Raw genomic sequence first — 488,318 nt, 5'->3', positions numbered from 1 at the left:
TACGCGTTGCGTACGTTCTATGCTTTTTAGGTATACATATGCATAATATACAGGGTGTCCCTGACTAATTGACCCACGCTATATCTCTTGAACGAATAGAGATTTTCGAATGGGACAAAAAGTGATATATTCTACTTGTAATACCCTTAAATATGGCGTACAAAAAAAAATCATCCCCTAAATATTCATCCCTTAGTTACAACCCCTTACTTTAATTTTTTTAATAGCACTCTGTATATTTTTTTATAGTTTTGGATGTGGTCTTTTATCGTCTATTCAACACATTTTTTGAAAATAAAATCGGTTCGTAAATAACCAAGAAACTATCAGTTTATTTTTGTTAATTGTGTGTCCCAAACTAATTTATCCAGGCTATATTTCTTAAATGAATAGAGATTTTCGAATGGGACAAAAACTGATCTATTCCATTTGTAATACACTTTCATATGGCGTAGAAAAAATTGATCCTCTAAATATTCATCCCTAACTTACAGGGCGCTATTTAAAAAAAAATAAAGTTAAGGGTTGTAACTAAGGGATGAATATTTAGGGGATAATTTTTTTCTACGCCATATTAAAGTGTATTACAAATGTAATAGATCAGTTTTTGTCCCATTCGAAAATCTCTATTCATTTACGAAATATAGCCTGGATAAATTAGTCTGGGACACATAATTAACAAAACTAAACTGATATTTTCTAGGTTATTTATGAACCGATTTTATTTAAAAAAAATGTGTTGAATAGACGATAGAAGACCACATCCAAAACTATAAAAAAATATACAGGGTGCTATTAAAAAAATTAAAGTTAGGGGTTGTAACTAAGGGATAATATTTAGGGGATGATTTTGTTCTACGCCATATTAAAGTGTAATACAAGCAGAATAGACCACTTTTTGTCCCATTCGAAAATCTCTATTCGTTTAAGAGATATAGCGTGGTAAAATTAGTCTGGGACACCCTGTATATACGTACGAAATTTAGTTCGGCAAAGTGATGACGGTCGCAAACACAATACTTTTTCCGTATCTAAAAAGTGCAAAACGTCCCTAAAAAAGTTTTCACTTCATAAATTTATTTCGTCGAAGCAATGACGGTCGCTAATTCAATACTTTTTCTCCATCTAAAAAGAGCATGACGTCACTAAAGAAGTTTTCACTTCAAAAATTTATTTCGTTAAAGCAATGACGGTCGCTAATTTAATACTTTTTTCCCATCGAAAAAGTGCAAAACGTCCCTAAAGCAGTTTTCACTTCAAAAATTAGTTCGTCGAAGCAATGACGGTCGCTAATTCAATACGTTTTCCCCATCTAAAAAGGGCACAACGTCCCTAAAGAAGTTTTCACTTCAAAAATTTCGTCGAAGCAATGACGGTCGCTAATTCAATACTTTTTCCCCATTTAAAAAGGGCAAAACGTCCCTAAGAAAGTTTTCACTTCAAAACATTATTTTGTCGAACTAATAACGGTCGCTAATTCAATACTTTTTCCCCCTCTAAAAAGTGCACAACCTCCCTAAAGAAGTTTTCACTTCAAAAATGTATTTCGTCGAAGCAACGACGGTCGGGATGACGGTCGCTACTTCAATACTTTTTCCCCATCTAAAAAGTGCACAACGTTTCTACAGAAAAGTTATTTCGCCGAAGCGATGACGGTCGCTAATTCAACACTTTTTCCCCATTTAAAAAGGGCAAAACGTCCCTAAGAAAGTTTTCACTTCAAAACATTATTTCGTCGAAGTAATAACGGTCGCGATGACGGTCACTAATTCAATACTTCTTCCCCATCTAAAAAGTGTACAACGTCCCTAAAAAAGTGTTCACACGAAAATTTATTTCGTCGAAGCAATGACGGTCACGAAATCAATCCTTTTCCCCATCCCAAAATAGATTGTACATTTATTTTAAATTTAAATACTTCTACACAATTTATATATACATACACCATAAACATAATAATTATACGTACAAAATTTATTTCTCCGAAGAGATGACGGTCGCGAAATAAATCCTTTTTCCTCATCCTAAAATAGGTTTTACATTTATTTTAAATTTAAATACTTCTATACAATTTATATAAACCTACACATAATATACCTATATATTATGTACAAAATTTATTTCATCGAAGCGATGACGATCGCGATGATGGTCGCGAAGTCAATCCTTTTTCCCCATCCTAAAATAGGTTTTACATTTATTTTAAATTTAAATACTTCTACACAATTTATATATACATGCACATAATATATAACATAAGCGACGACGGTCGCGAATTCAATGCTTTTTCCCCTATCCAAAAATCGCACAACGTCCCTAAAGAAGTTTTCACTTCAAAAATTCTGTGGAAAAATTGAAGAACTGATTTTGTTTCATAGTCCTTTCGTATTATCCCGGAGGCATCACTAAAATTTTGTTTTTGGAATTATCCAAATATCTCTTTTCCTGTAAGAGCTGCGCAATGTTTTGTAAATAAATCAACTGATTGACTCATAAACATAAATATCTTAAATAGAGGTTGAATTGATGAAGATTAGAATGGCCTGCATGCAGCCCAGATCGCAATCCTATCGAGCATTTGTGGGATGAATTGAAAATATCTATTCGCCATCATCCTAGGCCTCCAGAAAATTTGGTACAGTTATGGCAATGGTAGAGGAATATCAGGCTAATTCCCAGGCAAGGATAACACATCTTATTTATTCGATGTGAGATTGCGAGAGGTGGACATAACCGATATTGAATTGTTTTGTTTTCTTCTTAATTTTGTTTTGTGTTGTTAATTTTAGTGCATTTGATAATTTTATTTAAATAAACTTTCAAATCAGTGTTTTTATTTACAGCTTTTACAATAAAAGAGATATTCGGATAATTCAAAAAACAAAATCTTAGGGATGCCTCCGACATAATACGAAATACAACTCTTCCATTCACCCCCGTAAAATGCCATCTAAGCAAAAACTTTTTGTTAACGGAATAATAACAAACGATATCATTACATCTATCTACAAACTGATGCAAGAATCTTGAAAATCGGAGTACAAATAAAGAAGTTATAAATTGTCAAAAATTTTTTAGTGTCGGAATTTTGTGCCGGTGAGTGTATGTTCCCAGTGATTATAAAACAATAGGTATTAGATGAACATTTAAATATCAAAAACATAATTAGCTTTAAGGCCATCGGTACATAATTACATAATTCGCAAATATTTTACGGCTATCCCTACTTTTTCTGTCTTTACACGGCAAATTACGTGTAGTAAAATTCACACTGGTATGGATATGTAAACATTAGGTTTGTTCTAGCAAACAGTCAAACTAGTCAAAAACCGTCAGCAAACAGTTGGTCAGTGAGAAAACATAATACACTCACCAGTGCTATCCCCTCTACTCGCGCTGGTCCACTATTCGCTGATGGTTTCAAACCGTTTGAAACTGATGCTAGAACAAACCCATTACTAGAATGTCATTCTACTTGAAAATGTCATCATTAACTTAAAGAGATGGCTATTGAATGTTTTTGGATAACTTATTTGTATAATTGCAAATTATTAATTCAGTTAATAAATGTGATAATTTTTTTACTATGTATTCAGTGGTTGTAATAATTTATATGTACAACAAAAACTAATACTCAATCGAGAAAAGAGGAAAAGTGTTAAGTGATTTTTTAATAATATATTGTTACTATGGAACGCTTACAATTTTGAACATCTTTAACAACAAAATACTTGGATCACAGAATATAATATTATCCTGATGTATTATCTGAATATTTAAAATTGTCACTGTCTGACTGACAATATGCTGACAATATTTTATTCGACTGAGTGCGTTGTAACACAAAGATAGATTTGGAAAATATTACCACGGACATTGTGTTAATTTTTTTCGAATCCTGAAAAAACCAATAAATATTTTTGAAAAATTTAAACGCAGAATGAAAAACTAAATTATTACCGAGGGCCGAAAGTCCCTTAGAATTAATAAAAAGTTTATTTTGAATGAGATATTTGAAATTAAAAATCACACTAAATTTTCTCTTAGCTTTTCACCCCTGTAAAACTTATTAAAATAAACATTATAGAAGTTCTCTGCAGGGACTTTCGGCCCTCGCTAATAACGTAATCTTTCATTCTGCGTTTAAATTTTTCAAAAATACGTATTAGTTTTCTCAGGATTCGAAAAAAAAATGAATCCTCATTTGAATAGCATTGCAGCCCAAAAAACATACCCACCCCCTTAAGTAATTATACAGTAATTACTTATAAAGTGTGATATGGAAAAACAGTGTCGGTTAAAATATCCATAATCTACCTATAGTCGCGGTATCATGTTATCTTAAAAAAAACAGCTTCGTACGACCTTTCATCGATATTTCAGCCTTTAACCTTAGCTTCCTTTCATCAATAAAAACTTGCAGTATATTCCAGTAGTACAGTCCAAAAATATTTCACCCATTCGCCTCCAACTGCGTTTAAGATGTTGACGAGCAAATGCCAATATTACCATCCGGTATCGTCTACTCAATTTTAGACCTTAGCTGGTCTACAAGCCTATAATCACTATAATATAATATGACGCTAGTGAGCTAGGTGGTTGTTGTAACAGTAGATATAGTAGATAATAAAGATCATCATCAGCGGTTCTGAGTCCACTGCTGGACACAGACCTCCCATAAATAATTCCATTGCATCCTATTCTGAGCAGCCTGAATCTAGTTGAGTGGATGCGCTTGATGTCGTCCGACCACCTTTCGATTACGATAAGCATCGTTAGTCCAGGGCGCATCTGTTATGAGATGGACGTTGAGGGGTGACTCATATTTTTTGCAGAAATTTCTTGGAATTAACTCATATAATAATAATATCCTCCCACTCAAAAATGTCCGAAACATTGTTTAAATAATCAAAATGTCAAAAAATGAAGGAAAAATTCGATTATTTTCTTCGTTTTTTGATTATAACTTTCAAAGTATTCACTTCCGAGAAATGTTGTACTGATATAAAAGTTGCGTAATTAAATTTCCTACACTATAGAATTGGTTACAAATTTAAAAAATTGTCACCCTTGTTGCAAAATAGCAATAATTGCGAAAAACCCATATAAAATAATGTGTGTGTGTGTACTTTGTACGCACGTAAGAAGTTATACTTCTATTATATGATTTCAACGAAATAAATATACTTTCAACAGGTTATTTGTATTTAAAGATTAAACTAATTTTTACTTACTACTTTCCAAAAATTTTTACTAAAGCAATACTAAAAATAAAAAAAAAGTTAGGTAACACACGGAGTTGAACCAGGGACCTCTCGATCTCCGGTCGAACGCGCTACCACCGAGCTAAACTTCCTTTGCTTTGACAACTTACAAGATTTCGCATACATACTGACAAATTTAATAAAGTGAGATATAAAAAATACTTTAAAATTTAAAGTAAATATACTTACTATTATTTTAAAATATTTTATTTCCGAGGAAGACAAGTCCAAAGACACAAAAATTATAATAAATAATACATTTACTAAAAACACTAATATATTTTTTTAATGACTTATTTGCGCTGATACATACATAATTTGAAAGATTAGCAACGAAGTACATACTGTCTGTCTGCGCATGCGCCAGGCAAGTATAAAATTTCACCCTCGATCGTAAAGAAGTATAACTTCAAAAAAACAAGTATTTGCATTTTACGTTTTTCAACCATCTATGCTACACTTAGGACCTTCATATTTTACCCAGAAAAACTATATGACATAATAAAACAATACTGTAAATTTCACTAAGATCGGTTCAATAGATTTTGCAAAATAAATTTTGCAATCCAGCTTTCGCAAAAAAAACATTTTTTCAAAAGGTTGCAGGACTGAAGATAAAGCAGGTAGCAAGTTAAATCTTTTTTTACGTATAGAAGAATACTGTACCTTTCATTTGCAATTTTTAAAATTAAAATCCATTAACTACCACGGCGTCGGGAATTTTTTTTAAATAAACTTTAATTTTTGGTGCTACGCGCAGGACAGCGGGTTGATTTCCACCAATCTTTATCTAATAAATATATTATTCTCTTACTCTATATTTTGTTGTATTTTAATATTTTCATTCCACAAAAATCAAACTAATTTGATTATTGTTTATGAAATATTGTTTAAACAATTGCATATGTTTAAAAATAATAAACTTTTATTCTCTAACTTAAAATATATGAACAAAGAAAGTTTTTGTCAAAATAAGTGTTATTTCAAAGGACAAAGTATGTGTTTTTATTTTGCAATAAACAAATTTATATATTTATATCGAAGTGTACTAAAAATTAAAATGTATCAATCATTATCAAAGGTCATTGGAATGCCCAATCAGAGCAAACTGTCCGCTGTCCTGCGCGTATCACCAAAAAATAATGTTTATTTAAAAAAAATCCTGACGCCATAGTGGTTAACCGATTTTAATTTTGCAAATTGCAAATAAAAGGTACAGTATTCTTCTATATGTAAACAAAATCCAACTTGCTGTCTCCTTTATTTTCAATCTTGCAACATTTTGAAAAAATTATTTTTTTTTGCGAAAGCTGGATTGCAAAATATATTGAACCGATCTTAATGAAATTCACAGTATTGTTTTCTTATATCATAAAGTTTTTCTGCGTAAATATGAAGGTCCTAAGTGTAGCATAAATGGTTGAAAAACGTAAAATGCGAATACTTACTTTTTTTATCGTTTTTTCGCAATTATTGTTATTTTTCAACAAGGGTGACAATTTTTAAAATTTTTAACGAATCCTATATTGTAGTAAATTTAATTACGCCACTTTTATGTCAGTACAACTTTTCTCGGAAATGAATACTTTTAAAGTTATAATCAAAAAACGAAGAAAAAAATCACATTTTTTGACATTTTGAATATTTAAACAATGTTCCGGACCTTTTTGAGTGGGAGGATAACTCAAATATTATTATATGAGTTATTTTCAAGCAATTTCTGCAGAAAAATATGAGTCACCTCTCAACGTCAAATGTACTAATATTTTTACAGATGCGCCTTGGTCTACGTGTCTAGGTCTCTATGCTAGAATTTTTTTGGCATCTTCCATCTTTGAATCCGGCAACATGACCCGCCCAGTTCCATTTCAGTGTTGTAATCCTTTGAACTGCGTAACTCCGTAACTAACACCAGTTTTTCTCCTAACTATTGTATTTGAAACTCTGTCTCTGAGGGATATATTCAGTATTGACCTCTCCATCGCTCTCTGTGCCACTTGTATTTTATTGATTACTTTTCTAGTAAGGATCAATGTTTCTGCCCCATACGTTAGAACTGGGAGTACACATTGATCAAAGACCTTGCTTCTTGCTTTTCAAGCACATGGAAATATCCGATCTAAAGACTTCTATCAGTTTTCCGTAAGCCGCCCATGCCAGCCCTTTTCTCCTGTTTAGTTTTGTTCGATAATAGGTAAAGATATTAGGTTAACAAAAGCTGAAAATGACATTATCAATATGAAAATGAAAATAACATTATCATAACGAAAACTTTGTTTATTTACGTATTTAAATTCATAATATGAAAAATTACTATTACGAAAAGTTGTTTAGAATTAAAAATTATGTTTCAATTTGCAATTATATCATTCTAATTTAAATGTTATGAACTATAAAGATACTTTACTCAAAATTCATATTTTTTATATACCTCGTATAAAATTAATAAAAATTTTTATGTGATGGTTGCATCATAAATCTTAGACCATGAAGAGCTTTTTATGAAGAATAACTTTTCTTCGTCAAATTAAAAATGCAAGAGTTATAAATGAAAATGATGATTTAAAATAAACCTTATTTTCGTTTTCAACACCATCAAAACCTTAGGTTAGACGAAAATTAGCCATTCACCACACCGTGGTCAGTATCTTGAGAAATAAACGTTATTTTAAGAGTGCCACTCGTCTATAAAGTCACATAACTTTTTTCTGATTGCATACTTTGACTTGAAATTTTCCAAAAAACTTCTTCATGAATTATATTTTATTCCTGTGTTGGTGAAAATTATAAACTAAAAAGTTTGTCTCTCAACTTTTTTAAGTGAACATGAAACTAACGAAATCTGACGACAAAATGTTTAAAAATTAACAACTCCTCTTTTAATTTGTTTAAACAGTTTGAATAAAGCACATTGTTATTTAAATACTTCAAAGATGACACAGTAAAATTTTCAAAAGGAAATATTTACAGCGACCAAAGATACAGCGAGGTAAAGTCGAAAAATCATTAAAATTGATTTTTCGCATTTTTGCATAAAATTTTATTTTTTAACATGTACCACCAAGTCTAGATAAAAATAAACTTCATATTCAGATTCAGCGGTATCGAAAATATAAAGAATCACCAAAATTGGTCATTCATCTTAAAGTTGATTTTCGTGGTCGATATAACGTAATTTTGGGAGTTGCTACCGCTCGCCTAAAAATGGAACAGTCTATTTATCATTAAAGGGGAGGCCGTATACTCGTACAAACCTTTGTTGTTAATACATTATTGCTTTCAAAATATACTCAAATTGTATTTTTAAACATCTTATTTTAAATAATAATAAAATTCACTATAAAATGTCATTTAAATTTTTTTTATTAATAGATAATTTAAAATTTAGTTTGGCATTCACGAAGTGTCAAACTTAAATGTAAATACCAAATATCCTATGCTTTGCTTAACAAATTCAGATTAAAACTAGCCTACTTATTTTCTACTAATTTTCTAATTTTCACAGATCCGATATCCGAAGACACGAAATACGAATTTTTTTCGTACGATTATATTTGATTGTCGTATTCGAAATTTTTTGACATTTGTGTAATATGTCAGATTATTCCATGGATTGATATTTGATACAAATGTTTGCTGTTGGATATTGAACAGGAACAGATAGATAGTTTTATTTCGATTTTATTCTTATTATTATTTGGATCATCATGGATTCGTCAAATTATCTGTTTGAAGAGGATAAAAATGTGAGTTATTGTTAGAAGTACCATCACATCCATTTATAATTAACTGTTTTTAATGGGAAATAAGCCACAATTTTACTAAAAAATAAAATCTTTTTTTTTTATTAAAATTGTGGCTTATTTCTCATTAAAAATAGTTAATTACAAAAATGCCACAAGAAAATAGTTTCAGACCAACATCCATTTATAATTACGATTTTGTTGTTCCATTTCAATATATCAAAAACATAAACACTTCACAAGTTCAAGACGTTCAAGATAGAATGTCAACAGTGTCAAAATTCATCCGATTTCGTGCAAAAGTTAAAATAATTTTAACTTCTTCCGATGACTTTTTAATTTCGTACGAAAACCCAACTGTCACCTTTCAGCCAATGAAATTCTCTGAAATTTCTATCGTATCATCGTACCGTCGGACATCGGATCTGTGAAAATCCACCTTTACTAATACCAACGATTTCAGATGACGTTTAGTGTGTCTTTAGGAAGAAAATAAAAGGATTGTGACGTCACTTGAGGTCGATTATCTCGAAGATGGTTAGGCCGTCCGCACATGGAGCGACGCTCGAAGTAATCGACTCGATTCCAATCGCGTAGATCTCTCCCCGTCACTTAAGTTCCTTCGTTGTGGCATTGAGTTCCGTACACGGAGCGTTTAGGATTGCAAATCTCCTCGTCTTGTACGACTCTCGTTCCGTGTGATCTGAAGCGAACGAGAAAGTTCGAGTGAGACGCACGTTTAAAGTCATTATTTTATTTGTTTGCTTCGTTTTTGTTGATTTTTGACCTAAATTAAATTTTAGCCTTTTTAAAGATCGGTGAATGTTATGCTTGTTGATTGTAGTACTATTAGCTTTGTGGAAATATATTGTTTGTAATGTAAAATTCTGAAAACACTGAACTTCTGTTCCTAGATGTTTATTATAAAATTCGTTGAGGAAGTAGAAAAATACCCTCAACTGTATAATGCAACTGTATAAAAATGTAATAATACCGTACTCTTCACAGATCGAAATAGTCGTTTTGGTTACTATATAAAAAAATGCGTTAATTTATAAAAACAGAATCGACTAGTGTGCGGAGGGCAATCGCTTGTGACGCAGGATTCGTACAAGACGAGCCAGACGCGCGAACTTCGAGACGTGTCTTCGATCGACCCATGTGCGGACGGCCTAACTATATAAAAAATGCGTTAATTTATAAAAACAGAATCGACTAGTGTACAGAGGGCAATCGCTTGTGCCGCAGGATTCGTACAAGACGAGCCAGACGCGCGAACTTCGAGACGTGTCTTCGATCGACCCATGTGCGGACGGCCTAACTATATAAAAAATGCGTTAATTTATAAAAACAGAATCGACTAGTGTACAGAGGGCAATCGCTTGTGCCGCAGGATTCGTACAAGACGAGCCAGACGCGCGAACTTCGAGACGTGTCTTCGATCGACCCATGTGCGGACGGCCTAACTATATAAAAAATGCGTTAATTTATAAAAACAGAATCGACTAGTGTACAGAGGGCAATCGCTTGTGCCGCAGGATTCGTACAAGACGAGCCAGACGCGCGAACTTCGAGACGTGTCTTCGATCGACCCATGTGCGGACGGTCTTAGAGATATCGAAATGTCGTTTACAGATTTGAATTCAGAAGACAAAACTACATAAGAGTCCAGAGTCCATCGGTAATTCGGCTCTAGGTATTACAGGAGCGGCGACGCAATAACATACAGACTTTGCGAATTTATAAACGAAAAGTTTTCGTTGATAATAATATTAGATATACTTATCAGTTTAAAAAGTGGAACAAAATATATAAACAAATTAGATATATTCGGTAAATATTTATTCAAATTAATAGTCTAATTTGAGTAAATTTTTCTTTTATCAGTAAAACGATTGCTTAACAGTACATGTATGCTACTTTCTGATTAAATTTAACTCAAGGTCACACGGGTTGTGTTGTGTCTGAGATAAAATGAAAAACAAATGTTGTAGGTCAGTAAATGAACATGAAATACGGCGATACCGTGTAATTTTCAGTGTCACTACCGAATTGCATTAAAATTTGGATTTAGGTTCCTCTTACACTCTTACCCCCCACTTCACTTTTGGACTTGTGCCATTGGTTGCTTTTTTTTGGGGATGAATGCTACTCCTTCTCTTATTCAATTCTTAGTTTTTTCACTTATTCAATACTTTTTGAGTTATTTTCGAGTGAAAATGTTCATTTTGCTGCAAAAAAACACGTTTTTAGACTCACTTTTTCAAATAACTTAAAAATCATGTATTTTATCAAATCAAATATTTTTGGCAAACATGTAGCTTATAAAAAAACGAAAAAAATGACCTATGTATGAAGCCTGTAGACCTAGTAGAAGCAGAGTTGTAGTTCATGAAATGTAGGTTCTTATTCGTCAAATTACAAATCAAATATTTCAATGTGAAAAAATAACCAAAAAATGAAACACTTTTTGGGGAAAGCTCATCACAGTTGTTTTAAAGTGTTTAAAAAAGATTTATTTTTATAATAATTATTTCTAGCATCAGAACTAAGCAAATTACGCTGAAAATAACGTTGGTTCCTTTTTTTGGTAATGTTTATCGTGAAAATTACCCCTAACTAGCATCCCAAATGAAATTACTTGTTACCGCTTAATTTAGGTACTTTACTTATGTATTGTTTAGATACTTTTTTCACCGGCTCAAAGTGCCTAATTTGAAAGGGTTGTAGCTGAAAGGTCTGAATGACTCACTGATCACGAATTAATGCAATTTGTGTCTTACAGAAAAAAATAAAAAAATCCAAAATATTCAGAAAAGCAAAACCTACAAATTTTTTACTCTTCGTGAGTTTTCGTATCACTAATACTTTTCAAGTTATTAAAAAAAAGGCATATCTTCAAAATTTCAAAACAAACTTTTTACTTCAAAACCAATTTTTTTTTGAATAAATACTTTGAACCGGTGAAACTTACAGAATGCTAATTAGGAAGTGACTTGCTTAGTTTTGATGTTAGAAACTTTTATATAAAAAAACAAAAATACAGCTTTTTAAACACTTTAAAAAAGTTTTGATGAGTTTTCCCCGAAAAGTGGTCCGTGTTTTGGTTATTTCCCGTTGAAATATTCGATTTGGAATTTGACGAATAAGAACCTACTTTTTATTTACACCTCTGCTTCTACTGAGTCTACAGACTTCATACATACACATATACCATTTTTTCACTTTTTTATAAGCTATATTTTTGCTGAGAATATTTTTTTCGATAAAATACTTACTTTTTGAGTTATTTGCAAAAAACCGTCCAAAACGCAAAACGTGGTTCTTTTGTTGAAAAATGAACATATTTACTCGCAAATAACAGCATTGCCTTCGATCGCCGATAATGAAACAACAACTTAAAGATGAAACTTTATTTCTCTAAAAGCAGCTTTACATCAAGGCTATGCAAGTCTGTCTTGTATTGCATATATCTTGCCTAGCCTGACCTTTTTACATCAGAGCTATTTCTGTGCAATTTTAATACCATTTTCATTGTTGCCAACAAAAGAAATATACCAAAACATTAACTTTAGATATTTCACTTGGAAATTTCAGTCAATATTACCTAAATATATTCAAGTATAAATCACAAATTATTATTACTTCCAATAAATAACATTTAAATTTACACAATAAGGTTAAGTTTTATTCTAAACTGTAAATTTTGTTATATTGGCAACATGAAATTTGACAACTTGCATCAAAATAGCATGAAAAATAAAAAATGTTTTAATTTTTCGTCTAACACACGAATTTCATGGAAATAGCACGTGGGCATGCGCAATTGCATGATCTCTCTTGCCTAGCATGAAAATAGCATAATGTAAAATTGTCTTAACACACTATACCCGGGAGCCCTCAAATGTCTACTGATCGACGAAGCCTTACTCTATACAATTCTACGTAGCCAAAAATATTGTTTATGATTTGCAATAATTAAACTAAATTAGCAGGTCGCACCTGTAATTATACAATAACAAATTGCGTTAGTGTGATGTACGGGGTGATAAAAATATTGTTTAATATCGGATATGAAAATTGAATGTTTGAGATTAAATAATTGACTTAGTGAAAAAACTCTATAGAACAAAAGTTGCTTAGAATTAGTCATTTTATCCAATTCCGGACTTATTTTGAATGTATATTTTTTCACCCCCCGAGAAGGGTGTATTTCCCAATTTTTGTAAAATGGAGAGGATGTAGAAGTACTTTGTATTATATAATAATAGATACTTTCAACTACATTATATCCGCAAATTTTCATTCTTCCTTTATTTTTTTTTTGAGGTTTTCGTAAAGTTTGGTGTTTCCTTGATCGGGCTATTACTGGCCTATTGTATGCAATTTTTCGAACTGGATCATATTTTTGTACGCGGCATAAACAAAATAGTCATATACAACCGATAGAGAAGTGAAAACATTCTTCATTTAGTACGTTGACCCGCTACATCATAAAGTAATGGCAACTGCAATCGACTTATCTGATAACCAAGAAGCTAAAAAATTCGCCGAAGGAGAACTAAACGAAACGGACGAAACTAGGGTCAATTCTTTGGAGGAGCTTAAACGATGGTTACAAGAAGAACCTCAGCTACACGCTCGATTAGAAGACCAGTATCTGCTGGCGTTTTTGAGAGGGTCCAAATTCAACATGGAAAAAACAAAGAAGAAAGTAAAGAATTACTACAAGATGAGGAGGGATGTTCCCGAGTGGTTTTCGAATCGGGATCCAGAGTTGAATCAGATGCAAGAATTAATCAAATTGGGTTGTTTTGTGCCATTAAAAAAGAAACAAGATAACAGGTAATCATTTATTTATATCTTCTTCCTCAGCCTGTTTGCATCCACTCCTGGACAAAGGCCTCCCCATGAGTTTTTCACTCTTCTCTGTTTTATTTCTACTATTCATTTTACTTTTTTACTATTCATTTATTTATACAGCGTGTCTACTTAAGTTGGAAACATGTGGGAAACTTTTTTATTATTAATTTTACGAAAAAAAGTTATTCTTCATAAAAAGTTCTGCATGCTCTAAAACCTAAGATTCCTAAGAACCAAATTTTGTCAATATTATACGAGGTCTGTCAAAAAATATGAATTTCGTTCAAGGGTAAAGTACCTTTATTTCTCTGAATATCGAAAATTCTTATTATGAAAAGTTGTTTGGAATTTAAAACCAAGATCAAATATCCAATTACATGTTTCCATTTGAAAAAAAAATTTCCAAATTTTTCTCAAGTTTATGGATCTTCGTTTTTATTTATTACCCATATCCAGATTTAGCCATACGGCTCACACTTCCTCTAAGGGGAAATTTGACTCATCCCAGATACCTACGGTATCAAAAGGATTGAGCTCTGGTGGGACTCTTTCCGTGTTATCGAGCCCTAGGTGACTTGGTATGCAGGTGTATGTCCCAAACATTTTCGTACACATCTGGCCGTTGCGAGTAGTACAGCTTTCTGCATGGTCTTGTAAAGATGTTCATTTAGACCCAGCCTTTTTATGCTTTCAAGGAGGTTCTTCGGAATGACTCCAGTAGTAGAAATAACAATAGGTATTGTCTGGGTACTTTGCATTCTCATTCTCCATTGTCTTCGTATTTGAATTTCCAGATCTCTGTACTTGGCGATCTTTTCAGTAAATTTACTACGTAAATTATTGTTGTTAGGTATCGCCACATCAATTAGTGTTGTTTGTCTGGTTAATTTATTAACTAGTACGAGATCTGGTCTATTATGTGCCACTGTTTGGTCTGTGAGCACAGTGCGGTCCCAGTTTAGCTTGTAGTTACCATCCTCAAGCATACTCTCAGGGACGTATTGAAAATATGGGAGATGGTCCGTTTGGAGAAGTCCCAGCTTGATAGCTATCTCCTGATGAAGGATTTCACCCACTGCGTCATGCCATTCCTTGTATTCAGTTGCAGCAAATGCCTGGCAGCCCCCTGTAATGTGTTGGATGGTTTTACCCATATTATAACACTGTTTTATTATTAATTTTACGAAAAAAAGTTATTCTTCATAAAAAATTATGCATGGTCTAAAACCGAAGATGCAACCATCAGATATCACATTTTGTTAATTTTATACGAGGTATGTCAAAAAATATGAATTTCACTCAGGAGTAAAGTACCTTTATTTTTCACAATATTGAAAATTGTTATTAAAAAAGTTGTTTAGAATTAAAAACTATGTTTCAATATGTAATTACATCCTTCTAATTGAAATATTGTGAAATATAAAGGTACTATATTCATGAGCGAAGTTCATATTTTTGACACACCTCGTATAAAATTAATAAAAGTTGATATATCATAGTTGCATCTTAGATTTTAGACCATGCAGAGCTTTTTATGAAGAATATCTTTTTTCCGTAAAATGTGTGTGTGTGTTTATGTTTTTTTGGCACTGGTTTAAGCAACCAACTGGCCAGTCAATGTGTTTTGAATTCTCTCTTTTACAAAATATATGCTTAGTATCTAAATTTAAAACTATTAGTACTACTGTTTTTTTTTACTCTGTTTTTTTTATTATTTTTTTTATTATATTTTTTAACATTTTTTTTATTACATTTTTTATTTTTTTTTTAGTTTTTTTTTTTTTTTTTTTTTTTTTGTATATTTTTTTATCGCGCTAAGACCTAAACCCGATTCAACCTCGCGGAGGTTTAGATCTTAGTAACTTTTTATTTTATTTAATTATTTTTTTTTTTTTTTATTTTTTTTTCTTTTTTTCTCAGAGCTTTAATTTTAAATAATTAACATGGTTGTACAAAATTTTATAAACATCTAGATTGTTTGATTGTAAAAGGTATATAAGATTAAAAGGAAATTGTACATTAACTTGAACTAGATTGGCAAAAAAGTTTGATATTTCAATAAAATGTAAAGGACATTCTAATAGCATATGTTGTAGATCAGCTAGCTCTCCACATAAACATTCATCATTATCTACAAGTCCTATTTCTCTTTTGTAGACTGGAGTCAGACAGTGATTACTTCTTATTCGACAAATAGTTTTGATAAAGCCTTTGTTGGAAACTTGATTAAACCATGTCTTGATGGGAAGTGTAGGCTGGATTTTTTTGTAATAATTTCCTTTGTCTGAATTATTGTATTGTTCCTGCCATTTCGTCCGTTTGATAGATCTCATAATAGAAATTATGTCTCCCATAGGAAGTTGATAAGTATGCAGAGTGGATTCCTTCGTTGTTGCTTTTTTAGCCAGATCATCTACTATTTCGTTGTTTTTTATACCAATGTGTGCTTTTATCCAACACAATATTATATTTTTGCCCGATTTCAAAGCTTCACTGTTCATTGCTATGATGTCACTGATGATATAATTTTCTGCAAAATTATGTACATTATATTTCAATTTCTTTACAATGCTTTGGCAGTCTGTAAATATAACATAATTGAGTTCTTTTTGATTAATACATATTTTGTATGCTTCTTTGATTGCAATGAGTTCAGCTGTGAAAATTGTCATTTTATCAGGTAATCTGTTGTTTATTTTTATACTTTTTTGTGGGTAATATATAGCATATCCAACTTTTCCTTCCATTTTTGAACCATCCGTATATAATTTCTGATAACTCCCCCAGTTTTTTTGTACACACTGAAGGTGGTCTATTTTAGTAAGGAAGTCTGTCGCACGAATATTACTTAAATGACAGTTAACTGGAGATAAATAATCTTCATAATTTAGCTTTCGAGACGAGCTTTGTTCAATTTGGTGTATGTCACCAATGGAATTAGAAACGTTGAGGAAGCTTTCCACAACTAAAAGCAGTTTCTTTTTTTCCCAGTAATAATGAGTTAGGTATGAGGTGGTTAAATGAACAATTTTATTTAATAGCAGTTTATCGTTAACCGCTGTTTTAACTATAAATTTCTCACTTAGGTATTCCCTGCGTAATGAAAGTGGAGGTTCATTAAGCTCACATTCCATGACCAATATAGGTGTGCTACGAAGATAACCAGTGCATAACCTAAGTGCCTTATTTTTGATCCTCTCGATTTTTTGGAGTACAGAGTTTGATGCTGAGCCATAAAAAATAGATCCGTAGTCTAAGATTGATCTTATCAAATTTCTGTATAGTAATATTGATATGTTTGGATCAGCTCCCCAGTTACTGACACTTACAGTCTTCATGATATTCATTGCATTTTCCATTCTTCGTAATATGTAATTTGTGTGTTCTTTCCAATTTAATTTGGAGTCTAAAAATACGCCAAGAAATTTTATTGAAGTTTTATAAGGAATACTAGTATTATCAAATTGTAGATGGCTTTGAGGAACATATCGTTTTTTAGTAAAGGTAACAATGGTTGATTTACTCTCTGATATTGTTAATTTATTATCGGTAGCCCATTTTTTTATAATATTCAATGTCGATTTAAGGTAGTTATTACATCTATCTATTGACTTATTTTCTGCATATATCGCAACATCATCAGCGTACTGTAGGATTTTTATGTGTTGAGGAAGTTTAGTTTCTAAGTCAGCAGTATACAGTATATATAATATAGGACTTAGGATGCTACCCTGAGGTAGTCCCAAAGATGTGTATCGGGAGTTAGATTGATCTCCATTTAATCTAACGTGAACTGCTCGATTAATGTATAAGTTAATGATGTTCCATGTTACTATCTCGGTTATTCCTATTTCCAACATTTTCGCGTATAGTATGTGAAGATTAACGTTGTCGTAAGCCCCTTTTATATCTAAGAACAAAGCACTAACTGCTTTCTTATAAGTAAAGGAACTATAAATGTCTATTAAAAAGTGGCAGAGGCTATCTTGTGTTGATTTACCTTTTCTAAAACCAAACTGACTTCTTGGTAATAGGTCGTTCTTTTCTAGTCAAAATTCCAGACGGTTTTTAATAAGTCTCTCATATGTTTTTAGTATACAGGAAGCCAGACCGATTGGACGGTAAGAATCCCAATTCTTTGATGATTTTCCTGGTTTTAAAACCGGGATAATAGTGTAAACGTGCCAATCGTCAGGAATCTTTATGCGGCGCATCCAAATTTCATTATATATATTTAGTAGTGCAGCCTTACCAATTCTTGAAAGATTTGATAGCATCGAGTAATGGATATTATCGGCACCTGGTGCTGAATTTGAGTTTTTCTTCAACGCAAAGTTTAGTTCAGTGGCAGAAAATGGTTTGACTAGGAAACGGATTGGTTCTGGATAGTCGTACAGAGCATTTAGTTGTAAATCAGGAATTACTAATTCTGCAGACGGCGGTGTGATATTTTGATGGAACTCTTCTATCCACGAAGCTTCCGACAGAATAACAGGGACTTTGTTCTTTGTTTTTCTATTTTTTATTCGGTTAACTTTTGACCATACATCTTTAATAGGGACTGACCTATTTAGGGATCCGACATAATCTCTCCAGCTATTTCTTTTAGTTTGTTTAGTGATCTTCTTGACATGTGCATCATCTTTTTTATACTTAAGTAGGTTTTCATGGTTTGGATTTTCTTTGAATATACAAAAACTTTCCTGTCTTCTTCTGACTGCTTCTTCACATTCTAAATCCCACCAGTATTTTCCTCTGGAAGTCGGTTTTTTTATTTTAAATTTGGGGATGCAGTAGGATGCAGTTGTATTTATATTGTGCAAAATTTGTTCATAAGAATTTATATCTTTAAATTGAGAGAATACATCTTCCGAATACTGTTCATATAATTTCCAGTCGGCATTCTTTAAATTCCACTTTTGTGAATATGGATTATATGTATGAGTTGGTTGATCCTCTAACTCTACTCTTATAGGTGTATGGTCTGAACCAAATAGGTCTTGAAGTGTTTTCCAAGTGATCAGGTGGTTTAAGTCAGGAGTACAAATGGTCAGGTCTATTGCCGATTTCGAGAAGTTCCTAAAGAAAGTAGGAGAGCCATCATTTTTGAATATTAAATTATTATCGTCTATACAGTCCATCAAGATTTTACCTTTCATATCTGTTTGGTTGTCTAGGCCCCAGGCAATGTGGTGAGCATTAAGGTCACCTCCTATTATAAATGGTCTTTCTATAGATGTTATGAAATTGTTCCATTGTTGTAACAATAACTTGGTTCCTGGGGGAACATACATAGATATAAATGTGACAGTATATGACTTAAACTTTATTTTTATTGCTACTTTATTGACGTTTATTAAATCTACTTTCATGGTGACTTCCTCGTAATATAGGTTTGAATTTATTAAAATTGCTGAGCCACCGCCAACAGTTACTGAAAAGCGGTCGTCTCTGACAATATTGTACCCGTGAAAGTTATAATACTTTTCTGGTTTAAATCTAGTTTCTGATAATAATGCGATATCAACTTTCTGGTCTTCTAATAGGTGGATAAGGTTTTCTCTATTAGAGTTAGCCGATCTACAATTCCATTGACAAATTACCAATCTATTCATTATTATATAAGAGAGAACTTAAAACTGATTGAATTGAATTTACTAGAACTGATTTTTCTGGAATTTCAAAATTTTTGTGATTTATATTCGAGATAATACTTGTAACTATATTTGATATTAATTCTGTTAATTCTTTTGATGGTTCATGTATTTTAGATCCTTGTTCTGGATTAAATGTAGATTGATACGAAGAAGAGGTGATAATACCACCAGGTCTGTTGGACATGGGGTTTAACTTTATTATTTTTTGATGTTCCATTGTTACTTGGTCTGGTGAGGAAGAGATAGGTCGTTTGTATTTTGGTGGTTTTATTATTGTATATCTATTTGAAACTGAAGGTAGAGCGAACTGATTGGAAGATGTTTGAGACGTGGACAATTGAGTAAAGGAATATGAAGAGGATGGTGCATTCATATTTGGAGTTTGATGAGAATTTATTGAGGAATTATTGGCTGCTATAGATGCATAAGTTATCTTAGGAAAGAGTTTAATTGTTTCCTTAAAAGATAAGCTGTTTTCAGACATATAATGTTTTATTTTCTTTTGGCGATCAAATTCTGGGCATATCTCCCATTCATTAGTGAAGTGTTCACCTTCACAGGATAGACATTTTTTGTTAAACGATGATAAAGGACAAGAATCGGAAAGGTGAGATTCATGACACTTAAAACAGCGAGGATTACTTTTACACTGCTTACTCATGTGCCCATACCTATAGCAGTGGTAACAGATAATTACCTTTTGCTGGTATTTTTCAACAGTGTGTAAGACATGATTAATTACTACATACTTTGGTATATTCTGGCATTTAAAAGACACAATAACTGATTTTGTTGGATTAAATATTACTTTGTCATCTGCTACTATTTTTCTTGTTATTCGTTTCACATACTCAACCGAGAATTTGCAATGGTGATCAAATTCCTTTATTCTATTTTTAAGATATTCTTCCGATATATCTGAATCTATATCCCTTACTACACCTAGTTTAAACAATTGAAATTTTGGAATGTATGCGGTCAGATTTTTTTGAATAAGGAACTTGGAAGTAACTAAAGCATTTGCGCTACTATAATTTTTAAATGAGACCCTAACTCGGTTGCGTCCGATTGAGTCAATTTTTTTTATATAATTGTCAATTTCTGGATGCAACGTAAATAGGATCTCGCCTATTTTAACAGCGTTTAATTTTCCTGTAAAATTTAAACTGGAGTTTTCAATGAAAATGTAAAAAGGTCCTAAATCAATTTTTTCGTATAAATAAACAGGCCTGGTTTTTTCTGGTTGATCTGAGTTTACTAAAGTATTTTGTTTTTCATTAATATTGTTAAGATTATTACTACTACTTATCTTATTTTGAGGCTGGTTGGGTAGAAATCCATTTAAATCTTGTAAATCACAGCTACTATCCATCGAATTCTCAATATCAGGCGGTTCGCCTCCACTAGATGACTCCATAGAGGAGTTTTCAAGTAACGTTTAACTTATGAACACTTTCAAAATGTAAACTAAATAAGGAAAAGTTTAACAAAACTAAACAAAACTAAATTAGAACGGTATAAATCAAATAATCCGCCAAAAATTAATATTTTTCGGAGAGATTTCCAAATTTAAATTAACTTTGACAATTATTTTGACGTATTTTTCCGTAAAATGAATAATAAAAGAGTTATCGTATTAATTTTTAATAAATAAAAATGACGTTGTGTATTCATAAAGAGGAAAATTTGTAAAAAATTTTTTTTTCAATTAGAAGCATGTAATTACATATTTGATCTTGGTTTTTAATTCCAAACAACTTTTTATAATAAGAATTTTTGATATTCATAGAAATAAAGGTATTTTACCCTTGAACGAAATTCATATTTTTTGACATACCTCGTACAATATTGATAAAATTTGATATATGATGATTGAATCTTAGGTTTTAGAGCATTCAGAACTTTTTATGAAGAATAACTTTTTTTCGTAAAATTAATAATAAAAAAGTTTCCCATATGTTTCCAACTTAAGTAGACAAGCTGTATATAGTACCTATTTGAAAAATACAGCACAGGTTTTCTACTCTATATCTACCAGTGGCGGATCTTGATATTTGCTTTGGGAAAGGAAATTTGCCTTAGGGGGGGGGGGGACTTCTAATGAAACACCAAACAAAACGCATAAAAAAGATAAACCCAAACTACATAAAAGGCATAAATAATAACTTTTTTCCTAACTAGCGTATTTTTTTGGTTCAATTCGTCTATTTGTGGTATAAGTTTCATGTCAACTAATATGTTTTTAAAAAATCAATGGGAAAATCCCAATAGTTGGCTGTATACCATAGTTTAAAAAACCAATACAGAAGTAAAAACTTCGAGATGTATTCTGGTATAAAATCGTTTATTTAAAAACTATAAAATGTCATCGATTGCAGAACGTTTTCGTTCTAAACAGAACATCTTCAGTGCATCCTGCCGAGTATTTTGAAACTAGCACACCGTAAATAGTGTTAACATCATCATATATGGTTTACATACTTGTTGGTCTGTGCCCATTGAATTGGCAAGTACCTAGTATCTTCGAGCAGGGAACCATGGCACCCTTTTAGCATGTGTTCCACTTTATCCATTAACATCGACTTGTAGTCATAACATTTTAACATATTACATTATGTAAACCATATATGATGATGTTAACACTATTTACGGTGTGCTAGTTTCAAAATACTCGGCAGGATGCACTGAAGATGTTCTGTTTAGAACGAAAACGTTCTGCAATCGATGACATTTTATAGTTTTTAAATAAACGATTTTATACCAGAATACATCTCGAAGTTTTTACTTCTGTATTGGTTTTTTAATATGTTTTTATGTTTCAACAATTTTTTTCTTTAATTTTTACCTTGTTAGTAGGGGGAGAAATTTCTCCATTTTCCCTCCCCGTAGATCCGCTACTACGTCCACTGCCTTCCTTCATTGTGGAGTGATTTGCGCTCTTGCGTTTCTTAGCCAAAAAATAAAAGATGGCTCATTGACTAGATCACTGGCCGCATCCTCTTCTGTTTATTCCTTCGAAATTTCTTCTACAAGTCTTTTCCATTCCTCTCTATTTCTCGCTCCCTGTTTGACATCTCTCCATCTCATTTGACATAATTTTGTCATGATCTCTTAATGTTACAGTTCTTCTCCAGCTAGTATCCGGTCTTCCACTTCTCTCACCCTCGTATTAGAGTGCCTGTCTTGTATTATTTTCGTCTTCCCTTGGTGTATTCCACTTCCATCCAAACCATTTCCATCATTTAATCGTGACTGTTATTTTCTCTTATTTTGTTCTTCTCCATAGTTTTTAAAATTGGAGTGGGACGCCAAAGGAATAAATGTCGACGGTGAAAGGCTCTCCCACCTACGATTCGCAGACGACATAGTTCTTATAACAGACAACTTAAAAGAGATTAGAACTATGCTTACTGAGTTAGATGCCGCCTGTAAAAAAGTTGGTTTAAACATAAATTTTGGAAAGACACAATACATGACAAACCTGGTACCAAGCGAAAATCCAAAAGTCGACGTCAACGAAATAGAATTGGTCCAAAATATAAATACTTAGGGCATGAAATCAAAATTGCCAGGGGCAATCAAACTGCTGAATTACAGAGAAGGATCACCTTAGCATGGGCCGCATATGGAGCTCTATCAGACATCTTCAAGAGCAACTTGCCAAATTATTTGAAAAGGAAGACGTTCAACCAATGTGTGCTTCCAGTCATGACTTCGGCGCCGAAACATTATCGTTAACCCAGGCCACAGCAACGAAACTTAGAGTGGCCCAAAGAAGAATGGAACGGTCACTACTTGGACTGACTCTCAGAGATAGGGTCAGAAACGAAGAAATCAGAAGAAGGACAGGCGTCACAGATGTCATAGGGCGAGTAGCATGGCTGAAGTGGAATTGAGCCGGCCATGTAGCCAGAATGAAGGACGGGAGGTGGACCCAAAAAGTTACAGTGTGGAGACCAAGAGAAGACAGAAGAAGTAGAGGTAGACATCCTACACGATGGACAGACGACGTCAAAAGGATTGCTGAGAATTAGTTGCAGAAAGCCCAAGATCGACAAAACTGGAAGAAATTAGGGGAGGCCTATGTTCAACTGTGGATGCAGAAGGCTGGATGATGATGATGATGATGATGATGATGATAGTTTTGCGTTTGTTATTTTATCAGGCCAGTATATTTTTAGGATTTTTCTCTTCAAATAATATGAATTTTACATTTGTACTATGCAACTTAAGCATTAAATCATTTTTCAATAATGTATTTTGCCCGTTCTTCGTCGTGCTCTTGTGCATCTCACTACGTCTTGAACGCCTAGCTCTCTCAATGTGTCTTCGTTTCGTATTCTATCTCTGAGTGTGATACCTTTTATAGATTTTAGGGATTTCATCTCTGTTGTTCTCATTATTTGTTTGGTCTTTGTTGTCTCGGTCCTTATCTCAGCTGCGTATTTCAGTACAGGTCTAACACATGTCTTATAAATGCGGATTTTGCTTTCGGTGCTCATATATTTATTCCGGCAGATTATATCCCTCAGGAAACCAGATATTATCGCTGCTTTCGTTGCCTGCTGTTTTGTTTCTTGCCACAGATGTCTGTCGCTAGATATTTCCACATCCAAGTATCTACAATCCATTACATGTTCGATTATATGGTCGTCCACTACTAATTTACATCTAATTAGGTTCTTGGATATTACCATCGATTGGGTTTTCTCTGTTGATAGTGTCAAGATTATACTTTTCGGCGGTTATTTTAAATTTTTGTAGTACGCGTTGTAAGTCATCTTCAAGCAAAGTATTCTCATGGTTCGGTTACCCATTTTGTATCCCTGATTAATTTTATTAACACTATCTATAACTTCATCCATTATTAAATTAAATAGGCATGGACGGAGGCTGTCCCCTTGTCTATTGCCGACATTGATTTTGATTTCATCCGTGAGCCCGTATGTGGTTTTTATTCGTGTTTTGTTGGATCTATTGAGCTTATTGATTATGTTTCTATATTTCTGACTTATGTTTTTCTTTGCAAGAATAGGGAGCACGTCCTTCAATCGTACTCTGTCGAATGCCTGTTTCAGATCTACAAAGCATGTGAACATGGGCTTGTCGAATTCTATTGATTTCTTAACTAATTGTCGCATGCTGAAAATAGCGTCTATTGTAGATCTGTTTGGGCGAAAACCCTGTTGTTCTTCCGATACACCGACTGTAGGGGAGTGCAATTAGAACGAAAACATGCATTGTTTCGGAAAAATTCAAACAAGCTTATATTTTTCTAAAACTTTTTTTGTTAGTTTATATACTTGTTAAAGTAAAACGTTCTACTCGCAGATTTGGCCGCTAATTGTTTAAACAATAACAATTGTTTTGTATAAATAATTTTAAAAATATCGTTAAATTCATCATTTTACTTTGATCAAATATGTTTCTATTTTGTTTTTGATTATGGTGAATCCGAATATAGCATTGCAATTTGAAAATTCTTATACATAAGCTCTTATACAGTATGTCTGCGTAGCTAGGAACCACATGGAAAACTTTTTTATTATCAATTTTACGAGAAAAAGTTATTTTTCATAAAATGCTCTGGATAGTCAAAAATCTAAAACTTAACCATCAGATATCAAATTTTATCAATTTTATACGAGTTATGTCAAAAATATGAATTACGTTAAAGAGTAAAGTACCTTTATATTCCAGAATATCAAAAAATGATATTATGAAAAGTTGTTTGAAATTAAAAACTATGTTTAAAAATACAATTACATCATTCTAATTGAAAAAAAAAAATTCCAATTTTTTCTCGGATACTCATCATTATTTTATTACAATTATGATAACTATTTTATTATCCCTTTTACGAAAAAAAGTTATTCTTCATAAAATGCTCTCCCTGGTCTAAAATCATAAGATAAAACCATCAGATATCAAACTTTTTTAATTTTATACGAGGTATGTAAAAAATATGAATTTTTCTGAAGAGTTAAGTGCCTTTATTATTCACAATATTTTAATTAGAAGGATGTAATTGAACACTAAAACAAATTTTTGAATTCCAAACAACTTTTTTTAATAACACTTTTCGATATTGTGAAATGTAAAGGTACTTTACTCTTGAGTGAAATTCATATTTTTTGACATACTTCGTATAAAATTAATTAAATTTTATATTTGATGATTGCATCTTAGATTATATACGATGCAGAGTTTTTTATAGAGAATAACTTTTTTTCGTAAAACTGATAATAAAAAAGTTATCAATAGGTTCCAAGTTACGCAGACATACTGTATAAGAGCTAAAAAAAAATTTTTTACTGAATATGTATTATTGTTGAAGCTTATTATTAAATGTATTTTAGGTTTAAGAGAAAAAAGTTTTGATCACTTATCACTTTGTATAAACATTTTTTTAGCTGGTACTGGTAATTTTCGGTTTTTGTATTACATTTTTGTTATCTTTCTTAATTTTCTCAAAAAGAAATAGTTTATTTCATTTCTAAAGTAAAATAATTCAGTGCATTTTAAAGATTACATCGTAAGCTTTAAAAAAGTACTTATAAAACTGTAATAGATCTGTTCAAACGTGAGTAATACCGTCTTAAAGTGGTGGTAATTCTATAAAACTACGAAGCTTTCAAAAATTACATTTTTTGAGACGTCATATCATTTGAATTAAATTTTTGAGATTTTTTTTGAATGAAACATCATTTAGTAAGATGCTTGAAAGGTAAGTTGTGCAAAATTGAGAGTTTTATAAGAACAATTGTATTAGTTACACATTTTTAAATCATTTTTAAACAAAATTCATGTAAGGCTCACTTTTCGCCTACACCGTACTTATGACCATACATTTTATTTCTTTCTATTATAACCATAAGATAGCTTCATTATTCTTCTTCCATGCTCAATTTGTAAAATTTCATTTAATCCATTAGTTAAAGAATTACATTAAAATAACTCAACCATGCACTTCGCCGTACGCTAGTTTATAGTGCGCCAATGTTTGTGAGAAGGGTGACTTTAGCGTTATAAATAAAACATTATAGAAGATACAGATTTAATTTTAGAAAATTCTTTATACAAGTTTTTTTTTGTAAAATTTTCTGAATTTTTCAATGGTCAAGTCAGTTTTTTTCTAAAATTTATATATTCGGAGTTGTTTAAAAAAACATCAAATTTCGTAGTTCATTTGTTTAATAAAAAATTAAGCACCCACTTCTCGGGTAGAACTTTTTGATATGTTGTTTATTAAAAATTTCTTAATGAAATTACAAAAAGTTCTATCTTGTTTGATTTTTTCCGAAGTGAAAATCTATATGCACTCCAATACTGTGCCAAGTGAATATCGTATTTAACTTAGTTTTATGTCTAGATTAGTTGTAATTATCCGAACAGCTGCCCATAATCCCAGCATACATACCCAGGATGACGTTTTTAAAGCCGGTACCATGATGATGGATGTAGCTGCTATGGAAAATGTTATTTCTTCACACCTTTATGGAGTAACTGCTATTCTTGACATGACTGGACAGAGTTTTGCCCATGTTAGACAATTGACGCCCAGTAACTATAATCGGAAAGGCTGTGAATTGTTGGCAGAATTACCATATCAGGCCCAAGCATCTTGAGTTCATCAATGCGCCGGTAAACCATGGAATTATATCGTTAAATAGTATACATATTATTCAACGAGCATGTAATATCCATTACATGCGAGTAGAATACTATACTTTTTCTACGACCTTTTTTTTAATTTTAATTAGTAAAAAATATAATTATCAACTACTCGAAATTTAAATTATAATAATTTACAAAAAGAGTACGCGGCTGAATAATTGGTTGCCTACTATAACCAAATTCTTATGTATTGTAAAAATACAAGAAATAGTCAACTCGTTTCCGAAAAATTATAAGCATAAATTTGTACCTACTGTCAATTAATCTAATAAATAGGAAATGGCTATTATCGGTGAACGTATTTCATAAAATTATAATGTACATTTACATTTAACTATATATAATATAATAATATAACTATATATGATATGTTATAACATATTTAACACAATATAACTTAAAAAATAAACACAATGTTAGTTATAAATTCCAATAATTATTAACACAAACAAAATACACTAATGTCACTGTCACTAAAATAAATAATAAACGTCAAAATTTTTAGTAAACAAAATATACCTAAACGTAAAAATATACTGACATTGTTAAAGTTGAAGTTATTTATTGATATAAATTACAATAATTATTGTATTAAATAAACAAGTCTAAGTAATTTTATTTGCAGTTTATATACGATTAATATTAAAAGTGGATTATGCGCCACTTGAATCTAACTTCAGCCCGTGAGTAATGACCCGTGAGTAACTTCTGCCCGTGAGTAATGAACTATTACTCACGGGTAAAGTAATGGGTGCTATTATCTATTAAAAATTAGCGAATAATGAGCATATTATTAAACGGTCGTAGAAAAAAGCTATTTTCTTACGAAAAATGGTCGTACCTATATATTGTAAAATTAACACCTTTTGATTTAAAAACCCGTTTTTTCCAGCCCGTTTTCTTTAAACTTATATTTTGAATAAAGTTTAATTTAAAACGTTCAATGGTACAATAATGAACATTCTAAAACAGATTTTAATAACAGAATGTATCATTTTGAAGCAATATCGTAATATTTCTATGTTTTAGACCGCCGTTCACGTAGTTATATCCATATTCAAAAGCTTCATGAACAGTAAACTAAGAGAAAGAGTAAGGACCCATTTACCAGGCCAACTGAAAGATTTGTATACTGTAGTAGACCCCAAAATTCTTCCACCGGAATACGGCGGCGAGGGGGAAACGATGCAAGAGCTTATTGACTATTGGAACGACAAATATATTAGCTACAAATCATGGTTTCTTGACGACGAACAGTACAAAGCTGACTGAGATTAATTTAAATTTTATTTATATTTTGAATGTGTAAAAATGATTTAAATATACAAATAGTTTTACTTTTGTTTTTTGGATCTTTTAATAAGATACATGAATAGATGAGGGGGATTTAGCCGTTTCACTATCGCGCGGACCAGTGCGTATTGGTATAGCGGGTTAGGATGTGACATGTATATGTACGAATTTGATGGAAAAGTATGGTTAAGACATGACTTCTCCTTGGTAGGGACTGTGGAGAAAATCAAGGCTTGCTTAAGGAAGGGTTGTCTCCCCTTAGCAGATCTGTCTTCTACCGGGGTCGTAGAAGAGTATCTACTTGTTACCTTGGGCTGACTGCAAAGGTTAAACACCTTTGGGCAGGGAGGTCGCCACATCTCTACGCCAATGCTTAGTCATTTGAAGTTCGCTGACGATATTGTTTTTTTTTTGCTGATAGCATCGACGATGCAGTATCGCAACTGGAAAAACTGTACCTAGTCTTCCTACATGTTGGACTAAAAATCAACCATATAAAAACACAAATCATGACGAATCTTGTGTTAAGCGAAAAAATTTTAGTAAATGGCATGCATATCGAAGAAACCACCTCTTATAAGTACTTGGGGCATGAGATACGCATAGGAAAAGATAATCAAACGTGCGAACTAAGCCGCCGTATAGGACTCACTTCGGTGGCATTCGGCAAGCTGAGCTATGTTTTTAAGTCGAACTGCCTATGTGTCTCAAAAGAAAAGTCTTTAATCAGTGCGTGTCGCCAGTACTTACATATGGTGCAGAAAATCTAACATTAACCAAGAAAATAAGAAATATTTGTCTAACAATAAAACACTGAAAACGTTTGTTTTCTATACTTCCACAAAATTTATTATAACTATGTGACTACAGCTGTTTCGGCAGAGTGCCTTTCTTAAGTTTTTACTTGAGAAAGGCACTCTGCCGAAACAGCTGTAGTCACAAAGTTGTAATAAATTTTTCCACCTACCTCTACCGAAAGTATACTTTTCCGGACCTGATTGTAGGGAGCAAAGTTGTACTTTTCCTCCCTAGGGAGCACAAACCATACATACTCATAGACGTTTCACGTAAATTGTCAAGGTCAAGACAGCAAATTAGTTTCCATTCCAATCCAGAGATGCCGCTGTCAGTCAATTCTCTTATCATATTTATCAACTGACAGTTGACAATTAAATTAATTTGTTATTTACTTTTTATTTTACAGTTTGTGGCTTAATTATTTTATTATAGTGGTGTTACGTTTTTAATTAGATTTAATCACAATTTTAATCAAGTGTATTAACCTCCTCTCCGTTTTTATGAGTAGAATTTTTAGTTTACATTGATCATCCCGTGTTGTGTTTCTCCACATTAAAAAAAAAACAATATAATAGATCCTGAAACAGTTTATTCCAATATAAGTGTGTCATCAACATTTCGATATTTTTGGAAGTTTGTAAAAGATTATGTAAAGAATATTTGCTACGCCGGCCCTGACGGATGACTAAAAGAAATGGATGTTCTGACAAACAGCATAGATGCCCGAATATGGATAATGAAGTATTTAATGAGTCGGTCGATTATAGTATTTCGTGATAGAAAGACATGTATGTACCTAGATATTAGAATAAATGTATTAAATTCTGAATTTGCCTTTAAATATTTAACAAAGCAGCGGTAGGATATTATCCATGTGCTATAACAAGTGTTAAGTTATAATTTATACTTATTTAATAGTGATATTTGTTTAAAAACACAATAATAGTATAATCGTATGTGAATGTTTCGAAAGTGACAAAAATAGCAATGGAATTTTCCTGCAAGAAGTGAACTTGTGAAGTGTTGTTACGTTAAAGTGTTTTACGTGGAATTTTATCCGGAATTTGCACTAAATGCGACGTGTAAATAATATTTAAAGTACGGTGAATCACCTGGGTGTTTTTATGAGTTGTTTTTGGATCAATTTGTGCTGTTTCTTTGCCAATGATGTACATTGTACCACATATTTTTTATGACAGGATGTCTGTTGGAACTTCGAACTTGTGTCTGATGGGGTTAAGAGGATTGAACTGTATGTATTTATCAGATAGTTTATTTAATAGATATTAAAATATTTATCGTGATGTATAAGCTATTCAAAGTGTAGTTAATAGACATATTTCGCGATTTGATTTTGAAAAAGATTAAAATATTTATCGGAATATTTTTATAAGCTATTCAAAGTGTAGCTAATAGACTTATATTTCGCGATTTGATTTTGAAAAAGGTTAAAATATTTATCGGAATATATTTATAAGCTATTCAAAGTGTAGATAATAGACTTATATTTCGCGATTTGATTTCAAAATAAGTTAAAATATTTATAAGGATAGTATATAAGCTAATCAACGTATAGTATTAAGCTTATATTACCTTATTTAAGTTTGAGAAACTGTTCAACGTGTAGCAACAGACTTCTCTTTTATTAGCTTCACAATTTTATTACATTAATAATGTATTATATTTTTATAAGCTATTCAAAGTGTAGATAATAGATTTATATTTTGATATTTGAATTTGAAATAGATTAAAATATCTATAGGGAGATATAAACTATTCAACGTTTAGTAATATTTATATTTTGCGATTTAAATTTAAAATAGATTAAAATATTTAAAAGAATATACACTGCGTTTGGGTTTCAATTAGATATGCGCGCTTGAGGTGTGAGCACTGCCGGTTTTTCCACATTTAATAGGGTATGCGTTATTGTTATAATTTATACACATGCATTTATAAATATTTAGAGTGTAGACGGTATAGTCGTAGAGTGTCAATGTCATTTTTAAAATAGCGGTGACTATGGCTTTAGTTTTTGAATATTCTTTTATCGAAAGGCGCCATCCGACACCTGAAAGGGTATAAGGAAGGGGAGAAAGATATTCTTTTAAATCCTTACTTGTTAATTGCGTGAATTATTTGTTAATTCACATTAATAGCATTATTTTAAATTAATTATTTATTCAGTAATTACAATAATTTATATACTATGCAATAAAAACTAATAATCGAGAAAAGAGAAAAATTGATAAAGCGATTTTAATAACATACTGTTACTATCGAGTAGATGAGTTTTGAACATCTTTAACAGTTAAAAATTAATTTTAAATGTTTGGTAATAAATGTTTGAGGAATTTGAGCAGCCGGTTTATTTACCCACTTGCCGGTAATTTACCAACCATATTACGTCACCTACTCATTGTAGATTAGTAATTTCAGAACCTAAAGTATTATTTGTTTAAATCCGTCGATGGACGATTACGCATCGATACTATAGTGGAATAATAGACAGTGTTGCCCATTTTGGCGCTTCCTTCGAAGTGGTATGTCTGGTTGATTGGTGAACGCTCTGTATAAGCTATTCAACGTGTAGTATTGAGCTTATATTGCATTATTTAAGTTCGAGAGGTTGTTCAACGTGTAGCAACAACCTTCTCTCAATTTAACTTCGCAATTTTATTTGAAAAGTATGAATATAAGTAGGTATATATTATTATATAAGTATAGTATATAAAAAGGAAACAAAAGCAATGGGTTGAAGGAAAGGATCCAGACTAAGTTCAAGTTCAACATCCGAATCTAGCAGTAGTAGTAACAACTATGATTACAAGATAAAACCGACAATATCATTTACATCATCAGACAAGTTCCAAGATTCCCAAATCTAGAGAAACGAACATCGTTCGGGTAGCTTCAGCAAGTAAAAGAGTCTCAACACTCCTCCACTACTCGAAATGTATGTTAGTGATAGACTCGATAGATTAGAGTTACTAGTAAAAAAAGGCTCATCCAGCACCAAGCACAACCCAACGATGCGGTTAATGGAACATTTGTGGAGCCGGAGTGCATTCCTGAATTTTTTTTTGGGATGTTGGGATCTATTAGTCACTGGAACGAACTGCTATGATATTCCACATGTAAATCAGGTTGAGAAGATTGGCTAGAACAGGGTACAATAATTTGAATACATGTCACCTTAGTTGACGTAAGTGAAACTCAAATTGTAGCTAGAGGTGTTGATTGTGTTGAAGATAAAAGTGTTTCTTCTGATGTTAGTATAATGACCCGTTCTTTACACAATTCTTGTTTGTTTTCCAAAAATTATGTGTTATGTAATTCAAATTTATCTGAGGAGTAAGCAGTAAAGCTCCTTGACTTACTGAATCAATTTAGGTGCTGTTTTTCACAAAACATTAGTGAATTGGGTAAAACAGATATTCTTAAAATGCAAATCCATCTTGCTGATGATCGTCCTGTCGTGTATCGTCCTTATGGTTTATCTTACAATGAACGAAAAGTTGTACAGACTATCATAGATGATTTACAGGCTAATGGAGTAATTCAAGAATCTAGTTCACCTTATTCAAGTCCGATTCTATTAGTCCAAAAGAAAAATGGAGAAAATCGAATGTGTGTAGATTATCGTGCATTGAATTCGAAGACTGTTAAGGATCGATTTCGACTTCCACGTGCAGACGAGTTCTTAGAAGAATTAAAATATTGTATGTATTTCACGACTTTAGAGCTGAAAACAGAAGCAATTGAACGATTTCCAGAACCTGTTGATGTCCACACTACACGCCAATTTTCGGGTTTGTCAAGTTACTTCAGAAAATATGTAAGGGACTTTGCCACGATTGCAAGACCTTTGACACTTCTCACGAAAAAAAAATATGTCAAATTTGTATGGGGTGACGAACAACGTGTTCTTTCGAAACCCTCAAGAATAAATTGACTTCGAGGCCTGTCCTTGCTGTTTACGATCTGGAGTTAGAAACCATGGCAGTAGTAAATTCATTACAACATTTTCGAATTTATCTCATCGAAATCCATTTTAAGGTGGTTACAGATTGTAATGCAGTGCGGATCATATTGACCAAAAGAGATATAATTCCCAGAATTGAAAGATGGTGGTTAACCATTCAAGAATTTACTTTGGACATTGAATACCGTCCAGGTACGAAAATGCCACATGCTCTAAGCAGAGATACTGTCGCAAAAATTCCAGAGGAGGCACCCACGGTTAAGATAAACCTTGTGAACATCGATCAAGAAGATTGGATCTTACATGCCCAATTAAAAGATGAAAGATGCAACACTATCATAGATCTGCTGTCGAAATCTCCATCAGACAAGGAAGAAAAAGATACCCATCAAAACTACTGCATTGTAAACAATCGACTATATCCAAAAACTTCAGAAGGCAAAAGGTGGGTTGCTCTAAGGCAAGCCCGCAGGCAGGTTGTTTTGCATTATCATGATGGAACTGGTCACATGTCAGTAGAAAAGACTATTTCGGCAATATCTCAATTATACTGGTTCTCAGGTATGATAAAATATGTTAAGAAATACATTGGAGGTTGTCTAGAAGGCTTATATAATAAGGAACCTGGTGAAAAGCAAAAACCTGGACTTGTGCATTCTATTGAGAAGGTTGCAGTACCTTTTAATACACTGCATATAGATCATCTAGGTCCATTTGTAAAGTCAAAACGAAGGAACTCTTATCTCATTGTCATCGTCGATGCTTTCACTAAGTTCTTTTTTTATGAAGGCTGTGCAGTCCACCAAAGTTACCCCGGTGACTACTTTTTTGAAAAGTGCAATTGAAAACTTTAGTGTAGCAAGAAGAATAATTAGCGATGGAGGTTTTTGCTATACTTCCCAACGATTCAAGGATTATTGTACATCACTTAATATAAAACATGTTCTGAATTCCACTGCTGCTCCTAAAGTAAACGGACAAGTGGAAAGGTATAATTGTACAATAGTAGCTTCTTTATCATCCTGCAGTGAAGACGAGATTACTTGAGATGAATTCGTTCCAAATTGGGGATTGAATTCAACGAAGAATTCAACCACAAAAAAAACGCCCTACGAAGTAATGTTGAGTTACCAACCAAGAGGTATAGCCGATGCTGTTCTGGCCAACGAAGTGTCATTACAGGAGGCAGACCGGGGCGATCTATCGAAAATATGTGCGGACGTCAAACGAATGACTGATGCAAACCTGGTCAAATAAAAGCAAACATTTGACAAAGTGATTGAATTCAACGAAGAATTCAAGCGGACGTCAAACGAATGACTGATCCAAACCAGGTCAAATAAAAGCAAACATTTGACAAAGTGATTGAATTCAACGAAGAATTCAAGCGGACGTCAAACGAATGACTGATGCAAACCAGGTCAAATAAAAGCAAACATTTGACAAAGTGATTGAATTCAACGAAGAATTCAAGCGGATGTCAAACGAATGACTGATCCAAACCAGGACAAATAAAAGCAAACCTTTGACAAAGTGATTGAATTCAACGAAGAATTCAAGCGGACGTCAAACGAATGACTGATCCAAACTAGGTCAAATAAAAGCAAACCTTTGACAAAGTGAATGAATTCAACGAAGAATTCAAACGGACGTCAAATGAATGACTGATGCAAACCAAGTCAAATAAAAGCAAACATTTGACAAAGTGATTGAATTCAACGAAGAATTCAAGAGGACGTCAAACGAATGACTCCCTAATTACCTGATCCTTGTATCATTAAAAAGGGTTTTAGATCATGATCGTTACGTAATCGAGGATCCTCAAGGTTCCGTGAGATCTCAAAAGAAAAATGAAGGTGTGTCATCTAACGATAAGATGAAACCTTTCAATACTGACGTCAGTTCTGAATCCAAAGGGGATTTGGATCCTAACGAAACGGATCTCCAAGATAACGAGCGATCCACAATTATTGTGATCAAAGCTAGCTGTACAAAGAAAATTACGTATGTCTTGTTTTAATCTGAATTTATATCATTGGTTTATCAATTAATTTTGATTAACATTATAAAACATAGAAAAATCAGTCAAAACCTTTAACACAGAACTTTAATCAGAAATAAAAAGAATTAATGAAATTATAAGTAACAATAATAAATACAATCAAACAAGATGCTGTATATGTCCATCGCCAACATCTCTACATAACCTAACTTTTCTTGTTAAGTTGACTTACACTGCAAAGTTGACGTAAACTGGAAAATATATCTGAATTAAGAATAGACATGCGCTGTATAGCTATCTCTGTAATTCAGAGCCACCTGTGATGGCAATAATTTTGGATCACACGTTAGCTAGCTACAAGAGTTCTAACGAAACGAACTTATAAGAGTCCTAACGAAACGGATCTCGAAGATAGCTAGCAACAGAACTCTTACGAAACGAGTTCTTAAAGAGTCCTAGGCGAGTTCTAAAGAAACGAACTTATAACGGTCCTAACGAAACGGATCTCTTAAGATGGTTGACCACAAAAGTATAAGAAACTAGCTCTTAGACCACGGCTCTTCCAACCCATGGTAAGGGGTTTGGAGAGGGCAAGTTCTAAAGAAACGAACTTATAAGAGCTCTTTTCTTACTATAGGTACCTATTGCATGTTTTGCTTAATGGAATTTACTGAAGAGGCGAACTTATAAGAGTTGTTTTCTTATTGCAGGTATTGCATATTTTAGAGGCGAACTTATAAGTCTTGTACTCTTATGGTCTTATACTCTTATCGTCTTATACTCTTATCTTACAACTCTAATGCTGGCCACTCACTTACGGATAACGAAGAGGATATGGCATGCAGGCCAAGACTGAAGGCCGTTATCGAAAACCGACACACACTAGAATCAGTTCGTTATCTGACGACCTTTTTCTTCAGGTAAAGATCTGTAGGGAATCGTAACTCTTGCCACACACAGTGCAATTATCGACGAGAAAGCATGTCCCTCTCACGAAAAAAAGCGTGTGCGTTAATAATTGTGCTAGAAAGCCGGAAGAAAATGAAAAGAGCGTACTGGGTTAAAGATTGGCTCATGAAAAGAAACAGGTTATCTTTATCTCACATGGCATTTATGGCAGAATTAAAACTTTCCTGTACGGAAGATTATAAAATATATTTAAAAATGGATGAAACATGTTTTAAAAAGCTATTAAAACTAGTGACACCTTTAATAAAGAAACAAAACACTAGAATGAGAAGTGCCATTAGTGCGGAAGAGAGACTAACTGCAACATTAAGGTTTTTACCTTTCTCTCTTAAATCCCGATTCGCGTAACATTTATCTTTAACCTTCCATAGGCAAGGATGTGATTGATAAATATCAATAAATTGACGTAAAAACTCAGAATTCTTTGCGTTCTTGTTTGCCATTTTCTCTTTAAAAATCCGATTTGCCGATCGATGCCAGTTAAGTTAACGATCTGCAGTCCAGATGTCACACACTTGCAGTTTTGTGAAGCGATCGCGCCAAGGTCTGAATGACAACTGCGTGTGGGTGGTAGTTTTGACCTTCGGTTAACGGCTTGTCAGGCGCCAGGCCTCTTCGTTATCCGTAAGTGAGTGGCCAGCATTAGAGTTGTTGTCTTGCTATTAGTATAGCATGTTTACCTCTTGCATGTTGTTTTTAATGTAATTTACTAAAGAAGCGAACTTATGAGATTTGCTTTCTTATTGCATAATTTAGAAGCGAACTTATAAGAGTTGTTTTCTTACTATGGGTGTAGCATGTTTTTTTAAAAGAAATTTACTAGCTGTAGATCTTAAGCTAATATTTCAGGTCCAACTTAAGATGAACTGGATGGATGACTCCTGTTAGATTTAATGAAAAATTATTAGATAGTAGTCCCATTATTAATATGGCATGTGTCTTATTTATTTCATAGTCTTGTCTTTTAAAGTTAACATGTTTTTTATGATCTAGGTAAATCAGTGGCATCGGATCCACGAGGACGTGGATAAGGGAAGCGTGGCCGACTGTAAAGAATATTTGCTACGCCGGCCCTGACGGATGACTAAAAGAAATGGATGTTCTGACAAACAGCATAGATGCCCGAATATGGATAATGAAGTATTTAATGAGTCGGTCGATTATAGTATTTCGTGATAGAAAGACATGTGTACCTAGATATTAGAATAAATGTATTAAATTCTGAATTTGCCTTTAAATATTTAACAATTATAAGGTAATATTTATCTAAACAATCATCCTACAAGATTCTTTCAAAAATTTTCCTTCAACTCGATACACATCAGTGCTTTCACGTGACACATAGCAGTAGTGTTTAGCATTTTGAAAACAAATTGGAATATTTAAAGTTTTCAGTAAAACATGGAATAAAACATTGAATTGTCTTTGTGTTGTTTTATTTTCCTGCGAAATTTCATCAAAAATCCCGCAAAATTTATAATTTGAAATTCTCACGTAACTAAAATTTGTCAATTTAGTTCCCATTCCAATCAATAGATGGCGTTAATTCGATCCGAAAGATTAACATGGTCGTGAAACGTCTATGAGTATGTATGGTTTGTGCTAGGGAGGAAAAGTAAAAGTGATGTCATGGTATTTCATTTATGAAATATAACTTATTGACGCCCTGTACAATATCTAATTTCTATTACGTAAGTATCTATACATTTTAACGTTTATTTATAAAACGTATTTTGCAGAATGGTAAAAAACAGTAAATTGTTATTTTGATTTAACAATGTTTACATTAATAATTTGACTTATATTTGACAGTTGACGGTTATATTGTACCTACTTGTTAGTTTTAATAGGGCTTTTCATCGATTGTCATTTGTTTCGAGCTTCTGTCATATGTTGTATATAATCTGTGTATAATATTAATATACACGGATTATACGACATATGACAGAAGCTCGAAACAAATGACTGTGAATGAAAAGCCCTATTCTAATAAACTTTGTTGGTTACTTACATAAATAAATTAAGTAAAAATTAAAAAATTATTTGAGGAAGGTGGAAAAACCATATGTATAACATGGGAGTAAAGTGCCTTTTCCTCCCTTGAATGATTACTGCCCTCCGCTAGTAAACTTCATTCTCGGGAGGAAAAGTAGCACTTTCTTCCCTTGTTATACAAATAGCTATTGTGGAAGTATAGAAAACAAACGTTTTCAATGTTTTATTGTTAGATAAAATGAACTTCCATCAAGTAACGGTTGAATACATCAATTAATAAAATTTGTGTTACACAGAGCCATGAAACGCTCGATGTTAGGCATTTCTCGTAGGGATCGGATTTTGAACAAGAAAATAAGACGAAGAACAGGAGTGACAGATGCCGCATAGAAAGAATTATGACCCTAAAGTGGAACTGGGCTGGACACATAGCTAGAATGTCGTATAACAGATGGACACAGCGAATAATACACTGGAGACCAAGACAAGAAGCATATCGAAGTAGAGGTCGTCCTCCAACACGATGGTCTGATGACAAAACGGATCGAGAAAACAACACAAAACAAGAATACATGGAGAAGACTGAGTGAAACCTATATCCAGCAGTGGATAGATCCGGGTTGAATGATAATAATGATAAGATACATGTGAGCTTTTTTCAACGCCGTCTCCATTATGGCATCTATACCTACTTCCTGTCATATGGAAATGTCAAATGTCAAATGAAATTAAAGTTAGGAGTTGGAACTAAGGGATGAATATTTGGGGGATTTTTTCCGCCATATTAAAGTGTATTACAAATGGAATAAATTAGTTTTTGTCCCATTCGAAAATCTCTATTTGTTCAAGAAATATTGCCTGTATAAATTAGTCTGGGACCCATAATTATCAAAAATAAACTGATATGTGTTGAAGAGACGGTAGAAGATCACATCTAAAACTATAAAAAAATGTACAGGGTGCTATTAAAAAAAAAAGAATGTGTGTACTTTGTAAGCACGTAAGAAGTTATACTTCTATTATATGATTTATTTATATTTAATTTAACTATTAAACTAATTTTAATACTCATTACTTTCCAAAAATTTTTATTAAAACAATACCAAAAATTAAAAAAATGAATGTTTGTGTACTTTGTACGCACATAAGAAGTTACACTTCTATTATATGATTTCAACGAAATTAATATACTTTAAAGAGTTTATTTAAATATGAAACTTATACTTACTATTTCTCAAATTTTTTTATTAAAACAGTGCCAAAAATTAAAATAATAAAACACACACAAACACATTGAAAAATGCCACAAATGATTTCTGAACAATAATTGTCGGAAATTTTTTTAACTAAATACGTATTTTCTGAAAAAAAATTATATAATAAATATACTTAAAATCATAAAATGTATATAAAAAAATAAAAGTTTCTATTGGGGTTGTTCGAATCCGCTTATCAGCGCAGGTAGTATTGAAATTCATTCACCTTAAACGTTTACCCACGGAGACCATGCGTCATCATGTGCGAAGATCAACTAACTAAACGGATTAAACTTTTGACAGTTCTGAATTAAATCAAATTATTTTGAATTGAAAAACATAGAGTAAGAAAACAATATATTAGGTGAATATTGATAGACATTTTAATGGTAATCAATAGAAGTTTTAAATCAAAGCATTACATACTATTTTGGTAGGTTCTACCAAATAGGTAGGTACCTATGAAATTTTTTATTAGGATACTGAAACATTTACAATTATTACGTACCTGTCGCTTTTAAAAACTATTTAAAAAGTCATTACAATTATAAACTTTTTTCTCTGCCATCACAACAATAAAAACTAATAGGAATATACACAACATTAATTTGTTTATCCAAAATCTCCATATTGAACAATTATTGACAGATGATTTTAACACCCAATCAGATCCCGTATAACGTTTATACCATACTGTCGGTGTGCGCATGCGCCCAGTAAAATCAAAATTTTCACCCTCGTGCCTAAAGAAGTATAACTTCAAAAATAAAAGAATAAAAGACACACAAACACATTGAAAAATGCCACAAAGAAATAATTTCTGAACAATAAAATTGTTGCCAAAAATTATATAATAATATACTTACAATCATAAAATGTATAAACAAAAATAAAAAAATAGTAACTTGCATTGGGGGTCGAACCCGCTTCCCGTCGATCCCGCCGATCGAAAACCGAAGTTCTTTCCCATTGCGTCACCTTCGCGTGTCTGTCATGTGGGAATATACACCAACTGAACGTTTACACCATAAACTTTTTGACAGTAGTTGTATATTACTTATATGAATTTAATCAAATTAGTTTGATTTTTGTGGAATATCAATATATTATGTGAATATCGGTAGAAATTTTGATGGTAATCAAATTATGTAAATCAAAGCATACATACTATTTTGGTAGATTCATTTTAAATTTTCTAATAGACCTTCCCTGTCTAAATCCCTGTTGGTAGTCTCCTATTTTAGTTTCAATGTATTTTCAGAGTTGGGCTTTATAAATTTCATTGGGCCATCTAGGTTTTTCATGCCTTCTATTAGGTCGGGTCTTGTTAGGCTGTCAAATGCTTGCTTGAAATCTATGAAAATGACGTGAAAGTCCATATCATGTTTGTAAAACTTCTTAAATATCTCAATTGGCTCTTTAATTATGTGTATGGCGTCTATTATTGACCTTCCCTCTCTATATCCCTGCTGCTAGTCTCCTATTTTAGTTTCAATGTATTTTCAGAGTCTTTGTCTGATTAATGATGATTATTATTAGGGCATATATTTTTCGTTGCAGTTTTTTTCCGCATAGCTCGTTTGGGATTTCGTCTGTGTCTGCTGCGTTCTTTTGCTTTACATTTCTTATCACACTTAAAAAAATCTTTATAACGCAGTCTCCATGGGTAGTTCAATTTTGGATTTAGTGCCAATTCGACATTTATTTGTCGTTATGAACTTTAGTAAATTATTTAGTTTATCTTTGGCTTCCAGACAAGATGCCGATGACATTTTAATATAACTTCGAGTCATCTTTTGCGATTTATGGTATCTGCTGCAGTGACCATCCTGCTTTCCCTTGATCCTTAGTTTGTGGTTATTTGTAATATTGCGAATCAACGGGGAATGATAAACGACTACTACTTTAGTTTAATATTTTGAGTATAAAAAATTTTTTTTCTCCGAGTAGAAGGGGAATGTGACGTTCTATCACTTATTTAATTAATTATTAATCAGAACACCTTATTTAATTGTTATTCTATTATTTTTAGAAATTTTTTATATCGCCACCTTCGCCAAACTTTCAAAAATATTCCCCTGATCTGAACTGCTGACCGAAAACTCACAACGATGATGTATAATATACAGAAGATCAACTATTGCAAGAATAGCCTTATGATGGATTTTGCATTTAAATCTAGAAAAGATCCTTGTTAGACCCCTTTATGGGACCCGTACCAGTTTTTTCGTCAGTTCCTTCTTATTTCAATTTTATACCAGTGGCGCATTCACCAAAATTCCAATTTCTTGTCCGAATTTTTACTTACACTCATTTTTTTAAGAAAAATTTATGATAATACGTTTTGCTCATATATCTTTCCCCTAGCTACCATAATATGTGTTGCATAAATGAAAAAATAATCAAAAATCACTTTTAATAAACCATTTTATTTTGTTTAAATAAAATAACAATTAAAATTACAATAAGTTTAAAATTATTACATTAATCGATAAATATATTCAATATTCTCTCACAAATAAAATAAAATAAAATCACTCAGCTGCCTCTTAGTTCAATAAGTCACAAAAAAGTACAGTGGATTCCCTCCTATTATACATATTTACAAAAATTCTAAAAAATTTCGAAGGCACGAAGGATACTAAACCTGAATCCCGCGTACCAAAAAAAGTTGATTAATAGCACGCTGAAAATTTGTTAATAGCTTAACGGTGTCTAGTCGGGCAAACTTTGATGTATGGGAACACTGGAACAGGGGACGTTTTAATTGTGGAACAGGTTAAAAATTTGGAACGTCCGACTACGAAAGCGTTCCATGTATTTTGTCGGACAGAACTTCCAATTGATTTGTTATCATTTCATTAAACTCTCATGCAAAAATCAGACTGATGTTTATCACCAACTGGGTATTTTAATGAGTGGAACACGAAGAACATGTCAAATGACAGGAATTATATCGGTGATAAATAGCAGTCTAATTTTTGCATGAGAGTTTAATGAAACGCTAACAAATCAATTGGAAGTTTTGTCCGACAAAATACGTGGGGCGTTTTCGTAATCTGACGTTCCAAAATTAAAACTTCCCCTGTTCCAGTACATCAAAGTTTGTCCGACTAGACACCGTTAAGCTATTAACAAATTTTCAGCTTGCTATTAATCAACTTTTTTTGGTACGCAGGATCTAGGTCTATACAGGAATGGATTTAAAAAAGCTACGCATAGTTTTCTTCTTTAATACTCTTGGGATCAAATAGATATAAATATTTTGCGGCGATCTCGTCGAATCGTTTGTATTTCGGGCTGAAATTAACTTTTTCCCAACACTGGATAAAACAAAATGCAGAAAAAAATTAATAAAAATGCGTTAAAATAAAAGAAAAATTAATTATTATACAATCATTCGTGAGAATACTCATAGTTATATGTAAATAAAATGTGTAAGCATTTCATTTCCTAATTTATTATCAATATAAAGTAGTATGTTGTGTAATATTTCGATCTATCAAATATAAAAGAGTTTAGTAATATTTTTACCCTTTTCCACTCCGTCTTTTTAGTCCTTCAATACTTGCTATACAATTCTCTAAATTTTCCCTTCCATTCATCTTCTCTTCGTCATTAGTTAGCTTCTTCTTATTCCGTTTTCGCCTCGATCTTAGTTTTCACGCTGATTTTTCTTCACATGAACAGATAATTTGGAGAAATTTCGCTAAAGAGTCTAAAATTATCAGTCACTCAGTTTACTTTTACATTTTCCTAATAATATATCAATATAAAATAGTATTTTGTATAATCTTTCGATCTGGCAAATATAAAACAGTTTAGTAATAATTTTACTATTTTCTACTCCATCTTTTTATTCTTCCAATACTTGCTATACAATTTCTTCACTTTTCCTTACATTCATGTTCCCTTCTTTATATATTAGCCTCTTCTTATTCTGTTTTGGTCTCTATCGTAGTTTTCACATGGACAGATAGCTTGAAGAAATTTGGAAAAAGGGTCTAAAATTATCAGTCCCTCATTTTCCTTTTATATTTTTTCTGATTGCATATATTCAAAAAATTCTGACACGATGTGTGGGACCAAGTAAATTTAAGCCCTGAAAATTTTTTTAACATATTTTTATAATGTGTTAAAAAAGTAGGTCATAAATATTTTATCTAAATTAAATGCAAATTTTAATTTTTTTTTTATTAATAAATTATAAACATTTGTAGCTGCTCCGTAAAAAATCACACTTATATTTTAATCGTATTTAAAAATATTGTAAAAGTTAGTAGCTGTATTATTTTTTAGACAGGCACTTTGTTACACAGCTGGAAGGAATAGAAAATTAATATTTATAAATAATATCGTGTGAGTTTTAGTCCTTAAGAAACGCCAACAGCGACATCTACGGGAATTTTCTATTACTACTATATTTGTTTTAATTCTATGGCGTTCAAAATTTCATGGTTTATGAATTAAGATATTTTTCTTTAACCTTAGAGTCAGATTCTTTTAAAAAACTATATTTTTAAAGTTTTGTTTGATTTTTTTGCAAACAAATATAAAAAAAAATATTAGTTTAAAGTATACTAAAATATAATTTTTTATACTCTTGTAACAATTTACCAAGATTTATTTAAAGAAAACATTATTTACAAAAGACGTAAAATTTACGACACGCACCCGTTCATGTGATATTAAAGGGCGCGCTCGCTGGAATATTAGTAGATGTCGCTGCTGGCGTTTTCCTGAAATTAATAATAAAAATTCAACGTTTTATGGAATGTACAGGTCAGTTCTTATTATAAAAAGTCTAAAAATTGCTTTATTAAATACTGAATGTGGAAGACCGATCCTGAACGATTTCTAAAATATCATTTTCAGGCCAATAAAAAGGCTAAAAATATCAATTAGACATTAACGATACTAGTAAATTCGTTTTTCACAGCAAATTTTAAAATATTTCATGTAAAAGTGTTAAAATTAAAAAAAAATATAATATGGCTGATGCATTTTACATGGTACAGACAACGTTAAACCAGGTGAACAATCGTTATACACACTATTTTTTCAAATTAAAAGCAAAATCCCACTAGCTGACTGTATACCATAGTTATAAAACTTACACAGAAGTTAAAAATTTCGATTTGTATACGTATTTACCACATGCTTTTTATTAACACTCACAATTTTAACCTTTTGCACTCATTCTAACGTGGAAATACTTCATTCTAGGCACTGAGGATGATCTGCTATTAGATCGAAAACGTTCTGTTTTACTACAGTTGGATGACTTTTTAAAAGTTTTAATAAATTTTTATACCAGTATACAAATCGAAGTTTTTACTTATATGTAAGTTTTAAACTATTTTTCCTTCTAAATTGTTTACGTCCCATTGCCCCCATTTATAAAAAAAAAAATACTACAAAATGGTATGATATCTACATCTTATAAATTTCTACATGTTCACCAGGTTTGGCGTATGATATAAACTGATTTTGCTGTTTTTCAGGAAGTTTTTTTTGTAAATAATATCAAAACAAATATTAAGTAATATCCTTGAGCTCTACTTCTCTGAAGAAGTTTCAATTTGGTTTTCGTTTACTACTGCTGCCTTCCTCTTCCTGATTTGAGTGGCGCTACCAATCACCTCCATCCATCTACAAACAACATATTATACTTTAATTGCATTTACTACAAAGTTTTTCTTTCTACTATAATATAACAAGACATCTTAAGAAAGGTACAGTTTGAAAATTTTTTAATTTTCGATTTTTTCCATTATTTTAAATGGAAGTACATAACTTCAAGAATACTCTCCGAAAATTTCAGATAGATCAGAGCAAAATTACCGTAAATACTGCATGTTGAATATCACTACCTTCGACTCGCTTTCCAGCAGATTCACGCCAGTGCGCTTGAGTGTAGTGAGAAACGTTCAACAGCTGTTCCTTTTTGTAACATTCCGTTAACTTCTAATCATCTTTATAGTTATTTTATTTAAATTTTAATAACAGTTTGTCATTAATTTATACTTAAAAACAATAAGATCTAATTAATATAATTCTTTGACTGACGTCATAGTTAACTATTAGTTAGCATAAATTCTTCAGTTGGTAGTAGACACCATCCGCTGTCATGTAAATCTCCCTCTGTGAGGCTCCTCGTTGAACGACGGGAAAGATTTGACACTTGGCTTGGTAAGCTCGAACGAACAAGTGGCAGATGGCTGATCAAGAATAACGAAAACTTTAATTCGGTAGTTTCAAGCTCCTATAAGTAATATTTAGTGGCAAATTATTAGATCCCGGAGGAATTGAAGTCATGTCATCCGGTAATTTTTTTTTACTTTTAAAAAGGTTTGAGAAAAAAGAACGAAGATGGCTGCCATCCTGTCATATAAATTCCTATTGAATTTATTCCTGCAAATTTATGAATCGAAGTTGTTCTTTGAATCTAGTATCTTTTAATTCTATCCATGGTTCGAACATATACACTCAAATGAAGATTATCTTGTCACATATCATGTATCTTATTTAATTTGTGGGGTTATGTCAACCTCGTAGTATTCAATTCAAATTTTACAGATTACATTCGTTATTCTCTAAAGTCTATTCGATGGCTTAGAGCCATAGTGACGTAACTACAAAATTGGCGAAATCGAGTTAAGATAGCCAAAAGTATGTCTAAGGTGTTCTAATTTAGTGCCAAAGAAACGGAACAGCTACTATCAATATTTAAGAAGATGGCATTATGCGTAAGTACAAAAAAACATTTTTGTTTTGGCCCATAGTAAAGTAAGAGCGCTTACGTTATTTGGGCTAATAAATAAATATTTTAAAGTAAACTCGTAACAGGCGATACGTTCTTTTGGCACTAACCGTCCGTTATAAATGTTGACCTTGCGACGCAGTTCTAACCTATAAATTGCTTGTAGTTATAAACTATTGTGTGCTGTTTAAGGTATTGTTTTTAAAAATGTGCGCTTAATTATTTACTTTCTAATAAATTACATAATACCTATCAATAAATATGTCTAGGGGAAAAAAGTTAGTGGATATGGTTCGCGAAAATCGTAAGTACAATTCATAATATACCTAATTACAATAATAACAACTATTGTATATTTTAAACTATTCTTGTATCTTTAAATTGTGATGCTTTAAAAGCTTTTCTCATTTTGTATTTTATACAGAATGTACAAAATCATAGTGTCACTTATTATATTTTTAGAAAAAACTCTTCTAATTGAAGGTAATATAGAAAACAGTAATGAAGACTTAGGCCAATTTCAAGTATTTTCCACGGTTTTATCTGAGAGTAGTACTTTGTTAGAGCTTAAACATTCCAGTCCGTCCATATTAGTAGACAGCTACGGTAAGTTTAGAAGCTATAGCTATAGGTACAATATACCTAAAATGCTTGATACTTTCTGTATCTCATCCAATGCAGTTTTAAATATAATTAGTCTACAGTAATAATTATTAAAATTAAAATATTTAAGGTATTTTATTTTATTTTACAAAATAGCAGTGAAGTAACTTTATTTAGCCTATTTAATTGTTAGTGATTCCGTAAATGGTTTAAATAATTCGTAATTATTAGTCCAATCCCTGTGGTAAAAAACTACACATTTATTTATGAAATAAAAAAGTAAAAATAGATACTAAACACTCATCATTTTTTTGTTTTAGTTTGTTTAAACGCATATTAAATTATTTAAACTTTGTTTACTAATAAAAAATTATTTTTTAAACAAGTAAAAATCTTTTTAGAAAATGCTCAATCTATTGATTTCAATAATAGACGTCATATTACTGCAGAATCTGAAATAAACACTGATGGTTATATCACCATTGAAGCTGAACCTACAACAACTGATGATGGTACCTTTAAAGATTACACTGAGGATACCATAAATTCTGATGATTCTATAGCTGATCCAGATTTTAATCCTATCAGCTCAGACTCAGGTTAGAGATTAACAGTAATGGTTTTAGTTTTTAGATTTTTAAAATGCCTTTTTTTAGATGATAATGAAAATAATGAAATTATGGAAACGGATAATATAGATAACGCAGAATCATTGCCAATACTCTCTGGGGAACAAAGAAAAAGAAGAAGAGTTGCTAATCCTACAGAATCTGAAATAAACACTGATGGTTATATCACCATTGAAGCTGAACCTACAACAACTGATGATGGTACCTTTAAAAATTACACTGAGGATACCATAAATTCTGATGCCATAGAATCTACCAGCTCAGACATAGGTTAGAGATTAATAGTAATGGTTTTAGTTTTTAGATTTTTAAAATGCCTTTTTTTAGATGATAATGAAAATAATGAAATTATGGAAACGGATAATATAGATAACGCAGAATCATTGCCAATACTCTCTGGGGAACAAAGAAAAAGAAGAAGAGTTGCTGATCCTACAATGTGGAAAAAAAATCAAAGAACAACAAAAAGACAAAAAGGTGAAGCCTATATTTCTGTTCGTGGTAAAAAAGTGCCTGAGAAAAGAGTGAAGGAGAAAGACTGCAGTAAATGCCCAAAAAAATGTAGTACAAATTTTAATCCAGAAACGAGAGACGAACTTCATAGAGCTTTTTGGCATATTGCGAATATTGAAAAACAGCGTCAATATATCAGCTCATTGATAGACATTATTAAGAAAAAATCGAAACGAACTGAAGCAGAAGTATCTAGACGACATAACACCGTCATATACAGTTTAGTTAAAGAAGGGAAAAAAATTTCAGTATGTCAAGGATTTTTTCTTAAAACTTTAGACATATCTGAAACTTTTGTAAGGAGAATTCTGTCGAAACGCACTCAGGAAAATATAGTACAATCTGACAAAAGAGGTCATCACATACCTGCAAATAAACGTCCTGAAATTGCTAAACAGAATATTATTGATCACATAAATTTATTTCCTCGAGTACCGTCTCATTACTGCCGAAAAGATACCGGTAAGCAATATCTGGCATCCGACTTAAATGTTCAAATAATGTACGACCTCTATAAAGAAGACTGCTTAAATAAAAAAATTAATCCAGAAAAGCTGTGGTATTACAGAAATATTTTTAATACGGAGTGTAACTTGTCATTTCATACTCCCAGAAAGGACTTGTGCGACAAATGTTTCGCATTTGATCACTTGCCAGCAAACGAACAAGCCAAAAAACAGAGTGAGCATGAAAGCCATTTAAAAAGAAAAACATTAGCCAGAAATATGAAGAATTCCATAAAAGAAAAGGCACTTGCTGGTGATTGTTCCTTAGCTGAATTCGACCTAGAAGCAGTACGCTATTGCCCAAAGACTAATGCAAAAAAACTTTTTTACAAACGTAGATTAGCTGTCTATAATTTAACAGTTTTTAATGTTGCTTCCAAAGAGGCCTATAATTATGTTTGGCATGAAGGAATGGCTAAACGCGGTTCAGTCGAGATTGCTTCATGCATCTGGAAACATTTGTCTGAAAATCAGCTGCACAGTGAACATAATTTTTTTTCAGACACGTGCAGTGGACAAAATCGAAATGTTAATATGGTTTCAATGTTTCTCTATGCCGTTAAAAATTTAGAGAGTGTTTTTATAATTAACCACTTCTTTTTTGAGCCTGGCCATTCCATGATGGAATGTGATTCTGTCCATGCGCACATAGAAAAAAAAAGTCGAAATGTAGATATTTTTGATCCATCTGGTTGGTATGCGGTTATAAGAACAGCATCCCGAAATTTAAAGTACAGGGTAATTGAAATGGATCAGACAAAGTTTTTCGATTTTAATAGTTTAACACAGAAAACTATACGTAATAAAAAAATAGATACAAATGGCAACAAAATAAATTGGCTTAAAGTCGTTTGGTTTCAGTTTAAAAAAGAAAGCCCAAACACAGTTTTTTTTAAATACGAAATGGATTCAGAAGCTTTCCTAGAATTTGATATTTCAATTAACATTTCCGTAAGACGAAGCGTACGTAGAGAACAAAAAGAACAATTTGATCTGGAAAGAATGTATACAAGTACCATGGCTATCTCCTCGGAAAAACATAAAAATCTTATGGAGCTTTGTCAAGATGTTATTCCCAAAACATATCATGCTTTTTATGCTTCTTTAAACGAGTGTCATGGAACAGATGGGAACGAAAACATATCCGATCAAGAAGATAGTGATTAATATTAATTTTTTTTATATTTTTTAGTATTTGGATTAATAAATACTGTTTATTTTTTTTATTTTTATTATTACAACGATCACTTAAGATTAAACTTATCTACATTTTTTAGTGTAACAAAAACGTAACTACCTATAGGTGTAACTAAAACCTATATCATTTTTACTAAAAACATAAAATAATACATTTTACTACAAATTCTAATTCTCATACCTTTATTTTATACTAAAATATACTTTTGGTTGGTATAAATCCATTAAATATTTAGTAATTTGCGTTTACCCCGTTCTAAAAACCTTTATTTCACTTTATTAGAAAATGTGTTTTTTGTAGTTACGTCACTATGGTTCTAAGCCATCGTATTAGATTGTGTGCATTCGAGCCACCTTAAATTTCAGTCCAAAAGCCAGTATTTTTCTTAAATCTTACAACATATTACATTATCCCATATCATTTTAATAATAAAAAAATACCCTTTATAGAAATATTGTTTGATCCCCCTTCCTTCACTCATTTCATATAATCATTTTCTCCATACAAATACTACTTGCCAAAGTAGTATTTTGTTACACCTTCTCTTTTGTAAATTACTCCGCGATTCAAAAATATATTCCGGTGTGCATCACTTTATGATTTGACAGGCAAAAAAACTGAAAACAAACGTTGCCAAAACTTTAAACTCGTTTTTTTTTTCAAAATTGCATTTTTCAAAGGCGGTGCACATCGTAACTCAAAAACTACTCGACCGATCCACCTGAAATTTTGCATATATGTACTATGTACATATTTTCATGATACTATAAACAACGAGATAGTATCTTCCCGTAGCGCAAAATACGTCCGAGTTCGCGCATGATGACGTAACTGGAGTCTGGAAGTTGAATTTGAATTCAAAGTTAAATACAGTAGGAAAAATGAAAGAATACCCATGAACGAACATATAAAACACGCTGTATCTTCCTGTCACCGTGTCACACAAAAAATTGGCCAGCGCAAGTACATATAATAATTATTATTACATGTACTTGCGCTGGGCAATTTTCTTTGTGACACCGTGACAGAAAAATACAGCGTGTTTTATATGTTCGTTCATGGGTATTCTTTCATTTTTCCGACTGTATAGAATTTGTATGCATTATGTGATGAAATTATTCAATTATCAAAATAACATTAAACTTCAATGTATTCGAAAAAAATTTAGTGTCGAGATTCCTGTCAAAATAACTGTCAAAGATAAAATATAAAATACACTTAGCTTACAACCGCGAACAATTCGGACTAATCGGACATTGCGAATGATTACGAACCATTAAGAACTTGCCGGTCTCCACTTACGTCACGACTTCCGGATGTGCAATATATTATCTTGCATATTTCTTTAGACATTCATGATGTAACGCTGTTGAGATATTCTTTTTTGTTTTATGCTTATTTTTTGTTTAACAATAATAAATATAACGTAAACAAGTCTTTATTTTATAGTCTTGGGCCATCACTATCTAGTCTTCTCCAAAACTCAATGTGTACAGTATTGTGTCGTTTAGAGGGATTCCCATGTTTTCTGCATTTTCTTTTCCACGTCTTCAGCGCTTGCTCGTATTAGATCTTAAACAAAGTAGAAGACACGCAGCATGCTTGTTTGAGTGCTTTGCTGATAGTGAAACCATTGGATATTTGACCTTTCTTTGTTTTACTTCTGTTGTTCTTGTAGAGGTCTTATTCACAGGATTACCGTTAAATTTTACTTATTAAACTCTATCAAAAGCGTTAATCAAATCAATAAATCCCCAACTCACCTATTATACGTGTACTCTGATTCCGCCCTGAAGAAATACACGTGATTCTTATATTGCAGCTTAAACACATAGTCCTTCGAAATCATATCTTCTCGCAAAGGGGGGCTGATGGTGTACCCCAGCAGGGGCAGCGATGCTAGGGGAAAATCGTCGATGCAACCTTTGTAGAAGAACAGACAGAAGGACGTGAATACCACCCAGAGTTTCTGCCAACCATTGCTGCTTTTAAATTTCCTTAAAAGATAACCGGAGAGTTGATTCTGAAAGAAAAAGTATGGTTTTAGTATGCAAGGGTAAGGTGAAAAGTTATAGTCGGTATAGTGTAATGATATGCCTTCAGCACGACATCGACAGCAGAGAACCGTTGGCGCTCCGACATCCGCGCAACCCGGTACCCCAGTCATTTCCACTTCTCGGAACCATTCGAGATAGGGTGGCTGAGAGCCGAGATTTAAGGAGACTACCGAACGGAGAATAATCAGTCTTGTGGCTCTGGACTCCCTGGCCAGCCAGTGTAGTGAACAGGCAGGCCAACCTAACTGGTAGAACTCCGTATTGAAGATATCTACCGCTCGTAATGGTACAAATACCCATTGGTACTAATTTCAAACTAAATGGAAGAAACTCACCTCCACAGCCAATAACTCGTCTTTCATGCTAATACTGGTGCTCCTATGCCAGCACACGTGTACCGTGGTGTTGCTTCTCTGCGCCTGTGGTTTAGTCTGAGTACCAACGTCATTGTTGCCAACCTGATCTATATGCTCGTCCGAAGAACCTAGGGAAAAAGAAAACACTGCTAATTTCTGACCTGTTTTTGCTGCTGATATTTCTTGTAAACATTAATAGATACTTACTACAACTTTTAAGACTCAAATACGTGATTTTCGTATCGGATTTATCTCTGGCCATCTGTATGGCACGTTGGAGGTCCGTCTTCCATTTCTCCTTCTCTTCCAACGAATTAGCGGCTACAGTTAGTGCTCTATTGCCGCCGTAAATGATCAAACCGTTGAACATCAAATCGCCGTCAGGTTCTTCTATCAGTACTCCCCTGAGGGGCATGTGACCGTGGACTTTGAACTGCAGAGTAGCTTGCGATCGTGATGTGTATAATAAAATATCGGAGAACTAAAAAAAAATGAGAAAATAATAATATCCCAATGAGCATTTTAACCCAATGTCCTGAAAAAAGAAGAAAATCAAAGAATAGGATAGAAGAAACAATCCATTAATGCGAAGAAATATGTTAACATCGTCAAGATCGTAGCCAGAAAGGAAAAAGGGGGCTAGATCGACTCTAGTGGTTATTCTTTTACTTAAAACCAGAAAAAAAAAGAAAATAAAATAGAAAGTTCAAATAACAAACAATATAGAGGAAAGAAAATAGCAAATAGCATAAAAGGGAACAAAGAGTGAAGTAGAAAGAAAATAACGTAGGAAAATAAAGAAATAAGATTAAGACACAGATAAAAACGGAGGAAATGAAATAAGAGTGTAAAATAAGAAAGAGGAAATGAAATATTAAAAATGAGAAGGAAAAGGTGTGATAGACACTCATGGTATTTTTTTTTACATAAAACCACAAAAAGTAGAGAAAAAAAAGCACCGTGTACAAATAACACGTAATATTAAGACAACTAAGAGAACAATATGAGACAACCCTAAAGAAAAATCTCGCAGTAGCCAATGACACAGAGGAAATATTTAAAAATATAACAGAAGCCATTTTGAATTCAGCTGAAGAGGTGCTAAGACAGAGGGAAATAAAAAGAAGGAAATAATGGTTCGACACAGAATGCCAAAGCAAAATAAAACAGAAAAACCAAGCAAGAAATAAATGGATATCAACCCCAAAGAAGAACATCATCGAAATTAATATAAAAAAAAGAAAGTAACAGACCAATGTTGCAAAAACAATCTGCGGATGAAAGAGTTATTCAAGGATCTAGAAGAGAATGTAACGATAGAGTTAAACTATTTGGATACCTAAAAGCCCAATAAATATAATGCAGACCTCACGTGCCACACAGATAAAGATGAAGAAAAATTACGAATATTCGAAAAGAAAATCCTCAGCAGAATTATGAACCCGATAAGAATGGAAAACGAAGAAATGAGAATAAGAATGAAACATGAAAGAAAGACATAATGAAGGGACAAGATATAGCTAGATTTATTAAAACGCAGAGACTGAGAAGGTCACATACTGAGAAGGGACACATAGAGAGAATGAAAAACGACCTACTGATTAAGTAAGTCACCAGATGAACACCAGAAACTAAGGGAAGACCCAGAGAGAGGTGGAAGGACCAGGTAGTGAGATATATCAAAATTCTGAAGGTCAGAAACTGGAAGGAACTACGCACAAATCGAAATGAGTGGAAGAAAATTGTAAAGAACACCAAGTATAAAACAAAACTTACACTATACACTAATAGACACCGCAATAAGGAAATCAGAGAACTCTAAATAAGAGTGTCAAACATTCTAACAGGAATGAAAGGCCTTGATGATGATTGAGACAAGAAAATTGTAAACACTCCAAAAAGGCCTATAAAGGGAAATGAACTAAATTAGAGCAAGTAGAAAAAAAGCAAAAAATAAAGAAAATACTTATTTGATCAAAAAACACTTACCAAAAAGAACATTCGTTGTTGATAGCCCTTTCGCGAATGCTTCAAGAGACACCCGTGCCTGATGAATGTTCTTCCAGGTTGTACCAGATTGTCAAATCCGACTATATCTCTTTGCAGCTCGCACAACGTCGCAAGGTTCTTGGATTGTTCAAGAGTTTCCGAAACTGGCAGCATCAAGTCTTTCAACGTATCTATGGCGGTTCTACAGTCGGTTCTATCGGGGTGGTTTTCGTCGTAGTAATTAAGAAGCCGTTTTAAGAGGGACTGATACTGGAGCAGCCTGTGGAGAGGTTTCAGGACGAACGTGGTGAGCGGAAGATAACATACTTTTTGAGTTTCGAAGTCGCGGTATAGCTGCTCGAAGCGGTTGTTTTGTTTGAAAGCTGCATCGAGACGTTCTAAGACTAGCATATGGCCATCGAGGTACTCTTCATAAATCTAAAAACGAAAAACTGTTTTTAAAACTTTAATATAATTACAGTTGTTCCAACGGATCTTTGCACAAACGTAATTATTGATTTAAAAACAAGTTGAATTAAAACATTAAGAGTAAACAGTAGCGATCAACAGGTAGCAACAAAATATAACTTCGGGAGATAGTATCATAAACTTTGGCAACAGTGGTAATCTTTTTACATTATCTAAGATTAATATCATAGTCGCGCTAAATGGAAGTAATAGAAAACGATTTTATTATTAATAAATAGATATTTATAAAAATAAACCAAAATGGGTGAAAATTTTATGTTAAGATAGGTATTTAGAAAGGTATTTGCATGAAATATCTAATAATAGAACAATAATTAATAATCATTTTTTGTTGTGAAGCGAAACAAATTTCGATTTTCGCATAATTTTGGCACGGTTTTTAATGGACTTTTTCTTAGAAGGTTTCACTTTATTTTTCGTTTGATTTACTTTTTCCATTTTGTTAAACTATTGATAATACTTTTAGAATAAAAAATCCTCCTAAAACTTTATATACTCGCATTAGAATTCGAAATATTTTTACGTAAAATATACTTACCTACCTACATATAACTAACTCACAATTAACAACAATCTATTCTTTCAAAGAGGCCAACAATTTATACAACAACAACAAATATATAATAAATTAACTATCAATAAACACTACTTTCCTATGAAACAACAAAAACGAATTATTAAATTAACATACTACTGCACTGAACAGATATCGATAAAGATGACAGAACAGATTAGAGAAAATCTGACGCAGGTTTGTCAAAATGACAGTGATAATTTCTCTATGTTGCCTAATTAGTTATTTAGTTATAATATGTTCGATTTCTTGTTAGAAATAAAAAATTTTAGTAGTTCCAAGATTACACAAAATCTAGGCATGGGATAAAAAAGTTTATTTGAAGAAAGTTTTTTTTTTTCTTCTTAATGGTGGTACAGGCTCCTTTTTTCAATATTTTATTTAGTTATAGAGTAATTTCCACGTACTAACATATTCCTGAAATTGGGCTCTGTACCGCCATTCTTTATTATATTACGAATATGTGTGCCAAATATCTCGACAAAATATTCAAAATTAGAGCCGCAATCTTGGAACGCGTTTGTTGCTACCTGTTGATCGCTACTGTAGCCTCTTAAGTGAAACGTACGTCGGCATGTACTGTCAATGTAATTATTAGGAAATGGCTACTATCCCGGTGGACGTGTTTTATAAAGTTATTTTATTGAAGTGTTTGATCTTTTGCAATTTTGAAAAAATTTCGTAAGTGCCTCGAGGAAGGGTGTAGTAATGCGTAGGTATTTTTTTTCTTCTTCTTCTTTTTGTGGAATTTAGGGCTTTGGTGAGAGCCCATTAGCTTTAATAATTGTTAGAAATAATATTTCTAACATAGCAAGTAAATAAAAATACTATAAAATAAAAATTTGTTGTAAATTCGTATTTAAATTCGTATTGTGAGATGAAATTTAACACGCGACTGTTCACGTTACAGGAGTGAGCACGACTACTCCCGGGTTAAACAATAATCTCGAGAATAAACAAATAAGTTTCCGTTCGACAGAACTATAGCCAGACTCATGTAGTATAATTATATAATTACAAAATATTACTTGTCTCATTAGCTTAAAAATAAATAATTTCCGGAAGTAATTAAAGAAGAGAGCAACAGTTAGTAGTTCTAAAAATGTCACTGAAAATGATAAACGTCAAAATTCTTAAAATTATTTTAGTACACTGAATTCGCTCTGCCGAGACACAACTGTCTAGTGACGTTGATAATTTCTTTTTTGGGAAATTAGGGTGCTAGACGTGACTGTAAATTACTACACAACCAAACATACTCGCTCACATCCCAATATTATTAATAGTAAACAGAGATAAATAACATAAATCTTACGCCAATCAATAATTATTTATTTACACCATTATAATGTATTGATAACAAATGAGAAAATTATTTATTGTACAAAATAAAAATATTTTGTAGAAATAAATTCCACGCAATTTTATGGGTTTAGTATCCACTCCCAATATTTCCAATAATTCTTCTTTTTTTAGTGAAAGATTAAGTTGATTTGAGCAGTTAATAGTGTGGGTAGGAATTTTTGTGCTGTATGTTTCCTATTCCGAATGTGTCAAGTGAATCTCAGCAAAGCGAATTCAGTATAAATAATATATCAAAAACATGCTGTATCGCTTGTCCTTGTAACTTATTGTGGTTTCTGTGGAAAAGCAGATTGATATACAAAATACTACTAAATTAAACAAAAATGTTGTTGCTTAGTAAAAAAATCTAATAATTTATTTAATCTGACTCATTTATATAGGCAATTCAGACATACATTATACATATATTATAGTTCTTACCGGCAAGAGTGGCGGAAGATGGGCCAGAAGGACATCAGCAATTTTTTCCGCCATAGGTACTGCCCTCGGACCGCCTTTGATGTCCCAACTCTTCAGCCTCTTCTCTAGATCTTTCACCAGGAGACCGTGCGCCTGGGCCAAAGGTGCTATTAGTGACAAGAGGATCTGGCATTCTTCGGGCTCTTCTTTTCCTACTTCATCTCTGAACCACTAAAACAGTAAACGATATAATAATTTATAATAGACAAATACATAACAAGGTGGCGATGACAAAACGATGAGAAAGCATTGTAGGTTGAAAAGAGTGAAATATAATTGAAAAACGTTCAGTAATGAGTTTTATTGCGATAATTCGCTAAATTTAGCAACAATAATACTTTTTTCGTAGTAATATGCTTCTTTTAATGACGATAAGACCCGGCGTTGATTATACAGCTTGTTTCCATAGCTTTAAAATACGGTGATTTTAATTACGATAATGCTTAATTCGATGATAATGCTGATGATTTGACAAATACGATATTGTTTTATGATAGTATGCTTATTGTGGTAGATAGAATGGCAACAGGCATGATTTTGATTGTTCGCTTGTTGTAATAACATAAATTCGTTGACTTTTACTACGATAATGCTTACTTTAGTGCTAATAATTCATAATAATTAATTTTTAGCAATAATTTTAATGACAATGTGGCCGACTTTTATTGTAAAGCTTCTTTTAATAGCAGAAATATGCTGCTTTTAATTACGATAATGGCTTTTATAATGATGCCAATTTTGATAATTATAAACTTTTTTTGAAATAATATACTTCTTTGAATGACAATAATACCGATTTTTCTTGTGAAGCTTGTTTCAATAGCAAAAATATGCAGAGTTAATTAAGATAATGTTTACCTTTTATGACGATGCTCATTTTGATAACTATAATCCCTTTTTTGATAATGATATGCTTCTTCTTTAATGCCAATAAGGTAGGACTTGATTGAAAAGGTTGTCTCAATAATCAAACTATGCTTGATTTTGATTACGATAATGCTACGATAATAATGCTGATTTTTACATCCACGACGATCCTTTTTTGGTGTAGATATGCTTATCTGAATGTAATAGGCCCGACTTTGATCGTACTTAAAGCTTTTAATTAATAAAAAAATACGCTGATTTTACTTGCGATAATGCTTAGTTTGATGATAATGCAGACTTTGACGATAATCCTTTTTCAGCAATAATACGCTTCTTTAAATGAAAACAAGGCCGACTTTTATTTTTAACAACAAAAATATGCTGATTATATTGCTTGTTTAATGCTAAAAATGCTTGTGTAAAGCTTGTTTCAATAACAAAAATGTGCTGATTTTGATTACGATTATGCTTACTTTGATAATAATGCCGATTTTGACAACTGTGTTGGGTTTTTGACACTAATATGCTTCTTTTAATGACAATAAAGCCAACTCTAATTATAAACATTGTTTTAATTAGTTAAAATATACTGATATTTAATACGACAATGCTTACTTTGAATATAATGCTGATTTGGACAATGATAATCATATTTTAAATGATACTAAGCTTTTTTATTGGCGATAAAACAAACATTAATTATAAAACTGGTTTTGATGATGAAACTGTACTGATTTTGATTTCGATAACGCACATAAATCTTTTGACACATAAATCTGAGAAAAATGAAGGTGTACTTACAACATTGATCACATCCAAATCTTTTTTATACGTCAGTTCTGTCATTAAAATTTCTTTAGCTATATAGTAGGTCTTGTCAACGACATGTTTCGACTTTTTCTTTGTTTCTCCTTCAATTTCAGCGATGATTGTCGTAGTGTTGGTTGAGTTGCCTGAAATTAACGCAATTTTAATACAACACTGTATATTTTTATGCACTTGTAATCATTACTCACCATTGACCATTGTATTTGCGTTGATACTGTTCATCAGCTGTTCTTTAGCTAAAACCTTGGAAGGACTGTCGTCGCTATTGAGAGTATTGGTGGTACTGTAGTTGCCGTTTGAAGCTGCCAGCGAGAGTTCAGAAACGTTGCCGTTAGCTGACCTGAGCGGAGTGGAAGTGTAGAAGTTGTTGTTGTCGCGTATTTTAGCATCTTCGACTTTGGTTCTTTCTAGGAGCTCCTTCTTGCTATCATCTAGAAATCGTAAGAAATATTAGGGAAACTGTTAGGGTAAGAATTCTACAAAAAAAGCCAAATATAAAAAGAGAGTACTAAAATAAGGTAAAAAGAAAGGGAACTAAATACAAATAGGTGTTCACACGATAATAAATACTACAAAACGGAATAGATTGCTTTAAAAATGCTCGAAACCTTATCAAATGTTGACGGTTCTAATCAGAAGAAAAAACTCTTTTAGCTAAAAAAAGATGCTCAAATCAGAATGATATCTGTAAGAGACTTGAGGTAGCAGTATTGTCAAAATCAGATAGTATTCTGTTAGAGATACTTATAAAATTTGACGGATATAAGTGATGTACTACCACTACTTGCATATGTCGGTTAATAACGTTTTCTGTCGCTTTCCAACTTCCAATCGCCAATTCTCGGGTTGTTACATATATCCTCCTGTATATTTTTTCTCAGCTCTTTGTCTATTCCTTCGCTCCAACTTTTTCTCAGTCTACCTCGTTTTCTTTTTTCGTCTGGTTGCCGTTTTAATATATCCTTTGGTATTCGTTGTTCATCCATTCTTTGTATTTGTCCGAACCGCATACGTTGTTTTGTCGATAAGTCATCTGCGATTGCTCGTTTGATTCCCATTATTTCTGTAATGCGTTCGTATAATGGTTTCTCTTCTAGATCTTCCTGCTGCTCTTCTCCAAAAATCCATTTTTGCTGCTTTCAGCGTTGCCAGTTTTCTTTCAGTGGCCATACCTAGCAGCTATATAGAGTGATACTTTTCAATATAAGTCTCATAAATCCTCTTTTTGTTTTCTTTGCTGATGGATTGGTTCCATAAAATGCTGTTTAATATTGTGATGGCTTTCCTACCTGACATATTTTTTTCTTTTATGGCTTTGTTTAATGTTTCATCGTGCGAAGTATTGATACCAAGATATTTGTTAATTTTTGGGCCATATCGTCATAATCGCGAGCCATTATTACTACTTAGTCTGCAAAGTTAAGCGTATATGCATAGTGTTGGTGAGTGGTATCCCCATTGTTCTACATTTTTGTTTCCACCTTTTTAAAGTACTTTCACGGTATATTTTAAATAAAGTGGGGGACAGGCAACATCCTTGCTTCAATCCCTTGGCTACAAATACTGTTGTTATTTGTGCTCCTGTTATTATTTTTGTTATGGGTTATTAATAATTCTATATTAATATTCGTGCTTTCCATTGATTGCCACAGCTTCAGTGGAACGCTATCGTAGGCTTTTCGTAGATCGACAAACAACATACGAATTTCTTGATTCCGTGCCATCATCTTTTTTTCTATTATCTGAGTTAAGAAGGAAATGTGGTCAATAGTAGATGGACCCGTAAAAAATCATGCTTCTTCTTCTGCTTCAGAATCTAAATATTCTTTCTCGATTCGATTCTTCAAAACCTTCCCACATATTCTACTCAGATTCGGTTTCAGCTATTCCTCCGTAATTTTCACAATTGATATTATTACCCTTTTTATCTATATAATACTGAGATGAGATGTTTTCCATTCTAGTCGCAACATAGGGGGTCCGGTGGACACTTTTAGTTAGCCGCAATTTAATGATGGTATTATAAGTTTTTTGGGTCGCTGAATCCAATGGAAGTGGTCTGGAAGCCCAAATGTGGTGCATTTAATTGTTATTAACGAATTATAGTAAAATTAGGTGTTTTTCAGGAATTATTAGAAGCCCTGTAAATAAATTGATAGTGTTAAGGTTTTCTCTGGTGTATTTTTGATCGCTGAATCGAATGTGACTAGTCGCGATTACTCAAAATAATAGGTTATTCGCCGAAAAGCTCGAAATGCGCTATCTACAGTAAGGTTTTAGTCTTTTCCATAGTATTTTTATACGCTAAATCGACTTTGTTAATTATTAATCGACGTTCCGACTTTGTTATTAATAAATTATTGCAAAAATAACGGTTTATAGAACGTTCACTCACGGTTTTTGCTCTAAGTTTTAAAAAACCACTTGGATTGACATGAAATTTGGCAATCATGTAGCTAATATGTCAAACAAAACAAGTGATATTGTGCCGATGTCTGCTTTTACCCTGGGGGTGAGTTTCACCCCTTTTCTGGAATGAAAAAAGAAACCTTTAAAATAAGTCCGGAAACTGATTAATTCTAAGCAACTTTTGTTCTATTCAGTTTTTTCACAAGTCAACACTTTTCGAGTTATTTGGTATTTTTGTTGAAAAATGAACATATTCACTCGCAAATAACTCTAAAAGTATTAGTGAAAAAACTGTATAGAACAAACACTGCTTAGAATTAATCAGTTTATCCAATTCCGGACTTATTTTAAAGGTTTCTTCTTTCACCCCCGAAACGGGGTGAAATTCACCCCCAGGGTAAAAGCACACATCGGCACAATATCACTTGTTTTGTTTGACATGTTAGCTATGTGCACGCCATATTTCATGTCATTCAAGTGGTTTTTTAAAATGTAGAGCAAGAACCGTGAGTAAACGTACTACATAAACCGTTATTTTTGCAATAATTTATTAATAACAAAATCGGAACGTAGTTTAAGCTATCACGACTAGTGAAAATCGATTTAGCGTATAAAAATACTATGAAAAAGACTACAAACTTGCTGTAGATAACGCATGTCGAGTTTTTCGGCGAATAAGCTATTATTTTGTTATCAACAAAATAAGCACACATTTTGAGTAATCGCGACTAGTCGCATTCGATTCAGCGATCAAAAATACACCAGAGAAGAACTTAACAGTATCAATCTATTTACAGGGCTTCTAATAATTCCTGAAAACACCTAATTTTACCATAATTTGTTAATAACAATTAAACGCACCACATTCGGGCTTCCAGACCACTTCCATTGGATTCAGCGACCCAAAAAACCTATAATACCACCATCAAATCGCGGCGAACTAAAAGTGTCCACGGGACCCCCTATGTTGCGACTAGACTATTCCATAAGGATTTCGCTTTCGTAGTGTTTGTAACAAGCTGCTAAAAATAAAAAAGCTTTTAAAGCGCTTATCAGAAATGAGCAGCCTCTCTAACTACTTGGAGACCGTTTGAGACTCCAGAATTCAATACGAGCATTTTTTTAAAGCAACCTACGTGGAAAAAATAAAAATTTGCCACACCAAATCAATGTTAGTAAGCTCACCTTATTCCTGTTAGGTAAGCGTCAAGAGAAAACATTGAAAAGCCACAAATTTTGACAAATCGTATGATTTATTTCGAGAAAACTGATCGTTTACAGAGTGGAATGATAACTATCATGTGTTTTTTATAATAATAATATTAAAAAATTGTTCTGATAAATTCAAATGATTGTACACAGCACAAATATGAAGATCTACCGATACGTATTCGAATCGAATAAAATGATCAATCAATAGAAAAACAACATGTTCAATCGGTTTTATATGCTCTTAGCATTAGTTAACAAAAGTTTGGATAAGATCCCTGGTGGTTCAAACAACTCTGAAACTTATTATTCGAAGTTACTATAGACAAAAATAATTTATTAATCTCTTCTAGCTGACTGTCTCGATTCTCACACTAAGTATCTTAACTAGACAATAATGTTTACTTTACTAAAACCAGCGTTCACTATGGACACGCCCTTACTGTTCTTCTGAGGTGTTTGAATGTCTTCTGAGGTGTTCTGCCCAATGGAATCTTCTGGACTTTATTCCGTTTATTATGTTGGCTTCTCAATATAGTTCGTAGAGCTTTGTTAGTTCTTATCCTATATTGTTCTACTACTTCATCAAGCACAGACCCAAAGTAATTCCTCAGGTTTATTCTTTCTCAAAGAAAGTCTCTCTTCGTTTGCCTTTATTATAGTCTACGTTTCGCTACCATACATCACTACGGGTCGTATGATTCTTTTATATAAAATATGTAGTTCATCTTTGTACGTCTTGTTAGTTATTCCGCCTTTATAGGGTTTTGAAGGGCATAAAGACATCTGTTTACCGGCTTGTGTCCTAATGTTTATTTTTTGTGATCCATTATTGTCTTCAGTTATTGTTGTTCCAAGATACTTCAATTCTCAGACGCACTCAAAGTTAAAATCATCTCGATAGTGATGGTTTGTCCGATTCTATCTCTGTTTCGGATATTGCAGCTTGTAATGATACGCGTCGAACACGCATCGACACTAGAGCCGTGCGAGTTTCACAAATCGCGCAGATGCCCCACTCAGTTCCACTTCTCCGAAACAACACAGGCAGAGGGATATTTAAGGAGGCCACAATCAGAGATCCGCCAGTCTTGAAGCGACAGCTCTGGGCTCCACTACCAGCCAAGCGAGGTGAACTAAGCAGGCCGACCTGAGTACCGAGTCACCGTGGTGACGTGATCTCGCAAGCTAAGGCAGGCCAACTTGAGCAGCAAGGTGTACCGTGGTGAGGTAATTTGCGGCTCATAATTAAACGGTGGCAAGCGTAGTGAGCGAGCTCCCGATAAATTTATTATATTTTAATCGCGTGACTGTTTTGCAACTTATACTGCACTGAGGTGTAAGAATATTTCATGTTATTGTTAATTCTGCTTTTCTTTTACAGACGTCTATCCGGGGGAGGACTTCGCTGCGACTCGGCGACAAATAGAATTATAATTTATTTTTATTTCTTTTTTTTTTATCTGTACATCTAATTACATCGAATATATTTATTTTGTTTTAACATGTGTTTTATTGAGTCTGTCGTCTTAGAAGAACTACCCATCACAAGCTCATATACATATATTTAGTTTTGTTTTCATTGATTAGGAACGCCATCTTCTCTGCTTCCATCTCGAACCTGACAAGTCTCCTTTATCCTTAAATGTTTCCTATTAGATCGATATCGTTTGCAAATGCCAACAGTAAGTTTTATCATTCTCGATGGAATACTGTAGTCTGTTTTTCGATGTTTGGACTTCGGATTATGTGTTCTAGAGTTGTTCTAGATTCTAGAGTTGTGGTAAAGGTGCATCTTGCTGTTTTAATCCATTGCTTATTTCAAATGTCTACGATTATCTTTGCGGCATTGCCTTCTTATTTCTTTCTGTTTCCTGTTAAACGGTTAAATTGCTGCCTACATTAAAATAATTGCCAAAAAAGCGAGACAATCGACTAAAAATGGCCAACAGAAACATTATCAGAGTTGTTTAAAGTATATACTTTTAGACTAAATCTACTACTATATGATTATTATATCAACATTTCTTTTCTCATTAAACATCGTAAATAAAAACAGAACGAAAAATATTATTGACTACACATATTTTTGAAATCATTTTTTCTATTATCATTCAATTCATTCATTGATAAGCGGGAGAATTCGAGCATTTTGAAAATATATCAAAATGATGCAAGTCCATTTTCAATAAGTAAAAAATAAAAAAAAGACAACTCACAATAATTATTGGTTTTATTGTAACTTGAACGACCGGTTTCGAGATCTAAAATTTCTAGCCCATCATCAGGTCCCCGATTAAGGTTACTTAACCATTATATGAGTAAACTTAAGTAAGTATAAAAGTATTATAAGTCATAACGATACAAAGAGAATATTTAATGTAGAACAGATATATTAATAGCTCGATTATCCCAGGGTAGTGTTTGTAGAGAAAATGCCTTGCACTTGATGAGAAGATATAGAGAAAGTATAACAGAACGGTTGTGTGAAGTGTATGATGAGACTATTGTGTTTATTATCAAACTTAAATAATTCCATAGCCACAACACAGCCACAGTGGAAAGCTAGGCTGAACGTATCAGACTTACACTCATCCATAGCCCGAAGCAACCATCATCCTTTAACAGTGGAACATGGAAAAGAGGATACATTCCAGATCTAATCTTTGCTAGTAATGATATTAGTAACTTGTGCGTCAAAAAGGTTCTTAACCCAATCCCAAATTTTCAACCCAGACCCATCATGATTCAAATTTAAGCAGCTATTCAACCAAAAACAATCTCATTCAGGAGACTTTTCAAGTTTAAGAACGCCAACTGGCAGAAATTTTCAAAGACACTAGATGGACACAGTAAACCATCAGAAAATGGTAGAAGCTTTAAAAGAATGTCGAATAGATCACCGCTACACTACTGTCATCAAAAATATCTACGATAATGCTACGGTAAACGTGCAAACCTAGACGAAAAGGGCATAAACATAAATGGAGAGCAACTTAGTCACCTCAGGTTCGTGGACGACATAGTCCTGATAACAGATCGTATTGATCATGCCATCGAAATGTGCGAAAAGCTCTACCATGCCTCTACACAACTGGGTTTAAAGATAAACCACTCAAAAACACAAGCGATGACAAACCTCGTTCTGAGTGAGAACATCAACATAGCTGGAACAAGTATAGAACAAACATCCGCATACCAATATTTGGACACGAAATTCGTTTAAGTAGAGACAACCAGACCAATGAATTAATACGTAGAATAGGGTTGATTTGGGCGGCTTATGGAAAGCTAAGAAACGTTATCAAATCAGCTCTTAGTTAGTTGGGATTAACCCTAAGAGACCAAATAACCAACACAGAATTGCGCCGTAGATCGAGAGTAACAGACGCAATCAATAGAATATCGACCTTGAAATGGAACTGGACAGTTACACAACTTTACTAGCAAAGATGAAAAACTGAAACATTGAATAGACTGCGTACAGGGGTCGTAAAACCAAAAAAAATGGTATCCTGGGGATAGATTGAGGGAGAGATAGCTGTGCATGTGGTGTAATTGAATCAATGAGACACCTACTTACAGTGCATTATTTTGTATTGTTAAGTAACTAAACTTATCATACACGTATACCATATAAATATGTCAATCATGAACTTACTCTTGACATAATTTATATCTGAAGACCTATAACAACAACAACTGTAACATTTCTTTTTTTAATGGTTAAATAATATTTTATGACGATTTTGTCATGAACATATATTTCGTTAGGCTTTTAGTAGATATGAATTTGCCACTTTACAAGATTTTCCAAAAAAAGGAAGCATATATGTCAAAGAGCAGTGGCTACCAAATGGAACCTTGTTTTACTCCACCTAATTTCTTCGTGGTTTGTGCCGTCTTCATAAAATCTTTTTAATTTGGCACATTTAAGATAATGAAGGAATTTGGCACTAATTAATAATCAAAAAAAAATTTTGATAAAATCCTTAAATTCTCCTGCCACCGTTTCTTTAGGCCTACGTTTATGTTTTTTTCTTATTAATCTTAAACAATCACAATAAATGGAAGAATCGAAACAAGTGTTAAAAGTATTTAAAAAAATATATACACAACTCATTTTGTACTACGAGGTGATACAAAACTATTTTGACACCCTATTTTAGCCCGTGACACTTTTAATTGACCATATTATACAAGAGTAACATCGAACGTTTCAAAATTTAGGTGGACATTAACATATTATATAGAGAGTACTCTTGAAAATTTATCGGATAATATTACAAGTAAACTGTAAGAATTTATATCAAACAATCCTGCAAAAAAAATCATTATTTATGTGTCCCCATATGGGGGTGGGGGTCTGGGGGAAACGAATCGTAAAGGGTCATACAATTTATACCCTCACAGCTGATTTTTGCCGAATTGTTTAGTAAAAATATTTAAATTAACTCGCAATATTGTCTGACAAATTTTTATGGGTACTCCAGTTGTCGGACGCATCAAAGTTTAGAAACCCCACCCCCCTCCCGAAAATATTCCGATATAGAAAAGTTCCCCGACTCGACTTAAATAATTGAATAAAAAGAGTTTCAAGTGAAAGGTAATAATATTTTTAAATGGTGAGCCAACACCTATCACCAAATTACACTTCTTCAAGAAATTAACGCACCACCTTAAAAATGGGTCATTTTTGATGTCTCGAATTTCCTAAACCTGTTGTCCGATTGAAGTGGTTTTTTAATATGTTATAGCCTTATTCTTCAACAATATCGCTGTAATAATATTGATGCTAGACAGGTAAATTGTCATTGTATACAGGGTGTACCAATCGAACTGTAATTTTTTCTTAAAGTTTGCATGACCCTGTTTTCTTAACATTCTGGTTTTTGATTAATTCTCTTATGTTGAATAATAAAAAAGTTAGGTACTTTTAACAACTAGCTTTGTTTTTCGTCAATGCAGGATGTTTTTAAATAAGTATGGCAAACTTTAAGGGGTAATTCTGCATGAAAAAATAATGACAGTTTATTTTATAAACGAATGTCCGCCAATGCTTCGTTCCCGAGATAGGGGGTGTTGAAATTCTTTTTACAATTTTTCTTTTTTTGATGATTTATTTAGTGCTCTAAAACTGGTTAAGATATGCAAATGAAATTTGGTGGGTTTTAAGAGGGAGTTATTGCCCATTTTTGATATACAATTAGGAATTTAATATTCACCATTGACGCGCATACGGGTAATATGACCCTTATGTGCGCCAATGATGAACATAAAATTCTTAATTGTATGCCAAAAAATGCACAATAACTACCCCTTAAAACCCACTAAATGTCATTTGCATATCTCAACCGGATTTAGAGCAATAAATAAATCGTCAGTTTGTAAGAAAAATTTCAACACCCCCTATGTCGGAAACTAAGCATTCGTGAACATAAGTTTATAAAGCAAACTCATTATTTTTTCATGCAGAATTACTCCTTTAAGTTTGCCATACTTATTTAAAAACACCCTGTATTGATGAAAAACAAAGCTTGTTTTTAAATTGCCCAACTTTTTTATTATCCAACATAATCGAATGAATAAAAAAACAGAATTTAAGAAAACATGAGGCTATAGTTGGGTTTTACTTTTAGTATTTTATAAATGCTAGAATATTCTATTTTATAGAATATTCCACAATTCAATGACAATTTACCTGTCTAGCAAGAATATTATTACAGCGATATTGTTAAAGAATAAGGCTGTAACATGTTAAAAAATCACTTCAATCGGACAACAGGTTTAGGAAATTCGAGACATCAAAAATGACCCATTTTTAAGGTGGTGCGTTAATTTTTGGAGAAGTGTATATCCAAAAAACATCGTATGGTCAATTAAAAAAACAACAACAACGAAAGAAACATTACACAGAAACAACAACAAACATAATATCACAATAACGCCATCAGAATCTTGTACACCGAAATTTCAATTTAAATTGAACAATAATATTTTCTTTATTTCATTTTTTTGATTTTTTAAAGTTTATAACTATTTACAATATTTCATCAGTCTTCGGGCTGCTTTATTTTATATCAAAGCGAAATTTTTGAACGATGCACACTTGTTTATTACCATAATTGGAAATCACAACCTCAAATTTGCAAATAAACAGAGATATTTAATTTTAACTTTCTAATGATTTTTTTATATATTTTGATTGCAATATTGGCAAACAAAATTAAATCGTAGAGTCAGTCTAAATTTGAAACTGGTATTGTCAAGTAATAAATAACAATATGATAAATTAATTAGTTGTGTTATTAGTGAAAACAACTTAATTGTTAGAAGACTATATAAACTAAAAAATAATAATAGGTCTGGATACTGCGTATGAAAAAAAAGTTGATTAATACCAAGCTGAAAACTTGTTAATAGCTTAAGGGTGCCTAGTCGGACAAACTTTGACATATGGGAACACTGGAACGGGGGAAGTTTTAATTGTGGAACAGGAAACTCTCATGCAAAAATCAGACTGTTATTTATCACCTGTCATAATGCCTGTCATTTGACATATTCTACGTGTTCGACTCATTATAATTCCCATTTGGTGATAAATAGCAGCCTGATTTTTGCATGAGAGTTTAATGAAAGGGTAACAAATCAATTGGTAGTTCTGTCGGACAAAATACATGTGACGTTTTCGTGGTCTGACCGTTCCAAATTTTTAACCGGTTCCACAATTAAAACTTCCCCTGTTCCAGTGTTCCTATATATCAAAGTTTGTCCGACTAGACGCCCTTAAGCTATTAACAAATTTTCAGCTTGCTATTAATCAACTTTTTTTTCCATACGCGGGATCCAGACCTATAAAGACTCATTGATGGACAAGTTGAAATAAATACTAAGGAAAGATGTATTAAAGACATAAAATAAAATACTCAGACTACAACTTTTGGGAAGATACACACACTTTAAAAGCTAGAATTACCCAATACGTCCATTGGTTGTTTTCCACAGAAAGTGTAGTCGTTACTAATGTGTGATAGGTCGTATAAGTACAGTGACGAATGACCCTTTCACAATTAGCATTGGTACATCGATGTCTGAGGCTACTGAGAGAACAATTTGTAACGAAATGAGACGAGCAACGGTTCACTTTGGTCGTTAGAAACGGCTGTATACATCAGATTCTTTGCATTCAAAGTTTGAAAACAAAAAACGAATATTTACAATAATTACAGACCAAAGAATATTTATAATTGACTATGTTTCAGCGCCTTCTACCGTCAGTGAAAGCAAAAATAAAAATTTTTAATAAAACAAATTTAATCTTTAATTTGTAATCTCACATTAAACTTAACTTCCCAATTTCACTGTGTATAATTATTGTAATAAATATCTATAATATACTTTAATAACGAGGCTATTCATCTTCCTGTAGAATTGAATTAATTGCTAAATTCTGTTGCAATAACTTCCTAGTTTGAATTTATACACTTCTCCAAGAAATTAACTCACCAAAAATGGGTCATTTTTGATATCTTGAATTTTCTAAACCTATTGTCCGATTTAAGTGATTTTTTAATGTTATAGCCTGATTCTTTAACAATATCGCTGTGATAATATTATTGCAAAACAGATAAATTGTCATTGTATACCGGGTGCACCAATCAAACTGTGATTTGTTCTCAAAGTTCGCGTGACCCTGTGGAATGGTCTACCATTTATAAAATACAGAAATTAAAACCCAACCATAGCCTCATGTTTCCTGAACATTTGCTTATGTTGGATAATAAAAAAGTTAGGTATTTTAACAACTAGCCTTTTTTTTCATCAATACAGGGAGTTTTAAAGTATGGTAAACGTTAAGGGGTAATTCTGCATGAAAAAATAATGACAGAAATGTATATCCGCAAATGTTTCGTTTCCGAGATAGGGGGTGTTGAAATTTTTCTTACGAACCTACGATTCATTTATTGCTCTAAAACCGGTTGAGATATGCAAATGAAATTTGGTGGGTTTTAAGAGGTAGTTATTGCTTACTTTTTGATATACAATTAGTAATTTAATATTCACCATTGGCGCGCATATCGGTAATATGACCCTTATGTGCGCCAATGGTGAACATAAAATTCTTAATTGTATGTCCAAAAATGCACAATAAGTACCTCTTAAAACCCACCAAATTTCATTTGCATATCTCAACCGATTTTAGAACAATAAATAAATCGTCAGTTTGTAAGAAAAATTTTAACACTCCCTATCTTGGAAACGAAGCATTTGCGGGCATACGTTTATAAAGGAAACTGCCATTATTTTTTCATGCAGAATTACCCTTTAAAGTTTGCCATACTTATTAAAGAACACCCTGTATTGACGAAAAACAAGGCTAGTTGTTAAAGTACGTAACTTTTTTATTGTCCAACATAAGTGAATGAATAAAAAAAAACAAAATGTTACGAAAACATGAGGCTATAGTTGTGTTTTAATTTCAGTATTCTATAAATGCTAGAATATTCCACAGGGTCACGCGAACTTTGAGAAAAAATCACAGTTTGATTGGTACACCCGGTGTATAATGACAATTTACCTATCTAGTAACAATATTATTACAGCGATATTGTTATAGAATAAGGCTGTAACATGTTTAAGGGAGTGCGTTAATTTCTTGGAGAAATGTGTATTCGAATTTTACACATTTGGTCCTGCAAGCCGGATATAAAACAACGGCCTCTAGATACTAATTTCCGATCAATTTCTAATGGTTAATGTTTAAACAAGTGTGCACAGTCCAACTGTTATTAAGGTTAGTGTACAGAAGACAGAAACATTTCGTGTTAGTGTAAAATCGTTAAAAATGTCTTTGTTAAAGGTTGTTAGTACAGACCAATCGCAAAACTTCCTGTGTTACAAATTTTGGCACAAATTATTTTAGCACAAATTATCTAATGTCTCGAACAAAAACGAAACCGGAAGAAACATTTTTGATTATACCCCGTATACGTTATATTTAATAAAGGGGGAGAATGTGCACTACTTTTTGTACATTCTCGTATTTTATACGAGGGCAACTCCAAAAGTACATCTACAGCTGATTAACTATTATTTTTGTTGGGACATTGGATGTATAAAAGTTGCCAGTGTGGATGTGAAAATAAGTGCACAAAACAGGTCAGATATCGATAAAATTGGGGGATGAATCAGTTTATAGTGTTCTGGTACATTACAAGTGCATATTTGGGGGAGGAAATTTTAGTTAACTAGGAAAATATATTTAAAATTATTTCGTACGTGTTCAACAACGGCATGATACTGTACTGCAACCAAAAAATAATAAAATACTACTAAATCATCGGTGGGGCTATGAACAAAATAATTAATTCTAAAGAAATATCACGTACATAATACAAAAATAAGAGTATACAAAACGATAATTAGACCCACAATGCTATACAGGGCCGAGACTTGGATTATGAATAAAATCATACAGAATAGATTAGAAGCCTGGGAAAGAAAGATACCTTGCAGAATATTTGGCGGAACAGTAGTTGAGGGAGAATGGAGAAGACATCGATCACAGAAGTGTCTCAACTGTATGCTAAACTGCTGATATCAATAATAGTGAGGAAACGCAGACTAGAATGGCTCGGTCATCTAGAAAGAATGCAGGAAAACAGACGAGTCAAGAATATTTGTTGGAAAGCACCGGAGAACAAAAAAAAAGAGAGGAAGACTAAGGAGGAAATTGAGAGATGCAGTAATGGAAGACGTCAGTGAGTTGGGAATCATATTGGAAGCAGACAGCTAAGAACAGAAAACGATGGAAATTATCCATCCAGCAATGAGCCTAAAAGACCTAGTAACACTTTACATACATACTAAATCATCGGGAGTCGATTATTCAATGGATTAAGATTAGTGAGCAATATATAACTTTTTTGCTTCCTCTATCGCGAAATAGGCAGATATGGCAACGCTTTAGAGATATACAATTGTCTCAGGATCACGTAACCACTTATACCGGATAGTGAATCATCAAGCGGACTATAGGAAACTCAATGAGAAATTCTAAACTGTTGAATTCCTGATTCCCTAATTATTTTACATCAAAAGTGATGGCAAACTATTTGTAGAGAACTGAAATCTGTTTTGAAAACAAATGTTAAAAATTGTTCTACGAATTAAACATGTTACAAAATTTTGCAAAGATATAAAGTTTGTTCCTACAGAAGTCTCCAACTGTCACCGACTGTCAGACGCATGCGCAATAATAATTTCGCCGTTCCAACAAGATTTTCTCTGATTACTAGTCAACAAAGTATACTGTTCCATGAAATATTTAATCAGGTTGAGATTAGTTTCTGACAGTTTGAAAAGTTTCCGAACTTTTTGCAAACTGGTAATCACGGACATGCGGAATTAGTCTAATTTTGATTCACTCACATGCTCACACTAAATAACTATTTATATTTATATCAAATAGGTACCTTTACCTTTGTTTTGGTTATTTTGTTGATTTAAGTATATATATATATATATATATATATATATATATATATATATATATATATATATATATATATCAATCGGTTTTAAAACGTCTTGCGACGTTGTCCGATGCCTAATTTCCATGACACTCTATCATCCCATTGGCCCTCTCTAAGATCTCTTGCGCTCATCGCCTTCGTTACTCCCTCTCTCCAAGATTTCTTGGGTCTTCCTCTCTTTCTGCGGTTTGGTGGTACCCATTGCATAATTATTTTAGGGAGTCTTGAGTTATCCATCCTCTGGACGTGTCCGTACCATATCAGCTGTTTTCTTTCTATGTCGGTTGTTAGAGAGCCGTCAACCCCCATTCGCTGTCTTATCTCATCATTATGTATTCTCTCTCTGCGTGACACTCCTACTGATCTTCTAAAAGCGTCCATTTCTATTGCCTCCAGTTTTATTCTGTTGTTTTCGGTTATCCGCCAAGTTTCTGCTCCGTACAATAGACTGCTTTTAATAAGAGATTCGTAGATATTGTGTTTTCTTCTTTTTCCTATTTCATGATTCCACAGTACGCTGTTTAGACAACCTATTGTTTTTCTGGATTGTGTTATTCTTCTCTTTATTTCTTCATCATCTTTCCCCGTTGTGTCAAAAACGATTCCTAGATATGTGTAATGGTCGCAGGGCATGATGATTTCATTATTTTCTAATGTGATGTTCGATAGTTCGGTACCTATTGGCAGGTATTTTGTTTTTTCTGTATTAATTTCTAGTCCCCACTTTCTATATTCTTCTTGTAATTTCCTTGCCATGTACTCTAAATCATCTTTATCGTTTGCTATAACAACCTATGATTTAAGTACATATTGTATTTTAGTGTTTTATACTTTTGTTATAATTTATGAAACAATGAGTGACAGCAAATGGACTGTCCGTAGTATTTGTTAAAGGTGTGCTCGTTGCTCGTGTTGTGGTGTAAAATAGTAAAGTAAGGTCAAAGTTTTCGTTTCCCTCGTTTTCCAGAATGCTTTCTTTTCTTTTCTCTGGGCACTGCTCTTAGGCAACTTGCCAGCTCGGTAGAATATTGTTCCAACAAAAATCACAAACTAGTTCGCGGCTGGTTGAATTCGTACATGCGTATTGTGCAGCAGTCAGAAACTGTCATGAACTAGTTTGTGATTATTTGTAGGAACAAACCTATTATAACAGAGTATTGTTGTAAAAATAAGACCACACGTAACCGAACGCAACCCCTTATACATATTTTGCACCACTTGTGGCCTAACTTTTACAACGATACTCTGGCAAGTGCATTGTATTTTTGCAAAATTTTGGAATCTGTTTAAGAGCACACAGTAGCGATCAACAGGTAATAACAAACGCGGTCCAAGATTGCGAAAGTTCTGCGAACTTTCAAAAGTGAGGCAACAGTACGTCGGTAATTCGACACTGACAGTGACGTTCGATTTCTTGTTATAAAAAAATCGATTTTTAGTAGTTCTAATGTGACAAAAAATGTAGACACGGGATAAAAAAGTTTATTTGAGGGAAGTGTATTTTTTGTCTTCCTTAATGGCGGTACAGGCTCCTTTTTTCAATATTTTATTTAGTTATAGAGTAATTTCCACATACTAACATATTTCTGAAATTGGGCTCTGTACCGCCATTCTTTATTATATTACGAATATGTGTGCCAAATATCTCGACAAAATATTCAAAATTAGAGCCGCAATCTTGGAACGCGTTTGTTGCTACCTGTTGATCGCTACTGTTTGCTCTTAATACAAATTTCAGTCCTCTACAAATAGTTTCAAATGACTTTTGATTTAGAATAATTAGGAAAGTAGAAATTCAACAGTTAAGAATTTCTCAATGAGCTTGCTAAGGAATGTTTGACGATTCACCACCCGGTATAGAATAATACCACCAAAAACCAAATCAATATTAGTTTGAGAGCTTTTGGAAGCATTTAGTACGTATTAGAGAGCTATATAATATGTGTCAGAAGTAGAAAGAAGGTGAACAAAAAAGAAAACTTCACACTCTAGACTTAATCACGATAAAAAGGTTATAAACTATAAACACTTAAGGCGCCGTAATCTACGATTTATAAGCAGATAGCAGAACTTGTGGTAAATATAGAACAAAGTGGGCTAAAGAATCAATCAAATAGCAGAATGTGTGGCGAATATAGAACAAAGTGGGCTAAAGTATCAAACTATAGAAGAGGTTTAAAAACAAATAGAAACTCCCAATTAACATCACCGATGTCCAAACGAATAGAAGAGCACAACTTGAGAAATAAGTATGAAACAACTATTTGGACAACATCGAACTATATTTTCTGGATGCAGTACAATTCCTAGACTTATCATTTCCTATTTTTCGATTTAAACTGATTCTACCTTCCTGCGGCATAACAAATCCAATAAATTTTCTTACAAATATATTGAGCTAACGAATCGATCACATAAGATACTTTTTTTATATCTGTATTTTTATTTCACTTTTAAAATACTGATTTTTCAGTCAGGAAATATAAATTCGGAAAACCGCCAGCCAAATAGAGCCAGTGACAGAAAACGGTAACTATCCTCCGTGCTATTTTTGGTAGCGCCAACTTCACATCTGTTGATAAGCACGGAATCTGCATTACCGACATCGACGTCACGTATTCACGTGAACATCGCGGGAATAAATAAAAAGATGGCAGCCCGACTAGCGGCTAAAGATGGAAACAATGATGATGAATGATTTTTAGCATATATTATAATATACTTAATTCGCTCTATCGAGATTCACTTTGACACTGACGTTAGTAATTTCTTATTTGAAAAGTTCAGTTGTCAGAAGTGACTGGAAATTACTACAAAACCAACGCACCTGCTCATATCCAATATTATTAATAGTAAATAGACATAAAAATAACATAAACCTTACGCCAATCAATAATTATTTATTTGCACCATTATAATGTATTGATAACAAATGAGAAAATTATTTATTGTACAAAATAAAAATATTTTGTAGAAATAAACTTCACAAAATTTTATGAGATTAGTAGACACTCCCACTATTTCTAATAATTCTTCTTTTTTTTAATGAAAGATTAAGTTGATTTGAGTTGATTTTGGCAGTTAATAGTATGAGGTAGGAATTTTTGTGTTGTATGTTTCCTATTCCGAATGTGTCAAAAAAAATCTCGCGAGAGCGAATGTAGTATACTAAGGATTTCCCTAAATTTCACTGTATTCCTTCATTCAGTCATTCTCTCTAGTTCTTTCTGTTTTGCCAGTCCCCTTCCTGCAGATTTCTTCTTACCGTTGCTTCGTCCACTTCATATCTGAAAGATCTTCGTGCCTGTCTCTTTTCCTTCTTCTATCGGGCTCCACTCTGTTAATATATCCAACGTTTTTGGTCTACTCTTTTTTTCTTAATCTCTATGTTATTTATTCTATCTCTTCTTGTTACTCTATAGCTTCTTCTTAGGAATTATATTTCTGTTGCTCATATTTTGTTTTTGGATTTCTTATTTATTATCCAATTTTCACACCCATAAGTCAGGATACTTCTTATCATGGTGTTATATTCGTCTTTTTGTTGTTATACTGTTGTTCTTATCCCACAGTACCAGGTTCAATTTTCGTATGCAGCCTCTTGTTTGTCCTAGCCTATTTTATATATCTTCTTCAGTCGTTCCTTTATTTGATATTATGAAACCTAAATATTTGTATTTGTCTGTTCCATTGATTTGTTTACCTTCTTCTATTTTCAGTTACTTTATTTCTGTATTCTCTGTTGTTAGGTATTCAGTTTTCTTTGGGATTATTTCCATCCCATTCTTTGTATATTCCTGTTCCAGTCTTCTCATCTTAGAGCTGAGGTCATCTTCGTCTTGTGCGATCCCTACTTAGGGTATATAGGTATTCGTTTCTTACGGGTATGCCCATTCCTTTGCACTTTCTTTTCCATGGTTACAGGTTTTTTCTCAGGAATATTTTGAACAGGGCAGGGATGTGGAGATGTTTAGCAAATTGTATATAAAAGTTGTTCAAAAAGTGGGTTTAAACAAATTTTGTATCGAGCCATTAGTAGAAAAAAGAAATTAGTAATTATTTCTTTGTGTAAGTTATTCAAGGAATTTTAAGTTAGTTTAAGGAAAAACTGAAACTCTGACAAATAGGCTTTTTATCGATTGTCATTTGTTTCGAGCTTCTGTCATGTGTCACATAATATTAATATAGCTAAGTCATACGTCTTTGGTTTGTATCATTGGTAGATACCAATAACATATGACGTAGATATATTAATATTATGTAATAAATAAAATAAATTTCGACCAAGAGTCAGGATTCTGTTAACCGAGATACCATAGTATCAAGCGGCGCCGCTAGGAGGAGCTTCTCCAACAATGCGTCTCAGAATACCTTAAGAACACTTGGTCATTTTGTACTCTAAACCGAGTAAAGCATGAAAAAGAAAAAGAAAATAATCGTTTTCGTTTTGATTCAATTCGAGTCGCTTGCCATCCTCTGACACAGTGTTTCTGGGTCTCTACCCTTTATCGAAGAGGCTATTGCAAGTAGACTGAATTGAATCAACTCGAGACGAAGAAGAACTGCATCTATTAAAATATCTGCAGTATATTGTGGTTAGACTGTCCTCTAACGGGGAATGACAAAATAAATAAAATAAATTTCGACCAAGAGTCAGGATTCTGTTAACCGAGATACCGAGATACCATAATATTATGTGACACATGACAGAAGCTCGGAACAAATGACTGTGAATGAAAAGCCCTATACTTCGAGAAATTGTCTAAATTTGGAGCAAATCAGTGATTAAAAAAATATAATTTTACGAAGTCTTCCTGATTTTTTGCTTTTTTTTCTGATAAATCACATAATTATGTCGAATGAGCTGCAGTCGTGCATGTAACCATTGTTTATATAGTAATAGTTGGTCAGCCCAATAATAGGTAAATTTGTTTGATTTTAATTGAAACAGTCACCAGATGTTGCCACCATTTCTGTCAGGGTTGCAATGTCAGGCGTAACTAAGTAGTAGTATGACATCATTAATTCAATTTCTAAATATATTCTTCCATGTATATTTATTTTTCTTAATATGTATGCTAGTTGGGGTGTTATGAATAGGATCGTATCCAACTTGGTGTCTATGCATTTTGACGTTGCGACCCTGACAGAAATTGTGGGGATATCTGGTGACTGTCTCAATTAGAATCAAAAAAATTTACCTTTTGGGCTGACCAACTATTACTATATAAACAATGATGTAACGAATAAAGTGATATCAGTAATATAGTTTTCTTGCTTGACGACAGCTATGAAGTTGGCCTGTATTATAAAACGACAACCTAATCCATCGTACTGACAATATTTGGATGATAATTTTTCGAATTCTTCGAGGATATAGGAAAAATATTTTAAATCTACACTATGATTGAAAATTGTAAAAAATCCAATATAATGAACATTTAGGTTATGACAAACACATCGATTTTTTTTTGTAACTAATTAGAGGTCAGTATCGATAATCGAATATCGATTTATACTCGCACGCTTCTTCTTTTTCTCAGTGTCGCGTATTATATTGGCACTCTTCTTTAAAAATAATTCTTTGGTATAGGTATCACAACATTGTAGAGATCTTTCGATCGAAGCAGCTGAATATTTTTTCAGAATTACACCTTGTTTTATCAAATATTAGAAAATACAGGGCGAGCTTTTAGTATGAAATTGGTCTATAATTGCATTAAAGAACAGAATATCCAAAAAAGTTATTTAAAAAAAATGTAATCACTACAAGATTGGAAAATATACCGAAATCTACACGTGGTAGAACAAACATACAACTTTTTAAATAGGACACCCTGTATATTTTCTCATATTTAGATTCCTCTTATAATGACTGTTCTTACAATGGGGTTTGACGTTACCGTAGAGGGTATTTAACCGAGTTATGAATACCCTGTATAGTAATATGAAACTATATAGGGTGAGGCAGATAACTGGCCTATTAGAAATATATCGAGAACTAAAGGCAACAGAATTATGAAAATTGGAGTAAAGGGGTTTTGAATAGTGATCTATTTAATGAAAATATTTTCATCTATTTTATACTTCCGGTTATACCGGAAGTTGCTTATAGCTTCGTTTTTTTAAATGTATATTTTTACATTTTTGGATTCTCCTCGATGTCTTCTTTCATAAAATATGAAGTTTTGTAATATTATACAGGGTAGTATAAAAGATAATTACGTTTTTTTATAAATTTCGTACCAAAATTCACACCCTGTAGAATTGTAGCAGTTTGACAACAAAAACTCTGTTTATGTTTAAATGGTTTTTAATATAGTCTAATATTGTTAAGAATGGTTAGTATAGCTAATTTTTTAATTTTAGTATACAGGGTTGGTCGAAACTCGGAAAGAGTATTCTCTGAGTTTTCTTAAATGGAACACCCTATAAATTAGTATTGTAATGAACTGATATTTTATGACACTTTTTTATTTCTTAAGCATTCCCTATACCTAACTTCTTTTATTTGTGCTTAATTGTTAATTGAACCAACAATCTTAATTACGTAGTTATTTTGATAGCTCAACCATTATTGCTAAGTTTAAGGATCAGTCTAGATTAATATGTATTCATTTCCGAAAAATTATTTGTGAGTGAATATTGTCACGGCCAACCTAATAAAATTTCACGTATTTTTTGTTACAATTAATATTTGGCTTGAATCACCCCTAACTCACAATTTAAAGCAGTTAGATATAGGGAATGCTTAAGAAATAAAAAAGTACCATAAAATATCATTCCCTTACAATACTAAAATACAGGGTGTTCCATTTAAGAAAACTCAGAAAATACTTTTCGACCAACCCTGTATACTAAAATTAAAAAATTAGCTATACTAACAATTAATAACAATAATATACTATATTAAAAACCATTTCAACATAAATAGAGTTTTCGATGTTAAACTAATACAATTCTACAGGGTGTGAATGTTGCTACGAAATTAAGAAAAAAAAAAAGTAATTATCTTTTAAACTACCCTGTATACTACAAAACCTAATAAATTAAGAAAGTGGACATCGAGGAGAATCCAAAAATGTAAAAATATACAGGGTGTCCCATTTAAAAAAACGAAGTTATAAGCAACTTCCGGTATAACCGGAAGTAGCAAATAGATGAAAATATTTTCATTGAATAGATCACTCTTCAAAACCCCTTTATTCCGATTTTCATATTCCTGTTGCCTTTAGTTCTAGAGATATTTATAATAGGACTTTTATCTGCCTCACCCTGTATATAAGAACAGGGATTATCAGAGGAATCTAAATATGAGAAAATTAATAGGGTGTCCTTTTAAAAGAACTAGGTTTGTTTTACCATGTAGTCTTGCAAAATCGCCTTGGAAAAGTCGGCATATTATCCGCCTAGCTAGGGAATATCACTACAAACTCACCCTGTATATAAAGTTAGTTCCTTAGATATTGTATGTTCAGGTCTATCTAAAACAGGTATTATTAGATCACATCGACAGAAGGACAGATAGGAATACTCGATACTAACCGGTACTACTCGACACGTTTTAAAACAAAAAACTACCTACAGAGACAAATTAAAGAGTTCTTTGAAACGAACAAAAATTCCTTGGCATTCCTTCCAAAATATTCAGCTACTTTGTTATTTTTAGGCAAAATTCGTCAAAAATAGAAAAAAATACCATTATATTCTTAAATTTCCTGTCCTTTGTTATTGCCTTGAGTTTATTACTTTTATTAGCGAACAAAACTCAACGTTTACCTAAAAATATAGTTTGTTTAAAGAACTCTACCAACAAACTTCCAAAACCCCGAGAAAAATCAACAAGTGGTAAAAGAGGATCAAAACGAAATACGCGAACAACAAAAGACAACCGAATACGATGACGTACCCATTCAAGAACCCCTACAAAATGTCATTAAAATCAAATCTGCGGTGAAGCCTCGTTTTCGTAATCGTCTTCTAGCAACGGCGGAGGAATGTTATTGACATCGAAGACCTCAACAATCTCGAAACGATCATCATCTTCGCGTTCCATTCTCATAATGTCCGAGCCCGATTGAGAATCGTCAGGGTAGTACCCTTCTTCTAAATTTTCGGCGTACTGCATTATTGGACTATCCTCTGCTAGAACGCTCTCGTACTGAAAATTCGATGCCATTTCCTCCATGTTTCGATTTCGAATGTACTCGTTGTACTCTGTTAAACCCGCTTCGTGCTCCACGAAGTAGTACTCGTCAACACTTTGCTGCTCCTTCTCCAATCGTGCCCTACGCTGGTTTTGCATCTGTCTTTTCCTCCTATAGCCCCTTCTATCTCTCTCGGATTTACTCTTAGGCGACTCTACACTGCTCGTGGAGTCGTTCTCGCTTGGAGGACTTTTAGCCTGACATAAGGTCTTGGTGATCGGTTTTCTGTGAGTTCTAGTTAGTGGTACCGTTGCTGTCTTGTAAACCGCTGGCACTGGACTGGTACCAGCCAAAGGCGTCGACTCAGAGCTCAGACTGCTAGAATAGTAAGGCGAACATTTCGATAATTTAAGTGGTACTTTCACAGGTCTTTCAGTACTCTTCGTAGGTAGATGCTTCTGCATGTACTTCTGTTTGTCTTTGTCGTACCGTTGTGTGTGGACTGTTCGTTGTTCCATTGAGCTACTCGACTTATCTGTATCGGATAAGTTTTGTGGTATAACTATGGGTCTCTCTGTTGACGACTTAGAAAAACATTTAACTTCTAGTCTAGTTGGTATAGTGGTAGACAATAAAGCTAGATCTTCGGATGGTATGTTCTTAGGACTGGGTACTCCTTTAGGATCCGCATTAAGCGAGAATTCCTCGATGTCGATGCTAGAACCTAATCTAGTGGGAGCATTTCGTTCTGGTATGCTTGTGGGGAAGAACGGTTTCGTTTCTGACGTCGACCAGTCACTAATATTAGACATTCGTTCTGTTAAAGTACTATCCCCTGTAGACGTCGACGATAACTTCTGAAACTGAAGTCCAGGACTCTGCTGTGCTTTTAAAGTACTACTAGTATTGCTATTCGACCATTCGGATATGGAGTGTGCAATATCGGTCAAAGAGTTTTCATCGCTTTTTAAACCCGAACTACTTTTAGTAGTACCGCTGGTACTCGATAAATTCTGGAACTTTACGGTGTTTGTGCTGTTTGACCACTCGGACAGACTTAAAGCTATCGACGTATCTTCAGAATGCGAACTGTGCGTGCATTTCGTAGGTTTCAGGGCATATCTAACAGTACCGTCTTCCAAATTCGTTCCCATTGAACTGGTACAATCCTCTTCGGAGTACGAACCGTGGGAGCCTCTGGAACCTTTCCGTTCGCTCTTGTGCGAATGAGAGGAATCGTCAGAAGCGGTACTTCTTCTCATTGCGGTAGGCGGTCTTAATTCATGCTTACTACTGTCTAGAGCGTCGACAAAAACGTCATCGTTAAGATTCGAAATGTTCAGGTCATCGTCAGAATTCGATCCTTGTGATTTCTTTTCCAATATTATCTTTACTCCACTTGGACCTACGCTCAAACTTTCTGAAATACTTTCGCTAATATTTTCACAAGCTACGTTTTCGTATGTATGAGTTTTTTCCGTGTCAGGATCTATAGTTCTATTTTCGTTATCTGAATTAGAGTCGTTGTCGTAAGTACTAACGGTACTCGAATCTACTACAACTTTATACGCTTCTTGCGGTGGTGTTATATAGAACGTTTCTACATTGCCTATTATAGGAGGCTCTACAACGCTCGAAGGTGGACTGGGCCACTGTTCCGAGTCTTGACTCTTTAAAGAACCCTTCAAACCGAATGTTTTCGGAATGGTCTTTGCAGGAGGTCTAAAGACTTGAGTCGTCTGTTGAGAAGTATCACTACTAGGAAATTCGTGCATCGCGAGAAGCTTTTGGCCCTGTTGAGGAATCTCTGGGAGAGGCCAATCTTCGCTCTCTTGACTACTAGACCGGATCTCTCTTGCTTCCGGTTCGAAACACTCCTCATCGATGATGGTATCATCAGAACCTTGTCGCCTCAATCTCAATCCTCTTTCTGAAGTTATTATTTCAATGTCATCCATTGATAGTTCAGCCATTTCTGCCGACGTTCTTCTGTCGTCTGATATTTGCCTTTGTAGTAAACTGGCCAGATGTGGAAGAGGTTCTTGTCTTTCACTGGGTTTGCTCAAATCGCTAAGTTTATCATCCTCCTCTTTCGGCTCGTTGTTTGTGGGAGTTTTCTTTTCATTTTCTGACAGTCTCGCATGACTAGGCGACTCAGAGCTGATGCTAACTTGAGGGTTGCTAGACGCAAGAGATTCGTCATTTAAGCTGTCACTTTGAGTACTAGCTTTGGTGGAATCGTCGTCGACGCTGGATTTTTCAGAGTTGGTACTTCTTTCGGATATTCTAGATAGAGTTCTCGAAATGTAGCCTCCACCGGCATATCCTTGTAATATATCAGGCCCGGACAATCCAAGACCCGTCATCGATGACAGAGGATAGCCGAAGTTGGCTGGGAAGTTAGCCAGATCTTCTGGTAGCTCAGTGTCATCTTTAGTAGGTGTGGCATCACTGTCTTGTTTGTAGTAAACATCGGACATTGCAGAATAGTCTCCATTATTATCCTTACAAAGAAAATATTCCCGTTCTAAATCCTGATCGGGTGGGAGCAAATTATCCTCGAAACTTTCAGAACCTGAGCTGTCTAGGGGAAAAGCTTTCCAAGTAGAACTAAGCCCTTTAGGAATATCGTTAGATTTGGTTCCTTTACATGCTGCTCCGATACTTCCAGAGCTAGACTCAGTATCTAGAGAATTTCTTGATTCTGTAGACAAGCGTTCCGATAAATAAAGAGTAGGCTTATCTAAAACATTACCGTTCTTTCTTCTGTCGGATAAAGAATCGTCTATAGACGATTTCTCTGCAGACGACAGCTTTTTAGTTAGTTTCAAATGCAAGCGTTGACTCAATTCTGAATCGTTGGACCATTTTTCTTCGAAAGGATACGGAGACTTTTTTTGCACAGTCGGCTCTTCTATTTCTTCTTTTTGGCTTTCCTGAATAGGCGTCAGATCTTTGGGAATATCATTAGCTTCGTCTGAACTTGAATCGTCGAGTTTTAAAGAAGATGAACCTTCGTCTATGGTGAAAGCTCTACCTAATACGCAAATTCTAGGGCTTCTAGGACTTTTCGGACCTTCCGATTCTGAAGGTGAGCCTTTATCTAATAGATCCTTTGTCGTGAACATTTCTATGTTTTGGCTTAGTCCTATAGCTCTGCCAATGGCACAACTGGTGCTAGATTCGTCCGTTTCTTTAATTTCCTTTCCGGGGGAAATATCTTTTTCTCCACTGGTCCAGGAGCCTGTATCACTCGATCTAGACTGGTCGGAGCTTCGTTTTAGCATATCTAGTTTGCTTTTTGTAGTTGCTGTTAGTAAGTTAATGTTTGTTGGTGTTTTCAGTTCGGTTTCTACGTCTAGATTTTTCTCAGGCGATTCCAATGTGACGTTATCATAGTCAAGGGATTCTTCCGTGCCCATATATTCCTCACATTCGACGGTTATCCAAGATCCGGTATCTTCAGATCTGCTTCTTTCTATGTTGAGTTTGTGCAACGCGTCTTTTTGTTCTTCCGATACTACCAGGAGATTCTTGTCGATTTCACCTTTCAATTCACTAACTTCTGTTAGAGACTCTTCCTCGCTAGTTATTCGTACAACTTGTTCAAGTCTTTTCTTTTCTATTTTCTTTCGTAAGAACTTACTTACGGTGTTTGATGCTTTTTGCATTTCTGCAATTAGCTTTGCATCTTTTTCGGATTTATACGAAGAATCACCTGTAGATTCGTCAATGTATCTGATATCCAACGAATCACCCAAACTCATTTTTTCTATACTCTGCGAGTCTGAAGAACTTTTGGTGTCAACTTTGCCCAAGTCTGGAGGTTTCGGGGACGTACGTTTTTCAAAAAAATCGTCAGGTTTTCGAACAACTTCTTTTACGGTTATCTCTTGGTCTGTAGCTTCTGGAGCTGTATGAACATCTGCGGTGATCGTTTCTTGTACTACTGCAGCATCAGGTGAGTTCTCTTCCAAATCTTTCGCTTGAATACTCTTGATCGTTTCAGGTTTAAAGTCAAATTCATTTCCCGACTGCTCGCTGTCTTGTTGGCGGTTTTCTAGATCCAAACTCTTGCCAAGACGTGATACAGCCTTCTCGTTATCGTCGGATACGTTTAGATCCAGACTCTTTGTAAGTTTTTCTCCCATTTTCTTGTCCAGTTTCTTGGGAGACTTCGTAATGATGATAGCTTCCTCTAAACTCACGTTTGGTTCAATCGTATTAATACTGATTTCTAACTTGCCTCCACGTTCCCTAACCATTTCCTCTACTTGAGGAAAAACGGGAAGAACGTCCTTGACAGGACTTTTTAAAGTTTTAGTTTGTTGTATAGCAATTTCGTACAGCATTTGTTGCTTCTCTATTCTCTTAGCTACGTCTGGTTCAGAGTCTTCTTGAGACTTTGTACGTTCTTTACTTCCTATTCTCTTCAGCTCTAGTTTTTCCAGCGACTTTGCCTTTTCTTTAGGTATAGTCTTCTTTGCAGGCTCAATTTCTTGACTCTTCGTTCTCTTTACTTCGGGAAGATTCAAAGAATTTTGAGCAGACAGTGATTTTTGTTCGTCTTTTTCAGTTTTGGTAACACCTTCTGTTGATGATGCCTTTTGAGGTACAGGTTTAGCTGTTTTTGGACTTTCCGGTTTAGCTGTAACTTTTATCTTGGCCGGTACTGATTTGGGTGGGAGTTTTTCTTTTTCTTTCGAAGGCTTTATAGGCGGTTTCGATTTGGTAACTTTCGGAGCATGCTTGGTTTGCAAAGTGGTCCTGCTTATTTTCTTTGCTTTACTGGTAACGTCTGGAACTATTTGATCTCGTTCTTTCTCATTGATCGAAGAAGGATCCTTTTTCAAGACATCTGTTTTAGCTATTTTCGTAGGAATCTTGGGCAAAGGCTTTGGTGGTCTTGGAGGATCAGGAAGAGGCTTATTGGGAGCTTCGTCTGGTAAGGGGGTTCTTATTTCCGGTGCTCTAAAGCCGCCGTCGTCCGTGTCAGATTTTTCTTCCGTCGATTTATCGCTCACCAAATAGTTTTCTAAACCGCTTTCCCTGTCCGTCATCTGTTGGTCTTCTTCGGCTACAGTATCGTCTTTACTAGAAAAGGCATTCAGCGGTGGTAACCTAGTTACAGCTATTACAGGCGCGTCCAGGCTCTTAGCTCTTCTACCGGCTATAGGAGACTCCAACGCTTGCTGCTTTTGTAAGAGGGAAAAGGCCGACCCCTCCGAGAGATTCAAACGCGCGTGAGCAAATAACAAAGGACTCTGGCCTTGTTTTCTTAAGCTAGGTGAGGGTATTTCGGTTATTCTTGTCTTCGAAGGCACTTGCAAGTTTTTCAAGTCGTTCTCTATTTCGGCTTGCAGTAACTGTTTTTCCCGTTCCTTTTCTCTTTCATCGTCGATCGTAGTCAATTCCTTGTCGGTCGAATAATCTTCCTTTAGAGTTTCATCCATGGAGTTTTCATCTACGGTTACTAGTGGTTCAGGAAGGGGATCTGTGAAAACTGGCTGGAGATCCGTTGTTTTTATATTGAAGTCATCTTCAGAACTAGGAATCGAGAAAGATCTTTCAGATATACGTCGAAGCTCTGTAGGAATAGCATCAAGTCCGTTCTCGTTTTGCTTATCCTTCTTCTTTCTAGACGTCGGTGGAGAACCTTCGACTTCCGTCGATGACATGGTGTACTGAAGATACTTCCTTTCCGACTCAAATTTCAAAATAGATTCCATTTCTTTCCTCATCTGAGGAGGCGAGAATTCTATTCTCGTAGGTGTAGCCTCTGCGCTACCAAATACGTCATCAGAATCTAGCGATTCATCATCGGAACTGAACGAAGTGATTCTAACTTTGGTTTTGTTCGACTTTCCTCCTTTTTTGCCGGGTTGCATCCTAGGTTTTATAATTCGCTTCGGCTTTATGTCAGTTTTGATTTTATTTTTCGGTTTTTCGATTTCCTTTTTCAATTCTATCTTTGGAAGAGGTTTGTCTTCTGGTTTGGGAAGTTCCTTTTTAATAATTTGTTTGTCCGGTTGAATTATCACGATTTTCTTAAGAGGATGAATGCTCTCAGTTTTGGAGCTGGTAGGAGAATCGCTTTCGATTTGACTCAATTTTGAATTCAAAGCTTCTAATAGTACCGGGTCGATGTGAGTGATGTCTCTCTTTGGACTCGAAAGGTGTAACACGGGTAACTGACTTTTGTCTACTTCTAACGTAACTGGATCTATTTTGGATAAGTCGATATTCTGTGTAAAGAGGAACGAAGTCTCTGGAGGATCAGTCTTTTGTTTGAAATTCGATTTTTTCGTTTCATCAGTCTTGGGGGTTTCTTCTACTTCTGCTTGCGACTTCTTCGGGACCTCTGGTATTTCGTACGGTTTCAATTCTTCATTTCTGGCTGCTCCGTTCATCACGTGTCTTTTATGCAGGATGTACGTCAGATCTTCGTCTTTAGGGGGTAAGTTGATCAAATCTGACTGTGTTTTGGCTCCTAATACTTCAAATTGACTCTTTGGGACTTCAAATTTCGTTTTCAAGCCCTCTCCTTCTCTCTTTATAATGTCGAAGTGTCCAAATTCAGCTGTAGGCATCTCAAAATGAGTTCCTCTGTACTTCATGATAGGTGGTGCGCTCGGTATCTGCTTATACAAGTAATCTTCATCGCTAGATTCTGCTGGGGTGAGGTCTATAGACTTTTGATGCATCAATAACATTCTTCTGTTGTTAGAATTGAGTCTTTGACGAGCTAGTGAGTTGGGATCAGACTTTGTCCGTTCGATAGGTTGGTGCATCGGTAGGTCGTGTACTATTCGAGGTTCTATCTCCATAAAAACGTCTCTGTAAGGTTTACGTTCTTCGACTTTCTTTAATTTGTTGTTGATATCAGGGACTACCCTAAATGCGTGGTCAGGGCACACGTCTGACTCTAGACTGTCTTGAAGCGACTGTATTTTTTCTTCGTCAAAGCTAAAAATGTTACTTTCCGATTCTGTGGATCGCTGTGTACACTCCCGTTGAGACGGCCAAATCGGAGGAATATCTTCCGGCCAAATGGGCTCTGATTTGTGTCTTTCATGGTCTACAGTGTGAGATCGGTAACTATGCGATGATTTTTGTGTTCTGGGGACAGTATTTTGTTCGAGATTTGCTAAAAGACGATTTATTTTGATGTTTTGTTCCGTTTCGACATTTTGGAGGCTGATTGAATGGACATGTGCGAAATTGCGATTGATTTCCATATTGTCGTGTGGTGGAAGTTTGTGAATACCGTAGTTTCTTTCGAAATTGATTTTTCGATCGTAAGGATGTTGGAAGACGACGTTGTCCATGAATCTAGAAGGCGCGTCGTAGTATTCGCTCTTAGATTCAACACTGGACGTTCTAGAATCCATAAAACCGTTTCTATCGATTTGTTCTAGGCTTTTATTTCTACGTTCGGGTATTTTGGTTTCGTGGTCTGATCGAGATTCTTGGCTGGATGTGCGAGAGCCAAAACTACGTTCTCTATGGGATTTCTTAAGACTTTCCCTACTAGACTTCGACGTTTTGGATTCGACACTGGAATTTCTCGAAAGTTGCTTGAATTGTTTGTAATAACTACCGTCCGACTTCCTCGGGATGATTTCCCTCGGAAAATCTCTCGGGTCTTCTGTAGTGAAGAGGTTCTCGTGTACGTCCGAACTACTTTTGCATTTGTGCCGTTTCTCGTGCTCGGATTCGCTATCCGATGGCAAATAATTGTTAGAATCTAAACTACAGCTTCTAGTGTTGAAGGGTTTGCGTTTTCGGTACTTATACTCGCCCGAAGTACTGTAATCGTCGTCGGATTTTTCTATAAGCTCGTAACTGTCGTGGGAGAGGTCGTCTTGCGAATCGCGAAGATCGTAATTACCCGGATCTTCGACCGATTCTTGGGAATACGAGGTGGTACCGGGATAACTACTGGAATATACCTTTTCGTCCGGTACCATAATGTCTTGGTGTATCTCTAAGCTACTGTCGCGGGAGCTAGCGCTATATATAGGGTGTTCGTCGTAACGGGTAATGGGAGACTCTAATTTACGTTCCTCGAAGCTTATAACTGCTTTCTCGAGCGGTTTCGGCGGGTGAGCTCTACGCTTAGCTTGACCGGTTTCTTCGAAGCTGAAGTCATAAAGATCTTTACAACTAGCGCTACGACGCCATACCTGGCGTTTGATTGGATGAGTGGTGATTGCTTGGTAGGTATAATCGGGTGTGGTATCGAGGATCTCGTGGCCTAGATCATTTTGCGACTGCGTCTGCGAGGGATAGTTGTTAGCGAAGGTGTGACTAGAGGGCATCTGGGTAGTAATGAGGGTGCGATTGGTGATGGTGGTACCTGTATCTGCCCTGTGAACAGCTGCGCGGACGGCGAGCGGAGAGCTGGTAATAGTGGCTTTCGTATGGATTGGGCTCATGATCGCAGACTCCTCGGGAGAGCTCATCGTCTGATTGGGGGGCAGAGTGGAAGGCCTGGTGTCGGGGACCGAGCTCCAGGATGTAGCTGTGCCGAGGTGGCGAGAGGCTGATTTCGTCGTCGGAGAACCCGGTCGTGGGCCCACATGCGCCCCCATCGAACCCAGCGACGCCGAGAGTTTGGACACTTCCACTGCGAAATTAAGCGATTATTACACAAGGATTTTTCTCTATTCACTACATATTATCTTCCAAACTACTACCACGATGGGTATACCAAAACCACTATATTAATTTAAACGAACCTTGAAGTAATATACACTCACCGGCACAAAATTCCGCCACCCAAAATTTTTGATTAAGCTTGACAATTTATAACTTTATTCAAAATAAATTATTAATCGAAGTAGCACAGAAAAGGACAATTGTTGTTTGTTTGGGTTTATATGACTGCGGACACTAAATCCATTCGCCAATTTTTCTATTTTTTATTTTATTAGTCATTTTTTCGTATCTTATCCTAAAACGAATACTAATATAATAAACAATTCTACTAATAAATAATTATTTTTGTATTTTTTTAATAATTTTTTATATATTTTTTTATTTATTTTTTTCTAAATTATGTTCTCAGAGTTCCACAGCAAAAACTGCAACACTCTTCTTTAGCCCCCTACTTAATTCGAACTAAGGACTGTCCAAGTTCGTCATTCATTTTTATCTACATATTTTTTTATATTTTTTTAATTATTATATATATTTTTTTCTATTTTTTTATATATCTTTTTTATATTTTTTCTTTCTTTTTTTTTTGTTTTTTTTTATTATTTTTTTTTATATTTCTTTTCTTATCTTTTTCTTTTTTTTCTTTTCTTTTTCTTTTAACATAAAACAATTTACAAGAAATACTTACTCTATATTTTACAATTACAATTTAAGCTTAATATCTAAAATATGTTTATACAATAGTCGGTATACCAACTCATTATTTTCTAATGTTAATAAATAATTTAAATTAATGGGATGGTGGACATCAGTCAAAGAATACAGTGAATTTAAAAACATATTAACTTTATTAGAGATAAGAGAACAGGTCAAAATTTTGTGTTGTAGATTGCCCAACTGTCCACAAATACATTGTGGACTATCAGCTATATTAATTTTAAATAAATATGATGGAGTAAGACAGTGGTCAAATCTCATTCTGCATATGGTTCTTGTCATATCTTTTGTCGACTCCATTTTAGAAAACCAAGGTTTATCCGTTATATAGTTTCTGATTGATCTGTAGTGGAATATCGTTCCCATGCCGCCAGATTGACAACAGGTGGAATACTTTCTTTGGTTACAACCTCCTGAGATTTTCAAAATTATAAATCATACAGGATGCCGAGGAAATTAAGATGAGAGAATTTTAAATAATTCACAACTCATCTGCTCAGCGTGGTAAAAGCTCCAACAAGAAAGTTTCCTTAGTACAAAAGAGTAAATGAACTAAAAATGTGTAAACATTTTCAATTTCTTTGCAACACGAAAATGCAGCAGCTGCATAATACTCTGGTTAAATCGGATAGTGCAGGAAAAGTATAGACTCTTCTATACTATACCGGTTTCGGAGTTCTTTTTTCCCTCATGAAAATGTTTATACATTTTTTTATAACTTTATTATTTGTTCTCCGATTTTCAAGATTATTGCATCAGTTTGGAGGTACATGTATTGATATTGATATAGTTTGTTATTATTCCGGTAACAAAAAAAAATTCTTACTTGTCATTATACGGAGTTGAATGGAAGCGTTGTATTTTCTTCTGACTGTAAAAAATTCTGAGATAAAATTAAAGAGCTGATTTTGTTTCATTAGATTAGATAAGAGGTTCTTGATATAACTCGTAACTGATTCGTTTATAGCAAATAATATATACAACTGGCATGTCTCGAATGAAGCCTCAATGTCGGACTCTTAAACATAAATATTTTAAATAAAGGTTGGATTGATAAGATTAGACTGGCCCGCATGCAGCCCAGATCTCAATTCTATTGAGCATTTATGGGATGAATTAAAAATAGCTATTCGCCGTCATCCTAGGCCTCTAGAAAATTTGGTACAGTTATGGCCCAGGTAGAAGAATATCTCCATGCAAGGATAACACATCTTTATTCGATGCCAAACAGATTGCAAGTAGTCGCTGCTTGCGAATTATATTGTTTTGTTGTTAATTTTGTTTTGTGTTGTTAATTTTAGTGCGTTTGATATTTCTAATTAAATAAACCTGCAAAGCAATGTTTTTATTTACAGCTTTAACAAGAAAAGAGATATTCGGATTAATCAACAAACAAGATATTACAAATATCTCCAGGATAATACAAAAGGAATATGAAACAAAATCAACCCTCCAATTTTTCCACAGAATTTTTTAAAATTTAGAGAAAATACAACGCTTCCATTCACCCCCTGTATAATGCCATCTAAGCAAAAATTTTTTGTTAGCGGAATAATAACAAACGATATTACATACATAAATACATGTACCTATAACATGATGCAAGAATCTTGTAAATCGCAGTACAAATAATAAAGTTATAAATTGTTAATCGTAATAAAAAATTTGGGGTGGCGCAATTTTGTGTCGGTGAGTGTATATTGACTTTTTGTAGGTACAATAAATACAAGTAATACGAGAAAATTTTAGAAGAGCTACCTAATGGTTGGCGATTTATACGTCACACAGAAGTTTATGAACTTCAAGCTCCTCCTCAAAACACTAAAAACATGGTTGCTTCTTTTTTATGTTATATATAATAATAAGTTTATCAATGACAGTATCCCATGTCATATCCCTAAACACGAAATAATCTATGATTTCAGTACTTAGTATATTTTTGGGATAAATCACTGATTTTTTCTGCGTAAAGGGTACCCCTGTTATGTTAGGTAAGATGCCATTACCCCCAGAATTTCATTTTTTTTCATTTTTCTACGTTCTATGCGATTAGAAATAAGACTCAGCCCATTTTTAGATCGCCACCCCCTCTTCTGGCCCCAAAGAGATCATTTTTAGTTTTTATTTTTTTTTTGTGGGTTCCAATCAATTTAACTATGTCCAAAAATTCTCACACGTAGTTGATTTTTTTACAAAACTTGTAATGTACTTAACTTAAAAATGAACTTTTCTCCGAAAAAAAGTATAACTTTTTTTGAAAATGCCCGCAGGTCTATTTTTTTAATTTTGTATATTTTATTAAAATATATATTTTTGGGTTTCACAGATTTTTCCGTAAGGTGTGCTACCTTCAAAATCCCAAAAACTTGTTTTTGGGGAGTTTCCCTATTTTATAGATTTCAAAATAAATGAAATGAAGGTTTTTTTGTGTTATATACAATTTGAAGTAACTGATTCCTTTAAGACATTCAAAAATTGGGCGAAAAACCATTAAACCATAAAAACATGTTTTTCAGTTTTGAAGGATCATATATTTCAATACACTTTGAAACCTACCATTTTAATGTCACATAATGGCAAAAATTTTAAAAATCCAGCAAAATCTTCTAAAAAAACTTGAAAACCGGATTTTTCGTATGTTTCAAAAAATATCTACCTTCCCTGAATATGGGAAATACATTGTCTCATGTTACTTTATAAATTTTTTGAAAATATGCTATGTATTTAAATAAGTAGAAAGGCAAAAAAGTTGGATATATCCAGTAAAACCCCCCGAAAAACCCTTTAAACCCTGTTTTTCGCATAAACCATGATTTTATTTGTTTTTTTGTGCCCTAAAATTATTCTTTGTCATATATTTTTTGAATGTGAATTGGAGACGCTGGTTCAGCTTATATCGATCGCAAAAAATTTGATTAAACCCACAAAAACTCGTAAAAACCTTAGAAACCATGAATAACATGTTTTTTTAAGTAATTTAAAGGTGGTTCGCCAAATATTTTAATTAAAAGCATAAAATATGGGTGCGAATTTTTGAAAATTTTAAATTGATTGCAACTCACCAAAAAGAATAATAATAATAATAAATAAATAAAAACGAAAATATGTATTTTTGGTGGGTGGAGCGATAACAGTGCACTCTGGGTCTTAATTTTTAATCACAGAGCGTAAAAAATCAAATAATTGAATTCTGGGAGTAAGGGCATTTTGCCTATCATAACGGGGGTTACCCTTTGTTTCTATTACATCTCCCCCCTTTGAAAACAACTTATTATTTTCGTGCTTGTTTAGTTTTGAGGTAGTGCATATTCATCGCTGTTTTAGAGTAGCATAAAAAGTGTTAAAAATGCGCTCATATCGAGGGGTCTAAGCCAAACCACAAAGCTCAAACACAGTACCTACTAAAAATATCGCAACTTCAATAATAAAGTGGCACAACTAAAAAAATATGACTTTGCAGAAAAGGCAAAAACATTTCGATAGTTAGATATTAATCTCTACTAAACCTACTCAGGTAAAAAAAATCTACCCACAGGAGTATCCGATTTCATCGTGTGTTGGCATTAAATCAATAGAGGGCACTATGTTCAGTCATTTTATGACCAACTTAAGAATTTTGAGTTGTGCCACTTAATAATTTTGAGTTGTGTCACTTAATAATTTTGAGTTGGGTCACTTCTGAATTTTGAGTTGTGTCACTTTATTATTGAATGTGCGATAAACGAAAAAAAAAATTATTGGAGTACGTACCGCTCAGGTTGGTGTCAGCGAGAGGTAACAGAGGATGCGCGGAAATGCTGTTCCCGACAGTTGTCGAATGTGAATGCATGTTGGAGGCGCTCGAGTGCGCGCTAGAATGGCGAAATGATTGTGACCTGCGGGGACAACAAGAGAACGAGGAATTGAGAAAGACAATAATATATCACTATTATCATTTCTACACACTTAACAGTTCATATCTCTAACGTAATTCAACTAAGTTAAGCCTTTTTGTGAATAGGTCGATTTTTTACTTTACTTTTTCGCTTTTGTATATGGAGCACAGTAAATAGTTTTATAATATGTCGTTTCTATATTCGCTACATTCATTAGATATATCAACAGATAACGCTCGTCCATATGTTCTGTACGTATTATTTATAAAAATCGATTCAAATTTTTCGATTTTTCTATCAAAGACGTCAGGCCAATGATTCGAATTAATATTCAGATAACCAAACAAGAAAAAAAAGATTACTAAATAATTGTTAAAGTAATGAATTTATTGGCGCATTGGGTTAGACAACATTGTGAAGTTTTGTCTGGTCCTTCGAACCAGATTCGTATTATTGTGATAATATTATGCTAATACTGTCGATATATGTTTTAAAACTTCCTTTCAATTATCGCTTGTTATTAACGTTGTCTAGGACACGCAATGAGGGGACTCCAATATAGACTGCTAAGACTGATAGATAATACAGGGAAAGATTAGAGGAGAAAGGAGTATAGGAAAAAGGAGAGTGCCCTGATTGAATAATTTAAGGGAATTGTTTAAATGCAGTTCTATAGAACTCTTCAGAGCAGAGGTAGATAGAGTAAAGATAGTGATGATGATATCCAACCTCCGAATGGGAGACGACGCTTAAAGAAAGAAGAAGATTAATGTTGTCGTTTAGATAAATTCGTTGGTCCTTCGAGAGCAGGATTGTTCCATTAGTTTGTGAATTTTGCGCTATTTTACCACCTAAAATTCTCGATATATGTTTTGAAGATTCGATTGAACAACCAACTAGACGTACCAACAATTTTCTTAATTTTAGAACAAATTTTAAAGTATTAACTAAATCCAAGAGCAAGGAAACTTCTAAAATAATTTTAATCCGGTAATGATTAAAGAAAAACTTTATTATGAACAATAAAATCCATAGAATATTTTTTATCCTTGTTTTTATGCTTGTTCTGCTAGATATTGAAGACGAGCGTTATCTGTTAACAAAAATATTAGATTTATCTATCATGCGCTGATTTCTCTGATATAATTATACTGTGTAATAACTGTACAAGAAATTAGACAATCAAATGTCACTACTTTTGACACATTCGTTCGTTGACAGGCTCATAAAAGTAGAGAGAGTGTTGTTATTTATATCCGAATGTCAGTACGAAATCCTTGAAATTTTTACTACACATTTCAGATATAGAGGGGTTTTTAAGAGACTGAATACAGTTACTGAGACAAATGTAGACGAATATTCCTGAAAATATCATCGTCACAAACAAATTTTCGTTATAATTGATGGATTCGACCGTTACTTGATGGAAGTTCATTTTATCTAACAATAAAACACTGAAAACGTTTGTTTTCTATACTTCCACAAAATTTATTATAACTATGTGACTACAGCTGTTTCGGCAGAGTGCCTTTCTCAAGTGATTTAGTGATGTGTTTGCCTTTTTAAAGTCTTTAACTGAAGAAGTTGAGGAGTGGGGAGCTGTTTGTCTCGAGTTGGTCATTCAGAATTATATCTGTATTTTTTAATTTATTAATTTCCATAGATTCTAATAAAGATAGCTTAATGCCTTTATTTTGAATATGCAGAATTTGAAACTCTTCATTAAAAGAATGATTATGTTCTAGAAGGTGAAGTGCGTATGTAGAAGTATCTGTTTTTCTATTGTTGAAAGTCCTTTTGTGTTCTGCTACCTGTTTGTCAAAGGATCTGCCAGTTTGACCGATGTAAGTTTTCGGACAGTCACCACAAGTTAGTCTGTAGACACCACTCTGTAATTGTTTTCTCTTTCGGCTCTTATTGTTCTTAATATATTTGCCTAAGTTGTTGTTAGTTCTGAAAGCTGGTGTTATTCCTTTCTTTTTTATGTATCTGGCTATTTTTGTTGTTATCTTGCCAGTATATGTGATAGAGCAGAAGGTACTGGGTTCTAGTACCTTCCTAAATTAGTCTATCCACCAACACAGAAAGAACCCAGTGCCTTCTGTTCTATCACATATACTGGCAAGATAACAACAAAAATAGCCAGATACATAAAAAAGAAAGGAATAACACCAGCTTTCAGAACTAACAACAACTTAAGCAAATATATTAAGAACAATGAGAGCCGAAAGAGAAAACAACTACAGAGTGGTGTCTACAAACTAACTTGTGACTGTCCGAAAACTTACATCGGTCAAACTGGCAGAACCTTTGACAAACAGATAGCAGAACACAAAAGGGCTTTCAACAATAGAAAAACAGACACTTCTACATACGCACTTCACCTTCTAGATCATAATCATTCTTTTAATGAAGAGTTTCAAATTCTGCATGTTCAAAATAAAGGCCTTAAGCTATCTTTATTAGAATCTATGGAAATAATAAATTAAAAAATACAGATATAATTCTGAATGACCAACTCGAGAAAAACAGCTCCCCACTCCTCAACCTCTTCAGTTAAAGACTTTAAAAAGTCAAACACATAGTAAACTAAATCATTTGAGAAAGGCACTCTGCCGAAACAGGTGTAGTCACATAGTTATAATAAATTTTGTGGAAGTATAGAAAACGAACGTTTTCAGTGTTTTATTGTTAAATTTTTGTTATTTTCTTGAGAACGCAATGCAATATATTTAGGCCATCGACAGCCATCAAATTATAATCGTGAGGTGATTCCATAATCACAAATTAGAGATCCAAGTTGGAAAAATGTCAGACAACCAGTGAAAGTACAAAAAAAACTTTTATTTTTAATAAATTTAGATGTGTGTGTTAAAGAAAAATATTGTGGACATTAAAAATAAAATAAATATTTGTACTCTTCTTTCTCTCTTACCAGTCCTTTTTTACGAAATATGTAAAGGATATGGTTTTCTTTATTCGTGTCTATCGTTACAGGCTATTTTGGCACACGTGCAGGTAAAGCCTTTCAAACCTATAATAGTTTTTGATCCTACAGACCGTAGTCTGGAATTATTTCTTCCTGGTGTTGCGCCTGTAACATCATAAAGAAATGTTGTGGGGTGACATCAAGAAGAAATATTGTGGGATGCCAACAGCAAAATAGTGTTACAAGTGGGAGAGGAAGTGCTAGGAGAATCATCTGGTACAAACTTGGTGGCGGAACGATGAAGTACAACAGAAGGTTAGGGAGAAGAAAGAAGCTAGAAAGAAGTATGACAGGTCTAAAAGAGAGGAAGATAAAGATACATATAAGGTAGCAAAGAGGGAGGCAAAGCGTGTTGTGGCTATTGCTCAGTAAAGATCGTTTGCACAGCTCTATGAAGAGTTGGAAACACCCGAGGGGATGAAAAGGTTATAGAGCATTGCTAAAGCAAGGGAAAAGTCATCAAAGGATTTGACTCACGTGTGTCAGATTAAAATTACGAGCGGAAGAATGTTAAGAACCAATGTTGAAATAATAGTCCAGGGTAATAAGGATTTTCTCAGGACACTCAAAGATCCAGGTAGCTGACTACTTTTTTATTTATTGTAGACCTATAGGAAGAAAACCTACCTGTTTCCTGCCTAGAGTTCGCGTCCGTTTTTTTATTGTTAACAATTTATTGCAAAAATCGCGATTTTTTTCGATTTTTTGCACCCTATGCAAAAGCTAAACAATTGACATAAAACTACAAAATTTTATTTTTTAGAACATTGAAAAACCTTCAAAATACCGATTTTTGAAAGGTAAAAAGTTAATTTGTTGCTTCGCAAATTGCAAAATAAATGAAAATGGATATTTGTTAATAACTTTTACTGAACTTAACTTAGAATTTTGTGGTTTCACCCAAAGTTGGTTATTTTGGTACTTAACAAACCCTCAAAATTTGAGACCGATCCATTAATTAGTTTAAAAGTTATTCTATTTGTTTATCCCAGACATTTATTTTGCTATAACATAAGACAGAAAATAATGAACATTGGGCAATTCTGAGTATGCCAAACGAAAGTAGAAGACTGATAGTATCAAAATGTATTAAAAAAAGATAAAAAAATTAATCAACATAATCAAAAATCCTAAAGCCAAATTTTTGAAATTTTGTAGTTAATAAACATTTAGAATAACTTGACAAATATTATCCGTAGGAACAACCTTTTTATATATTCGGAAAGCTAGTATTTTAACACGAATTTTCAAATAAAAAAATTTATCCTGGGTTCATTAGGGACAAAGTTAGCCATTTGTTTTTTTTTAATTCACAGCTAATTTGTTTATAATAATTAGGAATTTCATTGATACCATTTTAAATAATGGGATTTGTATTTTTTTGTTAAAAAATTTGCATAAACATTGTATCTTCACAGCACCCTCTACGATTTTTCAAAATTGTAGTTCAAACAGTTACTAGAGGGAACCTACGAATCCACCGAGTTAATATAACGAAAAAGCAATTTCAAACTAATACAATTTTCTGTATCTCCGGATCAACTCAATGGATTTTCATTTTTATTTATTTAATTCATATGTAATTTCTACGTACATTACAAATATGCAATTTGTTTATAAATTTATTAATTAATAATCAGTCTAATTTGTTTAAACAATTCTTGAAAAAATATTTTTTTACAAAAATCTATTTTTTTAATCATAGTATCATTAATGATCATACAAAAAGTTTAATATGATCATACACTTTAATAAATAAATTATTTTTATTAGATAATTATTTATTGAAGATAATTTATTTATTAAAGTATACCTTAACTTTTTCTATGATTAATAATGATAGTCTGATTAAAAACATTAATTTTTGGGAAAAAATTATTTTTTCAAAAATTGCTTAAACAAATTAGATTGTTTATTAATTAATAAATGTCAAATTGCAAATAGACAAATTACATATTTGTATTGTACAGAAAAATTACATACAAATTAAAAAAGAAAGATCAAAATATATTCAGTAGATCCCGAGATATAGAAAATGATAGTAGTTTTAAGTTGCCTTTTTTAGTTTTTGAAGTCGTGCATTTGTCGGCTCCCAGCTCCCCTTCACTTACCACAACTAGTCACCAATTGAACTATATTTTTAAAAATTCGTGTAACATACAACTTTTCGAATATGTAAAATGATTTTTTCTACGGACAATATTTTTAAAGTTGTTCTAAATGTTTATAAACTACAAAATTTCAAAAATTTGGCATTAGTATTTTTGACTATATTAGATAATTTTTTTATATTTTTTTAGTACATTTTGATAGTATCACTTTTCTACTTTCATTTGACATGCGCAGAATTGCCTTATGTTCATTATTTTCTGTCTTATGTTATTGCAAAATAAAGGTCTCTGGGATAAACAAATAGAATAACTTTTAAACTAATTAATGGATCGGTCTCAAATTTTGAGGGTTTGTTAAGTACCCCAATACACAACTTTGGGTGAAACACTAAAGGTCTAAAGTAGTTTTAGTAAAAGTTATTAACAAATAACGATTTTCACTTATTTTGCAGTTTGCGTAGCAACAAATTAACTTTTTAACTTACAAAAATCGGAATTTTGAAGGTTTTTCAATGTTATAAAAAATTAAATTTTGTAGTTTTATGTCAACTGTGTAGCTTTTGAATAGAGTGCAAAAAATCGAAAAAATTGCGATTTTTGCACTAAATTGTTATTAATTAAAAAACGGACGCGAACTCTAGGCAGGAAACAGGTAGGTTTTCTTCCTATAGGTCTACAATAACTAAAAAAGTAGTCAGCTACCTGGATCTTTGAGTGTCCCGAACATGGTCTATTTCCAGCTTATTACCCTGGAGTATAAAGAAAATATGGTATGAATACTTTAGAATGCTAAACGAAGAACACCAGAGAAGAGACAGAAGATGCGCGATTCCAAATGAAAATGTAATAGCGGGAATAGCGAGGATGATATTGTCGAGGCGTTAAATAGGATGAAGAGTGGTAAGGAAGGAGGACTTGATGGAATACCTGTGGAGATTTGGAAGAGGGGGTTGATCTTCTTCAAGTGCCATCTCCGCGATGGAGGTCGGCAATCATCATAGCTATTCGGACTTTAGAGACGGCTGCTCTGAAAAGTTCATTTGATGTACCATTCTCTCAGGTTGCGCAGCCACGATATTCTGTGTCTCCGTATGCTTCTTTTTCCTTAGATATTTCCCTGTGTGAGTTGGAGCAAGGGGTTGATGTTTTGTGGCAAATGATGAGTAGGATGATGAGAAAGAAAGGATGCCCAATGGACGGACAGTGAGTGTGATAGTATCCTTGCATAAAGATAAAGGATACCTTCAGGACTGTAACAACGATAGAGGAATAGAGTTAATGTCACACACAGTGAAAATTTAGACAGAAATAAGTGGCGAAGAAGAGTAAGGAACACTGACCCCTGAAAAGGGAAAGCCTGAGGAAGAGAAGAAGAAGGTGCACCTGCGACTGGTGTAGACAATATCAAAGACGATTCATATCAACATCAGAAGGAATATTGCACCAGTAATGCAGATCTTCAGCTACAGCGTTGATAATGTTAATATTTTTCTTCTTTTTTCTTGTTTAATGTTTTCTCAACACCAAGCAAAATTTTTTTTCAAACCTGTACGTATAATTTACAGCTAAATACACTAAATCGCTCATCCGGAAGAAAAGTGACACAACTCAAAAAATGCATAATTCCAGTTATCTTGTTAAATTGACTCCAAAAATCCTACACTTTTACCAGGGAAAAAAGTCGCATAGATGTTTACTTCCAACTTCGTAAGATGGCGGTAGTGTCATTATTCATTTGGCGGTATATAAATATTTTTATTACGGAACAATGCCACTTCTCAGTTATGCTCTCACATTTGACGTGAACGTATTGTTATTTATCACGAAAACCTAATATTTTAAAAGAAAAGTGACAGAACTCAAAATGTTGATCTTTTTTTCTTTGTTAAATTATCAGATATCATAGTTTTTTTGATTTTGCTTCTTACACAATTAGAAACATTCACTTATCCGAATTCTTCGTTTTTAATTTATAAATTTTAAAAGTTGTTACAGTTTAAAAAGTACAATTTAAAATCTAAAAAAATCATTTTTGTCTTCCCTGAAAAAAATTGTATGTACATATTTTGAGTTGTGACACTATTCTTCCGCATGAGCGAAATATACCGTTAAATACCATAGTTAGACGTATCAAGCAAACAGTATACACTTATTACAACAAAATGAAATATAGAAACGACATATTTTAGATGTAATCTCGTTACGACATATAATCAATACCCTTCCTCCTTCCCTGTTTTGACAGTTATCTACATGTATAACAATCTGTCGGAAAACAGCATTTACCATATTAAATGCTACAGAACAACCATGCTCCACACTTCACAAATCAGCTACCTATCTTACTTTTACAAGAAATAGTCTTACTGGGAATCAAGTTCAAAAAATAGTTACGTTACTCGGAATAAGCAAAAAAGCAAACTATTTACTGATAGATTGCTGTTACATATTATCACATCGATACTTGCCACATTCAATTTTTTCTACTTGTCTGCTTAACATATCAAATAAATATTTTGTATGTATCACATAGACACACAAAACTTTCATGTTTAAACTGCCAACAGTTGGCTCATCTGCGTTGTCATTAATTTGAAGTTTTCCTCTTGGATCACTAGAGGGCGCTGTACCAATTTGTTCAGTCTTTTCAGACCTCTTATTCATCTATCTCTCCGTAAATATCTCTCTCTTGAACCATCACTCCGAAAGGAGTATTGGATGCATCTGCGTTTCTTGGCCGGTGGTGCAAGACGACTGGTGGCCAACCAAGCGCATCTTCTTTGAGTTTATTCTATGGTTAATCTGCATATCAGTTCCTTCCATTCTCTTCTGTTTCTTGCTTTGTTTTTCACTTCCCGCCATCGTAAGCCGATTCTGTTGGGTTCTCTTAGTTCAAGAGGCAGCGCTGAAAAATTTCTCTGAATTTACTAAAGCTAGTTTTTTCACAGTTGATTACCGTGATTGTATAGAGAAACATACTGCGGTCGGTCAAGCGTAACGTAGAACAGGTGGTACTGACAGCTTGTCAAAGTTGCTTAAAGAGGTAACTAAATCCATTTACTAAGGCTGAAAATCAGTACAGACATTCTAAATTAAATATAAAGAAAAGTTATTATACACGGTCAGCTGTATGACGGGACAGAGCCGGTCGGTCGGCCCCAATGAATTTACAGGGTTATTCACTATATTTTGATCCCCTCTAAACTGCTTTATTTACAGAATTAGAAAAAAAAATGTAAAATACAAAAGTTATTCGATGCTTTAATTATGATTTTTGTGATTCGAATTATGATAATTATAATATCGAACTAGTGACGTCATCCATCTGGGCGTGATGACGTAATCGACTATTTTTTTATGAGAATAGGGGACGTGTGCTAGCTCATTTGAAAGGTTATTCAATTCCCTATTCAGTAAAATAAACATTAACATGATTGGTTATACAGGCTGTCCAAAATTTTTTTTTAAATTAAATTAATTGTTCAATTAATAATTCAAAAATTTTGTTTGGACACCCTGTATAAATAATGATTTTAATGTTTATATTACTGCATAGAGATTGAATATTCTTTCAAATGAGCTAGCACACGACCCCTATTCTCATTTAAAAAAATAGTCGATTACGTCATCACGCCCAGATCGATGACGTCACTAACGATATATATGTCAAAAAATCATAATTAAAAATCGAATAACTTTTGTATTTTACATTTTTTTCTAATTCTGTAAATAAAACAGTTTAGAGGGGGGTCAAAATATAGTGAATATCCCTGTACATTCATTGAGGCCGACCGACCGGCTCTGTCCCGTCATACAGCTGACCGACTATAATAACTTTTATTTATATTCAATTTAGAATGTGTGTACGGATTTTCAGCCTTAGTAAATGGATTTAATTACCTCCGCAGATAAGCAACTTTGACAAGCTGTCAGTACCACCTGTTCTACGTTACGCTTGACCGACCGCAGTATGTTTCTCTATACAATCACGGTAATCAACTGTGAAAAAACTAGCTTTAGTAAATTCAGAGATTTTTCGGCGCTGCCTCTCCATCCATCTGGTTACTGTTTTGTTTCAGGTATTATCTGGCATTCCCCTCTTTCTTGTCCCTTCAGGTTGATATTCGAGTGCTTGTCTTGTGATGTTATTAGGATCTTTACTTAACGAATGGCTAATCCATTTCCATTTTTTCGACTTAATATTTGTTATTATACTGGTTTGTTTTGTTCTTTTTCATAATTCTACATTCGTTATTTTATTAAGCCAGTAATTGTTATTATATTTCTTAAGGACTTATTTATCAAAGTCTGTAGCCTCTTGGTTGTACTTTCGTCGTGCTTCCAAGTTTCTGTTCCGTAGAGTAATATGCTTTTGATACAGGTATTGAATACTTTGATTTTTGTTGCTTCTGATATTTCACTTGTTTGCCAGATTTTGTTTCAACGCATTAAATGCGAATTTTGCCTTCGTTATTCTTGCTTTTACGTATTTTGTGCATCCTTCTTTTCTTTCCACGATTGACCCCAAATAAGTGACTTTATCTACTTCTTCGATTTCTTTACCTCCTATTTTTATTTTATTCATTTTTTTCATTTGTTTTCTTTGCATTTATCTGGAGACCAATCATGTCGGAGTACTGTGTTAGCTTATCGATTTTTGTTTGCATGTGAATTCTGTGTTCTGTTAATAGGCAGACAACTATTATAACCGACAGCTATTTCCTCATCTCTCTCTCTCTCTCTCTCTCTCTCTCTCTCTCTCTCTCTCTCTCTTTCTGTCGTTCAGCAGGTTCTTTCCCTATTAGTTTTTAATGATTTACTTTTTCTTGAGATTCTTTCTTTTAATCCTTATGACATTTGAATTGTCTCCTTTGCCTTTTAGTTCTGCCCATATTGTTCATCATACACTGAACTGTCTGTTAATTTTCCACCTCTTTAAAGAACTTTTGGAAGGATATTTGTCCTGGCTATGGACATTTGGATATTTTACTTACTGCATCACGGCACCAAAAACAAAACTACTGTGCAAATATTGATCTGAAGGGAGCAAACATCAGCACTCTTTTATAAGTTTCTTCTTAGCCTTCTTCTATCGTCCATAGCTTTTCCATGGATCTCTATCCTTAGCAACATACTTCCAATTTGTTCCAGCTATTCTCTTTCTACTTAAATCATCTCTGGTCTTCCGCTTGATCGATTACTTTCGTAAGGTATCCAAGGTATTGTGGCCTTCGTGGACTGCGAAGCTCCATTTGAGTTTGGTAATTTTTGTTGTGATATCCTCGACTTTTGTTTTTGATCTTACCCAGTCGCTCATCTTTTTATCTGACGGTGTACCTAACATTACTCGTTCCATTGCCCTTTGCGTTGTGGCTAGTTTATTCATATTTGCCTTGGTTGGAGTCCAGGTTTGACATACATACATGGCGTAACCATTTATAATACCCCCCATTTGGATGTACTTTGAGCTCTAATTACTATTCCGTACCCCCCAGAGACCATCAAGTAGTTGTAACCCCCCTTAGGATCATCCTGGTTACACCCCTGCATCCATATGTCATAATACGAAGGATGCACTGATTGAACCAACTCCTTAAGTATTGGGGTATTTTGCGGTTAAGTATCCAACTAAGTTTTCCAAATTCTGTCCATGAGAGTCTTGCTCTTCTAGTCATTTGTTTGGTTCTCTTTGTCAAGTTTCAGAATTTGGCCTAGGTAGACATATTCCTGGATTTGTTTTATCTCACTGCCATTGTATACGTCTGGGGTCGTCGTGACGTATCGTCGTCCGTATTGGGAGGTGCCCGCTGTGCCGAATGTGCTCGCTATAATGACGATGACGTCAGCGATGTTTTACGACAGTTCAACTTATTGCCATTAACGTTAATGCTAACACGTTGGTCTAGTTGTACTATCATAGCTTGTAAGTTAGAAAATAATAATGAAAAAGATTAAAAAATATCAATATTTGACTCTTTTCTTAAAAATAACTGTATCAATGTTTGATATGTAACCAACAATCTATAACTTCATAAAAAACTCGTAAATATTATGTACAAACTACGCCGAAACGGGGAATTACTTTTACTGAACTTTTAACAGTGTGTTTTTTCGAGTGTCACTTGTAAAAAAACTTCGAGATGTTCCGTGTAAAGTGTGAATGTGTGTGATATCGAACAAAAGAAAATTTAACATGCCACAAAAAGTCCTTCGACTCACCTTTGGAATGTTTGACGTTTGACGTAGTTGTCTCGCACGAATTCGATTATTTGTTTCTGGGTTTTACCGCTATACCTGAAAAATAGTAAGGGGTGTGAATTCTGCGCTCTATAATGCAGTCAATGAGGGTATTTGGCCCCGAATTCCGTCCTAATGCATAAATTTACTTGATATTTTCACAGCGAGTAGAGAATAGCTCAATAAACAAAGTCTACCCTATGCCAAAATATGCTTCTATCTTGGGGAGTGATTCCCACTCCTTCTCGGAGGTAGAAATTTTTTTGGTCAAAAAATTCCATGGAGTCGTTAGAGGACCTAATTGTAAGCAAAAAACGTTGTAATATTTTTTTTTGAAAATTCAATAGTTTTTGAGTTATTCGTGATTGAGAATTTGCAATATTAATTGAAAAATTACACCTTTTTGGACGGTTTTTTGTGAATAACTTAAAATCTATGCACCTAACGAAAAAAGTGTAAAAAACATTGTTGTAGCTTATGGAAAAACAAAAAGATTCGTTTTTTCGGAAATCTTCTAGTTGTAACACAAAGGGAGATATGGTAGGGGAAAGGAGACAGAAAAAATTATCGATTTTGTAGGTATACTGCTGATAACACTTTTTGTAGTGCTTGAAAAGACCTTTAAAATACGCACTGCTAAATGCATTGGTGATGATTGTGGCCAAATGATTGCATTTAAACATTTGACGGTGCAAAAAAGATTGATCACTGTTATATTAAGAAAAGATAAGCAGTATATTTTAACCCCGCATCCTCAGAATTTAAATATGCTCAAAAAGTTGAACTGTGGTGGTTTATAAATAAGGATTAAATTATTACATTTTTAAGAGTTTATAAGGGTTAAATTTTTCAAAAATACTTAGTAGTTTTCTCAGCATTCGAAAAAAAATGAGAATGCATTTAAAAAGCATTGAAACGAAATGTTGCACTCTCAAAGCCTAAAAAGTACTTTGATTTATGTTACAAAGAGTTTAATTCGAGTTTTCAAAATTACAAAGAGTTTTATTTTAAATTATAAGGGGTAGTTTTCACCCCTAAAAAATAATAAGCATATATCGACATAAGGAAGACTTTGAATTAGAAGGTTGTAGAGCCTATTCTCAAAATTTCATCAACATCGATGCATTAAGATAGAAATCGGAGATATCCTTTTGTTGCTCTCATTAACTGGAGTCTGGAGTGCTACTGAAAAATGTCTACCTACCTAAAAGAACTACCTCTCGATAGTACTCTTGTTTTGTGCCGTGAGACGTGTTTGACTGAGGAACATCGGAAAAACCCGTGATTTTCCACGCACTTTTTCCAAAAATTTTTACATTCGTTTCTACCTTCGAAGAAAAATTCGACGGTGTCTTTATAATAGCCCTAAAAACATAAAAGACAAGTTAGTATGCAGATGATGGGAAAATTAAGTGCTACTATAGTATGTGGTCTACCGTCGGGTTTCTGCTATAGCTTGCGGTCTACAGAGGAATGCGGTGTATAACCTTTATTATATTACAGTGTCGGCAGCAAAATCTTTATAAAGTGCATAAAACGCATAAATCAGAAAAGTTATTATTTTAATTTTACAAATTGATACCTGCCATATTAATTTACTATTTCAGTTGGGAATACGTCACAAAATTGACTTATTCTGCACACTATATTAGATATGCACAGGTATCCTCGGGGTAGACCGCATACTACAGTGGCACCGAAAATTGGATGTCACAGCACTTACGTATCCCTCAGGGTGAAGTTTGACGAGAAATCGTTTCCGTTTGAAGGATATTTTCCTAATTTTCGCCCATGAAAACGTGTTGATTTTGGTATAATTTTGAAAAACTATGATGCCCATATGAGCTACGGCCAGATTCAACGGCACGTTTTCGTGGTCTTTGGCAGGGTGCATTTTAACTCCGTATAGTTCGCATCGGCGCGCTGTTTCTAATAGGTTTAGGTCCGCTTCTGCAGGCGACTGGCCCCTAAGACAGTAAAAGAATTCGATAATAGAGCTATATTTGCAATTTATCTACATAATTATGAACTTATATACTTTTTTTAAGGAGGTGGGTTATGATTTGAAAATTTCGAATTTTTTAAAATTTTATTATTTTAAATGAAAGTACGTAACTTCAAGAGTGCTCTCCAAAAATTTCAGATTGATCGGAGCAAAATTACTGGAAATACGCAACAGCTTCACGCCAGCGTCCTTGAGCGTAGTGAGAAACGTTCAACAGATGTTCCCCTTCTCTTTTGTAAATTACTCCGCTATTCAAAAACATATTCCGGTGTGCATCACTTTATGATTTGACAGACAAAATAGAAATTGAAAATAAAAGTGGTCAACACTTAAAACGCGTTTTCTCAAAACTACATTTTTTCAAAGGCGGTGGACATCGTAACTCAAAAACTAGTTGACCTATCCACCGGAAATTTTGCACGGATTTTCTTTAGAAATTTCGTGAGGTAACGCTGTCGAGATATTTTTTGTTTTATGCTTATTTTTTGGTAACAATAAGCAATAATAAATATGTTGATTTTAACAGTTTTTTTTTGGAAAAAATTTTGGTATTCTTGACTTCTGAGTCACACCAAACACTCAAAAATCGTTAAAACTTAAAAACTCGACAGCGCTACCTCGAAAAACTCATAAGCTAATAAAATCTTTTTGAATATTTTTTGCAAATGATCCAATGACGAGTTCGGATGTCCACCGCAAAATTCATATTTTTTGGAGGTAACATTTCAAACCATATCCCCTTTAAGGAACACCTTAATTTATTGCACAAATATTAACCTGTGCCATCACTTGCACTATACTCTGCTTAACTAACTCGAAAGGCTTCTTTCTCTTGAGTCTTATAGCCAGATGTTCTGTCTTGTCCAGGAGCTAGGTGGCCTCAATATTACGTGTTGAAAAGTCGTTGATCGTGACCCTTGGCAATTTTGTCAATGGTCTTGTTAACAGTATCCATTTCTAGGTTCCTATGGAGGTCACTGTTCCTGTAGTACCGAGGAGCGTTGACAATGCTCCTTAACACTTTATTTTGGAATCGTTGGATGATGTCTACATTACTCTTACTAGCACAACCCCACTGTTCGATGCCATACTATATGTCCATATTATAGGTTTTAATATTTAAAAGCCTTGAAGACGATCTAAGTCAAGGACGTCCAAAAACGGCAACAACACTAGAAATCATAGAAAAATAGAGGATATAGTATTGGAAAATCTTCAAGGGACTAAAAGAGATTTAGTAGAAGCCCTAGGCATCTCATTAGGCAGTGTAAGCAATATGTTGACTGAAGTATTGGACACCAGAAAGCTGAGTTTACAATGGGTGCCGCATTCGCTAACAACGGAACAAAACCACATTCAAATGCGATTTTCTCAGTAACGTTTATAGCGTTTTCGAAAGGATAAAGTAGATTTTGTGTTCTGCGTCGATTCATCACTATGGATGAGACTTGCGTCTATCGCCATGATCTTGAATCAAAACAAAGAGGCCATAGAGTGGTGTGAACCTGGTTCCTCGATTCCGAAACTAGTTCGTATCCAGAAATCGGCCAAGAAGGTGTTAGCATCAGTTTGTTGGGATGTGAGAGGAATTTTGTTTGTGGATTTAGATAAGGAAAATATTCCTGAAAAATGACCCGGTTGGCAGAAGAAAAAATTCCTTTTTCATCAGGGCAACACGCACCGTGTCATACTTATGATCATTTTAAAAATGGGTAAATTCCACGAATTAAATTTCGAATTGTTGGAGCATCCACAATCAGATTTGGCCCCTAGCGACTTCCATCTGTTTCAATACCTAAAAAATTCATGCGTGGAAAGCGTTTTTGATCAAATGATAAGGTCAAACAGCCGTGGAAGCGTATTTTGCAACCCTTCCAAATTCTCACTTCAGGGATGGAATTTATAAATTGAAATTTCGTGAGAACAAGTGTATTGATGTTCAGGGAGACTTCTTCTTCTTAACGTGCCCTATTATGTCCCCTTGACGTTGGCGATTAACATGGCGAAACTGTCTCTGTCTCGAGCTATTCTAAATAGCTGCTTTGCTTTCTTTATTTCTGTTGACTCCCTGATATTATTCACCAAGAGGCCTGTTTCTACGAATTCCTCTGCGTCCTTTGATTTTACCCATCACAATAAGTTGAAGAATATTATATTTTTTTCTCCTTACTACGTGTCCAAAATATTCTATCTTTCCACTGAATAATAAAATGTATTTCAAACCATAAAATTATTAATAGCAAAACTTATTGAACAGTCTAGTAGTGATGTTGAAAAAGTAACTATTCGTTACTTTGATTACTTCGTTACTTCGTACCAATCGTATCAGAGCGAGTAACGACTATTGTATCTACTTTGATTACTTTGATTACTCTGATTACTTCGTTACTTTGTACCAATCGTATTAGAGCGAGTAACGACTATTGTACTATCTACTTTGATTACTTCGTACCAATCGTATCAGACCGAGTAACGACTATTGTATCTACAACCAGTACACTTGATTACTTTCTATAAAAAAATACTAATCGTATCCCAGCGAGTAGTGGACTGGACCGGTATTTTATGAGTGTTATCGAATATCGTTATCGGTATGAAGCGTTTTAAGGGTGTGACGGAATACCTACACAAAATACCTACCTACTGAGAAATACGATTCTCGATATGATTAACGGTACTCAAATACAAAAGTAACAAAAGGAATCATAGTAATCAATGTAACGAATACTGTAAATGATTACTTTCTACAAAAGTAACGGTTTGTAACGAATACTCGAAAGTAGGTAACTATAATCAACATCTCACTACAGTCTAGTATTACTACTTACGCATGTTTTTTGTGATTCTCCATGATCTTCCTCTCCATCTCGTGGTCCTGTTGGGGCACGAACTTGTAACTGGAAAGGTACGTGTGGTCGGGGTAATCTTCAGCGACGTAGTCTCCGCATTCGGCCTGAACGATGTAGCTGGCCATAAGAGCTGCCGTGTTCTCGTTACACTGCATGCTTCCCTGAGACAGGTCCCTTTTCACTTGAAGACAGAACAGGTACCGGGTGTACTCTTCTTCCAGTTGGGCGGGGTCGGGGGTGTAGAACTTGACGCAGAAGTAGAGGAGGGGGTCGACCAGCGACAGGCCCAGTTGCCGGGAGATGGGTTTCTGGAGGTCCAGCCAATACTGAAATCGAATGAAATTTACAATATATCAACAGGCAAACATTATTTGCAAAAGAGAGTAACGGATACCTTGTGTACTATGCTTCTATCAGATATGCTTTATTAATTATTATTCTCTATACACATTTAATTTTATCTTACTCATTCATATTGACAATTCAGACATATACCTAATACACTTTAACCTTCGGATGACCAAGCGGGGGAAATTGTGACCCCAGCGTATGTTTTTCTTTAATAAATTCAAAAGTATTTTCAATTTTTAACTCATTATTTTTTTATTTGACTTTAATATCATTCTAGATATCCTCATATTTTGAAATAAAAAAATTCCCTATATTATACGAATAAAAAATATATTCTGAAGTTGATGTCTAGTAAAATACCGTCTATTATGTGTAATTCCAAGTAGTTTTACGCGAATGACGTCGACTTTGCAAAGTAACAAGACACTTACTCAACATACATACTACACATGGCACTAATACTCATGTTGTGACTGGCTGAATGAAAAAAAAACTTCATTTTTTTGTTAATTGTCATTTTTGACATTATGACCTGGGGTCATTTTCCCCCCCTTGGTCATCCGTGTAACAAAAAAAGGTTGGTCATCGGAAGGTTAAAGTAGATCCTTTAAAACTTTAAATGTAGAAAGGCTTAGGATTAAGTAAGTCTTAAATGGATAGTCAGATATCTATATCTATTGATAGTAATGGACTATAGATATCTATATCTACAGTCAAAAAGACTTTTGGAATCATTAACTATGTGTGAGTTTGCAAAGTCTTCACGAACTGCAAAGTCATGGAAAAACCTATTACCAAACATTGAAAATTGTAAAAAGCTAGTAATTGGAGAAGATGAAAATGAACAAGTGCTTGTTGGCAATCCTTGGCCTCGTATTTTCCAGAATTTTCGTACTTTATACTATGTATTATGAAAGATACCAATATAATCATACATATCTTCAGTCACTTCAATGATTGCACTTTGTTTCAATTTCATGTAAATAATGCTAATTAATGATTATTATTTGTAGATGAATGACAAATCATTTTAGCCTTTGACGTTAAACTTTTTTGGTAAATGCCAGGGTAAAACAACGTTCTGTGTAAAAAGACTAGTTCAAATCATATAGTGTTACGACAGTTCCGTAAGGTTTATTCCACATAGAAAAAATTCCTAGAAGAAAAGAAGAAGTATTAAAAATCTAGAATATTCTACAAGTCACGAGATATCTCCTTTTGGAACGTCAAAAAATGTATATAAACAGGAAGATGACAGTTCAAGTAGTAGTACATACATAGTAATTGAGTTTTTGAATAGTTCTGTATTCTGCATCTATAATATCTAAAGAAGGCACTACCAAAAGAGACATCGAAAAGAGAACGCAGCAGGGCAAAAAAGCGGTAAACATTCTAAGCTCTCTACTGTGGTCTAAAGATATAAGACAAAAAACGAAATTGACAATCTATCGTACCTTGGTAGAGCCTATTATGACTTATGGAGCAGAAGTTTGGCAGATGACAAAAAAGATAGAAAAAGAATAGAAGTAGTAGAAATGGATTATCTAAGGAGAGCGCGTGGTATATCTAAAAAAAATCACATCAGGAATGAAGATATTAGAAGGACACATACTGTATATTCCAGTGTAGATAAAATTGAAACTAGACAACTAGTGTGGTATGGTCACGTGAAACGAATGAATGAAGATAGATGGCCAAAGAAAGCTTTAAATTACATATCACACCAAAGAAGAAGAAGGGGAAGACCTTCAGTTGCCTGGGAAGAAAATGTACGGCACATCATGAAAGATAAAGCCATCAAAGAAGACGAATGGATGGACAGAAAACGATGGCGGTCGAAATGCGAGAAGCGGCAGAGGCTGTAGGAACCTCGCTGATAGAGAGAGAATAGTTCTGTCATTCTGTTCGAGTTGTTAAAAAGTATTGTAATATTCTTTGCTGTTTTCAATAAAAGTGATAAAAAAGAAGTGTAACAATATATAGTTTATTTCACATTGGACATTGTCGATGCTTCTTGTTTCAAAGTGAGACATATACAGTGAGGACGACGTTTGGGATGGAATAAATTCATTTTCTCGAGAATAGGCGATTTTGGAGATAAATCCTGAAACAGGTCGATTTTTATTTTTGAATTATTTATGATTTTTTGGCATGTATGTATATCATACTAGTGTCGTCATCAATTTGGGCGTGATGATGTAATCGATTATTTTTTAAGGCCATGGGTACATAATTCGTAAATATTTTACGGCTATCCCTACCTTTTCTGTATTTACATGGCAAATTACGTGTAGTAAAATTCACACTGGTATGGATATGTAAATATTACTAGAATGTCATTCTACTTGACAATGTCATAACTAACTTAAAGAGATGGCCTTTGAATGTTCTTCGATAACTGTTATTTTTTGTATAATTGCAAATTATTAATTCAGTTAATAAATGTGATATTTCACTAACTATGTATTCAGTGATTGTAATAATTTATATGTACCTACAACAAAAACTAATACTCAATCGAGAAAAGAGGAAAAGTGTTAAACTGATTTTTTAATAATATATTGTTACTATGGAACGCTTAAAATTTTGAACATCTTTAACAACAAAATACTTGGATCACAGAATATATCTTGATGTACTCTCTGCTGCTATCTTCCATAAATAATACACAATAAATAACTTTTTATAAAGTTCACGTCTTAAATCAATTATTTATCAAATACACTATAATATCTCAATATTATTTAATCAACAACTCAAAATATTCCCGATTCATGTCAAATATTTAAAATTGTCACTGATTGTCAGTGTCTGATTGACATTATCCTGACAATGTTCTATTCGACTGAGTGCGTTGTATAGCAAAGATAGATTTGGAAAATATTACCAGGGACATTGTGTTCATTTTTTTCGAATCTTGAAAAAACCAATAAATATTTTTGAAAAATCTAAACGCAGAATGAAAGACTAAATTATTACCGAGGGCCGAAAGTCACTTAGAATAAATAAAAAGTTTATTTTGAATGAGATATTTGAAATTAAAAATAACATTAAATTTTCTCTTAGTTTTTCACCCCTGTAACTTATTAAAATAAACATTACAGAAGTTCTCAGGGACTTTCGGCCCTCGCTAATAACGCAATCTTTCATTCTGCGTTTAAATTTTTCAAAAATACTTATTAGTTTTCTCAGGATTCGAAAAAAATGAATCCCCATTTGAATAGCATTGCAGCCGAAAATACGTATCCATCCTCTTAAATGAGAATAGTAGTTATGTGCTAGCTCATTTGAAAGGGTATTTAATTCTCTATTTCAGTAATATAAACATTCACATAATTATTTATACAGGGTGTCCAAAAATTTTTTTGTTTAAATTAATTGACACAAAAAGAAGAATGTAAGCAATTTATTTAATTCAAAATGCACTTTACTCCTGTCAGAAAACATGTAAAAATGTTTATTTCATAAATAAACATTGCTTTTCGCTTGAATTGAATGTTCAAACTGCTAAGAGACAGGTGGGCAGCAGCCTTTTTTTTGTGACTTTAGCACTTAGCTATTTAGCCAGATACAACTTGATAATAATTAAACCTAATACAAAAAAACTATTAAACCTAATACAAATTATTAAAAAGAAAAACATATTATTCTAATTTACTTAATACTAAATAAAAAAGTGTCTATCTATTGCAAACAGATCAAAATAGTAAAAAAAAACCTCTTAAAAATTCCTAAAATATATTACTATAAATAGGGCAAAGGAGGGAAAATAAACAATTGGGTAAAAAAAAGGTTAACGAGATTGGCTAAAATTGATTACAGACATACATTTGTACTATGTATAAATTTGATTAGACAATCATATACTCTTTTGTTATTAGTAGCCAATAGGTTATTTATTTGGTACGGAGGAAATATTTGCAGCGTTTGCAAGCTGCTTAAAAGAGTTCCTGTATGCTGAATATATTTGGAACAGTTAAAAAAGATATGATTAAGATCTCCTTGTTCTTGACATGTTTCACATAAGTCTGAATTGTAAATTTTGATTTTAGCAAGATGAGTAGGATAACAAGCATGACCAAATCTTAATCTTATTAAGGTTGTTATATATTTACGGATGTTACTAAATTTCTTAAACCATCTCGAATTTGGAATTTGTGGTTGTATATAAATATATTGTGTTGTTGAGTGGTTACAAAAAGTTTGCCAATAAGTTTTCCAACGATCTATTTGATTTATTTTAGAGATACAAAAAGTGCCAGGAATACAAATTCTCTCCTCTGGTACAATTTCAGCTGAAGAGGTTAGTGCAGCTTTAGCTAAAGAATCAACATGCTCATTATATTTTATACCAACATGAGCTTTTACCCAAATAAAATTAGTAGTTTTATTTTTATTTTTAAGCTTGACAAGCATGTTCTTAATTTGGTAAATGAAAGGATTAGAATTATAATTGGGTAATTTTGAACTTTTGAGAGATAATAAAACTGACAATGAATCGGATATTATTAACACTGAATTATTGTTTAAACTATCGAAATATATCAAGGATTCAAGAATTGCAATTGCTTCTGCACTAAAAATTGAGCAATTAGAAGGTAATTTGAACATTTTTTCTGTTGACTTAGATGGAATGTAGAAAGCACATCCGGTCCCTTCCGATGTTTTGGATGCATCTGTATAGATTACAGTTGCCTTTGGCCATTTAAGAGACAGGTGGGCGGCAGCCTTACCATTGAATTTAAGCGAAAAACAAATATGTGTCAAGTAAACATTTCTTTCTGTTTGCTGACAGCACTAAAATATATTTTGAATGAAACGAATTACAAACACATTCTTCTATTTGTCTCAATTAGTTTAATTAAAAAAAATTTTTTGGACACCATGTATAAATGGTTATGTTAACGTTTATATTACTGAATAGAGAATTAAATAACCTTTCAAATGAGCTATCACACAACTCCCACTCTCATTTTAAAAAATCATCGATTACGTCATCACGTCCAGATGGATGACGTCACTAGTATGATAATATGCCAAAAAATCATAATTTAAAAATAAAAATCGACCTGTTTCGGGATTTCTCTCCAAAATCGCCCATTCTCGAGAAAATAAATTTATTCCAACCTAAATGTCATCACTGTATAGGTCAATATCGTGCTGTAAAGACTCACCTTCGTTCCATGATCATCTGAGTATTCTAGACCAAAGTAATCAGCTTCTAATAAGTGTAACTGCTTACAGACTTGTTCGAATAATACTCGTCCAACTGCTTTCGCCTGCAACAAAAATAATTTAGATATAATTTTGTATAATTACAATCTATTAATATTTATCAAAAACTTTAGTAAGGTGATATACCCCTCTTCCCTACTCCATTCTACGTTCATGCCTGACTTGAATTTCGTCGAAGTATCTCTATGTCTGATTCTTTGTCAGAAACGGTTCCCATACAAATGGAAATCTTTATTTTTTCGCTGTAAAGATACGATCGTTCCAAGAAAAGTTAAATAGCCATATCTCTTTCATTTTGCGGAAATTAAAGAAAAAGGTAAAAGCGAAAGAGAAAACATGAAAAGATATTGTATATTTTTGTGTTTATTTTATTTTTTGAATGAATTTACAGTATAGTAGAATATACAGTACAGAACAGTTATTATAGTGCAACAAAAGAAGAAAACTACATTCTAATGTTTCTAACTGGTTATACGTTCATTTATTAATATTGATTTTAAATTACATAGTAGGAAAAATTATCTGTTATTCTATTATTGCGAACTTAACCTCATTGAACTAATCTGTATTCGGGAGTAATTTTCCTGAGTACATATGTATATCTCTTTATAATTTTTCCATATTATTGTTATTAACATGATTTTCGTCGTCAGATTGGATTCTATGCAGTTTCCTCAAATTCTTCCGTTATCTGACATTAACATTAAAAAATCCAGATGATCTAGAAGGTAAATTGCGTACGTAGAATCTGTTTTTCTATTGTTGAAAGACCTTTTATGTTCTGCTATCTATACGTTTGTTAAAGGTCCTACCAGTTAGGCCGATGTAACTTTTAGATAGTCACCACATATAAATTTGTATACCCCCACTGTGTAAAGTGCTTTTACTTAAGTTAAGACTATATTATGGGTTATGGGGAATTGTATAGTAACTTCATACTACTTGTCTCGATGATTAAATTTTATATAAAAAAATCAAAATTACGCAAAAAAATTACTTTCAGGAAAACCAAATTAATCAAGTAAGCGTGCACAAAACGGCAAACATACAGTCATATTGACGTCAATTCTCTTATTATATCTTTTCTCTTATTTTGTCCTCCTCGAGTGAGCACTTAGCCCATTCAGAGTTCTCATGTAAAGGTAAACGGTATTAGATATCAACGATGTGGGGCTTGCTACTGTATATCGTATGGATGGTGTTCTATAGCGAAGCACAGAGTCGCACAGTATGAAGAAATTAAAAGGACACTACACACATCTTATGGAAAATATAATATCACTCAAATGCAATAAAATTTACATGATCATGAAACTAATGAATTCAATATCAACACGTACCAACTTTTCGTAGATTTTAAATCGGCCTATGATAGTGTTCTAAGAAATAAATTGTATGAAGCTATGGATGAATTCTATATCTCCGATAAACTGATAAGATTAGTTAAGGCTACAATGCGTAAAGTTGTTTGAAAAGTCGAAATACAAGGCGAACAATCACAGGCGTGTCTCCTTTTCAACATAGCTCTGAAAAAGGCGGTCAGAGATGCCCGAATAGAGGCCTGCAAGTAAACGAGGCATCATCATAAGATTATGGCATCAACACCCAACAATAGAGCCAGAAACATCGGTCACCAATTCACTGTTGATAACTCTACCTTTGAAGTGGTGGACAAATTCACATACTTAGGCTCCCTGATCCCCAAGGAGAACGTCATGACGGAAATCAAGCGAAGGATAATCCTAGTAAACAAATGGTATTTTGGACTGAGTAGACATATGAGAAGCAGAAACTTCAGCCAAAAAACAAAAATAAAGATATAAAAAATCCTTATACAGCCAGTGTTGAAACGTTCTGCTTATATTTGAACGAAGGATCCTGAGAGGAATATTCGGTGGCATCTGTGAAAATGGTGTTTGGAGGAGGAGCTGGTTCCTAAAAAAACTGATACGACTCTTAGTAAGATTTGATCATTTTGAGCAGTGTATTTGATTGATCTGACATTATATTATATTTTTATTATGACAGAAAAATAATAAAATAAACAAACAACTGATTACATAATATTATGTTAATTCATAAATTGTAATATGTAATTATTAAGGTTTAAATTTTTATATTATTTTGAATTCCTGCAATTTATAAAGAGTAGGTAATATAGGGTTGTTGTTATTATTATTTTTATTATCATTAAAGTATAAAAGAAACGACTTAACTCAAAAATATAGCAAGAATTGTAACCAAATTAAAAGATAAATCTTGATTTTGTAGCTGATGGTTAAAAGTAAAATATAAGTCTTGATTGGTTCTGTTGTGGTGTAAGAGCTTGTTTTTTACTGCAGTTCGGTACCTAAGACGCGATGCTTTAATTCTGCGCCAAGTTGTTGTCTTTCTTCCCGGAAACTGTGACATAATTCTTGCAGTTTTCGCATCTTCAAAAGGATTGTCTTTTAATCTCTCGAAAAGCGTACGATCTTCATAAGCGGTAGATATTTTTGGTCTTCCAGAACCTTGCTTTCTTTCGAGAGTTTCTTGTTCTCTCCATCTTTTATTAATATTAAAAACTGTTGTTATGCTTACGTTAAAATGGTTCGCTACGGCAGATAGTGACAAACTATCCTACATTTTCTTTACACAATTCTTGATTTTAGTTCTTTGCTAGCATATGGAGTCATTTTTGAGGTTGAACAGAATAAGTTATCTGACAAATGTTAAGATTTCACAGTGACAGTATGTAAATACTTCAAAATACACTGCTCAATTTTCTACAAAATACGCTTTAAGAGTCGTATCAGTTTTTTTTAGGAACCAGCTGTACAACTACGAGGTATACCACAGATATAAACAAATATTTGGTGGTATTTAAAGACGTAGTATCTCTTATAAGAATAGGAAGACTAAGATGTGCAGGACATCTAGCAAGATCACAGCATAACAACCCTCCTAGAAGAATCCTTATGTCACAACCTGTGGGAAGTAGAAATAGGGGTAGGTCAAAAATCAGATGGAAGGATGGTGTAGATGAGGATGGGAGACAAATAGGCGCAGCAAACTGGCAACGGTTGGCAATGGATAGGACTGACTGGCGTAATAGACTTGGAAAGGTCGAGACTCTTCCATAGAGCTGTAGCCGTGTAGCACCATTGATGATGATGATTGACAAAACAAAACGCAAAAAATTGCAAAAAAGATTGCGCAGCCGTGATTTTTTCTATTTCATCCTAAAAATACTTTTAAAGTCATACCACCACCCACTTAGCATTATCATTTGTAGTAGTAACTCCACCTTCAAATCAATGTTAAAGACAAAGCATTTTTGTCATAGTACGTTTCGCATTAGTTCACTTGTCTCTTCCATTATTTCCTATTAACACCACATAATCAGGTTACATTAACCACCAAGAAGGAATGTGACTTTAGAATGCCCCTGCTATATTTAAAATTTAATATTTCAATCTTGAACAGGCTTCGGGTGAGCTCTATGCTGTAAAACACCATCCATTTAATTTAATATATAAAATATAATACCTAGTACACTGTGTCGGGTTCTTTTTTTATATACGTTTATGTAGGTATTTTTCATCGATCCGGTAAAAAAATGACCATACTACGTAAACGAATACTTCATGCTTGGCCTGTTTTCATACGACAAGGGACGAGTTGGTACATTTTTTAGCAAAAAATAGAGTCACCTTGAAATATAGCGTACGCGTACGCCGCAAGAGCTATAGGGAATTTAGGTTTTTAAAGGAATTGTATTTGGGCGTATTTACAATCTTCAAATATGTATGAAAATAAACAACTATTGTACTGTTTTATGTTATGGTCTAATCATAATGGGAATAAGCGAAATGAGATGGACGATGGTAATGAGATGGACGAATGAGCCATCACATACAATCAACCACTTACGAGCCCTAACAAATTTATGTTGGAACAAGCAGTTATTTGGCGAATAAAATGCCAATTTACCGAAATTCTTTTATTTAAATTTTTTTTTAAATGTAAATATGAAATTAACATTTTTTATGATGTATGGAATTATTTTTACGGTTTAATTATATGTTTTATGTTGAATACAGTTCAATTAATTTTAATAACCGAAAACTGCAGGCAGACAACTAAATATTGGAACATTTTAAATTTTCTTCGCGTTTTAGCGTGCCTGGCGAGAAACGAGTGAAGTTTTATAAGCTTGACGGAAAGAAGGCTATGAAATCAAACATACGAGTAGCTAGTTTGTTGTCAACAATAATTATAACGCGTCATTTGAGTTTGAATAAATTAACTGTCAGTTTTATTATCAGTAAAATACAATAATGGCACGCGGAAAACCTACTGATCCAAAAGTGCGAGAAATTATTATTCATCAGTACCACAAGGGGAAAATAATGCGTGAAATTTCCAGTGAATTAACGGTAGCAACAACTACTGTGTTTAATTTAATTAAGAAATATGGTGAAACTGCCAGTATTGATGTTCGCGGCAAAAGCTCAGGCCGTCCAAAAGCTGTTTTTCAAAGGAGTGTCAGACATTTAATCAGAATATGTAAGTCGGGAAGAAGAAGTACACTACGAGAAGTATCTGCTAGATGGAATAGAGAAACTGGGATGAATGTTTCCAGAGAATGCTGTCGCAAATATATCCACAAAAGCGGTCTTAGTTTTTATAAGGTATGTTTGATAGGTTCTTATTTCCGATATAAATTTTCTATTTTTTATTTATTTGAATAGGCCAAAGAAAAACAAGCTCAGAAAAGGAATCGTTATATTTGGGCTAATTCTTAACTTTCGTGGACCAAACTTCACTGCGACAAAGTTATCTATAGCGACGAAAGCAAATTTGATGTCTGTGTGGGAGATTACCGAAAGCGTGTGTTTAGGGAAAAGACAGAAGCATTCCATAAAGATTGTCTCAAAAGGACTGTGAAGTTTCCACAGGATATCATGCTGTGGGGTTGTATGTCGGCCAAAGGGGTGGGAACTTTACATTTTATTGAAGGCATAGTAAACGCAGTCAAATATCAAGATATCCTTGAACATTTGTTTTTACCAAGTGCGGCAACGTTATATCCATCCGGAGATTTTATCTTTCAACAGGACGGAGCCTCATGCTATACGGCTAAATCTACCAAAAAATGGATGGGAGAACTTGACATTAAAGTTTTGTTACATCCTTCTAGTAGCCCGGATCTTAATCGAATAGAGACACTTTCGCACAAAATGAAACAAAGCCTAAGAAATAACCCTCAGCGTACTTTGCCACAACTACGTACTAAATTGCAAGAAATATGGGATAGTTTCACTCCTGAGTTCTGTGAAGGCCTAGTTGATACAATGCCTAATAGGGTTAAGGCTGTTATTCAAGCTAAGGGCGACGTTACGCCTTATTAATTTTTATTTTAATTTGTTAAAAACCGCTTGTTCCAATATTTCGTTATTATTAGTAAACGACATCAAAAAGAAAACTGGCAAACGTATTATCGAAACACGAGAACTGGAAGTAATTACAAACAAATGCAGCCTGAAATTCCCATAAAAAGATGGTTTCATTCTGTATCAAATCGCCATTTCATAAGAGTTATAAATAGATTGAGATGTAATCACGCTCTTACTCCCCTTCATATGTTCAGTTTGGGTCTCACAGAGTTACCTAACTGTGAGTGTGGAAAAGAAGGTAATCTACTACATATTCTCCTCGAATGTTCCCATCAATCACCTATGTGAAGTTAGCAATAGATTTCAGCAATAGATTTTATATCTTCAAAATTATATTTGTACGTTTGTAAGTCTCATTTATATAAAATTCAAACATGTTTTCCGACCTTTCCATTCAAATTAAACAAAAAACTATAATTATCGTTTATTAACAAAAAATTAAAAAACTACAACTTTACATATATGACGCTAACAATCAAAGTACATCAACTGGAATGTAACTTTTTTTTGTTTACAATCAAAGATCAATATCTTACTAAGCAAATATCAAAAAATCAGGATGGATGCCCCCCACCGTTATTTTTTTATTTACACTTACATTTTGCGATTTTCGAAGTATCAATGGATATGAAGACGTCTGCATATATGACGCTAAAAATCAAAGTACATCAACTGGAATGTAACTTTTTTTTGTTTAAAATCAAAGACCAATATATTACTAAGCAAATATCAAAAAATCAGGATGGATGCCCCCCACCGTTGTTTTTTTATTTACACTTACATTTTGCGATTTTCGAAGTATCAATGGATATGAAGACGTCTGCATATATGACGCTAAAAATCAAAGTACATCAACTGGAATGTAACTTTTTTTTGTTTAAAATCAAAGACCAATATATTACTAAGCAAATATCAAAAAATCAGGATGGATGCCCCCCACCGTTATTTTTTTATTTACACTTACATTTTGCGATTTTCGAAGTATCAATGGATATGAAGACGTCTGCATATATGACGCTAAAAATCAAAGTACATCAACTGGAATGTAACTTTTTTTTGTTTAAAATCAAAGACCAATATATTACTTAGCAAATATCAAAAAATCAGGATGGATGCTCCCCACCGTTATTTTTTTATTTACGCTTACATTTTGCGATTTTCGAAGTATCAATGGATATGAAGACGTCTGCATATATGACGCTAAAAATCAAAGTACATCAACTGGAATGTAACTTTTTTTTGTTTAAAATCAAAGACCAATATATTACTAAGCAAATATCAAAAAATCAGGATGGATGCCCCCCACCGTTGTTTTTTTATTTACACTTACATTTTGCGATTTTCGAAGTATCAATGGATATGAAGACGTCTGCATATATGACGCTAAAAATCAAAGTACATCAACTGGAATGTAACTTTTTTTTGTTTAAAATCAAAGACCAATATATTACTTAGCAAATATCAAAAAATCAGGATGGATGCTCCCCACCGTTATTTTTTTATTTACGCTTACATTTTGCGATTTTCGAAGTATCAATGGATATGAAGACGTCTGCATATATGACGCTAAAAATCAAAGTACATCAACTGGAATGTAACTTTTTTTGTTTAAAATCAAAGACCAATATATTACTAAGCAAATATCAAGCAATCAGGATGGATGCCCCCCACCGTTATTTTTTTATTTACACTTACATTTTGCGATTTTCGAAGTATCAATGGATATGAAGACGTCTGCATATATGACGCTAAAAATCAAAGTACATCAACTGGAATGTACCTTTTTTTTGTTTACAATCAAAGATCAATATCTTACTAAGCAAATATCAAAAAATCAGGATGGATGCCCCCCACCGTTATTTTTTTATTTACACTTACATTTTGCGATTTTCGAAGTATCAATGGATATGAAGACGTCTGCATATATGACGCTAAAAATCAAAGTACATCAACTGGAATGTAACTTTTTTTTGTTTAAAATCAAAGACCAATATATTACTTAGCAAATATCAAAAAATCAGGATGGATGCTCCCCACCGTTATTTTTTTATTTACGCTTACATTTTGCGATTTTCGAAGTATCAATGGATATGAAGACGTCTGCATATATGACGCTAAAAATCAAAGTACATCAACTGGAATGTAACTTTTTTTTGTTTAAAATCAAAGACCAATATATTACTTAGCAAATATCAAAAAATCAGGATGGATGCTCCCCACCGTTATTTTTTTATTTACGCTTACATTTTGCGATTTTCGAAGTATCAATGGATATGAAGACGTCTGCATATATGACGCTAAAAATCAAAGTACATCAACTGGAATGTAACTTTTTTTTGTTTAAAATCAAAGACCAATATATTACTAAGCAAATATCAAAAAATCAGGATGGATGCCCCCCACCGTTGTTTTTTTATTTACACTTACATTTTGCGATTTTCGAAGTATCAATGGATATGAAGACGTCTGCATATATGACGCTAAAAATCAAAGTACATCAACTGGAATGTAACTTTTTTTTGTTTAAAATCAAAGACCAATATATTACTAAGCAAATATCAAAAAATCAGGATGGATGCCCCCCACCGTTATTTTTTTATTTACACTTACATTTTGCGATTTTCGAAGTATCAATGGATATGAAGACGTCTGCATATATGACGCTAAAAATCAAAGTACATCAACTGGAATGTAACTTTTTTTTGTTTACAATCAAAGATCAATATCTTACTAAGCAAATATCAAAAAATCAGGATGGATGCCCCCCACCGTTATTTTTTTATTTACACTTACATTTTGCGATTTTCGAAGTATCAATGGATATGAAGACGTCTGCATATATGACGCTAAAAATCAAAGTACATCAACTGGAATGTAACTTTTTTTTGTTTAAAATCAAAGACCAATACATTACTAAGCAAATATCAAAAAATCAGGATGGATGCCCCCCACCGTTGTTTTTTTATTCACACTTACATTTTGCGATTTTCGAAGTATCAATGGATATGAAGACGTCTGCATATATGACGCTAAAAATCAAAGTACATCAACTGGAATGTAACTTTTTTTTGTTTAAAATCAAAGACCAATATATTACTAAGCAAATATCAAAAAATCAGGATGGATGCCCCCCACCGTTATTTTTTTATTTACACTTACATTTTGCGATTTTCGAAGTATCAATGGATATGAAGACGTCTGCATATATGACGCTAAAAATCAAAGTACATCAACTGGAATGTAACTTTTTTTTGTTTAAAATCAAAGACCAATATATTACTTAGCAAATATCAAAAAATCAGGATGGATGCTCCCCACCGTTATTTTTTTATTTACGCTTACATTTTGCGATTTTCGAAGTATCAATGGATATGAAGACGTCTGCATATATGACGCTAAAAATCAAAGTACATCAACTGGAATGTAACTTTTTTTTGTTTAAAATCAAAGACCAATATATTACTAAGCAAATATCAAAAAATCAGGATGGATGCCCCCCACCGTTGTTTTTTTATTTACACTTACATTTTGCGATTTTCGAAGTATCAATGGATATGAAGAGGTCTGCATATATGACGCTAAAAATCAAAGTACATCAACTGGAATGTAACTTTTTTTTGTTTAAAATCAAAGACCAATATATTACTTAGCAAATATCAATAATCAGGATGGATGCTCCCCACCGTTATTTTTTTATTTACGCTTACATTTTGCGATTTTCGAAGTATCAATGGATATGAAGACGTCTGCATATATGACGCTAAAAATCAAAGTACATCAACTGGAATGTAACTTTTTTTTGTTTAAAATCAAAGACCAATATACTACTTAGCAAATATCAAAAAATCAGGACGGATGCTCCCCACCGTTATTTTTTTATTTACGCTTACATTTTGCGATTTTCGAAGTATCAATGGATATGAAGACGTCTGCATATATGACGCTAAAAATCAAAGTACATCAACTGGAATGTAACTTTTTTTTGTTTAAAATCAAAGACCAATATATTACTTAGCAAATATCAAAAAATCAGGATGGATGCTCCCCACCGTTATTTTTTTATTTACGCTTACATTTTGCGATTTTCGAAGTATCAATGGATATGAAGATGTCTGCATATATGACGCTAAAAACAAAAGCCACATTTATAAATGTCTGAAATGTTAATAGCGCAAACCTTATGATCAAGTCTTTTGCAATTGATACATCGCATTTCTCCGTTGGGAAGTGCGCAATACAGACAGTTGTTTTTGAGATTTTCTGAAGAATTTAACATTATCGTTAATATATAATGTCTGTAAATAGCTGGCTCAAAATTAAAATCTAATTGAATTTTTTTAACTGTGGTTTCTGCAAAATATAAAACATATACCCCACAATTATATCCATCTTTTTGTGTTGGATAATTGTTGTAAATAATATTTAAATTTTTAAATATGAAATTAAATTTATTATAGTAAAATTTTGCTTTACGACTGCTACTAAACTGAGGATCAAATAACTGAAATGATTTCTGTTTTAAATTAATGTAAACAAGTGACCAATGACCAGGAGAATATATTGGAAATAAAAATTCTTCTATGTTTTCAATAGAAAATATAATTTTTTGATTGTTTAAAAATAAGTTAACTTGGTTACAGAAAATTGGTTTAATATCTGTGTTTTTACATATTAAGCACAAAAAATAATCGATGACTTCGTTATCTAGCCACATTTCTGTGGTATTGGAATGTGATAACAACGTAAGAAAACTGGAACGATATAATTTTTGGTTTTCATGTTTAAAAACGACATAATCTCTTCCTATTTCAGGGAAATGAATATCATGCACATTTTCTTTATAATATAAAACATTTGTTTTTACCGAAGGCTTTTCATAATTTGGAATGTCATATTTTTGAATAATTTTCTTAATTGTTTTTTGTTTGAAATAAGTAGTTTTACTTTTTTGCCTTTTGCACCAACGTTCTTCTGGAATTTTAATTTTATTTTTTCGTGTTGCACATTTTTTCCGTGGAATATTATACTTTAGTTCTGCATGGAGAAACAGCACATGTTTTCTTACCTTCCTAACAAACCGGGAACATTTTAAAAACGATTCCTTACTTAAAATGTTGTTTTTCAATATATTAAAATAACTTTCTACTAAAGCGTTACTGCTTCTAGTCGAATCTATTTGTGATGTCCACAGAGGTAAATAAGGTATATAGTGTTTTAAAAAGAAAGTTGCAAATCGTTCACTAAAATATGGGTTTAAAGAATTTGAGGAAGGTGGAACAGCTCGAGATGAATTTTTGATTTTATCAAAATAAATTAAAAAATGTTGGTAGTACTTACTATTTTCATAAATATTTTGAAATGTAAAGTTTATTTCTGGATTAAAATTGACATTATTTTCATCTGCAATTAGGTTTTTAACGTTAGGATCGATAAAAGATATAAATAAATTATTTTTACTATTAATAACGATTTCGTTTTCATATTTATATAATGTTAAAATAAATATATCTCTTATGCCTGAAAAAATTTGCTGTTCATTATATAAATTGAAAAATGATGCTAAAATTTCTTTTAAAACAGTTTTTGTTGTTTTGCAAGTGTAACATTTGTTAACTAAGTTTGAAAATAACTTTATCATATGTGCACAACAAAGTTTAATTATACAAAATTTTTTTGAAAAGTTTACTTTCAAATCTTCTTTCAAATTATAAAAACTGTTACAATAGTCCTGTAATGATAGACAATTCCAACTAATAGATACAGCATTTAATGTCGCCATACTAAAATCGCTTGTTATACTACGAAACAATGGCCATTTTAATCCTTGTTTTAATGAAAAAAATTTAAAATTTAAAAGCCAACAAGCAATTGTACATGTATCATGCTCAGAAGATATCATTTCTAGAACAGGAAGGATTCTGTTGTTTTTGCACTGAATAACCCCACAGTAATATAAAACCCTTTTACATGAAGTATAAGGTTTACGCACTACCGAACCAGTCGCATCAATGAAAAGAGAAGGTAAGTTATCGTTTTCGTCTAGATAAAATTTAATAAAATTAATTTGTTCCCTACTAAAAATAAATACTTTTAATGGATAGGCGACGGTTTTAATGTAATTAGAATTTACAGCACCCATCAAGACCATATCAATGACATCATCCTGACATCTATCTAATCTTGATTTATTTTCCGATTTTATTTTGCGATATACATCTTCCGATTTTACATCTTTTAAATTTTTTGTTTTTTGTACTAATCTAACACAAGAATGTAAATCTTCTGCACGAATTTCTGTTGTGGATGCCTTTTCCAATCTATTACCTAACAATAATCTTTCAGTACCACGTACATGACTGGTTAATTTTGAACCATGTGAAAAATTAATATCGGTACTGAACACTTTGACACTGATCCCCTTGCCTCTATTACAAATGAACTTAAAGTGTTTGCACGTATTGTGAGCACAGTAGCCATAAATTATTATTGTTTTATTTTTTTTCAAATAATTGCAAGAACGAATATTAAAAATACATGTGTTATTAACAATTTGAAATTTTTGTTTGATTACAAAATGGTAATCTTTATTAAATTTACCCATAGCGTTATTAAAAATATTTTGTTCTTTACTTATTTCAAATTTACCCTCTAATACACAATATTTGCTCATATCAACAATTGTTGGGTATATATTTTTGGAACTATTTGGTAAAATATTATTATCAATATCAGCAGATTTATACAAATTTACAATATTTCTGTCAATATTAATATTATCATTTGTTACATTAAAAGTTTGGTCAATTTCAGAATTATCAGAAACATCTGCGTTTTCCAACAATGAGATGTCTAAATTGTCAGTCGATATACTAACATCCTGAATATTATTGAAAATTAACTGATCTTCGAAATCGCAATCATCTGCTGGCAATTGTAATGTACTTTTATTTTCAGCTTTTGATTTAAAATTAAATTGCGAATTATTGCTATTAAAAAAAGAAAATAAATTACAAGTATTTCTGCTAATTGCCCTATATATACACAATCTTTTAAATTTAGAATCGACTCCAAATAAAGCTATTGAAGCTTGGCTGAAAATTGGGTTTGAAGTTTTTAATCTTCGTATTTGCTGCTCGGTCAATTTGACGTTTAAAAAAAAATTTGCCAATTTTTCGATTTTTTCTTTGTTCATATTAATATTCTATAAAAAAATCCTTTTATTAATTTAAAAATTTTTCAACACGGTGTCAAAACATAATTATTTATATATTTTCTTGACATTTTTGTTGGAAAAAATGTCAAAAAACGATAATACCACACAAAGAATGTCCTTTAAAAACTATATTTATATTTCTTACCTTTGGCAATGCTGAAATAATTTTTAGAATAGGTACTCTGGAACCTAATGGTTGGTAAAAGTTTCTGTTTCCACAAACTTTAAGTTTAAACTAATCACTAGACTCTAATTCTCTCTCTAATTAGTCCTTTTTGAATAATATACACATTTAATAATTATTGAAATTAAAAGTAAAATAAAACTTATTTTAGTACCGTCTTACTGTGGCGACGTAGCAAAATATAATGACCAACATTTTCAAAATTATTGAATGTCTTATTATTTTCAAATAATAAAATTTTCGGGTTCTTAGTAACATTTGCATATTTTTACACAATCATTGTGAAATACATGTATTTAGAATTTTTCGTGCTTTTATTGGGGGTAAGCAATAAAACGCGGCTAACTTCAAAATATAGTTATATAATTGTTCGGCAATATTTTAAAGGATGAAACACATCTGGACAGGAATGATATTGTCTGTTCCACGAACTTACGCGGGTTTCGGATTAAAATTTTAATAAAGATTTCTAGGTAAGTACCCGAAAGTATTACCTGTTTGGGGAAATATCAACTGGTTAAATGAAATGAAAAATAATACATAACTTTTTTTAATTAAATAACTTGTTCTGACAATTTCGTTAATCGCAAAATGTAAGTTTAAATAAAAAAATAACGGTGGGGGGCATCCGTCCTGATTTTTTGATATTTGCTGAGTAATATATTGGTCTTTGATTTTAAAGAAAAAAAAGTTACATTCCAGTTGATGTACTTTGATTTTTAGCGTCATATATGCAGACGTCTTCATATCCATTGATACTTCGAAAATCGCAAAATGTAAGTGTAAATAAAAAAATAACGGTGGGGGGCATCCATCCTGATTTTTTGATATTTGCTTAGTAATATATTGATCTTTGATTTTAAACAAAAAAAAGTTACATTCCAGTTGATGTACTTTGATTTTTAGCGTCATATATGTAGACGTCTTCATATCCATTGATACTTCGAAAATCGCAAAATGTAAGCGTAAATAAAAAAATAACGGTGGGGAGCATCCATCCTGATTTTTTGATATTTGCTAAGTAATATATTGGTCTTTGATTTTAAACACAAAAAAGTTACATTCCAGTTGATGTACTTTGATTTTTAGCGTCATATATGCAGACGTCTTCATATCCATTGATACTTCGAAAATCGCAAAATGTAAGTGTAAATAAAAAAATAACGGTGGGGGGCATCCATCCTGATTTTTTGATATTTGCTTAGTAAGATATTGGCCTTTGATTGTAAACAAAAAAAAGTTACATTCCAGTTGATGTACTTTGATTTTTAGCGTCATATATGCAGACGTCTTCATATCCATTGATACTTCGAAAATCGCAAAATGTAAGCGTAAATAAAAAAATAACGGTGGGGAGCATCCATCCTGATTTTTTGATATTTGCTAAGTAATATATTGGTCTTTGATTTTAAACAAAAAAAAGTTACATTCCAGTTGATGTACTTTGATTTTTAGCGTCATATATGCAGACGTCTTCATATCCATTGATACTTCGAAAATCGCAAAATGTAAGTGTAAATAAAAAAATAACGGTGGGGGGCATCCATCCTGATTTTTTGATATATGCTTAGTAAGACATTGATCTTTGATTGTAAACAAAAAAAAGTTACATTCCAGTTGATGTACTTTGATTTTTAGCGTCATATATGCAGACGTCTTCATATCCATTGATACTTCGAAAATCGCAAAATGTAAGTGTAAATAAAAAAATAACGGTGGGGGGCATCCATCCTGATTTTTTGATATTTGCTTAGTAATATATTGGTCTTTGATTATAAACAAAAAGAAGTTACATTCCAGTTGATGTACTTTGATTTTTAGCGTCATATATGCAGACGTCTTCATATCCATTGATACTTCGAAAATCGCAAAATGTAAGCGTAAATAAAAAAATAACGGTGGGGAGCATCCATCCTGATTTTTTGATATTTGCTAAGTAATATATTGGTCTTTGATTTTAAACAAAAAAAAGTTACATTCCAGTTGATGTACTTTGATTTTTAGCGTCATATATGCAGACGTCTTCATATCCATTGATACTTCGAAAATCGCAAAATGTAAGTGTAAATAAAAAAATAACGGTGGGGGGCATCCATCCTGATTTTTTGATATTTCCTTAGCAAGATATTGATCTTTGATTGTAAACAAAAAAAAGGTACATTCCAGTTGATGTACTTTGATTTTTAGCGTCATATATGCAGACGTCTTCATATCCATTGATACTTCGAAAATCGCAAAATGTAAGTGTAAATAAAAAAATAACGGTGGGGGGCATCCATCCTGATTTCTTGATATTTGCTTAGTAATATATTGGTCTTTGATTTTAAACAAAAAAAAGTTACATTCCAGTTGATGTACTTTGATTTTTAGCGTCATATATGCAGACGTCTTCATATCCATTGATACTTCGAAAATCGCAAAATGTAAGCGTAAATAAAAAAATAACGGTGGGGAGCATCCATCCTGATTTTTTGATATTTGCTAAGTAATATATTGGTCTTTGATTTTAAACAAAAAAAAGTTACATTCCAGTTGATGTACTTTGATTTTTAGCGTCATATATGCAGACGTCTTCATATCCATTGATACTTCGAAAATCGCAAAATGTAAGTGTAAATAAAAAAATAACGGTGGGGGGCATCCATCCTGATTTTTTGATATTTGCTTAGTAATATATTGGTCTTTGATTTTAAACAAAAAAAAGTTACATTCCAGTTGATGTACTTTGATTTTTAGCGTCATATAAGCAGACGTCTTCATATCCATTGATACTTCGAAAATCGCAAAATGTAAGTGTAAATAAAAAAATAACGGTGGGGGGCATCCATCCTGATTTTTTGATATTTGCTTAGTAAGATATTGATCTTTGATTGTAAACAAAAAAAGTTACATTCCAGTTGATGTACTTTGATTTTTAGCGTCATATATGCAGACGTCTTCATATCCATTGATACTTCGAAAATCGCAAAATGTAAGTGTAAATAAAAAAACAACGGTGGGGGGCATCCATCCTGATTTTTTGATATTTGCTTAGTAATATATTGGTCTTTGATTTTAAACAAAAAAAAGTTACATTCCAGTTGATGTACTTTGATTTTTAGCGTCATATATGCAGACGTCTTCATATCCATTGATACTTCGAAAATCGCAAAATGTAAGTGTAAATAAAAAAATAACGGTGGGGGGCATCCATCCTGATTTTTTGATATTTGCTTAGTAAGATATTGATCTTTGATTGTAAACAAAAAAAAGTTACATTCCAGTTGATGTACTTTGATTGTTAGCGTCATATATGTAAAGTTGTAAAGTTTTTTAATTTTTTGTTAATAAACGATAATTATAGTTTTTTGTTTAATTTGAATGGAAAGGTCGGAAAACATGTTTGAATTTTATATAAATGAGACTTACAAACGTACAAATATAATTTTGAGAAGATATAAAATCTATTGCTGAAATCTATTGCTAACTTCACATAGGTCCATCAATCAGTAAATATAAACAAATTTTATGATAATCTTAATATTTTAAAAATTCCACTTCCCGTCTACTTAAACAATTTGATTTTTTTCTGAAGATATTAATACATTAAAAACAATTTACGAACATATCAAAAACTGTAAATATAAATTGTAGCAATATAATTAATCCTGTATTTAAGTAATTTTGTTAAAACAAAACAGGCATGTTTGTTAAAACAAAACAAACATGTTTGTTTTGTTGTTATTTTTTTTAACCCTGTAGATTTAAGTAATTATTGTATATTAAAATTGAAAAAAAAAGAACAAGAAAAAAAAAAAGAAAAAAAGAGTAAAAAAATGAGAAAAAAAAAAGAGAAAAAAAAAGGAAAAAAAAAACTAAGATGTAAACCTCCGAGAAGTTGAATCGGGTTTATGTCTTAGCGTAGTAAAAAAAACAATTAAAAAAAAAAGAAAAAAAAAAACAAATTAAAAATATAATAAAAAAAATATATATAAAAAAATAAATATATACAAAAAAAAATATAAACAAAAAAATATTTACATCCAAAACAGTGTATTTATTTAGATAGTAGTATGTTAGTTTCTTATGTGTACATAATATAGAGTTAGAAATACAGAAAAAAAAATTCCTCTGATTGAAAAAAAAATTGTTTGTTTTTAAAATAAAATGTCTGGCTAATTGGCTCAGCCAAGGCCATCAAATTCACACAAAAAAATATTTAGTTGTGCATTTTTTGATTATCTAACAATTAATTAAATAGTAATTAATTAAATACTAACCAACATAAAATATATAATTAAATTGTAAAAATAATTCTACACACAAAAAAATTTGTTAATTGCATATCAACAATTATTAAAAAGAAATAAATAAAAGAATTTCGGTAAATTGGCATTTTATTTGTAAAATAACTGCTTGTTCCAAATATAGTTGTTAGGGCTCGTATAAGGAATCATCTAATATTTTTTATTATTTTAAGCGAATTAAAGCTAAATTAAATTATCTTTCATTACACCTCTCCGGAGCTTACAGGTTGTAGTTATAGAAGCAAACCATCATACCTGCGAGCTATTAAAGTTGGTTGGATGAAAATTAAAGGATTTTTTTACCGATCATGATGCCTCTACAAAACATAACACTTCCTCTTTTACATATGTGAACAAATCTGGCAGTTTTCGTTCTTGCTTGTCTTCCTCGACCTCTAAGTACACGAATTCGTTGATTCATCTGATTTTACGTATGTTATGTTCGTGTAAAACTCCCTTAACCATGAATGTAGGTTGGTACTACTGTCATCTGAACGACAGCGGTCACATACTTAATACTGCGATAGAAAATGGAAACCATGTGCATAATTCTTTAAAATAAAGTATTTTACATCGAGTATTATTTCATTACAAATACTTACGTCCTTTAAGTACAAAGGACTTGACATTTGGCGACGAGGATAATGGATACAAATATTACAGACACTACATCAACTACAACGTTCCAACTACAGCCGGTACAAACACGAGTTCCTCGACTACAACTGCGATAGTTGCACCTGCTACAGCTCCAGTAATGTCTACACAAGTTTCTACATTCCAGTTTTCCGTTGAACCTTTTAACCAGACAGCTACAAAATGGTCCAGGTGGGTAAAACGGCTGGAAGGAGCATACAAAGTTTTTAAAATTCCAGAGGAAATGAAATTGCCCTATTTACTACATTACATGGGGTCGGAAGCATACGATACACTGTGCGATAAACTAGCTCCAGAGGTCCCTGAAGACAAGTCATATGAGGATACAGTTAAGTTAATGGATAATTTTTACAACCCTGCACCACTTGAAATTGCTGAAATATTTAGGTTTCAATCAAAAAGACAAGCAGAAGGCGAAAGTATACAAGAATACCTACATTCTCTACAGAAACTTGCCATAAACTGCAACTTTTCCACATATTTAAAAAGTGCTATACGAAATCAGTTTGTTTTTGGTTTACAGTCAAAGAGGATTCAAGCCAGACTATTAGAAACAAAGGGATTGGACTTGGACCGAGCCGTAGAAATTGCAGCAAGCATGGAAACTTCAGAAAAGGATAGTAATCAATTTTCTCACAACAATAATTACAATCAGGCTAGTATAAATGTTTTAAATGCGAAAGCAAAAAGTTTTCATAAAAATACAAACACTAGTAAATTTAATGATAATAATACAGTAAATAATCATAGTAGCTCTCCTAATAATACTTTTACAATGTCAAATAACCGTAATAGGGCTTGTTATAGATGCGGAGACACCTCGCATTTAGCCGATAAATGTAATAAAAAGCATTTAATCTGTAACTTTTGTAAAAACGTCGGACACATTCAAAAAGTTTGTTTAAAGGCACAACAAAATTCACACAGGCAAGTAAATTCAGTAAACTCTGCTCAAGAGGTCTTAGAAGTAAATGCTGGAAATTGCAAAGATAAATTTTTTATAAATTTAAAAGTGAATGGTAATATTTTAAATTTTGAAATTGATTCTGGCGCTGCTGTTACAATCATAAATAAAAATATATTTGAAAAATATTTTCCTGCATTACAATTACAAAAATCGGATGTTAAATTAACTACATACTGCAAAAATAATTTGAATGTTTTAGGTTTAGTTTCAGTGGAGGTTGAGCACCAGGAATTAAAGCACACTCTAAAGTTGTATGTGGTGGATGGTGATGGCTACTCACTGGTTGGTCGAGAGTGGATACATGCTCTGGAAATCAATTTACATCAGGTAAATACAATTCTACATGAAAATTTTGAAATTGCAACTTTGTTAGATAAATATAAACATTTATTTGAAAAGTCAGTTGGTGAAATAAAAGGGTTAGAGGCTGAAATTTATCTAAAACCTGGTACTAAAGCAAAATTTTGTAAGGCCCGTCCTGTAGCTTTTGCATTACGCCCTAAAGTTGAGGCAGAATTAGAGTCCTTAGTAAATCAGGGAGTCTTAAAGAAAGTAGCATTTTCGGACTGGGCAACTCCTATTGTTCCTGTAGTTAAACAAAATGGGGACATACGCATTTGTGGTGATTTTAAAATCACATTAAACCCTTGCATTGAAGTGGATGAATACCCTTTACCTACACCAGATGACCTACTTTCCCAATTAGCAGGTGGGGACAAATATACAAAAATAGATATTACGAAAGCTTACTTACACTTGCCAATAAAAGATGAAATGAAACATTTACTTACATTAAACACCCATAAAGGTTTATTTCAACCAAATCGATTAATGTTTGGAATTGCTAGTGCTCCTGCCAAATGGCAACGTTTAATGGAGCAAATGCTACAAGGAATAGATGGTATTTCAATATTTCAGGATGATATAAGAATTACAGCTCCAAATAATACCTTACATTTACAAAGACTTGAACAAGTTTTAAAGAAATTATCTGAACATAATTTACATATAAATTTGGATAAAAGCGAATTTTTCAAAGACGAGATTGACTACTGTGGATATAAGATGAGTAAAACGGGTGTGTCTACTAGTGCAGATAAGGTAACTGCAATTGCAAATGCTCCAATACCTACAAACAGAACTCAAGTTCGGAGTTTCTGTGGCCTAATTAATTATTACAGACGTTTTTTAAAAGATACTTCTACAATTTTACAACCATTAAATAATTTACTTAAAAAGAATGTCAATTTTAAATGGTCGAATACTTGTCAAACTGCGTTTGACAAAGCAAAAAAACTCATTTGTTCTAGAAATGTTTTATGTCACTATGACCCAAATTTACCATTAGTCCTAGCAACTGATGCATCACCCTATGGGGTAGGTGCAGTACTTTCACATATCTTTTCAGATGGTACAGAGAGACCCTTACAGTTTGCTTCTCAAACTCTTACTACTACACAGCAAAGGTACTCACAAATAGACAAAGAAGCTTACAGCATAATTTTTGGAGTAAAAAAATTTTACAATTATTTATGTGCTAGGAAATTTACTTTGCTCACTGATCATAAACCGTTAGTTCAAATTTTTGCACCTGATAAAAGCCTACCAGTTTTAAGTGCAACAAGAATGCAACATTATGCAATTTTCTTACAAGGTTTGAATTATGACATTCGTTACAAAAATACAGATTCTCATCTCAATGCTGACGCACTTTCACGTCTACCTATAAAATCAGAACAAAATTTCACACATGATGAGCCAGATATTTTTGAAATAAATCAAATTGAAACTTTGCCTACAAATATTAGAGATCTAGCTTTTCATACAAAAAATGATCATACCTTAAAAAAATTACTTGTTGGGTTAAAAACAGGAAAACCTGTTGATAAACGATTTAGCTTCAATATAAATCAAGCTGAATTTTCATTACAATCTGATGTTATTATGAGAGGACAAAGAGTAGTTATACCTACTAAATTGAGAAATAAAATTTTGACAGAATTACATACTGCACATTTTGGAATAGTTAGAATGAAATCTTTAGCTCGTAGTTATTGCTGGTGGCCTCACATAGACCAGGATATTGAGTCACTTTGTAAAAATTGTTTAGAGTGCAATAAGCACAAGAACAACCCAATTAAAGATAATTCTCATATATGGGAGCCACCAAAATTTTGTTTTGAACGAGTGCATGCTGATTACGCTGGACCTTTCAATGGAGGTTATTATTTTATATTGGTAGATTCCTTCAGTAAATGGCCTGAAATTCATTTTACAAAAAATACTACTACAAAAACTACTATTGAAATTTGCCGAAAAATTTTTACAACTTTTGGTATTCCTAAAGTTTTTGTTACAGACAATGGTAGACAATTTGACTCTCATGAGTTTAGAACTTTTATGAAAGATAATGGAATTACACAAAAATTTACTGCACCCTACCATCCTGCAACTAATGGACAGGGAGAGAGATATGTCCAAATACTAAAAAAATGTTTAAGGGCTATGCGAAGTGAGGGAAATGACAGGGAGTTTGAATTATGTAAGCTACTTATGCAATACCGCAGAAGCCCACATACAGTTACAGGTAAAAGTCCCTCAGAACTTATGTTAGGAAGACAAATAAGGAATAGATTAGATTTACTTAAACCTTCATGTAGTGATAGAGTTACCTATACTGATATGAGTCTAAGAAACTTTGATATAGGAACTAGGGTTTCCGTGAGGGATTATTTTCATTCTAAATGGCAATTTGGCATTATTGTACTCAGATTAGGGTTATTGCATTATTTAATTCAGTTAGATGATGGTAGAACATGGAAACGTCATGTAGACCAAATACGGCAAATTGGGGAATATACTCCATCTCAAAATAATCCAACATGTTACATTCCGGATACCATTACTCACAATTTGATTCCGAGGGAGGCATCAATTCCAGAGCACAGTGTCTCACCACCACCTACCGAAGTGATTACTGATGAATCCGAAATTTCAAACAATATGGAAAGTTCGAATAGTGTACCTGGGGCTCAAACTGAAACTGAGGAACCCATTTTAAGGCGTTCCACTAGAGTAAGGAAACCTGTTACCAGACTGAATTTGTAAGTACTTTTACTTCTAGTTAACTTTTGTAATTCATGGTCAAGGGAGGAGGTGTTATGTTCGTGTAAAACTCCCTTAACCATGAATGTAGGTTGGTACTACTGTCATCTGAACGACAGCGGTCACATACTTAATACTGCGATAGAAAATGGAAACCATGTGCATAATTCTTTAAAATAAAGTATTTTACATCGAGTATTATTTCATTACAAATACTTACGTCCTTTAAGTACAAAGGACTTGACATTTGGCGACGAGGATAATGGATACAAATATTACAGACACTACATCAACTACAACGTTCCAACTACAGCCGGTACAAACACGAGTTCCTCGACTACAACTGCGATAGTTGCACCTGCTACAGCTCCAGTAATGTCTACACAAGTTTCTACATTCCAGTTTTCCGTTGAACCTTTTAACCAGACAGCTACAAAATGGTCCAGGTGGGTAAAACGGCTGGAAGGAGCATACAAAGTTTTTAAAATTCCAGAGGAAATGAAATTGCCCTATTTACTACATTACATGGGGTCGGAAGCATACGATACACTGTGCGATAAACTAGCTCCAGAGGTCCCTGAAGACAAGTCATATGAGGATACAGTTAAGTTAATGGATAATTTTTACAACCCTGCACCACTTGAAATTGCTGAAATATTTAGGTTTCAATCAAAAAGACAAGCAGAAGGCGAAAGTATACAAGAATACCTACATTCTCTACAGAAACTTGCCATAAACTGCAACTTTTCCACATATTTAAAAAGTGCTATACGAAATCAGTTTGTTTTTGGTTTACAGTCAAAGAGGATTCAAGCCAGACTATTAGAAACAAAGGGATTGGACTTGGACCGAGCCGTAGAAATTGCAGCAAGCATGGAAACTTCAGAAAAGGATAGTAATCAATTTTCTCACAACAATAATTACAATCAGGCTAGTATAAATGTTTTAAATGCGAAAGCAAAAAGTTTTCATAAAAATACAAACACTAGTAAATTTAATGATAATAATACAGTAAATAATCATAGTAGCTCTCCTAATAATACTTTTACAATGTCAAATAACCGTAATAGGGCTTGTTATAGATGCGGAGACACCTCGCATTTAGCCGATAAATGTAATAAAAAGCATTTAATCTGTAACTTTTGTAAAAACGTCGGACACATTCAAAAAGTTTGTTTAAAGGCACAACAAAATTCACACAGGCAAGTAAATTCAGTAAACTCTGCTCAAGAGGTCTTAGAAGTAAATGCTGGAAATTGCAAAGATAAATTTTTTATAAATTTAAAAGTGAATGGTAATATTTTAAATTTTGAAATTGATTCTGGCGCTGCTGTTACAATCATAAATAAAAATATATTTGAAAAATATTTTCCTGCATTACAATTACAAAAATCGGATGTTAAATTAACTACATACTGCAAAAATAATTTGAATGTTTTAGGTTTAGTTTCAGTGGAGGTTGAGCACCAGGAATTAAAGCACACTCTAAAGTTGTATGTGGTGGATGGTGATGGCTACTCACTGGTTGGTCGAGAGTGGATACATGCTCTGGAAATCAATTTACATCAGGTAAATACAATTCTACATGAAAATTTTGAAATTGCAACTTTGTTAGATAAATATAAACATTTATTTGAAAAGTCAGTTGGTGAAATAAAAGGGTTAGAGGCTGAAATTTATCTAAAACCTGGTACTAAAGCAAAATTTTGTAAGGCCCGTCCTGTAGCTTTTGCATTACGCCCTAAAGTTGAGGCAGAATTAGAGTCCTTAGTAAATCAGGGAGTCTTAAAGAAAGTAGCATTTTCGGACTGGGCAACTCCTATTGTTCCTGTAGTTAAACAAAATGGGGACATACGCATTTGTGGTGATTTTAAAATCACATTAAACCCTTGCATTGAAGTGGATGAATACCCTTTACCTACACCAGATGACCTACTTTCCCAATTAGCAGGTGGGGACAAATATACAAAAATAGATATTACGAAAGCTTACTTACACTTGCCAATAAAAGATGAAATGAAACATTTACTTACATTAAACACCCATAAAGGTTTATTTCAACCAAATCGATTAATGTTTGGAATTGCTAGTGCTCCTGCCAAATGGCAACGTTTAATGGAGCAAATGCTACAAGGAATAGATGGTATTTCAATATTTCAGGATGATATAAGAATTACAGCTCCAAATAATACCTTACATTTACAAAGACTTGAACAAGTTTTAAAGAAATTATCTGAACATAATTTACATATAAATTTGGATAAAAGCGAATTTTTCAAAGACGAGATTGACTACTGTGGATATAAGATGAGTAAAACGGGTGTGTCTACTAGTGCAGATAAGGTAACTGCAATTGCAAATGCTCCAATACCTACAAACAGAACTCAAGTTCGGAGTTTCTGTGGCCTAATTAATTATTACAGACGTTTTTTAAAAGATACTTCTACAATTTTACAACCATTAAATAATTTACTTAAAAAGAATGTCAATTTTAAATGGTCGAATACTTGTCAAACTGCGTTTGACAAAGCAAAAAAACTCATTTGTTCTAGAAATGTTTTATGTCACTATGACCCAAATTTACCATTAGTCCTAGCAACTGATGCATCACCCTATGGGGTAGGTGCAGTACTTTCACATATCTTTTCAGATGGTACAGAGAGACCCTTACAGTTTGCTTCTCAAACTCTTACTACTACACAGCAAAGGTACTCACAAATAGACAAAGAAGCTTACAGCATAATTTTTGGAGTAAAAAAATTTTACAATTATTTATGTGCTAGGAAATTTACTTTGCTCACTGATCATAAACCGTTAGTTCAAATTTTTGCACCTGATAAAAGCCTACCAGTTTTAAGTGCAACAAGAATGCAACATTATGCAATTTTCTTACAAGGTTTGAATTATGACATTCGTTACAAAAATACAGATTCTCATCTCAATGCTGACGCACTTTCACGTCTACCTATAAAATCAGAACAAAATTTCACACATGATGAGCCAGATATTTTTGAAATAAATCAAATTGAAACTTTGCCTACAAATATTAGAGATCTAGCTTTTCATACAAAAAATGATCATACCTTAAAAAAATTACTTGTTGGGTTAAAAACAGGAAAACCTGTTGATAAACGATTTAGCTTCAATATAAATCAAGCTGAATTTTCATTACAATCTGATGTTATTATGAGAGGACAAAGAGTAGTTATACCTACTAAATTGAGAAATAAAATTTTGACAGAATTACATACTGCACATTTTGGAATAGTTAGAATGAAATCTTTAGCTCGTAGTTATTGCTGGTGGCCTCACATAGACCAGGATATTGAGTCACTTTGTAAAAATTGTTTAGAGTGCAATAAGCACAAGAACAACCCAATTAAAGATAATTCTCATATATGGGAGCCACCAAAATTTTGTTTTGAACGAGTGCATGCTGATTACGCTGGACCTTTCAATGGAGGTTATTATTTTATATTGGTAGATTCCTTCAGTAAATGGCCTGAAATTCATTTTACAAAAAATACTACTACAAAAACTACTATTGAAATTTGCCGAAAAATTTTTACAACTTTTGGTATTCCTAAAGTTTTTGTTACAGACAATGGTAGACAATTTGACTCTCATGAGTTTAGAACTTTTATGAAAGATAATGGAATTACACAAAAATTTACTGCACCCTACCATCCTGCAACTAATGGACAGGGAGAGAGATATGTCCAAATACTAAAAAAATGTTTAAGGGCTATGCGAAGTGAGGGAAATGACAGGGAGTTTGAATTATGTAAGCTACTTATGCAATACCGCAGAAGCCCACATACAGTTACAGGTAAAAGTCCCTCAGAACTTATGTTAGGAAGACAAATAAGGAATAGATTAGATTTACTTAAACCTTCATGTAGTGATAGAGTTACCTATACTGATATGAGTCTAAGAAACTTTGATATAGGAACTAGGGTTTCCGTGAGGGATTATTTTCATTCTAAATGGCAATTTGGCATTATTGTACTCAGATTAGGGTTATTGCATTATTTAATTCAGTTAGATGATGGTAGAACATGGAAACGTCATGTAGACCAAATACGGCAAATTGGGGAATATACTCCATCTCAAAATAATCCAACATGTTACATTCCGGATACCATTACTCACAATTTGATTCCGAGGGAGGCATCAATTCCAGAGCACAGTGTCTCACCACCACCTACCGAAGTGATTACTGATGAATCCGAAATTTCAAACAATATGGAAAGTTCGAATAGTGTACCTGGGGCTCAAACTGAAACTGAGGAACCCATTTTAAGGCGTTCCACTAGAGTAAGGAAACCTGTTACCAGACTGAATTTGTAAGTACTTTTACTTCTAGTTAACTTTTGTAATTCATGGTCAAGGGAGGAGGTGTTATGTTCGTGTAAAACTCCCTTAACCATGAATGTAGGTTGGTACTACTGTCATCTGAACGACAGCGGTCACATACTTAATACTGCGATAGAAAATGGAAACCATGTGCATAATTCTTTAAAATAAAGTATTTTACATCGAGTATTATTTCATTACAAATACTTACGTCCTTTAAGTACAAAGGACTTGACAACGTAGATCATTCTTTCGTTTAAAAATAGCACACTTTTCCAATTTCCAATGATCCAGTTTTGGTGTTGAAGACACCAATTTACATGATCAATCTTGTGCTGCCTGGATAACTCGGGATCCCGTAACTGTGTCTTGCTATATATTCCTTGGCACACGAACTTATAGCTTCCAAAAGCTGCAGGTTTCAAATACATGGTGATTTCATATAAGTTTGGTTGTGTATATGTTACAGTTCAAGTTGATTATCCAGTTGGAGTTGACTCCAACTAGTTGGAGTCAACTCTAACGGCTGGTTTCAGTAAAAGTTGATTATAAATATAAAATGAAGATTTATATTCAACATTTACTAGTAAAAGTAGACTCTTCCCAATGCCATTTAGTAAAAGTTGATTCTGATTCACACAAACAGCCGATTCTAGAAATTAAATGTTACTGGATAATATGTTCAAATTAGTCTAGGCTGTATCGTCGCCCCCGTTAGGTAAACTACTCCGATTCGAATTTATTGCACAAACTTACTCAAAAAGAGGTCCTTATAACAAATCTACTGGGTGCCAGGCAGTACCTTAATCGATAAATTGTTTAAACAATTTTTTTTAGACAAATTCACACAAATAATCTTTTCACTTCACAAAATAATTTTCCTAACAAGTGCAGAAAGTCATACTTTTCCGCACGCGACTGCAGTTTGCCGAACGACGCGGAGTTCGGCAAGCAGTCGAGTGCGGAAAAGAGAGTTTCTGCAAGCGTTAGGAACAATATTTTTTCTACGAGTCTTTAAAAAATGACAAAATCTTAATCAATTAATTTAATTAATATGAAAATACATACACAAATTAATTCTTTGACAAGGTTGTCAAAACCAAACTTTCAGCATAATTGGTTAGCATGACGACGATCTTGGTTTCCATGACGACGATTCAAAACCACTGTTATTGTCTACTGATTTGACTTTCGAATATTATGTCAAAATTATTTTATTTCATCGAATTCTCGCGTTAATTTCGTTAAAACATGAACACAATAAGATACATTTGAAATAAATTAGTAAATAATATCTAAATATTAGTTTATTGTATGTATTATAATTACTTTAAGGCCATATTAACATATCTAAATTAACACGCGTGCGGAAAAGTAAAACTCGTACGGAAAAGTAAAACGCGTGCGGAAAAGTAACAAGCGTGCGGAAAAGTAAAACTTTCTAAACTAAAACGCGTTCGCGAAAGTAGACATTTTTGCACGCTCGTAGAAAAAAGGTATTTTGTGATTTTTCTCTAAAATTGATTGTTGTCGAGTTATACGCGATTTAAAATTTGAAAAATGCGAAAATAGCCATTTTCAAGGCTTAATAACTCGGTTAAAATCCATTATTATGAAAGTCAGAAAGTGACCAAGTTTATAGCCCCCTCTACAAGATCCAGCAGAAATTTTTGTCACTATTTTATTACTAAGCTTTATCTTTAATTATTAACAATGAGCGCTAAGTGCGTATTAGGCGGCCGTCAATGGTGAGTGCTAAAGAGATGCACCATTCCAGCCGTCCAATGGTGAATCTCACTCGCACTCACATTGACGGCCGCCTCAATACACGGTTAGCGCTCATTGTTGATAATTAAAAATAATATTTTATTAATGAAATAATGACAAAAATTTCTTCAGGATCTTATAGAGGTAGCTTTAATCTTTGATTTTTTTTAGTTTCTGACTTTCATAATATATAATATCGTATTTTCGGACAGTTCCGGCGCCAATTACAACTTTAACCCTGTTTCAAGTAACTAGTGTCGATGTACACTAGCCCAGGGGGACCTACGGCTTAACGTGCTCTCCGAGGCACGGTGAGACGGCTCGTGTCATTATTGGAAATGAAAATGGTTTGTCTTTGGTAGGGCTCGAACCCACGTGCACTGGCATATGAGGCCAGCTATTATGCCGTTACTCCACGGCCGCTCGCTCGACTTTCACAATAATTATCTTTAACCGAGTTATTAAACATTGAAAATGGTTATTTTGGCGATTTTCAAATTTTAAGTCGCTAATAACTCGACAACAGTCAATTTTAGAGAAAAAAGGCCCAAAGGATCTAAGAAAAATTTGTACGAAGTGAAAAAATTATTTTTGTGAATTTGTTTAAAATCATTGTTTATCGCCAAACGTCACTAAAATCATTCATTATTGTACTCATTTGCCCTCATTTTCGGCAGTAAAGTATCACTTTGTTGTATTGAAAGAAGAATGTTGCTTTACCTGCCGCGATTATTAATCAAATTAACCGAGATTGAATGTAAGTGGTCAATGGCAGCAATCGATTATTTATTTGAGTGAAATTAAAATTTATTTACTTTAATTATTAAAAATATTGTACAAAATTTATCTTATTATTAATAAAATTTATGTCAAAAAATAAAATTCTGTAGTGTTTCGCAATTATATTCATACAAAATAAATCAAAACTTTACAGATTTAGTAATTAGGTAGGTATACAATATTGATAACTATCGATTAAACATCAAAACCAGCCATCGTGCAAAAGTCATCTGTCATTACTGTCATACGAATATTTTATTTCGTCCAAAATTAAAAAAATTTCCTCAAAGTTGTAAGTAAGTGTTAATGTTTTTTATGATTGACGATACAATTTTGTACGCACCACCTCAATACTCTTTATCGAACGCGTCTGTTGCTCGCTTCGCTTCCTCTGCTCGTAATATCAGACTCGTTCGATAAAGAGCCACTTTACTGACTTGGTACATAAATAACTATTAAACAATTTTTCGACCACGGTACTGCCTAGTACCATCTGTCCGACAGCGAGTATAACTCCTCGTTACTTATAACAGGTAGAATGATAAATGAGGTGTCAAAGGAAAGATTAATATCCAAGGATGGTACTAAAGGTGACAAATTTAACCTAGGCTGTCTATCCGCCCGTCCGCGAATATAACTCCTCCGTCATTATAACAGGTAGAATGACAAATCTTCTTCTTCTTCTTTTTGTATAGACATTACTTTGTCTGTTTTTTCAATGTGCCTCTAGTAAGTTGTCGTTCCATCGTTTTCGTGGTCTTCCCACTGAACGTCCTCCTATTGGGGAACCGTCTCTCGCTGTCCTGACTACATTCTATTCTATTCTTCTGTTTCTTAGCCAGTTATTAATGTTATCCACCTTGCATCTCCGTCGTATATCTGTACTTCTAGCTCTGTCCCATAGAGTCTTACTATCGATTTTTCGAAGGGTTTTCATCTCGGCTGTTTCGAGCAATCTTTTTGTACTCTCTGTGTCGGGTTGTGTTTCTGCCGTGTATGTCATTATTGGTCTGATGACTGATTTGTAAATTCTGCCTTTCATTTCTTTTCCGATATGACAAATGATGTGTCAAATGAAAGCTCATAATCCAAGGATGGTAATATTCATTTTCTTCTTTCATCCATTAAATCCAATATTTCCTCTGTCATCCATCTTTGCTTCCGTGGTCGCTGTTTTGTGAGCATTTCAGTTGCCGTTGCAAGGGCGTGTCTGATTTCCTCCCGAAGGCGAAAGTTAAGGATGTTTAATTATATGACAGTGTGCTAAAAAACAGTGCGAAAAAGTAAAACCCATTTAAAATACATTGTTACTTCAGACACACTTTAAACCCTTTATGTACTGCTATCTATACTTACAATTTTCACACAATAAAACCTTTACAATTACATAATATGAGATAGAGTAGATAAAAATTATTTTTGTGAATTTGGTTAACAAAAATTGGTTAAACAATTTTTCGACCGCGGTACCGCGTGACATCCTGTGTATTGGTTATAAGGATTGTTATACGGATGTACATATTTCTTTGAGTAAGTTTGTGCAAAAAATCGAATCAGAATAATTTACCTAACGGGGGCGACGTTACAGACTATACTAATAAGTAGTTGAAACGGTCAAAACAAAGAAACGCACACTCATCAAAAATGCACTTGAGATTCTCGTATAATCAACATATCGATCCAGTAAGAGTCAACTCCAACTAGTAAAAGTTGATTTAAATTTTTAAAATCAACTTTTACTGCTCGTTTCAGTTGGAGTTGACTCCAACTAGTTGGAGTCAACTCTAACTGAGAATCAACTTGAACTGTAACATATATATTATTCAGTTAACCCCAACGGAAGACACGAAAATGGAGTATGTATAATTTTAAATCAATAAACAGCCAGACATGTTCAAAATGTACCAATATTGGAAAGAATGCTCCTCATAATAGTGTTCCTGCTTTTTACGCTGTCATCAAACACCAAAGTTTTGTTTGTTTGACCATTTCGTGTTAAGGGTTCCTATTGTATGCATATTTTCGGAAATATATACATAATTATTCACATATTTATACTTTTCTAATTGCATATTTACCAAGTTTAGTTATGTATTATAAAATATGTATTGGCAGAAAATGCTTCTTGAAAAAAAATATTTTTCTGACAATATAATGACTTAATAATGTTGTAATTAAGGTTAATATACAAGTATATATGCGTTAATTGATACAATTCAAGAAAATATGCGGTTCAATCATCTGAATAACTGAATGGCTAATTAAAAACAGTGCGTTCTAGTTCCTCGTATCAAGTCAGTTAATTAAAGTTGTGAGTTAAGATTTCTGGAAATCACTGAACACACTTTTAATAGAATAACTCGATAAAATTGTCATTATGTAGTTGGTAAGATCTTACGAAAAACAAATAATAACAAAAAGAAGAATATTAATCATCGTAAGGCGGTGCGGGGTGCAGCTTCACCCCAGACCTCGTTTCTCTCACCTATCTTTTTTAATAAATTTCTTTGACCCCCTCTGTGGCTCAGTGGTAAGAGCGCCTACCTTTGGATCGAAAGGTCCGAATGGTCGTGAGTTCGAATCACACCAGGGTCAGAAATTTTTCGTTTATTATAAAATAATGAATGAAAATAGTCTCTGTCCTTGTGGGATCGGTACTCACCGGAGGGACCGCAGACGTTCGGATACAATTAGCGTCTCTTTGCAAAAAAAATGACGTTGACTTTGCAAAGTAACAAGACACTCAACACACACACTACACATGACACTAGGTAATACCTAATTGGAAAAATCCACTGTACCTACCATACCAATGCCCATTAGTTGTCGAGGCAATAGCTAAATAAATTTTTTTTTGATATTTGTCCATTTTTTTATTCGGATTAAATTCAATTCTAAACGCATTCCACCCATTACAGCATTTAAAGCTCTAACAAAGCTATGGGACAATGTCGGTGTTATTTATGTCACGAGAAAATTGTATTGTATGTAAAAACTTTGTGTTGCTCACACTGTGAAAAATTTCATGTGTTTGTCTTGCAGCGATAATATTGTTTTTAAGAAGAAATGAGTACTTTGTTTGTAAAATTATATCCTAAAAAGTCCTAATTATCTTTCAAATAAGAAGAAATTATCTTTCAAACGGAAGAAATAAAAAGAAGAAGAAAGTTAGCATGGGCAGCATTCGGCAAATTGAACTTTAGGACAAAAAATAATACTAAATAGGGAAATTCAAACGGAAGAAATAAAAAGAAGAAGAAAGTTAGCATGGGCAGGAATCAACAAATTCAACTACATCTTAAATCTAAAGTTTTTGATGCATGCATTATTCCGATATTAACATTAGGGTCACAAACATGGACAATCACAAAAAAAGAATATGAATATACTCACGAGTCACTCAACACGCGATGGAAAGAGCAATGCTAGGCATATAACTTAAGGACAGGAAAACAAACACATGGATAAGACAGAAAACCAAAGTCACCGATGGGGTACAAAAATCATTAAAATGGAAATGGGAATATGCTGGACATGTAGCTAGGAGCGATCTAAACAAATGGCACAGAACAATTTTAACCTGGAGACCATACCAACACAAAAGACCCAGAGGCATACCTCTTATGAGATGGACGGATGATCTGAAACGGACTGCCAGGAAAAATTGGCTACAAGTAGCGTACAATAAAAAACAATGGAAAGACTTGAAGATGCTTATGTTCAGATGTGGACGTGAATGGCTAGACGAAGAAAAAAAAAGAAGATGTTTACTCCTAAGGCTTCTTTTATATTCTTTGGGATGTTGTGCTTCTTTGTTATCTTTTGCACTGGGTTTACTAACTGCTTCACGGAGTGTTGTTTGGAAATTTTCGTGTATTGGTGGCACAGTTCGCGTAAAGAAGTGTTTATGGGTCAAGTTACTGAGTCCCAGCCGCAAATGTGTTATTCTCACTTGATCGGGTCTATTCGCTGTTGGTTGGAGCCACGGTTTCACTAATAATTGTTTAATTACTTTGAGTTTGTTTTGTGATATACCCCACTTATTTTGCCACGCACATCTTTTTGGGGTCCCAAAATTAAAGTTTTCAGCAAAATTCATCTTGTTCGTCTCATTTAGAAATCAAGCAACTGGACTAGAGTACTGGGGATATTTTCACCTAGTTTTTTTCCAGTTGTGTCAAAACCTTTAACTTTACCATTGTACTAGTAGTAAACAAACAAGAGATAAGCGATACAATGTTTGAACTTAAAATTAGTATTATTTTTAGATGAAATTTTTAATTAGTCTCCTCCCGTGAATTTAAAAATGGGAAAAGCGTCGAAAAGTTAATAGAAGAGAGTACTTGGTCGTTAATTTTTATTAAACTCTGCCGAGGAAACGATAAATAACGTCGAAAATAGACGCTTTTGTTCCTCTCTCGGTGCATTTTGATAAAAATTTATGAGATCCTGGAAAGTTGTAAATAACGCCGTTGAAAGTGTTTAAAAACAAATGAAAACGTTTTGAGTTATTTTTGATCGGTCGTTTTGATGATATACGGGGATTAATCAATCCTTTGGTTCGAGGGATTTCTTTGAATTGGTTCCAATCTTATTGGATAATAGGAAACAACTGGTTAGAGCAAAGGATTGTCTCTAGTCCCAAAAACATTGTATGTGGGTACCACAAGGCTCAATATTGGGTCCTCTACTTTTTTATCTTCATTAATAATAATAATATAATAATAATAATGGAGTTTATTTGTAGCAAATAAATACATATAAAATAAACTCAGTTCCTCACTGAAGTTATATGTACAACTTGTGCGTGAGGGTTAAATTTTGATTATAAAACAACATATAATGACATCACTAATTTAAAAATCGATGGAAATTTTTCTTTTGTTGATGATACCAGTATCATTTGGTGCAACTCAAATATTGTATCTCTTCATGCAACTATAACTTCTTATCTACTTACAATAAAAACCTAGTCCGACTTTAACATACTCTTTTTTAACGTGGATAAGACAGTACTATTATTCTAGAGCTCTTCAACCCTTGCTTCTTAATAACAGGCAGATCAGTACCGTTGATTCTGTAATATTTTTTTAGACAGCAACCTTAAACGGTTCCTTCATATCGATTTGTTAAGTAAGAAACTAGCAACAGCTTGCTATGCAATAAGATCTGTTTCAAAGGAAATCAAGTTAGCATTTTCCAAAATAACATATTTTTCTTTGTTCGACTCTCGCATCTTCGATCTGATTTTCCTTTTTGGGGTTCTGGTACAGCAGCCTAATCCGATGTTATTTTTAAATTACAAAAAATTTTAAATACGGTATCTGTTTGGCCTCAGAAGAACAACACATTGAGAAGCTACTTCAATGATCACGGGATTTACACATCTTACTTCTTTATATATTTTCGAAACTATTTGCTTAATTTGTAGACACCTAGATATCCTTCCAGCAAGACCTAATCTTGAGTACTCCACCAGGAATTCAACCTTTGATATCTATTTACCGATCCCGTCCACTGAGTTAGTAAAGAAATCTATAATACATTCTGCAAAAAACTACATGTAACCAGTTGCCAAGGTATTTAAAATGGTTTACCCGTTCTACCCCCTCTCCCTTAAGAGAAAGCAGACCCTGATCTATATTAATCTTTTCAACTGCCAACCACTTTGTCTTTGAAATATTGATTAAGGCTTCCCCGATAACTTGCTTCACTGCCTAGATTTACTAATGTCCGGAGACGTTGTAAGTTTTCTGCAAGAATGGCTGTATCGTCAGCGTATCTAATATTGTTGATTACTGACTTCTCCGTCTAGTCTTACTCCCTCTTGTCTGTCATCCAAAGCCTCCCTAAAGATTTCTTCAGAGTACAGATTAAACAGACTGGGTAACGAAATACTACCCTGTCGTACTCTACGTTTCATGTATTCCGGTGGTGTGTGTTGACGGAATTAATCAAAAATAAGTGTAACAACGAACAGTAATATATTTATTTATTTTGGGTAAACAAGCGTGTTTTGCTTATATCTCGAAAGAGGGTTGTTTGATAGGGCGAGCGAGGGTGTGTCTGCATCGTTCGCATGCTGTGTAGAGACTGACTTGCCGGACCACCAACTATTATGTCAACTGGTTTGTCAACTGTTTGTTTTGCGATAATGGCCAAAAGGGCCATAAATTACTGCAGCTGCGTTTTAAAAGATGAGAACCTTTTTTTATTTTAAGAAGTTGACATGAAGAGTGTGGCAATCTGGCATCGTAATCCATTAGTGTTTCCTTGAAAAAAAGATTAATTTTATACAATCTGTTTAGGGATACATTTTGGTTTCTCGAAATCAACGGCTCTTGTTGGCATATAGTTTGTATATTACATGTGAGTTTTAAATGACTAATGTTGTTTCGTTTTGAGAAAAGTGATTAAAAATTAAGAAAATAAAATTAGCAAAAATAGTAATTAAAGCGTGTGTATCGCTATAGATGGATAGTTTTTCAGTAGGACTATCTCCAACTTGGATGGAGGCTACTTGATTGTAATATAAAGTATACCCTCATACAATACCCTCGTGTAACTTTTTGATATATCTACCAAAATAAGATATCTCATAAGAATGAAAGGCATTATAAGACTAAATAAATACAGCTATGAACACGTAAGACAAGAACTGAATGGGAAAATTAGAAAATACAAAAATAGTCTTCAGCATAATACAATAATTGACATTTTAAACTAAAACAACGTGTTTGAAATGACAGGGCATCATACAAGTCATCTCTGAATGCTTGAAAAACATTTTTACTCGTAGATACGTGTTCATTTTGTCCAGCAGTTAGTTTCTTTTATATCAAGTTTATTCATACACTTGACAAACCTTTTTTTCTCGGACAATTACGTAGATACCTCCCTCATTTGTCTAAGAACAGAAGAATACATTCTCCACTAATTCTCGACCCAATTTCTGGCGCGATGCTTTATTAAAATCATTTTTATTTCACTGTTCGCTCTATCTGTCCCAGTTTCTTATGGAGCAAGAACGGTGGGAGGAGAAGGGGATAACGTGACACTAAAATGTGCTATTTTCTCCAAAGAAAACATTACCGGCACACTTAATTACTTTCAAACCCTGCTGGAGAAACTTGCCTTAAAGTATTTTGCTCTCGCCGAACTGGGGTGTGTCTCTTCCAGGACCGTTTTAAGGAATTGCTGTTCGACACAAATTTTAAAGGATTTGAATCTACAGTATGGTGGAGTATGGAATAAACCCGTTATTTTGTAAGCCGGCGACATTCCTGTAAGGAAAAATCCAGAAACAGGTAGATTTGTTTAAATGAGAATATGGGGCATGCGCTAGCTCATTTGAAAGATAATTAAATGATCTATTCAGTAATATAAACATTAACACACTTAAAGACTAAGTTTTCACTCTAATGGCATATAAAACAACATAATGCTATTCTACATCCCACCAGAATGAAAACAATGGGAACCTTCTCTGGTTACACCTCCGAGGCGTCTACAATTTGCAAGCCATACGGATGCTGAGACTAAGGAAGATGAGGGAATTCTACAATTTACAATTTACGTCCCATCTGCTCAGCGCGGTAAAGTTCCAACGAGAATGGTTCCCTTCATACTCCACACAGAGTAAATGTAAATCAAAAATGAATAACCATTTTCAACTTCGTTGCAAAACGAAAACACAGCCGAACCATATTCTAGTCCAATCAGAAAGTGCTGCAAGCACCCCGACCGGTTTCGAAACTTATTAGTCTCTCATCAGGAGGCACATATGCTGCTCTCCCTGATCCAACCAAAACAAACCCCAGCGTGCAGTCCCGTATTGCAACGAACGAAATGGCATAGATAGGGCATCTACATATCGTTCGATTGTGATGTCACATTTTAGACTTTGAGGGCGATTATCTCGAAGACGGTTAGAGATATCGAAATGCCGTTTTCAGATTTGGATTTAGAAGACAAAACTACATAAGAAACCATCGATAAATCTTCTTTAAGTATTGCAGGAGCGGCAACGCAATAACACACAGACTTTGCGAATTTATAAACGAAAAGTTTTCAACGAAAACTAGCCTACTTACTAGCAACGATTTCAGCTGACGGTTAGTGTGTCGGCAGAAAATAAAATGATTGTGATGTCACATTTTAGACTTTGAGGTCGATTATCTCGAAGACGGTTAGAGATATCGAAATGCCGTTTTCAGATTTCGATTCAGAAGACAAAACTACATAAGAAACCATCGATAAATCTGCTCTAAGTATTGCAACAGCGGCAACGCAATAACACACAGACTTTGCGAATTTATAAACGAAAAGTTTTCGTTGAAAATATATAGAATACAGAGTATAATTATTATTGGACGACAATAAACAAAATTCTAATGTTTATTACACTACAAAACTATTATAGCTTATATTTTGGCCAACATTTGCAGCACGTCCCTGTGTTCTTCACCTTCTTTATATTTTTTGCTTAGACGACTTCCCGTGTTCACCGTAAGCTATTGAAATAATTTTCCACGAAAAGAAAATTAATTTTCATCTTTTTTAGAGGTTTTTCACGTTTAACGTCGGCGTCGCAAGCAAGAGAGACGTAGATTGATTTATAGAGACGCGGTGACCGTTTTACCGAAACTTTAATCTAAATAAACCGTGACATATGTCTTTCATTTAAGAAACATAACTTACTTCTTCTTTTTTTTGTGTAGACATGACTTTGTCTGTTTTTTCAATGTACATACTTCCAGTAAGTTGTTGTTCCGTCGTTATCGTGGTCTTTCCACTGATTGTCTTCCTATGCTGGAACCATCTCTGCCGTCCATTCTATTATATTTGTTGTCATTCGGCTTATATAATAATAATTCTATTCTACTCTTCTGTTTTTTACCCAGTTATTAATGTTGTCCACCTTGCATCTCTGTCGCATATCTGCACTTCTCGCTCTGTCCTATAGTGTCTTATTATCGATTTATCTAAAGGTTTTTATCACTGTTGTTCCTAGCATTCTTTTTGTCCTTTCTGTATCAGGTCATGGTTCTACCGCGAAGCTAGGACAAATATTCCCCGGAAAAAAAAATCCCCACAAATTATCCCTGGACAAATAATCCACAGACAAATAATCCCCGGACAAAAAATCCCCACAAAAAATTCCGGAAAAAATCCCCAAAAAATATTTGCTGCCGAATAGTTTTCTATATAAAATTTTTCTCGTGAATGCAATCGACAAATGTTTTTCAGCCTCAGTGCATGAGAGTTATGATAGCAATCGCCATGAAACCACTTTTAGGCACGAAAATAATGATTAGCAGTTAATATTAAGCATGAATTGTAATTTCGATTATCAAATTTTGAATTCCAATTCCATGTCGAAAATTTCAAATTTTACATGACAAAAGAGTGTTTTTTCAAAAATCTTGGAAAATATGGGGAATGAGCTAAGGCTGTGGGAATCATGTAATATTATTCGCTTAACACGTTCAGTGTTGATGACGCACCGGTGCGTCAAACTAGTTCTTGTAGAGGGACGGATGACGCACCGGTGCGTCATATACCATATCGAATATAATGTTTAGTTATACGCTAGCACTTGTAGTGTAGACCAGCGCGCATCTGTAAAAATATTAGTACATTTGGACGTTGAGAGGTGACTCAAATTTTTTTGCAGAAATTGCTTAAAAATAACTCAAATAATAATATTTGAGTTATCCTCCCTCTCAAAAAGGTCCGGAACATTGTTTAAATATTCAAAATGTCAAAAAATGAAGGAAAAATTCGATTTTTTTCTTCGTTTTTTGATTATAACTTTAAGTGTTCATTTTCGAGAAAAGTTGTACTGACATAAAAGTTGCGTAATTAAATTTACTACAATATAGAATTGCTTAAAAATTTAAAAAATAGTCACCCTTGTTGCAAAATAGCAATAATTGCGAAAAAATCATACAAAAACAAGTATTCGCATTTTACGTTTTTCAACCATTTATGCTACACTTAGGACCTTCATATTTCACCCAGAAAAAGTTTATAATACAGTTAAACAACACTGTAAATTTCATTAAAATCGGTTTAATAGATTTTGCAAAATAAATTTTGCAATTCAGCTTTCGCAAAAAAAATTCATTTTTTAAAATATTACAGGACTGAAAATAAAGCAGATAGCAAGTCTACTAATTTAATAACTAATTTTATTTACTACATACAATTGTTTACGTTTGCATAACATAACATGCATCTTATTTTTTCTTCTTATTATTTTTTTGGACTATGGCCTTGACAATTATCCAGCAACCAGGACTAATATAATTGGCCAATATAATTAAAAGTGCGAATAAAAGTACAGAGCGTAGAAATAGAGGTCGCTTTGCTGAACTTGCACGGTCCCAATAGAAGAGTACTGTATCTTTCATTCGCAATTTGCAAAATAAAAATCGATTAGCTACCACGGCGTCAGGAATTTTTTTAAATAAATATTAATTATTGGTGCTACGCGCAGGACAGCGGATATTTTGCTCTGATTGGGCATTTCAATGACCTTTGATAATGATTGCTACATTTTAATTTTTATTACATTTCGATATAAATAAATAAATTTGTTAATTGCAAAATAAAAACACATAATCTATCCTTTGAAATAACACTTTTTTTAGCAAAAACTTTCTTTGTTCATATATTTTAACTTAAAGTATAAAAGTTTATTATTTTTATATATATGCAATTGTTTAAACAATATTTCACAAACAATAATAAAATTAGTTTGATTTTTGTGGAATTAAAATATTAAAATACAACAAAATATAGAGTAAGAAAATAATATATTAGATAAAGATTGGAAAACATTTTGGTGGAAATCAACTTGTGTGAATCGAACACCGCTGTCCTACGCGTAGCACCAAAAATTAATGTTTATTTAAAAAATTTCCTGACGCCGTGATAATTAATCGATTTTAATTTTGCAAACTGCAAATGAAAGTTACAGTACACTTCTATAAGCAAAAAAAAATTCAACTGGCTATCTGCTTTATTTTCAGTCCTGCAACATTAAAAAAAATGAATTTTTTTTGCTAAAGATGGATTGCTAAATTTATTTTGCAAAATCTATTAAACCGATCGTAATGAAATTTACAGTGTTGTTTTACTATATCATAAAGTTTTTCTGGGTAAAATATGAAGGTCCTATCATCATTCTCTTTGCCTTATCCCTATGCGGGGTCGGCTTCCCTAATTGCATTTCTCCACACAATTCTATCTTGGGCCATATCAATGTTAATCCCCTTTACCAACATGTCCTGCCTTATCGTCTCCCCCCAGCTCTTCTTTGGTCTTCCTCTCCTACTCCTTCCAGGAATCTGCACTTCAGCTATTCTTCGTATTGGGTGGTTAACGTCTCGACGTTGAACATGACCAAACCATCTTAACCTATGCTCTCTCATTTTGGCATCAATTGGTGCCACACCTAGACTTCCCCTAATATACTCATTTCTAATTTTATCCTTCTTTGTCACTCCACTCATCCATCTAAGCATTCTCATTTCCGCCACATGCATTCGCTGTTCCTCTTTCTTTTTCACTGCCCAACATTCAGTTCCGTACATCATAGCTGGTCTTATGGCTGTTTTATAGAATTTTCCCTTCAGCTTCATTGGAATTTTTCTGTCACACAACACACCACTCGCTTCTTTCCACTTCATCCATCCAGCCCTAATTCTACTGCATGCATCTCCATCTATTTCTCCATTACTCTGTAATACCGATCCTAGGTACTTAAAACTATTGCTTTTTACAATCATTTCACCATCCAAAGATACCATTTTATTTGTAGTAGCTCCATCTTTAAATGAACATTCCAAATACTCTGTTTTTGTCCTACTAAGTTTTAAACCTTTTTCCTCCAGAGCTTGTCTCCACTGTTCCAGTTTTTGTTCTAAGTCTCTTTCACTATTTCCTACTAACACGACATCATCAGCATACATTAAGCACCATGGAATGTTACCCTGTATTTTCGCTGTTATCTGGTCCAAAACTAATGAGAATAAATACGGACTAAGCACAGAACCTTCATGCAATCCTACTTTCACATGAAATTTATCAGTCTCTCCCACACCTGTCCTAACACTAGTCGTTACTCCCTCATACATATCCCTCACAATCTTTACATATTCACCAGGGACTCCTTTCTTATTGAGTGCCCACCACAGAATCTCTCGAGGAACTCTATCATATGCTTTCTCAAGATCAATGAATACCATATGAGCGTTTGTTTCTTTACTCCTGTATTTTTCCATCAACTGCCTTATAATGAAAATTGCATCTGTTGTTGATCTACCCTGCATAAAGCCAAATTGATTCTCGGATATTTCGGTTTCTTCACGTATCCGTCTATCAATTACTCTTTCCCATATTTTCATGGTGTGGCTAAGCAGTTTTATAGCCCTGTAGTTTGTACATTGTTGTATATCTCCCTTGTTTTTGTAAACAGGTACCAGTATACTGCTTCTCCATTCGTCTGGCATTTGTCCAACTTCCATAATTCTATTAAATAGACCTGCTAGCCACCTTGTTCCTGTCTCTCCCAATGCTCTCCATACTTCCCCAGGAATATCATCTGGTCCTACCGCTTTTCCTTTCTTTATTTTTTGAAGCGCTTGAGCCACTTCCTCGTTGGTTATTTTGGTGACCATTGCTGCTACTGTCTCCGTTGACTCTACAGGCTGTCTGTCAAATTCTTCATTTAATAAGCTGTCAAAGTACTTTCTCCATCTCTTTTTGACATCCCTTTCGTGAACTAGTATTTTATTATTTTCATCTCGGATACATCTAATCTGCTTAAAATCTTTTGCTTTCTTTGCTCTCTGTTTGGCTATTTTATATATCTTCGTTTCGCCTTCCCTGGTATCAAGTTGATCGTATAGGTTTGAATACGCTTCTGCTTTAGCTTTTGCTACTGCTACTTTCGCTTTCTTTTTGGCGACCATATAGTTTTGAAGATCTATGTCCGATCTGGTTTCTTGCCACTTTTTATATAATTTTCTCTTCTCTTTTATGTTTCCTTGTACTTCATTTGACCACCACCAAGTCTCTTTATCTTCAAACTTCTTTCCTGACGTTTTCCCAAGTATTTCAATAGCCGTCTCTCTAATAATATTGGCCATTTTTCTCCAAATTGTGTTAGGGCTTCCTTTCATGTTCCAACATATTTTTTCTACTATTCTTTCCCTGAATAGACCTTCCTTCTCATCTTTTAGCATCCACCACTTGATTTTTTGTGGTCCTCTCCGATATTTTTGTTTAGTTTCGCTTTTTACTTCGATGTCCAGAACAAGCAGCTTATGTTGTTGGCTTACTGTCTCACTAACTATTACCTTGCAGTCCTTGCATTCACGTATGTCTTCTTTCCTTATCATGAAGTAGTCTATTTGGGATTGATGTTGTCCACTTTTGTAGGTAATAAGTTGAGTTTCTCTCTTTTTAAAGAATGTGTTAACAATCGCCATATCCAATGCTGTTGCTAATTCTAGCATGTCATCTCCAGCTTCATTTCTAGTTCCAAAGCCTAATCCCCCATGTATTGTTTCATATCCTGTCTTGGCTTGGCCCACATGTGCATTGAAATCACCTCCTATTATAACTTTCTCCTCCGCTGGAATATCACTCAGTATGTCTCCCAATTGATCATAGAAAGCTCTTCTTTCATTCTCACCCAGACCTGTTTGAGGAGCATACACACACACAACATTCAATACCTCTTTATCAATTACAAATTTCACTGACATCATTCTATCACTCGTTCTTACAACATCTACTACGTTATCTTTCATTTCACTATCAGCAATTATACCAACTCCATTTCTAGTGTTACTACTCCCTACATACCACAATTTATATCTATCACCTAGTTCTTTCGCCCTTTGTCCTTTCCACCTAGTTTCTTGAATACAAGCAATTTGAACTCTTCTTCGTTTGAGCGCATCCACTAACTCCAGACTCTTACCTGTAAGACTACCAAGATTCCAAGACCCTATCCTGATTTTTCTAACCTGCAATGGTGTTCCCCCTGAGATAGTCCTCACCCGGAGATCCGAATGGAGGCTCATTTTACTTCCGGAACATTTTACCTCAGGAGATGCCATCATTTCAGTATAAGTTTTTATTTCGTTTGGAGAAGGTCTTTTCATTATTATGGCCTGAAAAGATTTTTGGATATTTGATGCCTGAATGCCTTTTCTATCAGCACCATACCCTGCCCTGTCCTGCACGTTTAGCCAATACACCACCAATGCAACCAAAGTGCAGTATTACCCCACACCCGCCTGCATTTTTCTGTATAGGCCAGGATCCCTACTGTAAGGACTGCCCTATAAGCCAATGTATTGTTGCCCGTATCCCGCCACTAGGAGGCACGTACTTCATTCGGGATACAAAATATGAAGGTCCTATGTGTAACATAAATGGTTGAAAAACGTAAAATGCCAAGACTTGTTTTTGTATGGTTTTTTTCGCAATTATGGCTATTTTGCAACAAGGGTGACTATTTTTTAAATTTGTAACCAATTTTATATTGTAGAAAATTTAATTACGCAACTTTTATGTCAGTACAACTTTTCTTAGAAATGAATAGTTTTAAAGTTATAATCAAAAAACCAATAAAAAAATCGAATTTTTCCTTCATATTTTGACATTTTGATTATTTAAACAATGTTCCGGACCTTTTTGAGTGGGAGGATAACTCAAATATTATTATTTGAGTTATTTTCAAGCAATTTCTGCAAAAAAATTAGAGTCACCTCTCAACGTCCATCTCAAAACAGATGCGCCCTGGACTAGTGTGTGTATCGTAGGAGTGATATGCTTCTTTTCATGAGCATTTTTCAGTGCGTCACAAATGATAGAAAAAAAGGTAAGTCCGTGATAATATCATAGAGTTATATATTAGCATAGAGTATAGAGAGAGTGTCATTTACCATCTTTTTTATTTGGATTAGTGCTGTTTCGCTCTTACGCATAGTAAAGCTGCTACAGTTGTCCTCCTCTTCCGTGCCTATATTCACACTGAATGTCATCATAGATTTTCGATACAATGTGTTAGAAAGAGATGCAGCAAACCAGTCCATGAGATCTTGTCGTCAGTAAGCGCGGAAGGTAGGCTCCCTCTATGTTAATATATACCTCTATGGATAATATACATTTTAGTGACATGACATTTTAGTTAAATCTGACAGTTTCTGAATCATTTGACACATTTTATTTGCAATTTGGCATAAAATCAAATCAATTGTGTTTATTGCATTTATAAAATGGTATTTTTTGATTTGTATAGTTTTATAAATTATATTCGTTCGTAGATATATTATATAATTCGTAAATAATTTTTTTTTCGATTATAGCGCCATTTATTGACAACTAGAATAAATGTTATAAATGTCACCGACGAAATGTAATCACCGACGTGCGTTTTTTTCTGTCACATGCAATTTAATGCGCTAGAGAGAAATCGAAAAACTGTGACGCACTGAAAGATCCTCATGAGAAAAAGCATAGCACTTGTGGTAATGTTTGTACTTATTTTGTCTTGTTTTTAACTTTTATAATAACACACATATTAACAATAATGGAGAGCCAAAAATTTCAAAAATATGTATCAGGCCGGCAGCAATGTTACTAATATAAGAGTAGCACTGAACGTGTTAATTTTGCTCACTTTGCTTTGAATAATATTATTATGTTCAAAACATTGCCTCTCCGTGATGCTAACTGCTGGTCCTGAAAACGATAATCTTGATTGTAATGCAAAAAACCTGTTCCTTTTTGTAAAGGACACCGCACACATCTTATGGAAAATATGTCACTTAAGTGCAATAAAATGTACGTGAATAGATTCCTCTCTAAATTACGATCATTTCATTCCAATGAGCCAAGTCTGAATTTTTAATAATAACGGAGTAAATTGATATAAATAAATCTAAGATCAAATGATAGTGTAGGGAGTTAGAGAGAGACATACATAAGTTACATAAGTTAAGACCTGCATAAGATAGAGGGAGAAAAGAAATTTTGTGAATAAGTCTTTTGTGAATGAGTTTATAAATCTTAAGGTTTTATCATTTGTCCGGGGATTTTTTTTGGGGATTTTTTGTCCGGGAATTTTTTGTGGGGATTTCTTGTCCGGGGATTATTTGTCCGAACCCCTCTGCCGCGTATGTCATTATTGCTCTAATAATTGTTGTAAATTTTGTCTTTCATTACTTTTCCGATATTTTTATTTCTCTATATTGTTTCATTCAAGCAACCTACGACTCTGCTTTAGTCTTTTGATCATTCACTTCTGTTTCGAGCTTTCCGTGGCTAGATAGTCTAATGTCTAATGCCTAGATATTTAAATTCCATGACTTGTTCTGTTCTATCATCTGACTCTCCAGCTCCAATTTACATCTTATTGGATTTGCTGTTATAATCATGCATTTTGTCTTTTTGTGGGGAAATTAACATGTTAAATTTTCTAGTGGTTATATTAAATTGGTGCAGCATATTACGTTGTAAATAATATTCATTTGAGAGATTAGTATTGCATCATCTGCGTAGCAGATTATTTTAAGTTGTTTTTCTTCCATTTGGTATAAGATAAGGTTTAAAAATAGAGGACTCGGCGAATCCCCCTGTCTTATTCCATTGCCAGCTTCACTTGGGTCACTTAGTTCTTCTTCTTCTATTTTAAAACGTTTTTATATACTTGGCTTGGTCTTTGTCACTATCTCCACAAATTTTGTAATCCATTTTAAAAATAGTTCTATGCTACCTAGGCACCTGACATTTTCAGAATAGCTCAGAACTAACTAACAATGCAATATTTAATTGCTATTATATGGATAAATCGTTTTTTTTTTTAAATTTCAAACTACATCGACGGCGTCACGACAGAAAGGCATAAGCGCCATTGACAGTTTTTTTCAGGAGACACAAAAAACGTTTAATATCGCTTAATATTTCTTTTTTTTTACATTTTTTTGGCATTTTATTATTATAGAACTGAGGCATTTTGACTTATATGTTAGTTATAAAACAATTATTATAAACATGAGATATTTAACATTTTGGTGTTTACACCTTTAATGTAAGGTTCTGTGGTGTTTAAGCCTTTTTGAAAGGCGGTTACCATATTTGGAAAAAAATATTTTGATCAAAACATGTCGCTTAGGAATTTGTACGCCTTTTAATTTTACGGAAGTATAATAAAAATGGAGAATAAATCTTTTCATTTTAAAGCATAACAATTAAGTAAAAATAATACATAATAAACAATACGCAATATATTTATGAGTTTCTTAGAGTTATATTTGTGTAAAAAAATATCATATAAAAATAAAGTTAATTTAATTATCACGTTATATTAATTATAACAAGAAAATAAACTGGCTTTTTAAAAAATTGTAAGCAAACACGTTTTTGTACATCATTCTTCAAAAGAAAGTATTGATAAAAAACTGTTCTTTTTCGCTTTACAGTATGACATTAACGCAACCATTAATGAAATTTTTCTTATCTAAATTATTACCTAGGTTCCAAAAATTTAAAAAAATACTATTTCTGTCCTCAATGCTAAAGCTATTACATTGATTGACAGATTTTTTGCCTAAACATGGATTAGGAAGCAAAACTTTTTCAGCAACGAGTTCGTTTTTATAATTACAGTAACTTTTCCCCAAGTTACGTAACTTTCATTGACGTAATAAATTACTTTCCTTTTTTTTTTTTCTTTTTTGTCCTCTACCTTCAGGTTGAGTGCTTTGAGATGAACTACCTGATGTTTTACTAGAAATTGAACCAGTTGATGAGCTAGAACTAATGCTGTCAATTTCAGTCTCATTTTTAAGAAATACTGTCAATGATGATGAACCTGATTCGGAGTTTAATAAAGAATCATTTATTAGTATCATCACTATCTGAGTAAGGTACAAACAAGCTTTTTATCACAGGTTAATAAATCAGTCTCTTCTTCGGCAGTCTCATCAATGTTCGAAAATAAACGGCTGTCAATATTCAAATTTGGACCGGAGGAAAACTGAAATCCACAATGGCATCATCATCTAGAACAGAACTAGACATTTGGAGTTCTTGTTTATGGTCTTTTAGTATAGGCTCTAAAAGAACATCATGCTTTAGCGCTTCATTGAGGATCTCATTTTCAGTGGAAAATGAACCATGGTTTTTATTATTTCCGCTGAATTCCTGCACATTACTATCCTGATCCTCCAAAATGGATAGCAATGCAAGATTTATTATTTTGTGCCTCCGAGAAACCATTCTAAAAACCATTAAAAAAAAGAAGTAAGCGCCACTCAAATGTTAATGTTGTTCTGAAGCTATTTCCTTGTGGCATTTTATAATTACGTATTTTTTATGGGAAATAAGCCACAATTTTACTAAAAAATGAATTTATTAACGTTTCGAAGCCCAAATCGGGTTTCGTTGTCAAAATACAAAATACTATTGAAACGTTAATAAATTCATTTTTTAGTAAAATTGTGGCTTATTTCCCATAAAAAATACGTAAATAGTATTTTGTATTTTGACAACGAAACCCGATTTGGGCTTCGAAACGTTAATAAATTCATTTTTTAGTAAAATTGTGGCTTATTTCCCATAAAAAATACGTAACTCAAATGTTAGTTTTTTAAAATAATATTACTACCAAAATATAACTTTAAAATTAAAAAAAAAGACGACTATACAACAGAGTAAATATTATATATTTTATTTAGGTTCAAACCTTATTTAAGTCGGTTAAGTAGTAATTGTTTTATGGCAAATTTAAGTCATAGTGTATTTTAAATAGCCAAATGGCGGTTACATAAACGAAAAATTTTTTTCTGAAAAGGCGTAACCGACAGTCGGTAAAATTGTGGATTCTTATGGTATATTATAATTTCTCAACATAAATAATCTAACTAAACGCTTAACAAACCATTAAATATTAATAATATTTCAAGTTATTGTTTACCTTATTGATATAACCACGTTTTCAGACCCAAGACGTAAGCACCACCTTCCACTACGGATCTTATCGCTTACTGATTTCAGTGTCTCATCTTTAAAGAAACTCGTTTGGCGGTTAGAACATTCAAAGCCCCTTTTAGTTGATTTGGAATTTTTTTACAGCTGCGTCTTTTTAATAGTCGATAGGACGTAAAAACTATTTTATTTTGATACCAAAACATAAATTTAGAATTTTTGGCGCTTACGCCTTTTTGTCGTGACGCCATCGACATATTTTAAACATATGTAATGACATTTAAATATCATTTAATGCAATGACTAATGCAATGACATTTAAATACCATTTTAAAGTACGTTAACGAATCGATACGTGGTGGCTCAGTGGCAGAGTGGTAGACTGAAAATCGAGAGATCCTGAGTTCGAAATCCGTCTGTTAAGTATATTTTTTAGATTTTTTCAATAAATGATAACAAATTAATATAATTAAAATTCATATTTTATAAGTTAATTATTATACATAAATATTATACAGTGAGCACGTAAAGGTTGGAATAAATTCATTTTCTCGAGAATGGATGATTCTGGAAAAAAATCCCGAAACAGGTCAATTTTTATTTTTAAATTACGACTTTTTGGCATATATATCATACTAGTGACGTCACCCATCTGGGCGTGATGACGTCATCGATAATTTTTTTAAATGAGAATAGGGGTCGTGTAATAGCTCATTTGAAAGGTAATTTAATTCTCTATTCAGTAATATTAACATTAGCATAATTATTTATACAGGGTGCCCAAAAAAAATTTTTTGGATTAAATTTATTGACATAAAAAGAAGAATGTTTGTAATTTATTTAGTTCAAAATACATTTTACTGCTCTCAGAAAACTAAAAAAATGTTTATTTGAAAAATAATCATTGCTTTTCGCTTAAATTAAATGTTCAAACTGTCACGTGGTTGGTGGGTGGCGGCTTTAATATTGAATTTAAGCAAAAAACAATATTTATTTGCCAAATAAACATTTTTCCTGTTTTCTGATAGCAGTAAAATGTACTTTGAATTAAATAAATTATGCACATTCTTCTTTTTATGTAAATAAATTTAATTGAAAAAATTTTTTTGGACACCCTGTATAAATAATTATGTTAATGCTTATATTATTGAATAGAGAATTGAATTACCTTTCAAATGAGCTATCACACGACCTCTATTCTTATTTAAAAAAATCATCGATGACGCCATCACGCCCAGATGGGTGACGTCACTAGTATGATGTATATGCCAGTAAGTCGTAATTTTAAAATAAAAATTGACCTGTTTTGGGATTTTTTTCCAAAATCGTCCATTCTCGAGAAAATGAATTTATTCCAACCTTTACGTGCTCACTGTATATGTATACCATTTTAAATAGTTTCTTTGATTTATATAATCCACTAGAGAAATTAGGCCTCTAAAAAAGTCGATTACAAAATTCTTTTATGACATAGAAATTGAAACAACAAAATAGTTTATAATTTTATATTGGGTCCTATAAATAATGAAAACGTTTTATTATAAAAAGTTCTTTTTTATAAAAGTGTAATTATTTACTTTTATTGTGTTGTTCTGAAGTTTCTTTGTTGCCGGGATATAAGGTTAGAACTACCCTTAAGAATGCTTTGGTGTTACGTATTCTCTACTCTACTTTATAGCTTGGAAGCATGGACACTAAAACTGTGACTGAAACTAAAAATGTCACAAGAGGGCAAAAATACTCATTATAACAACTTATTACGCAAGGCAAAATTCGAGGAAAGCGAAATGTGCGAAGACGAAGAATATCCTGGTTAAGGATTTAAGAGAACGGTTTGACTGAAGAAGTGCAAAAAATGAATACATACAAAGAAATGGAAACAGAAGAATAAGCCGGAATTACTGCGAGACGATCGCGAGGAAAACACACTGAGATCGTCTTTACTTAGTTACGAATTATTTCAAAAAAATTCTTCTCTTTCAAGAAACAAAAGATTGTATGGGATTTCAACTTAAAGCGTCGTTTAAACACAACGACAAGTCACAGCAACTAGTTGTGATGACAAGTTGAAACGCTGTTTAGACGCTGCGATTCAATGCGATACCACCTTCAACCCAACTCCAACTTTGATAAGTTGTGCGATGCACCGTTTACACACAATGATAAGTTGCAACAACTCGATTGACCTTGATAAGTTGTTTGATTTATCGCTGTGTTTAAACGATCCTTAAAAAATATTTTTATATAAACAGCACGACAAGTCTTAAGAAAAACGTATCCAAACAAAACAAAATCAACAAAGAAAAACATTTTAAATCAATACAGATCTTACATTAACCCTTTGCCTCTTCTCGAAAATAAAACCTGCATCAATTTCCCCCTTTTTCTCCGGATAGGCAATTGTTTACAGCAGAAACAAAAGTAGCAGACCTTTTTCTCCGATGTTTACAATAAGCTTAAAAGCCGACAGAAGATGTCGTAAACCGACCAACCCCTTCTTCGTCTCCCAGATATTCCCGATTCGTCTGTTTATGCTCACTTTTTACGTCGCCGAAAGTACTACAGGAGAATAAATGATAAGCAGATATACATTATGGAGTGGATCGCAAACCGTCTGTGAGTTTTATACAGTATCTAGTTTGGGGGGAAATATTTCATTGCGATAATATCATATTATTATTTAAAATGCTTTTTGGTCTATAAAGGGAGTCGTAGTTCTTTACGGAATTTTTGCCGCGTACAGTTCATCCCAAACCATTCTTTCAGTGCGTCATAGTTTGTCGAATTCGCTCTAACGCATTAAGCTTGAAGTGACAGAAAAAACATACGTCCATGAACTTCCATACATAGAACTTCAAACATTGTCTTTTCGTTGAAGGGTATGTCCATATTAAAGCGACTTATACAATTGGTTAACAATTATTACAATATTCTAAATAGATATCCAATCAATTGATGCAAATAAAGATAATTTGAAACAAAAGTAATCTATCGTGACAGAACTTTCACAATGTTGTACATTGTTGTCAGCAGGTAAAATGACAACTGTAATTCTAGTAGGTTAGTATTTGTCAACGACGTAAATATAAATATTCTGACAACTGTCAGATTTAACTAAAATACCATGCAGTAATTCGCGTCTTTCTTAAAATCCTATTGGAACCGTGCAAGTTCGGAAAAGCGACACCTGCTTTCATAGCTCAGCAACTTTTTTCGCACTTTTAATTATATTGGCCAATCATATTGGTCCTGGTTGCTGGATAATTGTCAAGGCCGTAGCCCAAAAAAATTATAAGAAGAAAAAGTAAGATTCCGGTTATGTTATTAAAATGTAAACAATTCTATGTCGTAAATAAAATTAGTTATTAAAATGCAGTAGTGCAAACAAAATACAATTAAATGTAGTAATGAAACAAAGACTTACTCACAATCATTTAATTATACTTTGACGACCGGTTTCGATCTCTACATTATTCAGATCATCTTCAGGTCGGCGTTACAAGTAGTTAAATGATGCCGTTACAAGGGATGCGCTGCCACTTAGTTGTTAACATGTTAATACGTCCAACTTATGCTAATAGGTTAGCTGGGAGAGGTATAGGGCAAACAGACATGTTACGTAGGTCAAAACACAGTAAATTTTTTTGAAATTTGAATGGATCCTGAAGGAAGATGCGTGCTGTGAAACAAAGGATGTTGTGTTAGACAGGAGAAAGGCAATGCTCGAGTGGATGTGTTTTAATGTAGCTAAGTTTGAAATCACTTTGTTTGTAGAATCTTGTACTAATGTGATGGTCTTTGCTCGTTGATGTTTTTCGATATGGGCAGAGGTCAAAGTATGTGAAATGACAAATAGGAAAGTATTTAATTAAATTAAATTAAAATGTCTTGTTCCTAGTCAAAGGAGTAAGGGATGTCACAGATTTAATAAAATTGTAGGTGGCAAACACTTTGAAATCTATGAAATATATAGAAATAACGAGAAGGCTATTTAGATGAAAAAATAGTAAAAAAGGTTGTCAAAAGAGAGTAGTTAAGAAAATGTAAAAGTAAAACTGTAAAAAGATCAGAAAAAGGCAAGGGTTATTTTGTTTGAGTTATTGTACGATGGAATATGTTAAGAGAGAAAGTTAATGGTAGGGTGTAGGCACTTACTTGAGAATAGTTTTAAAAAATAAATAAATTAATTAACACATAACACATAGGATTTTAAAACACACAGACATAACAATAATTGGTAAAATTTTTTGAAGGGAGGTAGCACTACATTTCCCCAATTCAGAAATAACTAATTTTTATTTTTTAATTAAAGTCTGGTTTTTCTGTTATTGAGTTACCAGACTACCAGTGTTATTGAAAACCAGACTTTAATTAAAAAATAAAAATTAGTTATTTCTGAATTGGGGAAATGTAGTGCTACCTCCCTTCAAAAAATTTTACCAATTATTGTTATGTCTGTGTGTTTTAAAATCCTATGTGTTATGTGTTAATTTATTTATTTATTTTTTAAAACTATTCTCAAGTAAGTGCCTACACCCTACCATTAACTTTCTCTCTGAACATATTCCATCATACAATAACTCAAACAAAATAACCCTTGCCTTTTTCTGATTTTTTTACAGTTTTACTTTTACATTTTCTTAACTACTCTCTTTTGACAACTTTTTTTACTATTTTTTCATCTAAATAGCCTTCTCATTATTTCTATATATTTCATAGATTTCAAAGTGTTTGGCACCTACAATTTTATTAAATCGTTGACATCCCTTAGTCCTTTGACTGGGAACAAGACATTTTAATTTAATTTAATTAAATACTTTCCTATTTGTCATTTCACATACTTTGACCTCTGCCCATATCGAAAAACATCAACGAGCAAAGACCATCACATTAGTACAAGATTCTACAAACAAAGTGATTTCAAACTTAGCTACATTAAAACACATCCACTCGAGCATTGCCTTTCTCCTGTCTAACACAACATCCTTTGTTTCACAGCACGCATCTTCCTTCAGGATCCATTCAAATTTCAAAAAAATTTACTGTGTTTTGACCTACGTAACATGTCTGTTTGCCCTATACCTCTCCCAGCTAACCTATTAGCATAAGTTGGACGTATTAACATGTTAACAACTAAGTGGCAGCGCATCCATTGTAACGGCATCATTTAACTACTTGTAACGCCGACCTGAAGATGATCTGAATAATGTAGAGATCGAAACCGGTCGTCAAAGTATAATTAAATGATTGTGAGTAAGTATTTGTTTCATTACTACATTTAATATGGACTCACATATGCAACCCATTCAATATTTAAAATACAATTAATTAAATATACTTTTATATAATAATTGCATATCATATCAATATTATGAGCAACATATAATTTTTCTTCTTCAATGAGAGTAGGTATGAAATACACGTCAATTTGACAATTTCAATTGACAATATGAATTATTTAAGAAAGTTGCAATATTTCTCCGCTATTGGCGCACGATCGTTTCTCGTATCCCTTCCAAGTACACTTGCACAGGGCGAATATGTGAAAGAAGGGTTTGGGATAAACTATGTTCCTTTTTTTTGAAATTGAAAATTGTAAAAAGTGAAAAAAAATAGTAACAGGAGGGAACCCAATGTAAAAGAATGAAAAAATTAAAGGAAAAATAATTTACGAGGAATCTGTGGCCAGAAAGTGGAAGGGGATACGTTTTTAGGAGTACAAAACGATTTTTCAAGATTTTCGGCAAAAATACCAATGGCCAAAGGAAAAACTTAAACAGCAAAGTTGTAGATAATAAAGAAGATCTCCAACTTTTGTATTTACAATTTTTTCACATAATCTCAAAATTTCAAATACTTAACCGAATTTTTGGTATTTTATTTTTATCCCCCACAAAAAATTTCTTTTTCAGGTTTAGTGAAAATTTCGTTTTATGTCCCAAACACACTGAAATTTGTTTATTTAAAATATTTTTATTCTAAATAAATTTTCAAACGAAAATTCTCACGTCAAAATATTATCTGTTTTTGTAAAAAAAGAAGGTGCGCTTATTGTTAGTTGAAATTACTACTTTGTGATGGTTAAAAAATATACATAACCATGGCTAATTTTTAACTATGGAAAATTAAAAAAAAAAGAATCTCAAATTCGAATTTTTTTTATTATTAGATAAAAGTTTGCATTTCAGCTCGTTTGAGAAATATGCCTGATTTAGTAGTAGCAAAAAGCTCATTCTCCATTCTCTTACTTCTTGTGGGTATGCCGATGGTTTATAAGTAAAGGAAATCGTGATAAATGGTGCCCTTAAAAACTCACCTCCTTCCACTTCCCCACTTCAGATCGATCGTAAATTATTTTTCCTTTATTTTTTTGTTATATTTTCTTCCGTTTACAACGAGTTCCATCCTGTTACTATTTTTGTTGATGTCAAAAATTATCGGCCTGGCCTATAGCACTTACAACAGTTTTAGCTTATATTATGATATTCTGGGATTGTATGTTCATCCTATATTCCATTAAATACCTAATACTAGTACATATAGTATAGTTGATCCAAAAGATGGCATAACCCAGACATTCAAAGTGAAAGTTATCCTTCAACACCAAATTGTTCTATATGGTCCACACAATGTCCAGAAAAAAGTCACACCATTTTGAGCGTCGGGTTTGGGGGGAGAGGGGGGAGAAATCGGTAAATTCGTAGTTTTTTAAGTTTTTCGCCAATATTTCTAAAACTATGCGGTTTAGCATGAACAACCCTCTATAAAAAACTGTTCTACATTAAATTTGAAATAAAAAAGGCCCTATTAGTCCTGTCGCCAGGGGGGGTACAACGGCCTCGTTAATTCAGATGGACTTACCCAAATTTTTTTTATGTATTTTGACCCGTAGAACACGAATTTTTTGGGTAACAGTTGATCCGGATGTCGATAAGATTGTTATAGACCAAGAACTTGAGGAATCAAATAACAGCGATTTTTGGCAAAACAAAACAATATTTTGTATTTTTTGGGTCATTTTAAGCAAAAAATATTTCTACAAGTTTTTTAGTAGGATGCACAGTTTTCGAGATAAACGCGGTTGAACTTTCAAAAAATCGAAAAACTGCAATTTTTAAACCCGAATAACTTTTGATTAAAAAATAAAATAGCAATTCTGCTTAGCGCCTTTGAAAGTTCAAGTCAAATTATGTCGGTTTTGATTATTTGCATTGCTAAAAATTTATTGTGTTATTGCTAAACAAAGCTACAAACAACTAGTGCGTGAGTGATGTTTCTATGATTTCTCATTTAAAATCGAACGAGTAGGTAGAATAGGTACTAGTGCAATCAAGACTATTTCTACGTTACATGCGTTAAAACGCATGTAAAAGCACGGGAAACCCTACGTGTTTATAGCTTTGTTAAACAATAAAAAAATAAATTTTTACCAATGCAAATAATCAAAACCGATATAATTTGACTTAAACTTTCAAATGCGGTAAGCAGACTTGCTATTTTATTTTTTAATCAAAAGTTATTCGGGTTCAAAAATTGCAATTTTTCGATTTTTTTAAAGTTCAACCGCGTTTATCTCGAAAACTGCATCCTACGAAAAAACTTGTAGAAATATTTTTTACTTAAAATGGCCCAAAAATACAAAATATTGTTTTGTTTTGCCAAAAATCGCTGTTATTTGATTCCTCAAGTTCTTGGTCTATAACAATCTTATCGACATCCGGATCAACTGTTACCCAAAAAATTCGTGTTCTACGGGTCAAAATACATAAAAAAAAACTTGAGTAAGTCCATCTGAATTAACGAGGCCGTTGTACCCCCCCTGGCGACAGGACTATATGCATAATCTTTCTAAAATGAATGGTTCCAAAGTTACGGAGGTAGTATAGTATAACTGGTCCAAAAAAAGGCCTAACCCAAACATCCAAAGTAAAAGTTTTCCTCCAACACCAAAATGTTCTATATGATCCACATATTGTTCAGTAAAAAGTTACACCATTTTGAGCGTCAGGTTTGGGAGGGAGATGGGAGAGAAGCCGGTAAATTAGTAGTTTTTTTACGTTTTTCGTCAATATTTCTAAAACTATGCTTTAGCGTAAACAATGTTATATACAAAAATGTTCTACATGAAATTTAAAACAAAAAATGTTCGATACATTATTGTTATAAAATCAACGGTTCCAGAGTTACGGAGGGTGAAAAGTCGAGCTTTTCGATACTTTTTATATTATTTGGGCAATATTTATGATATAACTATACCAAAAACCCAGACATCCAAAGTGAAAGTTATCCTCCAACACCAAATTGTTCTATATGGTCCACATATTGTTCAGAAAAAAGTCACACCATTTTGAGCGTCGGGTTTGGGGTTGGGAGAGGGGGGAGAAATCGGTAATTATAAAAAGTATCGAAAACCTCCACTTTTCACCCTCCGTAACTCTGGAACCGTTGATTTTATAACAATTATGTATGGAACCTCTTTTGTTTTAAATTTTATGTAAAACATTTTTCTATAGAAGATTCCTTACGCTAAACCATAGTTTTAGAAGTATTGACGAGAAACGTAAAAAAACTACTAATTTACCGACTTCTCCCCCATCTCCCCCCCAAACCGGACGCTCAAAATGATGTAACTTTTTACTGAACAATATGTGGACCATATAGAACAATTTGGTGTTGAAGGAAAACTTTTACTTTGGATGTCTGGGTTAGGCCTTTTTTTGGACCAATTATACTATACTACCTCCGTAACTTTGGAATCGTTCATTTTAGAAGGGTTATCCATAGGGCCTTTTTTATTTCAAATTTAATGTAGAACAATTTTGTGTAGAAGGTTGTTCATGCTAAACCGCTTAGTTTTAGAAATATTGACGAAAAACTTAAAAAACTACGAATTTGCAGATTTCTCCCCCCTGTCCCCCCCAAACCCGACGCTCAAAATGGTGTGACTTTTTTCTGAACATTATGTGGACCATATAGAACAATTTGGTGTTGGAGTATAACTTTCACTTTGGATGTCTGGGTTTGGGTCTAACTATACCATACTATACATATATATCACCCAATTATATGAATTATACATTGTATTTTGTAAAATGACAAAAGAGTACCTACTGATTTCACTAATTCGGTAGATCCTATTAGAGGTGGACCAAATAGTTTTTTTTATGATTTGATTGTAACGTATTGACTTCTTGACAAAAGTAGCAATAGCAAAAAGTTCAAACAGAAGCGTACAAAATCAATAAATACGATCAACTTTATACCATAGGGCTTTTCATTTACAGTCATTTGTTTCGAGCTTCTGTCATTCATGTGTCACATAATATTAATATATCTACGTCATACGTTATTGGTATATACAATGATAGAAACCAAAGTTATATAGAATCGATTAAAAGTCCTATAGAGGACGAAAGACTAAATAGTTATGATGTACGAATCTTACAGTTGAGCAGAGAAAAGAAAGAAAAACAATAAACGATTGTTTAAAAAATGAAAAAACACGAAATAATCACCTAATACGAAGAAACGTTGAATTGCAAATTCCTGAAAGATATAACGCAAATTCCTGAAGGATATAAATGACAGAAAGACCAAATACATACTTTTCTATCTACAAGACATTTTTAAAGAAATTTAATATCGAATGACCCACGATAGAAAAATATGTAGAAATGTAATTAGGGATGCCGACCCTGTTAGGAATAAAAGCGAGGAGAATGGATAGTGTTTATTTGTTGCGGAATCCATATACCTAGTGAACGTATATTATAACGTAAAATCGAGTCATTAAAAGTAACGAATTGAATCAACTTTAAACACTTTCCTTTTAATATAATATGGGCTGAATTAATTTAAACACTTCTGCACTTCTAAAAGGCAGCCGAAAGAAACATCTGCTTTTTGATCATATCGTCTATCTCACGAGATCACATTGAAGTAAACAAATTAAACACGTTTGTAGCTATTCATTCAATTAACTAGAAAAATCACCTCATAAAAAGAAGTATCGTCTACAAAAATATTCATATACATATTGAATAATTTTGTATTTACAAATTACAATAAAAATCAATTATCTACACAAAAATTCAAATGAAAGTCGGTATTATATCTTTATTTATATCGGAATGATGTAAAAGGTGAACAATTAAATAAAAATAGAAATGCAGTCATAAACATTCAAAAACAGATTTATCTCTTCGTTTTTATGACTTTTACTAATCTGTAAAAATTAGCAACACTCCGTTTGAACAGTGTACAGATGGTAACGGATTCAAACCAGTAAAATATTAAATGATTTGCATTTATTTATACTCCGTTTGAAGAGGACTGAGAGCAAAGTTTTTAAAATACAGCTGATAATCCCGAAAGATAATGACATAAAGAAGTAATAAAGCAATTGGACCAGATGACATTCCTATTAGGCCAGAGTAATAAGACAAAAATATACCCTGTTCGTGACACTTCAGCAACCAGGGTACTGAAGCGTTTTTTTCGACAAGTAATACCTATAGGAACAAATTGTAACTATTTCCTGCGTAGGATCTGGCGGCCATTTTTATTTATAAACAATTAACTGTCAAAAAATGGAATTTTTCCCTTTTTTTAAATCAATGGAAAACAGAGAAACTTATGATTTTTTTAGTACAAATATATTTGAGATTATGGAAAAAGCTTTAAAATGACATAATATTACAAAGTTTGATATACTCACTTATTGTTAAGTAGTATAATTGCGAAAAAAGGTCGGAATTGCAAAAAAAAATTATTTTCGCAATAACTGCTGTAAAAAATAGTGTACAGGTTTGAAATTTTTGTCAAATGAGGGTTCTTTGATGCTTAATATGTGATAAAAATTTTAAAGCGATTCACTCAATTGTTTATCTCAGAGAGCATTTTTTTTGCAATAACATAAGTCAGAAAAAAATTACGTTAGAACCATTCCACAGGTGTCAAATGGAAGAGCATGAGCTATATTTTCAACTTGGTTTAAAGAAAGCGAATAAAAAATGCATTTATTAGTAATAAATAATTATGCTAAAGTATCGTAAATCTTTCCTCTTCGAATACCTTTTTACCAAAAAATTAACTTTTTTACCCTGTTTTAAGTGCACAACTACCAAGTAATGTTATTTATATCATAATTGATAAAAAATTGTAATAAATATATATAATTTCTTATATAACAAAATAAAAAGTTTACAAGGAAAGATTTATGATACTTTTGCATAATTATTTATTACTAATAAATGCATTTTTCATTCGCTTTTTTTAAACCAAGTTGAAAATATAGCTCATGCTCTTTCATTTGACTCCTGTGGAATGGTTCTAACGTCATTTTTTCTGACTTATGTTATTGCAAAAAAAATGTTCTCTGGGACAAACAATTTGAATAAAATTTAAACAAGTGAATGAATCGCTTTGAAATTGTTATCACATATTAAGCACCAAAGAACCCTTATATGACAAAAATTTTAAAGCTGTACACTAATTTTTACAATAGATATTGCGAAATTATTTTTTTTGCAATTCCGACCTTTTTTCGCAATTATATTAACAATAAATGAGTATATCAAACTTTCTAATACGTCATTTTAAAGCTTTTTCCATAATCTCAAAGATATTTGTACTAAAAAACCATAAGTTTCACTGTTTTCCATTGATTAAAAAAAAAGGAAAAAATGCCATTTTTTGACACTTAATTGTTTATAAATAAAAATGGCCGCCAGATCCTACGCAGGAAATAGTTACAATTTGCTCTTATAGGTATTACCTGTCGAAAAAACGCTTTAGTACCCTGGCTGCTCGAGTGTCATGGAAAAAACCTTATTACCCTGGACTATATCCTAAGGAAGTGTGGTTGGCTAACAGGTTTATTTAAACTGGTTTAAGTTACAGATTCCTGTAGAACTATAATAGGTATATTTATGCATTCAAATTAATGGGTACAATTGTACCCAACATGACTGAAAGGGTTAATATATTTATAGAAGTGGCACAAATGCCAAATTAATGGAGAAGTAGTTTATTAGGACCTGTTTAGAAAAACAAAGGAGATATAATATATACCACAATATACAAACTACACGGCCATAAAACTACGTAGTCAGACCATGAAGATATGGGAGAAAGTATTAATTGATAGACGGATACGTGAAGAGACCGAAATATCCGATAGTCAATTTCGTCATATGGTGTGCAAAATAGATCAAAAGTCAGATGCTGTTAAACAATTAAACTAGGCTTTGCCAAACTGATAATTGAAGATATTTTAAAATGAAAAAGAAACCTCAACAGTAAAAAGATCAAAAAACTGATTGAGAGAAGATTGACAGAGAGGTAGGAAGGAACTAGATGAAACATACCAGGCAAAAAAAGAGATGATTATAATTAACAAATTAACTCGAGAAACTGAAGTAGAGAAAAAGAACTTGGAAAAAGTGAAATTCGAAATACACACACCACATAAAAGTAAAAAAGCAAAAAAAAACTTACAATGTAGGAGTGCTCCTCGTAACATTCAACTGTTTATTTTAAGTACATCTTTATTGTAATTATTGTAGTATATATTCATGTATTTCAGAGCAATTAGTCGACAAATTTTTTACATCAAAATCAAGAGCACACAACTCAATATGTGAACTCATTCAAACATTCAATGCCGCATACTGTATATAGGGAAAATGATAAGAAATATAACTGATCAAATTATTTTTGAAGAGACTCCGACCCTGTCGTACGAATATATCCATGTTGTTGACATAGACGTAGTGAGCAATGAACTCTTTGATTATTTTCTTTCTAGCAATTGCATATAGTCTTATATGCAAATCGGTGAGGGGTACCAGTGATGTGTTAATAAATGTTTCCTGTATCTACGGCCAGCAATCTCTCCGCCAATAAAGAAAACATTAACATTTTCAGCATATGTTAAAACTTCAACAGACAGGAATTAAATAAGGCGTTAATAAACAACGCTTGTTTCACACACTAAGCAATCATATGGAATCTTTCACCCTTCACCGAACGTTTCAAGCGGTGAAGGGAGAAAGATTCCATATGATTTCCCGAGCCACTATGTACATTTCAAGCATCGCACGTTCAAAATTCTTAGTGTGTGAAACAAGCGGAAGATGGATTGATACAAAACTAGCCTTTGATAAAAAAACAAGTTTTTTGGGATTAAATCGAATGTTCCAATTTTTTTATCCCATCCGAATAATACTTTTGCTCGAGCTTGTTGCGAAACGGCGTACTCTCGATCCACTCTTTTAGGTTTGGAAACAGAAAAAGACGCTGGCAGCAAGATCTGGGGAATACGGTGGGTGTTCAACCAATCCATAGCCCACAGAGCCGATGCGTTGTCTTGGTGAAAGAGCCACTTTTTTGCGTTCCAAACCGGGGCGTTTTCGACGCAATTCGACATCGAATCGATCCAAGAATGCTGCGTAGTACTCGCCATTGATTGTTTTTCCTTTTTCAAGTAGTCGATGTGGATGATGCCCTTCGCATCCCAGAAAACAGTCCATCAGTTTGCCAGCCGAATGTGCACTTTTTTCCTTTTTCTGCGGGCCTTTGCCACGTTTTCGCCACAATTTCGACTATTATTTGATTTTCGGTGTGTAATAATGCACCCAGGTTTCATCAACGGTGATAAATCGGCGAAAAAAATCATTCGGATCGCACTGTATCACCGCACCGCCAAAAACCTCTCCGAAGTTGTCATATCGCGCGGATAGCTTTTTCATGTCCAAATGATGGTGAATGATTTGTGTACACGTTCATACACGAAATATTTAGGGCCTCTACTAACTCGCGGAGCTTGATTCGACGATTTGCCATAATATCAAAAACACTCGTACGATCACGAATAATTTAAGCTTTTAGTCCAGAGAAATAAGATTTTTCTCGTGACACATCCCCCTCCAGACCGAAACCAAATTTTTTTATTAGTATAGACATCTCTATATTAATCACCTTTATGTTTCCTGCAGCCGATTTTGATGATATACATAGTTAGAAACAAATGAAGATCAAAAAACGGTAAATTTTCGCTTTTTTCGCCTATAACCAAAAAGTTAAACATTTTAAACAAATTCGAGAGTAAGAAACTCATAAATCGTCTAAAAAATTTCAATATGGCGTTCGCTGAATATGTCTATCCTTATTGGTTGCTTAGAAAATTGCAAAATAAATAATAAATTTTGAGTTTTTATAAATATTCATAACTTATGTAAAAATTAACTTAGAACCTTCTTATTACACGAATTGCTGAGACTTCTGGTGCTTAAATTATATTTTAAAGTTCAAAGCAATTGGTCAAATAATTTAAAAGTTATTTAATTTGTTTATGACAAATTCATTTTTTTTGCAACACTATAAGTCAGAAAATTATGAGGTTACAATAAGACTTCCGACAGTTTATGGAAGAACATTTATACTATTGACTTAATTAAAAAAAAAAAATGAGAAAAAGTAATTTTAAACAGTGTAAAATTATTTTGCAAAAACACGTCGATTTTTTACTTACTTATAAACAATTAAAATAACTTTTTAACCGTTACGCGTAGAAAAATTATTTTTTCATATTTGGAAAGACTGAATTTTTATACACATTTAGAAAGAAAAACAATTGTCATAGGACAATTAGGGACGAAGTTGGCCCCCCCTTTTTTTAGTTCACATGTTTTTGCAAAATAATTTTGCAGTATTTAGAATTCTTTTTTGTCATTTTTTTAAATTAAATTAATAGTATAAATTTTCTTCTTTCATAAACTATCCAAAGTATTAGTGTAACTTTATCATTTTCTGACTTATAGCGTTGCAAAAAAAATTAATTTAAGATAAACAAATTAAATACCTTTTAAACTATTTGACCAATTGCTTTGAAATTTAAGATATGATTTAAGCACCAGAAGTCTCAGCATTCCGTGTAATAAGAACGTTCTAAGTTCATTTTTACATAAGTTATGAATATTTATAAAAACTCAAAATTTATGATTTATTTTGCAATTTTCTAAGCAACCAGTAAGAATGGACATATTCAGCGAACGCCATATTGAAGTTTTTTATACGATTTATGAGTTTCTCACTCTCAAATTTGTTTAAAATACTTAACTTTTTGGTAATAGACGAAAAAAGCGAAAATTTACCGTTTTTTGATCTTCATTTGTTTATAACTATGTATATCATCAAAATCGGCTGCAGGAAACAGGTTATTAATATAGATGTCCATACTACTCAAAAAATTTGGTTTCGGCCTGGAGGGGGTTGTGTCACCAACAGGATATTTTTTTCCCTTATTTCTCTGAACTATTTCTAAAATTTTACTGTTGCTAACGAAAGTGCCGCCTCACCATATACTTAGTCCAGGTCGGCTTTGATTTGCACATTCGTTTTCCCCTTTTTTGTGGAAGAACTTAATCACCGAACGATACTAGATTTTTTCGATTTTTCCCAAAACACAAAAGTTGTTTGCTTCTGATGGCTGTAGAAACCAAACTAATAGTTTTTTCGCTTAGAATAGACGTCATGTTATGAATAGCAAAAATGTCAAAACCGAGAGCAATTCGGTATCAAGTAACGCCATCTAAGGCTAGTTTTATATAAATTTATCCTCGAACAAATATGTAATCGAAATAATCGACCGAATTCAGAAACACTTGCTATTAAAGTTTAAATCATTAAATTAATATTTTTGAAGAACCTTGCCCTGAAGTCATCGCCACAGTCAAAATTAACAAAGAAATGACGCTTTCGACATTTAAAAATTTCATATTTGGTGAAATGGACATTGGTATTTAAGATCAAAGACTCACCTGCACTTGAAAAATGGTCACGGTATCGTCCAGCATCTGCACTCTGATAGCCAACATCTTGCCACCCTTTTTGGGCGTCGCAGGCGGCGTTCGGCTGCCGCCGCAATCTACGCCTGCCGGCGTCGACAGAGAGTGGTGCATGCCGACTGAAGCGCTGCCCCCGGTACTCGACAAGGCCCCCGTCGAACCTCGATTGCTGCTGTTCGTTTCCATTCCGAACGCGATCGGCCAGCCCTTGGTCCACACCTATTACCGCTTGACGAAATCCTGAAACAAACAAAAACAATAGAGTATATCTTTATCAATAGAGGATAATAATAACATAAAAGTAGTAAAGACTTCTTAATTCAATATATACCACCGGGATGATTCCCACAGATTGGCTCAAATCCATCTTTGTCGCAATACCTAAAAAACACAATGCGAGAAAATGCTCAGAATATCGATTAATTAGCCTAATGAGCCACACTCTTAAAATTTTCCTAAGAATACTTCACAACAGAATTAGACGCAAATGCGAAGAAGATCTCGAAGATACCCAATTTGGTTTTAGAAATGCTAGGGGAACCAGGGAGGCACTTTTTGCGCTTAACATCCTATTACAAAAATGCCGTGACCAAAAAAAGATGTATTTGCACGTTTTGTGGACTTCGAAAAGGCATTCGATAAAGTACAGCATGTAAAATTAATGCAAATACTGAAAAATATCGGAATAGATGACATGGATATTCGTGTCATTAAAAATTTGTACTGGAATCAAATTGCTATCGTAAAAATTGGAGATAACTACACCGATGAAATCTCCATACAACGAGGAGTCAGACAAGGGTGCATTTTGTCACCAACATTGTTTAATGTTTACTCGGACCAGTTATTTAAAAAGGCACTTGAGAGACAGCCATATGGAATAAAAATCAACGGCGAACCACTTAATGTGATTAGATATGCAGACGATACAGTAATTCTGTCAGATAATATTGAAGGTCTCCAAATTCTGCTTGATCGTATTCACGAGGTAGGAGAGGAAATGGGCATTAAAATAAACTCAAACAAAACCAAATTTTTAGTGTTTAGTCGTGACTCACATCCCGATACAAAGCTTCAATTAAACGGAGTCGAAGTTGAGAAAGTTCACAAAATGACATATTTGGGAACTGTGATAAACGGACCAACTAGATCCAGACATAGAAATAAAACGTAGAATAGCACTGACTAAAACTACTTTTATGAAAATGAAGTCATTTCTTTGCAATAATCATCTCAGTTTAGAACTAAGACAAAGAATGGTTAAGTGCTATGTTTGGTCCGTACTTTTGTATAGTGCAGAAGTGTGGACGCTAAAAGTATCGATCATTAACAAAATTGATGCATTGGAAATGTGGATTCATAGACGAATGCTGAAAATACCTTGGACATCAAGGAAAACTAATGAAGAAGTACTAAGGAGGGTCAACAAAGATAGAGAACTACTAAAGACTGTTAAACATCGAAAAATGTCTTATCTGGGACATATAGTGAGGGGAAGTCGATATAAAATATTACAACTGATCCTTAAAGGCAAAATAGAGGGCAGTAGAGGTGTAGGAAGAAAATAAGTTTCTTGGTTAAAAATCATTCGAGAATGGACTCAGATACCAAATGCTGGAGAATTATTCCATATTGCAGAAGATCGAGAAGCCTTCGCAATGGCGATCGCCAACGTCGGATAATTCTGATATGGCACGTGAAGAAGAAGAATATCTTTATCAATGGAAAATATCTTTCTGTTTATCTAGTCTATCAAGAACATTCATTTTTAGAGAAGTCAAAAATCCTAGAAACTAAAGATGACGTGCCTTAGCAGTGACATTGGGTATCAGGTGCTCCGGGGATCTCTTCTGATGGGGTATTCCTGTTCAGCGACCCCAAAAACCCTTTAAGTAATATGTTTGCATCAATTTAGTGCCGAAAACCCTCGAAACTCCAGAAGATGATGTGCCTTAACACTGGCATTTGGCACCAGGTGTTCCGGGTGTCGGTTCTGATAAAGCAGTGGTCGGCAAAGAGCGGCTCCGGAGCCCCATGTGGCTCTTTGGCTCCTTAAGTGCGGCTCTGGCACAAATATCCACGGAAAGCGTTATAATATTTTCATTAAAAAAACTTCGTAGGAAAAACATTACCTACACCTTATTCTGATAAATTAGCTTTTATCAAACTTACAAACTTTGACATTTGTCAAAAATCCTCTTAATGCTACGATAACTAAGTTGAAATTTCCTCCTTTTGAAATTGGAATTACAGTAGAGCGTCGATTATCCGAACGTCGATCAACCGAACGACCGCTTATCCGAACTTCCGACTTGTCATATAAGAACTCTATTGAAAATGCCTAAAAATAAGCGTATTGTCCTTTCTATGAAAAATAAACACGAGATTAACAAACGGTTAGAGGGAAGTGAATCTGCAACCAATTTATCCAATGAATACAAAGTTGGTAGGCTGGTAAGACGGATAAAAAACAAAAGACGGACATAAGTGACTTTATGTTCTGGCTTAATTCTTCTGACGAATCCACAAATCGTAATACGATAAAACTTGCCTTAAACATGGATTTAGATGATGCTATATAATAAGCGGTTTACTCAAAAAAAAAAGATAACGGAGAGAACCTATTTCTCCTCCCTAGATCCCAGGGAGTTTTAGCTTTTTTGCATATAGTTTGTGATGCCAAACTGACACCGAAAATCAAATTTCATATTTTTTAATCCCATTTTAAAATACTTTGCCAGACACATGGTTAAATAAAAAACATGTAACTCAGCCACTCGTAAACGGGTAGGATTGTTTCGGCAGAAGAAAATTTAAGATTTTTTAATGCAAGAATCTTCCTTTTGTGCAAATACAGCACTTTTTGTTTAATTTCTATCCTATTTGTCACTAAAGATATACATGCATGTATGTAAGTATGTAAAGATGTATGTAAATAAGGCTTTTATTCGCCTATGGATAAATAGTATTGCTATATCAATACAGTTCGATTATCCGAAAAAATCGATTTTCCGAACACCCCTGTCCCCCAATTAGTTCGGATAATCGACGCTCTACTGTAATAGCTTTGAAATATAATTTCTGGATTTAAGAACAATGAGGTATAACGCTCTAAATTCGAACGTCTCTGTGTTGAATTGGAAATATTGGAGAAGAAAAAAATGTTCACAACACAAGTGGTGTACTTTGAATGACCTGGAGAAGGAAGACATGATCATTTTCAACGCTTGGAATAGTATTCCTGATTCTTATGATCAGCTGGAAAAGCTCACGTTTGCTGTTCTTTTCCCTTTTCGGTTCTACATATCAACATTAATAAAAAAATAGATTTTGCGCCAAATATTTTGTAAAAAATATAGTATTGTAGGAAATAAAACCGTTGTTCTCTGATAAAACCTTAGAAAACGAAACGTTTCTACGATGAACGAAGATATCGCCAAAATCTGAAAAGCGCGTTTTAATTTTTTGGGGGTTATGGATGGGGCCTAAGCATTTCAAAATTTTTTTGGTCGAATACTTTTTGATGTAGAACAAGTGTTTTCTTATTTATGGAATATCGCTGAAAGCATTTTTTACTTTTTAACCGAATAGACACTTTAGTTTTATTTAGTGTAATAAAAGTTTGCTGAACACACAGATTTGGCTCCCAATTTTTTTAAACAGTTATAATGTTCATATTTGGCTCTTTGGCTAAAAAGTTTGCCAACCACTGTGATAGCGTATTCGTGTTCGGCAACCTCAAAAACCCATCATGCAATTTGCTTGGATTAATTTAATGCCGAATGCCCTCGAAACTCCAGAAGATGGCGTGTCCTAGCAGTGACACTGGGCACCAGATGCATCAGACGTCGGTTCTGATGGCGTAGTAGTGTTCAGCGACCCCAAAAAACTCCCGAGTAATATTACTGCATCAATTTAGTGGCGAAAACCCTCTAAACTCCAGAAGATGACGTGCCTTAGCACTGGCATTTGGCACCAGGTGTTCCGGGTGTCGGTTCTGATAGCGTATTCGTGTTCAACAACCTCAAAAATCTCCGAGTAATCTGTTTACATGAATTTAATGTAGAAAACCCTCGAACTCCAAAAGATCTGCTCTGTGCTCTGAGGGTCGGTTCTGATGGCATATTCGTATACAATTCAATTCAATAACAAAATCTTGCCCTTAACATACTGCTTTTGACCTTTTTTAAGCACTTTTGGATTCATTTTTTGTACTTTAGAAGGCAATGATGCATTTCTATCCATTTTTCTATTGTAGACGTTTTTCTTTACGTAATCCTGAACACAATGCAAAAAGTTGCAAGTCTCTAGGTGCTGTATTTAAAAATCCATTTATTCCGGTGTTTTTTGTTCTAAATGCCGTGGTCTAATGACAACAAATTCCAACACATGTTTATGATAAATAAAAATAAATATTCGAATAGAATAAAAAGACGATTGCGCAACCTAATACCATTACACCATTAGTACATGCATAGGTGTAAAAACAATATTATATTAGGCCTGGATCCGGCGTACCAAAAAAAAGTTGATTAATAGCAAGCTGAAAATTTGTTAATAGCTTAAGGGTGTCTAGTCGAACAAACTTTGATGTACGGGAACACTGGAACAGGGAAAGTTTTAATTGTGGAACAATTTAAAAATTTGAAACGTCAGATTACGAAAACGTCCCATGTATTTTGTCGGACAGAACATCCAATTGATTTGTTACCGTTTCATTAAACTCTCATGCAAAACTCGGACTGCTATTTACCACCATATAATTCCTGTCATTTGACATGTTCTACGTGTCGGACTTATATTAAAATGACCAACATATTTGTCGGGCAAACATTTTTTCATATTATATAAAGTTTGCTATTGAATAACCTTAAAAACAACCTGCTAAATTCACAATCATAAACTTGTCACGATGACACGTTTCATAATTAAAATCACGTTCCACAATTAAAACTTCCCTTGTTCCAGTGTTCCCATACATCAAAGTTTGTCCGACTAGACACCGCACCGTTAAGCTACTAATAAATTTTCAGCTTGCTATTAATCAACCTTTTTTTTGTTACGCGGGATCCAGGCCTATATTATTATCCTTGAAAACGCTCTCCGACAATTTCATTGTCGTCAAAAAAAGGTGTGTAGATAAGGTACTCAGGATGACCGTTGTACATTGTACCAGCGCGGCGACTCAAGTTGCGTTTCTTCGCTTTATCGTTCATAGAAAAATGTTTTACAAGTAATTTATTCAATATTAGAATTATACACCTACTCGATAATTCACACAGGTATAGTTGGTCACGGAGATACTTCAACTAATATTCCGATACACTAAACAGGTTAATATTTGCCAAACTTTGAGGGTGTTTTTTTTTTTGTTTTATTTTTAGTACAATTTAATAATTTTTGATAAACACGATACACTTTTATATTGCCTGCGGACAGCAGGACTCGACCATTACGATATAAGACTGCTACAATACTTGTATTACAATCAAGTAGCCTCTATCTCTATACAAATTGGAGATAGTCGTAATGAAAAACTACCCATCAAACGGGGAGTACGACAGGGTTGCGTTTTATCACCTAGTCTTTTTAATCTGTACTTAATCTGACTTAAATCTAGTCAGTGAAGCAAGCTACCGGAGATGCCTTAAAATCAATATTTCAAATAGTTGGCAGTTGTAAGCAGTTCGAAAGATTGATATAGATCAAGGTCAATTCTCTTAATGGAGAGGAGATAGAAGGGGTAAACCATTTCAAATACCTTGGTAGCTGATTAAGACCTGGAAACTAGTTATGTGTAACAAAACCTGTAGATGAATATTCGCAAGAAGGTCCTGAAATGTTACATGTGGTCTATCCTATTGAATTGTTGTGAGAAATGGACGTTAAAAATCACAGTGCTAAACAAATTAGAAGCAATTGTGGTGGTATTGACAGATCCTAAAGATATCGTGGGTTTCTCGCACACTTCCAATGAAGATGTTCTTCAAATGATGAATTCAGAATCTCTGCTCATAAACATCATAAAGATGAAAAAAACAGAATATTTCGGCCATATAATTAGAGGATCATCTACTTCGACTTCTAATACAAGGAAAAGTGGAGGGAAAGAGATGGATTGGTCGAATCAAACTTTCATAACTGTGTTATATTAGACAATGGTGTGGTTCCGCAGTGGAAGAATTATTTCGCTCAACCGCCGATAGAGAATGGATTCAGGAACTTGTAAACATGATGCCGGCCAGCGTCTGAATATGGACACGGCACCAAAAGAATAATAATTTTAGAAGCAATATGGAGCAGAAGATGGACTGACGACCTGAAGCCTATTGCAACTGGATGCAGCATAAGACAGAGACAAATGAACAAGACTGAGAGAGACCAGCGTGAACACATATAGTATTTTTACTACAAAAACGTTATTACGTAGGTCAAAATTTTTGACGTAAGAGAACTGTCAAAACATTAGAATGTGACTTTTCATTATTGCTATGTTTATTATAAACACGGCAATATTGAAAAGTCACATTCTAATGTTTTGACAGTTCTCTTACGTCAAAAATTTTGACCAAAAACGTTATTACGTAGGTCAAAATTTTTGACGTAAGAGAACTGTCAAAACATTAGAATGTGACTTTTCATTATTGCTATGTTTATTATAAACACGGCAATATTGAAAAGTCACATTCTAATGTTTTGACAGTTCTCTTACGTCAAAAATTTTGACCTACGTAATAACGTTTTTGTAGTAAAAATACTATACCAACGAACTGTCAATACTGATGGAATTGCGCCGTCCCATTCAAACAGTGAAACAAAATTGCGGCCAACATACAAGAGAGAGGTCCTAGAGAGACAGAAAAGAGTCAGGGAAAATTTGGGCCGTGTAATTTGAGTTGCCTATATAAACTTAAATCGGGGAAATGGACCTCATATTTTTAACTTGGTATCAGGGCTGATGGGCAGTATTTTAAAATTTAAATACTTTTTTGTATTTAAATACGTCAAAACTTTCATTAAAAGAAGTACTCGTTTTAGTCTTTCTTTTTGGCATATTCTATTTTGTAGGTTTTAGAACTGCGCCATGATATATTTAATAAATATAAGTCATTTTATTGTGTATCATTTAATGACAATGACAAATCAACAAAACAGTCTACCCTAAGTACATAGTATAAATCTAAGTATAGTACATATAAACTATAACCATTTATTTATCAATCAACGCTATAACTATATTCCTACAACCTACAACGACCACCAGAGTTGCCAGATATGATTTTATTAGAAATTCCTTCTTCTTCTTCATGTGCCATCTTCTCTAAGAAGGTTGGCAACGATCACGGCAATTCGCACTTTCGATACCGCTGCTCTAAAGAGATCAGCAGAAGTGCAATTAAACCAAGCTCTCAAATTATTTAACCAGGAGATGCGTCTTCTTCCGCGACTCCTTCTACCCTGTATTCTTCCTTGTATTATTAACTGTAACAAGTTATAACGCTCCTCATAACATGTCCCAGATATTGCAGTTTTCTGCCTTTAATTGTATTTAAAACCTCTTTATCTTTTCCCATTCTTCTCAACACCTCGATATTCGTGACTCCATCCACCCAACTTATTCTTAATATTCTTCTGTAGGCCCATAACTCGAAGGCTTCTAATCTGTCCGAAACATCCTTCTTTAATGTCCAAGCCTCCAACCCATAGAATAATACGGAGAACACGTAGCATCTCAGAAGTCTTATCTTTAAAGAAATTGTAATGTCCCTGCTACAGAGTACTTTTTTCAGTTTGTTGAAAGCATTTCTTGCCTGTCCTATTTTTGCTTTAATCTCTTCTGTGTACTCATTAGTTTCATTAATTATTGTACCCAAATATTTATATTTTTCAACCTTTTTAATTTTTTTCTCCATGTATTGTTATGCTTTCTTGGCGCTGTTGAGCTTTTGTGAGTACCATAAATTGTGTCTTTTTTGTGTTTAGGGACAGTCCGTTTTCTTGGCTGACTTCTACCACTCTGTCAACCATTTGTTGTAAATCCTCAAGACATTCGGCTAATAAAATAGTGTCGTCGGCAAACCGTATATTATTGATTGGTCGGCCATTTACTTTTATTCCCGTGGTTAGGTATTCTAGTGCTTCCTGGATTATTTCCTCTGAATACAAATTGAACAAAGTAGGAGACAGGACACAGCCCTGTCTGACGCCCCTCTCAATCTGTATTTCATTTGAAAAAGCGTTGTTCTCTTTTACCACAGCGATCTGATTATAATAGATATCACTAATGATCCTGATGTCCCTCATATCAAGTTTTTCTTTTTAAGTAATTCGATAAGGCGGTTATGTCTGACCTTATCGAAGGCTTTGTTGTAATCCAAGAAACACATATATACTGGCTGATTAACATCCATGCACCTTTGCACAAGTACATTTACAGCGAACAGGGCTTCCCTCGTTCCCATTGCATTTCTAAATCCAAATTGCGTGTCGCTTATGTCCTGCTCAAGTTTGTTATGTATTCTCCGGTGTATAATTTTTAAAAATATTTTGAGTGCATGACTCATTAAACTTATTATCCGGTGGTCTTGGCATTCTTTTGCATTTGGTTTTTTTGGCAGTGTTATGAACGTTGACAGCAGCCAATCTCTGGGAATGATTCCTGTACTGTATATTGTATTAAATAAGTCGACCAATATTCCAATTTGCTGTTCTTCTATTAACCGTATTATGTCTACAGGTATTTGGTCAGGACCTGTTGCCTTGTTGTTCTTTGTTCGCTTTATCGCCTATAATACCTCATCTTCTGTTATGTCTGGGCCGTTGTCGAACTTTTCCTGCTCTAGTACTATCTCAGTCCGTTCGTCTTTAAATAGCTCTTGAATATATTCCTGCCATCTTTTAAGCCTTTCACCGACGTCTATAATTATTTTGCCGTTTTTATCCAGCAGTATGTTTGATTTTTCTTAATATTAGTGCCTGTTATTTCTCTAATTTTCTTATGAAGGTTTCAGTTATCATGTTTCTCTACCAACTGTTCAATCTCTGCGCATCTGTCACTATACCATCTTTCCTTTGCCTCTCTGATCTTTCTCCTTATTTCTGTGTGTATACTATTATACATGTTTTTGTCTTTGGTTTTATAAGATCGCCTTGCTTCCATGAGATCTAGAATCTCCTCGGTCATCCATTCATTTTTATTCTTAATTAGTTTAGGTGTTAGTGTTGTCTCACATGTGCGGATAAGAGCATCTTTTAACATGTGCCATTTCCTGTTCGCATCTTCAGTAGGAATAATTTTTAGAAATTCTTTAGAAACTGAAATTCCCTCAAATTGAAGTTCAAATCACCCAAATTTAAAGTTTTGCCGCATTTTAATAAATTAGTAGTCATATTATGTAGAGAACAGTAAACCAAAATTATACTACTTATCAACAGAGGGCCCTGGAAATAATTCATAGATCCTATCGTCTTCGATTATATGAGAGTATAATATACAGTTCTATGTACATTCGCAAATTTAATTTACCATGACCCCTTAAAATCTTCCATAATTTCCCCCCCCCCCCCCCCCAAAAATCCCCCAACCATTTCTGCTTAGAAAAATTCCCCTAGATAGACGTTTTCAAATTACTCCAAAATTGTGGGAAAATACCCCAATCTCTCAACCCTGACTACCACTATCATTTTTTTGTTTACGAAAGATGGCGATTATCTTCCGTCCTTCCCTGACCATCTTCTATCTCATCCTGGCCGCATTAAATTCGCTTCATGCCATTCTATTCCATCAGTATTGACAGTTCGTTGACGCATAGGTACACGTAGGTTGATGATGACAGGATTGATTGCAAGGTTGTTGTATAACGGCAATTTTCAAGTACCCTGTGTGGATTAATTTACAGTCGAATTCTTTCAAAATGCTAATTTTTGTTTAGAATTATTCTTTTTCTATATTGGTCTCTTGTTTTATATTATGGCTCATTCAATTTCTTGAAATCCATAGCCCTTTCAGGCCTGAATTTTTTTGAGTGAAAATGAAGTTTCCCTTTGAATAAATACGATATACGGTATCTAAAAAAGGTGTAAAAAATGCAGAAAAAAAATTCATTGTTTGAATCTGTCACAAACGACATGTCACGTTCGTGCGCTCTGGGTTTATGTTCTATGAATGGAGGATCGTAAGTGTATGAAAAAATTCATTTTTATTAAACGTAAAACACCATTAGGGCCAAATAAAAATTATTTTTATAATTGTTTAATATGCTATTACATACTAACTAAAATAGAACAAACATTTTTGCTGAAATGTCATGTCTTTCCATTGCCTCTTTGCTGAAGAAGAGCTCGTTGAAGGAACAGGTTCTTCGTCCAATACAGGTTCTTCATCTAATACAGTTTCTTCAATATCCTTGTCATCGGTGTTATTTTTAAACATCTGAACGTCAAAAGCAACGTCATTTTCGCCATCTAAATCTTCTATTTCGGACTAGTTACCATCATTTAACACCTCTAGAGCCAAATCGTGGGTGAGAGGCACACCTGTAATAATTAGAAAAACTACTTTTATCATTAAAATATAGAAAAATTAATAAAAAGTCAAACCAATAAATATTTAGTATTTTAATTTCTTGCTATTGAAAATTGAATGTGTGACGGCAACTCACTATCGTGATATTCAAACATTACAGGACAAGATCTCTACAAACAAACCAATAATTTCTTAAATCTTGTTTATTATCTTGAAGTTGAAACTTTTTCTATACCACAAACCCCATTACAATAACATAAACACTTATAAAAAACAAGATATCTTTTACTTACCTTTACCGGTTTTGTCGTCAAAATACACAGCCTTCTTTATAGGGTATTCTATTGCACGAATTCGTTAAATAATTTCAGTTACTCTGATAATACACATATTGATATCATCTTTCCTTGTAAAAATATGTTTATTTTGATATTGATACCCACATAAACATGAGCTCACGATCGTGTCAGCCGGTCACGAAAGGGATAGGACATACTTATTTAAAAAATAGAGACAAAGCAAAATTCGTAAGTAGATCAACAACCCTAGTTGTAGGTACACGTGTTGAAATACGTTAAAAATGTACTTCTTTATCTAGATCGTCTAAAATACCGAATGTCCCAGAAGAACATCACATTATTATTGAAAAAGACTTGTCTTTTATTGTGGTATGCAATAAAATTATTATCTCCCATAAAAACGGTATTTGTGTGCGCAACTATAAACCTAAATTCACCGATTAAGTCTCGAATTTTATTGGTAAGATCCAGCTAATTGCGTTGGTGTACGAATTTTCTCGTTGTGCAATACCAATACCAGACCGTGTTGTAGCGTGATCTCTTCTTCGATGGCGCCGCGATTCTTGCTACATTACTGTTGGTCATCGAGAGTATTTTTATTGCTATCTGTGGTATCATTATAAATTTAAAAATTTATAAAATGGAATTTGGGGCTACAGGTTTGACGGCGTGAAAAGGGCCGATGCATTTGCATTGAAAATTTACATCAAATGCAAACTAGTTGCAGATAAGAAGTAATCCAATTCCTTATAAAATGCTTCAATAGCTTCAAAATTTCAATAATTATTTTCGTTAAAATTTATATTTAGCAGTCCGTGGCAGACCTTGTATGGTCAGGGCAGGGGTTGCTAAGAATCTCCGCAGAGAGAGCTAGGACCCACCCAAAAACGTAAAAATAAACCAATGTTTCAGATCGACACCTGGAATATTAGATAGAAGCACATTCGAAATAGACAAAATCCACAACACCATCCACGTAATGCCCACAGGTTAAATAGGGTTAAATATTGATATCCTCGAAATAAGCGAGAGGAGATGGCTTGATTCATGAAAAATTGACAATGACATGAAGATAATAATATTACTCAGGTAATAAGCCGAAACAGCACTGGAATATGGTCTAATATACTCAAAACGTATGCATTTCTACAATTGTAAAAAAACTATTTCCTTGTGGCATTTTTATAATGAACTATTTTAATGTCGAAACGTTAATAAATTCATTTTTTTGGTAAAATTGTGGCTTATTTCCCATTTAAAATAGTTCATTGTAAAAAAACCTAATCAACATGAACATAGAAGTCTATGCTCCAACAAGCGCTAAACTCATATGGGACCGTGCAAGTTCGGAAAAGCGACACCTGGTTTCATAGCTCTGCACTTTTATTCGCACTTTTAATTATATTGGCCAATCATATGTTCCTGGTTTTGGTTGCTGGATAATTGTCAAGGCCATAGTCCAAAAAAAGAATGTGTGTGTACTTTGTACGCACGTAAGAAGTTATACTTCTCTTATATGATTTAAACGAAATTAATATACTTTTTATTTATATTTTGTTTAAATATTAAATTAAAATAATAAAAGAATAAAACACACACAAACACATTAAACAAGCCACAAATGATGTCTGAACATTAATTGTCGAAATTTTTTTTAACTAAATACGTATTTTCTGAAAATACAATTATATAATAAATATACTTACAATCATAAAATGTATTAAAAAAACAAAAAAGAAAGTTTCTATTGGGACTCGAACCAGCGCTGATAAGAGCGGTTGGTATTGGAATTCATTCGCTTTCTCCGCTTAGCCACGGACATTATGTGTCATTATTTACGAAGATCGACTAACTAAACGGATTAAACTTGTGATATTTTGATATTTTGAAAATTAATCAAATTATTTTAATTTTGAATTGAAATGATTTAGAATTGAAAAAATACAACAAAACATAGAGTAAAAAAACAATGTATTAGGTGAATATTGATAGAAATTTTGATGGTAATCAAATTATATAAATAAAAGTATTACATACTATGTATTTTGGCAGATCAAATAGGTAGGTTTATACCCATGATACATTAACAATTATTACGTACCTGTTGCTTTTAAAAACTATTTAAAAGTCACTACAATATTATAAACTTTTTTGATTCTGTCCTCACAACAATAAAACTAATATATTATACATTTGTTTACCTTCACCTCCAAACCACAGCTGCCATATCGGATAATTTTTGACATGTCATTTGAACATCCAATCAGAACAAAGTTATAATGCGCATGCGCCGGGCTGATAGGTTTTAACATATAAAAAAATCACCCTCTATCGCCGGTAAAGAAGTATAACTTCAAAAAAATAATAAGAAGAAAAAATAAGATTTAGGTTAATTTATTAAAACGTAAACAATTGTATGTAGTAAATAAAATTAGTTATTAAAATGCAGTAATGCAAGCAAAACACAATTAATTAAATTTACCTTTATATAATAATTGCATATCATATCAATATTGTGGAGCAATATATAATTTTTCTTCTTCATTGACAGTAGATATGAAATATACGTCAATTTGACAATTTCAATTGACAATGAATTATTTTCTCCGCTATTCTCGCACGATCGTTTCTCGTATCGCCTCCAAGTACTTGCACACCGCCGTACGAAAAAACATGAAATTTAATAATGATAATAATAATAGGAGATCTCATCAGAGCAAAAGTGAGAAAGTCAAAGTTAAAAATATAATTGGTCAAAAATCCTCAAAAACTGCGTTACGTAATACTTGAACGTCTACGTCTACTGTTTCTTCCTTTTATCTTCCACTGGAGCATAAGCAGGAATATTTGCGATATGACATCATTTTTTTTAATGATCATAGGCATACTATGATATGGAGCTCCCATTGGCTTTAATGTGACAACAATGATGTCCTTGTATAAAAGAAAGTGTCTCGTCATCTGTGACGAAGACCCCACGCTAAATTTATCACTTATCTGCCGTTCGCAATGACAATACTGCTAATTGAATTCATTGTCCATTGAAAGTTATTAATAATCGAGCGACCTTGTAACCGGATAATGCTATTTGAATATTTTGTTTTATATTATTTATTATTGTTCAACTAGAGTTGAATTATATTCAGTGTATGTATACATTAATAAAAACATGACCTTTCAAGACGAGTGAAGGATTGGCAAGTTATGAATGATATACCTTATTCCTAGTGCTGGTTCAAGATAATTAAAAATACAGCCATACTAGATTTGGAAAGGCACAATAGCACAGGTTTTATGGCAAACCATTACAACAGTCTCTGTAGACGACTCTTCAAATCAGAAAAATGATAAATATTCAACCTTTTTGTTCCAGTTTTGTACATTAATTTATAAAATTAATTCTTCTTTCCTGTGCTTTCCTTGTTAAGGTTTAGAGGTCTAGTCCAATAATTGATATTAAGCAGCCAGATTATTTTTCGTATGCCAGGACACGCTTTCCTTCTGTTATTGAAGTAAGTTTTATCAGGCATCTCTCGTGTCTGAATCTAGCTATATTATGTAAGGATTTTTACAGCTGTCGCCGCCTTACTTCTTTCGGTCAACGTCTCCAGTCCTTTCTGTTCTGCCATTCTCCATCTCTAATGTCTCGTCTTTCCACGGCCTCGTGCACTTCATCCGTCCATGATCTTCGAGGTCTACCTTTTCTTCTCTTTCCTATTGGGCTCCAATCCGTAATCTTTGATATCCACCTTGTACAATCTGCTCTTCTCACATGTCCATACCAAATTCAACGTTTTTCTTCGATGTAGCTGACTATGTCTTGTTCTACTACCATTCTTCGTTTTATCTGCTCATTTCTAATGCGATCTATTCTTGTCACTCTGCAGCTTCTTCTCATAAACTCCATTTCAGTTGCTGTAATTTTGGACCTGTTTCGTTTGTTTATTATCCAATTCTCTGCTCCATAGATCATTACACTACGTAAAAAGTATGTCCAAAATGTTTTCCGTTTTTAAAGAATTTGTATAAGTTCACAACCTCTATCCATACCTTTGTTAAAACTAACAGGAACGTGCTCAGTCCATGGAATTTTTAAAATGGGGTAGAGGTAGAATATCCTCATATCAAAGTTATCCAGGTGTTGTAATGATCTAATTATCAGTGACCAGGCTTACCTGCCATGTAGTAGGAGCCTGTGTACCTTTTTAGCATTTTGTGATGCAATATCATAGAGTTCGATCAAGATCTCTGTGCATAAAAAGTGGTATAATTTTTAAAAAGGTTTGATCTTTTCATTGTTGTTTTCCCTTGTTTTGCAACGTGCTGTGAATTGTTCAACAATGTATACTACAAAACTAAAACCTCCCAATTTTGTTATGAATCTCTCTTTCTTGAAACTTTATAATAGAACACCATAAGTAATTGAAAGATTTACTTGTACTATCAATAAGTATAAAAGAATAATCCTGCCCTGAGTATATTTGTGCATTGTGTGCATTATCAATTAATTTGTCTGCATTGCAAAGTTCTATTTATGGAACTTGTTAATCTTTGACGAACGCTAATGGAAATCTCTTCTTTGCTGTCGAGAAATTAGGTGAGTGGGGAGCAGAGAGAAGGATGATGGCCCTCGAATTGTTCTAAATGTTGATTAATGGCATGAAAAATGATACTGTCAAGTATGGATTGTACACGATTCGCTAGAGGGTTCGTCCTCAGTGGATTTGTTGCCTTATAACCTACCGAAAAAAATGTGATAAAGGAAAAATTTTGTCGTACATCTTGTAGATAAATGTTTATATAAATGTACAAGAAAAACATATCCAATTTTTTTATAAATAAACAAGTGATTTATTTAGTCTAGGGGCCACGGTTGTTTCATGACCGATCAAAGTCCACGGAGTTTTAGAGTGCATTCGTTTTTCTCTTCGAAAATTTCTAAAAACTCTTCGGAACATAACTCTTCAATGTTACGTATATGTACAGTGTAGATGGAGTGGAATCATGGACGTTAAATCTAGAGACAATGAGACGACTTAACGCCTTTGAAATGTGGACCTATAGAAGAATTATGAGGGTTTCCTGGGTAAATAAGAGTTACGAACAATGAAGTACTGAGAAGAACAGGTAAAGAGAAGGAACTTGAACTTAAAATTAAAGAAAGAATGCTACAGTATCTCGGACATGTGATGCAGGGCTAGAAATATGGCATCCTGCGACTCATAATGCAAGGAAAGATAGATGGCAGAAGAAGCATCGGAAAAAGACGAATTTCATGGCTGAAGCACCTGCGAGAATGGTTTAGATGCAGCTGAAAACAACTATTTACAGCTACTGCCTCAAAAATTAAAATAGTTATGATGATTGCCAACCTCCGTAGCGGAGATGGCACCTGAAGAAGATAACTTTCAGTAAAGTTCGAAAATTATTGTATGTACTTTCAATATTTATAAAGATTGTTAAGGTTAAAAATGTTAATATTTACTCTCTTTGAAAATTGTTTAAAATAAAAAAAACTTCGTACTATTGGGACAGTGCAAGTTCGGAAAAGTGACACCTGGTTTCTACGCTCAGCAACAATTTTAGCACTTTTAATTATATTGGCCAATTATATTAGTCCTGGGTGCTGGATAATTGTCAAGGCCATAGCCCAAAAGACATTATAAGAAGAAAAGGTAAGATTGAGGTTATGTTATTAAAAGGTATGTAAAATTGTATGTAGTAAGTAAATAAAATTAATTATTAAAATGCAGTAATGCAAGCAAAATACAATTAATTAAATTTACTTTTATATAATAATTGCATATCATATCAATATTGTGGAGCAGGAGCAATATATTATTTTTCTTCTTCGATGACAGTAGGTATGAAATATACGTCAATTTGACAATTTCAATTGACAATATGATTTATTTAAGAAAGTTGCAAGATTTCTCCGCTATTTGCACACAATCGTTTTTCGTATCCCCTCCAAGTACTTGCACATAGCGAATAACATTTGCTTTTTTTTGACTTCTCCTCCTTAGACTCAAATTTCTGCCCGGCGAGTAACTTTTCAAGTTTGGAAACAAATTTAAGTCGTACAGGGCCAAATATGGAGAATACGGTGGATGGGACAGCAGTTCGTAGCTCACCAACGAATGAAATGATCATGGAAGTGAATGAAAGACAATGGTCATTGAAACGGAGGAGGTGTGAGCCGGTACGTTGTCATGATAGAAGAACACTTTTTTCTTCATCAAACGGGGCCGGTTTTTAGTAAAGGTAAAATATTGCAAACCTCTAAATTTTAAAGAACCACTTGGATTGACATGAAATTTGGCATGCACATAACTAACAAGTCAAAGAAAAAAAGTGATATTGTGCCCCGATGTGTGCTTTTGCCCTAGGGGTGAGTTTCCCCCCCTTTTGGGGGTGAAAAATATATGTTCGAAATAAGTCCGGAAATTAATAAAATGACTAATTCTAAGCAACTTTTGTTCTATAAAGTTTTTTCACCAAGCTGATACTTTTCGAGTTATTTGCGAGTGAATATGTCAATTTTCTACAAAATACCCACGTTTTCAGACGGATTTTCGCAAATAACTCCAAATTTTTTTCTTACAGAAAAACAAAAAAAAATAAAAAATATTCAGAAAAGTAAAGCCGACTTTTTTTATTGTTTAAGATTTTTAGTATCTCGGCGACAACAATTTTAAGTTATTTTGAAAAAAAGCATTTTTTTCAAAATTAAAATTTAAAAAAAATTTACTCCAAACCCAATTTTTTTCAAAAATAAGCACTTTGTATCGATGAAACTTACAGATCATATAAACACAACATAAGTAAAGTAACTTGTGAAGCGGTATCGATTAATTTCATTTAAATTGTTAATTGGGGGTGATCTTCCTGATTTTTTTTGTCAAAACAAAAGGGACCAACTCTATTTTGAGCGTAACTTGCTTACATTTGATGCTAGAATTTTTTTTATATAAAACGAGAAATAAAGCTTTTTTTAAACACTTTAAGAAAGTTGTAATGTGTTTTCCCCAAGAATGCTTCATTATTTGGATATTTCACGTTGAATTATTCTATTTGGAATTTTTCGAATATGAACCTATTTTTCATTAGCTATAACCGTTGATTGATGTTTTGGACCCATATTAATATTTCAATCAACGCTATAACTCTGCTTTTGCCAGGTATAGAGACCTAATATATACACCACTTTTTTCATTTTTTTATAGGCTTTAGTTTTGCTAAGAATATTTTTTTCGACAAAATGCTTACGTTTTGAGTTATTTGCGAAAAACCGTCTAAAAACTTGTTTATTTTGTTGAAAAATGAACATATTCGCTTGCAAATAACTCGAAAAGTATTGATTTGGTGAAAAAACTCTATAGAACAAAAGTTGCTTAAAAGTAGTCAGTTTATCCATTTCGGTGCTTATCTTGGACATATATTTTTTCACCCCCGAGATGGGGTGAAACTCACCCCCAAGTCAAAAGCACAATCGGCACCATATCACTTTTTTCTTTGACATGTTAGCTATGCCTATGCCAAATTCCATGTAAATCCAAGCGGTTCTTTAAAATTTACTGCAAAAACCGTGAAAGAATTTACTATCTCTGGAAATCGGCCTAATAATATGTGGCTCTACTATTTTTTAATAGCCTTTTTTTCTATTCGAAATGTCGAATAAAGGCCTCTTCCATTTCTCGCCATTCATCCCTGGTGTGTGTGAGGCGTTTCCACATTGGTCCTGCGATTATTTTGATGTCGTCGCTCCAGCGTATTTGAGATCTTCCTCTTGGTCTCTTCGCTTCGTACGATCGCCAGTTTCCAGCTTCATTGTTCCATTTACCAAAGCTCTACTATACCGTTTGGCGTTTATTAACGCCTTATGAATTCCAGAAAACCGTGGCCATGACCATTCAGGCCGATATGACAGTCTTCGTTTTCTTCCGAGTTAAATCGCCTAAATGCAGTAATTTAACAATGGTTTTGCAAAAATTTTACAATATCTCCTGTTCTTATTATTGGAACAAGGTTTACCAAACATCATTTCGTACGTTTTTTTAAAGGAACAAATTGCACTTTGTAAAAACGATTTATGTTTGTTAATTTCCGAATTATAATCATTTAATCAAATAAATTGGTTGTATAACAAATTCTCGTCACTTCCGACGCAAAAGCACGTTCAAAATTCGAATTCAGCGTGTCAAAATACATAGTGCTGTTTCACATTACAAAAATTTTGAACGTGCGAGGGTTTTCTCGTGCGATAGTTTTGACGCACTTGTCCTTTTCACACAATAAGAATTGAGTCGGACGAAGATATTTGCTGTGTTGTTTGGTATATTATTTTTATTTACACTATATTATTATAGTCCGTCCGCTATAACTTTTCCCATGCGGTACGATTCATTTTCAATCAAATTAAGTCCAAACATAAATTGAAACGAACGTCGATGTGTATATACATTTTGTATATTGTATACTATATACTTAGTGTGACCAACTCCAATTTAGTCGAATCCGGGACAAGGCTGAAAAAACTACCTAAAACCCGGGACTTTTCAATGAAAATCGGGCCTTTTTTTAAATATAAAACTTTAATATCATCATTTTATTGATTATTTCACATTTTTATGTTGACAAAATTTTTTTGGTGGAATGGGTTGTAATGATGATTACATTTTTGTTAGTTTTTGACGTTTTGACTTCCAATCCGGAAATCGTTCTCAAAAAATGAAAAATTAGTAAATAAACTAGGTAATGTTGGATTTCCATGTAAATTGAACCTTGGGTTAAAATATAATTACATATCATTATTATTTGATATTCATCTTTTTAAATCGTCTTTTCAGAAGACGATAATTATAATACAGAAACCGAAAAAAGTCCATTTGAGTCCATTTGACTTTTCGTAGAACTATAATACGACGATATAAAATGCACGCGTTTTGGATGTAGTATTAGTAAAACAGTCTAGAAATTGGCGACTTTTTTTCGTCCCACCAATTCAGTTTGATGTGAATTCTTAGAAGAATAATGTATTAAAAATTTCAAAATGGAATTTTACCAAAACGTTAAAAATTCAGATGGCCCGGAAGCCTTGTCCGGGACGCCGGGACACGACTTCGTAATTCAGGCCATGTCCCGGATTTTTCGAGCTAGTTGGTCACACTATATATACTACACACATCGGCGTACGTTTCACTTTCTGTTTTGACTTGATTTGATTGAAAATGAATCGTACCGCATGGGAAAAGTTATAGCGGACGGACTATATAGAAATATATAAAGATAGAAACTTGACGAGAAATGCTTGGAATGGTGTATGCCGTGCACTTAAGAATGAATTTGACGAATTAGGTGATAAAGAAAAAAACACATTTGGTAAGCACAGCAAAATTAATTACATGTTACTGGTAACAACAGCAATTAAAACTGATAAGTATATTATAATAAACTTTATTTTACATAGTTGCAATTAACGTTGAGTATAGAGGGTGTTCCATCAATGTGTGTGAATATAAAAATCTATAAATCGTATCTTTTTGCGTTCATAGGATGGACCCAATGAACTTGGTTCCTCTTATTTCTATTTCTTCGACAATAAAGTAACCACAACACTATAATGTGATTTCGCTCCATATAATATAACTATACCTTTTATTCTACGAAATTATATTTAGTTTTATAGGGTAAACGACTCGGAAGACTGGAGTAGGGCGGCCGTCGCGTCTTGCGTGAAATTATCTAAAAACAACATTTAAAACGAGGGGAACAAGATTTAAAAACGAGTGGATGACGGAGGGTCTTTTAAATTCTGTACATGAAAAACATATATTGTATTGTAATGTTCTGAAGCTATTTCCTTGTGGCATTTTTGTAATAAACTATTCTAAATGGAAAATAAGCCACAATTTGACTAAAAAATGATTTTATTAACATTTCGACGCCCAAATCGAATGTCTTTTTTTTTTGAAAAATGGCTTTGGCAGAGCCAATTAGCCAGACTTGTTTCTGATTGATTGCAGATTCATAGTCATAAATTTCTTATAACATAAGTACATTCTACAATTTTATTTTTATAGATACATTGGTACATTGTGTAGCTTTTTTTTATTTTGTTTTTTTTTTAATTATTTTACTGTTTTTTTTTATATATATTTTAATTTGTGCGAAACACTTTTTTTACTTCTTTTTTTTCTATTCTTTTTTATTTTTGTTCCTTTTTTTTCTTTTTTTTTTGTTTATTATTTTTTTTGTTATTATTTTATTTTGTGTTTTTTTTTAATATTATTTTTTTTTAATTTTTCAAACCACATTAACAAATTATGCCTATTTATTACATATTACGTTTACAACTTGTATTTACACAATTTAACATGTTTATAAATGAGATGAAGAATTTTCATATCATTTGTAAATATTAAAGTATTTAGGTTTATTGGGAAAAAACATTTTAAATCTTTTAATTCCTTATAAAGGTCGTTTATGTTATTTATGTTTAAATGACATTCTAATATGACATGTGTTAGATAGCTCCGTGAAGTTAGCCCGAAAAAGTCGGGAAAAAAAATGCGATTGATGCCATTCGTTTGTCCATTGATTGTCCACGTTTGTCCACCATTTTATTTCGTTAGTCCACCCATCAATTCTTTTTTATAAACAAAAATTTTTTTTCGGGCTAACTTCACAAATCCACAAATTTTCGAAAATTTAAAAAAACTCTTGCTATATTGTTTGTCCATCGTTTGTCCATGTTTGTCCACCACATAATTTTTTTTGTCCACCCTCTGAAACAACCCCCTGTTAATTGTAATTATTTTTTTATTTCTTAATTCGGGCTAACTTCACGTTCTCTTAAATGGGCATTTAAACGTTAATTCGGGTGCAGAATCACAACAAAGCGTTTGTCCACCACTTTGCAGCATTTGTCCAACCCCTTAAAGTGCGAAACAACCCCCCTGTTAATTGTAATTATTTTTTTATTTCTTAATTCAGGCTAACTTCACGTCCGTTTAAACGTGTATTTTAAAGTTAATTCGGGTGAAGAATCACAACTACCCGTTTGTCCACCCCTTCGCAGCGTTTGTCCAGCCCCTTAAAGTGCGAAACAACCCCCCTGTTAATTGTAATTATTTTTTTATTTCTTAATTCGGGCTAGCTTCACGTTCCCTTAAATAAGCATTTAAACGTTAATTCGGGTGTAGAATCACAACTACCCGTTTGTCCACACCTTCGCAGCGTTTGTCCAACCCCTTAAAGTGCGAAACAACCCCCTCGTTAATTGTAATTATTTTTTTATTTCTTTATTCGGGCTAACTTCACGTTGTCTTAAATAAGCATTTAAACGTTAATTCGGGTGCAGAATCACAACTACCCGTTTGTCCACCCCTTCGCAGCGTTAGTCCAACCCCTTAAGGTGCGAAAGAACCCCCTGTTCATTGTAATTATTTTTTTATTTCTTAATTCGGGCTAACTTCACGTCCGTTTAAACGCGTATTTTAAAGTTAATTCGGGTGAAGAATCACAACTACCCCTTTGGCCTCCCCTTCGCAGCGTTTGTCCAGCCCCTTAAAGTGCGAAACAACCCCCTAGTTAATTGTAATTATTTTTTTATTTCTTTATACGGGCTAACTTCACGTTCTCTAAAATGGGCATTTAAACGTTAATTCGGGTGCAGAATCACAACTGCCCATTTGTCCACCCTTTCGCAGCGTTTGTCCAACCCCTTAAAGTGCGAAACAACCCCCTCGTTAATTGTAATTATTTTTTTATTTCTTTATTCGGGCTAACTTTACGTTCTCTTAAATGGACATTTAAACGTTAATTCGGATGCAGAATCACAACTACCCGTTTGTCCACCCCTTCGCAGCGTTTGTCCAACCCCTTAAAGTGCGAAACAACCCCCTGTTAATTGTAATTATTTTTTTATTTCTTAATTCGGGCTAGCTTTAGGTTCCCTTAAATGGGCATTTAAACGTTAATTCGGGTGCAGAATCACAACTACCCGTTTGTCCACCCCTTAAAGTGCGAAAGAACCCCCCAGTTAATTATAATTACTTTTTTAAATCTTAATTCGGGCTAGCTTTACGTTCCCTTAAATGGGCATTTAAAGATTAATTCGGGTGCAGAACCACAACTACCCGTTTGTCCACCCCTTCGCAGCGTTGGTCCAACCCCTTAAAGTGCGAAACAACCCACCTGTTAATTGTAATTATTTTTTATTTCTTAATTCGTGCTAGCTTTTAAATGCCCATTTAAGGGAACGTGAAGCTAGCCCGAATTAAGAAATAAAAAAAAATAATTACAATTAACAGGGGGGTTGTTTCGCACTTTAAGGGGTTGGACAAACGCTGCGAAGGGGTGGACAAACGGGTAGTTGTGATTCTGCACCCGAATTAACGTTTAAATGCCCATTTAAGGGAACGTGAAGCTAGCCCGAATTAAGAAATAAAAAAATAATTGCAATTAACAGGGGGGTTGTTTCGCACTTTAAGGGGTTGGACAAACGCTGCGAAGGGGTGGACAAACGGGTAGTTGTGATTCTGCACCCGAATTAACGTTTAAATGCCCATTTAAGGGAACCTAAAGCTAGCCCGAATTAAGAAATAAAAAAATAATTACAATTAACAGGGGGGTTGTTTCTCACTTTAAGGGGTTGGACAAACGCTGCGAAGGGGTGGACAAACGGGTAGTTGTGATTCTGCACCCGAATTAACGTTTAAATGACCATTTAAGGGAACGTGAAGCTAGCCCGAATTAAGAAATAAAAAAATAATTGCAATTAACAGGGGGGTTGTTTCGCACTTTAAGGGGTTGGACAAACGCTGCAAAGGGGTGGACAAACGGGTAGTTGTGATTCTGCACCCGAATTAACGTTTAAATGCCCATTTAAGGGAACCTAAAGCTAGCCCGAATTAAGAAATAAAAAAATAATTACAATTAACGGGGGGTTGTTTCGCAATTTAAGGGGTTGGACAAACGCTGCGAAGGTGTGGACAAACGGGTAGTTGTGATTCTGCACCCGAATTAACGTTTAAATGCCCATTTAAGGGAAGGTGAAGCTAGCCCGAATTAAGAAATAAAAAAATAATTGCAATTAACAGTGGGGGTTGTTTCGCACTTTAAGGGGTTGGACAAACGCTGCGAAGGGGTGGACAAACGGGTAGTTGTGATTCTGCACCCGAATTAACGTTTAAATGCCCATTTAAGGGAACGTGAAGCTAGCCCGAATTAAGAAATAAAAAAATAATTACAATTAACAGTGGGGTTGTTTCGCACTTTAAGGGGTTGGACTAAAGCTGCGAAGGGGTGGACAAACGGGTAGTTGTGATTCTGCACCCGAATTAATGTTTAAATGCCCATTTAAGAGAACGTGAAGTTAGCCCGAATAAAGAAATAAAAAAATAATTACAATTAACGAGGGGGTTGTTTCGCACTTTAAGGGGTTGTACAAACGCTGCGAAGGGGTGGACAAACGGGTAGTTGTGATTCTGCACCCGAAATAACTTTAAAATACGCGTTTAGACGGACGTGAAGTTAACCCGAATTAAGAAATAAAAAATAATTACAATTAACAGGGGGGTTGTTTCGCACTTTAAGGGGTTGGACAAACGCTGCAAAGGGGTGGACAAATGAGTAGTTGTGATTCTGCACCCGAATTAACGCTTAAATGCCCATTTAAGGGAACCTGAAGCTAGCCCGAATTAAGAATTAAAAAAATAATTACAATTAACGAGGGGGTTGTTTCGCACTTTAAGGGGCAGGACAAACGCTGCGAAGGGGTGGACAAACGGGTAGTTGTGATTCTGCACCCAAATTAACGTTTAAATACCTATTTAAGAGAACTTGAAGTTAGCCCGAATTAAGAATTAAAAAAATAATTACAATTAACGAGGGGGTTGTTTCGCACTTTAAGGGGCAGGACAAACGCTGCGAAGGGGTGGACAAACGGGTAGTTGTGATTCTGCACCCAAATTAACGTTTAAATACCTATTTAAGAGAACTTGAAGTTAGCCCGAATTAAGAATTAAAAAAATAATTACAATTAACGAGGGGGTTGTTTCGCACTTTAAGGGGCAGGACAAACGCTGCGAAGGGGTGGACAAACGGGTAGTTGTGATTCTTCACCCGATTTAACTTTAAAATACACGTTTAAACGGACGTGAAGTTAGCCCGAATTAACAAATAAAAAAATAAATACAATTAACAGGGGGGTTGTTTCGCACTTTAAGGGGATGGACAAATGCTGCAAAGGGGTGGACAAACGCTTTGTTGTGATTATGCACCCGAATTAACGTTTAAATGCCCATATAAGAGAACGTGAAGTTAGCCCGAATTAAGTAATAAAAAAATAATTACAATTAACAGGGTGTTGTTTCAGAGGGTGGACAAAAAAAATTATGTGGTGGACAAACATGGACAAACGATGGACAAACAATATAGCAAGAGTTTTTTTAAATTTTCGAAAATTTGTGGATTTGTGAAGTTAGCCCGAAAAAAAATTTTTGTTTATAAAAAAGAATTGATGGGTGGACTAACGAAATAAAATGGTGGACAAACGTGGACAATCAATGGACAAACGAATGGCACCAATCGCATTTTTCTTCCCGACTTTTTCGGGCTAAGTTCACGGACCTGTGTTAGATCTCCGATTTTGCCACAAGTACAATTGGGAGTATCTGCCAGGCCGATTCTATGCATGTAAGATGGCGTAAGAGCATGATTGGCTCTCAACCGATTAATGGTCTTTATAAAATGTCTGTTATATTCTGTGTAAAACCATCTTTTTGAGAATATCCTAGGGTTACAATGAGCAAAATTTGAGCCAGTATTACATTCTCTGTAATGCAATTGCCAATTGTTTTTAAGTTTTTGTCTGCTAAAAGTATCAATATCTGAAGCTGGAATTAAATTTTTGTTTTTTTCTCCGATTATATAAGCTGATTTAGCAAAATTGTCAACTATTTCATTGCCTTTTATTCCCGAATGACCCCAATCGGATGTCAAAACGTTAATAAAATACTTTTTTCAGTTAAATTGTGGCTTATTTCCCATTTAGAATAGTTTATTAATACACTTAAGAGCAAAATAATCGACTCACTTGCCGAATAATTGTACACGTGGAATTTTCTAAACCTGTTGTCCGATTTGAGTGATTTTTTTAGTATGTTATAGCCTTATTATTTAAGAAAATCGATGCAATAAGAAATATTTAAGAAAATCGATATATTGTTAAATTTTATACCGGGTGTAACAATCATACTGTGTTTTTTTTTTCTTAAAGTTCGGAACACCCTGTGGAGTATTCTAGCATATAAAAAAATATTTAAATTAAAATTCAATTGTAGGCTTAGGCTTTATTAACATTTTCTTTTTTGACTCATTTGCTTATGTTGGATAATAAACAAGTTAGGTACGTTTAAGAAAAAAAAACACCCTATGATTGTTACACCCGGTATAAAATGACCTTTACCTGTCTAGCAATAATAATAGTACATCGATTTTCTTAAATAATAAGGCTGTAACATACTAAAAAAATCACTCGAATTGGACAACAGGTTTAGGAAATTCGAGACTTCTAACCTGTACAATTCAGCAAGTGAGTCGATTATTTTGCTCTCAAGTGTATATTGTATGAGCTAATTAGATGAGCTAATCCAAGATCCCACAAATAACTTAGTAGAACAACGATTATAAAAACAAATTAAGACTTTTAATTAAAAACATAAGAAATAATAACTGACAAAATAGAAATTGCAAATGAATTAAATACGCATTACAGTACATTAGAACAAAAGTATGAACAAAAATACCCATTTGTAATGATACATATCCGACATCGTATCATGTACCTACCTCAGCCACAAAGTGTAAATAAAAATAATATCCCAAACAACACAGCAAAATATCTTCGGGCGACTCAATTCTTATTGTGTGAAAAGGACAAATGCGACAAAACTACGGCACGAGAAATCCCTTGCACGTTCAAAATTCTTATAATGTGAAACAGCACATAAGAATACACTTTGAAACACCGTGGATTTTGATCGGGCACGAAACGGCCCTGACCCCCGGACTAATTAGGACTTTGCACACAACAAAAAATTCACCTGTCAAATAAAAAGCCGACGGGACAAAGCAGCAGAAAGCATCAAGGTCGTTACGCTATATTTAATCTTCTAAAATATTTTTCAAAAGTCTACCCGGCGATTTTTTAATAGAGCTGCAGTTATTGTCCTCCACAACGGAAATCCGTAGTGAAATTTATGTATTTCCCAAGTGGGACATTATTATGTTTTATCTACTCTCTCAACCATACTAATTCGTGGACCGTTATTATCGTGTTGAAATTGGTGACAGATTTGATAGCGCGATGCATTAGTGTTTATTATTGTCGTTATATTCAGTGAATTGGCACTGAAAATAACGGAATCGTTTGTATTATCTTCAAAAAAATAAATAATTTGAATAGTAATAGACTGTAAAATAAAATGATTCATAAAATTATTTTTTTATCTTGAATAATATGGCTATGTTCCGGTCCTATAGGAGCATTCACCTCAGAGAATAAAGGTCTATTCACACACATCCGTGACCGTACCGGGAACGGGACGTGATTCCACCGGCACCGACGACGTAAAAATAATATTCTTCTGGGAAAATAAACGACCCAATTCGCACACACCCGGCACATTTGTCAGACAGTGTTGTCGACGTGACCGCACCGTATAGACAGATTTCTTGCCGACGATATTTTTATTTTCACTGACAGACTACGACTGCGTTCTTCAAAATGTATGACGAGATAATATTGAATTGATACGTAAAATTCGATTTTTTTTTTGATTTGTCAAATCCAAGGTATCATCATCATCATCCGGCCTCAAAAGTCCACTGCTGAAGGTCTCCTCCTTTTATTTCCAACTTCGTCTCTCCTGCGACACTCTCATCCAGTTTTTATTTAGCCTTCTTACATCGTCAGTCCATCTTGTAGGCGGTCGACCGACGCTTCTCTTGGCCTCCATTCCAATAACCTCTTTGTCCATCGCCCATCTGTCATTCTGGCTATGTGTCCTGCCCATCCTGCAACCGAAGCTTTGCACCTCGCAATTTTTACAGAATGGATCGATTTGCTTAAAAATTTGAGAACTAGTAGTGCATAGTCCAAGGATCAAAATCTATATGATGTCGAAAGGCGCTTTTACCATGGGGGTGGTTGCCATCTCGGGGGTGGAAATTTTTTATTATATTTTGACCGCAAAAGTTGATAAAAACATCCATTCTAAGCAAAAAATGTTCTATACATTTTTTTGATAAAATTAATAGTTTTCGATTTATTGGCTATCGAAAATGTTAGTTTTATATCGAAAAAATCTATGTTTTTCGATAACACTCATTTACGGTTCACTCAATTTTTTTCCTAGAAAAATTTTTTCCAAACCAAATTCTTGGGAATTAAATTAGCTACAATTTCATATTTAAACATTTTTTCGTATCTCTGATGCTAATCTTTCTATTCTGAAGAAAATGGCATTTTTTACCAAACTACAAAAATTCGTTATTCGCTTTTAACTCCAGTTTTTTTAAAACTAATCATTCTAGGCCAGTCAAACTTCTAGAATCTATTAATAATACATAAATAAAGAAGAATGAATAAGGCCAATGACTAAAACACCGCTAATTTACATTATTATGCTTAAAATTGGATTTCTTCTTTTTTTTTTCAAAAAAATATATTGATTTTTTAACCGTAACTTTTTTTAATTTTTATCTTACAAAGTTTACTAAAAAAGAATTTTATAGGATTTTACAAGATCTATTATAAGCCTATTAATATTAAATCTTTTTAAAATCTTCAGTCGCAAAAAGAGGTGACTTTGAAAGGGTTGGTAAAGGTGGTTTTTGCATGTTATTACAAGTTTTAATTGTCAATACCTCACTCAATTTTTGCTGTAGAAAAAATTTTTGCAAACAAGGTTCTTGGGAATTAAATAGGCTACAATTTCATATTTAAACATTTTTTCGTATTTCTGATGCTAATCTTTCTATTCTGAAGAAAGGGCCATTTTTTCCAAACTACAAAAATTCGTTATTAGTTTTTACCTCCATTTTTTTTAAAACTAATCACTCTAAGCCGGTCAAACTTCTAGAACCTATTAATAACACATAAATAAAGAAGACCAAATAAGGTCAATGACTAATTTTAATTAGGGTGATGATTAGGAGGTTGTTTCCGATCAATTTTTTGCTGAAAAAAAAAATAGGCACTGACATTCTTTTCATTATAAGTCACTTAATTTTTTAGCTAGAGACCATTTTTTATTTCTAGAGATAGATATTTTTAAGTACTTTAAATTAGTTTAAATAGGTTATTGTCGATAAAGCATAGTTTTCCCATCTTTTGACTTTAAAACTACAATAGTTAGCATTTGACGAAGAAGAGCTAACATAATAAAGTATAGCTTGATTACTGTTGGAATTAAAAGAAAAAAAAAAACGGTTTTGTTTATTTTTTCAAAAGGTACATTTTTGTTAAGTAAAGCTGTTTTGATAAAATGAAAACTTTTGGAGTTATTAGCAGAAATCTTATTAAAAACATTGATTTTTTCGATATAAAACTAACACTTTCGATAGAAAATAAATCGAAAACTATTAATTTTATCAAAAAAATTTATAGAACGTTTTTTGCTTAAAATGAATGTTTTTACCAACTTTTGTGGTCAAAATATAAAAAAAAATTTTCACCCCCCCCCCCCCAGAAAGGGTGGCAACCACCCCCATGGTAAAAGCGCCTTTCGGCATCATATAGATTTTGATCCTTGGACTATCCACTACTTATTCTCAAATTCAAGCAAATCGATCATCGATCGACCGACAATTCTGTAAAAATTGCGAGGTTTTATCCTATTTTAAGCTTCATTACTTGGACTAATCCTTTCGATGGCATCAGTCACCAATGAATATTAACCCTCTGTTACTCGCACACGGTGTATGAGACCGGACTCTAAATAACTTCCTATAACTCTGATTGTAGTGGAGATTTTGAATTGCTGCTGCATATACCTCTTCAGTCATCAGTCAACTGTGGGTGAAGTCCACGAGCAGTGTAAAAATGAGTATTGTACTTTTATTATTAGGTAACACGATTGTGAGTATTTGGGCACAAATGTTTGTGTTTAAATCAGACATCGACAGTTTTAATTAGTAAGGTAATTTAAGATCTTTTTATTATTTTAAATGTGTATACGACTGATGAGGAAACGTATGAATATGATGATGAACAAAGTTACTTTTTATTAAAGTAATATAATGTTGACACAAATGCATATCTACAAAATTATATATTGTCCTTTTCATGATCATTTCTCATTGCGTAACAAATGATAGGAAAAAGGGTAAGTCCGTGATAATACACATTTATGACATTTATTCTAACATGACATTTTAGTTAAATCTGACAGTTGTCACATTTTATTTTCAATTTGGAATAAAAACAAATCAAATGTGTTTCTTGCATTTATAAAATGGTATTTTCTTTGATTTGTATAGTCTTATAAATTATACAGATTATATTTGTAATATTATTATCTAATTAAAAAAAATTATTTTTTTATTATGGCGCCATCTATCGACAACTAGAATAACTAGAATAAATGTTATAAAAATGTCACCGACGAAATGTAATCACTGACGTGCCTTTTTTTCTGTCACATACAATTTAATGCGTTAGAAAGAAATCGAACTGTGACGCACTGAAAGATGATCATGAGAAATACTGTAAGCATATATTAATTAAATAATATAATTGTACACAATTTTGCAAAAAAAAAATTTTTAAATATTGCTGACCCATATTTTTGGACCCGGTCTTCTGCACCGTGTGCGAGTATTCGATCACAAAAAATTGCCTTGAGTAACGGAAGGTTAAGTATAAATCCAAGGTATTCTCGGAAGGTTAAGTATAAATCCAAGGTATATCAAGTATATGGACACGGAGTATAAAAATGGGATATGGAACAAAATCGGCATACAAATGAAAACGAATTGTATTTTTTTAGGTGAATAAACTTTTAGTTTACTCAGCAACAACATGAACGAATTCTGAGACATACTGAAATATTCAAAAAACTTGTGTCCACCCCACCCATCAACTCTTTATATAGACAGAGAAGCAAAAAACAAATTATGTACTTCAATTGGTTAATATTGAAGATTTCATGGACCATTAATGACTGGTCCAGAGTCATATTTAGTGATGAATAGAAATTTGATGTTTGCAAGGGAGGGCTTTCAAAAACCGGTTATTAAAAGTAAAAATGAAACATTAAATAAAGATTGTCTCAAAAAAACTGTAAAGTTTTCCAAAGGAATTATGATTTTTAATGGTTCACGTCATCAGCAAGTCTAGGAAGATATGAGGTGGTGGAAGGCACATTTAACGCAGCAAAGTATCACGAAATTTTAAAAGATAGTCTTGTACCAAGAGCCCACGATTTCTATGCAATACAATGAAAACAACTCAAAAAATGGTTTAGAAACAATATCATTAAAGTCTTTTCATGCCCTCAAACAGTTGAGACTTTAATATTATTAACACATTGCGTGCAGGTGTCTGATCCTAAGACTTATACTCATGACCATGACTGACAAAAAAGATACATATTTAAAATGTGTATAATCAATGGCATACATGTGCGCCATCAGGGATACATGAAAGGCATCCTGTGGCTCACATGTATGCCATTGAATGTGTTAAGACATTACGGCATTAAGATGAAACAGAAAATAAGTGAAATTAGGTGAATTATGGGACATAATAGTGACAACAATGCCATACAGGATTGCTGAGGTTGTAAAAGCATGTGGCGATGTGACCCAATATTAAAATAGTAATTTCTTGAATTTTATGAACATTTAGTTGCCACTGTAACACTGTATTATGCAATAATTTTGTTTATTTTTCCCCCAACACTGCAATTCAAAGTTTATAGAAACCAAGCCATTTCAGTATTTTATTATTAATGACATACAATGGGTCTATTGAATAAAAAGAAGTATTTGCTTTTACTTACAATTATTTAAGTATTTACTTAATACTAATTGAATAAAGTCATTTCTTTAATGCTTTATTCAATTACTATTAAGTAAATACTTAAATACGAGGAAGTAAAAGCGAAGACTTCTTTTTATTCAATAGACCCATTGTATTGTTCATCTCGACAATGGTTGTTAAGATGAATGTTTTCAATAAATTTTCGTTTGTTCGAATATTTAGTTCAGTTGTTAGGGCTTTTGGATATGAGTTTAACAATTGAATCTGTCATTTGAGAAACCCGACATGTCCACAAAAGCAAAGTTATGGAAAAGTACAAAAAACATCTCAGGGTTGCCGGGTTTCTCTCGAAACAATTGACTCTATAATATCTAAGCTTAGTAAAAATTCAAAAAAACATAAATCAATTTTCTTGGACATGTCGGGTTTCTCAAACAACCAATTCAATATTGAAATAATTTTTATTTAGGAAATGGTTGAATGCTCGAATAAATGAATTTTAAAGTCAAAAGGCAGATATCGAGCACTGAATTTAATTAAATCTTGCCCAAGTATACTTTCGCTCACAAGAGCATCCTCAGGGGCATTTCGTCAATAAAAAGAAGGTATCCTCGAATATCATTTAATTATTATAGATCATTTTGGTGGCAAACTTAAATTAACAACTAACTACACACTGAACAAGGGACAAACATATAAATTAAATTGCCAGCAGGTTCTACATTTTAATTTAAAAGACCTGCTGGCAATTTAATTTATATGTTTGTCCCTTGTTCAGTGCACAGTTTGAACAAGGGACAAACATATAAATTAAATTGCCAGTAGGTTCTACATTTTTAAATTAAAATGTAGAACCTACTGGCAATTTAATTTATAGGTATGTTTGTCCCTTGTTCAGTGTGTAGTTAGTTGTTAATTTAAGTTTGCCACCAAAATGATCTATAATAATTAAATGACATTCGAGGATACCTTCTTTTTATTGACGAAATGCCCCTGAGGATGCTCTTGTGAGCGAAAGTATACTTAGGCAAGATTTAATTAAATTCAGTGCTCGATATCTGCCTTTTGACTTTAAAATTAATTTTTATTTGGCTATCATATGCTAGAATATGACATATAAGATAATTCACACAAAAACCATAATTTCTGTCTCTGGCTGACATGAAAAAGCACAAAAATCAGAGCGACTAGATAGTTCATAACAACTTTCAATGTATGAATACATCTATACTTGATTTAGGGTTCAGTAAACACCTGATGGGCATTTGTAACCTGTTTATTTTTACCACAAGAATTTATAAAAAAGCTGTATATATAATGTAAATAAATCATGGCATGAAGTGTATAAATATTTACGAGGGTTAACACAAAAATTGATCTTCCCAATCATTCTTCATCCTCAATGGAAAATTTACCTCTCTCAAGATAAAAATCCAATTTTTCATGGTCTCATGTGAAGGATATTGATCGCAAAGTGTATTAAACATATCTTTGCAAATTTTCTTGTAATCCCTTCAAAAACATAATATTGGCTTTATTTTTCAATTTTTTAAATATCACATTATTTTAGTCTTTTTAAAATTTGATTGCACTACTTTGGTGTGACTTTTTGAGTGGCTTTCCACTAATAGTTCCAATCAGTTATTCCTTATTTACTTTCTATCATTATAGATGGCCCCAATAATCTATGATTTGATAAGATTATAGCAGCACTTCAAAATTACCTGTACTACCATAGTGTTTCAATTTGTTTAATAATATATTGACATTATTTTATTGTTAGCCCACTATATAGACATATAAAGTATAAAAATAAAGAATATAAGGCTATATTATACATTCTGAAGTTGGTATTGATAGCTATTTTATGGCTTTTATTTCTCTTATTCAGAATTTTTATGGAACCTTTTTTCTTCTAGCGTATTTAATCACAAATACAAAATAAGTAACTCCTAAAAAGATGTTTCTTCATTTTATTGCACAGATAACTAGTTTTATTGCACAAAATTCTTTCATTCAAAATAAACATCTTCACTTGCCATATCAGAATTATCAGACTTTGACATACATCATTGTGAAGGCTTCTCAATCTTCTGCAATACAGAATAATTGTCTCATTTGATATCTGAGTCCGTTTATAAATGTTTCTTAACACATTCACGGACACAACTGCAGATGCAGACACTTATAAAATAAAAGACATTACTACGTGAAGCTGAAGATGTGTCCGTGAATGTGGTAACACATTCACGGACACGACTGCATAATATGAAGTCATTTACTCCATAAGAAGAAATGTCTACATGTGAAGCGTGTCCGTGAATGTATTAACCAAGAAACTTGTTTTCTTCCTACATTTCTATAGTCCTCTATTTTGCCTTTAATGATCAGTTGCAGTATTCCTTGCCTTTAAGGGTACATGCACTATACACTGATTTCTCCAAGGCATTCGATCGGGTCAACCATAATATTTTAATATTCAAACTTAAACAAATGGGTGTTAATGGTCCACTTCTTGAGTGGCTGAGAACATACTTGATTGACAGAGTTCAGATGGTGCGTATCAGGGATTTTGTTTCCAGTGAGATTAAGGTTCATTCAGGAGTACCTCAGGATTCGCATTTGGGGCCCCTGTTATTTAACATATTCATCAATGATATACACCACTGCTTCCGGCACAGTTCACCTCTTCTTTTTGCAGATGATCTAAAGTTCTACACAATTATCAACAATACAGAAGATTGTATTAATCTTCAACATGATCTTGATCAGTTGAGTGAGTGGTGTATGTTGAATGCCATGGCACTGAATGGATCCTAGTGTCATGCTATTTCTTTTGGACGATCGAGAGACCCAATAGAATATAATTATAATATACAGAATATTCCTGTTGACTGGACTACTGAAATTCGTGATTTGGGAATTAGCTTAGACTGTAAACTTTTATTTGAATCACATTATACATCAAAAATTTCCAAATCTTTACAGATGTTTGGTTTTGTAAAAAGATGCACTAGAGACTTTCAGAATATTGAAGCAATTAAACTACTATATTGTTCTTTAGTTAGACCTCATCTAGAGCAGCAGTTCTCAATCTGTGGTACAAGTACCACTGGTGGTACATATCATTATTTGCGGTGGTACACAAAACACACAAAAACTTAAAATAGTAGTACATAGTAAGTCTTGATTATACAATCTAAAAATATAGAAATATAATAAAAGAAACTTTAGATGGTACATGACTCAAAAAGATTGAAAACCACTAATCTAGAGTATTGTTCTTGTGTATGGTCTCCATCTTATAATATTTACATATCAAAAATCGAGACAGTCCAACACAAGTTCTTGAAATATGTAGCATGTAAACTGGGTATACCTTTTGAGTTAAATCAAGTAAATTATCATCAGATTGAAACCCAACTTGGCATTTTCTCATTGCGAAACTGACGAATAATTAAAGATGCAAAGATGCTTTATGGCATAGTTAATTCAACATTTTTGTGTCCTCAGCTACTTGAGCAGGTTGGTCTCCATGTACCTCTCCTCAGAACATGATTAAACCAAACTTTCTATGTTCCTATTCACAGAACCAACTATGCTTACAACAACTTTTTATCTCGAGTAAGTACTAAGATGAGCAAATATTCACCCTGATCTAGATTGTTTTGCACCGAAATCTGAATTCATTTCGGGCCTCAGGGCGTATGTTTATTTGAGTTGTTGTGGAATAGATAGTCATTGTTGTGATATGTAAATCTGTGATATTTGTATTTTATTGTATTAGGTATTATAACTATTTTATTGTATTTTAATAATTGTAGTAAAAATGCCTTTTACAAAATTAGGCTTTTATTCACATAAAACTTGACAGTAGAATTAATTTGAATGACAAAACAATTAATCAATAAAATAAACAATGACAAAAGAATACTAAATTATACTACATTCACCCGGCCCTATTTTTGAACAAAATCTTGCAAATATCGTGGTTTATTTTTAGTTCTAGCTGATTTACGGCTAGATTGAAAATCTGAATTTTCCAATCTTGGTTCATGATTATCATCAGGTACTTGATTGGGTTCTTGAATAGATAAATTTTCTATGTCCTCTGGTATTGATTCAGTAGTGGAATTCTCTAGTTTATTATTTGGACTTTCATTTTCATCTTCATCATTATCTTGATTCAATAATTTCAGGTCACCTCTAGGAGCTAAATGCTTCGTTGAAACTGTACTTTTCTTTCCGTTTGGATACTGTATTAAGGCGTAATCTGAATTGGCTTCTAAAAGATCAACCTCTTCAACTAAAGGATCAAACTTACTTTTTCGTACAAATTTTCTTAGTAATACTTTGTCTGAATCTTTAAGCCATGATGGAATAGAAGTTCCGCTAGTTGATCTTCGCTGATACATAAACAAACGTTCATGAGGTGTACAATTGGTTGCTGTACACAGTAAACTTCTTATAGAGTGCAGAGCATCTGGTAGAACAGTCTCCCATTTAGTGATGTCTAAATTTTTGGTTTTCAATGCTAGATTCACTGCTTTCCATATAATTCCATTGTATCTCTCGACTTGACCATATGACATAGATGCCATAGAAACTTGGACCCCTTGTATTGGAAAAATTTTAAGCTTATTTTCAATAGCGAATTCATGATCTAAAAAAGTATCTGAGCTTCCAGTGTCTATTAAAGCGTTGGCATCAATTTGGTTAACTGTTACTTTGGCTATACATTTTGAAAGCGATTGAGGCGTTTCCATTGAAGAAGCGATTACCATTGTAGATGCATAAGTTGATCTCGTTTGACTTTTCTTTGATTGCATGCACATTTTAAACCAATGTCCAATTTTATGACAGTTTTGGCAAATCGCAGCCCTTGCTGGACATACAGATAGAGGATGTCTTGGATGTCCACAAAAATAACAAGTCTGACCAGGTTTTGTTTGAACAGAAGCTAAAGTAGTTTGCTCTGAATTTGGATGACTACAAGATGCTATATTATTTAATGCTGCATGATATGTATCAGATTGTTTTTGAGAATCTTCTAAAGATCTAGATTTAGATAATGCTTCGTCCAAAGATAAAGAACTAAACTCTAGTAATCTTTGACGTATATTAGATTGAACGAGACCATTAATAAAAGCATCACGAATATAGTCATTTTTATTTTCTTCTGAAGAAACTGCTTTAAAATTACAATTTTTAGCCAAAAGCTTTAACTGTTGAGCATACTGATCTATAGATTCGTTTATTTGTTGTTTTCTTGTAGCTAGAATATGTCTTGCGTAAATCTCATTTGTAGGTTTAATATACAATTCTTCCAAAATTTTGATAGCAGAAATGTATGTTTTTGCTTCGCTTATGTAATCATATACTGAATGTGAGACAAAATTGATTAAAAGCATGTACTTGTCTTTATCTTCTAGCGATTTTTATGTAGATTTATTGCTTTCCAAAAAATTCTTAAATGTTTCGTACCAGTGTTTAAATTCTTTGGCGGCAGTTTGGGAGTTTGGATCAGCCTCTAGTTTATCAGGTCTAAAGTACTTATCCATTGTATATTTGGTATATTTATGTGAATAAAATTGTAGTAAAAATGCCTTTTACAAAATTAGGCTTTTATTCACATAAAACTTGACAGTAGAATTAATTTGAATGACAAAACAATTAATCAATAAAATAAACAATGACAAAAGAATACTAAATTATACTACAATAATTATTGACACACATGAGTATATGGAAATATTATATTATAAACTTGTAATCAGATTGGGCAGCAGCCCGTTGAAAATAAATAAATAAATAAATATTCTATATCCCACATGGGCATTTTCCGGTGTTTAACAGTCTTTAGCAGTTCTCAATCTTTGTTGACTATCCTTAGTGCTTTCTCATTAGGTTTTCTTGCTGTCCAAGGTATCTAGAGTATCTCAAGGTTTCACATTTCCAATGCTTCAATTCTGTTAATGTTAATGATCAATACTTTTAGTGTCCACACTTCTGCACCATACAAAAGTACAGACCAAACATAGCACTTAACTATTCTTTGTCTTAGTTCTAAACTGAGACGATTATTACAAAGAAATGACTTCATTTTCATAAAAGTAGTTTTAGTCATTGTTATTCTGTGGAAATTATTAAAGATCATAGGGAAGATATTGATATTTCATGATATTTATACTGATGATTTCATTAACAATAACAGCAAAAAATAGAAACATAAAATTAAGTATGTACATTAGCACCCAAAATTGTTTCAAATGATCAAACCTGGTTCCCCTTTATGTAATCCAATCCAATTATAACAAAATAGAAGGTCAAAAACCAGACATTTGCATAATTATCTCTATTTGCATTGAATTGGATCTTGTTGCAACCAAACTCAATACAAATACAGAACTCTTTGTTGCTTGTTGGCAACTTTTCATATAGACAGTAACTGGAGAAGTAGGTAGATATTCCCATTAATTTCACTCACATACTATTCACCTACTGCACTGTCACACTTCAAACATCCTATCTGATAATTAAATTGACTCTCTAAACCTCGAATTCTCATAAATATCAATAAAAGCAAATTATTTAATAAACCATAGACGATAAATTTCCAAGATAGTGCTATCCCAAAAACTCCTACGCTTCCCTTTAAACTAATGACATTAAAGAAGAAACACGGTTAATTCTTTAGCTTCTTTTTAATGAAATCTTGCGTAGGTTTTGATTAAAAAGCGTCCAGAATTGGCCTTAACAATAATTAAGACAACCTGTAATGAATCAAAACCAAAAAGCAAACCCACTACATTAATTACATCGATAAAAGACAAACCTCCTGACCTACTACCGTTCAAACACATTCAAAGAACAGAAACGAAAGATGTTACATATGTCCTAGCCTTCCGAGAAATATATGTGCCGACAGCCCACCCAATCCCAATGGTCATTGATCCCTGTTTTTCAGGATTCCGATGACAAATTTTTGATATTTTCAATGAAATACAGGGTTTTGTACTCACATTCATATTATGGATCCATAAAAATATCCCGAAAACTAGCACTGAAGTTTTTGTTTATTATTTAACGTACACACACCCAACTTTTACAGTCATTCTTTTACCGCATCAAGTTTTGGACTGCTGGCTCGCTCCGTTTCGGTTGGTAATCGTGTTTAGTGCAATAAGACTAAAAACAGCTGAATAGATTTTATGTCAGACAAAAATATACCGCGTTGGCTAAAGTTAAACAGAGATAGATTCAATTGATATGGAGCAAAATCCGGGCTAATACTGTCTCGTTTTAACTAAAGGAATTTTGTACTACTCTCTCGCACTAGATCTAGCTTCACGTGGAACAACTTCGAGACAGGACCGTATTCGCTCCGAGCGTTAACAAAGTGTCAAAGCAAAATCGACCGACCTGCTCATGGTGGCGGTTTTTTGAAATTTTATAAGGACGCTTTCTGTATGTTTAAATGGGATATTTAAAAAAAATGCCGTGTCTCGCTAGTGATAATATTATGTATTAATATTAGTATAGTATAGTTGATCCAAAAGATGGCATAACCCAGACATCCAAAGTGAAAGTTATCCTTCAACACCAAATTGTTCTATATGGTCCACACAATGTCCAGAAAAAAGTCACACCATTTTGAGCGTCGGGTTTGGGGGGGGGGGAGAGGGGGAGAAATCGGTAAATTCGTACTTTTTTAAGTGTTTCGCCAATATTTCTAAAACTATGCGGTTTAGCATGAACAACCTTCTGTACAAAATTGTTCTACATTAAATTTAAAATAAAAAAGGCCCTATGCATAATCTTTCTAAGATGAATGGTTCCAAAGTTACGGAGGTATTATAGTATAACTGGTCCAAAAAAGGCCTAACCCAAACATCCAAAGTAAAAGTTTTCCTCCAACACCAAAATGTTCTATATGGTCCACATATTGTTCAGTAAAAAATTACACCATTTTGACCGTCCGGTTTGGAAGGGAGATGGGAGAGAAGCCGGTAAATTAGTAGTTTTTTTAGGTTTTTCGTCAATATTTCTAAAAATATGCTTTAGCATAAGCAATGTTATATACAAAAATGTTCTATAGAAAATTTAAAACAAAAAATGTTCGATACATAATTGTTATAAAATCAACGGTTCCAGAGTTACGGAGGGTGAAAAGTCGAGGTTTTCGATACTTTTTATATTTTTTTGGGCAACATTTATGATATAACTATACCAAAAACCCAGACATCCAAAGTGAAAGTTATCCTCCAACACCAAATTGTTCTATATGGTCCACATAATGTTTAGAAAAAAGTCACACCATTTTGAACGTCGGGTTTGGGAGGGGAGAGGGGGGAGAAATCGGTAAATATAAAAAGTATCGAAAACCTCCACATTTCACCCTCCGTAACTCTGGAACCGTTGATTTTATAATAATTATGTATACAACCTTTTTGGTTTTAAATTTTATGTAGAACATTCCTCTATAGAACAGTCCTTACGCTAAAGCATAGTTTTAGAAATATTGACGAAAAACTTAAAAAACTACTAATTTTCCGACTTCTCCCTCATCTCCCCCCCAAACCGGACGCTCAAAATGGTGTAACTTTTTACTGAACAATATGTGGAACATATAGAACAATTTGGTGTTGAAGGAAAATTTTTATTTTGGATGTCTGGGTTAGGCCTTTTTTGGACCAATTATACTATATGGGCCATTCCACGAACATACGCCTGTTTTGGATTACTTCGACAACGAATATTTTACTGTGCAACATAAGAAGTACGAAAGTAAATGGCGCTAATAATTATTCCAATAAACAAAAATGTAATTTGCAATTTACTTTCGTTCTTTTTATTTTGCACAGTAAAATATTCGTTGTCGAAGTAATCCAAAACAGGCGTATGTTCGTGGAATAGGGTATACTACCTCCGTAACTTTTGAACCGTTCATTTTAGAAGGGTTATGCATAGGGCCTTTTTTATTTCGAATTTAATGTAGAACAATTTTGTGTAGAGGGTTGTTCATGATAAACCGCTTAGTTTTAGAAATATTGACGAGAAACGTAAAAAACTACGAAATTACCGATTTCTCCCCCCTCTCCCCCCCAAACCACCCGACGCTCAAAATGGTGTGACTTTTTTCTGAACATTATGTGGACCTTATAGAACAATTTGGTGTTGGAGGATTACTTTCACTTTGGATGTCTGGGTTTGGGTCTAACTATACCATACTATATAAACAGAAAATAAAAACGCACTTAATCTGATATAAATTCTTCACTTTCCATTATTGATTATCAGTTTGATTATGTATACATAACCTCACTATCGCAGTTTATGTCAATAAATATTTATTAACGAAATAGAAAATATTTTTGTTGCACTGTAAATTACACTATAAATTAATAACTAATGAATTCTAACAATTTTATTCGGTTATTATCACTACAAAATAAAATATTCAAGTTTAACAAAATAATCCCATAAGACTCAATGTTAAAACGTCCTTACAAAATTTGACAGCGTGTCACGTGACTGTAAATAGAGGGGGGCACGGTGCGAATAAACCCATTAAACCAGTGATGAGGGAGAGAGGAATAAACCAACACTATTAATTTAATATATTATACTTTTTAACACTACAAATCTTTATATTTCCCAAAAAAATTGTATCAATTAGTGCCTTACTGCTTGTTCACAATGGACGTAACCATAAGATGAACGTAAGCCGTTATTATTTCGTAAACCGTAATTTGTATATAATTTTATGCAACGCCTACGTAAAATTTAAGTCTATTGTGAACGCTGCATAAAATTATGTACAAATTACGGTTTACGGAATGATAACGGCTACGTTCATCTTATGGTTACGTCCATTGTGAACAAGTAATTATAAGGTAAATACTGCCCAGGTATTATTACTAAAGTATTTATTAAAGTCAATACTTATATATTTTTTTAAACTGTTTGAAATAAAATTTTATTATATACCTAGATGAAAACACAAAATTCGTCCCTGTATCAGCTATTTTCACGTTGCTGACATTGACCATTGACAGCAAACAGTTGGCGAACTTCAGACCCTTCAGACATTAAACATGATGGCGAATGGTTTCTTGTAAAACGTTCGAAAATGTGTTTGATTCTGTTGTAGGATCAGAATATTTTTAGTTGTGTACAGTGAAAACGTTGAAAATGACTTCTTTACAATATGTGGTGCACCCTTTGCCCGGCAGTGAGGAGCAATTTAATGACAGGTAATGTTCAGAAAATGCCAAGTGCTGAGTTCAATGAATTTTCCACCATTTTCGAGATGGAAGGTTTTATTATATCTTTACAATGGAGACTGTGACAGTCGACGGGAGAACCACTCCCTGATTTTCACTTTCTCGTTGGTTGGCATAAATTCTCGAGAGGTTTTTCCTATCCTCAAAAATTCTAGTAGATTCTGTTCAGACACGTCCTTTTGCAGGGGAAGTGCATTTTGCTACGGATGACCCGATAATAATAACCTTCTATTACCATGATAGGTCAATATGTTGCATTTATAAACGATATTAGACAATTTTCCAGTACAGTGGAACAATTTTAAGTAATTTGAGACGTAAAATGATTCATTTGCAAAATCGGGTTGAGTTTCATGGATAGATATTGGAATAATTGTTTTTTATTTGACTGATAAGTGGAATGTTGAATTCTGTTGTCAATTAACTGTAAAAGGGTACAAATATAGTTTTTTGGGGTTTTGTATCATTTTTTTAATATCACATGTGAATCTTGTGTACATACATAACCAATGATTTGTATTAGGTTTCTAATATTATTCAAATTCTTAAATTTTTCAAATTAATTTTTAAAATCGATAGATTTTTATGGAAGTTAGATTTAGCGAAAATTCAATGGAATATTTCTTTATCTATACATTTATGTATAATTTCTTGAAATTAAAAATTTATTTCATAATTTATAACTGAAATATTTGAATGATGTCATTTTCTCAAATATTGCAAACATGTAATATCAAAAATTTAATATATCTACAGAATTTTTATTTATGATCTGTTAGAGCATGTATTTCATAATTTCAATTATCTGTTGATTCTGTGGCACCCATTAAATTCTTATGGGTAGTTACCGAAATATTTACAAACGGAACATGGAAAAATTTAATATTGATCTGGAAATAATCATAGACAGAAAATGAATACTTGAAAATATAGTTGTAGTAAGATATCGTCGCCTCAAAGCAACAGTAGGATATGTCTTATCCTACTGTTGCACGAATGCACCGATCAACCAGTTCAGTGATATTGGACCGATGCGATGTGTTACCTACTGTTGCTTTGAGGCGACGATATGTAATTAAAAATCAATACAATCTCCATTTAAAAGCTTTTATGATACAAACTGGAAGTATAGAATTTAAACATTATAAAAATTATTGTACATAGTGAAACATGTTCAAAGAATGAATGAATTAATGAACATTATTTCTGTATGACAGTTTGAAGAACAAAAGAAGCAAAAGTATATACTGAACAAATGTACCGCTCAAAATGTGACTTCATACTGTCGATGAGTCATTGATGTAGTGTGTGGGATAGACAATGCATCAAAGTATATAAAAAAAAATAATATTATTTCAAGAAAAAATCAGTTTACATGCAAAAACTTAGATGCTAAGTACACGATGAACATATTGTTTGTGTGTGTATTTATTCTATTTATTATAATCAATAAAATTAATCTAATGGAGGTAACTGATTATTAAGAAAACAAGAGAAAATTCACTCAACCTAATAAAGATTTACAAAAGACTATGTCTATGTTCTATAAAGTTTTACATTATTACTAGAATATGTTATTTATTTTTATATTTTTTATCCAGCTAGAAAGTGATTTCTTTATCTTAATAAATTTTTTATTTTTAAATTCTTGAGGTAAAGAGTTAAATATTTTTGGAGCTGTGAAGAGTAAGCTTTTTTGAACAGCCGTGTAATATATTGGTGTAGTAGTCGTTAACATATTATTAGTAGTAAATCTAGTTAAAAATTGATGGTTTGAGCTGGGTTTTGGTAACTTATTATTACAATAGAGTCTGACAATGGTTTTAATATAAAGTTGAAAAATCTGCATTACATTTGCTTCTATAAACAAATCTTCTGAAGAAAAACATTTCTTTTTAAATAAAATGATTTTTAAAATTGTTTTTTGTGTTATTATTAAGGGGGATAGAACGTTAGAATAACCTGCACCCCAGGTACATATTCCATATGTTAGGATAGATTCGACTAGGGCTTTATATATATTTATGATAGTATCCTTTGTTAAACATTTTCTTAAAATGTAAAATTTGTACATAATTTTTCTTAATTTACCACAAATATATTCAATGTGAGGTTCCCACTTCATGTGTTTGTCAAAAAATACTCCTAAGTATTTAATTTTATCAACAACTTTAATAGTTTGACAATCACATTTTTTGTGATCCTTACATGTGTATTTATGTACTTTAAGAGCTAAAATTTCTGGTGACGTGGCTTCATTCATTGTGAAGCACATAAAGTGGGACTTCTCGATATTCATTGAAAGCAGACTGACATCAAACCAACTTTTAATTTTTGCCATGATTTCCTCTGCTATGGTAAGAGTTTTTTCCCAAGTGCTCTCACAAACAACAATGGCTGTGTCATCTGCATAGCATATAATATTAGCCTCTTTGAGAACTGAAAATAAAAAGTCCATGTATAACACAAAAAGCACTGGACCCAAAACCGTCCCCTGTGGCACACCGTACGTTACTGGGGCTGATTCACTTAAAGTTTCATTTATTTTGACCTTCTGGGAGCGATTTTCCAAATAAGATTTGAACAAATTATAAGGAAGACCTCTTATTCCCTTTTTCTTAAGTCGCTCCAGCAATATACGGTGTGACACAGTGTCGAAGGCCCTGGCCAGATCAATAAAAATGACCATACATTTTTATTGATCTGGCCAGGGCCTTCGACACTGTGTCACACCGTATATTGCTGGAGCGACTTAAGAAAAAGGGAATAAGAGGTCTTCCTTATAATTTGTTCAAATCTTATTTGGAAAATCGCTCCCAGAAGGTCAAAATAAATGAAACTTTAAGTGAATCAGCCTTTAAGTGAATATAAAACGATTACTATAAAAGATCTTCAAAATTATATGTCTTGTTAATTTTATTTTGCTGTAATTGAAAATGTGTTCAAATTTTAACCAAATTAATATTGAGAAGTACCTTGAGGATTATCCAATATATCAAACATATTTATTTACAGATAAGATTGTGCTGTGTCATTTAAAAATGTTTTGCTATCTATATTTATATTATTCAACAAGGAAAAATGTCTTTTACTAATTTGTATTTTATTTTTCCCCTATTTTACGTTTCTCTCTAAATGCTGTTTTGTGGATATAAGGTTATATCTACAATGGTTGTTTTTAAACAATTTTCTACCTAATGCTACCAGGTTTGTATTTTGTAGTATAGTTTTTCTATTTTATCTATTGCAGTCTTGAGAGCTTTATGTAGGTGAAAAAGCAAAATACAGTTGAACCTTCATATTAGAATACCAGTTATAGGAATATCCAGGTTTAAAGAATAAAAGTTTAAAGTCCCAAAAAATTTCTTCTTTTTTTGTCATCATAACCCTGGATGGGTCTTTGCCTGTCTGGCTATGTCCTGCCATCTTTCTTGTGCCCTTCTTCTCCATTGTCTTATGTTTTCAGGTCATCTTCCTATTGGCTTCTATTGTAATATATTATTTTCTTTGTTGTTTTTTCATTGTCTTGTCTCTGCACATGTCTTAGCCATGACAGTCTTTAACTTTTCACAAATCGTACTTGATTTGTGAAAAGTCATGACTTTTACAGGTACTTTGACAAATCGTATCCGAAAAATTTTTAGTAGCTACCAATGATTGGTTTTTAGAATATCCCAGTTATAGGAATATCCTTGTTTGACATGAAGGATATTCCAATAAGTTTGACTGTAAAATTATCAAGTTTTCCGGTAATTTCTAGGTATTATTGATATTAGAAGAAGAAGAAGAATTTATTCAAAAATTAGGTAACCCTAATATACAGTTACAATTGAGATATTTTATAATATGTATGTACAATTTAAATTATTAGACAATAGAAAAGTGTTATTAAGATACAATATCCAAGTTATAATAATAAAAATCAAACAAAAAACAAAAAACACTTAAAATATTCCATTACAATACAAGCATTAAAAATACTACATTACTCAAAATATTACATTAAACTACACGCAGTTAAAAACACATTTAGAAGCCACATGAGACATTAAGTACGATTTGTAACACAATTCTTTAAATTTTTCCTATACATGTTAATTGAGGTCTTCAACTTGAGTTCCGTTGGCAATTTATTGAAATTATCAAAACCTTTATAGACAAGTGAGTTCATAGCACCTGTAGTATTGGTTCTGCTGATGTAAATATTATTAGAATTTCTCGTAAAATAAGGGTGAATATCTGAATTGTAACTAACAAGATCGAGAAACTATTTAGGTGCCAATCCATGTACAATTCTAAAAATCAATATCATGGTCAAATAAGAGAGCCGTTGCGATACAGAAAACCACTGCAAAGTATTCAACATCAATGTGACAGGTGTTAATCTACTTGTACGTAAAATGATCCTCATTCCACGATTCTGTAATTTTTGTAATTTGGCTAGTTGGTTAAGATTTAAAAGATATAAGATGGATGCACAAAAATCAAAATGAGGTTGGATTATCGATTTATATACAGTGATCCTTGACTGAAGTGACAAATTCTTAGAAATTCTTGTAAAGAAATACAATTTTTTTGCGAGTTTTTTACATGTATACTCGAGATGCTTGTCGAATGATAGAGTATTATCTAATTGAAAACCAAGATATTTAATTTGTGTCACTACTTCAATTGGTTCCCCATCAATGTTTAACATTATATTGTTAGTATTAAGACTCCTGTACTTAAATTTAGATGTAACTATCATGGCTTTTGTCTTCTTACGTTTAATTTAAGTTTATTAAGTTTTAAGTATTTGGACACTGAACATAAAACGTGATTCATTTTGTCAACCGCCCCTTCAATAGAACTATCGCTACAAGCCAAAAGGGTATCATCAGCGAAAAGGTTAATAAATTCACAGTCCACAAACAAATTTATATCATTTAAATATAATATAAAAAGCAATGGTCCAAGTACACTACCCTGCAGTACACCAACGTTATTATGTAAATGTTTTGTCACCTAAGGATCTATTTTACTTCATTCCATGTACTTTTTATATGTTGTACTCTTAAAATTACTACAAAGTTCGTAAGTATCTTATGTTGATTACTTTTTATCTCATTTGCAGTATGTAGCCATTGATGTAAGTTAACAAAATATTATAATTTAAAGAAACTTTATAATCTATTACAAATGTTAAGGACTCATCTCACTTTACAATGCATTGTTTGAGCACATCTTGAGAATAAGAGTAAATGTATAAATTAATTATTCCTTTGTGTCTATCTCCCTATTTTCCAAATTTACCATTGGTCTGGTCTCTACTAAATCTAAATTACTCTTGAGAGGTAGACCCCTGCATGTATCCAAAAATATTTCAACAAATGAAAACAAAAATAAGGAAAACATATAAAACCAAAAGTCAAAAAAATATAGAGAATAAAGGTTTGTTCTAGCATCAGTTTCAAACGGTTTGAAACCATCAACGAATAGTCAACCAGCGCGAGTAGAGGGGATAGCACTGGTGACTGTATTACGTTCTCTCACTGACGAACTGTTTGCTGACTGTTTCTGACCAGTTTGACTGTTTGCTAGAACAAACCTAATTAGAATATAAGGGCATGGGCACAAAATGTCGCCTGTGAAAATGTTCAATGTGTTTTAAATGTATTTAGTTTTTTCGAATCCTGAGAAAACTAATAAATATTTTTGAAAAATTTAAATGCTGTTTAAAGTCCCTGAAAACTTCTATAATGTTTATTTTAATAGGTTACAGGGGTGAAAATAAAAAAAGAAAATTTAGTGTCATATTTAATTGCAAATATTTCATTCAAAAAAAACTTTTTATTTATTCTAAGGGACTTTTGGCCCTTGGTAATAAAGAAATCTTTCATTCTACGTTTAAATTTTTCAAAAATACTTATTAGTTTTCTCGGGATTAGAAAAAAATGAATACATTTAAAACACATTGAAAATTTTGACAGGCGTCAAAATTTTGCATTTTACACCTTTCCCCTTAATATGTATGTATAGATAATGTATAGTAAACAGATAATGTATAGTTAAGAATAACATTGTTTTTTGTTTTTTTCTTGTATCAAATTACATAGTACTCTTGGTCAAAGTTAGTATTAAAAATACTATGAGGTGATTTCGTAATGTGTTGTATATTTAATTGCGTTTTTTAGTTGATGTTGACAAATTAACATCGAATTGTTTCCGTTTTACGATAAGGATTTACTTTTATTGATATTATCAAAATTTCAGTTGTTTCGGTTAAACGATGTTTCAGTTAAAAAGGTTTTGGTTAACGGAGGTTTTACTGTAACAATAATAATATAATATACTAATACTATAATAAGAAGGTGACACATAAACTATTTTGACCAATATTGAATATCGAATGACAATGAATCACCGTCTTCAGAGTATAGTTTTTTATAGACAGTTTTTGCTTATCATTGTTTTCATCTCATTCCAAGCATTTCTACTGAGTTCATATTCACTAGGCTATACTGGTTATCACTTTTCTCTTCCCAATCAAATAATTTTTTTGGCTTTTACGTTAATAGTTAATATTTCTCATTTATAATGAAAGGTTTATGTACATAATAATAAACTATTTCTTTTACAGATTGAAAGAAGTAGCAGATAGAATTAACAGATTGGGACAGAACATCCATCCTGGACTCTCAAATTTACGTACCGGTGTAAAACGCATATGCCTAGCACCAACATATATAGCTTTATTATTAGATGATGGTAGAATATGTAGAGTATCATACAATGTCCTATCAGATAGGCTAGATTTGAGCAAAAATGAGAAAAAGTAAGTAATGTGATTCTAACTACTGATTTATTTTATTATTGATCTGGTTTTTTTGGTAGGTAACTGGTTTCTGATATGTATTTAAGATTTGTTTTTAATAGAAAAAATAGTATTTTCAATTGTAATATCTTTAGTATCACCATAATTCAGTGCTTTCAGAATTTTCAAGTCATTCAAACTCTTTTTATGAATTTTTTTCTGATTCATGTAATTGGTCAATTCTCTTTTTCTTTAAGGAGCTATCCTAGTGTAAAAGTACGAAATTCATATACTTTTTTTTGCGAATTTCTAAAATAAAAAGTACTGTACCAATTGTTTTGAAAATTTTCATGAGCATTTATTATAAAAAGAAGTATATGTAAAACGATTTTAATAAAAAAATATTGAAAATTAAACGATTTATGCGCCATCTATTGGCACCGTGAAAATAAAAATATAGCTCCACTGCTGCAGTGATTGGGACTAAAAGAGATCCTGAAATATAAAATTTCAAAGTGATTATTGAAATATAAGTTATTTCCTATACCATCAACTAGAATTTTTGAAAAATATTAGAATTTGGAAAAATGACGAGGTTTTGAAATTTTTTTTTAAATTAGCTAAAACATTTTCAGTTTCAAAAACCGCTAAATTGACATTTTTTATCCGACCAAAAAATCCCTAGTTGATGGTATAGAAAAAAACTTATATTTCAATAATAACTTTGAAATTTTATGTTTCAGGATCTCTATTAGTCCCAATCACTGCAGCAGTGAAGCTATGTTTTTATTTTCACGGTGCAAGTAGACAGCGCATAAATCGTTTAATTTTCAATGTTTTTTTATGAAAACTGTTTTACATATATGTACTCCTTTTTATAATAAATGCTCATGCAAATTTTCAAAGCAATTGGTAATTTTTATTTTTAAAATTCCCAAAAAAGTATATGAATTTCGTACTCTTACACTAGGGTAGCCCCTTAAGGACTAAAAGTTTTTTGTAATCTTCTTTTGTCAAAACTGCATTTAGGTACAAAAAAATAGGATCTTTTGATTTTAAAATTTGTCTAATTTATGTTATTTATAGGGGATGTACTCGCAATTTTGGCAGTAGCGGCACAGGAGGGGGGAGTGGTACAGGTGGAGGTGGTGGAAACAAACCCACAGGAGGAAGAGGTATCAGAACTAGAGCCAGAATAATGAGATCTAATACAGCCATTAGAGGAGGCAGCAATAGTGGTAAGACATATCCTTGCATTTATTGTTTTATCTCTAAATATCATGTTAGTTTCTGATGGAAATGATTTTTTTTGTAGCAGGTAGTAGAGGAGCCCCAGTTATAATTGGATCCAGTTCATCTAGCAGTGGCCGTCCTGTGGTCACTGTTCCAGCTCCTTATGTTCCAGAAGAACTAATATCACAAGCACAAGTAGTTCTTCAAGGCAAAAGTCGAACTTTAATAATTAGAGAGTTACAGGTTTGTCGATTTTTAAATGTTTACAGTATTTTGATCTCTTTAGAAGCAAGAATACATAAACGAGGCTGTGAGAATTCACCCAAGTTTATTATATTTGATATAAATTACGATTTTTCTTAGAAATTATTTCAAACATTGTCAAAAAATGATATTTTTCGCTTCCAGAGAACCAATTTAGATGTAAATTTGGCAGTGAACAATCTTCTTTCAAGAGACGATGAAGAAGGTGAAGAAGGAGATGATGCTGCTGATTCCTATGTTCCAGAGGATCTTATTTCTCTGCTGGATGGAGGTTTTCATCCAGACCATTCAGTTATTATTGATGCAGACGCAATGTTTTCTGAAGATATGTTTGGTTATGCCGGTATGAGAAAGTAAGTCAATATATAAGAGAACCTGAAATAAAAATTTATATTGTACTAAAATTTCCTCTAATTTTTGGATGGCCCTTGAACGTTTTTTATTCAATTAGTAATAATTGCTGACCTATTTTATATATTTCTTTATAGATTCTGTTTTTCAAATGGTTAATAATTACAGTATTTATTTCTTACAAGACAAATTATTATTGTTTTAAAATTATAATGAAAAAAGTGAGACAGTGAAGACAAGGGAATTCCTTTTTTAATCTATTATTGAACAATGTATATACAAGGACAATAAGATTGACTCATTTGGAATACAATATACCTTTTAGCCTGATTTACAACTATTTTGATAAAATTGTAGATCATTACAAATGTTGGAAGGCTACATGTAAATGGAGCATTCCAAATTATTATTCAATTGGTGCCAGTTGCTTTTGATGCACTATTTACAGCTTCTTGTCTTATGGACTATTTATCAGTTATACCCTATTCCACGAATATATGACTGTGTTGGATTATTTTGACAACGAATATTTTATTGTGCAAAATATGAAGAACGAAAATGAATTGCAAATTACATTGCTGCTTATTGGAATAATTTTAGAGCCATTTACTTTCATACTTCTTATGTTACACACTGAAATATTCGTTGTCGCGATAATCCAAAACAGTCATATGTTGGTGGAATGAACCATAGGGTAGGTGGGGGCAAAGGTACGCATTTTCTAAATTTTCATCTCTAGTGAATCTCCTAATGCTTGAATTAGCACAGAGTATAGATGAAAGTGAAATTGATACATTTTGTAATCATATTAGGCAAATGGAAATTCTTCAATATTATTTTTGTAGTGTTGATAACTTAAAAAAAAAATGTAAATGCGTACCTTTGCCCCACCAAATGGGGCAAAAGTACGCCTGTGCATACTTTTGCGGATTTGAGACATTTTGCAATTGAGACAAAATTAGCTGATAGAATATCAAGCTCAACTTGATATTCACTTTGTGAAGATTGACTTGAAACTTGCATTTGCCAAGTCTACCTCACTGGGGGCAAAGGTACGCACTGCGAACGTTTGCCCCATTTGTGTGAGTACTTTGCCCCATCCGGCAACCAATAATATATTATCTAACCTCAATATGAAACTATGCACATGTGAACTTCAAACTGTCATGTAGAAGAAGTCTTCTAACAATAAACTTTCAACATGCCTAACCAATAATAATCTGAGTTTGAAAGATTAAGAATTAGAATCAATCAATTTTTAAGAAAAATTAGATCAAAAGGTACAAAAATAATTTTTACCTCATTTTTGTTGTTGTATTCGCCCTGATTGCGCCAAAGTTTCTCATCCAATGCTACTGAGTAGTACAAACATATGCCACAAGATGTTGTCGCCAACATATAAGAAGTTACTGAAAAATGTAAGTGCATACCTTTGCCCTGTGCGTACTTTTGCCCCCACCTACCCTACTATACAGTGATGAATGTGCTAATAATCAGCAAAATAATGCAAAAGATGGAAAACATAATATGTTGTGAAATAAAAAGAGATGAAACTGTAGAGGTGGGAAATTATCAATAGAAACCTATAAATTTACATTATATTGATAATTTCCCACTTTTAGATGTATAGGAGGAGTTTGACAACTGCCACTGCGACAATTTTATAAAATTCTCCTGTAACAGTGTGATTCTGATACGTCTAAAGGTGAGAAACTATCAATATAATGTAAAATGTCTGTTTCCATTGATAATTTCCCACCTCTAATAGTTTCATCTCTTTTATATTTCACAACGTATTATGTTTTCCGTCTTTTCCGTTATTTTCCTGGATATTAGTGCACTCATCATTGTATATGCAGCAGATATCTGTAGTTCATTGGTTGTTGAATAATTGGTCTTAAAATTAATTTGAAAACAGATTTAAAAGAATATATAACTTTGTTTTATGTTTCTATGATTCTTCAGGTTCTTTTTTATCTCATTTGGGTTGGCTTCTCTTTAACTTTACTTTTACTTTACCCAACCGTTTTTTTTTTCTTGTTTGGCTTCTTTCACTAACTTTTTGTTTGAAAATGTTTGACTTTGCTCAAACAAAGCTTCATTAACAGCCGCGGCAGCAGTAGTAGAAGCCGACTACCCGATAGAGACGCTCCACCCAACAATGTCAGCAACAGTTCCGACAGAGATAGAGAGAATTTTTCAAGATGGCGTGATAGACAGTATTTTGGGCCCAGGAGATGGTTGGAATGTGCCTTGAGGGACAATGCCTTCGATAAGGATGCTGGTAAGTGAAATGTTTTATCTATTTTCAATCTATATATCTATAAGCGAGGTTCCTACAGCCTCTGCTGCTTCTCGCATTTCGACCGCCATCTATTTCTGTCCATCCATTCGTTTTCTTTGGCTCTATCTCTCATGATGTGCCATACATTTTCTTACCAGGCAACTGAAGGTCTTCCCCTTCTTCTTCTTTGTTGTGGTATGCAATTTAAAGCTTTCTTTGGCCATCTATCTTCATTCATTCGTTTCACGTGACCATACCACACTAGTTGTCTCGTTTCAATTCTATTTATGGGCCATTCCACGAACATACGCCTGTTTTGGATTACTTCGACAACGAATATTTTACTGTGCAACATAAGAAGTACGAAAGTAAATGGCGCTAATAATTATTCCAATAAACAACAATGTAATTTGCAATTTACTTTCGTTCTTCCTATTTTGTACAGTAAAATATTCGTTGTCGAAGTAATCCAAAACAGGCGTATGTTCGTGGAATAGGGATTACACTAGAATATACAGTGTTCGTCCTTCTAATATATTCATTCCTGATGTGATCTTTTTTGGATATACCACACGCTCTCCTTAGATAATCCATTTCTACTACTTTTATTCTTTTTCTATCTTTTTCGTGATCTGCCAAACTTCTGTCCCATAAGTCATAATAGGCTCTACCAAGGTACCGAAAAACGAAATTAATCTATCGTACCTTGGTATCTATTTTCTTATTTAATAATTTGGTTTCCGAGACTTGTTACCATTCAAACATATATTTTTCTGGCACTGTTTATCATTGTGATGGAAATAATGAGGTCTATAACGCCACTCACTATTAAATTTTTATCAATCTGAAAGAATATGATCAGAGTATGTAAACTTTTGTTTACAAATATGTTTTTTTAATTTGATTTCATTGTACCATATTTTCTATCTCAACTATCGTGGTAGTAATTTCTCAAGAAAATGCTACAAATTACATTATCTACACCTTTTTTTACAATAAAAACAACATTTTTGTTTAAAGCATATTTTGCAATGTTTACTATAACTTAATTCCAACCTTCAATTAACATTTTAATACACCTTCAGTTATTTTTATTAATTTATATACATATCCATTAATATTTTGATTTATCCACAACTATTAATTAATATATTGATTTTTTTACAACTGTTGGTCTTCGATGTATATGGGGTGTGTCAATTAAATAATCAGTGGAGCTGCTAAAGATAAATAACGAGAAGGCTGCTGTAAACTTGAACGTAAATTGCATTTAAAACTGGAAGAAACTGCCTCTGAAAAAAAAAAACAAATTCATGTGAATCATGTGATGCCAGAAAAATACTGTGGTTTGTTTTTAAACCAAGAGGAATATACTAAAAAGACAGATTCACACCCAAGTAAGTCACTAGAAAAATCACCAAATACGTTTTCTTTTTTGGTTGATCATATAAAAACAAATGTTTTTTTACATAAAAACAGACTAAAAGTCTAAAAATTAAAGGAATAACGCAGAAAACTCAAAAAAACGCTGATATAACTTAATTAACCTATGAAATGAAAATACTGTCAAAATTTCATAAATGTCATTAGAGTCAAAATTTCATAACAGTGGAGTAAACTTGCGTGAGGTTGGACTAATTGCAAACAATCACTACTGCGCGGTAAATTTGAATTACTCCTCCTGGTTTAAAAACAAACCTTAGTATGTGGAAGTGAAAGAAGTTTTCGAATGGGTTAAAATATTTAAGGAGGAACATAATGACCTTGCACATCAAAAAGTGACGGCAACATATAAAAAATCAGTAAATTGATCCACAAGTCTTTGCTGAGTATCACAAGCTCCGGCTGAAATCACAGTAATGAACAAAGAAAGCGCCTGTCAAATTATTGCAGAAATCATTGAAGGTGCAGAAAGTTTGCGCACAATTGGTGCCAAAATTTCTCACTCCAGAGCTAAAAGGATCGAAAATGATTGGATCATCCACCGTGTTAGCCCGATTTGACACCTTGTGACTTTTTTAAATTTCACATTTAAAGTGTAAGGTGGCAACACTGTGGAAGTAGTGAAGGGAATAATGACTTTCAACACTATTTTCAATAATAAAAAAATCGTATGATTCGTTATAGGCAAGGAAAGTACATAGTCAATATTTTGCAGCACCAGTCCAATTATTTAATTGACACCCGTCGTAAATTGCCATGTTTTTTATATATCCCGAAATTATTTTATATTTGCATGGTTTAGATCACAAGAAAAAGGACAACGCTTGTCCTCTATGGATCTCGGATGACGTGGAGTTCTGGCCGGAACCCGCGCCCAAATTTATCCAAATCGCAACTCTCTACAGTGAATTAATCGCCCTGTCGTCAAACGGGCAACTTTATCAATGGAAATGGAACGAACACGAGACGTACAAACATCCAGAAAATCCCAATATTCACCACCCGAAAACTGTGCCATTGGGCCTTGCTGGAGAGAAAGTCACTCAGTTGTCAGCCTGCTCCATGCGATGTTCGGTCGCTACGGAATCGGGAAAAGTGGCCACGTGGCTCGACGAGCTGTTAGCACCCGCTTCTAGTAAATTGGAGCATGCTGCACAAGCGTACACCGAATTCCAGACGGATAAAATCATTGCCTTGCACACTTGTCCTTTGTACACAGTCGCCAGATTGGAGAGTGGTAGTTTATACTGGTGGTAAGTAAAATGTAGTCCTATATTTTCCCTTACTTATTATTTCGTGATTTAGGGGTGTATTGCCGTTCACTCAAAGAAAACGCCTCTGGGAAAAGTACCGCACAAAATGCAGAAAACAACGACCTTCCAACAACCAATCGGAAATAGTCACTGGGTCTCAGGTCTGCATGAAAAATTGTCCGATGTATCAACCTGGTGCTATCGGCTTTTGCGTCGCTAGTGGCATTCCGAAAGTCGGTCAGTTACAAAATGCCGCCTGGGCCTTAAGCGACTCGTGCACTTTCAAAATCATGAATGTTGCTACCACTACTACAGAGAAGAGAAGCGATATTCCGACAGCTAGTTCATTGGGTATGTATTCCGTGACTGATATCTGATTGTACACGTTCTAGTTTATATATTTTTAGCAAATTTGGGCAGCAAGACGACAACAAACAAAGAAAATACTGATAGGTTGGATATGCCCCCTCCACCATCACCGGCCTCGAGCACTTGTAGTGACACAGGCAGTGTCAACAGCCACAGTAAGTAGTCTATACCACGTTTATGAAATTATTGGATAGTTATAAGTGCGCAATACATAAATTTGTTTCAATTTAGAGCGTCAAAAGAGGACAGTAGTGGCAAGTTCGGAATTAGGCAACGACCAAAAGAAAGACGAGGAAGAGTGGTTGCTTCGTGACGTGGTTTTCGTTGAAGATGTCAGAAGTGTCCCGACGGGTAGAGTATTAAAAGTGGACGGTGCCTATGCTGCAGTCAGATTCCCCTCTGCGCACACGAGAGATTCTAAAGACGTCGACGAAATCCTTCAAGATTGCCGATTAATGAGAAAGGACGACTTACAAGTAATGATTCATTAGATTGCTGACGATCAGTTCTATCTACAATTGTGTGTTTTTAGGTGATCAAATCGTCGTCGAATTCCAGAGTTCCCGATTGTTTCCAGAGAACTCCGAGACGCATACAGATTCCAGAAAACGGCGGCCAGATTTTAACAGTCGCCGTAGATGGCCAGGGCATACACGCCATCGTAAGGAATGGCCCCAAACTGAGCTACGTCATTTATAACATCAGCAGCGGACGCGTGGAACAAGATAACCAATTTCCTAGCGAAACTGCTGCTTTCATGGGACTGTATCCTTCCTACATCAATCTCACGTGCGCTGGAGAAGTAAGTGACGAGTTTTTATCGTTTTTTTGGCTCTCATTGGCTGTATACCACAATAAAAATTACTAAAGAAGTAAAAATCTTCCCTTGTAGATGGTATATAATTTATTTAAAATTTTCTAAAATAGATCCAAGTTTAGATCCAGATCTAAAGTAGTTGAAACTAGCTACTGAGGTAGGTCGAATGCCCTTTGTTACAAGAATAAAGTGTATTTAAACCATAATGGAGTCTTCATCTTGGCTTCAAACTACATTGTTATGTTAAAGACAGTAGGAAACGGACACCGTTTTACACTTCTTTAGATTTTTACTTCATTAGTAATTTTTTATTTTCGGTTTTTTATCTCACTCTTGTCCTCCTAGTGTTATTTTACACGTTTTTCTTCTTACTAGTTACAATTTGTTGATATGAGTTGATTATACTCTTTATATGAGGTGTCGCAATTAACTACCCAGACTGGTGCTCTAATCGGCTCGTACACCAAAGCAATATCCTACAGAAATCGCATATAACATACATTGCGGAAAGATATGCACTGAGTGTCGCATCTGGTTTTCGGTGGACGATCCTTATCCTCGTTGCGTCGGCGAACGCAGTTCTAGCAATCCTGGGTAGTTTTAAGTGCGTTCGAGGGATACATAATATTAACCGTTGGTATTTATGGGATGTTGAGTGTTTCATGTTGCGTTTGGATATTGCTTTCTTGTACGAGCGCACTTATGGTAGGGAAGCCCAAGCGGGGATTTTTGCAGTTACTCGAGCGCGTCAGATTATCACATGTGGAGAAACCTTGTACCCTGTAAATGTACCTCTACCATATATTTACCCTTAATACAGGGGAGTTCGTTAAGGGGGAGTCCGAAAAAAAAACCCGACCTTAGAAAAACTCGAAATCGTCAGATTAACATAAGGTAAGTTAAGAACATGCAAAAATGTGTATATTTCAAAAATTTCACAAAAAAAGCGAATATTTCGCGAAATGAACGTCAGATCGAAAAACTAAAAAATACGTGTCCAATATTTTTCAAAAATCTATCGAATGATACCAAACACGACCCCCCCCCCACGGAGAGGGATGTAAATTTAAAATTTTAAATACGAACCCCGCGATATTTCGCGAATGAACATCAGATCGAAAAACTGCAAAATAAACGCATTTAATATTTTTGAAAAATCTATCGAATGGCACCAAACACGACCCCCCACGGAGGTGGGGTGAGGGATTACTTTAAAATCTTAAATAGGAGCCCCCAATTTTTATTGCAGATTTGGATTCTTTACGTAAAAGTAAGCAACTTTTATTTGAGACATTTTTTCGAATTATGGATAGATGGCGCTATATTCGGAAAAAATCATTGTTGGAAATGGAAAATTAAATTAAAAAATGGAAAGTCCCCACTAAAATGGAAAACTTTTTTTAAACTTTTTTTGGTTTTGGGACCTACTCTTCACAACCCAATAGGTCCCATAACGCTCGAGTAACTCAAAATTTAGCATACTTTCCTCCCCTACTATTACCGGAAAATAGTGAGGATGGTTCGATATGTACTCGTTAATGCTGTCTCGCTATAGTGATCTTTCGTTTAAATCCTTGCGCTATAGTTTCGTCGAAAAAACGCAGTGTCCAAAGCGAGCAACGAATTATCTCAAGTTTGTTGTAAAACTTGAAAAAACCGATGCAGAAGCTTATGATCTATTAAAAGAAGTATATGACAGTCGATTTTTATCGCGCACACAAATTTTTGAGAAGGTTAAAGGTTTAAGGATGGACCTCAACGTCAAAAAGACACGATAATGTTGAGAATTGTTAAATTGATAAAACACAAAATGTTTCAGTCGGATTTTGCACGAATCATTGAACATGCAGAAAGTTTGCGCAACATTGGTTCCAAACTTATCATTCCAGAACAAAAGGAGCTTTAGAAGTCAAGATTTAACAGTGTGAAAACACTTCTCTAGAAGTTGACTTCTATAACTGAAGAAAATTCCTATGGGGCATTGTAGAAATCAATAATGTTGTGAGTCACATACCTCTGATTGAGGCCCTGTGGGTTAGTAAAACTCCAGAAGCCTCTCCGTCGCCAAGTCCGATAAAAAGATGATCTTCGAGAATTATGGATCTTTTCGATGGTTCGGTCGTCCCTCCGCCAGTTTGTTTTTCGAGAGAATATGTTCCCATTATATAAACCAGGGGTGATGAACCCACAGCAATATAACAATACAATATGTTGCAATAACAGTTCGGTTATTTAATTGTCACATCTCTTATACACCATCTTACAATTAAAACAATTTACAGAGCGCAGAATCAATCCTCATTTTGCGCGACGGCAACAACACGATCTACCCGCTGGCAAAAGATTGCGCGGACGCCATCAGAGACCCGCAGTTTTTGGACTTGCCCCCCGTCAAATGTCTAACCACTGGCACTTTGGCTCTCTCCGGCACCGGTAACAATCTGAAGAACCAGGTAGCCATCGTCGTCTTTGCCTTAGAACAACAGTTGTTAATGCCGAAAATCTTGAGGTGCGATTTGGACGGCGTGAGACAAGTTTTGGCCCAACTGGACAGCGATCTCAGTAAGTGATTTTTTAGTTTTATACATAATTTTGAACGTAAGATTCGACGGTTCGTTCTTTGCATATATACTACATTAATATAATATTATTTTTTGTATTATGTATCTTTTGTATTCACTAAAAACGATTATGAAATTCTTCTTCAGATACAAATCCACTAATGGATGTTAGCTATCACATTTTTCATTAACTCTGTTTCTTGTAATAAGTATGTATCAGAGATTGTATGTTGTGAATTCCTGTCTATTGCATTGTGCTTCGAAGAAGGACATTTTCTTGCGTCTCATTAGTCATAGTCATAGTCATCTTTATTAATCTTTTAAGAAATTCAAAATAAATGTATAGGATACGTCACTACTGAATTCAGTATAAAAAAACATTAATGTGTATAATACAATATTCACAGTGTAACAAAATTGACAAAACATAAAATATATAACATTTTTACAAGTAAAAGCTACTGCAGTTTGTCCTCCAGATATTCATTTATAGAATTAATATGCTTTTCTTAAGAATAAATCTTTAACATTTTTTTTTAATTTAGTGGAAAGTGGTATTTCTTTCACAGTTTTTGGCAAATGGTTGTATAAGGTCAGTCCCATATATCTGAAGCTATTTTGAAATTTGGATGGTCTGTGTTTAGGAACTCGTAAAGATTCAGTACTTCTTGTATTGTAATAGTGATTGTCTGCATTTACTGGAAATGTATTTATTACCTCTTTTACATAAAGTAAACATTTATAGATATGCTTCTTTTCATGAGCATTTTTCAGTGCGTCACAAATGATAGAAAAAAAGGTAAGTCCGTGATAATACACATTTATGACATTTTAGTTAAATCTGGCACATTTTATTTGCAATTTGGCATAAAAACAAATCAATTGAGTTTATTGCATTTATAAAATGGTATTTTCTTTGATTTGTATAGTCTTATAAATTGTAGATTATATTCGTAGATATATTATAATTAGTAAATTTTTTTTTCGATTATAGCGCCATCTATTGACAACTAGAATAAATGTTATAAATGTCACCGACGAAATGTAATCACCGACGTGCGTTTTTTTCTGTCAAATACAATTTAATGCGTTAGAATGAAATCGAAAAACCGTGACGCACTGAAAGATCCTCATGAGAAAAAGCATATATAGGCAGTAGAAAGTTAAAATTTGATGTTTAATAAACATTAGTTTACAAGATTGTTGATAATCCAAATTAAAAATTTTATGGATAATTTTTTTTTGGGTAATGAACACTTTGGTACTATCTACTGAGTTCCCCCATAAAATTACATTATAGCACATGTGGTTGTAAGCAAGGCTATAATAAACGTTTATTAATGCCGATATGGGTAGTGTGTTTTTAATTCTAGATATAGCATAAAAAGCTTTATTCAATTTCATGTTCACTGAATTCACTTGCTCTGACCATTTCAGATTACAATCAATGAACACACCCAAAAACTTTGTAGAGTGAGTGGAAGATAACATATTGTTTCTATCATGGATGGTTAAGATATAGTCATTGGTAGATGAGTTGTATGAATGAAAATAAATAATTTCTGTCTTGTCAATGTTTAATATTAGTCTGTTGGTATTACATCAGCATATAAAGCAGTCAACAATAGTCTTCATTGTCATTTTTAACTCCTCGAGTGTACGTGCAGAGACTATTAACGAGGTATCTTCAGCAAACATTGATATTATAAGTGCCCTTATGTGATCTGGTAGATCGTTAATAAAAATTAGGAATATTAATGGTCCCAGCACGGATCCCTGTGGTACTCCTTTATTTGTCGTGTATGGTTCTGAGCTTGATTCTTTAATTTTAACAACACTCTTCCTGTCACTTAAGAAATTTATTACCCATTCTAGAAATATCCCTCTAAAACCAACGTTATATAATTTATTGCGAATAAATATTATGTCTAAGCAGTCAAAAGCTCGTATAGATCAAAAAATAATCCTGCCACGTGGTTTCTACTATCTAATTAATCATAAATACGCTCAAACAAGCTGCATGCAGCCGTGAATGTCGACTTTTTTGGTTTAAATCTGTGTTGGTTTGGAGTTAATAAATTGTATTCTTCTATAAAATTTAACATTCTGTTGTATACAACCTCCTCTCTTGTCTTCAATTTTACTCTCGAATATAAGTTGGAGGAACTGGTATTTTTCATTTCGCATGATGTGACCCAGATGGTTTTGCTTTTCTTGATGGTTTCGAAAAGTAGGCGTTCTTGGTTGATTCTTTTGAGGACATCTATATTTGCAACTAGGATACGTCGATAAAGCCACGTCTCGAAAGCTTCCAATCTGTTTATATCCCTCGTTTTTAATGTCGAGCCCTCTACGCCATATAGCAGCTTAGGAAACTTTAGTCTCAGTTGAAGATCAAATTCTGAACAGGTCAGTACCTTCCTGAATTTTACGTAAATTTGTCGAACTTGCTCAATGCGACATTTTACTTTTCTGTCCGATGCCGTCTTCAAAAAGACACATTCCCAGATGTTTAAATTTGTTCACTCTTTCAATGGATATTCATTGTTATGGTGGAGTTTTCAAGTGCATCCAAGTTTCTGGAGATGATCATGAATTTGGTCTTATTGGTATTAATCCCTAATCTCATTCGCTTACTGTATTCTCAGATTACAAGTTGTTGAAGATAGACTATGTTATCACAAATTAAGACACCATCATCAGCATTTCGTATGTTGTTGATCAATACTCCATTCACTTTGATTCCCATCTCTGCATCTTCCAAAGACTCCTGAAATGTGGCTTCAGAATAAATTTTAAATAAAAGAGGAGAAAGCACACATCCCTGTCGGACACTCCTTTTTATATGTATGGGTTAGGATATAGAATTGTCTATTTTTAATTGTGCCGGTTAATGCCAGTATAAGTTTTCAATGCAGCTTATGTCTTTTTGGTCTACATCAAGTTTCTTGAGGATCTGCATTAACTTGTGTTGGACACGATCAAACGCTTTTTCGTTATCTAAAAAGCATAGGAACATCCTCTGATCGTAACAATTTTGGATCGGCACCAGTATTGCTACTATTGCTTCTCTTGTTTCTAAACCTTGCCTAAACACGAACTGAGAATCACTGATGTCACATTCACATGATTATGAAATGAATTAGCTTTACTGTTTTGTACATTTCGGATAAACAAAGTTTTGATTTAATTTGTATAAATTAAATAATGTCGCATTTATGCAAAGACTCGCCGGACCGAGTGTAACAATTTGACCACAATTTATTTGCGCATTTCTTCTAGAATCGCATAACGTCACAACCAAATCGTTTTTGAGCGAAAGATGCGATGGCAACAGAAACATTTTCCATGCTGTCGTCAACATGTGCACTCCTACTTCTAACAAAGACCCCGAAACAGGTAATAATATTTAAACGTGTGTTCCCACGGCCGATTTTACTAAAGACAAACGCGAAATTTCAGAGCAACCCACTTTTGTGCAAGAAGAACAGATTCCTGGTCCTACTTGGCCTCCAGAGTCGTTCGATGTGACTTCGGGAGACGAGGATAGTATAATGAGTTTGGGCAGTAGCGCCGCTAACAAAGGAAGTAACAATCCTAATCCACCATCGAACAATATGGTCATAGATCCCGTTGAGAGAAGATCGAATGCCATGCAGATCCTGCACGCCCTTCTCTATGATTCTTCCGTTATGGAACCACATTTAATCGAAATGCTATGCGCCAAGTAAGTAGCATCAATATTTGTTAATGATTTCTGATATAAAAGATTTGTAGCTCTTGTTACTTTTATAAACACGTCATCTTGTTATATATTTAGGGATGCCCAAGGACAGACACCTTTCATGCTAGCCGTATCCTCTAGAAGTTATCCAGCAGCTCTAGAACTATTCGAAAAGATCATTAAATTGGGCACGGCTCAAGAACGCGAAGAAATGATATTTCCCAAAGGCTCCAATCCAGATCAGTCTCCCCTTCATGTGCTCTGTTGCAACGACACTTGCAGTTTTACATGGACAGGTCAGTTTCTTCTATTACCTCTTTGTAGCCCGATCAGGGAATACAAAATTTTACGAAAACCTCCAAAAAAATAAAGGAAGGATGAAAATTTGGGAATAGGTAGTTGAAATTGTCTATTATTATATAAGAGAAAGTTTACAATTCTACACCCCCTCCATTTTACAAAAATTGGGAAATACGGGGTGAAAAATATTTTCTCGGGAGTGAAAAAATATACGTTCAAAGTGGGCCCGGAATTGGATAAAATTACTAATTCTAAGCAACTTTTGTTCTATAGAGTTTTTCACTAAGTCAATACTTTTCGAGTTAATTTGTGAGTGACTGTTCATTTTTAACAAAAAAAAAAACATGTTTTTGGACGGTTTTTCGCAGATAACTTAAAAAGTAAGTATTCTAGTGAAAAAAATATTCTTAGTAAAAATATAGCCTATAAAAAATGGTGTACGAGTGAGGTCTGCAGACCCAATTGGGACCGTGCAAGTTCGGCAAAGCGACACCTATTTCTACGCTCTGCAACTTTATTCGCACTTTTAATTATATTGGCCAATTATATTAGTCCTGGTTACTGGATAATTGTCAAGACCATAGCCCAAAAAAATAATAAGAAGAAAAAATAAGATTCAGGTTATGTTATTAAAACGTAAACAATTGTATGTAGTAAATAAAATTAGCTATTAAAATGCAGTACTGCAAGCAAAATACAATTAATTAAATTTATCTTTACATAATAATTGCATATCATATCAATATTGTGGAGCAACATATAATTTTTCTTCTTCAATGACAATAGATATGAAATGTACAATGTACGTCAATTTGACAATTTCAATTGACAAAATGAATTATTTAAGAAAGTTGCAATATTTCTCCGCTATTCGCCCACGATCGTTTCACGTATCCCTTCCAAGTACTTGCACACCGCGAATAGAAGCAGAGTTGTAGCTAATGAAAAGTAGGTTCTTGTTCGTCAAATTCCAAATCGAATATTTCAATGTGAAATAACCAAAAAACAGCACTTTTCGGGGAAAATGCCTTACAACTTTTTTAAAGTAATTAATAAAAGGTTTATTTTTGTTTTTTAAAAAAACTTCCAACATTAAAATAAGTGAGTTATGCTCAAAATATTGTTGGACCCTTTTATTTTTTGGTACAAAAATAGCGAAAATCACCCCCTAATTAGCTTCACAAATAAAATTAATCGTTAGCGCTTCACAAGTTACTTTACTTATGTATTGTTTATATTATCTATTATAAGTTTCATTGGTTCAAATTGCTCATTTTTGAAAAAAATTGGGTTTAAAATAAAACATTTTCTTTTATTTTGAAAAAAAAATGGAATTGTTCATGGAATTAACTTAAAAATTATTAATAATACATACCAAAAATCTTAAAGAGTAACAAAATGTACGTTTTGCTTTTCTGAATATTTTTGCTTTTTTGTTTTCTTGTTAGACAAAAATTGGTTATTCTAGGGCTGTTCAAAATTTGCCTAAACTCGGGATTAGTTACTCGTTCAAGCCATTTTAATTACAGCTTTTTCAAAAATAAGCACTTTGAACCGATGAAACTTACAGATCATATAAATAATACATAAACAAAGTAACTTGTGAAGTGGTAATGATAAAATTTATTTGTGATGCTAATTAGGGGGTGATTTTCGCGATTTTTTTACCAAAAAATAAAAGGGACCAACAGTATTTTGAGCGTAACTCACCTACTTTTAACGTTACAAGTTTTTTTAAAAAACAAAAATAAACCTGCTTTTAAACACTTTAAAAAAGTTAAAATGAATTTTCCCCGAAAAGTGCTCCGTTTTTGGATTATTTCACATTGAAATATTCGATTTGGAATTTGATGAAGAAGAACCTACTTTTAATTATTAGCTACAACTCTGCTTCTACTGGGTCTACAGACCTCAAGCATACACCATTTTTTTCAGTTTTTTATAAGCTATATTTTTGCTAGGAATATTTTTTTCGCTGAAATACTTACTTTTTGAGTTATCTCCGAAAAACCGTCCAAAAACATATTTTTTTCTGTTAAACTGTTATTCACTTGCAAATAAGTCGAAAAGTATTGACTTAGGGAAAAAACTCTAGAACAAAAGTGCTTAGAATTAGTCATTTGATTAAATTCCGGACTTATTTTGAATGTATATTTTTCACCTTCGAGAGGGGGATTCCCCTCCATTTTTGTAAAATGGAGGGGATGTAGAATTGTAAACTTTTTCTTTTATAATAATAGACAATTTCAAGTACCTATTCCCAAATTTTCATCCTTCCTTTATTTTTTTTTGGTCAGATTGTTCTTTGATCGGGCTATTGTGGCATATGTTATCAACGATAATTTTAGGTGCTGAACACATCAACCAGGACATTTTTGAATGCAGAACTTGCGGTCTGACCGGCACACTTTGCTGCTGTACCGAATGCGCCAGAGTGTGCCACAAAGGACACGATTGTAAGCTGAAGAGAACTTCCCCTACGGCTTACTGCGATTGCTGGGAGAAGTGTAAATGCAAAGCTTTGATAATGGGCAACCAGACGGTCAGATACGAGCTGCTGACGAGACTCGTCAAAGAGACAAACTTGGTGTGCTTGCCCAATTCGAGGGGTGAGAGTATTCTGCTGTTTTTGGTGCAAACGGTGGGAAGACAAAACCAGGAGCAGAGACAGTTTAGGAATTCACGATCCAGAACTGCATCATCCAATTCTAGAAACAAAACGCCATCATCAGACAGTAAGTACTTTTACAAATTATTAGAAAAAAGCGATAGAATACTATTATTTTTGGATTTTTTTGAGTTTATTTTTTTATTTACACACAACAGCTGTTTCCATATTGACGAATTCTTCACCTAGCAATGCAAATACTGCATAATAAAGATGCGTTGACGAAGAAACGACTTGTCAAAAAAATATCGGCTTTCATGATCGCTATCCTGTAATCATACATCGTTTGCTGGTCTTACAGATCGTGATTATGTCGTGAAATATTATTTCCCGATGTTTCATCCGCGATTGACGCATAATCACAAGATGTTCGACCACCGCCGTGACATTCATTTAGTAACTGTTAACAGCATCGTGAAGAACTCATTTCAGATAGCGGTCTGTAAGACCGGAAACAATGTATCACCACGAAGAAACTACTTATAAAGGAATATAGTCCGTTTTCATATACATTCTATTGCGGTCTTATATACCTCGATCTGGAATTATTTCTTCCTGCGTTTCGTCTGCACCTGCAGCAGCATTATCACAACAGATTCTGTTAGCAGGAGCGAGAAGAAATAATTCCAGATCACGGTCTGTAAGACCGCAAAATAATGTATCAGTACGAAGAAACCACTGATCGAAGAATATCTGGTTTTCACAAAATCTATTGCATTGATTCTAAAATGAGTTCAGTCCCTTGAATGGCGAATTTTTTAACCTGTTCTACTGGCTTATCCACTACCTCTTTGATTTCTTTTCCAGTATGAGTTTGGCTTTGCCATCTTAGGTTCCGTTTCATAAGCCTTTCCATACCAAGTTGATAATAAAATTTGAGTTTAATGTTCAGATGGCTCCACTATCAATATTACGAGAATTAAATATCGTGGTTAACTTCAGTGCATCATCATCATCATTCCTCAACCTCTTGCATCATCATCATCATTCCTCAACCTCTTGCATCCACTGTTGAATATAGGTATCCTTCTTCTTTATCCAATTTCCCACTGTTTTTCTCAAGTCATCCATCCATCTTTTTGGTGGTTTACCTCGGTGTCTTTTTCTTCTCTAGGTCTCCATTCTACGAGTCTTTTGGTCCACCTATTATCATTTCAACGTGCTACGTGTCCAGCCCATCTCCATTTGGCTTGTGCAATTTTTTTCTATGACATCACTTTAGTCCTCTCTCACTATCCTATTTGGTACCATATCTCTTCTTGTTATTACCAACATTGCTCATTCCATTTTTCTTTGGGTTATTCTCAATTTATTTGCAGAATTTTCAGTCAAAGTTATTTTTTCGGAACCATACGTTATTACCGGCAGTATGCATTGGTTGTAAACTTTTTTCTTCAAGCAAATCGGTAGCGTTCGTTTTAGAATATCTTCAGTGCATCTTTCAAAATTTTCCTAATTTCTCCAGACTCTTATTCTTGAAGATTGATTCATATACTGGGGTCGCATTCAGATTGTATGGATTACTCACTGACTTCGATTTCATAACTCTTTCTAAAATTTGTTGCAGCTGGAGTCTTCTGGAGTGTCTCTGTGGAAAATTGGGGTAAATATATATTTTAAGACTCTTGATCATCGTCTTTCTATACATGGATCTGTTTAAAACTATCCAATGATACTCGGTTTATTTTTCAGTTGAATCTGACATGCCCGAACACGACTTGGAACCCCCGCGATTCAGCCGCAGGGCTCTGGAGTGCCTCTTGGGAGACTGGAAAGCCGTTAAGAGCATGATCATGTCTGGAGCCAATGAAACCAAAGAGGGGCAGTACGAGGATCAACCGTACGTCACTGGCCAAACGGGAACTACGCTATTAGACAAATTCACTCACTGCTTCTTCGTCAAGTGCCAAATGGTTTTAGATGTGTTACTAGAAACCATCATCAAAGAAATGAAGAATCCCGATCCCAAATTGAAAGAAACGGCGCACTTGGTGGCTAGGAGATTCGTTAGGTCCGTCGTAAGGATTTTCGTCATATTCAGCATTGAAATGGCTCCGAGCACCAACAAACGCCTGCGTATCGGGCAAAACCTGCCGAACAAATGCAAAAGAGTTTTTAGTTCCTTGTCGAAGTTGTCCATTGAAGAATTGTGCGAGACTGCTGATTCATTGATCGCTCCAGTGAGGTTGGGAGTCGCCAGACCTACAGCTCCGTTTCCTTTGGCCACTTCACCCAATGATATACTAAATGTAAGTAGATGCACATTAGTACATTCTTTAACGGTTTTTGCTGTACATTGTAAAGAACCACTTGGATTGACATGAAATTTGGCATACGCATAGCTAACATGTCAAAGAAAAAAAGTGATAAGGTGTCGATGTGTGCTTTTGCCCTGGGGTGAGTTTCACCCCATCTCGGGGGTGAAAAAATATATGTCCAAGGCAAGTCCCGAAATGGGTAAACTAACTAATTTTTTTTTTTTTTTTTAACATCCCATTTATTTACAATCTGTAATAATGATTACAATAAGTAAATTGTTTAACAATTAAAAGAGACTTGCAGGAGACTGTCCAGTGACAATAACCTATAAAATCATAATTTTAGTACTTAACAAAATTATTTGTGACTAATAAATAAAACCCTATAAATAAAACTCTATAATAAATAAAATATTTTTGAAAATTTAAAATTTAAAATCTTGTTCGTAGATCGCTTGGAGTGTGGCGCTTTAGCCTTCTGTTTGCCTGGGGTCTCATTAGGTTCTTCGCTAGCCTGTTGGGGTGGTTTTGTAGTCGGATGTCGTATTTTTGGGCGTAACTGGCAATTTCTTCTTTGACAGTCTTCATTTGGAGATCACGATTGATGTGTTCATTGGGCATGTACCACGGTGCATTTGTGATAATGCGCAAGGTTTTCGATTGGATTCTCTCCAGGATGTCGATATTGGATCTCGACGCAGATCCCCACAGTTGGATACCATAGCTCCATATTGGCTTAATCACTGCCTTGTATACTAAAATTTTATTGTACAAACTCAGTTGTGACCTTTTTCCTATCAGCCAGTACATTTTATTGAGTTTCAGACCCAACTGTTTTCTTTTCGTGAATATGTGTTTCTTCCACGTTAATCTGCGGTCCAAGTGCATACCTAGGTATTTTACGTCATCCTTTTGTTGTAGTACTTGATTATTTATTGAGACGGTTGGGCACGTATCTTTTCGATTAGTGAACGTTATATGTACTGACTTGCTTTCGTTTACTTTAAATCGCCATGTTTGTAACCAGATATTTATACTGTCGAGATTTGTCTGGAGCAGTTGCGAGGCGATGTACGGGTTTGAGTGAGCTGCAATGATTGCTGTGTCATCTGCATATGTGGCTGTGATGATGTTTTGGCTTGTAGGAAGATCTGCTGTGTAGAGTAGGTAGAGAACTGGTCCAAGGACACTACCCTGAGGTACTCCAGCGTTGATTGGATATAAGTTAGTGCACTGATCTTTAACTTTTACAAGGAAATGGCGGTCGGAGAGATAGGACTTGAGGATTAGAAAGTAGTTGAGAGGAAGGACTTTTCTTATTTTGTATAGCAAGCCAGTGTGCCAGACTTTATCAAAAGCCTGCGAGACATCCAAAAAGTCTGCAGAGCAGTATTGCTTCTCTTCTAAGGCTTTGTTTATGGAATTGCAGACTCGATGAATTTGCTCGGTGGTAGCATGTTGTTGTCTAAATCCAAACTGGTGGTTGGGTATTAGCTGCTTTTCCACGAGGATTGGCTGTAATCTGTCTAGTAAGAGTTTTTCAAAAACCTTTGACATCACTGAAAGTAGACTGATAGGTCTATAGGACTTAACTTCTTCTACAGGCTTGCCTGGTTTGGGTATTAAGATGATTTGTGCCACTTTCCACAAAAGGGGATAGTAACCAGTTCTTAAGATTGCGTTAAAAATGTGTGTCAAATATTGCACGCCTTTCTTGGGAAGTTCTTTTAAAATTCTTGCAGTGATTAAGTCGAACCCTGGGGACTTTTTCGGATTCATATCTGTTTGGATTTTGTTGAAAACTTGTTTGGCTGTGAATTTCTCCAACGGTGCTTCTAGTTGGTATGGATATTCTAAATACAATTGAATATTATCTTCTGCATCAGAGTTGTTGTTTTGGGCATGTGGTTGGAACACTTCCTCCAGGTATTTGGCAAAGACTGTAGCTTTTTCGTTGTTACTTTTAGCCCATCGTCCGTTACTGGCCCGGATAGGCGGATTAGAGAGTTGTGGTCTGTTAATCTTTCGTGTTGCCTTCCATAGCGAGTATTCGGAGGTTTCCGTAGCAGATAGATTTTGTAGATATCGTTTTATGTCGTTGTTTTTATTGTTGTTTAACAAAGTTTTTAGTCGCGCTGTAGCTTGGTTTAATCTATTTTTATCCTGGGGTGCACGGGTTCTTTGCCATACTTTCCTTAGTCTTCTTTTTTCTGCGATTTTTTCTTTTATTTCGTTGGGTAAATCTTTGTGTATGATTGTTCTTTGTTGTTTAGGTGTTGACTGCCAGCCAGCTTCCTGAATTATCCTACTTAATTGATTTACTGCTTCGTCAATTTCGCCATCCGATTTTAGTGGGATGTTTAGGTCCAGTCTCTCATCAAGGATAGCCCGGAATTTAATCCAATTGGTATATTTACTACTTAGATATGGTGGAGGTTGTGTTTCGAGGATATTCGTAGATATCATGACCAAGACAGGAGAGTGGTCGGAGGAAAGATCGAAACAAGATTGTGCTGTCTGGGATTCAAGTGGTATTCCTTTAGTCACACAGAAATCAACCAAATCTGGAATTTTGTTTGTGTCTGTGGGCCAGTATGTGGGTTCGCCAGTAGATATGTATTTAAGGTTGTTGGTTTCCATTGCCATGTATAATTGCCTACCTTTCGGAGTTATTAGCCTGGATCCCCAGTGAGTGTGTTTTGCGTTATAATCGCCGCCTGCTAGAAACCTGTTTCCAAGTGTGTTGAAGAATTCTTGGTATTGATTTTTGGCTATAGTATGTCGTGGTGGACTATATATTGCAGTTACTGTTAAAGGACCGTTCCAGTCTTCTATACTAATACTTGTTGCTTGTATATAGTCTCTTTTAAACTTATTTAACTCGTGGTGTTTTATAGATGACTTAATTATGATTGCAGTTCCTCCATGTGCAGTGCCATCTGGATGTTTGGTGTTATATATTGCATAGTTGGGAATTCTCAGATAGCTTCTATTTGTAAAGTGTGTTTCAGATATTAACATTATGTCGATGTTGTGTATTAGTATAAAAGCTTTAACTTCTTGAGCATGATTTGTTAGCCCGTTGGCATTCCAAATAGCTATTTTCAAGAATTTGATCATTTTGTTAATTTAGTGACGACGGTGGTGAGAAGGTTTAACAGTGTACCCATTTGTTCCATCAGGACTTTTAACATATTCTTTAGTTCAGCCATGTCATTTGAGGCGGGAGTATTGGTAGTAATTACTTCTGTTTGGTTTGTATTACTATTCGTAATTTGTTGTGAGTTATTAACGATTTGGGCGTAGGTAACTCCTGCTTGGACATGTTGTGCATGATTAATTGGCATGCTAGGCCTGGGTCTAATCGTTGGGAATTTTTTCGTTTGTAGCTCCTTGTATACCCTGCAACCTTTGTAGTTTGCTGGGTGGTCTCCCTCGCAGAGTACACACTTGACGTTGGCACTTCTTTCTTTATTAGTGCATTGCTCTGTTGCATGATCCCCTGTGCACTTTACACATCGTGGTCTAAGGTGGCAGTATGATTTGGTATGTCCGTATCGTTGACATCTAGAACATTGTGGTATCTCTCTTTTCTGGTACGGTGGTTCAATTTTAATCTTATGGTTTAATAAGAACTCAATGTCATATATATTTCTATTATTATCAGAAGGTTCCAAGTCGACGAAAAATAGTGATAGCTGATCTTTAGTTTTAGGGTGTTTGATGTTCCAAATGTTTCTAACAGTGTGGCCTTTCTCTTCTATTTCCTTTTTTATAAGATTTTTGTCCATCGAGTAATGCATGTTCTTAAGAACAACCCTGAAACTGCGCTCGTTTTTTATTTGATAAGTATGAAACTCTGTCTTTTTTCCGATAGGGCTTTTGTTATTGTACTATAGTAGTCAGCAGATTTTGGCTGAAGTTTAACTTGATCGGAGCTAAGAACTTTTAATTCGTAATTATTTTCAGCAATTTGGTTTAGTAATTCGATAAGTGGGGGTATGTGTTTAACCCCCTTAATAAATATTGGAGGCGGTTTGGTTATTTTCTCTTTTTCACTTGTGCTTTCATTGTCATTTATTTCATCATCTTTTGACTCGCTATTTAGTGCCTCGAATCTGTTAGAAGTGGTAGTCGGCGAGTTAAGCTAGTAATCGTTTATTTTTGTTTGCTTTACAATTCTTTTGTCTGGACTAGTTCGATGTCTTTTGTTGGAGTTTTCGACTGTTTTCCATTCGGTTTGATTTAATGAGGTGGAAGCTGGGTTAGTATATTGGGGTTGCTTTAAGGGTTGAGTACTAATTTTAAGCAACTTTTGTTCTATAGAGTTTTTTCACCAAATCAATACTTTTCGAGTTATTTGCAAGTGAATATGTTCATTTTTCATCAAAATAACCACGTTTTTAGACGGATTTTCTTAGCAAAACTATAGCCTATAAAAAAGTGAAAAAAACACGGTGTATATATTAGGTCTCTATACCTAGCAAAAGCAGAGTTATAGCTAATGAAAAATAGGTTCATTTTCGAAAAATTCCAAATAGAATAATTCAATGTGAAATATCCAAATAATGAAGCATTCTTGGGGAAAACACATTACATCTTTTTTAAAGTGTTTAAAAAAAGATTTATTTCTGTTTTTATAAAAAAATTCTAGCATCAATAAATGTAAACAAGTTAAGCTCAAAATAAAGTTCGTCCCTTTTGTTTCGGCAAAAAAGAATCAGGAAGATCACCCCCCAATTAGCAGCTTAAATAAAATTAATCGTTACCACTTCACAAATTACTTTACTGTTTATATGATCTGTAAGTTTCATCCATTCAAAATGCTTATTTTTAAAAAAATTTGGTTTTAAAGTAAAATTTTCAAAAATTTTAATTTTGAAAAAAATGCTTTTTTTCAGAATAACTTAAAAATTGTTAGAGATACCAAAAATCTTAAACAGTAAAATAAGTCGGCTTTACTTTTCTGAATACTTTGTATTTTTTTGTTTTTCTATAAGATAAAAATTGGTTAAGATTCGGTGTTTCTAAATTTGCATACACTCGTGATAAGTGACTTGTTCAAGCCCTTTTAACTACAGCTCTTTCAAAAATAAGGACCCTGAACTGATGAAACTTACAGATCATATGATTCATACATACGCGAGTAAAAAACTTGTAAAGTGGTAACAATTAAGTTCATTTGAAATGCTAATTAGGGGGTGATTTTCCCGATTTCTTACGAAAAAAAGAGACCAACTTTATTTTGAGCGTAACTTGTTTACTTTTGATGCTAAAAATTTTTTTTAAAAAAGAAAAATAAGCATTTTTTAAACTCTTTAAAGAGTTAAAATGAGTTTTCCTGAAAACAGTGCTTCGTTTTTTGGTTATGGCACGTTAAAATATTCGATTTGGAATTTGACGAATATGAACCTATTTTTCATTAGCTATAACTCTGCTTCTGCTAGGTATAGTGACCTAATATATACACCATGTTTTTTACGTTTTTACGTTCTATATTTTTTATAAGAATTTTTTTTTCGACCAAATACTTACTTTTTGAGTTATGTATATGCGGAAAACCGTCTAAAAATGTGGTTATTTTGTTGAAAAATGAACATATTGACTTGGCCGTGTTGACTTGGCGAAAAAGCTCTATAGAATAAAAGTTACTTAAAAATAGTCAGTTTATCCATTTCCGGACTTATTTTGGACATATATTTTTTCACCCTTAAGAGGGGGTGAAAGTCACCCCAGGGCAAAAGCACACATCGGCACAATATCACTTTTTTTCTTTGACTTGTTAGCTATGTGTATGCCAAATATAATGCCAATCCAAGCGGTTCTTTAAAATTTAGAGGTTTTGCAATATTTTACCTTTAAAGAACGTACAGTGGAACCTCGATAAGTCGGATTAATCGGGACCGCGGCCGATCCGGGTTATCGAAAATCCGAGGTAAGCCGGAGAATATGGTAAAAACTAATAAAATACGGAACTCTTCCAGATAAACTTAATTATAATTGCCAAAAAAATGAAATACTTATGCCCAGTACATCTAAATTACGTACAGTTGTATACATTATTGTTTATTTCTTGGTAAAAAAAACTCAAAGTGAAAACATTTTTATTTTATCTGATGAAAATCGATCCGGTTAGCCGGACTTCCGGGTTATCGGAGGCCGACTTATCGGGGTTCTACTGTACTACATCGTAACTCAGTCCACGGTACACAGAGAACCGGTATGCCGATTGTCGTCGCTAAATTTGGTTTCGGTCGCGCAGCACGTCACGTGGGAACCTAAAAGATATTTGCTTATTGTTTGGATGCATTATTTCGTATGTGGTGGCGTTGAAAGTCAATAGATTGAGGCGGTTTTAAAATATTAATTAAGCTGTTAACGATTGAAGTAATTCTATATTATTTTAGTTACAAATTGTTGTTTATTAGCATAACTGTGTATTTTTAAAACTATTATAATAGAACTATTAGTTTTATAGTAATTTATTAAAACCGAAACTATAATGCCATTTGAGGTGATATTATGCATGTGCAGAATACGAACATATATTAGAATGAGGGATATTAACAGAAAAAAGTTTTAAAAACTGCCAGAGATCCCTTGACAAAAAGATATCTAAATTTTCTAATTTTAAAAAATGATTTTATTAATAGATACTAATTCTAATATTATTAATAAAACTTTTCCCGCAAATTTGTTTTTTTAATAATATACATAATATGTATTATACAGTAGGATAAATGAAAGAATACCTATGAACGAACATATAAAACACTCTGTATTTTCCTGTCACCGTGTCACACAAAAAATTGGCCAGCGCAAGTACATGTAATAATTATTATTACATGTATTTGCGTTGTATTGGGCAATTTTTTGTGTGACACGGTGACAGGAAAATACAGCGTGTTTTATATGTTCGTTCATGGGTATTCGTTCATTTTTCCGACTGTACATAGTATTAATATACATAATTGATTTAAAGTTAAACCAGGTTAAGAATCTAAAAATTTAAAGTGTGAACATTTTATACATACATATACAGAGTGGGCCAAGGAAAACAGTCCACCTCGATATTTGGCAGTATTTATTAGATTTTAAGGAAATGAAGAAACAGGTCGATTTTTAATCTAAGGGGCATACATTTTTACGGTACATACATCTGTCATTTGTCAACACCCTCCCTTCCATTTCCCCCACCCCTTATTTTTAAATAGGGAATACGGGTCGTGTGCTACCTCATTTGAAATGTTATTAAATTCTTTATTCAGTAATATTAACATTGACATAATTATTTATACAGGGTGTCCGAGAAAAATTATTTTGAATTAAATTAATTGACACAAAAAGAAGAATGTATACAATTTATTTAAATCAAAATACATTCTACTACTGACAGAAAACAGAGAAAAATGTTTATTTGATAAATAAATGTTGTTTTTCGCTTAAATTCAATATTCAACCTACCAAGAGGCAGATGGGTGGCAGCTTGAATATTGAAATTAAGCGAAGAGCAATGTTTATTTATCAAAAAACATTTTTTTCTGTTTTGTGGTAGCAGTAGAATGTATTCTGAATTAAATAAATTACATACATTCTTCTATTTGTGTCAATTAATTTAATTAAAATATTTTTTTCTTGAACACCCTGTATAAATAATTATGTTTATGTTTATATTACTGAATAGAGAATCGAGTAACCTTTTAAATGAGCTAGCACACGACCCCTATTCCCTATTTAAAAATAAGGGGTGAGGGGAGTGGAAGGGAGGGGGTTGACAAATGTATGTACCGTAAAAATGTGTCCCACTTAGATCAAAAATCGACCTGCTTTGTTATTTCCTTAAAATCTAATAAATACTGCCAAATATCGAGGTGGACTGTTTTCTTTGGCCCACTCTGTATATGTATGTATATTACAGTCTAATAAAATGTTCGCACTTGAAATTTTTAGATTTCTAACCTGGTTTAACTTAAAATCAACATTTTTCTATTTTGTAAATAAAACTTGAAAGTCATCAAGTAATTGGTTCTATTCATCTAAAACTTCAAATTTCTTAATTGATTTGTGGTTAAATTTTTATTTTTAGTCAAATATTTTTCAACAATCTAGAATAACAGTAAGTAGACACAATTTTATGTGAAACATTTTTACAGACCCAGCAGTAAAGTGAATGTTTATATTATTTCTGTTTTATTTTTTTAATATACTATGGTGAATGTTTATTGAACAACAGATACCTAAAGTCTTTATTTTTCAACGGAAATTCATGTTTAAATTAAATGCACATTGGAAAATGACAGTAAAAAGAATATACAATACAATTTCTTATTTAAAAGGCAATGATAGGTACATAATTTTAAAATTCAAACAATATTGCCGCTTCATTTAGCATTGCCGGATGAAAATTAAGGTTCCCATATGACGTCACGCGTTCGCCTTCCATGCGTGCGAACATACCGGTTCTCTGTGTACCGTGACTCAGTCCAAATTCTCAAAAAGCAACTCAGTCTTCTGGTTCTTTATTTTGCTACAGCGGAAGCATGTTCATTTGAGAATTTGGACTGTAAATACGAGAGCACGACGAAAACTTGACGTTATTTTCATATGTTTGACCTCCCAAGACTTATTTTGTTGTTTTCTAGTGTTCCGAAGAATTGTTCCTAGTGGATCCTTTGGCTCCATCGTCGGCGAACAGCGGCTCCAGATCCATTAGCAATTCTCAGTCTTCAGATAACTTTCCCTTCTTAGCGGAAGCCGTCAGAAGGGCCGTAGCCAGCAGAAACGACCTGTTGAATGACATCAATGACGGAGAAAGTGAGTACAGATACGATATAGATATAGTAGGCTCGGAAATCGGCTAGAAAATTTAAACCGAATATACCTAACAAAATTGTGGAATATTGTGTGAATACCAAGTCTTCTAGAATATCAACGTAACCGTAATTTAGTCCAGACAAATCAATATGTTTTTTTACCAACAAAAATGAGATGTTTCAGGGTCATTCCATATCGACTCAACAAACCTAATTTCCGCCCCCTCTTCAGATTTGGTTATAATTTGGAATACTCACAGTGGCTAATAAGAGAAACAAAAATACAAAATTTTAGATTTTTATCTCGAGCCGTTTCCGAAATATGGTTATGTAAAGTTTTAGAAAAAGGTCCAAAACACCGCGACAATACTTTATTGGAATGGTTGTAGAAGCTGACCTAATTGAGCTAGAATGCTGGGAGAAGTGTCATTTTGCAGCATTTTTAAAACTCTTTACAGTGATATATACAGCATGATGCTCCGATAAACAAGTATTTCTCAAACAAAAAAATATATTTTGATTAGTTAAGTTTTTTTCCAAAAAGTACATAATTTATAACATATAACATATAACATATAAAATTTTTATCATGGGATGGTGATGGGTTCAACATAAAAAAATAAATTTCACACATACAGTATGGTGCACATGAAAGGAATAAATTCGTAATGTCTCAAGTTGGCAAATTTAAGGAAAAATTCCGAAACAGGTCGATTTTTATTTTTAAATTGTAATTTTTTGGCATATGTATCATACTAGTGACATCATCCATCTGGGCGTGATGATTTTAGTAGACTATAGGCCGTGTGTTTGCTCATTTGAAATGTTATTAAATTCTCTTTTCAGTAATATAAATAATAACATAATTATTTATACAGGGTGGCAAAAAGTTGTATTTAATTAAATTAATTGACAAAAAAGAAGAATGTATGTAATTTATCTGTTTCTGGCAACAGTAAAATATATTTTAAATTAAATAAATTACATACATTCTTCTTTTTGGTCAATTAATTTAATTAAAAAAAGTTTTTGCCACCTTGTATAAATAATTATATTATTGTTTCTATTACTGAATAGAGAATTGAATACCCTTTCAAATGAGCTAACACACGACCTATAGTCTCATTTAAAGAATAATCGATTACGTCATTACGCCCAGGTGGATGACGTCACTAGTATGATACATGTGCCAAAAAATTATAATTTAAAAATAAAAATTGACCTGTTTCGGGATTTTTTCTTAAAGTTGCCAACTTGCGATATCATAAATTTATTCCTTTCATTTGCACTATACTGTATGTGTGAAATTTATTTTTTTTATGTTGAACCCATCACCATCCCATGATAAAATTTTTATATGTTATTAACAATAGTACCTTGTAGGAATATTATGAAAATTTTAAATTATGTACTTTTTGGAAAAAAACGTAATCAAAATATATATTTTTTTTGCTTGAGAAAAACTTGTTTATCGTAGCATCATGCTGTATATATCACTGTAAAGAGTTTTAAAAATGCTGCAAAATGACACCTCTCCCAGCATTCTAGCTCAATCAGGTCAGCTTCTACAACCATTCCAATAAAGTACGAGTATTGTCGCGGTGTTTTGGACCTTTTTGGAAAACTTTACATAACCATATTTCGGAAAAGGCCTTACATAAAAATTTAAAATTTTGTATTTTTCTTCACCTAATCATCCACTATGAATAATCTAAATTTGAACAAAATCTAAATAGGTCAGGAAAAAAATTAATTCAAAGTGTGTTGATTTGACCTGGAATAGCTCTTCAACCAAATAATGTTTCAAATATGATGTGCAACATAATTTTGAATTCGGTCACGTTAATGAACTTGCTTTTTTTTGTCGTTAAAAGTAGAAAAAAAAAGTTTAATTTCTCTTACGTAATATTTGTCTAAATATTTTAATTGTACTGATATCGTAAGTTTTTACTGTAATTTCTAAAATGACTAATTTAAAATGATTAACGGGATGTCTTATCTTTAAACCCGCTAATCGAATTTCTTAAAGATTTATACCAAACTTTGATAACGCCACTTTGTTGCGCATTCTGGCCGATTTCCGTTTCAACTATACAGGTTTTTTTTTACTCTCCAAAATAATTTTCCTTACTCATATTGTGTTTACTACAATAATATAATATTAGACAGAAATATTAACTATTGTGTTAGAGCTATTTCCCGTTGTTTTATTTTTGTTTGTCGTACAGGTATGGCCATCGATAACGACGAAGATAACGCATCGGAACACGACGACACGCCGGCGGACCGAGAACTACCGATTGCCGTTCGGCAATCTTCGCTAAACGAAAACGAATCGCAGGAGGCGACCGCCGATCAGCAGGAAAATCGCCTGCAAGGCGAAGAGAGCGACCCAGAGCTCGATCTATTGGCCGAGACCGAATCAGACAGCGACGACAACCACAGCAACCAAGACGCCGCTTCGGCGCAGCGATCTGTGCAGACCGGAGCCACTGCTGGCTCTGATACTGGTAAGGATTACTCTTATTCTTCTTAGCCTTCTATCGTCCACGTTTGGACATAGGCCTCTCCCAACTCCTTCCATCGGTATCCATCCTGAGCAACATATTTCCAATTTGTTCCGGCTATTCTTTTAATATCATCAACCCATCTCATCTGTGGTCTTCCTCTTGGTCGTTTTCTTTGGTAAGGTCTCCAATGTTGTATTGCTGCATTCCAACGTTGGTCTTTTTGTTTAGCAGTGTGACCTGCGACACTCCATTTAAGTTTGGCAACTATTGTTGTTATGTCCTCGACTTTTGTTTTTGATCTTACCAAGTCGTTCCTCAAATATCAAATGTATATTGCTATTTACACAGATGCATCAAAAGATCCTTATGGCACAGGTGCGGCGTTTATTGTCCCACTGCAAGTACAACGCAGATTTAAATTGAGTAGAAAAACATGCATTTTTACAGCAGAAGCGTTTGCTATTTTGAAAGCTATAGAATATATAATGGAAAATAACATTTCATACTCCATAATTTTTTCTGATTCACTTTCGGTTTTAAATAGTTTACAATCACATTTACAAATCAACTCCGCATATAGTCATCCTTACATAGCCAAAATAAAAACTTGGCTCTCTCAAATGCAAAAAACTAGAAAATTTATTTTTGTGTGGGTGAAAGCACACTCAGGTATCATATTCAATGAACAAGTTGATAAAGCCGCTAAAGAAAGCATACAGTTGGGAGAAGATGTTACACCCTTATTAACATTAGATGAGAGAATAAATATTGCTAAGGATAATTTATATAAAAAATGGTCTAAACAATACAAACATTTTATTTTGACAAAAGGCACAAGATATACATTACTAGAACCCGATATTCGAAAAAATTACTGGTTTAAAAATTACGATTATCCGAGAAGTTCCATAACAACCATAGCTCGGATGAAATTTGGACATGCTTGCTATCCGGCACATTTATACAAAATAAAAATAATTGATAACAATCTTTGTGATATTTGCAATGAAACGGCGGACTTGGATCATATATTTTTTAATTGTAAGAAGTACACACATCAGTCGGACATTCTTACAAAAAATTTAAGAAGTTTAAACGTTTACGGTCCCTATAATGTTATGTATCTTTTGGCACTGAGTGATAAACGTATTTTTGATTTTATTTTGTTTTTCCTATATGACTGTAAAATTAAGTTATAGAATGACTAGATTAGGCTTGTAACCTTAAATGTCTTTCCTTTTGATTGCCTACATGCCTGCCTTACCGTTTGGGTTGGGTATATACTTAATCAATAATTATTAAGAAAAAAGAAAAACCCATGTAGACAAGGCGGAAACGGCGGGTTCGTTGGGAAAAATATTCCCATGAGATATTTTTGCATAATCACATTCGTGAGACATCCCAGAATAAGGTTCAAGAAGTCGCCCACGAGAAAAGTGAGCCAATTTTTTTTTAACAATTTTTTTTTAATCAAATTGCAAAAATCAATATTTTGGCCGGGACTATTTTTTTTTAGGTTTTTTGGACCATTCTGGACAAAAAAGATCTCTTATAATTTTTCTCTAAAGTTGATCTTTTTCGAGTTACAAGCAAGTTAAAATTTGAAAAACGCGAAAATGGCCATTTTTAAGGCTTAATAACTCGGTCAAAAATTATTATTTTGAAAGTCAGAAAGTGACTAAATCAAAGTTTAAAGTCGCCGTTACATGATCCTGAAGAAATCTGTGTCATTAATTTACTACTAAGCTGTTATTTTTAATTAATAACAATGAGTGGTTGTATCCTATTGACGCTGCAGTAAATGTGAGTGCGAGTAAGATGCACAATTGGACTGCTGGAATAGCTTCTCTCTCGCACTCAGCATTTACAGCCCCGCACACGTGCATAACGCTTATTATTATTACTTAAAAATGACAGCTTAGTAATAAAATAATGACAAAAATTTCTTCAGGATCTTGTAGGGGGGGCTTCAAACTTTGTTTTAGTCATATATTGACTTTCATAATAATAACTTTTATCCGAGTTATTAAGCCTTGAAAATCGCCATTTTTCGTTTTTTTTCAATTTTAAATTGCTTATAAGTCGAAAACGATCAATTTTAGAGAAAAATTATAAGAGACCTTTTTTGTCCAGAATGGTCCATAAAATTAAAGAAAAAATTGTTCGGGCCAAAAATATTGATTCTTGCAATTTGATTAAAAAAAATTGTTAAAAAAAAATTGGCCCACTTTTCACTTGGGCGACTTCTTGAACCTTATTCTGGGATATCTCACGAATGTAATTATGCAACAAAATCTCATGGGAATATTTTTCCCTTCGAACCCGCCGTTTTCGCCTTGTCTAATGAATGAGAAAAGTGTGACCCTTGTCCTTATCCCAAAATTTTTATTAAGATTAATTTAGCAAAAATTCACTTTGAAAATAAAATATTTATTATATCTATTCTTAACAAAAAGGTCGGTCAGACTTAGATAACCTTAAATTAGATTAATAATTAGATAGTTTAGATAAGATATATTATGTTTATGTATGTACTATTTACTTTGTTTCTGGCCGCATGGTCTAATCCTAAAGCCAATAAAAAAAAACAAAAAAAGTCGTTCCTCATTTTATCTGACAGTCGTATACCTAACATTGCTCTTTCCATTGCTCGTTCTGTTGTGTCATATTTGCCTTGGTTAGGGTCCAGGTTTGACATCCATATGTCATGATAGGAAGGATGTACTGGTTGAACACTGTGCTCCTCAAGTATTGGGGTATTTTGCGGTTCTTAAGTATCCAACTAAGTTTTCCAAATCTTGCCCATGCTAGTCTTGCTCTCTGAATAAACACATTTGAATATTATAAACTTTAATTTTTCGTATTCTTCTTTCTTAGATTATATAATATAGATCTATAATCCAATTTATTTATTTATCGTATGGCAATTACAACACATTTAGAACAAAATTACAAACACTAGTAATATAGGCATATGACAAACTTTAAATAGGTACAAACAAACATTAATTGTATTAATATAATCAATAGACTCTGAAGTTGCAAACAGGAAGTCTTCAGGGCTACCATTGTAGGATCTTGAGGGACACTCTTCAATAATGTCAATGGTTTGATTCTCCCCACAGTCACATTGAGGAGACAGGTTCTTTCCCCGTTTATGTAGCATGTATGCACATCTGCCATGTCTGGTTCGGATCCTATTTAGAGTGGACCATGTTTTACGTGGAAGAACAAAACCTGGTGGCTTGTGGGTAATGCAGGGCATGTTATTTTGCCATGCGTTCCATTCTTGGGACCATGCATTCGTGATGTTGAACTCCTCATGTATCATTCTTGCCGATTTTATTGGTGGTTTTCTAGAGCGGAGACGGGTATTTCGTGCACCCTCGGTATCTTGGTGGATCGGCAGATTTATATTGTTCATGATCTTTTTGTATTCACGTGTAAGTGCGTCAACTCGTCGTAAAATGTGGAGGTGGGATGTGACTTAATACTGGAAACCATTGGGTGGGAGTTGATTTAATTGTACCAGCTATCATCCTCATAGTGCTGTGCAGCTGAGTGTCGACCTTTTTTACGTGTGGGCTGTGTAGCCAAACTGGAGCACAATATTCAGCGGTCGAGAAAACAAGGGCTAAGGCAGTAGAGCGGAGAGTGGAAGCCGATGCTCCCCAGGTGGTACCGCAGAGCTTCTGTATGATGTTATTTCTTGTACTCAACTTTTGGGCAGTTTTTGTTAGATGTTCTTTAAATGATAGCGTTCTGTCTAGTGTTACGCCCAGATACTTAGGTGTTTTGTTGTGGGTAAGTGTGGTATTTTCAAACCGTATTTTGAGTTCCTTTCCAGCAAGTTTATTGTTCAGGTGAAAGCAACTAACTTCTGTTTTGGATGCATTTGGTTGAAGTCGCCACTTGCGAAAATATTTGCCCAATATATATGTCTGCCGTCAGAACTTCTTCAGACGTTTCTAGTGTTCTGCATCGTGTAGTGAGGGTTCAGTCATCGGCGTATCCGAACTTTCTTGATTGTGTTTCCGGCATATCTGCTAAGTATAAGCTAAATAGTAGTGGAGAGAGCACTGACCCCTGTGGTAGGCCATTCTTGAGTTTCTTTGGTGGGCTGATGTCTGTGCCCATCACTACTTGAAACATTCGGTCATTGAGCATGCTATCTATTAGGCGTGCTATTGGTTTACAGGGGATTGCACGGATAATTTTGTATATGAGGCCCTCTCTCCATACTGTACCGTAAGCTGCCGAGAGATCAATAAATGCCGCTGAAGTTTTAAGTCTTTGGAAACCCGCTTAGATGTAGGTGGTGAGTGACATTACCTGGTCCGCGCAGCTTCGTTCTGGTCGAAAACCTGCTTGTTCGACTGGTATCACCTGGAACAGTTCTGTGCTGATTCTATTATGTAATATAAGCCTCTCTAATAGTTTGTAGATGGCAGAGAGAAGCGCAATTGGTCTGTAGTTTTTTAGGTTGTCGGCGGGTTTGCCTGGGTTTAGTATGGCTATTATCTTAGAGCGCTTTAGTTCTTGTGGAATATTTCCAGTTTCCATGATGTCTGTGAAAAATCGAGCCAGCCAAACTTTTGTATACTTGCCACAATTTATTAGGAATTCAGGGTGAATATTATCAAATCCTGGTGTTTTTGCTGGCTTAACGTCTTTAAGAGCCTCTGATATGTCTTCGCTGGTGAAGGGGAGGGAATGCTCCGTTTCTGTGGCTACATGTTTTAAAGTTTTAAGTTCTCTCTTTACGTAGATGGTGTGTGCTTTATCCTTTGGTGCCCTGGATGTGATGCTACGGCCTCTGGCTTTACGGCTGCCTCTCGGCGTTTCGTACGGACACCACTCCCTAATTTTCTTAATAATGACCATGCCTGTCTGCTTGATTTCTGGAAGTTTAGACTTTCTACTGTTTCGGTCCACTTTTTGTTTCTAGCTGCGTCTAGGCTGTAAAGTAGTTCATCCGCTATTTCTTGGTCGCTAGTTTCAAGAAAGCTCTGATATAATTCCTCGCTATTTTCTGCCCAGCCAGGGATATATTCTTTGCGATAGCCCCTTGGTTTGTGTTTTTTGGCTGCACTATGGCTGCATTATGATCCAATGAATTCCTTGTAACGAGAATTAAATTCCCTTCTAGTGCCGACTCCACTAATGAAGGTTGGTTATAAGCATAGCAAATTCATCTCTTCAAATCTCATTAAATAGATCAGTCTTCAAAACCCCTTCATTCCAATTTTCATGATTCTGTTGCGTTTAGTTCTCGAGATATTTTTAATAGGCCGTTTATCTGCCTCACCCTGTATATACTAGTAATACATATACAAGGTAGCACAACTTCAGTGAGTTTTTATGTGTATTTAGTACTCATTATGCTTTTTATTTTTTTGTAAATCTTTGTTATTATTCCTAAATAAACATTATTATTATATTATTGGTTTTGCATGCATTATAAATCTATATTCTTGTACAGTTTGTTTTGTCGTAATTTGTGAACGCTTATTTAGGTGGTATGCTGTTATTCCCCGAAGATGAAAGTGGAGAATCTTCGCAGCAGGAAGAAGAAGAAAGCGAGGCCGGTGAAACCGACGAACAAGATACTGAGGATTACACGCTAACCGACGAACAGTTGGAGAGACGAAGGTAAACATTAGTTATTTATTTATTTTTTGTTATGTATCCTATATAAATATAACGTAGTTAAGGCTATGAGTACATAATTCGCAAATATTTTACGTGTATCCCTACTTTTTCTGTCTTTACACTGCATATTACGTGCAGTAAAATTCACACTGGTATGGATATGTAAACATTACTAGAATGTCATTCTACTTGAAAATATCATCATTAATTTAAAGAGATGGCTTTTGAATGTTCTTGGATAACTGTTATTTTTATAATTGCAAATTATTAATTCAGATAATAAATGTGATAATTTTTTAAACAAAAATTAAAAAAAAAATTAAACAAAAACTAATACTCAATCTAGAAAAGAGGAAAAGTGTTAAAGTGATTTTTTAATAATATATTGTTATGGAACGCTTACAATTTTGAACATCTTTAACAACAAAATACTTGGATCACAGAATATATTATCCTGATGTATTCTCTGCTTGGATCTTCCACAAATAATACACAATAAATAACTTTTTATTAAATTCACGTCTTAAATCAATTATTTACCAAATAAACTATATATCAATAATATTTAATCAATAACACAAAATATTCCCGATGCAAATATTCCCGATGCAATGTCAAATATTTAAAATTGTCACTGATTGTCAGTGTCTGACTGACAATATTATATTCGGCTGAGTGCGTTGTAAGACAAAGATATATTTGGAAAATATTACCACGGCATTGTGTTCATTTTTTTCGAATCCTGAAAAAACCAATAAATATTTTTGAAAAATTTAAACGCAGAATGAAAGACTAAATTATTACCGAGGGCCGAAAGTCCCTTAGAATAAATAAAAAGTTTATTTTGAATGAGATATTTGAAATTAAAAATCACACTAAATTTTCTCTTAGTTTTTCACCCCTGTAACTTATTAAAATAAATATTATAGAAGTTCTCAGGGACTTTCGGCCCTCGCCAATAACGTAATCTTTCATTCTGCGTTTAAATTTTTCAAAAATACTTATTAGTTTTCTCAGGATTCGAAAAAAATGAATCCCCATTTGAATAGCATTGCAGCCGAAAATACGTACCGATCCTCTTAATAAATATTGCTTGCGTAAACAAAACAAATGACACATTTTATTACTTTTTTTTAACATTTGTATTTAGGTATATAAGTTTTTTCGTTATCATTTTTTGACTGATTTCGGGTTTTGGTGCCAAATTTGAAACTTGCCAACAACGGAAATGTGACGACAGTTACGAGAGTTGTGTGATAAATACCTTGCTAAACACAGTTATTTCGGATAAAGATTTTTTTATCAATCTGTTTTTTATCAAATTCTTTTTATCACAAGAATTTGGTTTTGAACTACTGTCCAATTTGCTTTATACCACAGATTTGATTCCCATTGATTTCCAAACTGAACCATGAAATATTTGTCTAATTCCGAGGTTTTTGATGCTACAAATGGTTGTAGCTACTTAATGGCCTACAATGCGGATGTTGTTTATTTAGAATATTGTTTCAATAAGGGGTCTGAGCCGGAACAGGAAGTTAATTGAACTTGAACCTGGTTTTACATACATAGAATTAACACGTTTTTAAAGATTTTTCAGATATTTACTAGCCTTGAAACCATATCTGCATTAAAAACTAGCTTTTACATAAAGAACACATATTTTCAATGAGTTCTCTATCTATTCGAGGTACATTATGCTTCTTTCCTTGAAATATTTCATCGTAACTTCGCACACATGACATGGGTGGTTGAAAATCTTCTTAAATGTTGTCAATCAAATTTTTTAGTTCAGTTTTCAATCTATATTCTAGGTATTTTCTATATTTTCACGATTTCGTCATGTGTTCTATCTACTAGAAGAATTCGATACCTTGATAAAAAAACCAACCCCGGAACATCATCAAGTAATGCTGAAATTTTTAATCAATATGAGCCGGTGTAATAAAAATCACTTTTAAATCATAACAACACTTTTCTGCAATCTGTAACAGTTCTACACCATATTTTTGCCCAATGGTGTATTTTCATAGGTCAGCCAGCTGTTTTTTTCTTTTTTATTGTTTCCTTCCATCCTTACCTACGGTGTAATTTACTTTCCCATATTAAAATAGTTTCAATTTTGGCCTTTATCTTTATCTGACTTCCACATTTGTTTTCTCTATTCACCTCAATCATGTCAGTATCTTTTTTTGCGTTAACATCTTTGTTTACAGCTCCCAAATTTACACCAAACACCTTGACAATAGCTCTTTGAGTCATAGATGTGTGTTCACTCAAGCTAACGATCTTATTGCACATTGGAAGCAATATACATCTTCATTTTGTCCCCACTAATATTTTTAACATCTATTCTGAGTTCGTTTTCAATAAAGCAGTGGATAATGTTCAATGTGGTATCAAAATGAATGCCGTCAATATTAATAATTTGATATACGCGGATGACACGGTGTTAATTGCAAGCAGTTACGAAGAACTTCAACATCTAATAGGATTACCACGGTTGATAAATACGGATTCAGGCTAAACACCGCAAAGGTAAAGGTGATGGTTGTCAGTAAAACGCCAATACAACCGGAAGTGGTAACAGCTTATGAATGGTGAACAACTGGAGAGAACTAACAGTATCACCTATCTTGGTTGTAATCTAAATGAGAACTGGGACATGAGCAAAGGAATTAGAATACATGTAGAGAATGCCAGAGCTGTATTCTTTAAGATGAAGAAACTGTTATGTGGAAACAATATTACTTTGAGTCTGAAAATTAGGTTAGTGTGATGTTATATGTTCTCTACTCTTTTTGTACGGTGTCGAAGGTTGGACTTTAACGGATAGACTTCTCAAGAAACTGGAAGCCTTTGAAATCTGGATCTATCAGAGAATCCTACGAATAAGTTGGGTGAATAGAGTTCGTAACGAAGTTGTTTTGCATCGGATGGGAAAAGTTACGAAAGTCGTCGGAATAATTAAAAATCGCAAACTTGAATATTTTGGCCATGTTATGCGACACCCAGAGAGATATAATATATTTAATTTAATAATACAAAGCAAGGTAGACGGAAGAAGGTGGACCAGGTTGAAGAAGAACGTTATGGTTTAAAAACCTAAGAGAATAGTTTAACAGATCCTCTGCATCCCTTTTCCGAGCTGCCGTCAACAAAATTACTATAGCCACTTTGATAGCCAACGCTCGACAATCGAGTACGGCACATGAAGAAGAAAATACATCTTCAGAAATAAATAAATAAAACCTTAGTTCAGTGACTCTCAATAAAAACACAATTATTCTACAAAAAATAACAAAAATGAAACAGATCTGTATTTGCCAACTGCTAAAAAATAAAATTACTCAAATATGTGTTCATATATTATGTTTTGGGAGTACTACATATTGTACGATAATTTTTTTTAAACCTCTGCATCTTTTTTGTTAAATCACGTAGTTATTAGCCCGATCAAAGAACAATCTGACCCCAAAAAAAAAATAAAGCAAGGATGAAAATTTGGGAATAGGTAGTTGAAATTGTCTATTATTATATAAGAAAAAGTTTACAATTCTACATCCCCTCCATTTTTCAAAAATAGAGGGGAATACTCGAAGGTGAAAAATATATATAAGAGTAGTTTCATACTCTTATTCTTGTAAGAGATAGCTGTATGAATTCATCTAAAAAAGAGTTTATTTACAATATGTACAAGATAGATTAAAAACATTAATATAACTAAAATAACTTAAAAATACAAGCCTAAAAAAGAGAATCAAGAACAATGCTATTTCTTATGAGTTTTTGACAACTATCAAATAATTTACAAAACGTCAGTCAAACTACAAACTACAATTATAGAGTCATGCCGCCTAAAACTACAAATACCCTAAATTATCGAAATGTTGTTTTATTAAAAATAAGCATAGTTTTATTTTTACATATACATTCAAAATAAGTCCGGAATTGGATAAAATGACTAATTCTAAGCAACTTTTGTTCTGTAGAGTTTTTTCCTCAGTCAATACTTTTCGAGTTATTTGCAAGTGCATATGTTCATTTCTAATAGAAAAAAAACATGTTTTTGGATGGTTTTTTTGGAGATAACTCAAAAAGTAAGTATTTCAGCGAAAAAAATATTCTTAGCAAAAATATAGCTTATAAAAAACTGAAAAAAAAAATGGTGTATGCCTGAGGTCTGTAGACCCAGAAGAAGCAGAGTTGTAGTTAATGAAAAGTAGGTTCTTCTTCATAAAATTCCAAATCGAATATTTCAATGTGAAATAACCCAAAAACGGAGCACTTTTCGGGGAAATTCATTTCAACTTTTTTTGAAGTGTTTAAAAAAAAAGGATTATTTTTGTTTTTTTTTTTAAACTTGTAACATTAAAAGTAAGTGAGTTACGCTCAAAATATTGTTGGTCCCTTTTATTTTTTGATAAAAAATTCGCGAAAATCATCCCCTAATTAGCATCACAAATAAATTTTATCATTATAACTTCACAAGTTACTTTGCTTATGTATTATTTATATGATCTGTAAGTTTCATCGGTTCAAAGTGCTTATTTTTGAAGAAGCTATAGTTAAAAAAAGCTTGAACGAGTAACTAATCACGAGTTTAGGCAAATTTTGAACAGCTATAGTATAATATAATCAATTTTAGTATAACAAGAAAACAAAAAAAGGAAAAATATTCAGAAAAGCAAAACGTATTTTATTACTCTTTAAGATTTTTGGTATTACTAATAATTTTTAAGTTAATTTCATGAACAATTCCATTTTTTTTTTCAAAATTAAAAAAAAAATGTTTTATTTTAAACCCTTTTTTTGTTCAGAACTGAGCACTTTGAACCAATGAAACTTATAGATAATATGTATAAACAATACATAAGTAACTAATTAGGGGTTTCGCGATTTTTGTACCAAAAAATAAAAGGAACCAACAATATTTTGAGCGTAACTCACTTATTTTTAATGTTAGAAATTTTTTTTAAAAACACAAATAAACCTGCTTTTAAACACTTTAAAAAAGTTAAAATGAATTTTCCCCGAAAAGTGCTCTGTTTTTTGATTATTTCACATTGAAATATTCGATTTGGAATTTGACGAAGAAGAACCTATTTTTCATTAGCTACAACTCTGCTTATACTGGGTCTGCAGACCTCACGCGTACAACATTTTTTTCAATTTTTTATAAGCTATATTTTTACTAAGAATATTTTTTTCGCTAGAGTACTTACTTTTTGAGTTATGTGCGAAAAACCGTCCATAAACATGTTTTTTTTGTTAAAAATGAACATATTCACTCGCAAATAACTCGAAAAGTATTGACTTAGTGAAAAAACTCTATAGAACAAAAGTTGCTTAGAATTAGTCATTTTATCCAATTCCGGGCCTATTTTGAACGTATATTTTTTCACTCACGAGAAAATATTTTTCACCCCGTATTTTCCAATTTTTGTAAAATGGAGGGGATGTAGAATTGTAAACTTTTTCTTATATAATAATAGACAATTTCAACTACCTATTTGCAAATTTTCATCCTTCCTTTATTTTTTTGGAGGTTTTCGTAAAATTTTGTGTTCCCCGATCGGGCTATATCGAAAACCCCTCATAGTGTAGAAATGTTTATGTATATAAGCTCAGAAACAAACGAGCCACTCTGTAGCGCTACTCTGTGGCGCCACAAAGTAGCTTCCGATGAGCCGTAAATTCTTATGTAAATTAAACGTGCCATTCCAGACGAGCGACAGTGGCCAGCCACTGTCTTCGATCTCGCTGCTACTGGCGTCCTCTACAAATTCGTTGGCGCTAGAAAATCGCGTGGATAAGCCACTTCGTGGCGCCACAGAGTAGCGCTGCAGAGTGGCTCGTCTGTTTCTGTTCTAAATGTAAACTTGAAGCATGCTAGCTTGATTGACCATGAATATAAAATAAAAGGAATATTTTGTTCAGTAATGCTGCTGGTCATGGTCAGCGCACGAATCTCGCTCCTCAAAACATGCAGTGGGCCATTCGGTCCAGGGAGGCAGGCAGATCGCAGGGCGTTCGTTTACCAAACGGTTCTAATTTGGTATTTATCGATCCTAGTTCCCTTAGGAGATCGACCACTGGAAGCACCACGGTACAGGCCAGCTCCGAACCCATCACGATGGCAACCACGGCCAGTTGTCTCGCCAGAGCTTTCGGTAAGTCATTGTTTATATGTAAAATGAATATGCGATGTTGTCAAAATGTGAAAATTTTCGAGGTTTTTAAGATTTTTTTTGAGATTTTTGAGAAGACACTGTAACAAATTAAATTACGCAATAAAATTGTGAAAAACATATAACTAAGCAGGTTGAAATTAGATCCAGAATAGAGTAGGCCAGAGCCGCTTTTAGAAGGATGGTTAAGGTATTATGTATCAGAGACCTAAAATTGGCATTGACGATCCGCCTACTTCGCTGCTACGTGTTCTCGGTCTTACTTCATGGTGTTGAGTCCTTGGACTGTGAATAAAATTGATCTAAATCGCCTTGAGGTTTTTGAAATGTGGTGAATTTTAAAAGTTTCTTGGATGAAGAAGATTCGAAACTCTACAATACTAGAACATCTCAGCAAGACTACTGAGATTATAAAAAAAGCTGGAGTATTTCGGACATGTAATGAGAGGTCCCAAGTATAGGTTGTTACAAAATATTATGCAAGGGAAAATAGCAGGCAAATGCAGTCCATGACGAAAAAAGACTTCATGTATGAAGAACTTACGAGATTGATATGGTATTGATACAAGCATGCTATTTAAGATGGCAGTGAATAAAATTAAGATAGCTAGCCAACTTTCTGAAAGGACATAGTACATGAAGAAGAAGCACACACGCTGCGGAAAGTTGGTTAGCATTTTAAAGATGACGATGACAAGTGTCGTCCAAAAAGGCGGCATCTGAGATATATGGGCGTTTTTTCTTACCTTTTTTTTTATTTTATCATTGTAATTATTGAACATTATTATTAACATTCCGATTATTGTTACGTTTAGGCATCGTTGTAAGGCAAATATCATATCTGTCTTACCTGATACAATACTTAAACCAGATGCCTGCATCACCAACTGATATGGAAGTGACACAAGACGACATTTACAATCTACAGGTAAGTGTGTAGCGATTTTTTAATCTATCATAGAACAGGTTATTTTGATTGCTATTTGCTAAAAAACAATCCACGTTTTTGGTACGGTATGATTAGTGTTCTCTATTCTTTCTGTTTTCTGTTCTATGTAGTTTCTGTTCACTATTTGTAGTGTTCTCCAATTTCTGTACATTATATTTTCTAGAATTCTCTATCAATATGTGTCTTGCTTTTTTCTATTTCATCTTGTTCTGTGTTCTGTGATTTTTCGCTATATTTACTCATTCTCATTTTTCTATCTACTTCTTTGCTTTCCCTTTTCTGTTATATTCTTTATTGTGTTCTCTGTTAATGGTTTTATGTTTTGTGTGCTATTCACTATGTTAAGTTTGTTCCCTTTTTGTATTTTACAGCTCTATTTTTTCTGTATTCTTTGTTTTCACTTGATAGATTTTCTTTTGACAGATTCTTGCCATTTTCTGTTCTCTCGGTTTTGTGCTGAGTATTCTGTTTTGTGTTCCGTTTTTTTTGTGTTTTTTGTTATGTATCTCTGTTTTCTATCTATATTTATTGTATTACATTTCCTATATTCTCTTTTTCTTGTTCTTTATAATTTCAGTCTTCTGTGTTCAATATATACTCCATTGAGCAATACAAAAAGCATACATTAAATAAAAAATTGTTGACCTTGACGCATTTTTTTTAGATCTACTTGGAATTCCGTCTGAAACCGACTTGGGACTGGTTGTTGACAGTCATGGACGCTACGGAAGCACAATTGAAGTTCGGAGCTTCGTTGACCAACTCTTTGGATCTGAACAGTCCTGGACATCCCTTGAACACTGGATCCAGTAGTTCAGGAGGTGGGCGTCGTAATATGCCTGCTACATCTTTAGCTTCATTAGGTGTTTTGGCTATTTGGTTATTTTCTTTACGGATTTTAATAAGTTTCATGCCTCCAAATTATCTGACGATATCTAAATTCGGAGAATTGCTAAAGTAAAACGATAAAAAAAATAGGACAGTTTTTAAATGATATAAAAGATAAGACTAGCTTTGTATTACAAACAGGAGAGCCCTGTATACTATATCAGTGAATCAGTATCTTTTTCAAAAGCCGTGAATATGGTTCTGTCAATTTTTACGAAAGTTTACACAAAAAAAAATGTTTTACAAAATTTTTATGATAGGAAAATATTTAACATGACGTATTAAAGTGCGCCAAAAATCGTATTAAACTAAAATCAAGGCTAACTATTAAAATCCGTCCTATAGCTTTTTCTTTACATTTATTTTGGATTCCTAATGAAAATATCTATCCAATTATCAACTGTATTAAATATTTTTAACCTTAGACTATAAATTTGTCGACAGAATCAATATTGGAAGTGATTTTTCTTTTCAAATTAAAATAGAATTTTTCTCCGGGAAATCCCTATAAAGTGTTCCTAATTTTTGTTTATTTTAAACGAAATTTTACGTATTTTTAGTCGCCTCTAGTTCTACAAGCAGCATTAGAACACACAGAACGCACACAGTAACAGGTAGCTCGACGAATCCATCCGGTAGCAGACTTGTTGGCTTCACCGCCAACGTAGAAAGTGGCAGAACTAGAAGCGATAGAGAGAGTAAGTAGATTTGAATTCTAGTAGGATTGATACTGACTGCGCCTGAGAGAACGGGGAAAATTATGCAAATACAATTAATACGAACTTATTGCTGTTCTGTTCGACATTTTTACAGAAATATCTTCCCAAAAGCCATCAATTTTTATAAAATTCATGATAATATCGTCAAACGTTGTTTCTTTTAGGTGGAGATGCACACGCTGCTAGAAGAGAATTTTTACTCTACTGTTTGTCTCTCATGAGAGCCCACAATAACGAACATCTAGATTCGCTGCCCGTTCTAGACGTTTCTGCCTTAAAACACGTCGCTTACGTTTTCGATGCTCTGATCTATTATATGAAGTCAGGATATTCTGATCTGAACGATCCCGATGCCAGGAGAGAAGGGTTGGCGCTGCCTAATTGGAATGAACCTGTAAGAAAGCTTCTACAAGTGTCTAGAAGCGACGTTTTTATTGTATCTTGTTTGTTAAAGGATGAAACTGAAAATGACGAAGCTGAGGAGGATATTGCAGTTGCTATGGATACTGAATCGCTAGATGACCAAGATGTATCCAATTTGGCCAACAATATATCAAATACTCTGAACACTACTGCTGTCCAGAGTGGCACCGGAAAAGGAAGGAAACACTCGTTCTTCCAGGTTAGTTAAATGCTCCCTCTCGTGTGTTCAACGTTTGTACGAATGTCTTGCTTTTACAGAGATCCGAATCTACGTTATGTCTCGGTTGTCCACCACCGGACCCATTCGACACGCCACTAGCCGAGGCTCTACCCCTCGCAGACCAACCCCACTTGCTTCAGCCCAACGCCAGACGAGAAGAACTGTTCGGCATTCCCAAACAGCCCGTCACTTTAACCTCGTGCGGTACTAACGCGGCAAATCCTTTGGAAAATCTACCTACGAAATTGAGCCTGTCCACCAGAACTACCGAGTTCGCGATGAGTCAACCCGCCAAGGCTAACCATCCCATTTCGATCGTTATGGGACCTAATCCGTTGGTGTATCCGCAGAACTATCAAGTCGACGACGAGAACAGATCGGTTCACAAGGAAACTAGTACTGTCGATGCCTCAACGAGTACTTCGGTACCTATACCGAAGCCACACGAAGGTAAGTCCATCTATTCTTATGAATTAGGTCCACAGATATTTAAAATATTCCTCTCTATTGATATACAGCGATTTTTCACTGATAACAAAGTAGTTCAACGTAATTCGTGGTCAACGTGGATTCGTGCCCCACGTTGAGCGCCAATTTTTAGTATAATCGAAATTTCAGGCATCCAGTGGATACAAAAATCAATAATTGTTTTTTTTTCTGTTCTACTAGAACTTCCTCAAGATTTGTCGAGATGCAGAGATAATCCATCAGTCGATATGTTTTCCTTGAGCAGCGCAGAAAACCAGACTTTATCCAGACCTCAGATAATTGTTTCTCCTAGAAAATCTGAAAATTCATCGTCGATTTCAAGTCACGAATCGGTAAGTAAAACTATTACAATGTTAATTATGAAATAAATCAAATATGTATCACTACTAGCAAAAAAACTTTTTGCCTTACCCTCGTAAAAAAGTTGTAAACAAACGTTAATTTATTTACTCTTCGTCATGTAATCATTTTTTTGTTTTCATCCGCAGACCTCATCTGGTGTAGCTTCTGGCGAAAGCAGCCTGGAAATGTGCTCCCAAAGTAACGTCAGTGAGGAAGTATCTGATCAGGCATTGACTTCTAGAAACCCCAGCAAGAGCGTCATCGTTAGAGCACGATCTTCGACTGTAAGTACAACAATTTGTCCTAGAATTCTAGATTTTAATCAAAATTAGATTCAAGTACTAAAAATAACAAGCAAAGTCAAAACAGATCGTTTACATTTCATTTCTGGGTATATATGTTAAATATGACACGGTTGTTGTCATATTTCATTATTTTTTAGCAACTTTTGTATCTCGCAGACAAAATATGGCATACAACTGAGCATTTATATCACATGTGACACCGGTGTTGTCATATTTCAACATTTTAGTAGGTTTTGTATGTTACAGACAAAATATGCAAGAAAGCTGAGCATATATCGCACCCTCAGTAATATAGAGGCACAATTCAAAAAAGTAGATTTTTGGGAAATCGCGTTTAGAGATTGTGGTTTCCAAAATTATAGCTATTTTTTAAAATAACATGCTTATTATTTAAGTTATAAATGTGAAATTTGGCAGATTTGTTATTTGATAATTGCACTGTAAATAGCGATGAAAAAAAAATTAATATAAATAAATTAAATTATTTACATGTAATTGAAAAAAATACTTTCAAGTTTATTAGTCCCATATAGTACAAAAAACATAACAGAAATAAGGAACTGTTTAAGTTTGATCCCTTATATTATTAATGCCCTGTCACTGTTCATGCAAAATAACGATCTATTATGAATTAGACCCATTTATTTACTATATTTTGCATAATATAACGGCTTAACTAAAAACTATTCTATATAATACAGAATGTTAAAACACAAACTAACCAGGATTTTCGTCATAGAAAGACATGTTACTGATTGCTCCCTTGTAGCAGTAAAAACCAGAGGTCGCCGGGGAGAGTGTGAGAGAGGCATAAATATATTTACCCAACCATTCATGTTTCTTTTCTCCCTCTATCAATGTAAACCGGTAGAGAATTTCATTTTGTGCCCATCATTCAAAGTCACAATTAACACAAATTTTGAGTTGTGCTCTTATATTACTGAGAGTGCGATATGTCACATATGACACCGTGGTTGTCATATTTTAACATTTTTGTATCCTACTAACAAAATATGCAAGAAAGCTGAGCATATAATATGTCACATATGACACAGTTGTCATAACATCTTTTAGCTGTTTTGAGTTTTCTCCGGCAAAATATGGAATAAGGCTGAGCATATACAGTCGGAAAGATGAAACAATACACATGAACGATCACATCAATCACTTATTTTGTATTTGCTATCTTTTTCTATAAATAACAAACGTTTGTTATAGAAAAAGACAGGGACTTTCATGGGTAGTCTTTCATTTTTCCGACTGTATGTTTCATTTGACACAGTTATGGTCATATTTCAACATTTTTTAGCGGTTTTTTATCTCGCAGACGAAATGTGGAATAAAGCTGAGCATGCTCGTTACATATGACACTGTGGTTGTCATATTTTAACATTTTTTAGCAGCTTAGCAAGGATAAACTATCGAATAAAGCTGAGCATATTCATACATACGACACCGTTGTCGAATTTCAAAGTTTTTTAACAGTTTTTATATGCCATAGACAAATTTAATGTTTGTTTTGGCATTGGTATGTCTTGTGGCAATTTTTTTAATGAAATGGAAGTTTGATACTTGTATAAAATAACTCACTGTGTTTTGTACATCACTATACTTCCTAGATAGTAAAGATTCTCTGATGACCTCAGTTGGATGAAGTTTTGGACGGAGGACAGATACGGAACCGACAATTTACTTATCTGTCAAATATTTTGATAATTTATTCTTGTAAGATATGCAAATTCACAACTTTGTTTTTCTTAGACCCAAAAACTCGAAGACACGGAAATATTGATGTCCTCCATGGACATCTCCCAACCAGAAACATTAGAAAACCAAGAAATATCCGCGAACGTAACTGTCGTGACGACACCAGTGAACGCCGAAGTTCCAAGACCAACTTTCGGCCAATCAGTATCACACGACCTACTTTTGGGCAGATGGCGGCTTTCCCTGGATCTTTTCGGGCGAGTATTCATGGAAGACGTAGGTCTAGAACCAGGATCGATCGTTTCCGAGTTGGGGGGATTCCCAGTCAAAGAAGCCAAATTCAGGAGAGACATGGAAAAGCTGCGGAACAACCAACAGAGAGATCTGACGTTGTCTAAGGTAGGAGAATATTAAATGTACTAGTTTTACTTTAGTTAAATCAGTTTATCAGTGAAATAAATACGTCATTAATCGGTTGGTTACAGTTTATCCCAAACCCTTCTTTCAATGCGTCATTAATGTTGACGTCATATAAGATTTTAAGAATGTCGCGAATCACTGCATGACATTTTAGTTAAATCTGACAGTTGTCAGAGTATTTATATCTATTTTTATATAAATATCAATATTTATGTAAATATTTACCAGAATATTAATATTTAATCTACAAGGAAAAGAAATAATTTTCCCGTAGTTGGCTGTATACCATCAATCACAAAAATTTTATTGGAAAAAATCCTTTGTAAAAGATATACAATTTTTTATTAAAATCCCTTTAAGGGCTACATCACAAAAGAACGTTTTTGCTTTTATTACAAAATCATCATCAGTATTATATTAGACAGGTTGAATGCCTCAGCTGGCATTGTATCAATCATCACAAAATGGCTTGTGCTTAATTTTTTATTTTTTCATTTTTTATTTTTAACAGAATCTGAAAAAATAAAATTTACTTTTTGTGACCATTTTTTCGCCTACAACTCCAAAGATATTGCACCAACAAAAAAAATTACAGAAGTTAAAATACTAAATTATTTTAGGTTGAACGAGACAGAACTCAACTGCTGATCCAAACTTTCAAAGAACTAAACACCCAGTACAACAGTTACAACAGACGTACTTCGTCGTCTTCACCTCCTTTGGCAGTCAACAGGGTAAAGGTGACGTTCAAGGATGAACCCGGAGAGGGCAGTGGCGTAGCTAGAAGTTTCTATACCGCCATCGCAGAAGCAATTTTGTTAAATGAAAATTTACCCAATTTGGAAAGTGCCCAAGTCGATAATAAATATTCGCAGTACAGTGTCTTGCAGAGGTTAAGGAGGGACAGGGATGTGTTGAAGAGGAGCGTACCGCCAAGAAATTGGAATAAAACTAGGTAAGAAAAACAAATCGTGTTTTTATCATTAAGGGGAAAGGGATATGGTTTGAAATCCACATTTCAGGTACTGGTGCACTTTAGAAGACCAAAAATAAGCATGTTTTCAAGATTTTTTTTCTCAGAACCTTTATTAAAAATAAAGATAATGTATTAAATAGTGTGTTGTTACTGCCTTCTGGTTCTAATTAATTAAAAAGACTAAACACGTCTTACTATACATTATATTTTATTCACTGGTATCCAATATCTAAACAATAACATTAATGATTCATAGCGCCTCGCCTTACTACATACTAACTTCTAATAATTATTTGTATATCTATATCCATACTGATTGCTCAGCGTTTTTTTATACCTATCTGAACCATAACAAATAAAGTTCACTCGTAATAAACATGTGATACAAACTATAAGCTATTGTTTTTATGTATGTTCAATACCCTAGAGGTTAATAACATCATATTTAAATTATGATTTATACAGAGGGTTCATAATATACCACATCTCCGCCGTTTTTAAAAAAGAAAGTCCTAAGAAGAGAAGAAGAATATCTGACGGTATATTCCTCTTTCCCTTTTACAAAATGTTTATGGTTACCTAATACTATTTTCAAAAATTAAATTTCCTAACTATGCTAACTAACCGTAACATGGTACGTTTCAGAGTTTTTTTTTAATCCTAAAAATTGTTTATTATTATCACTAATTCACTTTCTGTTCCGTCTTGCTTTTTAGTCTTTTCTCCATTCACAAAACAGTGTCCACATAAAAACAGTGACTAAACCTATCGGGATTTTTAATATAGTCTTTTAGTGCCTATAAGCATCTCATATAAGCGGGGGAATACTCTAATCTACCTAAATAATTATAAAAATCTCGTATCTAGCTAAAAGTCCTAAGCTAAGCTAATATTACTCGAATCAGTTAATAAAAATGTAACCTTTACTTTATTAATAATTCATATTTTAGTCTTCTTTTGCTTTATTTATATACTCCTTACTAACTTTAAAATAATGTTACCTATAATAAAAATGTAATCTCTCTAAAAACTTCTAATATGTCTCTATAAAACTTTCAATAACTCTCTTGTACCTATAATAAAGATTTAATCTATGTTGCTGAATGTCTAAAAATTTCACTTTCTGTGTCCCTTTGCTTACTATCTACTAACACTTATTGTAAGATATTGTCTATCCTTAATTCAAACACTTCCATTTTCCGCGAAAATTTAACCTGAATTCATTATATACAAAAAATAAGTTATTTATAATTTACGTTACTTTAGAGAAAAAAAAATTTACAGCTTTAATTCTTAGACATATTTCAATGATTAGCTACTTATTTGTTTAGTATCTTCTTAATTTTGCTTCTTTTCTTGCAATTTTTATGTGTCTTCTTTAATTTTTCCCACATATTTTAATAAAAAAATTATCTTTTTTTCTCTTCTTCTTCTTGTCTGGTACTACAACTATATTTCTTCATTTTCTCCACATAATAACACTTCCACAGTGTACATAATTCATCTTCATATACATCTTTCATATAACAATCATATATCATTTATCTCATATATCATTTCATATAACATCATAATCATCACTTCATATACTAGCTCTGATACCTTCGTTTTACCTTAATAAAAGAGGTTTCACTCGGATGTCTTAGTTCTCCGCCAATATTAACCCGAATTTTCGCCCTGATCTGTACGCACCATTTAGGTGGTATAATTAACTCAAAACACGAAATAGGTATTTTATGCGGTTCAAATTCTTCTAAAAATATCACAACCTCAATCCCTTGCTTTGAGGCCGTTGTTTATTCACGAATAATCGTGAATAAAATAGGTACCCTTCAAAACACAGAGTGGGTCTCTAATAAGCTTTCAAGCTTCCATAAATCATTAGTACCTTCCTAATTTGACAAGAGCAGTGGGTTTCTTATTGTCTCTAGTTGCCTCATAATATTTAGCTTATAATATTGTTAGTTCTTCTTCCTATCTATATAGTTCTTCTTCAAATTCCTTATCTCGACTCATCAGGTCGGTTCGTTAAAAGTATATTTCTTGCTTACAGCAATGTTTATCTTAAGCTCTTCTATCAACGTATGTCATCACTAATAATTATTCATTAAAAAAAAATCATTTATCACTCAAAAAATATTAATTCAGGTTCATATCATACAAAATTTAACACAAAATCGATTAAAATATATCTATAGAATCAATAAATATCAATAATAAAAACAACTGGCTAATAAAAATTCAATAATAGTATACATATTCGTCAATAAAAAAAATAGCATATGCAAAAGTTAGATAAAAATATTCAAAATAAGTTTATATCTCAAACTTCGATAGAATTTTTTGGAAAAAATTCGATATTCCATAAAATATTCAAAAATAACCGTACTAAAAATCGAAATCGGGTAGAGATTTTTCAAATAGATTCAATAAAAATTCAAAATTCAATAAAAATTCAAGAATAGCATATATAATAAACTTCGATAAAAATATTCAATTCAAAAATCACTTCATGTTTCAAAATTCATAGATATTCTTAAAAAAAATCGATACTTCATAAATTATTCAAAAATCAGCAAAGATAAATATTCAATTTTCAATAATAATATAAAACGAGGGAAGCATTTTTAATAAAGATAGACATTCTTACTTACATTTTATTTCCACTTTGTCTTTTCACTGGGTTCGGTTCCTGTATTCTTCCTGGGTCCTGGTCAGTTTTCGCCGTCTTCGTTTCCAAGCTGGTGCCGCCATCTCTGCTCCTTTCAGAAGACCTCCTCTAGTCTGCAGGATCAGCCATGTATTAAATAGTGTGTTGTTACTGCCTTCTGGTTCTAATTAATTAAAAAGACTAAACACGTCTTACTATACATTATATTTTATTCACTGGTATCCAATATCTAAACAATAACATTAATGATTCATAGCGCCTCGCCTTACTACATACTAACTTCTAATAATTATTTGTATATCTATATCCATACTGATTGCTCAGCGTGTTTTTATACCTATCTGAACCATAACAAATATAGTTCAAGTTCACTCGTAATAAGCATGTGATACAAACTATAAGCTATTGTTTTTATGTATGTTCAATACCCTAAAGGTTAATAACATCATATTTAAATTATGATTTATACAGAGGGTTCATAATATACCACAATAAAACGTTTTACATATTAGTATCTAACTCTTAGAGAATACAAAAAATATATCTTTTTTCATTTATGCACGTACACTAATATTGTAGAGGGCGCCAAAGTCGAGGCCTGGAAAAAAAGTAGTTCCGATGGCGGACAGTTAATCTCAGGACAGGGATCTCTGAACAAAAAAATCTTACGGCATTTGAAAAAGGAATGTTTCTTACGTGACAATTTACCATCGTTAGTGAAAATTTCCACAAAAAAAAAAGATTTTACGGAAATTTGAAAAATTTTGTGAAAAAATCACCCGTTTTTCTTCAGTTTTTCATGGTTAAAAAATATTTATTATTTATTTTTTGGTCAAATTGTGGTAAATTGTCACATAAGAAAATTTCCTTTTTCAAATGCAGTACAATTTTTTTGTTTCAAATATTCCAATCCTGAGATTAACTGTCCGCCATCATTTTTCGAGGCCTCAACTTTTGCACCGTCTACATAAATGAAATAAATGAAAAAATATATTTTTTTGTACTCTCTAAGAGTTAGATTAGATATTAATATGTAAAAAGTTATATGTTCATTTTTAATAAAGGTTCTGAGAAAAAAATTCTTGAAAAAAATGATTATTTTTGGTGTTCTAAAGTGTAGTACCTTCAAGCACATTTTTGTGATATTTTTTTAAACTATGCTAGAATTATTTTATTTTTAAATTAAATAACCATATTGTACAATTTAAAGAATATTCAAAAAACAATTTCAAGGCAACACTCGTCATTGGATCATGTTTGATCATTGATCAGTCTTGAGAAAACGCGTTTAAAGTTTTGACAACGTTTATTTTCAATTTCCTTTTGTCTGTCAAATCGTAAAGTGATGCAAACCGGAATATGTTTTTGAATCGCGGAGTAATTTACAAAAGAGAAGGAGAACAGCTCTTGAACGTTCCTCACTAGCGGGTCGAAGGTAGGGATATTCAACATGCTTTATTTCCGGAAATTTTGCTCCGATCAATCTGAAATTTTAAGAGAGTGTTCCTGGAGTTATATACTTTCATTTAAAATAAATCGAAAATTTCAAACCATATACCCCACTTAATGATTGACATAAATGTCCATTGATTTACTTTTCGATAAATTTGGGGGGTTTGCTAATGACTTTTTGTACCAAAAACTAATTTTTTACGTACATAGACTTGCATTTTCTATATTTAGGGATCACCACCGTCGGACGATGAGCGCCGAGGCGCGTCCGTTCACCCCTATGGACAACATCCACCATTCCGATGCCCCCTCGATGCCGGACATTTCTTCGGCGGCTAACAACCAACAGGGCGCCGCCAACGTCAACCAACCTCCGCCTCCGACCAGAAACGAACATCTCACGACGCAGCAACAACATCTCGGAGAAAGACTGTATCCTAAAGTGCACAATTTGCATCCTACTTTCGCTGCTAGAATTACAGGTAAGGTGTACAGGTCGACAGAAACATCCGAAATCGCCAAGGTCAGACCGATCGAAAACTTTGGTTAATCGACGTTGTCAGATCAATCGGATTTCAAAGGTTTTACGGTTTTTTAATTTATTACCTGTTTCACAGTAAAATTTCCTCCTCCTGCGTAAATTGTGTATAATTTCAAGGGGTTGTGCACTTAGTATCCTACTTTTCACGGCACTTATAATATTCATGTTTCTTACATTCTGTTTTTTGATTCATTTGCTAATGTTGAATAATAAAAAAGTTAGGTACTTTAACAACTAGCCTTATTTTTCATTAATACAGGGTGTTTTTAAAAAAGTATGGCAAACTTTAAGGGGTAATTCTGCATGAAAAAATAATGACAATTTGCTTTATAAACGTACGTCCGCAAGTGCTTGGTTTCCGATAAGGGGTGTTGAAATTTTTCTTAAAAACTGACGATTTATTTATTGCTCTAAAACCGGTTGAGATATGCAAATGAAATTTGGTGGGTTTTAAGAAGTAGTTATTGTGCATTTTTTTACATACAATTAAGAATGTTATGTTGTTCTGAATAATTTTATATAAAAAAATTCGCAATAACTACCTCTTATAATTTACCAAATTTCATTTGCTTATCTTAACCGGTTTTAGAGCAATAAATAAATCGTCAGCTTGTAAGAAAAATTTCAACACCCCGTATCTCGGAAACGAAGCATATGCGGACATACCTTTATAAAGCAAATTGCCATTATTTTTTCAAGCAGTTTACTCCCCCTTAAAGTTTGCCATACTTATTTAAAAACACCCTGTATTGATAAAAAACAAGGCTAGTTGTTAAAGCATCGAACTTTTTTATTATTCAACATAAGCGAATGAATCAAAAAACAGAATGTTAAGAAAACATGAGGCTGTAGTTGGGTTTTAATTTCAGTGTTTTAAAAATGCTAGAATATTCCTCAAGGTCACGCGAACTTTGAGAAAAAAAATCACAGTTTGATTGTTACACCCGGTATACAATGACAATTTACCTGTCTAGCAAAAATATTATTACAGCGATATTGTTAAAGAATAAGGCTATAACCAAATACTATTGACTGTAATACATCCAACTCCCACAGAAATCTTGAAGCACGTTGCCACTAGCGATACTGTCGGCTTGCGGTGAAACTACGTTGTGACAACGTAAAATTTGACGTAAACATTCAAATTTAATTTTATAAATTTTTGAATAACAAGCTAATTTTGCTAAATTAAATTAAAATAAAAATAGTTCAAACACTTATACAAAAACAATAATAAAGCAATTTTATAAATGTAAGGTTAGATTGCTCTGGTTATCACCGTAGACCGCCTAGATGGCGCTATTTTTTTGCTTCCTCAAATGTAATGGGAAATGTCAAGAGTTGTATGAATTACAGTCCATACTATTTGCTATAACATATTAAAAAAATCACTTCCATCAATCGGACAATCGGAGACAATCGGACCATCACTTAAAATCATCAAAAATGACCAATTTTTAAGATGGTGCGTTAATTTCTGGTAGAAGTATTCTAAATTAAATGTATTCTAAATAAACAACTACTCGAAGATTTTATCTGGCAATGTCGGAAAATCACTAATTTTGTGCACAATTCCTTTTAAACGGATGTTTACTCTTTGCACCAACGCGGTCAACTGAAGGCCCCTCTTCTTGATTTGCTACCTGAGTCACCTTCGAGATTTCAGATATTTCTGTACAGTTGTAGTTAATTTATGTTTTTTAATAGAAGTAAATTTGAAAACCTGATTTACACCATACATTTTTTTGTAGGTATGCTTTTAGAATTGTCACCTGCGCAGCTTTTACTATTGCTAGCATCTGACGAAACGTTGAGAAGCAAGGTAGAAGAAGCTGTAGAGATGATCTTAGCCCACACACATTCCCAGTCAGAGTTAACTACTGACGCTATTCTCGGTAAGTCAGATTGTTCTATTACAGGTTTCCATTCTTCAACTGAAGAATTCTTTTTTGATGATTGAGATCCATTTGAACAAGTCCAAATTCTGGTACCACCAGAAGGATACCAATAATTATTTTAACACTTATTCTTCTAGTTGTATTTCGTAACATTTTTTAATAAGATTAGTTCTTATTCTACAATTAAAGCTTGTTTTTAGTGATTCAAAAATTTGAGACCCATTTTGGACTCATCTAAATTCGTCTGGTACCACAACAAGTCTCTTCTTGGGGTCAATCCAAGCCAAGTGGTCCAAAGGTGGTTGCTTGACTATTTTTAATATTTTTTATTTTTCTACCTTTCAAACTTCAGTCTATAGAGAGTACAAAATTGCATTCATTTTATTTTTAAAAAATTTAGTTTGCCGATTACGCCCATTTTTGTTAAAGCGTGTCGATCATTTTCACGGAAAACATAGCTTCGCTCTTTAGCCAATATTTTGTTGAGGTTTGTCCTAGAACAATAAATCAAAAACCAAACTTCTTAGAAAAGTATGCTCTAAAAAAAAACAGCCTATAGCATTATTTAATTTCAAACTACCCTTAAGGCCTTAAATGAACCTCAAAGTTTAAATAGGTAAACTGATAAAATTCCATTTTCAGCATTTTTTAACAGCATAAGGCAACCCGATATTGGTTTGTAATTTTTTTCTGGAAAAGACATACGTACATACTTTAAATAAAAAAAGTTTGAGCTTTGAGACTTTTGAGAATTTTTTCAAAAAAAATCTCAACGTAATTTTTTAAAAAATATCAAAGTTTGACCCCTTATATCTCTAATGGGCACGAATGAAAAAATTTGAAATTTGGCTGAATGTTAGCCCCTAGCTAGTAGAAAAAGGAGTAAAAATTTGAAGTTGCAGACTTACGTCATATAGGAGTTATAGGCCTGAAAAAATGGTCAAAAATCAAAATGGTCAAAATTTGAGCGTTTGCGGGCAGGGTAATTAAAATTCAAATAAACTGTCTAATGAAATAAAAATTAATCTATTTTCACCAGATTTCACAATGAATATAAATTTATACAAGGTGGACCAAAAAAAAGAATCCACCTCGATATTTGGCAATAGTTACCTATTAGATTTTAAGAAAATGCCGAAATAGGTCCATTTTTATTTTTATTATATTGCAACTTTTTGGGATATATTTCATACTACGTGACGTCATCCATCAGAGCGTAATGACGTAATCGATGATTTTTTTAAATGGGAATAGGGGTCTTGTGGCAACTAAAAATACATTGTACTGCTGTCAGAAAATAGAAAAAATGTTTATTTCACAAATAAACATTTCTTTTCGCTTAAATTAAATCACAAACAGCCTCCCACTTATCTCTTGATAGTTTGAACATTTAATTTAAGCGAAAAGCAATGTTTATTTGCCAAATAATAATCTTTTTTCTATTTTATGACACCAATAAAATGTATTTTGAGTTAAATAAATTACATACATTCTACTTTTTGTGTCAATTAATTTAATTCAAAAATTATTTTTTGGCCACCCTGTATAAATAATTATATTATTGTTTATACTACTGAACAGAAAATTGAACACTCTTTCAAATGAGATAACATACGACCCTTATTTATTACCATTAAAACAATAATCGATTACGTTATCACGTCCAGGTGGATGACGTCACTGACGATGATACGTCATGGAGACGTATGAAATATACATAAAAAATTGGAATTTAAAAATAAAAATCAACCTGTTTCGGCATTCCCTTAAAAGCTAATAACTGCCAAATATCAAGGTGAACTCTTTTCTTTGGCCCACCCTGTATAAATTTGTATTCATTGCGAAATTGGTGAAAATAGATTTTCAAAAAAAATCTTCAAACTTTGAGGTTCATTTAAGGCCTTACGGGTAGTTTGAAATTAAATAATGCTATAGGCCGTTTTTTTAGAGCATACTTTTCTAAAAAGTTTGGTTTTTGATTTATTGTTCTAGGACAAACCTCAATGAAAATATTGGCTAAAGAACGAAGCCATGTTTTCCGTGAAAATGATCGATACGCTTTAACAAAAATGACCGTCATCGGCAAACTAAATTTTTTAAAAATAAAGTAACTGGAATTCTGTACTCTCTATGGACTGAAATTTAAGAGGTAGAAAAATAAAAAATATTAAAAATAGTCAAGCAACCAACTTAATTTATATTGGACCACTTGGCATGGATTGACCCCTTGGTGTATTTCATTATATTTTATGACTATGTAGACTCTAATTATTGTTCAATTAACTCTTCTCTTCGATCACCAAGAGCTTGAAACTCATAATTACTTCTGTGTGGTGTATTTCATGACATTGTTTATTAACTAAATAAATACTCAATTTTCAATTAAAACTTATATTGGAGATTGAGCAGTTTAAGATCCATTTGGACTCATCCAAGTTCATCTGGTACCACAGTAAGTTTCTGCTTGATGTATTTCATGGCATTCATGGCAACACTCAAAGTGTGATACTCACTTGGGATATTCCAAATTCATATGGCACGACGAGAAGAATAGGTACCAAGAATGATATTAAATTACTTTCTTAGCGTCTTTTAACAATTTTCATGACATTATTTAACTGTATAGATTCTCATTATTCAATTAAAAGTTCTTCTAGAGGTTGAAGACTTTGAGATGCATCCAAATTCATCTGGTGTCACAAAAAGTTTCTTCTTGAGGTATTTTATGATATTGTTTGTATTTATAGGTTCTAATTCTTCAGTTACAGCTCCTCTTTAATCCGCAAGAGTGTGGGAGTCATTTTAACTATTCCAAATTAATCTGGTACCACCAGAGAATACCACTAACGATCTTAAAATGCTTTTAGTACCTCTTCTAGACATTTTCATAGCACATTTTTTAACCGTATAGATTCTCATTCTTCAATTAAAAGTTCTTTTGGATGTTGAGGAGTGTGAGACTCACTTGGACTATTACAAATTAATCTGGTACCGCCATAAGAATACCAATAATTATCTTAATGTTTTACAAACGTTTTTAACTATTCTTTGAGTATTTGGTCTATTTATCTATTAAAGGATATTTTTACACATTAAAATTAATGTATCTAACACCGCGAGGAGAATTCCATTCATGAAATAAGTAGATTATTTGACATACGTTAATTTTTTGATTGCAGAAGAATCCCTTCAAGATGAAGAGGACCTAGCTCCGTTGTTCTATTGTCCAGGAAAACGAGGCTTTTATGCTCCCAGACAAGGAAAAGCGACTTTTGAAAGGCTGAATGCTTTCAGAAACGTCGGAAGATTGTTGGGACTGTGCCTGCTCCAAAACGAACTTTGTCCTATTTTCCTTACTAGACACGTACTCAAATCCATACTAGGTAGACCAGTTAAATTCCACGATTTGGCCTTCTTTGACTCAGTAGTGTACGAGTCTTTGAGGCAATTGGTGGTTGATGCGGAGACGAAAGATAGTAACTGTTTTTTGTCGGCTCTAGATCTTAACTTCACGTAAGTATATCAACTACTATACAAGATAGAACATTCAGTGCATTCTAGTGACAAACTGTTGAATTATATGATGTCACTACTTTACTGTACGTCAAAAAGTGAAAAAATAAGGTTGAAGAAATTGTTCTTTGTCAAAATTCCATAAATCTTGACTTTGGCAGTATAAATAACATATATTTATGTTGTAGTATCGATCTGTGTCCAGAAGAAGGAGGTGGTACTGTAGAATTAATACCAGGCGGCAAAGAAATCGAAGTAACTTCAAGTAATGTTTACGATTATGTTAGGAAATATGCCAATTATAGGATGATAAAAGTACAAGAGAAAGCTATAGAGGTAAGTTATACTTATACATTGAAAGATAGCTTTGTCATTTGTTGGTTTGTTTTCAGAATATTAGAACTGGAGTTTTTGACGTCCTTCCGGAAGGTTCCTTGGACGGACTGACAGCTGAAGACTTACGACTTCTCCTAAATGGAGTAGGAGATATCAACGTAGCCGTTCTAATTTCGTATACTTCGTTTAATGACGAATCTGGTGAAAACAGCGACCGACTAGTGAAATTTAAGAGATGGCTATGGTCTATCGTCGAGAAGATGACTCACATTGAACGACAGGATTTGGTAAGTTACGATTTTTACAAAGAATCGTGTATGCAGTATAGGCCTGGATCCCGCGTACCAACAAAAGGTTGATTAATAGCAAGCTGAAATTAAAACTTCCCCTGTTCCACTGTTCCCGTACATCAAAGTTTGTCCGACTAGACACAGTTAAACTATTAACAAATTTTTAACTTGCTATTAATAAACTTTTTTTTGGTATGCGGGATCCAGGCCTGGTACTGATAAGTGAAAATATATTATGTATAAAGATCGAGTAAAAACATTAAAATGATGTAATACATAGACCCAAAATAGGTGAATCAGTGTAAATCTGTATTTAAACTGGATGAGATGAAGAAATTCTTAACAAATACTATAACAAAAATGTATCAGGGAGCGATCAGAATAACATAGAGGTAGAGTGGCAGTAAAATTGTAATACAGATAATTGGGAGCAATAGGTGATATGTTGCGATTAATATTGTATTTAAGAAGATCAATATTAAGAGGAATAAATAGAATAGAGAGGCCGAGGCCGAAGAGAGGCCTCGGAAGACCGAGGAATGATGGAAAGAGTTAATATAATAGAAGAGGAAGAACGAATGGAATAAGAAAAAGAGCGAAGCATAGTAGAAGAGGGAGCGATAGAGATAAAATAGAGAGACTTGAAGAATAGTGCAGAGCAAGCGAGAGAATAGAGAAACAAGCGCGAGAGAAAAGTATGACAGAGAGAGAAAAGTATGACAGAGAGAGAAAAGTATGACAGAGAGAGAAAAGTATGACAGAGAGAGAAAAGTATGACAGAGAGAAAAGTATGACAGAGAGAGAAAAGTATGACAGATAAAGAAAAGTATGACAGAGAGAATAGTAGAGAAGCAGAGAGGAGAGAATAATAGAGAAACAAAATAGAAAAAGAGTGCAATAGAGAGGATAATAGGAAAATAAAAATACAATAGCATTGTGTCCATTTTACAAAATGTTCGACATTGAATATAGAAAAGCAATTGATAATTTAATAGTTTTTCTTTTAATTGCAGGTATATTTCTGGACCGGTTCTCCGGCCTTGCCAGCAAGCGAAGACGGCTTCCAGCCGATGCCTTCAGTGACCATCCGGCCGGCCGACGACGCCCATTTGCCCACGGCAAACACATGTATATCTCGACTATATATCCCGTTATACAGCAGTAGAACAGTCCTAAGGCAGAAACTGCTGCTCGCCATCAAAACCAAGAATTTCGGATTCGTGTAAATTTGGCAACATTGTGAAACTAGAAACGCGACGAAAAAAATAATAGTTTATGTTTTGGCAATTTCGAATCGGCGACTATTCGATGTGTCTCAATATTATTATATTTGGAATTTGTGAATTGATTCTTATTTCAAATTGTTTATTTTAAGGTTTTGTATATAGGTCGAATACAGTGGCACAATGTATATTGTTTTTTATTTGATTTCTTTCCTTTTCTTTTCCTTAAAATTACTAGTTGCTCGTCTATGTTCATACTGACTCCACTTGAGTCAAAAAAAGATTAATATTTTGAGGAATGGAATTGTAGGGGCAGAAGGAAAGTTTCCAGTGGATTTGATTGATCTTATAAGAACATTACGTCGTCCACATATGTGTCATATTTAGTACACTTAAGGATTTTAGTCAAAGCAATGGGAAACAAAGAAGTAAATACTCTGTTACGTCGAAGACGCAATATTGATAGCCCAATATGAAGATAGTCTATAACGATTAGTCCACAGATTTAACATAAGAGCAAAAGAATTGAATATGACAAATTTCATCTCAAAAAACTAAAACAATTTTTTTCAAGTTATACTTCTTTAGGCGCGATTTCATTGAGGGTGAAATTTTATTAATCTGCGCGCATGCGCACACCGACAGTATATGTCAATAATTGTTCAATATGGAGGTTATCGGTAAACAAAAATATTGTATATATTAGTTTTTATTGTTGTGAGGACAGAAATAAAATCAAATTTATAATTATAGTGACTTTTTAAATAGTTTTGAAAAGCCGCAGGTACGTAATTCTAAATGTTTCAGTTGTATTCCAATAAAAATTTATCTTCATACCTATCTATTTGGAAAATGTAAAAAAATAAAGTTACCTATTAGTAGGCAATGCTTTAATTTACATAATCTGATTACGAACAAACTTTCTACAAATCTTCATCTAATATATCGTTTTCTTACTCTATATTTTGTTGTATTTTAATTCGACAAAAATCAAACTAATAATTTGATTAAATTCATATAAATAAACAAAATGTCAAAAAGTTTATGATGTAAACGTTTAGTTTGTGTATATTCCCACAGGACGTATACGCGAATGTGGTGTAGTTAGAAATCGCTTCGACTCTCGTACGGCGCGATCGACGTGAAGTGGGTTCAAGCCCCAAGCAAGCTGTTATTTTTTTTATAGATTTTATGATTGTAAGTATATTATTATATAATTTTTTTCAGAAAATACGTATTTAATTAAAATTTTTGGCAACAATTATTGTTCAGAAATAATTTGTGACATTTTTCAATGTGTTTGTGTGTGTTTTATTCTTTTATTTTTTAATTTTTGGTATTGTTTTAATAAAAATGTTTGGAAAGTAGTAGAGAAACTGTTTAAAGTATATTGATTTCGTTGAAATCATATAATAGAAGTATAACTTCTACAAACAAAGTACAAAACAGTACTTCGTACAAAGTACACACATTCTTTTTTTTTTTGGCTTGGACTGTGGTCATTCAGCCAGTCTCAATCAAAAGTAAATGTATTAAAGATATTGCCAATTAGTAAACTTGGTTATTATAATATTATTACAATTTTTTACTTCTTATTTACCTACTCATTACAGCTAATGTACATACTATGTTAATAAATATTATACTACTTAATGTTTATCAAGAACACATAGTGTATACATTTTACAAATAAAAATATTAATGTTAATATTAAAATAAATGCATTCTTCTTTGTATTTTATTTTAGTTTTTTTTGTTTTGTTTTTTTTTGTCACTACGATAGGATGTCAACCCGATTCAACCCCGCGGAGGTTTAAATCCTCTTAGTAATTTTTTTCTTTAAATTTTTTTTTATTTATTATTAATTTTTTTATTTATTTTTTTGTTTCATGTTTTTATTTATTTTTTTTTTATTTTTTTTAATATTTTTTTAAACATATTTTACAAATACCTATAACTAATTACAATAATATTTTACTATCCGACAAGATAGATACCAAACAGTCAAAAATTTTCTTTTTATTCAGTGACAGAATAAAGAGAATATTTACAGAGAGTGGGATGTTCTGGTCTATAATTCTTTTAATTAGGTGATTGGTTAGGTGTTTATGCTTTTTGCATTCAAAAAATATGTGGTTCAAGTCAATTTTATTGTAATCAGTAAAGATCCAATAGAAATTGATGACATCAGTATTGAACAAGTAATATAATAAAATACCTTCGAATTTGTCCAGCTACCTGGACACATAAGTTAAAAATCAAGTACAAAAAGCAAATAGCCTGGTAAAATGCCTTAATAACACTATATGGCGAAACAGACATAACACTGAGATAAAGTCAAGAATTTATAAAGTCAGTGTAAGTAGGGTAGTCAATGAGGGTATTTGGCTCCGAATTCCATCCTACTATATCGATTTACTTGATATTTTCACAGTAAGTAGGGAATAGCTCAAGAAACAAAGTCTACTATATGCCGATGTGCGCTTTTATCTTGGGGGTGGTTCCCACCCCTTCTTGGGGGTGAAATTGTTTTGGTTAAAATAGCCACGGAAAAGGCTAGAGAACCTAATTTTAAGCAAAAACTGTTCTATAATTATTATTTGAAAACTCAATACTTTTTGAGTTATTCGTGGTTGAAAATTGGCCATTTTCATTGAAAAATGACACCCTTTCGAACGGATTTTTGCGAATACCTTAAAAACTATGCATCTAACAAAAAAACTATATAAAATATTTCTGTAGGTTATAAAAAACAAGGAGATGCGTTCCTTCATAAATCTAGTTAAAATACAAAGAGGGATATGGTAGGTAAGAAGAGTTTGTTTTTACATGCTCAAATCGGTGTATTCAACTTAAAATAACAGAGAAACTGTCGATTTTAGGTGTATAATGATACAAATAACTTTTGTAGTGCTTGAAAAGACCTCTAAAATGAGAAATACTAAATGTCGATTACATTCAAACTAAGCGAGATATTCTGCAAAAAAGTTGATGACTAATGTATTTTAAGAAGAAATGGGAAGTATATTTAACCCCTCATCCATCAGAATTTAAATACATCGTTTTCCTTCTACAATACTTTTTATTATAGTGTTATTTCTATGTTCAAAAGGTTGGACTGGATTAAAATGAATGGTTTTTGAAAAAAATAAGATCAAATTATAGAGCGCATTTTTAATTTTCTTAAAAATCTTCCTTTTCCTCCATGTAACTCGAAAAAGATAAGAGATACGAAAAAAAGATACTACACAAAAATGTAGGGCTTTTTCAGATAAAAATTTCCTTCTTATTTTTCGTTACTGTATCTCTTATCGCAAGTTACATGGAGAAAAAGGAAGATTTTTAAGAAAATTTAAAAATGCTCTCTATAATTTTATCTTTTTTTTTTTTCAAAAACCATTCATTTTAAACCCGTCCAACTTTTTGAACATAGAAATAACACTATAATAAAAGGTATTGTGGAAGGAAAACGATGCATTTACATTTTGGTGGATGGGGGTTAAAATTACTTATTTTTTCTTAAAATACATTAGTTATCAATTTTGTTTGCAGCATATCTCGCTTAGTTTTTATGTAATGGACCTTTAATATAGTTCATTTTAAAGGTCTTTTCAAGCACTATAAAAGGTATTAGTAGCATTATACACCTAAAATCGACCGTTTCTCTGTTATTTCAAGTTGAATACACCAATTTGAGAATGTACCAAAAAACAAACTATTTTCACCTACCATATCTCTTTTTGTATATGGATAGAATTCGGAGGTAATATCCTATTCTTGCTCCCATTGGCTGGCGTAAAGACCAATACTGACAACATATGGATCGGAGACAAGACCTGACAGCCTCGACACAAAGACTACTGGAAACGGCAGAGATGAGAGTACTGAGAAGAATTACAGAAAATACGCTGAGGGATCCAAAGAGGAGTGAAGACATTAGACGAAAATGTAGCGTACAGTGTATAAACGAATGGACACTCAATAGAAAAAAGAATGGAATAACCACATAAGCAGAATGGGAGAAACACGTGTGGTCAAAATAACAAGAAATAAATCACCAATCGGTAGAAAGAAGTATCGGCCTACCGCGCAAACGGTGGAATGACAACCATCCATACAGGGCTTTTCATTCACAGTCATTTGTTTCGATCTTCTGTCATGTGTCACATAATATTAATATATCTACGTTATTGGTATAATATACCGATGATCCAAACCAAATACGTATGACGTAGATATATTAATATTAGGTATGTGACACATGACGGAAGCTCGAAACAAATAATCGATGAAAAGCCCAATAGTAGTCCAGGAACCGAAGCTTTTCACCTCGCAATTTTTACATAATAGATCGATTTGCTTGAAAATTTGAGAATAAGTAGTGGATAGTCCAAGGATCAAAATCTATATAATGCCGAAAAGCGCTTTTACCATGGGGGTGGTTGCCGTTGATAAAAACGTTCATTCTAAGCAAAAAATGGTCTATACATTTTTTTGATAAAATTGATAGTTTTCGATTTATTTGCTATCGAAAGTGTTAGTTTTATATCTAAAAAATCAATGTTTTTCGATGGTATACTCATTTACGATTCACTCAATTTTTCCCGTAGAACAAATTTTATCAAACCAAGTTCTTGGGAATGAAATACCTACAATTTCATATTTAAACATTTTTCGTATATCTGATGCTAATCTTTCTATTCTGAAGAAAATGGCATTTTTTACCAAATTGCAAACATTCGTTATTCGCTTTAAACTTCAGTTTTTTAAAAACAAATCATTCTAAGCTAGTCAAACTTCTAGATTCTATTAATAATACATAAATAAATAAAAATGAATAAGGCCAATGACTAAAAACACCGCTAACTTACATTATTATGCTTCCAATTGGATTTCTCCTTTTTTTTTTTCAAAAAAATGTATTGATTTTTTAAACGTAAGTTTTTAATTTTTTATCTTAAAAAGTTCGTTAACAAATAATTTTGTAGGTTTCTATGAGGCTATTAATATTAAATTCGTTTAAAATTATCAGTCACAAAAAGAGGTGGTATTGAAAGGGTTGGTAAAGGTGGTTTTTGCATGATATTACAAGTTTTAGTTGTCTCAATTTTTGCCGTAAAAAATTTTTTGCAAACCAAGTTCTTGGAAATTAAATAAGCTACAATTTCATATTTAAATATTTTTACGTATCTCTGATGCTAATCTTTCTATTCTGAAGAAAAGGGCATTTTTTACCAAACTACAAAAACTCGTTATTCGCTTTTAACTCCTTTTTTTTAAACTAATCATTCTAAGCCGATCAAACTTCTAGAACCTATTAACAATACGTTAATTAAGAAAATCAAATCAGATCAATGAAAAATTTTAATTAGGGTGGTGATTAGGGGGTTGTTTGCTGAAAAAAATAGGGACTGACATTCTTTTTATTATAAATCACTTAATTTTTTTAGCTAGAGATTTTTTTTTGTTTCTGGAGATACATATTTTTAAATACTTTAAATTAGTTTCAACAAGTTATCCGCGAAAAATGCATAGTTTTCCCGTTCTTTGACTTGGAAACTGCAATATTTACCATTTGACGAAGAAGAGCCAACATATAATAAAGTATAGCTCGATTACTATTGGCTTTAAAGAAAATAAAAAAAAACGGTTTGTTTATTTTTTCAAAAGGTACATTTTTGTTAGGTTAACTTGTTTTGATAAAACGAAAACATTTTGGGTTATTAGCAGAAAACTGATTAAAAACATTGATTTTTTCGATATAAAACTAACACTTTCGGTAGCGAATAAATCGAAAACTATTAATTTTATTTAAAAAATGTATAGAACGTTTTTTGCTTATAATGAATGTTTTTACCAACTCTTGCGGTCAAAATATAATAAAAATTTCCACCCCCGAGATGGGGTGGCAACCACCCCCATGGTAAAAGCGCCTTTTTTGGCATATAGATTTTGATTCTTGGACTATCCACAATTTATTTTCAAATTTTCAAGCAAATCGATCCATTCTGTAAAAATTGCGAGGTTTTGTCCTATTTTAAGCTTCATTACTTGGACTATAGTTGGCATAGGTATCAATCCGCAATGCATAAGCCGAATTGTTTATAAAGAGGAAGAAGTCAAATCAAGATTAATATTTTGAAAGATCTACTAAAAAGGATGTATTGACTTAAGACTATATTGAAAAATTATAATTTTATTAGTATAAGATCAAGCAATTTTCATCGTACTGTCATGCAAATACGTGAGTATTTGCATGACACAAAATCACATGCAACATCACAAAAAATCAAAGTAAAACGTAGAGGTGGGTCATTGTATTAGTCACTTTTTATATGAGAACAGATCAGTTATTTGCGATAACTGAAAATTAGAATTAGAAATCACGATTATAAAGGGAAGCATTGTAGCCAGATTTAACAAAATTTCGAACTTTATAATGGAAAACAATTTAAAATGATTATCAAAATATGAAGACCCACTAATAAAATCTAGAAAATTTTCAAATACACTACAAAAAATGACTTATCAAACATTTGACAGACTATGCACGAAACAAAAGCTTGACACATAAGTTAAAGTATAAAGTACGGAGTACAAGATTATCTGTTTTCCCGATATTGTTTCTTCTTCACGTACCACTCCTAGCTTAGAAATCATCATGGCCACTGCGACTTTGTTAGCAGCGCGCCTAAAAAGTTCAATCGAACTACACCCGAACCATTCACACAGATATTGCGAAGCCACTATATTTTTCTTCTTTCCACCCTTCTTTTGCCCCTGCATGATATTTCTTAAATGTTCGTATTTTTCACCCCTCATAATGTGCCCCAAGTATTCCATCTTTCTAGTTTTTATCTCATTTATAATTTCGCATCTTTTGTCTAAAGTTTGGAGTACTTACATACGTGTTAGTGACGCGGACCATCCATGATATTTTGAGAATGCGCCTTATAATACCACATCTCGAATGCTTCGATGTTTTTTATGGTCGACTGTTTTAGTTTCCAAGCTTCAACTCCATATAAAAGGGTGGAAAAGACAACACCGCAGCATTCGTATTCGTAACTTTATGTTGATATCACGATTGCAAAAGAGTTTGCTCATTCTATTAAAGATTGATCTAGCAATTTCTATTCTGCATTTAATCTCTTGTTTGATCGGTATCGTCTGTGATCCAGGCACCTAGATATTTATAACAGGACACACGCTCAATCGCTGTATTGTCTATTAATTACAAGATTAGCTCTGATGTTCTTTGATTTCGCGATTACCATAAATTTAGTTTTTTTCAAATCAATTTTCAAGCCGTAGCTGTTACAGTATATATTGAGACTGAACGAGATGTTGTAGTTCTACTAGCGCTCCCGATAGGAGAACCGTATCGTCAGCATACCTTATATTGTTGATCGTCTCACCATTTATCAGACCAACATCTTCTTCCGCGAGTGCTTGTTGACACAGATAGCTTCACTATACAGATTAAATAAAAGTGGCGATAAGATACATCCCTGTCGGACTCCTCGACGAATTTGAATTTCTTCTGTTAGCCTACCCTCAACCTTCACATTTGCTGTTTGATTCCAATTTAGGCTGCATATAACTCGAATATCTCGGCTGTCTATATTTTTGTTTATTAGAACTTGCCTTAGTGGTTCATGCTGTACTTTGTCAAAGGCCTTTTCGAAATCAATAAAACAGGTGTAAATTTCTTGGTTCATGTCTAAGCATCTTTGTGAGAGAACGTTCATTGCAAATAGAGCTTCTCTTGTACTCAGCCCTTTTCTGAATCCCATCTGAGTGTTACTTCATGTCTACGTCTAATTTCCTATAGATCCTATTGTAGATTATTTTTAAGAATAGTTTTAGAACATGAATCATCAATGATATCGTACGATATGTTGCATTCCTTTGTATTTGCCTTTTTTGGAAGTAGAATAAAGGTCGAACGGAGTCATCCATTCCTTAAGTATTATTCCAGTTCTATAAATTGTGTTAAATCGATATTGTTTAGTATGTACCAAATTTGTGAGTGTTTATTTCGAAAAGTAATGAAAACAACGAGAAGAAAATTAGAGGCAAGGTGATTAGATGGAGTTATAGAAAATCTTAAATAAAATACAGAAAAAATTGTCAAAACCCTTTCTAGCCCGATTAAAGAACAATCTGACAAAAAAAAATAAAGGAAAGATGAAAATTTGAGAATAGGTAGATATTATTATACAAGAAAAAGTTTACAATTCTACATCCCCTCCATTTTACAAAAATGGAGGGGAATACAACCCTCTCGAAGGTGAAAAATATAAATTCAAAATAAACCCGGAATTAGATAAAATGACTAATTCTAAGCAATTTTTGTTCTATAGAGTTTTTTCCCTAAGTGAATACTTTTTGAGTTATTTGCAAGTGAATATTTTCATTTTTAACAGAAAAAAACATGTTTTTGGACGGTTTTTCGGAGATAACTCAAAAAGTAAGTATTTGAGCGAAAAAAATATTCTTAGCAAAAATATTTATAGCTTATAAAAAACTGAAAAAAATGGTGTATGCTTGAGGTCTACAACTCTACTAGCTTCTACTGGGTCTACAGACCTCAAGCATACACCATTTTTTTCAGTTTTTTATAAGCTATAAATATTTTGCTAAGAATATTTTTTTCGCTCAAATACTTACTTTTTGAATTATCTCCGAAAAACCGTCCAAAAACATGTTTTTTTCTGTTAAAAATGAAAATATTCACTTGCAAATAACTCAAAAAGTATTCACTTAGGGAAAAAACTCTATAGAACAAAAGTTGCTTAGGGCCGGTATTTCCAACCTCACTTAAGCCAAAGCTTACTTTAAGCCTTTGCTTAAGCTTAGATGCCTGTATTTCCACTTCAGTTTGAGGCTTAAGCCTAGTCTTAAACCAAATAATTTTAAGCTCGCGCGGGAGTTGGTTTAAGCCTTTGCTTAAAATTTGTTTTCTGTTTTTTGAGGTTATTTCTATAGATTATTAATTATAGAGTTGTTTTGAAAACCAACTTTTAAGTAATAACGTTATTATTGGATTATTAAATAATAATCTATTAATTTATTAATAATAATAACGATTATTAAAATTCTTACTACTTTTGGAAGGTGTAGGCACATGAAAATTGTTTGTTTCTACAATGCTTGTAGTCCAGAGAAATAAGGTTTTTCTCGTGACACATCCCCCTCCAGGCCGAAACCAAATTTTTTGAGTAGTATGGACATCTGTATTATTAACCTATATGTTTCCTGCAGCCGATTTTGATGATATACATAGTTATAAACAAATGAAGATCGAAAAACGGTAAATTATCGCTTTTTTCGTCTATTACCAAAAAGTTAAGCACTGTAAACAAATTTGAGAGTAAGAAACTCATAAATCGTATAAAAAACTTCAATATGGCATTCGCTGAATATGTCCAACCTTATTGGTTGCTTAGAAAATTGCAAAATAAATCATAAATATTGAGTTTTTATAAATATTCGTAACTTAGGTAAAAATTAACTTAGAATCTTCTTATTACGCGGAATGCCGAGACTTCTTGTACTTAAATTATATTTTAAATTTCAAAGCAATTGGTCAAATAGTTTAAAAGTTATTTAATTTATTTTTCCCAAATTCATTTTTTTTGCAACACTATAAGTCAGAAAATTATGAGGTTACAATAATACTTCGGACAGTTTATGAAAGAAGAACATTTATACTATTACCTTAATTAAAAATAAATGACAAAAAATAATTTTAAACAGTGTAAAATTATTTTGCAAAAACATGTCCATTTTTTGTTTACTTATAAACAATTAGAATAACTTTTTAACCGTTACCCGTAGAAAAATTATTTTTTCATATTTAGAAAGACTGAATTTTTATACACATTTAGAAAGAAAAACAACTGTTCTAGGACATTTAGGGACAAAGTTAGCCCCCCCATTTTATTAATTCACATGTTTTTGCAAAATTATTTTGCAATATCTACAATTATTTTTTGTCATTTTTTTTAAATTAAATTAATACCGTAAATTTTCTTCTTTCATAAACTATCCAAAATATTACTCTAACTTCATCATTTTCTGACTTACAGTGTTGAAAAAAAAATTAATTTTGGATAAACAAATTAAATAACTTTTAAACTATTTGACCAATTGCTTTGGAATTTAGGGTGTAATTTAAGCACCATAAGTCTCAGCATTCCATGTAATCAGAAGGTTCTAAGTTAATTTTTACATAAGTTATGAATATTTATAAAAACTCAAAATTTATTATTTATTTGGCAATTTTCTAAGTAACCAATAAGGATAGACATATTCAGCGAACGCCATATTGAAGTTTTTTATACGGTTTATGAGTTTCTCACTCTCAAATTTGTTTAAAATGCCCAATTTTTTAGTAAGAGACGAAAAAAGCGAAAATTTACCGTTTTTTGATCTTCATTTGTTTATAACTATGTATATCATCAAAATCGGCTGCAGGAAACATATAGGTTATTATTATAGATGCCCATATTACTCGAAAAATTTGGTTTTAGCCTGGAGGGGGATGTGTCACCAACACGATATTTTTTTTCCTTATTTCTCTGAACTATTGGTAGGTATATTTATTTTACAAAAATAAACTTACATTCCAATTTGACATTTTAAGGAATATATTCAATAAACAAAATTACAAAGACGGATCTATTGCTTATGCAAAATAACAATAAAAATATAAGCAGAGAAAATATAGACAATAAACTAAAAACACATGTACCATGTACACAAAATTAAGTGAAGTAAAAATAACATTGATACAAGATGACAAGATAAAATTAAATGTCAACAGTAGTGGTTTTTACCTCAGACCAGTTAGCTCTGGCACTTTGACGTATTCAGAGGTACCAAACCAATTAACTTTACAGCTGAGCATCAGTTTAGTTAAGAGAATGATGTAAATACGGCACCCAGCTTAAGCTTCTCCTTAACTTTTGACACAGGCTTAGCTAAGCAAAAGCTTAAGTAGCTATTGAAATACCGGCCCTTAGAATTAGTCATCTTATCTAATTCCGGGTTTATTTTGAATTTATATTTTTCACCTTCGAGAGGGTTGTATTCCCCTCCATTTTTTGTAGAATTGTAAACTTTTTCTTATATAATAATACCTACCTATTCCCAAATTTTCATCTTTCCTTAATTTTTTTTTGGGTCAGATTGTTCTTTGATCGGGCTAGAAAGGGTTTTGATAATTTTTTCTGTATTTTTTTAAGATTTTCTATAAGTCCATCTAATCACCTTGCCTCTAATTTTCTTCTCGTTGTTTTCATTACTTTTCGAAATAAACACTCACAAATTTGGTACATACTAAACAATATCGATTTAACACAATATAGAACTGGAATAATACCTAAGGAATGGATGGCTCCGTTCGACCCTTATACTAAGTAGAGTTGTAGCTAATGAAAAGTAAGTTTTTCTTCATCAAATTCCAAATCGAATATTTCAATGTGAAATAACCCAAAAACAGAGAACTTTTCGGGGAAAATTCATTTTAACTTTTTTAAAGTATTTAGAAAAAGGTTTATTTTGGTTAAAAAAATGTAACATTAAAAGTAAGTGAGTTACGCTCAAAATATTGTTGATCCCTTTTATTTTTTGGTAAAAAAATCGTGAAGATCACCCCCTAATTAGTATCACAAATAAATTTTATCATTACCACTTCACAAGTTACTTTGCTTATGTATTATTTATATTATGATCTGTAAGTTTCATCAGTTCAAAGTGCTTATTTTTGAAAAAGCTGTAGTTAAAATGGGTTGAACGAGTAACTAATCACGAGTTTTGGCAAATTTTGAACAGCCATAGCATAACCAATTTTTTTCTAAGAAAACAAAAATATTCAGAAGAGCAAAACGTACATTTTATTACTCTTTAAGATTTTTGGTATTACTAATAATTTTTAAGTTAATTCCATGAACAATTCCAATTTTTTTTCAAAATTAAAAAAACATGTTTTATTTTAAATCCAATTTTTTTCAAAAATGAGCACTTTGAATCAATGAAACTTATAGAGAATATAAACAATATAAAAGCAAAGTAACTTGTGAAGCGGTAACGGTTAATTTTATTTGGGAAGCTAATTAGGGGGTGATTTTCGCGATTTTTGTACCAAAAAAATAAAAGGGACCAACAATATTTTGAGCGTAACTCACTTATTTGTAATGTTAGAAGTTTTTTTTTTTAAACAAAAATAAACCTTTTTTTAAACACTTTATAGTGAAAAAACTCTACAGAACAAAAGTTGCTTAGAATTAGTCATTTTATCCAATTCCGGGCCTAGTTTGAACGTATATTTTTTCACTCCCGAGAATAGCTATTTGTATAACAAGGGAGGAAAGTGCTACTTTTCCTCCCGAGAATGAAGTTTACTGCCCGACGCGTAGCGGAGGGCAGTAATCATTCAAGGGAGGAAAAGTAGCACTTTCCTCCCTTGTTATACATATGGTTTTTCCACCTTCCTCAAATTAATAACAAGTCATTTTTTCATTTTTACTTAATTTATGGAAGTAACCAACAAAATTTATTAAAACTAAAACTAACAAGTAGGTACAATATAAATGTCAACTGTCAAATATAAGTCAAATTATTAATGTAAACATTGTTAAATAAAAATAACAATTTACTGTTTTTTACCATTCTGCAAAATACATTGTGTTTCATAAATAAACGTTAAAATGTCTAGATACATACGTAATAGAAAATAGATATTGTACAGAGCGTCAATAAGTTATATTTCATGAATAAAATGCCATGACGTCACTTTTACTTTTCCTCCCTAGGGAGGAAAAGTATAACTTTCGTCCCTACAATCAGGTCCGGAAAAGTATACTTTCGGTAGAGGTAGGTGGAAAAATATTTTTCACCCCGTATTTCCCCGTATTTTGTAAAATGGAGGGGATGTAGAATTGTAAACTTTTTCTTATATAATAATAGACAATTTCAACTACCTATTCAAAATTGTCATTCTTCCTTTATTTTTTTGAAGGTTTTCGTAAAATTTTTTGTTCCCTGATCGGGCTATTCGGATAGTTTCTGTTTCGTTTATTTCGTTCCCATATTCTCTTTCCAGCAACGATGGTCAATAAATACAAAAACACTTACAAAAACATTTTATTCCTACAAAGTTACGATTATAAAGACTTTTAAAAATTTACAAATTGTACATATTTTTTTGTTTCACACTCTTAATTCTTCTTAATCTCTTCTATACCTATCATTGGCCATCGTGATCCTGAGAGTGCTCGGTGGTTTCATTGTACCCACAGCATTGTAGTCGAAACCCGGTCTTGCAATTTTCCGCGTTTTTGGCGTTTCTTCCTCTTCGGACGATGAAGATCCGCTATCTGATTCCTCTGACTCTGATTCGCTAAAAAATAAAACATTATCGGTAACAAAAGTACTATAATTACTTATTAAAAAGATTACTACCATACGCCGAATAAATAGTTGGTCACTACCAGTGTGGTTTCAGGCCTGGATGATCGACTATTGATATAATATAATGATATACAATAAGGCAAATGCTTTAAAAGTATTGGGAGTATAATCAAGACGTGCATCGGATCTTTATAGATTTCAAACAGGCTTATGATTCAATTAATCGTGCAACATTATGGAAGGCAATGATCGAGCTCGGCGTACAAAGTGAAAGTTATCCTCCAACACCAAATTGTTCTATATGGTCCACATAATGTTCAGAAAAAAGTCACACCATTTTGAGCGTCGGGTTTGGGGGGTAGAGGGGGAAGAAATCTGCAAATTCGTAGTTTTTTACCTTTTTCGTCGATATTTCTAAAACTAAGCGGTTTAGCATAAACAACCCTCTACACAAAATTGTTCTACATTAAATTTAAAATAAAAAAGGCCCTATGCATAAGCCTTCTGAAATGAACGGTTCCAAAGTTACGGAGGTAGTATAGTATAATTGGTCCAAAAAAAGGCCTAACCCAGACATCCAAAGTAAAAGTTTTCCTTAAACACCAAATTGTTCTATATGGTCCACATATTGTTCAGTAAAAAGTTACACCATTTTGCGCGTCCGGTTTGGGGAGGAGATGGGGGAGAATTCGGTAAATTAGTAGTTTTTTTTTAGGTTTTTCGTCAATATTTCTAAAACTATGCTTTAGCGTAAGGAATGTTCTATAGAAAAATGTTCTACATAAAATTTAAAACAAAAAAGGTTCTATACATAATTGTTATAAAATCAACGGTTCCAGAGTTACGGAGTGTGAAAAGTGGAGGTTTTCGATACTTTTTATATTTACCGATTTCTCCCCCCTCTCCCCCCAAACCCGACGCTCAAAATGGTGTGACTTTCTTCTGAACATTATGTGGACCATATAGAACAATTTGGTGTTGGAGGATAACTTTCACTTTGGATGTCTGGGTTTTTGGTATAGTTATATCATAAATATTGCCCAAAAAATATAAAAAGTATCGAAAACCTCGACTTTTCACCCTCCGTAACTCTGGAACCGTTGACTTTATAACAATTATGTATAGAACATTTTTTGTGTTAAATTTCATGTAGAACATTTTTGTATATAACATTGCTTACGCTAAAGCATAGTTTTAGAAATATTGACGAAAAACGTAAAAAATCTACTAATTTACCGGCTTCTCTCCCATCTCCCTCCCAAACCGGACGCTCAAAATGGTGTAACTTTTTACTGAACAATATGTGGACCATATAGAACACTTTGGTGTTGGAGGAAAACTTTTACTTTGGATGTTTGGGTTAGGCCTTTTTTTGGACCAGCTATACTATACTGCCTCCGTAACTTTATAACCATTCATTTTAGAAAGATTATTCATAGGACCTTTTTTATTTCAAATTTAATGTAGAACAATTTTGTATAGAAGGTTGTTCATGCTAAACTGCATAGTTTTAGTAATATTGGGGAAAAACTTAAAAAACAACGAATTTACCGATTTCTCCCCCCTCCCCCCCAAACCCGACGCTCAAAATGGTGTGACTTTTTTCTGGACATTGTGTGGACCATATAGAACAATTTGGTGTTGAAGGATAACTTTCACTTTGGATGTCTGGGTTATGCCATCTTTTGGATCAACTATACTATACTATGGTCCTGTTACATTCCTTGTATACCGTAGGCCCTAGATATAGCAGACTAGCCTGCTACAATCTCAAAGACGCGTTAGCGGTATAAAACGGGAGACTATTATTATTATTATTTGACGTTATGATTTCCACTTCGGAAATAGTTCTCAAAATATAAAACATTAATGACGTAACTGCAAATTTGTATTGCATTAATAACTTCTAAAATACTGTGTACAGATGATACAAAAGCGACAGAACTGTAACTATGTACTGAGGCACTACATGGTAGTTGCGTCGATATTGAAATACGCACCATTTTATACCTTGTTTCAGATGAAAATGACGCAACTGTAAATATGGTTAAAAATGGGGGGGGGGGGGGAATAAATTAAGATAATGAAATTCGGACCACTAGTGATGAAAATAAAAGCCATCGCTGTAAGAATAAACGGTATACTAAACATTTAAAAATCGGTTTTTTGTAGAGAAAAATTTTAAGATTAAGAATGACGCAACTGTAGATAGGGTTGAAAATGGGGGTATTAAATTAAGACAATGAAATTCAAACCAATAGGGATAAAAATAAAAGCAATCATTGTAAGAATAAACGCCATACCGATGCTCCTGGACGATTACTCCTGATTTAATCCCTATTTTAAATATTTAAAAATTGTTTTTTTCTCTCCTGAACAATTTGTCCTTTTTGCAGTTACGTCATTCTTGTCCCGGACCGGCGATATGTAATTACCTTTCTTCACTGGAACTACCACTTTCGGACTCCTCAGAATTCGAGCTTTCCTCCTCGGAGCTGGAGCTCTCCTCGCTGTCGCTCTCTTGTGTCTTGGACCAGATCGTGGAAGCCACCGTCGGCTGTTTTTGCTTCTTTATCACCACCGCCACTTTACTTCTGGGTTTCCCGTCGGCGTCATCTTGGTCCGAGTGGTCGTACTCCTGGTACCTACTAGAATATCTGTTGTATCTGACGGTACGTTCGGGCGTAGCGTGTCTTCTGTGTAACGGCGAACGTCGCCGAACGGGGGATTCCTCTCTGCGTAAGGGGCTTCTTGCTCGGTGTCTAACATTAATCAAATTCTTAATTAGTAAAACGATAAGAATATTTTTATAAAAAAATCATATTTAACAAGCTTTAGTAGAAAATAGTTACACTTTTATAAAAAAACTTTTTTATAATAAAACCTTTTTTATTTATAGAAAGTATTTATAGGAAAGAATATAAAATAATTTAACGATAAACGATTTAACGATAAAATGCTTAAAATTCCAAAAATTACACTCTAATAAAAAATAACTTATTATATTATCACGGTTTTGTTATTGTACATGTATAGAACACAACATGTTTGGAAAGAATAATTAACTTATAAAATATGAATTTTTAGTAGGTGTATTAACTGATATTTATAATTAGGATTCAAAAAATTACACTAGTATAAAATAGTATTTTTTATAATATCACGGTTGTTTAAACTAGTATATATAATTTTAAGTATATAAACTTTTAATTATTTATTAAAACAATTAAAAAAAGATACGCAACAGCCGGGTTCCAACTGGGGACCTCTCGATCTGCCACTGAGGCACCATCAATTTGTAAATATCGATTTATTAACGTAATTTAAAATATCATTGCATTAGTCACATTTTTAAAATAGTTTGAAATTTAAAAAAGAATCGATTTATCCATATAGTGTGATTGGTCAGTGGGGTAAAGCTTTGTAGATCCGTTATAAATAATAGATAGTAATAAAAGTTAATACCTAACAAAAATTGTAGCCAACTTTGATTACAGATTGATAATCAGTAATCGTAAATTGTAAGTTTTAGATAGTTATTCAGCCATGGCTTATTTAAAATTTGGAAAGATTTAGACCCGCAATAATTATTAATAATTTTGTTCCGAAAAATGAAAATATCTCGAAAACTAATAAATTTACAAATAGGGAATGTTATATAAAAATTATAGTATGGTAATGGTACTTTTCAATATTGATATAAAGACAAGGTACTATAGGGAATCACGACACTCAGCAATGAGGAAACAACTGAGGATGAGTGCCAAATATCTCGACAAAATATTCAAAATTACAGCCGCAATCTTGGACCGCGTTTGTTGCTACCTGTTGATCGCTACTGTAGCCTCTTAAAGGATGAGGCACATGATGAAGAAGATAGAACACCTTATACGGAGGCTATTTAAATAGGGAAACATCCCGATTGTTTCAACAAACACAAGATGTACCGTAAAATATAATTTAAATACAAACCTTTGCGAATGTTCTCCTCTTCTGTGCTCATACGGCGATCGGGATCGTCCTCTTCTCCTATTCAACACCGAACGCACATCAGACTTGATGTTCTCTTTCCTGTCCCTTCTTAACTCAACAGGATCCCTATCGATGGCGAACACGATCTGTCGCGATCTGAAAAAAACCGTCTTGATGACAAACTTTTTGATCTTGTGCCTCCGTATCGTAAACAACTGCCTGTGATAATAAAACATGCTTTTTGGGTTCGTAATTTAAGCGCTAAGTTTTGTTCTTTTATTGCCGGTAATGAGTGTATGAAAAAATCGATTCGTGTAGCCATAGGAACTTTTGTTGACTATGATGTGTGGTTGTTTTATCTCTAATTGTCCGGAATGCCTTTATTGTACGTATGTCAAGGTTTTGTGTACTTTAATAAATGGATTGGATATTTATTATAATAATAATTATGATAGCGCAGTCAACACGCGACATATTATTTATACGAAATATATATTATTATACTCTGTATTTTCTCTCTGTCATAAGATTGATCAGCATCTTATTAATTCAATTAATTAATTAATTATTTTAATTGCTACTTGCTACGCATGCAAACAAAACCAAAATTTAATAAAACTTTACAATCAAAAATATTCTCGGGGCTAATTGATTTTAATGTATCACCTTTAGTTTGTGGCTTTAAGTATTTCTCGTTGCTTACTTTATCCAGGACAAAACAGGGGAAATAAATATACTCAAAATCATATAAATTTTATAAATATTATTTATTTATATACTATACCATAAATATAAGATTCAAAATGTATGCTAAAACTTTATTCTGTTGTCAAAATTTCTTGTCTAATAAAAATAATCTTTAATTCTACTATCTTCTTTTTCTTTTAACAAATTTTCATTTAAATGATTCGGTATACTGTTCTTATTATTATAAGAAAAACAATATTTAATTTACTTTTTAAATAGATTATTTATCTCTTCTATGAAGTTATGAATGAATAAATTATGCTGTAAAACTGTTAAGTTGACAAAAAAAACAAATATGGTATGCAATATACAATAACTCTCTCCTTTTCACAAATAATCTGACTAACCTTTTTTATCTTCTTTACTTCTTCTCATGGATTGTGTTGTCCTCGGTTCTCCCACACGTGCTCCTCGGATGCTGCTACGTTCTTTCTCTTCCAAACTGTTTCACAAACAAAAAACAGCACTCGCTCGAAATCTCTCCTCTATTTAGTCTCCGACTCGATACAAACAATATCAATCTTTATAATTCCAAGATTTCTTCTCTCAGCTCGATATCTTGTGCAAAATTGATACAAACCGGCTACTCGTTCCAGACAGAAACTGGAATCTATTCGGGCACGAGGAGATTATACTTCTCGACTCGATCAACGATTTCGTCTCAACAAGAACCTGCTTACATGGCCACCAAATTTACCACTTTACACAAAATTACTATTTTTCAAACTGGACTGCTACCTTCCGATCTTAATTACACAGTGAATCTTTTCTCCTCATCAATCTGAAACTCAACCACTATATTCTCCCTCCATCAATTTTCGCCAATCACAAGCATTCATTCTGTCGGTGTGCGCATGCGCGCAGATCAATATAAATTCACCCTCAATCTCAATCGCGCCTAAAGGAGTATAACTTCAAAAATATTAAAAATTAAACAAGTTATGCGCAATCTACTGGCGCCGTGAAAATAAAAACATGGCACCACTGCTGCAGTGATTGGGACTAATAGAGATCCTGAAATATAAAATTTCAAAATTCTTATTGAAATGTAAATTATTTTCTATACCATCAACTAGGGGTTTTTTGATCGGATAAAAAATGTCAATTTGGTGGTTTTTGAAACTGAAAATGTTTTAGATAATTTTAAATTTTTTTTTCAACACTTCATTATTTTTCCAAATTTTAATATTTTTCAAAAATCCTAGTTGATGGTATAGGAAATAACTTATATTTCAATAATCACTTTGAAATTTTATGTTTCAGGATCTCTATTACTCCCAATCACTGCAGCAGTAGAGTCATGTTTTTATTTTCACGGTGCCAGTAGATGGCGCATAAATCGTTTAATTTTCAATATTTTTTATGAAAATTGTGTTTCGTGTACTTCTTTTTATAATAAATGCTCATGAAAATTTTCAAAATAATTGGTACAGTACATTTTATTATAGAAATTCCCAAAAAAGTATATGAATTTCGTACTTTTACACTAGGATAGCCCCTTAAATCGCGTAAATATTGCCAAGAAATGAGTTTATAGACTATGAAAGAGAGTTACGAAAGTTTTTAGCATGTCTCATTTGATGATGTCTGTCACGACCGTATATAAAAAACATTTGAAAGCAATAAATCCAGAATGCAGCCTTACTCTGGGCTAATTAGCAAAATTCATGGAAAAGTTATTTACCAGCAATTTTATTGCTGGAATCGAATTACAAGATCCTATACATTAATAATATAGGTATGCAAAGTCCGCAGATAGTGTGCTACTTTTTTTATAAACAAAATGGCGCCGACAAATCGTATTTTTTTCAATTATTGCTCTATAACTTCGAAGATTTTAACTTTACAACAAAAACACTCTAATAAAAATTCACCGCAATTAAATTCTGCATAGAGATATGTTTTTCACGATTTGCTCCGACGAAAATTTTCCTCGGAAAATGCGGGTTTTCCTAACAAAAACACTAATTTTCAAATAAAGTTTTAGGTAAGTAATTATTAATCAATAATTAAATAACTTAGTGACAACAAATCTTTCTTGGTATAGATTGTAATTCCAGAAGCCGGTGAAAGTTAAACGAATATTTTAGCAACAATTCAATTGTTAATTAACAATTTACGATCTCAATAATAACCAAAATAATCGTGATACATTGATCAAACTTATAAAGATTATAAAGTTGAGATGCTTATTTAATATTTTATCGACAAAATATAAATTTTTCTTTTTTTTGCATAATCTTTAAATTTTGAAAAAAAAATAGTTATAATACGCTGGTCTAATTAGTAAAGTACAAAGAAAGGTTATTTACCAGCAATTTTATTGCTGGAATCAAATTATAAGATCCTATTTATTATTAATATAGGTATGCAAAGTCCGCAGATAGTGTGCTACTTTTTTATAAACAAAATGGCGCCGACAAATCGTATTTTTTTCAATTATTGCTCTATAACTCCAAAGATTTTAACTTTACACCAAAAACACTCAAATAAAAATTCACCCCAATTTAATTCCACATAGAGGCATGTTTTTCCCGATTTGCTCCGACGAACATTTTCCTCGGAAAATGTGGGTTTTCCCAACAAAATCTCAATTTTCAAATAAATTTTTTAGGCCAGTAATTATTTATCAATAATTATATAGCTTGGTGAAATAAAAGCTTTCTTGGTATAGATTATAAATTCAGAAGCCGGTGAAAATGAAACGAATATTTTAGTAACAATTCAATTGTTAATTAACAATTTACAGTCGCAATAACAACCAAAATAATCATGAGACATTGATCAAACTTAGAAAGATTATAAAGGTGTGATGCCTATTTAATATTTTGTCGACAAACTATAATTTTTTCATTTTTTTGCATAGTCTTTAAATGTTTAAAAAAAATTGTTATAAACAAATTAACATTTCTCAGAAATTGTTTATTATATTTTAATTTTAAAAAATACTTAAAATGCTTATTTCATAGGTCTTGAAAATGAATGCTTTAAAAAAATTTTCCAACCATTTGCAAAAAAGTTATGGAACAGAAAAGTAAATAAACGAATTCTCCGTTGTTTAAAATTTGTTTTAATAGTTGCAAAGCTTAAAAGTGAGTCTATGGTACAATCTAATTACTTACAAAGAATGTCAAAAATTAGTGCAATGATTATATTTTAATCAAAGATTAAAAATACTTTTTTTTGTAATTTTTAGCGAAAAAGTAGGCCTGATACAGAGTCGGAGCTAAAATGTTCACTCGAAGCGACTGACACGCAGCATACATTATTTATTAAAAGTGTACGTCGAGCGGCCGATCGTCGCTCCGAGTGAAAATTTTAGCTACAGTACTGTATATTACTCTACTTTCCCGCGTGTAAATTACAAAAAAATATATTTATAATCTTTAATTAAAATATAACCATTAAACTGTTAATCGATATTTTATTGTAAATAATTAGCTTGTACTTTAAACTCACTTCTACGCTTTGAAAGAATTAAAAAAAATTATAAACACCGTAGTAATCGTATGTTTACTTTGCTGTTTCATAACTTTTTTGCAAATGGTTGCAAATAAGTATTAAAGCATTCATTTTCAAGATATTTGAAATGCGCATTTTAGCAATTTTTTAAAATTATAATATAATAAAAACTTTCTGAAAAACGTTAATTTGTTTATAACTATTTTTTTTAACATTTAAAAATTATGCAAAAAAATTAAAAATATATATTTTGTCGACAAAATATTAAATAGGCATCTCATCTTTATAAGATTTCAAAGTTTGATCAGTGTATCATAATTATTTTGGTTATTATTGCGACCGTAAATTAATTAACAATTGAATTGTTGCTAAAATGTTCGTTTAATTTTCACCAGCTTCTGGAACTATAATCTAAACCAAGAAGGGTTTTAAGCCACCAAATTATTTAATTATTGGTAGATAATTACTTATCTAAAACTTAATTTGAAAATTAAAGATTTTGTTGGGAAAACCCGCATTTTCCGAGGAAAATTTTCGTCGGAGGAGATCGGGAAAAACACGTCTCTATGCAGAATTTAATCACGGTGAATTTTTATTTGGGTGTTTTTGTTGTAAAGTTAAAATCTTCGGAGTTATAGAAGAATCATTGAAAAAAAAAACACGATTTTCGGGCGCCATTTTGCTTATAAAAAAAGTAGAACACTATCTGAGGACTTTGCATACCTATATTATTAATATATAGGATCTTATAATTCGATTCCAGCAATAAAATTGCTGGTAAATAACTTTTCCCAAAAATGGCCTATTCTCCGATAATCAGCCCAGACTACCTGTGAACCTGTAGAATAGTGCATTATTATATTGCTTAGCAAATCAATTCCACTTTCCTTCTGATCTTTTGTTAAGAAATATTAAATTCATGAAAAAGGTCATGTAATTTTCATCAGCGATGGAATAGGCATTTAAGTTTAGCATACCTACGGCCTATTATAAAGAAAACTACTTACCTATTCTTAAGTTTCCTTCCCAGATCATCTTCTACCAAGTCGATCACTTCGATGGGTTCTCTGTAGTTGTTTATGCTTAAAATGGTTCTTAAATCTTTGGGTTCTTTTTTCAATTGTTCAGTTTGGTTTTTTAGTTTCTGAATGGCTTTCCTTATTTTTATCCTTTCTTCTTCTTCGTCTGCGTACATACGCATTCGCATCGCCCTACCTGTAATCCAAAAAAATGACTGAAGCAATTAAGATTAAGAAACATCCCAATTGTCCTAATAAGTAGAAATATTGGCTTAACCAAACTTTAAAGCTGTAATGTTATACCATAAATGTCACGGCATTCATTACGGTGACTTTTTTACTACTAACCCATAAAAAATAATGGTTTCCAAGGCCTCCTATGATCACCGATTACATGGTAAAACAGAACAAAGGTTTAAAGATAATGAAAAGAGAACTCACTCAAAGTAAAAAAGAAATGTACAAGCTGAGAATAAAGACAGAAAGGCAACAACAGATAAATAGCTATAGAGTTTTCGAAAATAGCTATAGAGTTTTATAAAGAGCTCTATACCATCCAAAGACCACAAGTCATTTTCTCGACACAAGTTACTATTATTACTACTACAGTGTCAGAAGTAATAGCAGCTTTAAAGGAAATAAAGAACTATGGATTAACATGGTGTCGAGAGACTCGTTATTGAGGCAATAAAAGCAGGAGAAATAAATGGGTTTACTAAATGCTTACATGAGGGTATGATTCCAAAAGACTGGAACATTGCAGTAATAGTCTTGTTACACATTAAAAGGTAATATTTCTAAATTAGAAAATTATAGATCCACCAGCCTCTTGATAGACATGTACCGGGTGTCTCAATAAGAATGGCTCTCGGCCATATCTTAGGAACCGTTTATAGTACAGCTTTGAGAAAAAAAAATATTGTATGAGTCAATCAGTGTTTTTATTTACAAAAAATGGTACAGCTCTTACAAGAAAAAACAGTCTACATCGAATAGCCGAAAGAAGAGGGTCACTGTTCTCACACTCTCTCAAGTAGTAGGCTAGTAGAAGACAAAAGCTATAGAAGATAGTCGAAGACAGCGAAAATAGCCATACCAAAAAGCCATTTAGCCAGAAGAGGCTAACAACACCTGAATATAATAATAACGAATCCACCAACAAAAATACCACTAGAGGTGGCCGTTGCCTGGAACGGTTACATTGTAACTGTTGGAAGTAACGGTTGCTAACAAGTAAATAGGAGGCATCTCAAAGCAAACTGGTGAGTTCTGGGTGTACGTCTGGTCAGCTTCGTGGGTAGTGGTCTGGGGGCAGCTTGCTGCTTCTAGACGTCCCTCGAGGGTGTCCATAGATAGGTCGCGTGGGTCGTAGGCGCCTAGCGAGCGCTAAATCTCATCCTGCGAAGGACAAGACTTCTTCGAGCCTGACGAGGTTCTCTCGTCGCCGGTATTAGGTGAGTCTGCCACCGGCTAGCAGGAAAAGATAAAAAAATATCCGCTCTTTTAAACTATTCTCCCCCCATATAGGCGCAAGCCTCACGAGATAATCCAGGCCCCTGAGATGGAGACTCCATCGTCTCAGGGGGCTACCCAGTCTCAAGAGACCATGCAAACAGAAAGCGAACCAGTCGACGAGGAGGAAAAATTCCTCCAAAACCTTTCACAAACTTTATGTTCGGCATATGAAAAATATCCGAATGCACTACCACGCATTTTCAAAATGCTCCACGAAAAAGTTCCAACACCATCGGAGGTTGGAACCAGTTCACGCGCATCTTCTCCACTCATTGATCTGGATTTCGATTTCAGATACAATGATGTGTTTCCTACCCTCCCTCCCATTCAAGAGGAATCTCCTTCAAGAGATGCCGCAACCTCTAGGGAGAAATCCAAGGAAGCACAATCTCCTAAGAAGTCACCTTCTAAACCTTCTAGGCCCAGAACTCGTTCTGGGTCAAAAACTCCTGCTAGTTTGCCTAAGCAAGCTAAAACCAAATCAAGTAAATCCTCCAAAAAAGCCAAGAAAAGCACTCGGACGCACTCTGGCGACTCTCAAAAACCCTCAACTTCTTCTTCAACAAACCTTCCTGCCACTACTGTCAATGAGGTCCCTCAGACCTCGACAAATGCGAAGGAAGCCACTCAGCCTGAAAAACGTTTTTATTACAAAATCATCAACATTCCAGTAACCTATGACACCCAGAGGAAGCTCTTTCTGCTGGTTAATACCCACGAGCTTCTGAGGGGTGTCATGGTCAACATTAGGCTTGTCTTTAAAGACAAGATCGCGTACCTTGAGACCAGCCAAACGGTTGACCTCAAGGAAGTAACCAGAAGGTTACAAGCACGCACTGGCGACCCAAGCATAGCAATAGAGTTGAAAAACTCACCTCCTACTCGGTCCCACAATACCAAACCAAATTCGTCCACTAAATTATCCGACTTTCAATTAGTCATCACAGACATCGACCTAGATATCACAGAAGAGGATTTAAGCCGAAGCCTCAAAGAAATCAACTTCCCTTTCAATAAACTTCGTCGAATTGTCTCCAGACAATTCGACAAACCTACGAGGCTAGTCCGGCTATTCCTCGATTCCGAGGTGCACTTCAAGAGTGCTCTGTCCAGCGGCATCGTCATCGACGGTCTGGTCAGACCTTGCGAGGCACCAAGGAATCCTAATTTCGTCCGCCCAGTAACCAAATATTGCAGCCGTTGCTGTAAAAGCGGCCATGAAATCGCGGAGTGCACAAAAAGACAAGTGACTTGCCCTTATTGCGGCAGTGGCGAGCACAAGTCCACCGAGTGCCCTACCCAATCTAACCCTACATGCCCGAATTGCAAGGGCAAACATCCTGCCTGGCATCCGAGTTGCCCCAAAAGGCAGGAACCTGCTGCTTCTTATAAGGAGCTAAAACCCATTGTTGCTGAGAGAAAGGCTCCCTCAGCCAACCTAACAGAGGATGCGAAAATGGTGATGGAAATCATCACCATGCTATTGCTCAACGTCCTTCCTGACAGAAGAGACTCTATTGGCAAGTTCGCATCTCAACTCTGTGAAACTTACTTTGGTCACCGTATGGTACCTCATCCCAAGAACAAAGGGTTAGAAATAACCTTTGTTCCCATCCGCTAAATAAAATAAGTCACATTCAACTGTGTATTGGGTACAGTCAACTGTCAGGGTATTGGTAGAAAGAGAGCTTTAATGAGTCGTTCGAGTGAGCGTGTACGAGCAACACGTTCGCAGAGCAGCCGATACTGAAATCGGCGCGTCGGGGTCTCGACCACGTGGTGAAGAATTTGTTGGAAAATTGTGAAATAATTGGCTTGCTGATCTTTTTAGATCAACTGTGAGTAAGACACAGTCAAGCAGGCCAATATTTCTCGGTTGGAAAACGAAATAGAAGAAAAATCTGTATCCTGGATGTGACTAGCCCTGAAAACTTGCATTTATTGAGTTTTCAAGGAGGTTACACTCCTAGATACAGGTAGAGACGAAGAAAGCGGGCCTAGTGCCCTCGGGATATAACTGTGCCTCCGCAGGAATGACACTGTAAGGAGTGGAATTATAGAAACCACTTCGTGCAGAAACGGACACCTGGGTCAGTTATTGAGAACAGCAAGAGGAACCCTACTTATCGCAAATTAAGTAGTGAGACAACCGTGAAGGTCCCTGGGACGGCACCCAGAACTTGGTTGGACAGCGGTCCAACCAAAGGAAAAAAACAGATTCGTCTAAATAGTTAATCCTGATAAGTCGATGGACAATCTTTCGTCCACTGAGCTCCATACTTACGATTTAATTGACATCACCCATTCACAACCCTCACCCATCCCAAGGACAGAGTCAGTGACTGACATAGCCACTACTCCAGTCCAAAATCCCACACACAGCCCGAATCTCTCGATCATAAACGAAGACTCCGAAATGGAGGATATAAACTCAGATTCTTCTATCAAAGAAAATATCGAAGAAAATATCAGAAACCCAGAAGGCTATCAGCTAGACGACCCTGATGATTTCACAGACGAAAGTAACCCTGCATCCCCTCAGGATAGACAAAATGGTTTGGAAATACCCCCTCAGGGAACAAGTAATGAAACAGAACCACTTCTAGACGCTGGATACGACAGCAGAAGATGTGACGGGAAGAAACCCAATAAAAGGCCTTGTAGCAGTCCAGATTCAGATAGAGGACAACCAGACCTGGCCAACACGGTCCAGCAACTAATGGTACAGCTGGATAGAAGGGACAAAGAGGCAAAAGCAGAACAACGTGAGTTCAAGGAAATACTCGAAAAAAGAGAAGCAGAAAATAAGCGCGAACAACAATCGCTCAGAGAACTGATAACTGAATTAAGAGCCATTATAGGTACAAAAGACAACGAAGCCAGACAAATGATGAGTCAGATTATGGAACTGACTAAAACAATCCAAGAATTGACGAATAAACAGACAGTAACCATAACAAGTATAGAAAACGAAATGACTTGGGAACCAACAGAAAATGGTTCAACACACGAAGTAGGACACGCCTCCAACGCTAAAGACACGCCCTACAAAAATAAAGCTTATGAAAACGCAGTCCTGGTAAAAAGGAAAAAACAGGAAGTTACTGAAAGAATAATGCCTAACAAAAAGGCAAGACAAGAAGTAGATGAAAAACCAATCGAAAAGACAACAAAAGACACAGACAATAAAAAAGCAGAAAAGCAGAAGGCAGACGAAAATACCGAAGATGATGGCTTCACAATAGTGAAAACAACAAACAAAAGGAAAAATAAGAACAAAGCTGATAAAGAAAACCCAGCTAAACAGCAAAAAGCCACGACAGAACAAGATAACGACAAAAAGAACGAAAAAACAAATGAAAAAAAGAGTCCAGAAAATCAAACGGCCGAAGCCTCAACTCAAGGGGAAACTACACAACAAAAAAGTACCCGAAAACCGCCAGCAATAATATTAAAAACAGTAGCGGCTGGCCAAGATATACTAAACGAGGGTGCAAAACGAGGCATCATTACAGAGAACAAGTTTGCAAAGTCCGGTAGAAGCATTGTAATACAGACCAAAAATAGAGAGGACTACCACGGTATGCTGAAAATTCTAGAAAACATGGGAAATCAGATAGAGTATATAGCATATCCTCTGGACGAAGACATCGACAGGACAAAAAGAGTCGTTATAAGAGGTCTGACAATCTGGACAAACATAGACAACCTAGGAGACGAAATAATCAACCTAGGAATTAAAATAGCGAGGCTGAACAGAATGACGTCGAAAAAAGACGGCAGAGAGCTCCCTCTGTACATGCTCACGTACTATGAGAGTGATATAGAAAAATTAAGGAAAATCACCAACCTATGTCACATGAAAGTTGTTCTAGAAGACGAACACAAAAATAAAAGCGAAGTTTTGCAGTGTTACAACTGCCAGAACTTCTTCCACGGCTCCAGGGCATGCAAATGTTATTCACGTTGTGTAAAATGTGGTGAAAACCATGCCACAAGAAACTGTACCAAAGAAAGCGACACACCAGCAAAATGCGCAAACTGTGGTGAGGCACATACAGCTAGCTACAGAGGCTGCAAAAATGCACCTAAGAAAAAGGGTAGCACAAAACAACAAATACCCAGAGACATAGCCACACATAATGTACAAACAAAAACAAACATTAGCTATGCCGCGGCTACACAAGGAAAGAAAGATACGACACTTACAGAAAACAACGTACTAGCAGCGGTACAGGAACAAATGAAAATGTTCACAAGCATGTGTGAACAAATGACACAGATGTTTCATGCACTGGGGCTAGCTAAAAACGTTTAATGTCGGAACAGTTGGTGGATTTACGAGTTGGGTCATGGAATTCTGGCGGCTTACGTCGAAAGTTAAACATACTTGACGAGTTTATCAACAGACTCGATATAGATGTCATGGCGCTGCAGGAAACTAAACTTACAGAAAAAGTAAAAACTAAGTTCCCGGGCTATGACATCTATAGAAAAGACCATATATCTCTCTCGGGGGGCACGGCCATTATGGTTAAAAAAGGAATAAAACACCAACACATTCCGACTCCAGATGGTCTGGTCACCCTAGAAGCATCAATAGTTCGGATCATTGCGGCTGACGAAGCGCTGAAAATAGCCTCAGTGTACGTCAGACCGCAGGATCCGATCTTCGCAGAAGATCTAAACCTAATACTAGACTCAGACGAGCCAACAGTCATCATAGGCGACCTAAACGCGAGATCTCCCAACTGGTTTGACAGAAAAACAAATCGAAATGGTAAACAACTTTGTGGCTATCTAGAAAGAAAAGAAAACACCTTTGCAATCGGACCAGTTAAACCAACACACTTCCAAGGATTAACAGCAACTTACTTGGACATTGCAATCATACATAATATAAGACAACAATACGAGATAGAAACAGTAGATGAGGGAGACAGTAGTCACAACCCAATCATCCTGACCCTTGGTGCATTAGAACTTAATCACACACAACCATACAAGAAGAAAAAGACAAACTGGTCTAATTTCAAAAGAGTCACTAGCGAAAACATAGGAGACATTCCAAACATCAAGAACAAAAGGGAACTAGAAGACAGCGTGATTAAGTTAGAACAAACAATACAGAATGCCATAACAGTCAGCACCAAAGAAGAAACAACAACAATCAAAAGAGGTAGGTTCAAAGACATATCAGATGAACTAAAGGAACTAATACAAGAGAAGAATAGAAAAAGAAGAAGAGCCTACAGAACAAGGGATCAGGAAGACAAAAGAATTGCAAATGAACTGGACCGAGAAGTTAAAAAACAGCTGGAAAACCATAGAAACGAATGCTGGAACAAATATATCCAAGAACTAGATCCAAATAAATCCGGGTTCTGGAAGGTATCAAAAATATTAAGAAATGAAAGGAAACCAATACCTGCCCTACACGGACAGCAGGGCTTAGTATACACAGAAGAAGAAAAGGCAGAAGTAATGAAAGACACCCTAGAAGTGGGTAATGAGCAAAACTTCCACGAAAACGAAGATATTGACTTTACAATAGAAGTAGAAAATAATGCAAAAAGAATAAGTAGAAGAATGGGAAGAATAAACCTAGAACACACGTCTCCTGAAGAAATTAAAGAATTAATAAAAAAGACAAATGCAAAAAAAGCGCCAGGGCCTGACAACATAACAAACAGAGCGCTAAAAAACCTGCCAACAAAAACAATAGTCTATATTACGAACATTGTAAACAGTATACTAAGATTAAGATACTTCCCGGATAGATGGAAAGAAGCAAATGTTATTATGATAGGAAAACCGGGGAAAAATGGGACCTTTCCACAAAACTATAGACCAATAAGCTTACTACCAGCGATAAGCAAAATAGTGGAAAGAGTAATCCTGAAAAGACTAAAAGAAGAATCAGAAGCATTAGGAACTATCCCAGAATCGCAGTTTGGATTTAGATCAAGGCATTCATGCGAATTACAAGTATTAAGATTAACTGAATATATAACAAAAGGATTCAACGAAAAAATGTATACAGCGGCAGCTTTCCTTGACGTAAGTAAGGCCTTTGACAAAGTTTGGCATGAAGGACTACTGCACAAAATGCATGAAAATGGTTACAGTGAGGCGATGACATGCCTCCTTGCGTCATACCTTGCGAACCGTAGGTTCAGAGTTCGGATAGGGTCCACCCTGTCCGGGGTCGGAACCATGGAGGCAGGTGTGCCCCAGGGGGCGGTGCTGTCACCTTATCTGTACACCATATACACAGCAGACACACCAACAGTCCCACGAACCCTACTAAGCCTATATGCAGACGACACAGCAATAGCAGCTAGTAGTAGCGACCCAAACCTAGCCAGGAATCACCTACAAAGAGCCCTAAACCAACTGCAAAAATGGTGCATAAAATGGAAAATAGCACTAAACCCCGATAAAACACAGGCAGTAGTATTTCAATATAGAAAAGGCAGACCAGAAAGACAACTAACAATGAACAATACCCTGATAGAATGGAACAACCAAGTGAAATATCTAGGGGTCACACTAGACAAAAAACTTACATATACGGAACACGTAAAACAAACGGTCTATAAAGCTAAAGCCTTAAGAAGTCAACTCAGCCACCTGATAGGGAGTAGGAGTAAATTAAAATTTAAAACGAAGATCAGGATGGCTAATAGTATAATAATACCAACATTAACATATGCATCTGCAGCATGGGGATACACATGCAAATCAAACAGAAAGAAAATTCAAACAATACAAAACCAGATAATAAGAGACGCCCTAAATGTACCTAAATATGTACCGATAAAATATCTTTATAACAAAGACACAAAGCAGAAAAAGATCCTTAGAACGATGGATGAAAAAGCATATGCAATATTCAACGAAATAAGAGACCATCCAAATAGAATACTAAGAGAGTTGACAGAATACGATGAAAATATACGTACTACACACAGAAGGCCTAAACATCAAATAACAGGATATAGGGATGTCCCAGAAGAAGAATAAATAACGAACTCATGAAAAAATAGAAAGTCACAAAGTCGTAGGATCATGCAAAATAGAAGTGGAAAAAAAAAAAAAAAAAAAAAACACGAGCGGCTTGGCTGTTCCTGGAACAGCAAAGTAGCTCACCAAAAAAAAAAAAAAAAAAAAATAGCATACGAAACTTCTATCTAGCCTTCAGCTCTATAAAATATTAGTACTGGCAAAATCAAGGAGACAACAACATAAAATGAAATAATGGACCCATCAGGCCCATTATTCAAGCCACTTAGGCTATAGGCCCATCAGGCAGGTCAATGAGAGACCTAGCGCGATCCTGATCATTGAGACCGTGTCCGGCAAGCACGAGCTTGGTGATCAGACCTGCGGCTGCCCAGCTGGCGAGGAGAACAATACGAAAGTATTGTCAAATTGGCAGCTGTGTGGCCGACACACACAGAGGCTCCGAGCGGAGAGACGCCAATCTAGGTTGGTGTCTCCCCGCTGGGAGCACACACTTAGGGACTCCAGTCCCAAAATCATGTTAACAATAGTAAATTCAGTAAAGTAAATAGGGAGAAAAGCTAATTAGCTACCCCTTGAGATAGGTGGCTTAACCACAACCAAGAATAGACGGAGGGTGTTATCATTACCCAATCACCCGAAGTAAAAGTTCAGCCTCCCCCTCGTATTCAAGTATGGGGGAGGGGTGGAGGAAAAAAGCCTGGGGGTCAGGCGGGTACCGATCCAAATGATTCGCTCTTTGGGGCGTGACCTGTCTGATTTTCGGACATGCAGGTTCCGTCGACTGGTCGGCGGTACACGCATGTTCCTAGAGGCAGGGTTGAACGCGTGTGTGTGTGTGTGAGCTTTAATTAAGCAAATGCTCTTTGATAACAACATACAAATCCTATCCCTCACCGATACCCTGTCCAAAACCGCGCCTAACTTTACAGGCTATACTTCATATCACCTACACAAAAGCCAGGTCAGCCGTGGAAACGGCTTGCTGATACATAACAGCATACCCACCTCCCCACACATCCTTCCCCCCCACATCCAATTTCCAGACCTGGATTTCCTGGCAGTTGACATACACGTACAAAATAACATCAAAATTACGATAATCTCCTATTACAAGCATCCAAATCAACCCCTTTCCAACCTGCTGTTAGAGTATTTTTCCACACTCAACTCAGCAGTGTTAATGGGCGATCTTAACTGCAGGCATACCCAATTCGGTGATAGTACAATAAATCCAGCTGGCAGAATGCTCTCAAACCTACTTCTTGATCTGCCAATATCCAGAATCACCAACTCCGAAGTCACGTTTTTTGGGCCGGCTGGAATGTCCATAGTCGATCATATCCTCTGCACAGATAATGTGCTGGGTATGTTCGACGATGAATGCTTCATTGCTGACTCAATAACCTCTGACCACCTTCCTCTGTTAGTTAAAACTAACTTCACAGAACCTCCGCAAATAAGACCTGTCATATATAGGGAAGATTATCGTAAAGCTAATTGGGAACTATTCCAAGACTATATCGATCATAACATTCCTCAGTTAGGTAATATGTCAACCATCAACGAAGTTGACACAGGAATCTCTAAAATCGAGAGCCTTCTACGGGAGGCCTCATCCTTAGCAATTCCAATAACTCGATACAATCTTTTTACTCCAACTCTACCTCCCAGAATAATCGCTAACATCAAAACAAAGCGACGACTAATCAGAGAGTACAAAAGATATCGAGACCCCCTCATCAAAACAGAATACAACCGACTCTCAGCGTCCATCAGGCTGGAGGTTAACAGACTGAAACAAGCTCAGTGGAGGCATGTTACTTCTCAGCTGGACTATAGAGAAGGGAGTAAATTCTGGAACAAGTTCAAAATCCTAACGAAACAAAAATCTAAACATCATTCACATCTTGTAGTCAATAACGTCATCCTTAATAATCCACTAGATAAGGCCGAAGCTTTTAAAAGCTCTCTCCAAACAGCCTTCGTCTCACCCAACAACCCAAACTTCAACGAGCGACACAGACGCAATGTCGAAAGGAGAGTGGAAGAAATACTCCAAAACCCCCAACACATGGCAGCCTACCCTCATCCGATGGTGGCTCCTGTGGAGGAGGAAACCGTCAGGCAGATGTGTAACATAGGAAAAAACACATCTCCTGGCCCAGATGGTATCCACAGAAGGTGCCTCAAAAAACTTCCAGAGAGTATTATACCCCTGCTTACAAACACAATCAATGCATGTCTTAGGTTGTGCTATTTTCCAACTTCATGGAAAGTAGCCAACACAGTTATGATTCCTAAACCTAGGAAACCACCTACCAGCACAGAATCCTACAGACCTATTTCTCTTCTTAACACTCTAGGTAAAGTCTACGAGAGAATCCTCAAGGAGAGACTCGTAGAATTCCTAGAGACAAACCACATTCTCCCCAGTTTTCAATTTGGATTCAGAGCTGAACATTCCACACGTAACGCATTGATTGAAGCAGCCACTTTCATTTCCCAAACCATTAATGAGCATAGAAAATATGCTATAGGCATCTTCCTAGACGTCCAAAAGGCCTTCGACCAGGTCTGGCACCCAGGCCTGATCGAAAAACTCCACCGATTTGGACTGCCTGTAACATTTATCAAACTTATTCATTCCTACCTCTCCAATCGAACAATTCGCGTCAAAGTCGCTAACCAACTATCCACCCCATTTACTCCTCAAGCAGGAGTGCCACAAGGATCCATATTAGCTCCAATACTATACACAGCGTACAACAGTGACATTCCCCATCCCATTAATCGAACCGAGTCAATCCTACTTTACGCCGACGATACTGCACTGCTCACTGCAGGCACTGCGCGAGGCACGCTAGGACGGCCCTCTGCCTTTGATAGGGCCCAAACTCTACTAGACAAGGTAGTAAGGTGGTGCAACAAATGGAGAGTCACCCTTAACCCAGCCAAAACACAAATGATTGCCTTCAGACACCCTCGTAGTGCTAAGTGCGAAACAACCAGAATAACCCTTCAAGGAGAAGCTCTTGAATATCGTCCGTCGGTGGTCTACTTGGGAGTCCACTTTGGCAGGACACTCAACTGGAACATCGACATCCAACACACCCTAAACAGGGTAAGAAACAGAGCTAAACTCCTTGGAGCGTTATCTGGAATGTTTGGAGGTACATCGAGCAAGACTCTCCTGCACACCTATAAAACCTTTATAAGGCCTATTATCGATTACAGAGCGCTCCTTTATGCTTCGCTAAAACAACATTATACTAACAAAAACCTCAGATGCGAGCGTAGAATTCTCAGAAAGTGCCTCAGGAAGCATTGGAGATATCCGTCGGTATTGGTACACCCACTCGCTAAACTGCCCCCCATAAATGAGAGAATCCGTTCTCTCAGCAACAAATATGTCATAAGAACGATTAATGGTAACAACCAAAGGGCTAAAAATGTCCTAATCACCCCTTGCAATCGGCGAGGGCATATACTCACCGGGACTCCCAAAAACAAAGTTCCATTCCCTCCGGCCAATCTTCTACAATTGGCCAGAAACGAACTTCCCGATGAGTATTACGAAATACTTGAACAAACTCCCCTAATGTATCGCAGATAAACAACTGCATCCCCACACGCTGATCTAAGAGCCGTTCCTCTAAGGTGACAGATTTGGAATCCCCTCACTGACTGGTCGCTTGCTGAGCATGGCAATTTCTATCTTTCGCTCCTACAGCTTCTGCGCTAAAACCACCTTCTTAACCCAATCCACTAGCAATTCTGCTTCTCCACACATCATCGACGCCTCTCTCGCAATCTCCCACACTCCTGAAAAGGAGAATCCTTCACCCTGAAGAGGCTTAAGCCTAAACGGGGTATAAACGACGAGCTTTCACTTCACTACAAGAAAAAAGATATTCGGATAATTCAAAAAACAAAATGTTGGTGATGCCTCCGGGAAAATATGACAGGACTATGAAACAAAATCAGCTATTCCATTTTTCCACAGAATTTTTTAAAATTAGGAGAAAATACAACGCTTCCTTTCACCCCTGTACAATGACATGCAAGCAAAATTTTTTGTTACCGGAATAATACCAAACAATATGAATACATGTACCTACAAACTGGTGGTCAAACTTAATCAAAAATTTTGGGTGGCGGAAGTGTGTGCCGTTGAGTGTAGCTTCAATAATATCATTTTGTATATCACTTGAAACTCTCGAAAAAACAGATGTTTCTAGATGTTGACAAAATTTTTGATCTTTTTTGGCAATTAATGTTAACAATTCCCTGTAATTGCCTCGATTGTCAGAGTCGTCGCACTCAAAATGATCACGAAACGCTAGTTCTTGTTTGGCCCAAAAACATACAGTATCTATTATAAGTGTGCTAAGGATATACCTATCTATTTTTTTAACAAACTCATTATGTTTAGCAATATTTGCTTTAAAAGCTTGGTTAAGAGAACTTCTGATTTTTGTTTTGCCAAATTGAATCAAATTGGGTATACATCTTACATGTAGGTAACGAAGAAATTTCATATCTCCTTTTTAAAAATCTAACACTATTTAAATCGTGAACCTGGTCTACCCATTTTTCTGTAGAAACCAGAAGACATGGCCAACAATACAGTATATTTTTCTTGCAACCATAATATAACCAAGGATTTTCACTGTACCAACTAAATTTAAAATATCGAACTATTTTTGATTCCTTTTTTAAATTGTTTAAAATAGGTCTTTCATTTTTAATCTCATTTTTTTCTTCAAAATTATACAAGGAGAATTACTTTTCAAGTAGTTGATCGATTAAGAAGCGACACTCATCCATGGTTAACTGCACGCACACTTTTTATAGGTACTGTCAACAATTTTAAATCTGGTAACAGCGCTACTGATACACAGCGCGCTTATGCCGTCGCTTCTTCAAAATTTTCAGTCACTAGCCGGTCCCGAGCGCCAGCGTGGGTATATAACCATTGTAATCAGAAATGAGTCTGGTAACAGAGTATAATAAAGTGCAACTGAGTCACATAAACTCGCCAATATTTTCGTGTCTACGAGTAGTTGGCTATTTACTGAGTTAGGTACTATTACCACATAATATAATAATATATTTCTATTGGTAAAAATATTGGTAAATAGAATTATTCATCGTCATAAAATATTTACTTGCAAGATTTTTAACTGTTACCAATGGTAACAGTGGTTACATGGACGCTTCGCCAGTGCGTTATTGTTACATAAGATCGAACAGTTAGGTTTCTCTAATCCTCTGCTTAGTTGGATTCGAAATTATCTATTAGATAGAAGGCAGATAGTTCGTATTAAGAATTATTTCTCTAATGAAATTATAGTTAAATCGGGGTACCTCAAGGCTCCCACTTAGGACCTATCCTTTTTAATTTATTTATAAATGACGTAAATAAAAGTTTCAATTTTGCTCAATTTCTTCTATTTGCTGATGACCTTAAATTATTTCACATAATTACCTCTGATTTGGATCACTACAATTTGCAATCAGAACTTAATGGTCTTGTGGAATGGTGCTCACTTAATGGTATGGACTTAAATGCAAACAAATGCCATGCTATAACTTTTACTCGGCTGAGAAACTTTGAGAATAATTTTTACTATATAAGGGACACTAGGTTACAATTAGTTGACTCAGTTATAGATCTGGGTGTTATTCTTGACACTAACTTGAATTTCAACCTACACATTAATAGCATGATTTCTAAGTCATTAAAGATGTTTGGCTTTGTTAAAAGATGTAGCTATCACTTTACGACTGGTCGTTCTTTAAAACTTCTTTATTGTTCTTTGGTTAGACCACATTTAGATTATGCATCATGTGTTTGGTCACCTCAATATAATTGTCACATTAATAAAATCGAACAAGTTCAGCGTAAATCCTTACGTTATTATGCTTATAAGATGCATCTCACTGGTCAAAGTTATGAGTCTTTACTGCAAATTATTCGACTTGACTCATTCCAGAGTCGTCGTCAACATAAAGATCTTTGCTTCTTATATAACTTAATTCATGGTCATAAATTCTGCATCTCACTTTTAAATAAAATTGGTCTACGTGTACCTTCAAGAACCACCCGTTCTGTGACCACCTTCCACGAAGTCATTAATCGTACAAACTATGGTTTAAGTTCCTATCTCTGTTAAACTATTAAATTAGCAAACACATTATCTCCGCATATTGATTTCTTTATGAACGACTTTACTGCGTTTTCCACACAATTACATTTATATTTAACTTAATGTTCTAATTTCAAGACTGATTTGTCAATTACTGTTATTGTCTTTGTTCTAAGATAAGTTGTATTTGTTAATTGCAAAAGTTTTAGATATTTAGAGCAAATAATTTTATTTTTTTATTATTGTTTGTTATGTATTTACCAATTTTGTACCTACTAGATCTTATTTTGAATTATTTTTCTAATTTGTGTGACATCTTAATTGTATCATGTACTAATGGACTTCGGTCCGTCAATAAATAATAAATTATTGAATTGAAATTAATGCTAATAAATAGCGTCTCTAGTTTGCTTAACACATGAAGACCGTTTTTCCAATAAAAAATTACGTTTTAAAAATTTGTCTCTTACAACGTTTTTCCAGGCAGGTCTTCATTTGTCAAACTAGGCCACATTCTAAGAAGTTCAATTCCCATGTGTTTCAAGTAAAGATTTATAACCAATGCGTTCTGACCATACAAACTTACGGAGCAAAGACTTAACACTGATGCAAAAATCCACAAATTAACTCAATATTTATACAACAAACCATGGAACTTGCAATGCTGGGTGTGAGCCTACGAAACCACATAACAAACCAACAAATCAGGCAAAGATAAGAGGTTCAAAAGCTCATTGAAAGATGATGATAAAAATTTCAGTTTTCATACATAATTTATAGAAAAGGTCCTTTTATATTGTTCTTTCACTTAAACGCAACATTTTATGATTTGATGAAGAATGTGTGGTCTTACCTTTTGGTTTCTTGACTGTGGTTTCTTCTTCAACTATCTCTACTTCATTTTCTGAATCTGCACGTGTTTTCACTCCCAATCTTGTAGCGAGACTGGAATTCTTTATTTCTACAGTTTCTCCTATAATAAAATAATATGTTTCAATGGAACTGGTCTTATTTATTGTAAATAATTGATATGCTATTCAAAAACTGAAGTAAATGGATCAGAAAAGAGACTGAAAATGGAACTAAACTAAAGGGATAAGATATACAGGGTGTCCCGAAAAGATTGGTCATAAATTATACCACAGATTCTGGGGTCAAAAATAGGTTGATTGAACCTCACTTACTTATATACAATAGTGCACACAAAAAAGTTACAGCCCTTTAGTTACAAAATAAAAATTGATTTTTTTTCATATATCGAAAACTCTTAGAGATTTTTTATTAAAAATGGACATGTGGCATTCTTATGGCAGAAGCATCTTAAAAAAAATTAAAGTGAAATTTGTGCACCCCATAAAAATTTTATGGGGGTTTTGTTCCTTTAAACCCTCCCAAACTTTTGTGTACGTTTCAATTAAATTATTATTGTGACACCATTAGTTAAACACAATGTTTTTAAAACCTTTTTGCCTCTTAGTACTTTTTCGATAAGCCAGTGTTTATCGACATATTTTGAATATTTGTTGAATCCACCACATATTTGTATATCATCCCTTAGCTTACAACACCGCTCAAGTCGAAAATTAACGGTTTTGACATATAAATTCCGTTGGATAGGTCTGCTCATTGCGCATCTAACCATTTGTCACATGATTTAGATTTCAGTCAATCAGATGCCGTAATTCAAAAAGTAGTGACACCGCACAAGTCGTCAACACCTGTATCATGGTCGACATCGCACAAGTCGCTCTGTGATTATCATGTTTGTACGTAAGTTTTACTGCTGAAAAGTCTAGTATCCAAAGTTTTTATAGAAAATTAAGAGGTAAGCTATATAATAAAGTAATGTTTATTCATTTACACATATTAATATAGAAAGAAATGATAATAAAATAACTTAAGCGGTGTTTCCTAACGGTATTTTTTTTTAACTTAGGCGGTGTTTCAAAAAGTAGTTTTTTTCGTCTCCTGTAAAGTTGGTAAAAATGAGTTATGCGGTGTAAGGGACGTAAGCTAAGGGACGATATGGTTAAGTACGATTATAGAGACCTGTTAATAATCTGAAAATTTATTTATATTTACATTTTTAGGTATATTTTGAAAAAGAAGCCACATCTCGATAAAAAGTGACTTGTCAAAAAAAGACTAAGAGGAAAAAAAGTTTTAAAAAAGTTTTTAGTAGACAAACGAGGCTAATTCAACCTTTTTACATTAGACCGCATCGCACTAACTACGGACACAACTCCTTCATGTCCAGAACACCTAGATTTGCTAACCAATATTCGGAAGGTTTAGATTGTTACAGTTTTCCAAATAAATTTAAAGCTCAGCTTAAAAACTGTGCGTGATAACTTGATATCCTTGTGTTTTGTACATTTTTTGTTAATGTTTGTTATTTATTTAATGTTCCTAGTTTGTATGATTAAAGTTTTTAAATTTACTTTAGGTTAGGTTATAAATCTCCTGTGATTAATGTTTATACTGTATTTTAATTGGGTGATTGCCCGTTGATAAATAAATAAATAAATAAATAAATAAAAACACTGTGTTTAACTAATGGTACCACAATAATAGTTTAATTGGAACATACACAAACATTTGGGGGGTTTAAAGGAACAAAACCCCCATAACATTTTTATGTAAATATATTAAAAAAGAAGCCGCATCTCGATAAAAACTGGCTTATCCAAAAAATACTAAGAGGCAAAAAAGTTTTAAAAACGTTGTGTTTAACTTATGATTCCACAATAATGAATTATTTGGAACATACACAAAAGCTTTGGGGGCTTTAAGGGAACAAAACCCCCATAAAAAATTTATGGGGTGGACAAACTTCACTATAATTTTGTTTTAAGATGTTTCTACCATAAAATGATACATGTCCATTTTCAATAAAATATCTCCAATAGTTTTTGATATATTGAAAAAAAAATCGATTTTCATTTTGTAACTTCAAAGGGCTGTAACTTTTTTATGAGAACATTTGTACTAAGGTAAGTTAGGTTCAATCGAACTATTTTTGACCCCAGAATGTGTGGTATAATTTATGAATAATCTTTTCGGGACACCCTGTATAATAAGAAATTAATTTCGTAAAGTATAAATAATACAATAAGAAATCCTTGTTAATTAGTTACTTTATTTTACCTTATGTAATCTTATCGAAAACAATAATTCTCTGCAACAAAGACATTAGATTAGAACTGAGAGTAAGAGCTTTGAGATCCTACATGTTTCCAATACTGCAATATGGACTTAAAAACCTAGACATTGGAGCAAGAACACATCAATAAGCTACAGTCCTTTGAAATGTGGTGTTACAGGAGGATGCTTAGAATAGCTTGACACAGAAAAAAGCTAACACGGAAGTATTGCGAGAAATGGACAAAGAATACGAAATTATAAACACAATAAAAATAAGAAAGTTACAATATCTGGGATACGTAATGAGGGGACAGCGATATGAAATGCTAAGACTGATAATACAGGGAAAAATAAGAGGCGGAAGAAGTGTAGGAAGAAGGAGAGTGTGTCATGGTTGAAGACTTTAAGGGACTGGTTTAAATGCAGTTCTATAGAACTCCCAGAGCAGCGGTAGATAGAGTTAAGATAAGGATGATGATATCCAACCTCCGATTGGGAGGTACTTAAAGAAGAAGAAGAATCTTATCGTAGATGTATATTAAGGGAGTGGTCTCAAAATTGTGGAAAAATCTATTTTGGAAAAATCATTTTTCAAAAATATCATTTTTACATTATGAAATTGTTGAATTTATTATGAATTACATTGGTGATGGTACCACTAAAACTTTTAAAACAGTGGCAAGATGTTGAGACCTATGGAAACACTGTTACCTTAAAAAAAAAACCAATTGTTCTACATGCCATGAAATATACAAATGTGCAAAAGTGAAAAAAAATCTGTGAAAATGACTGAAAAGTTACTCAACAAAATAAGGGCTACAGCCACACAGTTTTAAAAATGTTTAGATGGTCCTAAAGGGAGAAATCATTCAATTGGATACTATACTTCTATATGGGATACAGAACTGAAGAAGAACAACCAAACATAAGACAGATCAAATCAAAAGATAACGTACTACTGACAGATGAACGCGAAAAACATAAAAATACATTATTAATATTTAAAAAAGCTCTTGAAAATCAGACTATCCCTTTACGATCATTTATTAAGTTAGTAAATCATTCATATTGATAAATTTCACCTTTACAATGAAAAATATAATACTTAACAATCCTAAAAAACTAAATATGGTACCTGATGTTGGTGTAGTTTCCCTAAATTTAGCATCTTTATCCCAATTCCTGGCCAAATTCCCCCATGGATTCTTACCCCTTGGCAGATCTTTATTTCTGTCAAATATACCCCCTTTCTGTTTTGGGTCGGATAAATTTTTAGTAGTGCCCATTCTTTTGTAGTATTTGGCTAGGTATTCAATCTTGTATGGTTTTTTGTCAGTCTTCATTGCATATCTCAACAGCAAGCATTTGGCTTTCGGATGTTTGTCGCCCAGCCTCCAGTAACCAGGTGGAATAGGTATTGTTATTTCTGGAAAAATGTTAATCTTGTTATGTTTATCTATATATCTCTATCTTAAAAATATTGGTAACAACAGCGAAGAGATAATTGAGAAAAATTCAGAGATAAAATGGAAGAAGACGGTAAAAGCAACCAAAAGTAACAGAACCCTGAAGACTCTAAGAACACAAAAAAAAACAAGAAATATTCAGTATTAAAGATAAAACTGGAGAATTAATAACAGAAACAAATAGTTAAAACATGGAAACAACACTTTGAAGAACTATTAAGAGATATAATTCAAGACGACATTAATGATGAACAAAATAATATATTGGAAGATAGATAACACAAAATTAAATAAAAGAGGAAAAACTAGAAGCAATAAAAACGTTGAAGTATGGAAAAGTTGAGTGTGAATAGAATAACAACAGAAATTATAAAAACCATGGGAAAAATGGAGAACAAAAAATAATGAAGAAAATATAGAAAGATGAAAATATCCCGGAAGATTGGAAAGTATCACTAATAGTACCCATAAATGACAAAGAAGATAGGATAGAATGTAATACCTACTGAGGATTGATGTTGTTATGTACATGTATGAATATCTACTTTAAAATAGATAACACAAAAGTGATGCTTTTTACAATACACTACACTACTGATTCGCTCTAAAACAAATGACCGACCATTTTGGACATGAAAGAAGAGGGGATGAGTGATAGTTTTATTGTTTCTAACAAGAAGCATAGTTTCGTCTTTACGATAACCAAATTGATTCAGTTAAGAGCGTTTGGTTTTAATATAGCCAACTAGTTGCTTTTAAGAAAGCAACTTTAAAGAAAACTACAAAAATAGTTTTAAGGCATATGTTTTACTGACATAATAGTCTTGAGATCAGGTAGTTTTAATAATAGGTTTTATTAGTCATATTAGGAGAATCTTTAAAACTGCAATAAAACTAAAAGGTAAGAACCTAATAAAACCAAACAGTCCGGAAGTTCTTCATAAAACTGATTAGTTTTAAAGTGAACTGAGAATAAACCATTTTAAAACTACAATAAGACAAACTATCTATTAAGATTAATTAGTCTTATTTGATACTCTTATTAGATACTTTAAAACTTGTGACAAATGCTTAACAGCTTTAAAGTTCTGGCATTATATCTACAAGGTAACTTTAAAACCATTATATCGATGGCTTAGTGTGAAAACCTCGTATCTCACTAAATTACAATTTTACAGGAGAGGCAAAAAACTGATTTTCTGCATAATATAACCCTAAAAACAAAAATTACTGTTACATATTTTTAATTCGAGCACATTGAGACAAATATCTGATATTGGCCTAGAGCTAAAAGTGTTAAATATTGCTATTAAATTGGAAATACAAATATTAACTATGAAAAACACGTCAATATCCTTGCAGTATACAGAGCCTTTGCCCAAGTAACTATGATAACCTCGTATATCTTGATATATCGCCTCTTCGCATGAAAAGTATACAATCTCCAAATTTTTACGAAATTGAGTTAAGTATATAGAAAGGCTTAGTATCATCAATATTTTCTCTGGAATAGTGACAATCAATCGTAATTCAAGAAATATCCGCTAGGGAGCGCATTGGTTAGTTTTAAATTGGAAGGATTGTGCATCTCTTTCTCTCTAAAACGGTACAATCTTTAGTTGTGTTCACGACTCGAGGAAGTTCGCACACTGTTTCGCTTAAAGAGTATACAAAACCAAAAATGTCAACTTGAAGGTAAGCTTTGTGTTTCATTAATAGTATATAATTTCGAATTTATTTAACTTTTCTCATAATATTTTCAAACATTATTCTATTTAAAATCATGTAATTTTGAAATTGTATAGTTTTCGTGAAAAAATTTACTGGTATATGATGTAATCTTTATCAGTGTAATAGTATATTTCCATAATTGTATACTGTTCCAGATAAATTTTCAGAGCAAAAGAAAAATGGTTTATTGGGTTTACTGCAAAAGAAAACCATTCCAGGTTATCATCTTGGATTCTATGAAAAACTTTCCTGTTCCTTTTAATTTGTTTTTACTTAATTGATTGTTTGTATTTAATAGTAAATGTGATTTTGTTAAATAAAGGGTTTTGCCTTCGGTGCACCCATTTGTAAGACTAAATTTCACTGTAAGATTTGTGCCATATTACCTACTATTTGTTATAATATTTTTGAGAATCTAAATTTGTTTATAAGCCTAGTTTTTCATTGAAGATACCCTATTTTATCATAATAGTACTTTTTAAACATCTGTATAATAATGGAAATTAATAATATTTTCTCTAAAAAAGTAGCAAAATTCAAAACATCCTATTTAAAAAAAATTTGTTTTATTATTATTATTTATATGGTTGAAATATTTTCATGTTGTTTCGACATATAAAAGATACAACTAATTCAAACTAAAACAAAAACCTGCCAATGTTTATTGTGGAAAATTTTATTTACCTATAAATCTTAAAAATGCTCTCCTGAAAAGTTTGTAAATTTTGAGATTGTACAGTTTTCATCCGAACGGACGATATGTGTTTTTCATCTTAAGGTACTAGTACACTTTAGAAGATCAAAAATAAGCATTTTTTCAAGATTTTTTTTCTCAGAACCTTTATTAAAAATGAACATAAAACTTTTTACATATTAATATCTATTTTGTAAAGAATAAAAAAAATATATCTTTTTTTATTTGTGTACTTACACTAATATTGTAGAGGGCGCCAAAGTCGAGGCCTCGAATAAAAGTAGCTCCGATGGCGGACAGTTAATCTCAGGATTGGGATCTCTGACAGAAAAAAAATCGTACGGCATTTGAAAAAGGAAGGTTTCTTACATGACAATTTACCACCGTTAGTGAAGAGTTCCTCAAAAGAAAGATTTTACGGAAATTTGAAAAATTTTTGTGAAAAAATCGCCCGTTTTTGTTTAGTTTTTCACAGATAAAAAATATTTATCTTTTATTTTTTAGTTAAATTGTGGTAAATTGTCACGTAAGAAACCTTCCTTTTTCAAATGCCGTACGATTTTTTTGTTTCGGATATCCCAATCCTGAGATTAACTGTCCGCCATCATTTTTCGAGGCCTCGCCTTTTGCGCCCTCTACAATATTAGTGTACGTGCATAAATAAAAAAAGATATATTTTTTGTACTCTCTAAGAGTTAGAGATTAATATGTAAAAAGTTTCATGTTCATGTGTTATAAAGTTTCCGAGAAAAAAATTCTTGAAAAAAATGATTATTTTTGGTCCTGTAAAGTGTACTAGTACCTTAAATGAAGTTGTGTTTATTATTATGTACGAGGTTTTCATTTTTCATAGCTTATTGCACACCTCCAAATACTAGGTTGATACAGTAAAAATCTTTTGATTTAAAGTTCAAAAAATGTTTCTGTATGCAGGACTACCTTTTACTGTTCACAAAAAACATTTCTCCAAGTCGAATCTCTCAAACAAATACTCCAAATTAAGTACCAAAGTCTTGGTTATAAATATATGTGGTAATCACACTAAATCAAGAGAGCAATTGATATATGTGGTTTCTTTTTTCGGCTGTAGAAAATAGTCTAGTGTATTTGAATTTTTTCTAACAGTTGTAAATCGTGAGATACAAGGTTTTCAAACTAAAACCACCAAAATGTCATTTTCGAAAAAAAATGAGATACGAGGTTTTCACACTAAGCCATCGATATTCTTATTTACCACAATAAAACCTCTATAAACCTTAAAAAAAACTAAAATGTTTTTATTGTGCTATTCAAAGCCGTAGCAGCAGAATGTGCTTGGGTGTGATGTAACATCCACAGAGGCATTAGCTGTCAAAAAATGTCACTGTTTTTAACCGAATCTATGCAAGACTGTGTAAAATTTATAAACTTCATAAAATCTGACCCACTGAACTCAAGAGTATTCTCTGTATTGTGCAAAGAAATGGGGAGTGAACATGAACATCTTCTGTCACACTGCGAGGTGCACTGACTTTCAAAAGGGAATGTTTTAAAAGCACTTATTGAATTCAAGGAAGAGCTTTCAATGGTCATAGAACAGCATCCACCAGTGGCTAGGGAATGCAATATTTCAATTTAAAAACACTTTTCATGACTTCAATTGGTTAATCAAGGTGGCATATCTATGTGATATTTTTGACTTATTGAACAATTTAAATATGATATTACAAGGTAGCAATGTAACTGTATTTAAAGTACAAGAGACGCTGGAAGCTACAACAAAAAAACTTAATTTGTGGATTTGCCACTCAGAAAGCAGGAAATTACAAATCTTCTACAAAGCTAACAGAACTACAAAAAGAGTATAACGTGAATTCATTCCCGGATGAGATTCCAGCGACTTTCAAGGAAACCTGCTAGAACTGGAGGCAAATCTGATGGAATATTTTCCCACATCCACAGCAACAAAGCATAGATAAGGAATCAATTTACAATGGATGTAGAATCCCAGTAATGGACTATCTCGTGATAGGGCACTCAAAGACATATTTGACCAAATAACACTGATAGATTTTTGGCTGTCTTTATAAAATATATATTTTAAAAAACGATAAAGTTTTTAATTCATTTTGTTACGACCTATAAGCAGGGTTTTCACTGATTTTCCTCGACAACCAGTGTCCTCGAAAACCAAATAAAATTAACATAGTTTCTTCCAAATGTGAAGTTTTTAGTTAACCACACAGGGGTTTAGTTAACACACCAGGGTATGCAAAAAAATTAGTGGGTCACGAAGGATAAGCACAAAAATAACCGGGCCACGGAAAAATAAGTTTGGGAAACACTGACATATTCACTTAGCTCTCTTCACTACAACATGGAATGACGACGGAAATCCAAAAAAGAGGAAGACCAGGACAGACATGGGATGAAGTAATCACGAAAATATTGGAGAAAAGAAGAAAATACTCACCTGTGATGTCAACTGCATTTTTAAACTTATCCTTAGCAGTATTTGGCACAATAACACCATCTACTGAAAGTTCAACCTGTCTATTTTTAAGCAAAATACTCTGACCATGCTCTTCTTCAGGTTCTTCTCCATCCAGAAAGTCTTTAACCAACACTTGGTTACAATGCCTAACTGGCATTCCCTTCACTGCTTTAGATGTATAAAACATAGCCCTTGCTGCAGTTATATTCTCGACCCATTTTACGTTAACACTTTGTTCATCAACACACTCTATTTCTGTTGGAGCATACTTAGCAAAGTAGTCTAAGATGTCTTCAATTAACATATCTTTCGTACCCAACAAATGCACTGTATCGAACCTGATTAAATTTTCATTATCGTCTGTAATTCCCAGACTTTCTCTAAGCTCTTCATGATCAGCATCAGTAAAATGGTGGATTTCTTCTGGTTTTAATGCAAATCTCTTGGCTCTTTCTACTCGCTTTTTGTGTTCTTCTTCGTCGAAAATATTTATACCTGTAGTAAATACTGATGCAGGGAGACTTTGTTGCATCTAAAAAGTACATACACATATCAATACAGTTACCATGTTATGAATAATAAAATTTACCATTCTAATTGGGAAATCAGCCACAATTAAACTCGAAAAATGATTTTATTGAAGTGGAAGTCGAAACATCAATACAAATCATTTATCAAGTTAAATTGTGGCGTATTTCCCAATTAGAATAGTAAATTACATAAATACCACAAAGAAATAGCTTCAGAACAATATAAATAATAAAGTAAATCTCCTAATTATTCTTCAAACCACTCCTTTCAAGTACTTACTTGTATTTCTTGTTGGTCGTCATCAACAATTTCTCCGTCCTCATTCTCAGATTCATCAACGTCCATTTGTTGATTTGGGATTTCAATTCTAATATTTGGACGCTCATTTTCGATTTCCATCTCGTATCAAGAGCTAATTTTTGATGTAAACTTTATACACACATAACCTGCAAGAATCAAGAAAAAAGCACAAAGCCACATAAATCTGACGTTTGACAATACACAGAGTGCACGGAATGTTTTATGTAGTAGAATGTTTTATTATTAAGTCGCGGCCTGTCGACATTTGAGAGAAACATTCTACTCTTCTTCTTTTTTGACATGCCAGTCTGTGTTAAAAAAACAGAGTGCACAAAATATTTTAGTAGAATGTTTTATTATTAAGTCGCGGTCTGTCGACATTTGAGAGAAACATTCTACTCTTCTTCTTTTTTTACATGCCAGTCTGTGTTAAAAAAACAGAGTGCACAAAATATTTTAGTAGAATGTTTTATTATTAAGTCGCGGTCTGTCGACATTTGACAGCATGAATCTATACTCTTCTTCTTTTTTTAACATGGCAGTCTGTTAAACACAGAGTGCGGTGAATATTTTAGTAGAATGTTCTATTATTAAGTCGCGGGCTGTCGACATTTGACAGAAACACTCTACTCTTCTTCTTTTTTTAAAATGGCATCTGCACAAAATATTTTAGTAGAATGTTATATTATTAAGTCGCGGCCTGTTGACATTTGACAGTCTGATTCTACTCTTCTTCTATTTTTAACATGGCAGTCTGTGTTTCGCAAACACAAAGTGCACGGAATATTTTAGTAGAATGTTCTATTATTAAGTCGCGGTCTGTCGACATTTGACAGGAACATTCTACTCTTCTTCTTTTTTTATGGCAGTCTGTGTTTAAGAAACATAGAGTGCACGGAATATTTTAGTAGAATGTTTTATTATTAAGTCTCGACCAGTCTCGACCTGTCGACATTTGAAAGCAACATTCTAGTCTTATTAGAGAGTTATTGCCAACGTCTTTTAAGTCGACCTGTAATAAAAGATCCTTTATTTTGACATATAAGCATGCGCAGTATTGCGTCTTTTATTTTTGTCTTTTAATAGAGAGATATCGCAAATGCATTTTTATCGCACGCTAATAGCGGAATACGCTATTTTGACATGTACGCAAGCGCAGAATGAATGTTACGCTAATACCGGATAGCGTGTCCCGCTATTTAGGTTGAAATAAGGGACGGTAATAACGTTAACGCTAATTTGACATTTGGGATGAAACATAAAAATAATGTATAGAATACAAATTTTATAAACTAAATACTGTGAATCATCTTATGTTGAGAAATACGTGCATTTTTATTTTGTCTACAATAGACTACTTTTTGTGGTTAGGATATTATTTATTCAGATATTTTATATTATTTTTATACTAACTATTTATATTTATTGTTGGTTAAATCATTAAAATTAAAATGCATGTCAACCAGCTCAATATCCAAATTCATTTTTCAAAAACAAACAATTACAGTATTCCTCAAAATTAATTTCTAGGTTACATTGTAATACCAAACGTCGGTTGTCATAATAACGTTAAGCCCCGCCCCAGAACATTTGCGATAACTCTCTTGTTGCCTGTGCTGAAATAGAACGTTATACGTTATTTACGTCTTGACACGATATTATCGTTTGCATTTGCGATATCTCTCTAATAAAATACAGGCCGCCTGTATTTAAGGAAAATTAGAGGACACCTTTATTTTAATAAAAGTTCCTTTATTTTGACATAACGTGTCAAAAATATGAAGAAAGGTCTAACTTCACTTGTATTTTGAATTTATCTTGTCGCTTCTTTGGATTGATAATTTATGTATTGTGGGATTGATATTTGATTAAACCAATTAAACTTTCATCATTAAAGTTGTATGTTGGGTTTTATTTATTAAAAACAACTCTAAGTAATATTCTGAGATATAGATTATTGATGTTTTGACCCAAACGAATATAGAAAAGAACATTTTATTGAAGCTTGGAGTTATTACAAGAAGTTGTAAAAAGGAATATTACGTAAATAATTTTAAATTGTTACTAATTACAATGATCAGACTTAAAATATCAGTAACCCATTTATTAAACTCAATATATTTTACATTTTTCTATAGAAATAAATATTTATTGAAGATATAAGAGATTGAAGATATAAGATCAATAAATTTTAATGAAAGTTAGGATTTGTTAAAATTCTAGATTCAAAATAGAGATTCTATTCAAGAGATTTATAACAACAGGTTAACAAAATAAAACAAAGGTTCAAGTATTTATTTTTGAAAATTCTATTCAAGAGATTTATAACAGGTTAACAAAATAAAACAAAGGTTCAAGTATTTATTTTTGAAAATTTAATCTTTTACAGATTAGAATCTATAAAGTTTTTAATCAAAAGTATTAATACACTTTCATTTTCATGCCATCTTCTTCTTTTGGTTCTTATCCGTTTCGAATGTTGGAAATCATATAGCAATCGTAACCTTGCTAGCTGCGATTCGAAACAGTTCCATTGATATTCTCCCTCTACCAGGTCTTCGCTTACCTTTGACTGTACCTTGCAATATGTACTGCAGCAGGGAGTAACGGTGCTGATTTATCATATGTGTCCCAGATACTGCAGTTTTATGCGTTTAATGGTAAACACAATCTCCAATTCCTTCTTCATTCCTCCTTGTTCGTGATCCATTTCGTGCCATCAGTATTTGTTTATTTAAACATTGCCAAAAAAATTAATAAAAACCAGCATAAAGCTTAATTCTTCTATTATCTTTTTGTATATCGGGAAGTTTATCTGACAGATTAGAGGTCTTTTCATTTTCAGATAATTAATTATTGGGAAGTTTATATAACAGTATCCTTAGTATCTGTCTTTTCAGCTCCGGATAACTAGTTAACGGGAAGTTTTTCTCTGTCAGATATCTATTAGTATCTAATCTGTCAGATAAACTTCCTGATAACTAGTTATCCAGAGGTGAAAAGAAAGAAAGAGAGGGCCATAATGGATAAAAGATCAAACGCCAATAGCATGTATGTATATATTTATAAATTTATTATTTAAAACCTGCTAATGATCATAAAATACTTAAAATCAGTCACCAATATAATATTTATATTTATTTATAAATTTATTAACAAACTGCAGTCCAATAAAAATAAAATTAGTTTAAGCGCTAGCTTTAAATGTCGAACAATAATTTTAAAGAAACACACACACACAATTTAGTCGCATTAGATTAGCTCCTGGTTGAAAATGTACTGCCACAGCTTCTATATCAATATCAACAGCACACTCATTTGCCAGTATTTCAACGTTTTCTCTATTATGTACTACTGCAATATGTAAAACTGAACAAGCTGATATTTTTTAATAAAAGGTAACTTGCATCTCATTACATATGGTAAAATGGGAAATCTCTTCACAATACCAAATGTTCTTTCAATAACAATTCTTGAAGGGATTTGTGATGGATTATAAAAACACAACTTCTGTCTGAAAATTCTGGAATGGTGTCATTCGGTAGTTGTAGTTGAGGAATGGATATCCACTATTCCCTAATAATATATTCTCCAGAAATTCCCCATTACATATACCCATAATGCAAAAGTATTTAAAAACTCCTAAAATAGTATTTCCAATTTATTGCACTTCCATATTATTGAACGATGAGTATTATGGGATATATTATGTTGTTCTCTAAACATCTTTAAATGACAAAATAATTAAATTTAACGTTTTACTCTTCAATTATCTTATTTTAATTTATATCGACAAATGGAATTTTATAGGTTATTTTTATATTTACAAAAATATTTCATGTCATTTGTCAAAATAAAAGATTCTTTAACTGCGTTTGCAATACCACTCTTTTAGACCCGTCCTGTATTTGTCCTTTATTAAAGTATCCTGTAATAAAGGATCCTTTATTTGCCGGTGGCAATAACTCTCTATTCTTGCTTTGACATGGCAATCTGTGTTTAAAAAACACAGAGTGTAGAAAATATTTTAGTAGAATGTTTTACTATAGGGCTTTTCATCGATTGTCATTTGTTTCGAGCTTCTGTCATGTGTCACATAATATTAATATATCTACGTCATACGTCTTTGGTTTGTATCAATAGGGAGTTTTTGTGCACACAAATACGTAAACGTAACCCATCTTTTTGACATATACGCTTGCGCATTAATGGTTGAACTCCCGTATCTCGATGCGTATTACCTAAAGTAGCGCTCTGATACGTACGTGAGAACGCATCCCTATCGAGACGAAAGTCACCGAATGCACACGAGGATCTTGCCCGATTGGCGATTATCTACCAATGGCTACCAAATGAAGTAAATGAACATTTCATCAGCGTACTACCAGTACCCGTTTATAAATATTTAAGGTTATATTGGTTATTGGTTTAGTCTATTTGAGTAAAATTATTCTGTGTTTGTAATTGGAAATTGGAACTTCATAATAGATTTAAAATTTTATTGTTTTCAAGTTGTCTATTAATAAAGCAAAACAAACAAATCTTGTATTAATTTAAGAAATACAGTGATCACCACAATTAATAACTTGATAAATAAATGAGCTAATTTCTGTAAAATTTTCAAATAAATATGAACAAACTATTTACATTATACTGGAATTCTGATGTAGGTACAATAATTTACAACTAAAAAGTAGGTATAAACAAAAATAAAAAAATTTTAACCTAAGGAAAAATAATATTTTTATATTTAAATAGAAGCAATAAAAACCATACAATTTCATCATTCATTTATCTTTTTTTACATTTGTATATTAATTGTATATTGTGTTTTATTTTTTTAATGTCAACGGAATTTAAAAATTACTTTACGTTACGTTAAGGCAGTCACAAAAACTACCTATTTTAACGTTCATCCTCTACGACACGTTAGTGGCTTTACGTATACGGAGATGCGTACGTTACGTAGCAACAAAAACTCCCTAATTTATTGGCAATACCAATAACGTATGACGTAGATATATTAATATTAGACGACACATGACAGAAGCTCGAAACAAATGACTGTGAATGAAAAGCCCTATTAAGTCGCGGCCTGTTGACATTTCACAGAACGATTCGACTCTTCTTCTTTTTTTGATATGGCAGTCTGTGTTCAAAACATTTTAATTTTGTACTCTGCTAAGCTTTGTACCTTTAAAAAGAAGAATTCTAGGTTAGACGTGGCGGGTTATTTTAAAATGTTGGGGTAATTTAAAATGTATGAAAAATTTGAACTACAATACATACTACGATGCTGAGAATATAAAATGTGTAATAGTTGACAAAACTGTTGACTTGTGGCATGTATGAGTTAAATGTTGTTTTTATGTCCCATATAAACATAACATTTAATAAAACAATGTATTTCAGTCCTATTTCTGATTTTATTTCAAGACTGTTTAGTTTGTCATCTATGTGACAGTAATGTATCACCTTATATTAAGATGTAAGTATCTTAGTGCTTAAAAATAAACATTTTCCAAATTATTACTCTTCAATAATATAATTTTAGAAGTGTATGAATTCATTGTAAATTAAAAAAATCTTGTAATTAAGCAACATTACATAATACCTAAGTATTTTACCCTCAAATTAAGATTAACCCCGAGAAAAAGTTAATTTTTTGTGTGGAAGAACTCTTACAACTTCCTCTTTAAATCCATCAAGTATCTTACCTGCATACATATTTTAAATAAATCCAAAGAAGGTGAACATTCTTTATCGATCATTTTTATCACACTTACATTGAGTGCGTTACAAGTTAGTTATATATGTCTCGTAGTGAACCTTCGCCACAGTCAACCGTTAGTGTAATACAAGGTATATTTATCAGCGTAGGTGTTAAATATAAAAGGTTGGAACTATGGGATAAAATTTTTATTAAATTTTCATATAAAGTAACATGTGTCATTCAATGCATAAGAAAAAGTGCAACATGATAACTTATTATGATACAGTATATCACATTGAAATAACAAAACAATCAACAACATAGCACATCACACAGATTCACTCTCTATGTTCATATTAGCCGTTGGATCAGGTCCCAAGTATGGAGCAGTATCAGTCCAGTACCAAGAAGGGTTTTTTGTCTCTTGTAGTCGATAAACATTAGAAACGTTCGGCAAGATGGTAACAATACTGTAATAGGAACAATACCTGGGTCCTACCCCAGGTATAAGAGTATTGTATGGAGGCGCCAGGATATCTATAAAAGCAGCTGGACCACCTACGCTGTGGATTTCATGAATGTTTCTTTTATTTGGATCTAATATACAAGGTTTACTGTCCACTCCGATGATATCACTACTAACAAATTCTGCTGTTACAAAACGTTTCCTTTTACCTTTGTCGGGACTTAACATAATATTTGAGCCAGAACCTGTTTGATTGTCTTTGCAACTTCTCGTATCAGCTTCTATAGTTGCTGGCGTGTTTATGGAGTAACTCTTCACCATTATTTTTCCAGCTAACACTTTTATGAGCCCGTACATCTCAGGGTGGTTGTGTAGAGGAAGCTTTTTATCTTTTTGTAGAACAAAAATGCCCATGGTTAATGTTGAATCTTCAAAGACGTCAATGTAGGTAACAGGAGCGCCTTCCTCAGATTTGGTGGCTGCAGTTATATCAAAATTTAGATCTTCTGCTGTAGTTTTATCTAATACAGACGCCAAACTATCCAGACCTGCTATAAAGTGAACAGGCGAACTATTTGTGAACGTTAGAAGGGCTTGTTTTAACACCTTTTGTATTTGACTAGCCATGATTGTTCCAGTGGTTATATATTTCTAAAATGTTTTTCTACGACAATAACTATTTTAATTCCTTTATATTATAACTATTCTGACTGGTAGTTAATTCATAAATCATTTGTTTATTATTGTTTTTACCTAATAATTCCTATAAATTTACAAGTTCGAACTCCCCACCCCCTACCATAATCAAATCAAAACACAAATGCAAGCAAATGACATTCATGACAGCTGAATAAAAGAAGAAGATAGAAGTATATATTTATATTTTGCAGCCACATAAAGCACGGAATAACTATGCAGAGATATGTTTACACTTACAGGACTTCAATGCACATTGCCAAATTTCAATATTCAGGCCGTGTGTTGCATGCCCCGCTAACTCTAATAAAAAACATGTAATCGTATTTATTTTCCTTCCGTTTAGTCAGAGGCGCTGATGTCGGCATTGTGATTGGTGGAACATGACTTTTGACAAATCCTGCGCTATCTGTGAATCTGTGTTCGTGTTCGTTCGTTCGTTGTCGTTCACTTATTTTATATGGTCGGTTATGTGATGTTGATGTGTTTGGTGTTTGTGTTTAGTTTGTGTCACCATAAAAAGCTGATATTCAGTCGTGTTTTTTGATATTTTTGTTATTTCATAATCGAGTACCTTTTTAAAGGTAAGTTTTTCTGATTGTACGTACTGTTTATCCAACAGTTTAAAAATACACATTTTATTTCGCGTTTTGTTGTTGGGTCTAATGGCCGATCAGCTGTTGTGTGCAGCCGATAAATTCAACAAGTAAACATATATTTAATCGAAATTAAATACTCATATTTCTATGTAAAATGTCACATTATTGTATAAATAAATAATTAAGAAACAAAAGTTGTTTGTGTTTTACCTTTATTGTCCACTTGAATAAAATAATATTAAATATTGGAAGTACCGTATGGAGGCTATGGTGTACCTAGCGTGGAGGCTAGATAACGCTACCCTTCCTATCCAATCAACAGCAAGAACGTTTAAAATTTCACACCTATTATGTCGAAGCTACAGACCACTTATGTGGAGGCCAGATTTGTAGTATCCTTCCAATTTTCCAGGTGCTGAAATACGTGACATATTTTTTGAAGGATAAGATCGCATTCTACCAAATCACACAACACTTTTTTCTATGGTGTGTTGTTCTTTGAACTATTGTTTTATGGCTGACTTCCTCACTAGACCACGCCATTAACCTAACTTTCTTTCTGACACTTTCTGTCATGTCAATAGCTCTGAAAGAGTCTGCTGAAGTTGAGGTTTTGTTTTGGTGAGAAAATGGCGTGGGTGTGATTAGATGTTTTGTCAGAAAAATCTTAAATCATCGCGTTAAAATTGTTATAAATTAAGTAATTATACTGTAGATATAGTTAGTTAGTGTTTGAACATTAATTTAGTAGTTAAGTTAAAAGTTAAAACGGGATAATACGTTAGTAGTGAATAAGAAATACTAAGGACTTTTCTGTAAGTTTTGCCTTTATATAATCATAGTAGCAGTAGTATAGTAGAGTAGAGGCTGGCTTAGGAGATGGACACAAACTCTCCCGGCCCCCCTGACAAAGGGGGCGGGATCTATGCTTTGCTTTCATTGAACTCGCAAAATTTTTTAAATTCCATACACATGCTAGCCCCGAGACATAAAAATAACATTAATTTAATAGAAAGAGAACTCTGTGCTTTAAAAAATAAATTCCAAAACGATCAGATCATGTTAACAGAAGTTAATAACTTATCATCTAGGATTGAAAATATTAGTAGAAGAAAAGTTGAATACAAGGACACTGACTTCGGCCCATTCCTTATTATGATAGAGAGTGACAAGGGAAAAGCAGGAAATATCCATCCTATGGATATTGGGAAAGTATTTCATACAATGGGTACGACTGGAATTAAAGAAATTAGCAGAAAAGGCATGAATAGAATTGGAGTAATTTTTAACACCTCCAAACAGGCAAATATGGTACTAAATAGCACAGAAATCCTAGAGAAAGGATTTCTTGCTTATATACCTCAAAAAATGCTAACATCAAGGGGTATTATTAGAGATGTAAGTATAAATATTTCAATGGAAAACATAGTTAACGACAGTAAATTACAAAAAAACGTGAAAATTATATCGGCCAGACGACTTAACAGAAGAGTTTTAGATAGCAATGGGACCGTTACATACATTCCAACAGGAACTGTACAACTACTCTTTGACGTAAGAACTCCCCCTAAAGAAATAATCATATATTCAAACTTGGTAACAGTAGATCCATACATCCCTCCTGTACAGCAATGCTTCAAATGCCTAAGATTTGGGCACTCACAAAGACAGTGCAGGGGAAAAGCAAGATGCCCGAAATGTTCCGATGAACATACAGTACAAAGCTGCACAGTTTCTGTACCAAAATGCCTATACTGCGATCTTGATCACCTTGCCACAAATAAAATTTGCAAAGAATTCGAAAGACAGAAAAAGATAAATGAAGTAATGGTCTTCCAAGATCTCACTTTTTTTGAAGCTGCCAAGCTGTTTCCCCCAATTAAGGAAAAGCCAGAGAATTCGAGAATGTTTCAGAGGAGAAGTAGGGATTTTCCTTCTTTATTATCCAGCTCACCCAGAGCATTTACTCAAGCACTTCAAAAATCCCCATCCTCCACTCCCCATTTCCAGAGTCAAAGTCATGTGGTCCCAGTTAAAAGGAAAAATAAAGTAATTCTTAAAGACATTAGTTATGACAAAGAAGCGCATAAAGCTTTATTAAACGAGGATCTAAGCAGAAATTTACCTAGATTACCGATTTTAAACAAATTAAACGATTCACAAAAGTATACGGGATCACAAGGCCCAAGTTTTGCACTCTCATTAACACGCAATCGTGTACATTCTCAGGATAGTGTATTTTCAAAAAACGTTGATTTAACCTCTGATAATAATATGGAATTTGCAGGTTTTGATGAGTCACATAATACATCTAATTTTAGTAAAAGTAGTGTTGACTGAATTTTCATTTACTTCTTACAGATAATATAATATATTATTTTTTATATTAAAAAGAAAAAATAATAATAATAGTAACAAATTATATATATAGTTATGATATTTAATATTTTGCATTGGAATATTAATGGTTTCTTTAACAATAAGCAAGATCTAATGGTGTTTATTAACGAATATGATGTTAATATCATTCTTCTAAATGAAACACATCTGAAATTTTCACAGCACTTGTATATTCCCAATTTTTACTGCTATAGGGATGATAGGATTGATGGATGGGGTGGAATAGCTGTACTTATTCATCAGTCTCTGGCAGCTGATAGGATAGACATTTCACATATTCACTTGCCTGAAAAATGGCAGGCTATCATTATCAAATTTGAAAATTTTTTTATTATAGGATCGTATAAGACACCAGATGTTCGTTTTCGTAAGGAGATCTTTAGAGAATTGGTTCAAATGTGTGATAAACCGTTTTTCTTCATAGGTGACTTGAATTGCCAACATTCTTTATGGGGTTCATCATCTAACAATCCGAACGGCAATCGTCTTGCAGATCTTTTGGAGGAGGATAACTTGTGTTTTCTCAATACAGGTGAGGCGACAAGAATCTCACCGCCTGACTCAAACAGTGTCCCTGACGTAGCTATAGCATCTCCAGGTTTGGCTGTGGACTGCCTCTGGGAAGTTTTTCCAGAGATAGGAGCAAGTGATCACTTTCCTTTTGTAGTGTGTTACGGGCAGGATAGAAATAGTCCCCAAGGAAATGACCCTCTTCAAGATCGCAGTATCTTTAATGTGAAAAAAGCCAATTGGGAACAATTCAACCAATATATTGACTCTAACATTAACAACATCCCTAATGAGTCTTACACAGATTTTCAAAACCTAATATTAGACGCAGCAAACAGGTTCATCCCTAAGAAAAAGCGTGTTAGATTCCATAAACCACAATTACCTTGGTGGGATGAAGAGTGTTCAGTTTTAATTAAATCAAAGAGGGAGGCAGTCAAGAAGTTCAAACAGGTACCTTCTTTAGAAAACTTCATTAATTTTAAAAAAATTAGGGCACATTGTAAAAAAGAACTTAAATCCAAAAAGAAAAAATCATTTGTTGTGTTTTGTTCCACAATTTCACCTGATACTCCAATATCAGTAATGTGGAGAAAAGTGAGAAGTTTCCATAAGGCTTTCACTAAAGCCTCAGTTAGAACTCCTAGTAATTTATCGTTAGGGGAGGAAATGCTTTGTTCATTGACTCCACCTGTATTCGAGGACATTGCGTCTCACCCAGTGAAATCTAATACTATCGAGTGTGAACTCTTCACTTTAAACGAACTTTCATTGGTTTTGGTTGAACGAAAGGATACTGTGCCGGGCCAGGATGGTATAACATTTTCTATGTTGCAACATCTTCCAGAGTCAGCAATCAAGTTCCTGTTAAAATTTTTCAATTTATGTTTAAAGGAGGGAATGCATATCCCCACTCAATGGAAATCACAAACAGTGTGTTTAATTCCCAAACCCAATAAAAATATAAATTGTCTTTCGGGCTGGAGACCAATCGTTTTATCATCGTGTGTTAGTAAACTTTTAGAGAACATGATAAAAATAAGGTTAGATTGGTATGTAGAACATTTTATGATCATATCGCCTTTCCAGACTGGCTTTCGTAAAGGTAGAGGGGTGTCTGAAAACTTAATTCATCTGGTCAATGAAATCTCAATGAATATCTCAAAAAGGAAACCAGCAGCTGCTGTTATGTTAGACATTTCTTCTGCATATGATAAAGTGTCAATCATCCAATTATTGGACGCTTTGGGAGATCTCAATTTGCCATGGTTACTTATTGAATTGGTTAAACATTTATTGACTAATCGTTTGGTGTCTGTTCGTGATCCTATTTCCTTAAATCTGCTAGGACCAAGAACTACCAATGTGGGCCTTCCTCAGGGTTCCCCTTTGAGTCCAGTACTATTTAATATTGTCATCAATATAATCTCATTTTGTGTGCCAGAGGATATTCTAATTACTCAGTATGCAGACGATGTTGCCCTCTATTGCTCCGGCAACAGCTGGGTGGATGTTGTGGAAAAATTAAATGGTACAGTAGAAAGTATTTCTAATAAACTTCATGATATGGGAATGTGTCTGTCATCTAGCAAGAGTCAAGCAATTTTTTTTGATAGAAATAGGAATAATATTCCGAATTTACTAATATCAGTGAATAACACACGTTTAGATTGGAAACAAGAAGTTTCTCATTTGGGAGTTATTCTAGATAGTTCCCTTTCTTGGAGAAGTCAAATTGAAAAGATGGCATTGAGGGCTTCCAGTGGAGTCAATATTATTCGTTGTTTGTGTCGAACTTGGTGGGGAGCACATCCTGCAACTTTACTCACTCTATATAAGGCATACATTAGATCACATCTTGACTATGGATCCATTTTTCTGGGAGGTTGTGCACGTTCTCTACTTGCAAAATTGGATAAGGTTCAGTATAGAGCTCTTAGAGTGGTGGGGGGATTTATGAGGTCTTCTCCAGTTCATATAATTTTGTCAGAGTGTGGAGAAACACCGTTAGATCTCAGAAGAATATGGCTAGCATCTAAATTCATTTTAAAAGTAGTAGCCTATGACAACCCAATATATGCCTCAATTGAGCAATTTCACAATGTCTTTCTGGGTTACTTTAGTTTTTGGAGAAGAAAATATTTCCCACCAATACTGGCTGCTTTCCAGAATACTTTACATGAAATTCATGAGGTAGCACATAGCTCCTTATTTCCTTGTCACTCCTTTCCACTTAATATTCAGATTTCTCCTATGGCTTATGAAACTGTCAATATGGGCAAAGAAGCAAATAACCAAACCAAGTTTATGGAATGGTACCTCAATAACTGGTCGGAATATAAACTTATTTTCACAGATGGATCCAAAGATAAACAAGGTAATGTAGGTATTGGGATATACCTTAACGAGAGAACACAGTTAACAGCAAGATTACCCTCCGCTAATTCAATTTGCTCAGCAGAAGTATTTGCCATTAAAAAAGCATTAGAGTTAATCCAACAGAATAATTTTACAAAGTGCCTCATCTGTAGTGATTCTAAGAGTGCTCTAGAAAAAATCACAAGATCAAGCTACAGGGCGGCAATAGACTCACAAACTCTCCAACTAAAACAAAAACTATGTGAATTTGATGAACAACATAGAGAAATTAAATTTGCATGGATTCCAAGTCACACTGGAATTATTGGGAATGATAGAGCTGACCATCTTGCGAATCTTGGAAGAAAGCTGCCCATTAGTGAAGAACCAAAGGCCTCCTTTAAAGATTTTCAAATTAAATATAAAGAAAACCTATGGATCGGTTGGGAAAATCGATTCCAACAAATAGGACAGGCAAAAGGAATTACTTATTGCTCACAAGTTACAGTTCCATATAAAAAGGCATGGTTTACAAAATTTCCCAACCTGGGGAGAGGTATAATCACACAAATGTGTCGTATGAGAAGTGGACATTGTAGTGTTCCTGTACATTTATTTAGATTGAAGGTAGTGAATTCAAACCAGTGTTTATGTGGCAGTGTAGGAACTTTACAACATGTTTTATTGGAATGTACTAGGTTCCAAAGAGAGTCCCAGTTGCTTAGAAGGGAACTAGAAGGTGATCCGACATTAACTGATGTGTTGTTTAAAAATTTAAACTCAAAGACATTAATCGCAGTGCAAAAGTTTTTAACATCAACAATGACTCGTGTGTAGCTTGCTTAAAAACTTTATGACTTTATGCTTGCTTGCAATGCATGTGCTTTGTGCTTAGTGCGGTTTTGCGTGGTAGTACTAGAACTAGACCATTAATAGTAGAACTTTAGTTATGGAACTTATAAACAATTAAAAAGTTTTTTTTTCTATCTCTTGATTATTTCAGATTCAGGAGCTATGAGCTTAAGCCCAGATGTACCTCAGGTACGGCTCTTGAATATTCAAGTCTATATTCACGGATCCTGGCCGGATAGCCCTGGCAGCTAAGGCCATTCAAATGAAGAGAAGAAGAAGAAGTCTGCTGAAGTTGTTGCATGTGTTTCATTTTCATTCCTTTCGTTTCATCATTTGTTGTAATTTTTGTAGTAAAGCACATTTAAAAAAAATCTGTTTTAAAGCTATGGCTGATGAAGAATTTGACGAAAATGATGTAGCAGATGATTTCGATGACGACGTAGAGGATGATAATATCGAAGAACTCGAACAACCCGAGGAAGATGGAGATAACATCGATATCCTTGCTCCAGGACAAGCAGGAGGTGGTGTACCAAAAAACAAGAGGATAACAACTAAATATATGACCAAATATGAGAGAGCCAGAGTATTAGGTACGTGCAGTAATTAATTATTTTCAAAATATGCTTTGTATTTCTTGTCATTCTATACATAAGGATTTCCGCAGTGTTACTGTATTCCTTCACTCAACCGTTTTGCCAGTCCCCTTTGTGTAGATTTGCTTCGTCCACTTCATCTCTGAAAGCATGTCTATGCCAAGTTAATCTGTTCTGTTTTATGTAGTCTATTATATCCGAGTGCATTCCCATTCTTTTCTTAATCTTTATGTTATTTATTCTATCTCTTCTTGTTACTCTGCAGCTTCTCCTTAGGAATTCCATCTATATTGCCCTTATTTTGTTTTTCTTATTTATTATCCAATTTTCACACCCATAAGAATACTTCTCCTTATGGTGTTTAGTATATATATCGTTTTTTTATACTGATGTTCTTATCCCACAGTACCGGGTTCAATTTTTGTATGCAGTCTCTTGTTTGACCTAGTCTATTTTTTATATCTTCTTCAGTTGTTCCTTTTAGGCCAGGAACCGAAGCTTTTCACCTCGCAATTTTTACAGAATGGATCGATTTGCTTGAAAATTTGAGAATAAGTACTGGATAGTCCAAGGATCAAAATCTATATGATGCCGAAAGGCGCTTTTACCATGGGGGTGGTTGCCACCCCATCTCGGGGGTGGAAATTATTTATTATATTTTGAACGCAAAAGTTGATAAAAACATTAATTCTAAGCAAAAAATGTTCTATACATTTTTTTAAAAAATTAATAGTTTTCGATTTATTCGCTATCGAAAGTGTTAATTTTGTATATAGGAAATCAATATTTTTCGATATACTCATTTACGATTCACTCAATTTTTGTCGCAGAAAAAGTTTTTTCAAACCAAGTTCTTGGGAATTAAATGACCTACAATTTTATATTAAAACCTTTTTCCGTATCTCTGACGCTAATCTTTCTATTCTGAAGAAAATGGCATTTTTTACCAAACTACAAAAATTCGTTATTCGCTTTTAACTCCAGTTTCTTAAAAACTAATCATTCTAAGCCAGTCAAACTTCTAGAATCTATTAATAATACATAAATAAATAAGAATGAATAAGGCTAGTGACTAAAAACACCGACAACTTACATTATTATGCTTCCAATTGGATTTTTCCTCTTTTTTCAAAAAAATATATTGATTTTTTAACCGTAACTTTTTAATTTTTTATCTTAGAAAGTTTGGTAAAAAATAATTTTGTAGGTTTTTACAAAATATATAAGCCTATTAATATTAAATCTTTTTAAAATCCTCCGTCACGAAAAGAGGTGACTTTGAAAGGGTTGGTAAAGGTGGTTTTTGCATGTTATTACAAGTTTTAATTGTCAATAGCTCACTCAATTTTTGCCGTAAAAAAATTGTTTTCAAATGACATTCTTGGGAATTAAATAAGAGACAATTTCATAGTTAAATATTTTTTCATATCTCTGATGCTAATCTTGCTATTCTGAAGAAAAGGTCATTTTTTGCCAAACTACAAAAATTCGTTATTCGCTTTTAACTCCATTTTTTTAAAACTAATCATTCTAAGCCGGTCAAACTTCTAGAACCTACTAATAATACCTAAATAAAAAATACCAAATTAGGTTAATGACCAATTTTAATTAGGGTGGTGATTACGGGGTTGCTTGCGATCACTTTTTCGCTGAAGAAAATGGGGACTGACATTCTTTTCATTGTAAGTCACTTAATTTTTGAGCTAGAGACTTTTTTTATTTCTGGAGATAGATATTTTTAAGTACATTAAATTAGATTGAACAAGCTGTCCTCAAAAAATGCATAGTTTTCCCGTCTGTTGACTTTGAAACTACAATACTTAGCATTTGACGAAGAGGAGCCAACATATAATAAAATATAGCTCGATTACTGTTGGTCTTAAAAAAAAATAAAAAAAACGGTTTTGTTTATTTTTTGAAAAGGTACATTTTTGTTAAGTAAAGTTGTTTTGATAAAACGAAAACTTTTGGAGTTATTAGCAGAAAACGTGTTAAAAACATCGATTTTTTCAATATAAAACTAACACTTTCGATAGCGAATAAATCGAAAACTATCAATTTGATCAAAAAAATGTATAGAACGTTTTCGATAGCGAATAAATCGAAAACTATCAATTTGATCAAAAAAATGTATAGAACGTTTTTGGCTTAGAATGAACGTTTTTACCAACTTTTGCGATTGAAATATAATAAAAAATTTCCACCCCCGAGATGGGGTGGCAACCACCCCCATGGCAAAAGCGCCTTTCGGCATGATATAGATTTTGATCCTTGGACTATCCACTACTTATTCTCAAATTTTCAAGCAAATCGATCTATTCTGTAAAAATTGCGAGGTTTTGTCCTATTTTAAGCTTCATTACTTGGACTATTTGTTGGATATGATAAAACTTAAATACTTGTACTTGTCTGTTCCTTTGATTGTTTACCTTAGTCTATTTACAACTGTTTAATTTCTGTATTCTCTGTTTTAGGTATTCAGTTTTCCTTAGGTTTATTTCTATCTCATTCTTTCTAAATTACTATTCCAGTTTTCTAATCATAAAACTGAGGTCATCTTCATCTTGTGTGATGACTATTTGGTCATCAGCAAAACTTAAGGTATCTGTTTCTTACTGGTATACCCATTCCTTCACACTTTCTTTTCCATGGTTTCAAGGTTTTTTTCCAGGAATATTTTGAACAGAGTAGGGGACGTGGACCCTGTAATAGCCCCTTTGTCACCTTGAAAGGACTGCATATACTATTGCCTGTTTTGATAGCGACTTTGTTATCCTTATAGAATGCTTTTATTAATATCATGGAGCTTCGATGTCTTCTATTGCTTCCCATAGGGTTCTAGGTATTGATTCATAGGCTTACTTAAGATCTAGAAAAGCCAGATGGACAGATCAAAATAGATCAGCAATTAAATATTTTCAAAATATGCTTTGGATTTCTAGTTATTCCATACCAGAATTATAACCTACTGTAAATTTATTCTAGGTACTAGAGCCTTGCAAATAGCCATGTGTGCCCCAGTTATGGTTGAACTAGATGGTGAAACTGATCCTCTGCAAATTGCCATGAAGGAATTAAAACAGAGAAAGATTCCAATTATTATTAGAAGATATTTACCTGACCATTCCTATGAAGATTGGGGAATAGACGAGCTCATTATTATAGATCACTAGATTGTAATTTTTATGTGGATATTATTTAATACATAGGTTTTTATATCACAGAGATGTTTTATTAATATTTTGAAGTGTAATGTGCAATATTTTCCAAGAAAAATACAGTATGTGGTGTACAAATTTTTTGGACAATGAAATATTTCAGAAGCACTGAAAATGAATGTCAATGGGAAGAATACCCCAGCAAATGAGGGTTCATTCATTAAGCATTACAATCCCTAGGAATTATATCTAACGCTATGGCATTCAAAATCATATTCTTGGTGAGGTGGATTACTTCTTTATGTTATTTATAGCATGATGTTTGTCTTTGTTGTGACTCTTGTCCTTGCCAGTTTTCCAGTCTAATATTCATTGTTCTTATTTTCTTCTACATCTTACAGCCATCTTCTTCTACGCCTTCCTCTTCACCTGGGTGAAGTGTTGCCACAGGTCTTAAACAAAATTTCGGTAGACTGCTCCTAATTTTTCGGTAGAAATCGTCAAATTTCGGTAGATGTTATTTTTTGCTTCTTTTGCTATCACATTGCAAAAAAGTGAATACTTAGGTACGAGTATTCAAAAATAAACTACATTAATCATCATATTATTATCAATAATCACCATTCATCATAAATATCATTCTAAGTTCAAAATCGGTATACGTTAAAAAAATGTATTTTCTCCGCTTTCTAGGTATAGAGCAATTTTCTTCATTTTTTTTAATCCAAAGTAACTCGAGTAGAGCCACCTAACTAATGCAATAAATGTCAATGATGCTTTAGTTTTGCTAGAAGGAATTAATTTATTTATAATAAAATAAAACTGCATATTTTTCCTGTTGTAGTAAAGTTTTTAGAAAAACTTACCACACATGTACCTTTTAACGTTCAAAATACAAATATTCTCATTTGAGAGTTGTATAATTGTTTATAGACAAGTTAAAAATTGTTTATAGACAAGTTATTGACATTTATAAACTATTTTTAACTATTTATAATGGGAAATAAGCCACAATATTATTAAACAATGATTTTTATTAACGTTTCGACGCCCAAATCGGGTGCCGTTGTCAAAATACAAAATACTACTCAAATTATATTTATTACTCAAACTTATTTCCCATTATAAATAGTTAAAATTATAAAAATGCCACAAGAAAATAGCTTCAGAACAACATTTATAAAGTACTGCAAAAATAAGGGCTTTTGCCAATTTTCTCGATCAATTGTTTATGTATGTACATATTTCAAATTAGAAACTATTAAGATCTACAATATTTATTTGAAACATTTTTCTCCAAAATCTACAAGGAACGTTTTATATTAAAAAAATGATTTTTTTATACTTATAATCGTTTAAAAACAAAGCAAAATTAGTTGTATGTCTTCACGGAAATGTCGGATATTGAAACAATTGATAACGAGAAAAATTTTTAATGTTCTTTAGTTATGTCGAAATCCCAAGATTTCAGTATAAATAATAAAGTTAAAAGGTGCAAAATAAGTTTCTCCTGTTTTAAGATTTTAATTTAAATACTATTTTTAGTCTGGAATTATCTTCTATACGAAAATAAGCCACAATCCTTAACAGTATTCACTATTCAGGTAGGTATTAGTCCCAAAATCATAATATAAAAGGAGAAGTGGTCATAAAATTTTTTGTATTTTCTAGTATTTGCAATTCTATTGCCAAATCTATCCACTAAAAAAATTTCTAATAATTTTGATTTTTCAGTAAAAAAAAGAGAATTCGGTACTTAGATTGATTTGAAAATTAAGAATCTTGATTTTTCGGTAGAAAAAAAAAAGATAATTCGTTAAATCGGTGGATTTGACAGGTATTTGGTATATTTACCAAAAAATCGGTAGCTGTGGCATCACTGCCTGGGTGAGTGTCCAGTTAATTATTCTTCTCAACATATCCGAGTGTGTGTCTCTGTATTATGACCTATTCATTCTAAGAGAAGGGATTTTACATATCTGACTATATTTTCTCCCTCTAATTCTTCAATTTTGGCTTTTGTTTTCTTTCTTCCTACATTGTGCCCCAGTATTGTTATCATTATTTATCTTTTAAATTTCAGAAGGCTATCTTCCTCTTTTTTGTTAATTGTAGTTGTTTATATTGCATACCATATGTAACCATACAATACATATGGTATTGTATAACATATGTAACAACAGGTCTTATATAAGTTCATCTTTGTTCTCTTACTTCCGAGTATTGCTTCTCAGCAGGTTTCTATACATTATGTTTTTTTGCCTTTCAGAATTCTTTCCTCTGTTCTCTCTTCCAGTTTTCCCTATTGTTACTCCTAAGTAGCTAAAAGTGGATACAGTTTCAAATTTATGGATATTTCTGAGTCGTGTTGTCCTCTATCATCCTGTATTTTGTTTTGTGCTGGTTTATCTCTAGCCCTATTTCCTTTGCTGCCATATTTTATTTTTCAATTGCTTTTATAAGGATTATCTTAGTCTCTGCTATGACGACTAGATCATCTGCACATTACGTGAAGTTGATCTGTAGCAAAGAAAAGTGCAAAATTTTATTTTTAAAATAAGATACCTACTTTGGACAAACTTTTTGCAGACAATAATAGTAACGAGACTTTGAAAAACATAACAAGAGATAGGTTATGGGAAATTTGACATAAACTTTACTTCGTTTGGGAGAAGCATGATAGTCGTTATAGACAAAGAAGAAATAATATGTAGTAAAAATAGAAGAAAAACTAACAGATCCAAATAAGACTGATAATGAGATAAGGATAAGGAGTTTAGGGATATGATTTTCCTTAGGGGGTCTCCTTTTAATGACTAAAACGAAGTCTAACATTTAATACTAGGACTAGGACACACAATCTGTGGAAGTGACTATACAGGATTCAATTTTGCTTTAACTCATATAAGCACCTTTTGCTGTTTCATTTGCCAAAATTTTCATTTAAAATTTGATAGAAAAACAAACATGTCCAGAAAGGTTAAAAATAATCGTGAATTGCAAACTTAAAAAACATTTTATTAAATAACAATGTAGTTAATGTTTTCTTTTCTTTTTCCTGTCTATTTCATTGAGCTCACTCTGTTGCTGTGCTGCATCTGAATATATCCTCTTAACTTTATCTCTCCTTTCCACATCACTGAAAAAATCATTAATAATTACACTTCTATAAAAAAGAACTTTTTTTATAATAAAACCTTTTTATTATTTATAGTAAAGAGGTCTGGATCCCGCGTATGAAAAAAAAGTTGATTAATAGCAAGCTGAAAATTTGTTAATAGCTTAAGGGTGTATAGTCGGATAAACTTTGATATATGGGAACACTGTAACAGGGCAGTATTAATTGTGGAACAGGCTAAAAATTTGGAACGGTCAGAATACGAAAACGGCACATTTATTTTGTCCGACAGAACATACTTAAACTTAACAAAGATTAAACTCTCATGCAAAAATCAGACTGCTATTTATCACCTGTCATAATTCCTGTCATTTGACATATTCTACATGTTCCACTCATTAAAACGCCCATTTGGTGATAAATAGCAGTATGATTTGTACATGAGGGTTTTATCTCTGTTCAGAGAATTTAAGTCTGTTCTGTCGGACAAAATAAATGTGCCGTTTTCGTGTTCTGACCGTTCCAAATTTTTAACCTGTTCCACAATTAAAACTGCCCCTTTTCCAGTGTTCGCATATATCAAAGTTTGTCCGACCAGACACCCTTAAGCTATTAACAAATTTTCAGCTTGCTATTAATCAACTTTTTTTCATACGCGGGATCCAGACCTAAAAGAATATAAACGATAAATGATTTAACCATAACATGCTTAAAATTCCAAAAATTACACCCTAATAAAAAAGTACTTTTTATAATATCACGGTTTTGTTATTGTACATATAGGGCACATGTTTGGAAAAAATAATTAACTTATAGAATATGAATTTTTAGTGGGTGTATTAACTGTTATTTATAATTATTATTCAAAAAATTACACTAGTATAAAGTATTTTTTTATAATACCACTGTTGTTTAAAATGGTATATTATAATTTTAAGTATATAAACTATTAATTATTTATTAAAACAATTAAATAAAGAGACGCAACAGCCGGGTTCCAACTGGGGACCTCTCGATCTGCAGTCTAATGCCACTGAGGCACCATCAATTTGTAGATATCGATTTATTACCGTACTTTAAAATATCATTGCATTAGTCACATTATTAAAATAGTTTGAAAATAAAACAAATCGATTTATCCATACAGTGTGATTGGTCAGTGGGGTAAAGCTTTGTAGATCCGTTATAAGTAATAGATAGTAATAAAAGTTAATAACAAAAATTGTAGCCAACTTTGATTACAGATTGATAATCAGTAATCGTAAATTGTAAGTTTTAGACAATTATTCAGTCATGGCTTACTTAAAATTTGGAAAGATTTAGACCCGTAATTATTAATAATTTTGCTCTGAAAAATGAAAATATCTCGGAAAACTAATAAATGTACACATAGGGAATGTTATACAAAAATTATAGCATGGTAATGGTACTTTTCGATAATGATATAAAATACAGGGTGCTCTATTTAAAATTACTGAGCAAATAATGTACTTGCGTTTTGACTCACCCTGTATTCAATATAAAGAAAATTAGCAAAACAACCATTTACGAAAATTTTGACAATAAATAAAAAAATATGACGTCAATAAACCATTGACCTTGTGCTTGCTTTTATTTATACAGGTAGTTAAACTTGTTACGATTTTCATATAAAACTGGTTATAACTTTGTAAATACCCCGTATAACATAACAAACCTTTATAAACTGCGCGTCATAGAAAACGGGCACCCTAAAAAATGGGTCATTTTTGATGTCGCGTATCTCCTAAACCTGTTGTCCGATTTAAGTGATTTTTTGAATATGTTATAGCCCTATTCTTTGTCAATATCACTGTATTAATATTTTTGCAAAACAGGTAAATTTTCATTATATACCGGGTGTACGAATCAAACTGTGTTTTTTTCTCAAAGTTCGCAACACCCTGTGGCATATTCTAGCATTTATAAAATACTGAAATTAAAACCAAACTATAGCCTCAGGTTTTCTTAACATTCTGTTTTTTGATTCATTCATTTATGATGGATAATACAAAAGTTATGTACTTTAACAACTAGGCATGCTCTTTATGAGTACAGGGTGTTTCTAAAGAAGTACGACAAACTTTAAGGGGTAATTCTGCATGAAAACATAATGACCGGTTGCTTTTTAACATATGTCCGCAAATGCTTCGTTTCCGACATACAGGATGTTGAATTTTTTCTTAAAAACTGACGATTTATTTATTGCCCTAAAACCGGTTGAGATATGCAAATGAAATTTGGTGGGTTTTAATACGTAATTTTTGAACATTTTTTGATATACAATTAAGAATTTTTTATTCACCATTGGCGTACATACGAATAATATGATCGGTCATATTACCCGTATGCGCTCCAATAGTGAATATAAAATTCTTAGTTGAATGTCAAAAAATGCGCAATAACCATCTCTTAAAACCTACCAAATTTCATTTGCATATCTCAACCGGTTTTAAAGCAATAAATAAATCATCAGTTTGTAAGAAAAAATGTAACATCCCGTATCTCGGAAACGAAGCTTTTGCGGATATATGATTGTAAAGCAAACTGTCATTATTTTTAATGCAGAATTACCCCTTAAAGTTTGTCGAACTTATTTAGTCCCTAAAACACTTTAGACTTATAACACCCTGTACTGATGAAGAACATGGCTAGTTGTTAAAGTACATAACTTTTGTATTATTCAACATAAGCGAATGAATAAAAAAACAGAATGTTAAGAAAACCTGAGGCTATAGTTGAATTTTAATTTCAGTATTTTATAAATGCTAGAATAATCCACAGGGTGTTGCGAACTTTGAGAAAAAACACAGTTTGATTCGTACACTCGGTATACAATGAAAATTTACTTGTTTTGCAAAAATATTATTACAAAGATATTGACAAAGAATAGGGCTATAACATATTCAAAAAATCATTTAAATCGGACAACAGGCTTAGGAGATACGCGACATCAAAAATGACCCATTTTTTAGGGTGCCCGTTTTCTATGACGCGCAGTTTATTTTTGTAATCAAAAAGTTACGAAGATTTCGAATATAAAATAAAATACAGGGTGTTCTATTTAAAAAAACATAAGTTTGGTCTGCCACCATGTTATCGAACACCCTGTAACATTATAACTAATTTTGTAATGTGAAGCTCAAAGTTCGCTACAATTTTTGTTATTAAGTTTTATCGCTATACATTAATATAACGGATCTACGGAGCTTCATCCCACTAATTCTTAATCGCCCTGTATAATAGCAGTAAAATATTGCATTGTTAGCTAGTTCTAAGCTATCCTGAAAATTTCAGGTGTCTAGGTAGCCTAGAACTATTTTTAAAATGGATTACAAAATTTGCGGAGTCCGTGACACCAACCAAGCCAAGTATATAAAAAGGTTTTAATCATTAAAATGTAAAAAATCAGGGATTTCACAGGAAGAAACACATTATTCCAACGAATTTTACAAACCTTTGTATTTGTTTATTGACTTTAACTCTTCCCAAAAATGCTGTGTCTCTTCTAATTTCTCTAAGGGCACCTTTCTTTTCCCTTTTTACTTTGTGCATCAGTTTATTAAACTGGGCTTTTTCCTTCGACTGGTTTTTATGTTGTTTTCCATCATACCTACAAAAAAAATTGTATATGAAAATGATGCATCATATCTATACCTTAATACATACATACAGTAACAAACCCTGGATGACAAAAACACCATGGGACAAGATAAAAGAACGTAAACAAATTAAAGTTAAGTTATTCTTAGGAATTAATAGGTATAAAAGTATTAGGAATAAAAGATAAAAACCAACGATTAGAACAGAAATACTGGGAAAAAAACAAAATGACAAAAGATCATACCACAACAGACTTAGTAATGAAGCTGAAAATGCGGCAAGGGAAAACGACCTAAAAAAGTTGTAAGACATCAAAAGAACTTTGACAAGAACAAACCGAAATGGTACCACTAAAATAAAAGATATAGATGGTGTCGAACTGAAAACAGAACAACAAATTCTTAACGAAATAGAAGAGGAACCTAACAGACACCCAATGAACATGAACACCGAAGAATTCACCCATGAGATAAAAGATGCAATTAAACAATTAAGAGGAAAAGCTGCCGGAATAGATAATGTCCCTGCTGAGTTAATCAAAGCAGACATCGAAACGTCCACCTCTATACTATACACACTTTTAAATAAAATTTGGAGAACTGAAGAGCTACCCAGAGAATGGACGCAGAGCTTAATTGTAAAAATCTCTAAGAAGGGCAACACATCCAAATGTGAAAATTGGAGACTGATCATCCTGCTATAAAAAAAATAAAATAATGACCCGAATCATGCTTGAAAGAATGAAGAAGGAATTTGATAAAGTTATAAGAGAAAACCAAGCTGGATTCTGGGCACAAAGATACTGTATTGACCACATTTTTACGATGATAACTATTATAGAGCATTCATTAGAGTGGCAGAATATAGTGCAGTCATTGAAGCTTTTTAGCTCAGAAATTTTTTACTATGAACCGATTTACATGAAATTTTGAAATTAGGCTTATCCTACCCTTAACTTCAAAAGTGATATTGACCCGAACTCCGTTTTCACCCTGGGGGTAGCTGCCACCCCTTTTCGGTGGTGGACTTTTTTTCAAAATAACCTCAGATATCGATAGAAGACCTAATTTTAAGCAAAAAATGTATAAAGTTTTTTCAAAAACCCAATACTTTTCAAGTTATTGGCAATTGAAAATTCGGAATTTTCTCACGATTTTCAACAATTTTTTGCAAATATCTCCAAAAATATGCATTTTAACGATAATATTATACTGAAAAAAATTGTAGCAGGTAAAAAAATGAACAAGTTGGTTTTTTAAATAGTGTTTTAAGTGCAATATTAAGCTATTGAAGATCAAAGCCGTTTTTTATTTTGTGTGAAATTTAATCGATGTATTCAATGCCATCTAGCGGAGAGCGAATAAATGTTATGCATGCTAATGAGAGAGGATTTTATGTTAAAAGTCTTTTGTATGTAAAGTGAGTGAGTTGTAATGAAAAAAAAAGAGGAACATCTAATTTTTTTTTTAAACCAACGGATTTCATAAGTGCCATTTCCTCCAAAATTAAAATGAATCGTATTCCGTCTAGAATCAACTTTAATATAAAGAGTGATGGATTCTAGCAGTTTCGCTGCGTTGAAACACTTTAGAAAAAATCACGATTTTAAGAAAATTTTTTTTTCAAATTTAAAGAAAAACCACCTTCTTTTTATAATATCTCAAAAATAATAAAAGATACGTAAAAAAGTGTAATAATAAAAAAAATCGGTTTTTTTTGACAAACATTTTGGTTTGTTTGTTTTTCCTATCACACAAAAATTGACGAAGATATGATTGATTAAAGAGCGCGCGGTAGCGCAACCACAGTCTCTCTCGAGCCCTTTGATCATTCACCGTTTCAAAATAATAACTACATATTTTAACGAAAAAAGCTGTAGCTCTTTTAATTACCTTCAAAATGGTTTTTTATAAGTTGTGATACCTTCAAAATTGAAGTAGTTATGGCCCAAAAACTAAATCATACCTATTCAATGTTTTAATTTAGGGGTAGTTTTAAGGGTTAAAGAACTTGAGCATATGATTTTCCAGCATAACTTTTTCGAGAACGTGGAACGATATTTAAATCCTTTTTAGCTTATTAAAAGAAATATAGGTACAATTTTTAATCGAAGGGGTTGATTTTAACGGTTGAAAGGGGTTAATAATTAAAAAATTAAGATTGAGAACGTAAAATATTATTTACTCTATATTTAAGTCTTCTTGTCAAACCAAATTAATTTTTTGTAAATTTTTTCTATTTAGGGGTTGCTTTTAAGGGTTGAAAGCGAGTTAACAATATGATAATTAAGATAGACAACGTAATATATCATTTACTTTATATTTAAATCTTTTTATGTCATACTAAATTAATTTTTTGTAAATTTTTGAAATTATACTTCTTTACGCGCGATAGAGGGTGAATTTTAATAGGATTAAAACCTTTGATCCCGGTGCAGTCGCATTACAACTTTGTTCTGATTGGATGTTCAAATGACATGACAAAAATTATCCAATATGGCAAAACAAAAAAGTTTATATTTGTAGTGATTTTTAAATAGTTTTTAAAGCAACAGGTACGTAATAATTGTAAATGTATCATAGGTACCTACCAAAATACATAGTATGTAATACCATTTGAACTATCATTTGAACCTAGCAAAATACATAGTATGTAATACTTATATTTACCTAACTTGATTACCATCAAAATTTCTATCAATATTCACCTAATATATTGTTTTCTTACTCTATGTTTTGTTGTATTTTTTCAATTCTAAATCATTTCAATTCAAAATCAAAATAATTTGATTTACAATGCAAAAATGTCAAAAGTTTAATCCGTTTTGTTAGTCGATCTTCGCACATAATGACACTGTCTCCGTGGCGAAGCGTAAAATGCGAGTGAACCCCAATACAACGCCAATACCAGCCGCGCTGGTTCAAATCCCAATAGAAACTTTTATTTTTTTATTTTTTTTTATACATTTTATGATTGTAAGTATATTTATTATATAATTTTATTTTCAGAAAATACGTATTTAGTTAAAAAAATTTCCGACAATTAATGTTCAGAAATCATTTGTGGCATTTTTAATGTGTTTGTGTGTGTTTTAGGGCCGGTTGTTCGAACGCTAATAAAGAAGTTAATTATAATCAGTAAGTTTATTGTAATCAATTTTCTTGATGGGGATCAAATCGAGACATCAAAAATACATGTAAAACATTAATCATTAATTGATTTTAGGTAAAGCAGTAATTAAAATATAGCCACAGCTGTTAAATTATTAAAAATTGCTTATTATTTATTTGTAAGTAAAAACAAGAAAATAACATCAGAAAGAGTTTAATTATGGTTAATTTTAAATTAAACACAAAATAATAAAATAAATCAGTCAAAATAACCTCAAAAAATGTGACATCTGTCAGAAGAACGCTTAATTAAATATTTGATAATGGGCGCGTTCACCAGATGCAAACGTTGGCAGTCAGTTTGCGCTTTATGCTTCTGAACGACTTGCTACGTCAAACATGTTTGGAAAGCGGTCGCCATTTTTGCAAACATAAAATATTTAAGTTGAACTTTGCAAACGTGTTGGATATTGATAAAATATGGCGGGAATTTAAATTGTATATATTGTAGAATATATTGATAAGGGTTTTATATATAAAATAAAGGCCACTGAAGACATTCTGCTACGTTATTATCTATTAAATAAATTTTCTTTTTTCCTTTAATAAAAAAAAAATAAATTCAAAAACGTATTTATTGAGAAAATTTATTTTAGGTTACGTTCAAACCAAGCAAGCAAAATGTCAAATTTTAACCTAAACAACCAACCGTTCAGCTCGCTGTCAACAAGTTTAGAATCAAAGCGCAACCATTAGTGAACGTGTTTGCATCTGGTGAACGCAGTCATGATCAGTGGATTTCATTTTTGATTAGCGTTCGAACAACTGGCCCTTATTCTTTTATTATTTTAATTTTTGGCACTGTTTTAATAAAAATGTTTGAGAAGTAGTAAGTATAAATTAGTTTTATATTTAAATAAAATATAAATAAAAAGTATATTAATTTCGTTTATAATTATATAATCATATAATAGAGGTATAACTTCTTACGTGCGTACAAAGTACACACACATTCTTTTTTTCGATTTAGGGGTTGTTTGCAAGGTTTGTACGGTTTTCAAGGGGATGAAAATAAGTTTAGTATGAGGTTATTGTGTTAGAAAACACTTCACAATGTCACTCTTTATTATTAAACACATTTTCTGGCGATAAAATGGCTCAATGTAAATTTTTTTCAGCCGCCATTATGACATTTAGATGTTTTACCAGCAGGTTTTACGTTTTTGCTCTTTGTGCAGAAATTGGCGCAGTTCTTGTACAAGAATCTGTGCCTGACACAAATTCTTGTATCGTTTCCGATATCATTTCTTGTATCTGTGTATAACACTATGCATTTTTTGACATATCAAAAACGATATTAGAAATGATACAAGAAAATGCATAGTGTCATACAGCCTTAAGACAATATGCAAAAGGAAATGGAGTTGGATGGGGCACACACTAAGGAGACCTGACACAGACATAGCGAGGCAAGCCCTAGAATACACACCACATGGAAAGAAAAGACCAGATAGACCCATAGAAACGTGGAAAAGAAGTGTTAAGAAAGAAATTAATGCTATTGGGAAAACCTGGGCAGAAATAAAGATCAGTGCAAAGGATAAGACAGAATGGAGGCAGCCAGTTAACGCCCTATGCTCCGCACGGAGTGAAGAGGATATAATATAATACCCATGTCTCCAAACCTGTCCATGTCGACCATTTCCCGTGTGGTTGGCCTGTCCAGCTCCATATTCCATATCAGCTAATTACTTAATATGTGGCTATGGTACTTTACCACGATTCTTCGTCTTTTCTTCCAGTTTTTGGATACCATTTTTCCTGTTTTCTCCTGCTTCAGAAGTCCAGTTCGTCTCTCAAAAGGTTCGCTATATAATAGAATACGTTGCTGTAAGGGAGATGAACGTCCCTCTGCTAGGGGTTGGATACCAGGAATACACTAATTACTCATACTATGTTTATTTAATCACTATATACGCTAGTAACTAGTTGGTGGGCAAAGTCTATATTCTAACTACTTGATGTCTAAATAATGAATGATGAATAAAGAATGATCTCTGCAATACTTTCTCCGTATCTATAAATAAACTCGTAATTGTTTTTATTATGATTTTGACGACACGATTGTGACCGTGAAATACTCATAATATCAAAATCGCTGACTGAGGTATTCTCGAACCGATTGGCCTACATTGTGAAATAAATGTCACCCAGTTATTTTACTATAAACAATAATGTCTGTTTAAGACCTTTAAAAATTAAATCGATATGAATTGCTCTTATTTTTGAATGCTAATATGAATCCTGTACAATAAGTAAGTAAGTAATACATACACTGGTTGTATTCTGGGTTCATACAGTCTTAATGCTTTAGGTCTTGCACTTTCCATCACCAGATATTCCAATTTTCTTTCATCCTTGGATCTTTTCAGGGAATCTATCAGCTGCTTTAGACTATTTTGTACAATGGTAGGGTAGCTGGACAAAGGTATCAATTCCAGATACTTCAAAGCCTTTTCAAATATCTCCACGTGACTGGAAAGTAGCTTATAATGATCCAAGAATTGTTCTAAGAGTTTTCCAATGTTATACAGAGCTCTGACTTGATATTCTGCTGTTATTTCTACCTCACAAAAGTCTGTTGCATCTAGTTTCATAGATGGCAGTTCCTCTAAACTAAAATTTTCTATTAAGACTAAATGTGTTGAAGTTGATTTGAAAGGTGGAGGAATTTTCAGCAATCTTACACCTGTTTTTGGAACTGCCATATGTAAAAGGCCAGAAAGGAAGTTTATCACAGCTGGGAGGTACCTCTTTGATAAGGCAGTGTACTAAAAGAATTAAGTTATAGTTAAAAAATATATTCAGTACAAGATTATTCAATAACACAATAATTATAAGTCATTAAATATGTATTACGATTGGAAATGATAAATTGATATTACGTTGGGAATGAGCCACAAAATTGGCTAATTCCTAACTAAATAGTAAATTGATATGACAAATTGGGCTAATTAGCAAAATACCAGGAAAAGTTATTTACCAGCAATTTTATTGCTGGAATCGAATTATAAGATCCTATATATTAATAATATAGGTATGCAAAGTCCGCAGATAGTGTGCTACTTTTTGTATAAACAAAATGGCGCCCGAAAATCGTGTTATTTTCAATTTTTTCTCTATAACTCCAAAGATTTTAACTTTACACCAAAAGCACCCAAATAAAAATTCACCGTAATTAAATTCTGCATAGAGACGTGTTTTTCCCGATTTACTTCGACGGAAATTTTCCCCGGAAAATGCGGGTTTTTCCAACAAAATCTTTAATTTTCAACTAAAATTTTAGATAAGTAATTGTTTATCAACAATTAAATAACTTGGTAATATAAAATCTCTTTTCGTGTAGATTGTAATTCTAGAAGCCGATGGAAATTGAATAAACAGTTTAGCAACAATTAAATTGTTAATTAAAAATTTACGGTCGCTATAATAACCACAATAATTAGTCAAACCCACTTATTAGAATATCGGTTATAGGAATATCCCGGTTTAATTAATAGAAATTTGAGGTACCGAAACGTTTCTACTAGCCACCAATGATCGGTTATTAGAAAATACCGGTTATAGGAATAATTTTGCTTGGCATGAAGGCTATTCCAATAAGCGATTTCGACTGTATAAGAATAACTATGATTTTTGTATAAAAAGACACTGTACCTTCTAATTTTTTCTTTTTCTTAAGAAAAAGATAATAAATGTCAACTCAGACCTACTCCCTAATATAGAATCCTTCGAAATAAAACAAGCTATGGCACAACTAAAGAACAATAAGGCTCCGGGCCCAGATGAAATACTTGCCGAAATGTTAAAGGACGGAAGTGAAATTATTCTCGAAGAATTGAAAAATCTTTTCAACGAATGTCTTCACAAAGGGGATGTCCCAGATGATTGGAAAGAAAGTTTGACAATAATTCTCTTCAAAAAAGGAGACAGGGGTGATCTGAAGAATTATAGGCCAATTTCCCTACTGTCCCAAATGTACGTAATAACTAATAGGTTATCGTTGAAGCTTGATAGCTATCAACCAGTAGAGCAGGCAGGATTCCGAAAGGTTACAGTACAGCGGATCATCTTCTTACAGTCAGAACGCTAATAGAGAAAGCCAATGAATATCACTTGAACTTATACATTGGCTTCGTGCTTCGAACAGCACCAGAGCTGTTCACACTGGGACTTGAAGACGTGTTCAAAGATAACTGGGTAGATAAAGGAATAAATGTTAATGGAAGAAAACTAAGTCATTTGAGATATGCTGACGACATTGTAATATTCGCTACAAGTTACGAAGAATTACAGACCATGATGACGCAATTATTTCAAGCTTCGGAAAAAGTAGGTCTTAAGATGAACTTTGAAAAAACAAAAGTAATGACGAATACACCGAACATTACAAAAATAACGTTGAATGACATAGATTTAGAAACAGTAAGCGAATACATCTATCTGGGACAGATAATGAAAGTTAACAAAGAAAATCAAACTGCCGAAATTACCAGAAGAATAAGGTTAGCGTGGGCAGGATTTGGAAAACTGAGTTGGATTTTGAAAAACCCTAAAATAGAACAATATTTGAGAACCAGAGTTTACGATCAGTGTATCCTCCCTTTACGTATGGTTCACAGACGTGAACACTCACCAAGGCCAATATGGATAAAATAGTAAAAGCACAGAGAGCGATGGAAAGATCAATGCTCGGGGTGAGGCTCATAGACAAAAAAACAAATACATGGATTAGAAGCAAAACCAAAATAAAAGACGCAGGAGAACATGTTGCCAAATTAAAATGGAGCTTCGCAGGACACAATGCCCGACTGAAGGATAAAATATGGAGACAATGTGAGACCGTGGTTAGGGAAAAGAAGTAGAGGAAGGCCACAAATGAGATGGGCCGATGATATAAAGAAGTTTGGAGGACATAACTGGAAACAGGTGGCACAAAATAGACAACACTGAATTGAATTGGGGGAGGCCTATGTCCAAAGTTGGATAACTAAAGGCTTAGGAAGTACCTTCTAATGTACTTTACAGAATTGAAATTGGACTATTTAAGCGGCCTCAGGAATATTTTAAAATTAAGTTTTTGGCTTATAAACAAATAGAATATCTCGGGAAATATTGAATTAAATTAAATCATAAAAACGAAATTGGAAAAAAATCGGTAGGACGCTCCTTTTAAAAGAAAAAACGTTTAATTGTGATGAGTGGTTCCTGAGATACAACCAGTCAAAGTTGACCGGCATTTTCGGCAAAGATATAAACAATAGGATCATAATTTTCGAACCATCACCTTTTTAGTTTTGTCCTCTTTCTCCACACCAATTTTTATATCTTTAAAATACTCGTGTAACATATTATATAATTATAATAAAAACAATCGATATTACGAGTGAAAATTGCCAAAAATAGCAAAATTCCAATCAAAAATTAGGTTGGAGAAAATTTAATCTCAAAGTTCAAAATCGGTATACGTAAAAAAAAAATGCATTTTCTCGGCTTCCCATTAAGCAATTTTCTTCATTCTTTTTTTGTTCCCAAGCAACTCGAGTAGAGCCATCTAACTAATGCATTATTAAATGTCAAATTTGCTTTTGTTTGGTTATAATAAATTAAATTATTTATTATAACAAATTTTTTTAATTTGTTTAAATAAAAATTGTTTAAATAATTATAGGGGAGACCGGGGCTGGTTGACGCACCGGGTTGGTTGACGCAGTGCAATTTTCTTAAAACTAAGAAACTTGGCAATCACGCGTTTACACAAGTTCCAAGGCTTCCCACAGAGCGCACTCTCGGAAGGTAGTTTCAGTTTGGCGCGAAAACTAATAGGGTGTACAGAGCGTTTTGTAGTTTTTTTACAATGATGAGTAAATTTTTATTATCATACATTTTTTGTTCTAGAAATCCCATTTTTAAAGATAATACTTCGGTCTTTGTTTTTATTGAAGCTTGGAAGTACTACTATAAGATACAATCATTATATTTTCCAAAAACTAATTAATATAGAGTCGATTACCATAATTATCCAAAATTGTTCTCTGGGGCTGGTTGAAGCATTCGATTAGGGGCTGGTTGACGCATGCGTCAACCTTCCCCGAGCATAAATATAGTTTTACTGATTTGAAATTTTGCTTTAGGAAATGCGTTCTTTTAAAAGGAAGTCCGAAAAAGGTAAAACTACACCAGATATTATGTTAAGAGCAGTTAGTGAGATAAAAATATATGGAAAATCCATAACAGGGACTGCCAAAGGGCGAACCTTCAAGTTTTGAAGGTCCCACAAAAGTGTCACACCAATCCAACGAACAGCTGCAACCAGAGTGTTTGAAGGCACTTGATGCTCACAAACATATTAAAAGATCTTTGAGCAAAACTGATGAAGGATCGAAGTTGTGCTCAAAGGATTCTAAAAGTAATCTTACAACAAAAATCAATGCAAAATCAAAAAGAGCAGAGTGTCCGTTCCTTTTGAAACCACTACCAAAAGCAGCGGCTAGAAATCAGGATACAAAATATAAAAGAAGGAAGCGTGAGGCAGTAATTTTAACCTACACTCCAATAAAAAAAAGCTGTTGAAGAAGTGTAAAATAATAGTAAAACTCTTAAAGGAAGCACTTCCCCAGATAAGAAAGCTGCATCAAAGAAACGAAATAAGAGGAAAGTTGTTAAGGACATCGACTCGGAGGGTGAAGAATGCTTCTGTTTCTTTTGTTTAGACACGTATCAAAATAGCGCCTCATAAAAAAGTGGATACAATGTAGTAGTTGCAAAATGTGGGCACACGAAGCTTGTGCTAGTGATCCTGAAATTTTTTTATTTGCATAAATTGTAAAAGCGACTACCTATCTAAAATTAAGTTTACTTACAGAATATGTATTTGGTCATATACTTTTTACTTAAATCTTTTTTAGTAACTAAAAAAACGATTTATAACTTTTATTTCATTCAAAATTTGGTTGCACTTAAAAGTAAAAAAAAGGAAATATTTTATGCTGTTGGTTTTATACCTAATTTATTATTTGAGTTAAATTTAGATTCTAGAAATTTAAATACACCAGTGTTTTTCATTGATAATAAAGTTTGTGTTTATTATTTCGTTGTTTTGTTACTTTATAATATGGGCGTCAACCAACCCCATGTGTTGCGTCAACCAACCCCGTGGCGGGGCTGGTTGGCGCACAGTGACATACAATTTTCTTTCTCAAATTGAACATAAAGTATTGTCTGTAAGATGTTTATTTTTACAACATCTCTTGCGCAAAAGATTATATTTTCATACATTGAGCAAAAAGTTGTACTAAATCTTTTAATTTAGCATCTAGGTCCAAAAATGTAAAAAATGCGTCAACCAGCCCCGGTCTCCCCTACAGCTTCCAAATGAAAATATTTCTGTTTTTAACGTTAAAAGGTGCACTTGTAGTAAGTTTATCTAAAAAAAAGTCTACAACTGGAAAAATATGTAGTTTTCTTTTCTTATAAATAAATTAATCTATTATAACAAAACAAAAGCAAGTTTGACATTTAATAATGCGTTAGTTAGATGGCTCTACTCGAGTTACTTGGGAACAAAAAAAGAATGAAGAAAATGGCTTAATGGGAAGCCGAGAAAATGCATTTTTTAACGTATACCGATTTTGAACTCTGAGATTACATTTTCTCTTACCTAATTTTTGATTGGAATTTTGCTATTTTTGGCAATTTTCACTCGTAATATCGATAGTTTTTATTATAATAATATATGTTAGGACTATTTTAAAGATATGAAAATTAGTGTAGAGAAAGAGGACCGAAAGAAAAAGGTGTTGGTTCAAAAATTATGATCCTATTTATATCTTTGTCGTAAATGCCGGTCAACTTTGACCGGTTGTATATCAGGAACCACTCATTACAATTAAACAGAAGCATCTTACCGCTTTTTTTTCCAATACCGTTTTTAAGATTTAATTTAACTTAATATTTCCTGAGATATTTTATTTGTTTATAAGCCAAAAAATTGTTTATAATTTTAAAATATTCCTGAGGCCGCTTAAATAGTCCAATTTTAATTCTGTAAAGTACATTAAATAGGTACAGTGTCTTTTTATACAAAATCATAGTTGTTCTTATGTATCTTAATTATTGTGGTTATTATAGCGACCGTAAAATTTTAATTAAAAATTCAATTGTTGCTAAACTGTTCATTCAATTTCCATCAGCTTCTGGAATTATAATCTACACGAAAAGAGCTTTTATATTACCAAGCTATGTAATTATTGATAAAAAAATACTTATCTAAAATTTTAGTTGAAAAATAAAGATTTTGTTGGAAAAACCCGCATTTTCCGGGGAAAATTTTCGTCGAAGTAAATCGGGAAAAACGCGTCTCTATGCAAAATTTAATTACGGTGAATTTTTATTTGGGTGTTTTTGGTGTAAAGTTAAAAATCTTTCTAGTTATATAGCAAAAATTGAAAAAAACACGATTTTCGGGCGCCATTTTGTTTATAAAAAAAGTAGCACACTATCTGCGGACTTTGCATACCTATATTATTAATATTTAGGGTCATAAGATTCGATTCCGGTAAATAACTTTTCCTTGTATTTTGCTAATTAGCCCAGAGTATTGGTAGACCACAGGCTATAGCAGAAAAGCGACGGTAGACTGCATACTATAGTATCACCACATTGTTATTAAAAGCCTTACCTCTAATACTAACGATGAAACAAACAAACCATATGCAATGTCATTCCTTTGCTTCACTCTGCATTTTGTCAAGATCTGTTCCATAAATACATAGCAAGGAGTAACTATTTGATGTCTAAAATCAGAAGTAGGAAATAATACACCGACTAGCTTGAGAAAAACTAAAACTTCAATACCCGGAAACACTTTGGGTGTCTTTTTGAATTCCTCAAACTTTTCCTTGATCACTTCTAGGACAGAAGCATGTGAACTGTCTGGAATTAGTTTCGTGAGATCATATATTTCAGGAACAAGACGTTTGAAGATATCAAAATTGTTTTTCATAGTTTTGGTGTTCATATCTTCCGAAAATAAGTCGTTAATGTATTGAAGGATGTAAGCGAATAAAAGACCGAGATTTTCTTTGTTCTTATCTGACATACTAGGATGGTTACACTTAACCATTCTTTGTATGATGATTTCTTCGTGTCCAACATATTTTTCCAAAGTTTCAGCTAAACATTCATATGCCTCTGGTAATTTAAATGTGAAAGGAATGTCAGGTATATCTTCATCCAAAAATTTATCAGTTTTCTTATTAGATCCCATATTTAAAGTATGCCTTACATCAATTACTACAGTACTTAACAATTTTACACTGTCCTTTTCAGAACCTTTATGATCTATTGTACTATTATTCAAATTTTCGTCAACATTCTCTTCTACATCATCCTCTTCTTGGTCGTTATCTCCATTCTGTACATTATTATCTGTTGTATCTTCTTCAGCTTCACTTTCGCTATCCTCTTCCTTCAAATCTGAGAGATTATCTTCTGCATCAGTTTCCGATTCTTCATTTGAACCCTCATCCTCTTCATTTTCGCCTTCTTCAACTTCGGAATTGGCGTCTTCCTGGTTTTTGGTAGCTTTTAGGATAGTTCCATTCACATTTGCTTCTACTGCAACATTTGATTGACCTAAAATGATTATTGTCTATTATTTATCCAAACTAGTTTTCACATCTTACTTGGTCTGTTTTTAAACCAGGAGGAGTAATTCAAATTTACCGCGCTGTAATGCTTGTTTGTAATTGGTTCAACTGCAGGCAAGTTTACACCACTGTTATGAAATTTTGACACTAATGATATTTATGAAATTTTTACAGTGTTGGCATTTCATAGGTTAATTAAGTTATATCAGCGATTTGTTGTATTTTCTGCGTTATTCCTTTAATTTTTATATTGTTAATCTGCTTTTATATAAAAAACAATTGTTTTTATAACTTTTTAACAATGTATAATATAATATAATATTTATGGATTACAGTCAAAGGCTGATATGATAAACCAAAAAAGAAGATGTATTTGGTAATTTTTCTAGTGACTTTGTTGGGTGTGAATCTGTCTTTTTAGTTTACTCCTCCTGGTTAAAAAACAAAACATAGTTAAATCATATACCAACCTTCAGTATTATAGCTCAAAATATTATCTTGTCCATCATCATCTACATCATCAAAAACAAATCCATCATCCAAATCATCAGCACTTCTGTGATATTGCTTAGGCTTTTCGTCCTCATCATTTTCATTCATCCTTCTTAGCCTCTCTTGCTCCAATTGTTCTAAATTTTCTTTCTCTTCTTTAGCTATTTCGTCTTCAGTTTTTAATCTGTCTGAGACTGTTCCCCTTCTCTCAAACATCAACTCCCTCATTACTTTGTCATAGTCGTCAATTGGTGGTTTTTTAACTTCTTCTTTATTTTTATTATTTTGACTAACTAAGGGGATGAGATCTTTCCATTCTGTGTCTAGTTTTTCTGTTAGTTCGAGAGTAGCTTCTTTCAGCTTCTGTTTTTCTGCTTTTCGCTTCTTGGACTCAACAATAAGTTGGTTTATTAAATCTTTGTGAGTCATAGCACCTAAAAATCAAAATGTATCTTAATAAAATCGTATAAAATAGAATAGAATAGAAATATGCTTTATTGTCATTGAAAATTGTATAATTTTATAAACAAAACTTACAAAGAGTCACAGAAAAAAAAATAACAAATACAATTTACTGAAATTATATAAATCATCAGTATTATAAAATAAAAAATAATAAAATAAAACAAAAACAATCTATTCCCAAATTTAAACAAATTGCAAATTACAAAATCAACCTTAGGAACTAATAAGTTTAATCTGCTGCATATGACACCCAAATATAGATAAAAGTAGTACTTGTACATATGGGTACTGTAATTTCTTAGTTATTCATCAAGAAATTCTTCTACTCAATAATACAGTCGACTCTCGTTAATTCGAAACTCGAGGGACTCTTAAAATATTACGAATTATTGAGTGTTTGAAATAGATAGATAGATAGATAGAATTTATTCGTCTAGAAATTTATACAATGTATACACAATACATAAATTTATCTGACTAGTCAAAGAAGTATTATATGTTATACAAAGGTAAACACATTAAAAATTTAGTACATTAAAATTTACATTAAGAAAAATACATTACAAGAAACACATTAACAATTTAAAAATTCCTCAATACTGTAAAATATCATAATAATCATATCATATATATAAAATACTGTAAATATCACATGGTTCGAAATTTGTGAGAGAAAATAAATAAATCTTCAAATTATTATCATTACTCATCAATTATTATTTATTAACTGCGATTCTATAACGATGACAAAAGTTTAGAGTTAGAATTCGTGTACATACATGTATGTATTTGTAATGTGAATTAATCAATCTTTCGAAAGAACTGTATTATACTGGTTTGCTTCAAAGCACATTGCTGCTGCTCCAAGTGCTCAATAATTTTTTTAAGAGAAAAAAAGTACCTGAAATGCTTTTTCATCACTTTCGTTTTGTAGACAGAAGGTTTGTAAGGTATCGAATGAGGATCTTGCTTCCTTAACTGACACCTCTGCCAAAGGTTCTTATGTATCATACTCATCTTCATCGTTACTTTTTTCATTCGTATCAGTCGCAGATAAAATTTCGCCATTGGTTACTGAACCTGAGACAGTAACATCTTCATCTACTTACACAAAGTCAGAAAAACTCACACCGCTGATGTCAACTAATGGTTCTATTGCTGGTTATTCATCATCCAAAAGTATCGGAAGATTTTCCTGATCTTCTTTTAAGAAACCAAATTTTTTGAAGCAGGTACAGAAAGAGAATGTACAGAAAACTGTACTTACTACAATCTTTCCGCATCTTTCTCTCTGCAACTTTGAATTGTCGAGTGCTAGATGCTGATGAGTTCAAATTAATGCGTCCTTTTGTTATATAGCAATGATTTTTTTTTGTTCGAATTACCAAGTGCATAAAAATGTATTTATTTAGTTCGAAATATAAAGAGATTTTGTAGGGAACTCGTGATAACTTTGAATTATAGAGGGGTTCAAATTATCGCAGGTTTGAATTAACGCGAGTCGACTATCTGGTCTTTCAGATAGATAGGCTTTTGTCATTTTATAGAACTTGGGGAAATATGTTGCAGATTTAAGTGTTGTAGAGGGAGGTGCTTGTATAGTTTTTATTCAAAATCTATATATATAAAATTCTAATTCGCAGGCTTTGTTACCGTACTCCTCCGAAACCGCTTGACTGATTTTCATGAAATTTGGCAGGTGGACTCGACCGGATAGGGAGTAGGTTGTTATCTATATTTCATAGCCGTACGTTATAAGGGGGCTTTGCCCCCCCCTAAAATTTTTTTTTATTTTTCGACAAACCGATTTTTCTTAATTGTATATGATTCACAAGCAAAAGATACATATAATCCTAAATTTTCACTTTTCTATCTTTAACCGTTATTTTTTTAAAAAAATTTCGTGGTTTAACATCTATATATATAAAATTCTAATTCGCAGGCTTTGTTACCGTACTCCTCCGAAACCGCTTGACCGATTTTCATGAAATTTGGCAGGTGGACTCGACCGGACAGGGAGTAGGTTGTTATCTATATTTCATAGCCGTACGTTATAAGGGGGCTTTGCCCCACCCTAAAATTTTTTTTTATTTTTCGACAAACCGATTTTTCTTAATTGTATATGATTCACAAGCAAAAGATACATATAATCCTAAATTTTCACTTTTCTATCTTTAACCGTTATTTTTTTTAAAAAATTTCGTGGTTTAACATCTATATATATATATAAAATTCTCTTTCGCAGGCTTTGTTGCCAAACTCCTCCGAAACCACTTGACCGATTTTCATGAAATTTCGCAGGTGGACTCCCTGCTGGATTGCGAACAAAACGGTGCTATTTTTACTTCTCTAGCGCAGTCCGTTTCCGAACTGCGTTATACCGTGATTTAGCGCGAACCGTAAGTCGTAGAAAAATTCTGAGCACAGAAGAAGAAACAACGGGAAATTTTATAATAGAAAAGTGCAGCAGATTAACTTTTGGACTCGAATTGGATAAAATATGAATTTTTTAATTTTAAGAAATTTTCAAAAAAACTTGCTTTCGCCTGGGCAAACCATCCAGTTTATTCATGTTAACTAGATGAACAAACGAAAAATATCGTGAACACTATTGCGTGTCTTAAATGATCGATAATATTTTTTGTTATTGTCATAATTAATTAATATTTAGAATTTTAAGGTATTAATTAAAAAAAAATTATTTTACATTTAATATTTGATGGGGGCGAGTTAAAAGCGCACTGAGTCATGCAGTGCTCTATAGGTGCAACTTATTATTGTTGCACTTTTAACACAATACGTTACACGCATTGTGTTAAAAGTGCAACAGTATGTTTTTGAATTCCTGAGAGAGAAGGTGTGGTCATATCAAAGGAATGTTATATATGTTTCATGTCTCTCAATGCTACTCACTGTGTTGCCTATTCAAAATGGAAGAATATGTGTTTTAATTTATAAGAGAGATGGTTTGGACATATCAAAATAAGTTTATACAAATTTGTTTAATATTTCTCAATACAAGTTACTGTTTTGCTGAAAAAATGGAAGAATATGGGTTTGTTTATTCATGAGCGAGATGGTTTGGTCATATGAAAAGAATGTTATATACTATATAACATTGTTTTCGAATATATAAGATATTATGTTTAATATTTCTCAATGCAAATCAGTATTTTGCCGGCTTAAAGGGGAAGAATATGTGTTTGAATTCGTGGGTGAGATGGTTTGGACAGATTAAAAGAAAGTTATAAAATTATGTTTAATATTTCTCAATGCAAATTACTGTTTTACCGAATTAAAAGTGGAACAATATGTGTTTGTAATTTATGAGGGAGATGGTTTGGTCATATCAAAAGAAAGTTAAGTATATATGTTTAATATTTCTCAATACTACTCACTATTTTGCCTACCTAAAAGTGGAAAAATGTGTGTTTCAATTCATGAGTGAAAGAGTATGACGTATTTGATTTCATTTGAGAGATGGTTTGGTCATATCAATAAAATGTTATATTTTTAATATATCTCAATGCAAATTACTGTTTTGCCGACTTAAAAGTAGTGTTTTAATTGATAAGAGAGATGGTTTGGAAATATACAAAGAAAATGATGTCCTGATCCCGCTTATACTAATGATTCCAACGGACTTACCGTTAGAAAATTGCAAGAATAACTTCGTTTAAAAAGTAACGAGTTTTCAGGTTTGGCACACGGAAAATTTTTGCGCGTAGGGAAACCGTCATCTTTATTTATTTTGCACCAAGAATAGAGTATTGTTTATAAAAAAGCATTACATTGATGCAAATTTTTGTCATACATTATTTTTTAGATTTTCTGTTAATTTACTTAGGGCCGGTTGTTCGAACGCTAATCAGAAGTTGATTATAATCAATCAGTTTATAGTAATCAATTTTCTTGATGGGAATCAAATCTAGACATCAAAAATACATGTAAAACACTAATCATTCATTGGTTGTAGGTAAAACAGTAAATAATATATAGCCGCAGCTGTTAAATTATTAAAAATTGCTTATTATTATTATTGATTTGTAAGTAAAAACAAGAAATTAACATCAGAAAGAGTTAATTATGGTTTATTTTAGATTAAAACCAAAATAATAAAATAAATCAGTCAACAATGTCAACATAACCTCAAAATGTGACATCTGTCAGAAGTACGCTTAATAAAATATAATTGTAATTAAATATTTGATAATCATCATTTTTGATTAGCGTTCGAACAACTGGCCCTTAGTGAACTTTGAGATATCATTATTTAATTCACAATAACACCGGTACGAAGTTCGTCGGGTCAGTAATTAAAATAAAATTAAAATTATATACAATTTTGTTTACTTTGCTGGTGCAGAATTTAGACACACAACCCTATGACGTCACGACGCGTTTTAGGCTAGCTGCAATAATTTGAATTTAGAATTGTTTTTAGGGGCCAAACGGAACACAAAAACAACTTTTTATCTTTGATACATGTTTTAAATTATTTTATGTTGCGATTTATAACATTCTTTTCGAATTTCAAATTTATGCAAGTTCCTTATTGACCTAAAATCAAAATTATAACACATTATCTAATTATGACACACTATCTAAGGTGCAACGAAGTTCACAGGGTCATCTAGTATAATATAGATTTCTTTAATAACTCAGTGGATGGGATCAGTAAATAGACATCAAAGGTAGAATTTCTGGTAGAGTCATGATTAGGTCTTGCTGAAGGCCTGTAGGTGTTTACAAATTAAGCAAACAGTTTCTAAAATATATAAAGAAGGAAGTGTTAAAATCCCGGGATCTTTGAAGTAGCTACTGCAATGTGTTGTTTTTCTGAGGCCAAACAGATATTTTATTGTTCTTTTTTGTAGTTTAAAAATAACATAGGATTAGGCAGCTGTACCAGAACACCAAAAAGGAAGACCATATTGAAGATGATACTCAAACAAAGAAAAGTATGTTATATTGGAAGATGCTAAATTGATTTCCTTCGAAACACATCTTACTGCATAACAAACCGAGACTAGTTTCTTACTTAACAAATCGATATGAAGGAATCATTTAAGGTTGCTGTCTAAAAAAATACCAATCAATTTTAGAGAATTAACTGATCTGGCTGTCATTAAGGGGCAAGGTTGAAGAGCTCCTTTATAGGATAATCTACTGTTTTATCTACGTTAACAGGTTGACAGACAGTGCATCAAATATATAAGCAAGTGTTGAGACACTATATGTATTCTGCAAAGTTGAATAATGAAAAATGCAACGTCTATAGATGTTGTGTCACATTACATCAATGGAAATTGGACGTCTGTAGACGTTATGTCTGTCAACATGTTAAAAGAGAGTAAATTAGAGTCGGATCAGGTTTTTATTGTAAATAGATTAGGAGTTATAGTAGCATGAAGAGTTGCAATATTTGATTTGCTCCAAGTGTAAAATGTACAATTTTTGGGGCAAAATCCTAAGAAGAATATGTAGAGGAATAAAAGAGCAAGGTTTGTGGCGTAGGTGTTACAACTTGAGAGTTGTATAGGGCATGTAATCAAGCGAGAGGAAAGTCCAACAGTCAAAAAATTTTTGACTGAAGAGGGTGGGTGGAACAACGAGCCTGAGGACAACTTAGACTTAGATATCAAGACAAGTTAAAATCTATTGGAGTTAGAGGGTGGAGAAAAGTTGCCAGAGACAGGGGTAAATGGAGGATTGTTCTGAATGAGGCTTTGACTCATAACTGTGATGCCAACAATAATGATCAAAATGTACAATACATCTACTAACCTTCTTTTCCTGTGTTTGTAAATAATCCTCCGCCAAAATGTGCTTCTCCTATAAAATTTGACTCCAAATTTCCAGTCTTTGTTTCGCTATCATCGAAGTCTTCATCATCCGATCTAGGATCATCAAATTTCTCTATTTCGTTCAGTGTTTGACCTTTATGAGTTAAAATTTCATCATCTGCAAGATTGAAAATGCTCTTTCTGTTATGGGCCTTTACTTTTAGAGCTGTATACCTCGCCAAAGCTTTTTCTTCACTGTCCATGTGAGCTTTCTCGCCAATTCTTCTGTCAACGAATTTATTGTTTTTGTTTTGTACCTTGTATTCTTCCAGTAACGTAGATTTTCGTTTTTTGATGGCTTTAGCTCTGGAGACACCTGGAAGACCTCTGTCATTCTTTTGCTTCTTGCCTATCACTTGTAGTTTTTCCCTATTTACATGAACCTCGAAGGGGTTCATTTTTTTCGGTTCTTTTTTAACATGAACACGCTCAGATGATACTGCCTTTTTGTTTTTTACCTTCACCATTGTTGCTGAATATAAAAATGTTTAAAATAACTATCAGTTAATTTGTTTAAATAAAAATAAATATTAAGCACACCATTGAACCTAACCTTAAATAAATAATGTGTCAGTGTCAGTGTCAAATTGCTTCTTTTATAGGCAACACTACATACATTTACATGATAAATAAATTGCCTATCTGTAGTATCTTCTTTTAATTTAAATTTTGAAACTGGTATGAATTACATATTATTAATAGGAACAGTTTAAAAATGTTTACAGTTTTTCATTATGTAACAATTAATATTTACACCAAGCATTTTTTAGCATGAAGCAATTTAATAGTCTATTATAATCACTATTATGTAAATAAACTCATGTTGTGTACTGTCTCTTCATAAAGAATAAACACAGATAGCAGGGGTGTAGAACAAGAATGTGTGTGTACTTTGTACGCACGTAAGAAGTTATACTTCTACTACATATTATCTGATTTTTAAGACAATACCAAAAATTTAAAAAAATAAAAGAATAAAACGCACACAAACACATTGAAAAATGCCACAAAGAAAAAATGATTTCTGAACGATAATAATTGTTGGCAAAAATTATAAATACGCATTTTCTGAAAAAAAAAATTATATAACAAATATACTTACAATCATAACATGCATAAAAAATAAAAAAATAAAACTTGCATCGGGAATTGAACCCGTGAATTTCGTGGCGCTTTGATTCGTAATCGAAGCGTAGACTCACTCGTCCAATCCCACATTATTTATCATGTGGAAAAATACGGTAACTGAACGTTTTACTGTTTGACAGTTGTTTTGAAAATTAAATTATGTAGTTTAAATTTTGTGGAAGAAAATATAAAAATATAAGAAAACAATATATTAGATGAAGATTGGTAGAACTTTTGTTGGTAATCAAATTAAGTATGTAAATCAAAGCATTACATACCTACTAGATAAATAAATCTACGCCAAAAAATCATAATTTAAAAATAAAAATCGAACCTAATTTGGGATTTCTCTCTAAAATCCGCATTCTTGAGAAAATAAATGTATGTATTTCAACCAATCCAAATGTATAATTACAATATGATTATAATAAAAGCTACTTACCAAATTAGAATGAGTTTTCCTTGTCCAAAATAGTCCAAAAGTCCAAAAATATAGGTATATGAAAACTATTTAAAAAGGCAGTATAACTATTAACTAACTTTTGTTTGTTGTTTCTTTTCACACAAATTTTAAAACGCAACAACCATAAATAATCTAACTACAGCTGTGCCACAGCCGCCATATTGAATAATTTTTGACATGTCATTTGAACATCCAATCAGAACAAAGTTATAATGCGCATGCGCCCGGTCGCTAGGTTTTACCATATAAAAATTCACCCTCTATCGCCGGTAAAGAAGTATAACTTCAAAAATATATTTATTAGTAAATACAGCTTCGTCAATTAAAATATTCCTGTAATATTATATAGGTATTCAGAATATTTACAATGTCTAACTATTACTGAACAAAACAAGTGTTAAGGGGGTAGGCGCAAAATCTTGGTCCAATGCTATTTAGGCATTCATTTTTTCGAATCCTGAGAAAACTAATAAATATTTTTGAAAAATTTAGACGCAGAATGAAAGATTACATTATTACCGAGGGCATAAAGTCCCTTAGAATAAACAAAAATTTTCTTTTCAATGAAATATTTGAAATTAAAAATCCACACTAAATTTTCTCTTTTTTTTCACCATGTTCCTAACTTATTAAAATAAATATAGAAATTTTCAGGGACTTTCGGCTCTCGGTAATAATGTAATCTTTCATTCTGCGTTTAAATTTTTCAAAAATACTTATTAGTTTTCTCAGAATTCGAAAAAAAAAACATATGAATGCATTTAAATAGCATTGGACCAAGATGTTGCGCCTACCCCCTTAATTATATAATGCAATATTTTACAGTAAATCCAGTTGATCAAATGAAAGAAAAAGAAATTGGAAACCAATCAATCACGAAAAGGGCGTGAGACATAAAAATAGAGACAAGATAAAGAATAAGGATTTAAAGAACGAAGAAAGGGGAGATAGGAAATAATAATGTAAAAGAAAATATCAGGTAAGATAGACCGAAAGAAGCACCTTATATGAAATACGATCGAAGAACAAAACCTATGACAGGAAGATGAAACACGTAGGTAAGGAAAAACTAAAATAAACAGAAAACAGAAAAAATAGAAAATATGAAAAAATTAAGCACCAATAAGAGAAGAAAATACAAATTGGATCGCAAATACCTACTAGAAAACCAACAAAAAGAAGACCTATTGAAATTGAAAAATAAATAGACGAGAAAAGAGGGAATAGCAAGTGAATTGTGTGTTCAGTGTCTGTTTATATTATTAATTTGCCTGATATCTCTGTTGCATTTATGATTCAAAAATCATTACATAAATAAATAGACGATTTAGAATTTAGACTTATTTTCTTGTATGAAAACATTGCGAAAAGAAAGGACTCTACTATAGGGCTTTTCATTAACAGTTCTTTGTTTCGAGCTTCTGTCATAATATGTCGTATGCCGTGAATATTAATATTATACACAGATTATACAACATATATGACAGAAGCTTGAAACAAATGACAATCGATGAAAATCCCTAATAGAGGAGAATTTTGTACCAAGGAGCAAAAGAAAAGATACTTTTTTATAAAAAAATTAATATAGTTCCTTTTATATACTTTTTTATATTCAGAAAAACTAAGAACTTTGACAAATAATAAAATTCGTCGATACATGCATTTAGTAACATTTAAAAGAAGAATAATTTAATAAAGCAATATGGTTATAACAAATAATATCTATTATAATAACTGAAATCTTTTCTTATATTTCAATTTTAAGAAATCGTGACGAAATCAAAAACCTACCTATTAAAATTCTGGTTTTAGTTGGCTTAAAAATTATATTAAGTACATTTGTTTTTGTTTTCCAATTTTCATTAAACCAAATATAGGTTTGGCAATAGAGCAAAGGGCTTTGCGCAGTCTAATTTTGACAGTGCATATTTATCGCTTAGCATTTGTTTTGACGGGGCCAATGAAAAAGTTGTTATATTTTCCTAATTTCGTCTTCAAATACTAGAAACAAAGACGAAGTTTTTCAGTTAGAACGCGGCGTTTTTATTTTGTTGAAATGTTCACGGATTTTTAGCGATAATTTGTGCAAAAATGTATATATTAGTGTAGAGAGTGAGCGTCTAATGTTAAATAATGTTGGTATTTATTTTGGTTATGATTTAATTAAAGGTAAGTGCAAAAATATAATAATTATTGCATGCATCTTAAACAGCACAATAACCGCCATGATGAATTATTATCTCATATTACAACCATTTTTCTTCCTTAATATTTTAATAGTTACTTATTAGGTACAGTGGAATACGATAAGTCTGATTAATCGGGACCGCGGCCGATCCGGGTTATCGCAAATCCGGGTTAGCCGGAGAAAATGGTAAAAATTAATAAAATACGGTATACTAACAGATAAACTTCATTATAATTGCAAAAACATGAAATACATTCTTCATTTCTGGGTAAAAAACTTAGTCAAACCGAAAAAATGTTTGTTTTGTCAGATGAAAATCGGTCCGGATTAGCCGGACTTTCGGGTTATCGTAGGCCGACTTATTGAGGTTAGACTGTACCTACATACAGAGTGAGTTTTATGTATGGAACCTCTCAATTATCTCGGAAACGGCTTGCACGATTTTTATAGATTTTGGTGAGTATGGGTTTTCTAATATGACCGACATTATAATTGTAATTACATTGTTGTCAGATCTTCCGTTTTTCTGGAAATCTAATAAATTTTTTTATTTCAAACGGAACACCCTGTATATTTTTTTTGTTTTGAAGTCCTTCAAAAATACTGATTATTTTTTATGTTATATTCCATATACCTAAATGCCATAATTTCGGAGTTATTGCTACATTTATTAAAAAAAAATTAAACAAATAATAAAAATCATTTTTTTCGACCCGGTTAGACATTATATTAGATTATCTAGATCATTAGGAACAAAAAAAGGTCTTTTGTAATTTTTCTCCTTAATCGTTTCCGACTTATAAATAATTTAAACCTGAAAAAAATCTAAAAATGACGATTTTCAATGTTCAAAAACACGAATCGAAAATATTATTTTTGAAACTGCGAAGGGCCTAAATTCAAGTACAAACCTTATTTTATCAGCTACCGATAAGTAATTTTGGCTTATTTGATTTTCAAACATTGTTTTTTAGTTGTTAATTAACAATTAAAAAACAATGCTTTAAAATAAAACCTGCCAAAAATTCTTATATGAATCTGATAGAAAAAGGTTTTGAGCTTAAATTTAGGAATTTCGTAATTTCAAAAATTTTATTTTTTACTTTTGTTCTTGAACCTTGAAAATCGTCATTTTTCGTTTTTTTTTCAGTTTTAAATTGTTTATCTCGAAAACGGTTAACTTTAGAGAAAAGTTACAAAATACTTTTTTTGTTCCCAATAACCCAAAGAACCGAAAATAATGTCTACCTAGGCCGAAAAAATTCATTTTTATAATTTGCTTAAATTACGTATAGGGAATGTCACATGAAATCAGTATTTCTTAAGGACATCAAAACGCAAAAATTATACAGGGTGTCTCATTTGAAATATGAAAGTTCATTAGATTTCCGGAAAAACGGAAGATCTGACAACAATGTAATTACCACTATAAGATCGGCCGTATTAGAAAACCCTCAGCCACCAAAATCTATAAAAATCGTGGAAGCCGTTTTCGAGATAAACCATTTCGTTTCCATACATAAAACTCACTCTGTATATGATACAATTAGTTAAGGGGAACGGAACAAAATGCAACATTTTGACGCATATGTCAAAATTTTCAATGTATTTTAAATGTATTCATTTTTTTTCGAATCCTGAGAAAACTAATAAATATTTTTGAAAAATTTAAACGCAGAATGAAAAATTACATTAATACCGAGGGCCGAAAGTCCCTGAAAATTTCTATAAAATATTACGCAAAATATGATATTACGCCAGTCAATGAGAACAAAAAGAGGATATTACCTACGCCTACGAATTCTATCCTAGTGCATGGATTTTAATGAAATTTTGTGAATAGCCTCTACTTATCTCCTAATTCAAAGTCTATCCTATGCCGATGTGTGATTTTATCTTGGGGGTGGTTCCTACCCCTTCTCGTGGGTGGAACATTTTTTGTCAAAATTACCACGGAAATGGCTAGAGCAGCGGTTCTCAATCTGTGGTACATGTACCACTGATGGTACATATCATTATTTGCGGTGGTACACAAAACACAAAAAATTTAAAATAATAGTATGTACTAGTAAGTCTTGATAATACAATCTAAAAATATAGGTGGTTTTTTTATATGACTAATAAGTTTCACCGGTTCAAAGTGCTTATTTTTGAAAGAGCTTGAACGAGTCAATAATCACGAGTGTATGTAAATTTTGAACAGCCACATCTTAACCAATTTTTGTCTTACAGAAAAACAAAATAAAACACAAAATATTTACAAAAGCAAAACCTACATTTCTTTACTGTTTGAGTTTGTTCGTATCACTAATATTTTATAAGTTATTTTGAAAAAAGGGCATTTTTCCAAAATAAAGAAGCAAAAATGAGAACTTCGAACCGGTCAAAGTTACAGATCATATTATAAACAATACATAAAGTAAATGGTAACGCGCTAACGATTAATTTTATTTGGGCTGCTAAATAGGGGTAGATTATCACGATTTTTTTTACCAAAAAAGGGGGCCAACTTTGTTTTGAGCGTAATCGCCTAGTTTCGATGCTAGAAACTTTTATAAAAAATAAAAATAAAGTTCTTTTTTAAACATTTAAAAAAGTTTTAATAAGTTTTTCCCAAAAAGTGCTTCAGTTTTTGGTTATTTCACGTTGAAATATTCGATTTGTTTGGAATTATACGAATAAGAACAATTTTTCATGAGCTACAACTTTGCTTTTACTGTGTCGATATACTTCATGAATACACCATTTTTTTTTGTTTTTTTTATAAGATACCTTTTTGATAAAAACCGCTTGAAAACGTGTTTTATTTGTTGAAAACTAAACATTTTTACTCTCAAATAACTTGAAAAGTATTGACTTATATTATAAATTCTATACAACAAAAATTGATTAGACTTAGTCAATTTATCCATGTCCGGACTTATTTTAAACGTTTGTTTTTCACCCCCTAGAGTCACCCCTTTCGCCCCCAAGTAAAAGCAAGCTACGACACAAGTCTAACTTTGAAGTTGAAGTTTAAGTATAACCTAAATCCAAATTGTCGAGCAAATCCGTCGTGGCGCTGATAATTACACTTCAAAACGGTCATTTACTGGACTACTAATGTATTCAGGCGAGTATCTAGAAATTCATAATAGGGGGGGCAGACTTACCTCAAATTACAGTGATGCCACAGCTACCGATTTTTCGGTATATCTACCGATCTAGCTAATTCTCCTTTTTTTCTACCGAAAAATCAAAATTCTTAATTTTCAAATTAATCTGCCATTTTTTTTTCTACCGAAAAATAAAAATTATTAGAAAATTTTTTTGAGCGGATAGATTTGGCAACAGAGTTTAGTCAATTTTTAAGGATTCTTGAATTGCTTTTACTAGCTTGTGACACAATGTGCGAACCAGCAGATACAGATTTACCGATATCAATTTTATGACCAGTCCTTTGTCCTTTTATATTATGATTTTGGGAGTAAAATGTATCTACCTGAATCTGAATAGTGAATACTAAAGGATTGTGACTTATTTTGATATAGAAGATAATTCCAAACTAAAAATAGAATTTATATTAAAATCTTAAAGCAGGAAAAATTTATTTTTCACATTTTTAACTTACATTATTTCGACATAATTAAAGAACATTAAAAATTTTTCTCGTTCTCAATTGCTTCAATATCCGACATTGTTTTGTTTTTAAACGATTATAAAGTTTAAAAAATCATGTTTTTGTCTATAAAACATTCCTTGCAGATTTTAGAGAAAAATGTTTCAAATAAATATTCTATATCTTAATAGTTTCTAATTTGAAATACATAAACAATTGGAGATAATTGCAAAAAACCTTTATTTATGCAGTAATTTATAAATTTTAATAACATAACTATTATTTATTATAACACAATTTTTTAATTTGTTTAAGCAAGTATACAGCTTTCAAATAAGAATATTTGTATTTTGAACGTTAATAGGTACACGTGTGGTAAGTTTTTTTAAAAAGTCTACAACAGGAAAAAATATTCAGTTTTATTTTATTATAAATAAATTAATTCCTTATAACAAAACTAAAGCATTCTTGATATTTAGTAATGCGTCAGTTAGACGGCTCTACTCGAGTTACTTTGGATTAAAAACAATGAAGAAAATTGCTCTATAATGCCTAGAAAGCCGAGAAAAATACATTTTTTAAGGTATACCAATTTTGAACTTTGAATGATTTTTATGATGAGTGGTGATTATTGATCATTATATGATGATGAATGTAGTTTATTTTTGAATAATGGTACCTAAAGTATCATTTTTTGCAATGTGATGGCAAAGGAAGCAAAAATGAAATCTACCGAAATTTGACGATTTCTACCGAAAAAATAGGAGCAGTCTCCCGAAATTTTGTTAAAGACCTGTGGCAACACTGCTCAAATATTATATTTTCCAGATTTAGCCATACGACTCACACTTACTCTAAGGATAAAATACACTATATAATCCCAGATACCTACGGTATCAAAAGGATTGATAGACAATTCACGACTATTGATCTCACTGGTCGTTCTTTACCATAAAGATTAACCTTTCTACCATCAATGGGTAGGTACGCATGGATTATCTAGTAAAATACAAGTATTGTATCGCAAAGTTGAAATGTGACTTTTCATGATATAAGGTTTATAACCAGGGTAATGTATTTGCATCAAAAATATCATTTTTGTTATTCTTTGAATTGAGAAAAATATTTCCGTTGTTTATGGTTCCACCGGTACCCAAATAAATGTGCCTGCGGATTATTTTTCAGAGAAGGGTGTTTTAATAGATTTTATGGCTTCTTTCAATTCTTTGGAAGCGGTTGTCGTGTAATTTAGTGTTGTACTGATGGCTTAAAGTTGAGAGTTAACAGAAAAAAATAATAAATAATAAAAAAATACTTATAGACTAAATACAATAGGGGGGTCCATGGACCCGTTGACCCACCCCTGTATCCGCGCCTGAATGTATTCATGCACTGTTTATGGCAACTTATATTTTTCATCTATACGTAAAATAATATAATAATAACACATTCGTCTCAGTAACTTCGGCGCCGTCGTGCAAAATATTGATAAGCGCCTTGATCAAAATTACCAGGGTAGAAATATCAATCACTCCTTCACATTTCAACGTGGAAAACTATGAAATTTTTCTACGTCTACCCAGATTTTTTTTAAGGAAATAATAAGTACACATTACTGTTATAAAAAATAATATATTCTTGTTCCTTCTTGTATGGAGACTTTAAAGCATGTTTATTCTTCAATATTTGTCTCCTAAATTGTTTAGATTATCGCACCATATTTTTCTTGGTCTGCAAATAAGTCTTCGTCAATTTGGTGACTTATCTCGTGCTATTCGTACTATCCTATCCTCTGCCATTCTACTTATGTGTTCGTTCCACTCCTGTTTCTGTTTTGTCACCCATCCATTTATGTCTTCTACATTGCATGATCTTCTTATGTTTTCGCTTCTCTCCCTATCCAACAGACTTTTGCCTGATATTCGTCGAAGTATTTTCATCTCTGTTGTTTCTAGTAGTCTAGTAGTTGTTAAAAATAATTTTTTAAAACTATATTGCATAATAAAAGAGAACAGAATAAAAACTATGTTAAAGTTATACACCATTACTTAAAATTATTAAAAAAGATTGAAGATCAAAAAACGAAACATATTTATATTGCGATTTTTTAAACAAATGTACTTATTATGATGAAAACCAGCAGATATTTCTTATAGAAATTGAACTTTTCTTGTTTACCTTTGACAAATTCATTAATTAGATTTTCATTATTCAGGTCCTTTAAAAACTCAGATTCTGTAGAAATAAGAGTAAGATTTTCTAGCCGTTCCTGACCCATTCTAGATCTTAAGTAATTGAAGCGTTTATTTGAAACACAACACTTGTCCAAAAATGAAAATTTTGGAAAATCAAGTAAAACTGCCCAGCTTTAATTTATTTCAAATCTTACTTTTATTAAGACATTATTGGAAGGAATGTGGATATCAAAATAATTGTACAAACTTACCAAAATATATTCGAAAATAGAGAGGTATTGTGTTGTACATATAGTTTCTGTTATGCTGAACTATTTCTAATACAAAAGAAACAAACATCACATTATTACTATCAAAGAATGCACACAACTGATAAATTTAAGGATAAGATCATACACACTTACAACTACCGTTGACTAGGATGGGACAAATGTTGTTTTTACAAAAAAACGCATGGACATCTGTTGTTTTTCTAAAACTTTCAAAATTTTCTATGCAATGTGAACCAAATGTGTGAACTGGAGAAATAAACTACTATTCTATAAGAACAACAAATAAAGTCGAATTTTCGAAAAATGGACATATGTTGTTTTTCAAATAAACGCTTAGCTAGAACGGCTGAAGCTACAGAAATCGGTACCTATAGTTAATAATATACGTAACGAAATAGTAATATTTGGAAATGAGTGGACTAAGTTATTTTTTGCAATGTTTTTTTTTTGCTTCAAAAAATATTTAGTTTTGAATTGGATATTTATTTAACTTTCCCGAGTCAAAGGGCGCCTTTAACGCCTTGGCGCCGTCGTGCGCCGCGCGACCTTGCCCATATGGACGGCGCGTCCCTGGATAAGATGGGGCCCCTGACATGCAAGTTTCATGCTGCGGGGGCCTCTATTACGCCCCTGAGTACGATAGAATTCGGAGGTAATATCTATCCTGTTTTTACTCTCATTTACTGGCGTATTCTTTTAAATTTTTGTACTTTGTACCAAATCAAGGGACTGTCTGCACGTCCATGTGGCTCATAATCTGCGACTAGAGATAACAAAGTTAAGAAATTATCGTCTGAGAAATTCAATGGAGCCATTTATGTCAATCAGGGCACGATGAATGGGGGGTAGACGATCGCTGAATGTTGAAAATGCGACAGTAAATACCATAGACTGCGACCATACTTTATGTTTCGGTTAAAAAACACGTGTATTATTTTTTGGCTCGTGTGTTTTAACTGTCGCATGGCGCGCCGTGTAGGTTTTTATTATTACAGCTTTTCATACGGTGAATGGGATATAATAGTAGTTATTATTTCACGTTCTTATTGGTACGATAAAGTGATACAAAGTACAAAGTAAGTGGCAGAAAACGATGAACCAAATTTAACGTTGAAAAAAGGAGGAAGATGAAAAATACATTAGGATGGGGATCTTTCTACCATTTTGAGCGTAATGAAAATTGAAATACATTACAATTCGAAGGACCAGCCACTAAAGTGGGAATAAAAGTGTCAAGCATTAACAAATATGTGTAATTTAATGACTAACTTTGTTACTATTACTAAAATAAGATCTGGTCAACTATGATTGTTCTTACATTTTTCTTGCCAAGATGTAGTATCCGGCAAGTTTTAATTAATTTTTTATCTGTTTGTCCTTCGTCCAGTGTGTGTTTAATGTTATTTATTAGTTGCAAAATTTTTGAAATTACTTTCTTGCCATATAAACGTTATCTACGTTTTGCTGGGATACAGAGCCGGATTTAAGGCAGTGGGGGCCCCTGGGCAGAATTGGTGTGGGGGCCCCTGGGCAGAAGAGGAGTGGGACCCTACCTCCTACCATCAAAAAATTGTTGTTATAACTATGGTATACCGGAAAGTATATAGTTTTCCCTTTTAAAAATTAAAAAAAATGTTGATCTACATTTATAAATATATTTTTAAATAATAAAAAATACAAGAGGTGTAACTTGTTACCGTAAAATATTAAAAATAAATATTGTAAAATGTATGCTTAAAGTCTGGGTATTATTTAGATTTTTGAATTGAACATTCCTTAATTATGTTTGACATATCTATTTAGTTCCTTTAAGACATCGTGTTTAATGCTCATTATAGAGAGACGAAACGCTCTTGGCCCATCATAGACCGAATGCGATTTTTAATTAACTTTAGTTTTGAGAATGATCACTCTCCACTGTAGTTAGAGACAGCAAGGCTGGACTTGCTGTCTAGAATTCATACATACACCATTTTTTTCACTTATTCATAAGCTACACTTATATTTTTGATAATAATGTTTTTTCGATAAAAACTTACTTTTCGTACTTCCGGGCCTAAAGTGACAACTTCACTCCCTTGTGACAGGTACTAAAGTGTCACATTTAATCCCTCCGGGATTAAATATTGACGAAACTCCCGGAACGATTAAATCACAAACAAACGAATTTAAGGGATATTTTATTGAAAAATATAATTAATTAGAATGGTAATTAACGTTAATATTCAAATTAATGATGGCACTGTTTTCTGAATTTTTGATCACAAAATTTCGGTCAATTTTATTTTTGGTGTTTCTAATCGCAATTAGGAAGGAATCGCCCAAATCTCTCACATCGTCGATTTCTAAATCAACCAACTCTTTTCCACGACAAGCTCCCGCAACGCCCAAAATAAGTGCAACCTACAAAAAAATTGATTTCTTAAAATTTCTGAATATAAACAAATTTCCAAATTTACCTTAAGCATTAAATATTTATCATCCGGAGCCTCCCGTAAGAACTGATCTACCTGCTCAGACGTGAGAATTCTTGACTTCTTTGGCTTAAATCCCTCATTTCTTCTCTTCAAAAAAGCTAATAATTTTGGAAATTTACTTATATCAATATCTTCTCTAATGTTAATAACCGATTTCAGCATTGAGTAATGTGCCCAGAGAGTTGAGGCACAAACCGCTTTTGATTTATCATCGAAGTAGACTAACAGCGCATTTTCAGTAGGTTGTCTCACATTTTTTAAGCGGCACCACTTTTTAAAAGCATCGTACTGCTGCTCGTATAGTTTTCTAGATTTCGGTGGTAACAATTCTTCACCTACTTCGGCTGCTCTTTTATCAATATCAGATACACCTTCTTCACTCATGATACCAATAATTATCAATAACAATGTTTCTTTACAATGACACTAGTAATGACAATGTTTCTAAATTATAACTGTCACAACGCAATGTTACTATGGTAACTTATTTTAAAGACAGTTTATTAAATGAGTTGAAGAGAGAAAAAACTGATTGAAATTATTGAAATAATTAATAAACTCATACCGGAAGTACGAAAAGTATCGTATATACCTTGCGACTGAAGTACATTTAATCCTTCAGGTAAATTATGGCCCTCCCTGCGGTCGGGCCATAAACTTTACCTTCAGGATTAAATGTACTACTTCAGTCCCGCGGTATATAATGTACTATTTTTGTTCATTTGCAAAAAACCGTCTAAAAACGTGTTTTTCGTACTTCCGGGCCTAAAGTGACAACTTCACTCCCTTGTGACAGGTACTAAAGTGTCACATTTAATCCCTCCGGGATTAAATATTGACGAAACTCCCGGAACGATTAAATCACAAACAAACGAATTTAAGGGATATTTTATTGAAAAATATAATTAATTAGAATGGTAATTAACGTTAATATTCAAATTAATGATGGCACTGTTTTCTGAATTTTTGATCACAAAATTTCGGTCAATTTTATTTTTGGTGTTTCTAATCGCAATTAGGAAGGAATCGCCCAAATCTCTCACATCGTCGATTTCTAAATCAACCAACTCTTTTCCACGACAAGCTCCCGCAACGCCCAAAATAAGTGCAACCTACAAAAAAATTGATTTCTTAAAATTTCTGAATATAAACAAATTTCCAAATTTACCTTAAGCATTAAATATTTATCATCCGGAGCCTCCCGTAAGAACTGATCTACCTGCTCAGACGTGAGAATTCTTGACTTCTTTGGCTTAAATCCCTCATTTCTTCTCTTCAAAAAAGCTAATAATTTTGGAAATTTACTTATATCAATATCTTCTCTAATGTTAATAACCGATTTCAGCATTGAGTAATGTGCCCAGAGAGTTGAGGCACAAACCGCTTTTGATTTATCATCGAAGTAGACTAACAGCGCATTTTCAGTAGGTTGTCTCACATTTTTTAAGCGGCACCACTTTTTAAAAGCATCGTACTGCTGCTCGTATAGTTTTCTAGATTTCGGTGGTAACAATTCTTCACCTACTTCGGCTGCTCTTTTATCAATATCAGATACACCTTCTTCACTCATGATACCAATAATTATCAATAACAATGTTTCTTTACAATGACACTAGTAATGACAATGTTTCTAAATTATAACTGTCACAACGCAATGTTACTATGGTAACTTATTTTAAAGACAGTTTATTAAATGAGTTGAAGAGAGAAAAAACTGATTGAAATTATTGAAATAATTAATAAAATCATACCGGAAGTACGAAAAGTATCGTATATACCTTGCGACTGAAGTACATTTAATCCTTCAGGTAAATTATGGCCCTCCCTGCGGTCGGGCCATAAACTTTACCTTCAGGATTAAATGTACTACTTCAGTCCCGCGGTATATAATGTACTATTTTTTTTGAAAAATGAACATATTTACTCGCAAATTTACTGCAAATAACTGAAATAATAACAGACTTCTTCAAAGAAAAGTTAAAAAAACAGAGATCCACTATATGATGGAATTATACTGCATCAAACGGATTCCAGAGAAACAACCCCCTTACGCAACATACAACGAACCCGACGTCATAACATCCATAAAGATCAGACGTCTGCACTGGATGGGCCATGTTGAACGGATGTTGAAGACTGAAACACCAAAACATATAATGAGTCAGACACCAGTAGGGAGAAGGTCAAAGGGAAGACTCAAACTTAGATAAATGGAACAAGTGGAACAAGATCTGAAAACACTTACGATTACCAACTGAAAAACAAAGCAAGGAACAAAACAGAATGGCGGAAAATCCTAGAACAAGCCAGGACCGAAAATTATTGTCGAGCTACTGATGATAATGAATAACTAAAATTATAACACTACACAAGTATTTACTTAGTGAAAAAAATGCTATAGAACAAAAGATGCTTACAATTCGTCAGTTTATCCATTTCCGGGCTTATTTTGAACTTATTTTTTTACACCCGAGGAGAGGTGACACTCACCTCCAGGGCAAAAGCAGAAATCGGCAAAATTCACTTTTCTTCTTTGACATGTTATTATTTATGTGTATGCCAAATTTCATGTCAGTTCAAAATTTTCTTTTTTAAAATTTTCAGAAAAAACCGTGAGTCAATGGACTATTATAGGTACCAGTAACAATGAGAGCACACAGCACAATTTTATTTAATACGCACCTTTTGAATGATTTTAGAAATTAGCATTTAAACTTGTATCCCAATTATTTAACAGTTAACAATCCAATGTACAACTTAAATATTTTCCGGCCTGGCCTGAACATGTTTGTATGAGTAGAATGACTTTATTTACCCTTTTCAACAGGGGTAACCGTACGAAATAATACAAACAGGTGAGTGGTGATTAATATTGCTGTTTTACTACATTATCGTAAATAGTATTACAGCTGATAATTATTATTCTTTCTGCAAGTAGCACAAAGTCACAAAACAAATGAGTGGTTTAGTGCCAGATTTTCAGATTTGCTTATGTAACAATTTTTGTCAACGGGATAATTTAAGGTCAAACTCGTAACCAAATTATGACTCAACAAAAAAGACTTAATTATACTTGATTATGTTGAGTATTTTGCAATCCATGCAAAAAGGGTATTTAAAAATATGCAGGATGTAGAATATGATTTAGAAGACAAATAAATTGTAGACGTAGGAGGCAAGTTTGGCTCAAATTTAAGTTCAAACTTTGTAAATGTGGAGTAAGCAATGTTTTGATCAATGTTATTATACTCAGTGGCATAGTGCCAACTCAAGATAACGATAAATACGAAATTATTTTTGATATACATAATGCATAAAACAAAAATTATTTTATGTGAATAATGTGCTGACTTCTTTATGTTTAGGATTTTGTGTGGGCCCCCGGAATGTGGGGGCCCCAGCCCCAGGCAGCTTCCCAGCCTGCCCTCCCTTAAATCTGGCCCTGCTGAGATATCTTCCTGTTTTGACGAAATGCCGCTGATGATGCTAAGTTAGCGAAAGTATACTTGGGCGAGATTTGATTAAATTTTATTAGTTATCTATAATTACATGATATAACGATTATACGATATTATATATCTATAAATAAATGATAATTCCTGATAACTTAAAACAATTACAATATCAATTAAACGACGTAAAACGCCGTGATTTTTTTTGTACAATTTCTGCCGATGCTTCCAAATGAAACATTATCAGATTTAAATGTGCCGTACCTGCCGTATCTGCCTATGGACAGAAATGTATGTTTGGTTGCTCATCGACTTGTATTTCGTTGAGTTTTACGTGTAAATCGTCAAGCTAGGGACGAGCTGGGTCGGCTAGCCGAAAACAGTCAGGTGAATGGCTCGGATCATTCATTTTTTGAAAAGTCTCTTATGCGCAGGGATCACTTAACGTTCGGATTGGTCGAATCCTTTTAAAAACCATGAATAAAATTTAGTCTGTATTATCTGACAGATTTTTTTTATTTCACAGATACGAAAAATGACATCAACTCTGATTAAATTGAATATTAAAAAAATCTACAATATCTATAAATGTGTGGGTCGGCACTGCCGACCCTGACCGGCCACCACTGGTCCCTTTCGTCTCCTTTATCCGTCGTCTCCTTGCCTTATAAATTGTAAAAAAACAGAGAAAAAGGATGTAACCAGAAAGTGGTTCCAAGAGAATTTTCAGATTTATTGTTTAGATCTGAGACTTCTCATTTTGTTTTCACCCAATTTTGAAAAAATGTGAAGACTTTGAATTATCCACGTCCGTCTGTCCGTCTGTCTGTCAGTCTGTCGGTGAACACAACTCCTCCGTCATTATACTAGGTAGAATGACAAATGAGGCGTCAAATGAAAGATTATAATCCAAGTAAGGTACTAAAGATGAGAAATTTGACCTAGGCTGTCTATCCGTCTGTCCTTCCGACCGCGAATATAACTCCTTCGTCATTATACCATGTAGAATGACAAATCTCCTGGTGAGAACAATAGTGGCGAAACTTCAAAATGAACATTTAGAGATAATCGTATTTGAAGTTTTGATGAAACTGCTAAACAGTATAACTGACTTATGGGCAATCATTTTGCAAAATTTTTCTAATAATGTGCTTTCTAGATATGTAAACCAATTATTAGAAGAAATTTTATTTGAAGAAAAGATGGATATTGTATTTATTTTTGATTTTTTTTCTGCGTTACGCCATTATTGCATTATCGAAGATATTTAATTTGATGTTTCGCCACTATACTTTAATACTGCTATACTACAACAGGTTAGTTTCTGTTTTAAATAATTAAAAAATTTACTTTTAAAAATAAATTAAACGCATCAAATAAAATATTTTATTGTACACACCAGTTATGCGCAAAATGAAACTAAAGTACAATAGAAAAATAACAAAATAGATCTTAAGTAATAATTATGAAGACGATAAACATAATAAAAGATAAAAAGTAAGCAAAAGAACTATGAATAGTAAAATTAAATTCATCATTTCACTCACGTATGTTTCGTATTTCAAACTACTAAAGAAATTATTGTGGGTAGAAGGAATTGATTTATTTTGTAAGACTTCTTTTTAGAAATGAATATTGTTTCTCGATAGTGTGGAATTAAACAATACTGATCCAAAGTGGATAGACGCTTTCTTGATTTGCTATTTCTAAGTACCTAAGAACGATTGAAACTGAGTTTCTCTGTAAGAAGTTTTATAAAAAAAACACAAGCAAAAACGACCACACAGACAAAATTGCTCATTCGCCACTATTGCACATTGTACTACTATTTCAAATATATTGTGTAATATTTCAAATACATGTAGGCACGGCGTAATTACAGATTCGCCAGTAATGATATAAAGTTTGGTGTTCTTTCGTCGTTAATGCATCAAAATATTTGACAAATTCACAATACCATAAAGACTTGTTAATAAGGAAATTAAATAATTGTTAGCCGATATTGCACATAAAAGAGGGCATATTTAGATGTCGATTGATGGACTTAACTCAAAAACGTTAATTTTCGAGTTTCGCCACTATTGTTCTCACTAGGCGAAATGAGGTGTCAAATGAAAGCTTATAATCCAAGGATGGTACCAAAGATGAGAAATTTGATCTAGGCTGTCTGTCCGTCTGTCCGTCCGTCTGTCCGTCCGACCGCAAATATAACTCCTCCGTCATAATACCAAGTAGAATGACAAATGAAGTGTCAAATGAAAGCTTATAATCAAAGGATGATACTAAAGGTGAGAAATTTGATCTAGGCTGTCTGTCCGTCTGTCCGTCCGACCGCGAATATAACTCCTCCGTCATTATACAAGGTAGAATCACAAATGAGGTGTCAACTGAAAGCTTATAATCCATGGATGGTACTAAAAGTGATAAATTTAAACTAGGCTGTCTGTCCGTCTGTCCGTCCGACCGCGAATATAACTATATACCAGGTAGAATGACAAATGAGGTGTCAAATGAAAGCTTATAATCCAAGGATGGTACCAAAGGAGAAAAATTTGACCTAGGTTGTCTGTCCGACCGCGAATATAACTCCACACGCGAATATAACTTCACACTCTTACACGAAGAGTTCAAATATCGACTTCCAGTTCTACTTTCGATTACTTTGGGTGAAAACCCAGGTCTTACAACGTCCAATTACTTGTCTTTAGATTTGTATTGGTTAAAAATTTTGATGGTAATGCAAATCTTTGCTATAACAAGATCATAATAAGTGGTGCCCTAATGGAAACATTAAAAGTTAGGAATAAAAAACTTGTATTTTCTGTTACTACCCCGAGAAAAATCGTTTAATATATATGTCAGCCGTGCTCTCTCCTCGACTACCCTACTGAAATTATGAAATAAAACAGCATCAATAAACTGTCCAAAGCAGATACGACCCGGATCGTATTCCTGCAATTTACCGGATTTAGTTTCATGTGTATCTGTGACGCAAACAATTCGAAATAATACAAGTCTTGATAAAAAATTTATATGACTTCGTGACAGTACACAAATGGGTTGTGTGTATGTCGTCAGAGACGGATCCAATATTAGGCTGAACATTTACGTCATTAGGGGTCTAACTAGGGAACTCCTAAAATTATTTAAATACTGCGTGAACCGTAGGTCGCTAAATATAACGAGATACGGTATATTATCGATATAATAGAAATATGCTTTATTATCACTGAAAATTTTACAATTTTATGGACAAAGCTTACAAAGAGTAAAAAAAAAGACAATAATAAATACAATTTACTGAAATGACATAAATCGTCAATATTACAAAATAAAAGATAATAGGAATAAAACAAAGATAATTAAATTTTCTATCAGATACGATTGGTTAAAAATGTCTTAATTTAACACCCTTGCTGCAATATAGCAATAAATATAAAATAAGGGGGCAAAACAAGCCTGTCCTTATTCAATGTTTTTCCATCACTTAGGTTACACTTGGAACCTTCCTAATTTGCTTAGAAAATTTTTGTAATGTGCTAAAACCGTCGTCCACCAAATTTCATTAAAATTGACTTACTAGATTTTACATAATAATTTTGCAATCTAAACTTTTTTTTTAAATTAAAATTTTTTAAAATCTTGCACAACAAAAACTAGAACATACAAAAATTTGTCAATTTTTTTACATATAAAGAAGCACTCCACCTATCTAATGCACTTTACAGAATTGAAATCGGATTATTTAAGCAGCCTCAGCAATGCTTTAAAGTTATATGGTCTTTCAGATAGATATGCTTTTGTCATTTTACCGAACTTGGGGAAAGATGTAGCAGATTTAAGTTATAGAGGGACTTGGTTGTAAAATAAAAATGTATACCATTTTTATTCAGTTGCAATGCGAAGGCAAAACTATCTTATTTTTCACTAAGTACAGAAAGCACCAACCAGCACTCTAAATCGACGATTTTCGACTCTAATTGGAGTCATCATCAGAGAGGCGTGGGTTTGCTACTCTCTGCTCCAAGTAACGAAACTCCGAGAGTTTATTATTGCAACTGACATTTATGGAGTAGGTGTCTAGCGGCATCTGCTAAATGAAAGTCAAAGTTTTCAACCTAATAAAAATATTCAAAATATTTCTAAAATATATTTAATTGAAAACTTATTGGACCATTTTTCTGGTAATACCTCCATGGCTTTTAAAAATTTCAAGCCAGATGGATGCTGAAGCGAAGAAGACAAGAGGGAATTCTAAAAATTGGCAATTTACGACCCCGTTTGTTCAGCTGGTAAATTCCAACGGAAAATGGACCTATGTTATTCAAATAAGTAATACTAATATAAAATAAAAAAATTTCGCAATTGCAACTGAATAAAAATGGTATATATTTTTATTTTATATTAGTATTATTCATTTGAGTAACATAGGTCCATTTTCCGTTGGAATTTACCAGCTGAACAGACGGGGTCGTGAATTGCAAATTTTTAGAATTCCCTCTTGTCTTCTTCGCTTCAGCATCCATCTGGCTTGAAATTTTTAAAAGCCATGGAGGTATTACTAGGAAAATGGTCCAATAAGTTTTCAAATTAAATATCTTTCAGAAATATTTTGGAAATGGTTGTGGTAAATAGATATCAATGGTAGAGTTTCTTGGTCTTTCTGGAATGACATGACAATGTATGTATTTACGAATTAAGCACAGTAGAATAGTTTCTAAAATATATAAAGAAGGAAGTGTTGAAATTCCGTGATCTTTGAAGTAGCTTCTGCAATGTGTTGTTCTTCTGAAAATAACATCGGATTGGGCAGCTGTACTATAACCCCAAAAAGGAAGACCATATCAAAGATGACCTTCGAAAACGATCTTATTGCATGGCAAGCTGAGACTAGTTTCTTAATTAACAAATCGATATGAAGGGACCATTTAAGGTTGCTGTCTAAAATAATACAAAGATATTTTACAGAATCAACGGTACTGAGCTGGCTGTTTTTACTGTCTTATCCACGTTAAAAAAGAGTAAATTAGAGTGAACCAGGTTTTTATTGTAAGTATATCAAAAGTTAGAATTGCAATATTTGAGTTGCTCCAAGTGATGCTGGTATCACCAGCAAAAAGAAAAAATTGTCCACCGATTTATGATGTCATTTGTAAAAAAAGGAAGAGTAGAGGACCCAATACTGTACCTTGTGGTACTTCACATATAATGTTTTTGAGAGTAGTCAGTATCATTTGCTCTAACCAGTTATTTCCTATTATCCAAGTAAGATTGGAACCAATTCAAAGAAATATGTACTTCGAATTCTGTAGAAATTGAGTTTTTTATCAAAATTTTGTGATTTATACAATAAAAAAATTTGGCATAATCACAATAACAGTGGTAGTTTCAGTGCTTGGTAAACCTCATATAGTACAGAAAACATGGCATCAGTGGTACCTTTATTAGTTAAAAACCCGAACTGATTTTGTGATAAAATATTATTTTCAACGAGAAAAGACCTAAGTCGGGTTTTTATTAGTCTTTCAATACTTTGGAGAGTACCTACCTACCGGTAGTAAAGCAATATTGGAGGCATCATATTTTTCACCTCCCATATGAAGAGGAATAATATTGGCTGTCTTTAAGCACCCTGGAAATTTAAGTTTCTCAAAAGAATCATTAATTAGTGAGACAAGGACTTCCAATACATTTTCTGAGAGATTTGAAAACATTTTAATGAATCGTCCATCAGTACTACAGGAAGATTTGCTTTTGATGCTATTGACTGTTTGGATCAGTTCAGATTTATCTACTGGCATTACAAAAAATGAATTCGAGACCTTTTTTGAATTGGGAAGATAGGAAATAGGACCTTGTTGTGCCAAAATAGTTAATGTTATATTTTTACTCACATTAACTAATATTCATTTAGATTTTCAGGATTTGGAAGGGAAAATTTTTGAGCTGTGTGAGTTTTATTTCGAAGATTGTTTATTACGGATCAATTTTCTTTTGCAACACTTTTAGAGTTTCTCAAATGTTTTTTTGATAGTACGTTTCTGTTTCGTCTTTGTTCGGCCACCCTATATAGGGTGAGGCAGATAAAGGGCCTATTAGAAATATCTCGAGAAGTAAAGGCAACAGAATCATGAAAATTGGAATGAAGGGGTTTTGAAGAGTGATCTCGTTAATGAAAATATTTTCCTTCATTTTGCTACTTCCGGTTATACCGGAAGTATACCGGAAGTTGCTTATAACTTCGTTTTTTTTTAATGGGATACCCTGTATATTTTTACATTTTTGGATTCTCCTCGATGTCTTCTTTCTTAAAATATAGGGTTTTGTAATATTATACGAGGTATCTTAAAAAGAATATTACGTTTTTTTATTAATTTCGTAGGAACTTTCACACCCTGTAGAATGGTAATAGTTTGACATCATAAACTCTATTTAGGTTCAAATGATTTCTTATATAGTCTACTATTGTTAAACATTATTAGTAAAGCTTAGTGTTGAATTTTAGTATACATTGTTGGTCGAAACTCGGAATGAGTATTTTGTGAGTTTTCTTAAATGGAACACTCTATATTTTAGTATTGTAATGAAATTATATTTATGGTACTTTTTTATTTTTTAAGCATTCCCTATACCTAACTGCTTTAATGTGTGCTTAATTGTTAATTGCACCAACAATCTTAACTACGTACAGTCGAAAAAATGAAAGAATACCCATGAACCAACGTATAAAACACGCTGTATTTTCCTGTCACCGTGTCACAAAGAAAATTGTCCAGTGCAAGTACATGTAAGAATAATTATTACATGTACTTGCGCTGGCCAATTTTTTGTGTGATACGGTGACAGGAAAATACAGCGTGTTTTATATGTTCGTTCATGGGTATTCTTTCATTTTTCCTACTGTAAGTATTTTGATAGCTCAACCATTATTGGTAATTTTAAGGATCAGTCTAGATTAATATGTGTTTATTTTCGAAAAATTATTTTTGATTGAATATTTTCACGGCCAACCTAATAAAATTTCACGTATTTTTTGTTGCAATTAATGTTTGGCTTGAATCGCCAATAACTCACAGATTAAAGCAGTTAGGTATAGGAAATACTTAAGAAATAAAAAGTACCATAAAATATCATTCCATTACAATACTAAAATACAGGGTGTTCCATTTAAGAAAACACTCAGACTATATTACAAATAATTTGAACATAAATAGAGTTTTTGATGTCAAATTACTACAATTCTACAGGGTGTGAAAGTTCTTACGAAATTAATAAAAAACGTAATTATCTTTTAAACTACCTCGTATAATATTACAAAACCCTATATTTTAAGAAAGTAGTAATCGAAAAGAATCCAAAAATGTAAAAATATATAGGGTGTCCTATTTAAAAAAACAAAGTTATAAGCAACTTCTGGTATAACCGGAAGTAGATGAAAATATTTTCGTTAAATAGATTACTCTTAAAACCCCATTGATTCCAATTTTCATGATTGTGTTGGCTGTAGTTCTCGAGATATTTCTAATAGGCCATTTATCTGCCTCACCCTGTATATGGATTGATGGAGGCAAGTGTGAATTATCCCTCACCTTGTATTTTCGTGAAAAGTTCCACAATCACCCAATTATACAAATCAGTATTCCAATACGTCACATACATGTTTACGTTTTTTATAACCTTCCTTACCTTACCCCTTATGACGGAGTCGTCAACCCCAATTATTTCGAAAAAAACATCTTTTATTTTTGTGTTGTACCTGTTCGATAATCATCCTAACCTGAAATAGATATTTATGAGGTCACGGTTAAACGAACTTGAAAACTCTTTTAAGGGTTCGCGAACCCTGAAAATTACATGTACAAACAAACGGAGGAAAAAAGTTCTTTCAGATTTGCCTTTATCAAGAGTATACAAATTAATAGAAAGGGAAAATAGCCCGGTAAATGACCGTTTTGGAGTGTAATTTTTCTCGGCACGACGGATTAGATTGAAAATTAGAATTTAGGTTCTACTTAGATAGATAGATTTAGAGAGGTGGCTTTCTGGCCTATTCCACTGCGACCTTTTCAGATCTATTTGGTCATCTAGTCCTAGATAGCATTCTCTAGCCTGACCCTTTTTAAAAAGTCTAATAGCTTCGAGACTGAACCTTCCATGTAGCTATTTGCCGTTGGATTTTGTTCTCCTAATGCAAAGAACCGCACATTTGCCAGACTGTCACAATGACATAAAATGTGTTTTGCTGTTTATTCTTCCAGGTGACAGAATCTGCACAGGTCATCATCTGCCAATCCCATCAGCTTTAAGTGCCTATTCAGCTTACAGTGCCCTGTTAGCAGACCTACCATGGCTTTGACTATTTTCCTGTCTTTGCTTATTAGGTCTGCTGCAAATTTTGGCGAATGTTCTGTAATGAACTGTTTCGCCTGTCTTTGACCTGGTGAATGTTTACAATGTTTAAAGTAATTTGAAAAAGCATGACAATAGAGAATTTACCTTTAAGTTTAAAATGCGAAAGTGTCAATGAAATTTAAACTATCAATTTTGTGTTTGTATTCTGCTACGCGATTAATTAAAGAATGATGAGTTTAAATTTCTTTATCGAAAATCTGAAAAATATCATAATCTGTTTCGTGATTAACAACGCGACAAGTATCGGTGTCATAAACGCCAAAAGAATTGCATATCAAAGAAAGAAATTTATTGTTCTTAGAAATAGACTGTTTTTTGATAGTCGAAAATAGCCTGGCTTTGTCAGGAAATTTTAGCACAAACGATATTTAGTCTATAAAATAATTTAGGCCGATAAGATTTGTGGTATTTATTATATTTTATATCAGCTAAGCTAAGATGACATAATATTTATGTTTCGACACGATATTATTGTCAACGCAATAAGATTATGATTAGAAGGCGGCTATTCTGGGTATTATGGTGGCTATTATTAAAATCTGGACAATTAATTTCAGAGCGAAGAAATCGTCTACTGGGAAAGTATGTACAAAATGTTTTTTTACATTATACTTATGACCTTGCAATACGTATCAAATGTGTTAAGTATTCTTTTAATGGATATTTTGATTCTCTATGTATGCTTCTGGTATTGTTCGTAATGTGCATGAGTTCAATTTTCCAAATTTTTGTTACATATTTTTTTCGCCTCATAGAGTCTCTATGCATCTAAGCATATACCCGAAATATTATACTGCCTAAAACGACACTCGATCCTAACTGCAAGTAGCAAGAGTCTCGCAGGGTTAGTCTTGTTCTTGCTCAAATCTTGCACGGTCAGTCTTGGTCTTGGTCTTGCTAAAATTAGGCGGTCTTGGTCTTGCGAAAATGCAAGAACAAGACCAAGACTGCAAGACCAAGACCGATTTTGGGCAACACTACCACCAACACGCTGGATGGACGACATTAAACGAATGTCCGACAAATGGCAACAGGACGCACAGAACCGAGGTGAGTGGCGAAAAACGGTGGTTGCATGATGATGATGAACTTGTCTCCGAACATTGATTTCAGTGTAAGTCAAAGACGCTTTATGTGCTTTGTTAAGGATTTAACGCTTAGGGGAGAACACTAATTTATAAATTTATAAGTATATTTATAGGTAGTTAGGCGATTTAGTGTTAAGTGTTCAAATAATTGTCAATTTATTATCTGTGATATGTTATCATTTTCTGTGATACGTTGACATTTAGTGATTTTAATTAATAGACCAGTAAGGATCTGTGAAAAAACGTCTATTTTTGGATGTGAAAGGTGGCATTCGGATTTTTGCAAATAAAGTTAGGTGACACCTTCAGTAATAATAATTGACTTATGCTCCTTCTCAAATATGCCCGGAACATTAATAAAAAAATTAAAATATTTAAAAATTTCGAAAAACGTCGATTTTTTTCTGCTTTCTTTGCTTATAACTTTAAAACGATTCGTTTTGGAACAAAGTCGTAGAGAAATAAAATAAAGATAATTAAATTTTATATGATATACGACTGGTCAAAAATGTCTTAGGGTATTACCTTTTCTGCAATATAGCAATAAATACAAAATAAGGGGGCAAAATACGCCTGTTGTTATTCAATGTTTTTAACCACTTTGGTGGCACTTAGAACCTTAGTAATTCACTTATAAAATTCTTTGTAACATACTTAAATCGTGTACCAAATTTCATTAAAATCGACCTAACAGATTTTGCATAATAAATTTGCAATCTAAATGTTTTTAAAAAAGTTCAATTTTTTTAAAATCTTTCTGAACAAAAAGTAGACCATTTAGAAGTTGTCTAATTTTTTGACATATAAAGAGGTGCTCTACCTATCTAATACACTTTACAGAAATAAAATCGGATTATTTAAGGGGCCTCAGCAATGTTTTAAACTTATAAACAATTTTTTGGCTTATAAACAAATAGCTTTGTTTAATAATAAAAAAATTAATTTTTAGCAATGCAAATAATTAAAAACGGCATAATTTGACTTAAACTTTCAAATGTTGTCAGCAGAATTGCTATTTTATTTTTTAATCAAAAGTTATTCGGGTTCAAAAATTGCAATTTTTCGAATTTTTGAAAGTTCCACTGCGTTTATCTCGAAAACTATGCATCCTACGAAAAAACTTGTAAAAACATTTTTTCCTTAGAATTACCCAAGAAATACAAAAAAATGTTTTATTTTGCGAAAAATCGATGTTATGTAATTCCTCAAGTTCTTTGTTTATAACAATCTTATCGACATCCGGCTCAACTGTTACCTAAAAAAATCGTATTCTACGGGTCAAAAAATACATAAAAATCTTGGATAAGGCCATCTAAATAAAGGAGCCCGTAGCACCCCCTCCTGGCCACAGGACTAATTTGTTTATAAGCCAAAAAATTGTTTATAACTTTAAAACATTGCTGAGGCTGCTTAAACAATCCGATTTCAATTCTGTAAAGTGCATTAGATAGGTGAGTGCTTCTTTATATGTAAAAAAATTGACATATCTTTGTATGTTCTAGTTTTTGTTGTATAAGATTTTAAAAAAAATTTAATTTTTAAAAAAAAGTTTAGATTGCAAAATTATTATTCAAAATGTAGTAAGTCAATTTTAATGAAATTTGGTGGACGGTTTTAGCACATTACAAAAATTTTTTAAGCGAATTAGGAAGGTTCCAAGTGTAACCTAAGTGATGGAAAATCATTGAATAAAGACAGGCTTGTTTTGCCCCCTTATTTTATATTTATTGCTATTTTTCAGCAAGGATGATAAATTAAGACATTTTTAGCTAATCGCATCTGATAGAAAATTTAATTATCTTTGTCGACTTTGTTCCAAAATGAATCGTTTTAAAGTTATAAGCAAAAAAAGTAGAAAAAAAAAACGAAATTTTTTTAAATTTTTAAATATTTTATTTTTTTTATTAATGTTCCGGGCATATTTGAGAAGGAGCATAAATCAATTGTTATAAACGAAGTTATCACCTAACTTTATCCTCAAAAATCTGAATGCCACCTCTCACATCCACCTAAAAACAGATCCTTACTGGTCTATAAGTGTATTTACATATTTACATATTTTTATAATTTATTTTGAGGTTTAATGTTTATTTTAGCTCTTAAATTATTTTGTAATAATGGATAAGGCCCGTAAATAAAAAAGAATGTGTGTGTACTTTGTACGCACGTAAGAAGTTATACTTCTATTATATAATTTCAAAATTTAAAAAATTAACAATAATTACTAAAAATTAACCAAAACTTAACAATGCCAAATATTAAAAAAAAAAGAAAAAAGTATGAATCGTCCAGGATTTGAACCCGCAACCTCGCGATTTCTCTATCTCTGGTCCAATGCTCTACCAACCAGGCCATCGCATCGAGGCGCATGCTACTGACGTTTCAGATACACATAATTATACATCACGGTGACTAGTGAAATAGAAAAATAGATGTTTTATTATTTTACACCCAAGGAAGACAAATCCAAAGACTCAAAATTATAATAAATAATACATTTACTAAAAAACACTAATATTATTTTAATGGCTTATTTGCGCTGATACATAATTTGAAAGATTAGCAACTAAACGTCATATTGTCTGTGTACGCATGCGCGCAGTATTATGAAAAAGTTTACTCTCAATCGCGCCTAAAGAAGTATAACTTCAATAAATAAATAAATGACGGAAAATTACACGGTATCGCCATATTTCACCTTCATTTACTGGCGTAAAAGGGAAAAAACGCCAGCGGACGAGATGAAAACAACTACTGAATAAATCGTGAAGGGTTGAGCCGCTGGCTTTCGGCTTTCGCCTTTTTTGTGAAAGTGAAACGTATTTTCTAATGGAGTTGTTGCGGTTTCGAAAAATGGGAGATCGTTAATGCTGATTTGTGTGGTTAAAATAACGAAGCGAACACGAAAAAAAGTACGAAAAAATTTTACGTAGGACGTAGGACCTAAGACCTAACCTAATCTTACATAGCTGTGGATCAGTTATTGACCCAGGAACATGGTTTTATATACGGATTTACATTATTTTCTTCTTCAGAATACGAGGATAATGTGAAATGTTTTCAACGTAACTATTTATATTGTCATACTACCTGACCCGGCACACTTCGTACTGCTTTAATAGATAAAAACAAACTTTTGTATACAATAAACTTAAAATAAACAAAAGGAATTCGTAATTAATAAACAAAAAAATGCTGGATGTGAATGCGGTTTTATTATTATTTTTAATTAATTACACATGATGTTTGAAGTAATAAAGTTTACTTAGAAATAACAAAATAAAGTTTGTAATGCAACAGTTACAATCTGAAATTTGTTTATCTTATAATTAATATAACAGCTATATTTTATCTACATTCAAAACAACCCTGTATTTATAATTGGGTTCGGGGTTGTCCAACTATATAAGTAATATTTTCCAATATATTAATCAAAATAAAATTAAATTAAAATTAAATATCATTAAATAAAATGAAATGAAATTAAATAAAATTTCATAAAATTGAATAAAAGTAAATAAAAATAAATAAAATTTAATAAAATGAAATAAAATAAAAAAAAATAAATGGAAATAAAAAATGAAATAAAATAAAATAAACGAAAACAAATACTTAAATAAAATAAAATAATATAAAACTACACAAAATTAATTAAAATTTAATAAAATTTTATAATTTGCTGCTTGTTTTTTTCGTGTGCTCAGAACTTTTCTCCTGCTTGCCTATCGTCAGAAAAGTTCGGTTTAGGGATATTTTTTGAAAATTTTTCTAAAAATTAAAAAATTCACATTTTGCCCAATTTAAGTCCAAAAGTTAAACAGTTGCACTTTTCTTCGATGAAATTTGTTGCTCGTTCTTCCTCTGCCCTCAGAATATTTCTACGGCTTAATATGTTGTATTTTGGACACCGATTGCGCTGGAGAAAAAAATTTAGTATGGTTCTACTTGGAATTCAGCTGGAAGTATACCTGATGAATTTCGTATTTTTCACGTCATTATTGTGAGAGTTATGGCGTCATGGGCAACCCCCTTACGACGTACGGGTTTGAAATATAGATAACAACCTACACCCAGTCCGGTCGAATATACCTGCCAAATATCATAAAAATTAGCAAAGTCGTTTCGGAGAAGTATGGCAACAAACACTGTAAAAAGGGCATTTTATACATATAAATGTAAAAATTTTTGTGGCTACTAAAATGACTATATAAAACCGTATAAACCTTCCCTGAACTTCCACAAATAATTCAACATCAAAATTAGCCAAATCGGTCCAGCCATTCTCGAGTTTTAGCGAGACTAACGAACAGCAATTGATTTTTATACATAAGACTAGCTGACCCGGCAGACTTCGTACTGCCTCAATAGATAAAAACAAACTTTTGTATACAATAAACTTAAAATAAACAAAATGAATTCGTAATTAATAAACAAAAAATGCTCGATGTGAATGAGGTTTCATTATTATTTTTAATTAATTACACATGATGTTTGATGTAAAAATATTTAGTTAGAAGTAACAAAATAAAGTTTGTAGTGCAACAGTTACAACCTTAAAATTGTTTATCTTATAATGAATATAACAGGTTTATTTTATCTACATTCAAAACAAACCCTGTATTTATAATTGGGTTCGGTGTTGTCCAACTATATTGGTGTTGATTAATCAAAATTAAATTAAATTAAAATTAAATATCATTAAATAAAATGAAATAAATTTAAATAAAAATAATAAATAAATTAAAAAAATAATAAAATTAAATAAAAGTAAATAGAATCTAATAAAAATAAAATTTATTAAAATGAAATAAAATTAATAAATAAATGGAATTAAAAAACAAAATAAAATAAAATAAACGAAAATAAATAAAATACTTAAATTAAATAAAATTAAATAAAATTAAACAAATTAATTAAAATTAAATAAAATTTTATAATTTGCTGCTTGTTGTTCGTCATAAATGATCGGTTTAGAGATATTTTTGAAAAATTAAAAAATTCATATTTTGCCTAATAAAGTCCAAAATAGCCTAATAAAGTCCAATAAATAAAGTCTAAAAGTTAAACAGTTGCACTTTTCTTCGATGAAATTTGTTCCTCGTTCTTCTTCTGTCCTCAGAATATTTCTACGGCTTAGGATATTGTAGTTCGGACACCGATTGCGCTAGAGAAAAAATTTTAGTACGGTTCTGCTCGGAAAGCAAGGAGTCAACTTACTTAATTTCGTATTTTTCACCTCATTATTATGAGAGTTATGGCGTCGTCAGCAACCCCCTTACGACGTACGGGTATGAAATATAAATAACAACCTACTCCCAGACCGGTCGAATATACCAGCCAAATTTCATAAAAGTCGGTCAAGTGGTTTCGGAGGAGTATGACAACAAACACTGTAAAAAGAGCATTTTATACATATAGATGTAAAATTTTTGGTGGCTACTAAAATGACTATATAAAACCGTATAAACCTTCCCTGAACTTCCACAAATTATTCAACATTAAAATTAGCCAAATCGGTCCAGCCATTCTCGAGTTTTAGCAAGACTAACGAACAGCAATTGATTTTTATAATATAAGATATGACTTCTTATTCTTCACCTTCAACCTGTTTGCATCCACTTCTGTAAAAAGATTTATCCATGAGTTCTCCACTCTGCTCTGTTTTGGTCTATTTGGCGCCAGTTTCTCCCCACTTTTGTTTTGATGTAGTCTAGCCTCTTCTTCCAATTACATCTTCCAACTTCGTCCTGCTTCGCACGTCCTTATTTCGTATATATGTTATCTCAGAGAAACTTTAGCTTGTTCGATGGCCTCCTGTGCAGTACTTAATCTATTGACTGATAACTCCGTATCAAGGTCTCCATTCCCTAGGTGATAACTGTTAGAATACAACCCTTTTCTTTAGAAGTCTAATAAGTCAGGAAATAAAATTTGAAAGTATTTATCCTCTGAGCTTTTTAAGTTGGAAAATAAAGCATAACAGAGTGGCGGAATACTCAACAAGGGATATCTAAATTGCATTTCACGTCCTGTCATTCACCGTGATAATAATTTTAGCGAACTATTCCCTTTAATATCCACCAAAGGCGAATAAAGTATAAACTAAAAGGAAAGAAAAAGAATGTGTGTGTACTTTGTACGCACGTAAGAAGTTATACTTCTATTATATGATTTAAACGAAATTAATATACTTTTTATTTATATTTTGTTTAAATATTAAACTAATTTATACTTACTACTTCTCAAACATTTTTATTAGAACAGTGCCAAAAATTAAAATAATACAAGAATAAAACACACACAAACACATTAAACAAGCCACAAATGATGTCTGAACATTAATTGTCGAAATTTTTTTTAACTAAATACGTATTTTCTGAAAATACAATTATATAATAAATATACTTACAATCATAAAATGTATAAAAAAAAACAAAAAAGAAAGTTTCTATTGGGACTCGAACCAGCGCTGATAAGAGCGGTTGGTATTGGAATTCATTCGCGTTCTCCGCTTAGCCACGGACACTATGTGTCATTATTTACGAAGATCGACTAACTAAACGGATTAAACTTGTGATATTTTGATATTTTGAAAATTGATCAAATTATTTTAATTTTGAATTGAAATGATTTAGAATTGAAAAAATACAACAAAACATAGAGTAAAAAACAATATATTAGGTGAATATTGATAGAAATTTTGATGGTAATCAAATTATATAAATAAAAGTATTACATACTATGTATTTTGGCAGATCAAATAGGTAGGTTTATACCCATGATACATTAACAATTATTACGTACCTGTTGCTTTTAAAAACTATTTAAAAGTCACTACAATATTATAAACTTTTTTGTTTCTGTCCTCACAACAATAAAACTAATATATTATACATTTGTTTACCTTTACCTTTACCTCCAAACCACAGCTGCCATATCGGATAATTTTTGACATGTCATTTGAACATCCAATCAGAACAAAGTTATAATGCGCATGCGCCGGGCTGATAAGTTTTAACATATAAAAAAATCACCCTCTATCGCCGGTAAAGAAGTATAACTTCAAAAAGATGGTTCAGATTTGATTACAGTACAGAACCTCTACTATGTGCTTATACGTATTTCGGTATAACCGTTTCCTCATCGGAGCACCTCCATGTACTGTAATCAAATCTGAACCATCTTTTCTTTCCTTTAAGTTTATACTTTATTCACCTTTGGTGGATATTAACGGAAATAGTTCGCTAAAATTATTATCACGGTGAATGACAGGACGTGAAATGCAATTTAGATTTCCCTTGTCGAGTATTTCGTCACTCTGTTATGCTTTATTTTTCCAACTTAAAAAGCTCAGAGGATAAATAATTTCGAATTTTATGTCCTGACTTGGTGCTCGAAGCATCTTTGGTAATTATTTTGATAATTACCAGGAGAGGATGAAAGTATTTGATTTCAGTTTAGTGCCTCATAGTAGAAGCTCTGTACTGTAATCAAATCTGAACCATCTTTTCTTTTCTTTTACCTTTTCTTTTACCTTTTCTTTACGTTTATTGGTATCTTTTTGTTTTTCAATAAAACACTGAGTCTTAATATATACTGCAGCCCAAATCATTCAGATTCTTCTAGTTATATTTCAAGATTCTTCTAGAATCAATTCATTTTTGATTTACATGTTTACTCTGATTGGAGTAATAAGGGAACAATTCTCGTTGGAACTTTACCGCGCTGAGCAGATGGGACGTGAATTGTAAATTGTAGAATTCCCTCATCTTCTTTAGTCTCAGCATACGTTATGGCTTGCAAATTTTAGAAGCCTCGGATTTCTAACCAGAGAAGGTTCCCACTGTTTTCAATCTGGTGGGATATAGAGTAATATTTTAATATTGTTTTATGTGATATTAGATTGAAAACTTAGTCTAAAAGCATCATAATAACCAGTAACAAAATTAAGATGCCTTTGATTCCTTTGTTAGGACATGGGCTAATGATAGCAATTTCACTGTTATGTTTACTAAATTTCGAAGAAGAGGTCACCTGACGAAGAATAATCATATGATGATGATTATAAGATAACAGCGAAGAACCTACAAAGAAAAACAGATTGAAAAACAGTTGAAAAAAAAGCTAAAATCACATAGTCAATCAATGAAATTAGCCAAAAATATTGTCATCATCCTCTGTTACATTTCTGACAAAAATATTGTCTGGTTACTTCGTCATGCTTGAAATATTTATGATGTACATGTACATCCACGTCACTGCATGAATTTTAAAGGATTCACTCAATATAGGATTATAAATACGCACGTCACAGAATGTATTTGCTAACGTTGAATTTTCATCGAACAATTTTGAAATACGACAAAATAAAATGATGCAGATTGAAGTTTTGTAAATTCTCGGCATTTTTCTTCGAACTGCTGGAAGTGTTGACTTTTCCACATCGAGAAGCCATTGCACTGAGGATGTTAATTTAAATCAGTGGTCCTTAACCAAAAAGTGCGTCCTGTGCTGTGGGTACGAAAATACTTTTCTAACGGTAAGAGGGTTTAGAACAGGGGTCACCAATTATATTCTCTGAGTGTCCGTTTGGAAAGCGTATGACACTTCCGGGGTCCGGATTAATGCTGCCTGTGTCTGATTGTTTTGATTCGGATTCTTTGCGGATACTTAACAAGAAGACAAATCAGAAGGGTGCCGGGCGAAATTTTTGGAAAGAAATTGTTTAACAATTTTTTTTAATTCAAAATATCACCTTTTTGGCCCCCGAAAATTTAGCTTCAGCATTTTTAGTTAAATAAAAAAATCTTCATTTTTCTCAAAGTTGATAGATTTCGAGTTTTAAGCGATCAAAATCGGAAAAATGCAAAAATAACCATTTTCGAAACTTGAAAATTAATGTGTAAATTATTATTTTTGAGGTTCTCAAGAGTGTAAATTGAAGTTTAAACTTAAACATTCAATTTCAATATTCTAATAAGTAACAGGCGCTTATTTTAATTTAGACCGTTGTTTTTAATTGTTACTTATGCGCGTCCATTTTCGCCGTAACTATATGGTATATATTTCGTATATGGTGCATATCGCACTATATGGTGCGTATCGCACTATATGATTGGCGTATTTAATTAGCACATTGGCAATAATTAATTAAATAAATTAATAAATTATTTAAAAAATCTATGTTATTATAAAATTTGTTATGAATTTTTCGCATAAGTACTTATAATATGTATACGCACCATAAAGTGCGACGATTAACCATTAAAAACCAACGATCTATATTGAAATAAGCCCCGAATACTCGTTAGAATCTTAAAATTGAATGTATAAGCTTCAATTTAGGCACGTGTACACTAATAATTAATTTACACATGAGTTTTCAGGCCTCGAAAATGCGTATGTGTATTTTCGCATTTTTTAGATTTCAACTCGCTTATTACTCGAAAACTATCAACTTTTGAGATAAATGACAAAAGACTTTTTGAGAAAAATGACTTTTTTATTCAAATTCATCCAAAAAAATACATTTGTCCTAAAAATACATTTTTCGGGGCAAAAACATAATTTCTAATTTGTTTAAAAAAATTGTTTTCTCTGTAAAAAAATGTATAACCTGTATGACGTTTGAAATGAGTTGATTTTCATTAGGGACTTGAGATATTCATCTGTTAGCTGAGAGCTGTACCGATTCTTAATAAAGTTCATTCTTGATGTCTATTAAGCTAGAAAGACCATTTCATAAGGGAGCCATAAGACACACCCCATATTTTTTTGCTATTTTATTGCTAATTTATTACGCAAATTAAAAATTTATTGCTTCATCCCCTTCAGAGAAACAGGTGGCCATTCCAGCTTAATATTAAGCTAGAAAGGCCAACATTCATATATCCGGAACGAAAGTAGATAGAGAGTTGCTTCTGGCTGCCTATTTTATTGCTAATTAATTGCTAATTTATTACGCAAAACAAAAATTTATTGCTTCATCCCCGTCAGAGAAACAGGTGGCCATTCCAGCTTAATATTAAGCTAGAAAGGCCAACATTCATATATCCGGAACGAAAGTAGATAGAGAGTTGCTTCTGGCTGCCTATTTTATTGCTAATTAATTGCTAATTTATTACGCAAAACAAAAATTTATTGCTTCATCCCCTTCAGAGAAACAGGTGGCCATTCCAGCTTAATATTAAGCTAGAAAGGCCAACACTCATATATCCGTAACGAAAGTAGATAGAGAGTTGCTTCCGGTGGCTTATTTTATTGCTAATTAATTGCTAATTTATTAAGCAAAACAAAAATTTATTGCTTCATCCCCTTCAGAGAAACAGGTGGCCATTCCAGCTTAATATTAAGCTAGAAAGGCCAACATTCATATATCCGGAACGAAAGTAGATAGAGAGTTGCTTCCGGTGGCCTATTTTATTGCTAATTAATTGCTCATTTATTACGTAAAACAAAAATTTATTGCTTCATCCCCTCCAGAGAAACAGGTGGCCATTCCAGCTTAATATTAAGCTAGAATAGCCAACATTCAAATTTCCGGAACGAAAGTAGATATAGGGTAGCTTCCGGCGGCATATTTTATTGCTAATTAATTGCTGAAAGATTGAGTTTACAAAAATTTACAAACTCACCCCCTTCAACCCCTACCGTTATCATAATTCCCTGGAATCCACAAAAAGTGAAAATAACCAGTTTAAAGAGCTAAAACGAAGTACGTATTTTTTGCTCATTAACTACTACATGCCTAAGCTAAAAATGAAGGTTTTGCTTCCTCCCCTAACGAGCCACAATGGCTACAGCGGTTTAATACTTAAGGCTGCAATACTCAACACTCCTATTTCAGGAAAGAAAGCAGATAGAGGGTCGCTTCTGGCGGAATATTTAATTTTTAATTAATTGCTGAAAGATGGGTTATACCAAGTATTTACAAACTCACCCCCTCCAACCTCTACCGTTATCATCGTTCCACGGATTTCACAAAGCGTGAAAATAATCAGTTTAAAAACTTAAAACCAAATGGGTATTTTTTTTTCTAATTAACGGCTGCAGGTCTACGCCAAAAACTAATTTTTTGCTTCATCCCCTAACGAGAAACAATGGCTACTGCGGTTTAATTCTTAAGCTACAATACCCAACACTCCTATTTCAGGAACGAAAGCAGATAGAGGGTTGTTTCCAGCGGCATATTTTATTGCTATTTAATTTCTGAAAGATAAGGTATACAACAATTTGCAAACTCACCCCCTCCAACCCCCACCGTTGTCATCATTCCCCGGATTTCACAGAAAGTCAAAATTACTAGTTTAAAAACCTATGACCAAGTGGGTATTTTTTTCCTAAGCAACTGCTGCAGGTCTACGCCAAAAACGATTGTATTGCTTCATCCCCTAACGAGCAATAATGACTACTGCGGTTGAATACTTAAACTGCAACACTCAATTCTCCTTTTTCAGTAACGAAAGCAGATAGAGCGTCGCAAATTACAAATTTATAGCTTCAACCCCTTCAAAGAAACAGGTGGCTATTCCAGCTTAATATTAAGCTAGAATAGCCAACATTCACATTTCCGGAACAAAAGTAGATAGAGGGAAGCGGGTATTTCTTGCTTATTAATTGCTACAATTTTAAGCCAAAAATGAATGTTTTTCTTCATCCCCTAACGAGCCACAATGGCTACTACGGTTTAATACTTGAGGTTACAATACCCAACAGTCCTATTTCAGGAAAAAAAGCAGATAGAGGGTCGCTTCTGGTGGCATATTTTATTTTTAATTAATTGCTGAAAGGAGGAGTATACCAGAATTTGTAAACTCACCCCCTCCAATCCCTACCATTATCATCGTTTCCCGGATTTCACAAAGAGTGAAAATAACCAGTTTAAAGACTTAAAACCAAGTGGGTATTTTTTCTAATTAATTAACTTCTACGCAGGTCTACGTCAAAAACGAATTTTTTGCTTCATCCCCTAACGAGCAAAAATGGCTCCTGCGGTTTAATACTTAAGCTACAATACCCAACACTCCTATTTCAGAAACGAAAGCAGATAGAGGGTCGCTTCCAGCGGCATATTTTATTGCTAGTTAATTGCTGAAATTTGTTGTATATAACAATTGACAAGCTCACCCCCCAACCCCGATCGTTATCATTCCGCGGATTTCACAGAAAGTGAAAATTACCAGTTAAAAACCTAAGACCAAGTGGGTATTTTTTTTTCTAAGTAACTGCTGCCGGTCTACCCCAAAAACGATTTTTTTGCTTCATCCCTGAAGGCCATCGCTGAAGGGCAACAATGGCTACTGCGGTTGAATACTTAAGCTACAACACTCAACCCTAGTATTTTAGGGGCGAAAGCAGATAGCTGGTCGCTTCTGGCGGCCTATTTTATTACTATATTATGCAAAATAAAAATTTATTGCTTCAACCCCTTCAGAGAAACTGGTGACTATTTCAGCTTAATATTAAGCTAGAATAGCCAACATGCATATATCCGGAACGAAAGTAGATAGAGAGTTGCTTCCGGTGGCCTTTTTTGTTGCTAATGAATTGCTAATTTATTACGAAAAATAAAAATGTATTGCTTCAACCCCTTCAGAGAAACAGGTGGCTATTCCAGCTTAATATTAAACTAGAATAGCCAACATTCAGATTTCCGGAACAAAAGTAGATAGAGGGTAAGTATGCAACGTCCTTAAAAAAACGAATTTACTAAGAGAGTTGACCATAATTTTTGTACTTATGCGTGCTAATAATAAGCTGCGAAAGAATTTAAGCATAGGTTTCAAAAAATTAAAGCAAGTGTTGTTTATTTAATTTTAATTTATTTTATCTTTAATGTACATTAGTAATCTGGGCGCTATTTTTTTGTTTCTTTAACGAAAAATTATTTTTCTAGTAAATTATCGAAGCCCATCCAAGATGTGTTTCCTCTTCGATAGGTATAGGTTATGTAGTGACCACCTCGATTTTCATTAAAATCAGACAAACTGGTTCCTCATACACCAGTGTATCCGATAGCACCCATTAATACTAGCTGATGATCGTCGTCGTGGGGTATGTTTAAATTTTTATGGAGTGTCTTTAATGGTATGGTTTTAATTTCTTCATGTTCATTATAGACTTGAAAAACCACAACATCACCTGCAATGAATGTAAATTAATTAACTTTTGGTTTTTATAAAATACCTGTAGAGAATTTGGAATGAAATTGAGTACAAAAAAGACAAAAAGGGTGGTCATTAGCAAGCACCTAAACAGAAGTGTGAAGGTCAATGTCGACGAAACAGATCTGGAAGGAGTGAAGGAGTAACAAGAATAACGTACCTTGGAAGCAACCTTGATGAAACTTTGTACCACTTACTGGAAGTAAGAACACATCTGGAAAAGGAACGTACAGTGTTTTACAAAATGCAAAAAGTTCTATGCAACCTCCAGCTGGATATCTCATTGAGAACTAGAATACATAAGTGGTATGTTTTCTCCATCTCCCTCTATGAGGTTGAAGCCTGGACAATGACAGAAGTAACACAAAAAAAATCCAAGCATTCGAACTCTGGTGCTACCGTAAAATGCTCAGAATGTCCTACATGAGCCATACGACAAACGCGGAAGTCTTTCGGAGGATGAACAAGGAAACAGAGCTTATTATTATATAATAAAAAAACGGAAAATACAATTTTTTTTCATCGTAAGAAATCAAAAGTATGAACTGCTCCAACTTAACGAACATAATCGAAAGCAAAATTAATAGCAAAAGGAGACCAGGAAGAAGACGCAACTCTTGGCTTAAAAACCTACGTCAATGGTCGAATATGAACAGGATGGCTGCAAATAAGATAAAATGGGAAAATGTAATGGTCAACGTCCTTAAGGATAAGGCACCGTAAGAAGAAGATAAAATATATGAGTAATTCTACATAAATTCTCTAGATTTCTGTCACAGATTGTGGATTTTTTGAAATTTAGGGGCATGCTTCTGAAACCACTTTTTGTTCGTTCTCTAGGACCTGAAAGTCAAGCTTTTTTGGGAATTGAAATTGAAACTTATGTCGCAATCTGTCCGAATTATCTTTCCTATCCTTGTTTGCATTCATTAAATGCTATTTTGTAAATTGTTTGGTACAATATATCAACACTCTCGATGTAAACTTGCACGCTCAAGAAGATGGCCTTAATATAATTTGTCTAAAGTCCAAAGTAACGTTCCTATTACCTATTTAAAAAAAAACAAGTGAATTTTAGCATGTTTTTAAAGCGAAGGAACATTCCTACTAGCTCTTTTTGAACAAGTGTATTTTAGAATTTTTTGCGTTTTTCTGTACTCCGACTATAATTTCAACACAAAAAAAGATACAAGAAACATTTCCATATGGCATAAGCAGAATTTACCTAAAACCGTAAGGAACTATCCTATAAGCTATTTTTTTAATGAGAGATTAGAGTATTTTAGCATGTTTTTTTTTCATTTTTATGCATTTATTTGTAGGTACTCTGGCCATAATTACAACGATAAAAAGTAATAGGTAGGTAATATTTTCGATGTAAAATTTTATACTGAAAAACATGATACTAACAGAATTTAGCTAAAGCCTGAAGGGACTTTCCTATAACCAATTTTGGAAGGAGAGATTAGTGGATCTTAAGATGTTTTTTAAGCTTAATTACTTTTTCTACAATCCGTTTTGATGCGCCATTTTGGTGGTGATTTAGTTTGAGATTTTTATCTGAATACAATATTAAGAACAGTTAGGGTATTCTCTTAAATTACTTTTAAGTATAAAAGTATTATTTTTAATCAATTCATCACGAGAACGGCACATGAAGATGGATTATAGAAAAAATCCACTAACATCTACTTTAAAAATAGCTTATATGAATGTTCCTACGAGCATTGTATTAATTATTCTATTAGTGTCATCTTCTTTATCCTGCAATATTAAATCCAAAATGTTACCTGATACTTTTTTTAGGGTTGATATTATGGACAGAGTGCAAATAAATACATAATAATGAAAAATGATGCTAAACTACACTTGTCCCTAATCTATCCTTCCAAAATTGGTTATAGGAAAGTTCCTTCAGGCTTTAGCTAAATTCTGTTAGTATCACGTTTTTCAGTGTAAAATTTTACATCGAAAATGTTACCGACCTGTTACTTTTTTATCGTTGTAATTATGGCCAGATTACAAATAAATGCATAAAAATGAAAAAAAAAACATGCTAAAATACTCTAATCTCTCATTAAAAAATAGCTTGTAGGATAGTTCCTTACGGTTTTAGGCAAATTCTGTTTATGCCATATGGAAATGTTTCTTGTATCTTTTTTTGTGTTGAAATTATAGTCGGAGTACAGAAAAACGCAAAAAATTCTAAAATACGCTTGTTCAAAAATATAGCTAGTAGGAATGTTCCTTCGCTTTAAAAACATGCTAAAATACACTTGTCTCTTTTTCCAAAAATAGGTAATAGGAACGTTACTTTGGACTTTAGACAAATTCTGTTAAGGCCATCTTCTTTAACGTGCAAGTTTACATCGACAGTGTTGATATATTGTACCAAACAATTTACAAAATAGCATTTAATGAATGCAAACAACGATAGGAAAGATAATTCGGACATATGACATAAGTTTCGATTTCAATTCCCAAAACAGCTTGACTTTCAGGTCCTAAAGAACGAAAAAAGAGTGGTTTCAGAAGCATGCCCCTAAATTTCAAAAAATCCACAATCTGTGACAGAAATCTAGAGAATTTATGTGGAATTACTCATATATTTTATCTTCTCCTTACGGTGCCTTATCCTTAAGGAGGTTGACTATTACATTTTCCCATTTAATCTTATTTGCAGCCATCCTGAATAGTTCTGTGGAGGTCATATTCGTCCATTGTCGTAGGTTTTTAAGCCAAGAGTTGAGTCTTCTTCCTGGTCCCCTTTTGCTATTGATTATTTTCGTTAAGTTGGAACAGTTCATACTTTTGATTTCTTACGATAAAAAAAATTGTATTTTCCGTTTTTTTATTATAAGCATAAGCTCTGTTTCCTTGTTCACCCTCCGAAAGACTTCCGCATTTGTCGTATGGCTCATGTAGGACATTCTGGGCATTTTACGGTAGCACCAGAGTTCGAATGCTTGGATTTTTTTTGTGTTACTTCTGTCATTGCTCAGGCTTCAACCTCATAGAGGAAGATGTAGAAAACATAGCAGTTATGTATTCTAGTTCTCAATGAGATATCCAGCTGGAGGTTGCATAGAACTTTTTGCATTTTGTAAAACACTGTACGTTCCTTTTCCAGATGTGTTCTTACTTCCAGTGAGTGGTACAAACTTTCATCAAGGTTGCTTTCAAGATACGTTATTCTTGTTACTCCTCACTCCTTCCAGATCTTTGTTTTGTCACAGTCTGAAGGTCAATGTTTTGTCGACATTGACCTTCACACTGCTGTTTAGGTTCTTGCTAATGACCACCCTTTTTGTCTTTTTTTGTACTGAATTTCATTCCAAATTCTCTACAGGTATTTTCTAAAAAACAAAAGTTAATTAATTTACATTCATTGCAGGGGATGTTGTGGTTTTTCAAGTCTATAATGAACATGAAGAAATTAAAACCATACCATTAAAGACACTCCATAAAAATTTAAACATACCCCACAACGACGATCATCAATAATGGGTGCTATCGGATACACTGGTGTAGGGGGAACCAGTTTGTCTGATTTTAATGAAAATCGAGGTGGTCACTATATAACCTATACCTATCGAAGAGGAAACACATCTTGGATGGGCTTCGATGATTTACTAGAAAAATCATTTTTCGTTAAAGAAACAAAAAAAAAATAGCGCTCAGATTATTAATGTACATTAAAGATAAAATAAATTAAAATTAAATAAACAACACTAGCTTTAATTTTTTGGTACCTATGCTTAAATTCTTTCGCAGCTTATTATTAGCACGCATAAATGCAAAAGTTATGGTCAACTCTCTTAGTATATTCGTTTTTTAAGGACGTTGCATACTTTATTTTAAATGTACAGATTTTAGAGAATCTGCCAATATTACCATTTAGTTATTAAAAAACGCTATACAAAATCTGAGCATTGGGTCACGTGCTACAGATATGTGATAATGGATATCGACAATTTAAGATGGACTCTAAAGTATAAAAAACTCTACAAATCAATATTGAACTGTACAGATATTCTTAATGAGCATTTAAGAAAATTATAAATGAAATATGAGTGTTGGGTACTGTGGGTTTACTATAAAACTGCAGTAGCCATTCTTGCTCGTAAGGGGATGAAGCAAAAAATTCATTTTTGGCGTAGACCTGCAGCAATTAATTAGCAAAAAATGCACACTTGATTTAAATCTCTAAACTGGGTATTTTCACATTTTGTGAAATTAAGGGGATGAAAATAACATTAGGGGTTGGAGAGGGAGTGTCTGTAAATGTTTCTATACCCCACCTTTCAGTAATTAATTGGCAATAAAATATAGCGCCGCAAGCGACTGTTTATCTAATTTCGTTCCTGAAATATTAGTGTTGGGTATTGTAGCATCAGTATTAAACCGCAGTAGCCATTGTTGGTCGTTACGGGGATGAAGCAAACAATTCCTTTTTCGCGTAGACCTGTAACAATTAATAAGCAAAAAATACCTACTTGGTTTTAGGTCTTTAAACTGGTTATTTTCACTTTTTGTGGATTCCGAGGAATGATGATAACGGTAGGGATTGAAGGGGGTGAGTTTGTAAATTCTTGTATACCCAATCTTTCAGCAATTAATTAGCAATAAAATATGCTGCCGGAAGCTACCCTCTATCTACTTTTGTTCCAGAAATATGAATGTTGGCTCTCCTAGCTTAATATTAAGCTAGAATAGCCACCTGTTTCTCTGAAGGGGTTGAAGCTATAAATTTGTAATTTGCGTAATAAATAAGCAATTAATTAGCAATAAAATAGGCCGCCGGAAGCGACGCTCTATCTGCTTTCGTTACTGAAACAGGAGAATTGAGTGTTGTAGTTTAAGTATTCAACCGCAGTAGCCATTGTTGCTCGTTAGGGGATGAAGCAATACAATTGTTTTTGGCGTAGACCTGCAGCAGTTGCTTAGGAAAAAAATACCCACGTGGTCATAGGTTTTTAAACTAGTAATTTTGACTTTCTGTGAAATCCGGGGAATGGTGGTAACGGTGGGGGTTGGAAGGGGTGAGCTTTTAAATTGTTGTATACCACATCTTTCAGAAATTAATTAGCAATAAAATATGCCGCTGGAAGCGACTCTCTATCTACTTTCGTTACTGAAATAGGAGAATTGAGTGTTGTAGCTTAAGTATTCAACCGCAGTAGCCATTTTTGCTGGTTAGGGGATAAAGCGATAAAATCGATTTTGGCGTAGACCTGCAGCAGTTGCTTAGGAAGAAATACCCACTTGGTCTTAGGTTTTTAAACTGGTAATTTTCACTTTCTGTGAAATCCGTTGAGCGATGATAATGGTAGGGGATGGAGGGGGTGACTTTGTAAATTCTGGTATACCCAAACTTTCAGCAATTAATTAGAATAAAATATACCGCGGAAAGCTACTCTCTATCTACTTTCGTTCCAGAAATATGAATGTTGGCTCTTCTAGCCTAATATTAAGCTAGAATAGCCACCTGTTTCTCTGAAGGGGTTGAAGCTATAAATTTGTAATTTGCGTAATAAATAAACAATTAACTAGTAATAAAATAGGCCGCCGGAAGCGATGCTCTATCTGTTTTCGTTACTGAAACAGGAGAATTGAGTGTTGTAGTTTAAATATTCAACCGCAGTAGCCATTGTTGCTCGTTAGGGGATGAAGCAATAAAATCGTTTTTGGTGTAGACCTGCAGCAGTTGCTTAGGAAAAATGCCCACTTGGTCATAGGTTTTTGAACTAGTAATTTTGACTTTCTGTGAAATCCGGGGAATGACAACAACGGTGAGGGTTGGAGGGGGTGTGTTTGCAAATTGCTGTATACCATATCTTTCAGAAATTAATTAGAAATAAAATATGCCGCTGGAAACGACCCTCTATCTGTTTTCGTTCCTGAAATAGGAGTGTTGGGTATTGTAGCATAAGGATTAAATCGCAGTAGCCATTGTTTCTCGTTAGGGGATGAAGCAAAAAATTGGTTTTTGGCGTAGACCTGCAGCTGTTAATTAGAAAAAAATATCCACTTGGTTTTAAGTTTTTAAACTGATTATTTTCACTCTTTGTGAAATCCGTGGAACGATGATAAAGGTAGGGGTTGGAGGGGGTGAGTTTGTAAATTCTGGTATACCCCATCTTTCAGAGATTAATTAAAAATTAAATATTCCGCCAGAAGCGACCGTCTATCTGCTTTCTTTCCTGAAATAGGAGTGTTGAGTATTGTAGCCTTAAGTATTAAACCGCAGTAGCCATTGTGGCTCGTTAGGGGAGGAAGCAAAACATTCATTTTTGGCTTAGACCTGTAGCAATGAATAAGCAAAAAATACGTACTTGGTTTTAGCTCTTTAAACTGGTCATTTTCACTTTTTGTGGATTCCGGGGAATGATGATATCGGTAGGGGTTGAAAGGGGTGAGTTTGTAAATTCTTGTAAACTCAATCTTTCAGCAATTAATTAGCAATAAAATAGGCCACCGGAAGCCACTCTCTATCTACTTTCGTTCCGGATATATGAATGTTGGCCTTTCTAGCTTAATATTAAGCTGGAATGGCCACCTGTTTCTCTGAAGGGGATGAAGCAATAAATTTTTGTTTTGCGTAATAAATTAGCAATTAATTAGCAATAAAATAGGCCACCGGAAGCAACTCTCTATCTACTTTCGTTCCGGATATATGAATGTTGGCCTTTCTAGCTTAATATTAAGCTGGAATGGCCACCTGTTTCTCTGAAGGGGATGAAGCAATAAATTTTTAATTTACGTAATAAATTAGCAATAAAATAGCAAAAAAATATGGGGTGTGTCTGATGGCTCCCTTATGAAATGGTCTTTCTAGCTTAATAGACATTCATTCTTGAAAAAACGGCTTCGCACCCATAAGTAGAGCCTAACGTAGTACACAATTTTATGGCCAAAGATTTTCAAAATTACAAAACACTATATTCTGAATGTAATCGCGGTCCGCACAAAACTAGCCCACGGTACGGATGCCGACCGCGGTCCGCTAATTGGTGACCCCTGGTTTAGAACACCGATACCATTTAGTATAACATGAGGACCTAGAAAAGGAGACCCCTTATCACAGTTGCTATTCAATTGGGCCTTAAAATATGCAATTAGTAAAATCTTATCTGAACTGACAGAGGGATTTGCGAATCGAGGATCAAAACTAGTGTTGGCCTTTGCTGATCTAGATGCAGTCGCTCATTCTACAAGAGACTTGAGAGAGGTGTTTTCACAACTCGAGGAGGAAACAGATAGTCTGCGTCGTCCAATAAATGAAGAGAAGACGAAATACATGCTATTAACCAAAAATGCAAGAACAAGAATTAGGCAAAACATAACTAGATATTAATGACTACAAAATCGAAGTAGTAAAAGAGTTTACTCACAATCGGTTAGTAATTTATGGATTTCTAACCTTTGAAGTAATCAGGAAGCGACTTATTACTTACTTTACTTTCCCAGCTAGCCGGGAAAGTACTTTCCCGGCTAGCATCTGTCACTTTTCTACCTGCAAATGTCAATGTCATTTTTGATTAAAAGATGGTTTAGAAAGAATAGAATCCACTCAACATTTATTTAATTAAGAAACAACAACAACAATAACAAAAAGAAAACTATTTGGAATTATAAATATTAATAGTTACATTGGAATTATGATTACTATTAACGGTTAAAGTAAGACCGTGTTGCTCAAAATTATGAGTTTCAGAAATAGATGATGACAATTTGATTATATGACAATAATACAATTTGATTATATGCACAATTAATGGCGTCGTGTATCGCCTAAATGTCAGATTCAACAAACTTGTTTTGTTACCTAGCAACGATCTCACAGGTTACTTAAAATAATTCATCTTATCACATAATGAAAATGGATACACATATTTGAAATGAAATTATTATTGGTAGATTGTGAGTATTAGAAATCCATAAACTACTAACCGATTGTGAGTAAAATAGTATACAAACCTCGCGGGAACTCATTCTAGCCTCGCGTCTGTAGTTTACCTCGGTGCTTCGCACCTCGGTAAACTACCTTGCCGCTCGGCTGAAATAGAGTACTTTCCCGCTAGGTATGTAATATACTATTAAATATCTGGGGGCGGTAATCACAGATGACAATCACATAGAAAAAATGGTCTCAGCAAGGATACCTTCGGGGAATAGAGATTATACTCCCTATCATCATTATTAAGATCTAAGCTGCTAAAGAGAAAATCTAAGTTAAGACGTGTCAATTATTTGACCAGATATTACATACGCATACGGAAGTTAAACATGTGCTCTACATCAGCCGGAAATAAATAAGCTGCCGGGATTTGAAAGGAAGGTTCTGAGAATGATATTAATTTGGCCCTCAAAGAGATGAATTGAAAAGAAAGTGGAGAAGGCGCCGTAATGCATAGGAAGACAGAGTGTTAAAGACAGTATTTTTTTAGAGACCAGACGCAGGTAGAAGCTCAGTAGGCTGTCGAAAAAAAGATGGAAGGATAATGTTGAAGCCGATTTATCTAGGATTGGGGTACAAAAATGGATAATGGATGCGCAAAATCTTAGAAGATGGAGGGCTATAGTGGATGCGGCGAAAACTTACCCCTAGTTGTAAAGCCAGTCAAGAAGAAAAAGAAAAAGAGAGGGATTCTGAGAAGTGAAAATTCAGAAATGGTATTAGCACTAATGACCAGTAACAAATACTTTACAAAAAATTCGAATTTCTAAACACTCTCAATATACAAAAATAACAACATAAGCAATAAAAAGAGAAAGACATCATATTACGAAGGTAAAGCTCCTCTGCATGGTTGTTTGAGGATTTTAGACAAGTATATGATTGCGTTGATACAGTCAAAGTATATAGAGCAATGGAACATTTGGGTATATGTACCAAAAAAATTGATTTTTGGTACAGAACCACATAGAACGAACCACATTTTAGAAGGCACGAATTTGGGTGGTCACTAGAACTTGGTTCCAGTAGAAGTCTTTACATTTTTGGATCTAAAACTTCGAATTGTTTTAATTAGTGTCGCTACAGCATCCAGAAGCAAATTATTGTTTATAATTTTACATAGTGAGACAGTTCAAGGAAATAACGAGAATCTATTGTCAATGTCGAACGAGTCGACCAATGTGCATACCTTGGAACAATGATCAACTCCACAGGTGATTACTTGCAGGAAATCAAAATCATAATCAGAATAGAAAAGGCTAGAGCAAATTTTAACAAAATGAGAAAAGTGCTCTGCACAAGAGATTTGAAGTTGGAGCTAAGAGTTAGGTTTGCTAGGTGCTACGTTTTCTTGACTTTGTTTTATGGAATGGAAGCTTGGACCTTGAATGCGACATCAATGAAAAAACTAGAATCATTCGAGGTGTGGGTGTACAGAAGAATTCTGAAAATATCGGGGACAGAACACGTCACAAACAAAGAGGTTTTGAGAAAGATGAATAAAGAAATTGGAATTTTAAATACCTTCAAAACAAGAAAATTGGAATATCTTGGACATATTACACGTGGAGAGAGATACAACATGCTCCAATTGATTATGCAGGGAAAGAATTAAGGAAAAATAGGCTATTGATTAAGTATTTTAGAAAGGAACTACAACGTTAACGGGGTTTTATTGTTTCATATAGTCAATGGACCTCTAAATATTAAAAACCCGCGGGTACTACCATTTAAAGGGGTGCGTTTTTGAGAAAGGGGTGAATTAATCCCTAGGCACAGGGCGAATTAAGGTGAGTTCTATGCACTTTTGGTGCAAACACGTCTACAGGAAAATTGTTCCAGGTTAAATTTACTATCAAAATGAGATATTTTATAGTAAAAAATATTTTTTTTTACAAAAATATATTCAAAATAAAAGCTAGAAAAAAACACGAAAGATAGCAATTTTGTTTTTTGCCCCATAACTTTTTTCCACGGGGATGTGGGTATAGGCATTGCTTCACGGAAAAAAAATTTACATCCTTTCTCTTTAAAATGGCGTTTAGTAGAAGTCTGTATGATTTACATTTTCCAAAATATGATTTTTCAAATTTCGCCACTCACAGCGATTTTGGCCCATTTTCCTTGTTACTTCTCAAACATTGTTCTGTAACTTTTTTCTACGTAGCTTTAGGTATATACAGTGTTACATTTAATAAGAAGAAAAGTTAGTTACCTTTAGAATGGTCCATTGTAGAAGGCTGTATGATTATTTTTAAGTAAGATATGGTTATTCAAAATTTTATAGTTTTAATGATTTTTGATATATTTTATGATTATTTTTAAATTTCTCATTAGAACATTTTTTATTGTACATGTATTTAGATATATACATTGTACAATAAAAAAGAAAGCTTATTTTCTTTACTTTAAAATAGTGTATTGTAAGTAATTCTAGGAATATTTTTAAACAAGATATGCTTTTCAAAATGTGACATACAGTAAAACCTCCGTTAACCGAAACCGTTTTAACCGAAACATCGTTTAACCGAAATGGCTGACAGTTTCAATAATTTCGTCAATAAATAGTGAATTTAAAAAAAAACAATAAAATTAAGGAAAATGAACATGTTTAAAATGTTTGTTTTAGAAAACTACTATTTTCTTTTGTGTTATCCTTTGACAACGATGTTTTGCTGCTATATATCTCGAATAATATTAACAATTTGAAATAAGTATACAAAAAACACTGTTATTTTTAACCGAAATTCTTGTTATCCGAAACGGCCTCCCCCCCAATTATTTCGGTTAACGGAGGTTTTACTGTATACACGTGCAATAGGTCCCACTAAGATGGAACCATATGGAAAACTTTTTTATTATTAATTTTATGAAAAAAAAAATTCTTTATAGAATGGTCTGCATAGTCTAAACCCTAAAATGCAATCATCAGATATACAATTTTATCAATAGTGTACGAGGTATGTTAAAAAATATGAATCTCGCTCAATAGTAAAGTACCTTTATATTTCACAATATCGAAAAATGTTATTAAGAAAAGTTATTTGGAATTGAAAATTATGTTATAATATGCAATTATATTCTTCTAATTGAAACAAATAAAACAAATTTAAAATTTTTCTCAAATTACGAATACCCTTGGATATCTGGTTTAAAAATAGTCCTAGAATTTTTTGCAATACACCATTTTAAAGTAAAGAAAATAAGCTTTTATTTATTCCACAATGTATATACCTAAATGTACAAGAAAAAAAGTCATAATGAGAAATTTAAAAAATATTCATTAAAAATATCAAAAATTATTAAAAGTATAAAACCTTGAAAAAGCATAACTTGCTTAAAAAGAGGCGTATGGTCTTATACAATAATAGACCATTTTAAAGGTAATTGACTTCTCTTTTTACTAAAGGTGTACCTAGAAATACGTAGAAAAAAGTTAAAGAACAATGTTTACGAAATAATGGGGAAAATGGCCCAAAAATGCTGTGAGTGGCGAACTTTGAAAAATCCTATTTCGGAAACTATACCTCCTAGAGATTTTTACCAAACTTGATTATAACGAGGAAGAATGGAAGTTGCTTTTCGCTGAAGCAATGCCTATACCTATGACCTATATCCCTGTGGAAAAAAGTTATGGGGCAAAAAAAATTGCTTTATTTCGTGTTTTTTTCTTGTTTGTCCTTTGAATATATTTTTGTAAAAAAAATATTTTTGACTTTAACATGCGATATTTAGATAGTAAATTTAACTTGGAACAAATTTCCTGTAGACGTGTTTGTATCAAAAGTGCATAGAACTCACCCTACTTCACCCTGTGCCTAGGGACTAATTCATCCCTTTCTCAAAAACGTACACCCATTTAAATAGTAGCACTCCGCGGTTTTTTCAAATTTAGAGGTCCATTGACCATATGAGACAATAACATCCCGTTAACGTTGTAGTTCCTTTTAGCTCTCTTATTTTGAACATAATCAATAGCCTAAAAGAAGCATAGGGAGACGCAGAATATCGTGTCTGCGCAACCTGAGAGAATGGTACGGATGTACAAATGTACATAAAATGAACTATTCAGAGCAGCCGTCTCTAAAAACCGAATAGCTATGATGATTGCCGACCTCCGCCGCGGAGATGGCACTTAAAGAAGAAAAAGAGACGGTTCGATTTCTTTTTGGTTCAAAGCAGACCATAGGCCATTCTGACGATTTCAAAATAGTGAAACGTACATAAGAGGTTGCTGGTCACCTCTGAAACAGATTGAAATATTAACTGTCTTTCATTTTAAACAAATGCATCTTCTCATTTTAAACAAATAACTTGTGTAACACTGGTATTAACTTTCGGATATCGAAAAAATCTTTTTTCGAAAGCGTGCTACGTTGTAAACATCTAATCAAGGTGTTGTGGATCAGTGAACAGGTTAAGAACCACTGGCGACTATTTTCTGCTTTTAAAACGCGCAAAAATGATTTATTTTAGATTTATTTCGATTGAATGGCGTGCAAATGCGGTCTTGTTGCTCTCTTCGTTTGCATATTGTAGAGGCACGTGGAAACGCGCGCCAAATATATGGGTCATACCGAATGTCTGTGCATAATAAAACTGATAAAATACTGCTCGAATTTATTAGTTCTGCAGAGCTAAATAAAAACATTGTTATGTACTCACAATGTAGGTATAACGGGTTTATAAATACGTAACAATTGATGAAAAGCGTAGAAAAGGTGAACTGAAAACTGTGGCCCGATGACATATTTGCAATGTTATTCTTAAATACAAGGGCGAGAATAAAATTGAATATACTACTACAGTGGAACCTCGATAACTCGGATTAATTAAGATCACGGCCGATCCGGGTTATCGAAAATCCGGGTTAGCCGGAGAATATGGTAAAAATTAATAAAACACGGTATACTTACAGATAAACTCCGTTATAATTGAAATACGACTGTACTACACACAATACGGTTACAATCGGAACGATGTTATATTATTTAAGAACAGTGGAGACGAAAACCATTATATAAAAAATAATTTTTTAAATAGTCTTTTAGTCTTTTTTAAACAATGCTAAGACAGTTTAAAATAAATAAAGGAATAACAGGTGCCTGTTGTTTCCGATAATCCGAGAAAATGAACGTCGCTCTGCCGCCGTGTGCCATGAGTCATTTTTACTATCGTATAGTTCAAATTACACAAATAACCATTATCTCTCAAATATTATATTACTTACATTTTTATTGTTGAAATGTTTGTCTGGTGAAAATCGGTCCGGGTTAGACGGACTTCCGGGTTACCGGGGGCCGACTTATCGGGGTTCCACTGTACATGTTAGTTTATAACGTTCTCAGCAGTTTTGCGATTTCCAATCGCCACTTCGTCCGGTTGTTCCGTAGGGCCTCTTCTATGTTTCCTTCTCTCAGATCTTTGCTTATTCTTTCGCTCCACCTTTTTCTCGGTCTACCTCGTTTCCTCTTTCCGTCTGGTTCCCATTTTAGTATCTCCTTTGGTATTCTTTGTTCCAGATGAAAAATACCAGCTCCTCCAAATTATAATCGAGTGTAAAATTGAAGGCAAGAGAGGAATCGAACGCAAGAAACTGTCCTGGCTCCGAAACCTAATAAGACAATGTACAGGCAGTAACGACATACAATCTCTGATACATCATCGTCATCAATGGTGCTACAGCCCTATGAAAGAGCCTCGACCTTCCCAAGTCTATTACGCCAGTCAGTCCTATCCATTGCCAACCGTTGCCAGTTTGCTGCCCCTATTTTTCTCCCATCCTCATCTACACCATCCTTCCATCTAAGTTTTGGCCTACCCCTATTTCTACTTCTCACAGGTTGTGACATAAGGATTCTTCTGGGAGGGTTGTTATGCTCTGATCTTGCTAGATGTCCTGCCCATCTTAGTTTTCCTATTCTTATAAGAGACTACGTCTTTACCACCAAATATATGTTTATAATATCTGTGGTATACCTCGTAGTTGTACCTCCTCCTCCCAATACCATTTTCACAGATGATACCGAATATTCCTCTCAGGATCCTTCGTTCAAATATAAGCAGAAGGTTTTCATCTGCCTTGGAGATGGTCCATGTCTCCGATCCATATGTCAACACTGGTTGTATAAGGGTTTTGTATATGGTTATTTTTGTTTTTTGGCTTAAGTTTCTGCTTCTCATATGTCTACTCAGTCCAAAATAGCATTTGTTCGCTAGGATTATCCTTCGCTTGATTTCTTCCGTCATGACGTTCTCCTTGGTGATCAGGGAGCCTAAGTATGTGAATTTGTCCACCACTTCAACCACTTCACCACATCCCTAATAAACTGATAAGATTGGTTAAGGCTACAATGCGTAAAGTCGTTTGCAAAGTCGAAATATAGGGCGAAATATAGGGCGTTTGAAACAAATCTTGGGCTGCGACAGGGAGATGCGCTGGCGTGTCTCCTCTTCAACATAGCTCTGGAAAAGGCGGTCAGAGATGCACGAATAGACAGCAGAGGAAATATTTTTAATAAATCATCCCAAATTTTGGCATATGCAGATGACGTGGACCTAGTTGCCCGCACAACACGCAAACTAGAAGAAATGTATACCACGTTCTCAAATGCCTCAAAAAATATGGGCCTGAAAGTAAACGAGGAGAAAACTAAGATGTTCGCATCAACACCCAACAATAAAGCCAGACACATCGGTCACCAATTCACGGTTGATCTCTGATACATATTGCAAGAAATAGAAAGTTAATGGAACATGTGATCGCTAACATCCATTAGTGGATCTGAATCTGAAGAAGAAGAAGATTCTTCGTTTATTCATTCTTTGTATAAATACAGCTTGTCACTTTGTAGCTTAGAATACGCATTGGGAATACAAAAGCCTAGAATACGCATTGATGACTCTGGGAGAAGAAGCGAAAATTAGAGGACTAAAAATAAATGAAGAATATGCTAATTTGAAGGAAAAATCGTAACATAGATAATATATAAAGACTGAACAATATGTATGTAATCCAAAAAGTAGAGAGATTTAAGTATGTATATAGGTGTAACAATAGACAGCTCAAGCAATACACAGATTTTTGCTCTCTACAAATAGTATTATTGTCGTTTAAAAATTTGTAAGAAAAAAATCAGAATATTAAACAGGCGATGAATGGCAAAATCACAAGGAGCGCTTAAAAATACTTCTTCTTTCTCATAATCCTTAGTGCCCTTCAGGGCGTCGGATGTAGATGTAGGGTTGAGCCTCTTATCCATTTCTTCCATGCACTTCTATTGGTAGCCAGGTTCTTTATATCTGTTATATTTATGTCTCTTTTTTCACCTATACCATGGAGTTGGCCCATCCATGTCTTCCTCGGTCTTCCCTTTCTTCTTTTGTTTCCCATTTTGGCTTTATGTACCTTCGTCGTTAGTCTCCTTTGCTCCATTCGCTCTATGTAGCCAAACCAGTTCAATTGTCTGTTTTCGGTCTTCCGCATTATCGGTTCTTGCTTCACCTCTCTCCTTATATTTTCATTAATAAATCTTTCAAACTTCATAACTCTAGCATTCTTCTCGTGTACGAGCCCCTTCCCATTTCAGTTGGCCCACCTTTGGAATTTGCAGTTTATAACGATTACCATAAACAAGTGATAATAAACATATTTTTATAAGTTTCCATATTAATTATTATTGCATTTTTTACTAATATTTATTGAAAACATTTCCCTTATGGTTTTTTTTATTTATTTCAAACAATAATCGCTAAATCGTGGCTTTTGATTCAATTACATCAACATACATTGATTTTTTCATTATCTTAAGAGTAAACAGTAGCGATCAACAGGTAGCAATAAAATATAACTTCGGGAGATAGTATCATAAACTTTGGCAACATTGGTAATCTTTGACATTATGTAAGATTAATATTATTGACAATTTAACTCATAGGCGCGCTAAATGGAAGTAACCGAAAACAATTTTGTTATTAGTAAATAAATATTTATAAAAATAAACCCAAATGGGTGAAAATTTTATGTTAACATAGGTATTTGTACGAAAAAATAATAATAAATAATAATTTCATTGTGAAGCGAAACGAGAGCAGTCTTATTTTATTTAGTTCATAGAGCGCCAAAGGCACTCCAGAACACCCTTTAACCCTTCTTAGGGTCCCATCAGAGGTGCATATTTCATTCTCTTTGAACTACTAAAATTCGGGCTACCGTTATCGGTTCACAACGAAATGATGGCATGAATGCCGTGGCGGTATCTGCTAAAGACGAACGAAAGTTTTACTTCTAATATTAACAATATCAAAAATAAAATAAAACTTAGAACTAGTCTTCTGGTTAAACCAATCGTGGCTTGTGGCTTCTAAAATTTGCAAACCAACGAATTGCCGGAGCTAAGAAGGCCGAGGGAAATCTACCAGGTTAAGTCGTACTTCATGGAATGATTATTTATTATTGTGATTAGTTCTACTCGTAATCTGAGTATTCGGAACTAAGCTTTGTTGGAATTTTACCGTGCTGGACAGGCGGGAAGTGAGATGCAGCCTGATAGATCTTCCTCGGCATTGTTAGCTCCTGCAATTTTTATAAAAATACACTTTCTTCAATTTTTTTATCCGATGCCTAGATTTTGTGTCATTTTGGAACTACTAATGAAATAAAAAATTTTAGTAGTTCCAAAATTACACAAAATCTAGGCATCGGATAAAAAAGTTTATTTGAAGAAATTGTTTTTTGTTCTTCTTAATGGCGGTACAGGCTCGTTTTTTTTAATATTGTATTTAATTACAGAGTAATTTCCACATATTAATATATTTTTCAAATTGGGCCCTATACCGCCATTCTTTATTTTATTGTGTGCCAAATATCTCGAAAAAATATTCAAAATTACAGCCGCAATCTTGGAACGCGTTTTTGCTACCTGTTGATCGCTACTGTATCACCTTTAGCAAAAATAAATTTTTTCGGGTTCAAAAATTGCAATTTTTCGATTTTAAGTTCAACCGCGTTTATCTCGAAAACTATGCATCCTACGAAAAAACTTGTCAGAACAGTTTTTGCTTAGAATGACCCAAAAAATACAAAAAAAATGTTTTGTTTTGCGAGAAATCGCTGTTATGTAATTCCTCAAGTTCTTTGTTTATAACAATCTTATCGACATCCGGATCAACTGTTACCCAACAAATTCGTGTTCTACGGGTCAAGATACATAAAAAAATCTTGGGTAAGACCATCTGAATAAAGGAGGCCGTTGTACCCCCTTGGCGACAGGACTATGAATATCTACCTACAAAAAATTGGCATTTGTACAGTAGTCAGGATTTCTGTACCTAAACATAGATTTATTACGAATTTCATTTTCATGGGAAACAACTTTTCACACTTTTTTTTATGTATGACAACAGTAGATTACTTCTCATAGGTACTTACATTGTTAAAATTTGTGGTGGCTCCAATTTCGATGTTCTCATAATTTTTGCACGGCTTTTAATGGACTTTTTCTTGGAATTATTCGCTTTATTTGTCGTTTGATTAACTTTTCCCATTTCGTTAAACTATTGATAATATGTTAAAAATAAAATATCCTCCTAAATCTTTATACTCGCATTAGAATTCGAAATGTTTTTACGTAAAATATACTTACCTACCTACATAGAACTGAACTAAAACACAATTAACAACAATCTATTATTTCAAACAGGCCAACAACTTATACAACAACAACAAAAATATAATAAATAACTATCAATAAACACTATTTTCCTATGAAACAACTATAACGAATTCTTAAATTAACACACTACTGCACTGGACTGATATCAATAAAGATGACAGAACAAATTAGAGAAAATCTGACGCAGGTTTGTCAAAATGACACTGATAATTTCTCTATGTTGCCTAATGAGTTATTTAGTTATAATATGTTCGATTTCTTGTTAGAAATAAAAAATTTTAGTAGTTCCAAGATTACACAAAATCTAGGCATGCGATAAAAAAGTTTATTTGAAGAAAGTTTATTATTTTTTTCTTCTTAATGGCGGTACAGGCTCCTTTTTTCAATATTTTATTTAGTTATAGAGTAATTTCCACGTACTAACATATTTCTAAAATTGGGCTCTGTACCGCCATTCTTTATTATATTACGAATATGTGTGCCAAATATCTCGACAAAATATTCAAAATTAGAGCCGCAATATTGGAACGCGTTTGCTGCTACCTGTTGCTCGCTACTGTAGCCTCTTAAAAGTTAGGCTTTGGAAAATGATATCAAAACAATTGTCAATTAATGTCAAATAGATTTTGTGATATTATAAAGCATATTGCCGTTTGTCGGGATAAAGTCATCGATGGTAATAATGAGTGAAGGTAAAGTTATGGATGAGAGCATCTGTTCTCGTCCACAGTCCACTCACTGGAAAATCAATTCGAAAATCGCGAATATGTTTCATTTGCCACAGTATAGTGTAAGAAATATAGTTAGGAGATACAAAACCTCAGGTTTTGTCATCACAAAACCTATACCTAAATGTAGGAAAAAGTAAAATAAGCGAAGGAGATAGAAAGGGATTAAGAAACATTATAGTGAAAAACCGACGTGCAACTTATCTAGATTTAACTAGTTTTTGGAGTAAACTGGTTGGAACACACGTTTCTAGATCGACATGTCACTGAGAGGTCACAAATTAAGATTTTCTACTTACAAAGTCATTGATAAAGTTAAAAAAATCAATACGATTGCTTTGTGAAAATTTTAATTTTATCTCAGACTAACGAAAATTCAGTCTTAGCATAACAACACAAGAAAAATAAGTTAAAATGGTCAAAAGAACATTGAGCTTGGACAAATTCACTAAGGGATACAACACAATGGAGTGATGAATCCAGATTTGAAGTTTGTGTTGGAGTCGAGTTGGATGTATTAGGAGTCGAGTTATACGCAGGAAAAGTAAAGCTTTTCAGCTTAAGGCTATGGGTACATAATTCGCAAATATTTTACGTGTATCCCTACTTTTTCTGTCTTTACACGGCAAATTACGTGTAGTAAAATTCACACTGGTATGGATATGTAAACATTACTAGAATGTCATTCTACTTGAAAATGTCATCATTGATTTAAAGAGATGGGTTTTGAATGTTCTTGGATAACTGTTATTTTTATAATTGCAAATTATTAATTCAGTTAATAAATGTGATAATTTTTTCACTAACTATGTATTCAGTGATTGTAATAATTTATTTGTACATCAATCGAGAAAAGAGGAAAAGTGTTAAAGTGATTTTTTAATAATATATTGTTATGGAACGCTTACAATTTTGAACATCTTTAACAACAAAATACTTGGATCACAGAATATATTATCCTGATGTATTTCTCTGCTTGGATCTTCCACAAATAATACGCAATAAATAACTTTTTATTAAGTTCACGTCTTAAATCAATTATTTATCAAATACACTATATATCAATAATATTTAATCAATAACTCAACATATTCCCGATGCAATGTCAAATATTTAAAATTGTCACTGATTGTCAGTGTCTGACTGACAATATATGCTGACAATATTATATTCGGCTGAGTGCGTTGTAAGACAAAGATAGATTTGGAAAATATTACCACGGCATTGTGTTCATTTTTTTCGAATCCTGAAAAAACCAATAAATATTTTTGAAAAGTTTAAACGCAGAATGAAAGACTAAATTATTACCGAGGGCCGAAAGTCCCTTAGAATAAATAAAAAGTTTATTTTGAATGATATATTTGAAATTAAAAATCACACTAAATTTTCTCTTAGTTTTTCTCCCCTGTAACTTATTAAAATAAACATTATAGAAGTTCTCAGGGACTTTCGGCCCTCGCTAATAACGTAATCTTTCATTCTGCGTTTAAATTTTTCAAAAATACTTATTAGTTTTCTCAGGATTCGAAAAAAATGAATCCCCATTTGAATAGCATTGCAGCCGAAAATACGTACCGATCCTCTTAATGTTTTAACAGAAAAGTCTGGGGCAGCATGTCATCAACTAGTTTGGAAAAATTGCATTTTATCGATGAAATCTTAAATACGGGCAAATATTATTTGAAGGTTTTAAATAATTTCTTACCGATTGTGAAACAAAGTCGTTTCAATAAGTTTAAATTAGCCAAAGATTTTGTTTACCTCAAAAAATAGTTTAAACTGGATTGGTGACCACGGTATACTACTTCTGGAATACGTTTCTAATAGTCCCGACTTTTTTACGAGTAATATAAAAAACACTGAGGAAACATCCTGCTAGATCCATCAAAGAATTGAAGCAAAACTTGCAAAAAATATGGGATTCGTTTACACCAGAGTGTTGTCAGAACTTCATAAAAACTATGTCTCGAAGAATTTTGTACGCACGTAAGAAGTTATACTTCTATTTTATAATATAATCTAACTTCATATTATGATTTCAACGAAATCAATATACCTATCTACTTAAAACAGTTTTTTGTATTGTATTTAAATGTTAAACTAATTTTAGAAAGAACAAAAAGAATACCAGAAATTAAAAAAAAAAGGATATGACTTTGTCCGGATTTGAAGAGGGGACCTCTCGATCCCTAGGCGAATGCTCTACCGATCAGCTACCACCGTTTTTGTATTCAGTCGATCATTTCTCGGACATAATTACAATCACGGTAACAGAAACATTAATTGAAAATAAACATTTTCAATAATACTTATTAGAAGAAAGACAAATCCACAGACATAAAAATTATAATAAATATATTTACTAAAAACACTAATAATATATTCTTTTCACGCACTCCTTATTTGCGCTACATAACTTAAAAGATGTAACGCCTAATACCATGCTGTCGATGTGTGCATGCGCCAGGGAATGCAAAAATTCACCCTCATGCCTAAAGAAGTATAACTTCAATAAAAAAGATGTCACTTAGTTAAGTTAGGTAAGTAAACTTCCACATTTGTTTTGTTAAAATTAGATATTTTTTGCGTTTTTTTTAATTTGCTATTATTTTGTTTAATTAATGGTTCCTATTAATTTAAAACATATTTTGTATACTTCTGGAAATCCAAAAATTATTTAACTGTAGTAATTGCACAAGAGCTCTAAAATTATCGAATTTTTCCCGAGTGACACTTTGACAGTTTTAATTTGAAATTATGTCAAAGTGTCACGAGGGCAAAAATTCGATAGTAATTTTAGAGATCGAGTGCAATTTGTTGCGATTATTTCATGAATAAAACTGTTCAAAACCAAAATTTTATTGTAATTTATTTATGTAAGTACAAATTAGTACAATTAAACACACAGTTATTATAAATATTTGACGGTTGAAAGTAATCACTTTTATAATTTTTAAAACATTAATTCTCATTAATGTCACTGAATGTATTTTTGAAGTTATACTTCTTTACCGGCGATAGAGGGTGATTTTTTTATATGATAAAACCTATCAGCCCGGCGCATGCGCATTATAACTTTGTTCTGATTGGATGTTCAAATGACATGTCAAAAATTATCCGACATGGCAGCTGTGGTTTGGAGGTAAAGGTAAACAAATGTATAATATATTAGTTTTATTGTTGTGAGGACAGAAACAAAAAAGTTTATAATATTGTAGTGACTTTTAAATAGTTTTTAAAAGCAACAGGTACGTAATAATTGTTAATGTATCATGGGTATAAACCTACCTATTTGATCTGCCAAAATACATAGTATGTAATACTTTTATTTATATAATTTGATTACCATCAAAATTTCTATCAATATTCACCTAATATATTGTTTTTGAAGTTATACTTCTTTACCGGCGATAGAGGGTGATTTTTTTATATGTTAAAACCTATCAGCCCGGCGCATGCGCATTATAACTTTGTTCTGATTGGATGTTCAAATGACATGTCAAAAATTATCCGATATGGCAGCTGTAGTTTGGAGGTAAAGGTAAAGGTAAACAAATGTATAATATATTAGTTTTATTGTTGTGAGGACAGAAACAAAAAAGTTTATAATATTGTAGTGACTTTTAAATAGTTTTTAAAAGCAACAGGTACGTAATAATTGTTAATGTATCATGTGTATAAACCTACCTATTTGATCTGCCAAAATACATAGTATGTAATACTTTTATTTATATAATTTGATTACCATCAAAATTTCTATCAATATTCACCTAATATATTGTTTTTTTACTCTATGTTTTGTTGTATTTTTTCAATTCTAAATCATTTCAATTCAAAATTAAAATAATTTGATCAATTTTCAAAATATCAAAATATCACAAGTTTAATCCGTTTAGTTAGTCGATCTTCGTAAATAATGACACATAGTGTCCGTGGATAAGCGGAGAAGGCGAATGAATTCCAATACCAACCGCTCTTATCAGCGCTGGTTCGAGTCCCAATAGAAACTTTCTTTTTTGTTTTTTTTTAATACATTTTATGATTGTAAGCATATTTATTATATAATTGTATTTTCAAAAAATACGTATTTAGTTAAAAAAAATTCGACAATTAATGTTCAGACATCATTTGTGGCTTGTTTAATGTGTTTGTGTGTGTTTTATTCTTTTATTATTGTAATTTTTGGCACTGTTCTAATAAAAATGTTTGAGAAGTAGTAAGTATAAATTAGTTTAATATTTAAACAAAATATAAATAAAAAGTATATCAATTTCGTTTAAATCATATAATAGAAGTATAACTTCTTACGTGCGTACAAAGTACACACACATTCTTTTTTTACTCTATGTTTTGTTGTATTTTTTCAATTCTAAATCATTTCAATTCAAAATTAAAATAATTTGATCAATTTTCAAAATATCAAAATATCACAAGTTTAATCCGTTTAGTTAGTCGATCTTCGTAAATAATGACACATAGTGTCCGTGGCTAAGCGGAGAAGGCGAATGAATTCCAATACCAACCGCTCTTATCAGCGCTGGTTCGAGTCCCAATAGAAACTTTCTTTTTTGTTTTTTTTTAATACATTTTATGATTGTAAGTATATTTATTATATAATTGTATTTTCAGAAAATACGTATTTAGTTAAAATTTTTTTCGACAATTAATGTTCACACATCATTTGTGGCTTGTTTAATGTGTTTGTGTGTGTTTTATTATTTTATTATTGTAATTTTTGGCACTGTTCTAATAAAAATGTTTGAGAAGTAGTAAGTATAAATTAGTTTAATATTTAAACAAAATATAAATAAAAAGTATATTAATTTCGTTTAAATCATATAATAGAAGTATAACTTCTTACGTGCGTACAAAGTACACACACATTCTTTTTTTCGTAGCAACGAAGGGCATCTGACGTAATATACTTGACGACGTGATATTATCAAAAATTATCGGGTATAATATCACAAGAGAGTGAGAATAAATTGAAAATAATGCGACAGTTTTTCGAAAATTTGTTGTCTGGCAATAGACACGAGAGCCCGCAGGGCTCGAGTGGCTATTACCCAATTACAACAAATTTGAGTAAAAATGAAGCATTATTTTCTTATTTATTCTTACTGTCGTGTGATATTCGTAAGATTATTTTTTAATACGTATATTATGGATATTTTCTTTAATGTGACAGTTGTCAAAACTAGGAAACTGGTTGCCATTAAACAGAAACAATCTACTTAAAAAAATTCTATCGGTAATTTTCTACAGTAGATAATTCTCAGTATAATTTTAATCTGATTGGACAGAATTAAACACGTGATCAAATATCTTACTATACGATTGGAAGTTAAAATCATTAAAAAATAATCAGTTTAATTTTTATTTCTGTAATTGATGAATTAAAACTTTCAAATTTAGGTATGCTTGACTTTTGTTTTTGTTCTATAGAATTGGATTTTCTTTTAAATCTACATTGGGCCATCTGATATGGAAAGGGGCTGGTATTTCATCTCGGTCGCATTTATCATTGATTTATGGTAGGGGAGCCCAAGCGGGGATTTTTGCAGTTACTCGAGCGCGTCAGATTATCATATGGGGAGAAACCTGGTACCCTGCAGATGTACCTATACCATATATTGGCTCTTAACACAGGGGAGTTCGTTAAGGGGGGCCCGAAAAAAGAAATCTATCCTTAAAAAAACTCGAAATTGTCAGATTAAGATAAGGTAAGTTAAGTACATGCAAAAGAGTGTATATTTCAAAAATCTGACGATTTGATCCGGGCGTAAGGAAATGGGCGAGTCTTAAAGTTTCTCAAGAAAAAAGCGAATATTTCGCGAAATGAATGACAGATCGAAAAACTAAAAAATATGTGCTCAATATTTTTTAAAAATCTATCGAATGATGCCATATACGACTTCCTACGGAGAGGGGTGGGGGGTAAATTTAATATTTTAAATACGAATCCCGCGATATTTCGCGAAATGAACACCAGATCGAAAAACTGTAAAATACACTTATTCAATAGTTTTGAAAAATCTATCGAATGGCACTAAACACGACCCCCCATGGAGGTGGGGTGGGGGGTTACTTTAAAATCTTAAATAGGAGCCCCCATTTTTTATTGCAGATTTGGATTCCTTACGTAAAAATAAGTAACTTTTATTCGAAACATTTTTTCGCATTATGGATAGATGGCGTTATAATCGGAAAAAACGATTGTTGGAAATGGAAAATAAAATTAAAAAATGGCAAGCGCCCACTAAAATGGAAAACTTTACTAACCTTTTTTTGGTTTTAAGACCTACTCTTCACAACCCAATAGGTCCCTATAACGCTCGAGTGACTGCACATTTAGCATATTTTGCTCCCCTACCATTATGCTTCTTTTGCACAATCCATGTTTCCGTCCCACATGACATTATCGGATTAACTGTACTGTTATACACTCTGAGTTTAGTTTTGTTGTCGATGTCTGATTTCCCTTAAATTGTATTATTTAATGAGTAATACACGTTAGTAGCCTTTTTCAGCTTATTCAAAAATACAAAAGTGCAAAAATGAAAATTATTAATTTAAATTCCAATTTGCTGATTGTGAAGAAATCACATATATCAAATATAGGGAAACCCGCTGATTCATAAGAAGTGTGAAAATATAGAACCAATGCCACATTTTTCCAGTCAAACACAATACGATTTGTTCGATACTTACTTTCCAGAACAAAAACCTCTTTTAAAATTCCCAAATTACTTTTCCGACGAACAATAACATAAGCCAGGAAAAGTTGATTTAAATCAATCAGAAGTTTTTCGTGTTTATGAATTCTTTTAGAAATATGGAAAATATTATTGAGACGCAACATATTAGATTGTTATTGAAACATAAATCATACTGAAATCGATAGATATACGAGGAGTATTCAACAACTGCTTGGCTTAAGAAATAAAACTCTACTTTTTTTAATAGGTTTTTAATAGTATACCATACTATTTTTAATAGTATATAGAGCTGTCGACAAAAATCGTAATTTGTTCCATCCTTCTATGGGATAGTTAGTAATTCGCATACAAGAAATTCAAAATTTAATCCAGCTTTTCTACAATTTTTTTTTGTTTAAAATTTTGTGACATATACAGTGATGAGCGCGCTAATAACCGGCAAAATAGCGCAAAAGATGGAAAACATAATACATTGCAAAACAAAAAGAGATGAACCTAGTGGAGGTGGAAATGATGGTTATAAACGTATAAATTAACATTTCATTACATAGTTCCCCACCTTTAGACGTCTGTGACAGGAGTATTTTATAAAGTTCTACTGTCACAGTGACAGTTGTCATACTCCTCTGATACGTCTACAGGTGGAAACTATGTAATTCTAATGTTAATTTATACGTTTATAACGATCATTTCCATCTCCACTAGTTTCATATCTTTTTGTTTCGCAATGTATTATGTTTTCCATTTTCGCGCTATTTTACCGGTTATTAGCACGCTCATCACTGTACAGAAGAGTGTTTTGTCACCAATATAATAAAATTCATATACAAGGTTGTTCAATATGAAAGATGAAGTAAGATGAAGTAGTTTTCAATCCTAATAGCAATATTAATAATATTTAAAAATATTAAAATATTACTAAAAGATTTTTAAATTGAAAACTTATTGGTCCATTTCCTTGGTAACACCTTCATGGGTTCTAAAATTTGCAAGCCAGATGGATGCTGAAGCGAAGAAGACAAGAGGGAATTCAAAAACTTACAATTCACGACCCCGTCTGTTCAGCTGGTAAATTCTAACAGAAAATGGACCTAGTTACTCAAAGAAGTAACGACCAATATAAAAATAAAGTAAAAATTCCATTTTTATTCAGTTGCAAGGCGAAGGCAAAACAATCTTATTTTTCACTTAGAAAACGGAGCGCAGTCCAGCACTCTGAATCGACGATTTTCGACTCTTGTTGGAGTCTCATCGGAGAGAACGTAGGCCTGCTAATCCATACTCCAATTGACCAACACCGAGAGTTTATCCCCCACACCGCAACTGACGTGAATGGACTAGGTGACTAGTCTAGAAAGATAAAGTAGTTTTCAATCTTTTTTTTTTTGAGTGTATTTGATGGCCTTCGCCTAGCCAATTAGCCAGACATTTTATTATTTTAAAAACAAACAAATTTGATCTTTCAATCAGAGGAATTTTTTCTGTATTTCTAACTCTAAATACATAACAAACTAACATTATTATCTACAATTATTATCTAAATAATACTCTGTTTTGGTTGTTCATTTTTTTTTGTAAATTTTTATTTTTTTTTGTATTTTTTGTTGCATTTTTTTTATATTGTTAATTTGTTTTTTTATTATTTTTTTTATTGTTATTTTTTATAAATTGTTCTTTTTTTACTACGCTAAGACGTAAACCCGATTCATCCTCGCGGAGGTTTACATCTTCTTAGTTTTTTTTTTGTTGCTTTTTTTTTATTTTTTCTGTTTTTTTTTTCTTTTCTTTTCTCTTTTTTTGTTCTTTTCTTTTTTCAATTATAATATACAATAATTACTTAAATCTACAGGGTTTAAAACAAAATAACAACAAAACAAACATGTTTGTTTTGTTTTAACAAACATGCCTGCTTTGTTTTAACAAAATTTCTTAAATACAGGGTAAATTTTATTGCTACAATCTATATTTACAGTTTTTGATATGTTCGTAAATTGTTTTTAATATATTAATATCTTCAGAAAATATCAAATTGTTCAGGTAGACGGGAAGTGGAATTTTTAATATATTAAGATTATCATAAAATTTGTTTATATTTACTGATTGATGTGAACATTCGAGGAGAATATGTAGTAGATCACCTTCTTTTCCACACTCACAGTTAGATGACTCTGTGAGACCCAAACTGTACATATGAAGGGGGGTAAGAGCATGATTACATCTCAATCTATTTATAACTCTTATGAAATGGCGATTTGATACAGATTTGATTTTCAATCTTAATAGCAATATTAATAATATTTAAAAATATTAAAAGCTGAACAGATGGGGTCGTGAATTGTAAGTTTTTGAATTCCCTCTTGTCTTCTTCGCTTCAGCATCCATCTGGCTTGCAAATTTTAGAACCCATGGAGAGGTGTTATCAAGGAAATTGACCAATAAGTTTTCAATTTAAAAATCTTTTAGTAATATTTTAATATTTTTAAATATTAATAATATTGCTATTAGGATTGAAAACTACTTCATCTTTCAATTGCCAGATGACGCTAGTCACCTAGTCCATTCACGTCAGTTGCGGTGTGGGGGATAAACTCTCGGTGTTGGTCACTTAGATTATGGAGTAACAGGCCTACGTTCTCTCCGATGAGACTCCAACAAGAGTCGAAAATCGTCGATTCAGAGTGCTGGACTGCGCTCCCTATTCTAAGTGAAAAATAAGATTGTTTTGCCTTCTCATTGCAACTCAATAAAAATGGAATTTTTATTTTATTTTTAGTTGTTCAATATGTTCAAAGTCAAACCCTAGTTGTGGGCGGCTTATTTTTAAATCGATTACAACTGGTAACAATATAGTCCTTAATGTATGCGGACGACATGGTGCTAATAGCAGATTCCGAGAATAAAATGCAGAAACTAATGAATATATGGTTAGAACAAATAATATAGAAGAACTAGAAATGGAAATAGACGATAGAAAAAGTAAAATCTTGATAATCATCACCAAAGAAGATAAGAAAGGTAATGAAATAAAGATAGAATCTGAAAACTCAGAATTGGAAATAATTACAACTTACGAATAATTGGGGATTATAATTAATAATTACCAACGACGGAAAAATAGACTGGGAAATAACAAATAGAGCAAAGAAATCAAACAAGTTATACGATGCGTTAGCCCCATTACTGGAAAAAAGAGAACAAAAAGAACCCAATAGGAGAGACAAGGATAAAAATGTATAACACAATAGTGATACCGACTGTGCTCTATGCAAGTGAAAACTGGACAATTGCAATGGAGATAAGACACCTAAGAAGGATAGTTAGAAAGACAAAATGGGGTAGATTAAGCAATAGGACTATTAGGAGGATGACCAACCAAGAACCAATAATAAATAAAATAGCAAAAGGACAAATGCACTGGTATGGGTATCTGATGAGGATGCATCCCAATCGAATTACAAGACACGTCCACGAAGCAAATCACATCGTAAAAAGAGAAACAGACAAACCAAGAAAAAATGGATACAGAACAAAAGTCACTCGAGTAATTAAAAATAATGATAGGAAACAGAAAAGAATGGAAGAGATGAGTGAATGGAAATTAAAATAGCTAACACAAATCCGACATCCAAATAGGGTAAAAGGAAGGGGAGAAAGAAAGAAAGAAATTTTATCTTTCGAATGCGATATTTGGCAATTATTGCTTAACAAAAAAATATATTAAACTATGCTAGTATTGGAGAGAAAAATAAACATCCTTTAAAATGATGCGCCGGTTGACCCTCTTCCCTCTCCTTTTTAAAATTTTAAGAGTGACTTCTACTCTTGAACCTTGAGGTTTGAGGATATTCACGTTGGAGCATTTCTCTATAGTCACCCTTAGAACCTGAGCACCACTGCTTTACATCGTACGTTGCTTGTATATATGTACATATTATGAACCATTGTTCATTATCATCATATATACAAGTAACACGTGATTTTAAAATGAACGTGCAACGGGAAAATAATTCAATTGGTCGGAAAACGAAGACCGATTTTCCCAAAATCACGTTTCTATTTCCGTAACAATCATTAGGGGATATTATGTATTAAATGAACTACTATAACGCGTCTAGCCGAATGTGTGTATTTGTTCTGCCGATATACGAATAATTCAATCGAAATTAACTAGAAACAATAATTTAAAACGTTCGATAAAATATAATAACTCTTTTTAGAAGCTTACTCCATCATTGGATATTTATTTTAAATCGATAATGACGTCAGTATTTGTTTACTTGTCGACAAAAAGGGCACACTATTCAAATTACATATAATATATGGACCTGTCTCTTCTCACTTCTGTCAAATCAGCAGCCAGTTGATGTTCAATAATCTGTTCAATAAACCATTAAAATCGGCAAAGAAAACCAAATAGCCGAAATAAAAAGACGCATACAATTGTCTTGGGTAGCTTTCGGCAAGTTAAGCTTTATCTTGAAAAATAAAGATATACCAATGTGTCTAAAACGTAGAGTTTATGACAAATGTATCTTGGCTGTAACTACATACATATGGACTGGAGAGCATGGCATTTACAAAGAAAACCTTAGAGCAGCTCAGTACAACCCAAAGAGCGATGGAGAGGGCCATGCTAGAGATTAGTTTGAGAGAAAGAATTCGAAATATTGACATTCGTGAAAGAACAAATATTACTGATCTCACAGAACGTATAGCAAGGCTCAAGTGGCAATGGGTCGGACATGTTGCCCGAGATAATCCCGAAAAATGGACACAGAGACTAACAAACTAGAGACCAAGAGAGAACAGGCGAGGAGTAGGCAGACCGCAGAAGAGGTGGGCAGATGATATCAAACAAGTCGCGGGCAAGCAGTGGATGAGAATTGCTAAGAGTAGAAATCGATGGAAGCAAATGGAAGAGGCCTATGTCCAGCAGTGGACGAACACAGGCTGAAGAAGAAATCCACTCAACGAACTCGTTTCACTGTTTATGCTCATTAGGCTTCTGTTACTGTGTCACTTGAACTTTGTAAGCATGGAAATGCAGATCCTCGTTGATTTTTCGCTGTAGAGACCTTCTTGAAGTTTGCAAAGCTTTCACAACCACTTTCTTTTGGATTTCTTCTTTTGGACTTTTAAAAACACTCTGACGCACTGCTTCGATACTGACATTTAAACGGTTTGTTTTTGGACAACTAGACTCTCGCCACGTGTGCAACTTAGTTTCACTTCATATGTACTATCCTGTCTACAGCATTAGTAATCCCTGTCCTAACACTAATAATTATTCCCCATACATATAGATTAGAACAGCATAATGATACCAATGTTCAAGAAAGGGGACAAAGAAGACCCTAACAATTATAGAGGTATAAATCTACTGAACACCGCACATAAGCTAACCACAAAAATCCCTAACCAACAAAATCAATAAACTAACAACTTTATCAGATGAACAACAAGGATTAAAATCCGGAAGATCCTGCATGCGTAGACGCCGTCTTTGTACCGAGACAAATCACAGAAGAGGCCATCGAGTACAATAAACTAGCATATCTATGTTTTATAGACCTGACAAAGGCTTTCGATCGCATCCAAGTCGAAGACGTCCTACATTTACTGTATAAAAGAAACATACCAATCAATATTATACAAACCATCGAAAACATCTACTTTCATAATCGAATACAGGCAAAGATAAATGGAAAACTAACGCAGTTTATACCAGTACAAAGCAGAGTCAGACAAGGTGACTCGTTAAGCCCACTGCTCTTTAATATAATAATGGACGAAATAATAGAAGCAGTTCGTAAAGGTCATGGTTACAGAATGGGGAACAAAGAAATCCAAATATTATGTTATGCAGACGACTCCGCATTAATCGCCGAGACAGAAGACGATCTCCAAAGATTAACACACATCTTCAATACAACAGCCAAGAAATACAATATGATAATATCAGCAAACAACCAAATGTATGACAACATCTAAATACCCACTACGATGTAAAATCGAAATTGATGGAAAAATAATAAAGCAGGAAGCAAGGTTTAGATATCTGGGAATAGATATAACCAGTTACGGAGATGTTGAAGAGGAACTACGACAACAAAGCTTAAAAGCAAGTAAAGCGGCGGGATCTTTTAATGACACAATCTGAAAGAACAAACACTAAGACAAGACATAAAAGCAAGAATCTATAAAGCAGCAATTAGACCTATATTGACATACACGGCGGAGACAATACCTGACACATCTAAAAAGAGACGACTACTAGAAACAACAGAGATGAAAATACTCCGACGAATATCAGGAAAAAGTCTTGTGGATAGGGAGAGAAACGAAAACATAAGAAGATCGTGCAATGTAGAAGACATAAATGGATGGGTGACAAAACGGAAACAGGAGTGGAACGAACACATTAGTAGAATGACAGAGGATAGGATAGTACGAATAGCACGAGATAAGTCACCAAATGGACGAAGAAGTATTGGCAGACCAAGGTGCAAAAAATGGTGCGACAACTTAAACAATTTAGGAGGCTAATATTGAAGAAAAAACAGGCTTTAAAGCCTACATACAAGAAGGAAGAAAAAGTATATAGATTTGAATCTTGACTCTTCACAGGAACTCCTTTCTTATTGACAGCCTATGATAGAGAAATTTAGCTGCTTATGTTTAATGAAAATTGCATCTGTTTTTAATTTGTTTTGCATAAAACCAAACTGACTATCGGATATTTAGCTCTCTTAGTCTCATTACGGATCTATCCGTCTATAAATTACTGCCTCCTATATTTTCATGATGTGACTAAGTAGTTTTTTGACCCTATAATTTGTATATTGTTGTACATTTCCCTTGATTTTGTAAAAAAGTGCTTTTGGCTTCTCAATCGTCTGGATTTGCTGGTTTCAAGAGTACAAGCAGCTCTTTAATATGAGCTGTTCTGATCCATATTTCGTGGGGATCACTCCGCCTTTTCTTTGTTTTTTTGTTCTTTGCCGCGTCCCTTCACATTGATTGGTGATTAAGCTCAATTCCTTTCTATTTTTGTTCCCCAGTTAGGTATCTTCATTCTGTTGATGTCTTCTCTGACCTGATCTTCCCATCTACACTTTGGTCTCCATCTACGTCTTGTATTTGTAGTCTTCACGTTAATCAACCTCTTCCTTCCACAGCTGAACTTAGGTTTCTCACATTTTTCGCCACTCTCCACGGTTATGTGCGTCATGTTGTAATTTCTTGCACATTCGTTTAGTGTCCATCCAGCGTGTTGGTGGTCGTCCTCTGCTGCGTTGGTCTTCTCTTGGGCGCCAGTCAATTAGTTTTCTGGTCCATCTGGACTGTTTTAGTCTCGATACGAGGCCTACCTAATTCCATTTCGGCTTGGTTATGCGTTCGACGACATCAGTGATACCTCTTCTTTTCCTTAGGTCTTTGTTCCTTATTTTTTCTTTTCTTGTCACGCCGAGAATCGATATTTCCATGCGCCTTTGTACCACTCGCATTTTTAGTGCCGTTGTTTTTGTGAGCGTGAGAGTTTTTGCTCCGTATGTCATAATAGGAAGAACGCATTGGTCAAATGTCTTCCGTCTCATAGCTATCGAGATGTTTCCGTTTCATAGCTATGAGACATTTTTAACTAAGAGACTTCTTTAAGAGCAACATCCTGATAGCGCTTGTTATTGTTATTATTACTTATCATTCTCATTAGTTAACAGCTATATTATAGGTGCAAAAACTGAAATTGTTACGATTTTTTAAATAATAACACCGCCTTTTTGTTTTTTCACTCTTTTGAACACCTCTGTGTGTCATGTGCTCTGAGTCAATGATATTTTTAGCACTGTTATAATAATCAACAATGCGAATAGTTTTATTTCACCCAGTATTTATGATCCATATCTATACGCAATATAAAATAAGCTAGTAAATATAAAATATGTTACTTGTTGAATATAAACTTTTGTTAATCTTTTTCGACATATCTCAGCGAACTTTCTTTAACCTTTGTGCACGGGTTTTGAAATCCACACGAGGATTTTATGTTTAGCAACTCACACTGAAAAAAATATTGTACATAGTAACAATGAACGCCAATCATTGACTTTTTTTACATTGATTCAATGAAAATTTCGTTAATACTATAAACGCGTAGTCATTAAGTAATGACCATATTCATTATTACAATGTAATTCTATTCATTAAAAAATAATGAATAGAATCATTAATTCAACGAATCGTTTTATCTCTCCAACGACTTTTTTCATAATAATAATAATTTGTTCATTGTATATATGAAACTATACATCAGGATTATGCGGTTAAATTAATGAATATAAAACGTTGCACTAATGTACAGTGTTCATTAAATTACGAACTCGTTTATTGAATCAATGTTTTCGTACATACATTAAATCAATGTTTTCGACTTTGATTAATAACTCGATACATTGTTTTGATGTAACGCAATCATTGTTTTAAGGTAATATACCTGAATCAATGATCAATACATTTTAACAATAATCTTGTACATAAACCGATACATTTCTTAAAACTCTATAAGTGTTTTTATTGGTGTAAAAAAATCACGTGACAACAGTTGTAGCCTCCTAGCAGACAGTCACCCTGCAGCTGCAGACTCTGAAGAGCGGTGTTTGGTACTAGTGATTTGGTTGATTTTTCTAAGGTATGTATTTACATATATTTTTAACTATTTATAAATTATTTTGTTGAATTTCTATAAAAAAAAGTTGTATTACTTCTATTTCCACTTTTGCAGATTGATATGGACTTTGGAGTCGCATTTGGAAATGGAAATCGACTTATTGATGGATGGGACAGCAATTTCGAAATAATTATCTCCTTTCTTCAGTGTGAAAGTCATATCAAGGATAAAACAAATAAATTTTTATTTGAAAAGATTACCTACCCATGAAGACATTGCGGAATGTAAGTACCTATTTCATTATTCAATCCTACATATCTAGTGTTAATTAATTTTTTTTATTTACCTAATGCCTCGACAACTAATGGCCATTGGCATGGTAGGTACGGTGCATTTTTTCAATCAGATACCCAGTGTCATGTGTAGTGTGTGTGTTGAGTAAGTGTCTTGTTACTTTACAAAGTCGACGTCATTTTCTTTGCAAAGAGACGCTGATTGTATTCGAACGTCTGCGGTCCCTCCGGTGAGTACTTAATATTTATTGTTCTCTGTAAACTTTTTGAAAAGCTAATTCGACAAATGAATCGCTTATTTATGAAAGGCTTCTTGTCACAAAATGTAAATTTTGGGAAACAAGAAAAAACTGTTTAGTTTTATAAAAAACGATTTTATATTTATCTGATTTTTCGAAACATTTTAAGGACCTTAAAACTCAAAATAAATCATGTTAGTTATACTTTTTAAAATAAATACTGTATTTTTTTATTATTGAAAATAGCTGACAAAAGGCCTTTCATAAACAAAAGAGTTGTTTTACGGGAAAATTTTGATTGGTGGATGAATTTACACCGTGTTTATTTATAATTAATATTACTTTATTAAAACAGTTCTAAGACAATACAATTAGCAAAAATAATTTGCCATTTTATACATTTTTGCTCATTTTTTGGTTGCAACTGTAGGCCATAGGGCAAGCTCATTGTAAAACCACTTGTGTTCTTGAGGGACGTACTGCAAAAGTTTCTTCAGGTCATTAATTTTTTCTTGATGAGTTGGTACCTTTGATTCATGAATTTTCCTTGCTAATGACGAAGGGGAAGATGGCCCAGCAATAGACAGTGGATTAGATAATAATTTAAAGGTTTTGCTAAGAAATCCACCTATAAAATCAGGTACAACAACCACTCATTTTTTAAATCTTTCGCAAGTAAATTCATGGTAGGAAGAAATAGTAAACATTTCCTTTTTTTTATTTTATTTCCTTCCGAAACAGTATGTTGCCAACAGTGCTTTTATTTATGAAAAGTCCCTTGTCATCGACATGAGGCTTTTCATAAGTAAACGATGTGCGAATATATGGGTTATCATTTTCTAAGTTAAACTAAAATTTGAAAAAAAGTGACATGAGGCCTTTCATAAATAAGCGATTCAAATAGGTAAAATAAAATAGGAACCATTTGAAAATATTTCTAAATTGTATATCCTTGTAAAAGATTAGTAAATTAAATCTTTAGATGATTAAACCGTAAATAATTGAAAAATATTATTAACTCTTACAGTCGGTAGTATCTATCAAATTAAAAATAAACATCTCGACATCTAGCAATTTTTTTCAGGATAAATTAAAATATTTCTATAAAAAAGTGATACCCAAAAATACAACTATGTTCACTATTTAGATTTTTTTTATAATAATTATTAATATAAATTGTACATGGCTAACATGCAGTTCTTCTTTGGGTTCTACATCGATATTTTGTACGAACTAATAAAATGGTTAAAAACAGACCTTAATGGACAACCAAATATATAATAAAATATAGCTTCTGTTATATGTAATTAGTTATTCAGTTTTTCCAAATTACATTATAAAAAGTTGTTTGTATTAATCAAAAATATATGTTTTCTTTACTTTAAACTTATAGATACTTAATATTAGTTTGAAAATCGGCAAAAAATCGTTGCTTCAACCTCTATTTGTAATATTTATTTAGATATTAGGTCGTCATTTTGCTTACTTATTAACTATTTGTATGTTATATACAAGTATACATGAAGATGACATTCACTGAACCAAAAAAGTACGTGAATATAATGAAAAAAACATTGATTCAAAAACGGGGTACATTAATTTTCGTCCAAAAATCAGGATCATTGGTCCAATGTAAGTAGATACATTAACTAATGTTCAAAAACATTAACTTCTATGAATTATTACGTTCATTCAATGTACTTTCTAGTTAAGAATTGATGTACCGATACATTGATTTAATGTTCCGATCCATTGATTCAATGTAACGATGCATTGATTCAATGTACCGATGCATTAATTCAATGTACCAATACATGGATTCTTAACTAGAAAATACATTGAATCAACGTACTAATTCATAGAAATTAATGTTTTTGGGCATTAGTTAATGTATCTACTTACATTGGACCAATGATACTGATCATTGGACGAAAAGTAATGCTCCCCGTTTTTGAATCAATGTTTTTTTCATTATATTTACGTACTTTTTTGGTTCAGTGCATATTTTCCAATAAAGTAACAATCTCATGGAGATGATGTAACCTTTTCTTTGTCATAAATCTGAAAATTCTTTCAACCGCTATTACGTCAGTTTTCAGCTAGACATGTGTCTTTTGTATCAGAATTTGCAGTGTTTCATAACATTAAGGAAACATCCAATAAAGAACATAAGTAGACATTGGTATATATAGAGTTATTTTTTTAAAGTTTTCTTAACATCTTACCACATTCGGAAAGTACCTTACACAGAAACTAAAAAAACACACAATGGGAGAATAGAGAAGAAGAACTGTAAAAGAAAAAATCCCCTTGAAGAGATGAAGCAAAGTTTGATGTAGGAACAGGCCAAAAATGTCTGGAAACACACTGGAATAAAGAAGATCTATTGGGCTGATGGTCTGTCTGGAAATTAGTGGTATATTCAAGTTTCCTTCTAGTACCTATGTTGTTAAGTTCAGTTAAGCAAAGCGGTCAGAATCTGAGAATGGGAGCTAATGGGAATCCGATGATAATACACACAACTTGACATTTCACAAGTGTTTGCAAAATTCTGTACCATTGCAGAAAACCACCTTTTTCTTTTGTTATATTTCATCATCATTAAATCTTCGCTTGTCCACCACTGGACATAGATCTTCCTAATAATTTATTCATTCCCTCATCTTCCTCATAATGTTTCGATCTTGTACCTCTTGCATCTAATTCCTATGATAACATTTTAGGTCATCAGTCCAACGTGTTGGTGGACAATCTTCCATAGAGGCCACAACCCACCAATGAACAAGAAAAAAGGTAAGAAGTAGAAGAAAATCCATAATAAATATAAAATGTGTTATAAAATTGCCGCAATGGAATGTTTTATAGAGTATATGAAAGTTCATCATGTAACAACGAAACCTTAATTTAAATCAGAATTTAATTTCAGTCTGCACGGTATTATCACGTTGATATCCGATATATTGATCTTTGTTTACCTTGATGAATACTAGGTCATGTTCGAACATGCATTATGCTAATCGTTACAAGTGCCGTATTTATTTATTAAATTAACGTGATATTCCACAACGGGAGCAATCAATCATTTGCATTCCTACGGCTTTGTTTGAACATGTGACTATGAATAATTTGGAGCGGTTAGTTATCCATGTCCTTCGCAAACTCAACATTAAGTGCGACAAAAGATGGTCAGTTTATATCATACAGGATGACTTTACAATAGAGACATGTACAATGTACATATATATGAAAGGCGGACACACAATTAAGAGTATATCTGATACCGAGTGGGAACAACATTTTAAGGAATTATTAGTAGAAAAACGACCACAGTACATAACAAGAATGCAAGAAAAAGAGAATGATATACAGAGAGAACACGAAATAGAACTAGATAAAAGCAACGTTGAACAAGTTATTAAATCTATGAAATCCCGGAGCTGGAGGAATTAATCCTGAATAAATAAAATATGGAAAACCTAAACTATGGGATATGCTAGAAAAAACTTTTCGAAAGATGTCTGAATGGAGAAAAAGTACGAGATGAATGGCTAACATCACATATTACTCCTATACATAGAAGGGGCCTAAAGAATAACTCCAAAAACTATAGGGAAATCGCAGCCATCAGCACGATTGAAAGATTATACTCCAGGATATTAAAAAATGAAATAGAAAAAGAAATTCAAGGAAAGCAAGCTGAAGAACCAGCTGGCTTTCGTGCGGGACAACGAACAATCTCTTCAACGGTAGACAATCTCTTCACTTTAAAAATAACACTAGAAAAAATAATACAGAGAAATTAATCTTATCGACCTAGAAAAAGCCTATGATAGTGTTTCTATAATAGAACTATGGAAGTCAATGAAAGGCCTCGGTATCGATGGAAAATTCATACAAGCAACTAAAATGTTATACGAAACCACTAACACCAGAATCAAAAACGGCAAAAATTTCATTGAGGCATTTAATACTTCAAAAGGCCTCCGACAAGGATGTTGCCTACCACTCTCTTTAAAATATACCTTGACCAATCTTTACAGAGGTGGACAAAAGCAGTAAAACCGATGGGACTGAAAGTGGGAAACGACTCCCTATTTACATTATATTTTGCGGACAACCAAGCCCAAGATCAAGATGACTTAGCTATATGATACGGAATGAAGCTAAATGAACATTACCAACAGGCAGTATTAGTAATAAATATAGATAAGTCAGAATACTTCATAGTAGAAAACGAAGATATTGAAAACTTACCATTGGAACAAGGACATATTGTTATTGTGAGTGTGAAACAATGCAAATATCTGGGAGCTATATTTAACAAACGAGGAAATAGTGAAGATGAAATACAACACAGGATCAATAAAGGTAGAAACGTCACTAGATCATTCAATTTAATTTTATGGGACAAAGATATCAGGAAGGAAACAAAGAGAAGAATATATGAAAGTATAATGAAGAGCGCTATAATCTACGGTGCAGAAGTTTGGGACATAAGTGCAAGAAATAAAAAGAAGCTACTTAGTACAGAAATTGACTTTTTGAGAAGTTGTCAGGTCTAAAGATTGGAACATGTAAGAAATGAAACAATTAGAGAACGTATTAAGGTGGAAAAACTATAATATTGAAAAGAGACAGCTGACATGGTTCGGTCACGTTACAATAATGAATGAGGCTAGCTGGTCGAGAAAAATATTAGAGTGGGTCCCACCGGAGAAAAGAAGAAGAGGACGACCACGGAGAAGCTGGAGGGACAATATTCAGGAGGCAATGGATTCGAGGCAGTTGAAGAAAAGATTGGAAGCTGGGTATGGAAAGGCGGCGACAGCCGTAGAAATCCATTACCCCCTTATTAGAATACCTGTTAAAGGAATATCCCGCTTTAAGGAATAGAAATCTGAGGTCCCGAAACGTTTCTACTAGCCACCAATGATCGGTTATTAGAATATCCCCATTATAGGAATACTTTTGCTTGGCACGAAGACTATTCCAATAATTCGAATTTCAATAATTCGAAAGGCACGAAATTCTTAATATAATTTCAGTTGTGTGGACTGTATGTTTTAGGTTGTGGAATTTAGAGAGGGATTATGTTTATAAAAATATTACCCAAAATCACTGTTTGGTCACTCGCGGTTCTATCACTCCACATATACCGGTTTCACATGTGGTTTAACTGTTTCGTGCACGAACTTTAATTTTTTTTAAGGGATTGACGTTTTGTTTATTTATGTAGGTATATCGTCTTATACTATTGCAGAGAGAGGAAAAGGCTTTGTTCAGAGATAATAGAACCCAGAGAAAGGTTCGCGTTAATAGTTGAACCTAGAGAAAGGTTCAAGTACTTGGAGAGATGTATTGCCAACGAAAGCTAACACAAGAGAGACACTTTACCCATCGGCGCGTAGCACAAGAGAATGAATATCTGCAGTTTTGTTGCCTGTGCTGGTCAACAATTAAGAGAATGTTCGTTCGCGTACTGAGATTGAACCCAGGGAAATGTTCGCGTATTTTGCCTTAAAGCGAAGAAAGCAGTCAAGAGATCTGTCGCCAGCGACGGTCGACACAAGAGAGACGGAATGTCTGTTTTGCCGTTAACAAAATGTCTCAACAAATTGTCTATAGGGTAGGGATGAAAACTAGGTCGGGATAACTAGGTAGGTATGTACTGTAAACCTTTACTTTTGTAACCGTGTCAATGGCCTTTGTTGCTGAGACACGTTAATTTAAGTAAAAAAACTTTTTTTATATTTAAATAAATTCGTAGAAAATTTTTTTTTAAGTGTCAATCTGTTCCTGGATCATATCAAATCTTTCTAATAATATTCAACGAATTACCCACTCGAAAAATTGAATATGTTTTGTTTTGCATAATTCAACATAATTCGCCAATATTTTTATCAAGACGAGGAAAGGATTTTCAAGGCGTGCGTTCCCGCGGATGTTTTCAAAATCTATTATCCGTAATATTTCTCCGGGAATGTGTTGATTTTACATAGAAACAAAACCGAGGAAACCGAGCTGGAAATTTTGAACTTTTTGCAGCGTAACGTTTCAATTCTATCAGTAGAAAAAAGAAAACGTGAGGAAAGAAAACAAATGCGACGCCACGAGGAGAAGGTTTTCAACGCGTGTTTTAGGGAGAGACTGGCGTCGACTAATTAAGAATGTTTGTCATTAAACATCCACGTTTTCTGAATAAATACGATCTGGAAAGGTTTGATACGATAACATGCCTCAACGTGTAGTTTTCCGTTATTTATAAAGCTTTTCCAGCCGCATAGGCCTAGGGCTTGGAGAGGATTACAAAGTTTTTTAACTATACTCGATTTGAAAATGTATTATAGTACAGTTGTGTGGCAGAAGATTATCACGGTCTTTATACAGGATTTCTTAAATTAGAGAAATTATAAATATCAATATCTTCTTGTAAAAGAGTTTATAAAAATAATATTCAATAAAAAATGCAAGTAACCAAGCCTTAAGGCTTTAAGCCGATATAAGCTATACCTCACTTACTGGCCAATGGACCCGGACGGGTGAGATTATAAATGGAAAAACATCTTTTTGATTTGGAATTGACCTAAATACAGAAACAGATAGGTCAGCAAAAAGAAAAAAATTTCCCATCGATTTGTAGATTAGTGATGCCATTTATAAAGATTAGGAACAGTAGAGGACCCAATACTGAAGCGTGTGGTACTCCACATACAATGTTTTTGAGACTAGAATCAGTATCATTTGCTCTAACTAGTTGTTTCTTATTATTCAAGTAAGATTGGAACCAATTTAAAGAAATATCTCGAATTCCATAGAAATTTAGTTTTTTAATCAAAATGTCGTGATTTACACAATCAAAAGCTTCGGTATAGTCTAGGGATGGGAAAAACCTACCGGTTTAAACCTAAAACTGTTTTTTTTACTTCGCAATAACCGGTTTTACCGGTAACCGGTTTTACCGGTTGTTTTTTTGTCCCGGTTATAACCGGTTTTTTCTTTTTAAAGTAAAAACCGGTTATTAGGTTTTTACGGTGATTAGGATTAGGTTAGGTATTATTTCGGATCCCAATCATAATTATTATTCTCAAGTAATTATTCCAAACAAAACCATAATTCAAATTTTATTTTATTTTATCAAATACAGAAGCAAACTGAAAGTGCAATCTCACATCAGCCAGAAACAATTATTAAGTTTTATTATAATATTTCCTTGAAAAGGTATTTGTAATCATAATATTTACATAAGAAGTGATCTGGTTGAATTAGACGCAAACATCATCTATTTTTCACACTTAACTCTTGACATTGAAAGTGGGTGAATGACTTTTTCTGATTAACAAAAATAATCCTCTGACTATGAATATCGAATTACTGATTACGAATACCAATCTCCAAGAATTTTGCTACGTTTTCACAACGATACACTCATACAGGAAGTATTAAATGAGTTAAAATGTATTACCTAATTCTACAAATATACAAACGTGTTAAAAGTAATACATGTTCTTTCGATAGTACTAATTTTGATCATATTGATATCGAGTTGAATGGAGTATCGCAAACTAAAGTGTATTGTAAATGTAACTTTGTAACCTATTGAATTAAAAAACCAAAAACCGGTTTTTCCAAAAACCGGTTTTTTTGGCCGGTTATAACCGCCAGGTTAAACCGTAACCAAAAAAAAACGGTATAACCGAAAACCGGTGTTTTGTCAAAAACCGCCATCCCTAGTATAGTGATAGTCACGAAGGTTTTCGCAATGGCTGAAGACAAATATTATGACAGCAGTGGTCTTCGAGGCACCTTAAGAGTAGGACTAGCCGATTTTGTATCAAACTTACATAAAACTACTGTAGACGGGTCCCCTCCTAGACACCAGGTGTCTCGGAGACTATTGACGATATAATATTCGTATTCAGCGATCCCAAATACCTCGGAGTAACAAGATTGCATTGATTGTATATGGAATTTGTACAAAATTCTAAGAGACGAGGCCTGTCCAGATCACCAAGTGCATCGAAGATTATCGTCGTCATGATATTCGTAATCATCGACTCCAAAAATACCCATTTATGACTTTACAAACCGATTTTGTAATAGTTTTCAAAAAAATTCCAGGGGACAAAGCCTGTTCTGGTCACCAGATGAGCCAGAGACAATCGTCGTCATGAAATTCGTATTCAGCGATCCCAACACGCAAAAAAATTTAGTTCGTAATATTGATTAACAGTGATTATTGAATACTATTTCGTTGTAACAACAATTTAATTTTTTGTTTCAACGAAATTTTAGACATGTTTTTTTGCCCTTGGGAGCTATGCCCATTTAGCCAAATTTTAGACATTGATGAATAATTGCCAAAATAACTATGTAGAATACATTAATCAATAACACTCAATTTATTCAGACAATAAGTTAGTTTCGTATATTTAATAAATAATGGTAATTCTGACAGCAAAGCACTTTCTTGATTTCGTAGATGATAAGCAATTACCTTGGTTTATCGTGAAAACGTACAGATTTCATTAAAACAATGTACAAATGTTGCTAATATAGAGTAATATATGATTATTCCAGAGATGTAAACTCATTGTTATGACAACGAATGCATTAATCAATCTACTACTGCGTTTAATAACCACAATCAATGCGTTCATGATAACAATAAACGCAGTTGTTTAAACAATAAATATTTTGCTTGACCATTTGAAATGTAACGGCTTTTCCTTATCGTGATGCCCGAGGTTCTCTGTTACCATTGTTTAAAAAAGAATTCTTTGTTAAACCATGCTGTTACCTCTGCCGAAATGCCGAATAATTTCATTTCGTTTCCAAGTGTAGTCCCTACTGGAAGGAAGTTTTCGTGTGCCTATTATCGTATTAATTTTTTTCGAATCCTGAAAAAACTAATTAGTATTTTTGAAAAATTTAAACGCAGAATAAAATATTACAGTATTATCGAGAGTCTGAAGTCCCTGAAAACTTCTATAATGATTATTTTAATAAGACACAGGGGTGAAAAGAGAAAATTTAGTATGACTTTTAATTTCAAATATACCATTCAAAAGAAACTTTTTGTTTATTGTAAGGGACTTTCAGCCCTCGGTAATAATGTAATCTTTTATTTTGCGTTTAAATTTTTCAAAAATACTTATTAGTTTTCTCAGGATTCAAAAAAAATGAATGCGTTTAAAAAGAATTCGATCGAAATTTTGCACCTGCGCTCTCAATAAGGATTAAAGTGTTATACATTTTTGGAATCACTATTCCAAATGCTTTTAAATGAGCTGTCACATGATGTACTTTCTCATTTAAAAAAATCAAAGTTGTACCTGTCACCTGAAGAGGGATCGCGAAGTTCGAAACATGATTATTTTAAAAATCGATCAGTCCGAGCGTTTTGCTTATATGCTAAAAATAAATAAGTTAATATGGGGGGGGGGAGTAACACTTATTCCAGCGCACTGTATAAGTGAAATCATATGAAAAATCACACAGTTTACATAAAGTCCATTAGGTTTAGGATAAAAGAGGGATTTGTAAAATTATTATTAATCAATTAATATCATACATTGAGCTAATGCATTCAGTAATTATTAATATAAAATACGTTCATAGTAGAAATGAATGAAATTGACTGCAGTAATGAATAGAATTGCTTGTAAGAATAACCGTATTTATTGTGGGAATGAACGGAATTAATTGTAAGAATAAACGGAAATAATTGTAGCAATAAACGAAATTGTTTGGATGCATGAAGTAGTATACGTTAGGAGAAATAACACTGTTATTGACGCAACGAATAGTCTTCGTCGGTCAATTAACGACGTTGTTGTTTCAATGAATAGTGTTCGTTGACTCAGTGACCAGTGTTCGTAATATCAATAAAGTAATATTATGGTATACATATTATGGAAAGCATTATATATTAATAAATGGATGTTCATCCATTCAATAAACGTAATACATTGGATCATCCAACGAAAATAATGAATTGATGAACATCGCTTTGTTGTTCCAATAAAACCAAGAATTGGACAAATAAGTATTGCTTTTGTTGTCCGAATTAACATTTTTATTAATATTTCACTGGTTTTGTATCGAATTTCTACAAAACTCTAGGAGACGAGGCCTCCTGGTCACCAAGTGCGCCGGAGACTATCACCGTCATGATATTCGTGATCAGGGTACCCAAAAACCTCCAGAGTAATGCGTTTGCACTGATTTTGTATAGAATTTCCATAAAATGGTACCACCTAGGTACCTGGTGCCCCAATATGGGCACCAGGTACCTAGGATACCACCGCCATCATGATATTCGTGTTTAGCGAGCCCAAAAACTATTCGTGATCAGCGATCCTAAAAATATTGTCATTTCCAATTATTTCCGAATTACAAATCTATGATTTTTCAACATTTCGAAATGCTTTCGAAAAATGTATTTTTTACACACAATTCATAGATTTGTTAGGTTTATTGCTTCATTTCTTCGCCTAATTTCCCATTTCCATTTTGTAATACAAAAACAGCCCTGACGAGGACATCCCGATAAAAAATTTGATTCACTGTGTTTCCAGGGTCATCTTTTGCATAAACCTACTGCAGAGTGCAAATAAACGCTGCTCTTGAACCAGATATTAAATAATTCTTGACCAGCGGGATCAATTGCAACTCTCTATCAAAATATTCGCGTCAATGTTATTAGGTGAAGGCTCTACCCCCGTTTTCGCGGCCTGATAGTTTTACAGTCCCATTAAAATTTGATATTTGCACGATATTCATGCAAGTTCAGTGTCAGCCAGCAGTTTGTGTAGATTTTTTTAAATAGTTCGTTGGAACAACCACGAAGTTCAAAACAAATATTTTATTCTTGACGTTATTATTTACATATTTACAAAGCTCAACAGGTCTTGAAGGCCTAGGGCTAAAAATACAAATTAATATAATACAATAATATAATACTTTTATACAGAGTGTCCAGAAACTCTTCCGACAAACGAAGACAGGAGATTCCTCAGGCAATTTTAAGACAATTTAACCAAATTCACCTAGTCCAAAAATGCTTCCTAAAGGAGCTAGAGCTCTTTGAAAATGGCGTCTTGTAATTAGTTTTTCTTAAATACCTCCAGAACGCTTCTAGTTAGAAAAACAAAAATTTGTGCGCATATTTATCTTCCAGAGATAAATCGATTCCATCCATTGCGAATTTATAGTACCGGTCATAGGCGTCCGTTTTGGGTAGAGTCACGGTTATTTTATCGCTTAACTTTTTTGTCTTTAAATTTTACGCATTTTTCACTTTGGGTTATTAAATTGTGAGGTATGCTAGTACTAAAAGGTACTCTTGATTTAAGTCGGTAGGATACACCGTTTTCTAGAAAAATCGATTTCAAAATTCTCGTCACTTGAATTTGAAAAAAAAAATGAAAAAAATTTTCAAAAAAAAACGGTGTATTTTACCAACTTAAAGCAAGAGTAACTTTTACTACTAGAATACTTCATAATTTAATAATCCAGTGTCAAGAATGCTTAATAATTAAAGACAAAAAGTTATGCGATAAAATAACCAATTACCTACCCAAAACCGACGCATATGACCGATACTAGAAATTCGCAATTAATGAAATCGATTCATCTCTGGAATATAATTAAACTTACAAGTTTTCGTTTTTCTAAATAGTCTTTTTTTGAAACTTTTTTTTGAAATTTAAAAAACGATAAATTTTCAAATCGATTTTTCTAGAAAACGGTGTATCCTATCGACTTAAAACAAGAGTACCTCTTAGTACCAAAATACCTCACAATTTAATTATCCAGAGTCAAAAATGCTTAAAAGTTAAAGATAAAACAGTTATGCGATAAAGTAACCGTTGCCCTACCCAAAACGGACGCCTATGACCGGTACTAGAAATTTGCAATAGATGGAATCGATTTATCTCTGAAAGATAAATAAGCATACCAATTTTTGTTTTTCTAAATAGAAGCGTTCCGGGGGTATTTAAGAAAAACTAATTAGCAGACGCCATCTAGAAATAGCTCTAGCTCCCTTAGAAAGCGTTTTCGGACTAAGTGAACTGGGTTAAATTGTCTTAATATTATCTGGGGAATCTTCTGTATTCGTTTGTCGGTAGAGTTTCTGGATACCATGTATAAGTATTAAAAAACTTGTATCAATAGGGGTGTCTTCTTGTCCAATAATGCTCCTTGCCTACTAAATAATTCCCCTCATTTTTGAGATCTTCCTGTACGCAGTCAAACCATTTTTGTCTGGGTCTTACTTTCCTTCTTTTCGTGTTTAGGCTTCATTTTAGGATCATCTTCGGGATCCTCTTCCTTTCATTCTCATTACGTGTCCTATCCATCTCGATCTCACTCTCTGTGTCTTTCTGAAGCGACTAATGCTTGGTTCGTTATACAGTTCCTCTCTAGCTCCCTGTTTGTTGGTCGCACTCAAGCTTCCACCGTGTTTGTTTTTGCCTCCATATATAGCTCTGAGCATTTTCCTTTCCCATCTTTCCTATATCTTCATATTTGCTTCTTTTATTGTTCATACTTCGCTACCATACGCCAATGTGGGCCTTATTACCGTTTTATACAGGGTGTCCAGAAACTCCACCGACAAAAGAAGACAGGAGATTCCTCAGATAATTTTAAGATATTATAACCCAATTCACCTAGTCTGAAAATGCTTCCTAAGGGAGCTAGAGCTCTTTGAAGATGGCGTCATGTAATTAGTTTTTCTTAAATAACTCCAGAATGCTTCTATTGAGAAAAACGAAAATTGGTACACGTATTTATCTTCTAGAGATAAATCGACTCCATGCTTTGCGAATTTCTAGTACCGGTCATAGGCGTCCGTTTTGGGTAGAGCAACAGTTATTTTATCGCATAATTTTTTTATCTTTAATTTTTAAGCATTTTTGACTCTGGATTATTAAATTGTGAGGTATTCTACAACTAAAAGGTACTCTTGTTTTAGGTCGATAGGATACACCGTTTTCTAGAAAAATCGATTTGATTTTTTTTTGAATTCCTAAAATAAATAAAAAAAAACTATTTAGAAATCCGAAAACTGGTACGTTTATTGATATTTCATGGATGAATCGATTTCATTAATTTCGAATTTCTATTACGGGTCATAGGCGTCCGTTTTGGATAGAGCAACAGTTATTTTATCGCATAACATTTCCGTCTTTAATTTTTAAGCATTTTTGACTCGAGATTATTAAGTTATGAGGTATTCTAGTACTAAAAGTTACTCTTGCTAAAATTTGGTAAAATACACCGTTTTTTTTTTGAAAATTTTTTTCAATTTTTATTCAAATTCAAAAAACGAAAAATCAAATCGATTTTTCTAGAAAACCGTGCGTTCTACCGACTTAAACCAAGAGTAGCTCTTAGTACTAGAATACCTCACAATTTAATAATCCAGTGTAAAAAATGCTTAAAAGTTAAAGACAAAAAAAGTTACATATGTGATAAAAATAACCGTTGCCCTACCCAAAACGGACGCCTATGATCGGTACTAGAAATTGGCAATGAATGGAATCGATTTATTTCTCGAAGATAAATATACGTACCGATTTTTGTTTTCTAGATTAAAGCGTTCTGGAGTTATTTAAGAAAAACTAATTACATGACACCATCTTCAAAGAGCTCTAGCTCCCTTAGGAAGCATTTTCGGACTAGGTGAATTGGGTTAAAATATTGTTATGATCTGCTTTTTATTAATTTTATATTAATTATTATTTATTTGATTAATTATTTAATTGTCGCAAATCATACATAAAAATGAATAAAAAATCTCAGGGTGCCTTTTATACTATTAAAAAAAAATCTAAATTATCTCACGTTATACTTATCTTCTCTCGTGGGTTCAGTATCCCTTAGTTGATCCTAATCGGGGTAAAATAGGGAAAAGAAATAAAGCAAAATATTAAAATAAACATATAGAATTGTCTTTTATTTATCAAAATCAATACTCTAAAATCTATCAAATCTAAAACCTGTGGACACAGATGTCCGAATGAAATTTTTACCACTTAAATTTATTATAGTTAAAAAAAACAATTTATCGGTTTGTTCCCGATGACTTTGGTAAAACAAACTAAACAAAACAAATTTATGTATTCGCAAGATTAGCTATACTTTTAGAAATATTGGAATTTTAATTCATATACTTTTTACTCAAAAATTTAGTTTCCGAACATAAAATCTCTTTCACATAAATTGACTGACCTTTTGCTTCACGCACTCTGATGTCTTCTCGTGACCCCAAAAACAGCTCTCCCTCGTTGACTATGTTAAAGGCTACTCATCAAAGCCCTCTCCGTTCTCCAGCTTCAAAACTATCAGCATACCAGCACCAATTCTCCAACAAGCCGGGCCTCTTTTGACACGTACTCGATTCAAACAAAACTCCAAAAATTCTCTGCTCTCCTTCTCACAATAATACAGAATCAAAGAGGTATTTCGTCTCAATTTGATCTGTCTCTCGTTCCACTTTTCAACACTATTCTCCACTATCAAACAGCCACTGGTACTTGCTAACTATCTATCCACGAAAACGTCAAACTGCTCTTCAGCGATGCCAAAAACATAATGACTTCTTTTTCAAACTCTCTCAATCATTCAAACCACTTTTCCCCTTCCAACTTGCCAAGAATCATAAACAATCTTTTCCATTCGACAAACAAACAGTCTTTTTCAAAATTATTCCGACCATCCTAATTACTTTCGGGGAACTATACAACATTTACTCGTGTTGAACAAAGATATTAAAATTCCAAACTTTCTTTTAAAACCACTTTTCTCGAAAATGATAATTACATCCAGCTGTGGATTCTATAGTTTCCGTAGTAAACAAACTTTCTCCATTTTAAACCTAAATACATCGTCCTTTTCACTTTAATTATTCACAAAAGTCTTTAATGGTTCATCGGGAAACTCATTAAAAGAGAAATCCACTTACATCCAAACTAAATTCTAATAAATATTTACAGATCAATATACAGGGTGTATCAAATTTATGTGCCCGCGTTATTAAAAAAAAATTTAATTCAATTTTTATTTTGCCTTTGATTGATAAAATTGAAAACACAATAATATCTTAAAATTATCTGAGGAATCTTCTGTATTCGTTTGTCGGTAGAGTTTCTGGACACCCTGTATATCCTTAACTTTGTTTTCTCTATACATATTTGGATTACATCAGTGGTCTTAGGCCTTAGGCCTTCCATCTTTTTATTTCCCTTTGCTAATCTGGCATTCAGTTCCCATTTTTCCTGACTTTATAATAACCCACAGCTACGTAAAATGGACCACTCTCTCGAAATTATATTTCCTCGCTTCATTAGATTTCAAATTAAACTGTCCCTCTTCTTTTTGCTCTGTATCATGCATACTGACTTTTCGTGGTTTATTTCTAGATCAAAATATTTTGCCTTCTTTTCTAATATTTTCATAACATTCTTAACTATTCTCTTGTTTTCGTTAGAATAGTACGATCAGCAGAAAAGGCCAGACATTGATGCTCATTGACCTCATTGTTGAAGATGAATCCGGTCGTTTTAACTCGGCTATTTCTGATTATGATAACGGATTTCCTTGTCGACCTCTGTTCACTTCAAATTTATTCGATGAGAACCTCCTCTATACTACATGATTTCGTGTGCTCAAAGTCATTTGTACTAACCTAATCAGTAATCAGTTTTGCGGGTATGCCCAAGGAGCTCAGTCCTTCATACATTTTATTCCTTCTTATCCTATCATACGCTTGTTTAAAATCTAGGTGGGGAAGACGGTTTTTGACAAAACACCGTTTTTCGGGTATACCGGTTTTTTTGCTTACGGTTTAACCTGGCGGTTATAACCGGCCAAAAAATACGGGATTTCCAAAAACCGGTTTTCGGTTTTTTTAATCCAATAGGTTACAATGTTACATTTACAAAATACATCTTTCAAATGAGAATTTAAAAAAAATAATATAAACATAAATATTTTACTTAAAAATAAATTGGATAGTGCAATTTATCTTTTATTTTTACTACCATCAAAAAAAAATTATCATGTATTACTTTTAACACGTTTGTATATTTGTATAATAGGTTCATTTTAACTCATTTAATACTTCCTGTATGGGTGCATCCTTTTGAAACGTAGGGAAATCCTTGGAGATTCGTATTCGTAATTGGTAATTCAATATTCATAGTCATAATATTATTTTTGGTACTCAGAAAAACGTATACTTCAACCAGATCACTTCTTATGTAAATATTATGATTACAAATACCTTTTCAAAGAAATATTATAATAAAACTTAATTGTTTCTGGCTGATGTGAGTTTGCACTTTCAGTTTGATTCTGTATTTATAAAATAAAATTTGAATTATGGTTTTGTTTGGAATAATTACTTAAAAATAATAATTATGAGTGGGATCCAAAATAATACCTAACCTAATCCTGATCACCATAAAAACCTAATAACCGGTTTTTACTTTAAAAAGAAAAAACCGGTTATAACCGGGACAAAAAACAACAGGTAAAACCGGTTATTGCGAAGTAAAATAACCGGTTTTAGGCTAAAACCGGTAGGTTTTTCCAATCCTTACTAGGAACAACGCATGAAGGGATACCTTGTATTCAGGCTATATAGTCTGGATGTCTTTTAGTGTAAATTATTGTTGATGCTTCTATTCCTATATCGGGAATAATTTTCAAAATATTATACTTACATATTAATTTGGAAACTTATTTTTCTAATAGGTCTGGATACCGCGTATGAAAAAAAATGATTAATAGCAAGCTGAAAATTTGTTAATAGCTTAAGGGTGTTAGTCAGAAAAACTTTGAAATATGGGAACACTGGAACAGGGGCATTTTTAATTGTGGAACAGGTTAAAAATTTGGAACGGTCAGACCACGAAAACGGCACATGTATTTTGTCCGACAGAACAGACTTAAACTCTCCGAACAGAGATTAAACTCTCATGCAAAAATCAGACTGCTAGTTATCACCAAATGGGCGTTTTAATGAGTGGAACATGTAGAATATGTCAAATGACAGGAATTATAACAGGTGATAAATAGCAGTATGATTTTTGCATGAGAGTTTAATCTCTGTTCGGAGAGTTTAAGTCTGTTCTGTCGGACAAAATAAATTTGCCGTTTTCGTGGTCTGACCGTTCCAAATTTTCAACCTGTTCCACAATTAAAACTGCCCCTGTTCCAGTGTTCCCATATATCAAAGTTTATCCGACTAGACACCCTTAAGCTATTAACAAATTTTCAGCTTGCTATTAATCAACTTTTTTTTCATACGCGGGATCCAGACCTATAACTTGTTTTTGTTTTAGTCAAAGGATTAAACTTAGGAGAGAGGTTGACACATACACTATTTAACCGTTTTCTCGAATATTTTATGACAGTCGAATGTAGGAAGAGCTAATCACTAACAAATAAATCAATACATATTGCCGCCTATGCAGAAATATATTCATAATTAAAAAGAGGGGCAAAAGGGACCAGGTATGTGGGCTTAACCTTAACCAAAGGCTTCAAACAGGAATGTGGTCTATCACCCACACTTTTTAAGATATACATAGATCAGGCTTTGAAAATATGGTATAGAAATATTTTTGCGCAAGACAGGGAGGACATGGAATATATATTATGATAAGGAAATGAAAAGAAGAGTATGAGCTATGGGGATGGCAGATAAACTTGTAGGTAAATTTAAGTTTAGAAGAGACTATTAAGAGTTGTTGACTTTTAAATATTTAGGGTCGAAGATAATCCGATGTGGTACTTGTATGACAGATATAGAAATGAAAGTATTACGAGGAAAACAAGCCACAAAGCACTCCATGGAGTGATATGGAACTTCACTCTAACCAAAAACAAAAAAAAAGAGATCTTACAGAGCTTAATGACGAATATTAGCCTATACGGAGCGAAAGTATGGTCAATGACAGAAGCAATATGAAATAAAATAAGAACAGTGCAACTAAATTTTATGAGAAGATGTTTGCAAATTACCAGAGAGGATAGAAGAAATATGAAATAGAATGGAAGTACAATGCTCAATTACAAAAAAGTTGGAAAACAGAGCCCTGCAGTGGTATGGGCATGTACAAATAATGCCAAAGCACAGATGGCTAATTACTAAAAAAAATTGTCAGCCACATGGTATCTTATCAGAATTTTAAAAGCACTGAAAGGATATTGCAATAAGCCCCTTCTTTATAATCAGCTAAATCAACAAGGCTTTCTTCAAAATAAATCAACTATGGATGCTATAATCATATAAAAATTTGTTAAAAAATTCTTGTTAGTTTTAAATTATTTTTCGTGATATAGCGCGGATACATATTTTCTTTCAGTTTCGCTAAAAAACGAAAGCGTTCCACAGATAAATCCATTATTACAACATTGTAACTAGGCCACGAAAATTACTATCTCGCTGACATTTGTAATTCCCAAATGAAAGCTGCGAAAATATTTACTGTTTTTCGCAGCAATCCACGTTTCCCGTAAAAAACCGCATAACAATTTTTTACCAAAACGAAAACACTGTCAGAAGTACATCATATCGTTTTGTTAGCACTGTGGAAGTGTGTTGATGGCTGTTAAAAAATTGTGACATAAGTAAGTTGTTCAAAGTGAGTGCACAAACATGTGGAAAGTGAGTGACGGGTGTGTCTTAAATGCTTTCAGAAAAACGTGTGACATTTAAAACCGAACTGAAATATTTCGAAGAAGAAATTCCTTGAGTATTATGAATGTTTATGTGAAAAATAAAACACGTGGACAAATCAGGTAAGAAAAAATATGATTTGGAAAATTGGAGCGTGGAACATAAAGAGCATCAATGCTAGAGAAAGATAACTAATAGATAGAGGAGCTGAGGCAGCAGAATTAAGTATACCTACTAGCAATATCAAAGACCACGAAAAAAGAGTAAAAATGGAAAATAATCATATCTTATTATATAGTAAAGCTTCAGAAGACAAAACAACAACCGCAGGTGTAGATTGTACGAGTAAAATACATAAAATATTGGAAAAAGACGAAATCTACAGTAGGCATGTACCGGGTGGCCAACTAAGAACGGCCGTCGGCTATATCTCAGAAACGGATTATGTCAGAGCTTCGGGATAAAAAATTTTATGACAAAAGTGACCTCGAGAAAAGCCTGGAAATTATTTTTAGAATTGTAGGTCTACCGCTAGATGGCGCAATTTAAACAGAAAAATTTAAAAAGGAAAATTTGACAAAATTTTACCAATTAACAGGCATTCAAAATACGATCATCTTATTCTTCATAAAATTATGCGTATATTTTGTAATACAAGTTTTGGTCAATCTTTTAAAATAAGAGGTAGGGGAGAGTGGGAACCTTGTTACGGAAAAGTGCTTGTAAGTCCGGTTCTGCTTAACCGATCTTTACAAATTTGGTCTTGTTGTAAACAGCTCTTTACTGGCAATGTAGGAGTTATAATGTCGAAGCAACCTAATATGTTTGGTACCTGCTAGAGGGCGCTATTTAATTTTTATTTTAAATCTAGTTTTCCTTGAAAAATATTAAATAGAAACATACCGTTTTATTATCAGATTATAAAAGAAGAATAAATTAGCAATAAAATACCGAAAACAGCATGTCGATATCTTCTTCCAATCCGGAGATATCTTAAAAAACGTGTTAAATGGGAGAAACTTTTATGCATATTCTAATTTCGACTTATTATGTTACTATATTATTAGGTAAGTAGGTATATTGTACCACCATTTATCTTATGAATCAAGGACTGATGAAAAGTATTAGGAAACTATTACCTAAGTCGATTAATCAGTAACAGTCAAATTATTACACTTCAGTAATAAGTATAAAATAAATTGCCCTTTACATACCTACAAGCAAGGCTATGATTAACAAATGAATATCGCTTCTAATGTCAAAACTTTTAATGGCGTTGTAATTGTGTCTATTGTTTATGTTGTTACCTTTTTAATTAATTACATTCGTTAATATAAATATAAAAATATGATTATTACAAATGAAGAAGCTTTTGACATGTTGGCAGTTTATTTTGAATGTATGAGAAATGCCACTGTTGCTGCTAGAGTATATGCACAGCAGTATCCCAACAGACGACATCACGGTAGACGAGTTTTTATTCGAATCGCACAACGTTTACGTACGACAGGAAGTGTGCATTTACCTTTGCATCGAAGACGTCGTATAGGTCGCACTGAGGAAAATGTAATAAACGTTTTAGCGTTTATAAATGTAAACCCCCATTTAAGCACAAGAGCTATCGCCAGAAGTTTGGGAATAAGTCGAACCACTGTCCAAAATATTTTAAGAGACCACAGGTAACTTTAGTAAATCATATTCGTTTACTTTATTCGCAATTAGAATACGCCATAATTTTTATAGTTCATCCAATATTTGAATGATAGTTTGTAAATATTTATATTTTCCACATTTTGCAAAATTTTAATTATCTCAAAATTTACTATTTTAGATTGCATCCATATCACCTTGTCCTACACCAACATTTAAATGCTGAAGATTTCGATACCAGGCTGGATTATTGTAACTGGCTACTAAATATGATAGACGACAACCCCGAATTACTTTCAAGTATTATGTGGTCAGATGAGGCTACATTTCGTAGTGATGGCCATGTAAATCGCCATAATATGCATTACTGGTCTGAAACGAATCCCCATTGGATGCAGGAGGTTCGGCATCAGGGTCGTTGGTCTGTTAATGTATGGTGCGGTATTCTAGGTGGACAAATAATTGGACCATATTTTTTTAATGAAAATTTGAATGGAGAAAATTATTTAGATTTTCTAATGAACCAATTGCCACTACTTTTAGAAGACGTACCATTAGCAACTCGTCGAGACATGATTTTTCAGCATGATGGGTGCCCAGCACATTACTATAGAGGTGTTCGGAATTTCTTAGACCAAACCTATCCTGATAGGTGGATAGGACGTGGAAGCCTATTTGCTTGGCCAGCAAGGTCCCCCGACCTAACGTGTTTGGATTTTTATTTGTGGGGAAGAATAAAAGAGATAGTTTTTATTAATAGACCTACGACAAGGGATAATATGATTCAAAGAATACGAGATGCAATACAAAGCATCCCAGTAGCAGAAATTGAAGCTTCCGTTTTATCCACTCGTCGGAGACTTTTGTCTTGTATTGCAAATGATGGACAACATTTTGAGCACCTTGGGCGCCATTAGTCTTAGTTTTTTCTCAGTAATTACTATTTTGGAATTTACTTAGGTACTTAGTTTGTGTATTATTGGTAGTAGGTAAGTATAAATTTTAATTTATGTAGTTAAAAGCCAATTGTATCTGAGCATTTTTTTTTATAATTTATGATTTACAATGTATTGTTATTGTAAATTAATGTAATTTGTAAGACCTATGCAATTATTAGTTAAGTTAGTGGGTTTATAACTACTGTTAAGTTAAGCATAAAAGTTTCTCCCATTTAACACGTTTTTTAAGATATCTCCGGATTGGAAGAAGATATCGACATGCTGTTTTCGGTATTTTATTGCTAATTTATTCTTCTTTTATAATCTGATAATAAAACGGTATGTTTCTATTTAATATTTTTCAAGGAAAACTAGATTTAAAATAAAAATTAAATAGCGCCCTCTAGCAGGTACCAAACATATTAGGTTGCTTCGACATTATAACTCCTACATTGCCAGTAAAGAGCTGTTTACAACAAGACCAAATTTGTAAAGATCGGTTAAGCAGAACCGGACTTACAAGCACTTTTCCGTAACAAGGTTCCCACTCTCCCCTACCTCTTATTTTAAAAGATTGACCAAAACTTGTATTACAAAATATACGCATAATTTTATGAAGAATAAGATGATCGTATTTTGAATGCCTGTTAATTGGTAAAATTTTGTCAAATTTTCCTTTTTAAATTTTTCTGTTTAAATTGCGCCATCTAGCGGTAGACCTACAATTCTAAAAATAATTTCCAGGCTTTTCTCGAGGTCACTTTTGTCATAAAATTTTTTATCCCGAAGCTCTGACATAATCCGTTTCTGAGATATAGCCGACGGCCGTTCTTAGTTGGCCACCCGGTACATGTAGGACCTGTAGGATATTGTAATATCCACTGAAACGAAATAAGCGATGGACTACCCCAGCTAATTGAAATAATATTCGAAAATATTACCTCAATCATCCAAGATAGCCATCGTTACACCCTTAGCTTAGCTCTGTCACTCAGGTGTGTGTGTTCGTCTTGTCCTAATCTTAGAAATGAACTCTGAAAATTTAGATTGGAAACAAACCAAACAGTATTTTTAACTAATCATGTTTATTGTTCATAAAGATATAATAAAAATATCACTTAGTAAATTGCATTAACAAATATATTCAAATTCTTGCCAAAAACTAACAATTCTGGATTATACTTATGGTTTTTGGCAGCTGATGGTAACTTCTTGATGTCGTATGGTACTGCTGTAGACTTCTTGTAGGCCTGGGCAGATCTTCGGCCCTAGGCACCTGCAGCTAGAGATGGTGGTTGTTGCAGTCTAGTTGTTGGTCTCCATTGTGTCAGCCTTAGTTCCATCACCGTTGTGGATGGCTTGAAGCTCCCGAAGGGAGAAAAAGTTTGATTTCTTTCCAAAAAACTGTAACAGTAAAACACATATCAACAATCAAGGAGTTAATAACCAACGTGTGCCCTCTGCCATTCTAATCGTCAGAAAGAGTAGCAGATGACAAGAATAAATTAAATGAAATTTAGATGAGGAGAATAGGTAAAATTTTGAGTACTAAACGTGCATATATGTAAATTAAAAGATTATTTCATTCATAGAAGATTCTGACCAATAGAAAGCTACAGAAATCTAAATTAAATTGATTATTTTTTTAATGATTTTAACTTCCAATCGTCTAGTAAGATATTTGATTACGTGTTTAATTCTGTCCAATCAGATTAAAATTATACTGATTATTTCATTCATAGGAGATTTTGACCAACAGAAAGCTACAGAAATCTAAATTAAATCGATAATTTTTGATAATTTCCCGTCGTCAAGTATATTACGTCAGATGCCCTTCGTTGCTATGAAAAAATACATTCAGTGACATTAATGTTTTAAAAATTATAAAAGTGATGACTTTCAACCGTAAAATATTTATAACCACTGTGTGTTTAATTGTAATAATTTGTACTTGCATAAATAAATTACAATAAAATTATGGTTTTGAACAGTTTTATTCATGAAATAATCGCAACAAATTGCACTCGATCTCTAAAATTAATATAGAATTTTAGAGCTCTTGTGCAATTACTACTGAGAATTATCTACTGTAGAAAATTACCGATATAATTTTTTTAAGTAGATTGTTTCTGTTTAATGGCAACCAGTTTCCTAGTTTTGTCAACTGTCACATTTAAGAAAATATCCATAATATACGTATTAAAAATAATCTTACGAATATCACACGGCAGTAAGAATAAATAAGAAAATAATGCTTCATTTTTACTCAAATTTGTTGTTATTGGGCAATAGCCACTCGAGCCCTGCGGGCTCTCGTGTCTATTGCCAGACAACAAATTTTCGAAAAACTGTCTCATTATTTTCAATTTATTCTCACTCTCTTGTGATATTATACCCGATAATTTTTGATAATATCCCGTCGGCGTCGTCAAGTATTTTACGTCAGATGCCCTTCGTTTTCGTTGCTACGAAAAAATACATTCAGTGACATTAATGACAATTAATGTTTTAAAAATTATTAAAGTGATGACTTTCAACCGTAAAATATTTATAATAACTGTGTGTTTAATTGTAATAATTTGTACTTACATAAATAAATTACAATAAAATTATGGTTTTGAACAGTTTTATTCATGAAATAATCGCAACAAATTGCACTCGATCTCTAAAATTAATATAGAATTTTAGAGCTCTTGTGCAATTACTACTGATAATATATTTAAAACTAAAATATCAGAACACATGGTCTGATATTGGGATTAGGTTAGATATAAAAAATATTAGAAAAAATGTTATAAGAAACTAGGTATGGATGGAATATAATGACTGTAAGAAATTATTAAAAAAACTTTATGTAAAACTCACCCCAAGAGGAAGATTTGATTTGGAATAAAAATGATTTAATTTTGAAGCCTCTATGCCTTTTATGACGTTTCCACCACCCTTTTGAGAATGAAATACGGGGGCTATCACTGTCATTAAAACGACATAGGCAGTGGCGAGCATGTTCCGTATTGAAAGACAGATATTTAGAGAGCAAAGGTATACGGTTACGTTCAGTATGTTCAATTGATGATTTAAATAAAAAGAGATATAGTAAATTGAAGATAATAAAAGAGGGTAATAAAAGAGGGCGCCAGCCAGTTTTTAATGAAGAAAACTGGTAAAACAAATAGAAGGAAATTATTGTTAATGAAATATTAAAGAAAATAAAGTAGAATAATTATTTAAAAATAAAATAACAAAGATGTGGCGTTTGTAACGTTACACCATTACAATAAATGGAGGTTTAAGACAGGGAGGAGTACTTACCTCTTAGCCCAACACTGTTTCTAATATTTATGGTCAAAATTATTAGAAATACGCAACAAGGAGTAAGTAACTGAATGTATAGAAATCTGCAAAGAGCAGAAATCTTGGAAGAAGCATTCGCTGACGATTTGCTGTTAATTGCAAAAACTGAAAAATAACTTCAGAATAATTTGGAAATATTGAAGAAAGTACTCACTGAAAACGGAATGAAGATAAATATTAACAATACAAAACTGATGCAGATAGGAGAAACAAGAGAAGAACATAATACACAAATTGATGGAACAAAAACAGAACAAGTTAAAACATTTACATGCCTAGAGTAATAATAGAAGAAACAGGAAAAAAAGAAGACAAAACGCTACAACTGTATCACACAACGAACAAAAAATTTATGTGCAGAAAAGAAATATCACGGAATGCAAAAATGAAAGTTTTCAAAGGAGTTTATAGACCTGTTATTACTTTTGGCAGTGAATCATGGGTACAAACTTAACGGCAAAAGAGCAAGATCAGATTATGGAGATCAGACGTTTTTAAAAAGAGTTAAAGGCGTTACCAAAATTGGATAGAATACGGAACACGGATATAAGGAACGAACTGAGAGTACAATCCACTTTCAAGTTTATAGAACAGAGACAGCTGAGTTGGTGGGATCATTTACACCTGATGAAAAATTAATAAAAAATCAATGGGAAAAACCCAATAGTTGGCTGTATACCATAGTTTAAAAAACTCATACAGAAGTAAAAACTTCAACTTGTATTCTGGTATAAAATCGTTTATTTAAAAACTATCTAAAAAGTCATCCAAATGGATTGCAAAACGTTTTCGTTCTAATTCAGAACATCTTCAGTGCCTAGAATGAAGTATTTCCACGTTAGACTAAAGAAAAAGGTTAAAATTGTGACTGTTAGAATGAAAAAACTTGTGGGAATACTTACATTCTGCAGAGTAGTCTGAAACTAGCACACCATTCAAAGTGGTAACCCCATAATATATGGTTTAAATACGTTATTTTAACAAAACATGGTGACTACAAGTCGATGTTATTAGATATAATAGAACACATGCTCAAAGGGCAACATGGTTCCCTGCTCGAAAATGCTAGGTACTTGCCAGTAGAATGAGCACAGACCAACTGAGAAATTAGGAAGTGGACATTCAATATGACAAGAGTGACATGCCATGACAAGATAAAGCCAATTTTTGGTTAAAGATTACAAAGTGTAGTTTGGTTTTGGATTTGTAGTAAAATGTAAAAGTTGTTATTAAATATCTGAAAATGCGATTTAAATTATTTAAACATTATAATCTATTGTAAAGTCTCAATTAGCAACTCTCTATTCCAGAAAAACTTATGGATTTTATAGATTTAATGTGGGTATAATTTCATGTTTCAAAATGTGACGTCATCGAATGTGAAATGACAAGATGAAAGTTAAATTTAGTTAAATGAAATGAAATAGACTACAAACTAAACAATTAATGTAGTTTTCATGTGTGTATTTTATGTACATGTACATGTAAATTTAACTTTCATTTTTTCATTTCACATTCGATGACGTCACATTTTGAAACATGAAATTATACCCACATTAAATCTATAAAATCCATAAGTTTTTCTGGAATAGAGAGTTGCTAATTGAGACTTTACAATAGATTATAATATTTAAATAATTTAAATCGCATTTTCAGATATTTAATAAAAACTTTTACATTTTGCTACAAATCCAAAACCACACTACACTTTGTAAGCTTTAACCAAAAATTGGCTTTATCTTTTCATGTCACTCTTGTCATATTGAATGTCTATTTCCTAATTTATCAGTTGGTCTGTGCCCATTGTACTGTCAAATACCTAGCATTTTCGAGCAGGGAACCATGTTGTCCTTTGAGCATGTGTTCTATTATATCTAATAACATCGACTTGTAGTCACCATGTTTTGTTAAAATAACATATTTAGACCATATATTATGGGGTTACCACTTTGAATGGTGTGCTAATTTCAAACTACTCTGCAGAATGTAAGTTTTCCCACAAGTTTTTTCATTCTAACAGTCACAATTTTAACCTTTTTCTTTAGTCTAACGTGGAAATACTTCATTCTAGGCACTGAAGATGTTCTGAATTAGAACGAAGATGTTTTGCAATCCATTTGGATGACTTTTTAGATAGTTTTTAAATAAACGATTTTATACCAGAATACAAGTTGAAGTTTTTACTTCTGTATGAGTTTTTTAAAAATTAATACCTTACCAGTGAGAAGACTGTGGGAAGCAAAATATTCTTCTTCTAACGGTGCCGTATTCTTAAGGATGTTGGCCATTACATTTGCCCATTTAATCCAATTTGCAGCCGCCCTGAATAGTTCTATGGAGGTTATATTCGTCAATTGTAGTAGATTTTTAAGCCAAGAGTTGCGTCTTCTTCCTGGCCCTCTTTTGCTATTGATTTTGCCTTCATCAAGCAATATTTTGCCTTGAGCAAAATATTGAAAAATAAAAAAGAGGAAGGCCAATATATGTAGACATGGAATGAATCAAACGGTGACAAGTTATTGGAGATAAGAGGAGTGACATGGACAGACGAAAAGATGGTGACACGAAACCGCACAGAGTGGAAGAAAGTTAAGAAGTAAAATAAACTTTACACCATTATAGAGAAGAAAGGTTTTTGATTACTTATATATACTCACGGACAAAAATATTGCATATTTTATCTTCAATCGTTATTATTTGTTTATTTTTTAAATTTGAAATGTTAAGTACTTTTTTATTTATTCATGTATCTATTTATTTTATTTATTTATTTGATGTATTTTAATTTATTAGAGATAAATAAATGGTTAAAAATAGCCTTTATAACCGAATATGCAATAATGTAACAAATTAACAAACATTGCATAGTATGGAAAGTGTGCTTTGGCGACTTGACAATTCTTGTTTTGTAAAAATTTCAGTTAGAATATGTCAGTTGGACAGTTTTATTTTTCGATTCTGCAGTTTTCTTGCTGATATGCCACATTTAAGCGAGTTGGTGTGTGCCAGAATTGTTACTTTAAGAAATGAGGGTTACAGACAAGAAAATATTGTGTGGATAGCAAATATCCATCAGTCGACTGTTTCTCGTACAGTAAGCGAGTATAGCGATACAATGAGGGTGCCGTGGCAGTTAGTAGGCATTCGCATCGGGTAAAATGTTTTGGAAAATATGAAAATATACATTGTTTTAAGCTATTTTCCCGAAAAAAATTTGCGGATTACTCATTCATTTAAATAAAAATCAACTTTAAAAATTGGTTTTTTCCATACATAACCTTACTAATTTCAGACATATTTTCCCCAAATAGAAGTGTATATTTTATATTTGTAGGTACTGACCTTTTATTTATATCTTATTAATCCATATTAGTGCGGTATAATTCATTATTTTTATTAGAATACTGGATTATATTGAAAATATTATAATCCAACAAAATTTTGAATTCTCTCTGTCAACATTTTTGCAATCAAGTAATCAAATTCACAACACAAAATCACAAAATGTTTATGACATTTAGATCGACATTCGACAACGACTGTGCTAGGTTGCCAATTTTTATCGTAAGGTTTTCTGTTTTAAATATTGATGTAATTTAAATAAATCAAAATATCTTTGGAATTTGAAAATTTGTCAAAACAAGATTAGTTGTCATTCATGTTTAGTATCGAAAAATGGATGTAACTTCTTATTTTGATATTAATAATATCACACAAAAAAGCGATTTAGAATTAATCCAACATTTGCAAAGTGTTTGATTAATTAAAAAACAGTTTAATTGCAAAGAAAGACAGTGTCGCCGTTTATGTATGGTGAGGTCAATGGAGAGATACAAATTAAACTATGTTTATTAGGGTGGGTTGTGGTTGCGCGCAGCGGTCAAATACCTCCTGCGGTTCTCTCACTCTATTATTCGTAAGTTAGGTTTGGACCGAAGGGTTAGGTCTTCCTCCTTTCTGACCGCTGCGCGCAATTGCAGTCTGCCCGTTTATTAATTGTAAACTGCCATTTATTATGTAAACTGCCATTACCATTTGCCAGCTGCCAATGTCAACAAAAAAAGAAGAAAATGTCATTGTCAGCTGTCAATGTCAAAAAAAAAAAGAAAAAAAATATCACTGTCGGCTGTCAATGTCAACAAAAAAAAAGAAGAAACTATCATTACCATTTGTCAGCTGTCAATGTCAACAAAAAAAAGAAGAAAATGTCATTGTCAGCTGTCAATGTTAACAAAAAAGAAAAAAATGTCATTGTCAGCTGTCAATGTCAACAAAAAAGAAGAAAATGTCAATGTCAACAAAAAAAAGAAGAAACTGTCATTACCATTTGTCAGCTGTCAATGTCAACAAAAAACGAAGAAACTGTCATTACCATTTGTCAGTTGTCGATGTCAACAAAAAACGAAGAAACTGCCATTACCATTTGTCAGCTATCAATGACAACAAAAAAAAAAGAAAATGTCATTGTCAGCTGTCAGTGTCAACAAAAAAAACTGTCATTGTCAGCTGTCAGTGTTAACAAAAGAATGTCATTGTCAATGTCGACAAAAAAAAGAAGTAACTGTCATTACCATTTGTCAGCTGTCAATGTCAACAAAAAAACGAAAGAACTGCCATTACCATTTGTCAGCTGTCAATGTCAACAAAAAAAGAAGAAAATGCCATTGTCAGATGTCAATGTCAACAAAAAAAACTGTCATTGCCAGCTGTCAATGTCAACAAAAAAAAGAAGAAAATGTCACTGTCAGCTGTCAATGTCAACAAAAAAAAAGAATAAACTATCATTACCTTTTGTCAGCTGTCAATGTCAACAAAAAAAGAAGAAAATGTCATTGTCAGCTGTCAATGTTAACAAAAAAATAAGAAAATGTCATTGTCAGCTGTCAATTTGTAACAAAACATTAAACGCCAACAAAGTTGAAGAAAACTGTATTGTTAAATTTGAATTGTTTAAATACTACATAGTAGGTGGCACTAACAATAAATATAAAAATTATGTCACACTTTAAAAATCCCTAGATTTCAAAGATAAATCGAGAAAAATCCCTCCTGTACCGATGCCCGTACGGTCCAGGTTTGGTTAGGTTAGGTCCATTTCCCCACAAAAATGCGTCAAAATTTGTTACTTGTAAAACTAAAATTTTTTATAGATTTGGCAACATCCAGCAACGTCACATGTAATTATCAATATGGCGGTCTAAAAAAGTGTATAAAATCCAATTTTCAAAGTCTTTTATTATGAAAACTAATGGATAATCCGCAAAATTTTTTTTTGAGAATAGCTTAAAATAATGTATATTTTCGTATTTTCCAAAAAATTTCTCTCATAGCGGATGCCTACTAACGGCCACGGCACCCCAATATTTAAGACTTAAATCTTTGCGAAATCGTTACAGTTACAACTTCTTATCTCAAAAATGAATTACTGATCACAAGACAAGTTAATGTAAGTGTCAAAACTGTAACTCGAAGACTTAAAGAGGTTGGTTTGAATCCAAAACGGCTTGCCAGAGTTCCACTTCTTCTACCACGACATAAAAGTCAAAGGTTGTACTTTGCAAGAGCCCACGTTACCTGGAACGAACATCAATGGAGAAGAGTTCTTTTCACAGATGAGACGAGGATACAACTATGGAAGCCAGATGGACGTGATCGAGTATACAGAAGATCTGGGGAACGTTTAGCAGAATGCAGTCTTGTACAAAATGTCAGTTTTGGTGGCGGTTCCATAATGCTATGGGGTAGCAGTAGTTGGGAGAGTCGTACGGAGCTTATTGAGGTGAATATTCGAATGAATTCTGACTGGTACATACATACTGGCACATCCTTGAAGAGCATGTTTTTCCTTATGTCGGCTTCATTGGGTATGATAACTTTGTGCTAATGCATGATAATGCCCGTGCACATACCGCAGGAACAGTAATACAATATCTTGAAGATGTTGGGTTGGAGGCTCTAGACTGGCCACCAATGAGCCCTGATGAAAATTCTATAGACCATATATGGGACATCCTAAAAAGACGTACACGAGTAAGAAATCCAGCTCAAAACTCAATTGCAGAATTTAGAAATGCTACACAGGAAGAATGGAATCGACTTCCGCAGCAAGAAACCATCAAAAATATCCTGCGGAGCATGCCAAGAAGGATGCAGGCAATCATTAGAGCTAGAGGAGGAAATACGGGTACTAAATTGTTACAATGTTGCCGTAAAAAATTGTTCTATTGTCGTTATTGTTTGTTTTTCTAATTAAACGTTATAAGCAAAATCAAACTATACTTATCATTAATTTCTCTACAAATTATTTATGCAAGTTTATTAACAATAAATACAGGGTGAGGCAAATAAAGGGCCTATTAGAAATATCTCGAGAACTAAAGGCAACAGAATCATGAAAATTGGAATAAAGGGGTTTTGAAGGATGATCTATTAAATGAAAATATTTTCATCTCTTTGCAATTTCCGGTTATACCGGAAGTTGCTTATAACTTCGTTTTTTTAAATGGGACACCCTGTATATTTTTACGTTTTTGGATTCTCTTCGATGTCTTCTTTCTTAAAATATGAGGTTTTGTAATATTATACAGGGTATTTTAAAAGATAATTACGTTTTTTTATTAATTTCGTAGCAAAATTAACATCCTGTAGAATTGTAGTTGTTTGACATCCAAAACTCTGCTTACGTTCAAATGATTTTTAATATACTCTACTATTGTTAAGAATCATTAGTATAGCTAAATTTTTAATTTTAGTATAGAGGGTTGGTCGAAACTCGGAATGAGTATTTTCTTAGTTTTCTTAAATGGAACACCCTGTATTTTAGTATTGTAATGAAATGATATTTTATGGTACTTTTTTATTTCTTGAGCATTCCCTATACCTAACTGCTTTAATTTGTGCTTAATTGTTAATCGCACCAACAATTTTAACTAAGTAGGTATTTCGATAGCTAAACCATTATTGGTAATTTTAAGGACCAGTCTGGATTAATATGTATTTATTTCTGAAAAATTATTTGGGATTGAGTATTTTCACGGCCAACCTAATAAAATTTTACGTATTTTTTGTTGAAATTAATGTTTAGCTTGAATCACCAATAACTCACAAATTAAAACAGTTAGGTATAGGGAATGCTTAAGAAATAAAAAAGTACTATAAAATATCATTTTACTACAATACAAAAATACAGGGTGTTCCATTTAAGAAAACTCAGAAAATACTCATTCCGAGTTTCGACCAACCCTGTATACTAAAATTAAAAATTTAGCTATACTAATGATTCTTAACAATAATAGAGTATATTAAAAATCATTTGAACGTAAGTAGAGTTTTAGATGTCAAACTACTACAATTCTACAGGGTGTGAATGTTGCTACGAAATTAATAAAAAACGTAATTATCTTTTAAAATACCCCGTATAATATTACAACACCTTATATTTTAAGAAAGAAGACATCGAAGAGAATCCAAAAATGTAAAAATATACAGGGTGTCCCATTTAACAAAACGACGTTATAAGCAACTTCCGGTATAACCGGAAGTTGTAAAGAGATGAAAATATTTTCATCTAATAGATCATCCTTCAAAACCCCTTTATTCCAATTTTCATGATTCTGTTGCCTTTAGTTCTCGAGATATTTCTAATAGGCCAGTTATCTGCCTCACCCTATATACGTAGGATAATCCAGTTCAACTTATTTGGCAATAAAAAGTACAAAATTTTTTATAAGGAAAAAGATATACTTCAAAAATAAAATATGCAATATTTTTGTCTGTGAGTGTATAATATGAAAAATATTTCTCTATACATGGTGATTGATTAGTAGGGTGATTGATTAGTAGGGTGAGTGATAAGTAGTAGCTCAATAGCTCCGCTATAGTAATAGATAGCAATAAAAGTTAATAACAAAAATTTTAGCCACCTTTGAGCTTCACATTACAAAATTAGTTAGAATGTTACAGGGTGTTCGATAACACAGTGGCAGACCTAACTTTTGTTTTTTTAAATGGAACACCCAATATTTTATTTTATATTCAAAATCTTGTTAACTTCTCCATCACAAAAATATAAAGGATTGTAATGTTATACAGGGTATTTACAAAGTTATAACCAATTTTGCATGAAAATCGTAACAAGTTCAACTCCCTGTATAAATAAAAATAAGCACAACAGCAATGGTTTATTAATGCCATATTTTTTATTTATTGTCAAAATTTTTAAGAATTATGGATATTGCTAATTTTCTTTATATCAAATACAGGGTGAGTCAAAACGCAAGTACATTAGTTTCTCAGTAATGTTAAATGGAACACCCTGTATTTTGTATCATTATTGAAAAGTAACATTAACGTACTTTAATTTTATATAACATTCCCTATGCCCAAATTTATTAGTTTTCGAGATATTTTCATTTTTCAGAGCAAATTATTTTAGGTGTTTAAATTTATCTAAATTTTAAGTAAGCCATGACTGAATTGACAATTGAAGATTACAGATTATCAATCCGGTAATCAATGTAACACTGTAGCAAATAAAGAAATAAAAATAAATAATTTATTAGTAATACATTTTACAAACAAAAACACAACCACTACATGCAACATTTTTGAAACAACTAAAAACTATCTTTTTATGTAAATGCAACAAATAAACAAAGAAAATTAGTAATAAATTTTACAAAAAAACACACAAACACAAAGTACAATATATTGTGAAGAAAATTAAACACTACTTTTGTATGTAAATGTAACAATGTAATAAATAAAGAACGAAACATAATTTATCAGTAATACATTTTGCAAAAAAACATGTTTGAAAAAATTAGAAGCTACTTTTAATAAAATATTTTTAATATTTAATTACATAAGGTGTTTAAAATTATCTCCTAACACATTTATGTACGCCTAAAAACGATCATTGAATGAGCTACTTACTCTACGGAGCATTTGTAAATTA

General features: G+C 33.1%; 13 protein-coding genes, 1 long non-coding RNA gene and 1 other non-coding gene across 20 annotated transcripts; 9 read left to right on the top strand and 6 right to left on the bottom strand.

Moving 5' to 3' along the window:
- Positions 1–13,393: 13,393 nt before the first annotated feature.
- LOC114325316 (retinol-binding protein pinta) lies at positions 13,394–28,541 on the top strand. The gene is given in 4 exon segments (XM_028273360.2): positions 13,394–13,852; positions 26,900–27,092; positions 27,094–27,171; positions 28,234–28,541. Coding segments are annotated over 4 exon segments (858 nt in total). The 5' UTR covers positions 13,394–13,508; the 3' UTR covers positions 28,477–28,541.
- A 13,370-nt stretch (positions 28,542–41,911) lies between these two features.
- LOC114325331 (FERM, ARHGEF and pleckstrin domain-containing protein 2-like) lies at positions 41,912–218,696 on the bottom strand. Of its 2 annotated transcripts, XM_050648935.1 has the most exons (17): positions 218,539–218,696; positions 179,614–179,880; positions 115,968–116,072; positions 110,422–110,768; positions 107,312–107,555; positions 106,793–106,953; positions 105,571–105,645; positions 94,127–94,251; positions 89,358–89,627; positions 58,887–59,129; positions 58,672–58,823; positions 56,965–57,174; positions 54,117–54,554; positions 52,335–52,608; positions 52,107–52,255; positions 51,478–51,737; positions 41,912–45,154 (listed from the first exon to the last, which is right to left on the bottom strand). In XM_050648935.1, the coding sequence occupies exons 2-17, from the start codon at positions 179,824–179,826 to the stop codon at positions 45,061–45,063; spliced, it is 3,360 nt and encodes a 1,119-aa protein (XP_050504892.1). In that variant the 5' UTR covers positions 179,827–179,880; positions 218,539–218,696; the 3' UTR covers positions 41,912–45,060. The 2 variants fall into 2 exon arrangements, with proteins under 2 accessions (XP_050504892.1, XP_050504893.1); XM_050648936.1 differs by lacking the exon at positions 89,358–89,627.
- Positions 46,139–49,738, top strand: LOC126883399 (uncharacterized). Of its 2 annotated transcripts, XM_050648940.1 has the most exons (4): positions 46,139–46,871; positions 47,270–47,467; positions 47,525–47,767; positions 47,825–49,738. In XM_050648940.1, exons 1-4 carry the CDS (start codon positions 46,691–46,693, stop codon positions 49,681–49,683), a joined length of 2,481 nt encoding a protein of 826 aa, XP_050504897.1. In that variant the 5' UTR covers positions 46,139–46,690; the 3' UTR covers positions 49,684–49,738. The 2 variants fall into 2 exon arrangements, with proteins under 2 accessions (XP_050504897.1, XP_050504898.1); XM_050648941.1 differs by lacking the exon at positions 47,525–47,767.
- Positions 63,421–63,820, top strand: LOC126883400 (uncharacterized). Its single transcript, XR_007697637.1, has 2 exons — positions 63,421–63,546; positions 63,701–63,820. It is a non-coding gene; the product is annotated as an uncharacterized LOC126883400 (long non-coding RNA).
- On the bottom strand, positions 79,788–89,351 carry LOC114325326 (uncharacterized). The gene has a single exon (XM_028273370.2). It carries the CDS (start codon positions 89,317–89,319, stop codon positions 80,794–80,796), a length of 8,526 nt encoding a protein of 2,841 aa, XP_028129171.1. The 5' UTR covers positions 89,320–89,351; the 3' UTR covers positions 79,788–80,793.
- LOC126883397 (uncharacterized protein K02A2.6-like) lies at positions 133,587–138,073 on the top strand. Its single transcript, XM_050648933.1, has 2 exons — positions 133,587–133,977; positions 134,330–138,073. Exons 1-2 carry the CDS (start codon positions 133,969–133,971, stop codon positions 137,879–137,881), a joined length of 3,561 nt encoding a protein of 1,186 aa, XP_050504890.1. The 5' UTR covers positions 133,587–133,968; the 3' UTR covers positions 137,882–138,073.
- LOC126883398 (uncharacterized protein K02A2.6-like) lies at positions 138,172–142,420 on the top strand. The gene is made up of 2 exons (XM_050648934.1): positions 138,172–138,324; positions 138,677–142,420. The coding sequence occupies exons 1-2, from the start codon at positions 138,316–138,318 to the stop codon at positions 142,226–142,228; spliced, it is 3,561 nt and encodes a 1,186-aa protein (XP_050504891.1). The 5' UTR covers positions 138,172–138,315; the 3' UTR covers positions 142,229–142,420.
- Positions 179,863–217,077, bottom strand: LOC126883856 (uncharacterized). The gene is made up of 3 exons (XM_050649533.1): positions 216,972–217,077; positions 216,094–216,896; positions 179,863–179,880 (listed from the first exon to the last, which is right to left on the bottom strand). Exons 1-3 carry the CDS (start codon positions 217,075–217,077, stop codon positions 179,863–179,865), a joined length of 927 nt encoding a protein of 308 aa, XP_050505490.1.
- Positions 218,697–221,567: 2,871 nt separating the features above from the next.
- LOC114325347 (E3 ubiquitin-protein ligase UBR5) lies at positions 221,568–290,836 on the top strand. 3 transcript variants are annotated; one of them, XM_028273407.2, is made up of 38 exons: positions 221,568–221,772; positions 228,422–228,616; positions 229,682–229,833; positions 229,911–230,071; positions 230,237–230,445; positions 232,540–232,727; positions 234,973–235,423; positions 235,476–235,774; positions 235,831–235,947; positions 236,024–236,268; positions 236,325–236,594; positions 238,892–239,171; positions 242,453–242,569; positions 242,633–242,897; positions 242,991–243,190; positions 245,543–245,929; positions 247,430–247,465; positions 247,555–248,111; positions 256,763–256,934; positions 259,162–259,443; positions 264,960–265,095; positions 271,036–271,268; positions 272,102–272,214; positions 272,900–273,098; positions 273,684–273,821; positions 274,007–274,236; positions 274,297–274,464; positions 274,524–274,935; positions 275,155–275,306; positions 275,463–275,600; positions 277,383–277,727; positions 278,369–278,703; positions 283,058–283,329; positions 285,140–285,283; positions 288,466–288,799; positions 288,988–289,135; positions 289,192–289,422; positions 290,439–290,836. In XM_028273407.2, exons 1-38 carry the CDS (start codon positions 221,711–221,713, stop codon positions 290,649–290,651), a joined length of 8,586 nt encoding a protein of 2,861 aa, XP_028129208.1. In that variant the 5' UTR covers positions 221,568–221,710; the 3' UTR covers positions 290,652–290,836. The 3 variants fall into 3 exon arrangements, with proteins under 3 accessions (XP_028129208.1, XP_028129219.1, XP_028129212.1); XM_028273418.2 differs by lacking the exon at positions 247,430–247,465 and having other exon boundaries at positions 272,900–273,056; positions 283,079–283,329; XM_028273411.2 differs by lacking the exon at positions 247,430–247,465.
- On the top strand, positions 277,180–277,311 carry LOC114325700 (small Cajal body-specific RNA 8). The gene has a single exon (XR_003651720.2). It is a non-coding gene; the product is annotated as a small Cajal body-specific RNA 8 (non-coding RNA).
- Positions 290,837–303,786: 12,950 nt separating the features above from the next.
- LOC114325376 (nuclear cap-binding protein subunit 3) lies at positions 303,787–338,466 on the bottom strand. Its single transcript, XM_028273440.2, has 8 exons — positions 338,279–338,466; positions 337,448–338,000; positions 332,240–332,530; positions 328,814–328,933; positions 313,256–313,463; positions 308,040–308,195; positions 306,503–306,829; positions 303,787–304,056 (listed from the first exon to the last, which is right to left on the bottom strand). Exons 1-8 carry the CDS (start codon positions 338,396–338,398, stop codon positions 303,885–303,887), a joined length of 1,947 nt encoding a protein of 648 aa, XP_028129241.2. The 5' UTR covers positions 338,399–338,466; the 3' UTR covers positions 303,787–303,884.
- A 5,737-nt stretch (positions 338,467–344,203) lies between these two features.
- On the bottom strand, positions 344,204–345,724 carry LOC114325397 (2-aminoethanethiol dioxygenase). The gene has a single exon (XM_028273468.2). It carries the CDS (start codon positions 345,103–345,105, stop codon positions 344,341–344,343), a length of 765 nt encoding a protein of 254 aa, XP_028129269.1. The 5' UTR covers positions 345,106–345,724; the 3' UTR covers positions 344,204–344,340.
- A 1,021-nt stretch (positions 345,725–346,745) lies between these two features.
- Positions 346,746–348,113, top strand: LOC126883855 (uncharacterized). The gene has a single exon (XM_050649532.1). It carries the CDS (start codon positions 346,746–346,748, stop codon positions 348,111–348,113), a length of 1,368 nt encoding a protein of 455 aa, XP_050505489.1.
- Positions 348,114–350,666: 2,553 nt separating this feature from the next.
- On the top strand, positions 350,667–355,710 carry LOC114325408 (DNA-directed RNA polymerases I, II, and III subunit RPABC2). 2 transcript variants are annotated; one of them, XR_007697636.1, is made up of 2 exons: positions 350,667–352,486; positions 355,475–355,710. XR_007697636.1 is itself a non-coding variant. In XM_050648943.1 (2 exons), the coding sequence occupies exons 1-2, from the start codon at positions 352,279–352,281 to the stop codon at positions 355,660–355,662; spliced, it is 396 nt and encodes a 131-aa protein (XP_050504900.1). In that variant the 5' UTR covers positions 352,157–352,278; the 3' UTR covers positions 355,663–355,710. The 2 variants fall into 2 exon arrangements, 1 of the variants encoding a protein (XP_050504900.1); XM_050648943.1 differs by having other exon boundaries at positions 352,157–352,486.
- A 2,934-nt stretch (positions 355,711–358,644) lies between these two features.
- LOC114325415 (nucleolar protein 14 homolog) lies at positions 358,645–382,578 on the bottom strand. Its single transcript, XM_028273488.2, has 6 exons — positions 381,951–382,578; positions 375,677–376,132; positions 374,237–375,192; positions 367,831–368,327; positions 362,241–362,396; positions 358,645–358,786 (listed from the first exon to the last, which is right to left on the bottom strand). The coding sequence occupies exons 1-6, from the start codon at positions 382,474–382,476 to the stop codon at positions 358,684–358,686; spliced, it is 2,694 nt and encodes an 897-aa protein (XP_028129289.2). The 5' UTR covers positions 382,477–382,578; the 3' UTR covers positions 358,645–358,683.
- Between the last annotated feature and the right edge of the window lie 105,740 nt (positions 382,579–488,318).

The sequence above is a fragment of the Diabrotica virgifera genome, chromosome 4 (genome assembly GCF_917563875.1).
Source record: "Diabrotica virgifera virgifera chromosome 4, PGI_DIABVI_V3a".
NCBI classification, from domain to species: domain Eukaryota; kingdom Metazoa; phylum Arthropoda; class Insecta; order Coleoptera; family Chrysomelidae; genus Diabrotica; species Diabrotica virgifera.
The sequence above is the reverse complement of the archived record's forward strand: the minus strand, read 5'-3'. Positions and strand labels throughout refer to the sequence as shown.

Coding starts and splice junctions, on each gene's coding strand:
- LOC126883399 (XM_050648940.1), top strand. CDS start 46,691: ATGTACAAAATCATAGTGTCACTTATTATATTTTTAGAAAAAACTCTT. Junction 46,872..47,269: donor CATATTAGTAGACAGCTACG/GTAAGTTTAGAA, acceptor AAATCTTTTTAG/AAAATGCTCAATCTATTGAT. Junction 47,768..47,824: donor ATCTACCAGCTCAGACATAG/GTTAGAGATTAA, acceptor GCCTTTTTTTAG/ATGATAATGAAAATAATGAA.
- LOC114325326 (XM_028273370.2), bottom strand. CDS start 89,319: ATGCCCTCTAGTCACACCTTCGCTAACAACTATCCCTCGCAGACGCAG.
- LOC114325331 (XM_050648935.1), bottom strand. CDS start 179,826: ATGGAAACGAACAGCAGCAATCGAGGTTCGACGGGGGCCTTGTCGAGT. Junction 59,130..89,357: donor TGTTCACAGGGCAGATACAG/GTACCACCATCA, acceptor TACGATTTCTAG/ATGATAGCAAGAAGGAGCTC. Junction 58,824..58,886: donor CGCAAATACAATGGTCAATG/GTGAGTAATGAT, acceptor CGTTAATTTCAG/GCAACTCAACCAACACTACG.
- LOC126883856 (XM_050649533.1), bottom strand. CDS start 217,077: ATGGATAAGTACTTTAGACCTGATAAACTAGAGGCTGATCCAAACTCC. Junction 216,897..216,971: donor ATTTAAGAATTTTTTGGAAA/GCAATAAATCTA, acceptor TCTCACATTCAG/TATATGATTACATAAGCGAA.
- LOC114325347 (XM_028273407.2), top strand. CDS start 221,711: ATGACTTCTTTACAATATGTGGTGCACCCTTTGCCCGGCAGTGAGGAG. Junction 235,775..235,830: donor TCCGACAGCTAGTTCATTGG/GTATGTATTCCG, acceptor ATATATTTTTAG/CAAATTTGGGCAGCAAGACG. Junction 247,466..247,554: donor TGTCTCTGTGGAAAATTGGG/GTAAATATATAT, acceptor TTTATTTTTCAG/TTGAATCTGACATGCCCGAA.
- LOC114325376 (XM_028273440.2), bottom strand. CDS start 338,398: ATGGAAATCGAAAATGAGCGTCCAAATATTAGAATTGAAATCCCAAAT. Junction 332,531..337,447: donor AAATGCAGTTGACATCACAG/GTGAGTATTTTC, acceptor ACATTTTTCCAG/AAATAACAATACCTATTCCA. Junction 328,934..332,239: donor GGAAACTACACCAACATCAG/GTACCATATTTA, acceptor ATTTTATTATAG/GAGAAACTGTAGAAATAAAG.
- LOC114325397 (XM_028273468.2), bottom strand. CDS start 345,105: ATGGCTAGTCAAATACAAAAGGTGTTAAAACAAGCCCTTCTAACGTTC.
- LOC126883855 (XM_050649532.1), top strand. CDS start 346,746: ATGCTAGCCCCGAGACATAAAAATAACATTAATTTAATAGAAAGAGAA.
- LOC114325408 (XM_050648943.1), top strand. CDS start 352,279: ATGGCTGATGAAGAATTTGACGAAAATGATGTAGCAGATGATTTCGAT. Junction 352,487..355,474: donor TGAGAGAGCCAGAGTATTAG/GTACGTGCAGTA, acceptor AATTTATTCTAG/GTACTAGAGCCTTGCAAATA.
- LOC114325415 (XM_028273488.2), bottom strand. CDS start 382,476: ATGGTGAAGGTAAAAAACAAAAAGGCAGTATCATCTGAGCGTGTTCAT. Junction 375,193..375,676: donor TTTGAGCTATAATACTGAAG/GTTGGTATATGA, acceptor TAATCATTTTAG/GTCAATCAAATGTTGCAGTA. Junction 362,397..367,830: donor GAACCCAGAATACAACCAGT/GTATGTATTACT, acceptor TTTTTTTTGTAG/GTATGATGGAAAACAACATA.